Below are 576,716 nucleotides of genomic sequence, written 5' to 3'. Positions count from 1 at the left end.
ATTGGACAAGGCCACAAACTGACCCCAGCTGCTCTCTGTTTCCCTGCTCTCACTGTTCAATGTGACGTCACTCTGATGTCACTTGTTGAGTTTACCCCGGCTCCTCGGGTGCCGCTCCTCTCTGCACAGGTTTTTGGCACGCTTTTTCAACCCTCTAGTCCTGCTGCTGCTTGGGCTCCGCTCCTTTCTGCCTCTCTCCCACACAGGTTTTTGGCACATTTTTTCAACCCTCTGGTCCTGCTGCTGCTCGGGCTCCGCTCCTTTCTGCCTCTCTCTCACACAGGTTTTTGGCGCAGCTTATATTTATATAGCACCTTTAATGCCATAAACCATCCCAAGGCGCTTTACAGGAGCATTAGAAAACAAAATATGACGTCAAGCCACATAAGGGGATATTGGGATAGATGACCAAAAGCTTGATCAGAGGTAGGTTTTAAGCAGCATCTTAAAGGAGGAAAGTGAGGTAGAGAGGTGAAGAGGTGTAGGGAGGAAATTCCAGAGCTTAGGGCCTCGGCAAGTGAAGGTTCAGCCACCAATGTTTTGCAGGGGAGGGGGGGTGATTAAAATCAGGGATGCTCAAGAGGCCAGAATTAGAGCAGTGCAGATATCTTGGAGGGTTGTGAGGCTGGAAGATATTACAGGGATAAGGAGGGGGTGAGGCCATGGAGGAATTAGAAATTTGAAAATCAAAGATGTTGCTTGATTGGAAGCCAATGTAGGTAAGTGAGCACAAGGCTGATAGATGAGCAGGACTTGGTGTGAGTTAAAACATGGACAGCAGACTTTTGGATGACCTCAAGTTTACAGTGGGTAGAATGTTGGAAACCAGCCAGAAGTGCATTGGAATAATCAAGACTAGAGGTAACAAAAGCATGAATGAGGGGTTCAGCAGCAGATGAGCTGAGACAGGGATGAAGTCAGGTGATGTTACGTAGGTGGAAATAGGCAGTTTTCGTGATGGTCCGAATATGTGGTCAGATGTTCAGATACCAGGGAGAGGCATGGAATCGGTAGCTAGGGAATGGAGTTTGGAATGAGGATCAAAAACAATGGCTTCAGTTTTCCCAAAATTTAACTGGAGGAAGACACTGACTTATCATGTTCATCTCCTGAAAATGCAGAGTGATGCTAGGCAAACAGTCATTTGGTTAACTTTGCCACATGTTCATTCTTCATATCCGAGATAAGATTCGGGAAGGAATCATTATCAGGTCCAATATTCTCATGACCTAATGTGCACCACACATAGCTGTTCGCAGGTGCCTGGTTAGTGATCAGGATGAAAATCCTAGTTGATTAATTTGCCTCCTCCTAACCCAGAGGTTTGAGAAGGGTAAATCCACTAATTGAAGCACAGAACAGGGATCCAACCTGGAACCTAGTGATTGTATGACTACCACACTGAGCAGTGGACAGTGGGCGTGGTGGAGACCTGTACATTTCAAACTGCCTTGCAGGTTCACATCATACATTGTTGTTTGTTTCATAATCAATGTCTGAGCATTTCCTCACCAAGCAACTGACAGAAAAGATAGGAATGATACTGTTTCTAAGATATTCCAATCCAGGAACATTCACAGACAGAGGTGTGAGGTTCTCTGCAAACTCCTGTACAGTGATAAGTACAACACCCTTTGCCAAGGGCCACTAGTGCATGAAGCCATTAAAAATACCAGGAAGCTGCACTTTACTTACAAGAAGCAACAATCTGAGTGGTGTATTTTCCATTGGGATAGAGGATCCCTTGAAAGGATTGATTGAAGATACTCTCACACGGCAGCATGTTTGCATGGAACTTTACAATAGGCTGAATTAGTAGCTGACACTATTTTCAAAAAATATATAAGACATTTACAGCTGTTTTGCCTGAGCTAGGAGACAGGTAAGCTGTTTCTATTGACGAATAAAAGGTAGGTGAATACAGCATCCACAGTCCAACCATTTTCAGTTTTACAACTATGGCCTTACTTGCATTAAGAGGTCAAGAATGAGGCTGTTCTCTGACAATTCCACAATATTCAGCTCCATTCACATCTTCTCTCATAGTCCATGCCAACATACAGCTTGGGCTGACAAGTGGCAGGCAACATTCACCCCACCTAAGTGCCAGGTGATGACCATCTTGAACAAGAGAAAATCAAATCATTATCTCTTGACCTTCAATAGCACCATCATCACTGAGTCACCACACAGTCAACATCTTGGAGGTTACCATTGACCAGAAACTGAACTGAACCAATCATATCAACACTGTCACTAGAAAAGCAAGACAGAGACTGGGTACATTACAACAAGTAGCTCAGCTCCTGACCCCTCAAAGTCTTTTCAGTATCTATAAGGCTCAAGTCAGGAATGCGAAAGAATACTTACCACACACCTTGATGGGTGGAGATGCAACAGCACTCAATAATCTCAACACCATCTAGAGCAGAGCAGCAATGCCACTGGACTCAATAATCATCTTCTTTATCACTGACACAATGTACAATCTACAGATGCACTGCAACAACTCAACAAAGTACTTCCCCTCCTGTGACCTCTACCACTGAGAAGGGCAGCAGCAGCAATGTCATGGGAGCAGCATCATGTCAAAGTTTCTTTGCAAGTCACATACCATCCTAAATTGCACACATATCACTATACTGTCATCGTCCCTGCACATAATCTCAGAATTCCCTATCTAGCCCAAATGTGCGAGTATCGGTTTCAGAGCAATTGCAGGATTCTCGGAGAAGGCCCATCACCATATTTCCAGGGAAACTAAGGATGAGTAATAAATACAGCCTTGCTGGCATCGCCCACATCCCAAAAGCAAGTAAGAAAAAACATGTAGCTATTCTAATTGTCCTACTGTTCCACAATTAAAAGACTACAACCAGGATTTTCCACTTTTGAGGAATCCTAGTGCCTGTTCAGCATAGGATAATTGACCTCAGAGTCTTTGCAAATGGAAAAGAAAAATCCAGCCGAGTGTAAATCAGGCGGCTGACCCACGACCACTACTGCCAAGAGTGAAAATTAGCCCTACTATCTTAACAACTTGATTGATCTACATTTTGAGCATATTGGAATGGCTCAACAGAAAACAGGCTGTGTTGCCTATCTGGTGCCAGGGTTCAGGATATCTGCTCAGGGCTGGAGAGGAACCTACAGTGGGAGGGGGAGGATCCAGTTGTCGTGGTCCAAGTAGGTACTAACGACATAGGCAGGACAAGGAAAGAAGTCCTGTATAGTCAGTATGAGGAGCTGGGCACCAAATTAAGAAGCTAATAATCTCTGGATTATTACCTGAGCTACATGCAAATTGGCATAGGGCAAATAAAATTAGAGTAATTAATGCGTGGCTCAAAGACTGGTGGGGTAGAAATGGCTTTCAGTTTGTGGGGCACTGGCACCAGTACTGGGGAAAGTGGTGACTGTACCTTTGGGACAGTCAACACCTGAACTGTGCTAGGACCAGTGTTCTGGTGAGCCAAATAACTAGAGAAGTAGAGAGGGTTTTAAACTAAATAGTGGGGGCAAGGGATCAAATTTGGGAGGATATGGTAAATCAAAGAATAGAGGCAAGGCAAGAGAGAATGATATTAATATGGGAAAAGATAAACAGACCATGACAGGAAGGGAGTAAATCAGCAAACAAGGCTAGAGGTTACAAAAATAATAAAAGGACAAAACTAAAGAATCTGTATCTGAATGCATGTAGCATTCAAAACAAAACAGATGAACTGATAGCGCAAATAGAAATAAATAAGTACAATCTGTTGGCCAGTACAGAGGCATGGCTGTGGGATGACATAGATTGAGACCTGAATATTGAAGGGTACATGACGTTTAGGAATGACAGGAAGCTAGGAAAAGGTAGAGGGGTGGCTCTGTTAATTAATGATGCGATTAGCACAATAGAGAGGGATGACCTAAGTTTAGGAAACCAGGATGTAGAAGCGGTTTAGGTCGCAATGAGAAATGATAAAGGCAAGAAGTCACTTGTAGGAGAGGTGTACAGGCCCCCTAACAGTAACCACACAGTAGGACGAGGTATAAAGAAAGAAATAATTGGTGCTTGTCAGAAAGGTACAGCAATAATCATGGAGGTTTTTAATTTACATATAGACTGGAAAAATCAGATAGACAAAGGTAGCCTAGCTGAGGAGTTCATAGAATGTTTTCAGGATAGTTTCTGAGAACAGCATGTACTGGAGCCAACCAGAGAACAGGCTATATTAGACCTGGTATTGTGCAATGAGATAGGATTAATTAATGCCCTCATAGTGAAGGCACCCCTCGGCAGCAGTGATCATAATATGTCTGAATTTTACATTCAGTTTGAGGGAGAGAAGAGTGGGTCTAAGACCAGTATGTTAAACTTAAATAAGGGAAATTATGAGGGCATGAAAGCAGAGCTAGCTAAAGTGAACTGGCATAGGTCAATAGAGATGCCATGGCAGACCCTTAAGTGAATATTTCAGAATACACAGAATAGATGCATTCCAATGAGAAAGAAAAAGGCCAAGGGGAGGACCCACCATCCGGTGGTTAACTAAAAGAAGAGACAGTATCAAACTTAAAGAAAAAGCATATAATTGTGCAAAGATGGGAGGCAGGTCAGAATATTGGACAGAATATAAAAAAAGCAAAGAATGACTAAAAGATTGACATGGAGAGAAAAATTTGACTACTAGAGAAAGCTAGCTCGAAATTAAAAACAGATAGGGCTGAATTTTACAAGTCCTCCAACATTGGGGGTCGTGGCTGGGAGAGGCCCGCCACAATCCTCGACGCCAGGAAGGCCTGCTGCATAATATGGGTGGCAGTGAGGCCTCAGTGTTGCCCCCCCCCCCCCCACTGCTTGCCGGTGGGGCCTTCATTTCAATATTTAAATGAATTAAAACATGTGCAAATTAACTTACCGTGTCCTGGTGGCCGTCCCATGCCGATAATCCGGCCGCCGGCCACAACTCCCATGCCTTCAGAACTCCGTTCAGAGTTCCGAGGTGTGACATTGGTGGGGTGGGGGAGGAGTGAAATTATCAGGGGGGAGGGCGGGGGAGCGGGGAAAACACTTTGTATTGGTGGAGGGGATGGTGGAAAGGGGTTGAAAGGCAAAGGTAGCAAAGTTCGGGGGACAAAGTTGGTGATGGGAAGAAAATTATTTTAAGTTTGTTAAATACATTAAATGGTCATGGGGTGATGGGAGAGGGATTTCAATCGCTAACTAAAGTTTTCACTTGCCCTCCATGTCCCTTTAAAAATTAAAATTGCCGGTAAGGACTTGCAACCGTTTAAAAATGGCACCGGCGCCTGCGCGATGGCACCAGACCAAATGGAGCAGCTGTCCCCTCTACGGCATCGGGGGCAGCCGCTCCGCCCCCTCCATTTAAATGAGTCCTCACGCTAAATATTGCAGGGGCGCAGCGAGGGCCCCTCCGCGTGGCAAGACTGGTGATATCGGAGCGCACCGCCGTAATTTGCAGCGCGCTCATAAAATTCAGCCCATAGTAAGAGCTTCTATAGATGTTTACAAAAGAAAAGAGTTAACAAAGTGAGCGATGATCCTATAGAAATTGAGTCTGCGGAATTAATAATGGAAAATAAGGAGATGACAGATGAATTGAACAGATATTTTGCATCGGTCTTCAATACAGAGGATGCAAGTAACAACCCAGAAGTAGCTATAAATCAAGAAATGGAAGGGAGGGAAGAACGCAAGAAAATTACAATCACCAGGGAAGTGGTACTGAACAAATTGTTGGAGCTGCGGGCTGACAAGTCCCCGGGTCCTGATGGACTTCATCCGAGGGTTGTAAAAGAAGTGGTGAGTGAGATAAATGATACGCTAGTTTTAATTTTTCAATATTCCCTCAATTCGGGGAAGGTTCCTTTATTAAAAAATAGCAAATGTAACTCCTTTATTCAAAAAGGGAGAGAGACAGAAAGCAGGAAATTACAGGCCAGTTAGCTTAACATCTGTCACAGGTAAAATGTTAGAAGCTATTATTAAAGATATTATAACAGGGCATTTAGAAAAATTCAAGGTAATCTGGCAGAGCCAACATGGTTTTGTGAAAGGGAAATCATGTTTAACCAATTTATTCTTTGAAGAAATAACATGTGCTGTGGATGAAGGGGAACTGGTGGATGTGCAGTACTTAGATTTCCAGAAGGCATTTGATAAGGCGCCACATCAAAGGTTAATGCGGAAAATAAAAGCTTATGGTATAGGAGGTAAGATTTTGACATGTATAGAAGATTGGCTTTTTCTTTAAGTTTGATACTATCTTTAACTTGTTTAGTTAATCACGGATGGCAGGTCCTCCCATTGGAAAGTTTTCTTTCTCGTTGGAATATATCGATTCTGTGTATTCTGAAATATCCACTTAAACGTCTGCCACTGCATTTCTATTGACCTATCTCTTAACCTACTTTGCCAGTTCACTTTAGCTTGCTCAGCTTTCATGCCCTCATATTTGCCCTTATTTATGTTTAAAATACTAGTCTTAGATCCACTCTTCTCTACCTCAAACTGAATGTAAAATTCAATTATTTTATGATCGCTGCTGCCTAGGGGTGCCTTCACTATGAGGGCATTAATTAATCCTATCTCGTTGCAAAATACCAGGCTTAGTATAGCCTGTTCTCTGGTTGGCTCCGGAACGTGCTGTTCTAAGAAACAATCCTGAAAAAATTCCATGAACTCCTCATCTAGGCTACCTGTGCCCATCTGATTTTTCCAGTCTATATTTATTTATTTAGAGATACAGCACTGAAACAGGCTCTTCAGCCCACTGAGACTGTGCCAACCAACAACCACCCATTTTGTACCAATCCTACATTAACCCCATATTCCCTACCACATCCCCACCATTCTCCTACCACCTACCTACACTAGGGGCAATTTATAATGGCCAATTTACCTATCAACCTGCAAGTCTTTGGCTGTGGGAGGCAACCGGAGCACCCAGCAGAAACCCACGCGGTCACAGGGAGAACTTGCAAACTCCACACAGGCAGTACCCAGAACTGAACCCGGGTTGCTGGAGCTGTGAGGCTGCGGTGCTAACCACTGCGCCACTGTGCCACCCAATATGTAGATTAAAAGCCCCCATGATTATCACTGTACCTTTCTGACAAGCACCAATTATTTCTTCCTTTATACCCCATCCTACTGTGTGGTTATTGTTAGAGGGCCTGTACACCACTCCCACAGGTGACTTCTTGCCTTTATCATTTCTCATCTCGACCCAAACTGCTTCTACATCCTGGTTTCCTGAACTTAGGTCATCCCTCTCTATTGTGCTAATTGCATCATTAATTAACAGAGCCACCCCTCCACCTTTTCCTAGCTTCCTGTCCTTCTTAAATGTCATGTACCCTTTGTCATGCAGAGCCCCACCTTCCAAGAATGAGGCATATTAATTTGGTCATATGAACATTGATTTTAAACTGTTGCTGGAGTGAAGAAATGACTTGTTAAAGAGATCACCAGACCTGTGACTGGAGGATATTTGCATACTCAGAGACGGTGCTTGTGGAGACAAAAAACTACTCCCACGGCCAATGAACCCAAATGGACTTTGATCACCAGACATTGATGGTATAAGGAATCGCATTCCAGGGATGGCTAAGATGATACAATCCAGAAACGCAGGAGTGGTTAAGCCAGTTAGTCACATGACTGACCTGCTGGCCAACCTGGAATTGAATTGTGCCACACAGAAAGGAACAGAAGGGCAGTTTGCAACTGAAGCTGGAACAAGAAAGCCTCTGTCCTGGCTGTCACTTTTTCACTTTCTTCCAAGCCACCGGACCCACGGAATACATGTATACCTCAAGAGAGAAGAGACTCTGACATTGAAACGAGTTGAAGCGTGAACTGGACCCCAACGAACAGCAGAATTTACCAGCAACCAAAGACTCCACATTGAACTCAAAAGACTGTAATAATAACTCAGCCATTGCCTCAAATGTTTCCCCTTTATTCTTTCTACTTTTTCTGTCTCTATCTGCATGTGTGCTTATCATGTATACATGCTAGCGTGGTTGCATTGTATATTCGTAGTCGTTAACTGGATTAGAAAGTAAGATTAATAAACTTCCACCTTTCTTGTTTAAATCTAAGGAAACCTGTCTGATTTCTTTGCCTTACAATTGGAGCAGTGAACAAGGATTCACTGAGGGGGAGCTAAAAACATGGTGTTTCAAAATTAAACCCTGTTACGGTTAAACCAGGCAAAGGCTGAGATGGAACCCCTAGACACCTTCTCACCTGGTCGTAATACCTTCAATATTCAGGTCCCAATCTATGTCATCCCACAGCCATGTCTCTGTATGGCTATCAGATTGTACTTATTTATTTTTATTTGCGCTATCAATCAGATAGATCCATACTGACCTCACTTTTAGCTTTCTGGTGATTTTCACAAGCGTAGTTCACTTTAGGGTATGTTACCTACCATTTTCCTTTTACTTCAGAGATAGTTTTTTGCGTAATCTGACACGTGTCCTCTGGAACACTACTGCATGCAGGTGGTTGTCCAGTTTCCACTGCACTTCCCTATGGCACTTCAAGTAGTTGAGGCGTCTCCCTCACTCTTGGCTTTCCTATTTAGGAAATTTCCTCCTCCCAACTTAAATCTTTAAAGAAGGTTTCAGCTAATACTTTCTCTGGTGCTTTTCGTTCAACTTGTGCAGCTTTTATCTTAGCTCCTTTTAATCTTTTTGGCTCTATCTGGGCATTTTAAATTCTTCTGGCTCCATCGCTCCTTGTGGGATTTTGGGACTTCCCCAACCATCTGCAGCTGTACAAAGTTTTGTTTGTTCCCCTCAGTGTCTCCAGTCTCCATGGACTGTGATGGACTCTCTTGGTGTAATACTGTGTATTATGACCAGGTGAGAAAGGGGTCTAGGGGTTCCCTCTCAGCCTTTGCCTGGTTTAACCGTAACAGGGCTTAATTTTAAAAATGCTGTTTTTAGCTCCCCTTCAGTGAATCCTTGTTCACTGCTCTCCAATTGTAAGGCAAAGAAATCAGACAGGTTTTCTTAGATTTAAACAAGAAAGGTGGCAGTTTATTAATCTTAAACTCTAATTTGGTTAACGACTACGAATACGTGACATGACCATGTTAGCATGCATAGGCGATAAACACACATGCAGATGGAGAGAGAAAAAATAGAAAGAATAAAGGGGAAAGGTAATAGCTGTGTTCTATTTCCAGTCCTTTGAGTTTGATGTAGAGTCTTTAGTTGCCAATAAGTCTTGCTGTTTCATTGGGGCTCAGTGCACGCTTTGAAACTTGTTTCGATGCAGGAGTCTTTTCTTTCTTGAGATCTAAATGACTTCAGTTGATCCAGAGAATAGTGAGAGAGAGAGAGAGCCAGACAGGAGAGAGGCTCTTGTTCCAAGTTCAGTTGCAATCTGCAGTCTGACCAGAGGTGTCCTGTGAGCAGCTCAAAACCACACCTGGGCCAGCAGGTTAGGCATGTGACTCACTTTTTTAACCAACTCCTGCTCACGGTGGGGGGTGCAGTGCTGTCTCTTACAATGACAACATGTGGATCACCATTGTCCAGACCAATCTCTGTGAATTGAATGAGTGAGCAGTTCCCAGTTCCGAAGAAGGGTCACTGACCCGAAACGTTAATTCTGCTTCTCTTTCCACAGATGCTGCCAGACCTGCTGAGTGGTTCCAGCATTTCTTGTTTTTATTTCCCATTGTCTTTTCCTAGGCGACTGCCTGTTAGAATGCAAATATTTTTTCCAGCCACTGCTGATCTCTTTAAACAAGTCATCTCTTCACTCCAGCAACAGTTTAATGTTCATGTGACAAAATTAATATGCCTTATTCTTTGCAGGTGAGCGTCTTCAAGACACTGTGCTTCCTGCCATGTCATTGCCCAGCAATAGGTTTTCTCCCTGCATGGGTAAACTTGGAATGATCCCAACTGTCACTACCCTGGTGACCAACTTACTCTGAAGGTAAATTTTAACTAAGGGAACCTTCCAGCATTTGCCAGTAAGTCCTTTTACCAATACCATTGTATTTGTTCTGCCTTTAGTGGCATTTCTGTAAGTTTGACTGCCAGTAGGATCTGAAAACAACCAGTATCCCTGAGCATGGTTATCTTCTTGCCTGGTGCCTGGGATACAAAAGGAGTCATTTTTTTCTTTGAGTAAGAGGTTCTGAGATGTGCTCTGCTCTTGAATTATAATAGAACACAGGCTTACCACTTTCAAAGCCACAGACACAGGCATGACTGCAGCACCTCCTGTTGGTTTTTCACATACCAACAATTTGCTTGGACATGCCTAAATTTTCCAGACTGGAAACATGTCAGATGGATCCCTTCTAGTTTATCCCTGGGTTCCTTCTTTTACGAGTTGGAGACTGGTCTGTTTTTACTTTCCTACATTCCTTTTCTCTTGAGCCCATTTCTGCTTAATCTGCATCCCTGCTATCTCTCCCTAGCTTGTATGAGTTACTAGGCCCAAATTTATTCTGAATTAAGGATTTATGTATTAATTCATAATTGTCTGTCATTTTTGCTGCTTCTGTTACTCTTGTGACTCTTTGGTCTTCAGTGTGGGTTCTTATACTACTTGGGATGCTATTTTTAAATTCTTCCAGCAACATCACTTCTCTCAAATTTTCATATGAGTGTCCTAGCTTGAGATCACATCCAGCGATCAAAAGCCATTTGCTTGATTCTTTTGAATTCAATGTAAGCCTGTGTGGGTCTTTTCCAGGTGTGTCTGAATTTCTGTTTATGTGCTTCTGGTAGCAGCTCATATGCATTTAAAATTGCAGTTTTAGTTTGTCCATAATCAGAGGAACTTCTGATAACTGGGAAACGGCCTCATGAGTCTGACCCACAATCTCGCCTTACAAGAAGAGAGTCCAAAGTTCTTTCAGCCATTTTAGCCTGGTAGCTATTTTCTCAAATGAGATAAAATATAACTCAACCTCCTCCTCAATAAATCTTGGTACTAATCTTGAGTATCTCAGCATATCAAAATTTTGCTCTGAACTGGAGATAAGGTTTGAGTGGCCAGCAGCATTTTCATTTTGGGTTTGCAGGCTTGCTAACTCAAACTTTCTTGTTGCTTCCTCTCTTTTCATCTCTATTTCCTCTCTTTACTTTTGAAACTCTCTCTTCTTTTTCCTCCTCAAAGTGCATCTCCTCCCTTTTCAACTGGAACTGTATTTCTTCCCTTTTCATCTGCAACCGAATTCTAGCTAGAATTATTTTTTCAGACTCTGGTTCTAAGCTGTCTTCTTCAAATTCAGGGTTAAGTTTAAAATGGTTAGCTAAGCTTTTCAACTGTTCAGGTTTCTTTGTTTTTTGTTTGAAAGCGATTTCCACCTCTGAAGCCAAGCCTTTTAAATTTTCAATACTTAATGTGTTTAATTTTTCATGGGATCTCTTCCTGCTCTACAAACTCCTTAGCATTAAATGTGGCGATCAATTTTGTTTCGCATACCTTTGAGAAAAAACAGAGAGATACAAGAAAACCTGTCCATTTATTTTTCCACAATTTTAGAGGTCAATTTTCCTCCCATTTTCCAAATCTCTCGTTTATCTGGAGGTTCAGATCCTGGCTTCAAGCCCCCAATTAGCTATGGCCACATGGTGAGGGGTATAGGTGGTTCCCACTGTTCAATGCAGCAAATGTGTTTTGTTATTAGGGTTTAACTCCTTGGTGTTTTATTTGTCAAATTAACAGACAGTGACAGGTTTTCTTGTAGGTTTAAAACAGAAAATAAATTGTTTATTGATCAATATGCCTTATCCTGAAATTTTCACAACCGCATCCACTCACGCATCCACTCACACACACAAACACACCACACACACACGAGACAGAGGGAAAAAAGTTGAAAATGATTATAAATGGGGGGTAGGTTTTGGGAAAGGTCACAGTGAACTTGTTGAATTCTCTTTGTTATGAAAGCATGCTATGCCGGATGATGATTTTTTTTATTCCACCAGCTGGAAATCTGAATTTAATTTTTAAAAAAGGGAAAAAAGAGCAGATAAAAGGTAACTGTTAGCAGCTAAAATGGCCACCACAATTTGCCTCAAAATACCCTGCATTCCAATGCATTGAGGTGGAAACCTAATGTCTGCTCAGTCCCCAGCCAGAACAATGACCTAGGAATTTTGAGTGAACTACCTGTCTTATCCCCATTAAAGGCAATCATTTGAGGCATTAAACTGGTGGAGATGAACCACTCAAAGGTAATCACATGAACAATGGGACCCTGGTTGAGAGAAGGGAATTCCCAGACATGAGCTGATTAAGTTGTAAGAGGAAATACACACTGGGTGACAGTCATGTGATAAGACCCAGCATCTATGTGTTTACATTGGTTTTTTTTCTGTGTGCGGACCAGAAAGCAACTGGACACTAACCAGATGAGACCCAAGTGGCATCCCTCTCTCTCTCTCTCTCTCTCTCTCCAGTCAAGCTTTGAACCCTGCCTGCTGACTGTAACCACCTAGGCTGATCATTGCTGCAGACAGAGAGCCCATGAAGGAAACCATCTGCATCCCTGTGTCCAGGAATACCCCAAATCTGCTGTCCACACCTGCAAGCCGGAAGCCTCAGGACCACAGAGTTCAGCTGGATGACAACCGAGTCACCAAACTCCACAGACTGTATACCTCTTTTTATTGTTCCAGACTCTAATCTGATCAATCTGTCCTTCCTCACTCTGTAATCTATTTGTGTGTGTGTGTGTGTGTGTGTGTGTGTGTGTGTGTGTGTGCATGCGTATGTGTGTGAAAGAGAAAGTTGGAGGCCAGTTTATTATTTTACCTAGATTGTTTAAAAATAAAGCTAACCTCTTTCTTTGTTAAACTAAAGAAAACCTGTCTGATTGATTATTTTATGATCATAGCACATAAGTAGTTAAACAGTCACTGATTGGCATGTACATCCACTTTTGTAAAAATAAATAAACCTGCTGCGGTCAAGCAAGGAGAGGGACAAGACTTTGACCCCCTCCTTACTTGATCGTAACATCTTGGATATCAAGTTCTCATTGGTTGCTAGCCTGAAGCGATTGTAGAATTCTCTCTTGGTTGAAAGTTCAGTTGAACTCTAGTTCGCTGCTGTATCGTGTAGATGCAGAATTCTACAGCAGGGCATGTGCCTTCTGGTTTGCTGGAAACAAGCTTCTGGATGCTGCTTTCCTTGTCTCTTCCTGGAGGTGTCTCTCTCTAGGCTACCTTTAAAAGGAAAAGCTGTGTTAATTCTGACCTCCTGGTAGGAGACACTTTGACCTCTTCCCCGTGGCAATCACACAGTGGCCCAGGACGTGGTTACTTCACACCTTTGCTTCAGAAGAAGACATTCAATTCTGGAATTATTTAGGATGAGTTTGGATGGGTGCAATTGACACCTCGTAGCTTTGAAGATCTTCGTTTGTCCCTGTCAGACAGTTTGAATATACAAGGCCAAGCCCTTTAATTTTTCTTCAGTGGCCATTTTGGAGCACATTGCTCACTTTTTAAAAGGAAGATTCATATTTAAAAGACAAAGTCAGTTTTTTATAACTCTTCAGATTTTGTTCATAATTTTTTGTACCATCAAATTTCTTGTGTGTGTGATATTACCAATAGAAATAATAATACATAGGAAATACTCACCAGCCAATTTAATAAGCTTTACTACTATTAGTAAAACTTACTGCTAATAAAACTTCACAATTACTAAAATTACCTGAGTTTTGGAAAATAAATGAGAAAAATACTTACCAACCAATCAACTACCTGATTTGATTTTTCTTAGAATGCAGTCAATCCATTCTGGAGCCACAGACTGGACTGGACTGGATAACTCTGGTAAATTCTTCACTAGTCTCGTTTTCTCTTGCTCCTTCCTGCCTCTCTGTTAAACTTCCCACTGGTCTCGCTCTCTCTCGCTCCTTCCTACTGCTCTATTAAAATTCCTGCTGGTCTCAATTGTCATGTAGAAGTGTCAAAACAATTGAAAGGAAATGGTCCTTAAAGGGACAAGTTAGATTAAGCCAATCTCTTCACAACCTTGGTGTCATAAATGATGATCTCATATTTGAGCCATCACTAAGACCACCTATTTCCACCTCCATAACATTGCCTGACTTCGCCCTGTCTCAGCTAATCTGTTGTTGAAACCCTCCTTCATGCCTTCGTCACCTCTAGACTTGACTACTCCAATGCACCCCTGGCTGGTCTCCCACATTCTACCTTCCGTAAACTTAAGATCATCAAAAGCTCTGCTGTCCATGACTTAACTCACACCAAGTCCCATTCAACCCTGTGCTCCCTGACCTACATTGGCTCCCAGTCAAACAAAATCTTGATTTTAAACTTCTCACCCTTGTTTTCAAATTCCTCCATGCTCTTGCCCCTCCCTATCTCTGTAATTTCCTCCAACCCTACAACCCTCCAAGATATCTGTGCTCCTTTAATTCTGGCCTCTTGTACATCCCGAATTTTAATCACCCCACCATTGGTGGCCGTGCCTTCAGTTATCTAGGCCCCAGGCTCTGGAACATTCTTCCAACACTTCTGCGCCTCACTACCTCACTTTCCTCCTTGAGGACACCCTTAAAACCTGCCTCTTTGACAAAGACGTTGGTCATCTGACATAATGGCTAAGATTGTGTTTTGGAGGCGGGTCTCCCAGCACTGGGCTGAAAAGACAGGGAAAAGCCTGCCTCTGCCTTTTCGTGTCTCCCGGAGCAATGCTCCACTCTTTTCAAATCTGGGATCCCCATCCCTTTAAAGACGGGGATCCCGCCTTGAAGAACTGCCGGCCAATCTAAGGGACCGGTGGCCACTGCCGGTATTGCAGACAGCTTGGACACAGGCCCAGTGCTGGAACCCTGGTAAGTAAGGCACGGTCGCCAGGGCCAATCTGGAAGGTCCTGGCAAGGGAGTTTGGGGTGGTCATGCAGTCCAGGGCTAGGGTTGTCCCGGGGGTTAAACTGGTAAACAGCATGGGTCCTCTATGGGCCACAGATTGCCCATGGAGGAACAACCCCCCCTCCAGCCCCCCAAGCAAGCAGGGAGTGTTACAAAGCACCCTCCCCATGTGGTGGAGGAATTCCCAGCCACTGGTAAGATCCCAGTGGTGGTGGGAGGAGGCACTTAATTGGCCATTATTAGGCTACTTAAAGGCCTCAATTGGCTTCCCTCAATTGGGAAGGGCATCGTCGACCTATCCGACCACCGGTAAGATCGTTTGGTGAAGGGGAGAAGATAGGCCCTCCGCGCCCTGCCACCCATCGTGATACTCTATTCTCCCCATCTCTGACCCCCCCCTCAGGGGGGCCCATAAAATACAACCCAATATCTCCTTATGTGGGCGTCATATTTTGTTTTATAATGCTCCTGTCAAACAACTTGGGACAGCTTATGACATTAAGGTGCTATACAAATCTAAGCTGCTGTTGTTATAATGGATAGCCAATTTTGAAATACTCTTCTCAGCTTTCAACAGGAAAAGGATGTTTTCCTTCAGTTAACACCTGAAAAAAATCAGTGCTGTAAAGTGAATTTATACCTTTGCTTTGCTTCATGCTGCATTTCTGACTTAGCTGTGAGACGGGCAGTGAGTGCAGGTGGTACAGGATGGGAAAACTCACAGAACAAGTCAACATGTTCTCAAGGTACCTTGGATGAGTCATTCAAAGAGAATCACTGGGAGGTGTCATAGAGTGTCCCAGTGCTTCAGTGGGTGCATGCACCACCCAGTGATATTGAGTCATACAGACCAAAGAGACCCTAAGTTTGATCACAAGCTGAGTACTCTGATCTCAACCAGAGATTATGGATACTACTGACCATTTCTGGGAAGGGGACAAAATCAGTTAGGTTTCCTGATATTGTTTGGTCTAATTGATTCATGCTGTTGTGTTTGGATACATAATGGGGAAGCATAGCGCTGCGCTAAGATGTAGTATGGCTCCATGATTGAATAGCCTACCAGTCCTAAATATGTAGGCTCACAAACAAAGAGCTGGATTTTGCTCCCAGCTTGATGGGGGTGGGGCGGGGACTGGAAGATCGGAGCGGCAGCGGCTGCCACGGAATCCGATGCTGGGATTGTCAGGCCTGATCTTCCCTGCGGCGGGGAAGCTCCGTGGTGGGCCCTCCGTTGTTCTGCTACGGGACCCAAATTTACATATTTAAATTACCTGTTTGCATGAATTAAGATGAAAACCAGAGTGATCTTAGCACGACATGTGGCACTCCCACGCCTTCATTTTCCCATCCAAGGAAAGCTGGTGCCACTGAGGTGGGGAAAGGGGGAGCTCTGCATTTGTTGTGTAGTAGGCCTGGAAGGGGTGAACTTTGCATTGGTAGTGTAGTTGGTGGGGCGAATGGGGGCAACTCTGCAGTTTCTTCGCAGGACTGGCAGCCCTTTAAAAATGGCACCAGCGCCTGCGTAGAAACAGTTGATGCCGTTCATGGCATTACCGAGGCTTCCCCCACCACATGATGGGGGGAGGGAGTCGGTGGGGTGGCTAGCCTGCATATGGTGATGAGCCACCAGGCTCAAGACTGCGGCGGCATGGTGGCGCATGGCCCGTGCGTGTCAGCTGCCATTTTCAGGCCCACCGCCACTCCCGGTGGTGGAACCACAAGATTCATCCTAAAGAATGAGCTGTTGATGAGACATTGGAAGGCTTTCAACATCTGTGGAAGTAAGAGGAAAGGAATAAAGGAAAGTTAATAGGGAAAAAGAAAAGAGAATAACATTGGAAGATGAAAATTCTTGGACCACTCATCTCTTGATTATGAAGGAATATACATCACTGGGATACCTGCAAAACTCAAAGGGGAGAAGATGCATTTTTCTGATGAGTTCGGACAAAGGGTCATCGACCTGAGATGTTAACTCTATTTCTCAGATGCTGCCTGACCTGCTGAGCATTTCCAGCATTTTCTATTTTTATTGCTTTTTTAATTAATATGTTCAGGTAGCATATGTTCTGGTACTTCTACAGTCAGTGCCCTTAACCTAGTTAAAATAAGTAAGTTAACAATGTGTTACAAATGTAACATAAAGGAACTTATACTCCAACCAGAGGCGATAAACAACTTCTAAAGTGAGAAAGCATCAGAAAATGCATGAACAATGTAAGTAAAACCTAACTGCAGTCCTTGACTGTTATTCCAATTTAATAGAAAGGCAACCTAATAAATACCACATAAAAGCTACTTTAAAGGATTTACTTCCATATGAGATAATTTAAGACTGACTTTATTTATTTAGAGATACAGCACTGAAACAGGCCCTTTTGCGGCGCTCCCTTGGTACTGACCCCCTGACAGTGCGGCGCTCCCTCAGTACTGTTGATGGGGGAGTGTCAAGTCAGGTTTGTGGGGGCTCGGGTCTGAAAGAAAAAAAAAGAAAAAAAGAAAAAAAAAGAAAAAAGAAAAAAAAAACAGGCCCTTTTACCCACCTAGTCTGTGCCGACCAACAACCACCCATTTATACTAACCCTACAGTAATCCCATAATCCCTACCACCTACCTACATTAGGGGCAATTTACAATGGCCAATTGACCTATCAATCTGCAAGTTTTTGGCTGTGGGAGGAAACCAGAGCACCCGGCAAAAACCCACACAGTCAGAGGGAGAACTTGCAAACTCCACACAGGCAGTACCCAGAATCGAACCCGGGTCCCTGGAACTGTGAGGCTGCGGTGCTAACCACTGCGCCACTGTGCCATTGTTGAATAGTGACCACTTTGTCCTGGTCACCTGATTTTATTTCGCACCTCAGATTGCACTTTATGTTTAATCCTTTATAATCACCTGCAGCAGATCTGAAGAAGGAAAGGCCAGTTCTGCGAGGCAGATATATAACCAAGTGATGTGTTTCAGCAGAAACGAGTGTACAGGAAGAAGAGAGATCTTAAAAAATTGATAACTCTTGAGCTGCCTGAACTGAAGTCTAATAAGCTGTGGAAAATTCTGCTGAGGATATCTTCAAGTCTCTAGACATTGCAGGTCTCTAAGCTTGTAAATCAATATATCCATATTGATCTGCCTATCAACGTCCAACTTTGTTCATTCAGAAATAAAGGAAAGTTGACCTTTCTTACCTTTGAACTCTCTGTTACCATGGTAATAGCGGACCTCTGATAAAAATGTTTCGGGTTTTTTAATTCTCACTTAGCTAACTCCTGTTTTGTATTTCTCCCATAGAGCAAATCTTACCTACCCAGTCTAGTATGATTTTTAAAAATTCATTCATGGGATATGGGTGTCGCTGGCCAGGCCAGCATTTATTGCTCATCCCAAATTTCCCTTGAGAAGGTGGTGGTGAGCTGCCTTCTTGAACTGCTGCAGTCCATGTTGGGTAGGTACACCCACAGTGCAGATTATTGTCTGTGTAAAGAAATTTCCCCTAAACATTATCCTCCCTCACCTAGTATTATCTATTTCTAAAAATGGATTGTCTGGCTCTCAGAATGCATCATTTTAGCCCCACAAATTGTCAACCTCAATCAAATAAAGTTTTGATGCGAAACAAAATTAATGTACAATTACAGAATTAATATTTCATGTTTCATGAATTCTTTCAGGCATTTTGAATTAGAATAATGTTTCTCTTATGCAACTGAACTAAGTCAACTAAACCAGGTGGGGAAACATTAAGAAATAACTAAAGTCTAAGAATGAACTTCAGCTCTTTATGTAGGTTTAAGAATAAAAATCCTGTCTCAGGTGAAGTTCGTCTGGGAGTCATCTTCTATTGGAGTTATAAACAACCTGCATATGCTGCCATTACTGAAGAACATAAGAAAGTCTGGAGGAAGGAAATGCCATTTGGACCATTAAGCTTGCTCTATCCAAAGTCCACGTTGACTTCCTTGCCATCACTACCTATTGGTGCTCAATTTTAAGGAACATTAAATTCTGAATTTTCCACTTGGGCATTCCTGGCATGAAGGAGTGCTCACTGAGAGCATGCATTAGGAAATTGTGCATCTGTGGTGTATAATTTGATGAAAAATCACTGGCTGCGGATGTCCAATTCCCTAGTATGCACTCCTGAAGGAAGCAGTTCCATGCTGGGAGCACCCAAGCAAAGCATGTACCCTTAATTTCCTTCTTGAAAATAATAAAGCAGCATGGCAAGGCCAGGATTCTCCTCCCAGCATTGGTGTCCCATTACCACAGCCCGCTCATCTCCTTTACAAGCTGGGCTCCCAGCATTAGCATCACCACTTAGAGGGAGCTTTCTGGTACGGCAGCAAGACAGCTACTGCAGCATCTGAACAGTCAGGAGCACAGTTGGCTCAGTCGTAGCACTCTCAGAACCTAAGTCCGAAAGTTATGGGTTACTGAGGAAGTGCTGCACTTTTAGAGATGCCTTCTTTTGAATGAGATGTTAAACCAAGGCCGTGTCTGCCCTTTCAGGTGAGCATAAACATAGCTCTATTCAAAGAAGAGCAAAGAAATTCTCCTGATGTTCTGGCCCATTTATAAGCATCATCCAATAATACCAAAACAAGTTAACTAGTCATTTATCTCATTGATGTTTGTGTAACTTTGCTCTGTGGAAATTGGCTGCCACATTTCCCTGCACTACAACAGTGACTACACTCGAAAAGCACTTAATTGGTTGTGAAGCACTTGGGACATCCTGAGATCGTGAAAAGCATTTTATAAAGGTGAGTTCTTTCTTCTCTTTTATTAAAGGAGATGTTAACATTTGGGTACTCCCAGCACACAAAGAGAGCATGTATCAGTAAATAACACCTCCAGCCCATGATTTTTCATCCAATGAATCCTGGGCTGAAGTCTGCATTTTCCCAAAATGTGCTTCCATTATCCACAAGGAGTGTACAAGTGGAAAATCTCCCCACTAATTCTACCTGATGTTGGAAATAAATGAGTGACAAAGCAGTATGAAGTTACAATATCTGTAATATAGATCAGGAATTAATATTTTTTGGAAACCCATCGCAATGTTTAAGAATTTTCAAACTAAGCCACTGAGAAATCCACAATCTGAAGTGCATATTCTACCTGTAGCGGTATATTTAACCTATCTAAATCCAATCAGTTGACTGGTACACCAGACCGCTGGACTCTAATCAGCTCACGCCTTTCAGTCTACCAGCACAGAACTTCCCATTGTTTATTAGCCAGAACAAATGCCCCTTCCAGGCTATTGTCTTTCAGAGATATCTGTAGCTATGTGGGAAACATCCCTTACCACTAAATGATAGGCCTGCTCCTCCATACTCCATCTGCGAGCCAGACAATCATTAACAGTGGCCTGCAGTACTGTGAGCTCGCCTAGGTGAGGTATAGGACAAAGAATATATGACCTATGGCGGGGTTAATAGATTAAAGCCACTCTGTGAACTCATGACAGAGTTGCAGCTTAGAGTCATAGTGTCGTACAGCATGGAAACAGGCCCTTCGGCCCACCACGTCCATGCCGACCATAATGCCTATCTATACTAATCCCACCTGCCTGCATTAATTCCATATCTCTCATTCAAGTACCTGTCCAGATGCCTCTTAAATGTCGCTACTGTTCCTGCCTCCACCACCTCCTGAGGCAGCTCATTCCAGATACCCACTATTCTTTGTGTGAAAAATTTACCCCTTTGATCCCCTTTAAACCTCCTCCCTCTCACCTTAAATCTATGCCCTCTAGTTTTAGTCACCCCTACCATGGGAAACAGACTCTGGCTACCTACCGTATCTATGCCTCTCATAATTTTACATATCGCTATCATGTCCCCTCTCAGCCTCCTCCGCTCCAGGGAAAACAGACCCAGCCTATCCAATCTCTCTTTATAACTCAAGCCCTCCAAACCAGGCAACATCCTTGTGAACCTTTTCTGCAACCTCTCTAGCTTAATCACATCTTTCCTGTAGTGCGGGGACCAGAACTGCACACAGTACTTCAAATGCGGCCTAACCAACGTTATGTACAACTGTAACATGACGTCCCAACTCTTGTACTCAATGCCTCGGCCGATGAAGGCAAGCTTGCCATACACCTTCTTCACCACCCTGTCTACCTGTGTTGGCACTTTCAGGGAACTATGTACTTCCACCCCAAGGTCTCTCTGCTCAACAACACTCCCCAGGGCCCTGCCATTCACTGTATATGTCCTGCCCTGGTTTAATGTCCCAAAATGCATCACTTCACACTTGTCTGCGTTAAATTCCATTTGCCAATCCCTTGCCCACTTTCCCAGTTGATCTATATCCTGTTGTAACCTTAGACAACCTTCTTCACTGTCCACTATACCACCAATTTTGGAGTCATCTGCAAACTTACTAATCATGCCCCTTACATTCTCATCCAAGTCATTAATATATATGACAAACAACAGAGGGCCCAGCACCGATCCCTGCGGCACACCACTGGTCACCGGCCTCCAATCTGTAAAACAACCCTCCACTACCACCTCTGCCTCCTATCACCAAGCCAATTTTGTATACAATTTGCTACCTCATCCTGGATCTCATGTATTCGAACCTTCTGGACCAGCCTACCATGTGGGACCTTGTCAAAGGCCTTGCTAAAGTCCATGTAGACAACGTCCATCGCCCTGCCCTCGTCAATCCTCTTGGTCACCTCCTCGAAAAACTCAATCAAATTCGCGAGACATGATTTCCTATGCACAAAGCCACACTGACTATCCCTAATCAGCCTATGCCTTTCCAGATGTGTATAAATCCTGTCTCTCAGAATCCCTTCCAATAACTTTCCCACCACCGATGTAAAGCTCACCGGCCTGTAATTCCCTGGCTTATCCCTGCTGCCTTTCTTAAATAAAGGCACAACATTAGCTATCCTCCAGTCTTCCGGTACCTCACCCGTGGCTAACGATGATACAAAAATCTCTGCCAGGGTCCCAGCAATCCCATAGCATCCTAGGATACACCTGGTCAGGCCCTGGGGATTTATCCAACTTAATGTGCTTCAAAACCTCCAACGCCTCCTCCTTTGTAATGTTGATAAGCTCCAGGATATCGCTGTTCCCTCCCTTGAACTCACTAGCTTCCATGACCTTCTCTACAGTAAATATGGATGAGAAATATTCATTTAAGAACACGCCCATTTCCTGTGGCTCCACACATAGATTGCCACACCTACTCTCTCCCTAGCTACCCTTTTACTCTTAATATACTTCTAGAATCTTTTAGGATTCTCCTTTATCTTATCTGCCAGGAAAATCTCATAGCCCCTTTTCGCCCTCCTAATTTCCTTAAGTGTAGTCCTACATCCCCTATACTCCTTGAGGGACTCACTCGATCCCAGCTGCCTATTACTGACATATGCCTCCTTTTTTGTCCTGACCAGACCCTCAATATCCCTCATCAACTAATGTTCTTTAATGACCCCCATGATTTGGGTATCCATATGATCCAAGAAAGATTAATATGCAATGGAACACTCTGTGCTGGAAGCGATCGGCGTGTGATGAGGAAAAGGGGGTGGAGTGGTTGACTTCTTCCACTCCATTGTGATATGGATATTAAGATTCCAAGGAGGTAAGATCCATAGTGCAGAAAATGAAATCAATAGAAAAGTGATGTGGTGGCAGTATTTCTACTGGTTGGAGGTCAATAGCAGGAGCTTGAAGTTCCTGGAATTCAATTCTCATTCACTTTATAGATACGGTTTATTGACTGAAGCCTGTAAAATTACAAGTGTTTAGATCCATTACTCCATCAAATATTTAATATTAGCATTTATCAACTTTTGCAGGTTCACACCTTCACTTTATTGATTGAAATGTTGCTCTGAAGATCGGTACAGCTTCATAATAATCAATCGATGATAAAACATCATTAATGTTAACATACTCCTGTTGTCTAAAATTGTTTTATAGCCATTGTTCAGTTGGTAGCACCCTTGCTTCTGAGTCAGAATTTGTGGGTTGAAGACCCACTCCAGAGTCAAGCAGAAGTCTAGGCTAACACTCCAGTGCAGTGATGGAAGTGCCATCTTCTGCATGAGACTTTAAACTGAGGTCCCATCTGGCCTCTTGGGTGTACATAAAAGATCCCTTGGCACTATTTTGAAGACCAGGAGTTATCCCAATGCCCTGACCAGTATTTATCCCTCAATCAAAGTCACAAAAACAGATTATCTGGTCATTATCCCATTGCTGTTTGTGGGAGTTTGCTGTGCATGCATTGACTGCCACGTTTGTGACATTACTCTTCAAAAAGTATTTAATTGGCTGTAAAGCGCATTGGGACATCCTGAGGTTGTGAAAGGTGCTATATAATTGTAAGTCTTACAAGTTTTTCTTTTAATGCTATTGATAGAAGTAGCCGAAAGTACTAGGGAGTTTAATGGCTTAACAGAATTATCAGTGCTTGGTTTTACCTACTTTTGATTGGACATTGAAAGGACCCACAAACAGAAATTTCACTGAGGGAAGCAAGAAAATTGGAAATAAATAAAAAAAAATGACATTGAGGGAGAGATCTGAAGTGATGACTAAAAGTTTGGTTGTAAGGATGAGCTTTGGAAAGTTTTTTGACGGTGGAGAAAGCTGAGTCAGAACAATGTAGGATGTAGTTCCAGAGAGCAGGGATGAAAGCTCTGCTACCAAAGGGAAGGGAGGATGTTCAAAAGGTCAGAGTCAGAGAATTGAAGGATTCAAATGAAGTGATTTATGACTTTAACCCCTTATAGGGACTAAAACAAATGAGGAGTACATCCCTATGAATTTCCCTTAATTAAGTTCAAACCAGACAAATTCTTATGAACACTTATTTGGGTCCAAAGAATTGAACTAGTTTTCCCCCAAAGAAAGAAAACTAACAGAATATTACCATTTTTGGATAGCCTATTTTAAAAAATAATTATGGCTAAATCATAAATATCCCAGATATTGTAAGGGTATGGGAAACTCTCTTCAATGTGTATCTCCGCACTTAAAGAGACAAGGAGAGAGGGGGTTCTTGCAGTTGTATATAGAATGCTACATATATTTATTAAAGAATTGAACATGCAAAACATTTTTAAGTGCATAAGAACATCACAATATCAAATATTACTAAGAGATGTAACACATAATCTTATTTCTAACAAAGATTCCAAAAGCTTGACCTTGCTAATGTTACAGCAAAATATCCTAGAATATCCATCAAAATTCAAAGTAAACTTTTACCTTAAATTCCCTGAGTAAGCCATGGGGTGAGAAGTATTGATGAGGATTCAACACTTCTAATTTTTGCTTCAGAACCCCTCATATTTATATTGTTTCTGAGGTATCATCTGACATTTTAGCATATAGGTGTTACCTTTGTGTGTGTGTTTTTTCCGATTTTGAAATCCATATTTGGTATCATTAACTAACATCACTTAATCTTTTGCTGGAATTCCCCTGCTCTTGAAGTTACGAACATTTATCTGGTCAAGATGTTTATAATTTTGTTTACTTGACCTTTTGTTCCTGTAAGTACTGTGCCATTTATTATTTTATTATCTATAATTGCGTTTTTCATGGTACCTTGTAACAAACTTTTAAGTCGATCTTTCTACATCACCAACACTATCAATTAAGTTTATTGCTACCTCTTACTGATGTCACACTGGATATTTCAATGTGCGTTTATCCTCCAAGTCCCTGGCAACAGAAACGCTGAAATGGATTTCCCAACTTAAAAGGTTTTTCTGTTTCACATTCTATTCGAACAGGGACCTTGAAAGACTTGAAATTTCTAACTCTACCTTCTTAAAGGGGAACTTCAGTGAGTCTTGAAAACTGAACATTTATTCAATCTCTAATTCTAAAAGGTATAATATATTAACTATATCTAAATTTTACCTAATGATGCCTCTCCTACCTATATTTCATCACAAAAAAAGGGATATAAAGCTGTAGCAGGTTATAGAGATAAGATGGTGTGAAGCCATGGATGGATTTCAAAATGAGGTCAAGAATTTTAAATTTACACTTTGGGGGATTGGAAGCCGGCACCAAAAGGTGAGTGGGGTTTTGGGCCTTGCCAGGGAAAATCGGCTGGGCCTCGGCAAGGGGGGATGGGTGTTGATTAGGAGGGCTGAAAGAGGTGCATCAGCAGCAGTGGCTTGTACCACGAAGAGGGAGGGGGTGCCCTCCGTGGGGCACAGGGTGCCCAATCAGGAGGGACCCCATCCCACAAGGAAACCACCAGGTTTTACTGGGCAGTCTCTCCAGGTGGCGAAGTGCCCATCTGCCACTAGTAAGATACCAGCGGCGGCTGGAAGAGGCCCTTAAATGGCAATTAATTAGCCACTGAAAGGCCTCAATTGGCCAGTGGCAGGCAGGCCATTTTCAACTTCCCCCATTGCTCGTAAATTGGCAGTGAGGGCTGGTAAGTGACAGGAACAGCGCGCCCACCTCCCACTCGGTTTTACACCTTACCTCCACCACGCACCCCCCTCCAGTCCGCTCTTGGGTGGGGGTGGGGGGGGGAGGGGTAGAAGACATAACATTCCGCCCATAGAGCACTAAAGCACAGAAGTTATAATAAACTTGGATAAAACACTGGTTCAACCTCAACTGGAATATTTTGTCTCATTCTGGGCACCACACTTTAGGAAGGACGTTAAAGGCATCAGAGAAGGTACAGAAATAATTCATGAGAATCGTTCCAGGGATAAGGAACTCCTTATGTGGATAGGTTGGAGAAACTGGGCCTGCTCTCAATGGAAAAGAGAAGAGGAAGAGGAGATTTGATAAAGGTGTTCAGAATCATGAGTGGACTGTACAGAATAGATATTGAAATCCAGGTCCCCCACTGCAGAGTGGTGGATGTGCCACCATGGAGCTACGTTGCAGCCGGGAAGATCAGGCCTGGCATTGCTGGCATCGGGCTCCGGGACAGGCTGCTGTCGGTGCGATCTTCCGGCCTCTCCCCCGCCAAGGAGCGTGATGTCAGGAGCTCAACAAAATCCAGCCCACCATCCTGACTTGGAGGAAAATATTGCCGTTTCTTCACTGTTGACTGGGTGAAAAACCTGGAACTCCCTCCCTAACAGCACTGTGGGTGTAGCTACAGCACATGGACTGCAGCAGCTCAAGAAGACAGCTCACCATCACCTTCTCAAGGGCAATTAGAGGTTGGCATCAAATGCTGGCCTTGCCTGCGACACCCACACATCTCATGAACAAATTTAAAAAAAATGAAGGCACTATATAACTCAGAGATGACAATATAAGTCAGATGAGTGGACACAGTGGCAAACCACCGATAGCCAAGGCCAGATTTGACTGCAGAGAGACTCTTTCTGTCATGTGCTAATGGTGCTGCATCTCATGAACTCTGTTCTTGTCAGCCTGGAAGCTCATGCTGAGCGAGAAGTCTCACAAAACAGGAACAGGACATGCTACTAGACTTCATTCATCTTATTTGACGATAAGGTTTTGATGTCTCAGTAGGTTTATTTTATTTAATACAGACAAGAATAGGTGAAATATCATCCTATAAATAAATCATGAATGTTTATTAAATCAGTATCGTCCTTCAGCATAATTTCTTATTACCATAGTAAGAATACTACGTTCCAAATATTGAATGCAATGGTTAATCACATAGTCAATGGAAACTGATAAAACCTCAGGAAATAAAAGTCAGATATTAGAATATAAATTCAACTTTCATGCCTATAATTGCCTCATTATAAACTAGTTTGACTGTATGCATTTCAATCTGAATGTAGCAATGTCTTATGCTAACACACTTTACTGAGATCTAAGCTTTCACATATGTTTCATTATCAGGGTAATTTTATAATCTTGTTTCCCCAGTGTGGAGATACACCCACTGGACCACATAACAGGAATTCAAGCACACACTCCCCATGATTTTACCATTAATAATGGATGAGAAATTATGGGAGGAACATGTCTGAATTCTCAAATATGTGCTCCTAGCGATTAAAGCTCTTAGTTTTCAGTGAAAATTCATAAAATTACCCTTTCATGTTTTTAATGAATGTTTTACTGTACAGTGTTATAGGTTTCAAACATTACATATTTAACACTATCTCTGTTTTCATCATCAATTATCTTTATTAGAAAGTTTTACTGCAAATGATCAATTTAAAAATGAACAATTTTTAGCCCTATGTCCCTTTAAATTACTCTTTCATTTTTCACCAATGTCTTTTAATTGAGGGAGAGAAACTAATAGACCTCCCACTCCTGTCTGTCAGTCTTAATGATATTTAGTATGATTATTGTAAAAAGAGTCGATAACCAGCCAGCTTGATGAGATATTTCATCTTCACATTTTCCTCCAAACACTGAAACCGTCATGGAACAAAGTGCCTTGTCAGCCTGCATTAGAGTGCAGAACACTTATTAGCATGTAACAGGCACAGAACAAAATGCACTGTCAGCCTGTAATATGGACATATATATATATATATATATATATATAAAACTTATATGTTAGGAGTCCCCTGGGTCCATCTCCCTCTCTAACAGATTTTCCACTTTGGATACTTTTGGGGGAGATAGCTTCTCAGGGGAATGCAGCAAGAGTGGCTCAGCTGCACAGGTTGGTAGGAAAAGGAGTGGGAGAGCTATAGTGACAGGGGATTCTATCATATGGGGTACAGATAGGCATTTCTGCAAATGTGACTCCAGGATGGTATGTTGATTCCCTGGTGCTAGGGTCAAGGATGTCATGGAGTGGATGCAGGACATTCTGAAGGGGGAGGGTGAACAGTCACTGGTTGTGGTTCACATTGGTAGCAACGATATTGGTAGAAAGAGGGATGAGGTCCTGCAACAAGAATTTAGAGAGTGAGGTAGCAGATTAAAAAGCAGGACCTCAAAGGTTGTAATCTCTGAATTACTCCCGGTGTCAAGTGCTATTGCGTATAGGAATAGGAGGATAGAGCAGATGAATGCATGGCTGAAGAGATGGTGCAGGAGGGAGGGCTTTAATTTCCTGGATCACAGGGTCTGTTTCTGGTGAAGGTGGGACCTGTACAAGTCGGACAGGTTGCAGCTGAACCAGAATGGGACCAACATCCTTGTAGGGAGGTTTGCTAGTGCTGTTGGGGGGGGTGGTGGGGTTAAAATAATTTAGCAGGGGGATGGGATGCAGAGTGGAGGTACAGTAGGGGGTGATGCACAGCCAAATATGGAAGAGAAACTGTGTCAGTCTGGAAGGCAGAGCAAATACAGACTTGTTAAGGCACAAGTGAATAGTGCAAGGCTGGATTGCATCTATTTTAATGCAAGGAGTCTTACATGTAAGGGAGATGAATTGAGGGCATTGATTAACACATGGGAATATGATATTATTGCCATCACAGAGACATATTCCAGGGGATAGAATCTTCAGGCATGACAGGGAGAGGTGTAAAAGAGGAGGTGGCATTGCACTGTTGATCAAGGAGTCAATTACTGCAGTAAGGAGGGATGTTATCTTAGAAGGTTCCTCAAATAAGGCCATATGGGTAGAACTTAAAAACAAAAAGGGGGCAATCACTTTGCTGGGAGTGTACTACAAGCCTCAAAACAGTCAGGGAAAGATAGAGGAGCAGACATGTAGGCAAATCTCAGAGGTGTAAAAATGATAGAGTAATAATAGTAGGGGATTTCAACTACCCCAATATTAACTGGGATAGTCTCAGTGCAAACATAGAAACATAAACATAGAAAATAGGAGCAGGAGTAAGCCATTCGGCCTTTCAGGTCTGCTCAGCCATTCAAAAAATCATGGCTGATCATCTAATTCAGTACCCTGTTCCCACTTTCTCTTTCAGTGTAGGTGTAGAAATCAGGGAGGGGGATTGTGATATACTTGAACAAATTAGCATTGAAAGGGAGGAGGTATTAGCAGTTTTACCTGGCTTGAAAGTGGATAAATCCCCAGGCCCAGATGAGATGTATCCCAGGCTGTTATGTGAGGCAAGAAAGGAGATTGCAGAGGCTCTGACACAAATTTTCAAATCCTCTCTGGCCACAGGAGAAGTGCCAGAGGATTGGAGGACAGTGAATGTGGTACCATTATTCAAGAAGGGTAGTAGGGATAAACCAGATAATTACAGGCCAGTGAGTCTAACATCAGTGGCAGGGAAACTATTGGAAAAAATTCTGAGGGACAGCATTAATCTCCACTTGAAGAGGCAGGGATTAATCAAGGATGGTCAGCATGGCTTTGTCAGGGGGAGATCATGTCTAACAAATTTGATTGAATTTTTTGAGGAGGTGACTAGGCGTGTCGATGAGAGTAAAGCAGTTGATGTAGACTACATGGACTTCAGTAAGGCTTTTGATAAGGTCCCCTATGGGAGATTGGTCAAGAAAGTAAGAGCCCATGGGATCCAGGGCAATTTGGCAAATTGGATCCAAAATTGGCTTAGTGGCAGGAGGCAGAGGGTGATGGTCAAGGGTTGTTTTTGCGAGTGGAATCCTGTGACCAGTGGTGTACCACAGGGATCGGTGCTGGAACCCTTGCTGTTTGTAATGTACATTAATGATTTAGACGTGAATATAGGAGGTATGATCAGTAAGTTCGCAGATGACACAAAAATTGGTGGTGTCATAAACAGTGAGGAGGAAAGCCTTAGATTACAGGACGATATAGATGGGCTGGTAAGATGGGCGGAGCAGTGGTACCACCAGAGCAGTGAGTTGTTTTCCATCGAGCAGAGAAGGCTGAGGGGGGACATGATTGAGGTATACAAAATTATGAGGAGCATAGATAGGGTAGATAGAAAGAAACTTTTCCCTTAGCGGAGGTGTCAATAACCAGTGGGCATAGATTTAAGGTAAGGGGCAGGAGGTTCAGAGGGGATTTGAAGAAAAATCCTTTCACCCAGAGGGTGGTTGGAATCTGGAACATACTGCCTGAAGGGGTGGTAGAGGCAGGAACCCTCACAACATTTAAGAAGTATTTAGATGAGCACTTGAAACGCTATAACATACAAGGCTACAGGCCAAGTGCTGGAAAATGGGATTATAAAGGTGCTTGATGGCTGGCATGGACACGATGGACTGAAGGGCCTGTTTCTGTGCTGTATAACTCTATGACTCTATAGTGTCTCGTCAGTCTATAATAGGGACAGAGCCAAGTATACTGTAAATCTATAATCGAGTAACAAAAGGGAGTGTACTGTCAGATTGTAATATGGACATAGAACAGAGTATACTGTCAGCCTGCAGTATGGGCACAGAACAGAGTCTAGTGTGAGCATGTAACAGGGGCACAGAACAGAGTGTACGGTCAACCTGTAACATGGACATAGAACAAAGTGTACTGTAAGCTTTAATAGAGGAACAGAACAGAGTGTACTGTCAGCCTGTAACATGGACATAGAACAAAGTGTACTGTAAGCTTTAATAGAGGAACAGAACAGAGTGTACTGTCAGCCTGAAATACGGGCATGGAATAGAGTGTACGTACGGTCATCCTGTAACAGAGGCACAAAGCCAAGTGTACTGTTAGCTTGTAATATGCACACAGAACAGAGTGTACTGTCAGCTTTAATAGGGGAACAGAGCCAGTGTACTGTAAACCTGTAATAGGGGAACAGAACAGATTGTACTGTCAGCCTGTAAAAGAGGCACAGACCAAGTGTACTGTCAGTCTGTAACAAGGACACAGCGCTAAGTGTACTGTAAACCTGTAGCAGGGACACAGAGCCAAATGTACTGTAAACCTGTAACAGGGACAGAACCAAGGGGTAGAGTTTCCACTTTAGGTGCAAACGTCAAGTTGCTTCCACTCAAATTTCTGCATTTATGTATCGCTGAACATAAAATCAGTCATAAAGCAGCACAATTTTTAGTGTTTTATAATGTAATCTTTTTTAAAGTTTTGTTTTAAAAAACATTCTTTTCTATATTTAAGAGTGGTAACTTGATGCAATTTGATAATTGTTTTTTAAATGCCATTAGTTGAGGGATAAATAGTGGCCAGGACTCCTGAAAAACTACCCTGTTCTTCTTTAAGAAATGTCATGATATCTTTTATTCCCACTTGAGAAGGCAGGTAGCGCCTGAGTTTAATATCTCAACTGAAAAATGTCACTCCAACTTTTCAGCACTCCCACAGTACTGAACACTGAAGCATCAGCATAGAAAATTGCTCAAGACCCTGGACTGGGACTAAAGCTAAAATTTTAAAAAAGCACAGAGAAGTACGAGTTCTTGTTTGATGAAGCTGATATGTGGAGAGAGGACTGACTACAAAAGACAACCCATAATGTAGCATAATGCAGTTTTGAGGAGTGTTGAAAGGTTTCTAAGTTTTGTTTGAGTACATTGGAATATGAGTTCAGAATTTCTTTGGGAAACTGAATGGAAGTTTTAGAGTTCAGAGAGAGTAGACTGCATATGATCTCTGAAATGAGTCAATTTGATGGGTTGAACTTTTCTTTGTTCAGTGTTTTCACATCAATTCATTATCACTCTAAAGGGCTGGGAAACAAATTGAAACCCTCCCTGATAGCAACAATAAAGAAAAATGCAACTGCTGGAAATCTATCTCTCTGTGTATCCATTGATTTGTCTACTCAACTACCTAACATTTACATGAATGACACTGTTAACCATCTCTCTCTTCAGGTGTTGTCCCTCTCTCTTTTAAATCTGTCATCATTCCCCATCTCCTCAAAAAAACAATCCTGACCCCATTGTTCTTGCAAACGACCATCCCATCTCCAACCTCCCTTTCCCCTCCAAAGTCCTTGAATGTGTTCTTGTCTTCCAGCTGCATGCCCATCATTCCCAGAACTCCATGTTTGAATCTCTCTAATTAGGTTTTCACTCCTGCTAAAGTACTGAAACAGCTCCTATCAAAGTCAAAAATAACATCTTATGTGCTGTGACAAAAGTAAACCATCCCTCTTCATACTTCTTGACCTGTTTGCAGCCTTTACCATGGTTGACTACACCATCCTCTTTCAATGCCTGTTGGTCAGCTGAGTGTGACTGTTCTCACCTGGTTCCATTCTTATCTATCTAATCATATCCAGGGTATCACTTGCAATGGCTTATCTTCCTGCTTCCACACTGTTATCTATGGTATTCCCCAAGGATCTGTCCTTGGCCCCTCCCATTTCGCATCTACATGTTGCCCCTTGGCGACATCATCTGAAAACACAGCGTTAGTTTTCACATGTATGCTGACAGCACCCAGCTCTACCTCACCACTACCTCTCCCAACTCCTCCACTCTTGTTAAATTATCAGACTGCTTTTCCGACATCCAGTTCTGGATGAGCAGAAATTTCCTCCAATTAAATATTGGGAAGACTGAAGCCATTGTTTTTAGTCCCTGCTCAAAACTCCATTCCCTGGCTACTGACTCCATCCTTTTCCCTGGCAACAGTCTGAGATTAACCACAAGAACACAAGGAATAGGTGCAGGAGTAGACCATATGGCCCATCGAGCCTGCACCACCATTTAAAACAATCATGGCTGAACTTAGGATTCAACTCCACTTTCCTGCCCACTCGCCATATCCCTTGATTCCCCAAGAGACCAAAAAACTGTCAATCTCAGGCTTAAATGTAAGCAACGATGGAGCATTCACAACCCTCTGGGATCGAGAATTCCAAAAATTCACAACCCTTTGAGTGTTGTAATTTCACCTCATCTCAGTCCTAAATGATCGGTCGCTTATTTTGAGACTGTGCCTGCATGTTTTAAATTCCCCAGCCAGCGGAAATAATCTCTCAGTGTCTACCCTATCCAGCCCCTTTAGAAATCACCTCTCATTCTTCTAAACTCCCAAGAATACAGGCCCAATTTATTTAGTCTCTCATTATAGGACAACCCCCTCATCCCACAGTCCAATCTTTTTTACCTACCCCACATGGACTGCAGTGGTTCAAGAAGGCAGCTCACCACCACCTTCTCAAAGGGCAATTAGGGATGGGCAATAAATGCTGGCCTGGCCAGTGACGCCCACATCCCTGAATGAATTTTAAAAAATCTAGTGAACCTTTGCTGCACTGCCTCCAATGCAAGTATATCCTTTCCTAAATGTGGAGATCAAAACTGCACACAGAATTGTACATGTGGTCTCACCAAAACCCTATAGCAATACTTCCTTATTCCTGTACTCCAATCCCCTTGCAATAAAGGCCAACATGCAATTTGCCTTCCTAATTGCTTGTTGCACCTACATGTTAACTTTCTGCATTCCTTGCACAAGCACACCCAAGTCTCTTTGAGCATCAACACTTACAAGTTGTACACCTTTTAAAAAGTATTTTGCTTTTCTATTCTTATGACCAAAGTGCCTAACTTCACACTTCCCTGCATTATACGCCATCTGCCATCTTGTTGCCTACTCACTTAACCTGTTTATATCTCTTTGAAGCCTCTCTATATCCTCCCCACAGCTTACCTTTCCACTTACCTTTGTATCATCAGCAATCTTAGATACATTACTATAAAATAAAAGCAAAATACTGCAGATGCTGGAAATCTGAAATAAAAACGAAAAGTGCTGGAAATACTCAGCAGGTCTGGCAGCATCTGTGGAGAGAGAAGCAGAGTTAACATTTCAGGTCAGTGACCTTTCATCAGAACTGGCAAAGGTTAGAAATGTAATAGGTTTTAAGCAAATAAAGCAAGGGTAGAGGAAAAGAGAACAAAAGGGAAGGTGTTGATAGGACAGAGGGTCAGAGAGATGAACTGACAAGGAGGTCATGGGGCAAAGGCAAATAGGGTGACAATCGTGCAGTGAAAGACAAAGCATTAGTGCAGAGAGGGTGTTAAATGACAGATTAATGAAAGCCCTAGCCAAAAGCACAAACAGGAAAAAAAAAGTGGGCTGGAAAATGGTAAAAAAAAAATGATGAAACAAACTGAAATAAAATAAAAATTAAAAATAAAAATAAAAAAGGGCCCGTCATACTCTGAAATTATTGAACTCAATGCTCGGTCCAGTAGACTGTAGCGTGCCTAATCGGTAAATGAGATGCTGTTCCTCGAGCTTGCGTTGATGTTCACTGGAAAACTGCAGCAAGCCCAGGACAGAGATGTGGGCACAAGAACAGGGGAGTGTGTTGAAATGACAAGTGAGAGGAAGCATGGGGTCATGTTTTCGAACCGAGTGAAGGTGTTCCGCAAAGCAAAGCAGTTACCTAATCTGCGTTTGGTCTCCCCAATGTAGAGGAGACCGCATACAGTATATTTAATTGAAGGAAGTACAAATAAATCATTGGTTCATCTGAAAGGAGTATTTGGGGCCTTGGATAGTGAGGAGAGAGGAGGTAAAAGGGCAGGTATTATAACTCCAGCAATTGCATGGGAAGTTGTCGTGGGAAGGGGACGAGGTGTTGGGGGTAACGGAGGAGCGGACCAGGGTGTTGCAGAGGAAATGCTGACAGGGGAGGGGAAGATGTGTTTGGTGGTGGTACCACGCTGGAGGTGGCGGAAATAGCGGAGGATGATCCTTTGGATGTGGAGGCTGGTTGAGTGGAAAGTGAGGACAAGGGGAACCCTGTCGTGGTTCTGGGAGTGAGGGGAAGGGGTGATGGCAGAAGTGCGGGAAATGGGCCGGACACAGTTGAGGGCCCTGTCAACCACGGTTTGGGTGGGGTTGGGGGGGGGATCCTCGGTTGACGAAAAAGGAGGACATATCAGAAGCGCTGTTGTGGAAGGTTGCATCATCAGAGCAGATGCGTCAGAGATGGAGAACCTGGGAGAATGGAATGGAGTCCTTACAGGAGGCAGGGTGTGAAGTAGTGTAGTCGAGGTAGCTGTGAGAATTGGTGGGCTTATAATGAATATTAGTAGACAGCCTATCCCCAGAGATGGAAACAGAGAAGTTGAGGAAGGGAAGGGAAGTGTCAGAGATGGACCATGTCAAGGTGAGAGAAGGGTGGAAATTGGAAGCAAAGTTGAGAAAGTTTTCCAGTTCAGCGCAGGAGCAGGAAACGGCACCGATACAGTCATCAATGTACTGGAAAAAGAGTTGGGGGAGGGGGCCTGAGCAGATACATTACTCTCTGTCTCCTCATCTAAGTCATTGATATAGATAGTAAATAGCTGAGGCCCCAGCACTGATCCTTGAGGCACTCCACTATTCACTGCCTGCCAACTTGAAAATGCCCCGTTTATGCCCACTCATGGCCTACAGATAGGAGGCAAATTCTCTATCCATGCTAATATATTACCCCCAACTGCATGAGCCCTTACCTTGCCAATTAACCTTTTGTGTGGCACCTTATCAAATGCCTTAATGCAGACGTGTTTGCCATGAATCACACTGGTTTCCACCAGCTCCCACAAACTGCAGCTGCAACGCATCACCTGCCCTGCCATCCTGATTAGTTATTTAAAACACAATTATTTGTTTATTTAATTAATTAATAGGAAATATTCACCAGCCAATCTATTAAGCTTAACTAGTATTAGTAAATCAAACCCTACAATTCATAAAATTACTGGAGTTTAGAAAGATAAACGATAAAACACCTCACCAACCAATCAGCTACCTGTTTTCCTGTGATATCACACGTTGATTTTTTTTTCCCCTCTCCTCAGAATGAGGTCTGTCCACTCTGGTGAACTGGACTGGCTTCGATAGGTCCTTTAAACTGTTCGCTGGTCCCTCTCTCTCTCTCTGCTGCCACTGTTTTGTACTGCCTGTTGGTCCTGCTTGCTCTCTCTGTGCTGCTGTTTCGAACTAGTTTGTTCGTAATCTTTGTGTCTCATTTGACCAAGAGATGAGCTTCCAACCACATATTCATGCCATCACCAAGACCACCTAATTCCACCTACATAACATCGCCAGAATTCACCCCTCTCAGCTCATCTTCTGCCTGTTTCATGCCTTTGTTACCTCTAGACGTGACTATTCCAACACACCCCTGGATGGTCTCCCACAATGTCGGTAAACTTAATGTCATCCAAAACACTGATGGCCATTTCTTAACTCGCACCAAGTCCTGTTCAACTATCACCCTGAGCTCACTGACCACATTAGATCCCGGTCAAGCAATGTCTTGATTTTAAGATTCTCACCCTTGTTTTCAAATCTCTCAATGTTCTCAACCCTCCCTCTCTCTGCAATCTCTTCCAGCCCCACAACCCTCCAAGATATTTGCTCTCATCTAATTCTGGCCTCTTGAACATCCCCGATTTTAATCACGCCACCATTCTTTTTTTTCATGGGATGTGGGTGCCGCTGACTAGGCCAGCATTTATTGCCCATCCCTAATTGCCCTTGAGAAGTGGTGAGCTGCTTACTTGAAACTCTGCAGTCCTCGGGGTGCAGCTACATCCACAGTGCTGTTCGGAAGGGAGTTCCAGGATTTTGACCCAGTGACAGTGAAGGAACGGCGATATAGTTCCAAGTCAGGATGGCATGCAGCTTGGAGGGGAACTTGCAGGTGTTGGTGTTCCCATGCATCTGCTGCCCTTATCCTGCAAGGAGGTAGAGGTCGCGGGTTTGGAAGATATTATCGACGGAGGCTTGCTGAGTTGCTGCAGTGCATCTTGTAGATGGTACACACTGCTGCCACTGTGCATCAGTGGTGAAGGGAGTGAATGTTGAAGGTGGTGGATGTGGTGCCAATCAAGCGGGCTGCTTTGTCCTGGATGGTGTCGAGCTTCTTGAATATTGTTGGAGCTGCACCCATCCAGGCAAGTGGAGAGTATTCCAGCACAGTCCTAACTTGTGCCTTCTAGATGGTGGACAGGCATTGGGGAGTCAGTTATTGGGTTACTCACTGCAGAATTCCTAGCCTGTGACCTACTCTTTTAGCCACAGTATTTATATGGCTACTCCAGTTCAGTTTCTGGTTAATGGTAACCTCCAGGATGTTGATATTGGGGGATTCAGCGATGGTGAGGCCGTTGACTGTCAAGGGGAGATGGTTAGATTTGCTCTTATTTGAGATAGTCATTCCCTGGCACTTGTGTGGCGCTAATATTGCTCATCAGCCCAAGCTTGGATGTTGTCCAGATCTTGCTGCATCGGGACACAGGCTGCTTAATTATCTGAGGAGTTGCGCATGGTGCTGAACATTGTGCAATCATCAGTGAACATCCCCAATCCGGACATCATTATGGAGGGAAAGTTATCGATGAAGCAGCTGAAGATGGTTGAGCCTAGGGCACTACCCTGAGGAACTCCTGCAGTGATGTACTGGGACTGAGATGATTGACTTCTAAAAACCACAACCATCTTCCTTTGTGCCAGGTATGACTCCAACCAAATGGGGAATTTTCCCCCTGATTCCCATTAATTCCAGTTCTGCTTGGGCTCCTTGTTGCAATACTCCGTCAAATGCTGCAAGCTGACGTCAAGGGCAGTCACTCTTACCTCATCTCTGGAGTTCAGCTCTTTTGTCCATGTTTGGACCAAGGCTGTAATGAGGTCAGGAGCTGAGCAGCCTGGTGCAACCCAAACTGAGCATCACTGAGCATGTTATTGGTGACCTGCCTTCAGTAACCTAGGCTCTAAGCTCTGGAATTCACCTTTCTACATCTCTCCACCTCTCTACCTTGCTTTTCTCCTTTAAGACAATCCTTAAAACCTACTTCTTTGGCCAAGATTTTGGTCATCTGACCCAATATGTGATTTGGTGTCATATTTTTTTTTATAATGCTCCTGTGAAGCACCTTGGGATGCTGTATTATGTTAAAGGCACTATATAAAAATAATTATAATATTGGAGGCAGCAGCAGCTGATAAATCAGAACAGGGGAAGAGCAAAGCTGATTGGAGGCAGCAGCGGCAGTGGCTGATAAATCAGAGCGGGCGAACAGCGCAAACCTTCCACAGTGTTTTCCGAAAGAGGAAAGGAGTGACGTTATAGGGCAGCATGTAGGTGATTGGTTGGTGAGTTTTAAGGAGTTTTTTTCTCTGTAAACGCAGGCATTGTTTTAAGTGCAGACCAGGAAACTATAAAGTAGTGTATTAAATTTACTAGTTAAACTAATTAATAACATTTTAATAAGGTAAATATAAGAGTATGTGAATTAATGTGTATTAGTACAGAGCAGGTCGAAGACAGTAATTAAAATTAATTGTTTAAACAAGGTACCAATGAAATTGTGAACGAGGGAATAGAGACTATTTAGGTCATCAATGGGCAGCTGAAACTTGTTGCTTGCAATTCCTGCACCATGTGACAACTTCAGGACAATTACTGTCTTGGGTGACCACATGTGCAGGAAGTATCTCCAGCTGCTTGAGCTCAAGCTCAGGACTTCTGAGCTTGAGGAGCAGCTGGAGTCACTACGGAGCATCAGGGAGGATGAGGGTTTCCTGGATTGTATATTTCAGGGGGTGGTCACCTCACAGGCAGTAAGAGTTCAGGATAGTACATGGGTGGCCAACCAGAAGAGTAAGTAGAGGCAGGAAGTGCAAGAGTCTTCAAACCAGTATTGAACACTGGAAACTGCTGGGAGTGACAACAGCTTGAAGGAGTGCAGTCCATACCATAGCACCAATGGGCAAGGGACTGCACAGTAGAGAACAGCAAAGAGTAGAAATGCAGTTTTTATAGGAGATTCCATAGTTAGGGGGACAGACAGGTGTTTCGTTACCTGTCATCTTGCGTCCTGCATGGCATGTATCCTCCCTGGTGCCAGGTAAAGGACATCATAGAGAGGGTGCAGAATATTCTGCAGGGGGAAGGGAGTGAGCCAGAAATTGTGGTACACGTCAATACCAATGACATAGGGAGGGCAGGTATTGAGGTTCCATGGTCAGACTTTCAGGGGGCAAGTTAAAAGGTAGGACCTCTAAAGTAGTAATGAAAGGTCACAGACCTAAAATGTTAACTTTGTTACTCTCTCCACAGATGCTGCTAGACCTGCTGAATATTTCCAGCATTTTCTGTTTTTATTCAGTATTTTGCTTTTATTTTAGTGTGTGGAGGAACATTTGGGTAAAAGTGATCATCATATCTTAGGGTTTAGATTAGTAATGGAGAAGAGCAAGGAACAATCTAAAGTAGAACTTCTAAATTGGAGAGGGCTAACTTCAATGGGATGAGAGGGGATCTAGCCGGGGTAAAATAGAACCTGAAACTAACAGGCAAAACTGTAACAGAACAATGGGTGATCTTTAAGGAGGACATGTTTCAGATACAGGATAGGTACATTCTAACAAAGGTGAAAGATAAGGGAACAAAAGCCAGGGCTCCTGGGATAACGAGGGAGATAGAGAATATGGTGTAACAAAAAAAAGTGTATGATGTCAGGTGAATTCTTCAGGTGAGAACCAGGCCAAATACAATAAGTTGAGAGGGGAACTGAAGAGGAAAATAAGACTGGCAAAGAGAGAAAATGAGAATAGAATGGCAGTTGACATAAAAGAGAACCCAAAATTCATCTAACGGCATGCAACTACTAATCAGATAGTAAGAGGTGGAGTGTGGCTGATTACAGACAAAGAAGGTGATATATGCTTAGAGGCACGAGGTAAGGTTAGAATACTTAAGGAGTTCTTTGTATCAAAATTTACTAAGAATGAGGATGCTGGCAAAATATCAGTAAAGGCAAAGATGGCTGAGATCATGGATGGGGTGAAAATTGATAGGAAGGATGTACTGGAAAGACAAAGAAACATAGAAACATAGAAAATAGGAGCAGGAGTAGGCCATTTGGCCCCTCGAGCCTGCACCGCCATTCAATGCGATCATGGCTGATCGTCCAAACTCAGTACCCTGTTCTCGCTTTCTCCCCATATCCCTTGATTCCTTTAGCCCCAAGAACCATATCTAACTCTTTCTTGAATATATTTAATGATTTGGCCTCAACTGCCTTCTGTGGTAGAGAATTCCACAGGTTCACCACTCTTTGGGTGAAGAAATCCCTCCTCATCTCAGACCTAAATGGCTTACCCCTTATCCTTAGATTGTGACCCCTCGTCCTGGACTCCCCAGTCATCGGGAACATCCTTCCTGCATCAAGTCTGTCCAGTCCTGTTAGAATTTTGTAGGTTTCTATGAGATCCCCTCTCATTCTTCTAAACTCTAGCGAATACAAGCCTAATCGACCCAATCTCTCTTCATACAATCGGTCCTGCCATCCCAGGAATTAGTCTGGTGAACCTTCGCTGCACTCCCTCCATGGCAAGAACATCCTTCCTCAGATAAGGAGACCAAAACTGCACACAATACTCCAGATGTGGTCTCACCACGGCCTTGTATAATTGCAGCAAGACATCCTTGCTCCTGTACTTGAATCTTCTCGCTATGAAGGCCAACATATCATTTGCCTTCTTAACTGCCTGCTGCACCTGCATGCTTACTTTCAGCGACTGGTGCACAAGGACACCCAGGTCTCACTGCACCTCCCCCTTTCCCAATCCATCGCCGTTCAGATAATAATCTGCCTTTCTGTTTTGCCACCAAAGTGGATAACCTCACATTTTTCCACATTATACTGCATCTGCCATTAGTTGCCCACTCATTCAACCTGTCCAAATCACACTGGAGCTTCTCTGCATCCTCCTCACAGTTCACACTCCCACCCAACTCTGTGGTCATCTGCAAACTTGGATATATTACATTTAATTCCCTCATCTATATCATTAATATATATTGTAAGTACCTGGGGTCCTATCACTGATCCCTGCGGTACCCCACTAGTCACTGGCTGCCACTTGGCAAAAGACCCTTTTATTCCTACTCTGTGTTTCCGGTCTTAAATGGGCTACCCCTTATTTTTAAACTATGTCCCCTAGTTCTAGTCTCTCCCACAAGGGGAAACATCCTTTCAGCATTCACCCTGTCAAATCCCCTCAGGATCTTATATGTTTCAATAAGATCACCTCTCATTCTTCTAAGCTCCAATGGATACTGACCCAACCTGTCCAACCTTTCTTAAAAAGATAACACCCCCATCCCAGGCATCAGTCGAGTGAACCTTCTCTGCACTGCCTCTAATGCATTTATATCCTTTCTCAAATAAGGAGACCAAAACTGTACACAGTACTCCAGATATGGTCTCACCAATACCCAAAACAACTGTAGCAAAACATTTTACATTCCATTCTTTTTGCAATAAGTAACGATATTCCATGTTCCTTCCTAGTCACTTGCTGTATATGCATATCAATCTTTTACGATTTATGTACCAGGATACCCAGATCCCTCTGTACCTCAGAGTTCCGCAATCTCTCTCCATTTAAATCATATGCTGCTTTACTATTCTTCCTGCCAAATCGGATAAGTTCACATTTTCCCACATTAAACACGATTTGCCAATTTTGTTCCCACTAACTTAACCTATCTATATTCCTTTGCAGACTCCTTATATCCTCTTCAAAACTTACTTTCTTACCTATTTTTGTGCCTTCAGCAAATTTAGCAACCATTTGGTCCCTTCATCCAAGTCATTGATATAAATTGTAAATAGATGAGGTCCCAGCATTGATCTCTGTCACACTCCACTAGTTACAGCTTCCCAACCTATTTATCCTGTTAGCCAACTGGTCCTTTATCTGTGCTAACATGTCACCCCTTATTTTGCTCAATAACCTTTTGATCTGGTAACTTGTCAAATGCCTTCTGGAAATCTAAGTATAGCACATCCACAGGTTCCCTTTTATTCACATTGTTACTTCATCAAAGAACTCCAATAAATTAGTCAAACATGATTTCCCTTTCATTAAAACCATGTTGACTCTGTCTGATTACACTGAGATTTTCTAAGTGTCCCACTATAACCTCTTTAATAAGAGATTCTAACATTTTCCCTATGGCAGATGTTAAGCTAATTGGCCTGTAGTTTCCTGCTTTCTGTCTTCCTCCTTTCTTGAATAGCAGAGTTACATTTGCCGTCTTCCAATCTGATGGGACCTTTCCAAAATCTAGGGAATTTTGGAAAATTACAACCAATGCATCTACCATCTCAGCAGCCACTTCTTTTAAGACCCTAGGATGAAGTCCATCAGGACCTGGGGACTTATCAGCTTTTAGTTCTAATAATTTTTTCAGTACCCTTTCCCTGGTGATTATAATTGTTTTATGTTCCTCCCTTTCACCTTCTGATTCACAAGTATTTCTGGGATGTTATTTGTATCCTCTACTGTGAAGACAAATGCAAAATATATGTTCAATTCCTCCGCCATCTCCTTATTTTCCATTATTAATTCCCCAGACTACTCTCTGGAGGACCAATGCTCACTTTACTTACTCTTTTCCTTTTTAAACACCTATAGAAAGGCTTACTATCTGTTTTTATATTTCTAGCTAGCTTTCTCTTGTACTCTAATTTCTCCCTCTTCAATAACCTTTCAGTCATTCTTTTCTGTTCTTTATCTTCTGCCCAATCTTCTGACCTACCACTCAACTTTGCGAATTATATGCTTCTTTTAATTTGATACTATCTTTAACTTCCTTAGTTAGCCACGGATTAGAGTCTTTCTTTCTCCCTTGAATGTATCTTGTCTGAGTATTCTGAAATATCTCCTTAAATGGCTGCCGCTGCATCTCTACTAACCTTCCTGACCTATACCCTACGTCATTTCAACAATTTCCAGTTTGCTGGGTCTAACCATCTCCTCTTCACGATGGATATCCATTCGCTCTATACCTCCATCCCCCACCAGGATGGTCTGAGGGCTCTCCGCTTCTTCCTTGTACAGAGGCCCAACCAGTCCCCATCCAGCACCATCCTCCTCTGCCTGGCTGAACTTGTTCTCACATGGAACAACTTCTCCTTCAACTCCACTCACTTCCTCCAAATAAAAGGTGTTGCATGGGTCCCAGTTTTGCCTGTCTTTTTGTGGGCTATGTTGAATATTCCTTGTTTCAGTCCTACTCAGGCCCCAACTCTTTTTCCGGTACATTGATGACTGTATCGGTGTTGTTTCCTGCTCACACCCCGGATTGGAAAACCTCATCAACTTTGCTTCCAATTTCCACCCTTATCTCACCTTCACATGGTCCATCTCCGACACCTCCCTTCCCTTCCCTTCCTTGACTTCTCTGTCTCCATCGCTGGGACAGGCTGTCAACCAATATTCATTATAAGCCCGCCGATTCCCACAGTTACCTTGACTACACTTCCTCACACCCTGCCCCATGTAAGAACTCCATTCCATTCTCCCAGTTTCACTCTCTCCAATGCATCTGTTCTGATGATGCAACCTTCCACAACAGTGCGTCTGATATGCTTTCCTTTTTCCTCAACCGAGGAATCCCCCCATTGTGGTTGACAGGGCCTCAATCGTGTCCGACCTATTTACTACACTTCTGTCCTCATCCCTTCCCCTCCCTCCCAGAACTGCAACAGGGTTCCCCTTGTCCTCACTTTCCACTCCATCAGCCGTCACATCCAAAGGATCATCTTCTGCCATTTGCGCCACCTCCAGAATGATGCCGCCACCAAACACATCTTCCCCTCTGCTCTCATCACCATTCCACAGGAATCGTTTGCTCCACAACACCCTGGTCCACTCCTTCATCACCCCCGACACCTCATTCCTTTCCCACAGCACTTTCGCATGCAATCGCAGAAGGTGTACTACCTGCCTTTTTACCTCCTGTCTCCTCACCATCTAGGACCCCAAACACTTCTTCCAGGTGAAGCAGTGATTTACTGGTACTTCTTTCAATTTAGTATACCGTTTTCGCTGCTCGCAATACAGTTGCCTCTACATTGGGAAGACCAAACGCAAAGTGAGTGACCGCTTTGCAGAACACCTCCGCTCAATCCACAAGCATGAGCCCAAGCTTCCAGTTGTTTGCCATTTCAATTCACCACCCTGCTCCCATGCCAACATTTCTGTCCTCGGCCTACTGCAGTGTTCCAGTGAACATCAATGCAAACTCCAGGAACAGCACCTCATCTTCCAATTAGACACTCTGCAGCCTTCTGTACTCAACAATGAGTTCAACAATTCCAGAGCATGGCTGCATTTTTTTTTTTATTTCATTTTATTTTTAACCGTGGACATGTTTTAAACATGTTTTTCAGGTTTTTGATTTTGGACAGAGCTGTTCATTATGCTGTCTCTCTCTGGACTAATGCTTTGTCTTTTAACATAACTATTAGCATTCCCTTTGCCTTTATTCCATGACACCTTTGTCATTTAATCTCTCCAGCCCTCTGCCCTATCACACACCTTCCCATTTGTTCTTCTTCCACCCTCCCCCTTTTCACTTGCTCAAAGCCTATTACACATTTGCCAGATGAAAGGGCATAGACCTGAAATGGTAACTCTGTTTCTCTCTCCACAGATGCTGCCAGACCTCTGAGTTTTTCCAGCACATTCTGCTGTTATCTCCCATTTCCAGCATCTACAGTATTTTGCTTTTATATAAGGCATGGTAGTGATTGATATTCAGATTGGAAGATGGTAGACAATGGTGTTCCCCAAGAGTTAGTGCAAGGACCACTGTTTTTTTTTGATACAGATAAATGACTTGGATATTGGAATACAGAGTAAAATTTCAAAATTTACCGATGATACCAAACTTGGAGGTATGGCAGACAGTGAGGATTATACAAATCAACTGCAACAGGACATAGTTAAGCTAGCCAAATGGGCAGACAAGTGGCAGATGGAATTTAATATAGAGAAATGTGAACTAATGCATTTTGACAGAAGGGATAGGGAGAGGCAATACAGACATAATGGCACAGTTCTAAAGAGTGTGCAGGTACAGAATGACCTGCGAGTCCATCTGTACAGATCCTTGAAGGTGCAGATCATAGTTAGCAAAGTATATGGGATGGCTTCATAAATAGAGGCATTGAGTACAGAAGCAGGGAAGTTATGCTCAACCTGTATAAATCGTTGGTTAGGGACAAACTAGTGTATTGCATCCAGTTCTGGCCACCACACTTTAGGAAGGATGTGAGGGTCCTTGAGAGGGTGCAGAGGAGATTTACCTGAATGGCTCCAGGGATAAGGGATTTTAGTTATAAAGTAAGTTTGGAGAAGCTGGGGTTGTTCTCCTTGGAGCAAAGGAAATTGAGGAAATATCTGATAGAGGTGTACAAGATTATGACATGTTTAGATAAGGCAGACAAACAAAAGCTGTTCCCATTAGCTGATGGTACAAGGACTAGAGCAAACAGATATGCAGTTTTGGGCAAGAGATGCAGGGGGATGTGAGGAAGAACATTTTTACCCAGCAAGTGGCAGTGATCTTGAACTTGCTGCCTATAAGGGTGGTGGAAGCAGAGATGATGAATGATTTCAAAAAGAACTTGGATGGACAATTGAAGGATACAAACTTGTAGGGCTAAGGGGATAGAGTCGGATTTTGTGCACATCCCAACGGCAGGTTTCTTGGCAGGACAGGCCAGAGAATTGGGGAAGAATCGTCCACCACGGAACACAATGGCAGGATCCCAGTTGTGATTCTCATGGGGGTGGGATAGGCCAATAACGGCCTCCCCACCCAGAGGCCAAATAAGGGCCACTTCCTGCCAGGGCTAGAATCTTAACAGCAATGGGGAGGGGGCAAGGTGGGGGGTGATGGGCCCTCCACTGTGCAGGGAGGACGCCTTGGAATATGAGGCACCCTCCCTGCGAGCTGGAGGGTGGGCCCTCCTTCATGGGCAATTTGAGGCCCACGGAGGACTCCCACCAGGAATAACTGTGCCCCTGGGGACCCCCCCCCCACCCCCGCACCCTGGGCCAAATGCTCAACCCCTACCCACCTTTGCCAGGGCCTTCCGGACTGGTCCTGGCAACCCCGCCTGACCTATCTGAGTTCTGGGGTTCCACCGCTGAGCCTCTGCAGGATGGCAGCTCTGGGGGATGGGCTCCCCATCTCTATTTAGTGTTAAAGGGATGGGGATCCCGCCTCCTTAAACTTTGACCCCAAAATACCAGAGGATCACTCTAGGGTCAGAAAAAATGCAAAGGCAGGGCTCCCACTGACATTTCAGCGCGGCGCAGGGAGCCCCGCCTCCTCCACAAAATCCAGCCGATAAAGTGGGGGATGGGACTGAATGCATGGCTCGATAGAGAACGGCAATGGACTCGAGGTGTCAAATGGCTTCCTTCTGTGCTGCAATGTCTCTAAGTTGTTGTTGTTGTTGTACATGTATCTATCTATATATCTATCAGAGGAACAGAGGAGGCTGACGGGAATCAAGATTCCTAGTGTAAATAATTTAATTTTTGGGTAATTTAAGGGGATAAATTAAGGGTGAGTCTAGGCACGGCAGCTCGACAACGTGGATTGCTCCTCCTGTGCAATGTGGGAAGTCAGGGACACTTTCAGTGTCCAGGGCAAACACACGTGCAGGAAGTGTCTCCAGCTGCAGCTACTCGAAATCCGCGTTTCGTATCTAGAGCGGTGGCTGAACACTGTGGAGCATCCGCAAGGCGGAGATAATCGTGGATAGCACATACAGGGAGGTAGTCACACTGCAGGTAAAGACTACTCAGGCAGAAAGGGAATGGGTGACCGCCAGGCAGAGTAGAAAAACTAGGCAGGTAGTGCAGGAGTCCCCTGGGTTCATCTCCCTATCTAACAGATTTTTCACTTCGGATATTGTTGGGGGAGGTAGCTTCTCAGGGGAAAGCAGCAAGACCCAAGTCATTGGCACCACAGGTGCCTCAGCTGCACAGGAGGGGAGGAAAAGGAATGGGAGAGGTATAGTGATAGGGGATTCTATTGTAAGGGGTACAGATAGGCATTTCTGTGGCCGCAAACATGACTCCAGGATGGTATGGTGCCTCCCTGGTGCTAGGGTCAAGGATGTCATGGAGCAGCTGCAGGACATTCTGAAGGGGGAGGGTGAATAGGCAGAGGTCGTGGTACACATTGGAACCAATGACATTAGTAGAAAGAGGGATGAGGTCCTGCAACAAGAATTTAGGGAGCTAGGTAGCAGATTAAAAAGCAGGACCTCAGAGGTTGTTATCTCTGGATTATTCCCGGTGCCATGTGCTAGTGAGTATAGGAATAGGAGGATAGAGCAGATGAATGCACAGCTGAGGAGATGGTGCAAGAGGGAAGGCTTTAGTTTCCTGGATCACTAGGTCTATTTCTGGCAAAGGTGGGACCTGTACAAGTCGGACGGGTTGCAGTTGAACCGGAATGGGACCAACATCCTTGCCGGGAGGTTTGCTGGTGATGCTGGGCAGGGTTTGAACTAATTTGGGAGGGGGATAGGATAGTAGGGGGTGATGCACAGTCAAATATAGAAGAGAAACTGAGTCAGTCTGGAAGGCAGAGCAAACATAGACCTGTTCAGGCACAAGTGAAAAATGCAAGGCTGGATTGCATCTACTTTAATGCAAGGAGTCTTACTAGTAAGGCAGATGAATTGAGGGCGTTGATTAACACATGGGAATATATTATTGCTATCGCAGAGACATGGTTGAGGGAGAGGCAGGACTGGCAGCTCAATATTCCAGGATATAGAATCTTCAGGCGTGACAGGGGAGGGGATAAAAGAGGAGGTGGTATTGCACTGTTGATCAAGGAGTCAATTATGGGTAGAACTTAAAAACAAAAAGGGGACAATCACTTGGTTGGGAGTGTACTACAGGCCTCCAAACAGTCATGGAGAGATAGAGGAGCAGATCTGTAGGCAAATCTCAGAGGTGTAAAAACAATAGGGTGATAATAGTAGGGGATTTCAACTTCCCCAATATCAACTGGAAGAGTCTTAGTGCAAAAGGCTTAAAGGGGGCATAATTCTTAAAATGCATAAAGGAGAGCTTTAAGTCCTACAAGAGATGGGGCAGTACTGGACCTAATCCTAGGGAATGAAGGCGGACAAGTGGTAGAAACGTCAGTGGGATAGCATTTCGGGGATAGTGACCATAACTCTAAGATTTATGGTAGTTATGGAAAAGGACAAAGATGGACTGGAAATAAAGGTACTGAATTGGGGGAAGGCCAATTTCAATATGATAAAACAGGATCTGGCCAAAGTGGACTGGGAGAAGCTACTTGTAGGAAAGTCTACATTAGACCAGTGGGAGTCATTCAAAAAGGAAATAGTGAGAATTCAGAGCCAACATGTGAAGGGTAGGACCAACAAGTCCAGGGAACCCTGGATGTCAAGGGATATAGAGGATTGGATAATGAAAAAAAAAGGAGGCTTATAGCAGATTCAGAGCGCTGAAAACAGTGGAGGCACGAGAGGAGTATAGAAAGTGTAGAAGGGTACTTAAAAAAAGTAATTAGGAGAGCGAAGAGGGGACATGAAAAAACACTGGTGGGCAAGATAAAGGAAAATCCTAAGGCATTTTCTAAGTATATTAAGGGCAAGAGGATGACCAGGGAAAGAGTAGCACCCCCATTAGGGACCAAAGTGGTAATTTGTGTGTGGAGCCAGAGGACGTAGGTGAGGTTTTAAATGATTACTTTTCATCTGTGTTCACAATGGAGAAGGACGATGCAGGTGTAAAGATCAGGGAGGGGGATTGTGATATACCTGAACATATTAGCATTGAAAGGGAGGAAGTATTAGCGGTCTTAGCGGGCTTAAAAGTGGATAAATCCTCAGGTCCAGATGAGATGTATCCCAGGCTGTTATGTGAGGCAAGGGAGGAGATAGCAGGGGCTCTGACACAAATTTTCAAATTCTCTCTGGCCACAGGAGAGGTACCAGAGGATTGGAGGACAGCGAATGTGGTACCATTATTCAAAAAAGGTAGTTGTGATAAACCAGGTAATTACAGGCTGGTTCCGAAGAAGGGTCACTGACCCAAAACGTTAACTCTGCTTCTCTTTTCACAGATGCTGCCAGACCTGCTGAGTGGTTCCAGCATTTCTTGTTTTTATTTAATTACAGGCTGGTGAGTCTAACATCAGTGGTTGGGAAACTATTGGAAAAAATTTTGAGTGACAGGATTAATCTCCACATGGAGAGGCAGGGATTAATCAGGAATTGTCAACATGGCTTTGTCAGGGGGAGATCGTGTTTAACTAACTTGACTGAATTTTTCAAGGTGGTGACTAGGTGTGTAGATGAGGGTAAAGCAGTTGATGCAGACTACATGGACTTCAGTAAGGCTTTTGATAAGGTCCCGCATGGGAGATTTGTGAAGAAGGCAAGAGCCCATGGGATCCAGGGCAATTTGGCAAATTGGATCCAAAATTGGCTCAGTGGCAGGAGGCAGAGGGTGATGGTTGAGGGTTCTTTTTGCGAGCGGAATCCTGTGACCAGTGGTGTACCACAGGGATTGGTGCTGGAACCCTTGCTGTTTGTAGTGTACATTAATGATTTAGACGTGAATATAGGAGGTATAATCAGCAAGTTCGCAGACAATGCGAAAATTGATGGTGTCATGAATAGTGAGGAGGAAAGCCTTAGATTGCAGGACGATTTCGATGTGCTGGTAAGATGGGCGGAGTAGTGGCAAATGGAATTTAATCCTGAGAAATGTGAGGTGATGCATTTTGGGGGGACTAACAAGGCAAGGGAATATACAATGGATGGTAGGACCCTAGGAAGTACAGAGGGTCAGAGGGACCTTGGTGTACTTGTCCATAGATCACTGAAGGCAGCTGCACAGGTAGATAAGGTGGTTAGGAAGGCATATGGGATACTTGCCTTTATAAATCGAGGCATAGCATATAAGAGCAGAGAGGTTATGATGGAGCTGTATAAAATGCTAGTTAGGCCACAGCTGGTGTACTGTGTCCAGTTCTGGGCACCACACTATAGGAAGGATGTGATTGCACTAGAGATGGTGCAGAGGAGATTCACCAGGATGTTGCCTGGGCTGGAGCATTTCAGCTATGAAGAGAGACAGAAAAGGCTAGGGTTGTTTTCCATAGAGCAGAGAAGGCCGAGGGGGGACCTGATTGAGGTATACAAAATTGAGGGGCATTGATAGGTTAGATAGCAAGAAACTTTTTCCTTAGCGGAGGAGTCAATAACCAGGGGGCATAGATTTAAGGTAAGGGGTAGGAGGTTTACAGGGGATTTGAGGAAAACATTTTTCACCCAGAGGGTGGTTGGAATCTGGAACGCACTGCCTGAAGTGGTGGTAGAGGCAGGGACCCTGACAACATTTAAGAAGTATTTAGATGAGCACTTGAAACGCCATAGCATACAAGGCTACGGGCCAAGTGCTGGAAAATGGGATTCGAATAGTTAGGTGCTTGATGGTTGGCAGAGACACGGTGGGCCGAAGGGCCTGTTTCTGTGCTGAACAACTCTATGACTCTTTGACTCCATGACCTATTTCCCTTCGTAGAGGGGACAGTGACTAGGGGGCATAGATTTAAAGTGAAGTGTTAGAGGATAGATAAGGAATTGTTTTTTCACCCAAAGGGTGGTGGGGGTCTGGAACCTACTGCCTGAAAGGGGCAGAAACCCTCAACTCATTTAAAAGGCATCTGGATATGTACTTGAAGTCCCATAACCTCTAAGGATATAGACCAAGTGCTGGAAAATGGGGTTCGGCTGGGTGGCTTGTTTTTCAGTAGGTGCAGACATAATGGGCACAGTGGCCTCCTTCTGTGCAGTAAATTTTTCTACATTTTCTAAATATTCTAGATCTCTGAAGAGGAGGAATGTGCAGGGATGTGGGGAAAGGGTGGGAGAGTGGTAATACGTGAATTGCTCCTTCGGAGGGCCAACATGGACATGATGGGTCGAATGGCCTTCTTCTGTGCTGTAACAATTCTATGATTCAATCTATTAATGATTTGGATGACCACATTTTAAGACCTAATTTATTTCTGTTGTAAAACACAATCAATCCACATTTCAGATATCCTACTTTGCCACTCTGAATTTCTGTGCCACTTTAAAAAAAAACTATATATAAAATCAGAATCCGTTCCAATGAAACTTTCCCAGCAACCAAAAATATTTTCTAATTTTGCTCACCATTCAGGATTTCCCAAGAGTATTTATCCTCCAATTGACCTCAAGATATTACAGCAATTGGACCTTGTGTCCATGAAAGATAGGCCAGATTGCAACCATCTGTTCCTTAGTAGCAGTGAAAAACTGTGTATTACAGCATAGGAACATTGAAAGCTCCAATTGACCAGCATTCATAGCTTGTTGGGGGACAGAATTCCATATTTCTACGACCCTTTGTGTGGAAAATGTTCCTCCTAATTTCTCTCCTAAATAGCCTAGCTCTTGGTTATAGGTTATATCACCTTGTTTTCGATTACCCCACCAGACAAAATAGTTTTCCCATACCAAGCCAACTGAATCCTTTGAACATTTTAAACTCTCTGATCATATCCCCTCTCGATCTTCTATTCAGAAGGGAATACAAGCTAATTTATGCAAAGTGCCATCGTGATTGAACTCTCCATTTCTGACTTATCATGAAAATGCCAGGGGAGATCTGCTGCTGAGTGCCTGGTATTTCTTTCCCCACTATCTGCCAATAGCTATGCAAACTCACCTATTTACATTTCATTTAAATTAATGGAAGTGAAATCAGAGATATTTTGTAGTATGCTTGTGGTCCTTTCTGCCCAATTTTCACAATGTTTCTGCCCAGGCGATGCTGAAAACCTGATGGTGAGGACCAAAATCTACAATGTAGTGATATAAAAACACAGCCAAATACACACACAGGCACAGTGATACATAGACACAAAGTAGCCATTTTATAACGTGCTCCACCCAGTGGTAGCTCCCCTAAAATCACAGACCAGCACTTACTGCCCCATTTCCATCACGATCCCACCCATCAGATTGAATCAGGGTTCTATGATGTCAACAGGGCAAAAGTGGAAGTAGCCTGCAGAATTGGAACAATTGGAGGCATTACTTAAAGGAGCTCCAACATTCACACACTCTGTGCATTGGTATCTGTAAATGATTCACCTGACTAGATTTATTTACGACTGGTATTTATGGATTTTCACCTCTCTTTTCCTTTTAAACCTCAAGAAAATCAGGGCTTAGGATGACAGTCATACTAGGCACTCGACAGTAGTTTGAGGGAGAGGAGCAACAGAAGCAGCATCCACAGGTCAATGAACTCAAGGAGCTGTAGCTGGGTTCTTAGGAGACCACACAGGAGGAGGGCTGCTTTCAAGAGTCCTTACCCTACCCATTGGGAGTATAGGCCCAGGAGTTAATAGAAGTGAACTCCAATTCTATAAGAAGTAGACCATCATGGGGCTATGTTTCTCTCGAGAGGCTGTCACAGACCTGTTCAGCAACCACAAGTTTTCAGCAACTGCTAAAAATTAATTTTATCGACAGTGACACACAAAGGCAAAGAAATACACAGAGACATGGGAAGGAGGGTATTTTTTCTCATCCCCACGGCAGGTTGGAGGTGGGGAGAGCATATAAATCGGGTGGGATGGTAGTTGGGGGGGAACCCTGCCATCTTCCCGCCTCTGCCGAAATTAAGTCCAGGGCGGGAAGGCCTGTGAACAGCCTTCCCACCCCGCTGCCACCATAATTAGCCGAGCAGTGGGTGGGCCTATTGCCCCATGGGAAGCACGGCAAAAAAAATCAGTGCAGGCTGCTTGCCAGCTGCTCTTGCTGCCTATCCCCCCGACAGCCCCCTCCCGTGACCCCAACCCCGCGAGACCCCTCCCGCCCTGACCCCCTGTCCTGGGTCTAGCGCCGCTCCTGGGCCTCGGGTGGGTGCTCCTCCAGCAGTGCCCTGATTGGCCAGCAGCTCATAGAAGGCAGGACTTCTGTCGCTGCGTCCTTGATCCTGTGGAAGGCCTGCCGCTGTCCAGTTAAGTGCCTAATTGGCACTTGATTCGGTGGGCCTCCAACAGAAGGGGTGATGCAGGGTTCTCGGCGGCACTTTTGCTGGAGGTTGAAGTCCCCCATCGCCCAAATAAAATCCTGGCCAAAGACACATATTGAGACACACAGGGACACAGAAACAGATCGGCTTAAATGGGTTCAATGCTAATAAGAGATGCCTGTTCGAAAGTTTGGTTTTAGCACACAATGAAGGAGTGAAGTGGGCTGGCTGACATACAGAATTTTCTTTCAGGATGACTCAGGGAGTGAGTGAGAGGGCACATAGGTGCCCAGGTGTGGCACTGGAAGTTCTCATGGAGGAGGTCCAGCAGAGGATGGATGTCCTGTATCTGTGAGGGGAAGGAATTCACCTCACCCTCCTCTCTCTTTCTTTCAGCAGATGCTCTGCCTGGCCTCATGTCCTCCTCCTATTCCACCTGCAGACCAAGCAGCAAGATGAACTAGCAAGATGCTAATGACCTTTTCTTTTTGTGAATTCTGTCAGGTAGAGTAGCACAGTACTTAATCTTTTTCGATGAATTCCTCAGAAAATTTCCATATTAAATGTTGACAGAGTGTTGGTGAAGTCTTGACAAAGTCCCCTGAAAGTCTCCCAGAAAATCTCCTGATGTGTTTCAAATATCCTCTTCAAAGCTCCAGCAGCAAGTGAACAGTGAAAGATGATTTATCTTTAAGTAGTGTTCAAAATCACCTCGTTTACTCCCAATCAGCTGGTCGTTGTTAGGCGAGGATAGAACATAGAACATTACAGCGCAGTACAGGCCCTTCGGCCCTCGATGTTGCGCCGACCTGTGAAACCATCTGACCTAGACTATTCCATTTTCATCCATATGGCTATCCAATGACCACTTAAATGCCCTTAAAGTTGGCGAGTCTACTATTGTTGCAGGCAGGGCGTTCCACGCCCCTACTACTCTCTGAGTAAAGAAACTACCTCTGACATCTGTCCTATATCTATCACCCCTCAACTTAAAGCTATGTCCCCTCGTGTTTGCCATCACCATCCGAGGAAAAAGACTCTCACTATCCACCCTATCTAACCCTCTGATTATCTTATATGTCTCTATTAAGTCACCTCTCCTCCTCCTTCTCTCTAACGAAAACAACCTCAAGTCCCTCAGCCTTTCCTCGTAAGACCTTCCCTCCATACCAGGCAACATCCTAGTAAATCTCCTCTGCACCCTTTCCAAAGCTTCCACATCCTTCCAATAATGCGGTGACCAGAACTGCACGCAATACTCCAGGTGCGGCCGCACCAGAGTTTTGTACAGCTGCAGCATGACCTCGTGGCTCCGAAACTCGATCCCCCTACTAATAAAAGCTAACACACCATATGCCTTCTTAACAGCCCTATTAACCTGGGTGGCAACTTTCAGGGATTTATGTACCTGGACACCAAAATCTCTCTGCTCATCTACACTACCAAGAATCTTCCCATTAGCCCAGTACTCTGCATTCCTGTTACTCCTTCCAAAGTGAATCACCCCACATCTTTCCGCATTAAACTCCATTTGCCATCTCTCAGCCCAGCTCTGCAGCCTATCTATGTCCCTCTGTACCCGACAACATCCTTCGGCACTATCCACAACTCCACCGACCTTCGTGTCATCCGCAAATTTACTAACCCACCCTTCTACACCCTCATCCAGGTCATTTATAAAAATGACAAACAGCAGTGGCCCCAAAACAGATCCTTGCGGTACACCACTAGTAACTAAACCCCAGGATGAACATTTGCCATCAACCACCACCCTCTGTCTTCTTTCAGCGAGCCAATTTCTGATCCAAAGCTCTAAATCACCTTCAATCCCATACTTCCGTATTTTCTGCAATAGCCTACCGTCGGGAACCTTATCAAACGCCTTACTGAAATCCATATAGACCACAACCACGGCTTTACCCTCATCCACCTGTTTGGTCACCTTGTCAAAAAACTCAATAAGGTTTGTGAGGCACGACCTACCCTTCACAAAACCATGCTGACTTGTTCTAATAAGCTAATGAACTTATTCTTTTCAAGATGATTATAAATCCTATCTCTTATAACCTTTTCCAACATTTTACCCACAACCGAAGTAAGGCTCACAGGTCTATAATTACCAGGGCTGTCTCTACTCCCCTTCTTGAGCAAGGGGACAACATTTGCTATCCTCCAGTCTTCCGGCACTATTCCTGTCGACAATGACGACATAAAGATCAAGGACAAAGGCTCTGCAATCTCCTCCCTGGCTTCCCAGAGAATCCGAGGATAAATCCCATCTGGCCCAGGGGACTTATCTATTTTCACACTTTCCAAAATTGCTAACACCTCCTCCTTGTGAACCTCAATCCCATCTAGCCTAGTAGCCTGAATCTCAGTATTCTCCTCGACAACATTTTCTTTCTCCACTGTAAATACTGACGAAAAATATTCATTTAACGCTTCCCCTATCTCCTCTGATTCCACACACAACTTCCCACTACTATCCTTGATTGGCCCTAATCTAACTCTAGTCATTCTTTTATTCCTGATATACCTATAGAAAGCCTTAGGGTTTTCCTTGATCCTATCCGCCAATGACTTCTCGTGTCCTCCTCGCTCTTCTTAGCTCTCCCTTTAGATCCTTCCTGGCTAGCTTGTAACTCTCAAGCGCCCTAACTGAGCCTTCACGTCTCATCCTAACATAAGCCTTCTTCTTCCTCTTCACAAGCGCTTCAACTTCTTTAGTAAACCACGGCTCCCTCGCTCGACAACTTCCTCCCTGCCTCACAGGTACATACTTATCAAGGACACGCAGTAGCTGCTCCTTGAATAAGCTCCACATTTCGATTGTGCCCATCCCCTGCAGTTTCCTTCCCCATCCTACGCATCCTAAATCTTGCCTAATCGCATCATAATTTCCTTTCCCCCAGCTATAATTCTTGCCCTGCGGTATATACCTGTCCCTGCCCATCGCTAAGGTAAACCTAACCGAATTGTGATCACTATCACCAAAGTGCTCACCTACATCTAAATCCAACACCTGGCCAGGTTCATTACCCAGTACCAAATCCAATGTGGCATCGCCCCTGGTTGGCCTGTCTACATACTGTGTCAGAAAACCCTCCTGCACACACTGGACAAAAACTGACCCATCTAAAGTACTCGAACCATAGTATTTCCAGTCAATATTTGAAAAGTTAAAGTTCCCCATAACAACTACCCTGTTACTCTCGCTCCTGTCGAGAATCATCTTCGCTATCCTTTCCTCTACATCTCTGGAACTATTCGGAGGTCTATAGAAAACTCCCAACAGGGTGACCTCTCCTCTCCTGTTTCTAACCTCGGCCCATACTACTTCAGTAGACGAGTCCTCAAACGTCCTTTCTGCCACCGTAATACTCTCCTTGATTAACAATGCAACACCCCCCCCTCTTTTACCATCTTCTCTGTTCTTACTGAAACATCTAAATCCCGGAACCTGCAACATCCATTCCTGTCCCTGCTCTACCCATGTCTCCGAAATGGCCACTACATCGAGATCCCAGGTACCAACCCATGCTGCAAGCTCACCCACCTTATTCCGGATGCTCCTGGCGTTGAAGTAGACACACTTTAAACCAAGTTCTTGCTTGCCAGTGCCCTCTTGCGTCCTTGTAACCTTATCCCTGACCTCACTACTCTCAACATCCTGTACACTGGAACTACAATTTAGGTTCCCATCCCCCTGCTGATTTAGTTTAAACCCCCCCGAAGAGCACTAGCAAATCTCCCCCCCAGGATATTGGTACCCCTCTGGTTCAGGTGAAGACCATCCTGTTTGTAGAGGTCCCACCTACCCCAGAAAGAGCCCCAATTATCCAGGAAACCAAAACCCTCCCTCCTACACCATCCCTGCAGCCACGTGTTCAACTCCTCTCTCTCCCTATTCCTCGCTTTGCTAGCACGTGGCACGGGCAACAACCCAGAGATAACAACTCTGTTTGTTCTCGCTCTAAGCTTCCATCCTAGCTCCCTGAATTTCTGCCTGAAATCCCCATCTCTCTTCCTACCTATGTCATTGGTGCCTATGTGGACCACGACTTGGGGCTGCTCCCCCTCCCCCTTAAGGATCCCAAAAACACGATCCGAGACATCACGAACCCGGGCACCTGGGAGGCAACACACCAACCGTGAGTCTCTCTTGTTCCCACAGAACCTCCTATCTGTTCCCCTAACTATGGAGTCCCCAATGACTAATGCTCTGCTCCTCTTCCCCCTTCCCTTCTGAGCAACAGGGACAGACTCTGTGCCAGAGACCTGTACCCCATTGCTTACCCCTGGTAAGTCGTCCCCCCCAACAGTATCCAAAACGGTATACCTGTTGTTGAGGGAAACGGCCACAGGGGATCCCTGCACTGCCTGCTGGTTCCCTCTCCTTCCCCTGACGGTAACCCAGCTACCTACTTCTTTTACCTGAGGTGTGACTACCTCCCTATAACTCCTCTCAATAACCCCCTCCGCCTCCCGAATGATCCGAAGTTCATCCAGCTCCAGTTCCCTAACGCGGTTTCTCGAGGAGCTGGAGTTGGGTGCACTTCCCGCAGATGCAGTCAGCAGGGACACTCTTGGTGACCCTTACTTCCCACATTCTGCAGGAGGAATATTCAACTGCCTTAACCTCCATTCCCACTATTCTAAATTCCCAACAAATCTACTGAAAACCAAAAAAAAAAAGTCAAAACTAGTTAGCTTATCAATCCGACGGACAGAACTTTTTTTTTGGTTAGAGGAGGAGGATGGGTGGGAGACAGCACGCGAGTAGTGTTTCGGGTAAAGCAACCGCCCAAATATGTAACCTCACTTACCCAGCAGTCCCGTGTGCGCTCCGCCTATACACGAGAAATGGCTTCCGATTTCTTGGCGCGCTTTTCAAAGCTCTGCTCCCGCTGTTCTCTCTCTCTCTCTTTCATGATGTTAGGTCAAAGTGCCGTGCAGCCTCATTAATGAGCACTAACAGGCAATTTAAATGGTCATCAACTGCTTAACGATACAACGAGTAGCTGTTCCGAGTGCAAGCTTCAACTCCTTTACCAAGTTGGCGTCTTGTGCTAAACTAGCAGTTCAGCTTAAGACCCCATTTGGATGTTCTTTAGCGCCTAAAATATCTGCGGAAAATCGCCCCCAAGTAGACATAAAGGTAAATTAAAAGCAAAATACTACGGATGCTGGAAATCTGAAATAAAAACAAGAAATGCTGGAAATACTCAGCAGGTCTGGAAGCATCTGTGGAGAGAGAAACAGAGTTAACATTTCAGGTCAGTGACTGTAGAAGGAAAAAATTGTGGCCGATGCAGCTAAATAAATACACATATAAGATGAAAGTATAGCCACATATTGTTACAAAATGGAGTATTTACCCAAGGCATTGTGGGACAAGTTAGTTAGCTCGCAGCCTTGAGCATGGTACTGTTTAGCACAGGCAATTAACCTGACTAAGGAGGGCCCCTCATATCAGTGTATAAGACAGCTGCTTTGTGTAACTGCAGACTGCCCGAAGCAATCAGGAATGCAAGCTTGATAAAGGTAAAAGGATTCATCGTGGAGACTCAAGGATAGTTGATAAGGGGGTCTGGGAAACATCACAAGATGATCAGGGGGCTTGCTATGAGCTGATCACATAGCCACCTGATGCCTAATGAGTAATCTAATTGGTAATATGTGTAATGTATGTAATCAATAACCGTTATGATTGGATTATGTCCAGCCGGGATGGGCTGAGTAACTGTATATCTGTTGTGGATTTTCCTTTGTTCAGTGGAGAGGCATCTGGACAGCCCAGTGACCTGCTCCCCGCTGGCGTAATAAACTGTTTGACATTGGAGCAGACCTGAGTGTCGAGTGATTCTTCTCGATTCATTCCCGCTAACAATGACCCTACTTCAGAACTAGCAAATATTAGAAATGTAAAAGGTTATAAGCAAGTAAAGTGGGGGTGGGGCAAGAGATAACAAAGGCGAAGGTGTAAATAGGACAAGGTCACAGAATAGCTGACCAGAAGGTCATGGAGCAAAGGCAAACAATATGTTAATGGTGTGTTGAAAGACAAAGCATTAGTACAGATAGGGTGTTAACAGACTGAAAATTGAACAGCCGCAAGTACAAACATGGAAAAACAGTGGGTAAGCAAACTGAACAAACTAAGATGAAATAAAATAAAATAAAGGAAAAAGAAAAAAATAACTGAAAATAAAAGTAAAATGGAGCCCGTCATGCTCTGAAATTATTGAACTCAATGTTCAGTCTGGCAGGCTGTAGTGTCCCTGATCGGTAAATGAGATGCTGTTCCTCGAGCTTGCATTGATGTTCACTGGAACACTGCAGCAATCCCAGGACAGAGATGTGAGCATGAGAGCAGGGGGTAGTGTTGAAATGGCAAGCAACCGGAAGCTCGGGGTCCTGCTTGCGGACTGAGCGGAGGTGTTCCACAAAGCGTTCACCCAGTCTGCGTTTGGTCTCCCCAATGTAGAGGAGACTACATTGTGAGCAGCGAATACAGTATACTAAATTGAAAGAAGTACAAGTAAATCGCTGCTTCACCTGAATGGAGTGTTTGGGGCCTTGGATAGTGAGGAGAGAGGAGGTAAATGGGCAGGTATTACACCTCTTGCGACTGCAGGGGAAGGTGCCATGGGAAGGGGACGAGGTGGTGGGGGTAATGGAGGAGTGGACCAGAGTGTCACGGAGGGAATGATCCCTTCGGAATGCTGACAGGGGAAGGGAGGGGAAGATGCGTTTGGTAGTGGCATCACGCTGGAGGTGGTGGAAATGGCGGAGGATGATCCTTTGGATATGGAGGCTGATGGGGTGGAAAGTGAGGACAAGAGGAACCCTGTCGCGGTTCTGGGAGGGAGGGAAAGGGGTGAGGGTAGAGGTGCGGGAAATGGGCCGGACACGGTTGAGGGCCCTGTCAACCACAGTGGGGGGGAATCCTCAGTTGAGGAAAAAGGAAGACATATCAGAAGCGCTGTCTTGGAAGGGAGCATCATCAGAGCAGATGCATCAGAGACGGAGAAACTGGGAGAATGAAATGGAGTCCTTACAGGAGGCAGGGTGTGAAGAAGTGTAGTTGAAGTACACAGGGTCATAGAGATACACAAAGACATAGAAATACAGAAAACCAGCAATTTCAGAGACAGAGGTATAATGGTAGAGAGAGATGGATAGATATATTTTAGCACAAAGTCCTTACAGACTCACAAAAAGCAGGACAACATTGAAGAATTAACTCAAATCCTATTTTTGAATCTCTCAGACGAAACAGGTGGTACTGGATGAAAGCTACTAATGTTCAGTTACTATCTGTCTCAGCTGAATCCTGTCAGACAGAACTTCTATTCTCACTTTGATAACTGACTTCAATGATTTTGATCTTTCATAATCACCTGCATGCTTTAAAGGTACAGATCCTCATAATATGCTAGTAAATCTATGCTACTCCTCTTCAATTGTTTTTATACCCTTCCTTCTAATGGGATAACCAGAACAGTGCATAATACTCCAGCCACAGCCAATCTAATGCAACAAAAGCTCTGCACCAAGTGTTGCTTTGGGAAGAGAGTGTGATCTTTGAAGATTAGTTAACAGTTGCCTCTGAGTCAGAAGGTTGTGGGTTCAAGCCCCACTCCAGAGATTTGGGGCTTGATTTTCAAATCAGGGTTGGGAACCCTGTAATGAATTCTTTATGTTGTCTAATGCAACATAAATAAGATGCATGGAGTCCACTTCGTTGAAGATCTCTATCAGGGTTATCAATAGCTAAACTGTCCTGTACAATACAAATCAAACTATTAACGGAGCCTTCGTCTGGGTGTTATAGTTGCAGAGTGATTCTGGCTTTGAGTCACATGAATACATCCTGGTATTTAGCTCATTAGCACAGTGAATTCGTAAAGGGACATCGCTCTTAAGACAATCCTACAACAAACCTGCCACCCGATAATTTCTGGATCCTGACTCTGCGCTATGTCTGCATCACTCATGAGACACAATCTTCAATTGTTAATGCCCTAATTGGGACACAGGGGAACTCGGCACCCAATTAGTGGTTCTTAGCTCTGTGAGGAGGCAGGAGAAGTCTGTTGGAGCAGGAACCTCAAAGGCAGACAGCAGCCTGTCGCTGCCTTGCAAAAGAAAGGAGGCAGGAATTTGGGTGGCCACAAGTCTCAGTGCTCAGAGAATCGGCCAAATGGCCAGGCAAACAGTACAGTGCTGATCTCAAGGAAAGTCCCTGGTGGCAAAAATGTTTCCAGTTTTAAAAATAAAACTTTGCAGCTCCCCGCATTGAACCAGACAGCTGTGCGCTAACGTGCACCAGACTGTTCAGGTTTGGCGATTTTCAATTTGAAAATTGCCTCCAGGCTTCCCTGGCCCATTAACAAGTTCCTCAAGGAGCTTTTTTAATTATTTCATGGGATGTGGGCATCACTGGCAAGACCAGCATTTGTTGTACATTCCTAATTGCCTTTGACAACTGTGTGATTTGAGGGCAATTAAGAGTCAACTACATTGCTGTGGGTCTGGAACGACATGTAGGCCAGATCAGGTAAGGAAGGCAGATTTCCTTCCCTCAAGGACATTCGTGAACCAGATGGGTTTTTACAACAATCGTTGATAGTTTCATGGCACCATTACTGAGACTAGCTTAATTGGCCATTAATTGCAGGTGAGCAGGTTCCCGATTTCCTCCCCCCTTATGAAAATTGCATCACGTTCCGGAGGCGTCAGGACCTAGTGACGCCCTCCAGAAACACAATTATCAATGGGCGCCTGCACCTCTGCTCGTCCCCCCCTTCAATTGAAAATTCAGCCCTTGAGCACAAAATCTAGGCTGGTACTCCAGTGCAGTAATGAGTGAGTGTTGTAATGTTGGAGGTGTTGTCTTTTGGTTATTACACCAAGGCCCAGTTTACCCTGTCAGGTGGACATAATTGATCCCATGGCGCTATTCAAAGAGTAGAGAAGTTCTCTCTGGTGTCCGGACCAATATTTAACCCTCAACCAACTTGACTGAAGCAGATTATCAGGCAGCATGTCAGGAATTATACTGCAAATGGGAATCCTAAAACAGAATTACAACTGCCGATGACCAGTCAGTTGCCCCTGCTCAAAAAATTCCCATGTGTGGACATAAATGCAAGACAGGATTGGGCTCAGATATTAACTTTATCGTTAAATAGCTTCCTGAAATTGCCATAATAATAAAAGAAAAATACTGCAGATGCGGGAAATCTGAAATAAAAACAGGAAGTGCTGGAAATACTCAACAGGTCTGGAAGCATCTGTGGATAGAGAAACAGAGTTAACGTTTTAGGTCAGTGACCTTTCATCAGAACTGATTCCTGAAATCTATTCCTGAAAATACCATCTGGGTTCCCAGTTCACAAATGGCCACAGGTGAAGTACTGGAGGGCCGATGACATCTGTAAAATTGTATTCCAGCATTACAGCACTTGTGTGAGAGAAGAGGAAAATATATCACTGGCTAGGGGGCCTGGGCTGAGAGAGGGATCTTGTGTTGCTCCTGTGTGGGTTTAGGGACCCTTGCTTGGGAAGAATGTTGTATAAGTTGGATTCCTTGGTCTTGAGTGTTTGTGTGTGTGAGTCTTGACGTCTATGGGCTACACCTTTGTTTATGATTGACCTTTGCATTCAGATCAGAGCAGCTAAATTTCTAACACCACAAAGCTAAACTGGAAGAATTGTCATTCTTATATGCCAATATTTAAGTCTGAAATTATTCTTCTTTTAATGACATTCTGGTAAATGCCTGATTTTTTCCTGTGATCACAGGAACATTGAGAATGTGAATCTGTTGACAGGCTGTTGAGTATGATGAAAATAAAACAGGCATTCTTAGTGGAATTTCACCTCCATTATCTTTCTCTTCACCTTGGGCAAAATGTACATCACAGCTTTAGAATGGACTGTAAATATACATGCAAGATAGTTGACCATTTCCCAGTTGGCTATTTTCCGATCAGATCCTGCCTGTTTATGGCAAGTTAAAATGTCCTTGTGACGTGTTGGCTGTGACATGCTAGCTGAGCTTGCAGGTTTTTGTCTGGGAACAAGCTGGGCTTGTACCTATAAGAACCAGAAACTTACAGATAACAGGTAGTAACATAGGAGTAGGCCATTCAGCCCATCAAGCCTGCCCCACAATTCAATATGATCATGGCTGACCATCTACTTCAATGCCTTTTGCCCCACATTATCCTTATATTCCCTTCTGTCATTTGTATTTAGAAATCTGTCAATCTCTGCTTTAAATGACTGAGCTTCCACAGCCCTCTGGGGTACAGAATTCCAAAGATTCACAACCCTCTGAGTAAAGAAATTTCTCCTTATCTCTGTCCTAAGTGGTTTCCCCCTTATCTTGAAATTGTGTCCCTTGGTTCTAGACTCCCCAACCAGGGGAAACATTTTAGCTGCATCTACCCATCTATCCCTTTAAGTATTTTGTAGGTTTCAATGAGATCAACTCTCATTCTTCAAAACTCTAGAGAATACAGGCCCAGTTTCTCCAACCTCTCTTCATAGGACAGTCCCGCCATCCCAGAACAAGTCTGGTGAACCTTCGTTGCATTCCCCATATGGCAGTAATATCCTTCCTAAGGTAAGGGGACCAAAACGGCACACAATACTCCAGGTGCAGTCTAACCAAGGTTCTATACAATTGAAGCAAGGCTTCACTACTCCTGTACTCAAATCCTCTTGCGATAAAGTCTAAAATATCATTAGTCTTCTTAACTGCTTGCTGCACCTGCATGTTAGCTGTCAGTGACTTATTGACTGAGGGGTAAGCCAATAGAGGTCTTTAAAGTTAGAAAAGGTTTTGATAGAGTAGACAGAGAGGGCTAGATCTTGTTCTCCCGCCAGTGAAAATAGTGGCAGCCACACATGGGCCCTTGCTGCTGCGCCGCCATGATGTTGCGTCTAGTGGCTACTTAGCATATGCATGGCGGCTGTACTCTCACCCTCCCCCAGTCACGCGGTGGGGGCAGTCTTGGCGATGCTGTTCACAGTGTCACCTGATGAAGGAGCAGGTGCTTGCACCATTTTTAAAAGGCTACCATCCCTGCAAACAACACAACATAATGCATAGTTGACCCCTTCCCCCTCTATACACTACATAGTGCAGAGTTGACCCCTTCCACCCACTATACTCCACACAATACAGAGTTGACCCCTTCCTCCCCCTATATACTACATAGTACAGAGTTGACCCCTTCCCCCTACACACTACATAGTGCAGAGTTGACCCCTTTCATAGAAATATAGAAAAAAGGAGCAGGAGTAGGCCATTCGACCCTTCGAGCCGGCTCACCATTCATTATGATCATGGCTGATCATCCAACTCAGTAACCTGCTCCCGCTTTCCCCCCATATCCTTTGATCCCTTTCGCCCCAAGAGCTATATCTAACTCCTTCTTGAACTCCTTTCCCCCCATACACTACATAGTGCAGAGTTGACCCCTTCCCCACCTCAGTGATGCCAGCTTTCCCTGGACGGGAAAGTGAAGGTGCGTGAGTGCCGCTCATTGTGCTGAAGATCAGGAACTGAAGGTAAGATCACTGCGGGTTACATTTAAATTAATGCAAAGATCGAGTTAGCATACGGAAAGCAGGGTCCTGTCGCAGTGAGGCAGAGGGGCCGGCAAATCTGGCATCAGGTTGCATGGCGGCCGCTGCCGCTCCCCACCCACCACCACGACCACAGAACGTGACGTTGGGCTGGGAACAAAATCCAGCCCAGAGTGTTTGCACTTGTGGGGAAGAACAGAACTAGAATACATCAATATAAGATAGTCACCAAGAAATCAAATAGAGAATTCAGGAGAAACGTCATTACCCGGAGCGGAATGTGGAACTCGCTACCACAGGGAGTGTTTTTTTTATTATTCATTTATGGGATGCGGGCATCGCTGGCCAGGCCAGCATTTATTGCCCATCCCTAATTTCCCTTGAGAAGGTGGTGGTGAGCTGCTTTCTCGAACCGCTGCAGTCCAAGTGGGGTACGTACATCCACAGTGCTGTTAGGAAGGCAGTACCAGGATTTTGACCCAGAGACAGTTCCAAGTCATGAGGTGTGTGACTTGGAGGGGAACTTGCAGGTAATGGGGATCCCATGCATTTGCTGCCCTTGTCCTTCTAGTTGGTAGAGGTCACGGGTTTGGAAGGTGCTGTCTAAGGAGCCTTGGTGCGTTGCTGCAGTGCATCTTGTAGATGGTACACACTGCTGCCACGGTGCATCGGTGGTGGAGGGAGTGAATGTTTGTGGATGGTGTGCCAATCAAGCGGGCTGCTTTGTTCTGGATGGTGTCAAGCTTCTTGAGTGTTGTTGGAGCTGCACCCATCCAGACAAGTGGAGAATATTCCATCGCACTCCGGACTTGTGCCTTGTAGATGGTGGACAGGCTTTGGGAAGTCAGGAGGTGAGTTACGCGCTGCAGGATTACTAGCCTCAGATCTGCTCTTTTAGCCACGGTATTTATATGGCTACTCCAGTTCAGTTTCTGGTCAATGGTAACCCCAAGAATGTTGATAGAAGGGGATTCAGCAATGGCAAAGCCATTGAATGTCAAGGGGAGATGGTTAGATTCTCTCTTGTTGGAGATGATCATTGCCTGGCAATTGTGTGGCACGAATGTTACTTGCCACTTATCAGCTCAAGCCTGGATATTGTCCAGGTCTTGCTGCATTTCTATAGGGACTGCTTCATTATCTGAGCAGTTGCGAATGGTGCTGAACATTGTGCAACTATCAGCAAACATCCCACTTCTGACCTTATGATTGAAGGAAGGTCATTGATGAAGCAACTGAAGATGGTTGGGCCTAGGATACTACCCTGAGGAACTCTTGCAGTGATGTCCTGGGGCTGAGATGATTGACCTCCAACAACCACAACCATCTTTCTTTGTGCTAGGTATGACTCGAACCAGCGGAGAGTTTCCCCTGATTCCTATTGACTCCAGTTTTGCTAAGGCTCCTTGATGCCATACTCAGTCAAATGCAAATAGTAGAGATGCATTTAAAGGGAGACTAGGTAAGTGTAGGAGAGAGAAGAGAACAGCTGGTTATGCTGAGAGATAGATAAGGAAATATGTGAGGAAGCTTGAATGGAACATGAATGCTGGAATGGACTGGTTGGGCTGAATGGCCTGTTTCTATGCTGTATATTCAATGTAATTCTATGCAACCAGTCCCAAATATTTACATGGGGCTGAAATTTCATTCTGGGGTTAGGAACCTAACACCCCGAGGCTGGACCGAGTTACAGAGGGCGATTTTAAAAGGCAAGTGATGACTGGGCTTGCCATTGTCTGCAGGTATGGAGCAGCAGGGAGATCAGAGGGTCAATGCTGGCATGCATTCCCAGGTGGTACTCCAATTTTCAGATACCTCTCTTGAGGCGTTGACGGATGCAGTGGCAGAGAGGAGAGACGTGTTTTTCCCAGCTTCCGGACAGACAAATCCACCTAGAGAGACCAAGAGGGCATAGGTCTCTGGACCAAGAGGTGGTGACAAAGGTCAGCAGCCAGGGACTCACCAGAAGGATGCAGGCCTGCGTCGGAAGAGGTTCAATGACTTGTTGCGATCTGGTAAGGTGAGTGGCCAGTGAATTGGTCACCAACACTGTAAACACCAGTATGCATATGAACTGACCTCACAGAAAGTCCATAGTTCTCCCTAATATTGTCAGATCAAGTGTCCAGTTGTAACACTGAGACAGCAGCCACCCACACATTTGGGCACCATTCAGACGGGTTAATCAAAGAGGGGCACATTAGCCCAGGTGTATGCAATGTTGGAAGAGATGAGGGAATGATTCTTCTCTAATCCTGCAGAAGAAGAGAGCTCACAGCACTCATTCAATGGTGTGGCCCACCTGCACAATTTGACTCCAATGGAGGAAGTGATGCTGGAGATCGCTGAGGTAGTCAGTAGGGGATGGCGAGACAGGAGGCTGAGAGCAGCAGGTTAATTGTATAGCTTAATCTTGAGGTGAAGGGCATGGAGGAGACTCCTGCCTAATGCGTGCTGTAGATCTTTGACCACTGTCATCTAAAGGGATGGTTGTGCTGGGGCACCTGTTGAGTGGGACGAGTCCTCAATTTCCACATTCTTGTGTTTCCCACAGGGCCAATTAAAGAGAGGGAGCTGAGTGCACCTGCCCAATTGGTGCCAACATCCTGTGCGGAGGGAGATTCCACAGAACAAACACTGTCATATTTTCCTTGGCATTTTCCACCAGCACAGACACAATCATGTCAGTTGGGCCAAGATTAGTGTAGAAAGGGGAGCACTGGGTGAACCTCACATCATGCGTGAGCAGGAGGAGGAGGGTGAGGCAGATTCAGTTGTGTGCAATCCCCTTTGGAGAACAGAGGACAAACACAGCAATGCTTCGCTGGGTGAAGATGTTCAGCCTCGGGTGTCACAAGCAAGGAGAGTCTTCCTTGAGAACTGAAGGAATATAATTTCCCATTTGTCAGAGCTCCCTGAGGCCTTGAGGAACCATGGGTAGGCAATGGAGGAGTCCACACAGCACATGTGCTCTATTATGACTCAGGGATTCGATCACATGAGCTCCTCTATTGAAAGATTGAGCAACCTCTTGTAGAGACATATGCAGCACAATGCTGATTGCAGGAGTTGCATGTTGGTACGAACAGAAAGAGTGAAACTCTCTGTAGCGTAGACCACTCAATGTCGCTGATGGCACAGAGGTGCTTGAAATGGATGCCAGCTGAGTCCCAGTCGGTGGCCTCATCCAGTATTCAAGGGTGTCAGGGAAGGGCTGAGACAGTCGAAGCAGAAGGTGAAGGGGCCACCCCTCAGGGGGCGCTAGCTTCACCCTTTGACCCCTCGCCGCTCCAACTCCAGAACCATCTGTGTGCCAAGGTGCTGTGACAGAGTGACAGAGGCAGCTCCTGCAATGAAGTAGGTGCGGCAGCCTATGGAGGAGCCACGTGCATCTGAGCCAGAGGCAGAGTAGGAAGCAAGCTGCCTCCACCTCATCCTCTGCCAAATTGACCGCACCCCATAGAAGTGTTCGAGGAAGGAAGGAGACACGCCATTGATTTCACTTAATGGGTCACCTGGGTGCTGTTCTCCACATTTGTCTGATCCTTTGTCATCATCACACTATCACTTGTTTGTGTTATCAGTCTGATATGTGCATTATTGATGTTTCATGTCAGAAGGAGGCTGTAGCATTGTGGGGTGGGTAGTGGGAGAGAGGGGGAAACGTGGGGTTCTGGAAATGTTATATTTCCATGCCCTGAGATGTCAGAGAATGTTGGTGGTGGAACCCTCAATCTGTATGCTCATGGCTGGTAATGTGACCTCGCAAATATGGGTCATAGTGGTATGATAGCTCTCTATGCTGGAAAGTGAGTTTTGGGGTCATCAGCCGCAAAGACTCGGGGCGATCAGGTGAAATGCTGCTCAATCAGCATGGTCCTTGGTGGCCATGCCACCCTGAGGTCTGGGACGGCATCATTGGATGTCAGACACTTCCTGGTCATCGTCCAATTCTTGAGCGAGCCCTTCCTCCTCTTCTTCATCCTTTTCTTCCTCCTCATAGTCCTCCTCTGAGGTTGAGTGGCATTCCAGCCCCTCCTCTTCATCCAGCTCCAGGCTTCTTTGTATTGTAATGTTGTGCAGGCGCAGCAGACAACCACAACACAAGATACGCTGGCTGGCTTGTACTGGAGGGCACCAGCTGACCAGTCAAGGCAATGGAAGCATGTCTTCAAGATGTTCAATGCCAGTCTATATTAGGAGATGGCTCCAGTGCCTCTCTGCATCCATGTCTGGGTTTCGGACGGGTGCCAAAAGGAATCTCTTTGGGAGATAACCCTTATCTCCCAGCAGTCACCCACGGAGTCTGGATGATAGCCTGAAGAGCTGCGACACCTGGGACTCTCGCAAGATAAAGGAGTCATGACAGCTGCCCAGGAACCAAGTGTAGACCTACAAGATTTGCTTCCTGTGGTCAGACCAGCTGAACATTATGAGTGGTAGCTCTTTCCGTTCAGGAATCTGACTGGCTGATCTGTTGATGCCTTGATGGCTATTTATGTGCAACTGATGACACCCTGAACCTGAGGGAGTCCAGCGATGGCAGCAAAGTCCAAGCCCTCTGTGCCTATGCTGGCCCATCTGTGCCAAAGTGGAGGTATATCCCTGCCCTCCTGAATATGGCAATGTGACCTGTCTGATTGTGATGAAACAAAGGTATAATAGGCTTAATTAGGTAGAATTTAGATATAATTAATACATTATATCTTTTAGAATTAAACATTAAATAAATGGTCAGTTTTCAAGACTCACTGAAATTCCCTTTTAAGGGCAGAGTTAAAAATCCATAAACATCCCTGTTACAATAGAATGTGAACCAGAAACACCTTTTAAGTTAAAAAATCCATTCCAAGGTCTCAATTACAATGGAATTAGAAGATAAAACACACCGAGACATGCTATATGTGGTCTTTCCTGATAACTATAACCTTAATTAGTTGATTGTGTTGGTGATATAGACAGACTGACTTAAGAGGATGGTACAAGGTTCCATCAAAGGACCATCCAGATGATTAATCACAAAATAAAATGGTACTTACAAAAACAGATGCCATGTAAACCCAATTACAAACATTTTGACCAGATAAAAGCTCACAATTTCAAGAGAAGGGAATTCTCAGCGAATAAATTCAGTGGGAATGATATAACCATATATGGATCACAAAAGCAGGAAAAACACATAAGAAAGGTAACACCTACATTCTAAAAGATGAGATGATAGATTAGGAACAGTATAAACATGAGAGTTTTGAATCGAAAAACCAGAAGAATTGAATTCCTCATCAATGCTTCTCAACCTATGGTAAGAATGGTTGACTGCATGACAAGAGAATTCTGCTTTTAAATGAGAGCGTTTTGTCTTGTTAAGCAGGAAGCTTACTCGGGGAATTTAAGGTAACAGTTTACTTTGAATTTTGATAGATATTCTAAGATAATTTGCTGTAACACTGTCAAGGTTAAACTTTTGGATTCTATTTTAGAAATAAGATTATGTTTTACATCTCTTAGTAATCTTTGATGTTGTAGTATACTTAGCCACTTAAAGTGTATTGCATGTTCAATTCTTTAATAAATATATAAAAGTTAATAAATCGCAGCATTCTGTATACAACTACAAGAACCCCCCTCTTTGTCTCTCCTTAATTGGGGAGATACTTATTGAAGAGAGTTTTCCAGACCCTTATAATATCCGGGATATTTAAGACTTAGCTATAATTATTTTTAAAAATAGGTTATCCAAAAGACAGTAATATTCTCTGTTAGTTTTCTTTCTTTGAGGGAAGACTAGTTCAGTTCTTCAGACCCAAACAGGTGTCTGTATGAATCTGTCTAGTTTGAACTTAATTGAAGGAGACTCAATGGGATGTATGCTTGATTTGATTTAATCCCTACATGCGGTTAAAGTCATAAATCACTTCATGATGGCATGATAAGCTGTCGATTACGAGATGCTACCTAGGTCCACAGCTGATTCCTGGAATGACCTGGTTGCATAGAAATTCAAGGTGATGGTGACCTTGATGGCTACATGTAAGGGACTGCCATGGGGGCCACGAGGCCTCAGATCATTGTGGATTAGAGCACAAATGTCCGCAACCAATTGCCTAGATAGGCACTGCCTCCCACAGCACTGGCGCTCTGTCATTTGTAGGTGACTGACTCTTGGGCAATACACCCGATGTGTTGTGTAGCAGCTTCTTCCCCTTGCAGCCCCGTTGTGCTCCTCTGGCCTCCTGTCGTCAAGGAGGATGCTCATCCTGGCTGCTCTGTCCAATATCAGAGTAGCCTATTCCCATCTGACCTCCTTCAGCTGGGGTTCATTCACTCACGAGGTCTTCCCCTACCAACCCCAGCTGCCCAAGTGATGCCAGTGGCCTCATGTCCCTCTTCGGATTCCTGCCACTCACCACTGACAAATGCAAGTCTTTTAGTTCCAGCAGTGGCTATTCTGTGGCACTTTTGAAGCAGCTGAGCTTTATTGTGGGCCTCTGCATTCTAGTAATGAGCCCTTCCAGTATCCGTCATGCCCCCCCCCCCCACATTGTTCACAATTTCTACACCCTGGCATGTTCCAGACATGGTGTTTTCTCCATGCCCTTCTATTGAAACTTACAAATTGCTCTTGACAGACCTTTCAATGAGATCCTCAATGAGCTCAACAGCCAATTAACTGGAGGCATTTGCACTTCTCATTCCCTCCCTCCCAGCGTCCCTTTAAAAATTGCTTTGCGTTCCAGAGGCGGTGGGACCCAGTGCCGACCTCCAAGAACGTGATCTTCAAATCGCGCATGCAATTACTGTTGCTCCCACCAGGCTTTCAAAATCCAGCCTATAGTCTTTCAGCTCTCTGTATAAAAATATTTATCTTTCTCTTGCTCTCTTTCTTACATTTAATCCTATTACTATGGTGTCTTGTTCTAGACCCCTCAATCACTGGAAACAAACATACCATGTGTAATTTGCATAGCCATAGAGTCAATTCAACTTAATTTCTTCTGAGAGATAAATTTACATAGACAAATACCAAAGAGAAACTGAAATTTCTTTCTGACTCCGAAATGCAATCAAGTAAATCTCTCAGATAACAACCTAAGATTACATTATATATTATGTTACCCTGACTGTCGTTTACTGATGATGCTCCCAATATTTCAGCGTTACTGAAACCATTATCATTTATGAACATGTGCAACTTGCACTCCGCCCAACCTATTTAAGGGAGAATAAGCAGAGTAAAGCACTAAGGAACATATGAATGTAGACACAAGAGAAGGCTATTCAATCCCCAAGACTGTACCACCATTTAATAAGATCATGGTTAATCTTTATATTAATTCCATCTATCTGCCTTGATTCTGTAACCCTTAAAAACATGCATAATAAAAATCTAGCAATCCTAGTTTTGAAAATTTGAATTGAACTCACCTTACATCTTTTTTTAGATAGAATTCCAGATTTCCACTACCTTTTGTGTGAAGAAATGCTTCCTGACATCACCCCGAGCAGCCTAGCTCTTATATTATGGTTATTCCCCCACCCCCAGCACCCCTCCCCCTCCCCAGCTTGTTCTGGATGACCTGAGGAAATTGTTTATTTCTATCAAATCTTTTAATCATCCAAGCAGCTCAATTTTGACATTCCTTAATCTTCTATACTCCAAGGAATACAAATCTAGTCTGTACAGATGGAGTATTACCTCAGTCAAATAGCAAAGGAGTGCACAATGCATATCTGAGAGGTGAGAGAAGAAAAAACTTTTTTATGCAATGAATTGTTATGATCGGAAATGCACTGCATGAAAGTGAGGAAGCAGATTCAATAATAACTTTCAAAAGGGGACAGCGACAGTAGTGTTGGATACTCTGAAATAAAAACAAGAAATGCTGGAAATACTCAGCAGGTCTGGCAGCATCTGTGGAGAGAGAAGCAGAGTTAACATTTCGGGTCAGTGACCCTTCTTCGGAACTCGAAAGTGTTGGATACTCATTGTCTCCTAGAGGCCAGCTGGTGCCTATTCCTTCATTCTGTGCAGTGGATGTGAAACTGCCAAAAGATAAATTAATCATTGCAGCTTCCTGCATCCTGGGCATTGACTTGCAGAAAAGTGCACCTGCAGATGCATACATTTTTAATGGCAGAATTTTACAAGCCTGTATTGCAATGATGTTCAGAACATTGTGGGCAACACATGCCTGTACTTTCAAATATTTTCTGCTAGTGGACAAGGATGCCTGATAGCAGTGTAAAGTGTGCAAAATTACCCCTTATTTTCAACAGTATTCAGCAGAACGTTGGAAAACATATTACCAAATTGATCTGTTGTGGTGTTGCAAAAAGGCAAAGTCAAGTGATGCCTTCAGAACGGGGAATAATTGGACCAGGACATGCAGACATAATTCAGTCTCCATCTTAAAGTCTCTCATTCTGAGCTTATTTTTATAATTCTATCATAAATCTCTAGATCCATGTTTATAATGGAAACAGCCAATGTAAACCTGTCATGGCATAATGCTGCCAGTGATGGTGCTGCAGTGCCAGCAATGAAAAACAAAAAGCCACAAGTGTAGTACAAATGGTGACTGTAATTAACTTTGCAGTTATATAAAGCTCCAGAACTTTTATATGAATGTTATTATTAAAAATAGTATTATGACATTTATGATTTTTTCTGTTGAAAACAAAACTTGCACTGGATCTGAAAAAGATGCTTGGGGACTTGGAACTTCAACTTTTAACGATGATGAAGTGTTCTGAAGGGCTGTACTTGCAAATTATATGGTGCAACCTAGTTATTGCAAATGCTGTATAATTATAATCGGATCACACGTTACTGAAAGTCTCTGATTAATTTGTCTCGCAACTCTCTCCCATCAGCTGTCTGTGATCCTACTGCATCATCCTCATGTCTAGCGGTCTCGGGGGATTCAGCTTCTGATTCTATCTCCATGCGAGGAATCTTAATTTCCAGGCCCTTCTGAGGAGCAAATTGTGGAAGGCACAGCAGGCCGCTACAACTTGTGATACAACATTGGGAGCTTTACTGAAGGGCCCCTGAACCTATTAGAAACCTAAATCGTCCCTTTAACATATCATTGGCCTGCTCAGTTTTACCTTTGAATATGGATGTGTGCCTTGTTGTAGAGTATCTTCACCTCACTAGTGGTCCTTCTCTTCAATGTTCGCAGCTATGCTAGAGTTGGATACTCATTGCCTTCAATAAGCCAGCCAATGCCTTTTCCTTCATTCTGTGCAGGGACACTAAACTGATGAAAGATAAATGAATCATTGCAGCTCTCTGCATATTGGACATTGAATTACAGAAACATGTGCCTGTAGTTGTACACTAATTGAACATTAAAGTAGTGAAGTCTCTTTCAGTTGACATTATTATGTGTGTTGACAAAAGGGACTTGAATGGTCTTTTGAGTCCAATCTGGAGCCCCAAGCACTCAAAGAAACTCAGCGATCCAATGAAAATTAATGGCCTGCTCACTGAATTATTTTGTTCCTGTGTCAAATGTAATGAACTGGGCTGCCCTGGCAAATGTGGCTTTAAATACTTGAATTATGCAAGACTAGACAGCAAACTAACTGACCTTGCTGAAGTCACCTGCTGCCCCTAGAAATAAACAAGTAGCCAAGAACTAAATGCAATAATGACAAGTTGCAGCCTAACTGTATAGTTTAGGAAAGCCTCTGGGACAAAAAAAAAAGTCTTGGGGGACACTTTCAGGTGAGGATTGGAGCCTCTAAAATAAAGAATAACATTTTCACATGGGAGGTAATAAGGGGGTCAATTTCTGTCAGGGAAGGGAGGTGCAGCCATCTCTCAATCATCCCTCAGCAGAAGAGCAGCAAAACACTTAGAATAATGGTCTAAACAACAATATTATACCAGACAATCAAGAGATTTCCCAAGGAAATTAACTTCTTAAGTCTCTACATAACAGCATAGTAAAACATGGCAATTAACCTTTAAGATTCCAGAATCAGCTTCCTCCACTGTTGGCCTATTAACATGGAATAAATTAAATGAGCAGAAGTGATGCAATTTAGGATAAATGATATTATCCTGGCCTAAAGCCATCTGTTGCATGACTGTGCATTATCTGGCTACGTGCATCTTAAACCCTTCTGGACTTCTTGCAGAATCTAAGATGGAACATAAATAGGCATAAAGCTGGAAGCTCCTCTCAAAGGAATTCTGATTCATCACCCCATGCACCCATAGAGATTCATTTAAGCCTTTCCAAACCATTGAATGTCAGAGTCTCTCTCTCCAGCTCACCCCTTCTCACTCACAGCCTATCTCATTCTCTGACCTCAATCTCTGCTCATCTCTCTCTTCCTCAGCTTCATACACTTTCTTAAGTATATTCTTTTCTTTTGGGCCTCCTTATCTCGAGAGACAATGGATACGCGCCTGGAGGTGGTCAGTGGTTTGTGAAGCAGCGCCTGGAGTGGCTATAAAGGCCAATTCTGGAGTGACAGGCTCTTCCACAGGTGCTGCAGAGAAATTTGTTTGTTGGGGCTGTTGCACAGTTGGTATATAGTATATAGAACAAACAAAAGCCATAGGATTAATTTCAGTGGGCAAACTGATGAGATTAGATTAGTCACCCATTTTATACACTACCTGATTTTACTTTCCATTGACTTGGTGCTCAGTGTTTTTAAAAAAACACACAACATAAATTTTATGTCAATAAAGAATTGAAATATGTCCCTTTGGTTTTCATAGTTATTTGAAGAAAAGCTGCTTAGCAGAGAATGTTAGAAGCTGAAGAAAAATGTTCCATCAGAATGGATGCCAGAATGAATCATTGGAAATTAGGCACGTTTCATTCACCCAAACTCAATCCAAATTCAACTAATGAAGGCACAACCTTGGTACAAATATCAAATTAAATCTGAGGCTTTTGTGAGTTGTTGAGGTATTCAATTAAATCTTGCAAGAAAATGCAATTCGATAGATAAATGTAATGATATTATTATGAAATATATCATTTTAATTTTTATTTTACTTAAATCCTTATTTTAAATAATACAAATTTCTAGTACTGAGAAATAAAGAGTAGATGAAAAACATTTCACAAAGCAATTTGAATGACTTATGGGGACTGAATGGTCAGGTTGCACAAAGGGTCAGGAGTTTGAAAAGCAAAAACCCAGTATAACTGGACATACAGGTTCATAGAGAGAAAATTACACTGGTATGACAAAAATGTAACAATAGAAACTGAAATTGTGCAGGCAGGAAGTGCATACCAAACTAACATTTTAAATTATATAGATAGATATTTAATATTTGAGTCAATCTGGCATCTTTCCAAAAACAACATCCAAATGAACTCAAACCCACTAATCCTCCTTGTTAAAATAATAGTAATGCAACTACTTGTTTGGATGTCATAGAATCATTTATGGCAAAGAAGGAGGCCATTTGGCCCCATGCTGGCTCGCCACAGAGCAATCCATTCAGTCTCACTCCCCTGCTTGACGCCATAGCCCTCCAAGTGTATTTCCTTCAAGTGACTGTCCAATTTCTTTTTGAAATCATTGATTGTATTCACATTCACCACACTGTGGGCAACGAGTTCCAGGTCATTACCACACATTGCTTAAAAAAGTGCTTCCTCACATTCCCCTGCATCTGTTGCCCAAAACCTTTAACCTGTGTCTCCTAGGCCTTGTACCATTAATTAATGAGAACAGTTTTTCCTTGTCTAACTTATCTAAACCTGTCATAATCTTGTACACCTCTATTAAAACTCCCTCAATCTCCTTTGCTCCAGGGAGAACAACTCCAACTTTTCCAACCTATCCTTGTAACGAAAATTCCCCATCCCTGGAACTATTCTGATAAATCTCCTCTGCATCCTCTCAAGGACCCTACATCCTTCCTAATGTGTGGTGACCAGAACTGCACATAATACTCTAGTTGGGGCCTAACAAGAGCTTTACAAAGGGAGGTGTAACCATCTCTCAATCATTCCTCAGCAGAAGAGCGGTAAGACCCTTAGAAAGGTTTAGTGTAACTTCCTTGCTTTTTTGTTTTGTTTTGTTTACATTTAGCAATTAATTGAAATTACTGTTTAAGTTAAGTAAGTGAGGTTTCTTACAGTTTTAAACAAGCTCTCAGAGTAGCTGTAGCTAGTTAATTAGGTAGCTAGATTAAACTGGTTTCTGAGCTCCAGCAGAGCCGTAGAGAGCTGACAGCATTGTTTTCAGGGAGCATAAGCTCAGGGGACTCAGTGTTGCTTGTCTACACTGAGTGCTGCTGGAGGATACAGAGAGTGAAGAAGGGAGTTTGGTAAGTGAGGGAGTTCAGTAAGGAGGGGAACTATAAATTAAGAGAGAAAATAAATTTGTCTGCACTGACAGCTGCTTTGAGTGCACAGAGTGTAAAGTGGGGGGTTTGGTGTGTGAGGGAGTTCAGTGAGGGAGGGGCTCCTTTCTTTCTTTTTCTTTCTTCTTCTACCTTTTTCAGCCTCCAGTAGCTGTCTCGCTCTTCGGTCCAGGGGAAGAAGCTTATTGGTGAGTAACTGGTAAGTTATTCCACTTCTAATCGTAATAAATAGTTTTTAAAGTTATGGTATGACAGGTCAGCTCGGCCAAGTGGAATGTGTCCTAGACGAACAGATCTGCAGGAAGTGTCACAGACTGCCGAAGCCTGAGCTCTGGGTTTCGGAACTCGAGCGGCAGCTGGAGTCACTGCTGTGCAGCCGTGAGGCAGAGGACTACATGGATAGCACATTTAGGGAGGTGGTCACACTGCAGGTTAGGAGCATGTAGGCAGAGAGGGAATGGGTGACCACCAGGCAGTCTAAGAGAATCAGACAGGCAGTGCAGCGGTCCCCTGGTCTATCTTGCTTGCTAATCAGGTTTCCATTTGGATATTGGTGAGGGTGATGGTTCCTCAGAGGAGTGTAGCCAGAGCAAAGTCAGTGGCACCACGGGTGGCTCAGCTGCACAGGAGGGGAAGAAGAAGAGTGGAAGAGCAATAGTAATATGGGATTCGATAGTCAGGGGATCAGAGAGGCATTTCTGTGGCAGTAAACATGACTCCAAGATGATGTGTGCCTCCCTGGCGTCAGGGTCAAGGATGTCATGGAGCAGTAGCAGGGCATTCATCTGGGGGAGGGTGAACAGCCAGAGGTCATGGTCCACATTAGTACTAATGACATAGGTAGGAAAAGGGATGAGGTCCTGAAAGCAGATTTTAGGGAGTTAGGAAGGAAATTGAAAAACAGGATCTCAAGTGCAGTAATCTCAGGATTACTCCCAGTGCCACGTGCTAGTGAGAATAGGAATAGGAGGAATGATCGATTGAACACTTGGCTGGAGAATTGGTGTAGGAGGGAGGGCATCAGATTTCTGAGGCTTTGGGACCGGTTCTAGGGTAGGTGGGACCTGTACAAGATAGATGGGCTACACTTTAACAGGACCGGAACTAATATCCTCACAGCGAGATTTGCTGGTGCTGTCGGGGATGGTTTAAACTAGCTTTTCAGGGGGATGGGAACCTGAGGGGTAGTTCAAATTGGAAGGAAGTAAAGCTGGTAACAGGAGGTAGAAAAGTAGCAAGCAACATTAGAAGGCAGGTGAAACAAAGGCAAGCATCAACTCGGTTTCGAATGCAGAATAATGTCAAGAAGACAAGGTTAAGGGCACTCTACCTGAATGCACACAGCATTCCCAACAAGGTAGATGATTTAAAGGTACAAATAGAGGTAAATGGGTATGATCTAATTGCCATTACAGAAACGTGGCTACAGAGTGACCAAGACTGGAAACTGAATATTCTAGAATATTTGACATTTAGGAAGGACAGGAAAAAAAGTAAAAGGAGGTGGTGTTGCACTGATAATAAGAGATGGGATCAGTACATTAGTAAGGGAGGATCTCAGATTGGAAGAACAAAATGTGGAATCTGTTTGGGTTGAGATAAGAAACAGCAAGGGGCAGCAAACATTGGTAGGAGTTGTTTATAGGCCACCAACCAGTAGTGGTAGTGTGGGGCATGGTATTAATCAGGATATTGGAGAAGCATGTAGCATGGGTAATACAGTAATTATGGGTGACTTCAATCTGCACATAGACTAATGAGCACTAATGCTGTAGAGGGCGAGTTTCTGTAATGTGTTAGGGATGGTTTTCTAGAGCAGTATGTTGAGAAACCGACGTGATTACAGGCTATTTTAGATCTACTTTTATGTAATGAGAAAGGGCTAATTAATAATCTTGTTGTAAAAGAACCTTTTGGGATGAGTAACCATAATATAATAGAATTTTACATTACGTTTGTAAGTGAGGTAGTTCAATCTGAAGCCAGGGTGTTAAATTTGAACAAAGGAAATTATGAAGGTATGAGGGGCAAATTGGCTGAGGTGGATTGGGAAAATACATTAAAAGGTATGACAATGCATAGACAATGGCTGGTCTTCAAATAATTATTACACAGTTTACAGCAACGATACATTCCTTCAAGGCACAAAAAACCCCAAAAGTAAAGACAGTCAACCGTGGCTAATAAAGTAAGTTAAGGATTGTATAGGATTAAACGTAAAGGCCTATAAAGTTGCCAAAAATAGTAGTAAACCTGACAATTGGGGGGATTTTAGAATGCAGCAAAGCAGGACCAAGAAACTGATAAAGAAAGGGAGACTAGAATATGAATGTAAAGCAGCAAAAAACATAAAAATGGACTGTAAAAACTACCATAGGTACATAAAAAGGAAAGGTTTGGGTAAGACAAATGTGGGTCCATTACAGGCAGAGTCAGGAGAATTTATAATGGGGAATAGAGAAGTGGTAGAGAAGCTACACGATTACTTTGTGTCTGTCTTCACTGAGGAAGATGCAAGAAATCTCCCAGAATTACAAATCCAAGGGATTAGGGCGAATGAGGAATTGAAAGAAATTAGTATTAGTAAGAAGGTTGTATTGGAGAAATTAATGGGGCAGAAGGCTGATAAGTCCCCAGGACCTGATATTCTACATCCCAGAATTTTGAAAGAGGTAGCTATGGAGATAGTGGATGCATTGGTGATCATCTTCCAAAATTCTACAGATTCTGGAAGGGTTCCTGCAGATTGGAAGGTAGCAAATGTCACCCCACTAAATAAGAAGGGAGGGAGAGAGAAAACAAGGAGCTACAGACCTGTTAGCCTGACATCAGTAGTAGGGAAAATGTTAGAATCTATTCTAAAGGATGTGATAAATGGACACTTGGATAATACTGATCTGATTGGAAAGAGTCAACATGGATTTATGAATGGGAAATCATGTTTGACAAACCAGTTGGAGTTTTTTGAGGATGTTACTGACAAAGGGGACAATTGATAAAGGGGAGTCGGTGGAAGTGGTATACTTGGATTTTCAGAAGGCCTTTGATAAAGTCCCCCGCAGGAAGTTAGTTAGCAAAATTAAAGGACATGGGATAGGAGGTGATAATACTAGCATGGATTAAGGATTGATTAACAGGCAGAAAACAGAGGAGGAATAAATGGTTTATTCTCGCATTGGCAGGCTGTGACTAGTGGGGTTGCACAAGAAGCAGAACTTGGGCCTCTGCTGTTCACAATATATATCAATGATTTGGATGTTGGGACCAAATGTAATATTTCCAAGCTCGCGGATGACACAGAACTTGGTGGGAATGTGTGTTGTGAGGAAGATTCAAAGCAGCTTCAAGGGGATTTGGACAGACTTAGTGATTGGGCAAGAACATGGCAGATGGAATATAATGTGGAAAAATATGAGGTTATCCACTTTGGTAGGAGGAATAGATGTGTAGAGTATTTCTTAAATGGTAAGAGACTAGAAAGTGTAGATGTACAAACAGATCTGGGTGTCCTTGTCAATAATTCACGGAAAGCTACCATGCAGGTGCAGCAAGCAGTTAAAAAGGCTAATGGTATGTTAGCCTTTATCACAAGAGGATTTGAGTACAGGAGTAGTGAAGTCTTGCTTCAAATGTATAGAAATTTGGTTACACCGCATTCTGAGTACTGTGTGCAGTTTTGGTCCCTTTACCTTAGGAAGGATATTATTGCCATAGAGGGAGTGCAATAAAAGTTCACCAGACTTGTTCCTGGGATGTCGGGACTATCCGATGAAGAGAGTTTGGGGAAACGGGGCCTGTATTCTCTAGAGTTTCGAAGAATGAGAGGTGGTCGCATTGAAACCTACAAACTACTTAAAGGGATAGACAGGGTAGATGCAGCTAAGATGTTTCCCCTGGTTGGGGAGTCTAGAACCAGGGGACAAAATTTCAAAATAAGGGGAAGCCACTCAGGACAAAGATGAGGAGAAATTTCTTTACTCAGAGGGTTGTGAATCTTTGGAATTCTGTACCCCAGAGGGCTGTGGAAGCTCAGTCATTGAGTATGTTTAAAGTAGAGATTGACTGAATTCTTAATACTAGTGACATAAAGGAATATGGAGATCCGGTGGGAAAAAGGCATTGAAAAAGGAATGATCAGCCATAATCGTAATGAATGGCGGAGCAGGCCTGATGGGCTGAATGGCCTACTCCTGCTCCTATATTCCTGTGTTCCTATGTACTTGTTGTTGCAAGTTTCTGGCAATCCCTTTTGAGATACTCCAGTCTGAAGGGGCTGGGTGCATATTGAAAGGATCAGTTTCAGTGGGAGAGTTGGTTTCTCAGTTCCTTCTAAGCAGATGTTTTGTTGCCACTTAGGGTGGCATTTGAATGTGGAAACTCTCTGCTTGGGAATACCCCAGGAAATTCATGTTATGTGCTGAGGGGAGAGATACCCAGTCCCTTCCCCTTTCTCCTCCACATCGCACCTCAGAAAGAGGTGCACATGGGACACAAGGCAGAAGATAACTGACCCCATTATAATGTAGGGCTGTCGAGAGAAACTAGAAAGGAATAGATTGGCTTAGGAATGTCAGTAATCATGGTGGTAAAATGCTTCATGAAGTTCATTTCTTCCACAAACCATAAACATTCTAACCTACCATGGAGTTCACCCTGAGCACACCTCATGTAATGGAGCAAAACTCACCTTACAACCTCCATTATTCTGACATGATGGGTTGCTTTCCTACTGTGTCATGAGTTTACAGAAGTTTCCAAATTCCCCTGTCTGTGCACTTTGCTATATCAGGGAACAATAAATTAAACCAAGGCCTGGTTTTTGTGGTTGTAATGACAGCGTAACTGTCAGCAATCACCGTCATTGTATTTGCAAAACTGATAGCAACTTCTGACATCTGCACATGCACAGTTAAATGCGGAAATCCAGACATTGCTCTTAGTGATTCCCCATTCCTCCACAGAGGGTGGTGTTGAAGTCTTCACAGTTGGAAATCTTTGAAATCACTTAATGTGCACTTCCTATTCTTTGCTGTTAGTCTCGCTGTAAAAAGTTTGGCCTTGCTGAATGAGGTGCAATTCGGTTTTTAACAGCATACTAAGTCATAAGTTGAATATATGAACATTCGAATTAGGAGCAGAAGTAGACCATTCAGCCCCTCGAGCCTGCTCCGCCATTCAATAAGATCAAGGCGGATCTGTTTGTGTTTCGAATTCCACTCTCCCATCTACCCCCAATAACCTTTGAATCCCTTGCCTAATAAGAATCTATCTACCTCCGCCTTAAAAATATTCAATGACACCGCCTCCACCACCTTCTGAGGCAGAGAGTTCCAAAATTGCACAACCCTCTGAGAGAAAAAATGTCTCTTCATCTCTGTCCTAAAAGGGCGACCCCTGATTTTAAAACAGTGCCCATTAGTTCTGGACACCCACAAGAGGAAACATCCTCTCTACGTCCTCGTTGTCAAGACTGTTCAGGATTTTATAAACTTCAATCAAGTCTCCCCACACTTCTAAACTCCAGTGAAAACAAGCCCAGTCTATCCAACCTTTCCTTATAACACAACCCGTTTATTCCAGGTATCAATTTAGTAAACCTCTTCTGAACCACCTCCAACGCATTTACATCCTTCCATAAATAAGGAGACCAAAACTGTACACAGTATTCAAGATGTGGTCTCACCAATGCCCTGTATAACTGAAGCATAACATCCTTACTTTTATTTTCAATTCCTCTCATAATAAAGGATAGCATTCTATTAGCCTTCTTTATTACTTGATGTACCTGCATACTAACTTTGTGTGACTCATGGACTAGAACACCTACATCCCTCTGCACTTCGGAATTCTGCAGTTACTCTCCATTTAAGTAATACTCTGCTTCTTTATTCTTCCTGCCAAAGTGAACAACTTCACATTTTCCCACATTATACTCCATCTGCCAGACTTTTGCCCACTCACTCAATCCATGTATGTCGGTCTGCAACCTCCTTATAGCCTTATCAAAACATACTTTCCTACCTATCTTTGAGTCATCTGCATATTTAGCTACCATGCCATCGCTCCCCTCATCTAAGTCATTGACAAAAATTGTAAAAAGTTGAGGCCCCAGCACAGACCCCTGCAGGACTCCACTCATCACATCCTGCCAAATCAGAAAAGGACCCATTTATGCATACCCTCTGTTTTCTGCCAGCCAGCCAATCTTCTATCCGTACTAATATGTTACCTCCTACACCATGAGCTCCTCCTTTGTGCAATAACCTTTTATGTGGTATTTTGTCACATGCCTTCTGGAAATTCAAGTACAGTATATCAACGAGCTCCCCTTTATCCACAGCACATGTCACATGAGCCACCTCTGTGGTTAGCACCGCAGCCTCACAGCCCCAGCGATCCGGGTTCAATTCTGGGTACTGCCTGTGTCTGCGTGGGTTTTCTCCGGGTGCTCCGGTTTCCTCCCACAAGCCAAAAGACTTGCAGGTTGGTAGGTAAATTGGCCATTATAAATTGCCCCTAGTATAGGTAGGTGGTAGGGAAATATAGGGACAGGTGGGGATGTGGTAGGAATATGGGATTAGTGTAGGATTAGTATAAATGGGTGGTTGATGGTCGGCACAGACTCGGTGGGCCGAAGGGCCTGTTTCAGTGCTGTATCTCTAAACTAAACTAAAAACTAAACTCTCCAGACCAGAAAAAACTAATTTTATATTTGTGGAATGTCAAATTTATGATACAAAATTTCATAGATTTTTTTTCAAAAATGTTAATCCCAAGTGAATGTCCCAATCTTTATTTTACTCTGTATAAAATTATTAAATGTGAAGGATAATCAATCAGTGCTTTTTTATTTCCTGGTTGGCTTTCTGTGAGAATTCTTCAATGTGATTGATTGCTTAACCTGCTTGATGACATAATTGTTGCTTGATGGCAGAGATTCCCTTTAGCTGACAGCAGAATGAAATCAACATTGGTAAAGAAGAAATCCAGGCCAGAAAGATCACTAGATCACTAGAAGCACCGTCACTTCACCGCTGACTGCAAAATCCTGATCCAATTGTTTTTCCATTTGCAATCGAGGACCCAGACCGATGGGGGAGAGGGAATAACCATGCAGATAAATTTTTAAAGTGTGGAACAGCACCAAAATGCAACATTGGCCAAGGGTTTATTAAGCACTAGCAATAAAAGGATTTACATTTGAATCTAAATAACAGGAACATATGGCTATATTTATGATTGTTGGTGTGAAGAGTATACAAGGTATAGGCCCTGTTCTCAATTCAATATTTTTCTTTTTTTAAAATTATTTTATTTATCTAAATTTCTATTGATAACCAGGCTCCTTAAGAACCTTTTATCTATTGGGTAACGGCACCATCACATAGATCAGGAAGATCCAGGTTCAAATCATAGTTTTCAGGGGTAGGTGAGAAAGTGGAGTTGAAGCCAAAATCAGATCACCCATGATCTTACTAAATGGCGGAGTAGGCTTGAAGGGACCAAATGGCCTACTCCTGCTCCTAATTTGTATGTTCATATGTTTGTGTTGCATCAGCTGTACCACAGCCAATTGAAGCAATTAAAGTGAAACAATTAGCCGAGGCTAGGAGGAGAAAAATAAGCAAGAGATTTTGCTCCAGATCACCATCCACTGACCCTTTCTAGAAAGTGGCCATGCTCAGTTAGCTGGTGAAGGCAACTTAAACGGCCCCGTCATATTTTGGCGCTTTTTTCACAGAAAGGACTCTGTGATGAGTTATGATTAAGTGGTGTGTTTTAAAACAAAGTCCATTTGAACAAGTTTAAAATGCCAGAGGCTGCAACCTTTGAGACCTGAAGCAGGGGGAGGGGTTGTTTAGATAAGTGTTGAGGTTTAATTGCAAATGTTTCCACATTGACCAAAAACTTTCATCAATTCTTCTTTCACACAGTGTAACAAAAAACATCCACGTGTCTTATAGTGGGGGTGATTTGATTTATGTGAATCCAGTATATGTGAGGTGTCTACTGCTGGGATGGTTACCTTTCCACTTGGGAATCCAAAGAAAGAAAAATCGAAAAGAAATATATGGGTACCGACTCATCTTTTAAATAGTAAAGGTCATGCCTTAACCTTGAGTTTAAACCTAAGACACAGGTCAGTTGCTGCAGTCAGAAATTGTCTATACAGAGAGGTAAGACTATAAACAAGTAAGACCGTCCACAAAAGAAACAGTGTATATGGTTTAATACTTTCATTACCTCATTCTTGCTAATTAAATAAATGAAGTTGAGTAAAGTAAGAAAGGTTCATTTACAGCTATTGCTCAGTATCTTCACTTGCTGTCTGTAAAATAAAGCAGTTTAATGATTCATATTGAGCTGAGAAACACCAACGTGCTGGAATATTGGAGCAGTGCATGTGTGAAGCACACAATAACCATTTCAAATCATAAGGGGATTGCATTGTTACACCTCAGGTTAGTTTATTGTGCAGTTACATATTGGGCAGTATGAGCACATTCTTAAATATGAGATTTTTTGATCACTTACAGGAGTAACCAGTACCACTGCACCCAAGAGAACATCTAAGGCACACCTCATGTAACAGCTCCCCCAAAATCAAATAGCACAGAATAGCCTTTTTCCAAATTATTCCCAGTCTACCTTCCCTTCCATTTTTTAATTTGCTTGCTATCCTATTGAAAAGAGAGTTGATGTCCCCTTACCATAAAATCATTGAATTATAGAATCATACATCACAGAACGAGGCCATTCAGCTTATTGTGCCTATGAAAGAGCTTTACAATTGGTCCCACTCTCCTGCTCTTTCCCCATTGCCCTGCAAATGTTTCATTTTTAAGTAAATATCCAATTCCCTTTTTAAAGATAATATTGAAACTGCTTCCAGCACCCTTTCAGGCAGTTCATAACAACTTGCTGTGTAAAATAAAAATTCCTCAGCTCCCCTCTGTCATAGAGTAGTGTTACAGAGACATTCTGGCACAGAAGGAGGCTCCTTAAGGTGGTCCGCTCATAAGGTCGTCCCACAACACCTCAGACATCACCATCAAGTCCATGCCAGCTCTCTGTAGAGCAATCCAATCAGTGCCCCATTCCCCTGCTCTATCCCCATAGCCCTGCAAGTTTATTTCCCTCACGTGCCCAATCAATTTCCTTTTGAAAACATTCATCGTCTCCGGTTCCATCACCCTCATGGCAGAAATTTCGAGGTTTTTACCTCTTGCTGCATTAAAAAGTTCATCCTCACATCCCCCCTGCATCTCTTGCCCAAAACACTTAAACCTGTGCCCTCTTGTTCTTGTAACATCAACTAATGGGAACAGCTTTCCTTTGGCTACTTTATCTAAACCAGTCATAATTTTGTACACCTTTATCAAATCTTCGTTCAATCTCCTTTGCTCCAAGGGGAACAATTCCAGCTTGTAGCTAATATTCCTCATCCCTGGAACCATTCTAACAAATCTCCTCTGCACCCTCTCAAGGAACCTCATATGCTTACTAAAGTGTGGAGAGCAGAACAAAGAACAAAGAACAGCACAGGAACAGGCCATTCAGCCCTCCAAGCCTGCGCCGATCTTGATGCCTGCCTAAACTAAAACCTTCTGCACATCCGGGGACCATATCCCTCTATTCCCATCCTATTCATGTATTTGCCTCTTAAACGTCATTATCGTACCTGCTTCCACCATCTCCCCCGGCAGCAGGTTCCAGGCACTCACCACCCTCTGTGTAAAGAACTTGCCTCGCACCGCCCCTCTAAACTTTGCCCCTCTCACCTTAAACCTATGTCCCCTAGTAACTGACTCTTCCACCCTGGGAAAAAGCTTCTGACTATCCACTCTGTCCATGCCGCTCATAACTTTGTAAACCTCTATCATGTCACCCCTCCACCTCCGTCGTTCCAGTGAAAACAATCCGAGTTTATCCAACCTCTCCTCATAGCTAATGCCCTCCAGACCAGGCAACATCCTGGTAAACCTCTTCTGTACCCTCTCCAAAGCCTCCACGTCCTTCTGGTAGTGTGGCGACCAGAATTGCATCAATATTCTAAGTGTGGCCTAACTAAAGTTCTGTACAGCTGCAGCATGACTTGCCAATTTTTATACTCTATGCCCCGACCGATGAAGGCAAGCATGCCGTATGCCTTCTTGACTACCTTATCCACCTGCGTTGCCACTTTCAGTGACCTGTGGACCTGTACGCCCAGATCTCTCTGCCTGTCAATACTCCTAAGGGTTCTGCCATTTACTGTATACTTCCCACCTGCATTAGATCTTCCAAAATGCATTATCTCACATTTGTCCGGATTAAACTCCATCTGCCATTTCTCCACCCAAGTCTCCAACAGATCTATATCCTGCTGTATCCTCTGACAATCCTCATCACTGTCCGTAACTCCACCAACCTTTGTGTCGTCTGCAAACTTACTAATCAGACCAGCTACATTTTCCTCCAAATCATTTATATATACTACAAAGAGCAAATGTCCGAGCACTGATCCCTGCAGAACACCACTAGTCACATCCCTCCATTCAAAAAAGCACCCTTCCACTGCTACCCTCTGTCTTCTATGACCGAGCCAGTTCTGTATCCATCTTGCCAGCTCACCTCTGATCCCGTGTGACATTACCTTTTGTACCAGTCTGTCATGAGGGACCTTGTCAAAGGCTTTACTGAAGTCCATATAGATAACATCCACTGCCCTTCCTTCATCAGTCATCTTTGTCACTTCCTCAAAAAACTCAATCAAATTAGTGAGACACGACCTCCCCTTCACAAAACCATGCTGCCTCTCGCTAATAAGTCCATTTGTTTCCAAATGGGAGTAAATCCTCTCCCGAAGAATCCTCTCTAATAATTTCCCTACCACTGATGTAAGGCTCACCGGCCTATAACTTCCTGGATTATCCTTGCTACCCTTCTTAAACAAAGGAACAACATTGGCTATTCTCCAGTCCTCTGGGACCTCACCTGTAGCCAATGAGGATGCAAAGATTTCTGTCAAGGCCCCAGCAATATCTTCCCTTGCCTCCCTCAGTATTCTGGGGTAGATCCCATCAGGCCCTGGGGACTTATCTACCTTAATGCTTTGCAAGACACCCAACACCTCCTCCTTTTTGATAATGAGATGACTGAGACTATCTGCACTCCCTTCCCTAGGCTCATCATCCACCAAGTCCTTCTCTTTGGTGAATACTGATGCAAAGTACTCATTTAGTACCTCACCCATTTCCTCTGTCTCCACACGTAGATTCCCTTCTCTGTTCTTGTGGGCCAACCCTTTCCCTGGTTACCCTCTTGCTCTTTATATATGTATAAAAAGCCTTGGGATTATCCTTAATCCTGTTTGCCAATGAATTTTCATGACCCCTTTTTGCCCTCCTGACTCCTTGCTTAAGTTCCTTCCTACTGTCTTTCTATTCCTCAAGGGATTCGTCTGTTCCTAGCCTTTCAGCCCTTACGAATGCTTCCTTTTTCTTTTTGACTAGGCTCACAATATCCCGCATTATCCAAGGTTCCCGAAACTTGCCAAACACATCCTTCTTCCTCACAGGAACATGCTGGTCCTGGATTCTAATCAACTGACATTTGAAAGACTCCCACATGTCAGATGTTGATTTACCCTCAAACAGCCGCCCCCAATCTAAATTCTTCAGTTCCTGCATAATATTGTTATAATTAGCCTTCCCCCAATTTAGCACCTTCACCCGGGGACCACTCTTATCCTTATCCACAAGTACCTTAAAACTTATGGAATTATGGTCACTGTTCCCGAAATGCTCCCCTACTGAAACTTCGACCACCTGGCCGGGCTCATTCCCCAATACCAGGTCCAGTATGGCCCCATCCCTAGTTGGACTACCGACATATTGTTTCAAGAAGCCCTCCTGGATGCTCCTTACAAATTCTGCCCCATCTAAGCCCCTAGCACGAAGTGAGTCCCAGTCAATATAGGGGAAGTTAAAATCACCCACCACTACAACCCTGTTACCTTTACATCTTTCCAAAATCTGTCTACATATCTGCTCCTCTACCTCCCGCTGGCTGTTGGGAGGCATGTAGAAAATCCCCAACATTGTGACAGCTCCACCCATATTGCCTCGCTGCACGACTCCTCCAAGGTGTCCTCCTGCAGTACAGCTATGATATTCTCCTCAACATGTAATGCAACTCCCCCACCCCTTTTACATCCCCCTCTATCCCGCCTGAATCTTCTAAATCCTAGAACATTTAGCTGCCAATCCTGCCCTTCCCTCAACCAAGTCTCTGTAATAGCAACAACATCATAGTTCCAAGTACTAATCCAAGCTCTAAGTTCATCGCCAAGCTCTAAGTTCATCAACTGGACACAATAGTTGTGGCCTAACCAGAGCTTTATAAAGGTGATATCTGAACTATTGTGGGATGACCTTCAGAGCGAGCTACCTGAAGGAGCTATAAGTGAAAGTCACTGGAAGAAGTGATGTTGTGTCACACATGACCAGTCAGTTGTGAGCGGAGCCCGACAGCAAGATGTGTTTAGATGTAGCTTGTGCAGTAACTGTTTGTATGTATATGTTCTAGTTAAAGTATAATGAAAACCCTGTTTCCTTTGGATATTGCTTGTAGTCCTGTGAATCTTAAAATAGATCACACACCAAAGGGAGAAGGAATATTACATGATGGCAAAGTTTGGGATTTTTTTTGCGAAGACCACCAAAAATTACATCATGGAAACATTGATTGTTTCCTGAAGAACACACCAACAAAGAACAACCAAAGAATAACAGGCTGCTGGCCTGGGGTGGCTGAAGGAACTGGGCAGTAGTCAAAACACTACAGACAGCTAGACTACAGACAGGTCTCCAGGAGATGTTGAAACTCTATGAGTAAAGTAGGAAATTTGCCAGGACACCGGAGCTTTCACCGAAAATAAATGCAAAATACTGCGAATGCTGGAAATCTGAAATAAAAACAAGAAATGCTGGAACCACTCAGCAGCATCTGTGAAAAGAGAAGCAGAGTTAACGTTTCGGGTCAGTGACCCTTCTTCGGAACTGACAAATATTAGAAAAGTCACAGGTTATAAGCAAGTGAGGTGGGGTGGGGCAAGAGATAACAAAGGAGAAGGTGTAGATTGGACCAGGCCACATAGCTGACCAAAAGGTCATGGAGCAAAGGCAAACAATATGTTAATGGTGTGTTGAAAGACAAAGCATTAGTACAGATTAGGTGTTAATGCACTGAATATTGAACAGCAGCAAGTGCAAACCTGAAAAAAAAACAGTGGGTAAGCAAACTGAACAAACTAAGATGAAATGAAATAAATGCAAAAAAAATTGTAAAAAATGTAAAAAAAGAATGTTAAAAAAAGGAAGAAAAAATAACTAAAAATGAAAGTAAAATGGGGAGTTGTCATGCTCTGAAATTATTGAACTCAATGTTCAGTCCGGCAGGCTGTAGTGTGCCTAATCGGTCGATGAGATGCTGTTCCTCGAGCTTGCATTGATGTTCACTGGAACACTGCAGCAATCCCAGGACAGAGATGTGAGCATGAGAGCAGGGGGGAGTGTTGAAATGGCAAGCAACCGGAAGCTCAGGGTCCTGCTTGCGGACTGAGCGAAGCTGTTCCGCAAAGCGGTCACCCAGTCTGCGCTTGGTCTCCCCAATGTAGAGGAGACCACATTGTGAGCAGTGAATACAGTATACTACATTGAAAGAAGTACAAGTAAATCGCTGCTTCACCTGAAAGGAGTGTTTGGGGCCTGGGATAGTGAGGAGAGAGGAGGTAAATGGGCAGGTATTACACCTCCTGCGATTGCAGGGGAAGGTGCCATGGGACGGGGACAAGGTGGTGGGGGTAATGGAGGAGTGGACCAGGGTGTCGCGGAAGGAACGATCCCTTCGGAATGCTGACAACGGGAAGGGAGGGGAAGATGCGACTGGTAGTGGCCTCATGCTGGAGGCGGAAATGGCGGAGGATGATCCTTTGGATATGGAGGCTGATGGGGTGGAAAGTGAGGACAAGGGGAACCCTGTCACGGTTCTGGGAGGGAGGGGAAGGGGTGAGGGTAGAGGTGCGGGGAATGGGCCGGACACAGTTGAGGGCCCTGTCAACCATAGTGGGGGGGAATCCTCGGTTGAGGAAAAAGGAGGTCATATCAGAAGCACTGTCATGACGTGCTTATAACCTGTGACTTTTCTAATATTTGTCAGTTCTGAAGAAGGGTCACTGACCCGAACCGTTAATTCTGCTTCTCTTTTCACAGATGCTGCCAGACCTGCTGAGTGGTTCCAGCATTTCTTGTTTTTATTGGAGCTTTCACCTAACTGGCAGCAGGTCGAAAGATTTGAAAAGCAGTAGCTGAAGCCATTACAGTTCTAGCTTTCCCATTTTTTTGCTTCATGGGTGGCTCCTAAGCCAAAAAGCTCAATATTGCGACTTCACAGGGAGCAAATTGTCAGAATGGGTTATCGGGCTGGATTTTATTTTCCCGCTGCCAGGCGCGGCGGAGGGTGAAAAAAATGGCGGCCTGCACGTGCGGCCGCACGCCTCCACACCACCACAATCTTGAGCGCAGTGGCTCATTTAAATATGCAGGGGGGCCACCCTCACCATCTCCCCAATCCACACAATTGCACAAAATGCAGAGGCCACCAAAATGGTCACATCAGACATCCTGAACAGATTGCCTAAGCAGAATAAAGATGCTGATAATAAAAGCAAAATACTGCGGATGCTGGAAATCTGAAACAAAAACAAGAAATGCTGGAATCACTCAGCAGGTCTGGCAGCATCTGTGGAAAGAGAAGCAGAGTTAACGTTTCGGGTCAGTGACCCTTCTTCGGAACTGACAAATATTAGAAAATTCACAGATTATAAGCAAGTGAGGTGGGGGTGGGGCAAGAGATAACAAAGGAGAAGGTGCAGATTGGACCAGGCCACATAGCTGACCAAAAGGTCATGGAGCAAAGGCAAACAATATGTTAATGGTGTGTTGAAAGACAAAGCATTAGTACAGATTAGGTGTAAATACACTGAATATTGAACAGCAGCAAGTGCAAACCTGAAAAAAAACCTGAAAAAAAAAGTGGGTAAGCAAACTGAACAAACCAAGATGAAATGAAATAAATGCAAAAAAAGATAGTAAAGAATGTAAAAAAAAGGAAGAAAAAATAACTAAAAATGAAAGTAAAATGGGGGGCTGTCATGCTCTGAAATTATTGAACTCAATGTTCAGTCCGGCAGGCTGTAGTGCGCTTAATCGATAGATGAGATGCTGTTCCTTGAGCTTGCGTTGATGTTCACTGGAACACTGCAGCAATCCCAGGACAGAGATGTGAGCATGAGAGCAGGGGGGAGTGTTGAAATGGCAAGCAACCGGAAGCTCAGGGTCCTGTTTGCAGACTGAGCGGAGATGTTCCGCAAAGCGTTCACCCAGTCTGCGCTTGGTCTCCCCAATGTAGAGGAGACCACATTGTGAGCAGTGAATACAGTATACTACATTGAAAGAAGTACAAGTAAATCGCTGCTTCACCTGAAAGGAGTGTTTGGGGCCTGGGATAGTGAGGAGAGGGGAGGTTAAAGGGCAGGTATTACACCTCCTGCGATTGCAGGGGAAGGTGCCCTGGGACGGAAACGAGGTGGTGGGGGTAATGGAGGAGTGGACCAGGGTGTCGCGGAGGGAACGATCCCTTCGGAATGCTGACAGGGGAAGGGAGGGGAAGATGCGACTGGTAGTGGCATCACGCTGGAGGTGGCGAAAATGGCGGAGGATAATCCTTTGGATATGGAGGCTGGTGGGATGAAAAGTGAGGACAAGGGGAACCCTGTCACGGTTCTGGGAGGGAGGGGAAGGGGTGAGGGTAGAGGTGCGGGGAATGGGTCGGACACGGTTGAGGGCCCTGTCAACCATAGTGGGGGGAAATCCTCGGTTGAGGAAAGAGGGGGTGATATCAGAAGCACCGTCATGGAAGGTAGCATCATCAGAGCAGATGCGTCGGAGACGGAGAAACTGGGAGAATGGAATGGAGTCCTTACAGGGGGTAGGGTGTGAAGAAGTGTAGTCGAGGTAGCTGTGGGAGTCGGTGGGCTTATCATGGATATTCGTAGACAACCTATCCCCAGAGATGGAGCAGAGAAGTCGAGGAAGGGAAGGGAAGTGTCAGAGATGGACCATGTAAAGGTGAGAGAAGGGTGGAAATTGGAAGCAATGTTGATAAAGTTTTCTAGTTCGGGGCGGGAGCAGGAAACGGCACCGATACAGTCATCAATGTACCGGAAAAAGAGTTGGGGGAGGGGGCCTGAGTAGGACTGGAACAAAGAATACTCGACATATCCCACAAAAAGGCAGGCATAACTAGGACCCATGCGGGTACCCATAGCGACACCTTTTACTTGAAGGAAGTGCGTGGAGTTGAAGGAGAAGTTGTTCAATGTGAGAACAAGTTCAGCCAGGCGGAGGAGGGTGGTGGTGGATGGGGACTGGTTGGGCCTCTGTTCCAGGAAGAAACGGAGAGCCCTCAAACCATCCTGGTGGGGGATGGAGGTGTAGAGCGATTGGACGTCCATAGTGAAGAGGAGGCGGTTGGGACCAGGAAACTGGAAATTGTCAAAATGACGTAGGGCGTCAGAAGAGTCACGGATGTAGGTGGGAAGAGACTGGACCAGCGGAGAAAAGATAGAGTCTAGATAGGAAGAAATAAGTTCAGTGGGGCAGGAGCAGGCTGACACAATGGGTCTGCCGGGACAGTCCCGTTTGTGGATTTTGGGAAGGAGGTAGAAGCGTGCTGTCCGGGGTTGTGGGACTATGAGGTTGGAAGCCATAGAGGGAAGATCTCCAGAGGAGATGAGGTCAGTGGCAGTCCTTTGGACGATAAAGATGCTGATGTCTCGTTATATTTATGTATCCACAGTTCAGATACTGAGATTGAGGAGGTCCTCCAGGTCAACCTCATGAGTTTTGGACCTCACAAATGAGAGTAACTAAGAGATGAGATGACACATGACCCTACCTTATCGTTGTTGTGGACAGTGATTGCAGAAGAATGGCCTGACACCATACAGGAAGTAACCAAACATCTATGCTCTGTCTAGCCATTTCAAGACGAGCTCGGTATATCACAGCAGTGATTTTCAAAGGGAAACAAGTCCTGATACCCAAAGCTCTGTGTGATGATATTCTAACCCAACTGCATCAAGGGCATTTGGGAATCGAATGTACCAGATGCCTTGTCAGAGAGACTGTCTACTGTTAACGACCAGGCGAGGAAGGGATCTCAGGCTCCCTTCTCGCCCCTTTCCTGGTTTGGCTGTAACAGGTTTTAACCTTTAAAACACAGTGTTTTAGCTTCACCTCAGTGAGTCCTTGTTCATTGTTCTCTAATTATAATTGTAAACGAACCAATCAGACAGGCTTTCTCAGGTTTAAACGAGAAAGGTATAAGTTTATTAACCTTAACACTCTAACTCCGTTAAAGTTACTAAAAATATGCGACACAATCACACTAGCATGCATACATGATAGACACACACACAAATAGATACAGAGGGGGAGAAAGAATAAAGATGGGGGGGTTTGGAGTAGTAAATGGAAATCAGTTATTGTCTTCAGTTTGGATGTAAAGGCCTTGATTGGAGTTAAATCTTGCAGTTCTCATTGGGGCTCAGTGAACACATTCAAACTTGTTTCGCTGGTACCAGAAGGCTGACAAAGTCCTCCATCTTGAGGCTTAAGTTGCTTCCGTGGGTCCCTGGAACTTTGCTGGAGAGAGAGACAGAGTGAGAGGGGTGCTTTCTTCTTGCAGTTCGATTGCAGTCTGCCCCAAACCTTTCTGTGAGGCACAATTCAATCAATTCCCAGGCTGTCCAGCATGTTAGTCATGTGACCAGCTCTTTGTTTGAAACAGCATCACTTGCGAGGATTGTTGATTCTCCAAAGCTTATTAGCCACACTCGGTTGTGGGGGGTGGGGGGGGGGAGGGGGAGCGGTGGAGGTGGAGTGATGGGGCTCTTACACAGACAACATGGCTCTCAATGTCTTTTGATCATCTCTATTGACCAAACCCATTCGCTTATTGAATCAGGGAACACTCCCATTGCCTCTTAATGCAACTGTCTCAGAATGCAAATGTGCAGCCATGTTTCAACCGTTCAGCTCTGTGGTCTTTTTAAACAGGTTATGTTAAATGTCCAGTAAAAGTTCAAATATTGTTCCATATGACAAAATTAATATGTTTCAATTTGGCAGGTGTGGTTTTGACACACTACTGGCCAGAAATCAACAGTGATGTTGAGAAGATGGTGAAATCCTGTGAGGCATGTCAACGTTGTCAGCCAAATCAACCGAAGAAACTATTAAAACACCGCCGCATCTTTGGGCAAGGATTGGCACAGATTTATTTCACAATTAAGGTGATAATTGCTCCTTGTTATGGATTACTTCAGCAAGTTCAGGGCGGCACAGTGGCGCAGTGGTTAGCACCGCAGCCTCACAGCTCCAGCGACCCGGGTTCAATTCTGGGTACTGCCTGTGTGGAGTTTGCAAGTTCTCCCTGTGTCTGTGTGGGTTTCCTCTGGGTGCTCCGGTTTCCTCCCACATGCCAAAGACTTGCAGGTTGATAGGTAAATTGGCCATTATAAATTGCCCCTAGTATAGGTAGGTGGTAGGGAAATATAGGGACAGATGGGGATGTGGTAGGAATATGGAATTAGTATAGGATTAGTATAAATGGGTGGTTGATGGTCGGCACAGAGTTGTTAGGCCGAAGGGCCTGTTTCAGTGCTGTATCTCTAAATAAATAAAAAATAAAAAAATAAAATAAAAAGTTTCTGATCATCAGGCAGCTGCGAGATACGTCATGTGCAGTGGTTGCTGATATGGTCAGTGCTCTGTTCAGCTGATTTGATGTGCCAGAAAAAAATCATCTCTGATAATGGGCCACAATTTGCAGGAAGACCATTCCAAGATGTGTGTGCCGGGTGGGACATCATCGCTGCATTATCCAAAGTCCAAAGACATGGCTGAGCACATGGTGCACACCATCACATTACTAATTTGAAAGTGTAGGCCAACAGGACAAGATCTCAAGGTTGCGATGCTGCACCTCTGAGCTACTCCATCGGACATGGGCTTACCATCGTCTGCAGAGTTGATGTTTGGAAGGCAGGTAAGAACTACCCTGCCCAGTCATCATCTCTCGAAGTTTTCCACAGAAAAGGATATACTTCCGTCTAAAAAAGGAAAGAAAAAGGCATCGCACAACAGCAAGCAGGACCAGAATTGGCTCAGAGTCTTCAATCATGCACTGGGAATGTGGTATCCTGCAGAGGTTGCTAGGATATGTGACCAGCCCAGATCATATGAGGCCCAGACACCCAATGGTGCGACTCTCAGAGGGAATTTAATTCAGGTCAGAGAAATTTACGACAACACCAATGTGACAACCCTGTAGCATTGCAGACACATACAAGCCAAAGACTGAAGATGAACGTACAGAGGCTACGAGCACAGAGGAAGAACGTGCCAACCAGAGAGCTGAGTCTCAGAGGAATCCTCAAGACGAGCTCAGATCTGGGAAGGGGTTCACGATGACATGTTCATGGGACGAATAAGCAAACCTCCTCTACCTTTTAGGGAGTGTTAAATTTGCTTATCTATAAATAACATTTTGTTTTCATCATATATAGTTAGTCCGAACTGCAAAATCATTGCTTATTGTTTATTGTACCTATATTTTTATCTTTAGAAAAGGGAGGGAAGTGGTGTGGGATGACCTTAAGAGCGGCCCACCTTAAGGAGCTGAAAATGAAGATCACTGGAGGAAGTGATGTCATGTCACATATGACCAGTCAGTTGTGGGTGAAGCCCAACAGAGCATGTGTTTAGATGTAGCTCGTGCAGTAGCTGTTTGTATCTGTATTTGTTCTAGTTAAAGTGTAATAAAACCCATGTTTTCTTTGGATATTACTTGTAGTTCTGTGAGTCTTCCAATAGATCACACACCAAAGAGCCAAGCAATATTACATGAGGAAACACACTTATTTGGACAGTTTATACTTTGGATTTGAGTTGAGACTTCCTCAAAAATATTTTGCATAGGGTGCCCTTATGGGTGAGACACAAGAGAGAGAGAAAAAAAGATCCCATCAGTGTGAATTCAACCTCAAGGCCCTCGAAAAGACAATGTGTAACCCAAAGCAGCAGCTGGCCCCAATACACTTAAACCTACATTTAAGACATAGAAACATAGAAAATAGGAGCAGGAGTAGGCCATTCAGCCCTTCGGGCCTGCTCCGCCATTCAAAAAAGATCATGGCTGATTGCCTAATTCGGTACCCTGTTCCCATTTTTCCCCCATATCCCTTGATCCCTTTGGCATTAAGAAATATATCTATCTCCTTCTTGAATATATTTAATGACTTGCCCTCCACTGCCTTCTGCGGTAGAGAATTCCACAGGTTCACCAGCCTCTGAGTGAAGAAATTTCTCCTCGTCTCGGTTCTAAATGGCATACCCCATATCCTGAAACTGTGACCCCTGGTTCTGGACACCCCAGCCATCGGGAACATCTTCCCTGCATCTAGCCTGTCTAGTCCTGTTAGAATTTTATGAGTTTCTATGAGATCCCCTCTCATTCTTCTAAACTCTAGTGAATATAGGCCTAGTCGACCCAATCTCTATTCATACGTCAATCCTGCCATCCCAGGAATCAGCTTAGTAAATCTTCTTTGCACTCCTTCCATGGCAAGAACATCCTTCCTCAGTTAAGGAGACCAAAACTGCACACAATACTCCAGATATGGTCACACCAGGGCCCTGTATAACTGCAGTAAGATATCCTTACTCCTGTACTCGAATCCTCTTGCAATGAAGTCCATTATACCATTTGTCTTCCTAATTGCTTGCTGCACCTGAATGCTTGCTTTCAGCGACTGATGTACAAGGACACCCAGGTCTCGTTGCACCTCCCCCTTTCCCAATCTATCACCATCCAGATAATAATTTGCCTTTCTGTTTGAACAACCAAAGTGGATAACCTCACATTTATCCACATTTTACTGCATCTACCATGCATTTGCCCACTCACCCAACATGTCCAAATCACATTGGAGCCTCTTTGCATCCTCCTCACAGCTCACATTCCCCCCCAGCTTTGTGTCATCTGCAAACGTGGAAATGTTACAGTTAGTTCACTTACCCAAGTCATTAATATATATTGTGAATAGCTGGGGCCCAAGCACTGATCCCTGCGGTACCCCACTAGTCACTGCCTGCCACCCGGAAAAAGACCCGTTTGTTCCTACTCTCCATTTCCTGTCTTTCAACCAATTCTCAATCCATGCCAGTATATTACCCCCCAATCCTATGTGCTTTAATTTTGCACACTAACCTCTTATGTGGGACCTTATCAAAAGCCTTCTGAAAATCCAAATACACCACATCCACTGGTTCTCCCTTATCTATTCTACTAGTTACATCCTCAAAAAACACCAGTAGGTTTGTTCAGCATGATTTCCCTTTCATAAACTCATGCTGACTTTGCCCAATCCCGTTTATGCTTTCCAGGTGTTCTGCTATCACATCCTTTATAATAGACTCTAGCATTTTCCCCACTACAGATGTAAGGGTAACTGGTCTGGAGTTCCCTGTTTCTTCGCTCCCTCCTTTTTTAAATAGTGAGCTTACATTTGTTACCCTACAATCTGCTGGGACTGCTCCAAAGTCTATAGAATTTTGGAATATGACCACCAACGCATCCACTATTTCCAGGGCCACTTCCTTTAGTACACTGGGGTGTAGATTATCAGGCCCTGGGGATTTGTCAACCTTTAACCCCATTAATTTTCCTAGCACTATTTCTTTACTAATACTGATTTCTTTCATTTCCTCCCTTTCATTAGACCCTTGGTTGCCTAACATTTCTGGGAAGTTATTTGTGTCCTCCTTTGTGAAGACAGAACCAAAGTATGTGTTTAATTGTTCTGCCAAGACACAGTACGAAGTGTAGCTTTTTAATTAACACTCCAGTGACGTTCTCAATTTTAAAAAAAATTAAAGTAGCATTTTTAAAATAATAAGCTGAAGGCAAACCATTTTAAAAGCTGGAAACTTATTGCAAGAAAGGAGAATCATTCTAAAGGATTTTTTGACTGGATACAGTTTCCTCAAATACTCTTCTCCAGTTTGTGTAGCTTTCTAATATCCAACACATTAGTCTTTGTTATGTAGTGACATCAAAGGGTCAGATTTGATGCCAAGTGGTCCATCCACCTAGGGACTAGATGCAGATACCACAAAGACACATCCAGCTCAGTCAATTCTGCAAAGTCCTTCTCATGGTGTTTGTGTCAAATTGGGGAAATCTGTTCCATAGACTAGTCAAGCAACACAGAATCATACTTAGCAGCCAATATGTCAGACTCCTCCATTATGGTCCTTGGGTATGGCCTGTCCCACCGGGAACCCAGACCCACTGGAGGTGACGGAAGGTGTCATCAACAGTGCTATCAAGCAGCAGTTACACCAACAACCTGCTGACTGATCCCCAGTTTGGGTTCTGTCAGGACCACTCGGCTCCAGACCTCATTGTAGCCTTGGTCCAAACATGGACAAAAGAGATGAATTCAAAGTAAGGTGAGAGCGACTGCCTTAAATATCAAGGCAGCATTTGACCAAGTTCTTTTGGGCCTCTTTATCTCGAGAGACAATGGATATGCGCCTGGAGGTGGTCAGTGGTTTGTGAAGCAGCGCCTGGAGTGGCTATAAAGGCCAATTCTGGAGTGACAGGCTCTTCCACAGGTGCTGCAGAGAAATTTGTTTGTTGGGGCTGTTGCACAGTTGGCTCTCCCCTTGCGCCTCTGTCTTTTTTCCTGCCAACTACTAAGTCTCTTCGACTCGCCACAATTTAGCCCTGTCTTTATGGCTGCCCGCCAGCTCTGGCGAATGCTGGCAACTGACTCCCACGACTTGTGATCAATGTCACACGATTTCATGTCGCGTTTGCAGACGTCTTTATAACGGAGACATGGACGGCCGGTGGGTCTGATACCAGTGGCGAGCTCGCTGTACAATGTGTCTTTGGGGATCCTGCCATCTTCCATGCGGCTCACATGGCCAAGCCATCTCAAGCGCCGCTGACTCAGTAGTGTGTATAAGCTGGGGGTGTTGGCCGCTTCAAGGACTTCTGTGTTGGAGATATAGTCCTGCCACCTGATGCCAAGTATTCTCCGAAGGCAGCGAAGATGGAATGAATTGAGACGTCGCTCTTGGCTGGCATACGTTGTCCAAGTGCAGCATCACATAGCCCTAGTAAAATTAAAGTCAATGGGAAAACTCTCCATTGGCTAGAGTCATAACTAGCACAAAGGAAGATGGTTGAGATTGTTGGTGGCCAATCATCTCTGCCCTGAGAAACTCCTGCAGCCATATCCCGGGGCTGTGTCCGAGGCCCAACCATCTTCAGCTGTTTCAACAATGACCTTCCTTCTATTATAAGGCCAGAGTGAGCCAGTGTTCCCTGATAATTGCACAGTGTTCAGCAATTCAGCATTTGCAATTCTTCACATACTGAAGCAGTCCCTGCCCACATGCAGCAAGACCTGAACAACACTCAGGCTTGGGCTGTTAAGTGGGATTCATGCCACACAATGATGAGTTCCAACAATACTGAGTCTAACACCTGCCTTTGAAATGCAATGGCCTTATCATTCAATCCCCCACCATCAACATTTTGCAGGTCAGCATTGACCAGAAACTTGACTGGACCAGTCACTTAAATATTGTGGCTACAAAAGCAGGTCAGAAGCTGTGTATTCTGCAGCAAGTAACTCGCCTCCTGACTCCCAAACCATTTCAACTACCTACTAGGCACAAATCAGGAGTGTGATGGAATACTCTCTACTTGACTAGATAAGTTAGCACCGTGGCCTCACAGCTCCAGCGACCCGGGTTCAATTCTGGGTACTGCCTGTGTGGAGTTTGCAAGTTCTCCCTGTGTTTGCGTGGGTTTCCTCCGGGTGCTCCGGTTTCCTCCCACAGCCAAAAGACTTGCAGGTTGATAGGTAAATTGGCCATTATAAATTGCCCCTAGTATAGGTAGGTGGTAGGGGAATATAGGGACAGGTGAGGATGTGGTAGGAATATAGGATTAGTGTAGGATTAGTATAAATGTGTGGTTAATGGTCGGCACAGACTCGGTGGGCCGAAGGGCCTGTTTCAGTGCTGTATCTCTAAATCTAAAAAAAAAGTGCAGCTCCAACACTCAAGAAGCTTGATGAAACAGTTTTCTTGATCTGCACCCCCAATCCACCATCTTAAACATTCACCCATCCACCAGCAGAGGAATGTGGCTGCAGGGTATACTATCTACAAGATGCACTGCAGCAACTCGTCATGTCTTCTTCAATAACACCTCCCAAACTTGCAACCTCCACCACCCAAAAGGACAATGGCAGCAAGCATATGGGAACAACACCACCTCCAAGTATCCCTCCAAGTCATACACTATCCTGACTTTGAAATATTATCAGCGTTCCTTCATCGTTGCTGGGTCAGAATCCTGGAACTCCCTACCTAACAACACTGTGGGAGTCCCTTCACCACATGGGCTATTGCGGTTTAAGAAGGCAGATCACCATCACCTTTTTGAGGGCAATTAAGGTTGGGCAATAAATGCTGGTCTTTCCAGCATTAAAGCCAGGCTTTGACAGACATCCATATATCCACATTTTCCAGTAGGGGTTGCTGGATAGCATTTGGGAACCTGAACAATATGTTATTTATGAAACTTGGAAACGTAGTAAACAATGAGGAGGGTTTTCAAAAGGCATTCATTAAGGTAATATACAAAAGATTGTCACACAAGATGTGTGGTGTTTCAGAGGTAATATATTAACATGGATGTTGGATTGATTCTTTTGCCCATTATCTTAAATCTATGTCCTTTGTTTATCAATTCTCCTGCCAGTGGAAACAGTTCCTCCTTATTTAATCTATCAAGACCCATTTTAATTTTGAAACCTCTATTAAAGCTCTCCTTAACCTTCTCTGCTCTAAAAAGAATAACCCCAGAAACTGAACTCCCACATCCCTGATATAATTATAGTAAATCCCTCTGCACCCTCTCCAAGGCCTTGGCATCCTTCCTAAAGTGTTGTGTCTAGAATTGAATGTAATGCTCCAACTGAGGTCTAACAAGTGATTTACAATGTTTCAGCATAACTTCTTTGTTTTGTAGTCTTTGCCTCTATTCATGAAGCCCATGATCCTATATGTTTTCTTAGCAGTCTTATCAACTTATCACAGCACCCTCAAAAATGTGAGAATCCCTAGGTCTCTCTGGCTGGAATCTTGTCCTCTGTGGCGGGCGAAGGAAGTGTTGCCTGGCCCGTGTCGGCTGAATGTTGGTGAGCCGCCGCAATCTTCAGTACAGCGGCTCATTTGAATGGAAGGGGCGGCCCGTCCGTCACTGGCAATGGCGTCAGCTGCCTGTACGCAGGCGCTGACGCCATTTTTAAAGAGTTTGGAGCCCTTCCGGGATTTTTAAACAAATCACGACACATTTCTGAAAACAATTAAAACTGGTATTTTTGGATCTGTCCCCCCACCCCCCCACAATATTAGATACTTTCCCTCTCCAAGCCAAAGCATGTTTTCCAACTGACTTTTCCCCCTTCAAAGTGCAAAGACTATCAACTTTACCCCTTCCCACCATCCCCTCCACCAATGAGTGACCTTTATCGCTGCTCCCCACAGCCCCCCACCCCCTCACACAGGAAAAATGACCTGCTCCCCCCCCACCCCCAACCAGTGTGGTACCTCGATTCCCCGGATGGGCATCGGAAGGCACGGGAGTGCCGGCCAGCGGTACAAAGATCGCACTGGGACTGGAGGCGGTGGCGGGCTTGCAATTATGCCAGGTATTTAAATTTATTCAAATATGTAAATGCCGGGCCTGTCACCAAGCAAGGGTGAGGGGGGTCCACCACGAGGGCTGTCCGCTTCCATGAAGATCGGGCCGGGCCCTCACAAGGTCGGGGTTGGGGGCGGGCCTCCTCCGGAGTGATCTTCAGCTCCCCCCCCACCATGAACCCCGATGCCTGGGGGGGGAACTAAATTCAGCCCTCTGTTTCTGCACCCTTTTCTAATATTGTACCATTTAGTTTATATGACCTCTCCTCAACCTTCTTTCCAAAATATATTATTTCCAGCAACTGCCTGGGTAAGGTTTTATTGTTAGGAAACAAAGTACATATCTACTAAACTTGTAAAGCCTAACAAAACAAAGATAGCATAAGGACTGCAAGACGGTACTCATTGGGCTAGATTTTACGTTGGGCAGACAGGAGCTGGCCACTGACGTAAAGGTCGGTGGCGAACCCGCTTATGCTTAGACTGGGGATCCATCCCGCATTTTATGGGTCCCCAGGCTTTAATTGTTCTGAGGCGGGACTTCCATCCGCTTGAAAGTGGATATCCGCCTCATTGAGCTGCCGGCCAGCAGCTCTTAGGCCTAGCAGCACCACCAGGAGTGGTGGCCACTGCTGGGACTGCAGCCCAGCAGATGGCAGATGAAGACATGGAGCCGGCATTGCAGGTGCGTTTTGGTTACCTCGCTGGGGGTAATTGCTCTGGCTCCGGTGAGGCAAGGGTGGGAAGGGGGAGGGGGCGTGTTGGGTCCTGGGAGTTAGGAGGGCTAAAAGGGGTCATGAAAAGTCATTGGCAAACAGGATTAAGGAAAATCCCAAGGCTTTTTATACGTATATAAAGAGCAAGAGGGTAACTAGGGAAAGGGTTGGCCCACAAGAACAGAGAAGGGAATCTACGTGTGGAGCCAGAGGAAATGGGCGAGGTACTAAATGAGTACTTTGCATCAGTATTCACCAAAGAGAAGGACTTGGTGGATGATGAGCCTAGGGAAAGAAGTGTAGATAGTCTCAGTCATCTCATTATCAAAAAGGAGGAGATGTTGGGTGTCTTGCAAAGCATTAAGGTAGATAAGTCCCCAGGGCCTGATGGAATCTACCCCAGAATACTAAGGGAGGCAAGGGAAGAAATTGCTGGGGCCTTGACAGAAATCTTTGCATCTTCATTGGCTACAGGTGAGGTCCCAGAGCACTGGAGAATAGCCAATGTTGTTCCTTTGTTTAAGAAGGGTAGCAAGGATAATCCAAGAAATTATAGGCTGGTGAGCCTTACGTCAGTGGTAGGGAAATTATTAAAGAGGACTCTTCGGGAGAGGATTTACTCCCATTTGGAAACAAACGAACTTATTAGCGAGAGGCAGCATGGTTTTGTGAAGGGGAGGTCGTGTCTCACTAATTTGATTGAGTTTTTTGAGGAAGTGACAAAGATGATTGATGAAGGAAGGGCAGTGGATGTTATCTATATGGACTTCAGTAAAGCCTTTGACAAGGTCCCTCATGGCAGACTGATACAAAAGGTGAAGTCACATGGGATCAGAGGTGAGCTGGCAAGATGGATACAGAACTGGCTCGGTCATAGAAGACAGAGGGTAGCAGTGGAAGGGTGCTTTTCTGAATGGAGGGATGTGACTAGTGGTGTTCCGCAGGGATCAGTGCTGGGACCTTTGCTGTTTGTAGTATATATAAATGATTTGGAGGAAAATGTAGCTGGTCTGATTAGTAAGTTTGCAGACGACACAAAGGTTGATGGAGTTGCGGACAGTGATGAGGATTGTCAGAGGATACAGCAGGATATAGATCTGTTGGAGACTTGGGTGGAAAAATGGCAGATGGAGTTTAATCCGGACAAATGTGAGGTAATGCATTTTGGAAGGTCTAATGCAGTTGGGAAGTATACAGTAAATGGCAGAACTCTAAGGAGTATTGACAGGCAGAGAGATCTGGGCGTACAGGTCCACAGGTCACTGAAAGTGGCAACGCAGGTGGATAAGGTAGTCAAGAAGGCATACGGCATGCTTGCCTTCATCGGTCGGGGCATAGAGTATAAAAATTGGCAAGTCATGCTGCAGCTGTACAGAACCTTAGTTAGGCCACACTTAGAATATTGCGTGCAACTCTGGTCGCCACACTACCAGAAGGACGTGGAGGCTTTGGAGAGGGTACAGAAGAGGTTTACCAGGATGTTGCCTGGTCTGGAGGGCATTAGCTATGAGGAGAGGTTGGATAAACTCGGATTGTTTTCACTGGAACGACGGAGGTGGAGGGGTGACATGTTAGAGGTTTACAAAGTTATAAGCAGCATGGGCAGAGTGGATAGTCAGAAGCTTTTTCCCAGGGTGGAAGAGTCAGTTACTAGGGGACATAGGTTTAAGGTGAGAGGGGCAAAGTTTAGAGGGGATGTGCGAGGCAAGTTCTTTGCACAGAGGGTGATGAGTGCCTGGAAATTGTTGCCGGGGGAGGTGGTGGAAGCAGGTACAAAAGAGACGTTTCAGAGGCATCTTGACAAATACATGAATAGGATGGGAATAGAGGGATAAGGACCCCAGAAGTGCAGATGGTTTTAGTTTAGGCAGGCATCAAGATCGGCGCAGGCTTGGAGGGCCGAATGGCCTGTTCCTGTGCTTTACTGTTCTTTGTTCTTTTGTTCTTTGTTCTAATTCAGTGGGTGCTGTCATGGAACTGTTTTTTTCTCCTCTGTTTAAAAACAATGTACCTTTAAGACTGTCTAAAAACTGTCTTAAGAAAGAGAGAGAAGTTTTAGATTTCTGAGGCACAGTGTGCCACAGCTGCACCTGTTACCTGGGCAACATCAGGAGAGAGAGGTCACATGGTGTACTGTCACTGTGTGTAAAAACCAGCTGAAACCAGTTTTTGAGAGATACCAGTAAAGGGTGTTTGCCTTGAAAGAAGATAATTTTCTCTACAGAAATTCTACAATGAGCCACAGGCTGTGTTAATTGCCTAAGGAGTAAAAAATCCCTTTTGAAGAGAACATTCATATTGCTGGAGGTAGCAAAATTCCTTTTTCTTTACTTCCAATCTAAGAGTCTATGCTTCAAGATTGACACTCTCTTGACTGATTGTGTTTTTTGGAATTTGTCGTAAAGCTTCGACTGAAATCTACCAATTTTAAAATCCAAACATAGACCTGTTGTTATACCCCATATTGAAAGAACTGTTTTACGTCTGCTGCAGCCGAAGTGCTTTGAATGCCTATCATGAAAAGACTGTTTTATCAAATCTGCATGGAGACTTCGAGTGGCATTTGATTATTTTTTCACAAGGATACCTCACCCATCAGGAACGTAACCCACAAAGACTAACAGCCCTGTTATTTATTTATTCTTAAGAAACAGCAATTTTTAAAAAATATAATTTTTTTAAACTGGTTCACCGTTGATTTTTGAGTGTATATGTGTGAATGGGGGAGTTAGGTTAAAATAGGAAGTTATAAGGTTGGTTTGCCATTTTGTAATGCTTCTTTATGAAGTACCTTGGGACATTTTCTTTCTGTTGAAGCATAAAATAAATTCATGGCTTTCTGATTTTATTGGCAGTGCTTATTGAGGGGAGGAATGTTGTTTAGCACTCTTTACCATCTCAAACCATTTTACACTGGAACAGGATCTAATTTTAATATCTCATCTAAAAGACAATACAGCATTCCCTCAGTGCTGCACCGATATATCAGTTTAGATCAGTGTCGTCCAATGGACCTTGCTGATTAGCCATATGTGTGGTTATAGCAACACTGTTTTAGACACAAGTACTAACTTTAGTGGAAAACACATTACACACACTCACACAATATGGGTAACTACTCCACATGTGTTTTCTTAATAAGCATCAATCACCATTCAGTAACCAAGGAAGTAAACTGCTCACAAAGGTCAAAAAATATTTGCATGCTGCTTTTCATCTTACCGATTCACCAATAAACACACAAAAAGATTAAAGTAGACATACCATGTGAAGATAAGTACTGAAACAACATGCCCCATGGCGGTGTTGGTTATTCATTTTTATTTACTAATCAAAAATGCAATTTGCCATATTTGCCTCTTGTGGCTAATGGTTAACAGACTGGACAACACTGATTTAGATTATGTGTTCAAGTCTTGGAGCGAGGCTTGAACCTTATGGGTTTGATTTTAACCCATTCAAAACCCACCTACTTGACCAAGTTAAAATTGGGCCCTTTTCAGAGGCAAGCATGCGATCAACTGAGACAATTTGACACTTGAATGGTATTATGTCTCCTGGTTGTTTTCTGGTTCCCAGATGTTGGAAATTATCACAATTCAGACTTGGGAAGGCTGGAGTCTTTGTTTTAATCATTCAGCTTCCATGCTGTCTGATATAGGACTGCCATCGACTGGTGTCCTATTACATGTCACATGACTCTAGTGCAGCTGTGAATGTGGCCCCCGGAACACTTACACATAACAATTAATTCCTAGCTAATTAGTTCCTAGCACTTTACAGATAGCATGACAATATGTAACATCCCTCTTTCAAAATGTAATGCCCCTATATCAATTTTTTTTTGTTTTTTGTTTTAGAGACACAGCACTGAAACAGGCCCTTCGGCCCACCGAGTCTGTGCCGACCATCAACCACCCATCCATACTAATCCTTCACTAATTCCATATTCCTACCACATCCCCACCTGTCCCTATATTTCCCTACCTATACTAGGGGCAATTTATAATGGCCAATTTACCTAATAACCTGCAAGTCTTTGGCATGTGGGAGGAAACCGGAGCACCCGGAGGAAACCCACGCAGACACAGGGAGAACTTGCAAACTCCACACAGGCAGTACCCAGAATTGAACCCGGGTCGCTGGAGCTGTGAGGCTGCGGTGCTAACCACTGCGCCACTGTGCCAGTCATTAGCTTTTTTCTAAACTAAAGAAGATTATCAACCGACTTTTGAAAATAATCTGAACTCTTTTTAGAGTTTTTTATAACATGTATTCTTTTCTAAATATGTTATTCACAGTATCGCTTAGGCAGTCAGATGCTGCCCCTCCATCTTGTAGATTTGGCATTTGTTGCTCTCAGTGGTGAGTTGGCATGCTGCACAGACGATGTTGGGCTTGTTGCTCCTCGTGTTGTAGGAGTTATGCTTGCTGTAGCTAATGTTCTGTCACTTGCTGGTGACGTTGTTGATGTTGTCTCACTGGATAGTGATGTTTCTGGTGTTGTTGATGGTCTTTTCTGTTTTTCCAGCTCAGATGTAGGTTGAATATGGATTCTGTTCCTTCTCATTTGGTTACTGGTTTCAGTCTCAATGATATATGACCTTGGAGTCTCACCTACACCAACAACTTTTGCTGGGCTTCAGGTTTTCATGATCAGATCCTGTACATGTACAGTTTGTCCTTTCAACAGCTCAGGTAGGGATTTAAGTATGATTTTTGAAGTGTTTCTCTCCTCTTACCTGTGCTTCAGTGAGTTGTTGTCTCACTTCTTACTGGTCACTTGAAGGATGTATTTTGCTTGGCAGAGTAGTCTTAGATTTTCTTCCATTCAACAGCTCTGCAGGTGATTTCATGTCAGCATTGAGAGGTGTGGATTGGAGTGACAATAAGGCCAGCTTTGGGTCTTCCTTCATCTCTTGGCATTTCACAAGGATTCTATTGACCGTCTGGATGTGTCTTTCTATAAACCCGTGTCCTCGTGGATAGTGTGGTGATGAGGTGATTGTGTTGAACCCATACTCGTCAGCGAATTCCTTAAATTCTCTGAATGTAAATTGGGTGCCATTGTCACATATTAATTTTTCAGGAATCCCTTGCTCATAGAACAGAACTTGTACTGCTGAGATAATTGTTGTGGCTCTCAAGTTTTTCACTTTCTGGATAAAAGGGAACTTTGAGTAGTAGTTTGTGATCATGAGATACCATTCTTGGTTGTGTGTGAATAAATCAGCTCCTACAGTATGCCATGGTCTGGGTGGTACTTCAGTTGCTATCACCTCATCTTTTTGCTGTGTGTTTCTGTGCTTCTGGTATACATTACATGTAGACACCATATTTTCAATGTCTTTGTGTAGGCCTATCCAGTACACAGCTGATCTGGCTCTGAGCTTACACTTCTCCATTCCCGTGTAACCTTCATGTATCTTTTGGAGAAGTTCTTCCTGCATTGTTTTGGGTATGATTATTCTGGATCCGGCCAGCAGAACACCATCTTCTAGTGAGATGTCAACTACGATAGACCAATACTGCTGTATTGCTGGATGTGTTTGCTATATCTTATCAGGCCATCCCTGGATCACTTGTTGTGAGAGCATCTGTATCCTTGCCTTTGTTGGTCTCATCTCTGATTTGACTCAGTTTCGATGGTGTTACATTTACTAGGTCATGAATCTTTATACCTAGATCTTCAATTTTGTGTTTCTCCTGTGGCTACAACCGAGATAGGGTATCTGCCAGCACCATTTCTCTTCCTGGCCTATATATCAGAGTGAAATTGTAACTCTGAAGCCTCAAGAGTAACCTCTGCAGTCTTGCTAGTGCTTTACATAGATTTTTCTTGTTTTCTGTGTTGGCACAGTGGTGCAGTGGTTAGCACCGCAGCCTCACAGCTCCAGGGACCTGGGTTCAATTCTGGGTACTGCCTGTGCAGAGTTTGCAAGTTCTCCCTGTGACCGCGTGGGTTTTCGCCGGGTGCTCCGGTTTCCTCCCACTGCCAAAGACTTGCAGGTGATACGTAAATTGGCCATTGTAAATTGCCCCTATTGTAGATAGGTTGTAGGGAATATGGGATTACTGTAGGGTTAGTATAAATGGGTGGTTCTTGGTTGGCATAGACTCGGTGGGCCGAAGGGTCTGTTTCAGTGCTGTATCCCTAATAAAAATTAATAATAAAATCTGCTCCAGTGGATGATGATCACTCTCCACTATGAACTTTCTCCCATAGAGATATGTGTGGAACTTCTCACATCCATACATGACTGCCAAAAATTCTCTTTCTATGCTGGCATATCTTGTCTCAGATGATGTTAGAGCTTTGGATGAAAATGCTATTGGCTTTCCCTCTTGTATTTGGGCTGCTCTCAGTCCTTTTGTGGAAGCATCTACTTGCAGAATGCCAGTTTTTTTTTCTGTCGTAGTATGACAGACTTGTCTCCTTGTACACTTCCTTTTTGAGTTTGTTGAAACTCCTGTTAAGTGACTCTGACCACTGGTACTCTACATCTTCAGGTTTGCTGTGTGTTCTGACATGTGCAGTATGAAAGAGCTCATGTATTGGATCAAGCCAAGGAAACTTCTCAACTCTCTCTTATCTTTTGGGGCTTCCATCCCAGAGATAGTTGAGATTCTTTCAGGACTCAGGTTGACTCCGTCCAATGTGTACACCATTCTGAAGAACTGGCACTCGATCACTTTCACAATGCTATGCCAACTGCTCCTTTGCATACTGACTGCTCCTTGCATCCCAACTGTTCCTTTGCATCCTCTGTATGTCTCTTCTACTTTCTGTTGGAACACATCCAGGCTCACTTCAAGGCCAAAAGGTACACACAGGAATTTGTACCGTCCAAAGAGTGTGTTGAATGTTGTCAATAGCAAATATTCCGCATTTAGTTCCATGTTCCAGTAGCCATTTCTGGCATCAAGCTTGCTGAAAACTTTGGCCCCTGCCAGTTCTGGTGTGATCTCTTCCAGTGTTGGAATAGGGTAGTGATCCCTCTTTATTGCTTGGTTAATATCTTTGGGATCAAGGCAAATTCTTAGCCATCCATTTGGCTTCTCTCTCACCATGATAAAATTTATCCAATCTGTAGGCTTTGTAACTCTGGCAATCACCTTTTTTCCACTTCTTGGAGCTGTCTTTCAAGCTTTCCTTTTAATTCTATTGGTACTTTACGTGGGGGATGAATCACTGGTTTCATCGCTGGGTCAATAGTGATGTGATACTCAAAATCTTCAAAGCATCCAAGCGGGAACAAGTGTAAGGCCAGATCTTGGTTAGATGTTAGGAGGTGGTACCTTTCCCTGAGAATAGTGAACCTCTGGAACAGGCTGTCTTGGTGGTAGACACTGATTTGCTAAATTCCTTCAAGCAAGGGCTGGACCTGTTTCTGGTTGGGGCAGACATCCTCTCTTACAAAAGGTAGGTACTTCAGGGAATTTAAGGCCAGAGTGATCTTCTGGATGAGTTTTGATTTCCTAAATTGGTCAGAGAGGAGTTTCCTAGATTGTTTTCCCCAAATTGGCCTGGATTTTTAACCTGTTTTTTCCTTCTCCTGAATCACATAGTCTTGGGTGGGATTGAGTGTCTATATTGTTGGTACGACCAGGTGAGAAAGGGATCTTGGGTTCCCTCTCGGCCTTCACCTGGTCTTACCGTAACAGGTTTATTTTAAACACACCATTTTTTGAATCCCTTAGTGAATCCTTATTCACTGACTTCCAATTATAAGGCAAAGAAACTAACCCAACAGGTTCTCTTAGGTTTAAAGAAAAAAGGTTGAACTTTATTAAACTTAAACTTTAATTCAGTTAACGTCTACGGGTAGGCGACGTGCCCACGCTAGCATTCATACGCAATACACACATGCAGATAGAGACAGAAAAGAGCAGAAGAAATAAAGTGGAAAAGTTTGAGGCAATATCTGAAGATGGTTTTGGTTACTGTTCTTCGAATTCGCTGTAAAGTCCTTGATTGTAGGGAGGTCTTGCTTTTTGTTGGGGCCCAGTATTCTTCTTAAACCTTGTTCGATGCAGGAGACTTTTCTCTCTTGGAGTTCATGTGTCCTCAGTGGGTCCAGAGGCTTGTGAGAAAGAGTTGGGAGCAGACAGGAGAGTCTTCTCACTCCAGGAGCAAACAAAGTCTTTTTCTCTCAGTTCAAACTCTTTGTACATTTCAGAATAACCCAGGTTGTCAAGCAGGTTAGTCATGTGACCAGCTGGTCTGACCATATCTATTTGTGGATTCTCTTGTTTCAGCCAACCCTGGAATGTCTCTTCTTACACACAATACCTGGTACTCAAAGTCCATTGTGGGTTAAATTGGAGGAGGGAATAGCCCCTTTGTCCCTCCACTGTCTGTTAATATGCAAATGTTTTTTCCAGCCACGGCTGATCTGTTTAACAAGTCATTTCCTCACTCCAGCAACAGTTTAAAATCAACGTTCATACGACAAAATTAATATGCCTCCTTCTTGGCCAGTGAAGAGGGGGGTGGCGGGGTCTGCATGACATTGTGATACACAAGATTTTGCAATTGTGTAGGACAGGCTTGATGGACTAGAGGGACTGTATCTGTCCATCATTGTTTGCATGCGCCAACACAGTGAGAATGATACATGGAAGAGGAAGAATATGTAGAATGTTTCAATTGGAGGCAAGGCAACAGAGGAAAGTTCAGAGTAGCTGTTCTGTCAAGAGCAACAAGGGTAAATTTTCACTCTTACAGCACAAGAGTAATGAAGGCACTGACAACCCACTAAGTTAACCTTGCAGCAGTTCTTGCGGTCGACCCTCATTACTAAACAGTGGAAGCTCCTGGCTCATATTGGAACTGGCATTGTGACCTTGCCAAAGGTGTGGGGAGGAAATTGTATGGTCCTCTACACTTTTGGACATCTGATAAGAAGTTAAGAATTGGTTGTGATGTCCTCCATGATTAAATAGCATGTCAACACTTGTCATTCAGACTTAGAGATGGGCAGCAGGGGTGCTCCTCCTGGGTCCACATAGTAATTCCAGCCCACTGTCGGCCCATGCAAGCCTTCTTTGGAATCATCTCCCCCATTCAAGCTCCGACTGTTGACTGGCACCCATTGGAAACAGCTGATTTCCAGCCATCTCTAACTGGCAAGCTGCCTCAGGCCACTTTGGTGCCAGCAACTTGCTGGCAGCATTCAAATGAGGTCACACACTGCAGGAATCTTTGTATTCCATCTGAGTTTATATTTGTCCTCATAATCTTCAATCCCATTTCTAACCTGATATTTACTCAAGTCTTTTTTATATAATTAATCAATGCAGCATCAGCGGCCTTTACTGCTCAGTGGGCCAAGTGAACTTTTTCTTTTCGTTTTGCACTGTCTTAAGGCATTCTGCAATTAATCACTTCTAATTTTTCATCTCACTTGAGAGTTGTTAATGTTGAACGTTTAACTCCGACCTCTGAGCTCACAGTCCAAGTCAAGCCTACTTAGATCTATATCATATGCTTCTGAAATGTAGATTTTTACTTTTTCAAAATCAACATTTATTTACGGGATGTGGGCATCACTGGCAAGGTTAGCATTTATTGCCCAGCCCTAATTTCCGTTGAGAAGGAAGTTGTGAGACACTTTCTTGAATACAACTAAATAGTTTGCTAGGCCATATTAGAGAGCAATTAAGAGTCAACCACATTGCCGTGGGTCTGCTGTCACATATAGAACAGATTGGCTAAGGACATCATTTTGTAAAATATATCATTTTGTAAAAGACATGAGTGAACCAGATGGGTTTTTACAACAATCCAGTAGTTTCACAGTCACCATTTCTGAAACTAGCTTGTTATTCCACATTTATTCAATTAACTGAATTTTAACTTGAGTCCCATGACGAGCTTGACCACACTTCTTCACATCCTGCTTCCTGTAAGGACTCCATCCCATTCTCCCAGTTTCTCCGTCTCTGACGCTACATTATTTTTTAACCATGTGCCTGTTCTTCATGTAGACAGAGCTGCTCATTTTTCTGCTATGAACACTCTCTCTGGACTAATGCTTTGTCTTTCACCACAAGCATTAACTTTGCCTTTGTCCCATGCCAACTTTGTTATTTAATCTCTCCTGCCCTCTAACCTATTACCCGCCTTCCCTTTTTGTCTCTTCCCCACAAACCCCGCCCCCCTCCCTTCACTTGCTTAAAATCTAATTCTTTTCTAACCTTTGCCAGTTCTGATGAAAGGTCACAGACCTGAAACGTTAACCCTGCTCCTCTCTCCACAGATGCTGCCTGACCTGCTGAGTATTTCCAGCGCTCTCTGTTTTTATTTCAGATTTCCAGTATCTGCAATATTTTGCTTTTATTTTAAATTGAGTCTCTGGATCATTAGTCCAGAACTCTGGATTGCTCGTCCAGTAACATAACCACTATGCTACTGTATTCCTATGCTAATTATTCTCCTATGACATTGCTCAGAAATGAAGATCAAAGAAAAACTGCATCTTTCACTTCCTCTAACTGGGCCTCTGCTTGTCACTCACTCTTTTTTATATTACTGTCTCTCTCACACAGACATATTCACTTACTATATTTCTGTTTTTGCTTATGACTTCATTTATTGGGCTAAAAGTTGGAATGTGCTGTTAACTGGGTGCAGAGTTCTTGATTTGCATTCTGCCCACGTCGGTTCCAGTGGAGTTGGACAGCACGCAAATTTCCATGATAGTAATGATGGTTGCCTCTGCGATCAGCAGGGGGCTGAGTAGCATTGTGCTAAAAGTACATGGAGCAGCCAGTCTTCTGTTCTTAAAGGGAAGCTTCATTGAATGGCAGGAGGCTGCTGCTGAATACTATTGCTGCAATTCTAAAGAAGGAAAAGGCATAAAGAAGGCTCCAGGGTTACCAATATTGCGTTGGAAACTTTCGTGATGGAGATGGGCAGGAAGAGAGATACCATGGCTCCACAGGGGGTCAGGAGACCCTCAAGAACAGCCCTCAGTTGGGATTGGAAGCAGGTGGCCAGGGAGGTCAATTCCCAGTGTCTGTAACTGAGGACCTGGTAGCAGTGCCACAAGACGTTTAATGCCCTCGCATGGGCAGTCAAGATCAGTGAATGCACTTTCACATGATGTCTCCTTCCCACTGCTGCACCAGCCTCTCAAGCTGCTTAATGCACCACCACACCCACATTACTCACCCAGCCACACTCTCTGGCACTCAGGACATACACTTAACATCCATTTACTCCATCTTACCCTCATATACATAGAAACATAGAAACATAGAAAATAGGAGCAGGAGTAGGCCATTCGGCCCTTCGGGACTGCTCCGCCATTCATTATGATCATGGCTGATCATTCAACTCAGTAACCTCTACCCGCTTTCGCCCCATATCCTTTGATCCCTTTAAACCCAAGAGCTATATCTAACTTCTTCTTGAAAACATTCAATGTTTTCGCCTCAACTGCTTTCTGTGGTAGTGAATTCCATAGGTTCACCACTCTCTGGGTGAAGAACTTTCTCCTCATCTCAGTCCTGAATGGTTTAACCCGTATCGTTAGACTATGACCCTTGGTTCTGGACTCCCCCACCATCGGGAACATCCTTCCTGCATCTACCCTGTCAAGTCCTATTAGAATTTTAAAGGTTTCTATCAGATCCCCCCTCACTCTTCTGAACTCCAGCGAATATAATCCTAACCGACTCAATCTCTCCTCATACGTCAGTCCCACCATCCCAGGAATCAGTCTGGTAAACCTTCGCTGCACTCCCTCTATAGCAAGAACATCCTTCCTCAGATAAGGAGACCAAAACTGCACACAATATTCCAGGTGTGGCCTCACCAAGGCCCTGTATAATTGCAGCAAGACATCCCTGCTCCTGTACTCGAATCCTCTCGCTATGAAGGCCAACATACCATTTGCCTTTTTTACCGCTGTTGGACCTTCAGCGACTTGTGTACAAGAACACCCAGGTCTCGTTGCATATTCCCCTCTCTCAGTTTATAGCCATTCAGATAATAATCTGCCTTCCTGCTTTTGATACCAAATTGGAATACCTCACATTTATCCACATTAAACTGCATCTGCCATGCATTTGCCCACTCACTCAACTTGTCCAAATCACCCTGAAGCCTCTCTGCATCCTCTTCACAACTCACCCTCCCACCCAGTTTTGTGTCATCTGCCAACTTGCAGATATTACATTTAGTTCCCTCATCTAAATCATTAATATATATTGTGAATAGCTGGAGTCCTAGCACCAATCCCTGCGGTACCCCACTAGTCACTGCCTGCCATTCAGAAAAAGACCCATTTATCCCTACTCCTCGTTTCCTGTCCGCCAACCAATTTTCTATCCATCGCAATACACTACCCCCAATCCCATGCGCTTTAATTTTACATGCTAATCTCTTATGTTGGATTTTGTCGAAAGCCTTCTGAAAGTCCAAATAAACCACAGTTCTGGCTCCCCCTCATCAACTCTACTAGTTACATCCTTGAAGAATTCTAGTAGATTTGTCAAGCATGATTTCCCTTTCGGAAATCCATGCTGGCTCTGTCCGATTCTACCACAGTTCTCCAAGTGCTCTGCTATAAAATCTTTGATAATGGGACTCTAGAATTTTCCCCACTACTGATGTCAGGCTGACTGGCTGACGACAGGCTTTCTCTCTACCTCCCTTTTTAAATAGTGGGCTTAGTTTAGCTACCCTCCAATCTGTAGGAACTGTTCCAGAGTCTATCAAATCTTGGAAGATGACCACCAATGTATCCACCATTTCTAGGGCCACTTCCTTAAGTACTCTGGGATGCAGACCATCAGGCCCTGGGGATTTATCGGCCTTCAATCCCATCAATGTCCCCAACACCATTTCTCTACTAATACTGATTTTCTTCAGTTCCTCTCTCTCACTAAACCCCGTGTTCCCCAACATTTCTGGTATGATATTTGTGTCATCCATTGTGAAGACAGAACCAAAATATGCATTTAGTTGGTCAGCCATTTCTTTGTTCCCCATAATAAATTCCCCTTTTTCTGACTGTAAGGGACCTACATTTGTCTTCACTAATCTTTTTCTCTTCACATACCGATAGAAACTTTTACAGTCAGTTTTTATGTTCCCTGCAAGCTTGCTCTCATACTCTATTTTCCCCTTCCTAATCAATCCCTTGGTCCTCTTTTGCTGAATTCTAAACTGCTCCCAATCTCCAGGTCTGTTGTTTTCTCTGGCGAATTTATATGCCTCTTCCTTAGATCTAATGCTATCTCTAATTTCCCTGTTAAGCCATGGTTTGGCTACCTTTCCCATTTTACTTTTGCGCCAGACAGGAATAAACAATTGTTGCAGTTCATTCATGCGCTTTTTGAATGTTTGCCATTGCCTTTCCACTAACATCCCTTTAAGTAACGTTTCCCAATCCATCATAGCCAACTTGCGCCTAGTACCTTTGTAGTTTCCTTTACTAAGATTCAGGACCCTAGTCTCAGAATCAACTACATCACTCTCCACCTTGATGAAGAATTCTATCATATTATGGTAGCTCATCCCCAAGGGGTCTCGCACAACTAGATTGTCAATTATTCCTCTCTCATTATATAATACCCAGTCTAGGATGGCCTGTTCTCTAGCTGATTCCTCAATGTATTGGTCCAGAAAACCATCCTGTACACACTCCAAGAATTCCTCCTCTACGGCATTGTGACTAATTTGATTTGCCGAATCTATATGCAGATTAAAATCACCCATAATTACAGATATTCCTTTGTCGCATGCATCTTTAATTTCTTGTTTAATGCCATTCCCAACATCACCACTACAGTTTGGGGGTCTATATACAACCCCCACTAATGTTTTTTGTTCCTTAGTGTTTCTCAGCTCTACCCATACAGATTCCCCATCGCCAGAGCTAATATCTTTCCTCACTATTGCGTTAATTTCCTCTTTAACCAACAATGCAACTCCACCACCTTTTGCTTTTTGTCTGTCCTTCCTAAATACTGAATACCCCTGGATGTTCATTTCCCATCCCTGGTCACCTTACTGCCATGTCTCCATAATCCCGACTATAACATACCCATTTACATCTATTTGCGTGATTAATTCATCCACTTTATTGTGAATGCTCTGCGCGTTAAGGCACAAAGCTTTTAGGCTTGTCTTTTTAACATTACTTGGCCCCTTCCCACTATTTTTCACTGTGGCCCTGTTTGATTCTGACCCTTGATTTCTCTGCCTATCACTTTTCTTATTCCTCTTACTGTCTTTTGTTCTTGTCTTTGATTCCCCTCTCCTCTGATTCCTTGCAAAGGTTCCCATCCCCCTGCCATTTTAGTTTAAACGCTCCCCAACCTCTGTAGCAAATACTCCCCCTAGGACATCAGTCCTGGTCCTGCCCAGGTGTAACCCGTCCAGTTTGTACTGGTCCCACCACTCCCAGAACCGGTCCTAATGTCCCAGGAATCTAAAACCCTCCCCCCTCACACCATCTCTTCAGCCATGTATTAATCTGATATATCCTGCTATTTCTACTCTGACTAGCACGTGGCACTGGTAGTAATCCTGAGATCGCTACCTTTGAGGTCATACTTTTCAACTTACTTCCTAACTCCCTATATTCTGCTTTTAGGACCTCATCCTTTTTTTACCTACGTCATTTGTACCAATGTGTACCATGACCATTGGCTGTTCACATTCCATTCCTTCACCCACTTTCCACCCTTCAGAATGTCCTGTAACCACTCTGAGACATCCTTGACCCTAGCACCAGGGAGGCAACATACCATCCTGGAGTCTCATTTGCGGCCACAGAAATGCCTATCTATTCCCCTGACAATTGAATCCCCTATAACTATTGCATTCCCACACTTTTTACTCCTCCCCTGAGCAGCAGAGCCAACAGTGGTGCAACGAATTGGACTGTTGCTGCTTTCCCCTGAGAGGCCATTCCCCCCAACAGTATCCAAAGCAGTATATCTGTTTTGCAGGGGAATAGCCACAGGAGATTCCTGCACTGCCTGCCAATCCTCTTGCTCTGCCTGGTGGTCACCCATTCCCTTCCTGCCTGTGGGGTCTGAGCCTGCGGTGTGACCACCTCTCTATACGTGCCTTCCACGATACTCTCCGCCTCGTGGATACTCCACAGTGTCCCCAGCTGCCGCTCCAGCTCCGAAACCCGGGCTTCCAGAAGCTGCAGCTGGAGACACTTCCTGTACACATGCTGGTTCTGGGCACTGGAATTGTTCCCGGCTTCCCACATAGAGTATGAGGAGCACTCCATAGCTTTGAGCTCTCCTGCCATGACTTAACCCTTTAAATTAAACCTTTTGGAAGATCTTAATATCAAATAATATCAATTACTTTAGGGCCCTTCTTCCCTGGTCCTTGTTACTACAGAACTCCCTAAAAAAACACTACTTACTTTATATGAAAATAAACTGTAAACCTTTCTTACCTTAGATACTTACCCAGCTATTTAGAGCTATTCCCTAACAGCAGTGACTTACCAACCAATCACCTTGCAGCTTTACTGTGACATCACTGTAGGCTTTTTTTCTCTTTTTTTCAAAACTCCAACGCGCTTGAAGAGATCCGACTGCTCTCCGCTCCTGAAGGTAAGTGAAGGCCCCAAGCCTCGCGCTGGATTTATCCACTCCCGATTCTTGTTGTTTCCATACAGGTCCACTGCTCTCCACTCCTATGAAAGTGCTAACCTCACACACTTCTCGCTGCCTCCACCTATTCAGCTATGGCAGGCACATCACCCAAACACAGTGCAACACAATAACTGACATCCTACTCTCTTCCTTTCAGGACAAGGTGACACACAATAGAAGGGAGCAGAGCAGAGCTGGCAGAGAATGAGGACATTTGCATCTACTGAGCCCTGTGGAGGAGATGGCTCTCAGCATCTTGGGGCCAGCTGCAACAGAGCATCCGGAATCCGGCATCACTGAGAATATTCAGGATGATGGTATATGCCTGCCTTATGCCCCTTCTCAACTCCTAGATCACCCTCTTCCTGCTATCTGGCATGATGAGCAGGTTGCAGATGGTGTCATCATGCTTTCCACTCTACCCCACCTCCCTCACCTCAACCTTATTTTATTTTATTTTATTTAGAGATACAGCACTGAAACAGGCCCTTCGGCCCACTGAGTCTGTGCCAACCAACAACCACCCATTTATACTAACCCTACAGTAATCCCAGATTCCCTATCACCTCCCTACACTAGGGGCAATTTACAACGGCCAATTTACCTATCACCTGCAAGTCTTTGGATGTGGGAGGAAACCGGAGCACCCGGCGAAAACCCACGCAGACACAGCGAGAACTTGCAAACTCCGCACAGGCAGTACCCAGAATCGAACCCGGGTCCCTGGAGCTGTGAGGCTGCGGTGCTAACCACTGCGCCACTGTACCTTCCCTTCTGATTTTTTGTTTTCAGACACTCAAGAACTGCTGCCTGCCCAGCCACAGCAGCCGTTATTCGATAGACACTCGCAGTCGCCAGCTCATACCGGCAGCATGTATACCTTAAAGGCGAGTATAGAGTTGGGATCAGCACGTGGTGAGCCAGCGGCAACAAGTGGGCAGCAGCTGGGCCAGGGATGAAGGATGGTTCCTGTGCCAGTTCACCAGAATGCGGAGTGGCAGGCGAGTTCTGCTGCAGAGAACTCAGATGAGGGCCTTGATGGGGAGGCAACACATGGGAGACTGCTGAATGGGAATGCACACTGAGATGCTGCATGCATTGGCTGGTCTGCCAGACAGCCTCCTGTCACTCTCAATGAGCATGGAGGAGTCCAGCTCCAAGTTGGCAGAGGGCATCATGCAGAGTGTGCCCTCTCTGCAGCATCTGCTCCATCTCCCTATCGTGCTGCAGACCCAGAGGCACTGCAACTGCAGCTGCTTTACCTGTTGCAGCCTTTGTATGGACAAGTCAACAAATCCTCTGCCCTCTACACTCCCTGCCAAATCCAGGAACTCATCACAACACCTCCAAAACACTCCAGTGTACTTTCAGACACTTTGCAGTAACAGAAGGTCTTCAAAATTAATTTACTTTCAAGTTTGGTGCCTGGTCTTTAAGTGATGCAGGCTGGATTTAGTCACACCAATGGGGCTTCTAGTGCCAAATCAAAAAGGCGAGGGGAACCTCACCTCGACCTATTGGAGGCCCCTGACACCTGGTGCAATTCAACGGTGCTCGGACACTTAACTGCACAGTGCCGTGGTCCCCGTCCCTTTAAAGATGGGGATCCCACCTCCAAGAACTGCTGACCAATCAGAGGGCCACCAGCAGCAGTGGCCACCGTTGGTACTGCACCAGGCCTGGGAGCAGGCCCAGTGCAAGAGACCTGGAGAGAAGGTAAATGAAGCGGGGTCACCTGGGCCAGTCCAGCAGGCCCCAACAATGGGGAGGGTGGGCAATGAGTGCGGGGGTGGTATGTTACAGGAGGTGGGTTGTTTGCCAGCGGTGGCCCTCTGTGGGCCACAGATTGCCTATGGAGGAGGGCAGCTCCACCAAGCCCGCAGAGAGGTCGTCTTATTTCACTGGGTGACTTACCTGCATGGGGCAGGCCCTGCACCACTGGCTTAATTCCAGCAGCTGCGGGAAGAGGCCTTTCCCACCCCCAACTTAATCGCGATGCGATGGGAAGATGACGGGCCAACCGCCCCCATCTCCTGTTGCAATTCTATGGGACCCGCTGCCTCCTAGCCCATCTTTGGGGGGCGGGGGGGTCCAATAAATCCAGCCCCACTAGTGCAGCTAAACGCTTGATCCTTTATGAGTGACATTCCAATTCGTTGAATGGACCTGCGTGTCCAAATTTAATAAATAGTCGTCACATCAGCTAGTAGGGGTGTGTGACCAGGCTAATGCCCTGGGGACATTGGTTCAAATCCCACCATGGCAGCTGGAGGAATTTAAATTCAATTAATTAATAAAAATCTGGAATTGAAAACTAGTCAGTAATGGTGACCATGAAACCATTGTCAATTGTTCTAAAAACCCATCTGGTTCACTAATGTCCTTTAGGGAAGGAAATCTGCCGTCCTTACCTGGTCTGGCCTACATGTGACTCCAGACCCACAACAATGTGGTGGACTCTTAACTACCCTCTGAAATGGCCCAGCAAGCCACTCAGTTCAAGGGCAATTAGGGATAGGCACCAAATACTGGCCTTGCCAGCGACACCTACATCTCATGAAAAAATAAAAAAGCATCATAATCTCATGCATTCAGTTGCTTCTGACACTTGCAGAGGACACCCGCATGAGTGCCTTTTTCAAGGTGCTCTGCTGCCAGACCCATGCTGGAAGCAAATAGCACAGCACACAAACCCAGGATGTGACCAGCTCCAATGGTACTACTGTCCCAAATTTCATGCCCCTTGTATCTGTCCCCCTCTTTTCTTTTTTTCATTCATTCATTCCATCATTCCTTCAATCTTCTGCTCTTTCTTTCAATTGCCCCCTCTCAATGCATCAGTAGCTTCACAACAGAAGGCAAGAGGGGAAAGAAACAACTTTGGTCGACTCAGTATGGTTCTGCCAAAACAATGTATCTAATTTCCACGGTCACTGCCTCCATTCCATTGACTGAATCTTTGAAGACAATGTTTTGCAGTGACACAAAATGAGGCTCATTTGGGTCCAGATTTCTGGTATTAGATTAATTCCAATGCAGTATTATTGCAATATGGAATAGAATCAGTCAGCTGATGCAGTCAGGTGAGCAATTGCAGCAGGTCAGAGTTCAATATTTCAGTTGACAAGGTGCCTGAATATTCTGGGGTTTTGCTTGAAATCCTCTGGGATGCAGGGCACATTAACCATATGCTCAAGTGATTAAATGGGTAGGATAGAGTTCACGAAAGGGTGGAATGTAATGGGTTGTAGTAGGAACGAGATTGGTGTGCAGAATAACCTTTTCTTGTTGCATTCTTTTGTAGGTCGGTAACAAATTTGAGATCAGCTACCTGAAGTTGCAAAAGTTGTTTCTCACCTCTTTAAATGATTTCAGACATTAAAATTATTCTTCTTAAGTGGCATTATCGCCTGGAGTTTCCTACTTGGGCATAATCCAAAATTGTGCCCGAAGCTGTGCTCATTTTGCTCCCAAACATCCTGTCAATCTCATTGGAATACAGATAAAATGGTGTAAATGGGCTTAAATCAGTGCAATTGATCAGAGCCCAAAGAAATACATTTCTTCTTTTAGTCTTAAAATTTAAAGTTTCAACTCATCCAGCTATCATTCAGGTAAATCTGGCACTCCAGGCTTTATAACTTGCAATCAGAGAAGCTTCTCAAATATAAATGAGATGTGTACTTTTCAATACAAAATGCATTCGGAGACACAAATAATAGAGCATGTCTCAGTCAGGATACATTTTGAAAAATAAAGCTGAAAGAATTGCAATTAAAAGAGCAGATAAAATGATTATTTCCTGCCGTGTGTAAAATTCTGGTTGGAATATTGAGACACCAGCTCCCCAAAACCCCCTCAATCACAGTTAGAGTATACTTGCATTTAAGAGTTGGGAGTGGCCAATTCTGAGGGTGAAGAATTGGTCAGACGGAAGTTTTGATGGATGGATATAAAAGATTGAAGAGACTTGGGTGTATTGTAGTAACAAGCATAACTCACTTACGCCCAAAGTTCCGCCATCTTTTAAGCCACATAATTGGCTTGTACTCAGATTACGGGCTGGATTTTATGTGCCCGCCGTTGGGAGTGGCGGCAGGTGAACAAAATTAATGCGGGTCGCACATCGTCATGCCACCATGATCTAGTGCGCGGCGGCTCATTATAATATCGTGGCGGGGCAAGCTTTGTGATGCTGGCAATGGCGTCGCCTGTTTCTGCGCAGGTGCTGGCACTATTTTTAACGGGCTGCCAGGTCTGCACTGACAGATGTAAGTTGAACCCCCCATCCCCACAAATGCCACAAAAAAATAAAGTTTGACTCACCAACTCCCCTGCACCCCACCCCCCCCACAACTGCACCAGAAAAGCCCTGATTGTTAATCTGTTAACTGTGTATCAATGGTTTGATTATATGCAGGTGAAGGGTGTTAATTGGAGTCTTAGTTGAGCAGGTATAAGCAGACACTCACTGAAACTGGTGAACTCTTTTGAGTAAGGAGCTACATGTTTGTAATCCTTTTACTCTACACAATAAATGTGAAATTGAGTAAAGATAGGCTCCAGCATTATCCTTCCATAACAACCTTTCTGAAGTTTAACATGGTAGCAGAGGATGGTTGCCTAAAGCTGAAGGTTGGAAACTAGGAATTTCTTTTTGCATAGAAAACTAAAATCTCACGGGCTATTATGGAAAATATGGCAGAAAACAAGTGTAAATTGTCAGCATATGATTACCTCCGGTGTTCTCTGAGTCTGAACCATATGACCAGTGGAAGAATGAAGTGGATATGTGGACTCGGGTTACATCTCTACCAAACAGAAAAAAAGGTACGGCCTTGGTATTGTCACTTCCTACCAAAAGTAAAATCAGAAGTAAAGTGTTTTGTGAACTGGATGTTAGTCAGTTGGATACTGATGAAGGGTTGGATCTTCTGTTAGAATTCATGGATGAAACTGACAAGAAAGATGACCTATTGAATGCATATCAGGCATGTTCAGACTTTGATAGATTTTGGAAAACAGATGGTTATTCAATGGAGGATTATACCATGGACTTTGACAGACTGTGTAGAAGATTAAGGAGATTCAATTTGGAGATCCCTGGTTCAGTGCTAGCTTTTAAATTGCTAAATTGTGCTAGGGTGTCGCATATGGACAGGTTCCTGGTTCTAACTGGGGTTTGGTTCTTGGACAAAGGCTCTCTGTTGAATCAATTGTCTGCTGCCTTAAAGAAATTCCTGGGGAAACAGTAATTTCCTGCAGTCCTGTTACAGCAAACAGGGCATTCTGCGGTGACACAAAGGATGGAAGATTCAATATTTAGTAAATTTTGAAATGGTCCGGATACTGGAAGCAGGCATAAGTACAATGGAAGAGTTAAAGATGGGAGGAATGAAAATGAAAGCATGAAATCACCTTTAGCAGGTCTGACTATTACAGTGGAAAACAGAATTGGATCAGCAATCGTAGATGAATGAATCCCAGGGATGCCAGGAATGCCCAAGAAACAGTTAATAGGTGCTTCAGATGTGACTCAAAGTATCATTATGCAATGAACTGCCCTAAGCGGAGGGGCAGAGTCCTTGAAATGACACGCGACACACAGAATTCTGAGGCAGAAGAGGAAGATACTAATGAATCTGAACACATTGTACTCGTCACAAGGCGTTTTAGCCCCGTGATGAATGTGCTAGTAACAGATTTTTTCAACTGTGCTGTATTAGATAGTACATGCATGTCAACACTATGTGGAACAGTGCTATCCGATTCATTCAGTAGTGATGATTGACACAAGGTGAAGGCGTATAACAGGTTTTTTAGGTTTGGTGATGACAGCACATTGCAGTCACTGAAGACAGTAGTAACTCCATGCAAAATAACTGGAGTAAGCCACTTTATCAGTACTGATGTAGTCTCTAGTGAGTACCTTTACTGTTGAGTAAGCCTTCAATGAAAAAGGCACAAATGAAACGTGATATGGAGCATGATAAGACAATTGTTTTGGGAAGTCGATGAATTTGCAGTCTACCCAGTCAGGGCATTATTATATCCCCTTAACAAAACCTGATGTTTCTAGTCATGGAGAAATGGATAGGGAATGGATTTGGGGCACCAGCTAAATTTCTGACTGAAAATGGGAGGGGAATTTTGCCAATGACAAGTTCAGAGACATGTGTGAAAACATGAACATTATGGCTATGAATACTGCAGCTGAAAGTCCTTTCAGCAATGGGCTCTGTGAAAGGAATCATGCAGTGGTTGATGAAATGCTGCATAAAATCTTACCTGACCAGCAAAACTGCAAATTGACAACTGCCTTGGCATGGGCAGTTCATGCGAAGAATTCACTTCAGATGATTGGAGGATATAGTCCCTATCAATTGGTCTATGGGTGGAATCTCAAATTGCCTTCTGTGCTGTGCGACAGTCCTCCTGCTCTGGAAGTTACTACAATTAGTTCGATTTTTTTCTGCACAGTGAATGCTTTATATGCAGAAAGAAGGGCTTTCATCAAGGTGGAGGTCTCTGAGAAAATTCGGAGAGCTCTGAGGCATCATATATGGCCATCTGAGGAGGAATTTTGTTCAGGAGATTTGGTGAATTATAAAAGAGAGGGTCGTAGGGAATGGAAGGGCCCTGGCAAGGTCATGATGGCAAGACAGTAGTTATCAAGCATGGAAATCAAACTGTTAGGATTCATTCCTCATGATTAATCGGGGTTGATTACAAAATCTCAGAATCTGTGCAGTTGATAGACGGAAAAGACACACCCTGTACCTCAAATACTCATGTGTTTTGTGCTGAAGATCCTGAGGAACAGAATACAGTAGATCAAGGAATAAAAACAAGAAATGCTGGAACCACTCAGCAGGTCTGGCAGCATCTGTGGAAAGAGAAGCAGAGTTAACAGTAGATCAAGAGTTGGATAGTAATGTGAGCGACCAGGATGCTTAAGAAAAAGCTATCGCATCCAAAGGACAATTGCCCCGAGTAGGTACTCATGTAACATATATTCCAGAGGGGTCTAATAGATGGAGGGATGCAACAATTGTGGGACATGCAGGAAAATCTACAGGCAAGTTTAAATATTGTTTAAATGTTCAGGATGATGGCCAAGAAGCAAGGTCCATTGCCTGGCAGAATGGGGTGAAAGAGTGGAGGGTAAGAAAGCACAGTGCAAGTTCTAATAGTGGGTCTGGAAGTGACTCTTGCATAAGGAAGCAATCACGTACTGGAGAAAGAGCCTCTGATAATGTGCAAGGAAGATCTTCTAGCAGTAGTCCTGAAAGACATCAAAGTGCCAATAGAGGCAATAGTTTGAACAGATTCCACAATAAAACTAAGGCTGGAGAGCAGTCTCAGAATAGAACTAGAAGCAGTAGTCCTCATGACTGAAGTTCTAGTGGCTGCCAATAAACTTGAGGATAAACTAATAAGAGAAGCAAAACATAAGGAATTAGACAGTTAGAGTGAGATTGGAGTCTATTCTGAGGTACCAGATAGGGGACAGACGGCATTGTCACACAGATGGATTTGTACTGAAAAAATTCATCCTGATGGAATTTACAAGGCTAAAGCGAGGCTAGTTGCAACGGGTTTTGAAGAGTGACTGGGTGATACCTTTGTTAAAGTGGGCTCTCCCACAGCTGGAAAATATTGAAAATCTTTTTGGCACTCTTGGCCACATATTCATGGGAATGTAGATCCACTGACATAAAAGCCACATTTCTGCAGGGTGATACATTTCAGAGAGAAGCATATCTGAAAACACCCAAAGAGGCAGCAGATGCAGAAGGAAAATTATGGAAACTGAACAAATGTGTCTATGGCCTTAATGATGCTTCCAGGGTGTGGTATTTCTTGGTGAGATGTTTTGTTGAAAATTGGTTGTGTTCAACTAAAAGCAGATCCTGCAATGTTTTATTGGTATCATAAAGGGCAACTTTCAGGCATCTTTATGATGCATGTTGATGATTTCTTATGGGGTGGTACTGTGGATTTTGAAAAATATGTTATTAATAAGATTAGGGCAAAATTTAAGATTGGGAGTCAAGCTTGTGAGGCTTTAAAATATATTGGTGTAGATGTTAAGGAGACTAAGTCTGGAATAAGTTTAAATCAACAATCCTATTTACAGAGTGTTACTCCCATCCTGATAAATCATATTAAGTCATCACAGAAAGATGATGATCTATCTAAAGCAGAGACTGAACAATTGCAAAGCTTGATTGGTCAATTAAACTGGTTGTACACTCAAACTAGGCCTGATGCTAGTTTTGATGTGCTGGTGTTAAGCACGATGATGAAACATTCAAAAGTTGAGAATGTTTTATGGACAAATAAAATGTAAAAAAAACTAAATCTGGAGAAACGTGAACTGAAATTCCCATCCTTAGGTGACCCAAAGAACATGAAGCAAATAATTTTTAGTGCTACTTCACATGCTAATCTTGCTGATGGGTATTTGAGTGCAGCTGGTTTCATAATATTTCTGATGGGCAAAAATGGGAAATGTTGTCCTTTAGCTTGGGAGGCTCAGAAAATACAATGGGTCGTTGAAAGCACTTTAGGTGCGGAAACACTGGGTCTTCTGGGGGCAGTGGATATGGGGTTCTATTTGTCAAATATTTTGGGTGAAATTCTGGACATATTGAAGATAGGATACCCATTGAATGTTATGTGGATAATCATTCTTTGTGGGACAATGTACATGCGAACAAAAAGTGTGAGTGAGAAAAGACTATGTATTGACCTTGCTGGATTGAAACAAATGCTGGAGAGAAAGAAAATCTCCAAACTTAAATGGGTAAATGCAAGTCATCAGCTCTCTGATTGTTTCATGAAAAGAAATGCTAGTACAAAGAAATTGTTAGGGGTGCTAGAGGAGGGGAGTCTCAAATGTAATACTTTGTACCCAATATGGAATTTATTTTGATTTATTTTGAAATTTTGTTTGAACATGTTAATCCAAGTTGTATTGTAAAGGAAAGAAGGGAATCTGTTAATTGTGTATCAACGATTTTATTATATGCAGATGGAGGGTGTTAATTGGGGTCTTAGTTGAGCACTTATAAGCAGACACTCACTGAGACTGGTGAAGGGTCTTGAGTGAGGAGCTACATGTTTGTAATCCTTTTACTCTGCACAATAAATGTGAAACTGAGTAAAGATAGGCTCCAGCATTATCCTGTCATAACAAGCTTTCTGGAGTTTAACACTGATTACCCTTTTTCCATCTTGAATGCACTAAGTGCAGAGTTGACTCCTTTCACTCCCCCATCTGACCTAAGTTCAGAGATCAACCCTCCCTCACCCACCTCCCCATTATAGTGACAAGGCAGAGTTAACCCCTTCCCCGCCAACCAATTTGCTACAAATCTTAAGATTCCCCCTTCCCCACCTTGGTGGCGCCAGCTTTCCCTGGATGGGAAAGTGAAGGCATGTGAGTGCCAGCTGCCGCACGCAAGATCGTGGACAGCCAGCAAGATCACAGTTAAAGGTATGTTAATTCATTCATCTACTTTATTTAAATATTTAAAGTTGGGTCCTGTCGCCGAGTGATGGAGAGGCTGCCATGGAGCCTCGCTGCCACTGGGAAGATCGGGCCCAGCAATTTTGGCATTGGGCTCTGTGGAGGGCCGCTGCCGGTACAATCATCCAGCGTACCACCCCCCCCCACCCCACCCCACCCCTCCCCAAATACCCCGCCCCGCCACAGAGCCTGGCGTTGGGAGTTCAACAAAATCCAGCCCTATATGTGTGTAACTGTGTGCAAATGTAGAGGAAACTCCAGGCCATCATTTGAATTGTGGCTGCCTCTCAGACTATGTGCACCTCGCCAATCATTACAAGTCAAAAACAGTTTGTAAATAATGCAATTTTATGTAAACGTTCTGCTGTTATATGTGTTTGTTCAACTGTCACTGATGACGTCTTCAGCTTTGCTTATGAATACACTATTTCTCTGGCCATTTAATTCATCAGGGAAAACATCCTACCTTCTCACATCAGAAACACTACACTTAGAAATGACTTGTCACAAATGGTTCCTGGCTTCAAATTAGCTTTGACGATGCAAGGTAGATGAAGGGAAAAAAAAAAATCAATGCTCCTAAAAAATATCATTGCCAGGGTGCCATGTCAAACTGCCAGCTGTTTCAAGATCACAATCTTGTAGTATCTCGGTTGACAAGGCAACTGGTATTACATTGCATCAAAAGACAGTATTACTGTGAGAAAATACGAGTCCTCCCTGCTTTATATGAGTTGATTCACCTCCAAGAAGAAATTGATAAATGTAATTCTGATACTGTTAGATAATACTGTCCTTAAACAGAAGATAGCAATCGTAAAGTCAGGCAAGCCTGAAGTCATTTGAGTGGTGAAGATGGAGTGAATTGAGCTCTCTATTTCTTTGGCTTTGTGAAATCAGGAGATTAGACAATGTGAGGAAGTTGGGAAGTGTAGGCTTAGTTTTTTGCAGAATTTTGTGTTGCTCACAGGTGCTGGACATTTGGTGCTTTTCGGATGTCCTGTCGCAGAAAATATCATAAGCTCAACCAGCTCAGTAACTCTGCTGCATCCACGATTGAGCAAACTGGCAATTGGCAGCAGTGAGGAAAGCATTCAAGAGGAAGAAGGGCCTTGAATAGCTTCTTTGTTGGAGGCAGCTCCATTAATTGTGCTAGTGGGGAAATAGATCAGGCTTCCTGGCGGAGTCCCCATAACATGCAGCTTGCCAATATGTCATCTGGCTGCAGGGATAATTCAATTGAATTAAATTGGGTTGCTCACTACATAGGGGATGTTAGGGGAAGCATTTGAGTCAACTTTTAATCAAACTCTGAAGAAGATGGAAGCGCCTTGAACAGTAAAAAAAACATATAAAAAAGTAAACTTATCCTGTCCAGGTAATAACCATTGCCAGAAAATGTTTAAAACTATAAAAAATGCATCAGATTTATTTAAACCTCATTCACAAAGTCTTGCCCAAATATGAAATACAATTAGTCACTGATATGAAAAGGAAAATTACCATGCAGATCTGAATGGAAATTGGTGCTGCCTTGGAGGAGGTTTGCATTTATCTCCTTGTGTGTGTTTAGATATTCCAATATCTATAGATGTATCAAATTTTCTTGGCTTAATTATAACTCCAAAAATTAGACACCCAGAAATGAATCAATCAATCCATTAATGCCAACGTTTTGGTGACAGATCAACTTTATGCCATATTATTCACCAAATGAAAAAACCATTTGCTGCATAAAGCCATTAATTTATTTTATGCATTAACATAAAGAAAATGTCCCAAGGTACTTCATAAATAGGCATGAAAAAATTCCAAACCAACAAGAAAAAATAAGGGAGGGTGACCGAAAGCTTTCAGCCATGTCCAGCGTGATGCCACTACCAAACATATCGTCACCTCCCCTCCCCGAGAAGCATTCCGAAGGGATCATTCCCTCCACGACACCTTGGTCCACTCCTCCATTACCCCCGACACCTCGTCCCCTTTCCATGGCACCTACCCATGCAATCGCAGGAGGTGTAATACCTGCCCTTTTATCTCCTCTCTCCTCAATATCCAAGGCCCCAAACACTCCTTTCAGGTGAAGCCGTGAATTACTTGTACTTCTTTCAATTTAGTATACTGTATTCACTGCTCACAATGCGGTGTCCTCTACGTTGGGGAGACCAAACGCAGATTGGGTGACTGCTTTGTGGAACACCTCTGCTCAGTCCGAAAACATGACCCCGAGCTTCCTGCCACTTGCCATTCCAACACCACCCCCCCCTGCTCTCATGCCTACATCTCTGTCCTGGGATTGCTGCAGTGTTACAGTGAACATCAATGCAAGCTGATGGACAGCACTTCATCTACTGATTAGGCACGCTACAGCCTACTGGACTGAACATTGAGTTCAATAATTTCAGAGCATGACTGCCCCCCACCCCCCACTCTTTTTTTTTTAGTTTTACTTTGCAATTTATTTTATTGCTTTTCTTTTTGATTTTCTTTTAGTTTGTTTCATCTTTACACTTTTTTACCGTGTGCCTGCCCACTGTTTTTTCATGTTGTGCTTTTGGCTAGGGCTTTCATTATTCTGTCATTTTACACATTCTGCACTAACACTTTGTCTTTCACTACACCATTAACACACTCTTTGTCTTTGCCTTTGTCCCATCACTACCTTGTCAGTTATTCTCTGTGACCCTCTGTCCTATCAGCACCTTCCCAATTGTTTTCTTTTGCCCCACCCCCACTTTATTTGCTTAAAACCTATTACATTTCTAACCTTTGCCAGTTCTGATGAAAGGTCACTGACCTGAAAGGTTAACGTTGCTTCTTTCTCCACAGATGCTGCCAGACCTGCCGAGTATTTCCAGCACTTATTGGTTTTGTTTCAGGTTTCCAGCATCTGCAGTATTTTGTTTTTATTATTTATCACTGAAAGCTTTGTTGAAGAGGTAAGCATTAAGATTTCTTAAAAATGGTAGCTGACATGCAAGAGACATGCTCACAATTTGGCTTCCTCATGATACTTTTACTTATATACTTCCAATGAACCGAAGCTTGATTTTATGTGCAAAATAGCTGGGCTAGCTTTGCTGCAGGGTGAACAATGAATCCGTCTAATGTAATACATCAGAAATAATATGGTTTACCTACCATGTATTCTGGATCTATCTAAATCAACAGAAACATTCTGCTCGCAGACCAGAATGAAAAGTACAAAACATATTTATTTTGAGTAAGATTATACAGAGGCAAAAATAAATCAGATTAGAAAGCAAGACATTACTTAATTTTCATTGATACTTTCCTTTTTGAAGTCCAGCATAATTAATAATTTCAAGTTTCTTAGAATCCGTTCATCTGAATTCTTAGAACTGTATTTTAGAGAAAGATACTCATGGTTCTTTAGGTTCCATAAAGTCCTGGCTCACAGCAGCAAGATGGAGCTAACTGATAGAACCACACAAACTGAAAACAATTGCAGCAGTTGCCATATTTAATACTAATTAACCATTATCCACTATCCAGTAAAGATCAGAACATAAACATAAAGATGGATAATGGGTCATGACCATGTTGACTGATAGTAACATCCTGTTAGTTTCAGCTAAAAGTTGATGATTCTAACACAAAGTGCAAGTAGTTAACTTCCAAATTTGTTTTTATTTTTGATAGTTCACTCATTAAGTATAAATTGCAAAGTATATTTATATTGGCATTTCAAAAGTTCAAGGTGTTTTTGATGAATTTGATGAATTTGGCTAATCAATCTGGACCAGATCAAGGACTGCGTATAAAGACACAAATGCACGGCAGGCCAAGCCCCGGCATTTCAGTTTCATCAATTTGTGAATTCTCTCCTCAACAAACACAAAATAAATCTTTTAGGAAGCAGTTCAGAAGCTATTTTAAATTGAAGCAATATTAGGTATCGTGTTACAACTGACTGCTCAAGTCAAAGCCCCCAATCAAAATATATGATTCTGATTATGGTGGGAGAAACGCACTGTCACTTCAGTCCCGTCCCTCCACAGATCGCCTAACATGTCACTTTAAACTTTCCAAATTAAAGAAAACCCCCGAATGAGGTGAATCAAACCAGGTATCTTTAGATCAACAAAGTAACAGTTTATTAGAGAAAACTAGATTCTTAAATACTACTAAGATATAAACAACATTTAAGAAAAATAACAAAGTCCTTGCAGATTTACGCTCCTGCCGAAGTGGAATCTTCCAATATGGAACAAGCCAAGGTTGCTTGAAGTCCTTTGCAGTCGTCCGATGGGAAAAAAAGGTTCTTCAACAGTAGGACAGTCAGTAATCTAGTTCAGCAGTTGAAGTGATGCTCTTCTTCTTTTCCGGCAATGAACTCAGCAATTACAGTTCAGTAGTTAAAGTAATTGGTTATTTTCTTTCAAGAAATTAATCTGGCTTGACTTTTCAGAATTTTGAGACTGTAATAAATAGGGTTTAAACAGACTCTATTAAACATAGGGAGAGCTCTCCTATTTCCTTCAATATATGCTGGCAGACAGTCTGTGTGTCTGTCAAAAGCCAGTTTTTCAGCTAGTTCCAAAAATTAATCGCAACATTGTATATTTAACCTTAGTCTCTGAGTCGCTGCATCCAAGGCAGCCAGGATTCACATTTTAAACTGGTTGGTTCCCACTCTGTACGGTTCTATCCAACAGCAACCAGAATACACCTTCAACTCCTGAGGCTTGTTTGTTCTCAAAGCAATATTGATCCTTTGCTGACTTAAAGACACACCATATACTTTCTGAAAAAACATCATAACAATAGCTACACATTACTATAAGAACATATATGACTCCTGGATCTCCTGTAACTTAGCTCACAATAAATAAGAGAATATGATCAGTCTCTTGCCTGTCTCTATCATCATTACTTTGTTGCTTCTTGCTCTGTCTATCTGCCTCTTTTCTCTCTCTTTCTCTTATCTTCTATTTTTCTTTTTCCTTTTTCTTCCCTTAATATTTTTCTCTCTTTGTGTTCTTCTGCTTCTCCATTTTTTTCTTTTTGTTCATGTGGGAGATTGTGTATGTGGGCATAAGAAAGGGAGCCACCAAGAGCTGCAGACTGTATTTTCCACCAGTGGGTGTGAGGTATTGGTTGGATGGAGAAAGAACACTTGGATGATTTGAAGGTAGGTGAACCCACACCTCACCTCTTAAACTCTTAATTCTAAAGTCTGACCTGAACCTATCTGGGTGGGGAAAATGGACAAGGCTCACAACTCAGTATACTCGGTATTTTTTCAACAGTTTAATGTACCACCAATAACTTTCAAACATCAGTACCCTGCTCCCTTCAAGTTAAACCAATATTCACAAATGCTGCCCCTTAATTTCTGGACTGCATTCAATCTGTCGATCATTCAGAGGAGTACACTCCCATCTGTGTGGATGACCAAGTTCACCCACAGTTATCCTTGCAGATCCCTACTCTTGTTCCTGATCACATGTTTCTTATAGTAATAAAATCACACCCATAACAATGATTGACGCAAACCCCTCTCGCTTTTTATTGCAACTTCTTAAATCTTGTAACAATTCCACATGCTGGGTTCATGAATAGCCTATTAAAGTATGAAGTTGTTTCAATGGGGAAGATTCTGGCTTATCAGCATCATCAGATTGGTGGATGAGTTTCGCCCCAAGGAAACAGTTTTTGGGATTAGCATTTCTAAGGGATGTGGGTGTCCACCTAGACATACTGGAACCTACAGCTCGTTGGCTTGTAAGTGCTATTTACAGCTTGGCCAGAGGAGTTCAATGGTCGAGATAAGTCACTTAAATCAGGATAGATGCTTACCATTGTGTGGTTTGATTGCATCAGCGATCTCTTGAATAGTATATTCATGAAGTCACTCCATTGTGTCTGTTACATTTCAGCTTGTTCTTTTGTTCAAAAGTTGATTCACAAAGACTCTTGGGATCCTGGGATGCAAATCTTTCTGACAATTGTCCATCACAAATGGCTTGTTTGCATTACCATCACTTGAATTTTAAATGTTGGCTTCCCTTTAAGTTGAATGTGTTCTCGCTGAAGGACTGGTTACAGGACTCAACCCCCAAGTGACTTATGAACTGACTGCTCGGGGATCAGTACTTTTAAACCAACTTCTCTTGTTCTTGCGAGCCAAGACCTCACTTTTGCTGTCTCTCCTTCTTCCACCGTCTTTTCTCCGTCATCGCCAGACATAGCAAATAGATCAGAATGATCAATTGGAATATGAGCAACACACAAGACACAATTCTTATCCAAGGATTTTTCACAATCGCAGTTCCCCAATTCCATAATTGTTTCCACCATGAGATAATTTTAATGTTTTCTATATCTTTCCCCACCTCGCTTTGTCTTTGTTTTAATTCCCACAAAACGTGTTGGGTTATGTCAAGATCATCCAGTAATTTAGTTACTTTGGCCTGAATTTCAGGTTCAAGTAGATCTGGATCATAGCCAAATTTATTTTAAAAATTCTTCCATGTTCAAAAGAGAGAATGAGTCTGATACTTCAATACGAGTTTCCTTTCCTAGGTGTAAGGGTTGTAGGATCCTTTGTCCTATGTCCACATGAGCAGGCTCAATACAAAAGTTTGGTTGTATTGTAATGAAACATAGGTATAATAGGCTTAATTAGGTAGAATTTAGATACAATTAATATATTATACCTTTTAGAATTAAAGATTGAATAAATGGTCGGTTTTCAAGACTCATTGAAATTGCCTTTTAAGGGCAGAATTAAAAATCTATAAACATCCCTGTTACAATAGAATGTGAACCAGAAACACCTTTTAAGTTTAAAAAAATCCATTCCATGGTCTCTGTTACAATGGAATCAGAAGATGAAACACACCGAGACATGCTATACAAGGTCCATAACTGATAACTATAAACTTACTTAGTTGATAGTGTTAGTGATATAGACAGACTGACTTAAGAGGACAAGGTTCCATAAAAGGACAATTACAGATGATAAATCACAAAATGGAATGATACTTACAAAAACAGATGCCAACTAAACCCAATTACAAACATTTTGACCAGATAAAAGCTCACAACTTCAAGAGAAGGGAATTCTCAGCGAATAAATTAAGTGGGAATGGTAGTACCATATATGGATAACAAAAGCAGAAAAACACATAAGAAAGGTAACACCTACATTCCAAAAAATGAGATGATAGATTAGAAACAGTATAAACATGAGAGTTTTGAATCAAAAAAGCAGAAGTATTGAATTCCTCATCAATGCTTCTTAACCTATGGTAAGAACGGCTGACCGCATGACAAGAGAATTCTGCTCCGAACCGAGAGTGTTTTGTCTTGTTAAGCAGGAGGCTTACTTGGGGAATTTAAGGTAATAGTTTACTTTGAATTTTGATGGATATTCTAAGATATTTTGCTGTAACATTGTCAAGGTTGAACTTTTGGATTCTATTTTAGAAATAAGATTATGTTTTACATCTCTTAGTAATCTTTGATATTGCAATATATTTAGCCACTTAAAGTGTATTGCATGTTCAATTCTTTAATAGAACATAGAACATTACAGCGCAGTACAGGCCCTTCAGCCCTCGATGTTGCGCCGACCTGTGAAACCATCTGACCTAGACTATTCCATTTTCATCCATATGTCTATCCAATGACCACTTAAGTGCCCTTAAAGTTGGCGAGTCTACTACTGTTGCAGGCAGGGCGTTCCACGCCCCTACTACTCTCTGTGTAAAGAAACTACCTCTGACATCTGTCCTATATCTATCACCCCTCAACTTAAAGCTATGTCCCCTCGTGTTTGCCATCACCATCCGAGGAAAAAGGCTCTCACTATCCACCCTGTCCAACCGTCTGATTATCTTATATGTCTCTATTAAGTCACCTCTCCTCCTCCTTCTCTCTAACGAAAACAACCTCAAGTCCCTCAGCCTTTCCTCATAAGACCTTCCCTCCATACCAGGCAACATCCTAGTAAATCTCCTCTGCACCTTTTCCAAAGCTTGCACATCGTTCCTATAATGCGGTGACCAGAACTGCACGCAATACTCCAGGTGCGGCCGCACCAGAGTTCTGTACAGCTGCAGCATGACCTCGTGGCTCCGAAACTCGATCCCCCTACTAATAAAAGCTAACACACCATATGCCTTCTTAACAGCTCTATTAACCTGGGTGGCAACTTTCAGGGATTTATGTACCTGGACACCAAGATCTCTCTGCTCATCTACACTACCAAGAATCTTCCCATTAGCCCAGTATTCTGCAATCCTGTTACTCCTTCCGAAGTGAATCACCTCACACTTTTCCGCATTAAACTCCATTTGCCATCTCTCAGCCCAGCTCTGCAGCCTATCTATGTCCCTCTGTAACCTGCAACATCCTTCGGCACTATCCACAACTCCATCGACCTTCGTGTCATCCGCAAATTTACTAACCCACCCTTCTACACCCTCATCCAGGTCATTTATAAAAATGACAAACAGCAGTGGCCCCAAAACAGATCCTTGCGGTACACCACTAGAAACTATACTCCAGGATGAACATTTACCATCAACCACCACCCTCTGTCTTCTTTCAGCTAGCCAATTTCTGATCCAAAGCACTAATTCACCTTCAATCCCATACTTCTGTATTTTCTGCAATAGCCTACCGTGGGGAAGTTTATCAGGCGCCTTACTGAAATCCATACAGACCACATCCACGGCTTTACCCTCATCCACCTGTTTGGTCACCTTGTCAAAAAACTCAATAAGGTTTGTGAGGCACGACCTACCCTTCACAAAACCGTGCTGACTATCTCTAATGAACTTATTCTTTTCAAGATGATTATAAATCCTATCTCTTATAACCTTTTCCAACATTTTACCCACAACCGAAGTAAGGCTCACAGGTCTATAATTGCCAGGGCTGTCTCTACTCCCCTTCTTGAACAAGGGGACAACATTTGCTATCCTCCAGTCTTCCGGCACTATTCCTGTCGACAATGACGACATAAAAATCAAGGACAAAGGCTCTGCAATCTCCTCCCTGGCTTCCCAGAGAATCCTAGGATAAATCCCATCTGGCCCAGGGGACTTATCTATTTTCACACTTTCCAAAATTGCTAACACCTCCTCCTTGTGAACCTCAATCCCATCTAGCCTAGTAGTCTGTATCTCAGTATTCTCCTCGACAACATTTTCTTTCTCCACTGTAAATACTGACGAAAAATATTCATTTAACACTTCCCCTATCTCCTCCGATTCCACACACAACTTCCCACTACTATCCTTGATTGACCCTAACCTATCTCTAGTCATTCTTTTATTCCTGATATACCTATAGAAAGCCTTAGGGTTTTCTTTGATCCTATCCGCCAATGACTTCTCGTGTCCTCTCCTTGCTCTTCTTATCTCTCCCTTTAGATCCTTCCTGGCTAGCTTGTAACTCTCAAGCGCCCTAACTGAGCCTTCACGTCTCATCCTAACATAAGCCTTCTTCTTCCTCTTGACAAGCTCTTCAACTTCTTTAGTAAACCACGGCTCCCTCGCTCGACAACTTCCTCCCTGCCTGACAGGTACATACTTATCAAGGACACGCAGTAGCTGCTCCTTGAATAAGCTCGACATTTCGATTGTGCCCATCCCCTGCAGTTTCCTTCCCCATCCTACGCATCCTAAATCTTGCCTAATCGCATCATAATTTCCTTTCCCCCAGCTATAATTCTTGCCCTGCTGTATATGCCTGTCCTTGCCCATCGCTAAGGTAAACCTAACCGAATTGTGATCACTATCACCAAAGTGCTCACCAACTTCTAAATCTAACACCTGGCCGGGTTCATTACCCAGTACCAAATCCAATGTGGCATCGCCCCTGGTTGGCCTGTCTACATACTGTGTCAGAAAACCCTCCTGCACACACTGGACAAAAACAGACCCATCTAAAGTACTCGAACTATAGTATTTCTAGTCAATATTTGGAAAGTTAAAGTCCCCCATAACCACTACCCTGTTACTCTCGCTCCTGTCAAGAATCATCTTTGCTATCCTTTCCTCTACATCTCTGGAACTATTTGGAGGTCTATAGAAAACTCCCAACAGGGTGACCTCTCCTCTCCTGTTTCTAACCTCGGCCCAGACTACCTCAGTAGACGAGTCCTCAAACGTCCTTTCTGCCGCTGTCATACTTTCCTTGATTAACAATGCCACCACCCCCCCCTCTTTTACCATCTGTTCTTAGTGAAACATCTAAATCCCGGAACCCGCGACATCCATTCCTGTCCCTGCTCTACCCATGTCTCTGAAATGGCCACAACATCGAGATCCCAGGTACCAACCCATGCTGCAAGCTCACCCACCTTATTCCGGATGCTCCTGGCGTTGAAGTAGACACATTTTAAACCAGGTTCTTGCTTGCCAGTGCACTCTTGTGTCCTTCTAACCTTATCCCTGACCTGACTACTCTCAACATCCTGCACACTGGAACTACAATTTAGGTTCCCATCCCCCTGCTGAATTAGTTCAAACCCCCCCGAAGAGCACTAGCAAATCTCCCCCCCAGGATATTGGTACCCCCCCGGTTCAGGTGAAGACCATTCTGTTTGTAGAGGTCCCACCTACCCCAGAAAGAGCCCCAATTATCCAGGAAACCAAAACCCTCCCTCCTACACCATCCCTGCAGCCACGTGTTCAACTCCTCTCTCTCCCTATTCCTCGCTTCGCTAGCACGTGGCACGGGCAACAACCCAGAGATAACAACTCTGTTTGTTCTCGCTCTAAGCTTCCACCCTAGCTCCCTGAATTTCTGCCTTAAATCCCCATCTGTCTTCCTACCTATGTCGTTGGTGCCTATGTGTACCACGACTTGGGGCTGCTCCCCCTCCCCCTTGAGGATCCCAAAAACACGATCCGAGACATCACGTACCCTGGCACCTGGGAGGCAACACACCAACCGTGAGTCTCTCTCGTTCCCACAAAACCTCCTATCTGTTCCCCTAACTATGGAGTCCCCAATGACTAATGCTCTGCTCCTCTTACCCCTTCCCTTCTGAGCAACAGGGACAGACTCTGCGCCAGAGACCTGTATCCCATTGCCTACCCCGGTAAGTCGTCTCCCCCAACAGTATCCAAAACGGTATACCTGTTGAGGGAAACGGCCACAGGGGATCCCTGCACTGCCTGCTGGTTCCCTCTCCTTCCCCTGACGGTAACCCATCTACCTTCTTCTTTTACCTGAGGTGTGACTGCCTCCCGATAACTCCTCTCAATAATCCCCTCCGCCTCCCGAATGATCCGAAGTTCCTCCAGCTCCAGTTCCAGTTCCCTAACGCGGTCCTCGAGGAGCTGGAGCTGGGTGCACTTCCCGCAGATGCAGTCAGCAGGGACACCCTTGGCGACCCTTACCTCCCACATTCTGCAGGAGGAACATTCAACTGCCTTAACCTCCATTCCCAATATTCTAAATTCCCAAGTTATTAACCAATCACATGATAAAACAAGAAGAGAAATAGAAAAAGCCTTACCTTACCTACAAACAACCGCGTCCTTTTTTTGGTACGAGGAGGAGGGCGGGTGGGAGACACTACAAGAGTAGTGTCTCGGGTTCAGAAACAGCCCAAATATTTAGGTTTCTACTTACCCAGCAGTCCCTGCTCCACCGAAACTCCCGATGAAATTGACTTCCCAGCTGTTCACTCCTCGCTCGCAATGCCTGTGCTCCTGGAAAAGCTGCACTACGAAAAGGTAAGAGAATTTACACAGCCCAAATATATAGGTTTCTACTTACCCAGCAGCCCCTGCTCCACCGAAACTCCCGATGAAATTGACTTCCCAGCTGTTCACTCCTCGCTCGCAATGCCTGTGCTCCTGGAAAAGCTGCACAACGAAAAGGAATAAATATATAAAAGTTAATAAATCGATTCATGTAGCATTCTGTACACAACTATAAGAACCCCCTCTCTGTGTCTCCTGAAGTAGGGAGATACTTATTGAAGAGACCTTCCCAGACCCTTAAAATATCTGGGATATTTATGACTTAGCTACAATTATTTTTAAAAATATGCTATCCAAAAGATAGTAATATTCTCTGTTAGTTTTCTTTCTATGACGGAACACTAGTTCAGTTCTTCAGACCAAAACAAGACAGATTCCTACAGACACTTGTTTGGGTCTGAAGAACTGAACTAGTCTTCCGTCAAAGAAAGAAAACTGCCCATAATCAGTATGTTTTTGACAATGAAGATGTGTGTGTTTCTTAACCACTGAGTGTATGGCCTATTTGAATAACCAGCAGCATGCTTTTCATGGTTTTAAATAAAGAGGATTATTTTTTATTTACACGTTCACCCTGAAAGTGTAACGCTACGTCACTCATTCACGACTCACACACACATACATACATACATACACACACACACTCACTGAAGAAAGCCATTAAAGAGGCTAGTGCACTATTACCAAATGCAAACAAAGGAATAGTTCATAAGTCACATGATTTGGCTCGCCTTCGGGAAAAAGTATGCGTTGCGGGCCCGGCGAAGAAGGGTATGCTCTTGAAATGTAATTAGGTAGATTCAATAGCCAGAGTCTTATATCAAAGTCATTGCAGGATTCTCTCGAAGAGGTGGATTTTCAGCAGGTCACAACGTTAGTTGTTTGCAGTCTCATTACCAGGAGGTTGGTTTTCTGTACTGCTGGACTTGAAAAGGAACAGCTTGGAGACCTTAAGATGTTACAGCCTCCAGTTCTTTTAAAGGAAAATGTTACTGCCTTGTTTGCTTTGTATGCTGCAGTTGTTTGCTGACTGACCAGTTCCTCCTTGGTGCTTAGAGTAATAAGATATGCTATTTGTGAATAGTTTCAGTCATGTGACCATCTGATCAATACTCCTATTGCACACCCAGGATTATTTGAAACATAGAAAATAGGAGCAGGAGTAGGCCATTTGGCACTTCGAGCCTGCTCCGCCATTCATTATGATCATGGCTGATCATCCAACTCAGTAACCTGTTCCAGCTTTTGCTCCGTACCCTTTGATCCCTTTAGACCCAAGAGCTATATCTAACTCCATTTTGAAAACATTCAATGTTTTGGCCTCAACTGCTTTCTGTGCTAGTGAATTCCATAGGTTCACCACTCTCTGGGTGAAGAAATTTCTCCTCATCTCAGTCCTGAAAGGTTTACCCCATATCCTTAGACTATGACCCCTGATTCTGCACTCCCCCACCATCGGGAACATCCTTCCTGCATCTACTCTGTCAAGTCCTGTTAGAATTTTATAGGTTTCTATGAGATCCCCCCTCACTCTTCTGAAATCCAGAGAATATAATCCTAACCAACTCAATCTCTCCTCATATGTCAGTCCCACCATCCCAGGAATCAGTCTGGTAAACCTTCACTGTCCTCCCTCTATAGCAAGAACATCCTTCCTCAGATAAGGAGAGCAAAACTGCACACAATATTCCAGGTGTTCGATTCGTTTTGAAGTTCGATGCCATTGCTACACAATGGGGGATGAATGGTGGCTGTTCATACCTACTCATGATTTAACTGTTTTTTTTTCAGCTCTCTTTGTTAAGTTCCAAGCTCGGAGACAGTGAGTCTAGTAGTCCATAGATCATGAATTTTGGATAGGAGGTGTGAATATCATAAATGTTTTCGTCTTGGTATGCCCATTCAACGGAGGCACTCTCCCCATGGTCATTCAATTCCAAAGCTCACCTGGCCCTGGGTAGCTATCTTATGCAGCCTGTCATGAAGACCCCACCTGCCAAGAATGAGGCATATTAATTTCATCATATGAACATTAATTTTAAACTGTTGCTGGAAGGAAGCGATGACTTGTTTAAAGAAATCAGCCACGGTTACAAAACATTTGCATACTAAGAGACAATGCCTGGAGACAATTGAATGGCTCCCTGATCCAATTAACCCAAATGGATTTTGATCACCAGAAATTGAATGTGTAAGAAAGCCAGCATTCCAGTGTGTCTGCTAAGATGGAGAATCCACAAACGCAGGAGTTTGTTAAAACAGCTAGTCACATGACTAACCTGCTGGCCCAGGTTTTATTTGAACTGCTCACAGAACAGTTTGAGGGATTGCAACTGAACTTGGAAGAAGAGAGCCTATCTCTTGGCTATCTCTCTCTCTGTCTCACGAATCTCCGGATCCACTGAAGTCACTTAAACCTCAAGAGCGAAAAGACTTCTACATCGAAACAAGTTTTAAAGCATGCACAGGGCCTCCTCCAACGGCAAGACTTACTTGCAATCAAAGTCTCTACATCGAACTCAAAGGACCGTAAATAAATCCCAGCCATTGCCTCAAACTTTTCCCCTTCATTCTTTCTACTTTTCTGTCTCGTTTATCGCTAGTATGGTCGCATCACGTATTTGTAGTCATTAACCAATTTAAGTTTAAGGTTATTTAAATCTAAGAAAACTTGTCTGGTTAATTTCTTTGCCTTACAATTGGAGAGCAGTGAACAAGGATTCACTGAGGGGGAGCTAAAAACAAGGTGTTTTTAAAATTAAACCCTGTTATGATTAAACCAGGCAAAGGTTGAGAGGAAACCCCTAGACTCCTTTCTCACCTGGTCGTAACAAGCCCTTTTAATATCCATTCTGGTTCATTAAAAAAAAAGGAAAATTCAGTTCCAAAAGATTATATGCTGGATACAGTCCATGTTTAAAGTTACTGGCATGTCAAATTATTTCCCTCAATAAAAGATATTACAGTTGTGGTTACACATACATTCCATTCCCTTTGTAAACAGAGTTAACAATTCCATGTCTTCCAGAAGTAGATTGCATTGTACAATTTTCCCTGTTCTCTGAGAATCCACATGTCAGAATATTCTAAACCTGTGACCTCTACCACCAGAAGGTCAAGGGTAGCAGATGCATGGGAACACCACCACCTGCAAGTTCCCCTCCAAGTCACACACCATCCTGACTTGGAACTATATCACTGTTTCTTCACTGTCGCCGGGTCAAAATCCTGGAACTCCCTAACAGCACCGTGGGTGTACCTACCCCACATGGACTGCAGCAGTTCAAGAAGGCAGCTCACCAATTGGGGATGGGCAATAAATGCTGTCCTAGCCAGCGACACCCACATCCCATCAATGAATAAATTTTTAAAATGTAAATCCTTCATGTAATCTATGGGGACAAATTACTGTCTCTTTCACTTGCTGACATCCCACCAGGTCTGTGTGAATCCGCCTATCTGCTCCACTTGCAGAGGCATTATAGGCTTGAGAAGCATACTGCCAGTTCTACATTTAAAATTTCCACCCTTGGCGTTACCGCGGCAAGTGTGAGCAGTGTAACGTCTGTGACATTATGTAATGTAGGTATTGTACACTTGTTACCATCTCTAGGTGACTCAAAGCTACATTTTACACAAATACCTCTCAGAGAATCATAGAAAGTTTACAGCACAGAAAGAGGCCACTTGACCCATTGTGTCTGTGCTGGCCGAGAAACGATGCACCCATTCTAATCCCACCTTGCTGCATTTGGTCCGCAGCCCTGCATATTACCACACTTGAGGTGCATATCCAGACTCCTTTTGAATGAGTTGAGGGTTTCTGCCTCAACTACTCTTTCAGGCAGTGAGTTCCAGCCCCCCACCACCCTATGGATGAAAAGGTTTTTCCTCATCACCCCTCTAATTTTTCTACCAATAACTTTAAATCTATGCCCCCTAGTTACTGACCTCTCTGCTAAGGTAAATAGACCCTTCAATTCCACTCTCTTCAGGCCCCTCAAAATTTTGTACATTTCAATCAGATCTCCCGTCAGCCTTCTCTATTCCAGGAAGAACAAACCCAGCCTATCCAATCTTTCCTCATAGCTGCACTTTTCCAGTCCTGGCAACATCCTTGTAAATCTCCTCTGTACCCTCTCTAGTGCAATTACATCCTTTTGGTAATGAGGTGACCAGAACTGCACACATTACTCAATGTGGCCTAACCAATGATTTATACAGTTCCAGCATAACCTCCCTGCTCTTATATTCTATACCTTCTCCTTTCACATGAACATAGGAACATAGCAGCAGGAGTAGGCCATTCAGCCCATCGAACATGCTCCGCCATTCAATACGATCATGGCTGAACATCCACTTCAATGCCTTTTTCCCACACTATCCTCATATCCCTTTATGTCATTTGTATTTAGAAATCTGTCAATCTCTGCTTTAGTCAATCCTACTCAATGACCGAGTTTCCACGGCCCTCTGGGGTACAGAATTCCAAAGATTCACAACCCTCTGAGTAAAGACATTTCTCCTCATCTCTGTCCTAAGTGACTTCCCCCTTATTTTGAAATTGTGTCCCCTGCTTCTAGACTCCCCAGCCAGGGGAAACATCTTAGCTGCATCTACCCTGACTATCCCTTTAAGCATTTTGTAGGTTTCAATGAGATCATCCCTCATTCTTCAAAACTCTAGAGAATACAGGCCCAGTTTCCCCAATCTCTCTTCATAGGACTGTCCCGCCATCCCGGGAATAAGTCTGGTGAACCCTTGTTGCACTTCCTCTATGGCAATAATATCCTTCCTAAGGTAAGGGGACCAAAACTGCACACAGTACTCCAAATGCGGTCTAACCAAGGTTCTATAAAATTGAAGCAAGACTTCACTACTCCTGTACTCAAATCCTCTTGTGATAAAGCTTTCTTAATTGCTTGCTGTACCTGCATGTTAGCTTTCAGTGACTTATTGACAAGGACACCAAGGTCCCTTTGTACATATACACTTTCTAATCTCTTATCATTTAAGAACTACTCTGAACATCTATTCCTCCTATCAAAGTGGATAACCTCACATTTTTCCACATTACATTCCATCTGCCATGTTCTTGCCCACTCACTAAGTCTGTCCAAATCCCCTTGAAGTCGCTTTGCATCTTCCTCACAACACACATTTCCACCTAGTTTTGTGTCATCTGTGAACTTGAAAATACTACATTTGGTCCCCACATCCAAATCATTGATATATATTGTGAGCAGCTGGCGCCCAAGCACTGATTCCTGCGGTACCCCACTAGTCACAGCCTGCATACGTGAGAATGACCCGTTTATTCCTACTCTCTGCTTTCTGCCTGTTAACCAATCCTTAATCCATGCCAGTATATTACCTCCTATCCTATGTGCTTTAACTTTGCTAACCAACCTCCTGTGGGGGACTTTATCAAAAACCTTCTGAAAATCCAAATATACTATGTCCACCGACTCCCCTTTATCAATTCTGTCAGTAAAATCCTCAAAACAACTTCAACAGTTTCGTCAAACATGATTTCCCATTCATAAATCCATGTTGACTATGTCCAATCAGATCAGTATTATCAGTATTATCCAAGGGTTCATTTATCACATACTTTAGAATAGATTCTAGCATTTTCCCAATGACTGATGTAAGGCTAACAGGCCAGTAATTCCCTGTTTTCTCTCTCCCTCCCTTCTTAAATAATTGGGTGGCATTTGCTACCTTCCAATCTGCAGGAACTGCTCCAGAATCTATTGAATCTTGGAAGATGATCACCAATGCATCCATTATCTCCATAGCTACCTCTTTCAACACTCTGGGATGTAGAATATCAGGTCCTGGGGACTTTTTTTTTTAGATTTAAAGATACAGCACTGAAACAGGCCCTTCGGCCCACAGAGTCTGTGCCGACCATTAACCACCCATTTATACTTTCTTTTTCCTTTCTTTTGGGCCTCCTTATCTCGAGAGACAATGGATACGCGCCTGGAGGTGGTCAGTAGTTTGTGAAGCAGCGCCTGGAGTGGCTATAAAGGCCAATTCTGGAGTGACAGGCTCTTCCACAGGTGCTGCAGAGAAATTTGTTTGTTGGGGCTGTTGCACAGTTGGCTCTCCCCTTGCGCCTCTGTCTTTTTTCCTGCCAACTACTAAGTCTCTTCGACTCGCCACAATTTAGCCCTGTCTTTATAGCTGCCCGCCAGCTCTGGCGAATGCTGGCAACTGACTCCCACGACTTGTGATCAATGTCACACGATTTCATGTCGCGTTTGCAGACGTCTTTATAACGGAGACATGGACGGCCGGTGGGTCTGATACCAGTGGCGAGCTCGCTGTACAATGTGTCTTTGGGGATCCTGCCATCTTCCATGCGGCTCACATGGCCAAGCCATCTCAAGCGCCGCTGACTCAGTAGTGTGTATAAGCTGGGGGTGTTGGCCGCTTCAAGGACTTCTGTGTTGGAGATATAGTCCTGCCACCTGATGCCAAGTATTCTCCGAAGGCAGCGAAGATGGAATGAATTGAGACGTCGCTCTTGGCTGGCATACGTTGTCCAGGCCTCGCTGCCGTAGAGCAAGGTACTGAGGACACAGGCCTGATACACTCGGACTTTTGTGTTCCGTGTCAGTGCGCCATTTTCCCACACTCTCTTGGCCAGTCTGGACATAGCAGTGGAAGCCTTACCCATGCGCTTGTTGATTTCTGCATCTAGAGACAGGTTACTGGTGATAGTTGAGCCTAGGTAGGTGAACTCTTGAACCACTTCCAGAGCGTGGTCGCCAATATTGATGGATGGAGCATTTCTGACATCCTGCCCCATGATGTTCGTTTTCTTGAGGCTGATGGTTAGGCCAAATTCATTGCAGGCAGACGCAAACCTGTCGATGAGACTCTGCAGGCATTCTTCAGTGTGAGATGTTAAAGCAGCATCGTCAGCAAAGAGGAGTTCTCTGATGAGGACTTTCCGTACTTTGGACTTCGCTCTTAGACGGGCAAGGTTGAACAACCTGCCCCCTGATCTTGTGTGGAGGAAAATTCCTTCTTCAGAGGATTTGAACGCATGTGAAAGCAGCAGGGAGAAGAAAATCCCAAAAAGTGTGGGTGCGAGAACACAGCCCTGTTTCACACCACTCAGGATAGGAAAGGGCTCTGATGAGGAGCCACCATGTTGAATTGTGCCTTTCATATTGTCATGGAATGAGGTGATGATACTTAGTAGCTTTGGTGGACATCCGATCTTTTCTAGTAGTCTGAAGAGACCACGTCTGCTGACGAGGTCAAAGGCTTTGGTGAGATCAATGAAAGCAATGTAGAGGGGCATCTGTTGTTCACGGCATTTCTCCTGTATCTGACGAAGGGAGAACAGCATGTCAATAGTCGATCTCTCTGCACGAAAGCCACACTGTGCCTCAGGCACCCATTTATACTAATCCCACACTAATCCCATATTCCTACCACATCCTCACCTGTCCCTATATTCCCCTACCACCTACCTATACTAGGGGCAATTTATAATGGCCAATTTACCTATCAACCTGCAAGTCTTTTGGACTTATTGCCCTTCAGCTCCATTAATTTCTCCAATACAACCTTCTTACTAATATTAATTTCCTTCAATTCCTCATTCCCCCTAATCCCTTGGATCTCTTATTCTGGGAGATTTCTTATATCTTCCTCAGTGAAGACAGACACAAAATAATCATTTAGCTTCTCTGCCATTTCTCTATTCCCCATTATAAATTCTCCTGACTCTGCCTTTAATGGACCCACATTTGTCTTATCCAAACGTTTACTTTTTACGTACTTATAGACGTTTTTCCAGTCCATTTTATATTTTTTGCTATCTTACATTCATATTTTATACTCTTGTACCGCTTTCCTCTCATCAATGCTTCTCTCTCCCGGTCTCAGTGTAAGCGCCAAAAATTGTACCTCCTTTTGCCCTTACTAGGCCTTTTTAAGGTTTACCTTCAACCCATTTCACATTAGGAGCTCCAACAACTCCTTTAGCAATACCACATGTTCCTCAAGAGTCTGTGTGAATCGTAACAAATCATCCACATACTGGATATAGGTGCTTGATGGCCAGCACAGACACGATGGGCCAAAGGGCCTGTTTCTGCACTGTATAACTCTATGACTCTATTCTATGGATCAACTTCTCCCTGCCAGAGAACCCTTCTAAACACTTAGCCATTTGCGAATGGAATATTGACGGGCTATTATGAAACCGTTATGTCAGGCATGTCCAGGTGTGCTGCTGCCCTTTAAAGGTGAAGGTAAATTTGTACTGATCTTCTTTCCTCATTAGAATAGACCAAAACCCATTAGAAATATCCCACACAATGTACACTTCCATGGAGCTTGGTGTACTGCTAATAAAATCTGCCACAGCAGCGACCATTGGGTCACATACTGGTATCTTTTTATTTCATATCTATCATCATCATCCAAGGTCCATCTGGTTTCTTAACAGGCCAAATCAGTGCATTTATGTGTGTCACCAGAGGTCTTAAGACCCCTTGATCCACAAGAGACTTTAGAGGTACCTTTAAATCTCTCTCTGCTTCTTTGGGGAAATTATATTGCCTCTTTGGGGTTTTCATTGGTTCTCCCTCTACTACCACCTCTGCCCCTGGTATTCTCCCACAGTCGTGTTTGTGTTGAGCAAACATCCCCTTCACCTGCTCTAGAATGGCTTTACTCCACTCCGGGCTCTAGTGCTTCCCAGTTGTATACCCACTTTCCTGAAACCACACATCTTTCCTTGCCCATCCAGAAGAATGCACTGTCCTTCATTTACCTTCCACAACACCAACCCACTTACTTCCATTCAAGCTGATTCTAATACTCCTCTCTCCTCATCCCAATTCATTAATATGGCCCCACTTGTATGCAAAGAGGTTATAATATTGTGCCAGCCAGAGTATTTCCCATAAATCCATCCCAAAATGCAGGGTCTGCCGCTAGACCCATTGGACCTCCATGGATCCTTTGCATGGACACAGTATGTGATGGCCCTGTATCTACCAGGTATTCCCCTTTCCTTCTACTATTAAATCTAAGGACGGTCTTCCTTGGGTGGTATACCTGAGTGGGCACAGGTAGGATAATTGGCTGTTATGGCCCCTTCATAGGGTGTGAAGGGTTCCAGCCTAGGTTCCCCTCTATCTCCTCCCATGGTGAAATTACATTTACTTCCAGCCTGGCTTACTACCTTCTCCAAGGCATGGGCCAAACACACTATTACGTCCTGAGATCCACCAACATGAGGATTCTTTCTCTGTCCTTCCCTATTCCTCAACGCATAGCACTCCCATGCTAGAAAACCAAATTTCCTGCAGTTAACATTCCCTGTTATCTCTACCTGGCTGCTGACCTAGATTTGCTTTTCACTGGTTTTGCTCCTTCATATCTCCACTGTCTCCCCTGGCTCTGTTTAGGGACTGAGTCTGGAGTTACCTGCAGTTTCATCTCTTGTACATTTCCTTTCTTCCTCCTTTCTACCTTGTTCCTATCCTGCTTATCCTGTTTATCCTCCCAAAACATAATCAACTTCCTCCACATCCGAGCCTCTGTCATGCCTGCATCTCCCAAGTCAAACCGTGACATGACTGTATTAGAAACGGGTTCCAAGCGAGCTATAAGAGCGCTGAACCATCGGCAGAAATCATCTCCTGCCAGTTGATTACGCTCCAACCCTCCTCCTTAAGTTTCCTCATAAACAGGCCACAATCTGCTAATTTGTACCACTATCTTAAATGGATCACCCCTTCCGTCCCCACAAGCTTCTCTAACGTGTCGCTTAGTATTCAAAGTTACCGTCAGTTGGGTGTACTTGGTGTCTTGGAGTAGCCCAGCCAGAACCGCCCCATCCAGACTAAACACCTCTTTTTCTCAGACTCGCCGAAATCTTGCATCTCAGCCATTGCCTCTAAATGCAAAAAGTGCCCTTCTACATCTTCTCCCTGTCTGAGGATTCTGAAATCGTTTGCTGCTTCCCTTAATTGTGAGGAAGTATAAGCTTCATCATAGCACCCAGAATGCCGCCTTTAAGTCACTAAACTCCTGAGATACTCGACTATTTTCTTCCCATTCACTATCCATTTCTTCCTGAAGTTGTCTGCACTGGTTTTGCAAATCAACTGCTTGTACTTCGAGGTAGCTGCACCTTGTCTCCATCTTTTTCCCATTTTCTTCTCTCTCTTGTCTAGCCTCTGACAATTATTTCATCAATCTCATTGTAGTGGGAGAGTTGCGCTATCTCCTTATCAGCTGCTGTGAACCGAAGAGCAAGCATTTCCTTGGAGTTTGGAGCAGCTTCTGCTTTATCGAACATTCTCCTCAGGGTGTGCACCTCTGGACCAGTAGGTGGTGGTGATGATGGAGACCGCTGGGTTGGGGTGGCTTTCGGACCCAAAGTCATTTCAGGGAGAGGAGCAGTGTCTTTGTCAGGCTTGGGGGGTTGAGCCAGAGAGCCACAGGCAGCAGGCTAAAGCGTGGGCAGGAGAAGAAAGAGTTCGAGGGAGCAGCCTAACGTCTGTGGGAAATGGTGCAGAAAAGGAGGGAATTGGGGTGTGCATAACCTGCTGTCTTCAAGTAAATCAATACTCACAAACACTGTTCCTTAACTTCTAAACTGCACTCAGCCTGTCGATCACTCAGAGGAGCACGTTCCCCTCTGTGGGGATGATCAAGTCAGCCCACACTCTTGTCCCTGAACACATGTTTCTTATAGTAGAAAAATCACACCTGTGACAATGATTGGTGCAAACCCCTCCCACTTTTGATTGCAACTTCTTAAATCTTGCAACATGAAGTCTCATGGCATCACGTCAAACATGGGCAATGAAACCTCCTGCTGACTACATACTGCCCCCCCTCGGCTGATGAATCAGTGCTTCTCCATGTTGAACACTAATTGGAAGAAGCACGAAGGGTAGCAATGGCATAGAAGGTACTCTGGGTGGGGGAACTTCAATGTCCATCACCAAGAGCGGCTCGGTACCACGACTACTGAGTGAGCTGGATGAGTCCTAAAGGACGTAGCTAATAGACTGGGTCTGTGGCAGGTGGTGAGGGAACCAACAGGAGGGAAAGACATACTTGGCCTCGCAGATGCATCTGTCCATTACAGTATTGGTAGGAGTGACCACCACATAGTCCTTGTGGAGACAAAGTTCTGTCTTCACATTGAGGATACCCACCATTGTGTTGTGCGGCACTACCACAGTGCTAAATGGGATAGATTTCGAACAGATCTAGTAATTCAAAACTGAGGATCCATGAGGTACTGTGTGCCATCAGCAGCAGCAGAATTGTATTCAACCACAATCTGTAACCTCGTGGCCCAGCATATCCCCCATTCTACCATTACCATCAAGGCAGGAGACCAACTCTGGTTCAATGAAGAGTGCAGGAGGGCATGCCAGGAGCAGCACCAGGCAAACCTCAAAATGAGGTGTCAGCCTGGTGAAGCTACAACACAGGACTGTTAATGGGTCAAACGACTGAAGAACAGTGGAGAATATTTAAAGAAGCATTTAATGAAATACAGAGCGAGTATATACCCCTGAGAGGAAAAAGCTCCACTTCACAGAAAAAACAGCCATGGTCAACTAAAGAGATTAGGGATAGCATAAAACTAAAAGAAAGGGCTTACAAAAATGCAAAACGCAGCACAGATCTGGCCGAATAGGATAGATATAAAGACCAGCAAAGGGTCACAAAGCAGCTTATAAGAGCTACTAAAAGGGATTATGAAAGGAAATTTGCAAGGGACATCAAAATCAATAAGAAGAAATTTTATCGTTACATAAAGGGAAAGCAGGTGGTCAAGAGCAATGTAGGACCACTAAAAGCTGAAAATGGAGATATTGTCATTGATAATGGGGAAATGGCATACATGTTGAACAATTACTTTGCCTCAGTATTTACATTTGAAAAGGAGCATAACTTGCCGGAAGTCCTGAAAAAATTAATAGCCGATAGGGGACAGGGACTTAATACAATTAACGTTAGTAAAACATCAGTAACAAGGAAATTAATGGAACTAAAGAGTGAGAAATCCCTTGGACCTGACGGTTTCCATCCAAGGGTGTTGAAGGAAGTAGGGGTGCACATTGTAGATGCCCTAACTACAGTCTTTCAGAGTTCCCTCGATTCAGGAGTGGTCCCTCTGGATTGGAAAGTTGCACATGTCACTCCACTTTTTAAGAAGGGTGAAAGGGGGAACCAAGGAAATTACAGACCAGTTAGCCTGACATCTGTGGTGGGGAAGTTGCTGGAGTCTATAATCAAGGATAGGGTGACTGAACACCTCGAAAAATTTCAGTTAATCAGGGACAGCCAGCATGGATTCATGACGGGAAGGTCATGCCTGACAAATCTCATTGAATTTTTTGAAGAGGTGACTAAGGTAGTGGACAGGGGAATGTCTATGAATGTTATTTATATGGACTTCCTGAAGGCATTTGATAAAGTCCCACATAAGAGACTGTTAACTAAGGTAGAAACCCATGGAGTTGAGGGCAAATTATTGACATGGTTAGAAAGTTGGTTGACTGGTAGGTGACAGAGAGTGGGGATAATGGGTAAGTACTCCGATTGGCAGGATGTGACTAGTGGTGTCCCACAGGGATCTGTATTGGGGCCTCAATTATTCACATTATTCATTAGCAACTTGGATGATGGCATAGTAAGTCATATATCCAAATTTGCTGATGATACAAAGTTAGGCAGCATTGTAGACAGTCTGGATGATAGCAAAAAATTGCAAGGAGATATTGACAGACTAGGTGAGTGGGCAAAACTGTGGCAGATGGATTTCAATGTGGACAAATGTGAGGTTATCCATTTTGCACCAAAAAAGGATAGAGCAGGGTACTTTCTAAATGGGAAGTGGTTAAGTACAGTGGATGTCCAAAGAGACTTGGGGGTTCAGGTGCATAGATCTTTAAAATGCCACGAGCAAGAGCAGAAAATAATCAAAAAGGCTACTGGAATGTTAGCCTTTATATCTGGAGGATTGGAGTATAAAGACACAGAGGTTATGTTGCAGCTGTACAAAACCCTGGGGAGACCCACTTGGAGTACTGTGAGCAGTTCTGGGCACCACACCTTAGGAAGGATATATTGGCCTTGGAGGGAGTGCAACGTAGATTTACAAGAATGATACCTGGACTACAGGGGTTAAGTTACGAGGAGAGATTACACAAATTAGGCCTGTTCTCACGAGAATTCAGAAGGTTAAGGGGTGATCTGATCAAAGTCTTCAAGATATTAACAGGAAAAGACAGGCTAGATAAAAATAAACTACTTCCACTGGTTGGAGATTCTAAAACTAGGGGGCATAGTCTAAAAATTAGGGCCAGACCGTTCAGGAGACATGTTAGGAAACACTTCTTCATGCAAAGGGTGGTAGAGGTTTGGAACTCTCTCCCACAAACAGCAATTGAAGCCAGAAGAGTTGTTAATTTTAAATCTGAGATAGATGGATTTTTGTTAAGCAAAGATATTAAGGGATTTGGGCCAAAGGCAGGTATATGGAGTTAGGCTGCGGATCAGCCATAATCTCATTCAACGGTGGGACAGGCTCGAGGGGCTGAATGGCCTACTCCTGTTCCTATCTTCCTATGCATGCCAAAACAGCAGAAGCAACATGTGATAGACAGGACTAAGCGATCGCACAGCCAAAGGATCAGGTCTAAGCTCTGCAGTCCTGTTACATCCAGTTGTGAGTGATGATGCACAATTAAACAACTAACAGGCGGAGGAGGCTCCACAAATATCCCCATCCTCAATGATGGGGGAGACCTGCACATCAGTGCAAAAGACAACGCTAGAAGTGCCAAGTGAATGATCCATCTCAGCTTCCTCCTGAGGTCCCCAGCATCACAGATGCCAGTCTTCAGCCAATCCTATTCACTATACGTGATATCAAGAAATGGTTCAAGGCACAGGATACTGCAAAAGCTATGGGCCCTGAGAATATTCCGGCAATAGTACTGAAGACCTGTGCTCTAGAACTAGCCGCGCCCCCAAGCCAAGCTGTTCCAGTACAGCGACAACACTGGCATCGACCAGGCAATGTGGAAAATTGCCTAAGTATGTCCTGTACACAAAAAGTAGGGCAAATCCAAACCGGCCAATTACCACCCCATCAGTCTACTCCCGATCATCACCAAAGTAATGGAAGGGGTTGTCGACAGAGCTATCAAGCAGTACCTGCTCAGCAATAACCTGCTCAGTGACGCTCAGTTTGGGTTCCACCAGGGCCACTCAGCTCCTGACCTCATTAGAGCCTTGGTCAAAACGTGGACAAAAGAGCTGACCTCAAGAGGTGAGGCGAGGTGACAGTAACTGCCCTTGACATCAAGGCAGTATTTGACCGAGTATGGCATCAAGGAGCCCCAGCAAATCTGGAGTCAATGGGAATCAGGGGGAAAACTCTCCGCTGGTTGGAATCATACCTAGTGCAAAAGAAGATGGTTGTGGTTGTTGGAGGTCAATCATCTCAGTTCCAGGACATCACTGCAGGAGTTCCTCAGGGTAGTGTACTGGGCCCAACCATCTTCAGCTGCTTCATCAATGACCTTCCCTCCGTCATATGGTCAGAAGTGGGGATGCTCGCTGATGATTGAGCACCATTGAGCACCATTCGCGACTCCTCAGATACTAAAGCAGCCCATGTCCAGATGCAGAAACACCTGGACAATATCCAGGCTAGGGTTGATAAGTGACGAGCAACATTCGCACCACACAAGTGCCAGGCAATGACCATCTCCAAGAAGAGAGAATCTAACCATCTCCCCTTGATGTTCAATGCCATTACCATCACTGAATCCCCCACTATCAACATCCTGGGGGTTACCATTGACCAGAAACTGACTGGAGCAGCCACATAAATACTGTGGCTACAAGAGCAGGTCAGAAGCTGGGAATTCTGTGGCGAGTAACTCACCTCCTGACTCCCCAACACCTGTCCACCATCTACAAGGCACAAGTCAGGAGTGTGATGGAATACTCTCCACTTGCCTGGATGGGTGCAGCTCCAACAACACTCAAGAAGCTCGACCCCATCCAGGACAAAGCAGCTCACTTGATTGGCACCTCAACCATCACCTTCAACATTCACCCCATCCACCACTGACGCACAGTGGCAGCAGTGTTTACCAGCTACAAGATGCACTGCAGCAACTCACAAAGACTTCTTTGACAGTACCTTCCAAACCTGCGACCTCTATCAACTAGAAGCACAATGGCAGCAGATGCATGGGAACACCACCAGCTGAAAGTTTCCCTCTAAGCCACACACCATCCTGACTTGGAACTATATTGCCGTTCCTTCACTGTCACTGGGTCAAAATCCTGGAACTCCCTTCCTAACAGCACTGTTGGTGTACCTACACCCCGAGGACTGCAACAGTTCAAGAAGGCAGCTCACCACCACCATCTCAAGGGCAATTAGGGATGGGCAATATATGCTGGCCTAGCCAGCGATGCCCACATCCCATGAATGAATAAACAAAAACAATTCCACATCCTGGGTTCATGAATTGCCCACTAACATATGAATGTGTTTTGATGGGGAACATTCTGGCTTATCAACGTCATCAGATTGGTGGATGCTTTTCACCCAAAGGAAACAGTTTATGAGATTCGCAATTCCAAAGGATGTGGGTGTCCACCCAGACATACAGGAACCCACAGCTTGTCAGCTTGTATATGCTATTTACAGTTTGGCTAGAGGAGGTCTATGGTCAAGATAAATCACTTAAATCTGGACAGGTGATATCCTTGTGTGGTCTGATTGCATCAGCTATTTCTGAACTAATATATTCATAAAGTCACTCCATCATGTCTGTTTTATTTCAATTCCCAGCTTATTTCCTTTCAAAGGTTGAGGTACAAAGTCTCTTGGGATCCTGAGATGTGGAACTTGGCCAATTTCCAACAATTCTCCATTGGAAATGGACATTTTGCATTACCATCAGTGTTTGTTCCCCTTTAAGTTGAATGCATTCTTCCTGAAGGATCAGCTACAGGACACAGACTGCAGGCTGCATTTTCAAATGGTGGGTGTGAAACGGCGGTGGTACAAGTTTTCCAGAAAGAGCCATAGGCTGGCAGATGGAGATTCCTAGTTGGGAAGAGTGGGGAAGGATTCAGTGAGGGATATGGGTTTGCTTTGGATTTGCAGCTACAGATGATTTTTAGGCTGCTATTACTGGATGCAGAACTGATCTGGCCAGAACTTCAGGTCAGACATTAGGTTGTGTATAAGGGCAGGTCTTTGATCACAGGGAAAAGAGAAACTGATCTGGCCATATCAAACAACAACTCCTTCCCTACCCCTTCCTGCAATTTCCTCAATGATATCTTTGCCAACCCCTTCCTATGCATCCTTGTCCACGAATTTTACCCTGCCCTTAAACCAATGTTATGTCTGTAAGGCCAACGGATATCTTCTGTATTTTTGTTCTGCTGTGAGGCATTTGTAAATTTCTCCTGCATTTCTGTTCATAAGTAAAATGTAACCAGTTGTGGTGTGGATCAGTGCGAGGAGCTCACCGGGTGGTAAGAATATGGAGGTGAAGGACATCGGGACGAAGGGAGAAGAATTCTGACCAAAGACATCATCGCTGGGGTTCATACTGGACTTTTTAAAAATAAAAGACAGGGTAACTGAACAAGAACCTCCACATACATACACACAGACAGACAAGTCAGGATATGCCACTGATGTGGTAGCCTGGGCTGTTAAAACATCAAACAGCCTGCCGACAACCACACTCATGGACAATGGCCTTTTGAAATATGTGTGAATGGTTTCCTTCTTGCCTAATCAAGATGCAGACATCACATCCATGGGTGGTATGCACCTAAGATTCCCCCCTGCTAAGAACAGTATCTGACTACATGCATGTGATCTTGCACAGCCAGGGTGGGATTGATAAGGCATTGAAACTCAATCAGATGATCCAATTCAAAACATTACCTTATATGTCAAGGGACCAGGGTCAGAAAGGGGTATAAAACCACAGCTAACAAGGACATTGTTGCTGCAGCCAGGAAGTGTAACATGGTCAGTCACAGAAGTCATGTGGGAGAACAAAGAACAAAGAAAATTACAGCACAGGAACAGGCCCTTCGGCCCTCCAAGCCTGCGCCGATCCAGATCCTCTATCTAAACCTGTCGCCTATTATCTAAGGGTCTGTATCTCTTTGCTTCCTGCCCATTCATGTATCTGTCCAGATACATCTTGAAAGACGCTATCGTGCCCGCGTCTACCACCTCCGCTGGCAACGCGTTCCGGGCACCCACCACCCTCTGCGTAAAGAACTTTCCACGCATATCCCCCCGAAACTTTTCCCCTCTCACTTTGAACTCGTGACCCCCAGTAATTGAATCCCCCACTCTGGGAAAAAGCTTCTTGCTATCCACCCTGTCTATACCTCTCATGATTTTGTACACCTCAATCAGGTCCCCCCTCAACCTTCGTCTTTCTAATGAAAATAATCCTAATCTACTCAACCTCTCTTCATAGCTAGCGCCCTCCATACCAGGCAACATCCTGGTGAGCCTCCTCTGCACCATCTCCAAAGCATCTACATCCTTTTAGTAATGTGGCGACCGGAACTGCACGCAGTATTCCAAATGTGGCCGAACCAAAGTCTTATACAACTGTAACATGACCTGCCAATTCTTGTACTCAATACCCCGTCCGATGAAGGAAAGCATGCCGTATGCCTTCTTGACCACTCCATTGACCTGCGTTGCCACCTTCAGGGAACAATGGACCTGAACACCCAAATCTCTCTGTACATCAATTTTCCCCAGGACTTTTCCATTTATTGTATAGTTCACTCTTGAATTGGATCTTCCAAAATGCATCACCTCGCATTTGCCCGGATTGAACTCCATCTGCCATTTCTCTGCCCAACTCTCCAATCTATCTATATTCTGCTGTATTCTCTGACAGTCCCCTTCACTATCTGCTACTCCACCAATCTTAGTGTCTTACTTTCCTCCAAATCATTTATGTATATCACAAACAACAGTGGTCCCAGCACGGATCTCTGTGGAACACCACTGGTCACACGTCTCCATTTTGAGAAATTCCCTTCCACTGCTACTCTCTGTCTCCTGTTGCCCAGCCAGTTCTTTATCCATCTAGCTAGTACACCCTGGACCCCATGCGACTTCACTTTCTCCATCAACCTACCATGGGGAACCTTATCAAACGCCTTTCTGAAGTGCATGTATATGACATCCACAGCCCTTCCCTCATCAATCAACTTTGTCACTTCCTCAAAGAATTCTATTAAGTTGGTAAGACATGACCTTCCCTGCACAAAACCATGTTGCCTATCACTGATAAGCCCATTTTCTTCCAAATGGGAATAGATCCTATCCCTCAGTATCTTCTCCAGCAGCTTCCCTACCACTGACGTCAGGCTCACCGGTCTATAATTACCTGGATTATCCCTGCTACCCTTCTTAAACAAGGGGACAACATTAGCAATTCTCCAGTCCTCCGGGACCTCACCCATGTTTAAGGATGCTGCAAAGATATCTGTTAAGGCCCCAGCTATTTCCTCTCTCGCTTCCCTCAGTAACCTGGGATAGATCCCATCTGGACCTGACAACTTGTCCACCTTAATGCCTTTTAGAATACCCAACACTTCCTCTCTCCTTATGCCGACTTGACCTAGAGTAATCAAACATCTATCCTTAACCTCAACATCCGTCAAGTCCCTCTCCTCGGTGAGTACCGATGCAAAGTACCCGTTTAGAATCTCACCCATTTTCTCTGACTCCACGCATAATTTTCCTCCTTTGTCCTTGAGTGGGCCAATCCTTTCTCTAGTTACCCTCCTGCTCCTTAGAAATGAATAAAAGGCTTTGGGATTTTCCTTAATCCTGTTTGCTAAAGATATTTCATGACCCCTTTTAGCCCTCTTAATTCCTCGTTTCAGATTGGTCCTACATTCCCGATATTCTTCCAAAGCTTCGTCTTTCTTCAGCCGCCTAGACCTTATGTATGCTTCCTTTTTCCTCTTAGCTAGTCTCACAATTTCACCTGTCATCCATGGTTCCCTAATCTTGCCATTTCTATCCCTCATTTTCACAGGAACATGTCTCTCCTGCACGCTAATCAACCTCTCTTTAAAAGCCTCCCACATATCAAATGTGGATTTATCTTCAAACAGCTGCTCCCAATCTACATTCCCCAACTCCTGCCGAATTTTGGTATAGTTGGCCTTCCCCCAATTTAGCACTCTTCCTTTAGGACCACTCTCGTCTTTGTCCATGAGTATTCTAAAACTTACGGAATTGTGATCACTATTCCCAAAGTAGTCCCCTACTGAAACTTCAACCACCTGGCCGGGCTCATTCCCCAACACCAGGTCCAGTATGGCCCCTTCCCGAGTTGGACTATTTACATACTGCTCTAGAAAACCCTCCTGGATGCTCCTTACAAATTCTGCTCCATCTAGACCTCTAACACTAAGTGAATCCCAGTCAATGTTGGGAAAATTAAAATCTCCTATCACCATCACCCTGTTGCTCCTACATCTTTCCATAATCTGTTTACATATTTGTACCTCTATCTCACGCTCGCTGTTGGGAGGCCTGTAGTACAGCCCCAACATTGTTACCGCACCCTTCGTATTTCTGAGTTCTGCCCATATTGCCTCACTGCTCGAGTCCTCCATAGTGCCCTCCTTCAGCACAGCTGTGATATCCTCTTTGACCAGTAATGCAACTCCTCCACCCCTTTTACCTCCCTCTCTATCCCGCCTGAAGCATCGATATCCTGGGATATTTAGTTGCCAATCGTGCCCTTCCCTCAACCAAGTCACAGTAATAGCAATAACATCATACTCCCAGGTACTAATCCAAGCCCTAAGTTCATCTGCCTTACCTACTACACTTCTTGCATTAAAACAAATACACCACGAGAAGTCGTTCAGCAGATCTGACCACCCAGAAATGAGCTTCTGTAAGCAGGTCTATGAAGCAACTGGTGTTGTAAGTTTATACTGTTGCTGGGTGAGTTAATAAAAGTGTTCCACATCAAGTGGAAATTGTAACAAAGTCTGTTTTGTGCGATTGATACTGAGTACGGGGTCAGGACCTTAGAGGGAAGTGAGCCCCCCTTTTTAAGAATCTTACACCTTCCAATCTCATCCTCTCTGCCTTTCCTTTGTTTCTCCCTCCTGTAACCTCTTTTACCCTTTTCTCTTCCTACAATGCACCTCCCCTTTCTAACACTCCCTTGCTCACATGTTTGCTCTATCTTCTATTCTCTGCTCCTTCGCAGTCTCAATACCATTTGCATCAACCGTTCCCTTTCTCTTCCTCACCCCTATCTCAGTTTTCTTAGACATTACCTCACCCTCACAGCCTATCCTCTTTCCTATCTGATCCCCTTTATCTCCCACGTCCCCCTTATCCTCTATCCCTTCTCACCTTACCTCTATCACCTTACCTGAATCAGCTGACAATAGCCTCCTCTGTGACTCAAACCCCATGCCCCTACTCTGATGGCTCTGTTCACCCCACCAAATTCAACTCCCCAAGACAATTTGCAAATGCTAAGCTTGGAAACTGGCAAGTTGTGCCTTTCAAATGCATAAAATGTTAGAAAACTGGCAAAAAAGAAGAATCATGATGGGGCGATATTGGGAGGCTGGTGGGGGTAGGGTTTAGAGATTCAAGGAGAAGATGGATAGCACGGAGAAGGGGGAACAAGTGAATGAGTACCTAGAATGGGGCTGCCAGTCTAAGGCTCAATGGCTTCAGTGTAAAGGTCATATGAATTGAGGCCTGAGCAGGATGGTAAGGAAAAGGGCAGTTGAGTATTAGAAGCAAGTAATATTTGAGCTACTTAAGTGCCAGGCAATGACCATTTCCAACATGACACCTCCCCTAATGTCTGCTATGTACAGGATGCACTGCCGAAATCTCCAAGGCTTCTTTAACAGCACCTCCCAAACCATCGCCTTCCACTACCTAGGCAAATACATGCAACACCATCACCTTCAAGTATCCCTCCAAGTCACACACCATCCTGGCTGACATACATCGCCAGTCCTTCACCATTGCCAAAATCCTGGAACTCCCTACCAATTGTACTGTGAGAATAACTTCAGCATATGGACTGCTACAGTTTTAGAAGAAGACTCATTACCATCATTACAAAGGCAACTAGGGATGGGCAATGAATGCCAGCCTTCCATGTGACATCCATATCCCAAGAATGGATTGAAAAAAAAATGTCAGTTATGTTTTCAGCCTGTGATAAGCTATATTTTAGTTAATTAGCAGCGTCTTTTTGTGCAGTTACCTGACGTGTGTATAGAAGGCTACCCAGTGGAACAGTATTTGCGAACAAGCTGAAGAGTAAGGGGGCTAAAACTAACTATCCACCATCTTGATTATTTGCAAACCACCTTTAGGTCATTATCGGAAATTAATTAATTCATAAATATAGAAGGTTAAAGGTGATCTCTCTGAGGTTTTTGGGATTCTGAAAGAAATTGATAGGGTATACAGAAACATTTTCCATTGGTGAGGGAGTCTAGGACAGGGGGGTATAGCCTTAAAATCAGAGCCAGGCCAGTCAGAAGAGAAGTTAGGAAACACTTCTTCATGCAAAGGATGGTAGATGGGTGAAATTCTCCTGCACAAAAAAGCGGTAGATGCAGCTACTGGAGCCAGGGTGGGTAGATGGACTTAGGATGCAGATCAGCCATGATTTCATTGAATGACAGAACAGGCTTGAGGGACTGAATGGCCTGCTGCTGTTCCTATATTGGTAGACAGAGCACAAGATATGTTTTGATGAAGAGGGCCTTTCAACCAATTGATCTCATCATTCCAAAATACCCTTTACAGCATCCAGCTGTTTTTGAAACAAATCCAATCTCCTGTTCCAACCACTATTATTGTCAACAATTTCAGCTGTTGTTGACTTAGCTGCTGTCAGCCAGGGAAGTGATAGGAGCGCTACAATTAGCCTCAGTACCTCTAGGTTGGGAACTGATAATCAGTCAGGAATATCATTCCCTATGGCTAGCCAATGACCTTTATTTGGCATGTGACTTATTCCTGTGTAACTGGACATTGGTTGTGGACAGATTCATACTTGACTGTGATGCCCCTGTTGTTGAATTGCTTGTAAAATCTACCATTCAGGCTGACACATAGCCATTTGAGGAAGTGACCGGAGAAAAGGACAAGAAAGTCAGCAGCTTTTAGAGAGGTGTGGGAAAGGGAAAGAGAGAAAATTGTCAGAATTGAAAAGGGGAGAAGAAAAGAAAGGTACTAAAGACAGGGAAAAGACCATTCAGTCAATTGGATCTGATTGCTCCACAGATTAGATGCAGTTGATATTATGACAGACTTTCCCCAAACCACTCAATTTCCTGAATAAAATGAACATATGCAGGTAAAGTCTCCAAGATAGTAACAGTTGTGAAATTTCTCCAGCACCCAAATATATTTAGTGAATTTTACAACCTACATTATTCAAACCTGACCATTTCCTTTCCACAGATGAGACTTCCATGGAGCACAGGAATGGGTTGTGAAATGCGCCACGGGATTGCCTGTACCAGTGACAACAAGGTGGCTGCCATTTGATGCATTGGCCGCTTAACATCAGCGTTGTGAGCTGTGGAGCACTAAAGGGGCATTCTGATCTGCAAATTGCCAAATTGTGGCCTCCCAATATCTGGCTGCCCCAGCCACCAGCAAGGCTAGTACGGGAGGGTGGAGGTCCTGAGATGGAAAGGAGCACTCCTGCTCCTTTGGGCCCCCCAAAAATAAAAGCAAACTTATTTTGGTTGGGCCTCTTTGGCTCCGTTGCTTTTAGGTTTCGATCTGAAATGGCAATCAAGGTCCTGGAAAACAGGTAGGTGCTTTGGGTGCCCAGGAGTACTCCCTTTTCAAAATGTTGCCAATGTCTTCATGAACGTAAAGGGGCAGTAAGGTGACCGACTCCATTTTGAAGGCATTGCAGTACCATTAATGCCACATGATACAAATGCAGATTGATCCAGAAGTATCGTGTTATGCAGAGCGCTTGATCCTCACTGTCTGTCTTCATTTTTACATAATTCTTAACTTAATCATGTCCAGTTTTTATTTCTATTTGTTTATTTGTTAACTGAGTCAATATTTACCATGTTTACAAAAACTATTCTACTCACAGGAAAAATATACTAATCTCTGATGTTGCTTGAGATTTAATTTTATTCTCATGTCATTTCATTCTGTCCTCGCAGCCAACATTAAATGACCTGGTTCCATTTGCATTATTCATCCCTTTCATCATTGAAAAGAGATTAATATCAGTTGATATCACAAAGAGCAGGCTTGTAGTGTTTTGCAAGTGGGCAAAAACATTTTTTGTTTCCTAGTTTTAAAATAAATTGATCTCAGGAGTATAACAAAGCAAATGTTGAATGCATTTTGGGGCTATAAATTGGTAATTTGTTGCTTCTTGAGTTACACAAGTGACCTTGAATGCACGCAAGTGCCCTCAAACGAGAAGTCACTGTTGTATGTTTGGTTAGTCTGGCTTGCAGGCATTTCTGAGTCTCTGGTCGTGTTTAACCATAACTGTTTATTACACTTAAGGAACTATATACACTTTAGTTAAACATGTCTGATTCCTCTGATGGTCATGATGCTTCTTATCCTTCTTCCCAAGTCTCTTTCATATGTGATCTCTCACATCATCATAGTGGGAGGTGTTACCCACACTGTCCCAGATATTAACCCTTTCAAACCCTTATATTACATCTCCCCCAAAGTCTTTGTCCATATATATTTTTATACATTCAGTTTTACATTTAAGTATTCCCCCATCTCCGCCCCAAGTCTCTGACATCACAGATTCAAATGTCAGGAAGCTTCACGGCTCTCCCTGATTGTGTTGTTGTCAGACTCAGAAGATCAGCAGTCTTTCCTTGAACTCTTGTTTCTTGACTTGGACGGCCTTCATTGAGGTTTGTAGTATCCGGTGCTTTCTGAATTTCAAGATCAATATCTGGTTCATCCAAATATATGAACGATTGACATCTCTGGTGAATAGAAAGAAGATTTCTCCTGTTTCTTCTTATAGTACCTTCTGAAGTATGTACTAAATAGGATCTCAGTTGATTTCCATCTTTCTGGACGATTACTCCTTCTCTGCCTTGGTCTCGTACCCATACCTTTTCTCCTTCCATCAACTTGGGTAGGTTCCCAGTACATTATCTCCTGTTATAGTTAAAAACTTGTTGCTTTCGATAAGACTTTTCTCTGCCTTGAACTCTCTGACAATCCTGGACTTCTAGCCCTGGAAGTAATTTTTTGGATAGGACAGGAAGTTGTGTTTTGAGCTTCCTCCCCATCAACAGTTCTGACTCCACATAGCAACGGAGTTTAGGAGTGCTGTTTGAAAATTTTCATTCTTCTTTATCAGTGCTTTGATAGTTCTGACTCCTCTTTCATATTCGCCATTGGATTGAGGATATCTGGGAAACTTGTAAGATGTACCAATCCACATTTTTCTGCAAAGTGTGTGAAGTAGTCACTTGCAAATTGAGGACCATGATTTTGAAACAACCTCATGCAAAATGCCATGTGTTGCAAAGATCTCCTGTGAAACTCGAATGCCTGTCTCAATTGTCGTTGTGTACAAACATTTGACTTCGATCCAGCTTGAAAAATATCGATAACAATCTGGTAGGATTTCCCATGAACAGATCCATCCCAGACGTTCCCACAGTCTGATCGGAAATTGGGACAAATAAGGGGTTCCATCTGGTTTGGTCTGTGCAGTGAGCATACCTGGCAATTAGAAATAATTTCTTCTATATCTCTTAATATTTCCGGCCACCACATGGACAACTGAGCCCGTGTTCTACATTTCATGATACCCATGTGGATCTGGTGTATTTTCTCCAAGATATCTGTCTAGAGTGAGACTGAAATCACCAGCCTCTCCTCATATACCAGCAAATCATCCACAATAGTAAATTGCTTTCTGTACTCAAAGAAGATTTTCATCACTGTACCACTGGACGCTACTGTAGCGAACCTTGCGTGCAATATTGGCAAATAAGGATGTATTCCTCATCTTGCATCTGAGCATGAAGAATTTGTTGGAGCTTTTTTGAACTTGCCGGCCATTGTGATGCAGTGAACTGAGAATATGACTCAATCTCATTCACGATGTTAACATCCGGTTGTGCAGAATGGTTAACAGTAGCTCGGGATAATGCATCTGTTGACGTTTGTTACATATATACCGTTTCATACGTGAATCTCATTAGCTCAACTGGAATCTCTGGATTCTCAGAGGCATTCTAGTGAGTTCCTTTTCATCAGGTAAGGAAATTAGGGGTTTGTGGTTTGTCTCTATGATGACCTTTAAGCCAATGATATAACCTGAAAACTTTTCGCAAGCCCACGTGACTGTGAGAGCTTCTTTCCCTATGACGGTGTACGTTGTCTCAGTCTCAGACAATGCTCGAGATGGATAAACTGGTCTATGACATCTATCTGGCTGTTATTGAGAAAGGACTGCCCCCATCTCTATAAATTGCATCTGCTGCAATTGTGGTTGGTGTTGAGGGGTTATAATGTGCTAAGACATCTGGTGAAATCAGCATTTCCTTAATTGTTTGAAATGCCTGTTCCTGAAGTGCATTCCAACACCATGCTTGAGCTTTCTTTAATAGCTGTCTTAAGGGTTCAGTAACTTGCGCTAGATTGGGCAGAAATTTTGCCAGCTGATCAACCATTCCAAGGAATTGTTGAAGATCTTGGACAGAAGTAGGAATTGGGATTTCACTAATGTCTCTCGTCCTTTTCAGGTCAGCCATTAGCCCCTTGCTACTAACAATGTGCCCTAGGAAACGAACAGACATTTTCAAGAATTCACACTTCTCATTAGGTCTTAGACCTTCTTCTTGTAGACGATTCAAAACTGCTCTAACCCTCAGGTCATGTTCTTTGACGGATTCACCATGGACTAAGATGTCATCCGCATGGCATATTACTCCTTTAAGGCCCTGTAGAATGTTCAACATAGTTCTTTGGGATATTTCTGGTGCTGATGTTATACCGAAAGGTAAATGATTAAAACAAAATCTTCCAAATGGAGTGCGGAACATTGTCAGTACCCTTGACTTCTCATCCATCTTGACTTGCCAAAAGCCACTATTCGCTTCAAGCTTTGTGAACATAATACTTTCTTTTGACTACTGAGGACATCAGATGAATTTCGCATGTGACAGCCTTATTCAGTTGGGTTAAGTCTACACAAATGCGATGAGTACCATTAGGTTTAGGAAATGGAACCATTCCAGAGCACCACTCAGTTGGCTTTGTGACTGAAGAAATGACTTCCATCCTGGTCACCTCTTCTAGCTGAAGTTGAATTTGCTTCATTAGCGGGTGTGGTATCATCCTAGACATGAGAAGACATACAGGTTTAGCATCTTTTCACAACGTAATGCTATATTCAGTCTTAGATCTTCCAGACCTGTAAATAATTTTGGAAAGTCTCTTTGGAAGTGACTCCTGGATTCTTGCTGCTTAATTTCTTCAACTTTCCAGATAAGGTGAAGGTCTATACAAGCTCTTCTACTTAAAAGAGAAAATTCTTGATTCTGTAGAACATAGTTTTTCCAAAATCTGCTTTCCCTTGTACTGGAGTGTTGCCTGTAGCTATCCCTTGACTTTCAGTTCAATTCCTCCTGGACTGTGTAACTGAGTGTCTGTTGCTCACAGGCAATATGTTGATAACCACTGTTCATTGTCTCATAAAACTGTTACATTTGCTCCAGTGTCTAATTGGTGATATATCCATTGACATTTCTATCTGCATTCCAGAATGCATGATTAGGGGCATTAATCTCACCAAGCAAATTTTCTGATTTCTCTTCTGATGGAGATTGTTCAACTTTATTAGTAGCTCTATGTTTGAATATTTTTTCTTTAGAACCTTTGCAATTAGAGGTTTTTACATTGACACATCTTCTCAAAATGGCCAACTTTCTTGCAGTGGAAGCATTCTGCTTAGTTTGTAGGACACTGTTCATGCCTATGGGTCTTTTTGGTGCAACAGTACTGGCAGGGTTTCATGGCTTGCATCTTCCCTCCCAAGTGTACCTTCTTCTCTGGTGTTTCTTTTACAGTCCTGTTTTTAAGGAACTGTATTGTCATTGGTGGTTTCCTGAACCAAGGTTTTTCTTCACCTCTCAGGATTGCTCTGTTCCACTTATGGACCTTTGTTTGTCTCACCAGCTGAATTGCTTTTTCTAGGGTGAGGTCTTCCTTAGACTGCAATAAATCTGATAGAGATTCATCAGCAATACCTACTACAATGTGGTCTCGAATTAATTCTGATTTTAGGTCTCCATATTCGCATCCTTCAATTAGCTTGTAAAGGTCATTAATAAAGGCATCTATTGATTCACCTGGTTTCTGGACCCTCTTGTTGAATGTGGCCCTTTCTAGAATCTTGTTGTTCCTCAGGTTGAAACACTTATCAAAGGCTTTTAAGACTTCATCAAATTAATCTGATGTCTCATTAATGCCTTATCTTGCAATAACACCATCTGCTATTGCTCCAATGGAGAACAGTAAAGTATTGACTTGTTCTGATTCAGACTTGCAGTCTAATTGAGAAGCAATTCCGTACCTCAAAAAATCTTTCTCCACAGTGACCAGTTTTGAGTCTATTTAGCCTTTTTCAAATTCATTCTTGGTACATGCCTGTCACTCACAAGGCTGGCATTTATTGCCCATTGTCATGAAGGTGTTTCCATTATTAATATTTTTTGAGGGCTCGTGTTTAAAAGATTGTGAAAATTGGTTCATTTGAAAGACTGAAGATGCCTGAATTTGTTTTTTTTAAAGATTACTGGAAGGACACTTTGGTTTTTTTTAAAGAAAGACTTACTGGAAGAGACAATGAAATGCTAAATAAACATAAGGAGCCTTGCTGGCTATTGGAGTTGTTTACAGAGAAGTCACATGCCTAGATTTATGGTTGTCAGGAAATTTTGGTGTTCGGACTTGGGGCTTAGCCTGTTTGAATGCTCAGTTGGTGTGTATCCTGCTAAGGGAGAAGCCACCAAATTCATCTTTTTCCACCTGTTTTGAAAAGTCTTCTGAGAAGCTGAAACCACTGATGCAGTAATTCTCCCTAAAAGCCTGCAAGACGACTCCTCGATGTCCTGAACAGAATTGCTCCAGAAGGACCCCAGTGATAGCCATCTCTGTATACCTAGATGCTAGACCAAAGGCCATCTGGAACATTCCATATCTTATCCCTTTTCCTTCAAGAATTGACAACTACTTGGCCAAAGTATTTTTTTTAAAGTTGATCTCTGCAGAGCCAGAGTCAGGGCGGCACAGTGGCGCAGTGGTTAGCACTGCAGCCTCACAGCTCCAGGGACCCGGTTTCGATTCTGGGTACTGCCTGTGTGGAGTTTGCAAGTTCTCCCTGTGTCTGCGTGGGTTTTCCCCGGGTGCTCCGGTTTCCTCCCACAGCCAAAAGACTTGCAGGTGATAGGTAAATTGGCCGTTGTAAATTGCCCCTAGTGTAGGTAGGTGATAGGGAATATGGGATTACTGTAGGGTTAGTATAAATGGGTGGTTGTTGGTCGGCGCAGACTCGGTGGGCCGAAGGGCCTGTTTCAGTGCTGTATCTCTAATAAAATAAAAAAAAATAAAGCCAGTTTTTTCATTTGTCTTTATTTTTCCTTTAACTGGTGTATGTGTGTTAGGTTATTTTAAAAGGGTAGAGATTTATATTTTCATAATTCGAACAGCGTGTTAATAATCTTTGCATCTTTATTGAATAAGTCTTGTTTTATAATAAATCAGTAATTTTGCTGTTTATTAAAGAAACCTGGTTGGCGGATTTTTATTCTGAAACGAACAGATAAAGTATGTAATTGACTGTATCGTTAACCGGGTAAAACATTTAAATATATGTTGTGACCAGTGGAGTAGTGCATTCCTCCAACCTCTGTCATAACACCATCCTTAGAAACTGATGGATTACTAGGCCACCTCAAATGGCAGTGAAGAGTCAACAACCTCGGCCTGTGACTGGAGCCAAATACAGGCCATACTGTGCAAGGACGGCAGGTTTTCATTCCTAAAGGACTTGAGTGAACCAGTTAGGTTTTTACAACAATCCAACAGCTTCATGGTTACTTAACTGAAACCAGCTTTTAATTTCCAGGTTTTTTTTTAAGATTGCCATGGTAGGATTTTAACTCATGTTCCCTGCATTGTGAGGTAAAGTCCTTGGATTAAAAAGCAAAATACTGCGGATGCCGCAAATCTGAAATAAAACCAGAAAATGCTGGAAATGCTCAGCAGGTCAGGCAGCATTTGTGGAGAGAGAAACAGAGTTCAAGTTTCAGGTCGATGACCTTTCATCAGAACTGGGAAAAGTTAAAGATGTAATAGGCTTTACGCTAGTGAAAGGAGGGAGAACACAAGAGAAGGTCTGTGATAGAATGGAAGGCAGGAGAGATTAAATGACTCGTTTTACATGGATTCCACCGTTCAGGTTTCAGATTCACCCATGACTGCAAATATCTCCAAGACTTTCAGCGATTCTTGAAGCATTGTTTTTGCTGCATCCCAAGATCCACGCTGAATGCCTTGAGCCACCACACGTTTGACTTCTCCATTCAATAGCACTGACTCACTCTATCGCAAAACTGCCCTGTTCCACAATTTCATTTAATCCTTCATCTTATCCAGCGATTTAACAAAAAAATGTCTTTCCTTCCTTTCAGATATGAAGGATGAAAAGCTTCAACAACTCATAGGTACTAACACCCCTTCAGATCCTTCTGCCTCTTCAACTTCCTCTGACCCCATCCCTTCTTCCAATCTCATCCCTTTCCATGTATTCATGATACCGTTCGACCTTCCCCTCTCTGACCCTGAACGATGTGTCCTTAGGAAAATCTCTGCTTCATTCCCTTCTACCCCACCTCAATATATTTTGAGCTCAGCACAATGTGGCACTCTTCTTCGTTGCCTTCCACCTCTGTGCTCCCTTCTTTTCCAGGAGTCTTCAATCCATGTTTTCACCTGTCTTCAGAATTGTCCCTCCATCTGGATCCATCCCTCTGGCCTCTTCCCTCTTGAGATCTTTTCACTGAGAACTGTTGGCATGACATGGGTCGTCTCAATTTCTCTGCTCCCCTCACTCACTGTAACTTGTCTCCCTCTGAACTTTCAGCACCCCGTTCCCTTAGGTCCAACCCTAACATTGTCATCAAACCTGCTAACATGGGAGGTCTGTTATTGTCTGGTGAACTGACCTCTACCTTGCAAAGGCTGAGTGCCAACTTTCAGACACTTCGTCCTACCACTCCCTGGACCATGACCCCACCACCGAACATTAAGCCATTGTTTCCAAGACTGCCAGTGACCTCAACTCCTCTAAGGATCTTCCCTCCATGGCCTCCATCATTTACAGTCTCCAGTTTCCTGGCTCTAACTGCCTCCTTTTCATTATGGACATCCAATCTCCCTCCATCTCCAATCCCACCAGGATGGTCTGACGGCTCTCCGTTTATTCCTTGAACAGAGACCCAATCAGTCCCCGTCCACCATCACTTTGCCACCTGGCTGACCTTGTTTTCACATTAAACAACTTCTCCTTTAACTCCTCTTATTTCCTTCAAATAAAAAGGTGTTGCTATGGGAGCCCACATAGGTCCTGGCTAGGCCTGCCTTTTTTGTGGGATATGTGGAACATTCTTTGTTCTAGTTCTACTCAGGTCCCCACCCTCACCTCTTTTTCTGGTATATTGATGACTGTAATGGTGCCGTTTCCTGCTCTCACATTGACCTGCAAACTTTCATCAGCTTTGTTTCCAATTTACACCCTTCTCTTGCTTTCACATGGTCCTTCTCCAACTTCTATGTTTCCATTTCTGGAGACAGGCTATCAACTAATATTCACTCTAAGACCTCTGACTCCCACAGCCACCTTGACTACACTTCCTCATACTTCACTTCCTGTAAGGACTCTATTCCATTCTCCCAGTTTTTCCATCTCTGTCGCATCTGTTCTGATGATGCAACCTTCCATACTAATGCTTCCGCTATGTCTTCCTTTCTCCTCAACTGAGAATTTCCCCCACATTGGTTGACAGGACCCTCAACTATGTCCGTTCCATTTTACACATTTTTGCTCTGATCCCTTCCCGTCTCTCCTCGAACCACCTTCCATCCCAGCAGCTTCTAATCAATGGATCATCCTTTGCCATTTTCACCACCGCCAGTGTGATGCCGCCACCAAACACATCTTCACCTCCCTTTCCCTTTCAGAAATCTGATGGGACTGTTCCCTCTGTGACACCCTGGCCCAGTCCTCCATCACCCCCAACACCATCTCTCTTCTCACAGCACCTTTCCATGCAAGGGCAGGAAATGCAGCAACTGCCCCTTCTCAACGTCCAAGGCTCCAAACACATTTTTCAGGTGAAACATTGATTTACTTGTATTTCTTTCAATTTAATATATTGTATTTGTTGCTTCTGATGCAGTGTCCACTCATTGGGATCACCAAATGCAGACCAGGGACCATCCTGTGGAACACTTCTGTTTAGTCCGCAAGCGTGACCCCAAGCTTCCGGTTATCTGTCATTTTAATTCTCCACCTTGCTCCCACCCTGACCACTCTATCCTTGACCTCCTGCAGTATTCCAATGAAGCTCAACATAAGCTCAAGGAACAGCACCTCATCTTTTGATTAAGCACTTTACAGCCTTCTGAACTCAACATTGAGTTCAACAATTTCAGATCGTAGACACTACCCCCTATTTGTTCACTTTTTCTTTGCTGGTTCTTGTTTTACTCTCTTGTTTTTCACTTTCGGACAGCAGCTGTCCATCATTCTGCCATTCGCACTTCCTCTAGACACATCTTTTGTTTTTTCACTTGTCCTATAACCATTCTTTATGGCCCTGCACCAACTATCGTCATTTAATCTCTCTTGCCTTCCATCCTATCTCAAACCTTCTTTTTTGTTCTTTTTCCCTCCCTACCCGCTGTCTCTTGCTTAAAACCTGTGGCGCAGTGGTGCAGTGGTTAGCACCGCAGCCTCACAGCTCCAGCGATCCGGGTTCAATTCTGGGTACTGCCTGTGTGGAGTTTGCAAGTTCTCCCTGTGTCTGCGTGGGTTTCCTCCGGGTGCTCCGGTTTCCTCCCACATGCCAAAGACTTGCAGGTTGATAGGTAAATTGGCCAGTAGCAATTGCCCCTAGTATAGGTAGGTGGTAGGGAAATATAGGGATAGGTGGGGATGTGGTAGGAATATGGGATTAGTGTAGGATTAGTATAAATGGGTGGTTGATGGTCGGCACAGACTCGGTGGGCTGAAGGGCCTGTTTCAGTGCTGTATCTCTAAACTAAACTAAACTAAACTACATCTCGAACCTCTCCCAGTTCTGATGAAAGGTAATCAACCTAAAACATTCAATCTGTTTCTCTCTCCACAGATGCTGCATGACCTGCTGAGTATTTCCAGCAGTTTCTGTTTTTATGACTTTGGATGACAAGTCCTGTAACATAATCACTACACTGCTATTTCATCTGAAGAATAGTACCATTTACTCTGTCAATACTATACTGGCTTGTCAGCCTAGACTTTGTGCTCAAATCTTGGAATATGCTTGAATGTTAACTGAAACAAGCTGACACTTAGCAATGACACTGATGAGGAGGATTGTGTGATATTATTTTGTGTTAGGGTTGTTACAAAAGTGATTCAATTTTTTTGTTAAATTTTTGAGGACGTGTTTTAAAACTGAAATGATTCCATGGATGGGTGTTTTTTCACAAAGTTCACTGAAAGGACACTTGAGATGTTATTTGAAAACAATTTTTGCTAGAAATCTTATGTTTTAAGCTCAATAAACAACAGAAACCTTGGTAATCTGGAGAAGATGCTTACGAAGAAGTGAAATGTCAAGATTTATGAAGGTCAGTAGGTTCTGACTTGCTGTTTGGTTTTGCTTCTGAGATGTTTTGGTTCAGTTGGGGTGTGGACTGTGCTTGACAAGCAGTTGAAGATCAACCTGCCAAGAAAGAAACCCCTGCTCATCTTCCTGCACCTCTCTACGAGACCCTGAGAGGTCCAGTGAGTCAGTTCCTCTTCCCTCCTGTCTTTGAAAAAACCCTGTAGAACCAGAGTGAGATAGCAGAAACCCCTGGTGCCACATTTCTCCTGGAAAGAATACCAGATTAATTCTCGATGCCGCCTGAAATGATCTGCTTCTGAAAAGATCCCAGTGACATGTCACCGTATATCCTGATGCCAGACCAAAAAGGACAACTGACACTTCCATATCTTCTCTTTTTTCTTCATGAATTAGCAAGTATTTGGCCAAATTATTCTTTTTTGGTCTTTTTCTTGTAACAGACCTCTGCAGAGAGAATTTCTGTACTTTTTTCAATGTGTGTGTGAGTTTGCATGTGAGGGATTTTAAAAGGGAACTTTCATATTTCAATCTGTGTGTTAATGCTTTGCTTTGTTACTGAATCAGTCTTGTTTTATAATAAACATGATAATTTTTTTGTTTATTAAAGAAACCTAGTTGGTGTATTTTATTCTCATAGAGTCATAGAGTTATACAACAAGAAACAGGCCCTTCGGCTCATCGTATCCGCACCGGCCATCAAGCCTATCCTAATCCTATTTTCCAGCACTTGGCCCATAGCCTTGTATGCTATGGCATTTCAAGTGCTCATCTAAATACTTCTTAAATGTTGTGAGGGTTCCTGCCTCTACCACCCCTTCAGGCAGTGTGCTCCAGATTCCAATCACCCTCTGGGTGAAAAACTTTTTCCTCAAATCCCCTCTAAACCTCCTGCCCCTTACCTTAAAGCTATGCCCCCTGGTTATTGACACCTCCGCTAAGGGAAAAAGTTTCTTCCTATCTACACTATCTATGACCCTCATAATTTTGTACATTTCAATCAGGTCCCCCCTCAGCCTTCTCAGCTCCAAGGAAAATAACCCCAGCCTATCCAGTCTCTCTTCATAGCTAAAATGCTCCAGCCCAGGCAACATCCTGGTGAATCTCCTCTGCACCCTCTCCAGTGCAATCACATCCTTCCTATAGTGTGGTGACCAGAACTGTACACAGTACTCCAGCTGTGGCCTAACTAGCATTTTATACAGCCCCATCATAACCTCCCTGCTCTTATATTCTATGCCTCGGCTAATAAAGGCAAGTATCCCATATGCCTTCCTAACCACCTTATCTACCTGTGCTTCTGCCTTCAGTGATCTATGGACAAGTACACCAAGGTCCCACTGACCCTCTGTACTTCCTAGGGCCCTACTATCCATTGTATATTCCCTTGCCTTGCTGGCCCTCCCAAAATGCATCAGCTCACACTACTCAGGATTAAATTCCATTTGCCACCGCTCTGCCCATCTTACCAGCCCATCTATATCGCCATGTAATCTAAGGCTTTCCTCCTCACTATTTATGACACCACCATTTTTCATGTCATCTGTGAACTTACTTATCATACCTCCTATATTCCTGTCTAAATCATTAATGTACACTACAAACAGCAAGGATCCCAGCACCGATCCCTGTGGTACACCACTGGTCACAGGCTTCCACTCACAAAAACATTACCCTCTGTTTCCTGCCACCAAGCCAATTTTTGATCCAATTTGCCAAATTGCCCTGGATCCCATGGGCTCTTACCTTCTTGACCAATCTCCCATGCGGGACTTTATCAAAAGCCTTACTGAAGTCCATGTAGACAACATCAACTGCTTTACCCTCATCTACACATCTAGTCACCTCCTCAAAAAATTCAATCAAGTTAGTTAGACACACTCTCCCCCTGACAAAGCCGTGCTGACTATCCCTGATTATTCCCTGCCTCTCCAAGTGGAGATTAATCCTGTCCCTCAGAATTTTTTCCAATGGTTTCCCAACCACTGATGTTAGACTCACCGGCCTGTAATTACCTGGTCTATCCTTGCTACCCTTCTTGAATAATGATACCACATTCGCTGTCCTCCAGTCCTCTGATACCTCTCCCGTGGCCAGAGAGGATCTGAAAATTTGTCAGTGCCCCTGCTATCAACTTCCTTGCCTCACACAACAATCTGGGATACTTCTCATCTGTGCCTGGGAATTTATCCACTTTTAAGCCCACTAAAGCATCTAATACTTTCTCCCTTTCTATGTTAATATGTTCAAGTATATCGCAATCCCCCTCCATGATTTCTACACCTACATTGTCGTTTTCCACAGTGAAAACAGATGAAAAGTAATCATTTAAAACCTCACCTATGTCCTCCAGTTCCACACACAGATAGGCACTGTGGTCCCTAATGGGCCCTACTCTTTCCCTGGCTATCCTCTTGCCCTTAATATACTTTTAAAACGCCTTAGGATTTTCCTTTATACTGACCGCCAATGTTTTTTCATGTCCCCTCTTCGCTCTCCTAATTACTTTTTTAAGTACCCCCCCACACTTCCTATACTCCTCTCATGCCTCCGCTATTTTCAGCGCTCCGAATCTGCCATAAGTCTCCTTTACTTACCGATCCAATCCTCTATATCCCTTGACATCCAGGGTTCTCTGGACTTGTTGGTCCTATGCTTCACCTTAACAGGTGCATGTTGGCTCCGAACTCTCACTATTTCCTCTTTGAATGCCTCCCACTGGCCTGATGTAGACTTTCCTACAAGTAGCTGCTCCCAGTCACTTTGGCCAGATCCTGTTTTATCAAATTAAAATCGGCCTTCCCCCAATTCAGTACCTTTATTTCTGGCCCATCTTTGTCTTTTTCCATAAGTACCTTAAATCTTACAGATTTATGGTCACTATCCCCGAAATGCTCTCCCACTGATACTTCTACCACTTGTCCAGCTTTATTCCCTAGGATTAGGTCCAGTACTGCCCCTTCTGTTGTAGGATTTTCTACGTACTGGCTCAAAAAGCTCTCCTGTATGCATTTTAAGAATTCCTCCCCCTTTCAGCCTTTTGCACTAAGACTATCCCAGTTGATATTAGGTAAGTTGCAATCCCCTACTATTATTACCCTATTATTTTTACACCTCTCTGAGATTTGCCCACATATCTGCTCCTCTATCTCTCCCTGACTGTTCGGAGGCCTGCAGTATACGCCCAGCCAAGTGATTGCCCCCCTTTAGTTCTTAAATTCTACCCATATGGCCTCATTTGAGTTACCTTCTAAGATATCATCCCTCCTTACAGCAGTAATTGACTCCTTGATCAACAGTGCAATACCACCTTCTCTTTTATCCCCTCCCCTATCACACCTGAAGATTCTATACCATGGAATATTGAGTTGGCAGTCCTGCTCCTCCCTCAGCCATGTCTCTGTTCTGTTGAAACAGACTCAATTTCTGATTTTTGAGAGTGGTATGTTACTGCAGAATACAACGATGGGAATTCTAACTCTCTGGTGAGAAAGTGGCCTAATCAACAACCAGCCCATCCCGGAGTGGCAATGGGAAGCCAGCTGATTTTTTAACCATCTGGCATAATTACCAACCTACCTCATAAAAGAGGATGTTGGCAGAAAGTGGCAGAAAGTCAGGGGGCCCAGAGAAATGGCGGAGGTGGACAAGGGGTAAGGGGAAGGGGTCGGGGGGGGGGGGGGGGGGGGGGTGGGTGGGGGTAGTGAAAGAGGTGTTTCGGTAGGAGAATGCTAATTCAGCATGTCCATTGGACCAGCTTTGTTCCAGGATACTGTTAGCCTTCATAAACTACCTACATCTCATGTCTCCTGGATTAATTGTATTTGGAAGGTCAGATCAGGATTTGCATCTGAAACTGCTCTGCATCAACAGCTTGACCATAGAAATTCATTGGCATAATACAGTCTGCCAATGTACCTTGTGATCATGGGCTGAATTTTCGATCTGGAGTTGTGAACCTGTTGCCTGGAACATTTCTGGGTCTGACTCCGTGCCACATCAGCGCTGCTGACACAACATTATTTTCACAGGCTAAGGGCCTCTTTGACTGAGGGCAGGTTTGGCGCCCAATTAGCAGTGTTCCTGACATGGCATTGTCTGGAGGTAGGAGCCAGTAACAGAGGGCCATTTGAAAAGTGGAATGGCAGCCATGACTGGGCTTGCCATTCACTGAAGCTATGGAGGACATGCGCTGGAAAGGGCAGTCGTCCGTTAGCGGCACCATAATTGGTGACTCCCTTTAGGCTTTAACGGCGTCTGGTAGAAGGAGTCCACTGGCAGAAATCAAGAGAGCATGGACAGAGGTGGCACCAGAGATCAACAGCCAGCAAATCACCAGAAGGGTGTGGGTCCAGTGCAGGAAGAGATTCAATGACTTGATAAGGTCTGGTAATGTGAGTGGCCAGTGGCACCCGGCTGATAAGTCAGCAATTCTGTAAACAATAGCATGCATATGAGCTGACCTCACAGTGGGCCAGATTTTTAAAACCTGTTGGGGGCAGAAGCAGCTGCATGTTCAATTTTAGAATTGGGTTCTCAGAGGTCAGCACTGGGTCCTGCCACCTCCGGATCGCGACGCCATTTTTAAAGGGATGCCGGGAGGGAGGAAACGACAACACCACACACCTCCAATTAATCACCTGTTCAGCTCATTAAGAGGTTTGTCAGCAGCAGTTTTCAATTTTTAAAGGAAGGTAATGCGGACAATGCCATGTCAGGAACACGGAAGCGTGTATAAGTCGTGAATGCTGCGGGGGCCATGATGGCTATGCAGACGCACAAAATAAAGCTCACAGAATAGCCATTGCTGGAGCTCTAAGACTTGCTTTTCTCAGTAATAAAAACAAAAAGTGCTGGAAATACTCAGCAGGTCTGGCAGCATCGGTGGAGATAGAGGCAGAGTTGACGTTTCAGGTCGGTGATCTTTCATCAGAACTGGCAAAGGTTAGAAATGTAATAGGTTTTAAGCAAACAGAGTGGGGGTGGGGCAAAAGAGAACAAAAGGGAAGGTTTTGATAGGACACAGGGTCACAGAGAATAACTGACAAGGAGGTCATGGGGCAAAGTCAAAGGCAAAGAGTGTGTTAATGGTGTAGTGAAAGACAAAGCATTAGTGCAGAGAGGGTGTTAAATGACAGAATAATGAACAGCCCTGGCCAAAAGCACAAACATGAAAAAAAAAGCGGGCAGGCACATGGTTAAAAAAAATTGAATGATGAAACAAACTAAAATAAAATTAAAATAAAAAATAAAAATAAAAATGAAAAAGGGACAAGGGGCATAGAGTATAAAAATTGGCAAGTCATGCTGCAGCTGTACAGAACTTTAGTTAGGCCACACTTAGAATATTGCGTGCAATTCTGGTCGCCACATTACCAGAAGGATGTGGAGGCTTTGGAGAGGGTACAGAGGAGGTTTACCAGGATGTTGCCTGGTCTGGAGGGCATTAGGTATGAGGAGAGGTTGGATAAACTCGGATTGTTTTCACTGGAACGACGGAGGTGGAGGGGCGACATGATAGAGGTTTACAAAGTTATAAGCGGCATGGACAGAGTGGATAGTCAGAAGCTTTTTCCCAGGGTGGAAGAGTCAGTTACTAGGGGACATAGGTTTAAGGTGAGAGGGGCAAAGTTTAGAGGGTATGTGTGAGGCAAGTTCTTTACACAGAGGGTGGTGAGTGCCTGGAACTTGCTGCCGGGGGAGATGGTGGAAGCAGGTACGATAATGATGTTTAAGAGGCATCTTGACAAATACATGAATAGGATGGGAATAGAGGCTATGGTCCCCGGAAGTGCAGAAGATTTTAGTTTAGGCAGGCATCAAGATCGGCGCAGGCTTGGAGGGATGAATGGCCTGTTCCTGTGCTGTACTGTTCTTTGTTCTTTTGTTCATGCTCTGAAATTATTGAACTCAATGTTCAGTCAGGTAGGCTGTAGAGTGCCTCATGGGTAAATGAGATGTTTTTCCTTGAGCTTGCGTTGATGTTCATTGAAACACTGCAGCAATCCCAGGACAGAGATGAGGGCATGAGTGCAGGAGTGTGTGTTGAAATGGCAAGCGACAGGAAGCTCGGGGTCATGTTTTCAGACTGAGCAGAGATGTTCCGCAAAGCGGTCGTCCAATCTCCATTTGGTCTTCCCAATGTAGAGGAGACAGCATTGTGAGCAGTGAATACAGTATACTAAATCGAAAGAAGTACAAATAAATCACTGCTTCACCTGAAAGGAGTGATTGGGGCCTTGGATAGTGAGAAGAAAGGAGGTAAAGAGGTAGGTATTACACCTCCTGCAATTGCATGGGAAGATGCCGTGGAAAGGGGACGAGGTGGCAAGGATAATAGAAGCGTGGACCAGGGTGTCACAGAGGGAACGATCCCTAGGGAATGCTGACAGGGGAGGGAAGGGAAGGCTGCATTTGGTAGTGGTATCACGCTGGACATGGCGGAAATGGCAGAGGATGATCCTTTGGATGGGGAGGCTGGTGGGGTGGAAAGTGAGGACAAGGGGAACCCTGTCGTGGTTCTGGGATGGAGCGGAAGGGGTGAGGGCACAGGTCGGGAAAATGGGCCGGTCAGGGTTGGGGGCCCTGTCAACCACATTGGGTGGGAATCCTCGGTTGAGGAAAAAGGAAGACATATCAGAAGCTCTGTTGTGGAATGTTGCATCACCAGAGCAGGTGCGTCGGAGATGGAGAAACTGTGAGAATGGAATGTAGTCTTTACAGAAGGCAGGGTGTGAAGCAGTGTAGTAGAGGTAGCTATGGGAGTCGGTGGGCTTATAATGAATATTACTAAACAGCCTATCCCCTGGTCCAGTCTCTTCCCACCTACATCCATGACTATTCTGATGCCGTCCGTCATTTTGACAAGTTCCAGTTTCCTGGCCCTAACTGCCTCCTCCTCACTATGGATGTCCAATCTCTCTATACCTCCATCCCCCACCAAGATGGTTTGAGGGCTCTCCGCTTCTTCCTTGAACAGAGGCCCAACCAGTCCCCATCCACCACCACCCTCCTCCGCCTGGCTTAACTTGTTCTCACACTGAACAACCTCTCCTTCAACTCCACTCACTTCCTTCAAGTAAAAGGTGTTGCTATGGGTACCCGCATGGGTCCTAGTTATGTCTTTTTGTGGGATATGTAAAATATTCCTTGTTCCAGTCCTACTCAGGCCCCCTCCCCCAACTCTTTTTCCGGTACATTGATGACTGTATTGATGCCGTTTCCTGCTCCCGCCTCGAACTGGAAAGCTTTATCAACTTTGATTCCAATTTCCACCCTTCTCTCACCTTTACATGGTCCATCTCCGACTCTTCCCTTCCCTTCGTTGACTTCTCTGTCTCCATCTCTGGGGATAGGCTGTCCACTAATATTCACTATAAGCCTCCCACAGCTACCTTGACTACACTGCTACTCTAATTAATTATTTGCTAGCCAGGACTTCTAAACTATGGAGCTTCATATTTCCCTTAATATTCCCTTCCTCATACAATCTACTGGCCTTAAAAACATATCAAGCTTGGCATCACCAATAACTACTTCTTAATGTATCGTGTCTTTTCTCCTACTCTTTACAACTTTGATGCCATATGTGTTGTGGGCCTTTGCCTTTCACATAGATTTCTCAAATAGAGATGTGTATCAGAGTTACCTGGTGATGACTGTAACCAGTAATTCCCCTCAGTTGTTTCTACATAAACTTATTGTGTGCCTCAGTCATCTTTGATATCTGATGAATGTATCAACTGCGCATGGGCCACAAAGCAGCCTTCCGCCAATTTTCTTGAACAGGTTTGTGAGTTAGACTTCCAGTGAAAGTAGTTAATGTGTTGATCAACAATTTCAATAAAAGAACACACATGAAATAGAAATGATTCCAATAAATATTCCAAAAGTGCAAATCTACCTTTTCTCTTTTGGATGGTAATCTGCCAGCTGTGCAGTTCCTGAAATGTTTTTGTTTTTATATCAAATATATTCAACTTTTTGTCTGATTATTTTAGTTAGCATTGGGCATGGAGGTAGCAGGGAGATTGTATAGGCTGAGGCAGTGTCATGCAGGCCCCCACCTGCCAAGAATGAGACTTTAATTTTACCACATGAACATTCATTTTTAAACTGTTACTGGAGTAAAGAAAGAACTTGTGTTTTTTTTAAAAAAACACTAGACCCTTGACTGGAAAGACACTTGCATAGTAGCAGATAGTACTTGGAGTTACAAATGGGCCACTCTCTGCTCCAATTTAATCCACAATGGACTTTTAACTACCAGACGATGAAGGTGGAGAGGCCAGCGCTCCAGGTTAACTGCTAAGATGGCCGAATACACAAACAGACGTGGTCAAACCAGTTTAGTCACATGACTAACTGGCAGTTGGAGTTTTTTGAATTTGAACTTACCATAGAGTTTAAAAATTCAGAAAGTTGTTTTCTCCTAGACAGAAAAGACCTCTCTCCTGTCTGCTCTCATCTTGCTCTCACTAGCTTTGGAAACCATTGAAGACACATGAACCCCAAGAGAGAAAAGGCTCCTACAGTGAACAAGGTTTAAGAAGAAAACCAGCCCCAATGAAAAGCAAGAATTACCTATAAGCAAGAACTACCTACAAAAGGACAACAGTGAGCTGGAAGCACAGTAACAAGAAACTCTTCTGATATTGCCTCAAACCTCTCTACTTTATTTATTCTTCTGCTCTTTTCTGTCTCTATTTACATGTGTGTATCGCATATCCATGCTAGCATGGGGCGCGGCGTGTATCCGTAGGAGTTAACTGAATTAGAATTTAAGTTTAAGTTTTAATAAATTTCACTTTTCTTCTTTAAACCTAAGAAGGCCTGTTTGTGCTCATTTCTTTGCCTTATAATTGGAAAGCGGTGAACAAGGATTCACCAAGGGGGAGCTCAAAACATGGTGTGTTTAAAATTAAAACCCTATTACAATAAGACCAGGTGAAAGCTGAGAAAGACCCCCAGACACCTTTTGCACCGGGTCATAACAGAAATTTTGGTGCTAGCATCTGGAATTTTACCCACAGACAAACAAAAGAAATTGGAAGTGGGAAGCCAAATTGTTCCCAATCAATAAAAAATCAAAAAAAGAGCAAGATTAATACAGGTTTTCTTGTGGTTGTGTGTGATTGAATACTAACATGTCTGCAAATGAAGCTAGTAGCTCTCCAAGTCAGGGTGAAGTAACTTGGGATAAGTTAAAAGCACTCTATATGCAGGAGTTGAGAAAAATGGTTGAGTAGTGTGGGATCACTCACTGTATGTGGCAAGGCTAGGAAGTCTGAACTAAGGTTAGTGGCCAACCATTTTTCTCTTGAATCTGAAGAAGCAGAAGCAGTGTTAGAAGGAGACCCAGACAGGGTACTGCTAGCAAAGATACAACTGGAACAAAGAAACTTGAATTAGAAGAGAGGGAAAGAGGAAGGGAGAGATAGGAAAAAAAGAGAGACAGGAAAAAGAGAGAGGCAGGAGAGGGAGAAAGAAAGAGCCTTCCAGAAGGAACGTGAAAAAACAGAAAGACAGGAGAAAGAAAGAGAGAGACAGGAGAGAGAGAGAAAGAAAGAATATTCCAGAAAGAATCCGAAGAAAGAGAGCGGAAGCGGCTTGAGTTAACCAGGGGGTAATAGAGTAACCCCAGTGAAGCACGGCCAATATGGAGGAACGTAATTCAGGGCTAGATACAAAATTGTTAAAACTCGCTCAACTAATCCCAAAATTCAATGAGGAAGATGTGGAAACATTTTTGTGTCTTTTGAGAAACTGGCAAGGCAACTAAAATGGCCAGCTGAGACCTGGTCTCTTTGACTACAAAGCAAGCTAACTGGAAAAGCCCATGAGGTTTATTCCTTGTTGCCAGATGAGAGTTCATCAAATTATGAACTGATCAAAAATCCTATCCTCGGAGTATTGTACCCAAAGCTTATTGCCAAAAGTTAAGAACCCTCAAAAAACAAGCTAATCAAACTTATCTGGAGTTTGAAAGAGAAAGCAGCTGGCTTTTGACCAGTGTCTGAGGGCTCTAAAAATACAGCTCAGCTATGAGATTCTCAGAGAAGTAATTCTGTTAGAGGAATTTCAAAACTCTCTCCCACTCTCAATAAAGACCCATGTGGAGGAGCAGCGGGTTCAGAAGGCCCGGCAAGTGGCTGGTCTGGCTGATGAGTTTGCTTTAATTTATAAGGCGGTTTCCCAGGGAAGAACCTTTCCTAATCACCCCCACAAATCCAAAAAGGACAAAGGGTAGGAAGGTGATCTCCGCCTAGGCAGTCCTGGGAGAGAAAGGAAAAGGAGGAGACACAGGGGGCCCTCCTCCAGCCAAAAAAGAAGGTGCTGTGAGCAAGAGTGAGACCCAGGCACCTGTGTGCTTCCATTGTAATAAGGCAGGGCATTTGAAAGCTGACTGCTGGAAACTAAAGGAAAAACTGTAGGGTTAATCAGGGCACACCATTTAGTGGCGATGGGACCCTAATGGAAAGCACAGAACAAGCTGTGGGCTTTAACTGCAGTAAGAGTGAGACCCAGGAAGATTACTAAGGCCAGTGCAGGAACATTTAATAGGATTCCTGAAGATTATTAGGGTTTTGTGTCTCAAGGGAACCCCACGCCCCTCGAGTGGGCCAAGCAAGCCCATAATATTCGTATTTAGATGAGCACTTGAAACACCCTAGCATACAAGGCTATGGGCCAAGTGCTGGAAAATGGGATTAGAACATTTAGATGCTTGATGGTCGGCATGGCCACGATGGGCTGAAGGGCCTGTTTCAGTGCTGTATAACTCTATGACTCTATAATGATTCTCAGGGATACAGGGGCCACTAGATCCCTTTTACTGGGAAAAGGCCTGCCCTTTCCCCCAGAGAGTACAGTGAACACCAAAATGGTGATGAATGGTATAGGAGGGCAGTGTATGCCTATACCTGTATACCGGGTGCACTTGGAGTCCGACCTAATTTTGGGATTGGTGACCGTAGGGATTGTCCCTAGTTTGCCTGTAGATGGGGTTGACCTGCTCTTAGGTAATGATCTGGCAGGGGTGAAGGTGGTAGCCCCCCCAGTAGTGAAAGAAAGACTGCAGGAGGTCAGAGAGACAGGGCAGTGGCAAGAGACGGTTCCCTGCAGTTTCCATGTGTAATGGATCAGGCCATGATCAAACCAGCTCCCCCAGAGGAGACTGCATTGGCACTGCAGGCAAACAACCATGAGGTCTGCCTGTCCGAGACTTTCTTTTGAAAGTTAGGAGACTCAGGGAATGATTTAAATGGATTTTCCCTAGCTGAGGCTCAGCGAGCTGACCCAGTATTGCGAGAGTTAGCACAGGCTGCCCAGTCTGAAAGTGAAGCAGAGGGAGTCCCTGATTGCTACCATTTAAAGAATGAGGTACTGATGAGGAAATGGCATTCTCCTCACAGACCTGAGGGCAAGAAGTGGACAGTAGTTCATCAGTTAGTAGTGCAACAGTGGTACCGGGGAGAAATATTAAGAAGGGCCTACGAGACTACAGTGGCTGTACATGCCGGTATACGAAAGACTAAAGCCCACATGAGACAGCAGTTTGACTGACCAAAATACCACAAAGATGTGGTGGAGTACTGCAGGAGTTGCCACATGTGCAGGTTGAGGGGAAATCCCAACCTACAGTGAAACCTGCACCCCTAAGTCCTAGTGTTAAGAGAACCCTCCAGCTGGGGGCTGGTGAAGTGTAAGGGACTCCTGCCGAGAACAAAAAGGGACAGGCAGGCACACAGCTGGCAAAAGTTTAGAAAGAGAAGGGGAAAAAAGTGACCGAGGACAGGTTAAAGGAAGTCTGGGAGGAATCCTGGATGAAAACCCCTACTGTCCGTCAGCTAACCCTGAAAAATGTGAAAATTTAGACCCCACATCCTCCTATGTAAATGCAGAGTCTAACAGCAGCCCACCAGAGTTGTTAACAGCATTTACAGGAAACTGTAGAGACAAAGAGAGACCTCTAGGGGGCACCGAAACTGTGAGAGTGACGCATCACCTAGTCGAAGTGCCACAGGAGAGTGCAGTCAAGTCTGCACACATACCTGCAGGTAGGAATGTCCCAGAGAACAAAGGGGAGATTAACAAAGAATCCTCCCCCACAGTCAGCGGAAAAGGCAACCTCCCATCCCCTGAAGCCAAAACACTGAAAGAGAGTTCAGAATTGACCCCCTCCCCACTACTAACTCTCCTGGGAAAAATTTACATCAACAGGAACAAAATCCTAAGCAGTCATGGTAATGGGCAAACTGAAGAAAAGCTTCCCCAAAGAACCACATGGCTACTGGGATGCCAAAAAAGGGGAAATTAAAGCAGCACTGGCACCCAGAAAAGACAATTCTAATAGGCTTTAAGATTGATGAATGCATGGAAATGAATGAGAGAAATACATGGTTTTTCTTTCTGTATCTTATATTTCTCTCAAACCTTTTAATGAAATGTGCCATTTCTATTCAAACTGCATTTCATTCCCTTGGGTGTGGAGGTATCATACAGACACCCACCTGCCTAGAATGAGACTTTAATTTTGCCACGTGACCATCAATTTTTAAACTGTTCCTGGAGTAAAGAAAGAACTTGTTTTTTAAAAAAAACACCAGACCCTTGACTGGAAAGACATTTGCATGGTAGCAGACAGTACTTGGAGGGGACAAAGGGGCCACTCTCTGCTCCAATTTAATCCACAATGGACTTTTGATTGTCAGACGATGAAGGTGGAGAGGCCTGCACTCCAGGTTAACTGCTAAGATTGCCAAATACACAAATAGACGTGGTCAGAACAGTTTAGTCACATGACTAACTGGCTGTTGGAGTTTTTTGAATTTGAACTTGCCATAGAGTTTTAAAACTCAGAAAGCTGTTTGCGCCTGGACAGAAACGACCTCTCTCCTGTCTGCTCTCATCAGCTTTGGAAACCATTGAAGACACATGAACCCCAAGAGAGAAAAGTCTCCTACAATGAACAAGGTTTAAGAAGAATACTGGGCCCTAACGAAAAGCAAGAATTACCTACAAGCAAAAACTACCTACAAAGGGACTACAGTGAGCTGGAAGCACAGTAACAAGAAACTCTTCTGATATTGCCTCAAACCTCTCTACTTTATTTTTTCTTCAGCTCTTTTCTGTTTGCATGTATGTATCACATATCATGCTAGCATGGGGTGTTGCGTGTATCTGTAGTCGTTAACTGAAATAGAGTTTAAGTTTAAGTTTTAATAAATTTCACTTTTCTTCTTTAAATCTAAGAAGGCCTGTTTATGCTCATTTCTTTTCCTTATGATTGGAAAGTGGTGAACGAGGATTCACCAAGGGGGACCTCAAAACACGGTGTGTTTAAAATTAAAACCCTGTTACAATAAGACCAGGCTATGGCTGAGAAAGAACCCGAGACACCTTACTCACCTGGTCGTAACTGACTACTCGGCACCTCAACTGAGCCTGATCCTGTTCTCACTTAATGTTCATATACTACTGGATACAATGTGTAGCAGTAATCCTGATAGACCTTCTTACCCATAGCTCAAAGAGATGAAGCCAATTATTGCATCCCCCTTTTGAGATCAGCTAAGTCAATAATGATGAAAGATGGAACCTCAGGCCTTCCTGATCTGTATGGTTCAACTGTTTGGTGAAGGAGCTTATCTCAGTCTTTAAGATATAACTTAAATACATTTGCAGAATTAGACAATGGAGTAAAAATAAAAATACACATCATGTAAACCAGTAGTCTATAGAAAAATACAGAAAAAAATAAAAAAATAAATGACCTCGTGGCATGGCTTATATGTCCAGCATTAATTAGTTGATCTGCTTTTCAACAAACCACTAACAGTTTTCACTCTACTCTTTTTATTCTCCACTTTTTATAAAATGTTGGGTCAGTCTGTCTGAGCAACATTGCTTGACCCAGAGGTTCCTTTTGAGCCTGTGCCAATGTTACAATTGTTCTGAATACTTTAATCTGCCTGAAAGCAGTCTGGATTAACTCCTCGTTAAATCATTCAGACTTCAATGTTTTGAAGAGGAGATATGTTTCTATTTGTACCTCAGAAATTAATCATTTCTCTATTTTAGAAATATAAAAAGCAGGCTGCTCTTCAATGATCTATTATATATAACTGCAAATTATAACATATTACAAATTACCAATTTTAAAAATTGTTGCTTCAAGAGAAAGTTTTTAATTCACATTTTAAAAATCTAGACAAAATCACATCAAGTAAGCTTAAGAATCTTTGGTTTTTTCTCCTGAAAGCTCTTGCTGATGCATAAATGCATGGACACCAACCATTCCCAGGTAGCTTGCTAAAGTGATCACTCTTTATGTGAGAGCTTACACAGACAGTGTGACATAGCTGGACCAGATCCCACCCCTGCCTTTATCTACCTGCGTGGACTTACCAGCAGGGACAGCGATCAGTAGAGGGAACATTCACTGAATTTTCTGCCCCCATCCTTACGCAGAGCCTTCATCCCAACCTCACCAGAGATCTAGCAACTCAGCTCAGTTAAGAGTTTGAACCTGGAATCTTCCCGGTCAATATGGTTCAGTATTATACTGAGGTATAGTTATCCAATGAGCCACGAGACAATTCTCTAAATAAAACCTATTTGATTCAATGTGAACACTGTGCATCAGATTTAATTCATTACGTTCGTTCCTGCTGCCTTGACATATCTGACAGGAACAGCCAGAGTGTGTTGACTATGAATGCATGCCAGGTTTGCTGCAGGTAAACATTACAAATCTTAATTTGATATGCATCTAAACGAAGCTAGCTTTAATTTGAAATTGAACCATGCTGTGGATTTAGCCCACTCTGAACATTACAGTTTAGAATATTAGTCCATCGGGTTTGATTCTGCACATGTCAGCAATGTAGCTGATGCTAATGCAGAAGTACAATACTGGCTTTTGCTTGTGCAAACTTATACCTTTTAGTTGTCAGACTGTTGATGGGTCTTTTTCTCACAAGTTTTAAAGCTCTATTTACATCTGTGAGCTTCAAAACCCCATAGAGCAGGGAAGATAAGGCCAAAGAAAAACTAATGCCAAATTTAGATTTTAAAAGATTGTCAGGCAAAGAGAAAACTGAGGAAAGTAAGGAATTTTACAGGGATTAGCTCCTGGGAATGGGTTAGAGTAGGAGATGGTACAGCATTTTGATTTCAACAAAATGAAGATGTAGGATGGGGAGAGGAGGAGGGAACACCACAGAGTATGGCATATTTAGAGCTTAGGAGGGACAAGGACAACAACTTGTATTTATATAGTGCCTTTAACAGGAGCAGTATATAGCAAATTTGACACCAAGATACATAAGGAGATATTAGGGTACATGGCCAAAAGCTAAGTCAAAGAGGTACGTTTAAAGGAGCATCTTAGATGAGGTAGAGAACCCATTCATGGAGAGAGAGAGATACAGCACTGAAAAAGGCCCTTCGGCCCAACGAGTCCATGCCGACCATCAACCACCCATTTATACTAAGCCTACATTAATCCCATTTTTTCCCCTCTCACATCCCCACCTTCCCTCAACTCTCCTACCACCTACCTACACTAGGGCAATTTTTACAATGGCTAATTTACCCATCAACCCACAAGTCTTTGGCATGCGGGAGGAAACTGGAGCACCCGGAGGAAACCCATGTGGTCACAGGGAAAACTTGCAAACTCCTCACAGGCCGTACCCAGAACTGAACCTGGGTCGCTGAAGCTGTGAGGCTGAGGTGCTTGCCAATGTGCTACCCTTTGGGAGGCTTTGGGAGGGAATTCCAGAGCTTAGAGCCGAGGCAACTGAAGGCCTGGCCACCAATGGTGGAGCAATTAAAATCAGGGATGCTGAAGAGACAAGAATTGGAGGCGCCCAGGTATCTTGGAGGGTTGTGGGGCTGGAGGTATAGGGAGGGGTGAGGCTGTGGAGCTATTTGAAAACAAAGATGAGAATTTTAAAATTGAGGCACTGCTTAACTGTGAGCCAATGTAGGTCAGCAAGCACAGGGGTGATGGGTGAACAGGATTTGGTGCGAGTTAGGACACAGGCAGCAGAGTTTTGGATAACCTCAATTGTACAGTGGGTAGAACATGGACGGCCACTCAATGGAACAGTCTCATCGAGAGGTGACACAGGGATGAGCCCTTATCTCCACTCCCTTAATTCGAAGGAAACAAATATGGCAGCTCATGAATGGTAGGGGCCTTGTTCACAAGCGAACGGACATTCTGGAGGGAGATATACAGAAGGATGGTGAGAGCTGTTCTGCTGGCAGAGTCCACAGGATCAACAGTGGAAGGGTTGAGTTGGACAGGGAGGCGATTGACAGGATCAGCCCCCAGCCACTGTACTGGCGAGATGGTTGTCAACAGAATAGGATGGGGTAGTTGGGTTGCTGTTTGTAAGAAGGCAGCGACGACTGTCTCGATGAACCCTTCGGAGGATGCCAAGAGAAGCACAGAAGGAAGCTGTAGACTTGTCAAAGAAGGATTCAAACTTGGAATAGCAGCAGGAAAGCTAGAAGGTCGGGGAGTACTGAAGGGTTAGGGTAGAGATTTAGGAGTGCAGGGTAAACAAATGGGGTGAAATGAAAGATGCATGAAGACAAGAGAGAGAGGTCTGGGGGTGGAAGAGAAAAGAAGCAACAAAAGGGTGGGAAAAAAACATGGAAATAGAAGTAATGGGCTCAGTTCCAGAGTGGCAGCCACAATTTGCCTGTGAGTGGACACAGAGAAAACTCAAGTTCCATAAGCCTGGTTTCATAACTATTAGGATACATATATCCTGGTAGTAAAAGGGGAATAGAGATGAGGCAATAGGAAGGAGTTCAGAGTTAAAGTCAGAGCCTCGTGATGGGATAATGTTGACGTAGGTGATGGAGTCGGTATGGAGCATCGGAAAAGAGTTATCCATGTTTGGGTACAGGTGAGGTCCAGAAGCTATTTGAAGAGTAGAGTATTGGAGGACGGACTTATGAAGATATTTCTAGAGGAACGAAGATCCAGGAAATGTACAGCATTGGTTTCAGGGCAGAAAAAAAATGGTAGAAGTCACCGTAAGAGCCAGAAGAGGCGGAGAAACGTACTTTGGCCCAGGAGAGAGAATCTCTGGCCAGGAACTAGACTATAGCAGAAGCTGAAAAACCAATAGAACCAGAAGATCAGTCAAATGCTCAGCAGCGAAAAGCGGCATGGGGGAGGAGCTGTAAGGTGATCAAAGTTACTTTAAAATTTAAGCAACAGAGTGTTCTGATTTGGTCCATGGTCAGGGACAGGAGGGTGTGTCTGTGAGGGAGGCAGGTTTGGCAATCCAGAAGGTAGAAATGGAGGAGACTCAGCCTTTGCAATTGTTGAACAGGTTCGAGGTTATGGATGAAAGCGGGGGCTGCAAGGTAGATAAGCGAACTGACCATGGCACCATTGTACAGGAAGCCATTCAAGTGGGGGGAGTTAATAGGAATGTAGTGGTAGTAGGGGATAGCATAGTCAGGGGGATAGACACAGTTCTCTGAAGCTGAGAGTGACAGTCCAGATGGTTGTGTTGCCTGCCCAGTGCCAGAGTTCGGGACATCTGCTCTGGGCTGGAGAGGAACTTACAATCAGAAAGGGAGGATCTAGTGGTCGTGGTCCATGTAAGTACCAAGGATATAGGTAGAACTAAGAAATATGTTCTGCTGAGGGAGTATGAGCAGCTAGGGTCTAAATTAAAAAGCAGAACCTCAAAGGTAATAATCTCTGAAATATTAACTGAGCATGTGCAAATTGGCATAGGGCAAATAGATTAGAGAAATGAATGCGTGGCTCAAAGACTTGTGTGGTAGAAGTGGGTTCAGGTTTGTGGGGCACTGGCACCAGTACTGGGGAAAGTGGAGGCTGTACTGTTGGGATGGACTACAACTGAAATGTGCTGGGACCAGTGTTCTAGAAAGCTCCATAATTAGGGAAGTAAACACAGTTTTAAACTTGATATTGGGGCAAGGGATCAAATTTGGGAAGAGGTGGTAAATCAAAGAGCAGAGACAAGGCAAGAAGAAAGGTATTAATATGGGAAATGAAAACATAGACCATGACAGGAAGGGACAGAGGGTACAAATCTAAGAGTAAATCAGCAGATAAGGCTAGAGGTTACAAAAATAATAAAAGGACAAAACTAAAGGCCCTGTATCTGAATGCATGTAGCATTCAAAACAAAACAGACGAACTGATAGTGCAGATAGAAATAAATACGTATGATCTGATAGCCATTGCAGAGACATGGCTGCAGGCTGACATAGATTGGGACTTTGTTAATTAATGATGGTATTAGCACATTAGAGAGGGATGACCTAAGTTCAGGAAATCAGGATGTAGAAGCAGTTTCGGTAGAGTTGAGAAATGATTAGGGCAAGAAGTCACTTGTGGAAGTGGTGTACAGGCCCCCTAAGAGTAACCGCACAGTAGGACAGAGTATAAAGGAAGAAATAATGCAAGCTTGACAGAAAGGTACAGTGATAATCATGGGGGATTTTAATCTACATATAGACTGGAAAAAATCACATGGGTAAAGGTAGCTTAGATGAGGAGTTCATAGAATGTTTTTGGGATAGTTTCTTAGAACAGGACATTCTGGAGCCAACCAGAGAGCAGGCTATACTCGACCCAGTATTGTGCAATGAGGTAGTTAAAGATAGTATCAAATTGAAAGAAAAAGCATATAATTGCGCAAAGACGGGTGGCAGGCCAGAAGATTGGACAGAATATAAAAACAGCAAAGAATGGCTAAAAGATTGATAAAGAGGGAAAAATTAGAGTACGAGAGAAAGCTAGCTATGCAACATATGTCTCTGCAATTGAAATATTGTAAGTAAATAAGGCTAGTCTTCAGTGTTCTATTCTTCCCCATCTGGCTATCTGAGCTTTAACTTGGACTAGCAGATCAAAGACACAGCAGCAGTGTAGCCCAGTGTAGAAGTGTTGTCTTAATATCAGAGAAATCCAGGAACCATAATTTCACTTCAGAAAACCAACACAATTTCAAGCACAATCTGTGTCCAGATTGCTCTTTGCACCCAAAGTGTAAACTGTACCTCCCTGAAGTTTAAATTAGATCTAATTTCCACTAATCCTAAATTTTACACTTGCTTGATATCTGATCTGTTAAAGGTACTTCACATTGTTATTTGGTGTATTGTACTTTCTATCAGCTGTAGCTCTGAGTCAAAAAGGTGTCGTCTCAAATCCCACTCCAGAGACTCAAGCCCAAAATCCAAACTGACATTCCATGGCATTACTGAGGGAATGCTGCATTGTTGGAAGAGGTGCCGTGTTCTGAATGATTATGTGAAATAAGGCCCTGTTTGTTCTCTCATGTATGTGTGAAAGATCTGCTGGCATTATTTTGAAGGAATTCAGGAGAGATTTCCCACAGTGGCGCAGTGGCTAGCACAGCAGCCTCACAGCTCCAGCGACCCGGGTACGGTTCTGTGCGGAGTTTGCAAGTTCTCCCTGTGACCGTGTGGGTTTCCTCCGGGTGCTCCGGTTTCCTCCCGCATGCCAAAGACTTGCAGGTTGATAGGTAAGTTGGCCATTGTAAAAATTGCCCCTAGTGTAAGTAGGTGGTAGGAGAATTGAGGGAAGGTGGGGATGTGAGAGGGGGAAAAAATGGGATTAATGTAGGATTAGTATAAATGGGTGGTTGATGGTCGGCATGGACTCGTTGGGCCGAAGGGCCTGTTTCAGTGCTGTATCTCTCTATGACTAATATCCCAAAGTGCTTTCCACCCAATAAGGCACTTTTGAAGTGTAGTCACTTTTACAATGTGGGAACATGGCAGCCAATTTGTGCACAGCAAGCTCCCGCAAACAGCAATGTAATAATGACCATCTGTTTTAGTGATACAGGCTGAGGGAAAATTATTAGCCATATGTCCCAGGAGAACACCTCTGCTGTTCTTCAGACTAGTGCCATGAGATTTTTCCTGTTCGCTTGAGAGGGCAGGCACAATGTAATGTCTCATCTGAAAGATGCTACCTCCGACAGTGCAGCACTTCCTGAACTGGCAGCGAAAATTTTGTGCTCAACTATCTGGAGTGGGTCTTGAACCCACAACCTTCTGACTGAGATGAGATAGTTTTACCAGTGAGCTACAGGTGACAGAAAGTACAATACACCAAATATCATCGCACAGCAGACCATACTGTTCTGAGATTAGGTTGTTGTGGCAGACTACAGAAAACCTCACTCGATGCCTAATTACAGTGCACTTGGTTTGAGAGTGCTGAGCCCCAGAATGTAAATTGTTCCAACTGCCAATGCTTACTGACATTCTACACCTTTTGTGGACACTTAATTCTAAAATAATGATTACAAATGTTAAGTTCATAGGTTGGTTTATTCAGTTTTTTTAAATGTACATAAGACTGGCCTTACCGAGCAGTTGTTCACTGCCACTGTGAGTTACCACATTGATACATGATGATGTTTACACAAGAGAATGAACAATTGTGAAAATAACTTGCCAATTTTTTGAAGTCATTTGCAGTTGATTACTGGGAAATTCTAACGCCAGTAAACATAACATAACACTTCAAATGACAAGACACCAACACAGCAGGTGAAATGTTTTAACCTGATCCTGGAGTGCAAAGGCTGTTAATAACCTATCAAAGCTTTGCGTTTGTAGCCTCTATTATTATCCAAATGGCTCATTTAGATTTCAACTAAATGGTAACTGTAATTCTGTCTAAGTAAATTGTCACCCAGACATAAATGATCCAGGGGATTTTGATAATTTTGGAAAAAACCTTCAAATTTGTTCCTTTCTCTCCCGAAGGTTTTGACTCAGGTTAGGATATGTTTCCACAGAAATGGCCAGCCCTCAAGAAGGTAACTCACCTATGTTGCCATTCTTCATATGAGTCTAGACCAGGGTTGTCCAGTCTTTTCATGTGGGGGACCACATTACAATTTTTGTCCTACATAAGGGCCGGTGAGACAATTTCGGAAAGGCATTAAAGATTTATCTTACTATTAATCAAAACCACAACAAATGCGCATTTTTTGTGAAGAAGCTTTAAATGAGATTAATTTATTGACTTACTTTCTTGTCACTATGTTGGACACTGATTTAGTGAGATACCTGGCATTTTTTTGCTTGCACAAGTAGTCAATGTTTGCCCACACACTTGTAGCGAAGCAGAGTATTCCGGATATATGTCCATCTGCAGGAGTGATCTTGATCACGCTCTCTGTCTGTCTCTCTCTGTGTGTTCCCCCCCCCTCTCTGTGTTCCCTACTCTCTGTGTTGTTGTCGCCTCTCTGTGTTGTCCTCGCTCTGTGCCCCCTCTCTATTCCCCCCTCTTTTTCTGTCCCCTCTCTCTGTCCCCCCTCTCTGTCCCTGCTCTCTCCCCCTCCTCTATTCCCCTCTCTCCCCCATCCTCTCTCTCTCTGTTCCCCTCTCTCTCTCTCTTTGACAGTTGCAGGGAGTGGGAGTGCTCAACATAACAGCTTTGTGGTTGGTCAATTTTTTTTTGAACATCGCGCTGTCAGTTTCACAGCTGACAGGTGCTGACATTGGGAACAGCACTTTCACAACTTGGACAGATATGGGAGCTTATCAATGAGGTTTTTTTTAAAGTCAGAACCTGCTGAAAAACCCCTGAATCTGTCCGAAGTTCAGAAGCACAGTTCCCTCTCTCAGCACCTATCAGCTGTGAAACTGACACTTGCAATTTTTTTTAAAAACCGGTCTGAAAGAAGACAATGGAAAATTTCTCATCTCTGAAATACATCCGTGGACCAGATGGAAACCTTTGGTGGGACGCATCCTGGCCCGTGGGCCAGATGTCGGACAACCTTGGTCTAGACAATGAAAGCTAGATTTTCCAATATAATGGGAATTTTAAAAATTATTTTCGGGGATGTGGGTAAGGCCAGCATTTGTTGCCCATCCCTAATTACCCTTGACAAATAAGTGGCTTGCTAGGGCTTTTCAGAGGGCAGTTAATAGTCAACCACTTTGTTGTGGGTCTGGAGTTACATGTAGGCTAGACCAGGTAAAGAGGGCATGGTTCCTTCACTAAAGGACATTAGTGAACCAGATGGGCCTTTACAACAATCGATGATAGTTTCATGGCACCATCACTGAGATTAACTTTCAATTCCAGATTTTTTTTTTATTGATCAATTGAGTTTAAACTCCACCAGCTGCTGTGGTGGGATTTGAATCTGTGTCCCCAGGGCATTAGTCTGGGCTTCTGCAGTACTAGTTCAGCAACATTACCACTACGTCACCATCTCCTACATTACCACTATGCCACTGTCTCACAGAATTGGTGGTAAAGTAGGCTTTGGGCCTACCTGGCAATTAAGGAAGTGTTGGCTAACGTTAGGAAGCAGGTGGATTTACTTTCCAGCCCATTGGTCTCACAGCTGAGCCCCATTCAGATATCCATACAGGTCCATTTTTACTGCAGAGCTACGAGACAGCAATCAGCATGAGGAAAACTGTTGTTCTCATTCATCTCTGGAACATGAATACTGAGATAAATACTGCAGCTCTGGCTGAGACATGCACAAGCCAGGAAGCTCAGTGTTTTTAATTTACTAATAAACAAATACGATTTTAAAAAATAAGTTACTGAATGCTGCTTGACGCTTTTTTGTTACAAGTAAATGCCAGCACTCTGATTAGTCTTGCTGCTTCTGTGGTCTAGGGTTGGGAAAAAGACATTCAGGCTTCCCACTCCTGATCAGCAGCCAATTATCATTGCTGGAGAGTTTGCATGTGTGGGTATCAAGGTGCATCAAATAATACTGTGACACCTTCTCTGGTTCCATAGCTCATTGACATGGAGGAATGGCTACTTGGGCATGCAACTGAGGGTGGTTAGAGCAAAATTTAACACATTCAGGACAAAAGGGGATAAAAGGGAAAAATGTATTGGATTAGAGTTTCACTACATTTAAAGAGACTTGCAAAGTGGAATACCCTATTACAATTTTTCCCATCTTTCGGATGAGAAACCAATGCCCCGTTTACACTCTCAGGTGGATATAAAATATCCCATGCCGCTATTTCAAAGAAGAGCTGGGGAGTTATTCCTAATGCCCTGACCAATATTTATCCTTCAATCAACATCATAAAAGGAAATAGATTATCTGGTCATTATCGTACTGCTGTTTCTTGAAGCCTGCTTTGTGCATATTGTCTGCCACGTTTCCTGTATTACAACAGTGACTACACTTCAAAAGTACTTCATTGGCTGTAAAGCTCTTTGGGATGTCCAGAGGTCGTGAAAAGTGGCATAGAAAGGCAAGTCTTTCTTTTCTTTCTATACCTAATTAATTACATTTGCACAGAGATTTGCTAATTCTGACAAAGTAGTTATAGTTATATGGCCATGTGAGCCGCATGGAAGATGGCAGGATCCCCAAAGACACATTGTACAGCGAGCTCGCCACTGGTATCAGACCCATCGGCCGTCCATGTCTCCACTTTAAAGATGTCTGCAAACGCGACATGAAATCCTGTGACATTGATCACAAGTCGTGGGAGTCAGTTGCCAGCGTTCGCCAGAGCTGGCGGACAGCCATAAAGGCGGGGCTAAAGTGTGGCGAGTCGAAGAGACTTAGCAGTTGGCAGGAAAAAAGACAGAGGTGCAAGGGACGAGCCAACTGTGTAACAGCCCCTGTTACAAATTTTTCTGCAGCACCTGTGGAAGAGCCTGTCACTCTAGGATTGGCCTTTATAGCCACTCCAGGCGCTGCTCCACAAACCACTGACCACCTCCAGGCGTTTACCCATTGTCTCTCGAGATAAGGAGGCCAAAGAAGTTACAGAAGAACTGATACGACTGAATAAACAGGAGATACTTTCCAGAATTACTGATTAAATACTTTGACATCAATAAATGCAGCAGTTTGTTGGGAAAGATGCAGACAACAATTAAACCACAGGGAGGCAGTATTGCCACTTCCCAAAAAGAAACTTACTAAGGTACTGAATTACTTCTCTCAGTCAACCTGCAGAAAGCACTGTTTATCTACCCTAACCCATTACAGACCTATCCACTCTGGTTTATTTTCTGTCGGACTGTTAAAACACCACATTTGTTTTTGAACGTGTTGCAAAAATAACAAAATATTAATAAACAGGTTGCAATTCATTGCAATGAATTTATATTCTTTCTGACATTAATAAAATGCTAAATATGATCTTAGTGGTTGAAGGCATAAAAAGAATGCGATAGTGAATTGCATAAATTATGTGTTAGACTATTTAGAAACTGCGATTCTAATAAAGAAGTCACTTAATTTCTTTGACAGTTTGAGGAGTTATTTTACCTGGCGGAGGCAGGTGGGTCTCGGGGGGGGGGGGGGGGGGGGATTGAGGGAGCGGTGCGTCGGCTTTGATTGACATGCCGCAAACACAGTGTCGAAAGGATCGAGCGGCGACAGCAGCGTCCGGGTGGAGGGGGGGAGGGGTGGGGGGAGAGAGGAGGGACGAGAACAATGATTGACAGGCGAGGAGGTAGCCAGTGTTGGGGGAGGGGAGGGGAGGGGAGGGGAGGGGCGGGGGGAAGCACTTGCCGCCAGAAAAAGCTTGGCTGGGGAAGGCAGGAAAAAGCCGCGCGCTGACAGGCAGACGCTGTCCAATAGCGATAAAGAAACAAATTTGAGTGACGCGAGATCGACCAATGGCGTACGAGGGAGGCGGGGTCGCGGGAAGACAGCGGACGGTTATTTTTGATTTCTTTCTCTCCCTTTATAATCTGCGTTGTTGCCTGAAGCGGAGGAAGGGGGGGAAGAAGAGAGAGGGAAAGAAAAGAGAGGGAAAGAAAAGGAATAAGTGAGAAAAATAAACGATAGAGGGACAAGGGGGGCGGCATTGGCACTTCAGACCGGGATCTTTTACTCTTCGGAACCGTTTTTTCTATATTATATATAGAAAAAATAAATATACCAACCACGGTAATTCCGTTGGCAGAATCGGACATTTTATGCTGATATTTTTGTTTTAATATTTATTCATTTTTTAAAAAAAAATCATCGGAATCGCCCCTTGCCACAGGATGGAGGATGAGAAATACTTACCCGAGCTGATGGCCGAGAAGGACAGTCTGGACCCTTCTTTCATCCATGCCAGCAGGCTGGTGATAGCAGGTAGAAAAACATATTTATATGTGTACATATATATGTAAAACTGTCTTATTCTTTGGAATAACTACATTCACAGCAGATATGTGAAAACAATTTAGAAAATATTGAGGCATAACACCTTTATTGACAACCTGATTGAAAGGGATCTTTATTACTTTGATCATTCACATGTATATTTTTATGGGAAAAGTTACCAAGTTAATGGGATTTTTATGATTTATCTTTAAACAATTGAAGTAAGTTTTTTTTGCGTTGTATGTCAATTCATTTACACTTTTGGCATCTAGACATTTTTTACCACCTGTCCAAAAGGATGTGTTTTGATTCTTTTTAGCTGTCTTTTTGTAAAGAAAATCAAGAGTTTTTTTTTTTGGAGACAGTTTTATTCAAGCAGTTCATATGATTGAGATTTGCATGCAGCTTTGTGGACTGAAGGCAAAAATATTGTAAAACCATGTTTGCCGTTTGGAAGAGTCCTTTTTTTTGAACACTCAGTTGATGTGTTTTTTGTTTTAGTCAGGTCCGAGGATTTAAAATACTCTTGTTGAATCATTCTTCACCCTCTGTATTGTGCAGCACATTTAGTGTTTTGGCCCTGTGAGCTTCTAGGAAATAACTTTCCCTTGTTAACTTAAAATTTCTTTTTAAAATATGTATGCAAATATGTATGTGGATATATACAGTTATGCCTATAATTTAATATAAAGCAAAGTTGTAGTTCAGGAGTGCGCGTGTGTGTAAAAGGTTTGTCTTTTAATATAAAATGCATCTTTAGTTAAATTCCCTGTCTGAACTGAAGAAACGCCAGACCTCATTCGAACCTTTTGTTTGCAAGCAAGGAGCCATGCTGATTAAAAACTGAATCCATTGGAGAGAAAAGCAAAATTGGATGCGCTACTCTTGTCTTGATCTTAGAAAATGGTTTCAATGTTCTTTGATTTATTTTGGTGTCTTTACGAGGTGCTTTTGGAGACGCCCTGAAAGATGGATTAACATAAAGTACACAGTACCAAAATGTTTACATACAGGGCGAGTCAAAAGGTGTCTGTTACCCTGAGGCAAAATTAATACCTCCATGGGGCTGAGAGTAGTTAATAATTCTTATTTGACAAAGTCTTTTTTTAATTAGATGCAAAATTAATTTAGATATGCTTTAATTGTTTTGGCTGTGGTTAATGGCAGTTCACGTTAATGTGCAATGTTTTTTTTGGAGATCTGTAAAAAGAAAAACCTTGGATATTTGTCTAGAATGTTTATTAATATATCTCCAATAATCAAGATCAGACAAAATGAAAATATGTTGGAAAAAAAATAGATGTACAAGTTATTTAAATCTTTATCTAAAGATTTCACAAACCTAAAGGCATGTATAACTTAAAGTTTATCGTAGAAATACAAATGACTTGAGTATTATTTAACTTTCTCACAGGTGCCAATTCTTTGTTGACTTTCAAACTTACCTAACCAAGATGTTGTATATGCACCTTTGACTTGGTATATTTATAGGCATACCGTAATGTTTCATTATTGCAATTGAATTCTTGTGTGGTTGGGAGGCTGCAAGTTCTTGGTGAAAGTGTAAACCTTCTGCTGACCGGGTTTGATTAAGATTACACAATTGAAGAAGGCTTTTCTGGGCGAAGAGTGTAACATTTCTTGGGGCATATGCCTGATATATGTTTTTGTTAGAATAGTCACCATTGTTGCTATTAATTTTTTTTTTACATGAAGCTGCTGGTGCTCTAGAGTTAACCACATCTACATTTGTGAGGCACATTTCAGAGCAGTGGCAGCACTAGGGAAGTAATATAACACCCAACTTGTGCAGAAGTTGTCAGGACTTCTAGATTTTTGGCTGCAGTCATAGCATGTAATGTGGGCATTTTGCCTGCCCACCCCCATGACAAATAGCAACATGCAGCATGCAATGAATGACACCCATTTATATTTGCTTTTTGAAGCACTTTCTTCCAGTAGTGTAGGGAGAAATCAATGCTTTATGCCACTGGAGGCACTACTGCTGGCTTGTTTATTAGGGCACTGCTACTGGAATGAAGGTTGCTTCCTGCTGTGTCTTTGCAATACAAACACAATTTGGTCAAACCAAACTTGAAACTACTTTGTAAAAGCTTCTTCAGGTGCTATTCTGTTCATGTGAAAATTGTTTGAGTTAACACAAGACCGTATAGTTTTTGCGATTTTTGTGTAAAAGAAGAATGATGTGCTTGAATTTAGGAGAGAGGTTATTTGACTCGTCGTGCTTTTTTTATATACCTTGAACGGACCGGAAGTTCACAGCTGTGGGATAAAATAAAATGTTATAGGCAAGTCATTTAAATATGGAAAAGCAGACTGACAGTTCAAGGAAGTTGAAGTGTTCAGACTGCACATCTGTCACCAGCAGCAATTTATCAGAGGAACTACCTCTCAAATTCTTGCAGCATTTACTTTAGCAAGGATGAAAGGAAAATACTTTTGTGTGTTTTAAGGTAAAAATTAACTAGTATGTGTACTTATGATTCAAAAAAACTAGTGTTTGAATAACAGTTTCAATACCTTTTGGCTGCACTTGTAATCTTAAAATCCAAGCTTTGTAGCTGCTTGGTAGGGAAAGGAAAACTAGTTCAATTTGATTATTTTACAATATTAAAACTGCAGAGTACTGCCTGTGCAGGCTTTGTATCTATTATTTATAGAGTTGACCTGAAATTGATAACCTGGCACTTTAAGTATATGGTTATCTGCTTTCACAAATAGCTTGTGATACTTTGTGGGCATGAGTGGATGTGGTGTGTGTTTGATACTGTAAAAGGTTCACAAAGTTTGTTTTGTGAACTTGTTACACTGATGAAATTCTTCAAAATTTGACAGTACAGTGAAATCTGTCAACTTGTTTCATGATCCTGGTAGGTCCATTCTGTATAATCTTTGGAGGAGATGGAATTTTAATTAAAACGAGAACTATTTCTACAGCCCTGTGAAATCTGTTGTGCAGACAGATGTTGACAAATACTATATGGATCAAGAAATCTGTCATGATGTCAGAGGAAGGAATTTGCATTGGAATTCTGTGATTGAATTAAATAATGGATTGTGCTGATTTAACGCTGTTCATTTACCATACAAGTGGTTACAATTTATGAAACAGCATATGCTAAACTTTTATGTTGAGTGAATAATAGGTGATCTGATCAGCCAGTTGACTGGGTTATAATGCTCCTTTAAAAGCCCATATTATTGAAGTGGCATGACAGTTCCAAATGATTCTGTGCACAGTTGTATTAAAAGAGATAGGGATGTAATATTGTTTATATTCTTCTTTGAAATTGCCACTACAAACCAATTTGTTAATTTAAAGTGCAACCAGATATTGAAGTGCTCTGTTGAACCTTGTGTTTAAATTCCTTTTTTGTTCTTTATTTCAATATTTGGCAAGTCGGGGATCGGAACCCTACTTTTTTAAAAAAAAAAGGTAGCTTAGCTTTTGAATTGCGAGTGACTATTCATCCTAATGAAGTCAGTAGTCTGCTGTGTAGAGCCGTTTTCTAGTTTAATTAAACTCTTGTTTCATTTGGCCTGAATGGCATATTAGGAAATAATTTCAAAAATCAATCAGTTATTGCTTGTGCGTTTTCACTATATTGCCAAATGTTATTGAGATGTTCAAATTTAAATATTGTGTATGTATTTTGCAGAACATCAGCGCATAGTCACTTTGAATGTTTAAATTTGGTTGAGGCAGAATAAATACAACTCGCGTGTGGTATACTTGCAAAATCAGTTTCAGCAGCAGCGAGAAAGCTTCACATATAGGGAACTTTACAAACTGACTATGATAATGGAATGAGCACGATTATATTTGAAAATCCAGTTGAGTATTTCTTTAAGGATCGTCCTTTAGACCTTAATAACTATTCAATGTGTGGTAATGAACAGACTGTAGGACCTTGCAGTGAGTGCTTTAATTAGCCCAATTCCCTATTCTAGCATATAACTCCACACAGGAATATTCATTACCTTGTTTAGTGGATTATGGAATCCTAGTGATCCTTCACTGAGAATCGGCATTAATTTGTAGTAAAACCTTGTATTCATTAACAAGCCCAGAGATGATAGCTCGGGGATTGTCACTACCTGTCTAATAATAGTCACAATGCAAATTGCAGTGTGCTTGATCTTGTATTGAAATAGGTGACATGGTTGAAGGGTTTCCTGTTCCCAATTCCACCATAAAATCTGATGGAATACTCAGTGTAACTGTAAAGGTAACCAAGCCATTATAATGTTGTCATTGGTGTAATGGCCAGAGAGAGTCTTGAAAAGAGAATTTTTCCAATGGGAAATAGATGAGTCGTGCTCAATGACTTCAGTTTAGCAACCACTGAGCTTTGCTGTAGAGAATATAAGCAGCTGATGCGTTAGTTGAAAACTTCTAATTTTGAAAGTAATTTTGCCATTTAGGAATGTTCTCTCCTGCCATTGAATCACTCATTTGACATTTGTTGTTCTAGTCAATTAGATATTTTATTTGATTGCACTTATATATGTTCTCTTTAAGGACTGTATTGCTACTAAGTGCTGGGGGTGGGGGTGGATTTCAATATTTATGAAATGTCCAGCAAAACTTTGTGTGAAGTTTGCTTTAAAAGGGGTTTGACCATTATCTGTCAAGCTTGGGGTAGATCAAAGCCTGTTGTCTGCCAAAAATGGACTACAAAAATTGCTTGTGGTGCAAATGCATAAAGCAGTCAACTCATAGGTTCTGAATATGCTCTTGTGTAACTACCTTTGAGCCTCACTTTCTGTGGCATTACATTTTTTTTCAAGATTTTGAATACTGTAGATATTTCACAGTATACTACAGCCTGATTTTTTTAATTAAGTTTCTGTCCACAAGATCAAGAGTAAGATGGCTGTACTGTAGTTTGCTAGCCATGTATATTAAATGTAATTGTACATAAAGCCTGTACATATTGGAATTATATTTACATATAGGCTCCTGGAAACTGTTTCGCTGTGTAATTTAGAAAAGGATTAATAACATAAACGAGAACAAGATAATTAGGTTTTGAAAGCTGCTTGTGTTGAAATTGATTGGCTTTTGAACAGTGTTTAAGTTTTGAAGTTGGGCTTCTAGGGTCAATGAATAAGGATATTGCAGCTATGAAATTCGTTAGGAGCAGACACTTGAAATTGCCTTTTGATGGTTCTGCAGTAGGTTTTTAAATGCATAAAATTGTATTTTTGGTTTCAGCAGGCACACTGGGAATGTTGGCTTGTTTCCCCCACCCCCTGCACTCTCCTCTTCCATAAATGTTCATTCAGTTTCAGTTGTGGGTTTGCATTTTTATTTTATAGAAATAGCTTTATTTTTCTTTTATGGTTTAAGAAAAAAGCTTTTAGGTCTATCTTAATTTCACTTCTTCTTTTCCTTTTAAATTTTATGAATTTTCTTTGGCATCCTCCATAAATGCATCTGCTATATTCATTTGCTCTATAAGGATATTTTATCAAAATGAAGATTAGTAATCAAAAATAACTTATTTAAGGAGAGATGTTTTATATTGCTGTGGGCACACTGATGGTAAATAATTGTCACTGAATAAAGTTCTTTTTAAAATAAAATTCCTATGTTACATTAACCATCTCATGCCACAGCTGTGTAATAGTCGATAAAGTATAATTCTATTGTTTGACTTTGTTTAGAGAAACTGTTTGTCTTTTTCTTGCTGTTTCTGCACAGCTGTACTTTGAGAGGTTTTACAGTAGGGGGTGGGGTAGAGTTTGTATTTTGCCATGACTCCTCTTGTCCCTTTAAGTATTGTTACCTTTATTATACCACTGAGAATAGCAAAACACGTATTTTATGTCGTATCTTTCATTTGGGTTATGAAGACTCCTGATGACAATGTATTACCTTAATTGCTAAATAAAACTCTGGTATACTTTTCCTTGCTCCCCAAAGACCTCAGGAATCTGGCACATTGATGGTAGCTGTATGAGCAAATGTTATGCATATGTGCAGTATCTTAATATGATTATGTAGTACTTGCATGTTTTGTTTTTACTTGTAATGCCATCTCACTGTTGAAACTTACTGACTATTGGCATTCATCTTTTCTACTTTTTGTTTTTTTAATGATCATCAGGTGATGAGTAATAGAACCTTTTGTCCACTTGAGTACCAACGCCAGCATCAGGTGTTCACAGTAAAACAACTCTGCCACAACAAGAAGCCTTAATCCATATAATTAACGTGGATGGAAGTACAGCTTTCACAGATATCTGGTTCAGCCATAGGAACATGGGTGCATGATGTCTCCTTTTAGGGGTTTCTTTACTATAGCCAACTCAGTTCTGCACCCCGGTCTGGTCCATTTTGGAGGACTGCCAATATTTATGCACACATTGTCCCAGTAAATAGCCAAATCTGTATTAATAATCCCTCACCGGGAGGATGTGCAGCAAGATCATAATCACAGATGGTCAATTGATCTTTTATTCAAGTTATAGCTTGTGAAATCTCTCCTCAATTGATTGTGGGCTGTGTACTTGACACTGTTTTTAGAGTTCTAACAGTAATAATCCTGTACTTCATTTTATGTTGACAGTGATCATTACAGTATTTTAACATTTAATGTGTTTTGTAAATTTTATGTTTACCATTTTATTCTATTATGATTTGTAGTTTAATTTTTTAAGTGTGAATTTTTATATTTCACCCATAAACTGTCCTATGGTCTCTCTATTTGAAATTTTCAAATTACAAACAGTTGGCGACAGTTTGTGCCAACATAGAACTAGGTTGACGTATCATAAACACATTTTAATTAGGATGCCTTGGAGCCAATTGAGAGGGGACATCTATCTCAGCCCAGATTTCAGTTCCAATCCCAGTGCGGAAAGTGAAAATGCTAAATCACTGAACCATCCAAACCCAATTTGGCGAAACTTCGATCATCTAAAAAAAAAAGTTCCTTGTTTCTTAAACAGAAGGTTTCACAGGATTGGAATTCCCAAGAGCGTGTGGATAAAACAGTTTTTTTAACAATGGTATTAGTAAATCTGGTAGGCTTACATTGGGGTTGAGGTAAGCTGTTCCTCACCCATTTTTTAAATAAAACTTGTCATGCTCAGAAGGAGCCATGATGAAATAAAGAATGCAGTGGAGGAGTTATGAAATAAAAGTCAACTTTTAAACTGAACCATAAGAAAATGGGCACATTTTTACCACAGACAAAATGGAGTAGAGGTCAGGTGACCCCTTCGGTACTGTCATAGAGTCATACAGTACTGAAACAGGTCCTTTGGCCCACCGAGTCATTGCTGACCAACAACCACTCATTTATACTAATCTTACATTAATCCCATATTCCCTACCACATCCCCACCATTCTCCGACCACCTACTTGCACGAGGGGCAATTTACAATGGCCAATTTACCTATCAACCTGCAAGTCTTTGGCTGTGGGAGGAAACCGGAGCACCCGGTGGAAACCCACACGGTCACAGGGAGAACTTGCAAACTCCGCACAGGCAGTACCCAGAATCGAACCCGGGTCGCTGGAGCTGTGAGGCTGCGGTGCTAACCACTGCGCCGTCGATAAACAAAGCTCATTAACTGAGTCTACATTAGCTCTGGGGAAAACCCATTGAAATTGAAAGGAGCCCATTACATGTTGATGACTCCTATCTACAGGAATGAACTAATAAAGGTTCTGTTGGCAGACGGACTTCCCAGATGAAACTAAGATGAATAGGTGTGATGTAGCACCGTTGAAACAGAATGCTCCCCGTTCAGATGCCAACAAATAGCAGTGGTTTCTATATCCTGGATTATTGTGTGGTCACACCAGGGGAGAGTGCCCTTTGTCACCTGACAGAGTCAAATGTGATGGATTTTTACCTTTACAAGGTAGCCCTCTAGTGAAAGAGGGGCGATCAAGCAAAGACTGTAGAAAGCCAGTTCCAGCCAAAGGCTGTGAGATCAGTTCAGCTAAGGAAGAAGCCCTGCTGCTGATACTATACTTCAGCTAGCTGCAGCAGAGAACTTAAAAGGTGACCACTGCCTCCGAACTGAATTCTGGCCACCAGAAATCTACAATACTTCAAGTTCACAAGTGCAATCATCCAGGCCTGCACTTTAGAAAAGACTTTCCTCCTGAGAAGATTCAACAGCTTTCTGTGAACCACAAACTCTTACATCACTTTGGACTTTATTTGCCTCCGACCCTTTTTCTCTCCATCTACTTATTGTGTATGCGTATGCGTGTGTGAATGCATGTGAGGCTGAGGTTGCGAACAATTCGGTTTTGCTGTTAAAATTAGTGCGCTAGCCCGTGTATTTTTATTTAAACAAAACACTATCTGCAGTCAGTTGGAGGTGAAAAGTGGAAGTCATCCACACCATTTTTCACCTGACCGTAATAAACTGGTATTGCAAATGCACTATTGCCACCAGTGTAAAAGTGGCTTTTTTGTCTCTGATCTTTAATGCTTGTTATCAGCTATCTGATAGGCTTCAGCTTCTTTTATGGTTGCTTTCACATTGCTATTATGATTACATTTACTCAGATTTCCTGAAAAATGTAATCATTTGCTTTATGCAACCTTAACCTGACCTGACAACAGTGCATAGAGGAAGGCTGAATGAATTTTGTTGATTTTAAAAAAAAAAAAATTTGACCACCTCAGAGCAACTGGCTGTCATTGACAGTTTTTTTTTTATTAATACTAAATTACAGCTAGCAGATGTGACTAGTGAGGTGATTTAAAAACACGTATTGGTATGAAAGGCATTCTGTCATGAAATCTCTTTATCTATAGTAAGGATAGATTTATGTAGCATAATTTTTCTTCGGACAAGCAGGGAGCGAGCTGACTGGCGAGTAAACAAAATATGAATATGTTGGAGACGGAGAAGGAAAAGCAAACTGCAGTTGAAACCAGTTGAACTTGGAACTGTGACAGTATGACTGGATGCCACGACTTGCTATTTCAAATGCATTGTGCATGTAGTTTTTTGCAACCCAGTTCTTCTAGTAACTGGTTCAGAGCCTGATGTTTTATAAAGGATCCATTGCAGCTGAATTAATGTAACAGAAGCATGCTAGAAGTTTGAGATTTGAGTATAGATTGGTGAGAAATAATGGCACATTATATGGCAGAGCTCTTTCTATACAAAATTTTAATTTCATGCCATGGCCTGTCAGTGTATATTTAAAACCTGCTCTAATCTTGAAATTAGACTCATGAAACCAGTAAGCACAAATATTACAGCCGCAGTATGAAATTAAATTTAGCATAACGGTTTGAGTTTGTCTTGTGTGTCTGCATCAAGTTTGCGGGATTATTTAAATGAATCCAATATTATTTTTGGGCGTTTAAGCACCATCTTCTTTTATGTCAGGGAGCTAATAGCTTTCTCAAACACTCAAGACACAGAAATCGACATTAACTTTAGCAGTTTGTCACAAAGACCAGGCTTTTTTATGCATATAACCTTTTGCCTTCTATGTTACTGTGACATTACATGTCCACTAAAAAATGTGTTCTTTTGGCACCACTCCTGTCAGAATATCTGGAGTTTTTACAGTTGCTTTAGCTTGATTATAATTGTAATAAACATTAATAAGGGAGGTTTGCTTTGTGGAATTGTTAGATAATCCTAATACAATGCCTAATGAAGGGAGTTACTTTGCTTTGGAACTACTAGTTGGAGATAGCCACAGGCTATCTCCAAAGCAAAGTAACTATGTCTATTCCCAAGCTATGACGAGAGGTGGGGGAAGGGGGTTACATAGTAACCTTTTGTAAGTTTGCTACTTTCCCAATTTAATGCAGTGTTGGAACATGGATTTTCATTAGTACTACAGCTGGCACTGTTGTTCAGCAGGGAGGGACAAAGCGCAGAAGAGCAATAGTTATAGCGGACTCTATAGTCACGTGAAAGAGACTCCAGGATGGTATGTTGCCTCCCTGGTGCCAGGGTCAAGGATGTCTCTGAACGGACAGGGGGCATTCTGAAGGGGGAGGGTGAATAGCCAGAGGTTGTGGTACACATCGGTACCAATGACATAGGCAGGAAGAGTGATGAGGTCCTGCAGGGGGAGTCTAAGGAGTTAGGTAGTGAGTTTAAAAAAAGGACCTCCAGGGTTGTAATCTCTGGATTACTCCCTGTGCCACGTGCCAGTGAGGCTAGAAATAGGAAGATAGTGCAGCTAAACACGTGGCTGAGCAGCTGGTGTAGAAGGGAGGGTTTCAGATATCTGGACCATTGGGCTCTCTTCAGGGACAGATGGGACCTGTACAAGAAGGACGGTTTTCATCTAAACTGGAGGGGCACTAATATCTTGGCTGCAAGGTTTGCTAGCGTCACTCTGGAGGGTTTAAACTAGTGTGGCAGGGGGGTGGGAACCAGAGCAGTAGGACAGCTAGTGAAATAAATGAGGAGGACATAGTAAATAAGGCCAGTAGGACTAAGAGGAAGAGCAGGCAGGGAGATGTTGCTGAGCACAGCTGGACTGGTGGTCTGAAGTGCATTTGTTTCAATGCGAGAAGTATAACAGGTAAGGCAGATGAACTTAGAGCTTGGATTAGTACTTGGAAATATGATGTTGCTATTACAGAGACTTGGTTGAGGGAAGGGCAGGATTGGCAGCTAAATGTTCCAGGCTTTAGAAGCTTCAGGCGGGAGAGAGGGGGATGTAAAAGGGGTGGGGCAGTTGCATTACTGGTTAAGGAGAATATCACATCTGTACTGCGGGAGCGCATCTCAGAGGGGTCATGCAGCGAGGCAATATGGGTGGAGCTCAGGAATAGGAAGGGTGCAGTCACGATGTTGGGGGTTTACTACAGGCCTTCCAACAGCCAGTGGGAGGCAGAGGAGCAGATATGTAGACAGATTTTGGAAAGATGTAAAGGTAACAAGGTTGTGGTGGTGGGTGATTTTAACTTCCCCAATATTGACTGGGACTCCCTTAGTGCTAGGGGCTTGGATGGGGCAGAATTTGTGAGGAGCATCCAGGAGGGCTTCTTGAAACAGTATGTAGATAGTCCAACTATGGATGGGGCCATTCTGGTCCTGGTATTGGGGAATGAGCCCGGCCAGGTGGTCGAAGTTTCAGTGGGGGAGCATTTCGGGAGCAGTGACCATAATTCCTTAAGTTTTAAGGTACTTGTGGATAAGGATAAGAGTAGTCCTCGGGTGAAGGTGCTAAATTGGGGGAAGGCTAATTATAACAATATTAGGCAGGAACTAGGCGTTGCGCAAACGACTACTGGCAACACCTATGCAGTCATATTCAGCTGGCCTCAGACACCGGAAACATCAGAGGAATGTATGATGGCATGAAGAGAGCTCTTGGGCCAACCATCAAAAAGATCGCCCCCCTCAAATCTAAATCGGGGGACATAATCACTGACCAACGCAAACAGATGGACCGCTGGGTTGAGCACTACCTAGAACTGTACTCCAGGGAGAATGTTGTCACTGAGACTGCCCTCAATGCAGCCCAGTCTCTACCAGTCATGGATGAGCTGGACATACAGCCAACCAAATCGGAACTCAGTGATGCCATTGATTCCCTAGCCAGCGGAAAAGCCCCTGGGAAGGACAGCATTACCCCTGAAATAATCAAGAGTGCCAAGCCTGCTATGCTCTCAGCACTACATGAACTGCTATGCCTGTGCTGGGACGAGGGAGCAGTACCCCAGGACATGCGCAATGCCAACATCACCCTCTATAAAAACAAAGGTGACCGCGGTGACTGCAACAACTACCGTGGAATCTCCCTGCTCAGCATAGTGGGGAAAGTCTTTGCTCGAGTCGCTCTGAACAAGCTCCAGAAGCTGGCCGAGCGCGTCTACCCTGAGGCACAGTGTGGCTTTCGTGCAGAGAGATAGACCATTGACATGCTGTTCTCCCTTCGTCAGATACAGGAGAAATGCCGTGAACAACAGATGCCCCTCTACATTGCTTTCATTGATCTCACCAAAGCCTTTGACCTCGTCAGCAGACGTGGTCTCTTCAGACTAGTAGAAAAGATCGGATGTCCACCAAAGCTACTAAGTATCATCACCTCATTCCATGACAATATGAAAGGCACAATTCAACATGGTGGCTCCTCATCAGAGCCCTTTCCTATCCTGAGTGCTGTGAAACAGGGCTGTGTTCTCGCACCCACACTTTTTGGGATTTTCTTCTCCCTGCTGCTTTCACATGCGTTCAAATCCTCTGAAGAAGGAATTTTCCTCCACACAAGATCAGGGGGCAGGTTGTTCAACCTTGCCCGTCTAAGAGCGAAGTCCAAAGTACGGAAAGTCCTCATCAGAGAACTCCTCTTTGCTGACGATGCTGCTTTAACATCCCACACTGAAGAGTGCCTGCAGAGTCTCATCGACAGGTTTGCGTCTGCCTGCAATGAATTTGGCCTAACCATCAGCCTCAAGAAAACGAACATCATGGGGCAGGATGTCAGAAATGCTCCATCCATCAATATTGGCGACCACGCTCTGGAAGTGGTTCAAGAGTTCACCTACCTAGGCTCAACTATCACCAGTAACCTGTCTCTAGATGCAGAAATCAACAAGCGCATGGGTAAGGCTTCCACTGCTATGTCCAGACTGGCCAAGAGAGTGTGGGAAAATGGCGCACTGACACGGAACACAAAAGTCCGAGTGTATCAGGCCTGTGTCCTCAGTACCTTGCTCTACGGCAGCGAGGCCTGGACAACGTATGCCAGCCAAGAGCGACGTCTCAATTCATTCCATCTTCGCTGCCTTCGGAGAATACTTGGCATCAGGTGGCAGGACTATATCTCCAACACAGAAGTCCTTGAAGCGGCCAACACCCCCACCTTATACACACTACAGAGTCAGCGGCGCTTGAGATGGCTTGGCCATGTGAGCCGCATGGAAGATGGCAGGATCCCCAAAGACACATTGTACAGCGAGCTCGCCACTGGTATCAGCCCCACCGGCCGTCCATGTCTCCGCTATAAAGACGTCTGCAAACGCGACATGAAATCGTGTGACATTGATCACAAGTCGTGGGAGTCAGTTGCCAGCATTCGCCAGAGCTGGCGGGCAGCCATAAAGACAGGGCTAAATTGTGGCGAGTCGAAGAGACTTAGTAGTTGGCAGGAAAAAAAGACAGAGGCGCAAAGGGAGAGCCAACTGTGCAACAGCCCCGACAAACAAATTTCTCTGCAGCACCTGTGGAAGAGCCTGTCACTCCAGAATTGGCCTTTATAGCCACTCCAGGCGCTGCTTCACAAACCACTGACCACCTCCAGGCACGTATCCATTGTCTCTCGAGATAAGGAGGCCCAAAAGAAAGAAGGCAGGAACTGAAGAATTTAGATTGGGGGCGGCTGTTTGAGGTTAAATCAACATCTGACATGTGGGAGTCTTTCAAACGTCAGCTGATTACAATCCAGGACCAGCATGTTCCTGTGAGAAGAAAGACAAGTTTGGCAAGTTTCGGGAAGCTTGGATAACACGTGATATTGTGAGCCTAGTCAAAAAGAAAAAAGAAGCATTTGTAAGGGCTGGAAGGCTGGGAACAGATGAAGCACTTGAGGAATATAAAGACAGTAGGAAGGAACTTAAGCAAGGAGTTAGGAGGGCTAAAAGGGGTCATGAAAAGTCATTGGCAAACAGGATTAAGGAAAATCCCAAGGCTTTTTATACATATCTAAAGAGCAAGAGGGTAACCAGGGAAAGGGTTGGCCCACTCAAGGACAGAGATGGGAATCTATGTGTGGAGCCAGAGGAAATGGGCGAGGTGCTAAATGAGTACTTTGCATCAGTATTCACCAAAGAGAAGGACTTGGTGGATGATGAGTCTAGGGAAGGGAGTGCAGATAGTCTCAGTCATCTCATTATCAAAAAGGAGGAGGTGTTTGGTGTCTTGCAAAGCATTAAGGTAGATAAGTCCCCAGGGCGTGATGGGATCGACCCGAGAATACTGAGGGAGGCAAGGGAAGAAATTGCTGGGGCCTTGACGGAAATCTTTGCATCCTCATTGGCTACAGATGAGGTCCCAGAGGACTGGAGAATAGCCAATGTTGTGCCTTTGTTTAAGAAGGGTGGCAAGGATAATCCAGGAAATTATAGGCCGGTGAGCCTTATGTCCGTGGTAGGGAAACTATTAGGATTATTCGGGACAGGATTTACTCCCATTTGGAAACAAATGAACTTATTAGCGAGAGGCAGCATGGTTTTGTGAAGGGGAGGTCGTGTCTTACTAATTTGATTGAGTTTTTTGAGGAAGTGACGAAGATGATTGATGAAGGAAGGGCAGTGGATGTTATCTATATGGACTTTAGTAAAGCCTTTGACAAGGTCCCACATGGCAGACTGGTACAAAAGGTGATGTCAAACAGGATCAGAGGTGAGCTGGCAAGATGGATACAGAACTGGCTCAGTCATAGAAGACAGAGGGTAACAGTGGATGGGTGTTTTTCTGAATGGAGGGATGTGACTAGTGGTGTTCCGCAGGGATCAGTGCTGGGACCTTTGCTGTTTGTAGTATATATAAATGATTTGGAGGAAAATGTAGCTGGTCTGATTAGTAAGTTTGCGGACGACACAAAGGTTGGTGGAGTTGCGGACAGTGATGAGGATTGTCAGAGGATACAGCAGGATATAGATCGGTTGGAGACTTGGGCGGAGAAATGGCAGATGGAGTTTAATCCGGACAAATGTGAGGTAATGCATTTTGGAAGGTCTAATGCAGTTGGGAGGTATACAGTAAATGGCAGAACCCTTAGGAGTATTGACAGGCAGAGGGATCTGGGCGTACAGGTCCACAGGTCACTGAAAGTGGCAACGCAGGTGGATAAGGTAGTCAAGAAGGCATACGGCATGCTTGCCTTCATCGGTCGGGGCATAGAGTATAAAAATTGGCAAGTCATGTTGCAGCTGTACAGAACCTTAGTTAGGCCTCACTTAGTGTGGCGACCAGAATTGCACGCAATATTCTATCAGAAGGATGTGGAGGCTTTGGAGAGGGTACAGAAGAGGTTTACCAGGATGTTGCCTGGTCTGGAGGCCATTAGCTATGAGGAGAGGTTGGAAAAACTCGGATTGTTTTCACTGGAACGACGGAGGTGGAGGGGCGACATGATAGAGGTTTACAAAGTTATGAGCGGTATGGACAGAGTGGATAGTCAGAAGCTTTTTCCCAGGGTGGAAGAGTCAGTTACTAGGGGACATAGGTTTAAGGTGCGAGGGGCAAAGTTTAGAGGGGATGTGCGAGGCAAGTTTTTTACACAGAGGGTGGTGAGTGCCTGGAACTTGCTGCCGGGGGAGGTGGTGGAAGCAGATACGATAGCGACGTTTAAGACAAATATATGAATAGGAGGGGAATAGAGGGATATGGGCCCCGGAAGTGCAGAAGGTTTTAGTTTAGGCAGGCATCAAGATCGGCGCAGGCTTGGAGGGCCGAATGGCCTGTTCCTGTGCTGTACTGTTCTTTGTACAATGAGATGCATTTATATAGCGCATTTAATGTAGTAAAATGCCCCAAGGTGTATAATGAGCTGTATGAATAAAAACATTTTTTTTTTACTTCCATGGCTCTGTACCATGGCTCATGGTGGAGATAGGACAGATGACTAAAAGCTTGATCGAAGAATTAGGTTTTAAATGAGATCTTGAAGGAGGAGAGAAAGGTAGAGAAATGCTCTCACTGTTACCACTAAAACGAATAATAAAAACAAGAACTCATAAGTGTAAAAGTAATCTTGCAGTACAATATCAAAACAAAGTAAAATAGAATTGTGGAAATTTAATTTTATGCTTATTGATACATGTGTTCCTATAGAGGCATAAAAGGATTATTTATTTATTTAGCTACTTTTGCAACCTCTTGACTCTGAAAGTGCCTCGCAGCCAATGAAGCACTTTCAAAGTGTAATCAGTGCTGTAATTATTTTTATTTTTTCATGGGATGTGAGTGTCGCTGGCAGGCCAGCATTTGTTGTCCATCCCTAATTGCCTTTGACTGAGTGACTTGTTAGGCCATTTCAGAGGGCAGTTAAGAGTCAACCACATTGTTGTGGGTCTGGGGTCACATGTAGGCCAGACCAGATAAGGACAGCAGATTTCCTTCCCTATAGCATATTAGTGAATCAGATGGGTTTTTATGACAATCGATAGTTTCATGGCAGCATTACTGAGACTAGTTTTCAATTCCAGATTTTCATTAATTAAATTAATTTATTAATTGAATTTAAATGACACCAGCTGCTGTGGTGGGATTTGAACTTGTGTTCCCAGGCCATTAGCATGGGCCTCTGGATTACTAGTCCAGTGTCATTACCGCTATGCCAGAGTCTCCTTCCCCCACCCCTGCCCCCAGACAAGGTGCAGAAGTGACTTTGTGCAAAATAAGGTCAACATAGTGACCAGATATTCTAATTTAGTGTTGTTTGAGGGATAAATTATAACTAGAACACTGGGAGAACTCCCTTGCCCTTTAAAAAGTTCCATGGGATCTTTTACTTCTATCTGAAAGACCCTCATTTTAACATCACAAAAATTTTGATGTCAACTTGTTAGGGTATGAAGAGTTAATGGAGCTTGGAAAGGTCAGGAATGATGGAAATTGGAGAGGGTGAGAACACAGAACAATTCTAGATTACCATTCCCTTTAGAAGTGCATAACAGTTGGTATATTTAAAGAGGACTAAATTTGAATAATGTTAAGTGAAATCTGTTCAAATGCTGCATGAATCTATACATGGTATTTCTAAATATCATGGCTCTTTGGATGCAGATTTAAAACAAGATAAGACTTGCATTTATATAGCACCTTTCATGACCTCCAGGAGGTTCCAAAGTGCTTTACAGGCAAAAAAAGTACTTTTTAAGTCTAGTCACTTTTGCAATATAGGAAATGTGGAAACCAAATTTGTGCAAAACAAGATCCTACAAATAGGAGGTTGATGATCAGATCATTTGTTTTAGTGATGTTAATTGAAGGATAAATATTAGCCAGGATATCGGGAAGAATTCACCTTCTGAATAGTGTGATGGATTCCTGAGATGACAGGTGAACGACAGCACCTCCATCACAGCATCTTTTCCCCCCCTCCCGCCAGTACTGCCAGCCTAGATTTTATGCTCAAGTCTCTGGTGTGAGATTTGAAACCACATCCTCCTAACCCAGAGTCAAAATTGCTACCACTGAGCAACATCTAACATTGTGGGAGGTGTTCACATGGAGGGAGCTGCTTTCTTTTATGCCTGAAAAAATATGGAGTGAGCACATTAGTTAATGAGTAAATTAAAACAAAATTATTCAATGTAACGTAATGTTACTGCAACAATTTGAATTTGTATTGTGCATTTAGTGTAAAGAAATGTTCCAGGGTGCATCACAACTGGATGTAAGAAAAACCATAATTAAAGCAACTTTGAACGTTTGTCACCTTGCATTACTGGAGTGAATGAACGGTGTATGAGTAATATGTAGATTTTACTGGATAAAATATTTAGTAAAGTTGCAATGTTAACTTACCATCATGATGTGGAATTAATGCCGAGTAAAATAAATTATATACATACCAATTCCATTATTTAAACTAGAACTTTAATCTTGCTGATTAAATTTGCTCATTTAGTGATGTTTTGTGTGTTTTTTATGCTTATCCTAAACACAGTTCTTTTTCACACAGTTACTCTTTTCATACATTATTAAAACCAGTATTTACATATAGATTTTCAAAAGTTGTATCACCGGTGATTTAGTTGAGTGAGGTACCTTTTTTTCACTTGAAATAAAATATGTATCAGTACTTGAATTAGATTTGTTACTAACAGTCAAATCACTTTTCAATCTTAATGGGCACCTCTTCATTTATGCATGTTTCCTATTTCATTGTGGATTATCTTACATTTATTCACCTGAGAATCCATCTGCCATTCCTCAGCCCATCTGTCTAGTTGGTCACATCTGTTTGAAGGTCATTAACATTTTATAATCTGGCCACATAGCTTAATGTCTTCAGAAAATTCAGCAGTTTAAGAAGTACTTATTAGTACTGCTTATAAATAGTGTGAACAGCAATGAATCCTTGCAGAGCTTCAGTAGTCACTGCCTCAGCCTTTTCTACTTGGCAAGTTTTAACTTCTGCTGCTAGGTAAGTAATTTGGCATTCATTGAGCCTTAGCTACCTTCTAAAGGTCTTGTTTGGAACTTTATCAAATGCGTTTGTGAAATTGAACCGAGTGGACCTCATTCATTAATTTATTTATCTCCTTAAAGAATTAAGCCAATTTGTGACTCATGACCAGTTTGTAAATCCACACTGCCTGTTTTTTTATGAGCTCTGTGTTCTTTTGGATGGCGATTGATAGCATGGTGTGCACTGCATTGATAGTGTACTGAATATTTTTTCACTATAGTTATTAGGCTAACTGGCTTATAGCTTCCAAGCTTATGACTCACTCTTTTATTAAATATTGAAATCATATTTTCTGCCCTCCAATCTTCAGGTATGTATCACAATCATAAAAATATTAACCCACAGGATTACCAATTGCTCACTTTCTTGACCATTTTAAGGTGTGTTTTCTAAAATTCAGTTGTTTTGAGTTTTTGTATGTAGAGCTCACTGTTTTTATGTAGAAGTCAGTGTAACATGATTTATCATATATTCATTTGCATAATTTTATTGCAAGATTTGTGATTTGATTTATCAACTGTGGCTATTTTTAATCTCCACCTCAATTTCCAAAGCGCTGTACAGCCAATCACTATTGTAATACAGGAAAATGCAGCTGTCAGCTTGAGGACAAACAGCAACGAGATTAATGACCAGATAATCTGTTGTAGTGAGGTTTATTGAGGGATACATATTGTTCAGGACACCAGGAGAGCTCTCCTCTTTAAATGGTGCCCTTGGATCTTTTACCTTTGACTGAGAGTGCCTCATTTCAACATCATCTCCGAAGTGCAGCACTTGCTTTGTACTACACTGTCACCTTATATTGTATGCTCTGAAGTCTGTGGCATGGGGCTTGACCTCATGACCCACTGACTCTAAGGTGAAAGTGCTGCTTCTGAGCCAATTAACCAAGAAAATTATCCCTGTAATTGTAGGCACACTAAGATCAGGGTTTGAATTCATTCAAAACTATTTGTGTTTTGTTTTTTAAAAATGTTTCTATTATACTTATAGTTTTGAGGAGAGAATTTTGTATAAAAATTCTAACTGCACCAAATTTGAATCCCTGATTGAAGTTTTTAAAGTGACTAAAATTAGTCGCTGGTTACCATTTTTCTAATTTTATATGGTTTTGTTACATAAGTTTTTTTTTTCCTGGCAGCTCCCATTCATGGACTTGAGACTGCCTTTATTTGCCCAATATCTTGAGAATTTGTAGCAAGCCCTGGAATTGAACTGAAAACACCTGTTACTAGATCTGACTGCCTTTCTTTTCCACACCCCCCATCTCGCCCTTTTAATATCAGCAGCTCTTCTTTCTTCTCTGCACTGTCTTTAGAGTCTTTTATTTCTTTGTTTCTTCATGTTTTTTGACCACTAGATATTCAGTAAACAGCTCCCAAGCATCAGCATAGTTTAGTTTAGTTTTAGTTTTAGTTTAGAGATACAGCACTGTATCTCTAGAGATACAGGCCCTTCGGCTCACCGAGTCTGTGCCGACCATCAATCACCCATTTATGCTAATCCTACACTAATTCCATATTCCTACCACATCCCCACCTGTTTCTATATTTCCCTACCACCTACCTATACTAGGGGCAATTTATAATGGCCAATTTACCTATCAACCTGCAAGTCTTTGGCATGTGGGAGGAAACCGGAGCACCCGGAGGAAACCCACGCAGACACGGGGAGAACTTGCAAACTCCACACAGGCAGTACCCAGAATTGAACCCGGGTCGCTGGACCTGTGAGGTTGCAGTGCTAACCACTGCGCCACTGTGCCGCCATAGCTAGAAGAATAAAAGAACAGCGGAAGAAAACTTTTGATGAAGAGAAAGGATTGGAGAAAGTTAATGTTGCAATTTGAAGAACAAACTGGATTGCTTGGCAAAAGCAATGATTTTGGGGGCTATGATTACATTGGTGACATCTGAACATTGAGTCTGGCCAGATGGACCAGACTTTCCCATGTAAAACAAAATTGGTGTTCGAGAAAATAACCTTGATCCTCTTAAATAAATGGACGTGTCATTTAGTAAGCCTTGATTTTTTTTTTAAAGTGATTGTCTTATAATCTTAGCACTTCAGGTTGAAATGCTTTATTATAAGCTCCTCAACCAAAAATAACTGGATCCAAGGTTTATCCACAATGTTCATTGATGAAGATTGATGTGAATAATTCATCTAACACGTGAATAATTCATCTAACACACGTATATATTTCATCTCAAAGCGGGATTCTGATTTCAACTGCATCTCGTCTGCAAATGTTGGTGAGAGAGATGCTGAAAATCTACTTAACTATAAGTAAGAAGACAGAAACTCATTAGGTTTTAAATTGGCTAACCCCATAAAATGGGCATGGGGTCACGGCACGCGAATAACCCACACCAGTTCGTTGCAATGCAAGCAGCACATTAAATTTGTCCTGCCTGATATTTTAAATGATTGCTGTGTGCAGTCAGTGCTACCGTGGTATTCATTGGCTGTGTGCATCTGCTGGCAGCCAGATATCGTGAGTGGCTCATGCCGGTTGAAGTAGCCTGTATCTCCTTAAAGGGGTGGTGCACTGTGCCCGCAAGAAGTTGTGGGAGTTCTTGGAAGAGTCAGTCTGGGCTCTGATAAGGAATTGCTGAACATGAGAGCGCGAGCACCAAGGTTTTGCAATGATGCACTGGAGGTCTTGATGCAAGATATGGAGAGGAAGAGGGATATCCTGTGCCTGCAAAGGGGCAGGAGGCCTGCCAGATATATGCACAGGAGGTAGTGGGAAGAAGTTGTGGCAGAGGTCAGTGGCAGGAATGTTGTTCATAGAACCTCGATGCAGTGCAGGGAAAAGTTTAATGATCTCACACAAGGTGAGTGAGTTCATCTTTAAATGACACATCCGATCAACTGCACCACTAGCCTCATCACTGCTCAAATTCCATCACTCACCTACCAACAATCTCCTACAATTGCAGATAAGCCATGGACTAATTAAATAGCACAACAGGCTTGAGTGGCTCTTCCCATGTTCCTTAATGTTCCTGCAGTGGTTTGAATCATCCAGTACTTTATTTCCAGTTCACTTTGAAACCCAAGAGTTAGGTTTGAGAAGAAAAATAAAGTTAACTCTACCTCTCCTCATTTATGGAGATTGTTTCTTGAGGCTATGGTTAAGGTTGTCATAGAAACTTGCAGTACAGAAGGAGGCCATTTACTCTGTCGTACCTGTGCTAGCTCTTTGAAAGATCATCAATACTTAGGCCCACATTTCTGCCTTTTGCCTGTAACCCTGTAAGTTCCTCAATCTCAAATACCTGTCCACCTCTTTTAAAATTTTTGCAAGTAGTTTCTGCCACCTTTTCAGGTAGAGCATTCCAGATCCCAACAACTCTGATATAAGTTCTCATCTCCCCTTTGGATCTTTTGCCAATAGTTTTGAATCTGTGACATCTAGTTATTGGCCCACTCGTCAGAGAGAGTAAATTTTCTTTATCAACTCTGCCCAAACCTCTCATAATGTTGACCTTGAATTAAGTCACCTCCTTAGCCTACTCGTTTGCACACAACTAACCCTCATCCTGGTACAATGCAGGTAAACCTCCTCTACCCTTTCTAAGGCTTTTGCATCTTTCATGAAGTGTGGTGCCCAGCATTGTCCACAATATTCCTGTTGAGGCCTAACCAGAGATTTATAAAATTCTTGTATGATCTCATTGCTTTTCTATTTTGTTCATCTATTTATACAGCCAAATAACCCATAGGTCATTAAAAAAGCATATTAACTTGACTTGCGATCTGTATATGGATGCCAAGGTGTCTCCGCTCATCTACACTTAGCAAAATCGTACCGTTGTTCCATATTAGTCCTCCCACCTTTGCAGTGTTTCATATTGAATGCCATCTGCTATGCTTCTGCCCATTTCACCATCCTGACTGTCATCCTGAAACCCATTAACTATCTTCATCACTGTCGACTACTTTGCCAAATTTTGTATAATTTGCAGTGCTCTGCTGTTTCCTGAAACTGAGTCCAGTTTGTCCATAAAAATTGCAGATTAATAGACCCAAAACTGACCCTTGGGGAACACCACTGCAAACTGTGACCCAATCTGATACACACCCAGTCACAGCCACCCACTGCTTCTCGTCACTGAGCCAATTTTGTATCAGTACTGCAACTGAGAACTGGTGAGTCTGGTGAGAGGGAGTTTTGAGGGTTAATTCCTATCTTAAAGTCTATTTTTTCCCTTCAATTTAGCAATTAACTAAAAATTACTTCTTGGGGGAAATTAAGTTTTATTCCAGCCTTAAAACAGGGTTATACAAGCTCTCTGGGAGCAGCTGCAGCTAGTTACTTGGGTAGCTGGCTTAAACTGGTTTTTAGAAGCTTGTATCAGTTGTTTTTCAGAAAGTATAAAAGCAGGATTTCCTCAGTGTTGTTTTATCTGCACTGTGTGCTGCATTGAGTGCACAGAGTGTAAAGTGGGAATTTGGTGAGGGAGGGAGTTTGGTGAGGGAGGTGCTCTTTTCTTTCTTTCTCTACCTTTTTTCATCCACCAGTAGCTGGCTCTTACTTTGGTAACTGATAAGTTGTTCTAATTGTAAAGTTACGGTGTGGTGGGTCAGCTCAGCCAAGTGGAATGCACATCCCGTGGTATGTGGGAAGCCATGGATGCACTGTGTGTCCTAGACGAACATATCTGCAGTAAGTGTCACTGGTTGCAGAAGCTTGAGCTCCGGGTTTCAGAATTCGAGCAGCAGCAGGAGTCACTGTTGTACGCCCGTGAGGCTGAGGACTACGTGAATAGCACGTTTAGGGAGGTGGTCTCACCGCAGGTTAAGAGGATGCAAGCAGTGAGGGAATGGGTGACTGCCAGGCAATCTAACCAGATAGGTAATGCAGGAGTCCCCTGAGTCTATCTTGCTTGTAATTGGTTTTCCATTTTGGATACTGGTGAGGGCAATGGTTCCTCAGGGGAGTGCAGCCAGAGCAAAGTCCATGGCACCACGAGTGGCTCAGCTGCACAGGAGGGAAGGAAAAAGAGTGGAAGAGCACAATAACAGAGAATTCGATAGAGAATTATACAGGCGTTTCTGATGCAGTAAATGTGACTCCAGGATGGTGTGTTGCCTCCCTGGTGCCAAGGTCAAGGATGTCATGGAGCGGCTGCAGGATCAGAGGTCGTGGTCCACATTTGTACCAGTGGCATAGGTAGGAAAAGGGATGAGGCCCTGAAAGCAGATTTTAGGGAGTTAGGAAGAAAAAAGGCAGGACCTCAAGAGCAGTAATCTCAGGAAAACTCCCACCGCCATGTGCCAGTGAGCATAGGAATAGGAGGATTGATTGATTGAACACTTGGCTGGAGAATTGTGTAGGAAGGTGGGCATCAGATTTCTGAGGCATTGGGACTGGTTCTGGGGCTGGTGGGAGCTGTACATGATGGACGGGTTATACTTTAACAAGACCGGGACTACTACCCTCGCAGGGAGATTTGCTAGTGCTGTTGGGGAGGGTTTAAACTAGCTTGTCGGGGGCTGGGAACCTGAGGGGTAGCTCAAATTGGAAGGAAGTAAAGCTGGTAACAGGAGGTAGAAAAGTAGCAAGTGAAATTAGAAGGCAGGCGAAATAAAGGTGAGCATCAGCTGGGCTTAGAATGCAGAATAATGTCAAGACGACAAAGTTAAGGGCATTCTACCTGAATGCACGCTGCATTTGCAACAAGGTAGATGATTTAAAGGCCCAAATAGAGGTAAATGGGTGTGACCTAATTGCCAATATGGAAACGTGGCTACAGGGTGACCAAGACTGGGAGCTGAATATTCCTGGATATTTGACCTTTAGGAAGGACAGACAAAAAGGAAAAGGAGGTGGTTTTGCGCTGATAATAAAGGATGGGATCAGTACGTTAGTCAGAAACGATCTCCGATCGGAAGAACAAAATATGGAATCTGTTTGGGTGGAGCTCAAACAGCAAGGGGCAGCAAACATTGGTAGGAGTTGTAGGGGCATGGTATTAATGAGATTAGAAAAGTATGTAGCATGGGTAATACAGTAATCATGGGTGTCTTCAGTCTGCATATAGATTGGGTAAACTAATGCTGTGGAGGGCGAGTTTCTGGAGTGTGTTATGGTTGGTTTTCTAGAGCAGTATGTTGAGAAACCGACTAGAGAACAGGCTTTTAGATCTAGTATTATGCAATGAGAAGGGGTAATTAATAATATTGCAAAAGAACCTTTTGGGATGAGTGACCATAATATGATAGAATTTTACATTGTATTTGAAAGTGATGTAGTTCAATTTGAAGCCAGGGTGATAAATTTGAACGAAGGAAATTATGAAGGCCTGAGGGGCAAATTGGCTGAGGTGGATTGGGAAAATACATTAAAAGGTATGACAGTACATAGGCAATGTCTTTAAAGAAATATTACATAGTTTACAGCTACATTCCTTCAAGGCACAAAAACCCAAAAAGAAAAGTCAGTCATCTGTGGCGAACAAAGGAAGTTAAGGATTGCATAAGATTAAAAGAAAAGGCCTATAAAGTTGCCAGAAATAGTAGTAAACCTGAGGATTGGGAGAGTTTTAGAATACAACAAAGGAGGACCAAGAAACTGATAAAGGGAGAATAGAATATGAGTGTAAACTAGCAAAAACATAAAAATGGACTGGAGAACCTTCTATAGATATGTAAAAAGGAAACATTTGGCTAAGACAAACGTGGTCCATTGCAGGCAGAGTTAAGAGAATTTATAACGGGGAATAGAAAAATAGTAGAGAAGCTAAATAATTACTTTGTGTCTGTCTTCACTGAGGAAGATGCAAAACATCTCCCAGAATTAGCGATCCAAAGGACTAGGGAGTATGAGGAATTGAAGGAAATTAATATTAGTAAGAAAGTTGTATTGGAGAAAATAATGGGGTTGAAGGTTGATAAGTCCCTGGGACCTGATATTCTACATTCCAGAGTGTTGAAAGAGATAGCTATGGAGATAGTGGATGCATTGGTGATCATCTTCCAAAATTTGATGGATTCGGGAATGGTTCCTGCAGATTGGAAGGTCGCAAATGTCATCCCATTATTTAAGAAGGGAGGGAGAGAGAAAACAAGGAACTATAGACCTATTAGCCTTATACCAGTAGTAGGGAAAATGCTGGAATCTATTCGAAAGGTTGTGATAAATGGACACTTGAATGATAATCTGATTGGGCATAGTCAACATGGATCTATGAAAGGGAAGTCATATTTGATGAACTGGTTGGAGTTTTTTGAGGATGTTAATAACAGAATTGATAAAGGGGAGTAGGTGGAAGTAGTATACTTGGGTTTTCAGAAGGCTTTTGATAAAGTCCCCCACAGGAGGTTGGTTAGCAACATTAAAAGCACGTGGGATAGGAGCTGATAATACTGGCATGGATTAACAGGTTAGTTGGTTAACAGGCAGAGAGTAGGAATAAACGGGTCATTCTCGCGTTGGCAGGCTGTGACTAGTGGAGTACTGCAAGAATCAGTACTTGGGGCCCCAGCTGTTCACAATATACAGCAGTGATTTGGACGTGGGGACCAAATGTAATATTTCCAAGTTCATGGATGACACAAAACTAGGTGGGAATGTGTGTTGTGTGGAAGATGCAAAGCGGCTTCAAGGGGATTTGGACAGTGAGTGGGCAAGAACATGGCAGGTGGAATATAATGTGGAAAGTGAGAGGTTATCCACTTTGGTAGGAGGAACAGATGTTCAGACTATTGCTTAAATGGTAGATTAGAAAGTGTAGATGTACAAAGGGACCTGGATGTCCTCATCAGTAAGTCACTGAAAGCTAACATGCAGGTGCAGCAAGCAATTAGGAAGGCTAATGGTATGTTAGCCTTCATTACTCCTGTACTCAAATCCTCTTGCAATAAAGTCTGGCTTCAATTGTATAGAACCTCGGTTAAACCGCATCTGAAGTACTGTATGCTGTTTTGGTCCTCTTGCCTTAGGAAGGATATTATTGCCATAGAGGGAGTCCAACAAAGGTTCACCAGACTTGTTCCTGGGAAGGAGGGACTGTCCCATGAAGAGAGATTGGGGAAACTGGGCCTGTATCCTCTAGAGTTTCGAAGAATGAGAAGTGATGTAATTGAAACTTACAAAATACTGAAAGGGATAGACAGGGTTGATGCAGGTAAGATGTTTCCCTTGTTTGCGGCATCTAGAAGCAGGGGACACAATTTCAAAGCAAGGAGGAAGCCACTTGGGACCGAGATGAGGAGAAATTTCTTTACTCAGAGGGTTGTGAATCTTTGGAATTCTGTACCTCAGAGGGCTGTGGAAGCTCAGTCATTGAGTATGTTTAAAGCAGAGATTGGTATTTAGAAATCTGTGAATGACATAAGGGGATAGAGTGGGAAAAAGGCATTAAAGCAGATGATCAGCCACGATCGTATTGAATGGTGGAACAGGTTTGATGGGCTGAATGGCCTACTCCTGCTCCTGTGTTTCCCCTTAATTTCATGGGCTTCCATCTTCTTAATATGCCTCCTTTGTGGCACTTTGTCAAATGCCATCCAATAGTCCACATATACATTTACTGCACTACCTCGTTCATCCTCCTCTGTTACCAAATCTAAGAATAAAATTAAGTTAGCTGGACCCTATTTGCCTTCAGCAAATCCATGCTTGCTCTCCTTGATTACCTGATTCCTTTCCAAATGGAAGTTTATTTTGTCCTTGATTGGGTCCAATAACTTCCCAACACTAATGTTATGCTGACTGGCCTGTAGTTTCCCGGTTTATCCCTCTCCTGAATAGTGGTGTAATATTAGCAGTCCTCTGGTCTTTCAGCACTACTCGTGTATCCAGTGAATGTTGAAAGATTATGACCAGTACCTCAACTGTTTTTACCATTTGCTTCTTTCAAGAACCTAGGATGCATTCCATCTGGACCAGATGACTTACCAACTTTCAATCATACTAATCAATTTAGCATGTCTTCTCCATTACTACCCTGCCGATAGCCTCCTCTCCCCTTTTAGTTTTCCATTTCCTTTGTGAAGACCCATCAAACTACTCATTTAATATTTTAGCTATGTTCTCTGCCTGTCGATGAAGATTTCTCTTTAGGTCCTTAAAAGACCCAACTTTTTCTCTAGCTAACTGCTTAAACTTTGTGTAGAAAATGTGTTTTCTATATGTGTCTTAGTTTTCAATTTAATGTTGCCTGCTCATTTTTTCTTGTAATCTCTCTTTGCCTCCCATGTTAACTTTTTCAGTTCCCTCTTGTACTTTCCATAATCTTCCTTGTTATTACCTGAATTTTGCTCCTGAAATTTGTCATCAGCCTCCTTTTGCTGTTTTATTTTAATTTTTTATTTCCCTGGTCATTCAGTAGGCATTAGCTTTGGATGCTCTACCATTTTCCTTCAAAGCAATTTGCCTAGTTTGTACCTGAACTCTCGCTTCCCTACGGAGGGCGGTGGCTTAGTGTAATGTCATTGGACTAGTAATCCAGAGGCCCAGACCAATGTTCTGGGGACATGGGTTCAAATCTCACCAGAACAGATAGTGAAATTTGAATTTAAAATCTGGAATTAGTCTAATGATGACCTTGAAACCATTGTCGATTATTTATTTTATTTATTTAGAGATACAGCACTGAAACAGGCCCTTCGGCCCACCGAGTCTGTGCTGACCAACATTTATACTAACTCTACAGTAATCCCATATTCCCTACCACCTACCTACACTCGGGGTAATTTACAATGGCCAATTTACCTATCACCTGCAAGTCTTTGGCTGTAGGAGGAAACCGGAGCACCCGGCGAAAACCCACATGGTCACAGGGAGAATTTGCAAACTCCGCACAGGCAGTACCCAGAATCGAACCCGGGTCTCTGGAGCTGTGAGGCAGCGGTGCTAACCACTGCGCCACTGTGCCGCCCTTGATATTGTTAAAAACCCATCTGGTTCACTCATGTACTTTTAGGAAAGGAAATCTGCTGTCCTTACCTGGTATGGCCTACATGTAACTCCAGATCCACAGCAACGTGCTTGACGCTTAAATGCCCTCTGAAATGGCCTAGCAAGCCACTTTGATTTCATAGCGGTTTGAATGGTGGTGAACAATTAAACAACTAACTGGCGGAGGTGGCTCCACAAATATCCCCATCCTCAATGATGGGTGAGCCCAGCATCTTCCCTCCATCATCTGGTCAGAAGTGGGGATGATCACTGATGATTGCAAAATGTTCAGCACCATTCATGACTCCTCGGATACTGAAGCAGCCGTGTCCAGATGCAGCAAGAGCTGGACAACATCTAGGCATGGGCTGATGTGTGGTGCATATGTTACTTGCCACTTAAGTGCCAGGCAATGTCCATGTGAAACGAGAGAATCTTAACCATCTCCCCTTGATATTGAATGGCATTGCCGTCACTGAATCTCCCATTATCAACCTCCTGGCAGTTACCATTGACCAGAAACTGAACTGGACCAGCTACATAAATACTGTGGCTACAAGAGCAGGTCAGAGGCTGGGAATTCTGCGACGAGTAACTCCTGACTCCCCAATGCCTGTCCGTCATCTACAAGGCACAAGTGAGGAGTGTGATGGAATACACTCGCCTAGATGGGTGCAGTTCCAACAACACTCAAGAAGCTCGACCCACTTGATTGGCACCTCATCCACCACCTTCAACATTCATTCCCTTCACTATCAATGCACAGTGCAGCAGTGTGTGCCATCTACAAGATGCACTGCAGCAACTCACCAAGGCTCCTTCAACAGTACTTTCTAAACCCGTGACCTCTACCACCTAGAAGGACAAGGGCAGCAGATGCATGGGAACATCATCTGCAAGCTCCCCTCCAAGCCATACACCATCCTGATTTGGAACTATATTGCTGTTTCTTCAGTGTCGCTGTGTCAAAATCCTGGAACTTCCTTCCTAACGGTGCCTACACCCCAAGGACTGCAACAGTTCAAGAAGTCAGCTCACCACCACCTTCTCTAGGGCAATTGAGGATGGGCAATAATTGCTGGCCTATCCAGCGACGCTCACATCCCACAAACACATATAAGGTACTGCTTTACACTTACATTACCTTTTCCAATCTACCTCTGCCATGCGCCTTCTTAAATCACTGAAACGAGCACTTCCCCAGTTGAGCATTTTTATCTTCAATATTTCAACATTTTCAGATGACTCAATGTATTGTGAACTGTGAGGAGGATAATGTTGGACTTCAAGAGGACAAAGACAGGCTGCTGGAATGGGTGGCACATGGCCAATGAAATTTTAGTGAAGAGAAGTGTGACGTTATTGTTATGACTGAGGTGGGAGGCATGCACTGTCTTTTCTAGTTCCTCTTCTCCACGGGTCACAACATATAATTAAATGTTTACTCGGTTACCGATGCAGCCAATCATAGACTCAATTTTTTATCCAGAATAAGATGCAGCAGCTAGGTTTTGTTGCTAAACAACAAAATTATCAGTCTATTAGACTTGACCAGTTACCAAGCAAACACACTGATTAACGCACTGATTAAAATCTGAAAGATCCCTTCATTAAAAATTCCCCAATTACACTCTCACAAACACTGTCTGCTACAAAAGAAGACGAAAAGAACTACTTAGGCCAAATACTTGCTGATTCTTGATAAAAAAGCAAGACGATATGGAAGGAAGTCAGTTGTCCCTTTTTTAGTCTGGCATCCTGGTATACAGAGACGGGTCACTGGAATCGTTTCAGAAGCAGTCCGTTCTGGCGATGTCAAGAATGATTCTAGTCGGCTTTCTAGGAGAAATGTGGCATCTAAATTTTTCCGCCAGCATGCACTTGAATCATAGGACTTTTTTTTCAGCTCCTTAGGGGCTATGCAGCACCAGGGATTTTTTTTTCACACTGGATCTTTGCAGGATTTCTTCAAAAAGGTCGAGAAGGAGATGAGCTGGTTGGTTTCTTTTCTCCTTGGCAGGAAAGCACCAACTGTCTTCAAACAGTTCATAACACAACTAAAACTGAAAACAATATTCAAACCCCAAACAGTTGACCTGACCTCCAAAAACCATGACATGTAGCTTCTCTGTAACCATTTTTTACCAAGTCACCAAGAGTTCTGTTGTTGCTGTGCCCAAATCACAGGTGACCTCCAGCACAGGTGGCTTTCAACCAGCATCTTCTCCTGTCGGTGAACTTGGTTTAAAAAAACACATTGTTACGACCAGGTGAGAAAGGGGTCTAGAGGTTCCCTCTCAGCCTTTTCCTCGTTTAGTCATAACAGAGTTTAATTTTTAAAACACTGTGGTTTTAGCTTCTCAGTGAATCCTTGTTCGCTACTCTCCAATTGTAATGACAACAAAATCAACCAGACAGGTTTTCTTAGATTTAAACAAGAAAGGTGTAAGTTTATTAACCTTAAAACTCTAATTCGGTTAAAACTACTAAAAATACGCAACGTGACCACACTAGCACGCATACGCAATAAACGCACACGCGGGTAGAGACAGAAAAGGAGAAAGAATCCCGGGGAAAGGTTTGAAGCAATAGCTGGAGTTCATTTACTGTCTTTTGAGTTGGATGTAAAGTCTTTGATTGCGGTTAACTCTTGCTGTCTCGTTGGGGCCCAGTGCACATTTTCAACCTTGTTTCGATGGTTTTCTGTCATGAAGCTTGATTTCTTCCGTTGGTCCCTGTCTTTGCGTGAGAGGGAGAGAGAGACTGGGAGATGCTCTCTCTCCAAGTTCAGTTGCAGTCTTTTTTTTTCTGTGTGGCAAAATTCAAACCAAACCTGGGTCAGCAGGCCAGTCATGTAACTAGCTCCTTTTTTGGAACAAACTGCCTGGTGAGGTTTTGTGGATTCTTTCAATCTTAGTAGACATCCTCAGTAGGGGATTGGAATGCTGACTTTCACACATTCAAAGTCTTTAGATTAAAATCCATTTGGTTAATTGAACCAGGGAGCAGCTCCATTGTCTTCTCCAGGCAACTGTCTTTTAGAATGTAAATGTTTCCAGCCACAGTCCTGTTAGAATGCAGGTGTAGCCATGTTTTCAGTCCAGTAAGAGTTTAAAATTAATGTTCTGTATGACAAAATTAATGTTTTATTTTTGGCAGGTGTGGTTTTCATCACGACATCTATGGACTCTTCAGTTTTAACACACGTTCTCAAGAATATATAAAAATAATGGAAGCTCATCTGTAACATTATACATATCGGCAGGAAGAACGAGGAGAGGCAATACAAAATAAAAGGTATAACTCTAAAAGGAGTGTAGGAACGGAGAGACCTTGGGATATATATGCACAAAGAATTGAAGGTGGCAGTGGAGGTAGAGAAAGTAGTAAAAAGGCATATGAGATCCTGGGCTTTGTGAATAAAGGCATAGAAAACAAAAACAGGGATATTATGATGAACCTTTATTAAACATTAGTTCGACCTCAACTGGAGTATTCTGTCCAATTCGGGGCTCCACACTGGAGAAGAAGAAGAATGTGAGAGCTGTAGAGGGTGCAGCAAAGATTTAGGAGCATGGCTGTTGGGATGAGGGATGTCCATTATGTGGATATATTGGAGAAGTTGGAGTTGTACTCCTTGGAGAAGTGAAGGTTGAGAGGAGCATTGATAGAGGTGTTCAAAATCATTGGTCCAGACAGACAGAGTAGATAGAGAGAAATTGTTCCATTGGCGGAATGGTTGAGAACCACACGGCACGGAATTAAGATGAATGGCAAAAGAACCAAGATGACATGAGGACAACTTTCTTTACACAGCAAGTGGTTAGGATCTGGAGTGCACTACCTGAGAGTGTGGCAGATTCAATAGCGGCTTTCAAAAGGGAATCGGATAATCTGCTGAAGAGAGAACCTTCTGGGCTATGAGGAAAGGGCAGGATTGTGGGACTAGCTAATTAGCTCTTGCGGAGAGCAGGTATGGGAACAACAGGTTGAATCGCCACCTCCTGTGTCTCTTTCCATAACTGTTTGTCGTCACTGTTAACTAGATGATCTCTTACTGTACTGCACTCACTTGTCCTACTTTTTCCAGAACCAGGCCCAGACTGGAGATATGCTGATCGAGAAAGTTCTCTTGTATACATATCAGAAATTCCTCTCCTTCCTTATTCTTGGCAATATATTTTGCCTATTCTGTACTACAGTAAATTAAAGTCTTGTATTACCGCACCATAGTACTGAAGACCTGTGCTACAGAACTTGCCGCACCCCTAACCAAGCTGTTCCAGTACAGCTACAACACTGGCATCTACCCTGCAATGTGGAAAATTGCCCAGGTATGTCCTGTACACAAAAAGCAGGACAAGTCCAACCCGGCCAATTATTGCCCATCAGCCTACTCAATCATCAGTAAAGTTATGGAAGGTGTCCTCAACAGTGCCATCAAGCAGCACTAGCTTAATAATAACCTGCTCAGTTTGGTTTCCGCTCCTGAGCTCATTACAGCCTTGGTTCAAACATGGACAAAAGAGCTGAACTCGAAAGGTGAGGTGAGAGTGACTGTCATTGACATCAAGGCAGCATTTGACCGGGTATGGCATCAAGGAGCCCTAGCAAAACTGAAGTCAATGGGAATTGGGGGAAACTCTCCGCTGGCTGGAGCCATACCTAGCGCAAAGGAAGATGGTTGTGGTTGTTGGAGGTCAATCATTTGAGCTCCAGGGCATCACTGCAGGAGTTCCTCAGCGTAGTGTCCTAGGCCCAACCATCTTCAGCTGCTTCATCAATGACCTTCCTTCAGTCATAAGGTCAGAAGTGGGGATGTTCGCTGATGATTGCACAATGTTCAGCACCATTCGTGACTCCTCAAATACTGAAGCAGTCCATGTAGAAATGCAGCAAGACTTGGACATTAACCAGGCTTGGGCTGATAAGTGGCAAGTAATATTCATGCCACACAAGTGCCAGGCAATGACCATCTCCAACAAGGGAGAATCTAACCATCTCCCCTTGAGATTCAATGGCATTACCATCGCTGAATCCCCCACTATCAACATTCTAGGGGCTACCATTGACCAGAAACTGAACTGGAGTAGCCATATAAATACTGTGGCTACAAGAGCAGGTCACAGTCTAGGAATCCTGTGGCGAGTAACTCAACTCCAGCCTCCCCAAAGCCTGTCCACCATCTACAAGGCACAAGTCAGGAGTGTGATGGAATACTCTCCACTTGCCTGGATGGGTGCAGCTCCAACAACACTGATGAAGCTCGACACCATCCAGGACAAAGCAGCCTGATTGAATGGCACCTCATCCACAAACATTTACTCCCTTCACCACCAACGCACAGTGGCAGCAGTGTGTACCATCTACAAGATTCACTGCAGCAACTCACCAATGCTCCTTAGTACCTTCCAAACCCGTGACCTCTACCAACTAGAAGGACAAGGGCAGCAAATGCATGGGATCCCCACCACCTGCAAGTTCCCCTCCAAGTCACACGCCATCCTGACTTGGAACTATATCGCCGTTCCTTCACTATCGCTGGGTCAAAATCCTGGAACTTTCTAACAGCACTGTGGGTGTACCTACCCCACACGGTCTGTAGCGGTTCAAGAAGGCAGCTCATCACCATCTTTTCAAGGGCAATTAGGGATGGGCAATAAATGCTGGGCTGGTTAGCGATGCCCACATCCCATGAATGAATTAAAAAAAACTATTTTTGCTAAACACCTTTGAAGCTTGCTGACAAAATTTGCTTATCTGTCTCCTTCTCGCTGTTTGCAGTTGGATTTAAAAAAAATCTCCTAAATAACAATTCCCTTCTGTTACTCAACTTAAGCCAAATAAATTCAGTCTAGAGCCATATAGTATATCATTTTAATGAAGGATGAAGTTCAGTTCTAAATATGACCACGCACCCTCCTCTTTTTCCTTCTCTATCTTTCCTGAATACTTGAAACTAGGAATATTAGCCCGTTCCTGGCCTAGTTTGCGCCATGTCTTTGTTAAATTAGCCACATCATAATCCCATGTAGCAATTTGTGCCTGTACGTCACCAACCTTATTAGTTACACTACGTATACTGACATGCATATATTTAATACCTCCTTTGTCACTTGCTATTTTCCTCAATCTGTTCCTGGCAATTTTTGGGATATCGCTAATTGTCATTGGCTAGGTTGCTGTCCCCTTCATTGGTTCCTGACCTGTTGGTGATCAAGTTCGATTCATCAAATGCACCTAGAACCAATGTAAATTCAGGTATTCGCTTGTTTACTTTGCTTTTTGTCCCCTTTCCACACCCTTTCCCTGCTGTATTCTTGTAGGGTATGTTAGGCATGCAGAGAAAGACATGATGAGTAAACAAATGGAATAATATAAGCTGAATTAGTTGGTTTCACCTGGGCAGTGGTGGTGTTAGAATTGGCATCAGGAGCTCTGGTTTAGTGAAAGGGAAAAATCAGCTAAGGTTCTGGTTTCTTAATAAATTCTGTGACCATTCCCAGATGTATGTGTATAATTTGCAGTTTGGCTTCACGTGTGGGAAGTGGTCGATTGCACAGTACCCAATATCTTGCACAATGTCTATGGAACAACATCTAGCAAGAATTCAAAGCTTTCAGGTGGGGAAGGAAAAAATGACCAATAAACATTCAAAAAGTTATTCCAAATATCAGGAAAATGGAGTGATCCTACTGAAGAGGAAATGGTTAAATGAGGCAAGTTATAAAGCTATTGTATCTGCTGTGAAATTGTGAGCTGGAGACTGAGGCAAGGTTGTACTCTGCTGCTGATCACATCCCCTCTTTTTGCTTGGACCTTAGATGGGAGCAGCCTGAACGGAGTTGGAAATGGTGAATCCAAGCCCTATTACAGTATTTTTCAGCACGTAATCTAAACTGACATTGCATTAAAGTACTAATGAAATGCTGTATTGTCAGAGGTGCTGTAATTTGCATAAGATGGGATGAGAGGTTAAACCAAAACAAAGTTCTTCCAACAAACACCATCAAATAACAGATTAACTGGGCATTCTTCTTTTGTGGGATCTTTTGCACAAAATTGCTGATATGCTTTCAAAGTAATTCCTCATGTGAGGTGCTCATTGGCATTTGAGAAACTTGATGAAAGTGAGCGACATTTGCAAGCTTCTTTCCTGTTGTCCATGCATGATTTTGTGTTCCTAGTGTTATGAGCGCTTACATTTTTTTTGTTAAATTTTGAAGATTTGTGGTTTAAAACTGAAAAGGAGACCACTGATTTTTTTTTTTAACAAGGGTCACTGAGCGATCTGGACTGTAAACAGTTACTGAAAGGCACCTGTCTTCAAATAATTAACAAGCAAGGGTTGTTTTGACTTGGGAAAAGATGATTGCAGAGAAGTGACAGGTCAAGATTTATAGGGGTCAGGAGGCTTGAATCCTGACATTGTTTATGGTTTCGCTTTGGACAGTGAGTTGAGATATGGACAGTGGTTTGGAAAGACAGTTGGAGAAAACTTGCCAAGAGAACAACACCCAGCTCAGTCTGTTCCAGCTGTTTGAAAAAGCCTGCCAGTTTTCCATCTCCTGAGAAGCTGAGAAACAAGTGTAAGAAACTGCCTGAAATTTCTGTTGCTGCATTTTTTCCTGGAAAACCTGCCTAAATTGATCTTCAGTGTCGCCTGACAATAACTGTTCTAGGAAGATCCCAGTGACAGTAATTGTGACGGCAAACCAAAAAGGACTTCTGACATCTTTTCATATCTTCTCTTTTCTTCTTCAAGAATTGACAAGTATTTTGGCCAAGGTATTTTTTATTGTACTAGAGTTCTAAAGAGTAAATCTCTTTAATTTTTTCAGTTAACCGGTGTATGGGTGCATGTGTGAGGGGCTAAGGTAAAAAGGGAACTTTTATATTTTGATCTGTGTGTTTATGCTTTGCTTCATTACTGGTTAAGACTTGTTTTATAATAAACTTTATAATTTTGTTTATTAAAGAAACCTGGTTGGTGTGTTTTATTCTGGGGTAAAAATAGAGTCTATGATTGACCGGAGTGGTAAGTGGGAAAACATTTAAATAAAAGCAAAATACTGCGGATGTTGGAAATCTGAAACAAAAACAAGAAATGCTGGATTCACTCAGCATTTAATATTTAAATATATGTTGTGACCTGCGGAGAAGTGGAACTAGAATAAAGAGTCCACTCCTCCCGCCTCAGTCGTAACACTAGCAGGAAGCTGAGCTTGCAGGAGCCTGATCTCTGATTTGCACTGCCTCTTACACTGTAGAATCATCTAGTTAGCGTATAAACGCTAATTTTATTTATTTTTTTGTTAATTCATGGGATGTGAGCATTGATGAAAGCCAGCATTTATTGCCCATCCCTAATTGCCTTTGAGAAGGTGGTTATGAGCTGCCTTCTTGAACTACTGTAGTTCTTGGGGTGTAGGTACATCAACAGTGCTTTTAGGGAGAGAATTCCAGGATATTGACCCAGCGGTGATACAGTTCCACGTCAGGATGGTGTGTGACTTGGAGGGGGACTTGCAGGTGCTGGTGTTCCCATCCGTCTGCTGCCTTCTAGGTGATAGAGGTCCCGGTGCTGTTGAAGGCGAATTGGAGAGTTGCTGCAGTGCATCTTGTAGATGGTACACACTGCTGCCAATACGCCAGTAATGGAGGGAGTACATGTTTAAGGTACTGGGTGGGGAGTCAGTCAAGCGGGTTACTTTGTCCTGGATGGTGTTTTGCTTCTTGAGTGGTGTTGGAGCTGCATTTACCCAACAAGTGGAGAGCATTCCATCACGCCCTGACTTGTGCCTTCTAGATGGTGGACAGGCTTTGGGGAGTCAAGAGGTGACTGTTAATCTATGCACAATTTTATATCTAACCTAGATATGATGCATTGCAAAATTAAACTGACACATTGTACAGATTTATGCAAGTTCATGTTTTAATGTGTTTTCAAATAAAACGCATATCGAAAAAAAACTTACGACTTTATGTAAGGTGTTTCTGTCCTAATATGTAGTTATATTTGACATTTAAGAACAGAAGAAAAAAAGTACCAGCTGGAAAAATCTACTTGGATGTGGAATGACATTTTTACCCACTTCTAGGCGCAGTGATTGAGTCCCAGTAGCTATTTTGCTGAGGAAATTATATCTTTCTCCTCCACAATCGTTTTTTCTTTGCAGTTTGCCTTGCAATAAAGAAAAGGTCATGTATTTGCAGACTCGGCTGTGCTGAAGAGCACAGCAAACATTTTGGAAAGGAGAATTTGTGAAGTGACCAGATCAACATACTGAAAATTCGGCAGGTTTTCAGGTCTTGTTATAGTTGGTAAAATCCACACGCACGCTCCTCCCTTCCCCCTCAATCGACCACCCTTGCCTTTCCGGGGCCCGACCGATTACCCCTGGTGAGGCAACCAAAACTTACCTGCCTTCCAGGCTCTCCGGCATCTTTAGTTATAGCTGGGCTGTAGTCCCAGCAGTGGTCACTGCTCCTGGTGGCACTGCTGGGTCTAGGAGCTGCCGGCCCGCTGATTGGCCGGCAGCTTTATTAGGCGGGACCTCCTTCTCAAGCGGGTGCAAGTCCCGCCTCTCTCCAATTGAAGCCCAGCGACCCGCAAAAAATGGGTCGGATCCCCAGGCGAGGCGGCAGCGGGTTCGCCACCAACTTTTCGGTCGGTGGTCCGCTCTTGTCCGCATAGGATAAAAAATTGGACTATGTTCCGTTATCCACTCAGTTGACCCTTCATTTATTTAGTTCTGCAACTCTTCAAAGAACCCTTCAGACCAGAGTGTTCGAATTGGATGTTGTAAATGGTGTTTCAGATTAGTTTTTTGTTTAGCTTCTGCTGCTACTGTTAATTGTTTTGTTTTTTGCTGGTATCCTTACAGATGTTTGCTAAATTAGTAAACTAACTGATTATTTTCGGTTGGTATCCGAACCAGATTGACTCTCAATTACATTGTGCAGGAATTACATGAAGTTGTACGTTCAGATTTGCAAATGCTGCTATTTTTAGTAAATGTAAAATACGATCATAGGTTGTGACGCAGACTTCACATTAAGTTCTAACAATAACGAAGTATCTGAAAAGGAAAGTTGGTATACCAAAATGTGGGTCCAACTGGTACAAATTTAATACCTTCCCTAGCACCAGTTGACTTGCATCTTTAATTATATTTCAGTGCCATCGTGTGTCTTTTTTTTTTATTTTCTCTAATTTTACTGCCTCCTAAATCCTTTGTATGAATTCATCTGTACAGCTGACAATATTTCATAAGGATCTTATTTTTCATTTCCTGTACACTTCAAAAACTGTTGAATCCATACATATATTTTCAGGAAGTTTCACAATTAATGCATTTCAAATGGAAGTTCTTTGATTTGAAGTATCAATTACCTGTAAGGAACCTTTCCTAGTTTAGTGGGAGTGAGGAGCTGGAATGAAATAACTTGCGTTTTTGATTTGTTATTTATTTGGAGAAAGAAACAAGATCTGGTAATGCAGGAATTGGTATCTATATTGATTTAGGTTCCATGTCACTCAACTCATCAGGGAGAATGAATCTCCTGTTGTTCAGTAGTGCAATAAGCTTGGTAGGCTAACTGGCCTACCACTGTTCCTGTCCGAACAGAGGAAAAAGAATGTATGCATGTAGAACAAAAAGGTACTGCAATGACTCATTGAATTCATCCAATTGAGCAACTGAGCAGTATAGACCAGTGACATCCCAGGTGTGATCCTTGATCTATGCTTCTTCCTTCTTCTTTGGCCTCCTTATCTCGAGAGACAATGGGTAAACGCCTGGAGGTGGTCAGTGGTGTGTGGAGCAGCACCTGGAGTGGCTATAAAGGCCAATTCTAGAGTGACAGGCTCTTCCACAGGTGCTGCAGAAAAATTTGTTTGTCGGGGCTGTTACACAGTTGGCTCTCCCCTGTCTTTTTTCCTGCCAACTGCTAAGTCTCTTCGACTCGCCACGCTTTAGCCCAGCCTTTATGGCTGCCCGCCAGCTCTGGCGAACGCTGGCAACTGACTCACATGACTTGTGATCAATGTCACAGGATTTCATGTCGCGTTTGCAGGCGTCTTTAAAGCGGAGACATGGACGGCCGGTGGGTCTGATACCAGTGGCGAGCTCGCTGTACAATGTGTCTTTGGGGATCCTGCCATCTTCCATGCGGCTCACATGGCCAAGCCATCTCAAGCGCCGCTGACTCAGTAGTGTGTATAAGCTGGGGGTGTTGGCCGCCTTGAGGACTTCTGTGTTGGTGATACGGTCCTGCCACCTGATGCCAAGTATTCTCCGGAGGCAGCGAAGATGGAATGAATTGAGACGTTGCTTTTGGCTGACATACATTGTCCAGGCTTCGCTGCCATAGAGCAAGGTACTGAGGACACAGGCTTGATACACTCGGACTTTTGTGTTCCGTGTCAGTGCGCCATTTTCCTACACTCTCTTGGCCAGTCTGGACATAGCAGTGGAAGCCTTTCCCATGTGCTTGTTGATTTCTGCATCGAGAGACAGGTTACTGGTGATAGTTGAGCCTAGGTAGGTGAACTCTTGAACCACTTCCAGAGCGTGGTCGCCAATATTGATGGATGGAGCATTTCTGACGTCCTGTCCCATGATGTTTGTTTTCTTGAGGCTGATGGTTAGGCCAAATTCGATGCAGGCAGCCGCAAACCTGTCGATGAGACTCTGCCGACCCTCTTCAGTGTGAGATGTTAAAGCAGCATCGTCAGCAAAGCGGAGTTCCCTGATGAGGACTTTCCGTACTTTACTAAAGAGTTGATTTCAATGGAGGTAGTATTGTAGTAGCACCAGTGCCCTGATTTGGGGAGAGGAAAAACCTTTATTATTATTATTATTGGGAAGATGGTGGCATAGTGGTAATGTCACTGAACTAGTAATCCAGTCTAATGCTCTGGGCACACAGGTTTAAATCTCACCACGACAGCTGGTGGAATTTAAATTCAATTAATTAATAAATTCGATTAATCCGGATTTGAAAGCTAGTCTCAGTAATGGTGCCATGAAATTATCATTGATTGCCGTAAACCCATCTGGTTCATTAATGTCCTTTTAGGGAAGGAAATCTGTCGTCCTTAGGTGGTCTGGCCTACATGTGACTCCAGACCCACAGCAATCTTTGTTGACTTTTAACTGCCCTCTGAAATGCCCTAGCAAGCCACTCAGATGTCTAGGGCAATTAGGATGGGCAACAAATGCTGGCCTTGCCAACGATGCCCATATCCCATAAAAGAATTTTTAAAAACTAGCCAGCGATTGCTGCTCGAAGTGCATGTCTTTGGGATGTTGGGTGAGGACTATTCGATTGGTCTTGACTGTAACGCTCCTTCTGTTAAATAGATTGAAATAAATATTAAAAATACTGCTGCAGATCTGATATATAAACAGAAAATGCTGGAAAAGCAGACCAGGCAGCATCTGTGGAGAGAGAAACAGTGTTGACATTATTGAGGTCTGTGACCTTGTGTCAGAACAGGAAAACGGTGCATATGTAACAAGCTTTAAACAAATGCAGGTGTGGGGAAAGGGCATGTTATCGCAGACATTCCATTCTGTTTTGCACCCCCAACCCCACCCATCCCCTTTCCCTGTACTTGTAAGTATTTAAAACCTGTTACACCTATAACGTTTTCTGCTTCTGACGACAGGTCAGACCTGAAACGTGAACTTACTTTCTGCACAGCTGTCGTCTGGCCTGTTGAGCACTTCTCGCTTTTTCTGTTTATATTTGAAATAAATAAATGCTACTTCACTGAGATACTATCGGTCAGATTGACTGTTGTACCTGGAACTGGACCAAAGCAAAAGGTCAGTGCCCTCAGGATTTGAGGAGAGAAAATATTGGGAGAACATATGTACTCCTGTGCAATTTCTTACACTTTTTCTAAAATGACAGTTTGAAAAAAAAAATCTGTGGCAATTTTCAAGGAATATGTTTCACTCCAAGCAAATTCTTATCTGTGATCACTGTCACAGAATTATAGAATAGATACAGCACAATAGAAGGCCATTTGGCCTGTTGTGTCTGTGCCGGATCTCTGCAAGTCCCACTCCCCAGCCTTTACCTCATAGCCCTGCAAATGTTTTTTCTTCGGGTGGTTATCAAATTCACTTTCAAAAGCCACGATTGAATAAACCTCCACCACGTTCTCAGGCAGTGTATTCCAGATCCTAACCACTTGCTGCATAACAAGGTTTTTCCTCATGTCGCTAATAGTTCTTTTGCCATTCACCTTTTTACACCAGTGTCCTTCGGTTTTTGACACCTCTGCCAATGGGAACAGTTTCTCTTGATCTACCCTGTTTACATCCCTCATGATTTTGAACACTTCTATCAAATTTCCTCTCAACCTTCTCCGCTGTGTGGAAAATCTTGGGCTGTTTTCCTATCTATCCATTTAACTGAAGTCCTTCAACCCTGCAACCATTTCTGTAAATCTTTTCGACATAGTCTCTAAATCCTTCGCATCCTTCCTAAAATGTGGTGCCCATAATTAGACACATTCTTTTATGCCCCTCATTATAGAACGCAGGATCCCATATGCCTTTTTAACCACTTTCTCAACCTGCCCTGATACCTTCAGCTCCCAGTTCCTGCATCCCCTTTCAGAATTGCATCCTTCATTTTATACTGCCTCTCCTCATTCAGCCAACTAAAATGCATCACTTCATACTTTTCTGCCTTAAATTTCATCTGCTATGTGCCCACCCATTCTACCAGCCTGTTTGTGTCTTCTTGAAGTTTATCATTTATCCTCCTCACCGTTCTTCCCAGTTTTCTGTAATCTGCAAATTTTGAATTTATGTCTTGTACACCCAAGTCTAGATCATTAAAATTTAGAGAGAGAGAGAAAAGCAGCCATCCTCTGTGGAATCCCACTGTATACTTTTCTCCAGTTTGGAAAAACAACTGTTCACCACTACTATAGAACCATAGAAAAATTGCTGCACAGAAGGAGGCCATTCAGCCCGTCATGTCTGTGCTGGCCAAAAAAACTAGCCGCCTAATCTAATCCCACCTTCCAACACCTGGTCCGTAGCCTTGCAGGTTACAGCACCACAGGTGCATGTCCAGGTACCTTTTTAAAAGAATTGAGGATTTCTACCTCCACCACCGTTCCTGGCAGTGAATTCCAGACACCCACCACCCTCTGGGTGAAAAGGTTTGATCCTCTACCAATCACCTTAAATCTGTGCCCCCTGGTAATTGACCTCTCTGTCAGGGGAAACAGGTCCTTCCTGTCCACTCTATCTAGGCCCCTCATAATTTTGTACCCCTCAAATAAGTCACCCCCTCAGCCTCCCCTGTTCTAAGGATTGCATTTCAGGGATAGTGACCATAACTCTAAGATTTAAGGTAGTTATGAAAAAGGACAAAGATGGACTGGAAATAAAGGTCTGAATAGGGGGAAGGCCGATTTTAATATGACAAAACAAGATCTGGCCAAAGTGGACTGGGAGCAGCTACTTGTAGGAAAGTCTACGTCAGACCAGTGAGAGTCATTCAAAAAGGAAACAGTGAGAATTTAGGGGCAGCATTTTCCTGTAAAGGTGAGGGGTAGGACCAGTAAGTCCAGGGAACCCTGGAAGTCAAGGGATATAGAGGATTGGATAAGGGAAAAAAAGGAGGCTTATGGCAGATTCAGAGCACTAACAACAGCAGAGGCCCTAGAGGAGTATAGAAAGTGTAGTGGGGTAATTAAAAAAGTAATTAGAAGAGCGAAGAGGGGGCATGAAAAAACACTGGCGGGCAAGATAAAGGAAAATCCCAAGGCATTTTATAAGTATATTAAGGGCAAGAGGACAACCAGGGAAAGAGTAGGGACCAAAGTGGCAATCTGTGTGTGGAGCCAGAGGACGTAGGTGAGGTTTTAAATGATTACTTTTCATCTGTGTTCACTATGGAGCAGGACAGTGTAGGTGTAGAAATTGGGGAGGGGGATTGTGATATACTTGAGTGGTTTTAGGAGGCTTAAAAGTGGATAAATCCCCAGGCCCAGATGAGATGTATCCCAGGCTGCTGTGTGAGGCAAGAGAGGAGATTGCAGGGGCTCTGACACAAATTTTCAAATCCTCTCTGGCCACAGGAGTAGTGCCAGAGGACTGGAGGACAGCGAATGTGGTACCATTATTCAAGAAGGGTAGTAGGGATAAACCAGGTAATTAAAGGCCAGTGAGTCTAACATTAGTGGTAGGGAAACTATTGGAAAAACATCTGAGGGACAGGATTAATCTCCACTTGGAGAGACAGGGATTAATCAAGGATAGTCAGCATGGCTTTGTCAGGGAGAGAGGTCTAACAAATTTGATTTAATTTTTTTGAGGATGTGACTAGGTGTGTAGATGAGGGTAAAGCAGTTGATGTAGTCTACATGAACTTCAGTAAGGCTTTTGATAAGGTCAGCATGGGAGATTGGTCAAGAAGGTAAGAGCCCATGGGATCCAGGGCAATTTGGCAAATTGGATCTAAAATTGGCTTAGTGGAAGGACGCAGAGGGTGATGATCGAGGGTTGTTTTTGCGATTGGAAGCCTATGACCAGTGGTCTACCGCAGAAGTCGGTGCTGGGACCCTAGCTGTCTGTAGTGCACATTAATGATTTAGACGTGAATATAGGAGGTATGATCAGTAAGTTCGCAGATGACACGAAAATTGGTGGTATCGTAAATAGTGAGGAGGAAAAGCCTTAGATTACAGGATGATATAGATGGGCTGGTAAGAAAGGCAGTGCAGTGGCAAATGGAATTTAATCCCGAGAAGTGTGAGGTGATGCATTTTGGGAGGACTAACAAGGCAAGGGAATATACAATGGATGGTAGGACCCTAGGAAGTACAGCGGGTCAGAGGGATCTTGGTGTACTTGTCCATAGATCACTGAAGGTGGTTAGGAAGGCATATGGGCTACTTGCCTTTATTAGCCGAGGCTTGGAATGTAAGAGCAGGGAGATTATGATGGAGCTGTATAAAAAGCTAGTTAGGCCACAGCTGGAGTACTGTGTATAATTCTGGTTGTCACACTATAGGAAGGATTTGATTGCACTGGAGAGGATGCAGAGGAGATTCACTAGGATGTTGCCTGGGCTGGAGAATTTCAGCTATGCATAGAGACTGAATAGGCTAGGGTTGTTTTCCTTTCGAGCAGAGAAGGCTGAGGGGACACCTGATTGAGCTATACAAAATTATGAGGGGCGTAGATAGGAGGAAACATTTTCCCTTAACGGAGGTGTCAATAATCGGGGGCACAGATTTAAGGCAAGGGGCAGGAAGTTTAGAGGGGATTTGAGGAAAATTTTTTTCACCCATAGGGTGATTGGAATCTGGAACACATTGCCTGAAGGGGTGGTCGAGGCAGGAACCCTCACAACATTTAAGAAGTATTTAGATGAGCACTTGAAATGCCGTAGCATACAAGGCTACGGGCCAAGTGCTGGAAAATGGAACTAGAATAGATAGGCTTGGTGGCCGGCGCGGACACGGTGAGATGAAGGGCCTGTTCCTGTGCTGTATAACTCTATGACTCTAAGGAAAACAACCCTAGCCTATCCAATCTTTCCTCATAGCTGCAACTTTCGAGCCCTGGCAACTTTCTTGTAAATCTCCTCTGTACTCTCTCCAGAGCAATTATGTCTATAATGAAAGAGATGGAGAGTAAGAAGAAACAGAAAAAGGGTGCATCTGACAACTGTGATGGAGAGGAGGTCATTGATGAAGTAGCTGAAGATGGTTGGGCCTAGTATACTACCCTGAGGAACTCCTGCAGTGATGTCCTGGGTCTGAAATGATTGACCTTCAACAACCACAACATTTTCCTTTGTCATATATATGACTCCAGCCAGGGGAGAGTTTCCCCCTGGTTTCCATTGACTCCAGTTTTGCTAGGCTCCTTGATGCCACACTCTGTCAAATGCTGCCTTGATATCACTCTCACCTCATCTCTGGAGTTCAGCTCTTTTATCCATGTTTGGCCAAGGCTGTAATGAGGTCAGGAGCTGAATGATCCTGGTGGAACCCAAATTGAGCAGGTTATTGCTGAGCAAGTGCAGCTTGATAGCACTGTCGATGGGGTCCATCATTTTGCTGATGATTGGGAGTAGATTGGGCAGTAATTGGCTGGGTTGGATGTGTCCTGCTTTTTGTGCTGAATGAGCAGAAATTTCCTCAAACTAGATATTAGGAGGACTGAAGCCATTGGCTGGGATGTTGTCTTGGCGACAGGGGCATCGACCACTGGCAAAAATGCCAGCGAGATCCCCATGTCGCCTCCTCTGGGGAAGGCCTGCCAAATCAAGTGCTAATTAGGCACTTAAGTGGACAGCGTCAGGCCTTTCTGTGGAAGCGGTGGCTGCTGCCGGAGGTAACAGAGAGAGTAGATAATGGTAATGCAGTAGATATAATTTATCTAGATTTTCAAAATGTCTTCAATAAAGTGTCCCGTAATAGATTAACGAATAAGGCCAGAGAATGCAGAGTCAGATGAATTGCCAGCTGGCTTTAAGACAGAAAGCAGTGAGTGGGAGAGAAGGGTAGTTATTCAGATTGGCAGAAGGTGGGAAGTGGTGTTCCACAAGAATCCGTGCTGGGACCACTGCTGTTCACAATTTACATTAACGATTTAGACATTGGAATCAAAAACACAATTTCTAAATTTGCAGATGACACCAAATTGGGGAGGGATAATCAGTACTGAACAGGACTGCAACAAACTGCAGGAGGACATTAATAAACTTGCAGAATGGTCAATTAATTGGCAAATGAAGTTTGACACAGATAAATGTTAGGTAGTTCATTTTGGTAGGCAGAATAGGGAGATCACTTGGAAGGTGCGAGTTTAGGTGGGGTAGAGGAACAAAGTGATCAAGGAGTACAAATACACCAATCACCAGAAGTTGCGTCACAGGTTAGTAAGGACACAAAAAAAGCAACCCAAGCACGAGGCTTTATTTCTAGAGGGGTATAATTGAAAAGTAGGGAAGTTATGCTAAACCTGTATCGAACCTTAGTTAAACCACACTTGGAGTACTGCGTACAGTTCAGGTTGCACTATTATAAAAATGATATAGAGGCACTGGAGAGGATGCAGAGAATGTTTCCAAGGATCAAACCAGAAATGTGTAGATGTACAGATCAGGAAAGGATGAACAGGCTTGATCTCTTTTGGGAAAAAAAAAGAAGGCTGAGGAATAACCTAATAAAGGTCTTTAAAATTGTGAAAGGTTTTGATAAAGTGGATGGAGAGAGAATGCTTCCACTTGTGGAGGCTATCAATATAAGATAGTCACCAAGAAATCCAACAGGGAATTCAGAAAAAATGTCATTACGCAAAGTGTGGTGAGAATGTGGAACTCGCTACCACAGGACATGGTTGAGGTGAATAGCATAGATTTTTTAAAAACTCATTTGGGGGATGTGGGCATTGCTGGCTATGCCAGCATTTATTGGCCATCCCTAATTGCCCTTGAGAAGGTGATGGTGAGCTGCCTTTTTGAACCGCTGCAGTCCTTGGGTTGTAGGTACTACACCAGTGCTGTTAAAAAGGGAATTCCAGGATTTTGACCCAGTGACAGTGAAGGAACAGCAATATAGTTTCAAGTCAGGATGGTGTGTGGCTTGGAGGGGTACTTGCAGGTGGTGGTGGTCTCCTGCATCTTCTGCCCTTGTCCTTCTAGATGGTAGAGGTGGAAGGTGCTGGCGAAGGAGCCTTGGTGAGTTGCTGCAGTGCACCTTGTAGATGGTACACATTGCTGCCATTGCTCGTCGGTGGTGAAGGGAGTGAATGTTGAAGGTGGTAGATGAGGTGCCAATCAATTGGACTAGTTCATTCTGGATGGTGTCGAGCTTCTTGAGTGTTTTTGGAGCAGCACTCATCCAGGCAAGAGGAGAGTATTCCATCACACCTCTGACTTATGCCTTGTAGATGGTGGATAGACATTGGGGAGTCAGGAGGTGAGTTACTCAACGCAGAATTCCCAGCCTCTGACCTGCTCTTGTAGTCACGGTATATATATGGCTGGTGCAGTTCAGTTTCTGGTCCATGGTAACTGCCAGGATGTTGATAGTGGGGGGATTCAGTGATAGTAATGTCATTGAATTTCAAGGCGAGTTGGTTAGATTCTCTCTTGTTTGAGACGGATATTGCCTGGCACTTGTGTGGCGCAAATGTTACTTGCCACTTATCAGCCCAAGCCTGGATGTTGTCCAGGTCTTGCAGCATCTGGACATGGTTTGCTTCAGTATCTGAGGAATCATGAATGGTGATGAAGGTTGTGCAATCATTAGTGATCATCCCCACTTCTGACCTTATGATGGAGGGAAGGTTTTGCTAGGGCTCCTTGATGCCATACTTGGTCAAATGCTGCTTTGATGTTAAGGGCAGTCACTCTCACCTCACTTCTGGAGTTCAGCTCTTTTGTCCACGTTTGGACCAAGGCTGTAATGAGATCAGAGCTGAGTGGCCCTGGTGGAACCCAAACTGAGCGTCAATGAGCAGGTTATTGCTGAGGAAATAGCTGCTTGATAGCACTGTCAACAGCCTCATCCATCACTTTGCTGTTGATTGGGAATAGACTGATAGGGCGGTAATGGGCCAGTTTGGATTTGTCCTGCTTTTTGTGCACAAGACATATTTGGGCAATTTTCCACATTTGCCAGGTAGATGTCAGTGTTGTCGCTGTACTGGAACAGCTTGGCTAGAGGGTGCGGCTAGTTCTGGAGCACAAGTCTTTAGTGCTATTGCCGGAAGGTTGTCAAGACCTATAGCCTTTGCAATAGCTATTGCCTTGAGCCATTTCTTGGTATCATGTGGAGTGAATCAGATTAGTTGAAGAGTGGCATCTATGATGCTGGGGAGCTCAGGAGAATGCTGAGATGGTTCATCCACTCGACACTTCTGGCTGAAGATGGATGTAAATGCTTCAACCTTGTCTTTTGCACTGATCTCACCTCCCCCATCGTTGAGGATGGGAATGTTTGTGGAGCCTCCTCCTCCTTTCAGTTGTTTAATCGTCTACCACCATTCACGACTGGATGTGGCAGGACTGCAGAGCTTTGATCTGATCCGTTGGTTGTGGGATCGCTTAGCCCTGTCTATTGCATGTTGCTTCCGCTGTTTGGCATGCAAGTAGTCCTGTGTTGTAGCTTCACCAGGTTGACGCCTCATTTTTGAGGTTTGCCTGGTGCTGCTCTTGGCATGCCCTCCTGCACTGTTCATTGAACCAGGTCCCCTGGCTTGATGGTAATGGTAGAGTGGGGGATACGCTGGGCCAAGAGGTTACAGATGCATTTAAGCCGAAGCAAGAAAAGCATATCGGGGAGAAGGGAATAGAGAGTTACGATGATGAATTTAGATGAGGAAAATGGGAGGAAGCTCGAATGGACTGGATGAGCAGAATGGCCTGCTTCTGCGCCGTGTATCCTATGCAAAGAATAATCCCAGTTTCTCTAGTTACTTCCCATAACTGTAATCCCTCAATCCTGATGATATTCTGGGAATCTCCTATGCACCCTCTCCAAGGCCTTCCTAAGGTGTTGTGCCTAGAGTAGGACACATTATTTTTGTTGAAGCCTAACCAGTGATTTATAAGACTTCCTTGCTTGTGTACTTTGACTTTATTTATGATGCCAACCTGTATTTGTTTTTAACAGCTTTGCAACCTTCAAAGATGTATGTATGTAAACTCCCAGTTCTTTGTGTTCCTGCGCAGATTTCCAGCTTCTGCAGTATTTTGCTTTTGTGTTGGAGAGTATTACAGCACATTTTGACTTGCGCCTTTATAGATCACTGCAGAATACCCAGTCTCTGACCTGCCCTTGTTGTCAGTGTTTATGTGGCAAGTCCAGTTAAGTTTCTGGTCAATGGTGACCCCCTGGGATGTTGATAGTGAGGGAATTTAGTGATGATAATGCTGTTGAACATCAAGGGAGGTAATTAGATTCTCTGTTGTTGAAGATGGTCAATGCCTGGCACCTTTGTGTGAGAATCAGGCTGAATATAGAAAGTTCAGAAGGGTAGTAAAAAAGTACTAAGCAATGACCATCTCCAACAAGAGAGGATGTAACCATCTCCCCTTGATATTCAACGGCATTACTGTCGCTGAATCCCCCATTGCTGACATCCTTGGGAATACTGTTGACTAGAAACCGAGATGGATCAGCCATATAAATACGGTGACTCCAAGAGCAGGTTAGATGTTGGGAATTCTGGAACAAGTAACTCACCTCCTGACTCCCAAAGTATGTCCACCATTTACAAGACACAAGTCAGGAGTGTGATGGAATACTCTCCACTTGGCTGGATGAGTGCAGCTCCAGCAACACTCGAAGCTCGACATCCTGCAGGACAAAGCAGTCAACTTGATGGTCACCCCATTCACCACCAGCACACAGTGGCACCAATGTGTACCATGTACAAGATGCGCTGCAGCAACTTGCCAAGGCTCCTTTGATAGCACCTTCCAAACCCACGGCCTCTACCATTTAGAGGACGAGGGCAGCAGGTGCATGGAAACCACAACCACCAAATCACATACCATTCAGACTTGGAACTATATTGCCATTCTTTCACTGTCGCTGGATCAAAATCATGGAACTCCCTCCCTAATGGCATTGTGGGTGTACCTACCTCACATGGACTGCAGTGGTTCAAGAAATAGGCTTGCCACCACCTTCTCGAGGGCAATTGGGGATGGTCAATAAATGATGGCCTTGTCAGCAATGCTCAAATTGCATGACTGATTTTTTTTTTTGAAAAAGGACACCGGTTTAAGTTGATTGGTAAAAGAAACAACTGCAATATGAGGAAAACATTTGAAATGCAATGAGTGGTTAGGATCTGGAGTGCACTGCCAGCAAGTGGGGTGGAGGCAGATTCAATCGTGGCTTTCAAAGGGGATTTGGATAAACAGCTGAAGAGACATTTGCAGGGCCATGGGAAAAGGGTGGGGGAGTGGGACTAGCTGAGTTGCTCTTGCAGAGAGCTGTCACCGACATGTTGGACCGAATGGCTTCATTCTCTACTGTATCCATTCTATGATTCTGTTGATGTTACATGCCACTTAATCAACCCAAGCCTGAATGAACGTTGTGCAGGTTTTGCTGCATGCAGGCATGGACTGCTTGGTATCAGAGGAGTTATGAATGGAACTGAACACTGTACAATCCTCAGGGAACATTGCCACTTCTGGCCTTATGGAGGGAAGGTTATTAATGAAGTAGCTGAGATGGTTGGTCCTAGGACACTGCCTTGAGGAATGCTTGCAGCGATGTCCTGGGGTTGAGATGATCAGCCTTCAACAAACACAGCCACCTTTCTTTGCTAGGTATCACTCCAGCCAGTGGAGCGCTCTCCCTGTTTCACACTAACTTCAAGTTTACTAGGACTCCTTGGTGCCACACTTTGTTCGATACAGCTTTGATATCAAGGACCCCTTACCTCTGGCATTCAGCTCTTTTTGTTCATGTTCAGACCAAGGCTGTAATGAGGTTTGGAACTAAGTACTCTTGGCAGAATTCAAACTGAGCATCAGTGAGAGCTCCAAATCCATTTCCATACTTCTTTATAGATGCAACTGAGAATTAATCATTTCCCTGCCTTCTGTTAGCCCTTCCCAGTACTTCCAAAAGAATGCACATCAAGTGTTAACTTAGAATAATGCTCCAGTCCTGGAGTGGGGCTTGAACCTACGACTTCTAACTCGAGAGGTATGAGTACTACCACTGGGCCAAACAATTATACTCCATAAATAAGGTACCTTAGCAATAAATAAGGTACCTTAGCAATTTACATTGGTATAAAATACCTTTGTTTCATTGCAATTAGTGGAGCTTTGTTTGTATCTGTAAATATTAAATTGTATATTTTTGGAGAAATTGTGGTCCTATAATTTTGGCTTGTTAGTTGTGACAGCTGTAATTCAATAACTGAATAAAGCCCCAATATTTAGTAATCAGAGCAGCCATGCATAAATTTGGATTTAAATTTACATTACCCACTTCCAGTTCCTTGGAGCATATCTAACGTAGGTTTCTGGCAATACCCAAGAACAGCTGTTGTTTTCAGACAGTTGGCATAAACGTAATACATGGATATATTCCTCTATGGGTATTTCAACAAGGTGGCCTATCATTCTCGATTACTTAAAATATTTTTGAGTTCTTTGTTGTGAAATCCTTCTTCAACAAACATTGGACTCGGCAAGTAAGAATGCATAATGTACAGTACTTGGCAAGCTACTTGCGGTGCTTTGTGGTGTGTGGACATAATGGGTGAGAAATTAGGCTTGGTAGCACCCAGTTTTTGGGGTTCTTCGAGTGGCCTTGGGGATCCACAATGCTGTCTGCAGCATGCGCACACTTCTGAAGCGAAGTACCACGGACCCCATCTTTGTAAAGGTGTTTTCATGCACATAGTTAATGTCTGGGGGAAGTACAAAGAGCAGGCAGACCATAACACCAGTCAGCATTTGATGCCAGCGCTGCCATTTTGCAGTTTAGTGCTCCTGATGACACCCTCTCTTAAGCCTCCCACAGCCTGTACACATGTCAAGCACCAGGAAGGACCCCTGACTGTTTAAAGGGATCATCAGCTTGCATGTTTGCTGTTGGTTCGTTGTCTTCTGGCTGTTGCTACAATTCTATGAGATTTTAGTGCTTTCCATAATTGTTTCATGTTTTAGGACAAGTGCTGAAGTACCTTTTGCTGACTTCAAGGCTTCTACACAAAACGGTGTCTCCCAGACATAGATGCAATAGTAGACCTTCCTGTTGAAATAGAGCATGATGGGCGGAATGAACCGAGGCCACACAGAGCAGAGCAAGTTGGTAGAAGAGAGGAGAGTGGGAGAAGGGCTCTTGCAGGAGACCATATCTACTGACAGGTGTCAGGGAGCAATTGTCCTCCATGAATCTCAGCGAGTTACAGTCTGTGATGCATCTGCCCTTCACCAAGGAGATCCTTACTGAACTCTGCCACCTGCTGCAGCCAGAACTCCAACTTCAGATCAGGGCAAGTACCGCATTGCCAGTGGCTGTGAAGATGACCATGGCTATGATCTTTTATGCGTTAGGCTACTTCTAGCCTGGCACTAGAGATAATCGCAACATCTTTCAGTTTGTCACTGTTAGATAATGGAGGTCACTGAGACTCTCTAGCTCAAGAAAGCTAACTTTTCATTCCCTCTTGCCAGAGTCGAGCAGAAGGAGCAAGCACAAGCTTTGCAAGGTTTGCTGGTTTCCTCATCGTGCAGGATACCATTGATTGCATTCACATTGCTTTGCGGGCGCTGCTTGTCAACTCTGACATGTACCAGAACAGAAAGGGATTCCACTCTCTCAACGTCCAGCGGATGTGCAAACATACGCAGTGCATCATCCATGATGTCATCATTCTGCAGCAATCCACTGTGCCAGTTGTATTACAGCCACCATGGCAAGCCAAAGGGTGGCTGCTGGGTGACGAGGTCTATCTGCTGACAACATGATTCGTGACTCCAGTTTGCAACCCATGTAAAGGTGCGTAGCATGCATATTGGAGAGTCATGCTTTTGCTAACGCAGTTGGGGAGAGTTTAAACTAATGTGGCAGGGGGATGGGAACCAAATGAGGAGGTCAGTGGACAGTAAGGAGGTAGTAACTAAAACCTGTAAGGAACCAGATAATGAAGTCAGCGTGACTAAGGGAAAGAGTAGGCAGGGAGCAGATGATGTACGCAAAGGAACTGGTGGTCTGAGGTGCATTTGTTTTAATGCAATGAGTGTAATAGGTAAGGCAGATGAACTTAGGGCTTGGATTAGTACCTGGGAGTATGATGTTATTGCTATTACTGAGACTTGGTTGAGGGAAGGGCACGATTGGCAACTAAATATCCCAGGATATCGATGCTTCAGGCGGGATAGAGAGGGAGGTAAAAGGGGTGGAGGAGTTGCATTACTTGTCAAAGAGGATATCACAGCTGTGCTGAAGGAAGGCACTATGGAGGACTCGAGCAGTGAGGCAATATGGGCAGAACTCAGAAATACGAAGGGTGCGGTAACAATGTTGGGGCAGTACTACAGGCCTCCCAACAGCGTGAAATAGAGGTACAAATATGTAAACAGATTATGGAAAGATGTAGGAGCAACAGGGTGGTTGTGATAGGAGATTTTAATTTTCCCAACATTGACTGGGATTCACTTAGTGTTAGAGGTCTAGATGGAGCAGAATTTGTAAGGAGCATCCAGGAGGGTTTTCTAGAGCAGTATGTAAATAGTCCAACTCGGGAAGGGGCCATACTGGACCTGGTGTTGGGGAATGAGCCCGGCCAGGTGGTTGAAGTTTCAGTAAGGGACTACTTTGGGAATAGTGATCACAATTCCGTAAGTTTTAGAATACTCATGGACAAAGACGAGAGTGGTCCGAAAGGAAGAGTGCTAAATTGTGGGAAGGCCAACTATACCAAAATTCGGCAGGAGCTGGGGAATGTAGATTGGGAGCAGCTGTTTGAAGGTAAATCCACATTTGATATGTGGGAGGCTTTTAAAGAGAGGTTGATTAGCGTGCAGGAGAGACCTGTTACTGTGAAAATGAGGGATAGAAATGGCAAGATTAGGGAACCATGGATGACAGGCGAAATTGTGAGACTAGCGAAGAGGAAAAAGGAAGCATACATAAGGTCTAGGAGGCTGAAGAAAGACGAAGCTTTGAAAGAATATCGGGAATGTAGGACCAATCTAAAATGAGGAATCAAGAGGGCTAAAAGGGGTCATGAAATATCTTGAGCAAACAGCGTTAAGGAAAATCCCAAAGCCTTTTATTCATATATAAGGAGAAAGAGGGTAACTAGAGAAAGGATTGGCCCACTCAAGGACAAAGGAGGAAAGTTATGCGTGGAGTCAGAGAAAATGGGTGAGATTCTAAACGAGTACTTTGCATCGGTATTCACCGAGGAGAGGGACATGACGGATGTTGAGGTTAGGGACAGATGTTTGATTACTCTAGGTCAAGTCGGCATAAGGAGGGAGGAAGTGTTGGGTATTCTAAAAGGCATTAAGGTGGACAAGTTGTCAGGTCCGGATGGGATCTATCCCAGGTTACTGAGGGAAGCGAGAAAGGAAATAGCTGGGGCCTTAACAGATATCTTTGCAGCATCCTCAAACACGGGTGAGGTCCCGGAGGACTGGAGAATTGCTAATGTTGTCCCCTTGTTTAAGAAGGGTAGCAGGGAAAATCCAGGTAATTATAGACAGGTGAGCCTGACGTCAGTGGTAGGGAAGCTGCTGGAGAAGATACTGAGGGATAGGATCTATTCCCATTTGGAAGAAAATGGGCTTATCAGTGATAGGCAACATGGTTTTGTGCAGGGAAGGTCATGTCTTACCAACTTAATAGAATTCTTTGAGGAAGTGACAAAGTTGATTGATGAGGGAAGGGCTGTAGATGTCATATACATGGACTTCAGTAAGGCGTTTGATAAGGTTCCCCATGGTAGGCTGGTGGAGAAAGTGAAGTCGCATGGGGTCCAGGGTGTACTAGCTAGATGGATAAAGAACTGGCTGGGCAACAGGAGATAGAGAGTAGCAGTGGAAGGGAGTTTCTCAAAATGGAGACGTGTGACCAGTGGTGTTCCACAGGGATCCGTGCTGGGACCACTGTTGTTTGTGATACACATAAATGATTTGGAGGAAAATATAGATGGTCTGATCAGCAAGTTTGCAGACGACACTAAGATTGGTGGAGTAGCAGATAGTGAAGGGGACTGTCACAGAATATAGATAGATTGGAGAGTTGGGCAGAGAAATGGCAGATGGAGTTCAATCCGGGCAAATGCGAGGTGATGCATTTTGGAAGATCCAATTCAAGAGTGAATTATACAGTAAATGGAAAAGTCCTGGGGAAAATTGATGTACAGAGAGATTTGGGTGTTCAGGTCCATTGTTCCCTGAAGATGGCAACGCAGGTCAATAGAGTGGTCAAGTAGGCATACGGCATGCTTTCCTTCATCGGACGGGGCATTGAGTACAAGGGTTGGCAGGTCATGTTACAGTTGTATAAGACTTTGGTTCGGCCACATTTGGAATACTGCGTGCAGTTCTGGTCGCCACATTACCAAAAGGATGTAGATGCTTTGGAGAGGGTGCAGAGGAGGTTTACCAGGATGTTGCCTGGTATGGAGGGCGCTAGCTATGAAGAGAGGTCGAGTAGATTAGGATTATTTTCATTAGAAAGACGGAGGTTGAGTGGGGGGACCTGATTGAGGTGTACAAAATCATGAGAGGTATAGGCAGGGTGGATAGCAAGAGGCTTTTTCCCCCCAGAGTGGGGGATTCAATTACTAGGGGTCACGAGTTCAAAGTGAGAGGGCAAAAGCTTTTAGGGGGGGATATGCGTGGAAAGTTCTTTACGCAGAGGGTGGTGGGTGCCTGGAACGCGTTGCCAGCGGAGGTGGTAGACGCGGGCACGATAGCATCTTTTAAGATGTATCTGGACAGATACATGAATGGGCAGGAAGCCAAGAGATACAGACCCTTAGAAAATAGGCGACAGGTTTAGATAGAGGATCTGGATCGGCGCAGGCTTGGAGGGCCAAAGGGCCTGTTCCTGTGCTGTAATTTTCTTTGTTCACAAGAAATTTGATAGAGCAGAGCATTGGCATTCTGAAGCAATGATTTTGCTGCCTGAACTGCCCTGGAGGAGCCCTTCAGCACTTGGCTGAGCTAGTCTCCAGACACATGGTTCTTATGCTGCATGCCTCATAACCTTGCCATCATGACGGGACAGCTCTTGCCCCCACCTATCAGGCAAGAGGCTGAGTAGGAGGTGGGAGAAGAGGAAGTGAGGTGACAGTCTAGGCAGCCACTTCCTGCCTAGGCTATACATGAACTAATTCAAAGTGATACCACGAACCTAAACTCCAATTCCCCATTCACCCAACAGTACCTCATTCCTTATTTTTCCACTGTCACTGACCATCTGATTGTCCTCTTGGTCACAGTGCAAAAATAAAACTCAATACAAAATAAACATTGCATACCAAATTTATAAATGAAATAATGGCATATTGCATATAAATTTTAAACTCTTCACCTTGTGCATTCTCTTAGTACCTGTCTTCCGTGTGTCTTTGCCTGTCCTAGTTCTCCTATGCAATGCGACCTCTGGCTCCTCATGGCTGATGGAAAGCTGCTGATTTTCAGTGAAAGAGACTACATTTGACTTTTGGAGGACAGCCTTTGGCAGCTCTGGGCTTAGAAGGCCCGGCTTCATCTTGGCATGGATGGCCACAATCTGGGCTGGCTGGCTGACTGACAGTGGCAGTGATTGGTGTTCCCCAAGGTGGTGTCTCCGCAGTCCTAGTAATCTGTTTAGGGCAGATTGCTGCACTGCTGTGACACCCTATAAGCTGCATTGAACACTGGTATCCACAGTCATGATGGCAGCAGTCTGAGTTCGCCTGGCAGCAAGCTGACTTTGCATGTACGTCTGAGCTTCTGCTGCAGCACAACTTCTGGTGGAAGCTGCTGGTGCTCTAATGGGAGCTGAGACATCAGCCATCAGACTCTGCATCATGGTTGAGTCCACAGCTGTATTGATGGGGTTAGCCATCACTTCCATGCTGGAAGGTTGTACCCCAAACTCTTCACAAAGCCCTGTGCCAGGTTGGTGCTGGACTCCGACATGCTCCTTGACATTAAACACGTGCTTTCTTGCATGCACACCCATCAGCCGCCTTCTGCAGCCTGGATCATTGAAGTACCCCATCTGAGTCTTCTCCAGCAGAACAAGTGCTTGACCTCGCTCTCCGGCAAGCTGGCACCTGCGCTGTCCTTGTCCCCTGCCCTGGCTGCAGTGCACTTGTGCTCAGTGTAACACCACATGCTGGTCCCACTACTAATCTCTCCTCCAAGTATGTGCAGTGTCTATATCTGAACTGGTGGCTGCAAGTGTGAAATCCAATGACTCTGTGCCCTCATAACATTCTTCTTGGTCTTATAACATGACCTGGCCAGGTGGCAGTTCTTGGGTGTCCTAAAGGAAAGAGGCACAACAGTAAAGTTGTGGTGTGGGGGCGGGGGGGCTATAAGAAGTGCAAGCTTACACCATCTGTAGCTTGTAAGTCAGAAGAAATTGTGGAATGGAAAGGAGGAATAGATATGAGGATACCATTATCTTCAATTTTTTTTTCCAATTAAGTAAATCATGGGTTCTGGGTGTCGCTGCCAAGGCCAGCATTTATTGCTCATCTCTAATTGCTCTTGAAAAGATGGTGATGAGCCACCACCTTGAATCGCTGCGGTCGATGTGATGAAGGTACCACCACATTGCTGGTAGGTAGAGATTTCCAGGATCTTGACCTAAAGATGTTGAAGGAGCAGTGATTTATCTTTCCATTAAAAATAGAAAATGTTGAAAACACTCAGCAGGTCTGGCAGCATCTATGGAGAGAGAAACAGAGTTAATATTTCAGGTCTGACCTTTCGTCAGAAATGAAAAAAATTAGAAATGTAATTGGTTTTGAGCAAGTGAAAGTGGGGAGGGTGGGAAGAAGAACAAATACAAGGTCTGTGATAGGGTAGAGTGCAGGGCAGATTAAATGACAAAAAGTTTCATGGTACAAAGCCACAGGGAGTGACAACGGGACAAGAAAACAAACAAAAGATGTGTCTAGATGAGGTGTGCGTGGTAGGATAGCTGTCCAAACACGAAGCAAAGGGATTAAGAAAGAAACAAGAGGGGAAAGAAAAACAGAACCAGCAAAAAAATGAAACAAAATGGGACAGAGATTATGATCTAAAGTTGTTGAACTCCGTGTTGAGTTCCAAAGGCTCGAATGTGCCCAATTCAAATGTGAGGTATTGTTGCTCGAACTTGCGTTGAGCTTTATTGGAACACTGGTGCAGGCCACGGACAGTAAGGTCAGAGTGGTAGCAAGGTAGAGAATTGAAATGACAAGCAACAGGAAGCTAAGGGTCATGCTTTTGGACTGAATGGAGGTGCTCCGCAAAGCAGTCACCTAGTCTGTGTCTGGTCTCAATGTAGAGGAGACCTCATTATGAGCAGTGAGTACAGTATATTAAATTGAAAGATGTACAAGTAAATCGGGCGGAATGTTTGGGGCCTTGAATGGTGAGTAGGAAGGAGGTAAAAGGGCAGGTGTTTGCAAGTGCTGCGCTTGCCTGGAAAGATACAGTAGGAAAGGGAGAGGGTGTTGGGGCTGACTGAGGAGTGGACCAGGGATGTGGCGGAAATAACAGTCCCTTAGGAATGCTAAAAGGGGAGGGAATGGGAAGATGTGTTTGGTGGTGGCATTGTGCTGAAGATGGCAGAAATGGTGGAGGATGATCTTTTGAATTTGGAGGCTGATGGGGTAACAGGTGAGGACAAGGGGAACCCTCTCATGGTTCTGGGAGGGAAGAGAAGGGGTGAAAGCAGAAATGCGTGAAATAGAATGCATGTGGCCGAGGGCCCTGCCAACCACAGTGGAAGGGGAATCCTCGATTTGAGGATAAAGGAAGGCATATTGGAAGCATTAGTATGGAAGGTTGCATTGTCTGAATAGATGAGACAGAAACTGCATGCAGCCATAGACAGCTTGATTATTTGGTGACTTGAAAATGGAATTGGATCCCTTCAATCATCAGTGAAGATCCCATCTTCTTATCAACCACAACGATCTTCCTTCGTGTTAGTCATTGGAGAGTTTTCCCTCAATTCCCATTGACTTCATTTTTATTACAGGTTGGATGACCAAATTCCATCACCCTCGGGATCAAGACAGTGCTGGATTTCGTTTTTTCCTGGATTTTGGACAACAAAATCAGGCAGCCTACCCTGGGCCAAATTCAATGAGTAAGAGATACATGAAAGGGTTATAAAGATCCTATGTGCCCAAACTTCAAAAGCAGTGACTACTTCAAAAGCATTTGCTACTTCACTTCTTCTATTTCCCATGTCAGCCACTTTGTAACCCCTCTTGGCCAGATTGCCAATTAGTGTAACCTTAAAGGTTCCTGAATTAATTTTCACATTGAGAGTTACATGATTCCGAAGAGACTTTCATTCTGTCCATCTCTGCTGATTAAAATCCAGCCACAAATGGTGAACAATAGTATTCTTAATATTTTCAAAAATGTCCAATATTTGGACAACTGTTTTTTTGGACACCAACCTGTACGGCTTTTTGATGTCACACCTGATCAAGTGCTGCATTGATGTCAAAGGCATCGTTCCTTCTAATTTATTTTGTGCACAGACCCTTTAACATTTTATGTATAGCCATGCATGCATGGTAACTTAAAGGGGCCAACTTGTGCTCCGACGGTGCGGGATCTTTTGGATTGCTGCACGGTCACTTACCCCTCACCTCTCAAATTCGGCTCTTTTGTGTATATTTGGGACTAAGGCTGCAATGAGGTCGGGAACCAAGAGTTCATGGCAAATGGTCAGCCTCCTCTGGAGGTACATGTGCAATCTATGTTAAAGGAGATTGCAGAGAGAATGATTGCCTGCCATTTCCCTGTTCTTTGCACTTGGAAGAAATTGAAGTTGTTCGTGATACCGGCAGTAGTACCAAGGAAGTGACTTGACTGTGTCATCTGTATATTTCTTTATCGATGTGATCCTAGTAGAAATTTTTCTTTTCTACACCTTAATGGAGAGAGCAGGCAGTGGATGTTTACTCCCTTTTTTTGTTATACTCCTGTACACAATAAAGCGTAGAGGGCATAACTGCAATGAGCACAGAAATACATCCTATGAAGCAGTTCCAAGTTCTTTTCCTACAGAATATGGCCTGTAGAAAGATCATGCTAGCTCTTTTGTCTGGCCTTGACCTAGGAGAGATATGGCCTGGGCTTTGGTTTGTTTTGTGGAGTGCTTGGGTGAGAATTCCTATCACTGTATCTGTACTGTTTTGCTTGCAGATCAAGGCTACATTTAGTTATGGAGGTGACCAGGGCAGGCAGGGGAAGCATCTGTTTATGTAACTTTTGGGAAGTGGTTATAGCCTGTTGCAATTTTAAAAATGTACATACATTTGCTAAATCCATTTGTAAGGTTGTGCTGATAATCCTGCAGAGCTGGCAGAGAATGTATGGTAGTGCACTCTGACAGCAGTTAAGTTCTGGAGATAACTTTACAGGAATTCAGAGTAACAGAGTAAGATTGCCATCCTTACCAAAATAGTGAGGAAACAAATTCCAGATGGCATTCTCTTATGCAAATTGACTTCCCCATTTAAGATTCTCATCCTTGTCTTTAAATCCATCTGTGGGGCCTTACCTCTGTCTATTTCCTTAACTAGCCCTGCCCAACCCCCCCCCCCCCCCCCCACTTCCCAATTTTCCATACTGAGGACTCGAGTCTCTTGTGTGCCCATCTCTTCGCTTTGCCAAAAATTGGTAGCCATGACATCAGTCACCTGATTCGCATTCTCTTGGATTTTCCTAAATTCCTTTACCTCGATAACTCACTAGCCTTTTTCAGGACCTTCAAGATCTTACATAAATTCAAACTACTTGACTAAGCATTTGTTACCCTTCAATTTTTCCCTTTTTTCCCCTCTGTATCCATTTACTATATAAAAGGTACTGTATCAATGCATATTGTTACTGTTGGATTGGACAGACCAAGTGATCTTTTGGGAAGTAGCTTGTGCAGTGTACCTGATTTCCCGGGACACAGCAGTAATGTTCATTCAGTTCTCATGGAATGTTTTCCTTTGTTTTCTGCCATTTAGGCTCAGTAGCTGTTCTGTTGTAATTTTGAAAAAGGCAAAAAATACTGCAATAAAATTGAATTTTAAAAAAAAAGATTGTGTGGTCTGTCAATTTCTGTCTGTCTGAGAAAGAATAAGTGTTCTGACTACACACTTGTAGCTCTTGTCACATACTATTACCATAATATTTACAGTAACAGGCCATTCAGCCCTGTATATGTTCCACAGAAGCCTCCAACCCTTCTTTATCTAACCTTTTCCTATTCCTTTTCTCCCCTTATGCCTTACCTTTTAAAGGTATCTATGTTAGTCCCTGCAACTACTTGTTCTAGCGAGTTCTGCTTTCTAACCGCTGCCTAGGTAAAATGTTTCTCCTGAATTCCCTGTTGGATTTATTAGTGACAGTTTGTTTATATTTATGGTCGCTAGTTCTGGTCTCTTTCGCAAGTGGAAACATCACTATCAAACCCTTTCATAATCTTAAAGACCTCTATTAGGTTACTTCTCAGTCTTTTCTAGGGAAAAGACCCCCAGCCTGATCAATCTTTCCTGATGGAATATTCCATCATCATCCAAGTAAATCTTTTTTGCACCACCTCCAGTGTATATCCTTTATAAAATCTGAAGCCCAGAACTGTTCACAGTATTCCAAGTGTGATTTAACCAAGGTTCTATTTAGGTTTAATGCAACTTCTCTGCTTTTCAATTCTACCCTTCTAGAAATGAACCCTGGTGCTTTTTTTGCTTTTTTAATGGTTTCGATACCTGCGTCACTACTTTTAGTGATTTTGTGTATCTAAGTCTGCAGATTCCTTTACTCTCTACCCTATTTAGACACTTACCAAGAAGTGTGTGCCCCCCCCCCCCCTTATTCCTATCAAAATGTACCTACAACCTCACACTTTTCTATATTAAGTTAATTTGCCAATTACACACCCTTTCTACAAGTTTATTAATGTTAGAATTAGAACATTACAGCGCAGTACAGGCCCTTCGGCCCTCGATGTTGCGCCGACCTGTGAAACCATCTGACCTACACTATTCCATTTTCATCCATGTGTCTATCCAATGTCCACTTAAATGCCCTTAAAGTTGGCGAATCTACTACTGCTGCAGGCAGGGCGTTCCACGCCCTTACTACTCTCTGAGTAAAGAAACTACCTCTGACATCTGTCCTATATCTATCACCCCTCAACTTGAAGCTATGTCCCCTCGTGTTTGCCATCACCATCCGAGGAAAAAGATGCTCACTATCCACCCTATCTAACCCTCTGATTATCTTATATGTCTCTATTAAGTCACCTCTCCTCCTCCTTCTCTCCAACGAAAACAACCTCAAGTCCCTCAGCCTTTCCTCGTAAGACCTTCCCTCCATACCAGGCAACATCCTAGTAAATCTCCTCTGCACCCTTTCCATAGCTTCCACATCCTTCCTATAATGCGGTGACCAGAACTGCACGCAATACTCCAGGTGCGGTCTCACCAGAGTTTTGTACAGCTGCAGCATGACCTCGTGGCTCCGAAACTCGACCCCCCTACTAATAAAAGCTAACACACCATATGCCTTCTTAACAGCCCTATTAACCTGGTTAGCAACCTTCAGGGATTTATGCACCTGGACACCAAGATCTCTCTGTTCATCTACACTACCAAGAATCTTCCCATTAGCCCAGTACTCTGCATTCCTGTTACTCCTTCCAAAGTGAATCACCTCACACTTTTCCGCATTAAACTCCATTTGCCATCTCTCAGCCCAGCTCTGCAGCCTATCTATGTCTCTCTGTACCCTACAACATCCTTCGGCACTATCCACAACTCCACCGACCTTAGTGTCATCTGCAAATTTACTAACCCACCGTTCTACACCCTCTTCCAGGTCATTTATAAAAATGACAAACAGCAGTGGCCCCAAAACAGATCCTTGCGGTACACCACTAGTAACTAAACTCCAGGATGAACATTTGCCATCAACCACCACCCTCTGTCTTCTTTCAGCTAGCCAATTTCTGATCCAAAGCTCTAAATCGCCTTCAACCCCATACTTCCGTATTTTCTGCAATAGCCTACCGTGGGGAACCTCATCAAACGCCTTACTGAAATCCATATACACCACATCCACTGCTTTACCCTCATCCACCTGTTTGGTCACCTTCTCGAAAAACTCAATAAGGTTTGTGAGGCACGACCTACCCGTCACAAAACCGTGCTGACTATCTCTAATGTACTTATTCTTTTCAAGATGATTATAAATCCTGTCTCTTATAACCTTTTCCAACATTTTACCCACAACCGAAGTAAGGCTCACAGGTCTATAATTACCAGGGCTGTCTCTACTCCCCTTCTTGAACAAGGGGACAACATTTGCAATTCTCCAGTCTTCCGGCACTATTCCTGTCGACAATGACGACATAAAGATCAAGGACAAAGGCTCTGCAATCTCCTCCCTGGCTTCCCAGAGAATCCGAGGATAAATCCCATCTGGTGAAGCGACAACACAGGATTACTTGGAAGCCAAACTGCGTAAGCAGCATGCGATAGACAGAGCTAAGCCATCCCATAACCAATGGATCAGATCTAAGCTGTGCAGTCGTGAATGGTGGAGGACAATTAAACAACTAACTGGAGGAGGTAGCTCCATAAATATACCCATCCTCAATGCTGGGGGAGCCCAGCACATGAGTGCAAAAGATAAGGCTGAAGCATTTGCAACAATCTTCAGTCAGAATTACCGAGTGAATAATCCATCTCGACCTCCTCTGAAGTCCCCAGCACCGCCAGTCGTCAGCCAATCTGATGCACTCTGCGTAAAATCAAGAAATGACTGAAGGCACTGGATACTGCAAAGGCTATGGGACCTGACAACAGTACGGCAATAGTACTGCTCCAGAGCTTGCTGCACTCCTAGCCAAGCTGTTCCAGTACAGCTACAACACTGGCATCTACCCGGCAATGTGGAAAATTGCCCAGGTATGTCCTGTACACAAAAAGCAGGATAAGTCCAACCCGGCTAATTACCGCCCCATCAGTCTATTCTCAATCACCAGTAAACTGATGGACGGTCTCGTAGACAGTGCTCTCAAGTGACACTTGCTTCGCAATAACCTGCTCACTGAAGCTCAGTTTGGGTTCTGCCAGGGCCACTCAGCTCCTGACCTCATTACAGCCTTGGTTCAAACATGGACAAAAGAGCTGAACTCGAGATGAGGTGAGAGTGACTGCCCTTGACATCAAGGCAGCATTTGACCGAGTGTGGCATCAAGGAGCCCTAGCAAAACTGAAGTCATTGGGGATCAGGGGGAAAACTCTCTGCTGGTTGGAGTCATATCTAGTGCAAAGGAAGATGGTTGTGGTTGTTGGAGGTCAATCATCTGAACTCCAGGCCATGACTGCAGGAATTCCTCAGGGTAGTGTCCGAGGCCCAACCATCTTCAGGTGCTTCATCAATGACCTTCCTTCAATCATAAGGTCAGAAATGGGAATGTTTGCTGATGATAGCACCATTCGCGACTCCTCAGAGACTGAAGAAGTCCGTGTAGAAATGCAGCAAGACCTGGACAATATCCAGGCTTGCGCTGATAAGTGGCAAGTAACATTTGTGCCACACAAGTGCCAGGCAGTGACCATCTCCAACAAGAGAGGTTCTAACCGGGTATGATCAGTAAGTTGGCAGATGACAAGAAAATTGGTGGTGTCGTAAATAGTGAAGAGTAAAGCCTTCGATTACAGGGCGATCGAGATGGGCTGGTAAGATGTGCAGAGCAGTGGCAAATGGAAATTAATCCCGATAAGTGTGAGGTAATGCATTTTGGGAGGACTAACAAGGCAAGGGACTGTACAATGGGTGGTAGGACCCTCGGAAGTACAGTAGGTCAGAGGGAGCTTGGTGTACTTGTCCATAGATCACTGAAGGCAGCAGCACAGGTAGATAAGGTGGTTCGGAAGGCATATGGGATACTTGCCTTTATTAGTCGAGGCACAGAATATAAGAGCAGGGAGGTTATGATGGAGTTGTATAAAACGCTGGTTAGGCCACAGCTGGAGTAGTGTGTACAGTTCTGGTCACCACACTATAGGAAGGATGTGATTGCACTGGAGAGGGTGCAGAGGAGATTCACCAGGATGTTGCTTGGGCTGGAGCATTTTAGCTATGAAGAGAGACTGGATAGGCTCGGGCTGTTTTCCTTGGGGCAGAGAAGGCTGAGGGGGATCTGATTGAGGTATACAAAATCATGAGGAGCATAGATAGTGTAGATGGGAAGAAAATTTTTCCCTTTGCGGAGGTGCCAATAACCAGGGAGCATAAATTTAAGGTAATGGGCAGGAGGTTTAGAGGGGATTTGAGGAAAAGGTTTTTCACCCAGAGGGTGATTGGAATCTGGAACACACTGCCTGAAGAAGTGGTCAAGGCAGGAACCCTCACAACGTTTAAGAAGTATTTACATGAACACTTGAAATGCCATAGTATACAAGGCTGGAAAATGGGATTAGAATAGATAGGTGCTTGTTGGCTGGCATGGACACGATGGGCCGAAGGTCCTGTTTCTGTACTGTATAACTCTATGGGCTGGATTTTACCTTAGGCGGAGACGGGAATTCGCCACCGACGTAAAAGGCGGTGATGAACTTGCTTCCGACTCGCCCGGGGATCCATCCCGCATTTTACAAGTCCCTGGGCTTTAATTGTCCCGAGCCGGGTCTTCCACCCGCTTGCGGGAGGAAGTCCCGCCTTAGTGAGCTGCTGGCCAATCATCGGGCCGGCAGCACTTGGTCTCAGCAGTGCCACCGGGAGCTGTGGCCACCGCTGTGACTGCATCCCAGCCAACGCCATGGAGTCAGGACCTCGGGTAAATTGGACATGCGTCACTAGTGAGATTGGTCGTGCCCTGGTGGGGCTAGAGTGGTTGGTTGTTTTGGGGGGGCAGCCCTCAATTGGGCACTCTGTGCCTGACTGTCATGGCCACCCCCCCCCCCCCGCCACCCCTGGCAGCCTTTCACTTTCTTAACAAGTCCGCTTACCACGGGTAAAATACCTGTGGAGGCAGGCAAAGGCCATTAAGTGGCTGTTAAGTGACCACGGGCATGCGGACTGTTTTCCCTCACCACCCCCTCCCCCACCCGACCGCCGTAAAGTTTACCGGAGGCGGGAGCGGGGCGGGTAGGCCTCCCGGAGCCTCCCGCTCAATTTTACGCCGCCCCCACGCCATCACCCGACCCGCTGGGATGGCGTAAAATTCAGCCCTTTGACCCTATGACTCTATCTCCCCCTTGACATTCAATGCCAATACGATTGCTGAAAACCCCACATCAACATCCTGGTGGTTACCATTGACCAGAAAGTGAACTGGAATAGCCATATAAATACCATGGCTACAAGAGCAGGTCAGAGGCTAGGAATCCTGCGGCAGGTAGCTCACCTCCTGACTCCCCAGAGCCTGTCCACCATCCACAAGGCACAAGTCAGGAGTGTGATGGAATACTCTCCATCTGCCTGGATGGGTGCAGCTCCAACGACATTCACGAAATTCGACACCATCCAGGACAAAGCAGCCCGCTTGAATGGCATCCCATCCACAAACATTTACTTCCTCCATCACCAACGCACAGCGGCAGCAATGTGTACCATCTACAAGATTCACTGCAGCAACGCACCAAGGCTCCTTAGACAGCACCTTCCAAACCTGCGACCTTTACCACCTAGAAGGACAAGGGCAGCAGATGCATGGTAACACCACCACCTGCTAGTTCTCCTCCAAACCACACACCATCCTGACTTGGAACTATATCGCCATTCCTTCACTGTCGCTGGGTCAAAATCCTGGTACTCCCTTCCTACCAGCCCTGTAGGTGTACCTATCCTACATGGACTGCAGCGGTTCAAGAAGGCAGCTCACCACCACCTTCTCAAGGGCAATTAGGGATGGACAATAAATGCACCAAGGCTCCTTCGACAGCACCTTCCAAACCCATGACCTCTACCACCTAGAAGGACAAGGGCAGCAAATGCATGGGAACACCACCAACTGCAAGTTCCCCTCCAAGTCACACACCATCCTGACTTGGAACTATATCGCCATTCCTTCACTGTTGCTGGGTCAAAATCCTGGAACTCGCTTCCTAACAGCACTGTGGATATACCTACTCAACATGGACTGCAGCGGTCAAGAAGGCAGCTCACCACCACCTTTGCAGCATTTGTAACAAGATAGATGAGTTGACAGCGCAAATAGAAATAAATGAATATGACTTGATAGCAATTACAGAGACGTGGTTGCAGGGTGACCAAGACTGGGAACTCAATATTCAAGGGTATTCGACGTTCCAGAAAAATAGGCAAAGAGGGAAAGGAGGTGGTGTAGCTTTGTTAATAAAGGAAGGGATCAGTGCAGTGGTAATTACGTGCAATAGATCATGGTGTGGAATCATTTTGGGTGGAAATAAGGAATGGCAAGGAGAAGAAGTCACAGGTGGGAGTTGTCTATAGGCCCCCAAAGAGTTGCCTCACTGTAGGACAAAGTATAAATCGGGAAATAATGGAAGCTTGTAAGAATATACTGGCATTGGAGGCAGTTCAAAAGCGATTCACTAGGCTGATTCCTAGGATGAAGGGGTTGACTTATCAAGGACAGCTAAACGGGTTAGGCCTTCATTCATTAGAGTTGAGAAGAATGAGCAGTGATCTTATTGATACGTACAAGATTCTAAGGGGGCTTGACAGGGTAGATGTTGAGAAGATGTTTCCACTAGTGGGGGAATCTCGAACTAGGGGACATAGTTAAAGAATAAGGGGACACTCATTTAAAACTGAGATGCGAAGGAATTTCTTCTCTGAGGCTTGTGAATGTCTGGAATTCTCTACCCCAGAGAGTTGTGGAGGCTGGATCACCTAAAGTACTTAAAGAGGAGGTAGATAGATTTTTGAAATATCGGGGAGTTGAGCGCTATGAGGAGCTGGCACGAAAGAGGAAGTGAGGTTTGGGGCAGATCAGCCATGATCTTATTGAATGGTGGGGCAGGCTTGAGGGGCCGAATGGCCTACTCCTGCTCCTATTTCTTATATTCTTATGTTCTCAAGGGCAATTAGGGATGGGTAATAAATGCTAGCCTAGCCAGCGGTGCGCACATCCCAGGAACGAAAAAAAAACTTACAAGAAATTACAAGAGATGCGTGGCCAGTGACTGTCAATTATTCTGCCCCACTTCCTTGCACCTGACTCCTCTTGTTCCATGCCCCTTTGATCAAGCACATTTTTGCTGCCTGGCATGTTCCAGTTGTGTGCCTCCACAAGAAAACAAACCCTGGTCTCTCCTTCATGAAATCATTACAGACAAAAGAGGGGGACAATTCAGACATTGTAGTTAAGGAGGAGGAATGTGAAATATCAAATGGGATGAACATAGTGAGAGGAAATATTAAATTCAGTTAAATTCAATTTAATAATTTCAGAGCATGACTGGCCCCCTTTTAATTTTTATTTTGTTTGTTTTTTATTTTTGTTTAGTTTGTTTCTACTGTGCCTACCCATTTTTTTTCATGTTCGTGCTTGGGGCCAGGGCTATTCATTTTTCTGACAATTAATACCCTCTCTGTACTAACGCTTTGTCTTTCACCACACCATTAACATACCGTTTGCCTTTGCTCCATGACCTACTGGTCAGTTATTCTCTATGACCTTGTCCTATCAACACCTCTTTTGTTATCTCTTGCCCCACCCCTGCTTTACTTGTTTAAAACCTATTCCATTTCTAATATTTGCCCGTTCTAATGAAGGGTCACTGACCTGAAACGTTAACTCTGCTTCTCTCTTCACAGATGCTGCCAGACCTGCTGAGTATTTCCAGCATTTCTTGTTTTTATTTCAGATTTCCAGCATCTGCAGTATTTTGCTTTTATTGAAATAGTAAAGGGGTTTAGCATCTTTGCTGCTAATAGTTTAAAGTCCAAAAATCTAGCTTTAAGTGTGGCACCCATGGGCTGTCACAGAAAGGATCACTTTTTTTTATTCATTCCTGGGAAGTGGGCATCGCTGGCCAGGCCAGCATTTATTGCCCATCCCTAATTGCCTTTGAAAAGGCGGTGGTGAGCTGCCTTCTTGAACTGCTGCAGTCCATGGGAGGTAGGTACTACACCCACAATGCTGTTCGGAAGGGAGTTCCAGGATTTTGCCACAGCGACAGTGAAGGAACGGTGATATAGTTCCAAGTCAGGATGGTGTGTGACTTGGAGGGGAACTTGCAGGTGGTGCTCCCATGCATTTGCTGCCCTTATCCTAGTTGGTAGAGGTTGCGGGTTTGGAAGGTGCTGTTTAAGGAGCCTTGGTGCGTTGCAGCAGTGCATCTTGTAGATGGTACACGCTTCTGCCACTGTGCGTCGGTGGTGGAGGGAGCGAATGTTTGTATATGGGGTGCCAATCAAGCGGGCTGCTTTGTCCTAAATGGTGTCGAACTTCTAAAGTGTTGTTGGAGCTGCACCCATCCAGGCAAGTGGAGAGTATTCCATCACACTCCTGACTTGTGCCTTGTAGATGGTGGACAGGCTTTGGGGAGTCAGGAGGTGAGTTACTCGCTGCAGGATTCCTAGCCTCTTCTAGCCACGGTATTTTTATGGCTACTCCAGTTCAGTTTCTGGTCAATGGTAGCCCCTAGGATGTTGTTAGTGGGGGATTCAGCAATGGTAATGCCATTGAATGTCAAGGGGAGATGGCTAGATTCTCTCTAGTTGGAGATGGTCATTGCCTGGCACTTGTGTGGTGCAAATGTTACTTGCCACTTATCAGTCCAAACCTGCATACTGTCCAAGTCTTGCTGCAATTCTACACGGACTGCTTCAGTATCTGAGCAGTCACGAATGGTGCTGACCATTGTGCAATCATCAGCGAACATCCCCACTTCTGACCTTTTGATTGAAGGAAGGTCATTGATGAAGCAGCTCAAGATGGAACTCCTGCAGTGATGTCCTGGAGCTCAGATGATTGACCTCCAACAACCACAACCATTTTCCTTTGCGCTCGGTATGATTCCAGCCAGCGGAGGGTTTTCCCCCTGATTCCCATTGACCTCAGTTTTGCTAGGGCTCCTTGATGCCATACTCGGTCAGAGGCCCTGCCGGAACCCAAACTGAGCGTCACTAAGCAGGTTATTGCTAAACAAGTGCCGTTTGATGGCACTGTTGTTGATACCTTCCATCACTCTACTGATGATTGAGAGTAGACTGATGGGGCGGTAATTGGCCGGGTTGAACTTGTCGTGCTTTTTGTGTACAGGACATACCTGGGCAATTTTCCACATTGCAGGGTAGATGCCAGTGTTGTAGCTGTACTGGAACAGCTTGGCTAGGGGCCCAGCAAGTTCTGGAGCACAGGTCTTCAGTACTATTGCCAGAATATTGTCAGGGCCCATAGCCTTTGCAGTATCCAGTGCCTTCAGTCGTTTCTTGATATCACGAGGAGTGAATCAAATTAGCTGAAGTCTGGCATCTGTGATGCTGGGGTCTTCAGGAGGAGGCCAAGGTGGATCATCCACTTGGCACTTCTAGCCGAAGATTGTTACAAATGCTTCAGCCTTATCTTTTGCACTGATGTGCTGGGCTCCCCCATCATTGAGGATGGGTATATTTATGGAGCCACCTCCTCCAGTTAGTTGTTTAATTGTCCACCACTATTCACGGCTGGATGTGGCAGGACTGCAGAGCTTAGATCAGATCCGTTGGTTATGGGATGGCTTAGCTCTGTCTATCGCATGATGCTTATGCAGTTTGGCACGCAGATAGTCCTGTGTTGTAGCTTTACCAGGTTGATACCTCATTTTGAAGTATGCCTGGTGCTGCTCCTGGCATGCCCTCCTGCACTCTTCATTGAACCAGGGTTGGTCTCCTGGCTTGACGGTAACGGTAGAGTGGGGGATAGGCCGGGCCATGAGGTTACAGATTGTGGTTGAGTACAATTCTGCTGCTGCTGATGGCCCACAGCACCTCATGGATGCCCAGTTTTACATTGCTAGATCTGTTCGAAATCTATCCCATTTAGCACGGTGGTAGTGCCACACAACAGGAAGGAGGGTATCCTCAATGTGAAGGCGGGACTTAGTCTCCACAAGGACTGTGTGGTGGTCACTCCTACCAATACTGTCATGGACAGATGCATCTACGGCAGGCAGATTGGTGAGGACAAGGTCAAGTATGTTTTCCCCTCTTGTTGGTTTCCCTCACCACCTGCTGCACACCCAGTCGAGCAGCTATGTCCTTTAGGACTCAAACTGCTCGGTCAGTAGAGGTGCTACTGAGCCACTCTTGGTGATGGACATTGACGTCCCCCACCCAGAGTATATTCTGTGCCCTTGCCACCCTCGGTGCTTCCTCCAACTGCTGTTCAACATGGAGGAGTACTGACTCATCAGCTGAGGGAGGGCGGTTGGTGGGAATCAGCACGAGGTTTCCTTGTCCTTGTTTGACCTGATGCCATGAGACTTCATGTGGTCCAGAGTCGATGTTGAGGACTCCCAGGGCAACTCCCTCCCTCCTCTATACCACTGTGCCGCCACCTCTGCTGGGTCTGTCCTGCCGGTGGGACAGGACATACCCGGGGATGGTGTTGGCAGTGTCTGGGACATTGGGACACTATGCCATGATTATAAAGGCAAGTTTCAACTTTAAGGAGAACCATTTCAAATTTACTGATGCCAAGATTCAATTCAAAGTTGTAAACCAAGATAAATAAAAGTCCAACTTTTGAACGCTTCTGTAACAGGTTTCATATTAGTTTTTTTTCTACATGCTACTGCCAAATAATTTTAGTGCAACTAAAAAAAAGAGCTTTTGTTTCAATTATCATTTCTCACTGAAGTTTTCTTAAAAATGTATTGGCCTGGATTTTGCGATCAATAGTGAAGTAATCGTGCTGTCTACTATCCTAAGAAAGCTGCCTACAAAGATCTGGAGATCACCGTGTGTGGTTTTCCTCTTTCCCAATGTCAGTTAAATTCTGGGAATAAATCAAGTGGCTGTCTTGGCATGCAGAGGCTGTGTTGTCAGCAAATGGGGAAAGAGCTAATCACATTGAAGTGTTCACCCACAGCAAACCAGGAAGTTAAAAGCACTTAATGTCCTTCACTTTTAATTTAAATTTTCAAACACTGAAATAAATGATAATGATTAGAAACATAGAAAAAAAGGAGCAGGAGTAGGCCTTTCGGCTCTTCGAGCCTGCACTGCCATTCAATACAATCATGGCTGATCATCCAAACTCAGTACCCTGTTCCCACTTTCTCCCCATATATCTTGATCCCTTTAGCCCTAAGAACTATATCTAACTCTTTCTTGAATATATTTAATGATTTGGTCTCAACTGCCTTCAGTGGTAGAGAATTCCACAGGTTCACCACTCTCTCATTGAAGAATTCCCTCCTTATCTCAGTCCTAAATGGCTTACCCCTTATCCTTACACTGTGACCTGTGGTCCTGGACTCCCCCGTCATCGGGAACATCCTTCCTGCATCTAGTCTGTCCAGTCCTATTAGAATTTTTGTAGGTTTCTATGAGATCCCCTCTCATTCTTCTAAACTCTAGCGAATACAAGCCTAATCGACCCAATACGTCAGACGTCTTCATCCTGCCATCCCAGGAATCAGTCTGGTGAACCTTCGCTGCACTCCCTCCATCGCAAGAACATCCTTCCTCAGATAAGGAGACCAAAACTGCACACAATACTCCAGATGTGGTCTCACCAAGGCCTTGTATAATTGCAGCAAGACATCCTTGCTCCTGAACTCAAATCCTCTCGCTATGAAGGCCTACATACCATTTGCCTTCTTAACTGCCTGCTGCACCTGCATGCTTACTTTCAGCGACTGGTGCACAAGAGCACCCAGGTCTCGCTGCACCTCCCCCTTTCCCAATCTGTCGCCATTCAGATAATCTGCCTTTCTGTTTTTACCACCAAAGTGGATAACCTCACATTTATCCACATAATACTGCATCTGCCATGTATTTGCCCACTCACTCAACCTGTCCAAATGACACTGGAGCTTCTCTGCATCCTCCTCACAGCTCCCATTCCCACCAAGCTCTGTGTCATCTGCAAACTTGGATATATTACATTTAATTCCCTCATCTATATCATTAATATATATTGTGAATAGCTGGGATCTTAGCACTGATCCCTGCGGTACCCCACTAGTCACTGCCTGCCACTTGGAAAAAGACCCGTTTATTCCTACTCTTTGTTTCCTGTCTACCAACCAGTTCTCTATCTATGTCAGTACCTTACCCCCAATTCCATGTGCTTTAATTTTGCATGCTTATCTCTTCTGTGAGACTTTATCGGAAGCCTTATGAAAGTCCAAATACACCACACCCACTGGTTCTCCCTTGTCTATTCTGCTAGTTACATTCTCAAAAAATTTCAGTAGATTTGTCCAGCATGATTTCCCTTTTGTAAACCCATGTTGACTTTGTCCGATCCTGTCATTGTTTTCCAATTGCTCTGCTATTGCATCTTCTATAATGGACTCTCGCATTTTCCCCCACTACTGATGTCAGACTAACTGGTCTATAATTCCCTGTTTTCTCTTTGCCTTTTTTAAATAGTGGGGTTACATTAACTACCCTCCAATCCGTTGGAACTGTTCCAGAGTCTACAGAATTTTGAAGAATGACCAGCAATGCATCTACTGTTTCTAGGGCCACTTCCTTAAGTACTCTGGGATGTAGATTATCAGGCCTTGGGGATTTATCGGCCTTCAATGCCATCAATTTCCCTAACACCATTTCCGTACGAATACTGATTTCATACAGTTCCTCCTTCTCATTAGACCCTACGTTCCCAACATTTCTGGGAGGTAATTTGTGTCCTCCTTTGTGAAGACAGAACCAAAGTATGTATTTAATTGTTTTGCCATTTCTTTGTTCCCCATTATAAATTCCCCTGTTTCTGACTGTAAGGAACCCACATTTGTTTTCACTAATCTTTTTCTCTTCACATATCTATAGAAGCTTTTACAGTCAATTTTTATGTTCTTTGCAAGCTTACTGGCCTACTCTATTTTTCCTTTCTTAATCAATCCCTTTGTCCTCCTTTGCTGAATTCTAAACTGCTCCCAATCCTCAGGTTTACTGCTTGTTCTGGCCATTTTATATTTCTCCTTATTGGATCTAATACTATCCCTAATTTCTTTTGTATGCTACAGTTGAACCACCCTTCCTGTTTTATTTTTACGCCAGACAGGAATAAACAATTGTCGTAATTCATCCATGCGCTATTTAAATGCTAGTCATTGCCTTTCCACTGTCAACCCTTGAAGTGACGTTCCCCTATCTATCACGGCCAACTCGCGCCTCATACCTTCATAGTTTCCTTTATTTAGATTCAGGGCCCTAGTCTCGGAATCAACTCTCTCACTCTCCATCTCAATGAATAATTCTATCATGTTATGGTTGCTCTTCCCCAAGGGACCCCGCAGAACAAGATCGTTAACTAATCCTTTCTCATTACACAATCCCCAGTCTAGGATGGCCAGTTCTCTAGTTGGTTCCTCAACGTATTGGATTAACATAGCAGCTAAAGTAAAGGTAATAAACTTTTAAAAAAGAACATGTTTTTTTTAAAATGTGTAATTTTTAAAATGGAGATATGTGACATTCTACGAATATAAAATTAGCTCTTCAAGGCCACTGAAGGTGCTTAGCTCTGATTATCAAGTGAGTATGCTGCTAAAAGCCCAGTTACGCCTCACTCAACCAGGTGTAACTTTTTCAAGGGTTTTACAGCGGGACTAATATTGTAACAGTGAAAGTTCTTGTCAGTTCAGTTGATTTCCATTGATTGTGGTCTTGGAGGTGGAAGAGGGCAAGGGGGGGGGGAGGGGAAGTCTTTGGGGGTGCCTCAACAGTGTGGAGAAATATAGAATCATTGACAGCATCATATGAATTTCTGCATTATTTTGGACATATGCAGATACCAGCAGTTACTATCAGTTTCAGTGGAGTAATGACGACGAGCGCTGACAATTTTGCTGTCCTTACCACAGCAAAAATCAAGAAATATTTATTTTGAGTGTTTACTAGATTTGGAATAGAATTTCAAATTTAATTGGGTTTAAACGGTTGGAAATATTATTTTTCGTATCCTTCAGTTATTGAATTCGTTAGGGCTACCACTGTTTTCTATGAGATCTCATAGATTGTCAATATTCAAATTTCTAAATACCCTGGTGAATATCTTGCGGTATTAATGAAGTCTGATTGTAACTGCATAATACTTCCTTACTCATGTTTGAAGCACAGTGATTTTCTTTTCATGATGTTACCACTACTTTTTAAGTAGCAATCAAACTAACATTAATTAATTTCTCGCTCTCGCTCTCTCTGAAGAAAAAGTGAAAAACAAAACTGATTTCGTTTTCTCTGGAGGATAACAGATCGAGACGTGACATAGTTCAGGTCGTTAAATTGATGAAAGTAAGGGCACAGATGTAACATGTAACTTTTTTTATTTCAACTGTGGTTGGAAGATGAGACAATAGGGAAGTCTGAAGCAAGCTTGGAAATTTGTGTGTGCTTTCCCCGCCCCCCCCCCCCCCCCCCCCCCACCCCCCCTTCCCTCCACAAAAAAGTGATTTGAGTAGAATTGATTTCCATGAGCTATAATGGTAATTCATTGAGCTTTTTTCATATAAATGTGGATTATTAATGGCAAGGTGGGATTGAAGGATGGAAAACTATATGGATAGTTCTAGGTGCTTGTGATGGAACACTTGTGTATTGTTTGAAAAGCAAGAATATTTGGATGAAGTTTTTGTTTTGCCTTTTTGCAAGTTTTATCTAGTTTTAAATCATTCTTCTCTGAATTTTTATATTGGGTTAGATGTAAGCCATGAAAGTGGAGTTATGCACGTTACATTTCAGGGAATGTATCTGATAAGCTGACACTTGTTCTTATTCCACATTTTAGAACATAGAACAGTACAGCACAGTACAGGCCCTTTGGCCCACAATGTTGTGCCGAACCTTTAACCTACTCTAAGATCAAACTAACTACCTACCCTTCATTCTACTATCATCCAATTACCTATCCAAGAGTCACTTGAATGCCCCTAATGTGTCTGCTTCTACTACCACCGCTGGCAGCGCATTCCACGCACCCACCACTCTCTGTGGAAAGAACCTACCTCTGACATCTCCCCGAAATCTTCCTCCAATCACCTTAAAATTATACCCCCTGGTGATAGCCCTTTCCACCCTGGGAAAAAGTCTCTGACTATCCACTCTATCTAAACCCTCTCATCATCTTGTACCCCTCTATCAAGTCACCTCTCATCCTTCTTCGCTCCAATGAGAAAAGTCCTAGCTCCCTCAATCTTTCTTCTTAGGACATGCCCTCCAGTCCAGGCAGCATCCTGGTAAATCTCCTCTGCACCCTCTCTCTAAAGCTTCCACATCCTTCCTATAATGAGGTGACCAGAACTGAACACAATATTCCAAGTGTGGTCTAACCAGGGCCTTCTAGAGCTGCAGCATCACCTCGCGGCTCTTAAACTCAATCCCCCTGTTAATGAAAGCCAACACACCATACGCCTTCTTAACAACCCTATCAACTTGGGTGGCAACTTTGAGGGATCTATGGACGTGGACCCCAAGATCCCTCTGTTCCTCCACACTACCAAGAATCCTGTCTTTAAGCCTGTATTCCGCATTCAAATTCGACCTTCCAAAATGAATCACTTCACACTTTTCCAGGTTGAACTCCATCTGCCACTTCTCAGCCCAGCTCTGCATCCTGTCAATGTCCCGTTGCAACCTACAACAGCCTTCCACACTATCCACAACTCCAGCAACCTTCGTGTCATCGGCAAACTTGCTAACCCAGCCTTCCACTTCCTCATCCGAGTCATTTATAAAAATCACAAAGAGCAGAGGTCCCAGAACAGATCCTTGTGGAACACCACTGGTCACCGAGCTCCATGCTGAATACTTTCCATCTACTACCACCCTCTGTCTTCTGTGGGCCAGCCAATTTTGTATCCAGACGGCCAACTTTCCCTGAATCCCATGCCTCCTTTCTTTCTGAATGAGCCTACCATGGGGAACCTTATCAAACGCCTTGCTAAATTCCATATACACCACATCCACTGCTCTTTCTTCATCAATGTGTTTTGTCACATCTTCAAAGAATTCAATAAGGCTTGTGAGGCATGACCTGCCCCTCTCAAAGCCATGCTGCCTGTCTCTAATCAAGCCATTCTTTTCCAAATAATCATAAATCCTGTCTCTCGGAATCCTCTCCAATAATTTGCCCACTACCGACGTAAGACTGACTGGTCTATAATTCCCAGGGTTATCCCTATTCCCTTTCTTGAATAAGGGAACAACATTTGCCACCCTCCAATCATCCGGTACTACTCCAGTGGACAGTGAAGATGCAAAGATCATCGCCAAAGGCGCAGCAATCTCTTCCCTCGCTTCCCGTAATATCCTTGGGTATATCCCGTCTGGCCCCGGGGACTTATCTGTCCTCATATCATTCAAAATTTCCAGCACATCCTCCCTCTTAACCTCAACCTGTTCGAGCATATCAGCCTGTTCCACGCTGTCCTCACAAACGACCAGGTCCCTCTCACTAGTGAATACTGAAGCAAAGTATTCATTTAGGACCTCCCCTACCTCCTCCGACTCCAGGCACAAGTTCCCTCCACTATCCCTGATCGGCCCTCCCCTCACTTTGGCCATCCTCTTGTTCCTCACATAAGTGTAGAACGCCTTGGGATTTACCTTAATCCTACCCGCCAAGACTTTTTCATGTCCCCTTCCAGCTCTCCTAAGTTCATTCTTCAGTTCCTTCCTGGCTACCTTGTAACCCTCTAGAGCCCTATATGATCCTTGTTTCCTCAACCTTAAGTAAGCTTCCTTCTTCCTCTTGACTAGCTGTTCCACATCTCTTGTCATCCAAGGTTCCTTCACCCTACCATTATAGAACATAGAACATTACAGCGCAGTACAGGCCCTTCAGCCCTCGATGTTGCGCCGACCTGTGAAACCATCTGACCTACACTATTCCATTTTCATCCATATGTCTATCCAATGTTCCTATATTCCCCCCAACATGCAGCATTATTCCTGTTCTTGATCAGTACTGGAATGGTCCTTTTAATTTTATTTTTAAATTAGCGCTCTCTTTATGATTAACATTTAATTTCAATCCATATTCCAAACTAGTCTAAGTTCTCTTCTCAAATTTTAGGTTTGCGATCACTGTTTTGTATGTGCAATTAGTAATGTTTCACTGGCATACTTAAAAGGTTTAACCTTATTATAGTAATATAAAAGCAAAATACTGCAGATGCTGGAAATCTGAAATAAATAACAAGAAATACTGGAAATACTCAACAGGTCTGGCAGCATCTGTGGAGAGAAAAGCAGAATTAACGTTTCAGGTCAATGACCCTTCATCAGAACCTTATAGCGCTGTTGAAAGTAGCGGTGCGGTACTGCTTTTGTCAATGGCACTAACTAATGACCTAACCTTCGTTTTATATTTTTGGGATTTTTTTTATCACTAGCAATGTTAAGATCACATGGGGTTAAGAGCAATTTATTTGCTTAGATAGAGGATTGACTAACCAACAGAAAACAGAGATTCGGGATAAATGGGTCTTTTTCTGGCTGGCAAGATGTAACTAGTGGGGTGCTACAGGGTTCGGTCCTCTGGCCCCAACTATTTACAATCTATATTAATGACTTGGATGCAGGGATAGAACGTACTATAGCCAAATTTGCAGATGACATTAAAGTAGGTGGGATAGTGAGTTGCAATACAGAAATAAGAAATTTACAAAAGGATATGGATAGGTTAGATGAATGGGCCAAAATTTAGCAGATGGAGTTTAACGTGGATAAGTGTGAGGCTATCCATTTTGATCGGAAGAATAGAAAGGCAAATTATTATCTAAATGGAGAGAAACTTCAGAGTGCTTCAGTGCAGAGGGATCTGGGTGTCCTCGTGCATGATCAGCTGAAAACTAGTATGCAGGTACTGCAGGTAATAAGGAAGGCAAATGCAATTTTGGCATTTATTGCTAAAGGAATAGAATATAAAAGTAGGGAAGTGTTGCTGCAACTGTACAAGACCTTAGTGAGACCGCACCTGGAGTATTGCGTACAGTTTTGGTCCCCTTACTTGAGGAGGGATGTAGTTACACTGGAGGCAGTTCAGAGGAGGTTCACTAGATTGATTCCAGAGATGAGAGGTTTGTCTTATGAAGAGAGATTGAGCAGTTTAGGCCTTTATGCTCTAGTGTTTAGAAGAATGAGAGGAGACCTAATTGAGGTATATAAGATGATTAAGGGGATTGACAAAGTAGATGTAGAGAGGATGCTTCCTCTTGTGGGGCAATCTAGAATGAGAAGTCATAGTTTTAGGATAAGGGGTAGCAGATTTAAAACAGAGATGAGGAGAAATTACTTCTCTCAAAGGGTCATGAGACTGTGGAATTCACTACCCCAGAGTGCAGTGGATGCCGGGACATTGAGTAAATTTAAGGAGGCGATAGACAGATTTTTAATTAGAAATGGGTTGAAGGGTTATGGAGAACGGGCAGGAAAGTGGAGTTGAGGCCGAGATGAGATTAGCCATGATCGTATTGAATGGCGGAGCAGACTCGAGGAGCTGAATTGCCTACTCCTGCTCCTAGTTTTATGTTCTAATGTTTGGCATCTGTTTTTTAGGCTACTCTTGTAATTAAGCCCTTATTCCTTATATTTTTACTTGCCCATACATCTAGATAAATTTGTATTTTGTTCAGTTGACATATGGAAGAGGGGCTCGCTCCTCATTTCAACCACAGTTTTGTTTCCCTGTCCTTTCACCTGATCCTCCTCCTAACAGTGGAACAGCACTACATTAGATTTTGTCTTAAATCATTAAGTTAAAGCCTAACTGCAAAAAAAGCTGCCCAAATGGCAAAAGAACATGCCAACAGTAGCAATAACACAACATACATTTTACAGTAGTTAAGATTAGTTAGCTCATAGTAAACAATAATTATTTACAACTATTATAATAAGATGACATATTTAATACTTTTCATGGTGCGGAAAGGAAAAGAACCAATGCCTACAGATCTGGTCTGACTATCTCTTTTGAAGACTATAGACAGACACTAGTTTGAACAAGTACCTTTTTTAAAATAGAATGTTTGAAACTGAACAAATTTAATGTCTTAAATTGAAATAAAACTGCCAAACACAAAACAAATTTTATAAGTTTGTACTTGAACTGAATAGCTTGACATCCCTGAGACAGAGAACGATTAACTAATATCTGTAAAAATTGTATCCACTTAGATTGAGATCGGGTTTCTCTTTGTGAATTTGAAATGATTCTCCTTCAAGCTGAAACTTGGCACAGTGATGTTTTCAGTGACATGCCCAGATCTTGGATGCCACACTGCAATTGGGTTTCGGAATACTCTGCCTTAACTGTCATTTGACATGAGTTCTAAGCATTAGTGAATTTGGTTTAACTCTGAATATTTCTAACAGTGATATGAACGTGGTGGTTTAAACCATGGCAAGTAGGGTTTGACAGAAAGTGAAAGCAAGGGACAGTGTGCAGTGGTGAATAGGTATTGAGGTAAAAAAAATAAGATTAAAGATCTCCTTGGTGAGTGTGAATTTTAATGTTTCACCAGTCATAATGTGGCAGATTTTTCATGGTTATGACATATTCAGTGCACACACTCTTTCAAGGACTTCTGATATATATATATCCGGTGATTAAGTGGAATTCTACCATCGGCCAGTTGGACAAATTGCAGTATTGACCTGTTCAGCCGCACACCACTCTTTCTGGACATCTTTTTGGTTTAACCTGATGCATCGATTTGCTTCTGATTCTTTGTCAATTAGTTCAACAAAATGAAGTATGATTCAAGTTAATATCTTTACATGGAGTACAATTTTTTTGAGGGATTGATAAACTGAACTTTCCTGAACCTATTTAAACCCACCAAACTTTGTTACCATGAAATGTTTACAGTTATTTCTCAGTTTTGCATATAACTGTGCCATTATAGTAGAATATTTTGTATCATATTGAAAAAGAATCACCCAGTTTTGATTCATTTTTCTGTCACTTCACCCACTAGGGTTTATATTCAGCAATTGACAACCGAAGATATTAAATCTATCTTCCCATGACGGCACCTTTAGCTTCAAACAATTTTTATTGGGCTTTCCAGGCTATTGCAGGATTTTGGTTTCAATCTTTTTTTTCAAGGTCAAACAGATGGGGTTTTGACTACAAATAATCCTGTGATCACATTCTGATCTACTTAGCACTATACAGCACTATACTGTTGCCTACTTATTCAAAAATAAACAAATACATGATTAAGGTTTTTGATAATATGAAGGATTTAGATAGCTATAAACATGGAAACTGCAATTGAATGCATACAAAATCTACAAACTGCATGAGTTCCAGTTCAGTGTCAGCTTTTCCCCAGAGGTGGATTTCGTGTGACTCCTATGTAGATACATTTGGTCTTTAATGTTATGTTCATATTCTAATTTGTCTTCAACCCTGTATATTGAGTTTTTAATTGGACAGAAGAACTTGATGGAAAGAACTGGCCAAAGCCAATTCTGAACCGGGTTCCCAACCAACAGATTATACCAGATAATTTTAATAGAAGTTTGTTTTTAAAAATTCAGTATTGTGAACCAGCTAAAGCAAATGATGGAATGAAATCTCAGACTCTGAACAGTCAGTGTAAGGTTTTCTAAACAGAATGGCACATTTGAAGCAGCAAATAAATAGGATCATAGTTACTCCCAAGATTATTGGGTGGTTACTTTGTGTGAAATCCTATGCAATTGTTACAAAACAGTTCTCTGAAATTTGTGCTTTTAGCAGGAAATCAGACCATCATATTGGATTTATTGCTTTGCTTTTTAACTTTTCCTCTTTTTCCCAAGCTCCTCTATCCTCAATTTTTAGCACCCTTTTTGCATAAATTTTGATTTTTGTTTTTGTTTTACTGTATTGTGTATGTGTACATAATATATTTTCTAAATACTTTTCTTTTATTTTATTTTATTTAGAGATACAGCACTGAAACAGGCCCTTCGGCCCACCAAGTCTGTGCCGACCAACAACCACCCATTTATACTAATCCTACATTAACCCCATATTCTCTACCACATCCCCACCATTCTCCTACCACCTACCTACACGAGGGGCAATTTACAATGGCCAATTTACCTATCAACATGCAAGTCTTTAGGGGTTCATGTTTTAAATATGGGTGGGATGCCACCTGACCCTGTTTCCAAAACTGCTTGTGATACAGCGGCAGATTTATCAGTGAATCTGTCATTCCCGTCACTCCAACTGATTTGGAAGCAGAGCTGGGTGCATTAAAGAATAGGGGCCCTAGTTATTGCAGAATGTAGTGTTTTAGACGTTTTAAACCTACCCACATTAAAGTTCCGCTTTCTTCAATCGCAATTCCCAGAAATTGTATTTTTAAATAAACGCATGGTTAAATTTTGTATAATTATAGAAGAAAATTGAATTTTTAGGAAAACCTTCCCTGTCATGTGATATATACCACTTGTATGGTTAAATGATGCATTCTGCTTTGTTGTGGTAAATGTTCAAATAGAATGGGTGAAGCAGCAAAAAACAATACTCTTAATAATCATATATAGAATTGGTCCAAAAGTACTAGTGTGTTATTACAATATAAATAAAATATGGGTAAGCTCGGAACAAGGTGGCATAAATTATACCATAGTCATTAATAGATCAAATAGAATTTAGTAATAATTTCTTTACACAGTATTGTGAATATGGAACTAACAACTACAGGGATTAGGTGAAGTAGATAGCATTGATTCATTTAAGATGATATAAAAAAACTTTTACTATTAGTTGTCATACAGATTAGGCCTGAAGTATGGCCATATTTTTATTGTTTAAGCCGAGGCTTGATTTGTGGTTGAGGGAGAAGCATAAAGGGATATGGGCAGGGTAGGAATATATAGTGACTCCTGACAATGCAGCCCAGTGCCAACGTCATCAGAGCTTTGCAGATGTGCAGAACGGACTTTTGCTGTCAGTATGGTGCTGTGCATGCCCAGCCTACGTCAGCACCTGGCTTGCCAGGACTAATGTCTGCACGCGCGCGAAAACATCATTGCGTACTGCAATGTCGCTTGCGCTCCCCAGTTCAAGTAGAAATACTGTGTGTGCGCAGAATTATAAATGACGGTGTAGAACAGTTGATCTTGTTTCTGTAGATTCTGTTTATGTGCATAAGATGGCAAAGGAAACTGGATGGAGTAAGTGCCCTTTTTCTGTTCTTGTGATCTTGTTTTCTTCTTCAGATGAATGTTTCTGAAAAAGTTGGTGAAAGAGAGGAAAGGAGCTTGTGATCCTTTGGGTTTAAGTTATTTACACAATTGTAAGATGTCAAACTCCCAGACCTATAGAAATACCATTGTGAATTTTTAGGACCTGTGAAGTAGGTTGAAGTTCAATGAAGCCTACAGAAATTTTTCGAGGAGGTGACTAAGTGTTTAGATAAGGGTAAAGCAGTTGAACTAGTCTACATGGATTTCAGTAAGGCTCTTGATAAGGTCCCACATGGGAGATTAGTCAAGAAGGTAAGAGCCCATGAAATCCAGGGCAATTTGGCAAATTGGATCCAAAATTGGTTTAGTGATAGGAGGCAGAGGGTGATGGTTGAGGGTTGTTTTTGCAATAGGAAGCCGGTGACCAGTGGTGTACTGCAGGGATCAATGCTGGGATCCTTGCTGGTTGTAGTGTACATTAATGATTTAGACATGAATATAGGAGGTATGATCAGTAAGTTCACAGATGACATAAAAATTGGTGGTGTCGTAAATAGTGAGGAGGAAAGCTTTAGATTACATGATGATATAGATGGGCAGAGAAGTGGCAAATGGAATTTAATCCCGAAAAGTGTGAGGTGATGCATTTTGGGAGGACTATCAAGGCAAGGGAATATACAATGGATGGCAGGACCCCAGGAAGTACAGCGGGTCAGAGGTGTACTTGTCCATAGATCACTGAAGGCAGCAATCCAGGTGCATAAGGTGGTTAGGAAGGCATATGGGATACTTGCCTTTATTAGCCGAGACGTAGAATGTAAGAGCGGGGAGGTTATGATGGAGCTTTATAAAACGCTAGTTAGGCCACAGCTGGAGTACTGTGTACAGTTCTGGTCATCACACTATAGGAAGGATGTGATTGCACTGGAGTGGGTGCAGAGGAGATTCACCAGGATGTTACCTGGGCTGAAGCATTTCAGCTATGAGGAGAGACTGGATAGGCTAGGGTTGTTTTCCTTCGAGCAAAGAAGGCTCAGAGGAGACCTGATTGAGGTATACAAAATTATGAGGGGCATAGATAGGGTCTTCTTTGGCCACCTTATCTCGAGAGACGATGGGTAAGCGCCTGGAGGTGGTCAGTGGTGTGTGGAGCAGCACCTGGAGTGGCTATAAAGGCCAATTCTAGAGTGACAGGCTCTTCCACAGGTGCTGCAGAAAAATTTGTTTGTCAGGGCTGTTACACAGTTGGCTCTCCCCTTGCGCTTTTGTCTTCCTGCCAACTGCTAAGTCTCTTAGACTCGCCACATTCAGCCCCGCCTTTATGGCTGCCCGCCAGCTCTGGCGAACGCTGGCAACTGACTCCCACGACTTGTGATCAATGTCACAGGACTTCATGTCGCGTTTGCAGGCGTCTTTAAAGCGGAGACATGGACGGCCGGTGGGTCTGATACCAGTGGCGAGCTCGCTGTACAATGTGTCTTTGGGGATCCTGCCATCTTTCATGTGGCTCACATGGCCAAGCCATCTCAAGCACCGCTGACTCAGTCGTGTGTATAAGCTGGGGATGTTGGCCGCCTCGAGGACTTCTGTGTTGGAGATACGGTCCTGCCACCTGATGCCAAGTATTCTCCGGAGGCAGCGAAGATGGAATGAATTGAGATGTCGCTCTTGGCTGACATACGTTGTCCATGCCTCGCTGCCATAGAGCAAGGTACTGAGGACACAGGCCTGATACACTCGGACTTTTGTGTTCCGTGTCAGTGCGCCATTTTCCCACACTCTCTTGGCCAGTCTGGACATAGCAGTGGAAGCCTTTCCCATGCGCTTGTTCATTTCTGCATCTAGAGACAGGTTACTGGTGATAGTTGAGCCTAGGTAGGTGAACTCTTGAACCACTTCCAGAGCGTGGTCGCCAATATTGATGGATGGAGCATTTCTGACGTCCTGTCCCATGATGTTCGTTTTCTTGAGGCTGATGCTTAGGCCAAATTCATTGCAGGCAGCCGCAATGAATGAGACTCTGCAGGCACTCTTCAGTGTGAGATGTTAAAGCAGCATCGTCAGCAAAGAGGAGTTCTCTGATGAAGACTTTCCGTACTTTGGACTTCGCTCTTAGACGGGCAAGGTTGAACAACCTGCCCCCTGATCTTGTGTGGAGAAAAATTCCTTCATCAGAGGACTTGAACGCATGTGAAAGCAGCAGGGAGAAGAAAATCCCAAAATGTGTGGGTGCGAGAACACAGCCCTGTTTCACGCCACTCAGGATAGGAAAGGGGTCTGATGAGGAGCCGCCATGTTGAATTGTGCCTTTCATATTGTCATGGAATGAGGTGATGATACTTAGTAGCTTTGGTGGACATCCAATCTCTTGTAGTAGTCTGAAGAGACCACGTCTGCTGACGAGGTCAAAGGCTTTGGTGAGATCAATGAAAGCAATGTAGAGGGGCATCTGTTGTTCGTGGCATTTCTCCAGTATCTGACGAAGGGAGAACAGCATGTCAACGGTCGATCTCAGGGTAGACGCGCTTAGCCAGCTTCTGGAGCCTGTTTAGAGCGACTCGAGCAAAGACTTTCCCCACAGTGCTGAGCAGGGAGATTCCACGGTAGTTGTTGCAGTCACCGCGGTCACCTTTGTTTTTATAGAGGGTGATGATATTGGCATCGCGCATGTCCTGAGGTACTTCTCCCTCGTCCCAGCACATCCATAGCAGTTAATGTAGTGCTGAGAGTATAGCAGGCTTGGCACTCTTGATTATTTCAGGGGTAATGCTGTCCTTCCCAGGGGCTTTTCCGCTGGCTAGAGAATCGATGGCATCACTGAGTTCCGATTTGGTTGGCTGTATGTCCAGCTCATCCATGACTGGTAGAGGCTGGGCTGCATTGAGGGCAGTCTCAGTGACAACATTCTCCTTGGAGTATAGTTCTAGGTAGTGCTCAACCCAGCGGTCCATTTGTTTGCGTTGGTCAGTGATTATGTCCCCTGATTTAGATTTGAGGGGGGCGATCTTCTTGATGGATGGCCCAAGAGCTCTCTCAATGCCATCATACATTCCTCTGATGTTTCCGGTGTCTGAGGCCAGCTGAATATGACTGCATAGGTGTTGCCAGTACTCGTTTGCGCAGCGCCTGGCTGTTCTTTGTGCAGTGCTTCTGGCTGCTTTAAGTGCTACGGATGTTAACTCGCTGGGAGATTTCTTGTAGTTCAACAGTGCAATGCGCTTAGTGGCTATGACAGGTTCCAGCTCTTCATTATGAGATTGAAACCAGTCTGCATTTCTCTAAACACTTTTGCCGTAGGTGGTCAAAGCTGACTCATAGATGGCATCTCTGATGTGGGCCCACTTGGTCTCAGCATCCCCTGTGGGAGTGTTTTGAAGGGCTGTTGCAAGTGAATTTAGAAATTTTTGTCACAGCTGTGGATGAGAAATTCTGCTCGTGTTGATGCGCGGGTGGCCCTTCTGCTTGGAATGATGCAACTTCTTTGTTCTGAGTCTAACCTTGCTACACATCAGGGAGTGGTCGGTGTCGCAGTCCGCACTGTGGAAGCTGCGTGTGATTTGAACACTGTTTAAGGAGGCTCGCCTTGTGACGATGAGGTCCAGCTGGTGCCAACGATGCGATCTTGGGTGCCTCCATGAAACTTGGTGACAGGGTTTAGTGTGAAAGAACGAGTTGGTGATGCAGAGGTTATGATAGGTACACAACTCAAGCAGTCTCTGCCCGTTCTCATTCATCCTTCCAACGCCATAGCGCCCAAGGCAGGAGGGCCATGAGGCATGGTCGGCCCCAACCCTGGCATTGAAGTCCCCCAGCAGGGATAGGTCTTCGGTGTTGGGGATGCTGCTAATGATGTTATGGAGTTCCTCGTAGAACTGATCTTTAGCTTCAGGTGTGGAGCAGAGTGTTGGAGCATAGATGCTGAGTAGGTGTACTGGACCAGAGGTGGTGAGCAGTCGGATGGACAGTATGCGTTCCGAGCCATTTGAGGGAGGCTCTATCATGCTGAGCAAGGAGTTTCTGATGGCGAAGCCCACTCCATGCTGTCTTGGTTCTTCAGGATCCCTGCCCTGCCAGAAGAAGGTGTAGTCTTGCTCTGCTCAAGATCCACTCGCGGGGAGGCGAGTCTCCTGAAGTACTGCAATGTCTACATTGAGTCTACTGAGCTCGTTGTTAATGATGGCGGTCTTCCGAGAATCGTTGATTTGTGTAAGGTCTTCCGACAGGCCAGGACACACAGTTCTGACGTTCCAGCTTGCAAAGCGAAGGGCTGGTACCTTCTTTCCTTTTTTCATGTTGTTTGGTGCGGTGTTGCAGTCCACCTTTCGGGCAATGACCCTGAGCTCCAAGCACCCATTGAAGCAGGTAGACTGTGGCGGGACAGAACCTTATTGACCGGGGGCTGCCCGGTTTGAGGCGGGCGGTAGCTGTCGAGTGAGGTGCGATGACCTCTCCCAGTGACAAAGGCAACCCATGGCGCCCAGTTTCTACGCCAATTTAACTGGACTTATAACCCATAATTGCTGCCTTCCGTGTTGTTTCAGTCGCTCTGAGGCAACTATGGAGTGACCTCTCCATGGCGCATGCCTGGGCGAATTTATGGAGGTTGAGAGTTGCCCAATCGTCAAAACCCCCCTCTCGGCCTTTCTGGTGAGGTCCAAAGGAGTGCAGAACACGACGTTTGGCACTGGTATGGCTGCAGGAACTGCCGGAAACATGCCAAAGTGACACATGACCGCCTACGGGGTTCCACTCCAGATTTTCTGTTAGGGTTTACTCCCTTAGCCTTGGTCTCTCCCGAGACGCCCACAAGGCAGTGGGGTTGTTTGGGCCCCTACACAGGTGTTGGATGATGCCGGTGGGAGGAGGGGGTGCGAGGTGGAGGGAAGAGGGTGCGAGGGGGAGCTGGGAAGGGGGGTGGGGGGGTGCAGGGGGAAGATGGTGCGAGGGGGGGCTGGGACGGGTTTGTGAGGGGGGAGGGAGGTGCGGGGGGGGGGGGTGGATGAGCTGAGGGAGTGGAGCTGGGAAGTGGGGGCTGGAAGTGGGGGGGAAGGGGGTGCAGGTAATAAGCCATTTCCTCAGTTCCCACCATCGACGCCTGGAAATCTCGTCTGCGTCCTTCGGGAGGTGAGCGACATCCTTGTGCGCCAGTACCAGCATTGCCGACAGTGCGCTGCAGATGCTCTCCGAGCCATCACCCGCGGGCGCTTTGAAGTTGCGGCCGAGGAGCCGTTCGTGGATCTTTGGGTGTTCGGGGCACCTTTTCGCAAGTCTTCCTTAGGGTCCCGCTGCTCCTTCTTCTCTTCAATAGACTTACCGCACGCCGTGGCCGCGGACACTCTGGACGGTGAAGACAGCAGGATAGGGTAGATAGGAAGAAACTATACAAAATTATGAGGGGCATAGATGGGGTAGATAGGAAAAGCTTTTTCCCTGAGCGGAGGTGTCAATAACTAGGGGGCATAAATTTAAAGTAAGGTAAGGGGCAGGAGGCTTAAGAGGGGATTTTGAGGAAATATCTTTTTTTACCCAGAGGGTGGTTGGAATCTGGAACTCACTGCCTGAAGGGGTGGTAGAGGCAGGAACCCTCACAGCATTTAAGAAGTATTTAGATGAGCACTTGAAACGCCATAGCGTACAAGGCTATGGGCCAAGTGCTGGAAAATGGGTTTAGAATAGATTGGTGCTTGATGGCTGGCACAGACATGATGAGCCGAAGGGCCTGTTTCTGTGCTGTATAACTCTGGGACTCTGAGAAATGTAGTTCATTTTGTTACTTGAGACTAGAAACGAGATGCTGGCTTAATATCTGGCCTTGTAATTTTGACGTGGATGCAAAGATGATCAGAGAGAAAATGTATGACAATCTTGTCAAGGATTACTCAGGAGCTGGGTTTGTAATTGTGCTGCTTGAATATTAAGTTTTCTTTACTCGACTATATTTAAACTGGAAATGTCATATAGTCTGCAACCAATTTTCTCATTTGCATTTTGATCAGGACTAAGCCATTAAACGCTCCCAAAATATCTATTAAATTGGCTTGTGGTGGTTTGTGCTTTCAAAAAGTAAGTATACCAAAGGATGTGTGGGAAAAGCAATTGACAGGTTTTTGAGATGCAAGGGTCTATTATTGCGATGGTGAGATCAAATTCCGTCATTTGGTAAAAGATGTTGTATGAATGGGTTGTAAAACCAGCATTTATATTCACTTTTATAATGTTTAATACCACAGATACTTGCAGTGCATATAGAAGGTGAATGTTAAATTTCTTCATTCAGAAATCTGCCCATTGTGATTGCTTCCTGATTATTTTTGCGTAGACTTTTCTTTGAGCGTGCATCTGGTTACTAATAAAGCAGATTTTGGTCACTGCCACAAGCTCCGTTTCCTACCCACTGACTCCATCCCTCTCCCTTGCACTGTCTGAGACTGAACCAGATTGTTTGCAACCTTGGCATTCTTGTTGACCCTGCAATTCCGGCCCATATACATTGCATCACCAAGATCGCCTGCCTCTGCCTATGCCTCACTCATCTGTTGCAAAAAAAACTCCTCCATGCCTTTGTTAACTCTGGACTAGTCCAACTCTTCCAATAGTCTCCAGTGTCATGAAGATGCTTCCATTATTAATTTTTATTTTGAGGACTCGTGTTTAAGAAATTGTGAAAATTGATTCATTTGAAAGACTGAGGAGATGCCTGGATGTGTTTTTTTTAAAAAAAAAAGCTTACTGGAAGGATACTTTGGATTTCAAAAAAAAATACTGGAAGAGAAAATGAAGTGCTAAATAAACAAAAAAGCCATATTTCCAGGTTTTATGGTTGTCAGGGGTTTTTGGCTTTCTGATTTGGGCGTGGGCTGTTTGAATGCTTAGTTGGGGCATAGCCTGCTAAGAGAGAAGCCACCAAACTCATCACCTGTTTTGAAAACTCTTCTGAGAATCCAGTACGATAGCTGAAACCATGGATGCGGTAATTCTCCCAAAATGCCTGTAAGATTACTCCTCTATGTCTCCTGAACAGAACTGCTCCAGAAATATCCCAGTGACAGCCGTCTACGTGCACCCAGACGCCAGACCAAAGTCATCTGGAACATTACATATCTTACCCTTTTCCTTCAAGAATTGACAACAACGTGGCCAAAGTACTTTTTAAAAAGTTGAACTCTGCATCACAGAGCTGGGCTTCCGGAACAATACTGAGTCTGCGCAGTGAGCGAGTGACGTCACTTGCATGTTATCACGCATGAGCTGCAGCTTCGTGGAGCTTCTCAGTTGGAAGGTAAGTAAAATGATGGTCGGGTCGGGCTTGGGGCGAAATTGGAGGGACTCTATCTGGGTCGGGCTCAGGTCCACTGTGGATCGGTCGGGTTCTTTTTCCCGACCTAAGCAGGCCTTTACTGTACACCACTGTGTATAGTATTGGTCTCCTTATTTAAGGAAGGACGTAAATGCATCGGAAGCATTTCAGAGAAGTTTTACTAGACTAATACCTGGAATGGGTGGGTTGTCTTATGAGATAAAGTGGGACAGGCTAGGCTTGTATTTGCTGGAGCTTAGAGTAAGAAGCGACTTAAAATTTAAAAATAAGGGGTTACCCATTTAAGACAGATGAGAAATTTTTTCTCTGAGGGTCGTGAGTCTTTGGAACCCTCTTCCTCAAAAGGCAATGGAAACAGAGGCTTTGAATATTTTTAAGGCAGAGGTAGATAGATTCTTCATAAGAAAGGGGATAAAAGGTTATTGGGGATTGGCGGGAATGTGGAGTCGAAGTTACAATCAGAGCAACCATGATCTTATTGAATGGTGCAACAGGCTTGAGGGGCCGAGTGGCCTACTCCTGCTCCTCATTCGTATGTTCATAAATGCCCATTGGATTAAGATTGTCTGAACTTATGGCTTTTAATACCTTTCCCATCACAGAAGTCTGAAGTTGAGCTTTTTTCAGACCCAGAGCATTTTTCCACTGCAGCAACCCATCCTCAAGATTTTATTTTCAATTTTTAACATTTTTAAAAAGTTAGCTGCAACAGATTAGTTAGAAACTTTGCATAGTTGCTCACAGACATCCACTAGTTCAATATAATCAGATCACTACATTAGAAGTGCTGGTACAAACCAAAATGCTGACCATTTCAAAACGAATTGGTTTTATTTATCAGATTTCACCTATATTATCATGTAGCGAGTATCTTCTGTAATTTTGTTTGTGTAATTGAAGATTTTCAGTGAGCTAGCCTCTCATTGCATGTCTAAAATTGAAGTAATTCAATATGAAAAAAAGCGACTGATTTTATTCTATAAGGCATCTGTCTCTGCGGCACCGAACAGGATGCTGAGCAAACGCGACATGCAGTCAAAGCAGAATATGCACGACTTATAGCTGAAAATCTTCTGCACTTATGCATATTCAAGCATGATAAGAAATCTCTTACCATAGTGAAAGACAGTCTCATAGTGGCCAAAAGATAATACATGTTGAAAATGGCCAATTTTCAGCACACTGTGCAATCGGTCAAGTATAAGTTGTTACATATAGTGCACAGAGTTGCCTCGTAGCAGTGAAGTGAGAGATTTGGATAGGTAGTATGAACAGCCAGTGGAAGAGAACTTATAGCACAGAAGGAGGCCATTTGGCCCATTGTGTCCATGCCAGCTGACAAGGAGCCACCCAGTCTAATCCCACTTTCCAGCTCTTCGTCTGTAGCCTTGTAGGTTACACCACTTCAAGTGCATGTCCAAGTACTTTTTGAATGTTATGAAGGTTTCTGCCGCTACCACCCTTTCATGCAGTGAATTCCAGATCCCCACCACTCTGAGTGGAAAAACTTCCTTCCCCTCAAATCCCCTCTAAGCCTCCTACCCTAAATCTATTCCCCCTGGTTATGGACACCTCAACCAAGGGGATTGGGGTCTTCCTGACTACTCCATCTAGACCTCTCATAACTATACGCTACAATTCGGGCTCCCCTCAGTCTCCTCTGTTCCAAAGAAAACCACTCTAGCCTATCCAGTCTTTTCTGATAACTAAAATTCTTCAGTCCAGGAGACATCCTTATAAATCTCCTCTATACCCTCTCTCGTGCAATCACATCTTTCCTATGGTGTGGTAACTAGAACTGCACACAGTACTCCAGCTACGGCCTAACCAGCATTTTATACAGTTCCAGCATAACCTTCCAGCTCTTATATTCTGTGCCTCAGCTAATAAAGGCAAGTATCCCGTACAGCTTCTTGACCACCTTATCTACCTGTCCAGCCACCTTTAGGGACCTGTGGACATGCACTGCAAGATCCTTCCGTTCCTCTGCACTTCACATTATCCTACCATTTTTTGTGTATTCTCTTGCCTTGTTAGCCTTCCCCAAATGCATTACCTCTCACTTCTGCGGATTGAACTCATTTGCCGCTGTTCTGCCCACCTGAGTAGTCCATTGATAACTTCCTACTTTCTTCATTATCAACCACACGGCCAATTTTGGTATTGTCTGCAAACTTCTTAATCATATTACCTACATTCAATTCCAAATAATTGATATATATTACAAAAAGCAAGGGACCTAGTACTGAGCCCTGTGGAACCCCACTAGAAACAGCCTTCCAGTCATAAAAAGACCCATCGACCATTACCCTTTGCTTCCTGCTCTGAGTTAATTTTGGATCCAAGTTGCCACTTTGCCTTGGATCCCACGGGCTTTTACTTTTGTGACCAGTCTGCCACTTGAGACCTTATCAAAAGCCTTGCTAAAATCCATATCGATTACATCAAATGCATTACCCTCGTCAAGCCTGCTTGTTACCGTCTCAAAAAATTCAATTATGTTAATTGACACGACCTTCCTTTAACAAATCCATGCTGACTGTCTGATTAATCAATCAGTGTCTTTCTAAATGAAGATTTATTCTGTCCCTCAGAATTTTTTCCAATAATTTTCCCACCATTGTGGTTAGACCAACTGGCTTGTAATCACTTGGTCTATCGCTTTGTCCCTTTTTAAACAATGGTACAATGTTAGCTGTCCTCCAATCCTCTGGCACTACATCTGTAGCCAGAGAGGATTGGAAAATGATCGTCAGACCTCCACTATTTCTCCTCTTGCTTACCTTAATAGCCTAAAATACATTTCATCTGAGCCTGGGGACTACTTTCAAAGATGTTAAACCCCTTAGTGATTTTTTTCTCACTGTTTCATTTAATATTTCACATTCCTCCTCCTTGATTTCAATGTCTGTATCGTCCCTCTCTTTTGTGAAAACAGGCACAAAATATTCATTAAGAACCATACCAACCTCCTCTGCCTCCACACACAGGTTTTGATTATGGTCCCTAATAGACTCTACTCTTTCTTTAATTATCCTCTTACTCTTTATGAATTTCCAAAAATCCTTTTGGGTTTTCTTGATTTTACTTGCCAGTATTTTTTCTAATTTCCTTTTTAATTTCCATCCCTACACTTTTTATACTCCTTTGCACTTTCTGCAGCATTGAGCCCTCGGTAGGGCTTCCCTTTTTTTCTTTATCCTCTCCTTTAAGCCCCTTGAAATCTAGAAGGCTCTGGATTTGTTACTTACACCCTTTTTCTTTAAGGGAACATACTTGCTCTGAACCCTCACAATTGCCTCTTTGAATGCCTCCTACTGGTCTGGCACTAATTTACCTTTAAGTAGCTGTTTCCAGTCCACTTTAGCTAAATCACATCTCAGCTTAGTAAAATTAGTTAGCTTTTCCCCAATTATGAACTTTCATTCCTGATCTATCTTTATCCTTTCCTTAACTACTCTAAATCAGACTGAATTATGATCACTGTTACGACTGCAGCGGGAGCAACACACTGTCAGTTCAGTCCCCGTCACTCCACAGGTCGCAGCATATTATTTAAAGTTTTCCACCGAACCGGAAAACAGCCAAATTAAACACACTAGTGACCCCCAAAATAAAACAGACCAAACCAGGTATCTTTAGACAACAATAAATTAATGATTTATTAAAACTAAATCTTACACACTATTAAGATAAACCTATGTCTAAAGACCTTATAACTTATTTTAATCTAACTTCCCCCATTCACACACACACTCAAAAATAACAATAGTCAAACGGTTTAAAAGTGATATTTTTAAAAATTAGCTGCTTAAGAATAAATAAATAAGCAGTCTTTGTAGGTTACGTTCCTGATGGATGAGGTATTCTAATGTGGAAATAGTCACGGGCCACTCGAAGTCTTCACGTGGATTTGATGCAGTAGTTTGTTCTTTATAGGCATTCAAGTCTTCGGCTGCAGCAGGCATTAAACAGTTCTTTGAACGATGAGCACAGCAATAAGTCAACTTGAATTTTAAAACTGACAGTATCTCAGTTGGAACTTTACTTTGAATTGCAACAAACTCAATCAGTCCAGAGAGATTCAATCTTGAAGCAAATACTTTCTGGCTTGGAAGTAAAGAAAAGGAGTTTTTTACTACCCTCAGCAATACAAACAGTTACTTGAAAGAAATAAGTTTTTTTTTCATTTTTAGGCCTGTAGAATTTCTGTTGAGAGAGAATAAAACAGTTCCTTTCTCTTCAGTAAGCTTCTCTGGTGAGTGGTTTCAGATGGATTTTTGCCAGTTTTACACATAGTTAAGTGGAAACATTATATCATGTGACCTCTCTCTCCTGCTGTCACCCAGATAACAAAATGCAGTTGCTGGCACACTGTGCCTTAGAAATTCCAGAACTTTCTCTCTCTCAAAGGTGCACTGTTTTTAAGAATCTTAAAGGCGCACACTGTTTTAATCCAAGGAGAAAAAATAATTACAGTTCCGTGACATCACTTCCAACAAAGTGCTCTCCAGCTGATACCCCTTCCACCTGCCCAGCTTCACTCCCTAAAACCAAGTCCAGAACCCTCTCTGTTGTTGGGCTTGCTACGCACTGGCTAAAAAAAAAATTCTCCTGAATGCATTTTAAGAATTTTGCTTCCTCTGTACATTTCATATCTCAGTTAAGATTGAAATTCCCCACTATTACTGCCCTATTACTTTGCACCTTTTGGAGATTTGCCTACATATTTGCTCTTCTATTGCCCTCTGACTATTTGAGGATATATAGTACGCTCCCAGTAGAATGACTACCCTTTTTGTTTGTTCGTTATTTTCAACCCATATGGCCTCATTTAATCCTTCTACCATATCATCCCTCCTCACAGCTATAATTGTTTCCTCAATCAATATTGCGACCTCCCCCTCCCTTTTTGTTCCCATCTCTATCTCATCTGAAAACCCTGTAGCCAGGGTTGACCTGCCATTCCTACCCTTTTTTTTTCAACCATGTCTCAGTAATAGCTATAATATCATACTTCAGTGTATCAATCTGTGGTCTCAGCTCATCTGCCTTATTCCCTAGCATTTTTGTATTGAAGTTTATACCTTTATAGTACTGTCAAACTCCCCTGTGGTTTGTTTTCAATCCTTTGTTTCCTCTGTCTTCCAAGCATGCTTACTAATTTTCTGCCTTCCATTTCCCACTTTTCTTTCTTCTGAATCTACTCTCAGGTTCCCATACCCCTGCTAAGCTCGTTTAAACATTCCCCAACAGCATTCGCAAAATCCCCTGCGAGGTTATTGGTCCCGGCCCTGTTGACGTGCAACTCTTCTGGGTTGTACAGGTTCTGGCTCTCACAGAAGCGGTCCCAAAGACTCAGGAATCTAAAGCCCTCCCTCCTGCACCATCTCTGCAGCCACATGTTCATCATCTCCATCTTCCCATTTTTCTACTATTTAGCAGGTGGTACCGGTAGTAATCTGGAGATTACTACCTTTTTAAGGTCCTGCTTTTCAATCTCTCTCCTAGCTCCCTAAGCTCTGCCTGCAGGACCTCATTCTTCTTTCTTCCTATGTTGATGTGCTGATGTGGACCAAGACCTCTGGCTGTTCACTCCCACCCCTACCCTCAGCCTGTCCTGCAGCCAGCTGCTCAGTGACATCCTTGACCCTGGCACCAGGGAGGCAACATGCCATCCTGGAGTCATGTCTGCGGCCTCACTATCGAATCCCCTACCACTATTGTTGTTCCATTCTTCTTCTCTTTCTCTCCCCCCCCCCCCCCCCCCCCCCCCTCCCACCGCCCTTCTCCTTCCCCTCCACCCCCGCCCCCCCTGCCGGCACTGTTGAGCCACCCATGGTGCCAAGGACGTTCCTGTGCCTCCACTTCCCAGAACTGAATACCAGTTGGAGAATGAGATGCACTCATCGGGTCCCTGCTTTGGTCGTCTTGTCCTGATAATGATCACCCATTCCCTGTCTGCCTGCACCTTTTTTAGCTTCGGGGTGACCACCTCCAGAAACATGCTATCCATGAGGCTCTCTGATGCATTGTAATGACTCCAGTCTCCGCTCAAGCTGCTTTAGCTGACGACACTTACTGCAATGTGGTCATCCAGGCCACGAGAAGGATCCAGGATTTCCAATGTGGCAGAGGATGTGCATTTCACAGGGCTGAGGTTCTCTGCAATTCCACTTGCTTTCTAGACTATCAAGTAGAAACACTCTCCAGCTACTCACAGATTGGCTCCTTCCCAGGTTCTAACATTGCTATAGGTGTTTTGCAGATGTTGAGTTTGTTGGTGATTTCTTTGGGGGCTTTCTCCCCTGCTTTAACTTCTTGATTGCTGTGCTCAGACTCCACCTGTGTCTGCCACAGCCGCTGCTGCCGGTAAGTCTCTAAAAGTCTTGAATATGTGTTAAATCCAACATGTTTGGTATTGCATCTCAGTGCAGTTGTTTCATAAATGCAACATGATTAATGGCACATTTGATTTTGTAGTTTTTAGTGGTGCAAATATAGTTGTAATCACCATGGCTCAGTGGTAGCACTTTTTGCTTCATGAATCAGAAGTCCCACACCAGAGACTTGAACAAAAAATCGAGGTTGACATTCTAGTCGCAGTACTGAAGGAAAGCTAAATTGTTGAAAGTGCAATTTTTCAGATCAGGCTTTAAATCTAGTCTGAACGAAAAGATCCCATGATCCTTTTCATACAAGAGTAAGGGACATCTTCCTGGTGTCCTAACCAAAATCTATCCCTCAACCAACATCGCTATAAAAACAGATTATCTGATTCTTATAATATTGCTGTTTGTGGGCCTTGCTGTATGCAAATTGACTGCCATATTTCCTACATTACAACAGTTGTCTATGAAGTGCTTTGGTATGCCATGAGCTCATGAAAGGCACTTTATAAATGCAAGTTAATTCATTCATCCTTTCCGTTTTGTGTTTTCTTCAATTTCTGTTGCACTTAGCTTTCTGTATGACTTTCTGGTTTCCTCCATCATTTAGTTTTATAGATTTCCTCCATGATAATACTTCACTTGGTTCCTCCCACCCCAGTGTATGTCTGCATATCCTCTCACCTTGTACATGAGGTGCATTTGTTTTAATACAAGAAGTGTAGTAGGTAAGGCAGATGAACTTAGGGCTTGGATTAGTACCTGGGAGTATGATGTTATTGCTATTACTGAGACTTGGTTGAGGGAAGGGCATGATTGGCAACTAAATATCCCAGGATACCGATGCTTCAGGCGGGATAGAGAGGGAGGTAAAAGGGGTGGAGGAGTTGCATTACTTGTCAAAGAGGATATCACAGCTGTGCTGAAGGAAGGCACTATGGAGGACTCGAGCTGTGAGGCAATATGGGCAGAACTCAGAAATAGGAAGGGTGCGGTAACAATGTTGGAGCTGTACGACAGGCCTCCCAACAGCGAGCGTGAGATAGAGGTACAAATATGTAAACAGATTATGGAAAGATGTAGGAGCAACAGGGTGGTGGTGATAGGAGATTTTAATTTTCCCAACATTGACTGGGATTCACTTAGTGTTAGAGGTCTAGATGGAGCAGAATTTGTAAGGAGCATCCAGGAGGGTTTTCTAGAGCAGTATGTAAATAGTCCAACTCGGGAAGGGGCCATACTGGACCTGGTGTTGGGGAATGAGCCCGGCCAGGTGGTTGAAGTTTCAGTAGGGGACTACTTTGGGAATAGTGATCACAATTCCGTAAGTTTTAAAATACTCATGGACAAAGACGAGAGTGGTCCGAAAGGAAGAGTGCTAAATTGGGGGAAGGCCAACTATACCAAAATTCGGCAGGAGCTGGGGAATGTAGATTGGGAGCAGCTGTTTGAAGGTAAATCCACATTTGATATGTGGGAGGCTTTTAAAGAGAGGTTGATTAGCGTGCAGGAGAGACATGTTCCTGTGAAAATGAAGGATAGACATGGCAAGATTAGGGAACCATGGATGACAGGTGAAATTGTGAGACTAGCGAAGAGGAAAAAGGAAGCATACATAAGGTCTAGGAGGCTGAAGAAAGACGAAGCTTTGAAAGAATATCGGGATTGTAGGCGCAATCTGAAACGAGGAATTAAGAGCGCTAAAAGGGGTCATGAAATATCTTTAGCAAACAGGGTTAAGGAAAATCCCAAAGCCTTTTATTCATATATAAGGAGAAAGAGGGTAACTAGAGAAAGGATTGGCCCACTCAAGGACAAAGGAGGAAAGTTATGCGTGGAGTCAGAGAAAATGGGTGAGATTCTAAACGAGTACTTTGCATCGGTATTCACCGAGGAGAGGGACATGACGGATGTTGAGGTTAGGGACAGATGTTTGATTACTCTAGATCAAGTCGGCATAAGGAGGGAGGAAGTGTTGGGTATTCTAAAAGGCATTAAGGTGGACAATCCGGATGGGATCTATCCCAGGTTACTGTGGGAAGCGAGAGAGGAAATAGCTGGGGCCTTAACAGATATCTTTGCAACATCCTCAAACACGGGTGAGGTCCCGGAGGACTGGAGAATTGCTAATGTTGTCCCCTTGTTTAAGAAGGGTAGCAGGGAAAATCCAGGTAATTATAGACCGGTGAGCCTGACGTCAGTGGTAGGGAAGCTGCTGGAGAAGATACTGAGGGATAGGATCTATTCCCATCTGGAAGAAAATGGGCTTATCAGTGATAGGCAACATGGTTTTGTGCAGGGAAGGTCATGTCTTACCAACTTAATAGAATTCTTTGAGGAAGTGACAAAGTTGATTGATGAGGGAAGGGCTGTAGATGTCATATATATGGACGTCAGTAAGGCGTTTGATAAGGTTCCCCATGGTAGGCTGATGGAGAAAGTGAAGGCGCATGGGGTCCAAGGTGTACTAGCTAGATGGATAAAGAACTGGCTGGGCAACAGGAGACAGAGAGTAGCAGTGGAAGGGAGTTTCTCAAAATGGAGACGTGTAACCAGTGGTGTTCCACAGGGATCCGTGCTGGGACCACTGTTGTTTGTGATATACATAAATGATTTGGAGGAAAGTATAGGTGGTCTGATTAGTAAGTATGCAGACGACACTAAGATTGGTGGAGTAGCAGATAGTGAAGGGGACTGTCAGAGAATACAGCAGAATATAGATAGACTGGAGAGTTGGGCAGAGAAATGGCAGATGGAGTTCAATCAGGGCAAATGCGAGGTGATGCATTTTGGAAGATCCAATTCAAGAGTGAACTATACAGTAAATGGAAAAGTCCTGGGGAAAATTGATGTACAGAGAGATTTGGGTGTTCAGGTCCATTGTTCCCTGAAGGTGGCAGCGCAGGTCAATAGAGTGGTCAAGAAGGCATACGGCATGCTTTCCTTCATCGGACGGGGTATTGAGTACAAGAGTTGGCAGGTCATGTTACAGTTGTATAGGACTTTGGTTCGGCCACATTTGGAATACTGTGTGCAGTTCTGGTCGCCACATTACCAAAAGGATGTGGATGCTTTGGAGAGGGTGCAGAGGAGGTTCACCAGGATGTTGCCTGGTATGGAGGGCGCTAGCTATGAAGAGAGGTCGAGTAGATTAGGATTATTTTCATTAGAAAGACGGAGGTTGAGGGGGGACCTGATTGAGATGTACAAAATCATGAGAGGTATAGACAGGTTGGATAGCAAGAAGCTTTTTCCCAGAGTGGGGGATTCAATTACCAGGGGACACGAGTTCAAAGTGAAAGGGGAAAAGTTTAGGGGGGATATGCGTGGAAAGTTCTTTCCGCAGAGGGTGGTGGGTGCCTTTACGCAGAGGGTAGGTTAGTAAATTTGCGGATGGCACGAAGGTCGGTGGAGTTGTGGATAGTGCCGAAGGATGTTGTAGGGTACAGAGAGACATAGATAGGCTGCAGAGCTGGGCTGAGAGATGGCAAATGGAGTTTAATGCGGAGAAGTGTGAGGTGATTCACTTTGGAAGGAGTAACAGGAATGCAGGGTACTGGGCTAATGGGAGGGTTCTTGGTAGTGTAGATGAACAGAGTGATCTTGGTGTCCAGGTACATAAATCCCTGCAAGTTGCTACCCAGGTTAATAGGGCTGTTAAGAAGGCATATGGTGTGTTAGCTTTTATTAGTAGGGGGATCGAGTTTCGGAGCCACGAGGTCATGCTGCACAAAACTCTGGTGAGACCGCACCTGGAGTATTGTGTGCAGTTCTGGTCACCGCATTATAGGAAGGATGTGGAAGCTTTGGAAAGGGTGCAGAGGAGATTTACTAGGATGTTGCCTGGTATGGAGGGAAGGTCTTATGAGGAAAGGCTGAGGGACTTGAGGTTGTTTTCGTTGGAGAGAAGGAGGAGGAGAGGTGACTTAATAGAGACATATAAGATAATCAGAGGGTTCGATAGGGTGGATAGTGAGAGTCTTTTTTCTCGGATGGTGATGGCAAACACGAAGGGACATAGCTTTAAGTTGAGGGATGATAGATATAGGACAGATGTTAGAGGTAGTTTCTTTACACAGAGAGTAGTAGGGGCGTGGAACGCCCTGCCTGCAACAGTAGTAGACTCGCCAACTTTATGGGCATTTAAGTGGTCATTGGATAGACATATGGATGAAAATGGAATAGTGTAGGTCAGATGGTTTCACAGGTCGGCGCAACATCGAGGGCCGAAGGGCCTGTACTGCGCTGTCATGTTCTAATGTATCTAGACAGATACATGAATGGGCAGGAAGTAAAGAGATACAGACCCTTAGAAAATAGGCGACAGGTTTAGATAGAGGATCTGGATCGGCGTAGGCTTGGAGCGCCTAAGGGCCTGTTCCTGTGCTGTAACATTGAAGAGGTGAGGTGACGAGGGTTCTTTTGAACAGCACAATTTGTTATACATTTCACTGGAAAGATGCTCTAATATATTATAGATTTTTCTTTTGATGGCATTGTTATGATGAGATTTATAAATACAAATGGTTCATGTTGCTATTAGTAAACTGCAGAACACATTCCAGCTTTAGTGTACATAAATTCCAATTCACATTGAACTCTATGCCCTAAGTGCTATTTCACAGTCCCATACAGCCATCGCTGTATCCTTGCAGATATTTACAGGCTCTTAATCCCAGTAGTTCTTCAGGATTCTTGTCCTCTTATTTAAGTTCCTCCTTCTACAACATGCATCTACCACCTGCCTCCACTGCTGTGTGTTATTTCCATCTACCTGTTCAATCCGTGATGGCAGAACCTTCTAGCCCCCCTAGCAATATGGAATTCTCTTCCTGAAGCATTTAGTTTGTTTCTTTTCTTCCAGCTTCAAATGTTTTCCCTTTTGACTGTGCCATCAGTTATTTTTCCATACATCACCACTCCCCGTGTGCCCAAGGTACCTAAGGATGTTTTGTTATATGAAGAATGTTCTATAAAGGTACGTTGTGATTCTGTTTTTATAGATTGCTCTGGGTAACATTTTCCGTTTCCCAGCCTGCTCCTTGATCTGACACTTATAAACGTGGACATTTTTGCAGGAAAGATACAAAGGACAAGTTTTAATTTTCATGCCCAGCACGTGCATGCTGTTGTTGGACAAACATTTGTGTGGTTTTTATATTTAACACCACATCTTGCATGTATATAGTAATGTAGCTTCCACAGTGCGGACTGCGACACCGACCACTCCCTGGTGTGCAGCAAGGTTAGACTCAGACCAAAGAAGTTGCATCATTCCAAGCAGAAGGGCCACCCGCGCATCAACACGAGCAGAATTTCTCACCCACAGCTGTTACAAAAATTTCTAAATTCACTTGTAACAGCCCTTCAAAACACTCCCACAGGGGATGCTGAGACCAAGTGGGCCCACATCAGAGACGCCATCTATGAGTCAGCTTTGACCACCTACGGCAAAAGTGCGAAGAGAAATGCAGACTGGTTTCATGCAGACTACTGGCAACATCTATGCAGTCATATTCAGCTGGCCTCAGACACCGGAAACATCAGAGGAATGTATGATGGCATGAAGAGAGCTCTTGGGCCAACCATCAAGAAGATCACCCCCCTCAAATCTAAATCGGGGGACATAATCACTGACCAACGCAAACAGATGGACCGCTGGGTTGAGCACTACCTAGAACTGTACTCCAGGGAGAATGCTGTCACTGAGACTGCCCTCAATGCAGCCCAGCCTCTACCAGTCATGGATGAGCTGGACATACAGCCAACCAAATCGGAACTCAGTGATGCCATTGATTCCCTAGCCAGCGGAAAAGCCCCTGGGAAGGACAGCATTACCCCTGAAATAATCAAGAGTGCCAAGCCTGCTATACTCTCAGCACTACATGAACTGCTATGCCTGTGCTGGGACGAGGGAGCAGTACCCCAGGACATGCGCGATGCCAACATCATCACCCTCTATAAAAACAAAGGTGACCGCGGTGACTGCAACAACTACCGTGGAATCTCCCTGCTCAGCATAGTGGGGAAAGTCTTTGCTCGAGTCGCTCTGAACAGGCTCCAGAAGCTGGCCGAGCGCGTCTACCCTGAGGCACAGTGTGGCTTTCGTGCAGAGAGATCGACTATTGACATGCTGTTCTCCCTTCGTCAGATACAGGAGAAATGCTGTGAACAACAGATGCCCCTCTACATTGCTTTCATTGATCTCACCAAAGCCTTTGACCTCGTCAGCAGATGTGGTCTCTTCAGACTACTAGAAAAGATCGGATGTCCACCAAAGCTACTAAGTATCATCACCTCATTCCATGACAATATGAAAGGCACAATTCAACATGGTGGCTCCTCATCAGAGCCCTTTCCTATCCTGAGTGGTGTGAAACAGGGCTGTGTTCTCGCACCCACACTTTTTGGGATTTTCTTCTCCCTGCTGCTTTCACATGCGTTCAAATCCTCTGAAGAAGGAATTTTCCTCCACACAAGATCAGGGGGCAGGTTGTTCAACCTTGCCCGTCTAAGAGCGAAGTCCAAAGTACGGAAAGTCCTCATCAGAGAACTCCTCTTTGCTGACGATGCTGCTTTAACATCTCACACTGAAGAATGCCTGCAGAGTCTCATCGACAGGTTTGCGTCTGCCTGCAATGAATTTGGCCTAACCATCAGCCTCAAGAAAACGAACATCATGGGGCAGGATGTCAGAAATGCTCCATCCATCAATATTGGCGACCACGCTCTGGAAGTGGTTCAAGAGTTCACCTACCTAGGCTCAACTATCACCAGTAACCTGTCTCTAGATGCAGAAATGAACAAGCGCATGGGTAAGGCTTCCACTGCTATGTCCAGACTGGCCAAGAGAGTGTGGGAAAATGGCGCACTGACACGGAACACAAAAGTCCGAGTGTATCAGGCCTGTGTCCTCAGTACCTTGCTCTACGGCAGCGAGGCCTGGACAACGTATGCCAGCCAAGAGCGACGTCTCAATTCATTCCATCTTCGCTGCCTTCGGAGAATACTTGGCATCAGGTGGCAGGACTATATCTCCAACACAGAAGTCCTTGAAGCGGCCAACACCCCCAGCTTATACACACTACTGAGTCAGCGGCGCTTGAGATGGCTTGGCCATGTGAGCCGCATGGAAGATGGCAGGATCCCCAAAGACACATTGTGCAACGAGCTCGCCACTGGTATCAGACCCACCGGCCGTCCATGTCTCCGTTATAAAGACGTCTGCAAACGTGACATGAAATCGTGTGACATTGATCACAAGTCGTGGGAGTCAGTTGCCAGCATTCGCCAGAGCTGGCGGGCAGCCATAAAGACAGGGCTAAATTGTGGCGAGTCGAAGAGACTTAGTAGTTGGCAGGAAAAAAGACAGAGGCGCAAGGGGAGAGCCAACTGTGCAACAGCCCCAACAAACAAATTTCTCTGCAGCACCTGTGGAAGAGCCTGTCACTCCAGAATTGGCCTTTATAGCCACTCCAGGCGCTGCTTCACAAACCACTGACCACCTCCAGGCGCGTATCCATTGTCTCTCGAGATAAGGAGGCCCAAAAAGAATAGCAACAAAGATCAAGTCGCAGTAAAACCATCTGATTTATAGCATCCTTCTGTGCTATCACTACTTGGAAACTAAGCAATGAACTTCATTAACTTCATTTTTTGCAGAGCATACCTGTGTTCCTGTGCCAGTAAGGTTGGAGCAAATGTGTAGAAGCAATTTCAGTTTCATCAGTAAAAACAAAATGGGTACTTTAAGCACAATGTCTAATAGATTTTTGAGCTATTGCATTACAGTCATATTGCTGCTTATTAGGATTTCTACATTTCTAAACTTCTGCATGCATCAAAACAAGGATTATTCATACTTGAGGCAGAATACTTGTTTTCTTTGCTGAATTTCAAACACTCTCAGGTTAGGTGTAGCATAAACAGGCACTCTGCTGTACGCCAACAAATGTTTTAACCCCAACCTTAGTAAGGCACTTGTATGTGCCTGTATGTTCTTACACTGCCTTTTGATCAGAGTATTTTTATTCTGTCAGGGATCTACACCTGTTAGAAAATGGCTTGACTACCCAAACACTTTCACAGAGATTGCCACACAAACTTCCATCCCATCTAGTCTGCTGGGCCTGACTCACAATCAGGCCTCAAGTAAAAGACACTAAGTATAGTATTTAATTTTAATTGAACATGACCCAAACTATTCATCCCTGTTTATAAAACCTGGTTTCTAAGTATTAGATGGATTAGTACCTAATACATCACATTCTGCTGATTAAGAAGCATATTTGAAGTTTCATTTTTCAACTGAGAAATTTAGTTTTTTTTAAGATCATTCAACTGATTTAAAATGATGGCATAGTGGAATTCCCTCCCTATATCTAAGTTTCTCTACCTCTCTTTGCTCTTATAAGATGCTACTTAAGACACATGTCAAGCTTTTGGTCACCTCTCCTAATGTCTCCTTTGGATCAGTTTTAATTTTTGTTTGATGGCACCTGTAAAATGCCTTGGAAGGTAATATTCTGTTAGAGGCGATTATATATGCAAATTGTTGTGCTACTGGACTATTCAGCAAACGTGAGTTGAAATATTATCGTAACAGTTATTTTAAACAGAAATCTGGAAACAAGTTAATTCGAAGCTGCCAGATTGTTATAAAAACCCAGTTGGTTTGCCAAAGTTCTTTATGGAACAAAATCAATGGTCCTTACATGGTATGGCCTGTGTGGGACCCCTGTTCTATATCAGCATGATTGGCTCGTAACTACCCTCTGAAATAGCCTAGCAAACGATTCAGTTCTGTCAAAATTGCTACAAAGAATTTCAAGAAGGCAGCCCACCACAAGCTCTGAGAAATTAGGAGTGGGTACTAAACAGGGACATTGCTGGAGACTTCAACAATCTGCGAATGAATTAAAACGAACACTCGTGTCACTGGAGTTGCTAATTTTGTGAAACCAGATTTGTATATAGTGTGGGTAGTTTGCTGACCTGTGCTCCCTGAGAGGGTCGAATTGCCTTTACTATTTCGTGCTTTTGATTAACTTTCACCTTTGTTAAAATGATGAAATCTGGATAAAACTGTACACTAGATTTTGAGGGTGTTTTGATATCTGAATGCATTTGTGCTCCCTTGCATTTACATGTGTTTGATATGGCTTCAGACTCCTATTGAATAAACCAGATATGATTAAATAGTTGTAATGAATTGACTGCATTGCTTTCTGAAATTGAAGATTTAAGTTCTTTGGTTTTGGCTTTATGTCTTCACATTTTCAACAGATTTTGAGGAAAAATCGTCTCATGTATCTTCTTTGAGTCGGCTGCCATGACAGCATTAATCCTTGCTGATGGACGTGACCACCCCTTCCATCTGGAAATAATAGATTCCAAGCTCTGCACAAAGCCCTATGCCACATTGGTGCTGGATTTCTCCATGCTCCTTGACATTGAGGGCAGGGCTTTCCAGTGCACCAACCATTTAGTTGTGTATACCTGTCAATCGTCTTCTGTAGAATGGTCCATCATACTCCTCATCCGAGTCTTCTGTAGCAGAATTAGTGTGTGACCTTGCCCTTTGACGAGCTGGCACCTAAACTTGGGCCTAGTGTCTTGCCGTATGCAGATCTCTCTTCTGTACTAGCCTTTAAAATACAAGCAGTGTCAGTATCAAAGTTGGTGGTTGTGACTGTAAGATCAAGAGATGATCTCTGCTTATTTTCTTCCTCTTCCTCCACTGACTGGACAGTTTCCAGTTCTGGGACAGCTGAAATGAAGAACAAGGTTGGGTTGTTGTGCAGGGAGATGAGATAATAAGAAGTGTGTGCTTACACTTTATAGCTTCTCAGTCAGAAGAAATGGAGGGATGAGGAAGAAGTGGGGTGAGGAGGAGGAGGATTGGGTATGCCAAATCACTTCAACCCTTCCAGTGGCCACATCCTCCATGATATTGTCATGTAGGCCCCCACCTTCCAAGAATGAGACACATATATTTCGCCACATAGACATTAAATTTTAAAATTGTCGCTGGGAAGAAAAGAAGGCTTACTCCAAGGAGCTGCCAAGCCACTGACTGGAAAGACATTTTTTGCATACTAGCGAACAGTGTTGGAACAAAGGAACCAGTCCCTGTCCCAATACACAGAAGAGACCTGGTCAAACCAGTTGGTCATGTGACTACCTGCTGGCCAACTTGGAGAATTTTAAATTGGAGAAACCATGTTTGAAGGCAGAAAGCTGTTTGCTTCTGGACTGAAAAGACCTCTTTCTCACCTGGTCGTAACAGAAATTTGGGTGCTAGCGCCTGAAATTTTACCCACAGACAAACGAGAGAAATTGGAAATTGTTTCCAATCCAAAAATAAGCAAGATTAATGGTTTTCTTGTGGTTGTGTGTGATTGAATACTAACATGTCTGCAACTGAAGCTAGTAGCACTCCAAGCCAGGGTGAAGTAACTTGGGATAAGCTAAAAGCATTGTCTATGGAGGAGTTGAGGAAAATGGCTGAGCAGTGTGGGATCACTGTATGTGGCAAGGCTAGGAAGTCTGAATTCCTAAGGCTAGTGGTCAACCATTTTTCCCTTGAATCTGAAGTAGTGTTAGAAGTAGACCCAGACAGGGTACTGCTTGCAAAGATACAATTGGAACAAAAGAAACTTTAATTAGAAGAAAGAGAAAGGGAGACAGGAGAGGGAGAAAGAGAGAGCCTTCCAGATGGAAAGTGAAGAAATCGAGAGACAGGAGAAGGAACAAGAGAAAGGGAGTAAGACTATTTCAGAAAGAATCCGAAGAAAGAGAGCTGAAGCGGCTTGAGTTAACTCGGGGGCGACAGAGTAACCCCAGTGAAAGCATGAAATATGGAGGAGCATAATTCAGGGCTGGGTACAAAATTGCTAAAACGCATTCAACTAATTCCAAACTTCCATGAGGAAGATGGGGAAGCATTTTTTGTGTCTTTTGAGAAACTGGCAAGGCAGCTAAAATAAAAGCAAAATACTGCGGATGCTGGAAATCTGAAACAAAAACAAGAAATGCTGGATTCACTCAGCAGGTCTGGCAGCATCTGTGGAAAGAGAAGCAGAGTTAACGTTTCGGGTCAGTGACCCTTCTAAGGCAGCTAAAATGGCTAGCTGCCACCTCGTCTCTTACTACAAAGCAAGATAACTGGAAAAGCCCATGAGGTTTATTCCTTATTGCCAGATGAGAGTTCATCAAATTATGAACTGACCAAAAATGCTATCCTCTGGGCTTATGAATTAGTACCCGAAGCCTATCACCAAAAGTTTAGAACCCTCAAAAAGCAAACATATCTGGAGTTTGAAAGAAGTAAGCAGCTGGCTTTTAACCAGTGGCTGAGGGCTCTTAAAATACAGTTCAGCTATGAGAATCTCAGAGAAATAATGCTGTTCGAGGAATTTAAACACTCTTTCTCACTCTCAATAAGGATCCATGTAGAGGAGCTGTGGGTTCAGGGTGCCTGGCAAGCGGCCATTCTGGCCGATGTGTTTGCTTTAATTTATAAGTCTGTTTCCCAAGGGAGAAGCTTTCCTAATCATCCCCACAAATCCCGAAAAGGACAAAGGGTGGGAAGGGGATCTCTGCCCAGGCAGTCCTGGGAGAGAAAGGAAAGGAGACACAGGGGGCCCTCCTCCAGCCAAAAAGGAAGGTGCTGTGAGCAAGAGTGAGACCTGGAGACCCATGTGCTTCCATTGTAATAAGGCAGGGCATTTAAAAGCCGGCTGCTGGAAACTAAAGGGAAAACTGGTGGGGTTAATCAGGGCATGCCCAGTGAAGACAAGACCCCGATGGAAAGCACAGAACAAGCTGTGGCTTTAACTGCAGTAAGAGCACAACCCAGGAGGCTTACTAAGGCCAGTGCAGGAATAGTTAATAGGATTCCTGAAGGTTATCAAGGTTTTGTGTCTCAAGGGAAAGTAACCCATGCCCCTCGAGTGGGTTAAGCAAGCCCATAGTAATGGGCGGCGCAGTGGTTTGCACCGCAGCCTCACAGCTCCAGGGACCCGGGTTCAATTCTGGGTACTGCCTGTGCGGAGTTTGCAAGTTCTCCCTGTGTCTGCGTGGGTTTTCGCCGGGTGCTCCGGTTTCCTCCCACATCCAAAAGACTTGCAGGTGATAGGTAAATTGGCCGTTGTAACTTGCCCCGAGGTGATGGGGAATATGGGATTACTGTTAGTATAAATGGGTGGTTGTTGGTCGGCACAGACTTGGTGGGCTGAGGGGCCTGTTTCCGTGCTGTATCTCTAAATAAAAAATAAATAAAAATAATTCTCAGACACAGGGGCCGCTAGATCCTTTTTACTGGGAAAAGGCCTGACCTTCCCCGCAGAGAGTGCAGTGAACACCAAAATGGTGGTGAATGGTATTGGAGGGCAGTGTATGCCTATACCTGTACACTGGGTGTACCTGGAGTGTGACCTAGTTTCGGGACTGGTGACTGAAGGTATTGTCCCTAGTTTGTTTGTGGACGGGATTGACCTACTTCTAGGTAATGATCTGGCAGGGGTGAAGGTGATAGCCCCCCCCCCAGGTAGTGAAAGAAAGACCGCAGGAGGTCAGAGAGACAGGGCGTTGACAGGAGATGGTGCCCTGCAGTTTCCATGAATGTGTAGTGGATCAGGCCATGATCAAACCAGCTCCCCCAGAGGAGACTGCATTAGCACTGCAGCCAGATGACCATGAGTTCTGCCTGTCCAAAACTTCCTTTGGAAAGGTAGGGGACCCAGGGAATGAATTGAATGGATTTTCCCTAGCTGAGGCTCAGCGAGCCAACCCAGTACTGCGAGAGTTAGCACAGGCTGCCCAGTCTGAAAGTGAAGCAGAGGGAGTCCCTGATTGCGACTATTTAAAGCATGAGGTACTGTTGAAGAAATGGAGTTCTCCTCACAGACCTGAGAGCAAGGAGTGGACAGTAATTCACCAGTTAGTGGTGCCGCAGAGGTACCGGGGAGAAATATTAAGAAGGGCCCGCGAGGATACAGTGGCTGTACATGCCGGTATATGAAGGACCAAAGCCCACATAAGACAGCAGTTTGACTGGCCAAAACTCCACAAAGATGTGGAGGCGTACTGCAGGAGTTGCCACATGTGTCGGGTCGAGGGGAAATCCCAACCTACAGTGAAACCTGCACCCCTTAGTCCTGTACCGGTGTTAGGAGGACCCTTCAGCCGAGGGCTGGTGAACTGTATGGGACCTCGTCAAAAACAAAAGGTGACAGGCAGGCACAAGGCTGGTAAAAGTTTAGACAGGGAAGGGGAAAAAGTGACCAAGAGGGCAGGTTAAAGAAAGTCCGGAAGGAACTTCAGAAGAAAACCCCTACTGTCCAGTCAACCAACCCCGGCAAATGTGAAAAGTTAGACCCCACATCCTCCTATGTAAATGCAGACTTTAAAAGCACACCACCAGAGTTGATAACAGCATTTACAGGAACCTGCAGAGACAAAGGGAGACTTCTGGGGGGCACAGAAACCCTGAGGGTGATGCCTCACCTAGTCAAATTGCCATGGGAGTGCAGTCAAGTCTGCACAAATACCTGCAGGTAAGAATGTCCCAGAGAACAAAGGGGAGATTAACAAAGAATCCTCCCCCAATAGTCAGAGGAAAAAGGGAACCACCCATCCCCTGAAGTCAAAAGCCTTTGCACCATAGGCCTGCTGCCCGACCCGAACCCGACGGGACCCGACGACTTGTTGGGCTCGGGTCGGGAAGGCCCCTCTTCCGGGTCTGGCTTTCAGGCTCTGGTCAGGCCGGACACACACGATAGGTGTGCTGCTGGTAAGTATTGAAATTAAAAAACTTGCCTGAGCTGGGTGTCCGGGATGAAACTGAGTCTGCGCAGTGAGCGAATGCCATCACTATGATGTCATCACGTATGCGCTGCAGCTTCCTGCAGGTTTGGTGTCAGGAAGGTCAGTAAAGAGACGGTCGAGTTGGGATTGGGCTCGGGGCAAAATCGGAGGGACTCGGGCCGGGTCGGGCTCTGGTCCACTGTGGTTCGGTCGGGTCCGGGTCGGGTTCTTTTTTCTGGCCAACTAGGAGGATTTTAAATTGGAGAAACAGTGTTTGAAGGCAAAAAGCTGTTTGCTCCTGGACTGAAAAGACCTCTCGTGGCTGGCTTGCCGCGGCCTCTCCTGTCTGCTCATCTCTGTCACCAGCTTTGGAATCCATTGAAGACGTTCGAATTTGAATGCGGAATACAGGCTTAAAGACAGGATTCTTGGTAGTGTGGAGGAACAGAGGGATCTTGGGGTCCATGTCCATAGATCGCTCAAAGTTGCCACCCAAGTTGATAGGGTTGTTGAGAAGGTGTGTTGGCTTTCATTAACAGGGGGATTGAGTTTAAGAGCCGCGAGCTTATGCTGCAGCTCTATAAGGCCCTGGTTCGACCATACTTGGAATATTGTGTTCAGTTCTGGTCGCCTCATTATAGGAAGGATGTGGAAGCTTTAGAGAGGGTGCAGAGGAGATTTACCAGGATGCTGCCTGGACTGGAGGGCATGTCCTACGAAGAAAGATTGAGGGAGCTAGGGCTTTTCTCATTGGAGCAAAGAAAGATGAGAGGTGACTTGATAGAGGGGTACAAGATGATGAGAGGGTTTAGATAGAGTGGATAGTCAGAGACTTTTTCCCAGGGTGGAAAGGGCTATCACCAGGGGGCATAATTTTAAGGTGATTGGAGGAAGATTTTGGGGAGATGTCAGAGGTAGGTTCTTTACACAGAGAGTGGTGGGTGCGTGGAATGCGCTGCCAGCGGTGGTAGTAGAAGCAGATACATTAGGGGCATTTAAGCGACACTCGGATAGGTACATGGATGGTAGTTAGTTTGATCTTGGAGTAGGTTAAAGGTTCGGCACAACATCGTGGGCCAAAGGGCCTGTACTGTGCTGTACTGTTCTATGTTCTATATGAACCCCAAGAGAGAAAAGTCTGCTCCAGTGAACAAGGTTTAAGAAGAATACTGGGCCCTACCGAAAAGCAAGATCTACCTACAAGCAAGGACTACAGTGAAGTCGAAGCACAGTAACAAAAACCCCTCTTCAGAGATTGCCTCAAACTTTTTCACTTTAATCTTCTTTCTGTCTCTATTTGCATGTGCGTATCGCGTATGCATGCTAGCGTGGGCGCGACGTGTTTCCGTAGGCGTTAACTGTATTAGAGTACAAGTTTTAATAAATTTCACTTTTCTTCGCTAAACCTGAAAGCCTGTTCGTGTTCATTTCTTTGCCTTATAATTGGAAAGCGATGAACAAGGATTCACCAAGGGGAAGCTCAAAACATGGTGTGTTTAAAATTAAACCCTGTTACAGTAAGACCAGGTGAAGGCTGAAAGAGAACCCTTAGACCTCTTTCTCACCTGGTCGTAACAGTGTCCCTTCACATCATGGCCAGCACTGTCTTATACATGGTGGTCAAAGCATGCAGGCAGGCTAGTCTTCCTCTGTCGCTTTGCTGCTGTTTACTGTTATGCACCACCTTCTGCAAGAAAGAGGAAGAATGACTGTCCTGCAATATGTTTAGATGATATGTGTATCATGGCTGAGTAGCTACCAGTGAGTGTGAATGTGAGGCTTGCAACAGTGTTAAGTATGTCAGGGTCAAGTAAAGCATTTGAGTGTTCGGGTTGGAGTGCTGATTGATAAAGATTGTTGGGTAGGTAGGTGATTGGGGTGTAGAGAATTGAGTCGTAAGTAATGCAGTTGATAGGATATGCCATTTTAAGATAAACCCATTAACATTGACATTGACAACACCTGTGAGATCATTAATCATCATCCTACACTGCATCCATATTCTTGGAGCAACACTCCTGGCGTGGACCTCGGCTGCTACTACTTCCCACTGCCTCTGAAACATCTGACTGGAGGGCTTCCTCCTACCCTACAGATACAGAGCAGCTCTCTTCCTTGCCACCTCTTCCAAGACCTACAGTGTATGTCTGAAAACCTTGTTGCAAGTACTGTCGTATGTTCAGCCATTGCTCAAACTATCAGAGCCCAGAATTAGTTTTCAAATGACTCCCACTGCTTCTCACAACCATATTGCACCTTCCCTTTAAGAACTTGCAGGTTACCTTCAAGTAATGCTAATTATTTGCGCTACCTCTGCTAATGCATGGAGCTAGTAAAACAGCGAGCAACATGAATTTATTATGTTACCTGCTACTCAATGAATGGGTGTGGGTTAATCGCATTGTGCAATTCCTGCATTCGGGGGTTAGCCCCCTCCCTCCCCCATCTCTTATCCTGATTAAACAAAATTCAGCTGGTGCAGTTTGCTGTGCCCAATATTTGCAGACTATTAATTGAGTATTCATCGTTTGACTTAACTGCTTCCTCAATTAGTATTATTATCTCCAGGGAGGCAACCGAGTTAAGGAGATTCCAGTGGTTTCAAACCACTGATTCTCCATTTGTGTTCTCAACCAGAAATTGCATTGGTCTATACTGTTGGATGTGAATATATGGTTGGAAGCTCAGCTCCGGGTCAAATAGGATGGTAAGGTTCAGCTTCAGACTGTGACCAGGAGAGTCAATGGTCAGGGACCAGTTTGTGGTGGGTGCCAAAGACAGTGGCTTAGGTTTTCCCAATATATAGTTAGAGAAAATATCTACTCATCTGGTGCTGAATGCCAGATAAGCAATGAGGCAAATCAGAGGCAATAGAAGTATAAAAGAGATAGTGGTGAGGTAGAGTTGGGTGTTGTCAGCATTCGAGTAGAACCTGACGTGGTTTTTTTTTTATTTAGTCGCTCATGGGATGTGGGTGTCGCTGGCTAGGCCAGCATTTATTGCCCATCCCTAATTTCCTTTGTGAAGGTGGTAATGAGATGCCTTCTTGAACTGCTATAGGGTATAGGTACATCAACAGTGCTGTTAGGAAGGGAGTTCCAAGATTTTGACCCAGCGACGGAGAAGGAATGGCAATATAGTTCCAAGTCAGGATGGTGTGTGGCTTAGAGGGAAACTTTCAGGTGGTGGTGGGGTGCCAAAAGCGGGCTGCTTTGTCCTGGATGGTGTTGAGCTTCTTGAGTATTGTTGGAGCTGCACTCATCCAGGCAAGTGGAGAGTATTCCATCACGCTCCTGACCTGTGTCTTGTAGATGATGGACAGGCATTGGGGAGATAGGAGGTGAGTTACTCGCCGAAGGGCAGTATGTAGATGAGGAATATGGAGGAACCTCTAGTGGTAATGGGAAGGCGTAGGAAGAGAAACAATTGCAGGTAATTCTGTGGCGACGACTTGATGGATAGGAATGGAACCAGGTGAGGATGGTTCCACCCAGAGAGGCATTGGAGAAGTTTGGTGTGGTCAACTGTGTCGAGGGCTCTAGACAGTTGAAGAAGGATGAGGAGGGATAGTTTATCACAGTCACAGACACATAAGATGTAATTTGTGATTTTGATTAAGGCCTTTTCGGTGCTGTGGCATGGGTGGAAACCTGATTGGAGGGGCTCAAGCATGGAGTTGTGGGGAAGATGGGTATGGATTTGTGAAGCAACAACATGCCCAAGTACTTTAGAGAGGAAAGGGAGGGTGAAAATGGGGTGGTAGTTTGCAAGGACAGAGAAGTCAAAGGTGGGCTTTTGGAGAAAAGGAGTGATAATGGATTTGAAAAGGAGGGGGACAGTACCTGACGGGAGGGAACAGTTAACAATATCACCTAACATCGAGGCCAAGAAGGGAAATTGTTTGTGGGGGTGCGGTCAGCAGTTTAATGGGAATTAAGGTCAAGGGAGGAGGAGGTGGGTCTCACGGACAAGATGAACTTGGAGAGGCCATTAGAGAAGCTAGAGAAACTAGAGGAAGATGTGAGTTCTGACTAAGGCAGGCAATGGTAATCTTGGGGATAATTTGGTTTGGTGGGATAGAAAATTGGGAGGGAGGTTGCAGAGGCAGCTGAACAGAATTGTCTTCATCTTAGTGATCAATGTCCATGAGCTCTTTGCACTGTTTTGAGATGTTTGGATTGGGGAGAGAGGTTTATGAAGACTTTTTGTAGTGGAGAAGAGAACCTGAGCATTATTAATGTATTCTGGAATGATCCTGGAATAGTGAGCAGTTTTGTCAGAGGAGAGTAGGAACCTATGGTGCTTTATCGGGTCCAGTCTAAGCGAGTTATCCACCATAAATGCCTGAGTTTGCGTCCCTGGGACTTGGGGAGCGGGGATGAGGACTGTACCAGGAGAATGACCAGGGTGAGAGAGAGTAATTAGTTTTAATGGGGGACAAGGGTATCAAAGCTGGAGGTGAGGGTGTGACTGAGCAGATTGGTGTGCTGTAGAGATGTCATGGTGAATGGAGGGCTAAAGGCTAGGCAGTTGAAGTTTGAAAGTGCTGTTGTAATTGACTTTGGGGTTACTGATGCCTTGAAAATAGCCCAATAGTTTGTTGCTGTGTAATTATTGAGGCGCACACCTTACTGATTATTATGAGTGATGAGCACTTCTGTGAGTCATAGATGCCCATAAGATTTAATTCCAGTTTACCAATCACGGTAACCTAGTGAACGTATATTAAACTCTAGCTGCTCACGGGTAAGCTGGAAGTTGCTGGAAATGTAACATTTTGTAAAATGACACAAATAGGGAAGATCTTTTTGAACAGAACTTAAAGATTTATGTATTTGCCTATTTTATGTGAAGTCTTTATATTCAACTTCTGAATGAAAATGCTTTGTATGCATATATTTGTGAACCTAATATCACATACTCTAATTACACTAAAACCCTGTACAAATGGACACTTATTGAAAGTCCAACATAACTTAGATTATAATAGATATAAACAAGAACCTTGGAGCCATGGATACCCTCAAATTGTGATCCATACATCATGAACTTCAAATCGTCATATCTGTAATTGGTAAAAAAAAAGGCATAAAAGATAAGTGCAAACTGGCAACAAGTGTTGAAAATACCAGTTTTTATGTAATGGTGATTTCTTCACCCAATATCCATAATTGCATAGAAACTCCTCTACCTCTGGGATTGAATACTTCCACAGCTTTATCACAGTGTTATAGGGGTTTCTCTGTTGCTGTGGATGCTTGTTAAAGAATTACTCATTCCATAAAGGCCTGGAACTGCATTAAAATGAACTGTACTTTCTCAAAAAAGGGGCTTTGATCTCCTGGTGCTGCCTGTAATTTATTTATGTGCCTATAATAGAATTAAATAGCCCTTAAATCAGTGTCCTCTGGTTCTCGATCCTGCCGCCAATGAGCACAGTTGCCCTCTGTCTAGACCCTTCAGGATTTTAAGCACCTCTATCAGATCTCCTCTAAACCTCTCTTCTCCAAGGAGAACAGCCCCAATTCCTCTCTATTCACATACCTGAAATCCTTCATTCCTGGAACCATTCTCATAAATCTTCTCTGCCTCATCTCTAAAGCTTTTACGTTCTTCCCAAAGTGCGGTGCCTAGAATTGGACTCCATTGAGGCCGAACCACTCCAGAGACTTGTCTGAACTGCTGTCAGATGTTAAACTGAGGCCCCACCTGCGCTTAGGTGGACATAAAAGATCCTGTGGTAGTATTTCAAAGATGATCAGGGGAGTTCTTCCGGGTGTCCTGGCCAACCTTTATGCCTCAAACAGTATTACGAAAAACAGATTATCCGATCATTATCCCACTACTGTTTGTGGGAGCTTGGAACATTGAGTTCAGCCAATTGTGCACAAGAAGTAGGAGCAGGAGTAGACCAAATGGCCCATCTTGCCTGCTCTGCCATTCAAAACAATCATGACTGATCATAGGATTCAATTCCACTTTCCTTCCCGTTCGCCATATCCCTTGAGAGACCAAAAATCTGTCTGTTTCAGCTTTAAATGTATTCAACGATGTAGCATCCACAACCCTCTGAGGTAGAGAATTCCAAAGATTCACAATACTTTGAAGTAATTTCTCCTCACCTCAGACCTAAATGATTGGCCCTTTATCCTGAGACTGTGCCCCCATGTTTTAGATTCCCCAACCAGCGGGAAAAAAATCTGTCTACCCTATCTAACCCCTTTAGAATCTTATATGTGTCACTGAGATCCCCTCTCATTCTTTTAAACTTCAGAGAATACAGGCCCAATTTACTTAGCCTTTCATCATCGGACAACCCCCTCATCCTAGGGACCAAATCTAGTGAGCCTTCAGTGTATCACCTCCAATGCAAGTATATCCATTCTTAAATGTGGAGACCAAAGCTGCACACAGGACTTTAGATGTGGTCTCAAACCTTGTACAGTTGTAGCAATACTTCTTTACTCCTGCACTCCAATCCCCTTGCAATAAAGGCCAACATGCAATTTGCCTTCCTAATTGCTTGCTGTACCTGCATGTTAACTTTCTGCGGTCCTTGTACAAGCACACCAAAGTCTCTTTGAACATCGACACCTACAAGTTTCACACCTTTTAAAATATATTCTGTTTTTCTATTCTTACGATCAAAGTGAATAACTTCACACTTGCCTACATTTTACTCCATCTGCCATCTTGCGGTCCACTCACTTAACCTGTCTATATCTCTTTGCAGCCTGTCTTTGTCCTCCCCATGGCTTACCTATCCAGCCACCTTTGTATCATCATCAAACTTAGATACATTCTCTCTTTTCATCTAACTCATTAATATAGATTGTAAATAGCTGAGGCCCCAGCACTAATCCTTGCTGCACTCCACTATTCACTGTCTGCCAACTAGAAAATGCCATGTTTAATGCCCACTTGTTGCTTCCTATCTGTTAACCAGTCATCTATCCACATGAATATATTACCCCCACCTTCAGGGGCCCTTATCATTCTTATCAACCTTTTGTGTGGCACTGTATCGAATTCCTTTTGGAAATTACATTTTACATATTACATTTACTGGTTCCCCTTTATCTACCCTACTAGTTACATCATCCAAAAACTCCAATAAATTTGTCAAACAGGATTTCCCTTTAGGGCGGCACAGTGGTGCAGTGGTTAGCACCGCAGCCTCACAGCTCCAGGGACCCGGGTTCGATTCCGGGTACTGCCTGTGTGGAGTTTGCAAGTTCTCCCTGTGTCTGCGTGGGTTTTCTCCGGGTGCTCCGGTTTCCTCCCACAAGCCAAAAAGACTTGCAGGTTGATAGGTAAATTGGCCATTATAAATTGTCACTAGTATAGGTAGGTGGTAGGGAAATATAGGGACAGGTGGGGATGTTTGGTAGGAATATGGGATTAGTGTAGGATTAGTATAAATGGGTGGTTGATGTTCGGCACAGACTCGGTGGGCCGAAGGGCCTGTTTCAGTGCTGTATCTCTAATCTAATCTAATCTAAAACCATGTTAATTTGTTCGAATCATACTGTGCTTTTCTAAGTGCATTGTTCAGACTTCCTTAATAATAGGCTCCAACATTTTCCCAATGACTGATGTTCGCAAACTGGCCTGTAATTCCCTGTTTTCTTTCTCCTTCCATTCTTGAAAAGTGCTGTAACATTTACCAACTTCCAACCTGATGGGACTGTTCGCGAATCTAAGGAATTTTGTAAAATCATAGCTAGCACATACACTATATCTGCAGCTATCTCTTTTAGAACCCGAGGGTGTAGACCATCAGGTCCTGGAGATTTGTCAGATTTTAGTCTCCTAAGTTTCTCCAATACTTTTTCCTCTGCTGATATGAATTTCCTTAATTTTTTTGCCCCTAGGTTACTGTCTATTTCTGGTATGGAACTTGTGTCTTCGACTGTGAAGACAGACACAAAATATTTGTTCAATGCCTGTGCCATTTCCTCATTCTCCATGATAATTTCTTCTGTCTCTACTTCCAAGGGACTAACATTTATTTTAGCTACTCTATTCCTTTTGATATACCTCTCAAAGTGCTTACAATCTTTTTTTATTTTACTTGCTACTTTACTCATTCTATTTTTCCTTTTTAATCAACTTTTTTGGTGGTCCTTTGATTCCTAAAACACTCCCAATCCTCAGACTTGCTACTCTTTTTTGCAACAATGTAAGCCTCTTCTTTTAATCTATTTTTAATCCTTAATTTCTTGAGTGAGCCACGGATGGGTCTTCCTTGCTAAGTTTTTGTTTTTTAAAGGAATGTAGTTTTGTGCTATAATAGAAACAAAAATTGCTGGAGAGAGAAGCAGAGTTAACGATTCAGGTCAGTGACCTTTCATCAGAACTGCAGCTGTGCTGCTGTGTTACCTACATTACAACAGTGACCACACTTAAGTACTCCAGGCTCACTTCTTTGACCAGGAGTCCTCCCTCCGACCAGCAGACCCATTCACCCACCTCCAGCATTCTCCCTCGACCTGGACCCTTCCCTTTGGCCTCTTACCCGCTCTTGATCTTTTCATTGAAAACTGTCGGCGAGACATCGGCCGTCTCAGTTTCTCTGCCCTCCTCACTAACTCTAACCTGCCCCTCTCTGAACTTGCTGCACTCCGTTCTCTCAGGTCTAACCCCAACATTGTCATCAAACCTGCAGACAAGGGTGGTGTTGTTGTTGTCTGTCGTACCGATGTCTACCTTGCAGAGGCTCGGCGCCAACTCTCAGACACTTCTTCCTACTTCCCCCTGCACCATGACCCCACCATCGAACATCAAGCTGCTGTCCACAGGACTTCCACTGACCTCATCTCCTCCGGAGATCTTCCCTCTACAGCTTCCAACCTCATAGTCTCACAATAAAAACAGGAAATGCTGGAAATACTCAGCAGGTCTGGCAGCATTTGTGGAGAGAGAAGCAGAGTTTCAGGTCCTTCTGAAGAAGGGTCACTGACCTGAAACGTTAACTCTGCTTCTCTGTCCACAGATGCTGCCAGACCTGCTGAGTATTACCAGCATTTCTTGTTTTTATTTCAGATTTCCAGCATCCGTAGTATTTTGCTTTTATCATAGTCCCACAACCCTGGACAGCCCGCTTCTACCTCCTTCCCAAAATCCACAAACAGGACTGTCCTGGCAGACCCATTGTTTCAGCCTGTTCCTGCCGCACTGAACTTATTTCTTCCTATCTTGAGTTTATTTTTGCTCTGCTGATCCAGTCTCTTCCCACCTACATCCGTAACTCTTCTGACGCCCTATGTTATTTTGACAATTTCCAGTTTCCTGGCCCCAGCTACCTCCTCTTCACTATGGACGTCCAATCTCTCTGCACCTCCATTCCCCCACCAGGACGGTTTGAGGGCTCTCTCCGCTTCTTCCTTGAACAGAGGCCCAACCAGTCCCCATCCACCACCACCCTCCTCTATCTGGTTGTACTTGTTCTCACATTGAACAACTTCTCCTTCAACTCCATTCACTTCCTTCAAGTAAAAAATGTTTCTGTGGGTACTCACATGGGTCCTGGTTATGCCTGTCTTTTTGTGGGATAAGACGAACATTCCTGGTTCCAGTCCTACTCAGGGTCCCCTCCCCCAATTCTTTCTCCATCCATTGATGATTGTATCGGTGCCGTTTCCTGCTCCTGCCCCGAACTGGAAAACTTCTCTCACCTTTACATGGTCTATCTCCAACACTTCCCTTCCTCGACTTCTCTGTCTCCATCTATATTCATTATAATCCCACCGACTCCCACAGCTACCTCGACAACACTTCTTCACACCCTGCCTGCTGTAAGGACTCCATTCCATTCTCCCAGTTTCTCCGTCTCCGACGCATCTGCTCTGATGATGCAACTTTCCACGACAGCGCTTCTGATATGTCTTCCTTTTTCCTCAACTGAGGATTCTCCCCCACTGTGGTTGATAGGGCCTGAAACTGTGTCCGGACCATATCCGCACCTCTACCCTCACCCCTTCCCCTCCCTCCCAGAACCGTGACAGGGTTCCCCTTGTCCTCACTTTCCACCCCACCAGCCTCCACATCCAAAGGATCATCCTTTGCCATTTCCACCACATGCAGCATGATACCACTATCAGCCACATCTTCCCGTCCCCTCCCCTATCAGCATTCCGAAGTGTTCATTCCCTCCGCGACACCCTGGGCCACTGCTCCATTACTCCCACCACCTCGTCCCCTTCCCACGGCACCTTCCCATGCAATCGCAGCAGGTGCAATACCTGCCCATTTACCTCCTCTCTCCTCACTATCCAAGGCCCCAAACAATCCTTTCAGGTGAAGCAATGATTTACTTGTACCTCTTTCAATTTAATATACTGTATTTTCTGCTCACAATGTGGTATCCTCCAGATTGGGGAGACCAAATGCAGATTGGGTGACCGCTTTGCGGAACATCTCCAATCAGTCCAAAAGCATGACCCCGAGCTTCCAGTTGCCGGCCATTTCAACACACCCCCCTGCTCTCATGCCAACATCTCTGTCCTAGGATTGCTGCAGTGTTCCAGTGAACATCAACGCCAGCTTGAAGAACAGCATCTCATTTACCGAATAGGCACGCTACAGCCTGCCGGGCTGAACACTGAGTTCAATAATTTGAGAGCATGATGGGCCCTCCTTTTTATTTTTAGCTATTTTTTCTTCTTTATTTTCTATTTGTGTATTTTATTTCAGTTTGTTTAGTTTATTTCTACTGTGCCTACCCACAGTTTTTTTCATGTTTGTGCTTTGGGCCAAGCTGTTCATTTTTCTGTCAATTAACACCCTCTCTGCACTAACACTTTGTCTTTCACCACACCATTAACATACCGTTTGCCTTTGCTCCATGACCTTCTGGTCAGTTATTCTCTGTGACCTTGTTCTATTAAAACCTTCTCTTTGGTTATCTCTTGCCCCACCCCGCTTTAGTTGCTTAAAACCTGTTACATTTCTAATATTTGCCAGTTCTGGTGATGGTTACTGACCTGCGACGTTAACTCTGCTTCTCTCTCCACAGATGCTGCCAGACCTGCTGAGTATTTCCAGCATTTCTTGTTTTTATTTCAGATTTCCAGCATCCGCAGTATTTTGCTTTTATTACAGTTAAGTACTTAATTGGCTGTAAAGTGCTTTTGGGAAGTCCTGAGGTTATGAAAGGCACCATGCACATGCATATTTTTCTTTTGCTTTCATAAAACACATGACTGCAATTAAGAAAATGTGTAACTAGAAATGGCCATTTGACCCTTAAGAACAATTCCTTCAGCAGACTAATTGTAATTGGTCTTTTCGTGGGGTCTAACCAATGTACTTAATTTCCTGAGGGAAGGTTTTTGTTTCAGACTTTCTTCTTTACTCCTAAGTGCTCAAGAAAACTCAAGAGAGTTATATAATTTCATTACATACACTATTCATTGTTTACAGTCTCACTACATTCCATATCTAATGTTTGCATGGACCCAGTGGCGCACAAGCTATTGTGTTTGATTATTTCCAGTACCCTTATGATCTTCAAAGAAATTAATTGTCATAGCATTTATTCTTCTTTTGGAGGTCTTTTACACATGAAGGCTACCCTGTGAGAGTAGATCTTTATCATCTTTTTGTGTCTGTTGTGTACATTGTCAATACCCTGTCTGTCCGTTTTCAACTTCTTTATTTGTTAAGCTGCTGTGTTTTTCACCTTTTTAATTGGCGCTGTTCTAATTTTGCTTATTTACCAATCATTTCGTATAGAACTTCCTATTTCATTTCTGTCTCATCACATGTCGCCAAAACATGTATCCATTTGCTTTGCAATATTAAAAAAATCCTCTCAACACAATGCAACAAAACTCCTTGCCTGGACTCTTACTGAGAGAAGGCAGTTTTTATAGTCTTTCCTTAAATATGAATTCCAAGTTGAGTATTATTTGCTTCTGGGAATAAAATGCCAAGCAGCTAACAAACCTTCAACTCCATTTACAGCAAGCTGACATGATACCTGAGCATCCATTAAACCTTAAAATCAGTTTATGGAGCCCAGACTGCTTTGTTTTGGGTCTGCGTATGCTCCATTCCTAACATTAATTTTCTTCCTGATCAGTTTTCATTCTTGTGTAAATCAGTGCCACTTTTCCAATGTCCAGCTCACCACAAGAGCAGTCCAAAACTCTACCAAGCATCCATCCTTACTCTGAACCTTGCATTAGTCTCCACCTGGACCTGAACCCCTAATCTCCACTTTTGGCACATCTCAACCTAGAAGCAATGCCATGGAAGTTTCATTTATGTTTTGAAATATTTATACTTTGCTTTGTTGACCTCCTTACTCAGCTACAGGGTCTTCTGCTTCACATTTTCTCCCAGGAACAACCTTAATTTCTGTATCCCTTTTATTGGGTTGCAGTTTTTTTTGTTCCTTGGAGTTGAGTCAAAAATGGAATGAAATCTGCTTTGAAATAATATGCTTTTGAAAATTAATGGAAAATAATCTTGGGAATCAAGAAAGGTCATCAGGTCTGCACTGAGTGCTGTTTTGAGTGCACAGAGTGTAAAGTGGGAGTTTGGTGAGGGAGGTGCTCCTTTCTTTTTCTACCTCTTTTCAGCCTCCAGTAGCTGGCTCTTGCGTCGGTAAGTAACTGGTAAGTTATTCTATTTATTCTAATTGTAATAAATAGTTTTTAAAATTATGGTATGGCAGGGCAGCTCTGCCAAGTGGAATGTGCATCCTGCGATATGTGAGAAGTCATGGATGCACCGTGCGTCCTTGATGAACACATCTGCAGCAAGTGTCACCGGCTGCAGAAGCTTGAGCTCTGGGTTACGGAAATAAAACGGCGGCTGGAGTCACTGTTGTGTATCTGCAAGGTTGAGGACTACGTGGATAACACGTTTAGGGAGGCGGTCACACCGCAGGTTAGGAGCATGCAGGCAGAGAGGGAGTGGGTGACTGCCAGTCAGGTAGTGCAGGAGTCCCCTGAGTTTCTCTTGCTAATCAAGTCATTGAGTATGTTTAAAGCAGAGATTGACAGATTTCTAAATACCAATGAGATAAAGGGATATGGGGAAAAAGGCATTGAAGTGGATGATCAGCCATGATCGCATTGAACGGCGGAACAGGCTCAATGGACTGAATGGCCTACTCCTGCTCCTTTGTTCCTAACTTTGAAATGGCAGCAAACCATTTTGCTCAGAGCTAGAGTAAATAATGATCGAGTAAGAATTAATGTTGGAATGGGGAGGGATGTACCTTGTGATGTGAGTTATTATCTGTAGTGAGACAAATGGTGTTGTCTTTTTATCTTATTTTGTTCAACTTAAAGATATTCTTTACTCTTCAAAACTATACCCTTGTTATCCCAATTTTCATACTATTAATCAGTTCTAGTGAGTTGTGAAATCACAAAATCTTTTACACTTTAAAACACATAGTATTGAACAATAACTTTTGAGAATGATTTGGAAGAATTGTGCTGCAGTGTAATTTTCTCTTAGATTTAGAAGTTAGTTATGTGCTGAGACCACTGAGTTGTCTGTTTTAAATGAATTGAAGGGCTTAAGGATTTAAAAAAATGACAGTTCTAGCAATGGCTTGTGGCTTACTAGAGGCTGCCATGTATGTGTTGGTGATATCATCATGTTTGTGACCTTGTGACACGGATATTTAATTTTTTTCTATTTCCCCAACACCCCACAACAACAAAAAAACGTTCTAATGGGGGCAATAAGGAGGAGAAAGCGAGAAACAGTGTACTTGGGTTTAGGCACTGTGGAGGATACTATGGCCTACAGAAAACACTCATGCATGGAAATCTGCTGATAATGTGACTTTACTGGCATGCTGTAGATCAGTGCTGTTATAATAGCTATATTATTTCGATTGTGGAATAGAGAAATATTGATTAACAGCTTTAATTAAGCTTGCTGCATAAAACTTAATAGCAAGTTAAAGAGGTGATTGTCAAATGTGAAGTATAACATTGAATAGTTAATTGTAATTGCAGTCAGAAATGTAACTCTCAAATTAGGTGGCTGTTAGCTTCTAGCCAGACTTGCTGTGTTGTATAGAATTTTGATCTTTTTATAGCATCTCTTTTTACACTTTGGTCTCAACTGAGCAACTACAACTCCGTTTGTCTCAATCTCTTGGCCCAGGCATATTTTATTATACTATTATCAGTATTAAAATTCATTTACAAAGTCATTAAAGGATATAGATAAGAGTAGATTCAAAGTTCTGCAAAAAGATTGCAAGGAACTAAATTCTAGATTAAGCAGCAAAACTTTTGGATTACTCAAAATGTCACTCCCTGAATCAGATAGAGAAAGCTTAGAATTTTCAATACATAGAAGGAGAGTTTAGAAGGAAAGGCTTGAGATTTCTCGGACAGTGGGGCAAATTTTGCGGTCAGGGTAGTCCGTACAGATGTGATGTCTTTCACCTAAACCAGAGAGACAACTGTGTGCATGTGAAAATAAATGGGGCAGTGGTGAACTTTTCGGGGGAAGGAGGAAATTCCACACTGTCAAAACCTGTGAGATCTTGACCCGGTGACAGTGGAGGATTATAGTTGCAAGTCAGAATACTTTGTGACTTGAAGGGGAAGTTGTGGTTGGTGTTCCCATGTGCATGCTGCCCTTGTTCTTTTAAGTGGTAGAGGTTGCGGATATGGAAGGTGCTCTCGAAGGAGCCTTGGCGAGTTGATGCAGTGCATCTTGCAGACCAGGGTTGTCCAACATACAGCCCGCAGGCCAGAATCGGGCCTGTCAAATTTTTCCATCCGGCCTGCGGTTGTAAACTGTTCCCGGGGCAGTTTCTCATCCTCCCCATGACTGGAAATGAGAACTTTCCCTTTGTCAGAACTGGCTTTTAAACTATTGCGCTGTCAGTTTCACATGTGACAGCTGCTGACATTGGGAACAGTCATTTCTCAACAGACTGTGGGCTTTCCGGAGAGTTCTGACTTTTAAAAAAAAAAAAGCTGCCGGAAAACCCTGAGTCTGTTGGGAAACGGCTGTTCAGATGTCGGCTATGCAACGGACAATGATCTTTTTTGAAAGAACTGACTTTTAAAATAACTTTGAAAGAGCGTTCCACTCTCTGCAACTGTGAGAGAGAAAGTGGGGGGGTGGTAACAGAGAGAGAGGGACAGAGACGGGGGAACACTGAGCAGGGACCACTGGAGACACGGGGGTGGAGAGAGAGGGGGGGGAAGAGAGTCAGAGTCATTTACTTAAGGCACAGAAGGAGGCCATTCTGTCCATCGAGCCCATGCCGGCTCTCCAAGGAACTATGCAGTCAGTCCCGCTCCCTGGCTCAATCCCCATAGCCCTGCAAGTGTGGCCATCCATCTTCCTCTTGAAGTCATTGATCGTCTCCACTTTCACCACGCCTGTGGGCAGCGAGTTACAGGTCATTACCACCCACTGCATAAAAAAAGTGCTTCCTCATATTCCCCCACATCTTTTTCATACAACTTTCAATCTGTGTCCCCTACTCCTAGAGGGGAGGCGGGGAGGGAAGAGATAATGAGACATACACAGAGCACGGGGAGAGGGGAAGAGAGATCAACATATCTCCTCAAAGGTGGACATCTATCCAGAATACTCTGCATTGCTACATCAAGTGTGCGGGCAGAGATTGACTACTTAATAAAGCAAAAACAATGCCAGGTGTGTCACTAAATCAGTTTTCAATATAGTGATGAGAAAGTAGGTCAATAAATTAGTTTTCTCATTTAAAAGCTTCTTCACAAAAATGCACATTTGGTTTTATTTTTATTAGTAAGATATATTTTTAACACCTTTATCTTTCGAAGTTTGCTCAGCAAATGGAGAGTATTGCATCACACCCCTCCTTTAAAACTCAGGCCATTTTTCTGAAAACTGCCCTGGATACACTCTAGAAATTTATTATCTTTACGACATTCCACTCTGAAAATGCCATTGTAACTGTTTCGCTGTTGCTACATGCTTCTCTGATCTCTGTATTTACGCAGTCTGCAACTATATCACTACTGTAGGTATCTCGCAGAGTCTTGCAACCCTTGCTGTTTCTTAATTCTACCCAAGTGTTGCTATTACCTGTACACCCTGTTTTAAAAATTAATTCATGGCATCCATTCCTAATTGACCGAGAAAGTGGTCATGAACCACCTTCCTGAACTTCTGCGGTCTATGTGGTGTAGGTACGCTCACAGTGCTGTTAGGTAGGGAGTTCCAGGATTTTGACCCAACGACAATGAAGGAACTGTGATATACTTCCAAGTCAAAATGGTGTGTGACTTGGTGGGGACCTTGCAGGTTATTCTGATGCGCCTTGTTTTAAGCAGCAGATGTCACAGATTTGGCAGTGTGCTGTCAAAGAAGCTTTGGCGAGTTGCTGTACATGGTACACAGTGCAGCCACGGTGTGCTGTTGGTGAAGGGAATGAATGTTTAACATGGTGAATGGGATATCAATCAAGTGGGCTGCCTGAATGGTGTTAAGGTTCTTGAGCATTGTTAGAGATCCGCTCTTCCAGGCAAATGGGCAGTATTCCATCATACTCCTGACTTGGGCCTTGTGGATGGTGAAAGGCTTTGGGGAATCAGGAGGTGAGTTGTTTGCTGTATAATTCCCAGTGTCTGTAATGCTCTTGTAGTCATAGTATTTATATGCATGGTCCATTTCAGCTTCTGGTCAGTGGTAAATCCTAGGATGTTGATGGTGTGGGATTCAGTGAGGGTAATGCCAGTGAAGTCAAGGGGAGATGGTTAGATTCTCTCGTGTTGGGGACGGCCATTGCCGGGCGCTTGTGTGGCACAAATGTTACTTGCCACTTATTGAATGTTGTCCAGGTCTTGCTGCATACAGGCACAGACTGCTTCAGTATCTGAGGAGTTATGAATGGTATAGAACACTGTGCAATCATAAGTGAACATCCCCACTCCTAGCCTTATGTTGAAGGGAAGGTCATTGATGAAGCAGCTGAAGATGGTGTGCTTAGGATACTACCCTAAGGAACTCCTGCAGCAGTGTCCTGGGGCTGAGATAATTCACCTGTGGAAAGATAGAATCAGAAATATTGGTACTGAAGGTAGTCATTCAGCTTCTGCTGCTGGCCTGGTGCTCGTCATCTAGAGTTGATCCTATTCACTGCTGCTTTCTCCATAGTCTTTGACAGATTTCTTCAAGTGTTTATTTAATTCCTTATTAAGTGTTGATAACACTTGGACTTATTTAATTTCAAAGGTTATTGTGGTTAAATAAAAGCTTATGGTATAGAGGGTAGCATTTTGGCATGGATAGAAGATTGGCTATCTAACATGAAACAGAGAGTAGGCATAAACAGGCCATTTTCTGGCTGACATGATGTAATGAGTGGTGTGCCACAGGGATCAGTGCTGGGGCCTCAACTTCTTACAATTTATATAAATGACTTGGATGAAGGCATGGTTGCTAAATTTGCTGATGACAGAAAGAGGTAGGAAAGTAAGTCGTGGAAAGGTCATAAGGAGGCTACAAAGAGATATACAAAAACAAGAAATGCTGGAATCACTCAGCAGGTCTGGCAGCATCTGTGGAAAGAGAAGCAGAGTTAACGTTTCGGGTCAGTGACCCTTCTTCGGAACTGACCCGAAACGTTAACTCTGCTTCTCTTTCCACAGATGCTGCCAGACCTGCTGAGTGATTCCAGCATTTCTTGTTTTTGTTTCAGATTTCCAACATCCGCAGTATTTTGCTTTTATACAAAGAGATATAGATTGGTTAAGTGGCAAATGGAGTATAATGTGGGAAAATGTGAAATTGTCCATTTTGACAGGAATAATAAAAAGAAGCATACTAAGAGATTGCAGAGCTGTGAGATGCAGAGGGATCTGGGTGTCCTAGTACATGAATCCCATAAGGTTAGTATGCAGGTACAGCAAGTAATTAGAAAAGCTAATAGAATGTTATCATTTATTGCGAGGGGAATTGAATACAAAAGTAGGGAGGTTATGCTTCAGTTATAGAGGGCATTGGTGAGATCATATCTGGAGTACTGTATACAGTATTAGTCTCCTTATTTAAGGAAGCATGTAAATGCATTGGACGCAGTTCAGAGAAGGTTTACTAGACTAATACCTGGAATGGGTGGATTGTCTTATGAGGAAAGGTTGGACAGGCTAGGCTTATATCAGCTGGAGTTCAGAAGAGTAAGAGGCGAAATGATTGAAACATATCAGATCCTGAGAGGTCTTGACAGGGTGGATGTGGAAAGGATGTTTCCTCTTGTGGGAGTATCTAGAAACCAGGCGTCATTGTTTTAAAATAAGGGGTTGCCCATTTAAGACAGAGATGAGGAGAAATTTTTTCTGAGGGTCGTGAGTCTTTGGAAAACTCGTCCTCAAAAGACAGTGCAAGCAGAGTCTTTGAATATTTTTAAGGCAGGGGTAGATAGATTCTTGATGTGCAAGGGGGTGAAAGGTTTTTGGGGGTAGGCGGGAATGTGGAGTTGAGGTTACAGTCAGATCAGCCATGATCTTGTTGAATGGGGGCCCAGGCTCAAGGGGCCAAGTGGCCGCCTCCTATTCCTGCTCCTAATTCGTATGTACCTTATCTCAAAACGTCTTGAGCACGCTGAGCTCTAATAAACTTATAATAGCATCTGCAATCTAATTGTGACTCATGTTAGGGTGGCAGAAATCCAGTGTCCAAAGTTTGAGGCATGATAGGAATTAATAAGCTGCTTTCAAGGTTCAATATGTCTGTGGTTTTGTAATGATTTTGAACCTTGCATTGCTATTAATTATTTTGGCTTAACATAAGTAGATGGATTTTAGCCACATTTGATAAAACAGTATTAATTGAGTAGCTATGTTCTCATACCTTGTCATTTTAGAAACTGTATTGCTTAAATATATCAGAATTTCCTAACAATTTTAAGATTAGTATGCCTTAATTGTGCAGTATTAGGAGTAAAATTGGTAATCCTGCAGTTCTATTGCTCGAAATCTGATGATTTTCAGGTTTTTCTTTTAGGGGAGACAGTAACGTAATGGTAATGTCAATAAACTATTGTCATGCAGGCCCCCACCTGCCAAGAATGAGGCATATTAATTTTGTCATATGAACATTGATTTTAAATTGGCTGGGAAAGAGAAGGCCTGTTGCAAGGGCTGCCAGACACTTAGCTGAAAAACAATTTGCATACTAACAGACAGTGCTTGTGGAGACAAAAGGATCATTCCCTCACACATTTAACCCACAATGGATTTTGATCACCAGATATTGAAGGTGTAAAGAAAAGCATTCCAGAGACTGTTAAGGTGATGCAATCCACAAAAGCCAGGACTGGTTATGCCAACTGGTCACATGACTAACTGGCTGGCTCAGAGTTTTTGGAACTAGCCACAGAGTTTTTGAACTCAGAAAGACTGTTTGTTCCTGGAGTGAGAAGACGTCTCCTGTCTGCTCCCATCTCATTCTCACAAGCCTCTGGACTCACTGATGACACAAGAGAGAAAAGTCTTCCACGTCGAACAAGGTTTAAGAAGAATACTGGGCCCCAACGAAAAGCAAGACCTACCTACAATCAAGGACATTACGGCAAGCTCGAAGAACAGTAACCAAAACCATCTTTAGATATTGCCTCAAACTTTTCCACTTTCTTCTCTTTTCTGTCTCTATCTGCATGTGTGTATCGCGTATGCATGCTAGCATGGGCGCGTCGCGTATCTGTAGGCATTAACCGAATTAGAGTTTGAGTTTAATAAAGTTCAGCCTTTTTTCTTTAAACCTAAGGTAACTTGTTTGGCTAGTTTCTTTGTCTTAGAATTGGAAGTTAGTGAACAAGGATTCACTAAGGGGGAACTAAAAAAAAAATGGTGTGTTTAAAATTAAATCCTGTTACAGTAAGACTAGATGAAGGCTTTGAGGGAACCTAGACCGCTTTCTCACCGGGTCGTAACAGAAATTTGGGGGCTACCATCCTGGATTTTATCCACAGACAAACTAGAGAAATTGGAAGTGGGAAGCCAAATGGTTACCAATCAAAAAGAGCAAGATTTCAGTACAGGTTTTCTTGTGGTTGTGTGTGCTTGAATACTAACATGCCTGCAACTGAAGCTAGTAGCTCCCCAAGCCAGGGTGAAGTAAATTGGGATAAGTTAAAAGCACTGTCTGTGGAGGAGTTGAGAAAAATGGCTGAGCAGTGTGGGATCACTGTACGGGTGCTAGCAAAGATACAATTGGAGCAAAGGAAACTTGAATTAGAAGACAGGGAAAGTGAATGGGCGAGACAGGAGAGAAAGAAAGAACCTTTCAGAAGGAATGTGAAGAAAGAGAGGTAGGAGGGAGAACCTTCCAGAAAGAATGTGAAGAAAGAGAGCTGAAGTTGAGTTAACTGGGGGTGGGGAACAGAGTAACCCAGTGAAAGCATGGTCAATATGGAGGAGCGTAATTCAAGGCTGGGTACAAAATTGTTAAAACTATCTCAAATAATCCCAAAATTCAATGATGAAGATGTGGAAGTGTTTTTTGTGCCCTTTGAGAAACTGGCAAGGCAGCGAAAATGGCCAGTTCAGACCTGGCCTCTTTTATTACAAAGCAGGCTAACTGGAAAAGCCCATGAGGTTTATTCCCTATTGCCAGATGAGAGTTCATCAAATTATGTACTGACAAAAAATGCTATCCTCGTGGCATATGAAGTAGTACCGGAAGCCTATCGCCAAAAGTTTAGAACCCTCAAGAAGGAAGCTAATCAAACTTATCTGGAGTTTGAAAGAAGTAAGCTGCTGGCTTTTGACCAATGGCTGAGGGCTCATAAAGTACAGCTCAGCTATGAGAATCTCAAAAGTAATTCTGTTAGAGGAATTTAAACACTCTCTCACACTCTCCATAAAGACACATGTAGAGGAGCAGCGGGTTCAGAGAGACCAGCAAACAGCCGTTATTGCTGATGGGTTGGCTTTAATTTATAAGTCGGCTTCCCAGGGAGAACCTCTCCTAGTCATCCGCACAAATCCTAAAAGGACCAAGGGTGGGAAGGCAATAGGAGCCCACACAGTCCTGGGAGAGAAAGAAAAGCAGGATACACAGGGGCCCTCCTCTAGCCAAAAAGGAAGGCGCTGTGAGCAGGAGTGAGACCCGGAGACCTTTGTGCTTCCGTTGTAACAGGGGAGGTCATCTAAAAGCTGACTGCTAGAAACTAAAGGGAACCCCTGTAGGGTTAATCAGGGCACATCCGCTCAGTGAAGAAGGAATCCTGGAGGAGAGCACAACAGAGCAAGCTGTAGCTTTAATTGCAGTAAGAGTGCAACCAAGGAAGTTTACTACTGCAAGTGCAGGAAAAGTTAATAGAATCCCTGAAGGTTATCAGGGTTTTGTGTCTGAAGGGAAAGTAACCCCATACCCTTCGAGTGGGCCAGGCAAGCCCCTAGTAATTCTCAGACACCGGGGCCACTAGATCCCTTTTACTGGGAAAAGGCCTGACCTTTTCCCCCAGAGACTACAGTGAACACCAAAATGGTGATGAATGATATTGGATGTATGCCTGTACCTGTACACTGGATGCACCTGGAGTGCGACCTAGTTTCGGGACCGGTGACTGAAGGGATTGTTCCTAGTTTGCCTGTAGACGGGGTTGTCCTGCTCCAAGGTAATGATCTGGAGGGGGTGAAGGTGATAGCCCCCCCAGTAGTGAAAGAAAGACCGCAGGAGGTCAGAGAGACAGGGCAGTGGCAGGAGATGGTGCCCTGCAGTTTCCATGAATGTGTAATGAGTGAGGCCATGATCAAACCAAGTCCCCCAGAGGAGACTGAATTGGCATTGCAGGCAGATGACCATGAGGTCTGTCTATCTGAGACTTTCTTTGGAAAGTGAGAAGACCCAGAGAATTAATTAAATAAAATTTCCCTAGCTGAGACTCAGCGAGCTGACCCAGTATTGAGAGAGTTAGCACAGGCTGGCCAGTCTGAAAGTGAAGCAGAGGGAGTCCCTGATTGCGACTATTTAAAGAATGAGGTACTGATGAGAAAATAGAGTTCTCCTCCCAGACCTGAGAGCAAGGAGTGGACAATATTTAACTAGTTAGTGGTGCCATAGAGGTACTGGAAAGAACTATTAAAAAGGGCCCATGAGACTACAGTGGCTGTACGTGCCGATATACGAAAGACCAAAGCCCGCATAAGACAGCAGTTTGATTGGCTAAAACTCCACAAAGATGTGGAGGAGTATTGCTGGAGTTGCCACATGTGCCAGGTTGAGGAGAAACCCCAACCTACAGTGAAACCTGCACCCCTAAGTCCTGTACTGGTGTTAGGTGGACCCTCCAGCTGAGGGCTGGTGAATTGTAAGGGCCCCCTGCTGAGAACAAAGGGGACAGGCAGGTTAGAAAGGAAAGGGGCCAAAGGTGACCAAGAGGGCAGGTTAAAGGTCCAGGAGGAATCCTAGATGAAAATCCCTACAGTTTGATCAGCCAACCTCTTAAAAAAAAAATATACAAAGTTAGACCCCACATTCTCCTATGTAAATGCAGACACTAGAAGCACCCCACCAGAGTTGCTAACAGTATTTACAGGAACCTGCAGAGACAAAGACCCCTAGGGGGCAGAGAAACTAAGTGTGATGCCCTCACCTAGTCAAAGTGCTACAGGAGAGTGCAGTAGAGTCTGCACAAATACCTGCAGGTAAGAGTGTCCCAGAGGACAAAGGGGAGATTAGCAAAGAATCCTCCCCCACAGTCCGAAAAAAAGAGAACCACCCATCCCCTGAAGTCAAAAGCCTTTGCATGACTCAGCAAAGCACTGAAAGAGAGTTCAGGATAGACCCACCTGCTACTGACTCTCCTGGGAAAAAAAAATTCCAACTTGGGGCTAATTAAATGTATGACAGCCAGGTGAGAAAGGTGTCTTAGGGGTCTTTTACTGTCTTCATCTGATCTTACTGTAACAGGGTTTGATTTTTAAACACACTTTGTTTTGAGCTCCCACTTTGGTGAATCCTTGTTCACCACTTTCCAATTATAAGGCAAAGAAATGAGCATAAACAGGCTTTCTTAGGTTTAAAGAAGAAAAGTGAAATTAATTAAACCTTAAACTCTAATAGGGTTAACCCCTACGGATATACGACGCGCCCATGCTAGTATGCACATGCGATACAAACACATGCAAATAGAGACAGAAAACAGAAGAAAAATAAAGTAGAGAGGTTTAAGGCAATATCAGAAGAGTTGAGTTTCTTGTTTACTGTGCTTCGAGCTCATTCTAGCCCTTTTGTAAGTAGTCTTGCTTTTCAGTGGGGCCCAGTATTCTTCTTAAACCTCGTTCACTGTAGGAGACTTTTCTCTCTTGGGGTTCATGCGTCTTCAATGGTTTCCGAAACTGGTGAGAGTGAGATGAGAGCAGATAGGAGAGAGGTCTTCTCAGTCCAGGAGAAAAGTGCTTTCTGAGTTCAAATTCCTTGTTGGAAGTTCAAATTCAAAAAGCTCCAACAGTCAGCCAGCCATGTGACTAAACCGGTCCAACCATGTCTGTTTGTGTATTTGGCCTTCTTAACAGTTAACCTGGAATGCTAGCCTTTTCACCTTCAACGTCTGGTAATCAAAAGTCCATTGTGGGCTAAATTAGAGCAGGGAATCACCCCTTTGTTTTTTGAAGTTCCGTCTGTGGATATGCTAATGTCTGTCCAGCCAAAGTCTCAATTTTTTTTTAAAGCAAGTTCTTTCTCCACCAACAACTGTTTAAAATCAACCTTCATGTGGCGAAATTACTGTTCCTCATTCTTGGCAGGTGGGGGGCTTGCCTGACAAATCTAACCATCTCAAAGACACCCTAGGCAGTCATAGAAATGGACAAACTGAAGAAAAACCTCCCCAAAGAAGTACATGTTTATTGGGAAGCCAAAAAAGGGCAGTTTAAAGCAACACTGCTACCAACAAAAGACAGGCTGTAATAAGTCTCAGGATTTATGAATGAATGTGAACGATTTAGAGAGAGAGAGAGAGAGAGAGATGCATGCTTTTTCCTGTATCTTATATTTTCGCTCTCAACCTTTTTTAATGAAATGCGCTTTTCTCAAATCGCATTTCATTCTGCTGGGTGTGGAGGTGTCATGCATGCCCCCGCCTGCCAAGAATGAGGATTATTAATTTTATCATATGGACATTGATCCTAAACTTGCTGGGAAGAAGAGAAGCCTGTTACAAGGGCTGCCAGACACTTAGCTGAAAAATATTTGCATACTAATAGACCATGCTTGTGGAGACAAAAGGACCACTCCTTGACACATACAACCCACAATGGATTTTGATCACCAGACAGTGAAGGTATAAGCAAGAGCATTCCAGAGACTGCTAAGGTGATACAATCCACAAAAGCCAGGACTGGTTAAACCAGCTGGTCACATGATTAGCTGGCTGGCCTAGGGTGTTTGGAACTGGCCACAGAGATTTTGAACTCAAAAAGAATGTTTGCTCCTGGAGTGAGAAGACCTCTCCTGTCTGCTCCCAACTCTTTCTCACAAGCCTCTGGACCCACTGAGGACACATGAACTTCAAGGGAGAAAAGTCTCCTACATCGAACAAGGTTTAAGAAGAATATTGGGCCCCAACGAAAAGCAAGACCTACCTACAATCAAGGACTTTACAGTGAGCTTAAAGAACAGTAACCAAAACCAACTTCAGATATTGACTCAAACTTTTCCACTTTACTTTTTTGGCTCTTTTCTGTCTCTACCTGCATGTGTGTATCGTGTATGCATGCCAGCGTGGGCACGACACATATCCATAGGCATTAACTGAATTGGAGTTTAAGTTTAATAAAGTTCAACCTTTTTTCTTTAAACCGAAGAAAACCTCTTTTCTTTAAACCGAAGAAAATCTCTTTGGCTAGTTTCTTTGCCTTATAATTGGAAGTTAGTGAAGAAGGATTCACTAAGGGGGAGCTAAAAAAAAAGGTGTGTTTAAAATTAAACTCTGTTATGGTAAGACCAGGTGAAGGCTGTGAGGGAACCTAAACCCCTTTCTCACTGGGTCATGACACTAGTAATCCAGAGGCCCACTGGGGACACGAGTTCAAATCTCAACACGGAATTTAAATTCAATTAATTAATAAAAATCTAAAATTTAAAGCTCGTCTCAGTTTCATGGCACCATTACTAACATCAATTGTTCTAAAAATCAATCTGATTCATTGATATCCTTTAAGGAAGGAAATCTGCTATTCTTATCTTGTCTGGCCTACATGTGACTCCAGACCCACAATGTGGTTGCCTCTTACTTACTTGCCCCTGAAATGACCTAGCAAGGCATTCAATTGTCAAGGGCAAATATGGATGGGCAACGAATGCTGGCCTTGCCATTGAAGTCCACATCCGAAAAGAATTGCAAAAAATGTAAATTCAAAACTTTCTTCTACCAGTGTGTTAATTTACGCACACTATGCTGCTCTGTGGGAGATCGCCAGTTTACTGACAAATCAGAGCCAGTTTGTTCACTAGGCACATGCTGCCTATTCGATTCCAGATTAATGTTGTACAAATCCATTTTGCATTGAAGCTTTACAACCAATCAGCAGAGGAAGGTTTAATGCAATCAGTTTGATTTTTAAGCCGGAAACGGTGATCCAAATGTACTAATTAATTCAGGTGCTTTTTTTTCATTTTCTGTTATTGCTTGTGGGTGTGTATGCATAGATGTTGAAAGGCTCTAAGGCCAGTCAAATGTTTGAGTACATGCCTATAATGATCTTCCATGTTTGTTTTTTCTTTGCAGAAATAAACAAAATAGAGGCAGGAGAGGGCAGTGATGAAGAGAAGTTTGTGGATGTGGTTAGTAACAAAAACATGAAGTTGGCTCAAAAAGTGTTAATTCCTGTAAAGCAATTCCCTAAGGTAAGGAACCTTATTGAGTACATTCATAAGCTATTCATATTTTTGAATTTCACTGAGTAATTAGAGACAATAAACAAGAGTTAGATTCACAAGGCTGAATTTAATGCCCCCCACCCCCCTCGAGACACAATTGGAGGTTGGGCGGGGGGGGCATATAATTGCGACAGGGAGCAGAGGGCTCATCGCCTTCCTGTCGCACTGGAATTTAGTTGGTGCAGGATAGGCCGATGACTGCCTTCCTGCCTAGAGTCCAATTGAGGCCCTTAAGGGCCTCTTCCTGCCGCCACTGCCTCCCTGCGGGCTTGGGGGGCTTCCTCCGTGGGCAATGGAGGTCCCCCGCCGGAAATACTCCACTCATGTGAACCCTCATCCCCTTGCACTAAACACCTACCTTCCACCCCCTCCGCTCGTCGGGCCTGCCGGTCTGGCCCTGGCGACCCGCCTCACTCACCTTGGGTCTGGCCTCCACGCTGGGCCTGAGTCCAAGACCTCTTGTAATACCAGCAGTGACCTGGTGGCAACGCCAATGCTACTGAGCTGCTGGCCTTCTGATTGGCCAGCAGATCTTAGAGGCGGATCCCATCTTTAAAGGGACAGGGTTCCCAGCATCTGGCTGTTCAGTGCCCGAGCGCTGTTAAATTGCACTATGGGGCTTCCAAATGGCTGAGGTGGTGTACCCTCCCACCTGCTGGCACAACAAAATCCAGCCCACAGTGTAAGTTAGCTAGAGCAGCAGTTATGGGCATGCTACACTTGGTTTCGTACTCCTGGTTTGGGAAGGGAAGAGTGCATTGTGAGTTCCTATCCAATTCTGCATGTTATATTACCTGTTAGAAAAATATTATAATTGGTTATGGGATTTTTTTAGAGGATTATTTTGCTGATTCCATGTGTTCACGTATTTATTCATATACGAACATATGAATTAGGAGCAGTTGCAGGCCATTCGGCCCCTCAGTTATGGCTGATCTGATGGTGGCCTCAACTCCACTTTCCCGCCAACCCCCGAAATCCTTTGACTGCCTTGTTATTTAAGCGTTTATCTACCTCTATCTTACAAAAATATTCAAAGGCCCTGCTTCCACTGTTGTTGAGAGTCATAGAGTTATACAGCACAGAAACAGGCCCTTTGGCCCATCGTGTCTGTGCCGGCCATCAAGCACCTAACTATTCCATCCCATTTTCCAGCATTTGGCTCGTAGCCTTGGTTGGGGAAGAATGTTGCAAAGACTCAATCCTCGGAGAAAAAATTTCTCCTCAACTCTGACTTAAGTGGCCAACTTCTTATTTTTAAACTATGTCCACAGTTCTAGTCTCTCCCACAAGGGGAAGCATCCTTTCAGCGTCCACCCTGTCAAGACTCCATAGGATCTTATATGTTTCAGTAATATCACCTGTCATTCTTCTAAACTCCAGTGGATACAGACCCAACCTGTACAACCTTTCTTCATTAGATAAGCCCCCACCAACCGCCCCCCACCCCGCCATCCCATGTATCAGTCGAGTGTACCTTCTCTGAACTGCCTCTAACGCATTTATATCCTTTCTTAAATGAGACCGAAATTGTACACAGTACTCCAGATGGGGTCTCCCCAATGCCCTATACAACTGTAGCAAAACATCCCTACTTTTATATTCCATTTCCCTTGCAATAAATGACAACATACCATTTGCCTTCCTAATCACTTGCTGTATCTGCATACCAACCTTTTGTGATTCATGTACCAGGACATCCAGATCCCTATGTACCTCAGATCTGGTATTGCAATCTCTCTCCATTTAAATAATATCGTGCTTTATTGTTCTTGCTGCCAAAGTGGATAAGTTCACATTATTATGGTCAAGTGAGGAGGGGTCGAAGGGCTTCCCTTGTCTTGTTTGACCACAACAGGTTTAATTCTTTCTTAAAGCAGATGTACTGACCAGTTCAGTAGATGTTTGATTATTTACTTGCTATGATCATTACAAGAACCAATCGGATAGGTTTTCTTGAGTTTAACAAAGAAAGAGGTTAACTTTACTGTACTTAAATTAACGAATGAAAATAATAAAACTACACTTCAACTTTCACTCTCACACGCACACTCTCGAGGTTTACACACACAAATAGGTTACAGAGAGGGGAAAGTTAGATTGGCTGAGTTAGAGTCCAGAGAAAGAAAAGGGTACACAGACTGTGGGGTTTGGTGATTCGGCTGGCTTCTAGCTGAATTCGGTAGTCCTGAGACTTTTAGTGTGAAGAGGTAGATGACTGGTTCGGTGGGTCTCTTGGAGACAGCGATGTGGATGATTTCTTCCAACAGGGTTTCTGATTATAGCAGGAGAATGCAAAGGTGGTCCGTCAACAAGCAGGATTTGAAACTTTCAAGCTGGAATGGAGAGAGAGAGACCCCCACTTGGGTCTGTACATGTCAAGAGTCCAGAAGCTTCTCCCTTCTCTGCTGCAGAAAGACACAAGCTTAAAGCCACAGATGGGGAGAGGCTTGTCACTTGACAGTCACTCAGTGATTCAAACATAGCAGTTAGCAGTATTTCTTTCTTGCTAAAAAGAACCGCTAGTTCCCTTAAACTTCCTGGGTCTTGGTTCTTGCTGGGGAATGAGCAGCCATTTTGTCTCCCTATGCGCAAGCCTTGCAATGTAGGATACAATGTTGCAAACTTGGTGGCGATCCTATGCTGCCAGCAAAGTCATCTTTTTTATCTGTTCTTTTTTAAATGTCTTTAAAAAAATATATATATATAAATTCAGAACTTAAGTCAGTGGATTAAAAAAAATTATCATCCAACAAAGCAAGCTCACGTCACATTTTCCCACATACTTAATTTGCCATATTTTTTCCCGCTCACTTCAGGAGTCTGCAAAGGGATATAGGTTATGACCTCTTCACAACTTCACAACTTTCTTCGTGTTATCAGCAAATTTAGCAACCATGCATTCAGTCCCTTCAAGCAAGTCTTTGATATAAATGGTAAGTAATTGAGGTCCCAGTGCTGATCCCTGTGGCACTCCACTCGTCACATCTTGCCAACCAGAAAATTACCCATTTATGCCTACTCTCTGTTTTCTGTTGGCTACTCAATCCTCTATCCATGCCAAAATGTTACCCCCAACGCCATGAGCTCTTATTTTGCTGAGTAACCTTTGATGTGGCACATTGTCAAATGTCTTCTGGAAATCTAAGTACAGCAGATCCATGTTGTTTTAGTTCATCAAAGAACTCCAATAAATTAGTCAAACATGATTTCCCTTTCATAAAACCACGTTGACTCTGCCTCATTACATTGAGATTTTCTAAGTGCCCTGCTATGACCTCCTTGATAATAGATTACAGCATTTTTCCTCTGAAAGAAGTTAAGCTAATCAGCCTGTAGTTTCCTGCTTTCTGTCTCCCTCCTTTCTTGAATAGAGGAGTCACATCCACTATTTTCCAATCTGATGGGACCTTTCCAGAATCTAGGGAATTTTGGAAAATTAAAACCAATGCATCTACTATCTCAGCAGCCACTTCTTTTCAGACCCTAGGATGAAGTCCATCAGGACCTGGGGACTTGTCAGTTTTAGTTCTAATAATTCTTTCAATACCCTTACCCTGGTCAGATGAAAGGTCACAGACCTGAAACGTTAATTTTGCTTTTCTCTCCACAGATGCTGCCTGACCTGCTGAGTATTTCCAGCACTTTCTGTTTGTACTAATGTTTGATGTATACTCACTATAGAGTTTGAGAGCTTCAAAAAATTAACTCAGTGTACTATTGTAGAATCGCAGTAAGTGATTATTCAAACTTGTAATTTTTGTTCATACTTTTTGTCTGCAAATTAATGAAAATTGCATATTTTGATTTGGTTGCTAAATTTGGAATTTAACCATTAGTCACAGCAGTATAAAAACTGAGACATTTTTAAGAATTGCTGTAATTGTATTTGTGGAACTGAACAATTAGTTGGAAAGAACAAGAGCAGTGTTGAAACACTTGATCTTAAAAAAAAAAAAAAATTCTAGCTGTCAACAAGCCAACCAGTTTGGGCATGATCCAGTACTTTAAAACCAGAATTCACAAAGTTGATTCTGTTCCACAGAAACATCTTGAGTGTAATGTTTTGGGTGGGATGGTTCATCAGAACATCTACTTGACTTTCTCTTTCAGGTGTTCGTGGACTTGCTGTGTAGTTCTCGCATTTTATAAAGCTGAAAGATATTTTAGATAATCCCTGCTGGACAGTTAAATGATGCTTGGCAAAAAATGTTGTCTGAGCTAGGTAGAATGCACGTCATGTCCAGATATGACGTACTGTTCAAGGCATTGAATCTATATTTAAATTTGTGGCTTTTGTTTTAATATCTGTACCTCTCTGGTTACTGAACATTTTACCCCTGAAGGCTATGTTAAAATTTGGTGGGAAATTATTGGAGTTTATTTTTGGCGCCTGCTCCAAACTGCTATCCCTCTCCCTGGTAGCGGTCTGAGACTAAATCAAACTGTTTGCACCCTTGGTGTCATATTTGACCCTGAGCTGAGTTTCCGCCCATGTATTCCTGCCATCACTAAGACTACCTTTTTCCACCTCCATAACATCACCTAACTTTGCCCCTGCCTCAGCTCAACTGCTGCTGAAACCCTCATTCATGTCTTTGTTACCTCTAGACTTGACTATTCCAGTGCGCTCCTGGCTGGTCTCTCATGTTCTAATTTCTGTAAACTTGTGGTCATCTAATACTTTGCTGCCCGTGTCCTTTTCACTCCTGTACTCACCGACTTACATTGGCTTCCGGTCAGGCATGTCTTGACTTTAAAATTCTTATCCTTATTTTCAAATCCCTGCATGATCTTGCCCCTTCCTATCTTTGTAATCTCTTCCAGCCTCACAACTCTGAGCTAGCTGGCCACGTCTAATTCTGGTCTCATGAGCTTTCTTGATTTTAAATGCTCTATCATTGGTGACCGTGCCTTTAATTGCCTAGGCCCTAAGCTCTGGAATTCTTTCCCTACACCTCCCTGCCCCTCTACTTTGCTTTCCTCCTTTAAGACACTCCTTAAAGCCTACCTCTTTACCCAACCTTTTGGTCATCTGATCTGATATTTCATACGTAGCTCTGTCATATTTTGTTTGATAATGCTCCCGTGAAGCACCTTGGAATATTTTATTGCATTAAAGGTGCTATATCAATATATGTTGTTGTTGAGATGGTATGGTTTTATACAGTTTCCTGAACAGCTTTTTACACAACAGTTCAACTGTTCAGTGGTACTAAGGTTATGCCCTGAATTAACTGACTAAATATTTACAAACATCGATATATTTTTCACTTTAGTCGACACTAAAGAAACCTATAGCTGAATTTTATTCCAAAGGTTAAAAATGCCTACTTTATAAAGCTACCAATGCACTGAATGGACTGTTGTAATATGTTCAATATAAAATGTAATCTTTTTGATGTTGAAACAAGTTTGTGTAAGACCTAGAAATTTTTGTGACATCTTGGATTTTCTGTATAGCTTAAGTGTTGACATTAATTTGAACCACCCAATGTTTTTAAGCTTTTAAAAACTCCACACCTTTTGAAAAACAAATGGGCCCATGAGGTCATAAGATTCTGTTTATTTCCTTAATTGTTCACTATTGGCATGTTAATTCTGATACTATATAGGAAAAAAAAACTCTTTCCTTTGGTTGGCTGACTTTGTCTTTCAGAACTTAGGACAAGGAAACCCTGGGAATGCGTTAGTATTTGCAGGTGTGCCTAGTAGCATGTCAGTATTTGCAAGGGTGCCCACATAAAGCAGAGGTTTCCAAACTTTTATTTAAGTTTTTTTTATGCAGATTTGCTGTGGAGGCAACTTGCATATTTCTGTTTCTAGAAGGGGATGGGAATTGCAGATATCAAATATTTGTCATACCTTTTATTCTTGGAATGTGGGTGTCGCTGGCTAATTCTTATTGCAACACGCGTTAAATTAATTGAAACCCCTATAGTAAGCTCAAGGCTACAGTGTACTTGGCAAAGAATCAAAGCCTGCACTTCACAAAAGGGAAATATGTGAGATGTGTCTGTACCTTTGGGATAATAGGTTGAGAATCCCATGGCGGCGTGAACAACCAAAGCCAGCAGTTGTGATTTTTCAATTGTGTAGAAGTTGTATAACACTACTGAACCTGACTGCTGAAGAAGGAAATACAACTGCATGGTTATTTTAAGTGTACTGGAGCATAGTGGGTACCTGTACCTTAGGGCAAATTTAAAATCAGTACATTTCATTCGAGAGTCTTGGGTGATTTTCTGAACTGTCAGAAAAAAAGTAAGTTTTGTTAAGTCTTTTGAGTTTAAGCATTATAGCCTTGATTTTAAATCCTCTTCTCCCCCAATGAGCAGGAAAGGGCTGGGACAGAGCTTAAAATCTTGAAATTCGAAATCTCATCTCCAACCCACAGTATTCCCAGCTACCATAACATTAATGTCAGTGATTTGGGCCTGGATGAAGCAACTGTGAAAAGAAGGTGGGGCGTATGCAAGATGCAGAAGTTGAGGCATCATTGGCCTAATCTTTCATGGGATGTAGGCATTGCTAGCAAGGCCAGCATTTATTGTGTGACTTGGAGAGGAATTTGCAGCTGGTGGTGCTCCCACGTGCCTCCTGCCCTTGTTCTTTCTAAGTGGTAGAGGTTGCAGGTTTGCTATCAAAGGTGCCTTGGTGGGTTGCTGCAGTAAATCTTGTAGATGGTAGAGTGCGCAGGTGGTGAATGGGGTGCCAATCACGGGCTGCTTTGCTGTGGTGTTAGGGTCTGAAGTTCTGTTAATAGATGATAAATACCTGGTAGTTCAAGATAAGTGAACAGGTATTGGGTGTCAGCTCCCCCCCGCCTCAGTGAATCCTTGTTCACTGCTTTCCGGTTGTACGGCAAAGAAATCAAATCAGACAGGTTTTCTTAGACTTAAACAAGAAAGGTGAAAGTTTATTAACCTTGAGCTCTAATTCGGTTAACGACTACGAGTACGCAACACGACCATGCTAGCATGCATACACAATAAACACACGCAGATAGAAATAGAAAAAGTAGAAAGAATAAAAGGGAAAAGTTTGAGGCAATAGCTGGGTTGTAATTACAGTCCTTTGAGTTCAATGTGGAGTTTTTGGTTGCCGGTAAGTCTTGCTATTCGTTGGGGCCCAGTGCAGGCTTTAACTTGTTTCGATGTAGGAGCCTTTTCTCTCTCGAGGTTTAAGCGACTTCAGTGGGTCCAGAGATTCGAGAGAGAGCTAGCCAGGAGGGAGGCTGTCTTCTTCCAGGTTCAGTTGCAATCTGCAGTCTGTCTTCAAACTGTCCTGTGTCTAGTTCATAAAGCCTGGACCAGCAGGTTAGTCATGTGACTCGCTTTTTTAACAAACTCCTGCGTTCGTGGATTCCAAAGCGCTCGGTGGGGGTGGGGTGGAGTGTTGTTCCTTATCCTGACAAGATGTGGATCGCCATTGCCCAGCCCAATCTCTGTTAATTGAATCAGTGAATCTTTTGTCTCTCCAAACACTGTGTCTCAGTATACAAATGTCCTCCAGCCAAAAGACTGGTGATCTCCTTAAACAAGTCATTTCTTCACTCCAGCAACAGTTTAAAATTAATGTTTATATGACAAAATTAATAAGCCTCATTCTTGGTAGGCGGGGGTCTTCAAGACACAAGCAATAAACAATTTCCATCAAAGCATTCTAGTCTCAGTGTCTTCTTCACAAACAGGCAAGGACGTTTCTCTAACATTGGTATCAGAGGATTGTTGCCTGAAAGTGAAGATTGGAGGCGAAGATTTGTTTTCAGACAGGAGATTAGAATTGGAGTTTTTTGTTGTTGTTGAGAAGGCTGTATTTGGAGGGTTTTTTTTTTGAAGGTGACTGAAACCAAGTGTAAGGTATTGGGATATGATTTATCACAGCTGTTTTGTGAAGTCACACCTTACGATCAATGGAAGAATGAAGTTGATCTGTGGCATGGGTTACGTCTTAACAAAAAGGAAGCAAGGAATAGCCCTTGCACTTTCACTTCCCGCCAGAAGCAAGATCAGGGGCAAAGTGTTCTCGGAGCTAGAGGCTCATTGTTTGGACAATGAGGAAGGTTTGGACAAACTCTTGAAATTTATGGATAAAATCTATATAAAAGATGACTTATTGAGTGCCTGAGGCATGGTCGGACTTTGATAAATTTAGAAAAATGTATGGTTCTTCCATAGAAGAATATATTATGGAGTTTAACTGACTATATGCAAGGTTGCAGCGATTCTGCTTGGAAATTCCTAGATCAGTACTTGTATTCAAATTGTTGGCTTGTGCTAGGGTATCGAACATGGATAGTCACTTGGTATTAACCGGAGTTAGATTCAAAGAAAAAGGTAAGCTGTTTGATCAGATGTCTGATGCCCTAAAAAAAAATTTTTGGACAAAACATTCCTTTCCGGTTGCTTTCATGGCGCAGATGAGCTCTTCAACGGTGACGCCGAAGGTGGAGGATACGATGCTAGCGGCATTTTGAAGCCGTTCAATTATGGGGCCCAAACATCAGTACAAAAGGAGAAACACACACGAAATGAATGAAAAACTCTTTGGCAGCTATAAGAGATGGCAGGAATTGGGCAATTATGGCAGAAGGATGAAGCCCAGGAATAACTGACAATGGAGGAGAATTTGCCAATGATGAGTTCAGGAGTATGTGCAATGCACACGACAGCAGAAAGTCCTTTTAGTAATGGGATTTGTGAGAGAAATCATGCCGTGATTGACGAAATGCTTCGAAAAATGTTAGCTGACCAACCAAATTGTAAATTGACTATTGCTCTGGCGTGGGCAGTACATGTGAAAAACACGCTACAAATGGTTGGGGACTACAGCCCCTATCAATTAGTTTCTGGCAGGAATCCGCGAATTAGAATTAGAATTAGAACATTACAGCGCAGTACAGGCCCTTCGGCCCTCGATGTTGCGCCGACCTGTGAAACCATCTGACCTACACTATTCCATTTTCATCCATATGTCTATCCAATGACCACTTAAATGCCCTTAAAGTTGGCGAGTCTACTACTGTTGCAGGCAGGGCGTTCCATGCCCCTACTACTCTCTGAGTAAAGAAACTACCTCTGACATCTGTCCTATATCTATCACCCCTCAACTTCAAGCTATGTCCCCTCGTGTTTGCCATCACCATCCGAGGAAAATGACTCTCACTATCCACCCTAGCTAACCCTCTGATTATTTTATATGTCTCTATTAAGTCACCTCTCCTCCTCCTTCTCTCCAACGAAAACAACCTCAAGTCCCTCAGCCTTTCCTCGTAAGACCTTCCCTCCATACCAGGCAACATCCTAGTAAATCAAGAGGTTTGTTTACTGCAGCCAAGGCAAAAAACATTAGGAAGAAAAAATGTAGATATGCATGAGATGCCTCAAACAAAAACAGTAGATGATAGAAATATACTCTTGCAGCTCATTGTAAACTGTTTCTCTGAGGCAGCTAATACCTTTGACCTTACTATTAGTCTAAAGAAAACAAATGCTATACCAACCATGGCTGCGAAGAAATTACAATCCACTACAGATCAGCATTGACAGCAGCAACCTTAATGCAGTAGAACAGTTTACCTGTCTAGGTAGCATTATCTCAAATGATGCCACTGTTAACAAGAACATAGACAATCAAATGTCCAAGGCCAATAGCTCCTTTGACGGCCTCTTGAAGTGTGTCTGGAGAAACCATTCACTATGCATCTCACCAAAATTCAAGTATACAGAGCAGTTGTCATGAATATCTTTGGTAATGTGGGATCATCACCCGGTTTTAGAGGGGACTACAATTAGTTCAATTTTTGTGGAACATTTGAATGCCATGCATGCAGGGAGAAGAGCATTTATTAAGGCGGAGGTTTCAGAAAAAAATCAGGAGAGCTTTGAGATATCGGATCAGGCCATCAGAAAAGAATTTTGATACCGGGGATATGGTGTATTACAAAAGAGAAGGGAATAAAGAATGGAGAGGCTCAGGAAAAGTTTTTTTAATTCATTCATGGGATGTGGGCGACGCTGGCCAGGCCAACATTTATTGCCCATCCCTAATTGCTCTTGAGAAGGTGATGGTGAGCTGCCTTCTTGAACCGCTGCAGTCCATTTGGGGTAGGTATACCCACAGTGCTGTTAGGAAGGGAGTTCCAGGATTTTGACCCAGCGACAGTGAAGGAACGGCGATATAGTTCCAAGTCAGGATGGTGTGTGACTTGGAGGGGAACTTGCAGGTGGTGGTGTTCCCATGTATTTGCTGCCCTTGTTCTTCCAGTTGGTAGAGGTCGCGGGTTTGGAAGGTGCTGTCTAAGGAGCCTTGGTGCATTGCTGCAATGCATCTTGTAGATGGTACACGCTGCTGCCACTGTGCGTCGGTGGTGGAGGGAGTGAATGTTTGTGGATGGGGTGCCATTCAATCAGGCTGCTTTGTCCTGGATGGTGTCGAGATTCTTGAGTGTTGTTGGAGCTGCACCCATCCAGGCAAGTGGAGAGTATTCCATCACACTCCTGACTTGTGCCTTGTAGATGGTGGACAGGCTTTGGGGAGTCAGGAGGTGAGTTACTCGCCTCAGGATTCCTAGCCTCTGACCTGCTCTTGTAGCCATGGTATTTATATGGCTACTCCAGTTCAGTTTCTGGTCAATGGTAACCCTAGGATGTTGATAGTGGGGGATTCAGCGATGGTAATGCTGTTGAATGTCAAGGGGACATGGTTAGATTCTCTCTTGTTGGAAATGGTCATTGCCTGGCACTTGTGTGGCGCAAATGTTACTTGCACAGTTATAGGTACTGATGGGAAAATGGTGATTTTGCAACATGGCAACCAAACTATTGAAGTCCATTCCTCGCGGCTTATTGGCACTGATTATACATTGACAGAATCCGAACAACTGTTGAACACTGATGATGCACCATGTACTTCACATGCATGTATGTCGGACCTTTGTGAGCAACAGATTGTGGCGGATAATGGGCTGACTGCGAGTGAACCAAGTAATAGGGAAGATCCTGATGAGGCCATTTATCCCAAAGGTCAACTACTGAAAGTTGGGACTAGAGTGACATATATGCCAGAAGGGACTAATGAATGGAGGGAAGCCACCATAATAAGGGCAGGAAAGGCCACATGGAAATACAAACATTGGCTGAATATGCAAGACAAGGGACAGGATATCAGACCTATAGATTGGCAGAAGGAAGTGAAAATGTGGAAGACCAAACAATGTTGTGTAAGTTCAGACAGTGGACCTGAAGATGATCATAGTCCAAGGAAAAGGTCACGAACTTGAGAAAGGCGGTCTGGTTGTAAGAGGGACAGGTCAAGTAGTAGTAATCCAGAAAGGGATAGGAAGTCTAGTAGGGGATGTGGCTTCACGAGAGCAAGGACCAGGGAGCAGGCGAGGGGCACCACCAGAAGTAGGAGCCCTTACGATACAGAAGCTCTAGTGGCTACAAACAAGTTAGATAGTAAATCCATAAAGGATGCCAAGCAAAAAGAGCTTGACAGTTGGAGCGCGTTTGGCGTATATATGGAGGTACCAGATAGAGGACAACTAGCAGTGTCCCGTAGATGGATCTGTACAGAGAAAGTACTTCCCGATGGTATGTATAAAGCAAAGGCCAGACTTATAGATTGTGGATTTGAGGAACGACTAGGTGACCAAGAATTAAGAGTGGACTCCCCAGCAGCAGGAAAAGCAAGTTTGAGGATTTTCTTAGCCCTTTTAGCGACACACTCATGGGAATACAAGTTCATTGCCATCAAAGCAGCATTTTTGCAAGGGGAGAAATTTCAAAGGGAAGTATTTTTAAAGCCACCAAAAGAAGCTGGAGATATAGAAGGGAAATTATGGAAGCGAAACAAGTGTGTTTATGGGCTAAATGATGCAGCCAGGGTGTGGTATTTTTCAGTTGGGTCCGCCCTACTAAAAGCTGGTTGTATTCAACTAAAGGTGGATCTGGCAATGTTTTATTGGTACTGTGAAGAAAAACAAGCAGGCATTTTCTTGATGCATGTGGACGATTTTCTGTGGGGAGTATCTAAGGCATTTGAGAAATTTGTGTCAGATAACGTTCTGTAGGAATTTAAAATTGGAAGTCAGGCTTCTGGAGTTTTTAAATATATCGGGTTAAATATTAGGCAGACTAAGTTGGGAGTAACCCTAAATCAACAGTCTTACCTAGAGAATGTTAATAAGATCCCATAAATAGGGCCAAATCCTCACAAAAGGAAGACTCTGCAACTAAGGAAGAAGTAGACCAGTTAAGAGGGGGCTAAAGTGTGGCAAGTCGAAGAGACTTAGCAGTTGGCAGGAAAAAAGACAGAGGCGCAAGGGAAGAGCCAACTGTGTAACAGCCCCGACAATCAAATTTTTCTGCAGCACCTGTGGAAGAGCCTGTCACTCTAGAATTGGCCTTTATAGCCACTCTAGGCGCTGCTCCACACACCACTGACCCACCTCCAGGCGCTTACCCATTGTCTCTCAAGATAAGGAGGCCAAAGAAGAAGATCATTTAAGGAGCTTAATCGGGCAGTTGGACTGAACACAAACTAGGCCAGATGCTTGTTATGATGTGTTAGAATTGAGAACCATGCTGAAACATGCTACTGTTGGGGAGGTGATGAAAGCAAATAAGAGATTGAAGAGACTGAGTTTTGACAAATGTACACTCAAGTTTCCAGCATTGGGTGACCCAGAAGAAATGAAATTAGTCATTTTTAGTGACACCTCATGGTTATTCGAGCGCAGTAGATTTCATTATATTTTTGATGGGAAGAATTATACATGTTGTCAGTTAGCCTGGGAATTGAAGAAAATAAAGAAGATAGTTAAAGCACCTTAACTGCTGAGACACTTGCACTGATAGAAGCGATAGATGTGCGCATGTATTTATCGAGTATTTTAAAGGAATTCTCATATAAGGGGCAATTGGAGAAAAGTTTAATGCTACATAGATAACCATTCTCTCTGGGACAATGTCCATTCGACAAAAAGTGTCACGGAAAAGAGGTTGTGGATTGATCTCGTGTATTAAAGAAATGTTGGAAAGAAAAGAAATTTCCAAAATAAAATGGGTTGACACAAGTCATCAGTTGTCAGATTCTTTTACGAAGATAGGTGCTTGTTGGATGTCGTCGAAGAGGGCAGTCTTGTGTTATGATAAGTTAGGAAAATATGGACATTTGTTATGATAAGATCGCTTTTTTCTTTAAACATGTTTTTTAAAGGGGGGACCTTATAGCATGTTAATGGCTGGTGCTGTTGAAAGTTAATAAATAATGTAAGATACAGAAAAATGTATCATTATTTTCTTTTTTTATTTCTTATACATATATATATATATATTGTCCTGCAGGCCCCCACCTGCCAAGAATGAGACGCATTAATTTCGTCACACGAACATTAAATTTCAAATTGTTGCTGGGAAGAAGCGAAGGCCTATTACAAGGGGTTTCAGGCCCCTGGCTGGAAGAACATTTTTGCATATTAACAGACACTGTTTGCAACAAAGGAGCCATCCCCTGACCCACCCAATACCATAGCCACGTGACTACCCTGCTGGCCAACTTGGGGAGTTTTAAATTGTAGAGAGAGTGTTTGAAAATAATTTGCTCCTGGACGGAAAAGACCTCTCGTGGCTGGCTCACCACAACCTCTCCTGTCTGCTCCCATCTCTTTCTCACCTGCTTCAAAATCCATTGAAGACATATGAACCCCAAGAGAGAAAAGTCTCCACTACAGTGAACGAGGTTTAAGAAGAATACTGGGCCCCAACAAAAAGCAAGATCCACCTACAAACAACGACGATACAGTGATCTCAAAGACCCGTAACACAAAACTCTTCAGATGTTGCGTCAAGCTTTTCCACTTTATTTCTTCTCTTTTCTGTCTCTATTTGCATGTGTGTATCGCGTACGCATGCTAGCGTGGGTGCGGCGTGTATCCGTAGGCGTTAACCAAATTAGAGTTTTTAGTTTAAGTTTTAATAAATTTCACCTTTCTTCTTTAAACCTAAGAAAACTTGTTTGTGTTCATTTCTTTGCCTTATAATTGGAAAGCAGTGAACAAGTATTTACCAAGGGTGAGCTCAAAACATGATGTGTTTAAAATTAAACCCTGTAAGACCAGGTGAAGGATGCAAGGCACCCATAGACACCTTTCTCACCTGGTCGTAACAATATATGGGCGGCGCAGTGGTTAGCACCGCAGCCTCACAGCTCCAGCGACCCGGGTTCAATTCTGGGTACTGCCTGTGTGGAGTTTGCAAGTTCTCCCTGTGTCTGCGTGGGTTTTCTCCGGGTGCTCCGGTTTCCTCCCACATGCCAAAAGACTTGCAGGTTGATAGGTAAATTGGCCATTAGCAATTTCCCCTAGTATAGGTAGGTGGTAGGGAAATATAGGGACAGGTGGGGATGTGGTAGGAATATGGAATTAGTGTAGGATTAGTATAAATGGGTGGTTGATGGTCGGCACAGACTCGGTGGGCCGAAGGGCCTGTTTCAGTGCTGTATCTCTAAATTAAACTAAATTTAAAGAAAAAAGTGGAATCTATTAGGGTCTGAAGTTCTGTTACAGGATGATAAATACCTGGTAGTTCAAGATAATAGGGTGAACAGGTGTTGGGTGTCAATTAGTTAATCGTATTCAAATGTGTATATATAAAGAGCCAGCCAGCACTGGCTGTGGGTGTTGTTTGGAGAGCAGAAGTAAACTCTGTGGCAAGCAATAAACAATTTCCACCAAAGCATCCTCGTCTCAGTGTCTCCTTCACAAACAGGCAAGGACGTTTCTTGAACACTGGGTGGTGTCTAGCTTCTTGAGTGCTGTTGGAATTGCACTCAGCCGGGCAAGTGGGGAATATTCCATCACACTCCTGACTTATGCCTTGTAAATGGTGGATCGTCTTTGAAGTCAGGAGGTAAGTTACTTGCTGCAGAATTCCTTCTCTTGTAGCCACAGGATTTATTGGCTGGTCCAGTTAAGCTTCTGGTCAATGGTAAACCCCCAGGAGGTCGATTGTGGGGGATTCAGTGATGGTAATGCTGTTGAATGTCAGATTTTTAATTTGCAGCTAGGATATGGTGTGTGTTCTTTCCTTTATGTTCAGTATAGTGTTTAAAAAATGTAAACCTAGAATAGCTGATTTCCCACACTTTATATGTGCTGATTCTTTCTCTTTTGGAGCATGAGTGAAGATTTTGGTTTAAGTAAAGTTTTTACAATGTTAAGAGTTATACTTTGTGGCATTTCTTGTTTCCCAACTAGTATCTTCTATGATCTGTCAGTCTGAATGTAACAGCTTAGCTGTGAAAAGGCCAGTTGGCTTACTGCAGACTCTTGCTGACACCTACTCGGAGGCACTTTTGATCACAGCACTGGTGGTTGGGAATTGAAAGTTGAATATCGAAGTTTGTAGTTAAGTTACAGTAAGTAGTGCAGATGGCAGCAGGGAGTTACAAAGGAACATAAACAGATAAGTGAGCAGGTAAAACTATGGTAGATGGCATTTGCAAAACTGTGGCAGATAGTTCTCCACATTGAAATCTGTCATCCATTTAGGATCCCAGAAGAATACATTTTCTTGCTGAGAAACTAGGAACTGTGGTGGAGTGAAGAGATTTAATGTTTATGCACACAAATCACTAAAAGCTAGTGGATAGGTACAAAAAGGCTAATATAATAAAAGCAAAATACTGCGGATGCTGGAAGTCTGAAACAAAAACAAGAAATGCTGGAATCACTCAGCAGGTCTGGCAGCATCTGTGGAAAGAGAAGCAGAGTTAACGTTTCGGGTCAGTGACCCTTCTTCGGAACGGCTAATATAATGTTGGCTTTTAAGTCAAGGGGGCCAGAATGCAAAAGAAAGAGGTTTATGCTTTGGTTGTATAGACCCCATCTTGAATACTCTAGTTTTGACGCTGTGTCTCAGAAAGCTTTGGTGCAGTGCAGGGTCATCAGAATGTTACCAGGGCTTAAAGGGTTAAATTGAGGCCAGCTTGCATAGTATGGCTTGTATTCCCTTCAGTATTGGTGATTGAGTGGTATTTAAATGATAGAGAAATTTAATAGGGTAGATACAGAAGAAGAATTTCTTGTGGAGAATCCAGAACAAGGGAGTATAATTGCAAAATTAGAGCCATGCAATTCAGGAGTAAAATCAAGATGATAAAAGCAAAATACTGCAGATGCTGGAAATCTGAAACAAAAACAAAAAATGCTGGAAATACTCAGCAGTCTGACAGCATCTGTGGAGAGAGAAGCAAAGTTAACGTTTCAGGTCTGTGACCTTTCATCAGAACCGGCAAAGATTAGAAAAGAATTAGGTTTTAAGCAAGTGGGGGAGAGAACAAAGGGGAAGGTGTTTGATAGGGCAGAGGGAAATTAAATAACAAAGCTGTCCTGGGACAAAGTCAAAGCATGTGTTAATGCATGTGGTGAAAGACAAAGCATTAGTCCAGAGAGACTGTTAATAGCGGAATAATGAGCCAGCTCTGATGACGTGAAAAGCAGGCACGTGGTTAAAAAACAAAATATTTTTTAAAAGGCCAGTCATGCTCTGAAGTTATTGAACTCCGTGTTCAGCCGGCAAGGCTGTATAGTGCCTAATCGAAAGATCAGGTGCTGCTCCTCTAGCTTGCGTTGATGTTCACTGGAACAGGCCAAACAGAAACGTTGGTATGAGAGTAGGGGGGAGTGTTGAAATGGCAAGCAACTGGAAGCTCGGGGTCATGCTTTTGGACTGAGTGGAGGTATTCAGCAAAGCAGTCACCCAATCTGCATTTGGTCTCCCCAGTGTAGAGGAAACCGCATTGCGAGCAGCGAGTACAGTATACTAAATTGAAAGAAGTACAACTAAATCGCTGCTTCGCCTGAAAGGAATGTTTGGGGCCTTGGATAGTGAGGAGAGAGGAGGTAGAAGGGCATGCATTACACCTCCTGCGATTGCATGGGAAGGGGATGAGGTATTGGGGGTAATGGAGGAGTGGACCAGGATGTCGCGGAGGGAACGATCCCTTCGGAATGATGACAGGGGAGGGGAAGATGCGTTTGGTGATGGCATCACGCTGGAGGTGGTGGAAATGGCGGAGGATGATCCTCTGGATGTGGAGGCTGGTGGGGTGGAAAGTGAGGATAAGTGGTACCCTGTCGCGTTCTGGGATGGAGGGGAAGGCGTGAGGGCACAAGTGCGGCAAATGGGCCAGACACAGTTGAAGGCCCTGTCTACCACAGCTGAGTGGGGGAATCCTCAGTTGAGGAAAAGGGAAGACATGTCAGAGGTGCTGTTGTGGAAGGTTACACCATCAGAGCAGATGCATCGGAGACAGAGAAACTGGGAGAATGGAATGGGGTCCTTACTGGAGGCAGGGTGTGAAGAAGTGTAGTCAAGGTAGCTGTGGCAGTCGTTGGGCTTATAATGAATATAGATGGAGACAGAGAAGTTGAGGAAGGGAAGTGTTGGAGATAGACCATGTAAAGGTGAGAAAAGGGTGGAAATTGGAAGCAATTTGATAAAGTTTTCCAGTTCAGGGCAGGAGCAGGAAACGGCAACGATACAGTCATTAATGTATGGAGAAGAGTTGGGGGAGGGGTCCTGAGTAGGACTGGAATGAGGAATGTTTGACATATCCCACAAAAAGGCAGGCATAACTAGGACCCATGCGGGTACTCATAGCAACACCTTTTTACTTGAAGGAAGTGAGTGGAGTTGAAGGAGAAGTTGTTCAATGTGAGAACAAGTTCAGCCAGGCGGAGGAGGGTGGTGGTGGATGGGGACTGGTTGGGCCTCTGTTCAAGGAAGAAGCGGAGAGCCCTCAAACTGCCCTAGTGGGGGATGAAGGTGTAGAGAGATTGGACGTCCATAGTGAAGAGGAGGCGGTTAGGGCTAGGAAACTGCAAATTGTCAAAATGACGTAGGGCGTCAGAAGAGTCATGGATGTAGGTGGGAAGAGACTGAACCAGCAGAGAAAAAATAGACTCAAAATAGGAAGAAATAAGTTCAGTGAGGTAGGAAAAGGCTGAAACGATCGGTCTGCCAGGACAGTCCTGTTTGTGGATTTTAGGAAGGAGGTAGAATCGACTATCCGGGGTTACAGGACTGTGAGGTTGGAAACTGTAGAGGGAAGATCTCTGGAGGAAATGAGGTCAGTGCCGGCCTTGTGGACAGTAGCTTGATGTTCAGTGGTGGGGTCCAGGGGGAGGTAGGAAAAAGTGTCTGAGAGTTGGTGCTCAGCCTCTGCATGGTAGAGGTCGGTACGCCAGACAACAGCACCACCCTTGTCTGCGGATTTGATTACAATGTTGGGAGTAGACCTGAGAGAACGAGTACAGCAAGTACAGAGGGAGACAAGTTAAAGTGAGTAAGGGGAGCAGAGAAATTGAGACGGCCAATGTCTCACCGACAGGTCTCAATGAAAAGATCAAGAGCGGGTAAGAGGCCAGAGGGAGGGGTCCAGGTGGAGGGAGAATGCTGGAGGTGGGTGAATGGGTCCGCTGGTCAGGGGCAGGACTCCTGGTCAAAGAAGTGAGCACAGAGGCGAAGGAGACGGAAGAAGAGCTCAACGTCATGTCGAGCGCAAAATTCATGCAGGTGGGGCGTAAGGGGATAAAACTGAGTCCTTTGTAAAGTATAAATCATTCAGCATCAGAGAGGGGAAAGTCAGAGGGTATAGTGAATACACGGCAAGGGGTCAGATCAGAAGAGATGGGGGAAGAATGATCTGGAGGGGCATTAGTCCCCACCAGCTGCTGCAGCTTGCGTTCCTTAACACCTGAAAGGAAGAAAAAAAATGTTTTATTAATGCATCGGCTAAGACGAAGGATGAAATGAAACTGCAGAGTAGAACAGCTTTGAGATGAGATGAGGCAGTGATTCTGGAGAGAGGTCCAGTGTGTACAAATGCGGCGCATACCACTGAATGTGGATCTCCGGATGCGGCGAGAGCAGCAGTCCGAGGAATGTTGTATGTCTCGGAGATACCTGTAATCCTGGGTGGATTCAAAACATCAAGGATGAAACTTCAGTTGGAATCCACGTGGAATAAGTCAGAGCCAGAGACAGTCACTGAGGAAGGAGATGTGGCTGTGAAAACGAATTTTAGTAGACACCTTATCAAACATCAGGAGGGAAATAGAAAACAATAAAGGTGAACAAGGTGAAAGAGACAAGCGACAATCCCATCAGAGAGAAGAGCAAAACTTCAAGGTAGGCATTCCTGGAAGAGAAGTGGCAGTGAATTAAATGCGAAAGTAAAAGAAAAATACTGCAGTTGCTGGAAATCCGAAACAAAAACAAAAAATGCTGGAAATACTCAGGTCTGGCAGCATCTGTGGAGAGAGAAGCGAAGTTAACGTTTTAAGTCTGCAACCTTTCATCAGAAATTGTGACGGTCAAGATGCACTTTTTCACACAAAAGATAGTAGAAATCTGGAACAGCAGGCTGTTGTGTGAGGCAAGGGAGGTGATAGCAGAGGTTGTGACACAAATTTTCAGATCCTCTCTGGCCACAGGAGAGGTGCCAGAGGACTGGAGGACAGCGAATGTGGTACCATTATTCAAGAAGGGTAGCAGGGATAAACCAGGTAATTACAGGCTGGTGAGTCTAACATCAGTGGTTGGGAAACTATAGGGAAAAAATTATGAGGGACAAGATTAATCGCCACTTGGAGAGGCAGGGATTAATCAAGGATAGTCAGCATAGCTTTGTCGGGGGAGATCGTGTCAAACTTGATTGAATTTTTTGAAGAGGTGACTAGATGTGTAGATGAGGGTAAGGCAGTTGATGTAGTCTACATGGACTTCAGTAAGGCTTTTGATTAGGTCCCGCATGGGAGATTGGTCAAGAAGGTAAGAGCCCATGGGATCCAGGGCAATTTGGCAAATTTGGATCCAAAATTGGCTTAGTGGCAGGAAACATAGAGTAGTGGTCGAGGTTTGTTTTTGCGAGTGGAATCCTGTGACCAGTGGTGTACCACAGGCATAGGTGCTGGAACCCTTGCTGTTTGTAGTGTACATTAATGATTTAGACGTGAATATAGGAGGTATGATAAGTAAGTTCGCAGATGACACGAAAATCGGTGTCGTAAATAGTGAGGAGGAAAGCCTTAGATTACAGGACGATATAGATGGGCTGGTAAGATGGGCAGAGCAGTGGCAAATGGAATTTAATCCTGAGAAATGTGAGGTGATGCATTTTGGGAGGACTAACAAGGTAAGGGAATATACAATGGATGATATGAACCTAGGAAGTACAGAAGGCCAGAGGGACCTTGGTGTACTTGTCCATAGATCACTGAAGGCAGCAGCACAGGTAGATAAGGTGGTTAGGAAGGCATATGGGATACTTGCCTTTATTAGCCGAGGCATAGAATATAAGAGCAGGGAGGTTATCATATCCCTTCTGATGGAGCTGTATAAAATGCTAGTTAGGCCACAGCTGGAGTACTGTGTACAGTTCTGGGCACCACACAATAGGAAGAATATGATTACACTGGAGAGGGTGCAGAGGAGATTCACCAGGATGTTGCCTGGGCTGGAGCATTTCAGCTATGAAGAGAGACTGAAAAGGCTAGGATTGTTTTCCTTAGAACAGAGAAGGATGAGGGGGGACATGATTGAGGTATACAAAATTATGAGTGGCATTGATAGGTTAGAAAGGAAAAGACTTTTTCCCTAAATGGAGGGGTCAATAACCAGGGCATAGATTTAAAGTAAGGGGCAGGAGGTTTAGAGGGGATTTGAGGAAAAAAGCTTTCACCCAGAGGGTAGTTGGAATCTGGAACGCACTGCCTGAAGTGGTGGTAGAGGCAAGAACTCTTTCAATATTTAAGAAGTATTTCGATGAGCACTTGAAACGCCATAGCATACAAGGCTACAGGCCAAGTGCTAGAAAATGGGAATAGAATAGTTAGGTGCTTGATGGCCGACATAGACACGATGGGCCGAAGGGCCTGTTTCTGTGCTGTATAACTCTGACTCTTCCTGAAATGGCTTTGAATGCTGGGCCAATTGAAGCATTCAAGATCAGAAGATTCTTTTAAGATATATATCAGAAGGCATATGATCAAAGGCAGGAAAAATGGTTGAGGTACAGATCAGCTGTAATTTAATTGACTGGCAGACCATGCTTGAGGGGCTCATTATCCTATTGTAGGCGGATGGCTAACAGTTAAGCATCTGCAAAGCATGAAGGGAAAAATAGCCAGCCTTTACACAAGGACAAGGATTGTGAAATAGCTGCAGTTCCAGTTTAACAAACCCAGCCTGCTGAATAGGCAGTGTGTGATAAGATGTGTGAGACCGCTGCGGCTGCGAAAGTGGCTAGACAAGGATAGATAAGAAGAACAAGGCCAGCACCTAGTAGCTAAGCAAACGGGTGTCTCCCAAGTCATAGGTGTATGTGACTAAGGACATTCTCGATGCTGGGAGCAACTGGATAAAAAGGGGAGGCTAGGAGCCTCCGCAGTGAAGACCTGCAGGAACATCCATTGCAGAAGGGAACTTTGAGCTCGGGATTCAGTGAAGAGAACCCATCGGGAGGGAGACTGATCATCTCGCCTCGCAACAGGTAGTATTTAAGTCCAAGCCGTGAGTCTTGTGATTTATTGTAACAAGTAGTTTTAACAAGTGAAATAACGAGTAGTTTAATAAGTGATTTAAGTATCAATAAAAGTGTTTTATACGAAGTATCTTGTATATGTGTCTTTTGTCCGTCATGTCAGTTGACACCCTAGTTTGAGGGTCACAACACTATCTATGTTTTTGCTTAATACTGATTTTGCGCTATTTTATGCACACAGGGTTAGGAAAAATGAGAGAGCTCGGGCTGGAAATTGCAATGGGTCTGGCCACAAATCTCTAATCCTTGTTAGATATGGAGGTTATAAAATGGAAGTGTTTAAACCCCTGTCATTTTTTTTTAATGGGGTAAATTTGGCAATTACATGCAAGTTAAAGGCTCTGAAACAACAAAGGACTTGGTGAAGCAGCTACTTCATGTGGACCCAGAGAAAAGATTCATAACAAAGGATGCCGTTAATCACCCATGGATCCAGGTGGGAATTGCTTTTAAACTTTATTTAAATCATAAGCACTGCCTGTTGTTCAAAGCCAGCAGCTACAATTGAGAATGTTATCAATTTTATCATTTGTGGTTCAATTGGTAGCACTCTCTCCTCCGAGTCAGTAGGTTGTGACTTCAAATTACACTCCGGAGACTTGAGTACATAGTACTGTACTGGAGTGCCAGTCTCGATTAAGGGAGTGTTGCACTGTTGGAGGTGCTTATAATTGTGTAAGGGTGTGTGGCAGTCAGAAGATTGGACAGAATATTTAAAAATGAAAGCAAAGAATCACTGTAAAAGATTGATAAGGAGTGAAAAATTACAGTACGAGAAAGCTAACTATAAATATAAAAACAGATAGTAAGAGTTTCTATAGATATTTTAAAAAGAAAAGTTAACAATGAGCGTTGGTCCCATTGAAGGTGAGTTTGGGGAATTAATAAGGGAAAATAAAGAGATGGCAGATGAATTGAGCAGGTATTTAGCATCGGTCTTCACTATAGAGGACACAAATAACATCCCAGAAATAGCTGTAAATCAGGAAATGGAAGAGAGGGATGAACTCGGGAAAATTACAATCACGAAGGAAGTACCACTAAGCAAATTGTTGGAGTTGCTGCTGGACTTCATCCTAGGATCCTAAAAGAAGTGGCTAGTGAGATGGTTGATGTGTTGGTTTTAATTTTCCAAAATGCCTTCGATTCAGGGAAGCTTCCATTAGATTGGAACATAGCGAAGATAGCTCCTTTATTCAAAAAGAGGAGACAGAAAGCAGGAAACTACAGGGCAGTTAGCTTAACATCTGTTTTAGGGAAAACGTTAGAAGCTATTATTAAAGACATTATAGCAGGGAACTTGGAACAATTCAAGATAATCAGGCAGAGTCAACATGGTTTTGTGAAAGGGAAAACATGTTTAACCATATTATTGGAGTTATTTGAAGAAGTAACATGTGCTGTGGATAAAGGGGAACCAGTGGATATACTGTACTTGGATTTCCAGAAGGCATTTGATAAGGTGCCACATCAAAGGTTATTGTGAAAAATAAAAGCTCATGGTGTATATTTTGACATGGATAGAAGATTAACCAGCTAACATGAAACAGAGAGTAGGCATAAATAGGTCATTTTCTAGTTGGCAAGATGTCATAAGTGGTGTGCCGCAGGGATCCATGCTGGGGCCTCAACCTTATACAATTTATATAAACTACTTGGATGAGGGGACTGAAGGTTGGTTGCTAAATTTGCTGAAGACACAAAGATAAGTAGAAAAGTAAGGTGTGAAAAGGATATAAGGAGGCTACAAAGGGATATAGATAGGTGAAGTGAGTGGGCAAAGATCTGGCAAATGGAGTATAATGTGAAATTGTCCATTTGACAGGAAGAATAAAAAAGAAGCATTATTATCTAAATGCTGAGAGATTGCAGAACTCTGAGATGCAGAGGGATCTGGGTGTCCTAGTGCATGAATCGCAAAATTGCAGGTTCAGCAAGTAATTAGGAAAGCTAATACAATTTTATATTTATTGCAAGGGGAATTGAATACATAAGGAGGGAGGTTATGCTTCAGTTAGACAGGGCATTGGTGAGACCACATCTGGAGTACTATGTACAGTATTGTTCTCCTTATTTAAGGAAGGATGTAAATGCATTGGAAGCAGTTCAGAGAAGGTTTACTCGACTAATACCTGGAATGAGCGGGTTGTCTTATGAGGAAAGGTTGGACAGGCTAGGCTTGTATCTGCTGGAGTTTAGAAACATATAAGATCATGAGGGGTCTTGACAGGGTGGATGTGGAAAGGATGTTTCCCTTGTGGGAGAATTAATAAGAGGTCGCCCATTTAAGACCAAGATGAGGAGAAATTGTTTCTCTGAGAGGGTCGTGAGTCTTTGGAACACTCTTTCTCAAAAGGCAGTGGAGGCAAGGTCTTTAAGTATTTTAAAGCAGAGGTAGATAGATTCATGATGAGCAAGGGGTGAAAGGTTATCAGGGATAGGCGGGAATGTGAAGTAATCAGTTCAGCCATGATCTTGTTGAATGGCGGAGCAGTCTCGAGGAGCCGAGTGGCCTGCTCCTGCACCTAATTTGTATGTTCGTATAAGCTGTTAATCACCCCTGCTGGTATTGAATTCTTTGGCTTGTCCAAATGTTTTGTTTGATAACACTTAAGTGAAATGTTCTTGGACTTTTTTCTATCTTAAAGGTCCTAGAAAAACAGCTTGTATGTACCTTTAACATATGAAAAAGTCCTAAGGTGCTTTACAGAAGCGTTAAATTCAAAATTGGACACCGAGCTACATAAGGAGCCACAGAAGCTCCTGTTAAGCAACGCTTCAATTTTAAAATTCTCATCCTTATTTTCTCCTCAATGGCTTCTCCCCTCTCCATCTCTGTAATCTCCTCCAGCCTCTCAAGCCTCCAAAATATCTATGCTCCTCCCATTCTGACCTCTTGACCTTCCCCCGTACAGATTCAGTAAAGTTTGATGTCAGTGCTCTGATTATCAGTGTTCCAAATTAAAATTGAATAATGGATTCCAGTTTGGGTATTTGAAGCAAATTTGAAAAGCTAACCTTGTGCCTCAGATCAAAAAGATTGGTGATGTTCGTTAATTTTCTTTTGAATAAGCTTTATTAGAGCTGAACTGAACCCCAGTTTTTCACCTGGCAGGTTAATTTAAGATTACCATAATAGGGTTATATTTTGAGGTCAGCTCACTTAATTGCCATTTGTGACATTGTGGGTTTAGCCAGGGAGGTGCCATGCCATTTTGATAATCTGTCTGTAGATCTGGTTGTTCCCTGCTTACTTTCCCAAAATAATCACAGTTGCTGACCAATTAGACTCGTCTGACTCTTGTGCACCATTGCAATCTGGATACAATGTATCATGTCGTCAGTGATAACACAGCTCATCAGCCATGGTTGTATTGTCTGCCATTGCTGAGAAAGAGTCCTTTTTTGACATGAATAATATATCAAGAGAGGAAGAAATATAAATTTCATTGGAGTTTCTTTTTCTTAGAAAATTGGCACACTTCATGTAGAGAGATCAACAGAGCAGGAAACAGACACTTCGTAGGGGAAATTCGTAGAAAACTATATATCTGGCAATCATCCCCGTCCTTTTATATGACCTAAATAATTTGCAGTAAATTTATTTCTTTTTATATTTTAACACTTCCTATGCACTAATCTTTTTGTGTCTGCTTATGTTAATAATCCTAAATTGAATTAAATGTTGGGATAATATGGATTGATCTGGGCCAGGCATTAATATCAACATTTCTAGCATTTTTGGGAACTAATCTCATTTCCAGGTATCCTCTACTATCAGTCAGTTAATGTTCAAAGAGCATATCTGGTGCATTGGGAATGTATACTTAGTGACATAAGAAAATGTGCCTTAGATAACTAACAAGGGGAGATTTACCAACCAGAAAACACATTTGTTCTTGTTTAAAAGACAATAGGCTGAACTTTATAGACCCCCGCCCCCCCCCCCCCCCCCCCCGACATCAGCGGTTGTGGCAGGGGGGGGGTAGGGTGAGGGGGCACGGAATATGCCTCGGAGAGGGCTGCCATGCACCAGATGCCGGGAAGATCCTGCCCGATATTGACAGCGAGGCCTCGTGGCCCCACCCCCTCGGCGACAGGAGCCCCATTTAAATTAATTAATTACCCTTCCACTCTCGACGTCTATCCCATTTGGATCTTCATGCCGGTGGCCGGCACTCCTGTGCCTTCGGATCCCCTTCCAAGGATCCAAGGCAGAACACTGGTGGGGAGGAGGTAAGTTTTTCAGTGTAGGGGGTGGGGGCAGGATCAAACTCATATCATTGGTGTTGGGAAGGGTTATACTGTAAAGGGTGTGCACTTTTGGGGCGGGGGCAAGGTCAGGTGGACATGGAAATGTTTTGGATGGGGGAGAGAGCAAGTAATTACTTCTATGGTTATTGGGGGGAGGGAGAGGGGCAAGATAAATTTATGTAATTTTTTTATAACAATCTTTAAATAGTTAAGTTGAACGGCAGGGCTCGAAGCTCTTTAAAAATGGCATCAGCGCCTGTTCACAGGCAGCTGACGCCATTGCTAGGGATGGACAGACAGCCTGCCCACTCCACGTGATCGGGTGGTAGGGGGTCCACCCCAGCTATTTAAATGAGCCGCCACGCTTAATATCATGGTGGCTGCACGATGTGCGGCCTGCACGGGTGGGCTGCCATTGTTTTCGTCTGCCAGACATATAAATTTCAGCCCAATATATATGAATGTCAACTGACTATTTGTTTAACTATCCTATGTATCATTACTCTCCCACTCAGAATTTTTTCATTCTTCACTCTTTATACATTTATGTTAATCAATGCCAGTGATGCCCACATTCTGGGATCAACTTTAAGAAAAACATTGAAAATAGAATTATTTCTTCCATTTGGTGCCCCTGCCACTGGTCCGTTCTTTTCTTTTTTCAAGGAACTATGGTTACAGTGTATATGATTTACAGGAAGTTCAATAGTCTTTGTCAAGCTTGCTTTGACAGCACCTCTCAATCCCATGACATCCACTACAGAAAAGGACAAGGACAACATGGGATACAGTAGCATCAGGGGCCTGGGCTAATCATCAGGAAGCATGAGTTCTCGAGGCCAGTTAAGGATGAGCAATAAATGCTGGCTTTGCCAGTGACGCCTATATCCCATGATTGAATTTAAAAAGAGAAGGCTGTGGGAACACCATCACTTTCAAGTCACATACTGCTGTGCTGGACATGTATCACTTATTGCACCATTTTTGGGTCAAAATCATGGAATTCCCTGAGTAACTCCACTGTCAGAGCATCATCACCACAAAGTGTGTAGTGATTCAAGCAGAAGGGTCACCACCAGCATCTTGGGGCAACTATGGATGAGAAATAAATGTGGCCTTTCCAGTATTGTCCACATCTTATAGGGCATTTGACCTTAAGCCATTATGTTGGATTTATTTTGTTAATTACATCATGCCTTGTACTCTCTTGTTGGACTGCTTTATCAACTCCAGTATGCGTTGAACTTCACCGAGTAATGCTAGTAATCTACTTAGGTGGCACTCCAGTGCAGGAGGAGCAAGAAACCAAATTAGAGCATGATTAGACTGTGCTCTTACTATTTTTTGTCCGATAAGGTTCAACCACAGCTTGCAAATGTTAGAATAATGTAGTTGTAGTATTGTCGTTAAGTGCAATGTCAGGCATGGAACCAGGTGTGAAATATAAAACCTGTCACATAAAAAGTATAAGCCATAAGAATGAGAAATTATCTTTCAGCCTCAAAAGCTCGGTCCTCGCTCAAACCATGCGTAATCTCGGGTTAAAGTTTTTGGCGAGATACAGATCACAATGAGAGCTGTTATGACCGAGGCGGGAGGAGTGCACTATTTATTCTAGTCCCACTTCTCCGCAGGTCACAGCATATAATTTAAATTTTTCCACTTACTAACACAGTTAATCATATACTCTATTTTTTCCAGAATAGAAGACACTAACCAGGTTTCTTTAATGAACAACAAAATTATCAGTTTATTATAGAACAAGTCTTAACTAGTAATGAAGTAAAGCATAAACACACATTTAAATTTTAAAGCCCATTTTTACCTTAGCCACTCACACACACACACACACACACACACACACACACACACACACACACACACACACACACACACACACACTGGTTAACCGGAAAAATAAAAGTTTTTTTTTTAAATTCAGAGCTCTGTTACAGACAAAAGAAAAACTCTTGGGCTGATTACTTGCTCATTTTTGAAGAGAGCAGGTCTTAGCCTCTCTCTGCCAACGACTAAGTCTTTTGGTTAATCATTTCACAGGACTGGGATTTGGTCTTTCTCTGCCGACGACCAAGTCTTTTGGTTAATCATTTCACCAGCCGAGGTCTTAGTTTCTCTCTGCCAACGACCAAGACATTAGATAAGATATGTTGTTCCAAAACTGGCATACAGTCTAGCCTCCGAGTACACGTAGATGGGTCACTGAGATCTTTTAGAGTAGTTATTTTCAGGCGAAGCTGAGAAGTAACTTAGCAGGCTTTTCTTCAAAGACAGGGACGAGAGGGTCTTCTCTCCTTCCTTGACAGTTCTTCAGCAGCAGGCTGACTTTATCTCATTCCAGAAGGTAAAATGCACACTGACGCTATAACCAAAAGCTTGTGAGTTTTCTACTCTGCTGCTCCTGTTGTAGAAACTGTAGTAAAATAAACAGACTTGGCACGGCGAGTACTCGCAACCTACTTTATTAACTTGTGCACAAGGAGAACAAACACAGTAGAGCTCACATTGAGACTCAGTGCGATGTTCTGAAGGATTTCAGTAAAACAATGGCAATTATACTATTCTGCAACCAATAATCTTACAACAATAGTTCAATCCTTAATTTGCATTCTGAAGCACCAATAATATTACAATTCAGTTTTTGCTCTAAACGAAGAAGATACAGTAATTTTCAATCCTTCGTTTACATATCTATCTGACAATTGGCCTTGCATTTGGTACAGCACAATAACAGAAAGAGACATTATGCTTCAACAACACTCTTCTTATCTCATCACCCAGACATGACACATTCCTAAGGAACAGTTAGTGTGAGAAACATACTGACCAGGCAAACCCACACCCCTTGTCCAAGGATGGCTCATCTCAGGTTCCACACTTCCCCACTTTTGTCCTGAAAGGACAACTTCCAGTCCTCACTCAAGTTCTATGTTTGCTAGCTGCTGGGCTTCATCCTTAGTGGGGTCATGGTTCTTGAGGAGATGGGTTGTTGGACTGCCACCAGGACCCTGGAGGTTCTGTGACTGAAAAACAGAGCGGACGCAAAAGGGGAGAATTCGGATAACTATATACAGGATGAGGAGCAAGACAAGACCCATGATAAGATATTTAAGGACAGTTTTAAAAAGGCTCCCAAACCGCCCGCCGACATCGGGAAGCCACCCCCACCAGTCAAAGGGCTTTTCTTGAGCCACCGAGTGCAAGTGGCGCACTCGGTCTTGAATGGCATGCACATCTGTCTCAATCCTCTGATCCTCATTGATGTAGAAACAACATGTCTCACTAATAGCTGCACAAACTCCCCCCTGCATCACCAACAAAAAGTCAAGGGCCATGTGGTTCTGGAGCACTACCTTAGAGAGAGACGTAACTTCCGACTGCAGACCCTGAATAGCATCCACAGTTTTATTCTCAATAAATTCCATGGTAGCGGAGATATTAACAATGGCCTTTTCCAGCTCTGACACCCCTAGGCCCGGGATGAGGGCCCGGACAAACTGGTGGAACCAGGAACTACGGGTAACTAATGAGTTCGGGGCCGATCTTTTACGACGCTCTGCAGGTCCTAGGTGGTTATGACGGGAGTGGATGGCAAGGTGCTTAACTCCAAAGGCCTCAGGAACAATATTACCAAGGGTGCAGGTACCTGCCCAGTCGACTGGGAGGGTCTTGTACGCACTGTCCCCGCAAAGCCAGAACGAGCCATTGCAAACAAGGGTTGGGTACCAGTACGTAAAATTCTGGCAAAAGTTTAAGCCACTTCCAGACAAGAGAAGAATTCACCTGGGCATACCAGCGGGTGTGACAGGTCCGGCTGAGCCGCAACACCCTCAGCGCCAGCAAGTCGGGGCACCCGGACTGGTTCTTGTAACTGCAAGGGCTAGACCCACCAGCATAGTAGCCATTAGAGGTCCATGTGGAGGTGCAATTTATTTAAGGTGAGATTGTATGATCGCTGACAGTCACACCCACTCTACTAGAATATGTGAGATTGGCCTCAGAGCTAAGGGCTTGCGAGAGACATGCTAACTCATTACCCTTACACTTTCAAAAAGAGGCCATTGGGCCAGATTGATTATGGAACCGGAATCAGGCTTCCCGGTAGTCGTAATCTGCAAGGTGGGCACAGGAACCCAAAGGCAACTCACCCACCCAAGTACTACCCCCGGTGTAATTCCTTCTAACACATAACAAGGCTGGTCCCTTAATGGCCACCGGAGTGGGCTGTCGCCTCCAAGTGGGTGTACAGCAAATGAGAGCTCCCGTATTACCTTGGGACTATGTGGAAGCTGAAGGGAGAGCCAGAAAACGCATCTCGGAAAAGGAGGGGTTAGTGGGAAAACGAGTACAAATCCAATATTCAGTCCGATTGCTCTGCGAGGCAACGGCCTGCATCCTTTGGACCACAGAATTGTCAGTCCATGCTCTTACAAAGGCGGCACAGAATAAGGTCAAGATCACAGTCCACATTCTGACGATGTAGTCAAAGTTCTTGCGCCCTCTCCTCCGTCCACAGTCGGCGCCCGCTTCACGTGTGAGGCATGGATCCACATAGGTCGCCCCTCGACTTTCACGGCCGTGTGCGTGGTCAGTAGCACTTGGTAAGGGCCTTCCCAGCGAGGTTCCAGGCAGTGTTTCCTTCGAAAGACCTTCACGAGGATCAAATCTCCTGGCTGGTACTAGTGGCACCCTTCAGTGGTAGCCTCCTTCTGTGCCTCAGCAACCTGGGAATGTAAACTTTTGAGAGACTTAGTCAACGCTATGCAATAACCCAACATTCCCTCATCCATAGAGTGGATGTCCATTTGCTTAACAGTAAGGGGTGGAGAAACAGGGAGGCGCATGGGCCGTCCCATAACACTCTCATAAGGTGACAGGGAGGTAATACGGTTGGGATGAGAGAGCATGGTCATGAGGGCCAAAAGGCGAACCTCAGGCCACTTCAGACCTGTTTCTTCACACAGCTTAGCGAGCTTGTTCTTCAGTATCCCATTCTGTCTCTCCACTGCCCCCGTAGACTGAGGATGGTAAGGGCAGGAGAGGTGGTGTGTACACTGTAATGCCTTCAATAATTCACATAACACCTTCCCCGTGAAATGGGGACCATTGTCACTAGACATGATTTCAGGAATTCCAAACCTAGGCACATATTCACGTAACAGCAACTTAACTATTGTAACAGCATCATTTCTTCTGGTCGGGTATGCTTCTACCCATCGTGAAAACAAACACACAATTACAAGCACATAGTTGTATCCCATACATTTAGGCATTTGCATAAAGTCCATTTGTAAATGCACAAAAGGGCCCCATGGCTGTGGGCCCACTGCTGCAGTCACTGGAGGTACCTTTCCGGGATTATGGCGTTAGCAGAGCAGGCACTGAGCGGCCACCCTTTCTGCCATGGTGGAAAATCCTGGTGCAAACCAGGTCTGCTGCACCATCCTGGTCATCCCCCCCCCCCCCCCCCCCCTTTGCCCACATGGGTAAACGCATGTAACATGCGGGCAAGCCAGGGCAGGAGTGAAACGGGCCACAGCACACCCATCCGGGGAACACCAGAGACCGTCGGGACGCTGGGCGCATTGAGCGCGCCGCCCATGCATCCTGTTCTGAACGAGAAGCTTGTGATTGTAAACGAATAATATCAGACAATTCAGTAAATGGAGTAGGGGTGGCAGCCTGATAACAAAGGGGAACCACATACCCGGAAGGATCGGCCGCTGCTGCCCGTGCGGCACGGTCCGCCCGATTATTACCTTGAGAAATTAAGTCACTACCGTTGGTATGGGCCGCACATTTAATAACGGCGAGAGAGGATGGTAGTTGAATAGCCAAAAGGAGGTTAGCAATCAATTGTCCATGTCGAATCGGGGTACCAGACGAAGTAAGGAAGCCACGGAGCTTCCACAACTGTCCAAAGTCATGGGCGACTCCAAAAGCATAGCGAGAGTCAGTGTAGATATCAACAGATTGTCCCGAAGCCAGGACGCATGCACACGTGAGGGCAAATAGTTCGGCAGCTTGTGCAGAGCAAGTAGCTGGTAGTCTTGCAGATTCAACGACAGGGTAGGGGTCACAGACGGCGTATCCCGTCTGGGGCTGGCCATTCGGAGCTCGAATAGAGGAGCCATCAACGAAGAGGACAAATTCGGGGTTCGACAACGGGTGATCCTGCAAATCTGGTCGAGGGAGGGTGGAAAAGTGGACGTCTGTCTCGCAATCGTGAGGGTCACCGTCGTTCCCCGTAGGCAGGAGGGTCGCAGGGTTGAGAGTAGTGCAGCGGACAATGGTCAGGGAGGGGTCCTCCAAGAGCGCGGTCTCATATCTGGTGACCCTAGCGGCTGTCAAATGCTGAGTGGCAGAGCGATTTAAAAGGGCTGCGACCGTGTGAGGAACATAAAGTACAGTTGGATAGCCAAGCGTCAGGCCTTGTGCGGACGTGACGGCCAAATAGGCCGCAGCGATGGAGTGGATGCAAGAGAGATATCCACGCGCAACGGGATCTAGCCGGGTGCTATAGTAAGCGACTGGCTGCTGAAGTCCCCCGTGGAGCTGGGTGAGGACAGCTTGGGAAAACCCAGCTCGCTCATGGACATAAAGATTAAAGGGCTTATGGTAGTCTGGCAGTCCTAAGGCAGGGGATGAAGATAGAGCGGTCTTTAAGGAGGCAAAGGCGGCCTCCATACTGGGGTTCCAGAGAGAATCATCGGGGGCTGAAGGGAGGGCTAAATCTTGAAGGGGTCAACTAATATCAGCGTAATTGGGAATCCATTGTCGGCAATAGCCAGTCATACCTAAGAAGTGGGTGAGTTCCCTCTTAGTTCGGGGCTTTGGGAGTGAGATAATACTGTCAACACGCTTCTGGGAGAGGAGACTGGTCTGCCCGTCCAGCACATGCCCCAAATACTCAACTCTAGAGCTGCAGAGTTGTAATTTCTCCTTAGAAGCCTTGTGACCCTTGTGAGCTAGGGCTTGCAAAAGGACGTAAGAGTCTTGCAAGTAGGCTTCCAGGGATGGGGAACAGAGGAGGAGATCGTCCATATACTGAAGGAAGGTAGAGCGTCCGGGAAAGGCCAAATCAGACTGGAGGGCGCGCGAAAAAATAGTTGGACTCTCGGTATTGCCTTGGGGCAACTGAGTCCAAGTGTACTGCTGGCCCCTATAGGTAAAGGCAAAAAGAAACTGGGAATCTGGGTGAACGGGGATAGAGAAAAAGGCGCCACACAAATCCACCACTGTGTAGTGAGTGGATTGGGGAGGGATGCAGGTGAGAATAGTAGTCGGATTAGCGACCACCGGATATGCGGGTATAACGCACGCGTTCACCGCCCACAAATCCTGGACAAAGCGCCAGGTATCCTTTCCCCGCTTTTTAACAGGGAGAATGGGAGTGTTACAAGGGCTAGCAGTCGGAACCACAACTCCAAGGCGCAGAAGTTCTTCTAGGACAGGGCGTACACCTTCCTCTGCCTCTGGATTAAGAGGGTATTGAGTCTTCCGTGGCAACAGTTTAGTTGGATCCAGCCGAACTCTAAAAGGCTCAGCCGATAGCACCCAACCTACATCATTGGGCCCCCTAGCCCAAAGGGTATCAGGAATTCCCTGCAATAAATCAGAAGCCGGCGCGGAAGTTGGATGGGGCGACAAGACTCGATGTTGAAAAAATGCAGGGTACTCGAAAGGACAGCGGAAATGGAGATGCACCCCTTGCTCATTGATGGCTAACACTCCTTCCCCCCGCTCTGAGCTGGAGTGAGGTGTCCTCCGTTGGAGGCGGGAAACCATAAGGCCAAGGTCCTTGGCCTGGGATCCCTTTGCCACATAGAGAGTAACGTGCGGGGCTACATCCAGCGGGGCCCGAAAGAGAGACATAGAAGAGGGTGGTAGAGCGACAGATGCGGCGACTCCTTCAGGGCCAGCACAAAGAGAGGAGATTGTAAGGACGTAACACTCACCCAGCTGGGGAGATACCTTCTGGTCATATGGGAGGTCTGGGCCGTCCACCGACGAATGGGCTATGCAGTGGAGGTGATCATGCCAATCCTACAGGGGTTGAGAGTAGTCGCCCAAGGTTCCTTGGACCTGCTCGTCGGTCAATAAATGGAGAAACAGACTTTTAAGGCGAGACGAGAGATCGACATTCCCGAAGTTCCACCACCACACGTGTGGGCAGACTGAATCCTCGGCCACCTGTAGCAAAGCATAAACTGTTGAGTAAGTAGATTCTGGAACCTCGAGATGAACACCTTCAGGGGAACAAACCAGTGTGCATCCGAGCTTGCAGAGCAAGTCACGTCCGAGGAGGTTAACGGGTACATCAGTGCCAAGAAGGAATCTATGTTCTCCAGTCCTGCCCAAAAGGGAAAACGGCACCTCATCTGACAAGGGAAGTGACAACGGTTATCCCGACACGCCAACGACACCGACGCTCTGCTACGATGGACGGATATTAGGAACTTCATTTGCACGGATAGTAGAATAAGTGGCCCCAGTATCAATCAGAAAATTCATCAAACGGCCGTTAACTACCAAAGGTATAATAAGCTCCTCAGCGGTAATGACGGGCAATTGGCGGGTGTGGCACCCCTATCGTTGTGGGCCTGATGGGCCAAATGGGTTATGCATGGTATAGGGAGCCGGCTGGAATGCTGGGGGTGGCGGAGGCGGAAATGGCACTGTCTCGGGGTCTTGTACCTGCCTTTTCTGGGGGCAATCCCAGGACCAGTGTCCCCGAATGCCACACGTAAAACAAGTACCTAAATAACCGCCCCGAGAGACCTGCTCATCTCTACCGCGTCCACCATTCCGACCCCATCGCGGCTGACGCCTACCAGGCCCCGATGAACCGGCATATAAGACCATGCCGGCGCCTTTATCTCCCGGCTTAGGCTTCTGATACTGAAGTTGACGCTCACAATGCTGAAGAGCGCTAACAATTTCAGGCAAATTCTGCTTGCCCTCCCACCCAACACAGGTCAGGCTGCAACCCCTGTACAAGAGCATTAACAAGTGCTGGCATACCAGCGTCAGTAGCAATACTGGAACATTTAATGAAAACCGAGTGAAAGCGTTCAACATAATCCCGCACACCTTCATCAGGCTTTTGAATAGTACTGTGGATCTTATGCCAGTCCACAGCATCAGGGAATGACTTAAGTAAAGCTTCACAAAGATGCGCCCAGAGTTGGTTCAGACCATCCGTATTAACGTCCCCTGCGGGCCACTGAGCCTGATCACGAATCGGCCTCCACCTGTGCGTGCCCAAACACGCATCTAGAACAACATCCATATCATCTTTAGTAGGACTGTGACATTTCCGAAGAATTTTGAATTTCTGAAAAAAACTTTCAACACCATCCTTAGGGTCGGGGGTGGACTCAACAATAGCCCGTAGTTCTGAGGGCGTCCAAGGACGATAAACATGCACGGGTTCCCCCTGAGGTCCGGGGAAGGCACGGAGGGGCATTTCCCTAACATAAGCCCGAGACCTAGTGCCCTGCGAGGGCCCCGTGCTGCCCGAAGTACTGTCAGGGGAGGGCAAGTTTGATGGGGGGGCTGAGGGCAAGGTGGGGTTTCCCAGGTGGTGATAGGGGCGGTAGAGGGTGAGGTTGCGCTGCGAGCTCTCCTACACGAGGGACCGGCGGAGGGGGGTACAGTGGTGACCAATCCTCTTCCTCCTCCTTCTGTTCAACAGGAGGTTCAGACTTCTTAGGAGCCGGCACCTTTTGTGTTTGCGCGACCAGGATCCTGGTTTTGGGTGCCTGTCTCACTTCCTCAGACTTTCGTGCACTTTCCTGACTTTTCCGCGACTCATCTAAGCGCTTCTGCATTTCCCTCTGCTACGTAAGATACGCAGACCAACCTATGTCCTTTTTGCCACTTTTCTCCATCTCCCCCAAAACGCATCCCAAACTCTCAGTTCGGTCCTTATTAAAGGTACTGTCGGGCAGGAACATCTTTTCCCTACCCTGCGTCCATTTCACCCATCTCGAGACATATAAAATGCTTTCGGGCCCATAATGTATGTACATATATCCATTAGGTGTTCCCTTGGGGGGGACCCCAGTCCCCTTTGTTAACGAATTTCCCATAATTACAACAAAAGCTAATTAGACTTTACCTTGCCGGCCGGCGTCCAAATTACCTACCAATCTCGACGACCTGGTTCTGACGGGGCCTCTAACCCCGAGGGGGCCTCTAACCACCCTCAAACTTCTCCGGATCTGGACGGGGGTATCTAACCCCGAGGGGTCTCTAACCACCCTCTGAGGGGGACTCTAATCTCCCTCAACTTCTGACGTCAGGCCGGGGCCTCGAACCCCGAGGGGAACTCGAACCTCCCTCAAACTTCTGGGGACTCGAACCCTGAGGGGGACTCTAACTTCCCTCAACTTCTGACTTACCCCGGTAGTGCTACACAGGTGAGCGTGTGCGTTTCTTCGGTCAAAACCTCGTAATGCCGAAATCAGGCAGCCGCGGTCATCGAGCTGTTGACCCGCGAGGCACCACGCTATTCTCCTGTGCTAGCACTCTGGGGGTTCGTCATCTCGGTGGAACCTCCAAGAAACTGTTGTAGAAACTGTAGTAAAATAAACAGACTTGGCACGGCGAGTACTCGCAACCTACTTTACTAACTTGTGCACAAGGAGAACAAACACAGTAGAGCTCACATTGAGACTCAGTGTGATGTTCTGAAGGATTTCAGTAAAACAATGGCAATTATACTATTCTGCAACCAATAATCTTACAACAATAGTTCAATCCTTAATTTGCATTCTAAAGCACCAATAATATTACAATTCAGTTTTTGCACTAAACGAATAAGATACAGTAATTTTCAATCCTTCGTTTACATACCTATCTGACAATTGGCCTTGCATCTGGTACAGCACAATAACAGAAAGAGACATGATGCTTCAACAACACTCTTCTTATCTCATCACCCAGACATGACACATTCCTAAGGAACAGTTAGTGTGAGAAACATACTGACCAGGCAAACCCACACCCCTTGTCCAAGGATGGCTCACCTCAGGTTCCACACTCCTGGCCTTGTCCAATTAAGGGGCGTCTGTCACTTCTCTGCTCACGTCTTCTCCTGTTACCAGGGTTTCCGTTCTGTTTTTAACTTGAGTCATGTGACAACCAGTACATTGTTGCCAAACCAGTTCTTTCAGCGTCCCCTTGATGACTCTCTCTAAACAAAAAACTGACCCAACATTGATTCAGTTTGACTATGAATTCCTCAAAAAAATTTTAACAAAAGAAAAAGAAGCACCTTCATAACAGAGCCAAGAATACATTACAGTGCAGTAAAATTGTATAGTTTTTGTTCTGAAGTAATTCTAAAATGTTTCACTTCTGAAAAAATTAACCATCAACAGAAATGCATGTCTGGAGCTCCCCTCACTACCTACTACCTCACTTATTGGTGCCAGTTGAAACAGAATCAAAAATGGGCAGGCAACTATTTCTTGAATGAGGAAAGATGGGTCGTCTGGTTGGTACTTTTTTTTAAAAAAGAGAATCTAACTGCACTGATTGACTCATTCCAGGATGTTTTTCTGCTAACTATATCTGAATTAATATGATTTTTATTTTCTTCCCTCTTTACTTGTAGTTTAACTTTGTTGGTAAACTGTTGGGCCCACGTGGTAATTCTTTGAAGAGGTTGCAGGAAGAAACACTGACAAAAATGTCTATTTTGGGTAAAGGATCCATGCGGGACAAAGCAAAGGTAAGGTTTGGTCACATTTGTAGGTTAACGGGGCAGTTTATTGGGGCATTTTTCTTTCCTCTTTGCTTCTCCCCTTCCATTCTAGTTTCCTCAAACTTATTCTGAAATATTGGTTGAAGTAAGTAGAATAGGATATCAGTTTGCATCATTCTTTCAGTAATGTTTTCATGGCTATCCATTAAGATTATTGGCACTTATCTTTGTGTCTTTGATTTAAAGTAACATTCATAAAGTTTAAAGATAGCAATCACTTTGAGCACTCTATTTTGAAAGCCAACAAGTTGCAGAGAATTAAACTTAATAACATTAGGATTTTTTTGTACCTTATGCTGTCAATTATTTATTTATTTTGTCCACGTAGTGAGAACTGTTGACATTTAAGGGTGCTGTCAGTGAAGGGTTATTGCTTGTTGTGTAAGTCTGACCTTGGTACATTTACCTGAATAAGTGGTGTTGATCTTTGCTATCAGGTTTTAAGGACTGCCTTAAAACCTATCTCTTTGACCAAGCTTTTGGTTATCTGACTTAATGTCTTCTTACATGCCTCAGTGTCATATTTTGTTTTATAATGCTCCTGTGAAGTTTGTTTTATTACAATAAAGGCACTATATAAATATTTGTTGTTGTTAAGAGACATACTTGCAATGTCTATCATGTGGTCTTGGGAGTAAAGCTCATCACGTCAGATTTTCATTTGTGGTCACTTGCTCCCTGCACGTTCAGCTACTTATAATTTTGGAGGGAGCCCAAAGGGAGAACTGCACATCTGCAATCAGTTGCACTGCTCATAACTTTAAGTGCCCCTTATACCTAGTGCCTGAGGCCTGGTTAAAGGTATGACTTCTAGAGCAAATTTTACAATGAAGGAAATAAATGCAAATAAACAAAGGAATAAATTGCAAATAAGTGTACAGAATAATGGCATTTAAATTCAACCCTGAATGTATCCTCATATGTAATGGGGATGTGCACATTTATGTTGTGGTGTTCTTAACGATTTGGAGTATGGACAGTTTTTTGTATGAGGATTTTTTTTCTATATACCTGGTAGAAATTTAGCCAGAGAGCCATCCTAATATTTTTTTGGCAGTCTACAAGATTTTTGGTGGCATAAAAATTCCAGACTCCTTTGAGGATAGCTTTTGGCAACTACAGAATTGCTATTCTAAGACGACTTCAACATAACAGGAATATTAAGGAAATTGAGCGGTATCGTGTTGCCAAGGAAATGCACCCTCATTGTATCTCTGTCATCTATTTTATAAAAACTTTCATCGAAGGGGCAGATTGTGATTTAAGTCACTTGCAAATGTGTGGTATTAAATATTTATTTTAATTTATATTTGTAATAACTATTGAAATTAATTTTATTTCTTTGCAAGTGGGCAACGCCAGAAGCTCTGAATACTTTTAAAGTATAGAACAAAATGTTAGCTCTGGCTTGACAGTATGGATTTTTTTAAAAATCACAAACATGCTTAAAAAGCAGTTTTGTTCAAAGAAGACTATTCAAAATTCATCTTTAAAATTTAACGACCGATATGTGAGCTGATAAAATTGGATACAGCGCATTTTAAAGTAATTTCATCCAGTGGAAATGTTAATTTATTTCTTATTCTACAAGATGGTAACAAGTCAACGATGGGGGAAAAAAAGCTGAGTGTTGTGGGGGAAATTAAATGACAGTTTGAGTTTTTTTTTTTGCTATTCTGAAAACGTGTTGCTTACATTTCACAGCATATTAACTGGACTGAAATTTCAACAGCAAAACTTTTAAATTGGAAAGTTAAGGATTACTTACCTGACTGTGTAATGGATATAGGCATTGCCTTGTGTGTTTATTAATCCATACAAACCAGGTATACTGAATCGAGCTGTGTCAACTAGGGAAACTGTTGGCCACTAAATCTGACCTTGGCACCCAAATATTAGTGAGTGGAAAATTCAGCCTAGCTTCCACTGTTGATTGCTACCTGTGACTATTGCTGAAAAGTTCACAGGTGTAGATATTGGAAGAGGAAGGGCTTGACTGTTAAGTTCTCCAACGTAAAAAGCTTGCTGACCTTTAATACCCAGATTCCCAAATTAAGAATGGATTCTTGTGTTCGATTAATAGAAGGCTGTGGACACTCCTGGAAGTGCATATGAGCTGGAGAAGAAAAAGCGGGTTCTTTTGATAGTGTGAGAAATTTGACAACTGCTATAGTTGTGCACTAGACTTCTGTTACTATAGCTGCAGTCTAAACAAGTCTCTCTTTGTTTCTTTTGTTCTCCTGGGGCCTCCATTGCTTAATTTTTGATATCTTGAAAGCACATAGACTTGGGCATTCTATTTAACTGGCAGTACCAGCTCATTGAGAATGATATCATATTGAGGAAACTGTTGCTGTCTGGCTGAGGTTGCATTCAGTGTAGTCAAAAACGTTTTAAGGAAATGTCTGTTTAGATTTAATAAATGTTAAATGCCCACATTCCTCTAGAGCACCTCTGACTTCTAGAGCTGTGAAGTAAATGATTTGTTGTTGCATTTCTGGGCATAACAACAGTCATAATAGCAAATATAGACTGTCCAAATTATCTATCATTGGGAAAGATATTGCGATCTGTAAACGGTTGTAGCCCACAGCTTAAAACAGCTCTCTGTTGGAAAATTTGTACATCCCAAGTTATTTGTATGTTTTCCAGTGCTCTGAAATCCAATCTGGAATGTAAAAGGGATAGATTCCACAGTACTGGCAACCTAAGGCTTTATTGTAGAAATATCGGATGCAAAATTTGATTGCGTAGCGTCTGTATTTTGGTGCTATGGGTGCTGTTTCGAATCCAAAATGGCGTCTGCGGCACCAGTGCACATTTCTAATGCTGGCCACATGGACGCCATTTTATTTATTTATTTAGAGATACAGCACTGAAACAGGCCCTTCGGCCCACCGAGTCTGTGCCGACCAACAACCACCCATTTATACTGATCCTACATTAATCCCATATTCTCGACCACATCCCCACCATTCTCCTACCGCTTACCTACACGAGGGGCAATTTACAATGGCCAATTTACCTATCAACCTGCAAGTCTTTTGGAGGTGGGAGGAAACCGGAGCACCCAGCGGAAACCCACGCAGACGCAGGGAGAACTTGCAAACTCTGCACAGGCAGTACCCAGAACTGAACCCGGGTCGCTGGAGCTGTGAGGCTGCGGTGCTAACCATTTTGTTAAGGGCATTGGTACAGGCGCAGAGAGCGTGTGCGGAAGTATGCTGAGTAGGCAGATCATGATGTCGGTCAGTGTCTACCAATGATTTGACACCAGAGATGCCGTTTTTGACCTGAATGGTTCAGTTAGTGTCCTCGCACAACTCAACATGTGTTCAGCAGCAGGAAGGACATCACCACCACTATATAATAGAATCTTCAACTACTTTCAGATTAATTTCTGATTGATTTTTACCAGCTACTAAGTTAGTAGAAATGTTTAGTGGTTTACACTGTTATTGAAAGTTATTGACATCTCATGAAGACCTTAGTTCTGACTTAGAATTCTGTTTAGACCACATGCTGCCAGACATAGGTGCAGTAGATTCTAACCTACTTGGTCTGCAGCATGACAGGGAAATGAGCAGAGTCAACACAGACGAGGAATAGCTGCTTAAAGGATATGGGGTAGTAGGGCTCTTAGCAGGATGCCATTGCTGTCCAGGATTTTGAGGTAGAAATTTTCCTATCTCAACTTCAATATGGAATAGTGCGTTAGTCACCTCTCTTCCACTAAGGAGGTTGCCACAGAAATATGCCACCTGTCAAAGGCAGACCTGCAGCCTCAGCGCAGGGTGAAGAAGACATTCACAGTAGCTGTGAATGTAACCATGGCATTGAACTTGCATGCATCAGGCTCCTTTGAGGCTGGAGCAGGCAATATTTGTAATATTTCCCAGTTTGCCGTCCATTGTTGTATAGGGGAGGACCACTGTGGCTCTATGCAAGGAGAATTGAATACAGAGAAGCCGGTGGAGTGAGCCTGCGGCTTCGCCAGGATTGCAGGCTTCCCCAAGATATAGGGTGCCATTAATTGTGTACACATTGCTTTGTGGGCATCACTTGTAAGTTCTGAAATATACTGCAATTGGAAGGGATAGCATTCCAACAATATAAAGCTGGTGTGTGATTATACTCAGTGTATCATGCAAGTCACTGCCTGGTATTTTGGTAGCAATCATAATGCCTTCATTACCTGGCAGTCTGCTGTACCATCTGTATTTGAGCCAACACAACAAACCAGAGGATGGCGACTGGGAAAGAACAATCTGCTGACCACATCTGTAATCGAGCAGACCGTTGGGATGCTTAAGGCAATGCTTCTACTGCCTGTACTACTCTGTAAGATCCCTGCAGTACTCAGCAGTGTGCATGTCATAATTCATGATAGTCTGCTGCATCCTGCACAACCTCGCCCTGCTCTTTGGCTGCAGGTCTGCCTGCCACAGGTGGCAGATTTCTGTGAGCATCTCCTTACTGAAACGGGTGCCTAACGCACTATTGCTCATTGAAGTTGAGGTAGGAAAACTTCTCTCTGAAAATCCTGGGTGGATATGGCATCCTGATAAGAGCCCAACTCTTCCTTCTCCTCCCCCCTCTTGCTGTGATGAGGACACAGCTCTTGTGATGAGGACACAGCTCTTGTGAGGAGGAAGGGAGGAGGCAAACAACATATCCCCTTTCGGGTTGATCCAACTGCAGCACCAGTGAAAACAACCCCAATTCCTCATTCACTAGCAGTCCCACATCGCACCTTCCCTCTGTTACTGATCATTACAGCATCCTTACGGTCACAACATAAAAGTCACCACAATGCTAACATTCCAAATCAACTTTATAAATCAAACTATCCAGTATTTCATACAAAAGTCCACTTGTAGATTCCTTTACTGCCTGTCTTCCATGTGCCTTTACCTGTCCTAGTGCTCCTACACAGTGTCACCCAGCAGCTGCAGCAGGCTGCCAGAAGGCTGCTGACTTTCATTGGGGAAGATTGCAGATGGCCTTCAAGGATGACCTCGAGCAGCTCTGGCCCTCGAAGCTCCTGCTTCGGATTGCACCACCTCAGCATGGGTGGCAGCAGTCTTGGCTGAAGGGCAATAGCAAGAGCAGTGGTGGGAGCTTGAATGAGTGAAGATAGCAAGTTTGTGCCCTATGAAGCTGCATCACTTCAATGGAGTGGCACATCAGCAATCCTAGCAATGTGTTGAAGGAGAGATTGCTTGAACTACTGTGACACCCTGCTTAATCATTTGCACACTCGTGTCCATAGCTATGATGGCAGTAGTCTGAGCTTGCGTGGCAGTAGGTAGACCTTGCGTGACTTCAGTCTGAACTTACACTGCAGAAGCCAGACATTCTGTGACTTCAGCTTGTGCTACATTGCCAGCTGAGACATCAGCTATCAGACGCTGCACTGTGGTTGGGCCCACAATTGTGCTCATGAAGTTGACCATTGCTTCCACATTGGAAAGGATATGCTCCAAACTCTGCGTAAAGCCCTATGCCAAGTTGGTGCCGGATGCCTCCATGCTCCTTGATGGTGACTGCAGGCTTTCTAGCAGGCCTGCCAATGCACCAAGCATTTCATGTGCATGCCCATCAGCCTTTTTTGTTATTAGAGTTTAACCCCTTTGTTTTATTTTGTCAAATAAACAGACAGCAACAGATTTTCTTGTAGGTTGAAAGCAGAAGATCAATTATTTATTGAGCAATATGCCTTACCACATCCACTCATGCGTTCACTCGCACTGTTGCGCACGCACACACACACACACACGAAGAGACAGATTGAGAGGAAAAGGGGTAAGTGGTTTTCAGGTGAGGTAGGGTTCATGGTAAATCTTTGAATTCTCTTGGAAGTCAAGTTCTCGTTGGTTGCAGGCCGGAAGTGTTTGTAAATCTTCCTCTTGGTTGAAAGTTCAGTTTGAAGACAGACAATCACTTCCAATTTCACTGCTGCATAAGTTAAACATGTAGAATTTACAGGGTGCCTTCCTTCTGGTTTGCTGGATTTTCTCCCAGCCCTTAGCTGGACAATTAGGAAAAGGCAGTAGGGGAGTGTTATTGTCACTGGACGAGAAACCCAGAGACCCAGGATATTGATCTGGGGACATGGGTCTGAATCTCACCACAACAAGGTGAAATTTGAATTCACTTAATAAATTTGGGATTAAAGCTAGTCGAATGATGGCCACTAAACCATTGTCGTAAAAACCCTTCTGGTTCACTAATGTCCTTTTAGGGAAGGAAATCTGCTGTCCTTACCTGGTCTGGCCTGCATGTCACTCCAGACCCACAGCAATGTGGTTGATTCTTAAATGTCCTCCAAAATGGCCTAGCAAGCCACTCAGTTGTATCAAACCGCAACAAAGTCAATAAGGAATGAAACCAGAAGGACCACCCGGCATCGACCTAGCTACCGGAAATGACAATGGCAAACCCAGGCCCTTCGACCCTGCAAAGTCTTCCTTAATAACCGGAGTCAGAGAGTGGGAGAGCGGAGCAGGGGAATAATTGAAAAGTGACATCAGAGTGACGTCACTATCAACAGTGAGAGCAGGGGAACAGAGAGCCGCTGGGGGAGAGGTGGAGCACGAGAGAGAGAGAAAGGGCGCAAACAGAGGCAGAGAGGCTGAGACCCAAGAGGAACTGAGGAGAGGGATACCTGTGGGACCTTCAGGCGGCGGAATTCCAAGTGAAGTCAGGATTCAAAAAGTGATGTGAGCACAGGGAAGCAGCTGATTGGTAAGTAGGTTCAGGTGAGTTTTTCTATATTTATACTACTGCAGTCCATTAGCTTCAAAAGTAAAGGTAAGAACTTTAGATTGTAGTGGGTAGTGTTTGGAGTGACTAAGTAATCTAAAGGTAAGTCACGGCAGGAGATCTTGCACCCGTGATATGCTGCTGCTGCGCTATGTGGGAAATCAGGGCCGCTTCCAGTGTCTCTGACGACCGTGTGTGCAGGAAGTGTATCCATCTGCAGCTACTGGCTACGCGCATTACAGAGCTGGAGCTGTGGGTGGATTCACTGTGGAGCATCCATGATGCTGAGATCATTGTGGATAGCACGTTTAGCCATCCCCCTCTCTAACAGATATACTGCTTTGGATATTGGGGGAGATGGCTCAGGGAAAAGCAGCAAGAGCCAAGTTCATGGCATCATGGGTGGCTCTGCTGCACAGGAGGGGAGGAAAAAGAGTGGCAGGGCTATAGTGATAAGGGATTCAATCATAAGGGGAACAGACAGGCGTTTCTGCGGGCGCAAAAGAGACTCCAGGATGGTATGTTGCCTCCCTGGTGCTAGGGTCAAGGATGTCTCTGAGCGGGTGCAGAGCATTCTGAGGGGGGAGGGCGAGCAGCCAGTTATTGTGGTGCATATCGGTACCAACGACATAGGTTAAAAAAAGGGATGAGGTGCTACAAGCTGAATATAGGGAGTTAGGGCGTAAATTAAAAAGTAGGACCTCAAAGGTAGTAATCTCAGGATTACTACCAGTGCCATGTGCTAGCAAGAGCAAAAATAGCAGGATGTATTAGATGAATACGTGGCTGGAGAAATGGTGTAAGGGGGAGGGATTCAGATTCCTGGGACATTGGGACCGGTTCTGGGGAAGGTGGGACCAGTACAAGCTGGTCGGGTTGCATCTGGACAGGACCGGGACCAATTGCCTTGGGGGAAGGGGTGTTTGTTAGTACTGTCGGGGAGGGTTTAAACTAGAATGGCAGGCGGATGGGAATCTGAGCAGGAAGACAGAGAAGGGGGAAACAAGGATAGAAATGAAAGACAGAAAGGTAAGAAGCAAAAGTAGAAGGCAGGGAAAATAAGGGTGAGGAAACAAATGGGGCCATAATGCAAAATAAAGCTAAGATGACTAACAATGTTAAAAAGACAAGTCTAAAGGCATTGTCTTAATGGCACAGAGCATTTGCAATAAGGTAGGTGAATTAACAGCGCAAATAGATATAAATGGTTGTGATATAGTTGCGATTACGGAGACATGGCTGCAGGGTGACCAAGGATGTGAACTGAACATCCAGGGGTATTCAGTATTTAGGAAGGACAGGCAAAAGGGGAAAGGAGGTGGGGTAGCATTGTTAGAAAAGGAGGAAATCATTGCAATAGTGAGGAAGGATATTGGCTCAGAAAATCATGATGTGGAATCTGTATGGGTGGAGCTAAGAAACATCAAGGGGCAGAAAACGTTGGTGGGGATTGTCTATAGGCCCCCAAACAGTAGTGGAGATGTAAGGAATGGCATTAAACAGGAAATTAGAGATGCATGCAATAAGAGTACAACTGTAATCATAGGTGACTTTAATCTACATATAGATTGGTCAAACCAAATTAGCAATAATACTGTGGAGGAGGATTTCCTGGAGTGCGTGACGGTTTTTTAGGCCAATACGTTGAAGAACCAACTAGAGAGCAGGCTATCCTAGACTGGGTATTGTGCAATGAGAAAGGATTAATTAGCATTCTTGTTGTGTGGGGTCCCATGGGGAGGAGCGACCATAACATGATAGAATTCTTCATTAAGATGGAGAGTGAAGTAGTTGAATCCGAAACTAGGGTCCTGAATCTAAATAAAGGAAACTATGAAGGTATGAGGTGCGAGTTGGCTATGGTAGATTGGGGAACTTTACTAAAAGGGTTGTTGGTGGATAGGCAATGGATAATATTTAAAGAACATGTGAATGAATTACAACAATTATTCATTCCTGTCTGGTGCAAAAATAAAACCGGAAAGGTGGCTCAACCGTGGTGGCTTACAAAAGAAATTAGGGATAGTATTAGATCCAAAGAGGAGGCATATAAAAGCATATAAAATCGCCAGTAAAAACAGCAAGTCTGAGGATTGGGAGCAGTTTAGAGCAGTTTAGAATTCAGCAAAGGAGGACAAAGAAGTTGATTAAGTGAGGTTATCCACTTTGGTTGTAAAAACAGAAAGGCACATTATTATCTGAATAGTGATAGATTGGGAAAGGGGGAGGTGCAACGAGACCTGGGTGTCCTTGTACACCAGTCGCTGCAAGCAAGCATTCAGGTGCAGCAAGCAGTTAGGAAGGCGAATGGTATGTTGCCCTTCATTGCAATAGGAGTTGAGTACAGGAGCAAGGATGTCTTACTACAGTTATACAGGGCCTTGGTGAGACCACATCTGGAGTACTGTGTGCAGTTTTGGTCTCCTTATCTGAAGAAGGGTGTTCTTGCCATGGAGGGAGTGCAAAGAAGATTTAGTAGGCTGATTCCTGGGATGGCAGGATTGACGTATGAGGAGAGATTGGGTCGACTAGGCCTATATTCCCTAGAGTTTAGAAGAATGAGAGGGGATCTCATAGAAACCTATAACATTCTAACAGGACTAGACAGGCTAGGTGCAGGGATTGTATTCCTGATGGCTGGGGAGTCAAGAACCAGGGGTCACAGTGTCAGGATATGGGGTATGCCCATTTTGAACCGAGTTGAGACATTTCTTCACTCAGAGGGTGGTGAAGCTGTGGAATTCTCTACCACAGAAGGCAGTGGAGGCCAAGTCATTAAATATATTCAAGAAGGAGATAGATATATTAATGCCAAAGGGATCAAAAGATACTGGGAGAAAGCGGGAACAGGGTACTGAATTAGACGATCAGCCATGATCTTTTTTGAATGGCGGAGCAGGCCTGAAGGGCCGAATGGCCTATTCCTGCTCCTATTTTCTATTTTTCTATGTAACATCTGGGGGCTTGTGCCAAAGTTGGGAGAGCTGTCCCACAGACTAGTCGAGCAACAGCCTGACATAGTCATACTCACGGAATCATACCTGACAAACAATGTCCTAGACACTGCCATCACCATCCCCGGGTATGTCCTGTCCCACCGGCAGGACAGACCCAGTAGTGGTGGCATCACAGTGGTATACAGTCGGGAAGGAATCGTCCTGGGAGCCCTCAACGTTGACTCCGGACCCCATGAAGTCTTATGGCATCAGGTCAGACATGGGCAAGGAAACCTCCTGTTGATTACCACCTACTGCCCCCTCCCCCGCCTCAGCTGATGAATCAGCACTCCTTGTTGAACACCTTGGAGGAAACACTGAGGGTGGCATGGGTGCAGAATCTACTCTGGGTGGGGGTCTTCAATGTCCATCACCAAGAGTAGCTCGGTAGCATCATCACTGACCGAGCTGGCCGAGTCCTAAAGGTCATAGCTGCTAGATGGGGTCTGCGGCAGATGGTGAGGCAACCAACAAGAGGGACAAATATACTTGACCTTGTCCTCACCAGTCTGTGATGGAATACTCTCCACTTGCCTGGATTGGGTGCAGCTCCAACAACACTCAAGAAGATTGACACCATCTAGGACAAAGCACCCCGCTAGATTGGCACCCCATGTACAAACATTCACTCCTTCCACCACCAATGCATTGTGGTAGCAGTGTGTACCATCTACAAGATGCATTGCAGCAACTCACTGTCACGAAGTACTGGGTCCCTTGCTTTTTGTGGTATGTATTAACGATTTGGACGTAAATGTAGGGGGCATGATCAAGAAGTTTGCAGACGTCACAAAGATTGCCCATGTGGTAGATAGCGAGGAGGATAGCTGTAGACTGCAGGAAGATATTGATGGTCTGGTCAGGTGGACAGAAAAGTGACAAATGGAATTCAGCCTGGAGAAGTGTGAAATGATGCGTTTGGGGAGGTCAAACAAGGCAAAGGAATACACGATAAATGGGAAAATACTGAGAAGTGTAGAGTAAGTGAGGGACCATGGAGTGAATGTCCACAGATCCCTGAAGGTAGCAGGACAGGTCATTAAGGTGGTTAAGAAGGCATAAAGACATATGGAATCCTTTATTAGCCGAGGTATAGAATCTAAGAGCAGGGAGGTTATGCTGATACTCTATAACTCATTGGGTCGGCCACAACTTGAGTACTGTGTGCGGTTCAGGTCACCTCGTTACAGAAAGGATGTAATTGCACTAGAGATGGTACAGAAGAGATTTAAGAGGATGTTGCCAGGACTGGAAAAGTGCAGCTATGAGGAAAGATTGGATAGGCTGGGGTTGGTCTCCTTGGAACATGGAAGGCTGAGGGGAAATCTGATTGAAATGTACAAATTTGTGAGGGGCCTGGATAGAGTGGCAGTGAAGGGCCTATTCACCTTAACAGAGAGGCCAGTGACAAGGGGGCATAGATTTAAAGTGATTGGTAGAAAAATTAGAGGGGAGATGAGTAAAAGCTTTTTCACCCAGAGGATGGGATCACTGCCTGAAAGGGTAGTTGAGGCAGAGACCCTCAACTCATTCAAAAGGCATCTGGATATGCACCTCAAATGCTGTAATTTGCAGGGCCCCGGACCAAATGCTGGAAGGTAGGAAGAGAATAGGTGGATTGTTTTTCAGCTGGCACAGACACGATGGGCCAAGTGGCCTCTTTCTGTGCCTTAAACTTTCTATGATTCTATGAAGCCACCTCACCAGCCCCTTCTCAAGGGCAATTAGGGATGGGCAATAAATACTGTCCTAGCCAGCGATGCCCACATATCATGAATGTTTGGTTGTCCGGTGATGCTTCTTTCTGGGAGTCTCTGTCTCTGGCTCCGTTTTTAAAGTAAAAGTTTGTTACATCTCACCTCTGCTGGGAGACGGGGTTTTTTTTCCCCCCTGTAGTGACCGACAATGGCCTAGGATGTGGCTACTTTACACCTTCTTTGTTTCAGAAGAACCCATTCAATTCAAAATTGTCGCTTGATGAGTTTAGGATGGGTGCAATTGACACATCTTAAGTTTGAAAGCATTCTTCATACCAGCCAGTGGACATTTTGAATATACAAAGCCAGGTTTTTTAACCTTTTGGGGGCCATTTTGGAGCACATTGTTACTTTTTAAAAGACCAGTCTTTTTTTTATAAAAAAGGAAAGCAAGTTTTTATAAAATTCAGTTTGAGTTTTTTTTCCATCGTCTCACTTGTCTCGTGACAAGTATATGAAAAATGGTTGAATATACAGTTAGCAGTCAACTTTAAAGGTCTAGATCTGATGTAGGATGCACTAAAAGCTGGCTAATAGGCTTCTTTCTTCTTTACATCTTTTTAAGGAAGAGGAATTAAGGAAGAGTGGAGAATCTAAATATGCACATCTTAATGAAGATTTGCATGTACTGATTGAAGTATTTGCTCCACCATCAGAAGCCTACGCAAGAATGGGACATGCTCTAGAGGAAGTAAAGAAGTTTCTCATACCGGTCAGTCGTCAAATTGTTCTTCACACATCTAAGTTTCATACAGAAGCATTGTTTTTTTACCTTGTTTGTGAATTATAATTTGAGCAAATAACTCTAAGAATACATAAGGGGATTAGAATTTTAAGAGAAAAAAAATGCCATTTCGCTCCGACCAAGCGAAATAGGCCTATAATCTGTCTCCACGCCATATGCCTTCTCTCCAGAAATATATCTAATCACCTCAAGCCCATTTATGCTATTCATTACCCTCTACACTGGTAAGTTGTTCCACAATTCTGTTGCTATTTTTGTAGGGGAAATCATTCCACCTTGATTCCCTCCTTACTCTTATCTAAACCAGGTTCAACTCAAACAAAAATTGGATTGTTTGCTAAATGAGTGCAAATTAGGCAAATCTAATCTCAGTCCATTTTTCCTCCTTAATTATATGCAATTTATGCTTGTTAATGGTGATGGCATTTGGGCTTGCACTCTGGATCTCCCTCCTTATACCTCTTTGTCCTGCTGCCTCTCGTCTTTTAAAAACCACCTCAAACAAATCTTGTTGACTGCATTTTACAATCCTTTCTAAATTCCCTCCTGCTCAGTCACCTCTCTTGTATGAAGTGCTTGAGGAAGGTTTCTTGCACTAAATTCATTATAGAAATGCAAGTTACTGTTGCATCTTTGTAAGGCCCGTAGATTGAGGGAAGTGTAATTATACTGGTGAACAGTACATCAGCATTGCGATAGCAATGCAGAAGACGTCGGTCTCTAAAGCCTATCCCTCCATGCTACTCTAATGGGTCTGATGAAAGCTCACCGACCTGAAGCGTTAAATCTGTTTCTCTCTCCACAGATGCTGCCAGACTTGCTTAGTATTTCCAGCACTTTCTGTTTTTATTCCTCAAAACTACTCGTTCATCTCCTTACTTTGATTGTGGATTTAATAGAAAGAAGTAAATGCAAGATCTTGAGTTATACCTCATCACATCCCAAATTGCATTATAAGCAACAGATTTACTTTGCACAGTAGTCAGTGTTATGCATGCAGATATGCAACCATTGCTCACAGTAATGTTCCACAAACATCAAATGATCATATAATCTGTAGTTGTTCGTGGTGGTGGAGGGAGGAATGTTGCCCAGGACAATAGGAGAACTTATTCCTCTGCTTTGAATAGGTCTGTGGGATCTTTTACATTAACTTGTCTAGGCAAAAACATCTTCTATTTATATAATTCCTTTAACATAGAAAAGCACTCCAAATACCTTCACACAAAAAAAGAGAAAGACTTGATCAGCGGTGAATGTTAAGGTGGAGAGGGAAATGAGCTTGGAGAAAGAAAGCCAAAGCATGGAAGCTAGGTGGCTAAAGACATAGTTGTCAATGGTGGACCAAAAGGAAATGGGAATGCACAAAACCAGTTGTAAAAGCAGGGACTCGGTGGTAAGAGAACGGTTAGAGTTGTCAAGTTGGAAGAGGTAGCAGAGATCAGGAGAGTCAAGGCCCTGAAGGGAATTTAGATAACGCAGATGAGAATTTGAGGTATCCAGGGACCTGGAGCTAATCTAGGTCGGTGAGGACAGGACTTGTGGTTAATCATGACTTTGGCCCTGATATTAGCAGGGTGGGTTTGGTAAGAGGAGGCGGAGTTTCAGACCACATGCAGTGGAGTTTTAACTTGTTTTTTTAAAACAGGATCCCACCTGGAAGTCAGCCTGATGTGACAGGCTTGGCTTCCTGTCGGGCAGGAGCGCATCTCATCAGGCCAGAAGCCTGCAGCTGCTGGTGGAAGTTTGGGGGGGACTAATATCAGAGGATGATGAGGGTTCTGTGCAAGGGAAGCAGGTAAACTTGGAGATTGGGGATGAGGGGTGTGGGTGGAGGAAGCCCTCCTGCTCCTTCCGGCCACAAGCAGTGCTGCAGAGGCTTTTACCTTCTCCCCAAAGCAGTTCTCACTTCCCTTCAGCCGCCAGGTTTTTTAAAAAGGTTAAACGAGAAAAACACTGTCTCATTAAATTACTTAAATGGACACCCACTTCCTGAGAGCATGTTAGCTGCCCACCCTTTGTCCAGCCTCCATTAAAACTGGAAGTAGATGTGTTCAGAACGCGTTTGAAATTTTTTGAATTCTAACATTTCATTTGATCCCAACCCACAGGTTTTTGAGTTGAAATTCACCCCTTGGTGAAAATAGGCAATCTTAGTGGTTGACGGGACATGGGCTTGGAAGCTTAGTTTTGGGTTGAATAGGTCGGTAAAGTGCAAACTTGATTCAACCTGAGACAGTGACTGGGGAAAGAGATGAAATTTTCTTAGAGGTTTTTATAAGTATAGATAATTTGAATCTATCAAGTAAATCTCATTCTTCTCTTCAAATCCTAGGGTGGACCATTCTGTGAATTTCTCCACTAATTATACTCCTTTTTTGATCCTGATATACTTGAACAGTGAATTGCTAATGTCATTTGCATGTTTCGTTATTTCATTATATTCCTCTTGTTCCTTTTTTTTCTCTCAGCAGTTTCTTGACCTTCCTCTAACTAATTTCAGATCTATAGATGAATTTAGTTCCTTCCTACCAGCAGCATTGTTTGCAGTTATCAGCATTCACTAGGCTATATTGTGCAATGTTTGTGTTACATTTCAGAACACATCTATTTAACACTGGATATAGTGATCCAAGATTAAATTATTGTTACACTTCAGTGCCATTTTATTTAATTGTCACATATCTGAAACCACTGACGCTCAATACTCCACTTCTCAATTAACTATTGGTTGAGCTTTCAAAAATAATGCATTAATGTGGGGAAATATCCTTGTAAAATGAGTGTTTCATCAAAAGAAAAGAAAATAATCAATTTAACAGCAAGGAAGAAATGCTGTGGCAGTTTGCAATGATCATGTGTAAGGTCTCATCTCACCCACTACTTATGTTGTATGCAAGTGTGTAGAATTGAGAGAGCTTCAGAAATTGATGCAAGCTGTTTTATCATTAACTGGCACAAAACATAAAGACGAATATAAGCAATGCCTAAAACAAGTATTGCTGTAGACAGTTTTCTATTTTTGCCCAATATTTAAACAGAAACATTAAAGTCAGTCAAAACAGACTATAAGTCAATAACTTGGATATCACTTTTTTTAAAGAGTTCTCTGGTGATAAAATGACTTCCTTCAAAACTAAATCTTCATTTCCCATCTAATTTTCTTACTATGATTGCAAAATTTTTTTGATTGCAGCAGCATCGGAGTTGGAACAGATGATTATTGAACAGAAGAAACTTAGTATATTAACAGACATAATAAAATTGATTGAAAGGCCTAATAATACCAGTGTAAAGACAAATTCCACTCCCCCCTCTCTTTCCCCCCTCCCCCCCCAAATCCCCATCCCCCACCAGGATTACAGTCATGTTTGTAATGTGTGTGTATGTTTTTGCAGGATTACAATGATGAAATTAGACAACAGCAGCTTCAGGAATTGTCCTACTTGAATGGTACACCAGAGAGTCCAGAAACTCCAGTAGTTCGAGGGAAGCCAGTAAGGGGTCGAGGAACACTTGCTCCAGCAATAAGCAGGTAAGAGCATTTGATTTTTTCATTATGTCCAGCAGTTCAGCCTGCTGCAGGCTGGTAAGCTTTTGACTTAATTTCAAAATCAGTTTTGCCTTGCCAGAAGTGAATCAGTATGAACATAGTTATAGAGAATACCACAACTAAACCACAATTTGCCAATATTAAATTTGTACGTACTTAGCATAAACAAATTAACTCCTCCGAAATATCATTTGAAGTAATTTCCTACAAATATCTATTGTTCATGCTCATATTTGCAGAGAAAATCTCAAAGCCAAAGGTCAAATATGCAACAATTTATTAAGTGCTTTTAATTGTATACTAGAAGCATTAAGATATGATTTTTGAACTATAGGCATACATAGCAACAGCAAATAAAGATACAGGAATTACAGAAACAATTAATTAGTTCAGGGTTTAGAATGTTCTGAAAGTTACAATTCACTGGTCAGATACACTTTGTTTACCAGAACAAAGGCTCACTTTGAAAACAGTAGAGAAATGCAAGATCAAAATAGTGTAAAGGGGATAAGCTGTGAACTTGACGGTCTAAAAAGAAGGCAAGTTAGGGTGATGGGACTTAATTAAAGCATGTGTAAATATTAAGCGTTACAGATATTACTGCAAAGTAAGCCACCTCATTGAGAAAAGGGAAACGGAAATTGGAAGAGGTGTTCAACGGGTGGTCGAGCTGATATTACACATTTTATGCTATCAACAAGAGTCAAAATCCAACACCCCATCCCAAAGAAAGAAAAATGTGTGCAGCTTAGTATTGCCTAGTGCTGATGGCACTATGGAAATGCATACTCAGGAAGGAAACCAGTTTCTAACCAATTACATAGTCTGGTGGAGAAAAAAAGGAGAATCTTTGTAGAGCCTTTCCTCAAGATGACATAGATTAGATGAGAGTGACTTACTGATGGTCTGTGGCTTGATGGCTTTATCTCAGTCCTTACTTTTTTGTGTTGTTGCATCCGACTTGAAAAGGTTCTGTGAACTTTCTGTTGTTTCTCTTTTGTGCTCTACCAGAGGCCGTGGTGGAGTTCCTCCCCCCACATCAGCAGTACCACGAGCGGGACCAGTTCCCAGAGGAGCACCTCCAGGTCGAGGTCCTGGAGCTAGGGGACGTGGGGTCCCAGCACCAAGAGCAAGAGGAGCACCAGGTTACAGGCCGCCACCACCCCCAGTGCAAGACACTACATATGGTGAATATGTAAGTGAATTTCTGTTTCTAAAATTGTGATTAGTACAATTTTGAGTGATAATGACAAGAATATGGAGTTCAAAATAGCTTTTTTAATAATTTTGGGACAAGGTATCAAAACATAACAAGGATTTGGGAGCCCTAAGAAAAGTCAGTTACCAAAGATAATTAAATTATTAGAATGGATTCCCAATAGCAGCAAAATGGAGCATAAGTTGCTCTACAGCTGTGAGAAAAACAAGCAGAATATTAAACCAGATGGATCTTTTTAAGGAATAGAAATATTATCTGGAGGATCTGGAAATGGCAAACGTGGTTAAATTAATTGTTCAATTCAGAATTTACAAATAGAGACAATCGGTAGATTGCAGATCCGTTTGACTTCTTTAATAGATGTCCTCCTATTGCTCTTCAGCTGAAAAGAACTGTTTACTTCATGTTTTTGTCCTAATTTCCTCATTTTTAACTTTGGACATGTTAACTCATTGCCATAATGGACATAAACGTGAGGGAAACTAACACAGTATTGCACAAATGCTGAGTGTGTCTCAGATGGCTCTAATCTCGAATGGCAGGTCAGGTGTAAGAATGCTCATGCATTTATATTTTTAACATGTTTCGATGGCATCTTGTAGTGGACAGTTTCATCTAACAAACTAACTTTTTTACTGTTCCTTTTAAAAATAGGAAGATTTCTCATATGCTGTTGGAAGTTTACTGTAAATTGAACTGGCTTTTTTAATTGTCCTTAAGGAGTTGCTAATTCTTTAAAGCAAGCTTTTTAAAACAAGTTTGATGAAATTAATTTTGTATAATTGTACCATTTTAAAAAGCCCTCTTTCTTAAACGTACTTGAACTGTTGTGTTGATACTGGTTAAATCTTGAATGAGCCTTGCCGCTGGATAACATAAGCAAAGAGACAGTTGTACATATAAACTGTATGATAATAGGCTCCTGTTCAGTTATATCACTCGGGTTGTTTGTGTGGTACATAAACTGCAGGGATGTAGAGTATAATTTTGGGAAGACTGAACAGCAGAAGACTAAGAGGTAACTTGAAGCAGGTCTTCAAGATAATGAAAGAGCCTGATGGGGAACATATGGAGAAAAAGTTTCCACTTGTGAAGGGACCAAAACTGGAGTCAGGTGATAGGGAATTCAGGAGAAATTTCTCTACCAGAGGAGTGGTAAGAATGTGGAATGCCTCAGTTTCTGAGGCAAATAGCAACAATGTACTAAAGGGGATCCTAGATAGGCACATGAGGGATAAAGAAATAGAAGGGTAAGCTGAAAGGGTCAGATGAAGAGAGGTGGGAAGAGGCTCATGTTGAGCAGAAACAGCTGCTTAGACCATTTGTGCTGAATGGCATGTTTTTGTGTTGTAGACTCAATGTAACTGAATATAATTGTATTTGGTGACTTGTAACTTAGGCGATTAGTTGCTTGTTATACAGATGACCTATTTTAAACTGCCATAAGGTATTGCAGAAAGTATATTTTTTGTTGGATTAAGTAGAATTCATCAGAATTGTCATAGTTTGGAGTTTCAGTAAAACTGTGCAAAAAGGTGTGGTTAGCATGAAATTAGAGACTCTTATAATTTATAAGGTATGTGACTAAGTAGTCTCTTTCGCAACTGTTTATCTGAACTTTTGTAATACTTCTGCATTCTGTAAAAAGTGTGTCTGCTTTCCTTCCCCTTGCTAGTGGACTCTTAGCCCGAAAGGGTCCAAGATCACTGCATGTGTTTTGTTGGAAAGGCAACATTTAGAAGGGAATAACTTCTAAATAACTTAGATCTTTAATGCCAAAGAATCGGGCACAAAAGAGGAACTACACATCAGGGAGGCCTCGGCTAAGTGTGTAAAGTTCTTTTTTTTTCTGATAACATCAATAGGTTGATTTTGTTTACCATGGTGACATTTGATGGTTGTCCAGTATCTTCATTTCCATTTAATTCTCGTGTTGGGCACCCAGTGTTACAACTTTGAAAATTAATGTCAAATGCACATTCAAGTAATCATCAAAGGGGCCCAGTTTCTTGTCTTGCATGAAGGTGCATTCTGTTTTGGATGCTTCACTTGAAAGGGTTCCACCCCTACTCCCCGGCCAAATTATTCAAAAAGTAGAAGTTGCTAAAATGATTTCACAAGTTGATGGGAATGAAAATGGATCTTGGAATTCTCTGAAGTTGCTTTAAATTCAGCTTGAGCAGAAGCTTCTTACAGAGGGAAAGTGTCCATTGGCTATTAAGATCATAAAGAAAATGAGATCTAATGCTGAATATCCACCAAAAGAGCAAGAGCCAGTAATATACTGGTATTCTTCTAGCAATTATTGTGAATAGCTGTATGTATGGTTGGTTGGCATCCTTCCATCTACGAAAGATGATGGACACGCAGCAAATAATCCATTTAAGTGGGATGTCTTCTCTTGGTGCACCTTTGCTGATGCAGGTTCTGCCATAAGTGCCGCATGTGAAGCTGTTAAGTGATGCTGTGTGTTGTTTCTGACATTGGCACCTGTTGCCAAGCTGCTGTAGCAACTGTTCGTTGTGGTAGTTCACACCAGTCCACAGGATGTGTCGCTATTTCCCTTTTTTCACCAGCTAGTGACTCCCAGGTGTGATAGTTGACATTTAGGGCCTTCATGTCACGCTTGCAAGAATCCTTGAAGTGGAGCTTTGGGTACCCCAAAGCTGTATGTATAATATATGTTTACTCAATGTGTGTTTGTGTTTGACTTAGGCAGTTAGTGGCCTTTTCTGGTTCAGAAGTGGTGTTTTATGAATTGGACAAATTTTCTGTAAATCTGAAATAAATCAGAAGATGCTAGAAGCATCTACAGAGAAAGGATATGTCCAAACACAAAAAGGGGGAATTTTAACTGGGAGTAGGTTTCAGAGAGGGGAGTGGAGGGGAGTTAGGGTACAGGTCATCACTGATGTTATCTATTTAAGCCTTAGGATATCTTCTGGGTCTCATTTGCATGCTGCTAGCCAGCTGCCCACTCAAGCATAGAATGGTTACAACACAGGAGTCTATTCGACCCATTGTGTCCACACTGGCTCTCTAAGAGCTACTTAGTGAGTCCCAATCCCACGGATTTTCCCCATAGGTTTTTCCCTCTTGTTGGTTCCATCACCACCTGCTGCATACCCAGTCTGACAGATATGTCCTTCAGGACTCGGCCAGCTCAATCAGTACTGGTGCTACCAAGCCACTCTGATGGACATTGAAGCCCCCCTACCCAGAATACATTCTGTGCCCTTGCCACCCTCAGTGCTTCGTCCAAGTGGTGTTCAGTGTGGAGGAGTATTGATGTATTAGCTGAGGGAGAGCGATAGGTGGTAATCAGCAGGAGGTTTCCTTGCCTATGTTTGATGCCATGGGACTTCATAGGGTCTGAAGTTAATGTTGCGGACTCCCAGGGTAGCTCCCTCCCGACTGTATGCCACTGTGCTGCAACCTTAGATGGGTCTGTCCTGCCGGGGGACAAGACATACCTTGGAATGGTGTTGTTTGGGATATTGGATGTAAGGTATGTTTCCGTGAGTATGACTATGTATGTCAGGCTGTTGCTTGACTAGTCTGTGGGACAGCTCTCCCAATTTTGGCATAAGCACCCACATGTTAGTAAGGAGGATTTTACAGAGTCGACAGGGCTGGGTTTGTTGTCGTTTCCGGTACCTGGGTTGATGCTGGGAGTTCTGTTCAGTTTTATTTCTTTTCGCCTTTTGTGTAGCGGTTTTGTACAACTGAATGGCTTGCCAGGCCATTTCAGAGGGCAATTAAGTGTGAGCCACAGTGCTGTGGGCCTGGAGTCACATGTAGGCCAGACTAGGTAAGGATGGTAGATTTCCTTCCCTATAGGGCATTAGTGAACCAGATGGGTTTTATAACAATCGATGGTAGTTTCATGGTCACCATTACCGACTAGCTTTCAATTCCAGATTTTCATTGATCAATTGTATTTATTATTGAATTGAATTTAAATTCCACCAGCTGCCATGGTGGGATTTGAACCAGTGCCCCCAGAGTATTAGCCTGGGTCTCTGGATTCCTTGTCCAGTAACATTATCACTATGTCACCGTCACCCCTGCACCCTCTCCAATGCTTTCACATCCTTCCTAAAGTGTGGTGTGCAGAATTGGACAGAATACTCCAGTTGAGGCAAAACTAGTGTATTATGAAGTTTCACCATAACTTCCTTGTTTTTGTACTCTCTGCCTCTATTTATAAAGCCCAGGATCCCATATGCCTTGTTAACCATTTTTCAACCTGCCTGACCAACTTCAGCTATTTTTGCACATATTCTCCCAGGTTCCTCTACTCCTCCACCCCCTTTAGAATTATATGCTTTATTTTATGTTGCCATTCCTTGTTCTTCCTACCAAAATGTGTCACTTCACACCTGTCTATTAAATTTCATCAACCACGTGTCCATCCATTCCACCAGCCTGTCTATGCCTCCTTGATGTCTAATCACTATCTTCCTCACAGTTCACAATACTTCCAAGTTTCATGTCATTTGCAAATTTTGAATTTGTGCCCTGCATACCCAAGTCTAGGGGCATTAATAAGTATCTAGAAAAACAGTGGTCCTACTACTGACCCCTGGGGGTCACCAAATACCTTCCTCCAGTCCAAAACGCTACCCATCCACCACTTCTCATTTTCTTGTCACTCAGCCAACTTCGTATCCATGCGTCCATGGGTTTCAGGTCTGCTGACAAGCCTGTTATGGGGCACTTTATCAGATGCCTTTTGCAGGTCCACGTATTCCACATCAACTGCATTACCCTCATCAACCCTCTCTGTTACTGCATTGAAAAACTCAATCAGATTAAACACGATTTGTCTTTAACAAATCTGTGCTGGCTTTCCTTAATTAATCCACATTTGCTCAAATGACTGTTAGTTTTATCCTGGATTATTATTTCTAAAAGCTTTCCCACCACTGAGGGTAAGCTGCCTGACCTCCTGCGTTTATCCTTACACCCTTTTTTGAATAGAGTCATAGTCATAGAGTCATGGAGAGATACAGCACTGAAACAGGTCCTTCAGCCCACCGAATCTGTGCCGAACAACAACCACCCATTTATACTAATCCTACATTTAATCCCATATTTCCTACCACATCCCCACCTTTCCTCAATTCTCCTACCAACTACCTACACTAGGGGCAATTGACAATGGCCAATATACCTATCAACCTGCAAGTCTTTGGCTGTGGGAGGAAACCGGAGTACCCGGCAGAAACCCACGCGGTCACAGGGAGAACTTGCAAACTCCGCACGGGCAGTACCCAGAACTGAACCCAGGTCGCTGGAGCTGTGAGGCTGCGGTGCTAACCACTGCACCACTGTGCCACCCGGGGTGTAACATTTGCAGTTCTCCAGTTCTCTGGCACCACACTTGTATCAAAAGAGAATCAGAAGATTACGACCAGTGCCTCTGTAGTTACCACTCTTGCTTCCCTCCGTATCCTCGGATGCACCTGATCAGACAGTGCAAAGAATAACTATCTGGCTGCCAGCACGCCACCCTGGAAAAAGAGGGGAATTCAGCAAGGTCTTAAGTGGGAAGGGGAAAGCCTTGGGCAGCATGGGCACAGATTTTCCTTGGGGAACCGGTCGGAGCACTCCTCTTGGCCCCAGGTAGAATCCCAATTTGCATGTATTAATGAGGCTCCCACTCGAGTCAGATTGGTGCTTTGATTGTCTAAAAATAAGGGCCCAGTTGAAAAGGCAGTGAGCAGGAATTTTTCACATGATTTTAACTGTACGACTGCTCCATCCCCAGTGGGTTAAAATTGCCGAAAGGGGCTATGCCTGAGGCATTGACTTACTTGGTTTTTCTCAGAAGCTGACAGACCTGCTGAGTGTTTCTCCAAGACAAAAGCAAAATACTATGGATGCTGGAAATTTGAAACAAAAACAGAAAATGCTGGAAATATTCAGCAGATCAGGCAGCACCTGTGGAGAGAAAAAGAGTTAACGTTTTCAGTTCTGATAAAAGATGACAGACCCGAAACATTAACTGTTTTTCTCTCCACAGATGCTGCCTTACTTGCTGAGTGTCTGTTTTTCCTCTTTTTTTTCTCTCCCTCTATGTAGACACTTGCTAATGATTTTGGGTCCTGAGATTCCAAACATTTGGTGAATGGATCCCAAGGACGCTTGATCTACACCTCTCTTGAACATGGGGAGGCAGTGGCATAGTGGTATTGTCACTGGACTAGTAACCCAGAGACCCAGGGTATTGCTCTGGGGATATGGGTTCAAATCCCACCACAGCAGAAGGTGGAATTTGAATTCAACTAATAAATCTGGAATTAAAAAGATAGTCTAATGATGGCCATGGAACCATTGTTGATTGTTGTAAAAACCCATCTGATTCACTAATGTCCTTTAGGGAAGGAAATCTGCTGTTCTTACCTGGTCTGGCCTACATGTGACTCCAGACCCACAGCAATGTACATGCTCTCTGAAATGGCCTAGCAAACCACTCAGTTGTATCTAACCGCTAGCACTGTGGGTGTACCTACCCCACATGAACTGCACTGGGTCAAGAAGGCAGCTCACCACCACTTTCTCAAGGGCAATTAGGGATGGGCAATAAATGCTGGCCTGGTCAGCGATGCCCACATCCAATGAATAAAAATAAAAATCTTTTTCAGTCTTGCTGCTAAAATTTAAATTACAAATTTTCACTAAATGTTGTATTTCCTATCTTTCTAATGCATAAAAAATCTGAGTACTGCAGCTTAATGTTTATAGACGGAGTAGAATTTTGAACCATTTCAAAATCAGTTTTTAAGCATACAAGTAAATCCAGCATTATTCGATGCCTTAAGGAACTGGTTTAATACATGGAACATTTGTCTGAAGTCAAAGTGGGGGACATGAATGAAACCAATTCAGAATGCTGTAGATTATCGTGCTTCTCATTACATGTTTCATAAATATTAAGTTGTTAGTTTGAATTGCATCATATATCCCTGTTAGCTTCAGGATATGCGAATTCTACTTCTCATTTGAGTTTTAATATATTTTGACATGTACTTGAAATTGGATTGGTTATCACCAATAGCCTCAAGCCATGAGAATTTAAAGCAAGTGTCTAGTACATATTTAAAAAACAAATACTCCAATAATACTATTACAGTTGGAAAGAAAACTTTAATTTATTATGAAAATGCTTCCATTTTTTTTTAAGGACGTGTGTTAAAACTGAAAAGGTTCCTTGGTGTTTTTTTTTACCAAGTTCGCGGACAGGACGAGACGTTGTTTGAGGGCCACCTGTGCTGGAAACCACCTGTGGGTTGGGCTCAGTAAACAACAGAACCTTGGTGACCTGGGGTAAAATAGTTACAGAGAAGCCACATGTCAAGGTTTGTGGAGGCCAGGAGGTTGACTCTGTTTGGGGTTTGAACATTGTTTTCACTTTTAATTGGAGTGTGATCTGTTTGAAGACAGTTGGTGTTTTCCTGCCAAGGAAAAAGAAATCACCCAGTTCGCCGCCACCTCTACCTTCTTGAAAAAATCCTGCCAAGATCCAGTGCGGGGAACAAAAAAAATCCCTGGTGTCGTGCAGCTCCTGAGGTGCTGGAAAAAAAAGTCCTGCGATTCAAGCGTGTGCTGGCGGAAAAACCTTGATGCCACATTTTCTCCCAGAAAGCCTACTAGAATAATTCTCGACATCTCCAGAACGAATTGCTTCTGAAACAATCCCAGTGACCCATCTCCTTCATATACCCGGATGCTAAACCAAAAAAGGGACAACTGACTTCCTTCCGTATTTTATTTCTTTTTTCAAGAATTAGCAAGTATTCGGCCAAAGTAGTTTTTTTTTGTAGCAGACCTCTGCAGAGTGAATTTCTGTATTTTTTCCTGTATGAGTGTAATTGGGAAATTTTTGAAAAAGGGAACTTACATATTTTTAAGTCGGTGTGTTAATGCTTTGCTTCAATACTGGTTCAGTCTTGTATAATAAAGTGATAATGTTGTTGTTTATTAAAGAAACCTGGTTGTTGTACTTTATTCTGGAATTGAAAAAAAGAATATATGATTGGCTGTGTCGGTAACTGGGTAAACATTTAAATAGATGTTTTGACCTGTGGAAAAGCGCAACTGGAAGACAGTGCACTCCTCCTGCCTCGGTCATAACATTATATATAGCTTTAATATGATCTAGGGCAATCCCAAAGCACCTTGCAACCAATGGATAACTTTTAAAGTACAGTCAGTGTCTTCTAGGTAAACACAGCAGCATTTGTGCACAACTAGGTCTCACAACAGCATATTGAATGAATAAATTAACAATCTATTTTGTGATGTTGGCTGTAAAAAAAATTGTCTAGGACGATGTTATTCAGTATGTTAGCCACTAGCCACTTGTGGTAAATTGGGAATCCAGATGTGGCTAATTGCATTGTTGATAAATTTTTTAAAAATGAATACCATACCATCATTGGCATATGATCTCAGTACTCTTTTGCACACTGCATACATGTATACTTTAACCTTTTTGTTGATAAATTAGTAAAACTAAAGGCAGAGTGTGCAATTATTTTTTTAATCATTCTGCATTGCTTTACTTTTTTGGTTACTGTTCATTGGTTCTGCAAAAATAGTATGCAACATAGGTGACGACACTGGACTTCAGCATCATGCTAACACCAGCAGCATCGTATGCAGAGGAGAGCTGTCATCAAGTTTAGCTCAACCATACAGAAGAATCTATTCAGTCCAGCAGATGAAAGTAATCCCAACCAGTATCAAGCAGCTTCAAAAGGGCATGTCATAGCAAAGGGAAAGCAGCATTCACCCATGTTCTGGATAGAGAGCAGATTAGACGTGTCTTGTTGTCAAGTCAACATTCTCAGCAGTCACTCTGAAATTAAGTACTGGTTGCAACTGCTGGACAGAAGTCTAGAAATTGTAGTCAGATGTGCTGCGTCAAGTTCCTATCAGAATTTCGAACTTGGTGAAAGCGAATGACTGCAATGTCTTGTAATGAACGGTGGTAGATGTTTATTAAATAAATATTTACCTGTATTGTGTGTAAGTTATTTTCTTCTAACTTTAATACACGTGGCTTAAATAGTGTCACTGTAGTCACGTCTGTGGCTAGTCTGCAATTTCTATAAGATGATACTGAGGAGACTTTTTGCCCACGTGAGCAGGCCTTGGTTTAATCTCTTACTTGAAAATCTGGCACCTCCAATAAGCAGTCCTGCCTCAATACTACATTGGAACGTCATCCTAGATTATATCTGCCATGGAGCTTGAATCCACACTTCTGACTCAAAGGGTGAGAGTACTTGTAACCTGGAACTTCTATAATATTTTAATGCAGCATGTTGTTCAGACCAGGGCAGTTCTGGTTCAATCCCTTGCCTATGCTGAGTTAGGCTAGCTCAATCAATAAGTGTTCCATAGCTAATCAGAGTAAATATAAATCAGCATGAATGCCTGCTACCAATCACCTTCCAGTGAGCACTGGTGGAAAATACATGCACCTGGGTTAGAACACAATTGAGCTCAGGAATGATGCTCTCCTGTGACGCCGTTGTCTTTTCTTGCTCCTTGTTACATATCTTAAGTACCTCTGCAAGGTTCCTTCTGAAATATTCTCTTTCAAAAGATTGAAAAGCCCTAACTTGTCTAAGTTGTTTGTTATAACTCATGCAAGTAATGATAGGATACAGCATTGTTGATATTTGCCTGTAGAGCCTGCATGACCACCCAAAGAACACTCAAGATTTAACTTTGTTAATCAAATGAAAGTGGAAAACATTACTGGAATATTTGGTAAGGTTGAAGACTTTGAACTGAAAACTCTTTGAAGTGGTGTGTTCACATTATATTGATAATGAACTATGTGAAAGAAACTGAATTTCCAAAGCAATAAGGGGGGAGGTGGTGGTGTAGCGATATTATCACTGGACCAGTAACCCAGAGGGTATTGCTCTGGGAACATGGGTTCAAATCCCACCACAGCAGAAGGTGGAATTTGAATTCAATTAATAAATCTGGAATTAAAAGCTAGTCTAATGATGGCCATGAAACCATTGTCGATTGTTGTAAAAACCCATCTGGTTCACTAATGTCCTTTAGGGAGGGAAATCTGCTGTCCTTACCTGGTCAGGGCTACATGTGACTCCAGACCCACAGCAATGTGGTTGACTCTTACATGCCTTCTGAAATGGCCTAACAAGCCACTCGGTTGTATCTAACTGCTACGAAGTCAATAAAAACGAATGAAATTGGATGGACCACCAGGCATCGACTTAGGCAACGGAAACGACAACGTCAAACCCAGCCCTGTCGACCCTCCAAAGTCCTCTTTACTAACATCTGGGGGCTTGTGCCAAAGTTGGGAGAGCTGTCCCACAGACTAGTCAAACAACAGCCTGACATAGTCATACTCACGGACTCATACCTGACAAACAATGTCACAGACACTGCCATCACCATCCCCGGGTATGTCCTGTCACACCAGCAGGATAGACCCAGCAGCGGTGGCAGCACAGTGGGGAGGGAGTTGCCCTGGGAGTCCTCAACATTGACTCTGGACCCCATGAAGTCTCATGGCATCAGGTCAAACATGGACAAGGAAACCTCCGACTGATTACCACCTACCACCCTCCCTCAGCTGATGAGTCAGTACTCCTCCATATTGATCACCATTTGGAGGAAGCATTGAGGGTGGTAAGGGCTCAATGTGCTCTGGGAGGGGGACTTCAATGTCCATCACCAAGAGTGGCTCGGTAGCACCACTACTGACCGAGCTGGCCGAGTCCTAAAGGACATAGCTGCTAGACTGGGTATGCGGCAGGTGGTGAGGGAACCAACAAGAGGGAAAAACCTACTTGAACTCGTCCTCATCAATCTGCCTGCCACAGATGCATCTGTCCATGATAGTATTGGTAGGAGTGACCACCGCAGAGTCCTTGTGGAGACCAAGTCCCGCCTTCACATTGAGGATACCCTCAATCGTGTTGTGTGGCCCTACCATCGTGCTAAATGGAATAGATTTTCAACAGATCTAACAATGCAAAACTGGGCATCCATGAGGCGCAGCAGCAGAATTGTACTCAACCACAATCTGTAACCTCATGGCCTGGCACATCCCCCACTCTACCATTACCATCAAGCCAGGAGACCAACCCTGGTTCAATGAACAGTGCAGGAGGGCATGCCAGGAGCAGCACCAGGCATACCTCAAAATGAGGTGTCAACCTGGTGAAGCTACAACACAGGACTATCTGCGTGCCAAACTGCGTAAGCAGCATGCGATAGACAGAGCTAAGCGACCCCATAACCAACGGATCAGATCTAAGCTCTGCAGTCCTGCCACATCCAGCCGTGAATAGTGGTGGACAATTAAACAACTAACTGGAGGAGGTGGCTCCACAAATATCCCCATCCTCAGTGATGGGGGAGCCCAGCACATGAGTGTGAAAGATAAGGCAGAAGCATTTGAAACAATCTTCAGCCAGATGTGCCGAGTTGATGATCCATCCCGGCCTCCCTCTGAAGTACCCAGCATCACAGATGCCAGACTTCAGCCAATTCTATTCACTCTGCGTGATATCAAGAAATGACTGAAGGCACTGGATACTGCAAAGGCTATGGGCCCTGACAATATTCCGGCAATAGTACTGAAGACCGGTGCTACAGAACTTGCCGTGCCCCTAGCCAAGCTGTTCCAGTACAGCTACAACACTGGCATCTACCTGGCAATGTGCAAAATTGCCCAGGTATGTCCTGTACACAAAAAGCAGGACAAGTCCAACCCGGCCAATTACTGCCCCATCAGTCTACTCTCAATCATCAGCAAAGTGATGGAAGGTGTCATCAACAGTGCCATCAAGCGGCACTTGCTTAGCAATAACCTGCTCAGTGATACCCAGTTTGGGTTCCGACAGGGCCATTCAGCACCTGACCTCATTACAGCCTTGGTTCAAACATGGACAAAAGAGCTGAACTCAAGAGGTGAGGTGAGAGTGACTGCCCTTGACATCAAGGCAGCATTTGACCGAGTATGGCATCAAGGAGCCCTAGCAAAACTGAAGTCAATGGGAATCAGGGGGAAAAACTCTCTGCTGGTTGGAGTCATACCTAGCGCAAAGGAAGATGGTTGTGGTTGTTGGCGGTCAATCACCTGAGCTCCAGGACATCACTGCACGAGTTCCTCAAGGTAGTGTCCTAGGCCCAACGTTCTTCAGCTGCTTCATCAATGGCCTTCCTTCTATCATAAGGTCAGGAGTGGGATGTTCGCTGATGATTGCACAATGTTCCGCACCATTTGCAACTCCTCAGATACTGAAGCAGTCTGTGTAGAAATGCAGCAAGACCTGGACAATATCCAGGCTTGGGCTGATAAGTGGCAAGTAACATTTGCACCACACAAGTGTCAGGCAATGATCATTTCCAACAAGAGAGAATCTAACCATCTCCCCTTGACATACAATGGCATTACCATCACTGAATCCCCCACTATCAACATCCTAGGAGCTACCATTGACCAGAAACTGAACTGGAGTCGCCATATAAATACCATGGCTACAAGAGCAGATCGGAGGCTAGGAATCCTGTTGCGAGTAACTTACCTCCTGCCTCCCCAAAGCCTGTCCACCATCTACAAGGCACAAGTCAGGAGTGTAATGGAAGTAGCTCCAACAACACTGAAGAAGCTCGACACCATCCAGGACAAAGCAGCCCGCTTGATTGGCACACCATCCACAAACATTCACTCCTTCCACCACCGACACACAATGGCAGCAGTGTGTACCATCTACAAGATGCACTGCAGCAACGCACCAAGGCTCCTTAGACAGCACCTTCCAAACCCGCGACCTCTACCAACTAGAAGGACAAGAGCAGCAGATTCATGGGAACATCACCAACTGCAAGTTCCCGTCCAAGTCACACAACATCCTGACTTGGAACTATATCGCCGTTCCTTCACTGTCGCTGGGTCAAAATCCTGGAACTCCCTTCCTGACAGCACTGTGGGTGTACCTACCTCACGTGGACTGCAGCGGTTCAAGAAGGCAGCTCACCACCACCTTCTCAAGGGCAATTAAGGATGGGCAATAAATGCTGGCATAGCCAGTGACGCCCACTTCCCATGAATGAATTTTTAAAAAAAATGTTCCTGTTCTCGCAAACCTACTTTGGCTGCTGAGCGCAATGCTCCAAATTAGAACTGTCATCTTTAAATCCGGTTTAACGTCGCCTATCTATCTCTGCAGTCAGTCACTGCCTTTGTTCCAAATAATGGTCTTCTGATTCTTCCCTTTTCTGTTTCGAGATATTGGTCATGGCTAGTCAGTTACGCTGGGCAGGCCACATCATCCGCATGCCTGACACAAGACTCCCAAAACAAGCTTTCTACTCCGAGCTCTGTCACGGCAAGAGGCTACCAGGAGGACAGAAGAAACGCTAAAACGATGTCTTTTAAGCCTCCCTGAAAAAATGTGACATCTCCACCAATTTGTGGGAATCTCTTGCCCGAGACAGCCCAAAATGGAGAATCATGGAAAGTTTACGGCACAAAAAGAGGCCACTTGGTCCATGGTTTCTGTGCCGGCCGAAAAACGATCCACCCAGTCTAATCCCACCTTCTAGCATTTGGTCTGTAGGCCTGCAGATTACGGCACTTGAAGTGTATATCCACACTTCTTCTGAATGAGTTGAGGGTTTCTGCCTCAACTACCCATTCAGGCAGAGTTCCAGACCCCCTCCACCCTCTAGGTGAAAAACTTCTCATCTCCCCTCTAATCTTTCTACCAATCACTTTGAATCTATGCCCCCTCGTCACTGACCTCTCTGCTAAGGTAAATAGGCCCTTCACCTCCACTGTATCCAGGCCTCTCAAAATTTTGTACATTACAATCAGATTTCCCCTCATCCTTCTCTGTTCCATGGAGAACAACCCCAGCCTATCCAATCTTTACTCATAGCTGCATTTTTCCAGGACCAGCAGCATCCTTGTAAATCTCCTCTGTACCCTCACTAGTGCAATTACATCCTTTCTGTATTGTGGCCGAACCAATGATTTATACAGTTTCAGCATAACCTCCCTGTTCTTATATTCTCTATGTCGGCTAATAAAGGAGAGGTTTCCTCTGCCGCCTTAACCACCTTATCGACCTGTCCTGCTACCTTCAGGGATCTGTGGACATTTACTCCAAGGTCCCTCACTTCCTCTATACCTCTCAGTATTTTTCCATTAATCATGTATTCCTTTGCCTTGTTTGACCTCCCCAAATGCATCACCTCACACTTCTCCAGTTTGAATTCCATTTGCCATTTTTCTGACCAGGCAATCAATATCTTCCTACAGCTATCCTCCTCGCTATCTACCACACGGCCAATGTTTGTGTCATCTGCAAACCTCTTGATCATGCCCCCCACATTTACATCCAAATCGTTGATATATATCACAAAAAGCAGGGGACCCAATACTGAAACCTGTGGAACGCCACAGGAAACAGCCTTCCAGTCGCAAAAACACCCATCAACAATTATCCTTTGTTTCCTGCCACTGAGCCAATTTTGTATCTACCTTTCTGCATTTCCCTGAATCCCAGTCTGCCATGTGGGACCTTGTCAAAAGCCTTGCTAAAATCCATGTAGACCACATCAACTGCACTACCCTCATCTATCTTCTTTGTTACTTCTTTAAAAAATTCGATCAAGTTGGTCAGTCAAGATCTTCCCTTAACAAATCCATGCTGACTATCCTTGATTAATCTGTACCTTTTTAAGTGACAGTTTATCCTGTCTCTCAGAATAGATTCCAATAATTTGCCCACTACTGAGGTTAGACTAACTGGCCTGTAATTATTTGATTATCCCTCGCTCCCTTTTTAAACAGAGGTACAAAGTTAGCAGTCCTCCAATCCTCCAGCACCACACCTGTATCAAGTGAGGACTGGAACCTGATGGTCAGACCTTCCGCTGTGTTCTCTCTTGTTTCTTTTAATAGCCTGGGGTACATTTCATCCGGCCCTGATTTATCAATTTTCAAGTCTGCTAATCCCATTAATGTGTCCTCTGTCCCTATGTTGATCACATCCAATACTTCACACCCCTCTTCCTTAACTACAATATCTGCATCGTCCCTCTCTTTTGTGAAGGCAGATGCAATGTATTCATTAAGAACAATATCAACACCTTGCGCCCCTACACATAGGTTACCCTTTTGGTATTTTATGGGTCCTACTCTCTTAGTTATCCTCTTAAGTTATCCTTAGTTATCCTTTATTCTTAATGTATTGATAAAACATCTCTGGGTTCACCTTGATTTTGCTTGCCAATATTCTTTTATGCCCTCCCTTTGCTTTCCTATTTGATTTCACCCCTCCACTTTCTATACACCTCTAGGCTTTCTGTAGTACTGAGTTCTCGGTGTCAGGCATGAGATTTACTTTTCTGCCTTATCTTACCCTGTAAACTCCTTGAACATCCATGGGGCTCTAGATTTCGCCATCCCACCTTTTTTCTTTGTGTGAATATGTTTACTCTGAACCCTTGAATCTCCCCTTTGAATGCCTCTCACTGCTCCGACCCTGATTTACATTCAAGTAGCTGTTTCCAGTTCACAATCCTGGAACTTCCATCCTAACAGCACTGTGGATGTACCTAACCCACATGGACTGCAGCGGTTCAAGAAGGCAGCTCACCCACCACCTTCTCAAGGACAATTAGGGATAGGCAATAAATGCTGGCCTTGTCAGTTACCCCATATCCCATGAACGAATAAACAAAAACTTTCGCTAAATCACTCCTCAGCTTAGTAAAATTGGCCTTACCCCAATTGAGAACTCTAACTCCTGTTCTATCCTTGTTCTTTTCCATAATTATGTTAAAACTGGCTGAAATATGATCACTACCACCAAAATGCCCTCCCACTGCCACTCCTTCCACCAGCCCATCTTTCTTAAAACTACGTCTAAAACTGCACCTTCGCTTGTTGGACTTGCAACATACTGGCCAATAAAGTTCTGAATGCACCTCAAGAATTCTGCTCCTTCAATTCCTTTCACACTAAAACTATCCCAGTTAATATTGGGGTAGTTAAAATCCCAAACTATTACTACCCTATTGTTCTTGCACTTCAGAGATTTGCCTGCACATCTGCTCTTCTACCTCCCTCTGACTGTTTGGGGGTCTATAGTAGACTCCCAGTAGTGTGATTGCCCTTTTTTTGTTAGTTCAATCCATATGGCCTCATTTGACGAACCTTCCAACATATCATCCCTCCTCACGGCTGTAATAGTTTCTTTGACTAAAGCTGCCACTCCCCCCTCCTTTGTTATCCCCGTCCCTATCTCGTGCGAAAACCCTTTAACCAGGAACGTTGAACTGCCATTCCTGTCCCTCCTTAAGCCATGTTTCTGTAATAGCTATGATATCATACTGTCACATGTCTGTCTGTGCCCTCAGCTCATCTGCTTTATTTGCTATATTCCTTGCATTGAAATAGATGCCCTTGAGTATTGCCAAACTCTTATTTTCTAACCTTTGTTTCCTCTGTCTACCAGACTCATCCATTAGTTTTCTGCCTTCCATTGTCTTTTCTGATTTTGTCCCAACTGAGTCTACCTTCAGGTCCCCATCCCCTTGCCAAATTAGTTTAAACCTTCCCCAACAGCACTAGCAAAACGTCCCACAAGGAATTCGGTCCTGGCTCTGTTCCAGTTAAGCAACCCATCCGGCCTGTACTGGCCCCATCTTCTCCAGAGCTGGTCCCAATGTCCCAGGAATCTGAAGCCCTCCCTCTTGCACCATCTTTCCAACCACGCATTCATCTGTCTTATCCTTCTATTCCTGTACTCATTTGCGCGTGGCACTGGGACTAATCCAGAGATTAATACTTTTGAGGTCCTGCTCCGCGGCAGTGCCACCTAGTTCGAACAACGTCGACATGCCCAGGCAGCGACCACGTGCAAACAGCGGAAGGAGCATTCAGAATTTTGAGCATCCCAGTCACTCGCCACACCAAACGCCACCTGCCCCACCTGTGGCAAGTGTGCGGATACAGAATTGTACTATTCAGACACCTAAGGACCCACAGCCTTGGAGTGGAAGAAAGTCATCCGCGTTCCTGAGGGACTGCCTAAGAGAGAGAAAGATTCACTCCTCCATTTGTCCCACACTTCACAGCAATGTCTTCAGTCACCCAGGTCCTACTCTCTTGAATTGTGTCCAGCAGCCTCTCTTTTGAAAGACCTTCTCATAACCCATCTTTTCAATATTTTCTTTTATGGCAAGGCTATTGAATTTGTTCTTGCAAGTATCATATTGTTTTTTCATGTTTATTGGGTCATGAAACAGGAAAAAAAATTTCCTCAATTATTTTTCAATGAAAGAAATTTCACCATTTTTGGAAGCTAATTTTGGAAGGTCCAGTGAAACGGCTTTAAAATGCATTTGCAGAATAAACGTAGTTCTTTTTATGGTACAAAGACATAAAGGGGTGATGCAGTAGTGTTGCGCCCCATGGTGCTATTTTATGTAGATTACTTTCAGATTTGAAATGGTTTGGTTGTCATCTATCCAATTTTAGTTCCAGCTCTCCATTAAAAGCTGTTGTATAAAAGCTTTTTAATTACATGTTTGGATTCTTCATTGAAAATATGTATCCACAGGCTCAGCAGGGGTTTTGCAATTTGGCAGATTTTTCTGATGATACAACATTTGACAGTTAGCTAGTTTCCAAGCAGCTGCAATTAGCATTTATTCCATAATCAGCAATCTGATTAAGAAAGGAGTGTAGATTGTGGCAAAGTTGACTTTTAAATGGGTTGCAATGTCAAATGAGATTTGGAGTATTCTTCTGATATTTACATCTGCTTTCTTGTTACTTTTTGACTCTCTATTTGAATAACCCTTCACACCTTCTGTATTAGGAAGAGCAAAGAAAAATGTTTTTTGTTAACTGGATAGGGTGGTAGTCAGAGTTACCTGATTATATTTTCAAAGTCACAATTGTCGCAGTTATTAGATTAATGAGCGATTGGAACTGCCTAGAAAAGATGAGATGTAATCTCTCAAAAAGGCCTGATTGTACAAAAAAAAAGGCTGAAGCATTCACAACCAGCTTCAACCAGAAGTGCCAAGAGGTAAACTTTCTTTGCCTGCTTCTGAGATCACCACCTCATAGATCCAGTCTTCTGCCAATTCAGGTCACCCATGCAATCGCACGAATTGGCCGAGCACACTGGAAACAGCAAAGGCTACAGGTCCTGACAATATCCTGGCAGTATTGCTGAAGACCTGTGCTCCAGAACTAGCTGCATCTCTAGCCAAGGTGTTCCAGTATAGTTACATCTGCCCAACAATGTGGAAAATTTCCTAGATACGTCCTGTCCACAAAAACCAGGATAAATCCAACTCAGCTAATCCCATGCTATCACTCTACTCTGTCATTGTCAAAGTGATGGAAGGAAATGCTGACAGTGCTATCAAATAGCACTTACTCAGCGATACCTGCTCACTGATAAAGGACCAGTCTGCTTCAGACCTCATTGAAACCTTGGTTCAATCATGTCCAAAGACCTGACTTCCAGAGCTGAGGTGAAAGTGATTGCTCTTGACTTCAAGGCAGCATTTGACTTGAGTGTCGCACCAAGGAGCCCTAATAAAACTGAAGTGAGTGGGATCGGGACAAAACTTCCCAGTGGTGGAGACCTAGTGGTGGTACCTAACTCAAAGGAAAGTGGTTGTGGATATTGGAGGCCAGCCATCTCGGCTCCAGGCTAATACTGCTGGAGATCTTCAGGGCAGCATCCTCGATCATCTTCTGTGGTGTAGCTACGCCTTCCCTCGCCACTGTTTCACGAAGGCTCTGGCTTGAGAGTTGAAGACCTTCAGGGATGATGGCTCTGGTAGTAGAGGGCGTTCTAGGAGATATTTGATTGTTTAGAATGCTGCTCTACAGTCACAGGCGGCAGAATTCATTTGGCTGTATGCCCACTTCTGCATAAGGGCTTTGCAACAGCCAACACTAGTCCTGAGGCGATTGAGACACAGCCAAGCAGGCCATTTTCATTGGTTCCTGATGGGAGGGATTCCTCTGGATCACAAGCCAACTCATGTGGCTTTGTGTATAGATGTGTTGACCAACTCTAGATGCAACTAACTTAAAACATAAGGTTATAAGTGGGGGATTGCAGTGTCCATTTCCATTTGCAGTTGTTCAGAAAATGAAGCAGCCCATGCCCATTTGCAGAAAGACCTGGACAACATCCAAACTTGCATTGATCAGTGGAATTAACATTCATAAGAATATAAGAAATAGTAATAGAGATATGCTATGTGGCCCCTCAAGCCTGCTGCACCATTCATGCCACAAGTATCAGACAAAGACCGCCTCCATCCATCTCCCCATTACTTTCAATGGCTTTACTGTCATCAAACACATCCATCATCAACATTCAGTGGTCACGATGGGGTAGAAACTCAGTTGGACCGATGACATACGTGCCATGGCTATTCGAGTAGGTTAGAGGTATTCTGTGGCAAACGGCTTACCTCTTGATTCCTGAAAGCCTCTTCACCACCTACAAGGCACTGTTCACTTCCCCAGATAGGTGCAACTGCAGCAGCATTCAAGAAGCTCTTCACCATTGTTACGACCAGGTGAGAATGGGGTCTAGGGCTCCCCTCTCAGTCTTTTCCTGGTTTGGCCATAGCAGGGTTTAACTTTTAAAACATTGTTTTTATCTTCCCCTTAGTGAGCCCTTGCTCACTGCTCTCTAATTGTAATTGCAAAGAAATCAAGACAGGTTTTCTCAGATTTAAACAAGAAAGGTGTACCGTAAAACTCTAACTCAGTTAAAACTGCTAAAAATGACGCGACCATGCTTGCATGCAAACGCGATAAACACACACACAAATAGGTACAGAGGAGGAGAATTAAAGGGGGGGGAGGTTTAAAGTAGTAGATGGAATTCAGTTACTGGTTTTGGGTTGGATGTAAAGTCTTTGATTGAAGTTAAGTCTTGCAGTTCTCATTGGGGCCCAGTGCACTTGTTTTGCTGGTCTTCTGTCTTGAGGCTTAAGTTCTTCCCCTTAGGTTCCTGGAACTTTGCATGAGAGAGAGAGAGACAGAGAGAGGGTGACCTTCCTACTTGAAGTTCAATTGCAGTCTCTTCCAAAAACTGTTGCGTGTCCGGCACAATTCAAAAACCCCAGGTTGGCCAGCAGCTTAGCCATGTGACTAGCTCCCTGTTTGGAATAGCCTCGTCTGCGAGGTTTGTGAATTCTTCCAAGGTTACCAGACATACTCATTAGTGGGGTGGAATGCTGACTCTTACACATTCAATGACTCTCAATGTCTCCTGATCATCACTATTGACAAAACCCAACTGGCTAATGGAATCAGGGAGTACTCCCATTATCTCTCCATGCCACTGTCTTTTAGAATGCAAATGTGCAGCCATGTTTTCAGCCACTGTTCAGTAGTCTTTTTAAACTAGTTTGTTCAATGACCAGTAACAGTTCAAAAGTAATGTTCCATATGACGAACTTCTGATATTTCATTTTGGCAGGTGTGGTTTCGGTCACACCATCCAGGACAAAGTATTGTGCTTGATTTCCAGTTATTCACTACCTTAGACATCCACTCCCTCAAACACTGGCTCATTGCAGCTCTGCAGTGTGTACTGTCTGCAGGATGTACATGTATTGCTGTTCCTTCATCACTGGTTCACAATCCAGCTAACAGCACTGTGGGAGTACATTCAGCACACGAAGTGCTTCGTTTTAGGAAATCAGCTCACCACCACCATCTCAAGGGCAAGTAGGAATGAGCAATTTTTTTTTTTATTTGTTTCATGGGATGTGGGTGTCGCTGGCAAGGTCATCATTTGTTGCCTATCCATAATTGCCCTTGAGGAGGTGATGGTAAGCTGCCTTTTTCAACTGCTGCTGTCTAAATGCTGGCCTTGATAGCAATACCCTTGTCCAAAGAATGAAGATTAAAAAGATAAATGTTTTAAAATGCACAAAAATCTGCAGATTAACACAGAAATTGTTGGAATGCAAGTTTTTTTGAAATGAAATTTCTATGAATACAATTTAATTAGCACTGAATCATGGTACGTATACATCAGTTAAATCTTACGCAAACAACACTTTCAATTATAATAAAAACAAGAAATGCTGGAACCACTCAGCAGGTCTGGCAGCATCTGTGGAAAGAGAAGCAGAGTTAACGTTTCGGGTCAGTGACCCTTCTTCACTGACCCGAAACGTTAACTCTGCTTCTCTTTCCACAGATGCTGCCAGACCTGCTGAGTGGTTCCAGCATTTCTTGTTTTTATTTCAGATTTCCAGCATCTGCAGTATTTTGCTTTTATGCTAACATTTTCAATTAGTTGAATGAGAGATGTGTCCTCCAGCCTCCTTTAAATAGCTCAGTCACCAAATTCTGTTTAATTACTAAGACCCTAAAAGCTGCATTTTCTTTTCAATACAATCTGCAGTTAGTTTAAATAGGCTGTCAACAATTCAATCAAGTCTTCTAGCTGTCCACCACAGCAATATAGATCCCACTCATGTCAAATTCACTAATTTCATTAATGCTAATTTCACCAATTCCAGTCAGTCTGTTTAAACATTGCTAGTTCAAAAAAAATTCCGGTTGCTCTAATGCAGATGTTAAAAACAGGTCCCTTTTTGACACTGCACTCTTTCCTTTTGTGTTTGCTTGCAAAATCCACCAACTGAAATGGAAATTCACAGTTCCCTCCCATTAATTCCAGTACTGCACTTGCCGGGCTTGTTTCATGGGGGTCTCATCTTTGGCAATGGAACACTTCTGATTACGACAAGGTGATGGTTAACTGGAAGATCACCATACAGGACTGGCTTGTTAACTGGGAGCTTGACACAGTTATAGTGAACAGTTTATTCAAACTCCCATTTAAGAGTTATTTCCTTTCTCTTCTGCATTAAAAGACTTCAGTTAAACGATGACTCACTATAATGAACCTTTAACATGTCTCCAGCAATTAATAAGGTGTCTAACCAGCATAAATTCCATATATTGAAAACTTGTTAATTCTACTTTGGTGTACAAAATCATTGTATTAGAGAATGGCTTAGCTTCAACAAGCATTGCAAAATTTATGAACCCTGTAATGGACATCTTTGTGAATGACGGCCCCACATGTGCAGAGGGGTAGATGAGCATGGAAGTACACAGATAGTGAATGCTGTATCCATAACTAGACGCACCTCAGGTGGAAGTAGAAAAAATTACACAAAGCTCCCAAACACCTAATAAGGCACAAGTCTGAACTGGTTCAGTTGCAACAATATTCGAAGCTCAACTTCATACAGGACAAAGCAATCTACTTAATTGGCAGCTCATTCACCACTTTGAACATCCGCTCAATCCACTACCGATGCACCGTGGCTACCGTGTGAAAACTTTACAGGATGCACTGCAGCAGATCAGGGTTTCTTTGACAGCTTCTCCTAAATCTATGACATTTACCACCTAGTGGGACAAGGGCAGCAGGTGAGGAAGAACTTTTTGCACAGCGGGTGGTAATGACCTAGAACCCGCTGCCCAGAAGGATAGTAGAAGCGGAGACAATGACTTCAAGAGTCATTGTTTCTAAACTTGTTTCTAAACTCAAAAATAGCTCTCTGATTTGGGGTCAATAAGGGTGGCCACTTAAAGGAAATGGCCTCCTTATTTGCCGTATATGATTGCGTGAAAACACCATCACCTCCAGGTTGCACTATCCCAACTTGGATATGTATCATCTTTACTACGTCGTTACTGGGTCAGAATTCTGAAACTCCCTACCTAACAGCACTGTGGGAGTACCTTCACCACATTGTTTGCAGTTGGCTTACCACCACCTTTTCAATGGTAGCTAACGGTACGCAATAAATGCTAGCCTTGATAGCAACACCCGTATCCCGAGAATGAGAAAAAAAAGTAAGCATGATTTGGATATTGCGATAAAGTTGTAGCTGAAGATGTGTGATAACAACATATATGAAAGCTTTACTGACCCAGAAATACAGCAAATAAGATCTTAGAGATGAAACTAGAAGGGTTATTCAAATTGCATTAAATGTGGGAGGAGTACAGGAAACCATTTTCATGGGTCAAATCATGTGGCTCCATCCTCCGTGCTCTTCTATTTGAAGGCAAAATTAAGGATTGCATGGTAGAAAATATGGTGAACCTCCAGGCCGTATCTTATTGACCCCAAATCAGAGAGCTATTTTTGAGTTTAGAAACAGGAGATTGGCAGGTTCCATGAAAGTTGGAACACAGCTCAGAATTTGTGGTATACACCATATAAAACAAAGAAACAAAGAAAATTACAGCACAGGAACAGGCCCTTCGGCCCTCCAAGCCTGCGCCGATCCAGATCCTCTATCTAAACATGTCGCCTATTTTCTAAGGGTCTGTGTCTCTTTACTTCCTGCCCATTCATGTATCTGTCTAGATACATCTTTAAAAGACGCTATCGTGCCCGCATCTACCACCTCCGCTGGCAACGTGTTCCAGGCACCCACCACCCTCTGAGTAAAGAACTTTCCACGCATATCCCCCCCCTAAACTTTTCCCCTTTCACTTTGAACTCGTGACCCCTAGTAATTGAATCCCCTCACTCTGGGGGGAAAAAGCTTCTTGCTATCCACCCTGTCTATGCCTCTCATGATTTTGTACACCTCAATCAGGTCCCCCCTCAACCTCCGTCTTTCTAATGAAAATAATCCTAATCTACTCAACCTCTCTTCATAGCTAGCGCCCTCCATACCAGGCAACGTCCTGGTGAACCTCCTCTGCACCCTCTCCAAAGCATCCACATCCTTTTGGTAATGTGGCGACCAGAACTGCACGCAGTATTCCAAATGTGGCCGAACCAAAGTCCTATACAGCTGTAACATGACCTGCCAACTCTTGTACTCAATACCCCGTCCGATGAAGGAAAGCATGCCGTATGCCTTCTTGACCACTCTATTGACCTGCGTTGCCACCTTCAGGGAACAATGGACCTGAACACCCAAATCTGTCTGTACATCAATTTTCCCCAGGACTTTTCCATTTACTGTACGGTTCACTCTTGAATTGGATCTTCCAAAATGCATCACCTCGCATTTGCCCTGATTGAACTCCATCTGCCATTTCTCTGCCCAACTCTCCAATCTATCTATATTCTGCTGTATTCTCTGACAGTCCCCTTCACTATCTGTTACTCCACCAATCTTAGTGTCGTCTGCAAACTTGCTGATCAGACCACCTATACTTTCCTCCAAATCATTTATGTATATCACAAACAACAGTGGTCCCAGCACGGATCCCTGTGGAACACCACTGGTCACACGTCTCCATTTTGAGAAACTCCCTTCCACTTCTACTCTCTGTCTCCTGTTGCCCAGCCAGTTCTTTATCCATCTAGCTAGTACACCCTGGACCCCATGCGCCTTCACTTTCTCCATCAGCCTACCATGGGGAACCTTATCAAACGCCTTACTGAAGTCCATGTATATGACATCTACAGCTCTTCCCTCATCAATCAACTTTGTCACTTCCTCAAAGAATTCTATTAAGTTGGTAAGACATGACCTTCCCTGCACAAAACCATGTTGCCTATCACTGATAAGCCCATTTTCTTCCAAATGGGAATAGATCCTATCCCTCAGTATCTTCTCCAGCAGCTTCCCTACCACTGACGTCAGGCTCACCGGTCTATATTCTATGATTTACTCGATATGTTTATAAATGAGTGTACGCAGTGATTTTACCCATGTATAGTGCAATACCAATATGAACATGTGCTTATTTGCTCATATTGTACCATATGCTGCTTTTGCATGAGCTAGGTGAACACAATTGCCCTGAAGCTGAACAGGAGCAGCATTATAACAAAACACCAACAGTTGCCACTCACTATGAAAGAGCCACCCAGCAAGGATGCAGATAATTTAGGAGAAATAAAATAAAGTTCATAGAATCACAGTGAACTAGTGAGCACTGATTATGAAAAGCCAGTAGTAGTTATTTATAAGGTGCCAGCGAATGTGGAGCAGAGGCACATAGAAAATAGGAGCTGGGGTAGGTCATTTGGTCCTTTGAACCTGCTCCGCCATTCATTATGATCATGGCTGATCATCCAACTCAGTAACCTGTTCCTGCTTTCGCCCCATATCCTTTGATCCCTTTCGCCCCACGAGCTATATCTAACTCCTTCTTGAAAACATACAATGTTTTGGCTTCAACTGATTTCTGTGGTAGCTAATTTCACAGGCTCACCACGCTCTGGGTGAAGTAATTTCTCCTCATCTCAGTCCTGAAAGGTTTACCCCGTATCCTTCGACTATGACCCCTGGTTCTGGACTCCCATAGAGTCATAGAGTTATACAGCACAGAAACAGGCCCATCGTGTCTGTGCCGGCCATCAAGCACCTAACTATTCTAATCCCAATTTCCAGCACTTGACCCGTAGCCTTGTATGCTGTGGCGTTTCAAGTGCTTATCGAAATACTTCTTAAATGTTGTGAGGGTTCCTGCCTCTACCACCTCTTCAGGCAGTGCGTTCCAGATTCCAACCACCCTCTGGGTGAAAATTTTTTTCCTCAAATCCACCCAAAACCTCCTGCACCTTACCTTAAATCTTTGCCCCCTGGTTATTGACCCCTCCGCTAAGGGAAAAAGTTTCATCCTATCTAACCTATCAATGCCCCTCATAATTTTGTATACCTCAATCATATCTCCCCTCAGCCCCCCTCCATCGGAAACATCCTTCCTGCATCTACCCTGTCAAGTCCTGTTAGAATTTTATAGATTTCTATGAGATCCCCCCTCACTCTTCTGAACTCCAGCGAACATAATCCTAACCGACTCAATTTCCCCTCATACGTCAGTCACACCATTCCAGGAATCAGTCTGGTAAACCTTCGCTGCACTCCCTCGAGAGCAAGAACATCATTCCTCAGATAAGGAGACCAAAGCTGCACACAATATTCCAGGTGTGGCCTCACCAAGGCCCTGTATAATTGCAGCAAGACATCCCTGCTCCTGTACTCGAATCCTCTCGCTATGAAGGCCATTTGCTTTTTTTACTGCCTATTGCACCTGCATGCTTACCTTCAGCGACTGGTGTACGAGAACACCCAGGTCTCGTTGCATACTCCCCTCTCTCAGTTTATAGCCGTTCAGATAATCTGCTTTCCTGTTTTTGCTACCAAAGTGGATAACCTCACATTTATCCACATTATACTGCATCTGCCATGCTTTTGCCCACTCACTTAACTTGTTCAAATCACCCTGAAGCCTCTCTGCAACCTCCTCACAACTCACCCTCCAATCCAGTTTTATGTCATCTGCAAATTTGGAGATTTACATTTAGTTCCCTCATCTGAATCATTAATATATATGTGAATAGCTGGGGTCCTAGCACCGATCCCTGTGGTACCCCACTAGTCACTGCTTGCCATTCGGAAAAAGACCCATTTATCCCTAATCTTTGTTTCCTCTCCGCCAACCAATTTTCTATCCATCGCAATACACTACCCCAATTCCATGCACTTTAATTTTACACGCTAATCTCTTCTGTGGGACTTTGTCGAAAGCCTTCTGAAAGTCCAAATAAACCACATCCACTGGTACCCCCTCATCAACACTACTAGTTACATCCTTGAAGAATTCTAGAAGATTTGTCAAGCATGATTTCCCTTTCGTAAATCCATGCTGACTCTGTCCGATTCTACCACTGTTCTCCAAGTGCTGTGCTATTAAATCTTTTATAATGGACTCCAGAATTTTCCCCACTACTGACGTCAGGCTGACTGGTCTATAATTTCCTGTTTTCTCTCTACCTCCCTTTTTAAATAGTGGGGTTACATTAGCTACCCTCCAATCTGTAGGAACCGTTCCAGAGTCTATAGAATCTTAGTTATAACTCCTTAGTTATCCTGTTACTGTTACTGTATTGATAAAACTGCATACTCATTTTTGTGATAGGCAAAACGTCTTTTTGGCTTGATGGCAGCATCCTGTTAGTGGCGAACACCACACATGTTGTTACTGCATAGTAGCAGTGTGAAACAGCTAGCTTCATCTGTTGCTCCAATTTGTGGGATACATTACCCTTCCAGGGTAATCTGAGGTAAACTGGGCAATTTTCAGAGCCGAAAATGACGGCCTTACACCCGTTCATAAGTTTGTACGATATGGCACGAACAGTGGTCTGATCAAGGTAGCCATTGTCTCAGAGGATGCCTCTCATTTGCCCTATTTCAGCATCAAGCTTGCATGGTGAGCAAATGGCTCGGGCCCTATTTACAAGCTTGCTGATAAGGCCGATCTTATAGCCCATAGAACTGTAAGAATCCCAATGCATGTATTGACCAGTGAAGGTAGGTTTGCGGTAGACCATGGTAGAGAACCCCTTAGCAGATTTCTCAACTGGTACGTTAAGGAAAGGGAGCCCATTTGACTTCTCCATTTCGAAGACGTATTTGAACACAGGATGGAGCCCATTAAGACGTGTAAGGAAATTATTACATGCATTTGCGGATTCAAATTTAGCAAACGTACCATCTACATATCGGAAATATGCATGAGGTAGGAGGTTAGGTGTCATTCCCTCGAAGACACGTTTCTAATGGAACACAACAAAGATATTTGCGAGAGCTGGACCTAGAGGGGATCCCTTGGCAACACCATATATTTGGGCATACATGGTGTCATTAAAGTTGAACTCAACTGCACGAGTTGCCAAGTTCATTGAATACTGAATTACGTAATGGTGTTGGGTCTAGACAGTCATGATGTAGTGCTGCAGGGCAAATATCTATGGCTTCCTTAAGTGGTACATTGGTGACTAGGCTAGCAATGTCAAATGAGCACATGGACATGGAATTGCTATAGATATGCAAGTCCTGTATGGTCTTTGCAAATGTGAAGAAATATTCAAATTGGCTGCCTATATTATGAATGACTACACATCAAAAAATACCTAGTTGGCTGTGAAGCACTTAAGTTCTGAGGTGAAAGGTGCTGATTCTTTACTTCAGATTTCCTCATTGTTTAAGTTCACTGACTTCAGGTGTAGCTTAAGATAGAATACTTACTATAATTTAACTCTGAAGCTACAGAATACCATTTTACATACAAACATACCAATTTGGAGCAGGAGTTAGGCCACTTGGCCCCTCGAGCCTGCTCCATTATTCAATAGGTTATGGCTGATTTGATTGTAACCTCAACTTAATATTCCCGCCTACCCCCAGTAGCCTTTCACCCCCTTGCTTTATCAAGAATATGTCTACCTCTGCCTTAAAAGATATTCAAAGACTCTGCTTCCACTGCCTTTCGAGGAAGAGAGTACCAAAGACTCATGACCCTCGAGGAGAAAAAATTTCTCCTCATCTCTGCTTTAAATGGGTGACCCCTTATTTTTAAACAGTGACCCCTAGTTCTAGATTCTCTCACAAGAAGAAACTTCCTTTCCACATCCACCCTGTCAAGACCCCTCACAATCTTTCTGTTTCAATCAAGTCACCTCTTACTCTTCTAAACTGCAGTGGATACAAGCCTAGCCTGTCCACCCTTTCCTCATAAGGCAACCTGCCCATTCCACGCATTATTCTGCTTCCAACACATTTACATCCTTCCTTAAATAAGGAGACCACTACTGTACACAGTACTCAAGATGTGGTCTCACCAATTCCCTGTATAGTTGAAGCAGAGCTTTTTTAGCTTTCCTAATGTCTTATTGTACCTGCATACTAACCTTTTGCGATTCATGCACTAGGACACCCAGATCCCTCTGATCTCTGCAATCTATTTTAACTTTCTCATTAATAATTTTAGCCTTAATGAGCGGAAATCTGCTTAACTTTCTTACTTTTGCCTCATCCATGCCTCAATTGAACATCCCCAATTTTAATTGCACCAGCATTGATAGCTGTGCCTTCAGCTGCCTGGGCCCTAAGCTCTGGAATTCCCTCCCTAAACCTTTCCAACTCTACCTCTTTCTTCCTCAGATGCATTAGTGACCTAGACCTTGCTGTACAGGGCGCAATTTCAAAATTTGCAGATGATACGAAACTTGGAAGCATTGTGAACTGTGAGGAGGATAGTATAGAACGCAAAAGGGTCATAGACAAATTGGTGGAATGGACGGACAAATGGCAGATGAAGTTCAATGCAGAGAAATGTGAAGTGATTCATTTTGGTAAAAAGAACATGGGGAGATATGGAATATAAAATAAAGGGTACAACTCTAAAGGATGTGCAGGAACAATGGGACCTGTGTGCATGTGCATAAAGTCATTGAAGGTGGCAGGACAGGTTGAGAGCACAGTTAATAAAGCATACAGCATCCTGGGCTTTATTAATGGGGGCGCAGAGTACAAGAGCAAGGAGGTTATGTTGAAATTGTATAGGATACTAGTTCGGCCTCAGCTGGAGTATTGCGTCCAGTTCTAGGTGCCAAATTTAAGGAAAGATGTGAAGGCATTGGAGAGAGTGCAGAAAAGATTCATGAGAATGGTTCCAGCTATGAAGAACTTCATTTATGAAGGTGGATTGGAGAAATTGGGACTGTTTTCCTTGGAGAAGAGAAAGCTAAGAGGAAATTTGATAGAGGTATTCAAAATCATAAAGGGTCTGGACAGAGTAGATAGGGAGAAACTGTTCCCACTGGTGAAAGGATCAAGAATGAGAGGGCACAGATTTAAGGTAATTGGCAAAAGAAGCAATGGTGATGAGGGAAAAACTTCTTCACGCAGTGAGTGGTTAGGATCTGGAATGCACTGCCAGAGAGTGCGGTGGAGGCAATTTCAATCGAGGCATTCAAAAGTGAATCAGATAGTTACCTGCAAAGAAAGAACAGGATGGATTCTAGGGAGAAGGTGGGGGAATGGCACTAAATAAATTGCTCACTCGGAGAGCCGGTGCCGACACAATGGGCCAAATAGCCGCCTCCATTGCTGGAACAATTCTGTGAAGACGCTCCTTAAAACCTATCTGTTTGACCAAAACTTTGATCATCTGCCCTAATGTCTGCTTGTGTGGCTTGGCATCTAATTATGCTTTATAACACTCCTGTGAAGCACCTTGGGAGGTTTAATTATGTTAAAGGCACTATATTTATTTTTTATTTTATTTATTTAGAGATACAGCACTGAAACAGGCCCTTCGGCCCACCGAGTCTGTGCCGACCATCAACCTCCCATTTATACTAATCCTACACTAATCCCATATTCCTAACACATCCCCACCTGTCCCTATATTCCCCGACCACCTACCTATACTGGGAGCAATTTATAATGGCCAATTTACCTATCAACCTGCAAGTCTTTTGGTGGTGAGAGGAAACCGGAGTACCCGTCGAAAACCCACGCAGACACAGGGAGAACTTGCAAACTCCACACAGGCAGTACCCAGAATTGAACCCAGGTCGCTGGAGCTGAGGCTGCGGTGCTAACCACTGTGCCGCCCTTAAATATATAAATCTAAGTTTTTTGTCGTCGTTGTTTGTTACCTTCAAACTTGACTGTTTTAGTGCACCCCTTGCTGGCCTCGCACAATATTACCTCCGTAAACTTGAAGTCTTCCAAAACACTGTTGACCGTGTCCTAACATGCACCAAATCCCATTCACCCATCAACCGTGTGCTTGCTGACCTACACTGGCCCCCAGTGAAGCAACACCTCCATTTTAAAATTCTCATCCTTGTTTTCAAACCTCTCCATGATCCATCTCTTTGTAATCGCCTCTAGCCCTGCCCAATTCTCCGATATATTTGCACTCTTCTAATTCTGGCCTCTTGAGCATCGCCGATTTTAGTTGTTCACCGTTGACAACCATGCCTTTGACTGCCTAGGACCTGAGCTCTAGAATTCCCTCCCGAAACCTCTGTTTTTCTACCTGACTTTCCTCCTTTAAGGTACTCCTTAAAACTTACCTTTTTAGAACCATAGAAAAAGTACAGCACAGAAGGAGACTAGCCTATTGTGTCTGCGCCGGCTGAGTAAACTATCCGCCCAAACTAATCCCACCTTCCAGCACCTGGTCCATAGCCCTGCAGATTACAGCACCTCAGGTACATGTCCAGGTACGTTTTAAGAGAATTGAGGATCTCTGCCTCCACCACCATTCCTGGCAGCTAATTCCAGACACTCACCACCCTCTAAGTGAAAAAGCTTCCCCTCATGTCTCCTCTAATCCTTCTACCAATAACCTAAATCTGTGCCCCCGGTAACTGACCTCCACTCCAGGGAAAGCAGGTTCTTCCTGTCCACTCTATCTAGGCCCCTCATAATTTTGTACACCTCAATCTAGACACCCCTTCGGCCTCCTCAGTTCCAGGGAAAACAACCCTAGCCTATCCAATCTTTCCTCATAGCTGCATCCTTCAAGTCCTGGCAACATTCTTGTAAATCTCCTCTGTACTCTCTCCAGAGCAATTATGTCCTTTCTGTAATGTGGTGACCAGAACTGCAAGCAATAGTGAAGAGGATAGCCGTAGACTCCAGAAAGATATCAATGGTTTGGTTGAGTGGGCGTAAAAGTGGCAAATGGAATACAATCCAGATAAGTTCTATGTTCTAAGTGTGAGGTAATGCATTCGGGAAGGGCAAATAAAACGAGGGAATACACAATAAACGGGAGGATACTGAGAGGGGTAGAAGAAGTGAGAGACCTTGGAGTGCATGTCACATTGAACAGTGAGAGCAGGGAAACAGAGAGCAGCTGGGGTCAGTATTCAGGTAAGTTTTTTCATTTAATTTAATTGAATCAACATAGAGTAAGACTTGATTGATTTATAAGTATATAGACTAAAGCTGTTTTTAAAAAAAAAAACTAAAGACCAGTCGGAAATATAAATAACAAATTAAAATCTAATTATATAAAATAGAGATGCAGGGCCAGGTGATGTGTTATACCTGCATGATGTGGGAGCTGGTGGACCCAATTGTGGTTCCTTGTGAACACATCTGTAGCAAGTGTTGGCTGCTCGAGGAACTCCAGCTCAGCGTTGATGAGCTGGAGTCTGAGCTTCGGACACTGCAACACATCAGGGAGGGGGAGAGTTACCTGGACACTATTTCAGGAGGCAGTCACACCCCTTAGATTAACTACTTTGAATTCAGCCAGTGGTCAGGGACAGGAGGGTGTGACTATGACTGAGGCAAATAGAGGGATCCAGGAGGTGGTGCTGCAGCAGCCTCAGCCATTGTCCTTGTCCAACAGGTTCGAGATTCTTGCTCCCTGTGTGGATAAGCGCGGGGACTGTAGGGAGGATGAGCAAACTGACCACAGCACTGTGGTACAGGAAGCCATTCAAGTGGGGGGAGAAAAGAGAAATGTAGTCGTAATCGGGCATAGTATAGTTAGGGGCATAGACACTGTTCTCTGTTGCCAGGATCGAGAGTCCCAAAGGCTCTGTTGCCTCCCTGGTGCCAGGGTTCGGGATATCTCATCTGGGCTGCAGAGGAACTTGGAGTGGGAGGGGAAAGATCCAGTTGTCGTGGTCCACATAGGTACCAACGATATAGGTAGAACAAGGTTAGAGGTTCTGCTGAGGGAATGTGAGCAGCTAACGGCTAAATTAAAAAGCAGAACCAAAAAAGGTAATAATCTCCAAATTACTACCGAGCCACGATAAAATTGGCAAAGGGTCAATAAGATTAAAGAGGTAAATGCATGGCTCAAAGATTGGTGTGGGAGAACTGGGTTCGAATTCATGGGACATTGGCACCAGTACTGATGTGTTATACCTGCATGATGTGGGAGCTGGTGGACCCCCTTGTGGTTCCTGGTGAACACATCTGTAGCAAGTGTTGGCTGCTCGAGGAACTCCAGCTCAGCGTTGATTAGCTGGAGTCTGAGCTTCGGACACTGCAACACATCAGGGAGGGGGAGAGTTGCCTGGACACTGTGTTTCATGAGGCAGGAGGGAGCTGTTCCATTGGGACGGGCTCCACCTGAATCATGCTGGGACCAGAGTCCCGGAGAATCGCAAAACTAGGGCTGTAGTTAGGGCTTTATACTCAATAGTGGGGGGGAGGGTTCAGTTGCATGGAAAAACAGGAAGTTAAAGGAGAAGGTAGGAGTGCAGGTTAGTGGTGAGGCTGATTGTTAACCAAACTACAAGAAGTATAGTAGTTAAACCAGAAGAGAGAAATAATAAACAGGCAAATAAAGCATCAGTGCTGAGGGGCAGGTTAGGGGGTATAGCCCAAATAAGAGTTCTGTATACCAATGCATGGAGTGTAAGGCATAAACTAGATGAGCTGCAGGTGTAAATCCAAATGGAAGATTATGATGTGGTGGCCATTGCAGGATGGTCGGGACTGGGAATTAAATATACCTGGTTATAACGTTTACAGGAGGGACAGGGAAAATGGCAGAGGGAGTGGAGTAGCCTTACTGATTAGAAATAAGATCACCTCATTGGTGAGGGAGGATAGAATGAGGGGAAAGCATCCAGTGGAGACCTTGTGGGTGGAATTGAGGAAAAGAAAAGGATCTAAAACTGTAATAGGTGTTGTGTATAGACCTCCTGGTAGCAGTTCTGAGGTGTTAGATTGTATCAACGCACAAATTAGGCAGGTGTGTAACAAAGGCACAGTAGCATTAATGGGGGAGTTTAACTTGCACATAGATTGGGAGGCAGACTAGCACCTGTCAGAAAGGTAGTGAATTTCTGGAATGTGTCCTGGTTAGTTTTCTTTTTTTTTTATTCATTCATGGGATGTGGACGACGCTGGATAGGCCAGCATTTATTGCCTATCGATAATTGCCCTTGAGAAGGTGGTGGTGAGCTGCCTTCTTGAACAGCTGCAGTCCATTTAGGGTAGGTACACCCACAGTGCTGTTAGGAAGGGAGTTTCAGGATTTTGACCCAGCGACAGTGAAGGAACGGCGATATAGTTCCAATTCAGGATGGTGTGTGGCTTGGAGGGGAACTTACAGGTGGTGGTGTTCCCATGTATTTGCTGCCCTTGTCCTTCTAGTTGGTAGAGGTCGCGGGTTTGAAAGCTGCTGTCTGAGGAGCATTAGTGCATTGCTGCAGTGCATCTTGTAGATGGTACACACTGCTGCCACTGTGTGTCGGTGGTGGAGGGAGTGAATGTTTGTAGATGGGGTGCCAATCAAGCGGGCTGCTTTGTCCTGGATGGTGTCGAGCTTCTTGAGTGTTGTTGGAGCTGCACCCATCCAGGTAAGTGGAGAGTATTCCATCACACTCCTAACTTGTGCCTTGTAGATGGTGGACAGGCTTTGGGGATTCAGGAGGTAAGTTACTCGCCTCAGGATTCCTAGCCTCTGACCTGCTCTTGTAGCCGCGGTATTTATATGGCTACTCCAGTTCCGTTTCTGGTCAATGGTAACCCCTAGGAAGTTGATAGTGGGGGATTCAGCGATGGTAATGCTGTTGAATGTCAAGGGGAGAAGGTTAGATTCTCTCTTGTCGGAGATGGTCATTGCCTGGCACTTACATGGCGCGAATGTTACTTGCCACTTATCAGCCCAAGCCTGGATATTGTCCAGGTCTTGCTGCATTTCTACACGGACTGCTTCAGTATCTGAGGAGTCATGAATGGTGCTGAACATTGTGCAATCATTCACGAACATCCCCACTTCTGACCTTATGATTGAAGAAAGGTCATTGATGAAGCAGCTGAAGATGGTTGGGCCTAGGACACGACCCTGAGGAAATTCTGCAGTGATGTCCTGGAGCTCAGATAATTGACCTCCAACAACCACAACCATCTTCCTTTGCGCTAGGTATGACTCCAGCCAGCGGAGGGTTTTCCCCTTGATTACCATTGACCTCAGTTTTGCTAGGGCTCCTTGATGACATATTCGGTCAAATGTTGACTTGATGTCAAGGGCAGTCACTCTCACCTCACCTCTTGAGTTCAACCCTTTTGTCCATGTTTGAACCAAGGCTGTAATGAAGTCAGGAGATGAGTGGCCCGGGTGGAACACAAACTGAGTGTCACTGAGCAGGTTATTGCTAAGCAAGTGCTGCTTGATGGCACTGTTGATGACCCCTTCCATCACTTTACTGATGATTGAGAGTAGGCTGATGGGCGGTAATTGGCCGGGTTGGACTTGTCCTGCTTTTTTTGTGTACAGGACATACCTGGGCAATTTTCCACATTGCAGTGTAGATGCCAGTGTTGTAGCTGTACTGGAACAGCTTGGCTAGGGGCGTGGCAAGTTCTGGAGCATAGGTCTTCAGTACTATTGCCGGAATATTGTCAGGGCCCATAGCTTTTGCAGTGTCCAGTGCCTTCAGTCGTTTCTTGATATCATGCGGAGTGAATCGAATTGGCTGAAGTCTGGCATCTGTGATGCTGGGGACTTCAGCAGGAGGCTGAGATGGATCATCAACTCGGCACTTCTGGCTGAAGATTGTTACAAATGCTTCAGTCTTATCATTTGCACTCATGTGCTGGGCTCCCTCATCATTGAGGATGGGGATATTTGTGGAGCCACCTCCTCCAGTTAGTTGTCTAATTGTCCACCACTATTCACGGCTGGATGTGGCAGGACTGCAGAGCTTAGATCTGATCCGTTGGTTATGGGATCGCTTAGCTCTGTCTATCGCATGCTGCTTACGCAGTTTGGCACACAGATAATCCTGTGTTGTAACTTCAGGTTGACACCTCATTTTGAGGTATGCCTGGTGCTGCTCCTGGTATGTCCTCCTGCACTCTTCATTGAACCAGGGTTGGTCTCCTGGCTTGATGGTAATGGTAGAGTCATGAGGTTGCAGATTGTGTTTGAGTACAATTCTGCTGCTGCTGATGGCTCACAGCGCCTCATGGATGCCCAGTTTTGCATTGCTAGATCTGTTCCAAATCTATCCCATTTAGCACGGTGATAGTGCCACACAAAGACTTTCCCCACTATGCTGAGCAGGGAGATTCCACGGTAGTTGTTGCAGTCACCGCGGTCACCTTTGTTTTTATAGAGGGTGATGATGTTGGCATCGCGCATGTCCTGGGGTACTGCTCCCTCGTCCCAGCACAGGCATAGCAGTTCATGTAGTGCTGAGAGTATAGCAGGCTTGGCACTCTTGATTATTTCAGGGGTAATGCTGTCCTTCCCAGGGGCTTTTCCGCTGGCTAGGGAATCAATGGCATCACTGAGTTCCGATTTGGTTGGCTGTATGTCCAGCTCATCCATGACTGGTAGAGGCTGGGCTGCATTGAGGGCAGTCTCAGTGACAGCAGTCTCCCTGGAGTACAGTTCTAGGTAGTGCTCAACCCAGCGGTCCATCTGTTTGCGTTGGTCAGTGATTATGTCCCCCGATTTAGATTTGAGGGGGGTGATCTTCTTGATGGTTGGCCCAAGAGCTCTCTTCATGCCATCATACATTCCTCTGATGTTTCCGGTGTCTGAGGCCAGCTGAATATGACTGCATAGGTGTTGCCAGTAGTCGTTTGCGCAACGCCTAGCTGTTCTTTGTGCAGTACTTCTGGCTGCTTTAAGTGCTGCGGATGTTAAATCGCTGGGGGCTTTCTTGTAGTTCAAAAGTGCAATGCGCTTAGCGGCTATGACAGGTTCCAGCTCTTCATTATGAGATTGAAACCAGTCTGCATTTCTCTTCGCACTTTTGCCGTAGGTGGTCAAAGCTGACTCATAGATGGCGTCTCTGATGTGGGCCCACTTGGTCTCAGCATCCCCTGTGGGAGTGTTTTGAAGGGCTGTTACAAGTGAATTTAGAAATTTTTGTAACAGCTGTGGGTGAGAAATTCTGCTCGTGTTGATGCGCGGGTGGCCCTTCTGCTTGGAATGATGCAACTTCTTTGGTCTGAGTCTAACCTTGCTGCACACCAGGGAGTGGTCGGTGTCGCAGTCCGCACTGTGGAAGCTGCGTGTGATTTGAACACTGTTTAAGGCGGCTCGCCTTGTGACAATGAGGTCTAGCTGGTGCCAATGACGTGATCTTGGGTGCCTCCATGAAACCTGGTGACAGGGTTTAGTGTGAAAGAACGAGTTGGTGATGCAGAGGTTATGATAGGTACACAACTCAAGCAGTCTCTGCCCGTTCTCATTCATCCTTCCAACGCCATAGCGCCCAAGGCAGGAGGGCCATGAGTCATGGTCGGCCCCAACCCTGGCATTAAAGTCCCCCAGCAGGAATAGGTGTTCGGTGTTGGGGATGCTGCTAATGATGTTATGGAGTTGTTCATAGAACTGGTCTTTAGCTTCAGGTGCGGAACAGAGTGTTGGAGCATCCAGAAGCTGGCCGAGCGCGTCTACCCTGAGGCACAGTGTGGCTTTCGTGCAGAGAGATCGACTATTGACATGCTGTTCTCCCTTCGTCAGATGCAGGAGAAATGCCGTGAACAACAGATGCCCCTCTACATTGCTTTCATTGATCTCACCAAAGCCTTTGACCTCGTCAGCAGACGTGGTCTCTTCAGACTACTAGAAAAGATCGGATGTCCACCAAAGCTACTAAGTATCATCACCTCATTCCATGACAATATGAAAGGCACAATTCAACATGGTGGCTCCTCATCAGAGCCCTTTCCTATCCTGAGTGGTGTGAAACAGGGCTGTGTTCTCGCACCCACACTTTTTGGGATTTTCTTCTCCCTGCTGCTTTCACATGCGTTCAAATCCTCTGAAGAAGGAATTTTCCTCCACACAAGATCAGGGGGCAGGTTGTTCAACCTTGCCCGTCTAAGAGCGAAGTCCAAAGTACGGAAAGTCCTCATCAGAGAACTCCTCTTTGCTGACGATGCTGCTTTAACATCTCACACTGAAGAATGCCTGCAGAGTCTCATCGACAGGTTTGCGTCTGCCTGCAATGAATTTGGCCTAACCATCAGCCTCAAGAAAACGAACATCATGGGGCAGGATGTCAGAAATGCTCCATCCATCAATATTGGCGACCACGCTCTGGAAGTGGTTCAAGAGTTCACCTACCTAGGCTCAACTATCACCAGTAACCTGTCTCTAGATGCAGAAATCAACAAGCGCATGGGTAAGGCTTCCACTGCTATGTTCAGACTGCCAAGAGAGTGTGGGAAAATGGCGCACTGACACGGAACACAAAAGTCCGAGTGTATCAGGCCTGTGTCCTCAGTACCTTGCTCTACGGCAGCGAGGCCTGGACAACGTATGCCAGCCAAGAGCGACGTCTCAATTCATTCCATCTTCGCTGCCTTCGGAGAATACTTGGCATCAGGTGGCAGGACTATATCTCCAACACAGAAGTCCTTGAAGCGGCCAACATCCCCAGCTTATACACACTACTGAGTCAGCGGCGCTTGAGATGGCTTGGCCATGTGAGCCGCATGGAAGATGGCAGGATCCCCAAAGACACATTGTACAGTGAGCTCGCCACTGGTATCAGACCCACCGGCCGTCCATGTCTCCGTTATAAAGACGTCTGCAAACGCGACATGAAATCGTGTGACATTGATCACAAGTCGTGGGAGTCAGTTGCCAGCATTCGCCAGAGCTGGCGGGCAGCCATAAAGACAGGGCTAAATTGTGGCGAGTCGAAGAGACTTAGTAGTTGGCAGGAAAAAAGACAGAGGCGCAAGGGGAGAGCCAACTGTGCAACAGCCCCAACAAACAAATTTCTCTGCAGCACCTGTGGAAGAGCCTGTCACTCCAGAATTGGCCTTTATAGCCACTCCAGGCGCTGCTTCACAAACCACTGACCACCTCCAGGCGCGTATCCATTGTCTCTCGAGATAAGGAGGCCCAAAAAGAAAAGAAAAGAAAAAAGAAAAAAAAAGAGTGCCACACAACACAATGGACGGTATGCTCAATGTGAAGGCGGGACTTCGTCTCCACATGGACTGTGCGGTGGTCACTCCTACCAATACAGTCATGGACAGAAGCATCTGCAGCAGGCAGATTGGTGAGGACGAGGTCAAGTATGTTTTTCCCTCATGTTGGTTCCTCCACCACCTGCCGCAGACCCAGTCTAGCAGCTATGACCTTTAGGACTCGGCCAGCTCGGTAAGTAGTGATGCTACCGAGCCACTCTTGGTGATGGACATTGAAGTCCCCCACCCAGAGTACATTTTGTACCCTTGTCACCCTCAGTGCTTCCTCTGTGGTGTTCAACATGGTGGAGTACTGAGTCATCAGCTGAGGGAGGGCAGTAGGTGGTAATCAGTAGGAGGTTACCTTGCCCATGTTTAACATGATGCCATGAGACTTCATGGGGTCCAGAGTCGATGTTGAGGACTCCCAGGGCAACGCCTTCCCTACTGTATATCACTGTGCCACCACCTCTGCTGTGTCTGTCCTGCCGGTGGGACAGGACATACCCAGGGATAGTGATTGCAGTGTCTGGGACGTTGTCTGTAAGGTATGATTCTGTGAGTATGACTATGTCAGGCTGTTGTTTGACTAGTCTGTGGGACAGCTCTCCCAACTTTGGCATAAGCCCACAGATGTTTGTAAGGAGGACTTTGCAGGGTCGACAGGGCTGTGTTTGCCATTGTCGTTTCCGGTGCTTAAGTCGATGCCGGGTGGTCCGTCCAGTTTCATTCCTTTTTATTGACTTCGCAGCGGTTAGGTACAACTGATTGGCTTGCCAGGCCATTTCAGAGGGCATGCAAGAGTTAACCTGTGGGTCTGGAGTCACATGTAGGCCAGACCAGTTAAGGACAGCAGATTTCCTTCCCTAAAGGACATTAGTGAACAGATGGGTTTTAACAACAATCGACAATGGTTTCATGGCCATCATTAGACTAGCTTTTATTTCCAGATTTATTAATTAAATTCAAATTCCTCCTACAGCAATATGTCCAAGATGTAACAAGGGGACAGGCAATATTAGATTTAGTTATGAGTAATGAGCCAAATTTAATTAGTCGCCTAACTGTGCGTGAACATTTATCAAATCGTGATCACAACATGATCGAATTCAAGGTAGCGTTTGAAAATGAAAAGCACGAATCAGCTACTAGAGTTTTAGACTTGGGTAAGGCTGACTTTACCAGGATGAGACAGAGACTGTCCACGGTAAACTGGGTCGATCTGTTAATGGGTCAAATGACTGAAGAACAGTGAAGAATATTTAAAGAAACGTTTAAAGAAATACAGAGCGAGTATATACTCCTGAGAGGAAAAAGCACCACTTCACAGAAAAAACAGCCATGGAGAACTGAAGAGATTAGGGATAGCATAAAACAAAAATGCAAAACGCAGCACAGATCCGGCCGAATGGGATCGATACAAAGACCAGCAAAGGGTCACAAAGCAGCTTTTAAGCGCTACTAACAGAGATTATGAAAGGAAACTTGCAAGGGACATCAAAACAAAAAGAAGAAATTTTATAGTTATAGAGCGGAGAGCAGTCGAACCCCTTCCAGCGCGCCGGAGTTTTGAAAAAAAAGGCAGTGACGTCAGAGGAGAGCTGCAAGGTGATTGGTTGGTGAGTAGCAGCTGTTAGAATATCTTAAAAAAATAAGGGGAAAGTTTTTTTTTGTTGGAAACAAAATCTCTGGTGATAAGATAAGTACTACTAAGGGTTTTTTTTTAAGGACTTTAGATTGAAGTGGGTAGAACAAGGCCCTGAGTATAATTAGTATTTTTTAATTAAGGGAGTAACTAATTAATCTAAGGGTAGTCATGACAGGAGAGCTCAGCCCCGTCATCTGCTCCTCCTGCGCTATGTGGGAAATCAGGGACGCTTCCAGTGTCCCTGGTGACCAAGTGTGCATGAAGTGTATCCAGCTGCAGCTACTGGATACCCGCATTACGGAGCTGAAGCTGCGGGTGGATTCACTGTGGAACATCCGTGATGCTGAGGAAGTCGTGGATAGCACGTTTAGTGAGGTGGTCACACTGCAGGTAATGGCTGCACAGGCAGAAAAGAGATGGGTGACCACCAGACGGAGTAGTAGGCGCAGGCAGGTAGTGCAGGAGTCCCCTGTGGCCATCCCTCTCTCAAACAGATATACCGCTTTGGATATTGTTGAGGGGGATGACCTCCCAGAGGAAAGCAGCAACAGACAAGTTTGTGGCCCCACGGAGGACTCTGCTGCACAGCAGGGGAGGAAAAGGGTTGGAAAAGCGATAATGATAGGGGATTCTATCGTAAGGGGTGCAGATAGGCGTTTCTGTAGCCACAAACGAGACTCCAGGATGGTATAATAAAAGCAAAATACTGCGGATGCTGGAAATCTGAAACAAAAGCAAGAAATGCTGGATTCACTCAGCAGGTCTGGCAGCATCTGTGGAAAGAGAAGCAGAGTTAACGTTTCGGGTCAGTGACCCTTCTTCGGAACTTCAGAACCAGGATGGTATGTTGCCTCCCTGGTGCTAGGGTCAAGGATGTCTCGGAGCGGCTGCAGGACATTCTGAAAGGGGAGGGTGAGCAGCCAGAGGTCGTGGTCCATATTGGTACTAACGATGTAGGCAGGAAGAGAGATGAGGTCCTGCAAAGTGAATTTAGGGAGTTAAGCAGAAGGTTAAAAAGCAGGACCTCTAAGGTTGTAATCTCAGGATTACTACCTGTGCCACGTGCGAGTGAGGGTAGGAATAGGAGGATTAGGCAAATGAATGCGTGGCTGAAGAGTTGGTGTTGGCAGAAGGGCTTCAGCTACTTTGATCATTGGGATCTCTTCTGGTGCAGTGGTGACCTGTACAAGAAGGACGGGTTGAATCTAAACTGGAGGGGGACCAATATCCTTGCGGGGAGGTTTGCTAGTACTACTCGGAAGGGTTTAAACTAGTCTTGCAGGGGGGTGGGACCCAAAGTAATGGTCTCTCAGATCAGATACTTGAGGCAAATGTAGAGGTTAAAGCAAACCAGTCCAGTAGGCAGGCCGTGCAGGGGCAGGACAGGGAGCGTGGAAGGTCTGGTAGACTACACTGCCTTTACTTTAATGCAAGAAGCCTTACAGGTAAGGCAGATGAATTCAGAGCATGGATCAGAACATGGGATTGTGATATTATAGCTATTACGGAAACGTGGTTGAGGGACGGGCAGGACGGCAGCTCAATGTTCCGGGGTACCGATCCTTCCGGCGTGACAGAGGTGGAGGTAAGAGAGATGCGGAAGTTGCACTATTGATTAGGGAGGACATCACGGCAGTACTTAGACAGGATATCCCAGGGGGAACGTCCAGCGAGGCCATATGGGTAGAACTTAGAAATAAGAAAGGGGTGATCACTTTGATGGGATTATACTATAGGCCCCCCAATAGTCAGAGGGAAGTGGAGGAGCATATATGTAGGGAAATCACAGATGGGTGCAGGAATTATAGGGTTGTAATAGTAGGTGATTTTAACTTCCCTAATATTGACTGGGACTGCCTTAGTGCTAAGGGATCAGATGGGGAAGAATTTGTTAAGTGTGTCCAGGATAGTTTTCTGAAGCAGTATGTGGATGGCCCTACTAGAGAAGGGGCTACACTCGACCTCCTCTTGGGAAATGAGGATGGGCAGGTTGTTGATGTGTCAGTGGGGGAGCACTTTGGGACCAGTGACCATAACTCAATTAGCTTCGATAGTTATGGAAAAGGATAGGACTGGTCCTCAGGTTGAAGTCCTAAATTGGGGGAAGGCTAATTTCGATGGCATCAGACAGGAACACTCAAAAGATGAATGGGAGAGGCTGCTTACAGGTAAAGGGACGTCTGGCAAGTGGGAGGCTTTTAAAAGTGAGATAGGAAGAGTTCAGGGCCGGCATGTTCCTGTCAGATGGAAGGGCAAGACTGGCAAGTCTAGAGAACCTTGGTTGACGAGGGATATTGAGGGTCTGGTCAGGACAAAGAAGGAGGCATATGTCAGGTATAGGCAGCTGGGATCGAGCGAGTCCCTCAAGGAGTATAGGGGATGTAGGACTACACTTAAGAAGGAAATTAGGAGGGCGAAAAGGGGCCATGAGATTTCCCTGGCAGATAAGATAAAGGAGAATCTTAAAAGATTCTATAAGTATATTAAGAGTACAAGGGTAGCTAGGGAGAGAGTAGGTCCCCTTAAGGATCAGTGTGGCAATCTATGTGTGGAGCCAGTGGAAATGGGCGAGGTCTTAAATGAATATTTCCCGTCCGTATTTACCGTGGAGAAGGTCATGGAAGTTAGTGAGTTCAAGGGAGGGAACACCGATATCCTGGAGCATATCAACATTACAAAGGAGGAGGTGTTGGAGGTTTTGACGTGCATTAAGGTGGATAAATCCCCAGGGTCTAACCAGGTGTATCCTAGGATGCTATGGGAAGCAAGGGAGGAGATTGCTGAGGCCCTGGCAGAGATTTTTGTATCATCGTTAGCCACGGGTCAGGTACCGTAAGACTGGAGGATCGCTAATGTTGTGTCTTTATTTCAGAACGGCAGCAGGGATAAGCGAGGGAACTACAGGCCGGTGAGCCTTACATCAGTGGTGGGAAAGTTATTGAAAGGGATTCTGAGAGATAGGATTTATATGCATTTGGAAAGGCATGGTCTGATTAGGGATAGTCAGCATGGCTTTGTGCGTGGGAAATCATGTCTCACGAATTTGAGTTTTTCGAGGAGGTGACCAAGAGGACTGACGAGGGCAGGGTGATGGACGTTGTCTACATGGACATTAGCAAGGCCTTTGACAAGGTCCCGCATGGTAGGCTGGTCCGGAAGGTTCTAACACATGGGATCCAGGGTGAGCTATCAAATTGGATACAAAATTGGCTTGGTGGTATTGTAGGGTTGTTTTTCAGATTGGAGGCTGGTGACCAGTGGTGTACCGCAGGGATCGGTGCTGGGCCCTCTGTTGTTTGTCATATTTGTTAATGACTTGGATGTGAATGTAAGGGGCATGATTAGTAAGTTTGCAGATGACACCAAAATTGGTGGTATAGTGGACAGTGAAGAAGGTTGTCTCAGGTTACAACAGGATATAGATCAACTGGGAAAGTGGGCAAGGGAGTGGCAAATGGAATTTCATGCAGACAAGTGTGAAGTGATGCATTTTGGGAAGTTAAACCAGGGCAGGACATATACAGTGCATGGCAGGGCCCTGGGGAGTGTTGTTGAGCAGAGAGACCTTGGGATGTAAGTACATAGCTCCCTGAAAGTGGCAACACAGGTAGACAGGGTGGTGAAGAAGGCGTTTGGCATGCTTGCCTTCATCGGCTGAGGCATTGAGTACAAGAGTTGGGACGTCATGCTACAGTTGTACATAGCGTTGGTTAGGCCACATTTGGAGTACTGTGTGCAGTTCTGGTCGCCGCACTACAGGAAAGATGTGATTAAGCTAGAGAGGGTGCAGAAAAGATTCACAAGAACGTTGCCTGGTTTGGAGGGCTTGAGTTATAAATAAAGATTGAATAGGCTGGGTCTATTTTCCCTGGAGCAAAGGAGGCTGAGAGGGGGCATGATAGAGGTATATAAAATTATGAGAGGCATAGATAGGGTAGATAGCCAGAGTCTGTTTCCCATGGTAGGGGTGAGCAAGGCATCGAGGGATATGGAATTAATGAAGGCAGGTGGGATTAGTATAGATAGGCATTATGGTCGGCATGGACGTGGTGGGCCGAAGGGCCTGTTTCTATGCTGTATGACTCGATGTCCCTATAAAGGGACAGCGGGTGGTCAAGAGCAATGTCGGCCCACTAAAAGCTGAAAATGGAGATATTGTCATTGATGGGGAAATGGCAGACATGTTGAACAATTTACAGTTGAAAAAGGATAACTTGCCGGAAGTCCCGAAAAAAATTAACAGCCGATCGGGTACAGGGACTCAATACAATTAGCGTAAGTAAAACATCAGTAAGAAGGAAATTAATGGAACTAAAGAGTGAGAAATCCCCAGGACCTGACCGTTTCCATCTGAGGGCGTTAAAGGAAGTAGGGGAGCACATTGTCGATGCCCTAACTATAGTCTTTCAGAGTTCCCTAGATTCAGGAGTGGTCCCTGTCATGGACCCTGGGTCATTGTTGTAAGTCAAGATGTTTGCAACCAGTGGTGTGGATTTATGGATTAGAAACTGGACTGAAATAACGACATTCGAGCTGCTGTACATAGTTTTAAGATGTTCTTTGCTCTTTTTAATTTGCACTCTGGGTAGGTAGAGGTTTTTAATCACCATTCTCACTGATGATGTAGTTTGGAATGTTGCACGTTACTCCACTTTTTAAGAAGGGTGAAAATGGGAACCAAGGAAATTACAGACCAGTTAGCCTGACATCTGTGGTGGGGAAGTTACTGGAGTCTATAATAAGGATAGGGTGACTGAACATCTAGAAAAATTTCAGTTAATCTGGGACAACCAGCATGGATTCACAACGAGAAGGTCATGCCTGACAAATCTCATTGAATTTTTTGAAGAAGTGACTAAGGTAGTGGACAGAGTAATATCTATGGCTGTTATTTATGTAGACTTCGAAAAGGCATTTGATAAAGTCCCGCATAAGAGACTGTTAACTAAGGTAGAAGCCCATGGAGTTGAAGGCAAATTATTAACATGGTTAGGAAGTTGGTTGAGTGGTAGGCGACAGAGAGTGGGGATAATGGGTAAGTACTCCGATTGGTAGGATGTGACTAGTGGTGTCCCGCAGTGATCTGTGTTGGGGCCTCAATTATTCACATTATTCATTAGCGACTTGGATGATGGCATAGTAAGTCATATATCCAAATTTGCTGATGATACAAAGTTAGGCAGCATTGTAGACAGTCTAAAAGTTGGCATAAAATTGCAAAGAGATATTGACAGACTAGGTGAGTAGGCAAAACTGTGGCAGATGGATTTCAATGCAAGCAAGTGTGAGATTATCCATTTTGGACCAAAAAAGGATAGAGCAGGGTACTTTCTAAATGGGAAGAGGTTAAGTACAGTGGATGTCCATAGCGACTTGGGGGTTCAGGAGCATAGATCTTTAAAATGCCACAAGCAAGTGCAGAAAATAATCAAAAGGCTAATGGAATACTAGCCTTTATATGTAGAGGATTGGAGTATAAAGACACAGAGGTTATGCTGCAGCTGTACAAAACCCTGGTTAGACCCACTTGGAGTACTGTGAGCAGTTCTGGGCACCACACCTTAGGAACGATATATTGGCCTTGGAGGGAGTGCAACGTAGGTTTGCAAGAATGATACCTGGACTACAAGGGTTATGTTACGAGGAGAGATTACACAAATTAGGCCTGTTTTCGCTAGAATTTAGAAGGTTAAGGGGTGATCTGATCGAAGTCTTCAAGATATTAATAGGAAAAGATTTTTGTTGAGCAAAGATATTAAGGGATATGGGCCAAAGGCAGGTATATGGAGTTAGGCTGCGGATCAGCCATGATCTCATTGAATGGCAGGACAGGCTCGAGAGGCTGAATGGCCTACTCCTGTTTCTATCTTCCTTTGTTCCTATGTCCACAGGTCCCTGAAGGTGACAGGACAGGTAGACTGAGTAGTGAAGAAGGCATATGGAATGCTTTCCTTTATTGGTCGATGTATAAAATTCAAAAGCAGGGATGTAATCCTGGAACTGTATAAAGCACTGATCAGGCCACAGTTGGAGTATTGCATACAGTTCTGGTCACCACTTTACAGAAAGGACATAATTGCTCTGGAGAGAGTACAGAGGAGATTTACAAGAATGTTGCCAGGGCTTGAAAGTGTCAGCTATGAGGAAAGATTGGATAGGCTCGAGTTGTTTTCCTTAGAACAGAGGAAGCTGAGGGGTGACTTAATAGAGGTGTACAACATTATGGAGGGCTTGGATAGCGTAGATAGGAAGGATCTGTTTCCCCTGGCGGAGGGGTCAATTACCAGGGGGCACTGATTTAAGGTGATTGGTAGAAGGATTAGAGGGGACATGAGGAAAAACCTTTTCACCCAGAGGGTGGTGTGTGTCCAGAATTCACTGCCAGGAACGGTGGTGGAGGCAGAAACCCTCAGTTCTTTAAAAAGGTACCTGGACACACAGCTGAAGTGCTGTTGCCGGCAAGGCTATGGACCAGGTGCTGGAAAATGGGATTAGATTGGGCGGCTAGATTTTTCGGCCGGCGCAGACACGACGGGCTGAATGGCCTCCTGTGCTGTAATTTTTCTATGTTTCAGTACTCCAGCTGTAGCCTAACCAATGCTCTATACAGTTCCTGCATCACATCCTTGCTTTTGTACTCAATACCTCAGTCAATAAAGGAAAGCAATCCATATCCCTTCTTCACCACTCTATCCACCTGTCCTGACAAATATTGCTGGAATATGTGCACAGACATCCAGGCATTGGTGTTCACAGTTGAACAAGCTTTTGGTCATCTGCCCTAATATCTATGTGGCTCTGTGTCAGATTTTGTTTTCTAATGCCCCTGTGAAGCACCTTGGGACATCTTATTACGTTAAAGGTGCTATATAAATACAGATTGTTGTTCATTTTTGGAGAAATTGTCAGAGCAGTGCTTAACAGACCCAATTTCTTTTCAACTGAGTTGTTCTTGATACTCTATTGGTTACAATTTGCCACCATTGATGATGTGGCGCAGTGGTTAGCACCGCAGCCTCACAGCTCCAGGGACCCGGGTTCGATTCTGGGTACTGCCTGTGCGGGGTTTGCAAGTTCTCCCTGTGACCACGTGGGTTTTCGCCGGGTACTCCGGTTTCCTCCCACAGCCAAAGACTTGCAGGTGATAGGTAAATTGGCTGTTGTAAATTGCCCCTAGTGTAGGTAGGTAGTAGGGAATATGGGATTACTGTAGGGTTAGTATAAATGGGTGGTTGATGGTTGGCACAGACTCGGGCCGAAGGGCCTGTTTCAGTGCTGTATCTCTAAATAAATAAATACATGTAGCATAATTCTAAAAGCATTCATGCTACGGTGAGCCTATACACTTGTGAAAAGTGGGTGGTTAATTCAGTTAACATGAATTATTGTACATATTTGCTTCAGTTGCTGTCGAAAGCCACTTGTTTTTCAATGAATTACCTATTATTTTGTTACTATACTGTCCATATAGATGCAAAAATATCCATTTGGGTTTATTGGTACAATCAAGAATTATAGCAGTGACTGAGTAAATAATAACTTCAAAGTATTCATCAGTGGTCACAGTTGTCTGACTCATTTGGCTGGTTTTTGAGACCATAGTGGATTCATGCTAGCTGTAGAATTGAACTAATGTGTATTAAATGCCTGAATGGTTAGGAACAATGGAAAATAATATAGTGAAAAATACAGGTGAGGACTAAAAGGCTAGGCCTGTCCTCAGTCTGACGTATTTTCAGAGACGTGTCTGATCATTGACTGGGTCATTGTAGTTCAGAGAGCTGCTGGTATGTTCTTACCCTTTATGGCTCCATACTCTCAAAAGAAAACTTGATGGGTGCAGTGCTTTGTGTTACAATTCCTTTTCAATTATACTTGGCAGCAACCTTAACCCTTGGATAGCTGTCAGGTCCAAGGAAACTCCTGTGCCTGCACCTAAAAGTTCTCATACATTTTGATCCTGAAAATAATGCTATTAAACATCTCAACAGATTTCAATTACACAGTATTAAAAGTATCTGGTTCTAATTTAGCTTACCAAAACTATAACATCTATGATTTTTTTTCCATACTTCTGTTTTCATTTGTGAAATAGAATGATATATCACACAGAGGGTAGCAGCGATGTATTGATAATATGCCAGGTGCCATCTATCCTCTTAACTAAAGACACATTGTACAGCGAGCTCGCCACTGGTATCAGACCCACCGGCCGTCCATGTCTCCGTTATAAAGACGTCTGCAAACGCGACATGAAATCGTGTGACATTGATCACAAGTCGTGGGAGTCAGTTGCCAGCATTCGCCAGAGCTGGCGGGCAGCCATAAAGACAGGGCTAAATTGTGGCGAGTCGAAGAGACTTAGTAGTTGGCAGGAAAAAAGACAGAGGCGCAAGGGGAGAGCCAACTGTGCAACAGCCCCAACAAACAAATTTCTCTGCAGCACCTGTGGAAGAGCCTGTCACTCCAGAATTGGCCTTTATAGCCACTCCAGGCGCTGCTTCACAAACCACTGACCACCTCCAGGCGCGTATCCATTGTCTCTCGAGATAAGGAGGCCCAAAAGAAGAACTGAACACCAATAATAGTGAGGCCCACGTGCAGAAAGATTTCATATAAATGCATAATCCCTGTACCTGAGATATCGACTAGTGTTAAAAAGTGGAAAAATATAAGGAAGCGAGCTCTGTTTTCTCTTTTTTAACTTTAATTTTCCCTCTTTTTCCAAATTTATGATTTGTAACCTCTCTTATCCTTAAAAATAAAAATGACTACTTATGTTTTTCTTTTACTGTCTTGCTTCCCAGTTTAGATTTTGTTTGTCATTATTCCAGTGAGCTTTTAACCAAACATCTTTATAGGGACAGAAAGTGGTTTTAGCTGTCTGTGTTTTTTTTTAGAACATTACAGCGCAGTACAGGCCCTTCGGCCCTCGATGTTGCGCCGATCATCTGACCTACACTATTCCATTTTCATCCATATGTCTATCCAATGACCACTTAAATGCCCTTAAAGTTGGCGAGTCTACTACTGTTGCAGGCAGGGCGTTCCACGCCCCTACTACTCTCTGCGTAAAGAAACTACCTCTGACATCTGTCCTATATCTTTCACCCCTCAACTTAAAGCTATGTCCCCTCGTGTTTGCCATCATCATCTGAGGAAAAAGACTCTCACTATCCACCCTATCTAACCCTCTGATTATCTTGTATGTCTCTATTAAGTCACCTCTCCTCCTCCTTCTCTCTAACGAAAACAACCCCAAGTCCCTCAGCCTTTCCTCGTAAGACCTTCCCTCCATATCAGGCAACATCCTAGTAAATCTCCTCTGCACCCTTTCCAGAGCCTCCACATCCTTCCTATAATGCGGTGACCAGAACTGCACGCAATACTCAAGGTGCGGCCTCACCAGAGTTTTGTACAGCTGCATCATGACCTCGTGGCTCCGAAACTCGATCCCCCTACTAATAAAAGCTAACACACCATATGCCTTCTTAACAGCCCTATTAACCTGGGTAGCAACTTTCAGGGATTTATGTACCTGGACACCAAGATCTCTCTGCTCATCTACACTACCAAGAATCTTCCCATTAGCCCAGTACTCTGCATTGCTGTTACTCCTTCCAAAGTGAATCACCTCACACTTCTCCGCATTAAACTCCATTTGCCATCTCTCAGCCCAGCTCTGCAGCCTATCTATGTCCCGCTGTACCCTACAACACCCTTCGACACTATCCACAACTCCACCGACCTTCGTGTCATCCGCAAATTTACTAACCCACCCTTCTACACCCTCATCCAGGTCATTTATAAAAATGACAAACAGCAGTGGCCCCAAAACAGAACCTTGCGGTACACCACTAGTAACTAAACTCCAGGATGAACATTTGCCATCAACCACCACCCTCTGTCTTCTTTCAGCTAGCCAATTTCTGATCCAAAGCTCTAAATCACCTTCAACCCCATACTTCCGTATTTTCTGCAATAGCCTACCGTGGGGAACCTTATCAAACGCCTTACTGAAATCCATATACACCACATCCACGGCTTTACCCTCATCCACCTGTTTGGTCACCTTCTCGAAAAACTCAATAAGGTTTGTGAGGCACGACCTACCTTTCACAAAACCGTGCTGACTATCGCAAATGAACTTATTCTTTTCAAGATGATTATAAATCCTATCTCTTATAACCCTTTCCAACATTTTACCCACAACCGAAGTAAGGCTCACAGGTCTATAATTACCGGGGCTGTCCCTACTCCCCTTCTTGAACAAGGGGACAACATTTGCTATCCTCCAGTCCTCCGGCACTACTCCTGTCGACAATGACGACATAAAGATCAACAACAACGGCTCTGCAATCTCCTCCCTGGCTTCCCAGAGAATCCTAGGATAAATCCCATCTGGCCCAGGGGACTTATCTATTTTCACTCTTTCCAAAATTGCTAACACCTCCTCCTTGTGAATCTCAATCCCATCTAGCCTAGTAGGCTGTATCTCAGTAATCTCCTCGACAACATTTTCTTTCTCTACTGTAAATACTGACGACAAATATTCATTTAACGCTTCCCCTATCTCCTCTGATTCCGCACACAACTTCCCACTACTATCCTTGATTGGCCCTGTTCTAACTCTTATCATTCTTTTATTCCTGATATACCTATAGAAAGCCTTAGGGTTTTCTTTGATCCTATCCGCCAATGACTTCTCGTGTCCTCTCCTTGCTCTTCTTAGCCCTCCCTTTAGATCCTTCCTGGCTAGCTTGTAACTCTCAAGCGCCCTAACTGAGCCTTCACGTCTCATCCTAACATAAGCCGCCCTCTTCCTCTTGACAAGCGCCTCAACTTCTTGAGTAAACCACGGCTCCCTCGCTTGACAACTTCCTCCCTGCCTGACAGGTACATACTTATCAAGGACACGCATTAGCTGCTCCTTGAATAAGCTCCACATTTCGTTTGTGCCCATCCCCTGCAGTTTCCTTCCCCATCCTACACATCCTAAATCTTGCCTAATCGCGTCATAATTTCCTTTCCCCCAGCTATAATTCTTGCCCTGCGGTATATACCTGTCCCTGCCCATCGCTAAGGTAAACCTAACCGAATTGTGATCACTATCGCCAAAGTGCTCACCTACATCTAAATCGAACACCTGGCCGGGTTCATTACCCAGTACCAAATCCAATGTGGCATCGCCCCTGGTTGGCCTGTCCACATACTGTGTCAGAAAACCCTCCTGCACACACTGGACAAAAACAGACCCATCTAAAGTACTCGAACTATAGTATTTCCAGTCAATATTTGGAAAGTTAAAGTCCCCCATAACCACTACCCTGTTACTCTCGCTCCTGTCGAGAACCATCTTCGCTATCCTTTCCTCTACATCTCTGGAACTATTCGGAGGTCTATAGAAAACTCCCAACAGGGTGACCTCTCCTCTCCTGTTTCTAACCTCGGCCCATACTACCTTGTTCTGAGAACAAGGCATTGTTGACTCCAGTAAACACTATTATGATTGCATACAGGAGCTGCATAACTTCAATTTCAGATTTCAAAGGATATGCTCTTTATACTGAAATGTTAACTATCATTTCCAGCTGTGGCTTTAAACTTCAGAAACTCACACAGAGCTTTTGGTAATTGCCTGTGTCTCCCAGCCCCCATTTTGTTGCCACAGTGTAAAATATATATATATATATATCTCAACCTGCTGTGTTCATATAAATAGAAACACACCACTCTTGTCTGTCTAAAATGCCTGAGGATTGCTGTTTAGCTGTTACAGCCACCTAATGTGTGACCTTCAAGTCGACCACTGTCTAAGCCAATGGGATTTGCTTCGGGCTTGGATTTGAATTATTGCAGTGAAACTGTTCAAATAAACTTGTTATAAATGGTGCAAGCACGATCATGCAGAAACTGAATATTCTTTCATTAGCTCAGATCTGCACTTATCTCAAAACAGCGGATGAACTCTAAACTGAATGTTCAGGTCTATTTTAATATAGATTTTGTCATCTGACTGTGCGAATGAGCTAATGAGTAGCACTCAGTGTGTCACTGAGCCATGCCGACCACAATGTACCAGTTTTGATTCCCTGTATTGAATTAACTGTCAGCCATGGATACAGTAGAGACAGTGCAATTGCCATTAGTGTCCCAGGAGTGAGGGCAGGAGGGGGAAGATGACTCGGTGCTCCCATTTCTAATCATTATCCAGTGATCATTGCTGGAATATGTGTACAGACATATCCAGGCTTTGGTCTCCACAGCTGAACAAGCTGCAAACCTTGCTGTCTGAACTGACATATGACTAAGTGCAAGGCACTGTAGGGCTACTGATGCTCATGGAACCATTTCTCAGGATGATTTGACACCTGAAGGAGAGGAAGGAAGAAGGTTGGACAAAAATTTTCCTTCACTGTTTAACTGTCATTGTTGTACCAAACCATTTCCAAAAGTGTAATTTACAGTTCTAGTTGGAATTGTGATGAATTCCAATGGGATATTTGAATGCTTATAAGTAAAGCCAGTTCTATTTTTGAAAATGTGTTTGAGAATAATCTTTGTATACTATATAGTCATTGCTCTTCTTTGAACGTTTAGGCATATGGTGATGGCTACGGAGCAATCTATGAAGACCAAGGTTATGACTCGTATGATAACAACTACAGCAATCAAGGCCAAAGGTAACTGTATTTATCCTTCGTAACTGTATATGTTGATTTTGATTTGTGAAGGGCTGGGACATAATTCAGTCTGTCTTTATGAACTGAAGTGTTAAATCAAATTCGAGGAGTTATCATAGACGATGACTTACTTCACCTTGATTTTGAATAGTCAGCTTGGGGAAGAAAATAAATGAGAAAAAATTGAAGAAGTTTGTCGTGCTTTAATTGAGAAATTTAGAAATTGATATTAACGTGTGGTATTTCCTGTGTTGCTGAAATACACCTGGAGTGGAAATTGTAATTCTGTCACGAGTTTCCTGCTACTCATTTTAATAGAGGGAAAACCACATGCTGGCAAGTACAGAAGTGGAATCTTGACCACCTAGATTTACAACAAGAATATGTTGTTTGACTTATGATGTTTGAAGTAGTTTTTGAATAATCTGTATTCACTTCTCTTGTCCCTACTATACTGCTTGTAGATCAACAGAAGCAGCAAACATCAATTGGATTAAGCACATACCTACTATTTTCTGAAGAAGATTCATTGTTAAACATAAAAATAAGTTCTCTTGTACGTGTCCTGTTACAACCCAGGCGGGAGCAATGCACTGTCAGTTCAGTCCCATCGCTCCACAGATCGCAGCATATTATTACAGTTTTCCCACCCAACTGAAAACAGCCAAATTAAACACTCTAGTAAACCCCCAGAATAAAACAGACCAAACCAGGTATCTTTAGACAACAACAAATTAACTATTTATTAAAAAACTAAATCTTAAACACTATTAAGATAAACCTATGTCTCAAGACCTTATAACTTATTTTAACCTAACTCCCCCATTCACATGCATATACTCAAAATGTTAAAAATTAACTGTTTAAGAATAAATAAATAACTAGGTTATAAGTCTTTGTGGGTTACATTCCTGAAGGGTGAGGTATCCTCGTGTTAAAATAATAAAATGCCACTCAAGTCTCCACACGGATTTGATGAAACAGTCCTTTAGTAAATAAGCATTCAAAGCACTTCGGCTACAGCAGGCGTCAAACAGTTCTGTAAACAAGGAGTATAGCAATGGGTTCACTCAGATTTTAAAACTGACAATCTCTCAGTCAAAACTTTACTACGAATTCCAGAAAACACAGTCGAGAGAGTCAATCTTGAAGCAAAGACTTCTTGGATTGGAAGTAAAGAAAAGGAATTCTGCTACCTCCAGCAATACAAATGGTCTCTTCAAAGGGTTTTTTTCCTCTTTAGACAATTAACATGGCCTGTAGCTCATTGTAGAATTTCTGCTGAGAGAAATAGACAGCTCCTTCCTCCAGCAAGCACACTTCGCTGGTGTCTCTCAAAACTGGTTTTAGCTGGTTTTTACACGGTTAAATTGCAATATTATACCATGTGACCTCCTCACTCTCCTGCTGTTGCCTAGGTAACAAGTGTAGCTGTGGCACACTGTTCTCAGAAATCTAAAGCTTCTCTCTCTGTCTTAAAGGTACACTTTTTAACAGAATCTTAAAGGCACACTGTTTCAAACAGAAGAGAAAAAGTACAGTTCCATGACCGTCCAAAGAAGCATAAAGTTATCAGACTGGAACAATAGTGGCTATATCATAATGATAGTTGTCCTTAATAATAAAAGCACTAAATACCATTGGCTAAACTATTGTGACTAATTGGTGGAAATGTCTTGTAAGAAATAATAAAGGGAAGATTCTTGATAATTCTTGCAAGAACACTGCAGGCAGCTTTTCTATTATTTTTCAAAATGTGCTTGCCTCGTATCCTTCATCAATTTTCTGTGTGTGAGACACCATTTTATTGCCATTATATTACTGCTGTACTGTCACTTTTAATTTCTGTTTAGTAAATAGAAAATGGAAACCAGTTCTATGAGACAGCCAATACAGCAGCAGACAGCAGTTTTATTAATCAAGTACATCCTTAAGGTGGTCCTTCTATACCTCTGACCTCATGAAAAGATTTTTTTTTCTTGAGGCGTTCACATGATAAAATGGCTGTAATCTTCCCTTTACTATTTCTCTCTCCCTCCTTTCTTAAATAGCAGGGTTGTATTTGCTACCTTCCAATGCACAGGGACTTTTCTAGGATCTAGGGAATTCTGGAAGATTGGAACCAATATAGCCACCAGCTCTGCAGCCACCTCTTAAAATCCCAGGATATAGGCCATCAGATCCAGGGGATTTGTCAGCTTTTAATCCCATATAATTTCTCCAGTACTTTACTAATATTAATTACTTTGAGTTGTCACTCTCATTACATCCATGGGTGTCTACTATTTTCAGTGTTTTTTGTCTTTTGTTTTATTTCAAAAAGCTTGTTTATGAAAAATAGAACTGGAGCCAATCTTTACACATTTTTATAAGCATTTGTTTAGAGTTATACATTACAAGCATACACCTTCTAATCCAAGCACCACAATTTCAGTGTGTGTCTATTTATAGGGACACAAGTGAATCCCCATTTAATGCCCGCCAGCTCAGAATCACAGAATTGTTACAGCACAGAGCAAGGCCATTTGGCCCGTCTGCGCCTGCTCTCTGAAAGAGCTGTTTGCCCGGTCTTCTTCCTGTAGTCCTGTACGTTCTTCCTTTTCAGATAACCATCCAGCTCCCTCTTGAATGCCTCAATTGAATCTGCCTCCACCACACACTCAGGCAGTGCATTCCAAATGCTAACCACTCGCTGCGTGAAAAAGATTTTCCTCATGTCGCTCTTGCTTGCTTTGCCAATTACCTTAAATTTGTGCCCTCTGGTTCTTGATCACTCCACCAATGGGAACAGTTTTCCACTATCTACTCTGTCCAGACCCCATCATGATTTTGAACACCTCTATCAAATCTCCTCTCAACCTTCTCTTCTCCAATCTATCCACGTAACTGAAGTTCCTCATCCCTGGAACCATACTCATGAACCCTTTCTGCACTCTCTCCAATGCCTTCCCATTTTTCAAAAAGTTTGGCGCCCAGAACTGATCACAATATGTCAGTTGAGGCCGAACCAATGTGCTATACAAGTTCAACAAAACTTCCTTGATTTTCTACTCTACGCCCCTATTAATGAAGTCTAAGATGCTGTATGCTCTAGTAGCCACTCTCTCAACCTGTCCTGCCACCTTCAATGATTTATGCCTGTATACACCCAGGTCCCTCTGCTGCTGCACCCCCTTTAAAATTACAGCTTTATTTTATACTGTCTCCCCAAATTATTCTTACCAAAATGAATCACTTCACACTTCTCTGCATTAGATTTCCTCTGCCCATTCTCTCTGTGTCCTTTTGAAGTTCTACCCTATCCTCCTCACAGTTCACAATGTTTCCAAGTATCATAGCATCTACAAATTTTGAAATTGTTCCCGTACACCAAAGTCCAGGTCATTAACATATATCAGAAGCAGCAAGGGTCCTAACTTTGGGGAACTCCACTACAAACCTTCTTCCAGTCTGAAAAACGTCCATTAATCACTACTCTGTGGTTCCTGTCACTCAGCCAATTTTGTATCCATGTTGCTATTGTCCCTTTTATTCCAGGAGTTATAACTTTGCTCACAAGCCTGTTGTGGCACTTTATCAAATGATTTTTGGAAGTCCATCAACAGCATTGCCCTGATCAACCTTCTCTGCTATTTCATCAAAAAACTCCAGCAAATTAATTAAACATGATTTTCCCTTCACAGATCCGTGCTGGCTTTCCCTAATTAACTGGACAAGTAATCCAGAGGCCCATGCTAATACCCTGGGGGCATGGGCTGCAATTTTACATCGGGCCAGAGGCCTGCCCACTGGCAAAAAAAGTCGGTGGTGAGTCCGCCTCCGCCTGGCCTGGAAGCCTCACCATAATTTTACATGGCCCAGGCCCTTAATTGGCCTCGGGCAGGACTTCCGCTCCTCTGAAGCAGGAAGTCCTCCCGACTAGAGCCGCCAGTCAGTCAGCGGGCTGGCAGCTCTTCAGTTCCAGCAGCGCCACCGGGAGCAGTGGCAATTGCTGGGACTGCACCCAGGCAGTACTGGCAACGTGGACCAGGCCCAGATTACAGGTAAGTATATGGGGCCTCGCAGGGGGCAATTGACTGAGTCAATTGGCGGAGTCGTGTGGGGTGGATGCTCCAGTGGGGACGACTTGTATTGCGGGGGAGGGCCCTCCGTGGTGCCAGATCAGGTGGGCCCCCATGCAGCCCACAAGGAAGCCATCAGGTTTTATTGGGCGGCCTTCAGAGCTAATGAACTGCCCGCCCGCCAGTGGTAATATACCAGCAGCGGTGGGAGGAGGCCCTTAAGTGGTAATTAATTGGCCACTTAAGGGCCTTAATTGGCCTGGCACAGGTGGGCCGTTTGTCACTTCCCCCGCTGCTAGTGACGGCACCTCTCGCTTCCCACTCAATTTTATGCACCCCTCCCCCTTCTCTTCCCCCCCCCCCCCCCCCCCCACTCCGGCCTCCAGCCCCCGTAAAATTCTGATTATAGGTTCAAATCCCACCATGGCAGATGGTGGAATTTAAATTCAATTAATAAAAATCTGGAATTGAAAGCTAGTATCAGTAATGGTGCCATGAAACTATCATTGATTGTTGTAAAAATTCATCTGGTTTACTAATAGCCTTTAGGGAAGAAAATCTGCCATGATTACCTTACATTATGGAAAGATGTAGGAGCAACAGGGTGGTGGTGATAGGAGATTTTAATTTTCCCAACATTGACTGGGATTCGCTTAGTGTTAGAGGTCCAGATGGAGCAGAATTTGTAAGGAGCATCCAGGAGGGTTTTCTAGAGCAGTATGTAAATAGTCCAACTCGGGAAGGGGCCATACTGGACCTGGTGTTGGGGAATGAGCCCGGCCAGGTTGTTGAAGTTTCAGTAGGGGACTACTTTGGGAATAGTGATCACAATTCCGTAAGCTTTAAAATACTCATGGACAAAGACGAGAGTGGTCCTAAAGGAAGAGTGCTAAATTGGGGGAAGGCCAACTATACCAAAATTCGGCAGGAGCTGGGAAATGTAGATTGGGAGCAGCTGTTTGAAGGTAAATCCACATGTGATATATGGGAGGCTTTTAAAGAGAGGTTGATTAGCGTGCAGGAGAGACATGTTCCTGTGAAAATGAGGGATAGAAATGGCAAGATTAGGGAACCATGGATGACAGGTGAAATTGTGAGACTAGCTAAGAGGAAAAAGGAAGCATACATAAGGTCTAGGCGGCTGATGAAAGACGAAGCTTTGAAAGAATATCGGGAATGTAGGACCAATCTGAAACGAGGAATTAAGAGGGCTAAAAGGGGTCATGAAATATCTTTAGCAAACAGGGTTAAGGAAAATCCCAAAGCTTTTTATTCATATATAAGGAGAAAGAGGGTAACTAGAGAAAGGATTGGCCCACTAAAGGACAAAGGAGGAATGTTATGCTTGGACTCAGAGAAAATGGGTGAGATTCTAAACGAGTACTTTGCATCGGTATTCACCGAGGAGAGGGACATGACGGATGTTGAGGTTAGGGACAGATGTTTGATTACTCTAGGTCAAGTCGGCATAAGGAGGGAGGAAGTGTTGGGTATTCTAAAGGGCATTAAGGTGGACAAGTCCCCAGGTCCGGATGGGATCTATCCCAGGTTACTGAGGGAAGCGAGAGAGGAAATAGCTGGGGCCTTAACAGATATCTTTGCAGCATCCTTAAACACGGGTGAGGTCCCGGAGGACTGGAGAATTGCTAATGTTGTCCCCTTGTTTAAGAAGGGTAGCAGGGATAATCCACGTAATTATAGACCGGTGAGCCTGACGTCAGTGGTAGGGAAGCTGCTGGAGAAGATACTGAGGGATAGGATCTATTCCCATTTGGAAGAAAATGGGCTCATCAGTGATAGGCAACATGGTTTTGTGCAGGGAAGGTCATGTCTTACCAACTTAATAGAATTCTTTGAGGAAGTGACAAAGTTGATTGATGAGGGAAGGGCTGTCGATGTCATATACATGGACTTCAGTAAGGCGTTTGATAAGGTTCTCCATGGCAGGCTGATGGAGAAAGTGAAGGCGCATGGGGTCCAAGGTGTACTAGCTAGATGGATAAAGAACTGGCTGGGCAACAGGAGATAGAGAGTAGCAGTAGAAGGGAGTTTCTCAAAATGGAGACGTGTGACCAGTGGTGTTCCACAGGGATCCGTGCTGGGACCACTGTTGTTTGTGATATACATTAATGATTTGGAGGAAAGTATAGGTGGACTGATTAGCAAGTTTGCAGACGAGACTAAGATTGGTGGAGTAGCAGATAGTGAAGGGGACTGTCAGAGAATACAGCAGAATATAGATAGATTGGAGAGTTGGGCAGAGAAATGGCAGATGGAGTTCAATCAGGGCAAATGCGAGGTGATGCATTTTGGAAGATCCAATTCAAGAGTGAACTATACAGTAAATGGAAAAGTCCTGGGGAAAATTGATGTCCAGAGAGATTTGGGTGTTCAGGTCCACTGTTCCCTGAAGGTAGCAGCGCAGGTAAATAGAGTGGTCAAGAAGGCATACGGCATGCTTTCCTTCATCGGACGGGGCATTGAGTACAAGAGTTGGCAGGTCATGTTACAGTTGTATAGGACTTTGGTTCGGCCACATTTGGAATACTGCGTACAATTCTGGTCGCCACATTATCAAAAGGATGTGGATGCTTTGGAGAGGGTGCAGAGGAGGTTCACCAGGATGTTGCCTGGTATGGATGGCGCTAGCTATGAAGAGAGGTTGAGTAGATTAGGATTATTTTCATTAGAAAGACGGAGGTTGAGGGGGGACCTGATTGAGGTGTACAAAATCATGAGAGGTATAGACAGGGTGGATAGCAAGAGGCTTTTTCCCAGAGTGGGGGTTTCAATTACTAGAGGACACGAGTTCAAAGTGAAAGGGGAAAAGTTTAGGGGGGATATGCGTGGAAAGTTCTTTACGCAGAGGGTGGTGGGCACCTGGAACGCATTGCCAGCGGAGGTGGTAGATGCGGGCACGATGGAGTCTTTTAAGATGTATCTAGACAGATACATGAATGGGCAGGAAGAAGAGATACAGAACCTTAGAAAATAGGCGACATGTTTAGAGAGAGGATCTGGATCGGCGCAGGCTTGGAGGGCCGAAGGGCCTGTTCCTGTGCTGTAATTATCTTTGTTCTTTGTTCTTTCTGGTCTGACCTACATGTGACTCCAGGCCCACAGCAATATGATTGACTCTTAACTACCCTCTGAAATGATCTAGCAAGACATTCAGTTCAAGGGCAATTAGGGATGGGAAACAAATGCTGGAATTGCCAGCGATTGCCATCCCATGAAAAAAATGCATTTGTCCAAGTGACTATTAATTTTGTCCCGAATTATTGTTTCTAGACGCTTGTTTTTATTTATTCGTGGGATGTGGGCGTTGCTGGCTAGGCCTGTCTCTCTGTCTGTGTATGTCTCTATCTCTCTCTCTCTCTCTCTCTCTCTCTGTGGAACATAGGAGTAGGCTATTCAGCCCATCGAGCCTGCCCTGCCATGTAATATGATCATGGCTGATCATCCACTTCAGTGCCTTTTTCCCACACTATCCTCATATCCCCTTTTGTCATTTGTATTTAGAAATCTGTCAATCTCTGCTTTAAACATACTCAATGACCGAGCTTCCACAGCCCTCTGGGGTAGAGAATTGCATAGATTCGCAACCCTCTGAAGTAAAGAAATTTCTCCTCATCTCTGTTCTAAGTGGCTTCCCCCTTATTTTGAAATTATGTCCCCAGGTTCTAGACTCCCCAACCAGGAGAAACATCTTATCTGCATCTACCCTGTCTATCCCTTTAAGTATTTTGTAGGTTTCAATGAGATCACCTCTCATTCTTCGAAACACTAGAGAATACAGGCCCAGTTTGCCCAATCTCTCTTCACAGGACATTCCTGCCACCCCAGAAACAAGTCTGTGAACCTTCGTTGCACTCCATCTATGGCAATAATATCCTTCCTAAGGTAGGGGGACCAAAACTACACACAGTACTCTAGGTGCGGTCTAACCAAGGTTCCTCCTGTACTCAAATCCTCTTGCAATAAAGGCTAACATACCATTGGCCTTCTTAATTGCTTTCTGCACCTGCATGTTAGCTTTCAGTGTGTGTGTCTCTCTCTCTCTCTCTCTTCTCTCTCTCTCTCTCTCTCCCCCTCTCTCCCCCTCCCTCTGACACCCCTTCCTCTTTGTGTCCCCCCTCCCCCCCCCCACCGCCTTGCTCCTGGTTACCCCAGCACCCTGCTCCCAGGGTCTGAGCTTGGACCCTGCTATCTACACAAGCGGCTCCTCCTTGGTGACAGTTGCGGAGATGAAGAGCCAAGGCCCGAGGCCCAGGAAAGGTCCGTACGCAAGTAGAGCCAGTGCTAGGCTTGGGGCCAGAGCTCAAGGGAACAGAGTTTGGGCAGCTCAGCCCGGCTGTCGCCATCTTACTCAACTTGCATCTTAAAATTACTGAAGAGTGTCCACCATCTTGGTGAAAGAGGACATGCACAATGAGGTGTTTCCACCATGTGAGTAAAGGATCTGCAACCATTGTCAGTCACAGAAAGTTTTGGCGGGCTCGAAGAAGCCAATGACGGATTTCCAGCGGAAATTTCTCATCCTTGGTGGGCCGGATGGTACCTTTTGGCAGGCCAGATTTTGGCCCGTGGGCCGTATGTTGGACAACCCTCCCCAATAGCACTAGCAAATCGCCCACAAGGAAATTTGTCCCAGCTCTGTTCAGGTGTAACCCGTCCAGCCTGCACAGGTCCCATCTTCTCCAGAACTAGTCCCAGTGTCCCAGGAATCTAAAACCCTCCCTCTTGCACCATCTTTCCAGCCACACATTCATGGGTTCTATCTTCGTCTATACGCACTTTTTTTTTAATTTGTTCATGGGATATGGACGTCGCTAGCTAGAACAGCTTTTATTGCCCATCCCTAATTGCCCTTGAGAAGGTGGTGGTGAACCACCTTCTTGAACCGCTGCAGTCCATGTGGGGTAGGTTTTTGACCCAGTGACAGTGAAGGAACGGCGATATAGTTCCAAGTCAGGATGGTGTGTGGCTTTGAGGGGAACTTGCAGGTGGTGGTGTTCTCATGCATCTGCTGTCCTTGTCTTTCTAGGTGGTAGAGGTTGCAGATTTAGAAGGTGCTGTCTAAGGAGCCTTGGTGCATTGCTGCAGTGCATCTTGTAAATGGTACACATTGCTGCCACTGTGCGTTGGTGGTGGAGGGAGTGAATGTTTGTGGATGGGGTGCCAATCAAGTGGGCTGCTTTGTACTGGATGGTGTCGAGCTTCTTGAGTGTTGGAGCTGCAGCCATCCAGGTAAGTGGAGAGTATTCCATCACACTCCTGACTTGTGCCTTGTGGATGGTGGACAGACTTTCGGGAGTCAGGAGGTGACATACTCGCCGCAGGACTCCTAGCCTCTGACCTGCTCCTGTGGCCATGGTATTCATGACGCTACCCCAGTTTCTTGCGTGTGGTACCGGGAGTAATCCGGAGATTACTACTTTTGAAGTCCTGCTTAATAGTTTCTTACCCATCTCCCTAAACTCTGTCTGCAGGACCACATAGATCTTACCTGTGTCACTGGTAGCTGTCTGGACCGCGACTGTTGGCTGTTCACCCTCCCCCCTCAGGTGCTCTGCAGCCGTTCAGTGACATCTTGACCCTGACACCAGGGAGGCAACGCACAATCCTGGATTCACATCTGCAGCTGCAGAAACACCTGCCTGTTCCCCTATCAAATGTCCTATCAATATTGCTCTTCCAGTCTTCTTTGTGCCTGCCTGTGCAGCTGAGCCAGCTGTGCTGCCATGGCCCTGGCTCTGGCTGTAATTCTCAAATGAACCATCACTTACCTCAGTATTCAGAACTGAATACCGTTTGGAGTGTGAGACGTAGTCAGGGGCTCCTGCACTACCTCCCTGTTTCTTCTTGGCTGCCTGGCGGTCACCTATTCCCATTCTCCCTGCATACTCTTAAAATATGTACAATTTAACAGAATTAATATACAATTAATTCACAGATTACCTTTGCTTTCTAAATAAAAATTAGAGTTTATCTGTACAACCAAAAGTTCAAAGCCAATTAAATCAAAAACCTCTATGTTTTATGCAGGCCATTCTATTGTGAGGTGCCCCTCCTCTAGGTTCCCTAACAATTTCTTCATACGTGTGTTTCTTTTTGTAAAACATTCAGTTAGTTGATGACTTGCATCCACCCATTTAATTTTAGAGATTTCCTTTCTCTCCAGCATTTATTTCAAGCCAGCAAGGTCAATCCGTAAGCTTTTCTCATTCATGTTTCGTCAAATGTACGTTATACCATAATGAATAACTCCAATTATCTACATAACGTTCAATGGGTATACTAACTTCAGTATGCCCATTGTACAGAATCTCACTTAAAATATTTGACAAATAGAATCCCATATTCACTGTTTCTACAAGAGCCAGTGTTTCAGCAGCCAAAGTACTTTTTAACAACCCTTTTTATTTTCTTAGCTTTCCAAGCTAAAGTATGACATTTCCCATTTTCACTCATAAAAAAATTATGAAATCAGATATTCCAGAATACCCATCAAGAAGATTAGCAAGTGAAGCATTGCTAAAAATGACCAGTTTCATGTTCTTTGGGTCACCTAAGGATAAGAACTTGAAGTACACAATCCAGGGTGTTTCATTGTAGTACTTAAACTCCTATACACTAGCATCTGGTCTAGTCTGACTGCCCGACCAGTTCAACTGACCAATCAAGCATCACAATTGCTCTGTCTCTTTAGGTATAACATCTTTCTGTGATAACCTAGTACGATTAACTGGGATGGGAGTGACAGTCTCTAAATAGGATTGTTGATTTAAAGTTATTCCAGACGTACTCTGCTTAATATCTAAACCAATATATTTAAAAGTCCCAGAAGTCTGACTTAATCTTAAATTCTGGTCTAATCTTTCCACCCCATAAGAAATCATTAACATGCATCATGAGGATACCAGAAAGTTTTCCTTAATACAACTATTACAGCACAGAAGGTGGCCTTTTGGCCCATCAAGTGCTCTCTGTTTAGCAATCCAGTCACTCCCATTCCCTCGTTCTATCTCCATAGCCCTGCAAGTTTATTTCCCTCAAATGAGCATCCAATTTCCTTTTAAAATCATTGATCGTCTCTGCTTGCACCACCCTCATTTGCAGCAAATTCCAGGTCATTAAAAAAGTTCTTCCTCACATCACCCCTGCATCTCTTGCCCAAAACCTTAAACTTGTGTCCCCTAGTCCTTGTACCATCAGCTAATGGGTACAGCTTTTCTTTGTCGACCTTATCTAAACCTGTCATAATCTCGTACGCCTCTATCAAATCTCCCGTCAGTTTCCTTTGCTCCAAGGAGAACAATCCCAGCTTCTCCACCTAACCTTGCAGCTAAAATCCCTCATCCAAGTAAATCTCCTCTGCACCCTCTCAAGGACCCTCACATCCTTCCTAAAGTGGAGTGACCAGAACTGGATACAATATTCTAGTTGTGGCCTAACCAGAGATTTGTAAAGGTTCAGCATAACTTCCCTTCTTTTGTACTCAATACCTCTATTTATGAAGCCCAAAATCCCTTATGCTTTGTCCCTTCTGCCAAAATGCATCACTTCACACTTTTCCATTTTAAATTCCATCTGCACTTTTCTGCCCATTCTGCCAGCCTCCTACCTATGCCCTGTTGAAGTAGATTTTTTTAAAATTTGTTTCATGGGATGTGGGCATCGCTGGCCAGGCCAGCATTTATTGCCCATCCCTAATTTCCCATGAGAAGCTTGATATCATCCTTACTGTTTACCTCACCTCCTAGTTTGGTATTGTCAGCAAATTTTCAAATTTTGCTCTGTGTTCGAAAATCCACATCATTTATGTAAATCAAAAAAAGTAGCAGTTACAGCACTAACCCCTTGAGGAACACCACTATGCACCATCTTCTAGTCTGAAAAACAACTATTTACCATGACTCGCTGTTTTCCGTTCTTAAGACAATCTTTTGTCCAAGCTGACACTGACCCTCCTATCCCATAAGGCTCAATTTTGTTAACCAGCCTTTTATATGGTACTTTGTCAAAAGCTTTCTTAAAATCCATATACACAATGTCCATTGCATTCCCTTCATCAGCCTTCTCTGAACATACCATCCTGGAGTCTCGTTTGCGGCCACAGAAACGCCTGTCTGCACCCCTTACGATAGAATCCCTTATCACTGTAGCTCTTTCACCCCTTTCGCTCCCCTGCTGTGCAGCAGAGCCCTCGATGGTGCCACGGACCTGGCTGTTGCTGCTTTCCCCTGGGAGATCATCCCCCCCCCCACCCCCCCCCCCCCCCCCCCCCAACAGTATCCAAAGCGGTATATCTGTTTGAGAGAGGGTTGGCCACAGGAGACTCCTGCACTACCTGCCTGCGCCTACTACTCCGTCTGGTGGTCACCCATCCCTTTTCTGCCTGTGCAGCCATTACCTGCGGTGTGACCACCTCACTAAACATGCTATCCACGACTTCCTCAGCATCGTGGATGCTCCACAGTGAATCCACCCGCAGCTCCAGCTCCGTAATGCGGGTCGCCAGTGGCTGCAAATGGATACGCTTCCTGCACACATGGTCATCAGGGACACAGGAAGCATCCCTGATTCCCACATAGCGCAGGAGGAGCATATCACAGGGCTGAGCTCTCCTGTCATGACTTACCTTTAAATTAATTTAGTTACTCCCTTTAAAAAATACTAATTACACTAGGGGCCTTGTTCTACCCACTACAATCTAAAGTCCTTAATAAGCTACACTGAATTTAAAAAAAAAACTTTAGTAGTACTCACCTTGTCACCAGAGGTTTTATTTTTTAACAAAGAAAAACTTTCCCCTTATTTTTTTTCTTACTTGAGATATTTACCCAGCTATTTAGAGCTATTCCCTAACATTAGTGTCTCACCAACCAATCATCAATCAGTTTTTTCGTGGAGCCAGCTGCAAAAAAGATTGCCTCTCTTATTGTCAAGGATAGCATAATGCATGAGAAAACTGAGTCAATAGTTTAAAAAGTTCAATCGCTCCAGAATGTAAGAATTTTTCTGCAGCAGTATTGGGTGTTTCCATCAATTGTTTGTGATTTCCACTCCAATTTGGGGTCATCAAAAAAAGTTGGAGAACTTTATTTCCATTCTTTTCTTGGGGGGCCAAGAATTAATCATTAAGGGACTTTATAGGTGACAGTGTAGTAACTCGGGTAACCTCTGTAAGCAGAATCATTTATCCAATAACTGATGCAGGCATGTCTGCAGGACACTTGAGGCCACTGCTGATTCAACAGCCATTCTGGTGAGGGAAGGGCTGTAGATGTCGTATCCATGGACTTCAGTAAGGCGTTTGATAAGGTTCCCCATGGTAGGCTGATGGAGAAAGTGAAGGCGCATGGGGTCCAAGGTGTACTAGCTAGATGGATAAAGAACTGGCTGGGCAACAGGAGACAGAGAGTAGCAGTGGAAGGGAGTTTCTCAAAATGGAGACGTGTGACCAGTGGTGTTCCACAGGGATCTGTGCTGGGACCACTGTTGTTTGTGATATACATAAATGATTTGGAGGAAAGTATAGGTGGTCTGATTAGCAAGTTTGCAGACGGCACTAAGATTGGTGGAGTAGCAGATGGTGAAGGGGACTGTCAGAGAATACAGCTGACTATAGATCGACTGGAGAGTTGGGCAGAGAAACGGCAGATGGAGTTCAATCAGGGCAAATGCGAGGTGATGCATTTTGGAAGATCCAATTCAAGAGTGAACTATACAGTAAATGGAAAAGTCCTGGGGAAAATTGATGTACAGAGAGATTTGGGTGTTCAGGTCCATTGTTCCCTGAAGGTGGCAACGCAGGTCAATAGAGTGGTCAAGAAGGCATACGGCATGCTTTCCTTCATCGGACGGGGTATTGAGTACAAGAGTTGGCAGGTCATGTTACAGTTGTATAGGACTTTGGTTCGGCCACATTTGGAATACTGCGTGCAGTTCTGGTCGCCACATTACCAAAAGGATGTGGATGCTTTGGAGAGGGTGCAGAGGAGGTTCACCAGGACATTGCCTGGTATGGAGGGCGCTAGCTATGAAGAGAGGTTGAGTAGATTAGGATTATTTTCATTAGAAAGACGGAGGTTGAGGGGGGACCTGATTGAGGTGTACAAAATCATGAGAGGGAAAGACAGGGTGGATAGCAAGAAGCTTTTTCCCAGAGTGGGGGATTCAATTACAAGGGGACACGAGTTCAAAGTGAAAGGGGAAAAGTTTAGGGGGGATATGCGTGGAAAGTTCTTTACGCAGAGGGTGGTGGGTGCCTGGAACGCATTGCCAGCGGAGGTGGTAGACGCGGGTACGATAGCGTCTTTTAAGATGTATCTAGACAGATACGTGAATGGGCAGAAGTAAAGAGATACAGACCCTTAGAAAATAGGCGACAGGTTTAGATAGAGGATTTGGATCGGCGCAGGCTTGGAGGGCCGAAGGGCTTGTTCCTGTGCTGTAATTTTCTTTGTTCTGGCTTGAAATCAAAGAACCTGGAGTTTTGGATCTGTGACAATCGGTTGGAATTAAGTTTCTGCCCAGGGATTGGATTGGTAGTTCATTTTTATACCCTGTCTGATTTCATTTCACAGGCGGCTGATTGAATTTGGTCTGTTTGCTTCTGATGGGTTGGGTAAAAATTATCCCCTCGAAATGATTTAGTTGTCTCCAAACTAATTTTCTGCGATCTGCACTGAAGTTTTGTAGCTGTTAAGTAGAACATATTGCTCAGAAATCAAGAAGTTTTTTTATTTATTCCTCCATAGAATGTGAACACTGCTGGCAAGGCCAGCATTTATTGCCCATTCCTCATTGACCTTGAAAAGGTTGTGGTGAGCAGCCTTCTTGAACTGCTGCAGTCATTGTATAGGTACATCCATGTTAGGAAGGGAGTTCCAGGATTTTAACCAAGCACCAGTGAAGGAACGACAATATAGTCCCAAATTAGGATGGTGCGTGGCTTGAAGGGAAACTTGCAGGAGGTAATGTTCCAATGCGTCTGATGTCCTTGTCCTTCTAGGTAGTATAGGTCGCGGGTTTAGAAGGTGCTGTCAAAGGAGCCTTGGCGATATTGCTGTAGTGCATCTTGTATATGGTACACACTGCAGCCACTGTGCGCTAGTGCTGGAGGGAGTGAATGTTTTAAGTTGTGATGGGGTGCCAATCAAGTGGGGTGCTTAGTCCCGGATGGTGTCAAACTTCTTGAGTGTTGTTGAAGTTGCACCCACCCAGGTATCTGGACAGTATTCCATCATGCTCCTGCCTTGTAGATGGTGAACAGGCTTTGGAGAGTCGGGAGGTGAGTTACTCACTGCAGATTTCCCAGCCTCTGGCCTGCTCTTGCAGCCACAGTACTTATGTGCTGGTCCAGTTAAGTTTTTGGTCAATGGTGACCCTGTGGAATTCAGTGACGGTAATGCTATTGAATGTCAAGGGGAGATTCCTACTAATCTTCTGTCAATTTATCCATAAACAGATTTTCCCAGCTTCTTTCTTGTTCAAGATGGTCATTGCCTAGTAATTGTGTGCCACCTAGCACTGTCAGTGACACCTTCCATCACTTTGCTGATGATTTAGACTGATGGGGCCGTAATTGGCTGGATTGGATTTGTCCTGCTTTTTGTGGAGAGGACATACCTGGGCAGTTTTCCTCACTGTCGGGTGGATGTCAGTGTTATAGCTGTACTGAAACAGCTTGGCTAAGGGCACAGCTAGTTCTGGAGCTAGTCTTCAGTACTGCAGCCAGAATGTTGTCAGGGCTCGTAGCCTTTGCTGTTATTCAGTGCGTTCAGCCGTGTCTTGATATCATGTGGAGTGAATCAAATTGGCTGAAATGTGGCATCTGTAATAAGAACATAAGAAATAGGAGCAGGGGTTGGGGACCTCAGGAGATGGCCTAGCTGGATCATCCACTCGGCACTTCTGGCTGAAGATGAGTGGCAATGCTTCTGCCTAGTCTTTTGCACTGACATACTGGGCTCTCCCAGGGTTGGTCCACTAGCTTGATTGTAATGGTACAGTGAGTGGTATGCCAGGCCACGAGGTTACCAACTGTAGTTGAATACGATTCTGCTACTGCTGATGGCGCGCAGCACCTCATGGATGCCCAGTTTTGATCTGGTAGATTTGATCTGAATCTATCCCATTTAGCACGGTGGTCGTGCCACACAATACGATGAAGGATGTTAGTGTGAAGATGGTACTTTTTCTGCATAAGGTCTGTGAGGTCCAATCATGGACTGATGCATCTAGAACAGTTAGGTTGGTGAGGGTGAGGTAAAGTAGGCTTTTCCCTCTTTTCGGTTCTCTCACCACCACTGCAGGTCCAGTTGAGGTGATATGTCGGCCTGCTCAGTCAGTAGTGATGCTACCAAGCCACTCTGGATGATGGACATTGAAGTTCCCCACCCAGACTGCATTCTGTGCCCTTGCTACCCTGAGTACCTCTTACAAGTGGTGTTCAACATGGAGGAGCACTGATCAGCTGAGGAAAGGCGATAGGTGGTAATCATCAGGAGGTTTCCTTGCCGATGTTTGACCTGATGCCATGAGACTTCATGGGGTCTGGAGTCAATGTTGAGGACTTCCAGGACGACTGCCTCCCGACTGTATTCTACTGTGTCGCCACCTCCGGTGGGATAGGACAGGATTGTGATGGTGGCGTTTGAGACATTGGCTGTAAGGCATGATTCGGTGGGCTATTGCTTGACTAGTCTGTGGGACAGCTCTCCCAATTTTGGCACAAGATATTAATGTGAAGGACTTTGCAGGCTCAACTTTGTCAATTCCGTTCCGTAGATTGATGCTGGGTGGTCTGTCCAGTTTTATTCTTCTATTTCTGTAAGAGCTTTGGTACAAGCGAATAGCTTGCTAGGCCATTTGAGGGCATAACCACATTACTGTGTTCTGAAGTCCTGTATAGACCAGACCTGGAGGACATTAGCGATCCAGATGTGTTTTTACGATAGTCCAGTAATTTCATGATCATCACTAAGACCAGCTTTGGATTCCAGATTTATTAATTAATTGAATTTAAATTCCCTATGTTGCCCTAGTGAGATTTGAGCTTGTGTCTCTGGAGCATTAGTCTGGTTGTCTGGGTTACTAGTCCAGTAATATTACCACTATGTTACCGTCCCCTATTAGCATTTCTACTGGAATAGTACCATTTGAGCTATTCTACACTGCACATCATAAGATGCTAAATAATTTTGCTCATAGGGGATTAAAGATTTTTGTTTGAAATAATTTAATCAAATAACATCATTTGAATTGATGAATATTAACATGAGCTCAGCTCACTAATCAAAGTCTAGTTTGAAACTCTATCTTGGGTAAACCCTGTGAATACGCAGTGTGATATCCTATCATTTTGTTTAGCATGTTTTCTACAGTGCTTTGTGAGTGACTTGCAAAGTTTGTAATAACAGCAGAGGTATCTGTTTGTTGTAATATTGTGACTTGTGTGTGTAGACCTGAGTTAGGTAAAAAGGATCCATTACACTGGAGGCAGAATTCTGACAATTAAACCAATTATTCAGAATTAGGATTCAAAATATATGAAAGTACATTGCATCAAAAAATTTTCAAGCAATCAGCACATTTTCAATGTTACTTTAATATATTAGCAAAATGTTGATAGACTAGTTCTTTGTTTTCATATGTTTATGTACAGGAAAAGACAGAGTGTTCGTAGTCCATAGAATGCAAACTTTTCTAAATGCTCTGCAGAGCAAAGGTGAGTCATCTGTCACAGAGGAATTGGGGAATGTCTATTATTTTGAAACCATAGGGCACTTGGGAGATGTTGTACATAATTTGGGTTTAGCAGCACCATCTGCTTAATAGCGCTAGGCTGAATTCAGAGGTACTTATAATCAACCATTCATGGTACTAACAGATGCTGCAAAAAAAAAAGCATGCTAGGGAAAGAGTGTTGGCTCTATATTTTAAGTAGGTTGACAGGACCTCGTAAGGTATCTGGGGTTTTATTTGCACTGGATCCTTGGCCAGCAATATTAGCGTGTAATTCAAATAATTCATTTCTTAGTCTGTTAAATCTGAGAGTTTTATCTCTTGTAGATTTCTGCTCCAGTAAGTCTGCATTAGCATTTTGGAGCAGATTTAACTGTGAATACTTAATAAGCAAATGTTTTTATATAGATTCAAATATTAAATCATGTTATATACGTATTAGACATTGAGGTCCATTCAAGCTTTTGTGCTCAGTGGGTGGTCGATTGAAGCAGGTCAGTTGCCTGTGCTACACCTCACCCAATTTTGCTTTCCATTAAAATTGACGAGCTACACTATGAATTAAGCTCTGTTCCTAATTTAGAAATTCAAGTGCATTTTAGGTGATAAATGAAAATTTCATGCAGTTTGTATAGTTGAACATGCATCGTCCTGGACTCATCAGATTGCGGGACCAAAACACATTATCAGAAAGATTTAAAGCATTTTTAGTTCTGTTTCCCATTTGTCTCTCTTAAAAAAGCACATACACAGTAAGTACCATGTATTGTATAATTGGGTCAAGCTGTTGGTTCTGTTGTCTTTATTCAATAGTTTGTGTAAGCTAGATTGTTGCTTCTGTTATGCAGCCTCTTGAGACCTGTGAATGTTGGTGAACTTTTCGTTTGAGAGGCAGATTTTGGAAAATCAACTTTTAGTTTTTTTGTGTGTCACATTCTGCAGAACTGCCAATGTAGTTAACCTTTTCTCTGCATTAGGCCATACTTATTCAGGCAAGTTTAGCCAAACTATAAAAATTACTGGAGCAAAGTACTGTAGATGCTGGAAGTCTGAAATAAAAACAGAAAATGCTGGAATGCTCAGCAGATCAGGCAGCATCTGTGGAGAGAGAGAAATAGAGCTAATGTTCAGGTCAGGACTCTTCACCAGAAGTTCCAGCATTTTATGTTTTTTTACTAGAAAAATTACTGACTTTTTTTTAAGAATTGAAAGGTTGAAAAAATAGATGGCTCAAGTAAAAAGTATGCCAACAGTCATGAACTGAGCTGTATAGACTGGCAAAGTTCAAAGATGAATCACTGGCCTATCCTAAGTCATCTGAGGTTAGGATGAAAGTATAGAGGTCTTGGATGACCAATTGAAATAGGTATTTGAGTTGTGAAAAGAGCAGTCTTGATGAATTGAATGAGTTTTCCTTGTTCGAAATTTTCTTTGGAGTCATCTGATCTTAGGCAGGGTTAGAACTACTAGAATTAGCTTCAGCATCTCTGAGCTAAGGAGGGCAAAAATTAGCAAGTTTCTGCTGTCAGTGTTGAAGCTTGAGATTGAGCAGCACGGATGTAGCTATGACACCAGAGAAATGGCCATGATAAAGATCACATTTGAAAATCTTAGTGTTTTTTTTAAATATAGAGTAACTTCTTCTGAAAATATAAAGTATTGTAACTGCATTGGCTCAGGAAAGATTACATGCATGTGGAATTAATTTTTGTTCCTTTTTAAAGGGTCTTCCCAGCCTGATTCTGCCAGTTTTGATGAAAAGCTGGAAAGAAAGAACTTAGTTACTCAGGATGACCTAAAATTCCTTACAGCCAGTAGGTTCCTTTTGAAACATAATCACTGTTATGTGACTAAATGCAGCAAGGTCATATACACAGCAAATTAGTCGAACTAATCAGTGAGATCCATCATGCAGTTGTTGAGGGTAAGTCATGTCTACCAAACCTAGTTGAATGTTTTGAGGAGGTAATGTGATAGATAAGGGAGTGACTATTATATTTATGTGAACTTCCAGAAGACATTCAATAAAGTACCATATTACAAGACTGTTAACAAAAATGAAAATGCATGAAATTGGAGGTAACCTGCTCTCATGGGTAGGGAATTGGCTAGAAGGTAGTAGTGATAATGGGTATACACTCAAATTAGTAGAATGTTACTAGTGGTGTGCAATCTGTACTGGGACACCAACTTTTCACACTTTTTGTAATTGACTGAGATGAAGGAATAGAGCCGTACATCCAAGTTTTCTACTAACACCAAAGTAGGTGGCACAGAAAATAATGTAGATAGGAGCAGAAAGTTGCAAAGAGACAGTGATAGATTAAATGAGTGGATAAAACTGTGTTGAATAGAACTCTCATTGTAATTTAACCTTTGGAGTCTGGGTATCATTCTGGTAAATATGCTGCACTCCCTCCAAAGCCAATATATCCTTCCTAAGGTGTGATGCCCAGAATTGCTCACAGTACTCCAGGACCTTGTATGGATAGAGCATAACTTCTACCCTCTTCTATTCTAGTTCTGTAAATATGAAGGCCAGCATTTCATTAACGTTTTTGATTATTTTTCTGTACATGTTCATTACATTTTAATGATCTGTGCACCCGAATCCCCGAGTTTCTTTGGCCCTCCACTATTTCCAGCTTTTCAGCATTTAGAAAGCACTTTTACTTTTTAGATCCCAAGTGGGTGGCTTCACATGTGCCTACATTGAAATCGAGTCGCTCTAAACAGGCTCCAGAAGCTGGCCGAGCGCGTCTACCCTGAGGCACAATGTGGCTTTCGTGCAGAGAGATCGATCGTTGACATGCTGTTCTCCCTTCGTCAGATACAGGAGAAATGCCGTGAACAACAGATGCCCCTCTACATTGCTTTCATTGATCTCACCAAAGCCTTTGACCTCGTCAGCAGACGTGGTCTCTTCAGACTACTAGAAAAGATTGGATGCCCACCAAAGCTACTAAGTATCATCACCTCATTCCATGACAATATGAAAGGCACAATTCAACATGGTGGCTCCTCATCAGACCCCTTTCCTATCCTGAGTGGCGTGAAACAGGGCTGTGTTCTCGCACCTACACTTTTTGGGATTTTCTTCTCCCTGCTGCTTTCACATGCGTTCAAGTCCTCTGAAGAAGGAACTTTCCTCCACACAAGATCAGGGGACAGGTTGATCAACCTTGCCCGTCTAAGAGCGAAGTCCAAAGTACGGAAAGTCCTCATCAGGGAACTCCTCTTTGCTGACGATGCTGCTTTAACATCTCACACCGAAGAGTGCCTACAGAGCCTCATCGACAGGTTTGCGGCTGCCTGCAATGAATTTGGCCTAACCATCAGCCTCAAGAAAACGAACATCATGGGGCAGGACGTCAGAAATGCTCCATCCATCAATTTTGGCGACCACGCTCTGGAAGTGGTTCAAGAGTTCACCTACCTAGGCTCAACTATCACCAGTAACCTGTCTCTCGATGCAGAAATCAAAAAGCGCATGGAAAAGGCTTCCACTGCTATGTCCAAACTGGCCAAGAGAGTGTGGGGAAATGGCGCACTGACACGGAACACAAAAGTCCGAGTGTATCAGGCCTGTGTCCTCAGTACCTTGCTCTATGGCAGCGAGGCCTGGACAACGTATGTCAGCCAAGAGCGACGTCTCAATTCATTCCATCTTCACTGCCTCTGGAGAATACTTGGCATCAGGTGGCAGGACTGTATCTCCAACACAGAAGTCCTCGAGGCGGCCAACATCCCCAGCTTATTCACACTACTGAGTCAGTGGCGCTTGAGATGGCTTGGCCATGTGAGCCGCATGGAAGATGGCAGGATCCCCAAAGACACATTGTACAGCGAGCTCGCCACTGGTATCAGACCCACCGGCCGTCCATGTCTCCGATTTAAAGACGTCTGCAAACGCGACATGAAATCCTGTGACATTGATCACAAGTCGTGGGAGTCAGTTGCCAGCGTCCGCCAAAGCTGGCGGGCAGCCATAAAGGCGGGGCTAAAGTGTGGCGAGTCGAAGAGACTTAGTAGTTGGCAGGAAGAAAGACAAAAGCGCAAGGGGAGAGCCAACTGTGTAACTGCCCCGACAAACAAATTTCTCTGCAGCACCTGTGGAAGAGCCTGTCACTCTAGAATTGGCCTTTATAGCCACTCCAGGCGCTGCTTCACAAACCACTGACCACCTCCAGGCGCTTATCCATTGTCTCTCGAGATAAGGAGGCCAAAGATACATTGAAATCCATTTGCCACGGTTTTGCCCATTTACTTACTATATTAATAGCCCTTTGTAATTTTATGCTTCCATCTACACTGTTTACATTGCCGCTTAGATTAGATTAGATTAGATTAGAGATACAGCACTGAAACAGGCCCTTCGGCCCACCGAGTCTGTGCCGAACATCAACCACCCATTTATACTAATCCTACACTAATCCCATATTCCCAACAAACATCCCCACCTGTCCCTATATTTCCCTACCACCTACCTATACTGGTGACAATTTATAATGGCCAATTTACCTGTCAACCTGCAAGTCTTTTGGCTTGTGGGAGGAAACTGGAGCACCCGGAGAAAACCCACGCAGACACAGGGAGAACTTGCAAACACCACACAGGCAGTACCCGGAATCGAACCCGGGTCCCTGGAGCTGTGAGGCTGCGGTGCTAACCACTGCGCCACTGTGCCGCCCTTATATTTGTATCATTGACAAACTTGGATACGTGGCTTTCTACCCCACTATCTAAGTCTTTAATAAATACAGTGAATAGTTGAGGCCCCAAAACAGATCCTTGTGGGACTCCACTGCTCACATCCTGCCAATTAGAGTACCTTCCCATTATCCCTACTGTCTGTCGCTGCCACTCAGCTAATTTCCTAACCTGGTCAATAATTTGCCTTCAGTTTCATGAGCTTCAACTTGAGCTAACAGTCTCTTTTGAGGTACTTTATTACATGACTTCTGGAAGTGCATATAAATAACATCTATAGACAGTCCCCTGTCCACTAATTTAGTCACCTCTTGAAAAAATTCAATCAGATTTGTCAGGCTTGGTCTACCCTTTACAAATTCATGCTTGCTATCTCTGATTAGGAAGGATAGTGTCCAATTGGATAAAAAATTGACTCAAGGACAGAACACTGAGTCGTAGCTGTTTTTCAGACTGCAAGATGGTAGATAGTGGTGTTTCCCAAGAGTCAGTGCTCGGACCACTTTTTCTTTGCTGTATATAAATGACTTGGATCTTGGAATACAGAGCAGAATCTCAAAATTTGCCAATGACACCAAACTTGGAGCAGTGGCAAATAGTGAGGATGACATGAACCACCTGCAACAGGACATAGATAGGCTAGCAGAATGGGCAGAAGAGTGGCAGATGGAATTTAATACTGATGTGTGAGGTGATGCATTTTGGCAGAAGTGATAGGGTGAGGCATTATAGACTTAATGGCACTGTTCTAATGAGTGTGCAGGAACAGAGGGACTTGGGGGTGTATATGCATCGATCTTTGAAGGTGGCAGGACTTACTGAGAGAGTGGTTAGCAAAGTATATGGGATCTTGAGCTTCATTATTAGAGGTATAGAATACAACAGCAAGAAAATTATGCTGAACTTTTCTAAAGCTCTGGTTAAGGCCCCAACTCGTGTATTGTGTCCAGTTCTGGTCACCACACTTTAGGAAAGATGTGAGGGTGCAAAGGAGATTTACCAGAATGGCTCCAGGGATGGGGGACTTTAGCTCCAAGGTTCAGTTGGAAAAGCTGAGGGTATGTAAGGAAATTCTTGCATGCAGCTGCAGATTCAAATATAGCAAAAGCTTCATCTACGTATTGGAAATATGTAAGGGGTAGGAGATTAGGAGTCATTCTATAGAAAACTTGTTTCTCGTAGAAACCGACGAAAATGTTAGCAAGATCTGGATCTCCAGCTGCATGTAAGAATTTCCTTACGTGCCTTAATGCGCTCTATCCTGCGCTCAAATTCACCTTTGAAATGGCACAGTCTAATGAGCCCCTTTTACGCGACATGCTAGTTGAGAAATCCACTAATTGGTTCTTTACTACTGACTGCTGCAAGCCTATCTTCACTGATCATTATACATGTTGGGATTCCTATAGTTCCACACGTTATAGGATTGGTCTTATCATCAATCTGTTAAATAGGGTCCGAGCCATTTGCTCACTGTACAAGCTTGACGCCGAAAGAGGGCTCATCAAAGCTGTCCTCGGGATAATGTTTACCCCAATCAGAGCATTGCTCGTTGTGTAACGCGCATACTCACAAATGGGCCTAAGGCTGCCACTTTCGGGCCTGAAAAGTGTCCAGTCTACCTCAAATTACCCGGAACGGTAAGGAATCTCAAAAATATGAGGTGAAGCTAGCTGTTTCACACTGCTACTGTGCAGTAGCAATACAAGTGGTGTTTTCCACTGAAAGGATGCTGCCGTCAACCCAAAAGGATGTTCTGCCTACCACATAAATGAGTAATGTGGTATATGAATTCCAGTGGCGGTGCGATGCCAGATACGTAGGCAGTACGTCACAACAACTGGCGGATCGTTACAAACAGCACGTCCCTTTGGCTGTTCTCAATAGGCAGAGTACTATCTTACTCAACCAGCTCATACTTGCAAAACTCAGAACAGAATGTCTGTTGTTAGATGTGATTCCGAGATTGAACAGCATTTACTGAACAATCCCAAGGGTGCTAAGAATTACACTGACAACCAATTTAAGATTATCAGTCGGGCTCCCAATGTGGCTCACTTACGCTGATTAGAAGTTGCATATATTCAAAAACGGGGACCTGGCCTCTGCTGGCAAAAGGAACATGTCCGGCCGTTGCATCTTTTTTTAATTAAACAAAAGCGTGGAGGACAACAGTTCCTTGGTGCATTCCCCATGGCAGCACCTTGACCAATCTGAGTCGACTTGCCTACAAATTAGCACCCTTTTCTCATGCAGTATAAATTGTTGCTCCCTTTGAAATTTGGCATTCTTGCATCTGCCCTGATGAGTGCAAGACAAAAATCCTAGAGAGAAAAAGAGTCTGAAAGGAAAAGTAAGGTTTTTGAAAAGCATGTTCATTTTTTAAAATGTCCAACAACAATACACAACCTGAAAGAATGAGACTCCAAACTTCTTACTGTTCACTTTTTGACAAGGGAGGTTGATTAGCATTTATTCATAAATATCACGTCATTAAAAGATATTTGTGCTGTGAATTACTAGGCTTAACTTTATGTGGCATGTTTAATGGACAGAAACCTCGATATCATAGGGAGGTTAAGTTTGACACCGTTTTTGCGAAGCTAACAACAGAACCATGCAAATTGTAACTGATAGCAATTTGTAACGATATGCAATTCACAGGGTATCTCTTCCTTTTTACATGTTGCTGGCTAATTTGCGTTTTAATAATGACATGCATCATTCAGATTTTTTTCACCAAATTTTGAGCAATCATGTTTTAGTGTATTTCTTAATCAGTGTATAGTTTTTTTACATCTTTAATTTGAATTTGCATTTCCAATTCCCCTTTATCATCAAATTTGACAGGGTTACATTTAGTTTTGGTCTCGGTGTTATTATTTTAAATTAAAAATAACAAGGGCCTAAAGGCTAAGATACCTAAGAAACCTAAAGCGATGGAATGCAATCAGTTTAGAACTGTAAGCTTAATGAGTCATCTGATTAAAGTGATCTTGAAAATCATAATAGAAAGAAATAATAACACATTTGAAGCACTTGGTGAAGCACAATCTGGATTTAGACTTGGAGTAGGAACAAGACAACGAATATTTAGCCTAAAGAACAATGTTCGATAAATATGTAGAAGTAACAAGAACATTTACATCTGCTTTATAGATTATGAAAAAGCATTTGATTGTGTATATCTCCAAAACCTAATTGAATTGTTGCTGAAATGTGACCTTGACAGTAAAGATGTGAGGTTTACCCAGAGGCTATTGTTACGGTCAAGTGAGGAGGGGTTGAAGGGCTTCCCTCTTTTTCCTCTCCTTGTTAGAGCACAACAGTTTGAGTACTTTCTTAAAGTAGATGTACTGGCCAACTCAGTAGGTGTTTGATTACTTACTTGCTGTGATCATAACAAAAACCAACCGGACAGGTTTTGAGCTAACAAAGAGGTTAACTTTATTGTACCTAAACTGAACTAATAAAATCATAAACAATGTGCCAACTTTCACAGTCACGAGAGGTTTACACACACTCATGGGTTACAGAGTGGGGAAAGGTAACTTGGCTAAGTTAGAGTCCGTAAAAAGGTATACAGTCTGTAGAGTTTGGTGATTCGGCTGGCTTCTAGCTGAATTCCGTGCTCCTGAGGCTTTTAGTTTGAAGAGATAGCTGACTGGTTTGATGAGTCTGTTTAGAGATAGCGATGCGGATGATTTCTTCCAGTGGGGTTTCTGATTGTAGCCGGAGTATACAAAGGTGGTCTTTCAACAAGCAGGATTTGAAAGCTTTAAAGCTGGAATGCAGAGAGAGAGAGAGGGACCCCCCACATAAGGTATGCTCATGTCAGTGTCCAGTTGCTTCTCCGCTACAGGGAAAAACACCAGCTTAAAACCACAGATCATATAGGGCTTTTCACATGACAGTCACTCAGTGATTCAAAACATAACAGTTAGTAGTATTTCTGTCTTGCAAAAAAGAACAAGCAGTTCCTTTAAACTTCCTGGGTCTTGGTTCATGCTGGGAAATTAGCAGACATTTCGTCTCCCTCCTCACGCATTGCAGTGTAGGATACAATGTTGCAAATTAGATAGCCAACTTAAGTTGCCAGTGAAATCATCCTTTTAGCTGGTCTTTTAAAAATATTTTTAAAAATATATAAATTCAGGTCGCTAGTCAGTGGATTAAAGAAAATTATCGTTCAAAAAAGCACATTGGCATAACACTATATTGGGACCAAATCGTGAATATCAGGCGAGAAGATGGATAATCACATATGTTTCAAGTGAAGAAAGGAATATGACAAGGCTGTGTACTGTCGCCAAAATTATTCAATCTGTACACGCAACAAATATTCAGAGAATTAGATGTACTTCCAGGCGTAAATATTGAAGGTAAGATATCACCCTTCAACTACCCCAATATCAACTGGGATACTAACAGTGTGAAGAGCACAGAGGAGACAAAATTCTTGAACTGCATTTGAGAACTTTTTGAGCCAGCATGTAACAAGCCCAACAAGAGGGTGCGCAATTCTAGATTTAGTCTTCAGTAGTGAAGCTGGGCAAGTGGATGAAGTAACAGTAGGTGACCATTTTGCAGATAGTGACCACAATACAGCTAGTTTTAGCATAATCATAGAAAAGGATAAAGATAAAACAGGAGTAAAAGTTCTGAATTGGGGAAAGGCAAATTTTACAAGACTGAGAGGTGACCTGGAGAAAGTGAACTGGATGCAGCTACTTGAAGGAAAATCGGTGGCAAACCAGTGGAAGGCATTCAAAAGCGAGATACTACAGTCACAGTGTAGGCATGTCCCCACAAAGATAAAGGATGGTACAGCCAAATCTAGAGCCCCCTGGTTATCTAGAAGCTTACAGGGTAAGTTAAATCACAATAGTCTTAATACTGTAGAAAGCCTAGATGAGTATAGAAAGTGCAGGGGTGAAGTAAAAAAGGAAATTAGAAAAGCAAAGAGAGGACATGAAAAACTATTGGCAGATAAAATCAAGGAAAACTCGAAGATATTTTATCAGTACATTAAGAGCAAGAGGCTAATTAAGGATAGGGCCTATCAGAGATGTACAAGGGAACTGATGCTCGAATGCAGAAGATGTGGGCAGGGTTCTTAATGAGTTTTTTGTCTCTGTCTTCACAAAAGAGAGGGTTGATGTAGACATTGTAGTTAAAGAAGAGGAGTGTGAAATATTAGATACGATAATATTAGATAACATGAGAGGATGTAGTAGAGGGTCTGACATCCTTGAAAGTGGATAAATTGCCAGGGCCGGATGGATTGCATCACAGGTTGTTAAAGGAAGCCAGAGAGGGATTAGCGGCTGTGCTGAGGATCATCTTCAAATCATCACTAAATACAGGCGAGGTACCAGATGATTGGAGGTCTGCGAACATGGTACCATTGTTTAAAAAGGGTGCGAGGGATAGGCCAAATAATTATAGGCCGGTCAGTCTGATCTCGGTGATGGGTAAATTATTAGAATCTATTCTGAGGGACAGGATAAACTGCCAATTAGAAAGGCACGGATTAATCAGGGAGAGTCAGCATGGATTTGTTAAGGGAAGGTCATATCTTACTAACTTAATGGAGTTTTTTAAGGAAGTAACCAGGAGGATTGATGAGGGTAGTGCAGTGGATGTGGTCTACATGGATTTTAGTAAGGCATTTGACAAGGTCCCACATGGCAGACTGGTCAGTAAAATGAAAGCCCATGGAATACAGGGGAATGTGGCAGTTTGGATTCAGAATTCACTCCAGGACAGGAAACAAAAGGTAGTAGTCAACGCATGTTTTTGTGAATGGAAAGCTGTTTCCAGTGGTGTTCCACAGGGCTCAGTGTTGTGTTCCTTGCTGTTTGTGGTATATATTAATGATTTGGACTTAGATGTGGAGGGCATGATTGGGAAATTTGCTGATGACACAAAAATTGGCCGCGTAGTTGATAGTGAAGAGGATAGCCGTAGACTTCAGAAAGATATCAATGGTTTGGTTGAGTGGGCGGAAAAGTGGCAAATGGAATTCAATGCAGAAAATGTGTGAGGTAATGCATTTGGGGAGGGCAAATAAAGCGAGGGAATACACAATAAACGGGAGGATATTGAGAGGGGTAGAAGAAGTGAGACACCTTGGAGTGCATGTCCATAGGTCCCTGAAAATGGCAGGATAGGTATATAGACTGGTGAAGAAGGCATATGGAATGCTTTCCTTTATTGGCCAAGGTATAGAATACAAAAGAGGGATGTAATACTGGAACTTTATAAAATGCTGGTTAGGCCACAACTGGAGTATTGCATACAGTTCTGGTCACCACATTACAGAAAGGACATAATTGCTCTAGAGAGAGTGCAAAGGAGATTTACAAGAATGTTGCCAGGGCTTGAAAGTTGCAACTATGAGGAAAGATTGGATAGGCTAGGGTTGCTTTCCTTAGGATAGAGGAGGCAGAGGGGTGACTTAATTGGGGTGTACAAAAGTATGAGAGGCTTAGATAGAGTAGACTGGAAGGACCTGTTTCCCTTAGCGGAGAGGTCAATTACCAGGGGGCACAGATTTAAGTTGATTGGTAGAAGGATTAGAGGGGACATGAGGAACAATATTTTCACCCAGAGGGTGGTAGGTGTCTGGACTTCACTGCCAGGAACGGTGGTGGAGGCAGAAGCCCTCAATTCTTTTAAAAGGTACCTGGACACGCACCTGAAGTGTTGTAACCGGCAAGGCTATGGACCAGCTGCTGGAAAGTGGGATTGGATTGGGTGGCTAGTTTTTTCGGCCTGCACAGACACGACAGGCTGTAGTTTATAGTGCTGTAGTTTCTCTATGGTTCTCTAGGTACACTGACAACACAGCTCTCCTGGCAGAATCTGGAAAGGCCCTACAAAATATTGTAGATCAAATAAAATCTAGAAGTTTAGAATATGGATTGAGTGTGAACGCCAAAAAAACAAGAACAATGATAGTTCGAAAGAATGCATTAGAAGAAACCAGAGTGAAGATTGAAGTGGATCGTGTCACACTGAAACAAGCAGATAAGTTTGTCTTTTTAGGACAAATGATAACCGAAGATGGTAGAGGTGATGCAGAAGTCAGAAGAAGGATAGAGATAGCCAGAAGTAATTTTATGAAGATGAAGGATGTGTTAACAAGAAAGCTCAAGCTTTTAACAAGGGAAAAAGCTCATAAGATGCTACATTTTATCCACTTTTCTGTACGTCTCCGATACCTGGACAAGAAGTAAAGAACCGTGGAAGAAAATAGAAGCCTTTGAAATGTGGATGCTAGGATGTATGCTTAAAATTCCTTATGCAGACCACCAGACAAATGAAGAGGTGCTTGAAATTGCAAGAGTAAAAAGAAGTCTTTAAAAAGTGACAACCAGGAAAGAAAATGTCAGTATTTCGGCCTTTTGATCAGAGCTGAAAAACTACAGCGATCGCTTCTAGACGGCTAATTGGAAGGCAGCAGAAAGAGGGGTCGACCTAGGCGTAGTTGGATGATGGACATCACAGAGCGGTTGCAGACGGGCTACAGTAAATGAGTGAGGATGGCACAAGATAGACGAGCATGACGTACCATGACAGCAGACCTCCTGTTGGGAGTAGCTACAAGCAGCAACAGTAGCAAAGGTTTTTTTTGACTCTGTCAAAGTTTTGTATTAAGCATTCCTGTATATTTTTTAATGTACTGTCATGTTCAAGGTTTTTGCATCTAGTTAGTGTTTTCTCTAGGAATCATCTAAATGAGAGGACTAGGACTATGATGAGTGATTGAGTGATGGTACGTTAAGTTTAATGAGCACCACTAAATTTAATTTCACTTAGGAATGATGCTGGGGCAAATATTTCAGCTACAGTCTGAAACAGGTTCCAGGAAAAGGTTTACTGCAACTTTTAGCTTAAATTTAACTTGTATTTTTAAACTATTTTGCATGAGCTGAACATCTGGCATCCTATGCTTCAGTTATTCTGGAGGCCAATATAAATAAGTTGCTCTGATGATACTGAATGATGAGAAGATTGTGAATACCTAGAGAGTCTCATCATTGACATTTGGCACAAACTTGCTGGTTGATTTCAGAATTTAAAAAAAAATTAAATTGTTGTTATGCAGCCGAGGCAGCAGGATGAATTCTGGGACTGCCAGTAAAATGGGAGGAACAGGGGGAAACAACTAGAATGCTCAGTCAAATAGAGAGAGCCTTAACTTGCAGAACCTCTTTACCAAGATCAGTTCATCTATATTTGCATGGATTGGACCTGACTTTGCGAGTTTGCTGTCAAAGGTGGGCAGGTTAGTGTGTGTAGCTGTGGCTCTCAAATGTTGTAGATGACCACATTAATTTTGGCCCATCAGAACCAAAGAAATGGCTAGAGCAAGGAGCAAGTAATCTGTATTTTCACGTGTCTGTTTGGAGTTCCTTGTGGAAGAAGTGCAACAAATGAGAGTTGCCCTCATAGGCAATCCCATTACCTCCTGCTGATGACTGACAGTGAATCCACAGGACTTAGAAGCAGATGAAAAAACAAATTATAGTTCTCTGGAAGGTTATAAAGATAAGGCTATTTAGTATTGTACTATGTAAAGTGGATGAGGAAAGTATCCAGCCCAATGTTTCTTCACTGATGCTGTAAGATAAATTCTTCCCACGCTTCACACTCATGCCCATACTGCAGCAGAATGCATCTCCTCATTTTAAATTGCAACTATGATTGCTTGATCATTTGGAAAGGTGATCCCTTAAAGCAAGTTTCTCTTGCAAATAGCCTGTTAGTTTGATACAGGATGGCCATTTGACTTTTTTTTTTCCCACCCCATCTTTCAACTTACATGGGCGGCACAGTGGTACAGTGGTTAGCACCGCAGCCTCACAGCTCCAGTGACCCGGGTTCAATTCTGGGTATTGCCTGTGTGGAGTTTGCAAGTTCTCCCTGTGACCGCGTGGGTTTTCGCCGGGTGCTCCGGTTTCCTCCCACAGCCAAAGACTTGCAGGTTGATAGGTAAATTGGCCATTATAAATTGCCCCTAGTATAGGTAGGTGGTAGGGGAATATAGGGAAGGTGGGGATGTGGTAGGAGTATGGGATTAGTGTAGGATTAGTATAAATGGGTGGTTGATGGTCGGCACAGACTCGGTGGGCCGAAGGGCCTGTTTCAGTGTTGTATCTCTAAATAAAAAAATAAAATTATATCTCTCACAACTTACTGATTTGCGGGAAAGAATGCTTGTAACAGGATAAGTCAGACCTGGATGAAGATTAGACACACCTTGAGCAGGCCGTATTGGACTTAGTGCCTTGGAACATAGAGGATGTGGGCTTTGGAGAGGCTTGAGGGCTCAATAAAAATCAGGACTAGTACCATCCTTCTCTTGTTCTTTTCCCTTTAATCATGCATATTGCAAAAAAAAACTACAATCTTAGCCATATAAACTCACTTCCTTGTGTTTTTAGTCAGCATTTCTATTGATGTCCCAAAGAAGTCAAGTGTTAGCCAGCATCTCATAGCACTTGTGTTATGCACTGAATCCATACTAAGTATGAACACAGATAGCTGTGTCTAGGAATTTAGGAAAATGAATTGGATTCACTGGTTGAAGCACTACTGAACAAGAATCTTGCTGGCTGTAGGGTTATTTCACATACTGAGATCTTTCGCCTGGAAAATGGGTTAGGTATTTTAAATATGAATATCCAGTCCCACTGAACTCCAGAGAACTAACTCCAAATCCATCCATATCTGATGAGACATTGTAAAAGATCAATTAAATTTGAGCAGTTTATAAGTTTATCCTGAACTTTTTGGTTATGCTGGAGGACAATATAAGGCTGTAATACAAACTTCTGGTTCTTGAGAATAGTACTTTGAAGTTGACCATTGCTCTAGAATGGGCAAGTTTGACTGGTCACAGGAAAGAAACCAGTGTAAAACTGTTTTTAAAACTAAAGACTTGAGCTCTATTCTTGTGGCAGGAAGGGGCATTGATGTCAGAAACATGATACTGTGATTTACTTAGATGTTATAAGTATGTTACTTGAACTAAATCTAGTCTAAACCTTTAACTTGAGTTCTAAAATTAGTACTTTATATCAAATAGCTATCCAGCAATGTCTGATTACTTTGCTATATGGGGGAAAAAGTAAAAGCTTCAATTACAGGCTGGAAGATTGGGAAACTTTTAAAGATGGACAAAGGGTTACTAAAAAAGTAATAAAAAAAAGCAAAGGTAAATTATGAAAGAAAACTAGGGCAAAATATAAAAACGGATAGCAAAAGCTTCTATAAGTATATAAGAGGGAAGAGAGTAGCCAAAGTGAATGTTGGTCCCTTGGAGGATGAGACTGGGGAGTTAATAGAGGGGAACACAGAAATGGCAGAGGCATTAAATCAGTATTTTGTCTCAGTTTTCACAGTGGAGGACACTAGTACCATCCCAATAGTAACAGGTAATAGCAGAGGTTATAGAAAGAGAGTAACTTAGAAAAATCATCATCACTAGGGAAAAAGTACTGAGCAAACTATTGGGATTGAAGGCAGACAAGTCCCCAGGGCCTGATGGCCTCCATCCTAGGGTCTTAAAGGAAGTGGCAGCGGAGATGGTGGATCCATTGGTTATAATATTCCAAAATTCCCTGGATGCGGGAAAGGTTCCAATGGATTGGAAAAAAGCTAACATAACACCCTATTTAAAAAGGGAGGGAGGCAGAAAGTAGGAAACTATAGACTAGTTAGTTTAACATCTATTGTTGGAAAATTGTTCGAATCCATTATAAAGGAAGTAATAACAGAACATTTAGAAAGTCAAAACGCAATCCATTATGAAGGGTAAATGGTGTTTGACTAATTTGCTAGAGTTCTTCGAACAAAGTGGATAATGAGGATCCTGTAAATGTAGTATATCTGGACTTCCAGAAGGCATTTGATAAGGTGCCACACAAAAGGTTAATATAAAAGGTAAGATCACATGGAGTTGGGGCAATTTATTAGCTTGGATAGAGGATTGGCTAACCAACAGAAAACAGAGAGTCGGGATAAATGGGTCTTTTTCTGGTTGGCAAGATGTAACTAGTGGGGTGCCACAGGGTTCAGTCCTTGGGGACCCCAACTATTTACAATCTATATTAATGATCTGGATGCAGGGATAGAGGTACTATAGCTAAATTTGCAGATGACACTAAAATAGGTGGGATAGTATGTTGCAATAAAGAAATAAGAAATTTACAAATGGATATGGAGAGGTTAGGTGAATGGCCCAAAATTTGGCAGATGGAGTTTACCGTGGATAAGTGTGAGGTTATCCATTTTGGTCAGAAGAATAGAAAGGCAAATTATTATCTAAATGGAGAGAAACTTAGGAGTGCTTCGGTGCAGAGGCATCTGGGTGTCCTCGTGCATGAATCGCAGAAAGCTAGTATGCAGGTACAGAAGGTAATAAGGAAGGCAAATGGAAGTTTGGCATTTATTGCTAAAGGAATAGAGTATAAAAGTAGGGAAGTGTTGCTGCAACTGTACAAGGCATTAGTGGGACTGCACCTGGAGTATTGCGTACAGTTTTGGTCCCCTTACTTGAGGAGGGATTTAGTTGCATTGGAGGCAGTTCAGAGGAGGTTCAATAGATTGATTCCAGGGATGAGGGGTTTGTCTTATGAAGAGAGATTGAACAGTTTAAGCCTTTATTCTCTAGTGTTTAGAAGAATGAGAGGAGATCTAATTGAGGTATATAAGACGATTAAGGGGATTGACAAAGTAGACATAGGGAGGATGTTCCCTCTTGTGGGGCAATCGAGAACGAGTGGTCATAGTTTCAGGATAAGGGTAGCAGATTTAAAACCGAGATGAGGAGAAATTACTTGTCTCAAAAGGTCGTGAGTCTGTGAAATTCACTACCCCAGAGTGCGGTGGATGCCGGGACATTGGGTAAATTTAAGGAGGAGATAGACAGATTTTTAATTCGTAAAGGGTTGAAGGGTTATGGAGAATGGGCAGGAAAGTGGAGTTGAGGCCGAGATGAGATCAGCCATGATCGTATTGAATGGCGGGGCAGGCTCGAGGGGCTGAATTGCCTACTCCTGCTCCGAGTTCTTATGTTCTTATGTACAGTCGGTGTTTTTTTCAGTGGCGGAATAAGAATTCAGAAAAGCTTTATTTTCATCTTCCACTGGTATTTTTTAAAAGTCCAATTATAGATCGCTTGGCAGTTGGTGGCGAGATGGGAGGTTTTCTTTTGCCCTTTTGGGTTTTTTTAGGCACTACAGACATATAAGTGAAATGTTGGAAAACATTACTGACAAGATTGTCAGAAATTGGAATGGGCTCAGCTGCCTTCAGGCTTTATGATATACCCCCAATAAATTATTAGATACAGTACTGAATGATGGCTCTTGTCAGTGCAAAGTTCTCATTTGTAAAGAAAATCTATCTAAACTACTAAATGCTGCTTTATGTAAAAGTTAAATACAGTTTTCCTTTTGATAGGTTTTGTTCATGTTCCACCGATGTCCGTAAACGTGAATTTTACCATTTCCTGGTTTTTGTTATAAATGCTATCATGCACAGATAATTTACAGGATAACAAATAAACATTTGCTACAGACATTTACTGGAATTAGACACCAGATTTGATGATGTCGCTTAAAGACTGGGAAACACATTCTACTGTGTTTCTAATTAAGTAACCTCTGATCTTTTTTCTTATTCGTTCGTGTGATGAGGGCATCGCTGGCTAGGCCAGCATTTATTGCCCATCCCTACTTGCCCTTGAGAAGGTGGTAGTGAGCTGCCTTCTTGAACTGCTGCATTCCTTGGGGTGTAGGTTCACCAACAGTGCTGTTAGGAAGGGAGATACAGAATTTTGACCTGGCGACAGCGAAGGAACGGCAATATAGTTCCCAAGTCAGAATGGTGTGTGGCTTGGAGGGGAACTTGAGGGTGGTGGTGTTCCCATGCATCTACTGTCCTTGTCCTTCTAGAGGTCACAGGTTTGGAAGGTGCTGTCAAAGGAGCCTTGGTGAGTTGCTGCAGTGCATCTTGTAGATAGTGCACACTGCTGCCGCTGTGCATCAGTGGTGAAGGGAGTGAATGTTGAAGGTGGTGGATGGTATGCCACTCAAGCAGGCTGCTTTATCCTGGATGGTGTCGAGCATATAAAGTGTTGTTGGGGCCGCACCCATCCAGGCAAGTGGAGAGTATTCCATCACACTCCTGGCTTGTGCCTTGTAGATGGTGGACAGGCATTGGGGAGACAGGAGATGAGTTACTCGCTGCAGAATTCCTTGCTTCTGACCTGCTCTTGTAGCCACAGCATTTATGTAGCTGGTCCAGTTCAGTTTCTGGTCAATGGTAATCCCCCAGGATGTTGATAGTGGGGGATTCAGTGATGGTAATGCCATTGAACATCAAGGGGAGATGGTTAAATTCTCTCTTCTTTGAGATGGTCATTGCCTGGCATGAATGTCACTTGCCATTTATCAGCCCAAGCCTGGATGTTGTCCAGGTCTTGCTGCATCTGGACACAGACTGCTTCAGTATCTGAGGAGTCATGAATAGTGCTGAACATTGTGCAATCATCAATGAACATCCCCACTTCTGACCTTATGATGGAGGGAAGGTCATTGCTGAAGCAGCTGAAGATGGTTGGGCATAGGGCACCACTCTGAAGAACTCCTGCAGTGATGTCCTGGGACTGAGATGATTGACCTGCATCTTCCTTTCCTGCCTGATTCCCATTGACTCCAGTTTTGCTAGGGCCCCTTGATGCCATACTCTGTCAAATGCTGCGTTGATGTCAAGGGCAGTCACTCTCACCTCACCTCGAGTTAGATCTTTTGTCCATGTTTCAACCAAGGCTATAATGAGGTCAGAGCCGAGTGGTCCTGGCGGAACCCAAACTGAGCATCACTGAGCAGGTTATTGCTGAGTAAGTGCTGCTTGATAGCACTGTCGACAACCCCATCCATCACTTTGCTGATGATTGAGAGTAGACAGATATGATGGCAACTGGCCGGTTTGGATTTGTCCTGCTTTTTGTGTACAGGACATACCTGGGCAATTTTCCACATTGCCTGGTAGATGGCAGTGCTGTAGCTATATATGGAACAGCTTGGCTAGGGGCACGGCAAGTTCTGGAGCACAAGTCTTCACTATTGCCGCAATGTTGTCAGGACCCATAGCTTTTGCAGTATCCAGTGCTTCAGCCGTTTCTTGATTTCACGTGGAGTGATTTGGATTGGTTAAAGACTGGCATCTGTGATGCAGGGAACCTCAGGAGGAGGCCGAGATAGATCATCCACTCGGCACTTGTGGCTGAAAATGGATGCAACTGCTTCAGCCTTGTCTTTTGCACTGATGTGTTGGGTTCCCTGTCGTTGAGGATGGGTATGTTTGTGAAGCCTCCTCCTGTTAGTTGTTTAGTTGTCCACCACCATTCACAACTGGATGTGGCAGGACTGCAGAGCTTGAATCTGATCCGTTGGTTGTGGGATCGCTTAGCCCTGTCTATCGCATGCTGCTTCCGCTATTTGGCATGCAAGAAGTCCTGTGTTGTCGTTTCACCAGGCTGACACCTCATTTTTAGGTATGCCTGGTGCTGCTCCTGGCATGCCCTCCAGCACTCTTCAATGAACCAGGGTTGGTTCCCCGGCTTGATGGTAATGGTAGAGTGGTGGATAAGCCAGGCCGTGAGGTTACAGATTGTGGTTGAATATAAGTCATCTGCTGCTGATGGCCCACAGTGCCTCATGGATGCCCAGTTTTGAGTTGCCAGATCTGTTCGAAATCTATCCCATTTAGTACGGTGGTAGTGCTACACAACACAATGGTGAGTATCCTCAATGTGAAGACAGGACTTGGTCTCCACAAAGACTACGTGTTGGTCACTCCAGTGCATCTGCGACAGGTAGATAGGTGAGGACGAGGTCACGTAGGTTTTTCCTCTCTTGTTGGTTCCCTCACCACCTGCCTCAGACGTAGTCTAGCGGCTATGTCCTTTAGGACTTGGCCAGCTCAGTCAGTAGTGGTGCTACTGAGCCACTTTTCGTGATAGACATTGAAGTCTCCCACCCAGTGTACGTTGGTACCCTCAGTGCTTCTTTCAATTGGTGTTCAACTGATTTATCAGCCGAGGTGGTTGGGGGATGAGAGGGTGCAGAGATGGCTGTAGGTGGTAATCAGCAAAACGTTTCCTTGCCCATTTTTGACCTGATACCATGATACTTCATGGGGTCCAGAGTCAATGGTGAGGGCTCCCAGGAACACTCCCACCTGACTGTATACTACTGTGACGCCACCTCTGGTGGGTCTGTCCTGTCGGTGGGACAGGACATATCCAGGGATGGTGATGGTGGTGTCTCGGACATTCTAAGGTATGATTCTGTGAGTATGACTATGTCAGACTGTTGCTTGACTAGTCTGTGGGACAACTCTCCCAATTTTGGCACAAGCCAAAGAAGGACTTTGCAGGGCCGACAGGCCTGTGTTTGCCGTTGTCGTTACCAGCACCAAGGTCGATGTCGGGTGGTTTCATTGCTTCTCTTAGACTTCATAGCGGTTTGATACAACTGAGTGGCTTGCTAGGCCATTTCAGAGGGTAGTTAAGAGTCAACCACATTGCTGTGGGTCTGGAGTCACATGTAGGCCAGACCAGGTAAGGACAGCAGATTTCTTTCTAAAGGACATTAGTGAACCAGGTGGGCTTTTACAACAATTAACAATGGTTTTATGGTCACCATTAGACTAGCTTTTTATTCCAGATTGATTAATTGAATTCAAGTTTCACCATCTGCCATGGTGGGATACGAACCCATGTCCCCAGAACAATAACCTGGACCTCTGGTTTACTAGTCCAGTGACATCACCACTACGCCACCGCCACTAGGCCCAAAGGGACTCCAATGGCTGGTGAACCTGTAAATCAATGCCTGGAATTCGGATGCATCCTGGAAGCATGGGAGGCGGCACTGGTCATTACCATACCCAAACCAGGCAAGTCGACCAACCACCCTGGAAACTATAGGCCGGTATCAATCCTGTGTGTGACCTATAAACTCCTGGAATACATCATCCTCCAGAGGATTAACTCTCTTATTGTTTCAGTGATCTCCAGAGAACAAGCAGGTTTCCTGCCTAATTGCATTTGCTGCGACTAGGTTTTGGCCCTTGCAACGGACACCAAGGATTCCAAAGAAATCCAAGCCTAGTGCAGCTTTTGTAGTCCTGTTATTGGCTTACAATGAGGTCTCGATTAAAGGACTGATGCTGAACCATGCAAGGATCATCCCTGCCTCAAAAAAACTACACCTGGCTATGGAGATGCTGAGCAATAGACAGCTGCATGTACATTTGGGCGATAAAGTCAGCTTGTCCCAGCTCTTCAACAGTGGACTGCCACAAGGCTCAATACTCAACACCGACACTCTTCAATGTCTGCGCGAGCAACGTGTCGCCAATGAGGTTGCACAGATTTGCATAAGTAGATGATCTTGCCCTGGCAACAGCAGCAGCCACCTTCAGTGACATCACATCTATCTTAAACAGGGATCTAAACACCATGGAGGAATATTTCCGGAAAAGGAAGTTCAAGCCAAACCCCCACAAAATAACAGTCACTGCATTCCGTCTTGATAACAGCACACACTGAAAGTGACCTTCTGCGGCAATACTTTACGACACGACCCCATTCTGACCTATCTGAGTGAATCTGGACCACACATTAGCCTCCACAACCACTTGAAGAAGGTAGCCGCCAAGTCAAAGACCAGGGTCAGTCTGGTCCAGAAACTAGCTGGCAGAAGCTGGGGAGCATCAGAATCAGTGCATCGGACATCATCCTCGTGTAGTCTGGAGCTGAGTACTATGCACCAGTATGGATCAGAAATGCTTGACTTGTTGATGTCCAAATCAACACTGCACAGCTGTGTATCACTGGAGTTGTCAAGAAAACCCCAACAACCTGGCTGCCTGTGCTATCACATCTCTTTTTCCCCCATCCATTCTCCTCAATGCAACAACCCTCCAGAAAGTCTAGCAAATCAAGGATAACAGGTGCCTTCCCAACCACCAGGACCTCAACAACATTTCTCAACACTGCTTGAAGTTACACAAGCACTTGTGGACCCACACGCTTAACCTTTGACCATGTGCCTTCAACCCTGATGAAGCTTGAAAAGCTGAATGGAGTTCACAAGAAGTCACAAGCAAACATCTCATGAAAGACCCGATGCAGAAGATCCCTGGCTTCGATCGTCCGAGAAGCTCATGAGCAGTCGTAAACTGCATGCACACAAAGTATGGCAGATAAATAAATGGAAAGTTGAAAAAGATGCAACATATAATGACTTACAGCTGGATTCAGAAGTACAAAGGAAGCATCACAGCATGCATTGCACTACTCCTGACACAATTATTTGGCTCAACTACTGGAATGTAAAATTATAGTTGTCCTTCCATATCTACATCAGCCATAAGAAAAAGAGTAAGTTATTGTATTTGTGTGCAAATTGTATGATGTGGATCACAATGTTCTGGTGCCCATTGTAGCTAGTGTAAAAAAAAAAAATCAGGCTCCACATCTTTTTCTTCCAGGGTTAGGATCATCAGTTTAAAATGTTACAATTAGATCTGTGTTGAAAATCCAGTATTCTGATTGGCTGCATACCATATATTTAAGCTGTAGTGAGGACCGTCTGGACTCGATTGATAACCTCACCAAATGCTTAAATGCATGACAGGTTGTCAGCCAGTCACCTCATGTCAGTGACAATGAAGAATTCTACATTACTGTTTGAGCATGTCGGTGGTTTTGACAGCTGCCAAGGGCAAGCAAAACATGTTAACAACTCAAACAGCTGCAGAAAGAGTGACCGAATTTTAATAATAAAGTCTGCTTATAGTGTACCAGGGAATTCAGATTGCAGGCTGATAGACTTTGCCTCCAGTATCCTTTTAGTTCATCCAGAATATCCCAGCTTCACAATATAATACAGGTTATCCATTATTCAACACTGCAAGTTCTTGACTTTCTTCTGTGCAAGAAGCTTAGGAGTGTTACCAGTCCGTAATGTAAGCGGGAGTTTCATCAAGACCTGACCACCTTAAATGTGCATCTATACTGAAGTAGAATTTCAAAGGTGTAAGGAATTGCGGGCTGCTTACCTCAGACTGTTTATTAGAAACATAGAAAATAGGAGCAGGAGTAGGCCATTCGGCCCTTCGAGCCTGCTCCGCCATTCATTATGATCATGGCTGATCATCCAACTCAGTAACCTGTTCCTGCTTTTTCCCCATATCCTTTGATCCCTTTCGCCCCAAGAGCTATATCTAACTCCTTCTTGAAAACATACAATGTTTTGGCCTCAACTGCTTTCTGTGGTAGCGAATTCCACAGGCTCTGGGTGAAGTAATTTCTCCTCATCTCAGTCCTGAAAGGTTTACCCCATATCCTTGGACTATGACCCCTGGTTCTGGATTCCCCCACCATCGGGAACATCCTTCCTGCATCTACCCTGTCAAGTCTTGTTAGAATTTTATAGGTGTCTATGAGATCCCTCCTCACTCTTCTGAACTCTGGTGAATATTAATGTCTGAGCTAATCCATTTTATATATGTCTTCATATTCAACTAGGTGGAGTGCATCAGGAATTGGCACACTTGTTGATAACTGTTGCTGATTTAAAAAAAAAGATCAATAGTGCCTCTTTCAGGGTGCGTGGGGCACAGGAAACAGTCCTTTTCACCTAAAAGGTGGGCCCAATAAGCCTCTGATATTGCTGCTCAGGTGGCATCTACACTGAGCTGCTGAGAGCAACATGCAGCTTGCAGGTGAAGCGTGATTGAAGGTGGGTCTGCTGTGACCCTCAAGTAAGTGAGGAAGGGTGGGGTGTTGGCGACCAAGAAAGTGGAGGTATAAGGGTGACCAGGGGAGGTAGCTAAGGTGATTCAGGGGAGGTAGCTGTGGGGAATGTAACAGTTAGGATTAGGGAGGCAGGTTGTAGCTGCTATGGGGCAGTGGGGGGAAGCAGCCAGCAGCAGCGCATGTTCTTTGAATGTGGGCAATTGGGATGGGTGGAGGACCCATTCCTATTCTTCCTGACTTGCATGTTCCATAAGTGTGCAGAAGTCCCTTAGAATTGCCTGTTAGGCCTCATGTAGACTTAGTTTTCCTGAGTGCAGCCAGCATATGCAAAGTTTTAGAATGTCTGTTTCTTGTATGGATACTGCATGCTGATTTTATTTTTTGGTTAATTGATAATGGTGGGCCACGCAGTTGCGGCTCATACTAAGCTTTTGTTTTCTGTTCGCCATGTTGCAACTGAATTTCTAGTCTTGTATATCTCAGGATACCCTTAAAAATTGACAAGCCTCAAACAAGTTTAGGGACAGTTATATGGAACCGACAACAAGAAAAATAGTTACACTGGATTGTGAAACTTTAACAAGGAACCAGATCATTGTCAATAAAGAGGTTTGAGGGTTATATAGATATTAATGCATTCATTTCATTCACTTGAGGGTTAGGAGATTAGAGAGCTTGGCTGGTACAAGGAGAGTTGAAGGTTCTGATTTTAACCACCTGCCACTCACTGGAACCTCTGATCTCTTGCAGAGCCCCCCTTCTAGTGGCTACTGGGAGCCATCGCCACAAGTTCCCTGTTAAAGCTTCCAGTTGTGCTAAATTCATATTCTTGTTTGTCAGCTGGCAGTCACATCTGTCTAAGTGTCGGGCGGGAGTTAGCGAGGTGTTCTTCAAATAATGCCTTGCTGTTCAATGCAGCAGGGCCTCCACATCTCCAGCCTTGCTGGGTTCTCTGCCCACAACTGTGCTCCTCTTCACCTTTATAAAAGCAAAATACTATGGATGCTGGATAACAGAAAATGCTGGAAATACTCAACATATCAGGCAGAATCTATGGAGGAAAGAAACAGAGTTAATGTTTTAGATCTATGACATTTCATGTGATGAACGGTCATCAACCTGGAATGTTAACTATTTTGCACTCTCCACAGATGCTGCCTGCCCTGCTGAGTGTTTCCAACATTTTCACTTTTTAATCCCCCTCACCCCTTCTGCCCTCTCATTAATATCAAGGCCAAAGGATTCGTGACTAAGGAGATACTACATGAACTGTGAAAGGAGCGAGTTTGACTGGATCAACAGACTTTTCTCATTCCAAGCTTTTCGAAGTCCACCATTCCTCAGCTGAGAGACCAGACCAATAATGCTATTCTGCAATTAGCCATGTGGCTTTGGTAACTTGATCATTTTCAGGTTTCTTTCATTCCCTCTTTATTACCGTCCTATGAGAAAGCTTTGTGCTCTTCTCCCCTTCCTCAGCTTGTCGTGTTTTAAAAAAAAAAAGAAAAATAATTTGGCACTATATCTTGAGTGTTATTCCATTTGCTTCAAGTCTCAAGTAAAGAAATAGAACAATGTAATTTCCGAGTGGAAAATGCATTACAGCTTTACTGGATGCCAAAATGTTTGAGGTCAAAATGAGCACAATTTGTGAAAAGCTGAGAATCATGTGTCTATCAGGAGTTATTTTGCAGAATGTTTCAAATGTGCAACATGGTACAGCCTGCTGGCTCTGTTTTTTGAATGAAGGAACTTTCCCAACCTCTTTTCTGATAGTTTAAAAAGAAGTCTGTTGAGTGCAGTTACAAATTAATCAAGGTCACTACCACATATGTTAATAGCTACTTGTATTGATTAAAATGGATTGTTTAAATATTCTGATAATGTAAATCTTCATAGTGCATGTTCAAGCTCAATTATTTTTATTATATTGCAACACTGTGGATGGAATGAGTACTTCGTCCTCCCTGCCCTATTCATTCAGGTGACATTTTTTTTCACCAGTTGTTGGTGCTCCAGTTGAGAAACTAAAAACACAGATTGCATTCTGTGAAGCTACAGTTATAGAATTGGGTGTGGTGATCCGTGCACCAAATTCACTGTTCTCCTGATTTGATTTGATTTTAAAAATGTATAGGAACACATGGAATGAAATAAAGTTGTTTACCTAGAAATCCAACATCTAGTGCAGAACTTGCACTATTTATTCTATTCCTCTCATTGCATCTCTAATATTTAACTCTTGTCAACCTTGTCCAGATGATATTCGATCCTCCCCAAAATCTTTAATGTTACATGGAGTGTAGATCATACTTACTCCGATAACCACCATTGCAGCTCCCTTTGAAACAAGTTAATCCTCTCCATTATAACTGCTTTTACTTGTTCCAAAGAAATCTTGAATTTTATATGGATCTGAGATAGATTTGTATTAAAAATGTAAGTCCGCTGGTCTTGCAAGCTTTCTTCTGTTTAACTATTTGGGTTCTACTGTTCAGGAAAATATAATGTACACATTGTAACTGATGCCTGAGGGAAATTATTATGACCTCTCCTCATGGCAATGCAAACACATCTTTTGAATTATTGGAACCTCTTTTAGTGAAAACTCTGCTTTTAGATCTTGATTCACAATAGCTGTGTTTAACTTAATTTGTTTTTACAAAAACAGCACAAATCTGCTGAGAAAAGGGCTAACAATTTGTTTAAATACAAAGTATATTTACCACTGCTGTATCATTTGATGATTGTTTTAAAACATTGATGCTTTGAAAGTTTCTAGTTACGACATTGTTCTTGTTTCTTGAGTTCACATAGAAAGACAGTAGATAATTTAGTCAAACTTGTCTGATACTTAACTTTCTCTTTTACAGCGCATCTGATTACTATGATTATGGACATGGAACCAGTCAGGAGTCCTATGAATCATATGGTGAGTAATGTCTTGATGCATATTGCAATTTCATTACCTTGAGACTCCCAAATAGTTGTTATAGTATGTATTTTAGTTTCTGCTAGTTGAATAATGAGAAATTTGCATTAGCTGTTTCATATGAAGAATATTACTTGGAAATTACAGCACAGAAACAGACTATTCGGCCCAACTAGTTTATGCACTAAACAATCCTCCTCCCATCCCATGTTTAAAGCTGGGATTCTCCTTTTAAGGCAAGGTTGCATTCCTTTCATTTTTTCATGAACAACTGCAGTAAGTATTATGGGAGCTGAAATGAGTTGCAGGGCTACCCCTGTCTTTATGTTTCATCCTTGGAGTTCCTGGTGGAGAAAGTCAGGCCAAGGACGGGGAGGAACTATTCTCTAGCAGCTGCAAGTGCATCCAAGACCATTATTAAGTAGGTCTGGACAAAGTCGACTGACCTGGACAGTGCGAATAGCATCACCCCCCAGGACCAGCGGTCAGTGTAAAACAAAAGGTTTGATGGCCTCACTAGAGCAGCAAGGGTGAGTACAGCCTTTTTTTCTGTCGTTCTTTCAACAGCATCCAACACCACTTCTGTCATACTCTCAACCAGCGGTTTCAACAATTCCCTCTCCTTCGTCAAATCATTCAGTATACAGGCACAAGGACACACTGCAGCACTTCACTTCCTCATTCCACGTGCAGTCGTCTCTTCCTTTGCTTTCCACATTACACATGAACACTATTCTCTTCTCAATTCCTAACTCTTGCACAACCATCAACTCCTTGCAATAGTCCGTCCTTAATTTACATTATACCCACTTGGCTTTAAATTCATTACCTCCCCATCTTCATTCCATTTTGCTTCTTCTCCATCTTTTAGCGCATGCATATTCATAATTCTTCATTTACCTTCTCAACAACTATTCACTAACTCTCACCGTCTCTTTCTGCAGGAGAAGACAATGCACAATACGAGTGAGAGGGTCAAGAGTGGGACTTGAGTGAAGAGTACCCAGCATTATAGCCCTCACTCAAGCAGAGCAGGAAGTCATGGCGAACAATGACCCACTATAAGCATTGTTTAAGGCGAAACTGGCAACTTAGCTGAGTAGGGTGCTTGCATATTACTTATAGCCCTTCATTCACCTCAGCAAATCAGCAGCAAGCTATATTCTCAAAAGTAAAAACAAAAAATGCTGGAACCACTCAGCAGGTCTGGCAGCATCTGTGAAAAGAGAAGCAAAGTTAACGTTTCGGGTCAGTGACTTCTTCTTCTTCTCAAAAGTATTGATGTCCAGCTTCTATTTGCCATCCTAACTCTTACTCTTTTTCTCTTTTTATAGTCCTTTTCAACGAGACTCTTAAAGAAGACAGCTTGGAAGAGGATAATCCTCAAGTATACAATATCATGTGCTCCATCCCTTCCAGGCTCCAGCTTAGACAGTGGCACTCCACTTAGGTTAGATAGCAAAGTGGGGAGGTCTACACATGGTGAAACTACACCAGTAATACAGGTGCAAGGATGACCCAGAAGAGGGTGAGGTCCTCTCACTCTGCTCTGCTAAGTAGGATAGAGATGAGGACTTCAAGGGCCCAACCATGAAAGGAAAATATTGGCCTCCCACAAGCAGCTGTACGAGGTATTAGAAGGCCAAGAGTTTCAGCACTATGACTGAAAGTATGGAGGAGGCCTGTGTGGTCTCATTTCACATGGCATCAGCAATCTGCAGTCCACCCTGAAGAGTGTGAGCACTACAACAGGACTCTGTCAAAGGAAGAAGTGTCACCAGCCTATGTAGCTTTGGTGGAATGTCAAATGGCTACATGAAGGCTTTGGAATTTACCTTGGAGAGACAGGTGTCCATCTTGGACTGATTGGAACAGATAAGGCCTTTCATAAGTGATGAGCCTTAGATCCACAGAGTAACAGTGACGCAATGGGAGAAGTACATGTTGCCCTTTCTCAGGATATCAGCATACTTGCTCCTTCACCACCCCAAAACCAATATGGGCCATGGTGCCAGCAAGTTAGTTGGGCCAGACTGCCGCGGCAGCAGTCTATAACTGGGGACCCAAGGTCATGAATCCGGAAGTTACCGGTCATGACCATAACAAATAGGAGCAGGAGTATACTATACAGCCCGTCAAACTTGCTCTGCCAGTCAATACAATTATGGCTGATCTTCGGCTTCAACTCCGCTTTCCTGCCCGCTCTCCATATCCCTTGTTTCCCTGAGAGATCAAACATCTGTCTTATCGCGGCCTTCAATATAGTCAACGATGGAGCATCCACTACCCTCTGGATTAGAGAATTCCAAAGATTTACAACCCTTTGAGTGAAAAATATTTCTCCTCATCTGAGTCCTAAATGATTGGCCCCTTATCCTGAGACTGTGTCCCCGTGTTCTAGATTCCCCAGCCAGTGGAAACAACCCGCCAGGGTCTACCCTGTCAAGCTACTTCAGAATCTTGTACTTTTCAATGAGCTCACCTCTCATTCTTCTAAACTCCAGAGAATATAGACCCAATTTGCTCAGCCTTTCATCATAAGACAACCCTCTCATCCCACAGACCAAACTAGTGAACCTTCGCTGTACCGCCTCCAATGCAAGTACATTCTTCCCTAAATATGGGCGACAAAACCAGGCACAGTACTCCTCGTGTGGTCTCACCAAAGCCCTGTACAATTGTAGGAACACGTCTTGTACTCGAATACTCCAATCCCCTTGCAATAAAGGCCAACATGCCATTTGGCATCATCATTGCTTGATTCATCTGCATGCTAACTTTGTATTGTACAAGAACACCCAAGTCCCTCTGTACATCAACATTTACAAGTTTCACACCTTTTTAAACAAATTTCTGTTTTTCTATTCTTGCGAGCAAGTGAATAACCTCCCACAACCCCACGTTGTACTCCATCTGCCACCTTGTTGTCTATACCTCTTTGCATTCTCCTTGTATCCTCACAGCTTGCCTTCCCACCTAGCTTTGTATCATCAACAAACTTAGATACATTCATCTCTTTCTCTTCATCTAAGTTATTAATATAGATTATAAATAGCTGAGGGACCAGCACTCCACTAAATAAATAAAAACAAGAAATGCTGGAAATACTCAGCAGGTCTGGCAGCATCTGTGGAGCGAGAAGCAGAGTTAACGTTTCAGATCAGTGACCCTTCTTCAGAACTAGCAGATATTAGAAATGTGAAAGGTTTTAAGCAAGTAAAGTGGGGGCGGGGCAAGAGATAACAAAGGAGAAGGTGTAGCTAGGACAAGGTCACAGAGAATGACCAACCAGAAGGTCCTGGAGCAAAGGTAAACAATATGTTAATGGTCTATTGAAAGACAAAGCATTAGTACAGATAGGGTGTTAATGGACTGAAAACTGAACAGCCACAAGCACAAACATGAAAAAAAGGAAAAAAGGTGGGTAGGCAAACTGAACAAAGTAAGATAAAATAAAATAAGCACAAAAAAATTAAAAAGAAAAAATAACTAAAAATAAAAGTAAAATGGGGGGCCCGACGTGCTCTGAAATTATTGAACTCAATGTTCAGTCCGGCAGGCTGTAGTGTGCCTAATCAGTAAATGAAATGTTGTTCCTCGAGCTTGCGTTGGTGTTCACTGGAACACTGCAGCAATCCCAGGACAGAGATGTGAGCATGAGAGCGGGGGCGGGGTTGAGTGTTGAAATGGCAAGCAACCGGAAGCTTGGGGTCATGCTTTTGGATTGAACAGAGATGTTGCGCAAAGCGGTCACCCAGTCTGCGTTTGGTCTCCCCAGTGTAGAGGAGAGACCACATTGTGAGCAGTGAATACAGTATACAACATTGAAAGAAGTACAAGTAAATCGCTGCTTCACCTGAAAGGAGTGTTTGGAGCCTGGGATAGTGAGGAGAGAGGAGGTAAATGGGCAGATATTACACCTCCTGCGATTGCAGGGAAAGGTGCCATGGGAAGGGGACAAGGTGGTGGGGGTAATGGAGGAGTGGACCAGGGTGTCGCGGAGGGAATGATCCCTTCGGAATGCCCTCCTCACTTTCCACCCCAATCAGCCTTTATCTCCAAAGGATCATCCTCCGCCATTTCCGCCACCTCCAGTGTGGTGCCACTACCAAACACATCTTCCCCTGTCAGCATTCCGAAGGGATTGGGATCTAGTGAACATCAACGCAAGCTCGAGGAACAGCATCTCATTTACCGATTAGGCACACTACAGCCTGCCGGACTGAACATTGAGTTCAATAATTTCAGGCCCCCCCCCCCCCCCGCCACCATTTTACTTTTATTTTTAGTTATTTTTCCTTTTTAATTTTTATTTTTTTTATTTTATTTTATCTTAGCTTGCTCAGTTTGCCTACCCACTTTTTTCATGTTTGTGCGTGTGGCTGTTCAGTTTTCAGTCCATTAACACCCTATCTGTGCTAATGCTTTGTCTTTCGACACAACATTAACATATTGTTTACCTTTGCTCCATGACCTTCTGGTCAGTCATTCTCTGTGACCTTGTCCTGGCTACACCTTCTCCTATGTTATCTCTTGCCCCACCCCCACTTTACTTGCTTAAAACCTTTCACATTTCTAATATCTGCTAGCTCTGAAGAAGGGTCACTGACCTGAAACGTTAACTCTGCTTCTCTCTCCACAGATGCTGCCGGACCTGCTGAGTATTTCCAGCATTTCTTGTTTTTATTTCAGATTTCCAGCATCCGCAGTATTTTGCTTTTATTTTACTCAATAACTTAAGCCTGCCAACATGAAAATGCCCTGTTTATCCCTATTCTTTGCTTCTTGTCTGCTAATTAATCCTGTACTCCTGCTAATATATTACCCCACAACTCCATGAGCCCTTATCTTGCATATTAACCTTTTGTGTGGCACCTTATTGAATGCCTTTTGGAATTCCAATTATACTGCATCTACTGGTTATTTACCCTACTAGTTACATCCTCAAAAAAAACGTAATAAATTTGTCAAACATGATTTTCCTTTTGTAAAACCATTTTGTCTTTGTTATGATTTTCTAAGTGCATTGTTGAGACTTCCTTAATAATAGATTCCAGCACCTGTCCGGCTAACTGCCTGTAGTTCCGTATTTTCTCTCTCCCACCTTTCTTGAGGGGTGTTATATTTGATAACTTCGAATGCGCTGGGACCAATCTAGAATCTAGAGAATTTTGGAAAATCATAACCAGCGCATCCACTATGTCTGCAGCGACCACTTTTAGAATCCTAGGATGTAAGCCATCAAATCCTGAGGATTTGTCAGATTTTAGTCCCTTAAGTTTTTCCAGCACTTTTTCTCTGTTGATATCAATTACCTTAATTTCCTCACTCTTATTAGGCGCTAAGTTACCCTCTATTTCTGGTATATAACTTGTGAGAAAACAGACACAAAATATTTGTTCCATGTCTCTTTCATTTCCCATAATAGTTTTTCCTGTTTCTGCCTTTTAAGTGACCAACATTTACTTTAGCAACTCTCCTTTTTATATATTTTGTAAAAGTTCTGACAATCGGTTTTTATATTCCTGGCTAGTTTACTGTCATTCTATTTTTTTCCCTTTTTATCAACTTTTGGTTGGCCCTTTGCTGGTTTCTAAAACACTCCAGGCCCTCAGGCTTACTACTATTCTTTGCAACATTATAAGCCTCTTCTTTTAATTTAATACTATCCTTAACTTCCTCATTAGTAAGCCACGGATGGATCTTTCTTGCTGAGTTTTTGTTTTTTAATAGAATGTACTTTTGTTGAACATCTTGAATTGTTGCTTTAAATGTTGCCCACTGTTTATTTACCACCATACCTTTTAGTCTGTTTACCCAATCAACCGTAGCCAACTTTCCCCTCATACCTAAGTAATTGGCTTTGTTTAAGTTTAAAAATTCGAAGATCTCAACATGAGGAACAGCCACCTACTACCAACTTTGTTGAAGCCAGTCGGGGAGCAGCCCTGAGCAACAGGAGAGTTTGTAAACCTGCTTTTAACAAAAGCACTAGGAGTTTGTTAACTTGAAAGATGAATGATAGAAAATTGTTGCATTTGCAAAATTAGTTACCTTTATCACATTTGCCATTTTGGTCTGCATTGAGATTCAATGCAGAGTCTATTTACAGTACGTCATCAATATAGAAGTTATCTGTTTAATTTGAATGTTCTTTAATGCAGAATGAAGGCACTGGTGAAGGATGTAGCAAGAACTGGTAGGAAGGGGAATAAGCAGGCCACCAGAATTAACTGACCCAGCATATCTCCAGCTGAAAGGCATTCCCTCCGTTTCCTGTTTCCTTCTTACAATCAGGACCTCTGCTGTGCCTCCTCCAAATGCATGGCTCTCTATGGCGAGGTTGTGCACTGCACAGCACACCACTGTGGTGCGAGAGCTCTGTTTTATTGAGAAGGTAATTTTAACCTAAGCCACCCTGTGAGGAAACTGACTGGATCAGAATATCTGCTGTTGAATTTAAAGCGGGTGGCCTATCTAATCTCTACAGTCTCACGGCAGGTCATTTAGGCTAGGTCTTTAAGGCACAATTACACCAAATGTTTGGGTGCCTATAGAGGGTAATTTAACCCCCTCCACAACAGGCAAGCGGGTGTTAAATCGTTAAGTTTGTGAAACCTTACCCCATGCCATCACACACACACCTGTTCCCATTTTAACAGTGGTGAATATCAGAACGTACAAATAACCGACTCTGGCGTGGCTGGTCCATAGCTATAATAATTTAAATTAGGCTCTTTTAGCAGTGATTTGAAATTAATGTCTCCTGCACAGGTTTCCCAGAGTTCTGGAAACTTATCACTGAAACAGAGGGATGATTGAGCAGCACTTCACAGGGAAAGTTAAAGTCAGGAGTCCTGATATGAATTAAGTCTCAGTTCTCATAGCTGCTTTCTCGGTTCCCTCTGGCAAACAGTTTGGTAGGAGAACTTGCTGCGAGAGACTTATTTGTACAGTTTGGAGATGTTCACACAGAACATTAGAATGGATGTCATACAAAAGCAAAATACTGTGGATACTAAATTTAAAAAGAGAAAATGCTGGAAATACTCAGCATCTGTCTGACAGCATAGAGAGATACAGCACAGAAACAGGCCCTTCGGCCCACTGAGTCCGCGCCGACCATCAATCACCCATTTATACTAACCCTACATTAATTCCATTTTTCCTCTCTCATCCCCGCCTTCCCTCAATTCTCCTTCCTACACTAGGGACAATTTGTTTACAATGGCCAATTTACCTATCAACCCGAAAGTCTTTGGCATGTGGGAAAAAACAGGAGCACCCGGAGGGAACCCACAAGGTCACAGGGAGAACTTGCAAACTCCGCACAGGCAGTACCCAGAACCGAACCCGGGTCTCTGGAGCTGTGAGGCTGTGATGCTAACCACTGTGCCACGCTGCCGCCCTTTGGGAGCGAAACAGTTACCATTTCAGGTCAATGATTTAGTCAGAACTGGAAAAAGTTAGATATGCAACAAGTGTTAAACAAGTATAGTAACAAGGAAAGAGAAAGGGGAAGAACAAAAGGGAAAATCTACGATAAGGTAGAAGGCAGCAGAGATTAAATTACAGAAGGGAATATGGTGCAAGGCAAAAGGAGATGGAAATGAGACAAGTAAAGAAACAAAAGATGTGTCCAGAGGAGGTGTAAATGGGAGAAGCAGATACAGATGGATGGTTTCATGGCTTTTGAATGTCTTCTTCATCTGAAGTCCAGTTAGCATACAAAGCAGCAGTAGTGGTGTGCTGTGGAGGGAGCCACAGGTGTACAACAGCGAGGGAAGCAATGGAAGGGTTGAGTTCACAGGAAGCGTAGCCCACATAACTGAGGTTCGGCTTCCTTCACACCTATGAAGAGCAGTGCTTCCAAAAGCTGAGATTGTCACGTCAGGTGGTCACAGACAACTGCAGCATCCTAGAAGAAGGTCTGCTATCAGCTGGATCTAGTGCCCACACATTACCACTGGTTGTGCAAGTCATCAAGTTGTAAATGTTTTTGCCTGGTTCCTTCCAGTGTGCTACTGAAGATGTATTGAGGGTTTTGCATAAACCAGGTGACTGATGAATTGTTTGCCAGGGCTAGAAGGTATGTAAACTTCCCTCATGATGCCAATAGCTGGAATGAGTGGCCTTGGATTTACATCTCTGGCTAGCTTCCTACAGAGGCAGGATGCCATTAATTGAACACACATGGCAATCTAAGCACTGAAGAATCAACCAGAAGCATTTGTCAACCACAAAGGATCTCATCCCATCAATGTTCAGCTGATGTTTAACCTCAAGAAAAGATTTATGAGGGTCTGCGCCAGGTTCCCTGGGAGCTTCCATGATGCTTTCATACTGAAGCACTCCAACTTTCCCAACCTGTTGGTACCCAGAACCAACCTTAAAGGGTTGCTGCTAGGTGACCAAAGATACCCTCTTCAAACCTCGCTAATGACACCTCTGAGGATCCCCACCAATAACCACCAAAAATGCTACAGCGTGAGCCATATGAGAACCAAATGTTGTCTCAAGCAATTCATTGGTAGACTCCAAATGCGCTTCAGGTGCATGGCCTGGTCTGGAGGTGCTCTTCAGTGCTTGGCAGTAAGGGTCCCTACAAACGTGTTCAATGTTCTGCAGGATGTAGACGTGCAGCACGAACATGCTGCTTAGTACTACATCTGATGAGGATTCTGTTGGAGTGGAGGTGAAGGGGGGGCGGGGGGGGCTTCCAACACCAGAGCAACCACTGACATTGCTGCTCGCGATGTCTAATAGATCAAAGCTTCAGTTAGTTACATTGGACCAAAATAACTATCACATCCTTTTACCACCACCCCCCACCACTGGCACAAAGCAGTCCTGTAACCAACCACTTAACCCATTGCACATGCACCAGTTTGTCTTAGTCAATTCATGTCTTCATATCACCAAGCAGCAGATGACCCAAGTTGGCACTTGCCATGCAAGAATGGTGAACAGTGGACAGTGATGTATATTTTGCTCATTTACTAACACAACATAAACACCCATGTGCATAACCTCAATGAACTACAAAGCGTTTTTCTTTCCTTTGTGCTTCTAAGTGGTGCAACTCCAGAAGCTCCAGCAGAAGTAGATGCAGGCTGCTCTGATCCCTACTTTGCTTTCTGAGATGCTGACAGCCATCAATCTTTAGGTGTTGAAGCCTGTGAAAGCCCACCAAAGACTGCTCCACCTGCACTTACACAGGGACAGAGTCTGCCATCAAGGGAGGAGACAGCATGTCAGGTACTGATTGAGATGGGGGAGGGAGCTATGGGTGCAATAAGGAAACATTTTCCACTTCCATGTCCCCTTTCACCATCATCCCTCTCTTGGGCAAGGGCACATAACTGTTATCTCTCTGTGGTAGAGTAGCTTGGGAGAAGATCACTGGCACCTCGTAAGGTCGTGGCTAACGTATATATCCTATTTACAGCAGCAGAAATATTGTCATCCATAGTTTATATAGCTGTCATCAGGGTGTGCGGGGAATAACGTGCTGTAATTCAAGTTCCACAGAGGAGGCCACTCTATAATAGATGACATCCTTGAAATGGCCTGTGACGTCAGTCCACAAATGCTTAAGCTGGATTCTTCCATTCTTTCTGATACTGTGGAATATGCCTGACAGAACTACTAGTACCTCACATTTGCTGCTGGCCCTCTGTCATTCTCCTTTTCATTGATGACCCCCGAGCTCCAGTCTCTGTCCAACAGTGCTTGGAGAGGACTGTGGCCTCCAAAGCGGACTCTCCACAGCTGTGCCTAGCACCACCCTCTTCTCGTCCTCACTTGTAAACTGTGTTTCACCAGTTGAGGTCCACCTAACTCTTGAACAGTATCCACTGAGTGAAGACAGAGTCTCACCATCTCCAATGTATAGGGACGCTGATATCCCAATTTTCTCCAAGGCCTCCAGCTCTGCATCCAACTGGATGATCTGTGGTGGCCCACCTCTGGGCTGTCTCTTGTATTTTCTGCTGTTTTATTCTGCAAGGAGCACAACAGGGTGTCTGTATGGAACTTGTGCATTCAATGGATGCAGTCAATTCGGTGAAAGTGACTGTCGAGCAGATACATTCCTAGCAACACTGGCGTGTATTTGAGGACATGTTGTCAGTGCCATTTGAGGATGTATGCTGAGATTCGGTGGAGCTGACTGAGGTCACATTACTTAAGGATTTGCATAGTGGATGGAGAAAGGGGGAAGGTGAGGAAGTGCTTTGAGACAAAACAATGGGTGCTGCTGAAACTTAAATAGGTGTGAGGAGTGATGTGATGGTATATACTTAACAAGACATAATGAAAGATGGGGTGAATCAGCAGCTATGCTCACCTTTCCTGACATGGTTAGGTCACTAAACCACTTCATGCACTGAATCCACTGAACACCACTCCTGCTGATAGTTTCTAGCCACGCCTTCTTCGTCACAGTAACAGTTTTCTTTTCTTGCTATTACTGGAGAATAGGACTTCCTAACCCTCATTGCACCAAGCAGTACATCAAAGAATGCCTCATTAAATCTGGGCTCAGCCTTCGCCCTTCCCGACTCCAACTCTTCACAATTCCATCCGAATTGGCCTTTTAAATAGTCGGCATGAAATTTATTTTTTATTTTATTTATTTAGAGATACAGCACTGAAACAGGGCCTTCAGCCCACCGAGTCTGTGCCGACCAACAACCACCCATTTATACTAACCCTACAGTAATCCCATATTCCCTACCACCTACCTACACTAGGGGCAATTTACAATGGCCAATTTACCTATCAACCTGCAAGTCTTTGGCTGTGGGAGGAAACCGGAGCACCCGGCGAAAACCCACGCGGTCACAGGGCGAACTTGCAAACTCCGCACAGGCAGTACCCAGAATCGAACCCGGGTCTCTGGAGTTGTGAGGCTGCGGTGCTAACCACTGCGCTACTGTGCATCATGTGGATGTGTATGATACCCTTTCATGCCCATTGGAGACATGAAACCCAGAAGTAAAATGATAATGAAACATCCCTGTTGAAATTAGACTTTCCCACAATCTCCAGTCTCCTGCATTTCGTAACCCATTATTGGCCTGTATCCATCACTCCATTTTCCCCTTTTCTACCTCTACCTTCGGCTCAGATTTGACCTCGGCTTAATATCAACCCCCATCTGTTTGCAGCTAAGTTATGTGAGAATTAATCGAAAGGAACAAGAATGGGACCAGTAACAGATTTGAGACAGATGTGTGAATATCAAAACCATGCAAAACAAATGAAGCTCTGAAGCTTTCATTATATGTTTCTTTTATTAATACAGACGCTAATTTAATGAAAGCTCTTTCTTCAGCACTACAGCAGATGGATTCTTCTTGGATTATTCCAAAGATCATGATTGAGGTTAAGAAAGAATCTGATTTACTGGTGTACTTGGGCTGCCTTTCCATTGACATTATTGAGAAATTATGTTGATGTATAAGAACTGTTATGAGTTGATAAGGGTCAATAAGTATTTATTATTGTAAACATTAAGTGCATCTAATACATTCCTACCCAGAAATGTCTTTCACATGTAGTTTATTTTTAAAAAGTTGGCAGCCATATTCAGGTAACAGTAAAAATGTATTTAAAAGTTGGATTTTGACTTACTGATTACTCAGCAAGTTTATTCAGTGAATTGTTGTCAAGATAGTATGGCAAAGCAATTAAAAAGCTAGTAGAATGTTGAGTTAAGTTGATTGAATAGCAGAGGATAATTTAGCAAATGTTATGCTAAGAGTGTAATCTACTGGCAAGCCCACACCTGCTGTGCTGTATTCTGAAAGCACTAGTAGGTCCATCAGTACTGAGAAATGTGCGTACTCAGTAATGCACTAGCCAAAGCTGAAGTACTGTGTTTAGTTTTGTTCACTGCTGTACAAAGGAGACATGTATTCATTGATAAAATTGCAGAGAGCAGGGAGAATGATATAAAAACATAATGAAAGGTCATTGACCTGAAACATTAACTCTGTTTGTCTCTCCACAGATGCTGCTTGATCTGCAGAGCATTTTCAGCATTTTCTGTTTTTATTTCAGGTTTCCATCATCTGTAGTATTTTACTTTTGTAGCAGTGAGAATGATAGTTGCGAATACAGAGAAATGGCTGCAGGGTGACCAAGGATGGGAACTGAACATCTAGGGGTATTCAATATTTAGGAAGGACAGGCAAAAAGGGAAAGGAGGTGGATTAGCGTTGTTAGTAAAAGAGGAAATCAATGCAATAGTGAGGAATGATATTAACTCATAGAATCCTGATATGGAATCTGTATGAGTGGAGCTAAGAAACACCAAGGGACAGAAAACATTGGTAGGGGTTGTATATAGACCCCCAAACAGCAGTGATGATGTAGAGGATGGCATTTAACAGGAAATTAGAGACGTATGCAATAAGGGTGCAACTGTAATTATGCGTGATTTTAATCTACAAATAGATTGGGCAAACCAAGTTAGCAATAATACTGTAGAGGAGGAATTCCTGGAGTGTGTACGTGGTGGTTTTTTTGACCAATACGTTAAGGAACCAACTAGAGAACAGGCCATCCTAGACTGAGTATTGTGTAATGAAAAGGGATTCGTTAACAATCTTGTTTTGCGGGGTCCCTTGGGGAAGAGCAACCATAACATGATAGAATTATTCATTAAGATGGAGAGTGAGAGAGTTGATTCCAAGACTAGGGCCCTGAATCTAAATAAAGGAAACTATGAAGGTATGAGACGCAAGTTGGCTATGATAGATTGCAGAACGTCACTTAAAGGGTTGACAGTGGATAGGTAATGGCTAGCATTTAAAGAGCGCATGGATGAATTACAACAATTGTTCATTCCTGTCTGGCGCAAAAATAAAACAGGAAGGGTGGCTCAACAGTGGCATACAAAAGAAATTAGGGATAGTATTAGATCCAATGAGGAGAAATATAAAAAGGCCAGAACAAGCAGAAAACCTGAGGATTGGGAGCAGTTTAGAATTCAGCAAAGGAGGACAAAGGGATTGATTAAGAAGGGGAAAATAGAGTATGAGAGTATGCTTACAGAGAGCATAAAAACTAACTGTAAAAGCTCCTACAGAAATGTAAAGAGAAAAAGATTAGTGAAGATAAATGTTGGTCCCTTACAGTCAGAAACAGGGGTATTTATAATGGGGAACAAAGAAATGGCAGACCAATTAAATACATACTTTGGTTCTGTCTTCACAAAGGAGGACACAAATTACTTCCCAGAAATGTTGGGGAAAATAGGGTCTAGTGAGAAGGAAGAACTGTATGAAATCAGTGTTAGTAGGGAAATGGTGTTAGGGAAATTGACGGGATTGAAGGTCGATAAATTCCCAGGGCCTGATAATCTATATCCCAGAGTACTGAAGGAAGTGGCCCTAGAAATAGTAGATGCATTGCTGGTCATTTTTCAAAATTCTGTAGACTGGAACAGTTCCAATGGATTGGAGGGTAGCTAACGTAACTCCACTATTTAAAAAAGGAGGTAGAGCGAAAACGGAATTATAGACCGGTTAGCCTGACATCAGTAGTCAGGGGAAAATGCTGGAGTCCATTATAGAAGATGTAATAGCAGAGCACTTGGAAAACAGTGACAGGATCGGACAAAGTCAACATGGATTTACGAAAGGGAAATCATGCTTGACAAATCAACTGGAATTTTTTGAGGATGTAACTAGTAGAATAGATAAGAGAGAACCAGTGGATGTGGTGTATTTGGACTTTCAGAAGGCTTTCAATAAGGTCCCACATAAGAGATTAGCATGCAAAATTAAAGCACATGGGATTGGGGGTAGTGTATTGCGATGGGTAGAGAACTGGTTGGCAGACAGGAAACAAAGAGTAGGAATACCCCGGTCTTTTTCCGAGCGGCAGGCAGTGACTAGTGGGGTACTGCAGGGATCAGTGCTAGGACCCCAGCTATTCACAAAATATATTAATGATATAGATGAGGGAATTAAATGTAATATTTCAAAGTTTGCAGGCGACACAAGGCTGGGTGGGAGTGTGAGCTGTGAGGAGGATGCAGAGAACCTCCAGTGTGATTTGGACAAGTTGAGTGAGTGAGCAGATGCAGTATAATGTGGATGAATGTGAGATTATCCACTTCGGTGGCAAAAACAGAGAGGCAGATTATTATCTGAACGGCGACAGATTGGGAAAGGGGGAGGTGCAGCAAGACCTGGGTGTCTTTGTGCACCAGTCACTGAAAGTAAGCATGCAAGTGCAGCAGGCAGTTAAGGCAAATGGTATGTTGGCCTTCATAGTGAGAGGATTCGAGTATAGGAGCAAGGATGTCTTGCTGCAATTATACAACGCCTTGGTGCGACCACATCTGGAGTATTGCTGTTTTGGTCTTCTTAACTGAGGAAGGATGTTCTTGCTTTGGAGGGAGTGCAGCGAAGGTTCACCAGACTGATTCCTGGGATGGCAGGACTGGCGTATGAAGAGAGAGTGGGTCGATTCGGCTTGTATTCGCTAGAGTTTAGAAGAATGAGAGGGGATCTCATAGAAACCTACAAACTTCTAACAGGATTGGACAGACTAGATGCAGGAAGGATATTCCCGATGGTAGGGGAGCCCAGGACCAGGGGTCACAGTCCAAGGATAAGGGGTAAGCCATTTAGGACTGAGATGAGGAGGGATTTCTTCGCCCAGAGAGTGGTGAACCTGTGGAATTCTCTACCACAGAAGGCAGTTGAGACGAAATCATTAAATATATTCAAGAAAGAGTTAGATATAGTTCTGCGGGCTAAAGGGATCATGGGATACGGGGAGAAAGCGGAAACAGGGTATTGAGTTTGGATAATCAGCCATGATCGTGTTGAATGGCGGTGTAGGCTCGAAGGGCCAAATGGCCTACTCCTGCTCCTATTTTTCTATGTTTCTATCCCAGTGTAATGATGAAAGATCGAGAAAATTTGACTTTTGCAGTCTAGAGAAGACACTGAAGGGGTTTAAATAGACTAAATAAGTAAAGCTTTTAATACTAATTCATAGTAGTTAGAATAATAGGACCAGCAAACTTAGATTTAAATTGGTGAAAGGTAAATTTAAACCGGATGATCTGCCAATTAAGCTAATAGAGACAAATACATTAGTAAAGTTGACCTTGGAGAGTAATAATGAGCCACATGATCTTTTCTCATTCTTGACTGGTATCTTTTAAGCTGTTCAGAATAGGTAGTTCCTAGGTTTGATTTCCTTGCTGATCTCATCCAGGATGGCTGTGGGTGTGCTACATTTATCTCAGTCCCCCAGGTTAAGGGGGTGAAAATTGACCAATGATTCACTCCTAAAAATCATCCAGTGACTCCTGGAAATTCATTTAAGTGGACATTGGGTGAAGACAGAATCAAACTTGGTTGCAGTACCATCTTTGTCAGATGTCATGGCAACTCAATCATGCCTATGTCCCAATTTAGAAAGCTACCGAAAACTGACCATCAGCTAACTACTCAAAAACAGCTCTGAATATAGTGGCACATGAAGACAGTTAAACTGAAAATACAGTGGGACACAAATTTATAACTTAAGCTGTAGATTACATGTTATGACTTTAATCACCATTTATTGCAGTGCACAAAGCAGAATTAGCAATAATGGTGGATTTTAAAATTATTGGGAGGTCTGAATGCTGAAAGTATGAGATTTACTTTCGAAGGAAGAGGTCTCAGAGCATTTCCCCCACCCCTGCATTTTATCCGGAGAATTTAATTTTTGGTTCATGATATGGTGCATTTTGGAACTTACTCTGAATCTCAATGTAATCTTTTCTAATTGAGTAAAACTTACCACCATTGCAATCCTACTACCAAGTTTATTTCTAAACTCTGGCAGTTATGCAAGTATATAAAATGCATTAAGTAAAATCAGAAAGCCACAATAGTCATCATTTTTGGAAGAAAATAAACCTCTACAGATGTGAACAATTAGGCATTTCCCAGAAAGTTGCTTTGAATGAAAATTGAATTTTAACCATGCGGAAATACTTAGCAGGTCTAGCAGCATCTGTGTAGAGAAACAGAGTTAACGTTTCAGGCACAGACCTGTATTTACGGCACTTTCTGTTCGCATTGCAGAGTTCCAGCATCTGCATTATTTTGCTTTTATTGAATTTTAACAATTTCTTTTGGTATAATCACTTAATTGGAGACAAACATCTGTAACTTTAGAAACCAGCAATTCATGTGCAAATAACAGTGGGAGAAAATACGGCCTGATTGTTTTCAATAGCCTCTAGTCCCACCCCACAACAGGTTTTATAGTTTTGAAGGCTTTTTAAAAAATTCCTGTGCTCCAAGTGATTTGATTAGTCCTCACAGCCTTCTGTCCTACCTTCCTCTAATCCTCCAGAATCATGAAAATGAAAGTTTGAATTGTATGGTCTATTTTGTTACAGTTGGCAAAGATTTTCAAAAAACATTTAGTATATAACTAATTTAATCAAACAACATGAAAAGTAGAAGTCAATACAGAAATTTATGGGCGTTGTTGGCAAGGCCAGCATTTGTTGCCCATTCCTAATTGCCCTTGAGGAGGTAGTGGTGAGCTGCCTTCTTGACCTGTTGCAGTCCATCTCGTACAGGTACACCCACAGTGCTGTTCAAGAGGGAGTTCCCTGAAGGATAGAATGCAAAAACTAAAAAAGTGAATTGATGCTTTTCCAGTGAAGAATTTGTAGTTAGTGGCATGCTCCAGGATTTTGTTTAACAGCCTGTCTGTTCCCCCATCTGCATAAATATTTCAGATGTGAGCAGAGAGAGAATAATGGAATCTACTCACAAGACCAAGAATGGGGGAATGGCAAACCACAGAATAGGGGACACTTCATTGAGACATAGGTTAAGGAAGTGGGCATGTGTGAAATGCAATTTAAAGTAGATGAATTCTGGGGGGTAAGAAGAATAGAAATATACCTTAAATGCGAGTAAAATTCTCAATGGAATGAAGGAGCACTGATGTAGAAGTACAGATACACAGATGTTTAAAAGTAGGATTGCAGATGGAAAATGCAATTAAAAGCAAATGATATTCTGGGTTCATCTACATAGTGACATTGAATACAAAAGAAGGAGTGACGACCGATTTGTACAAGGCATTGCTTAGGCCACATTTGAGTACTGTGTAGTTTTGGATAGCCTGTTAAAGCTTCATGATGATATCAAAAGTGACAAGATATAGATATGAGAGATTTGACAAGCAAAGTCTGTATTCACAGGAGCAGGGAAGTTTCAGGGAAAAAGGATCTAATAAATGTGTTCAACTGGTGAAAAGTTATTTCTATTAACCAGTGAATCAGGAAATAAATTTAGAGTTGCTTCCAAAATCATAAAGGACAAAATTAGAAGTTTTTTCTAATATTTAACATCATTAGGATTTGAAATGCATTACTGTAAGTAACTGACACTGACTCCATCATAACATTCAGAAGGAATTAAACATGAACAAAATTGAAGGGACAAGGAAATGAACTTAAATTGTATAACTGAGATATGGAGCTAGTACAGGCACAGAGAACCAATTGGCAACTTTCTCTGGTGTTTTTCTATTTCTGGAAATGACTAAAAGAAAAAGACTTGCAATTAAGTTGTACCTTTCATAATTTTTTTTATTCGTTCTGCTATTTGTATATTTCCATTCTTTTTTTTCCCCCCAGAATCCATCTACTTTAAATTGCATTTCACACATGCCCACTTCCCTAACCAATTTCCCAATGTAGTGTCCCCTGTTCTCGGGTTTGCCATTCTCCCATTCTTGGTATTGTGAGCAGAGTTTAGTATTATTCTCGGTCTGCTCACGTGGGAGTCGCTGGCTAGGACAGCATTTATTGCCCATCTCTAATTGCCCTTGAAAAGGTAATGGTGAGCTGCCTTCTTGAACAACTGCAGTCCATGTGGGGTCCATTTTTCATTGAGAGAAATTTCGGGTCACTAGAGGATGGCGATCTACATTGCAGTGCTGGTAGCATTAGGCCTGCCTTGATGATTTCTCCTTGCACTAACAAGTTTGTTACAGAAGAAAGTATAAGCCCTGTCTTAAAAGCAGAGTAAATATCTAGGTAATGAATACTGTATAACAGGGGAATTTAACTGTATTCTTTTTGAATCTGATCTGGAGCTGGTCATAAATGACTAGGCAAATATTTAGATCTGTACAACAAAACATTGTTTCACAGTTTCCAGGCACAAGAAAGGTAGTTCCCATTTTCAAAAGTCCACCTTTTTCAGCTCTAAATTACTCTTTTTTTTATATTAATCACGTTTCAAATAGGTTTAAAAATAAAGCTGTATGTTACAAGATTTGGCTTGGAACAAACGTTGGGGTAGAGTTTCCCACAAATTCATCTTAAGTTAGCCAAACCAGCACAAAAAGTTGAAAAATTTTCAAACACGAGCTAGGTCCGTTGCAGATTGAGTGTTTTATTCATTCATAGGATGTGGCCGTCACTTTTTTGCCCATCCATAATTGCCCTTGGAAGTGTTGGTGAGCCACCTTCTTGACAACTGAGTGGCTTGCTAAGCCATTTCAAAGGGCAGTTAAGAGTCAACCACATTGCTGTGGATCTGGAGTCACATGTAGATCAGACTAGGTAAGGACAGCAGATTTCCTTCCTTAAAGGACGTTAGTGAACCAGATGAGTTTTTATGACAATTCAGTAGTCACTATTACTGATACTAGCTTTTTTCCTGCCATCTTTTGTCAGTCCCACCCACAAAGCTGGCCACACTCATGGATCAAATTAATCAGCATAGTGAATTTCCAGCATAGCATTTGTCCTCAAGGTGGCTCTTAAAATTAAGCTTTGTTTTAGGCACAAGGGCACTAATAGGCATCTTTAAGAAGTTACTGAGAAACTGACTAGTGGATTACATTGGATATATGGGACAGAAACAGGCCCTTCAGCCCAACGAGTCCATGCTCCATGTGAGCTTCCTCCCATCTCTCGTCATCTAAATCCATCTCGTAACCCTCTATTCCTTCTCCATCATTCTAATCTAGCTTCCCCTTAAATGCATCTATATTATTTGCTTCAACCACACCATGGTAGTGAGATCCACGTTCTCAGCACTCTTTGGGTAAAGAAGTTTCTTTTGAATTCCCAATTGGTGACTATCTTATCATGATGGTTTCTAGTTATACTCTTCCCCGCAAGTAGAAACATTGACTCTGTATCCCCTTTATTAAAAACTTACATAATTTTAAAGACCTCTATTAGGTCACCCCTCAACCTTTTTAAGAGAAAAAGAGACCCAGCTTGGTCTTTTCATGATATGTATACCCTCACATTTCTATATCATCCTTATAAACACCCTTTACTCCCACTTTCGGCTTTCTGTCTTGAAGGCAGCTAGCAATCCATTCTGTCACTTGTACCATGTCTCTGCATTTTTTGACTTTATTAATCTATTATGGGGCACTTTATCGAAGGCCATTCAAAATCCAGATAAAATACACCTAATACATTACCAGTGACTCTGTTACTGCCTCCTCAAAAAATTCAGTAAAGTTGGTCAAGCAAGATTTTTCCTTTTAAAATCCATGCTGACTGTTTATTATATTTTTCTCTGTTATTCTTTTCTCTTCCTTAGGGATTTTATTATTTTTTCTACCACCAATGTTAAACTGACTGGTCTATAATTCCCTGAGCATGTTCTGAACCCTTCCTTAAGTATAGAAATTAAGTTAGCTATCTGCCAGTCCTCTGGCAGTACATTTTTTTCTAACGAATTGTTAAATATCTTTAGTAATGCATCTGCTATCTCTTCCCTAGATCCTTTTAAAATGCATGGATGGAAGCTGTCCAGATCAGAGCCTATTTGAGTCTGATTAGTTTATTCGATACATCCTTTTTGTTATTTTAAATGCACTTATCTCATTACTCAGCTCATCACTCAATATCATGTCTACCTGTACTGTTATCCTGGTAATTACCAAAGTGAAATAATTCTTTAATATTTCTTCTCTCCCTCCCTCTCACATCTATCCTGTGGTATTACCCTCTCTATCCCTCAATGGTCCTGTACCCATCCCAGCCTTCCTTTTTAAAATTCATGTGCCTGTAAAATCTTTTACTATTTTATTTTATGATCATTTAATTTCATAGTTCCTCTTTGCCTTTCTAATTTTTGACTTCTCTTCTAATCTCTTCGTATTCTCTCATCAACCAGTCCTCTGCTGTTTATGTATTTAATGTATGCCTCTTTGCTAACCCTCAATTGTTCCCTTGCCACTGTTCTCAAGAGTGTTAAGTTTGTTCTTTCATTTTAGCAAAATATATTTTTCCTGCAATCTGTTGAACACCGTTTTAAATGTTTCCCATTGTTATTTGCTATTATTGTTGCCCATTTTATTTTCCAAGTTCTATTTTCAGACCCTCAGAAATTAGCTTTTCTCCAATCTGGTTATCCTGGTTTTAGTCATATTTACATCCTTCTCTATGATCATCTTAAAGCGTATTATATTGTGGTCACTACTACCTAGATATTCCCCTACTTTTTCTTCTCCGATCTGTTCTGGTTCATTCCCCATTACTAGATCCAATAGCAAATTTTCCCTTGTTGAGCTTTTTTACATATTGGGTTAGAAAGGAGTCCTGTACACGTTATATGAACTCCATTATCTTCTCCCCTTTCTCTTCTGTCCAATTAATACTGGGGGAAATCCCCCATGATGATTATTCTGTGTTTTGTTTTACTCAATTCCCTAATTTTTTTGCATATTTCTTCCATCTCCCTTTCTACTGTTAGGTAGTATAATAGTGTGATTGATCCTTCATCTTTTATCTCATCGATTGGGATTCCATTTTTGTCTTGCTGATAGCTACTTCCCTTTTTTCTACTGCAATTATGTTACCCTAACATGTACAGCTATTCCACCTGCCCTTTATCCCCTCTATCTTTTCTAAAGATGTTATACCGTCAATGTTTAATTCCCATTCTTGATATTTTCTGTGCCAAGTCTCAGTAATCCCTACTACATCTGTTTCCTCCCGACGCATGATTGCCTCCAGCTCCCCTGTTTTATTATGGACACTCTGTGCATTGCTGTACAGACATTTTAACTCATATTTTTAATAGGATTTCCTCTCACTTAATGTTTAACCATAGAGTTATAGAAGATAGAAGTCTAAAACTATTTGTTGCCTTGCCATCAATGTCTCCCCCTTCCCCCTTTATTCTTTCCAATGCTTTCCTTCCCAGTTTTGTTTGCATTTAGGCTGTTTACATTTCTTGCTGATCTCTTTCTCCCCCTTCCCCTCCCCCAACGTACTACTTTAAAGTTTTTGTAACCTCCCTATTTACCTAGGACACAGGTCCCATATCAGTTCAGATGGAGTCCATAAAATTGATACAGCGTCTTCCTGTCCCAAAGCTGGTGCCAGTGACTCATGAAAAGGCGCATCTCTTTCTCACGGGAGCCCTTTAGCCACATGTTAATTCTGATTTTTCTGCTCCAATGCCAATTTGCATGTGGCTCAGGCAGTAATCTAGAGATGATTACCCTCAAGGTCCTGCTTTTAAAATTTAGAGCCTAACTCCTGATACTCTCCTTTCAGCAGGACCTCCTCCCTGTTCCTATCCATGTCATGGTTCCAACATGAACGATGACAACTGGATTTACCCCCTCCCTTTCCAAGTTCTTCTCCAGTCACCGTGAGATATCCTTTACCCTATCACCAAGCAAGCAACACACCCATTTGGTGTCTCATTCTTGACTGCAGAGGATGCAATCTATCCCCCAAATTATAGAGACACCTATTACTACTACATTTCTGTTCTACTCTTGCCCACCTTGGACAGTCTTCTGAGACACCATGCCTCAGTCTGCATTGTGCATGTCCTCCACACAGTGGGCTGGATTTTATAGAGGCCTCAAGATCGGGATCCATGGCGGGGGGTGGGGGGGGGGGGCATGAAGATTGCCCCGGAAAAGGCCTGCAACGGTCCCGATCTTGAGGCCTTGTGGCGGGTCCCCCGTCCTCTTTTCCCCCCCACCCCCCCCCCCCCCCCCCCCCCCCCGCACCATGCACTGCGAAGGAACCGTATTTTAAGTATTCAAATTCATTAACTTACCTGAATTAATGACGTTACTGTCACTTCCTGAAGTACTGCCGCAATCTTTATCCCAGTGGCCGGCACTGCCGCGCCTTCGGATCCCCGTCTGGGGAGACGAGGCGCAACACCTGTGGGGAGGGGGGAAGGAGGTAAGTTTCTCAGTGTGGGGGGAGCGGGGTCGAACTATTCTGATTGGTGGAGGGGATTTTGGGAAGGGGTAACGTTAAAAGTTTGTGAACTTTGTGGGGGGAGGGCAAGAAATGAGTGTATTGTTAATGGGGCGGGGGTGGGAGAGGGGCTGGAAATATGTATTTAATTTTTTTTAATCAGTTTTATTTAACTTTACCTTTAAACATGTAAATTAAATGTAAGGGCTGGAAGGCCTTTAAAAATGGCACCTGCGCAGTGGCAACAGACACCGTTGCCAGGAAGAGCTCACCCACCCCCTCCACATAATCGGGTGGGGGGGGGGGGCAGTCCGTCCCAGCCATTTAAATGAGCCGCTGCGTATAATATCGCACCGGCTCCGCAGACTAAAACGCGCACGTGCAGACCGCCAATTTTTATGGCCAGCACCAATTGTTACAACGGCAACATAAAATTTAGCCCAGTCTTTCTCCTTGTCCTCACAGGTAGCAAGTACATAGGAACATAAGAGCAGGAGTTGGCCACTCAGCCTCTTGAGCTCCGCCATTCAATAAGATCATGGCTGATCTGATTGTAACCTCAACTCCATATTCCTGCCTACTCCCAATACTCTTTCACCCCCTTGCTTGTCAAGAGGTGGTGGCAAAGTGGTAATATCACTTGACTCATAATCCAGAGCCCAGGCTATGCGGATATGGCTTCAAATCCCACCACGACAGATGTTGAAATTTGAACTAAATTAATAAATCTGGAATTACAAGTAATGAGGGAGTTGCTCTTTCAGAGAGCCAGTGCGGACACGATGGGCTGAATGGCCTCCTGCGCTGTAATGATTCTCTGAATGGTGACTATGAAACCATTGTCAATTGTTGTAAAAACCCATCTGGTTCACTAATGTCCTTTTAGGGAAGGAAATCTGCCGTCCTTACCTGGTCTGGCCAACATGTGACTCCAGACCCACAGCAATGTGGTTGACTCTTAAATGCCCTCTGAAATGGCCGAGCAAGCCACTTAGTTCAAGGGCAATTAGGGATGGGCAATAAATGCTGGCCTAGCCAGTGATGCCCACATCCCACATAAGACAAATAAAAAAAAATCTATCTGTGCCTTAAAAATATTCAAAGACTGCCTTTTGAGGAAGAGTTCCAAAGACTCACGACCCTCTGAGAGAAAGAATTTCTCCTCATCTCTGTCTTAAATGAGTGACCGCTTATTTTTAAACAGTGACCCCTAGTTCCAGATTCTCCCACAAGAGGAAACATCCTTTCCACATCCACCCTGTCAAGACCCCTCAGAATCTTATATGTTTCAATCAAGTCGCCTCTTACTCTTCTAAATTCCAACAGATATAAGCCTAGCTTTTCCAACCTTTCCTCATAAGACAACCTGCCCATTCCAGGTAGTAAAGTCTAGTAAACCTTCTCTGGATTGCTTCCAATGCATTTACATCCTTCCTTAAAGAAGGAGACCAATTCTGTACACAGTACTCCAGATGTGCTCTCACCAATGCCCTGTATAACTGAAGCATATCCTCCCTACTTTTGTATTCAATTCCCCTCGCAATAAACAATAACATTCTATTAGCATTCCCAATTAATTGCTGTACCTGCATACTAACCTTTTGCGATTCATGCAGTAGGACAATCAGATCTCTCTGCATCTCACAGCTCTGCATTCTCTCACCATTTAGATAATATGCTTCTTTATTTTCTTCCTGCCAAAATGGACCATTTCACATTTTCCCACATTATACTCCATTTGCCAGATCTTTACCCAATCACTTAACCTACCTATATCCCTTTGTAGCCTCCTTATGTCCTCTTCACAACTTACTTTCCTACCTATCTTTGTGCCATCAACAAATTTAGCAACCATATCTTCGGTTTCTTCATCTAAGTTGTTAATATAAACTCTAAAAAGTTGAGGCCCCAGCACTGATCCCTGTGGCACACCACTCGTTAAATTTTTCCAACCAGAAAATGACCCATTTATCCTACTCTTTGTTTCCTGTTAGCCAGCCAATCTTCTGTCCATGCCAAATGTTAACCCCTACACCATGAGCTTTTATTTTCCACAACAACCTTTGATGCGGCACATTATCAAATGCCTTCTGGAAAATCTAAGTACAGTACATCCACCGGTTCCCCTTTATCCACAGCACATGTTACTTCAAAGAACTCCAATAAATTGGTTAAACAAGGAATTTCCCTTTCACAAAACCATGTTGACTCTGCCCAATTACCTTGAGTTTTTCTAAGTGCCCTGCTATAATGTCTTCAATAATAGCTTCTTTCATTTTCCCTATGACTGATGTTAAGCCAACTGCCCTGTAGTTACCTATTGGACAGGAGCGATGTCTGCAGGTCCTCCTTCTCAACCTCTCCTATATCCCTCTACCCAGCTTCCCCAACAGTCACAGCCCAGAAGAAAACACAGGTTCAGGAAAGAGAGGGATCAGTGCTGAGGCCTCAACTTTTTACAATTTATATAAATGGTTTGGATGAAGGGACCAAAAGTATGGTTGCTAAATTTGCTGATGACACAAAGATAGGTAGGAAAGTAAGTTGTGAAGAGGACATGAGGCTACAAAGGGATATAGGTAGGTTAAGTGAGTGGGCAAAGATTTAGCAAATGAAGTATAATGTGGGAAAATGTGAAATTGTCTATTTTGGCAGGAAAAATTAAAAAGAAGCATATTATCTAAATGGTGAGAGATTGCATAGCTGTGAGATGCAGAGGGATCTGGGTGTCCCTAGTGCATGAATCACAAAATGTTAGTATGCAGGTACAGCAAGAAATTAGGAAAGCTAAAAGAATGTTATTGTTTATTGTGAGGGGAATTGAATACAAAAGCTTCAGCTTTACAGGTCATTGGTGAGACCACATCTGGAGTACTGTGTACAGTATTGGTCTCCTTATTTAAGGAAGGATGTAAATGCGTTGGAAGCAGTTTAGAGAAAGTCTACTAGACTACTAACTGGAATAGGCGGGTTGTCTTATGAGGAAAGGCTAGACAGGCTAGGTTTAGAGAGTAAGAGGTGACATGATTGAAACATATAAGATTCTAAGGGGTTTTGGCAGGGTCGATGTGGAAAGGATGTTTCCTCTTGTGGGAGAATCTAGAACTCGGGGCTGAATTTCACTAGCTCGCCGCCAATATATGCAGCGGCTCATTTACATAGCCAGGGCGGATTGCCCCCCACACGATGACGTAGAGGGGGCGAGTGCTCCGGCAACGGCGTCCGGCACCATTTTCAAAGGGCTTCCAGCTCTTACATTTCAAGTTTTAAAGGCACATTGCTTTAAAGTTTATTACAAATTATTAAATTAATGTTCCCAGCCCCTCTCCCACCTCTCCAATAAACTTACATTTCAACCCTTGCCCTCTTCCCTCACCCCCCCCCCCACAGAAAATACTCACCTTATGTACCTGACCTTCCCCCCCCACCCCCAAAGGTCAGAAACTTTTAACTTTACCCCTTCCCATCACCCCCTAGATCAATCAGGTAAGTTTGATCGCACTCCTCTCCTCCCGCACTGACATTCTTAGTTCCTCCCCCCACTCCCTACCAGTGTTCCACCATCCATCACTGGTCCGAGATCGGACAGCGCAGGAAGCCGACCGATGTCCGCAAAATCGGAGTGAACGGACAGCAACACCAACTAATTCATTAATTTACATTGATTGCCATATTTAAATGTGTCTGCTGTCACCAAGCAGCGGCGGGGCCGCCACAAGGCCTTGCCGCCACAGGTTATATGGGGCAGGGCCTCTTACGGAGGCATTTTCCAGTGCACCTCTCCACAACCCATATCGGGGTCGGTAAAATTCAGCCCTAGGGGGTCAGTGTTTAAAATAAGGGGTCGCCCATTTAAGACCAAGATGAGGAGAAATTTATTCTCTGACAGTTGCGAGTCTTTGGAACTCTCTTCCTCAGAAGCAGTGGAAGCAGAAGTAGATAGGTTCTTGATAAGCAAGGGGGTGAAAGGGTAATGGGGGTAGGCGGGAATGTGGAGTTGAGGTTACAATCAGATCAGCCATGACCTTATTGAATGGCGGAACAGGCTCTCGGGGCTGAGTGGCCTACTCATGCTCATAATTCATATATTCGTATAGAGTTCTCACCATGTTCTGTGTTTTTCAAAATGCCACACTATCGGGGTATAGTCAGGAAGCATTTCTTCACACAAAGGACACTCTGAGGCTAAGTCAATTGAATATTTCAGAACTGAGGTTGATAATTTTGTTAGCCAAGGATATTAAGGATATGGAACCAGGGTGGGTAAATAAAGTTAAGATACAGATCAGCCATGATCAAATTGAATTGTAGTGAAGACTTGAGAGCTCCTACTTCTATTCCTAATTTCCTAACAGATTTATTTCTGAGATGATACACAGAAACACTAGTACACAACAAATTACTGAAACTACAAATACTAAACAAGAATATAAACTACAAGGTGTTTAAATTATGCTCTTTAGAACACTTGTGTGACACAATTTTTGAAGACCTCAATACAATTTCAAATGTAAGTGACACAATTTCTGTGTCAAACTCATCTGAATTCATTTTCACAAATGAAATCTCTGTTGCATCTCAGTCGAAAGGCTTTTGAAGAGAGAACTGTCAGTGTCATTGTCAAGGACTTAGTTAACCTTAAATAGGTATTCCCACCTTTTCAGGTCATGTTTAAACTATATACAGTTTGATTAGGATTTAGAACAAATCACTAATGTGACTAATTTTTAGATCAGATAATCTGGTTTAGTCTCACACTGAAATTGTCTCCAGACCTCTTCCCTGAAGTCTAGTTTCTTTTCAATTCTGGTTATTACAAAACTGTGTGACATCAAATGCAAAAATCTTACATCCTCCCACATCTTCAACAGAATTACTATAGATCAGAAATTTTCATCAGGCTAAAATTTTGTGAAAATAAGCATGATGAAAAATGCACTTAGCACCTGACTATCTACATACTTGGGATAATTACATGATAGAGATATTATTCACAACTTAAATGGTGCAGGAGCTAGATCAAAATGCAGAAATTTCAAATATTGCAGAACAAAGGCAACCATTTTTTTAAAAAGTATTTCTGATGTACAAACATTAGTCTCATTCAAATGTACGATTTTAAATCCGTAGTTTACCTTTTGAACTTCCTTGAGTGTTATTGTGGGGTGCTTAACTGTTCTAATGCAGATTATTTTTCTGTAATAACTACAATAGGTCAGGAAGAGTGGACGAACTCAAACTCACGGATGAAAGCTCCTCCAACAAGAGCACCGAAAGGAGCATACAGGGAGCACCCCTATGCACCACGATACTGATCCTACCATCCACTCTGTGAAATACAATCATCAGTTAGCTGTTTCTGCAGTGATGTACGCTGTTAAAAGTAATTGGTTATTTTATATAAAAGAATTTTCTTAAATACAACAGATCTGTTTAACCAGTTCTGAATGCTTGTATGAAGTCCTTAATCTTTAGATGGAGAGATTATTTGATCTCGGAAAGGAGGTGGGTGGGAAGAAAGACTTTGATCTTGTTATATGCTGTGTTGGAAACGAGTAAACAGGATTAACATGTTTTTTTAAGTTTAACTAGCCTTTAAAAATCTATTACCAAACTAGGTTTGATAATGTAGATCACTTAAAATGTAAACACAAATTCAGTTAACATCAATGTTTTTTTTGTTTTGCTTTTAGTTTTTGTTAATAGGTAGTTTTAAGTTTTGGTTTCAACTTTTAAGTTTAGCTTGTGTTAGAGCATTATCCCTTGTAAACTTCTACTTAAACAACAGTAAACTCCAAATGCCAAGTAAAGTTGTATTCTTTTGTAACTGAAGTCTCCAGATATTCTGTAGTGTTGAGATCAAAGACATTGACTATTCTTGCTTGATACAAATAAAGTTTTGAGAAAAAAGCAAACTTGCTGTGTGTGACATCAGTAACTTTGATACATTTTCTTATAACGCCAAATAAATCCACAAAAAATCTTTTAAACAGGGAAAGCATACTTTTGTCTTTTTAAAATTTTCTTTTAAAACAAATCTTGTCTTGAGGTCGATACAGAAATATACCTGAATGATGTTTAAAAAAACAAATAATTCCATATTGTTGCCCTTTGAAAATACACTACTGAGCAGTGAATATATGAAGAATGTGATCAGCATTTCATCTTGTCTAAGCATTTTTTTACTAGTGCACTTTGGAATTTTTATGAGAATTACCTAAATGAATCCTCCGCTGGAAGCAATTAAAGCTTTTTAGAGGCAAACAGACTTGACTAATGTGGCATTCGTCAGAGGCAGTGGATGTGTAACCCTTAAAAGGTCTTCAGTTGCAAAGGTAAATGAATCAAGTAGATTTTAATATCACTTAATTTACCTTTAACATTTAAAACCAGTAAACGCTAAAAGAAAGCAAGGTTGTAAAGTTGTTAGAGTAAAAAATTACTATAGAAAAGGTTCAAGTACTACTAAACTAACAATTATAAATCGATCTTGTAATTGTGTAGAGACTAAACTATATAACTGCAAGCTAAGCAGTAGCTGATCTCTTAAATTCTATCCTGTTAAACAAAGTGTAAAAAACACATAACCTTTGTCTATAATTTTGTCATAGTTAGCCTCAAATGTTTGATTTTGAATCAGAATAAATTCACTCTAAACAATTGTCTTTTTTTCTAGCATTGCATGGTAATGTTTTTATGAGGCTTGTCTGTTTTCTAAGAGTTATTATTTCATTATGGCTTTTGATTGTGCTCATAATATATTTATGCTCACAATTTTTTTCCCTCCATTACAGGAACTCTTTCTAACATCTCTGGCCAAATGGGAATAAAAACAGTGGTCCTGGAATTTGGGTATTATGGTAGGTGTTTACAGTGGTCTTGACTTCTTATTGCTCACATAGTTACAGATGGTGGCCTTTTGAGTAATGAATGTCATCAAGCTGTTCAAAACAGCATTTATCTATAACACATATTTTCAATTGTTCCTTTCTTTTTCTCCCTTCTCTTTCAAATACATTGACTCATCCTCTTGCAGGATGTGGGAGGTGAGGGTCACCACTTGTGTCCCTGCTGACTTCACCTGTGAGAAGTGCACCCAACTCCAGCTCCTCGCAGACCGCGTTAGGGAGCTGGAGCTGGATGAACTTCGGATCATTCAGGATGCTGAGGGGGTGATAGTGAGCAGTTATAGGGAAGTAGTAACACCTAAGTTACAGGATAAAGGTAGCTGGGTGACCGTCAGGGGAGGGAAAGGGAATAGGCGCACAGTGCAGGGATCCCCTGTGGCCGTTCCCCTCAATAATACATATACCGTTTTGGATACGGTTGGGGGGGGGTGACCTACCAGAGGAAAGCCACAGTGGCCAAGTCTCTGGCACTGAGCCTGGCTCAGTGGCTCAGAAGGGAAGGGGGGAGAATAGGAGAGCGATAGTGATAGGAGATTCAATGGTTAGAGGAACAGACAGGAGATTCTGTGGTCGCGAACGAGACTCCCGGATGGTATGTTGCCTCCCGGGTGCCAGGGTCAGGGATGTCTCAGATCGAGTCCACAGGATTCTTAAGGGGGAGGGGGAGCAGCCAGAGGTCGTGGTACATATCGGTACCAATGACATAGCTAGGAAAAGGGATGAGGACCTGAAAAGCGAATATAGGGAGTTAGGTTGGAAGCTGAAAGGCAGGACGAGCAGAGTAGTAATATCAGGATTGTTACCGGTGCCACGTGCTAGTGAGGCTAGAAACAGGGAGCGAGTGCAGCTGAACACGTGGCTACGGAACTGGTGTAGGAGGGAGGGATTCAGATATGTGGATCATTGGGATACCTTCTGGGGAAGGTGGGACCTGTACAAGAAGGACGGGTTGCATCTGAACTGGAGGAGCACCAATATCCTGGGCGGGAGGTTTGCTAGAGCTCTTTGGGAGGGTTTAAACTAGTTTGGCAGGGGGATGGAAACCGGAGCCACGGATGATTGGATGGGGTAGCTGTTGAACAGGCAGATACCGAGTGCAGAGAGTCTGTGAGGAAGGTTAGACAGTTGACAGGGCAAAGTTGCAACCAGTATAATGGGTTGAAGTGTGTCTATTTTAACGCAAGAAGTGTCAGGAATAAGGGTGATGAACTTAGAGCATGCATCAGTACTTGGAGCTACGATGTTGTGGCCGTTACGGAGACGTGGATATCACAGGGGCAGGAATGGATGGTGGATGTTCCGGGGTTTAGATGTTTCAAAAGGAATAGGGAGGGAGGTAAAAGAGGTGGGAGAGTGGCATTGTTAATCAGGGATAGTATCACAGCTGCAGAAAGGGAGGTCGTCGAGGAGGGTTTGTCTACTGAGTCATTATGGGTGGAAGTCAGAAACCGGAAAGGAGCAGTCACTTTGTTGGGAGTTTTCTATAGACCCCCCAATAGCAACAGAGACATGGAGGAACAGATTGGGAGGCAGATTTTGGAAAGGTGCAGAAGTAACAGGGTTGTTATCATGGGTGACTTCAACTTCCCTAATATTGATTGGAACCTCCTTAGTGCAAATAGTTTGGATGGAGCAGTTTTTGTCAGGTGTGTCCAGGAAGGTTTCCTGACTCAATATGTAGATAGGCCGACTAGAGGGGAGACTATGTTGGACTTGGTGCTTGGCAACGAACCAGGCCAGGTGGCAGATCTCTCGGTGGGAGAGCATTTCGGTGATAGTGATCACAACTCCCTGACCTTTACTATAGTCATAGAGAGGGACAGGAGCAGACAGGATGGGAAAATATTTAATTGGGGGAAGGGGGAATTACAATGCTATTAGGCAGGAACTGGGGAGCATAAATTGGAAACAGATGTTCTCAGGGAAATGCACGACAGAAATGTGGAGGTTGTTTAGGGAGCTCTTGCTGCGACTGCTGGATAGGTTTGTCCCGATGAGGCAGGGAAGGAATGGTAGGGTGAAGGAACCTTGGATGACAAGAGATGTGGAACAGCTAGTCAAGAGGAAGAAGGAAGCTTACTTAAGGTTGAGGAAGTAAGGATCAGGCAGGGCTCTAGACGGTTACAAGGTAGCCAAGAAGGAACTGAAGAATGGACTTAGGAGAGCTGGAAGGGGACATGAAGAAGTCTTGGCGGGTAGGATTAAGGAAAATCCCAAGGCGTTCTACACTTATGTGAGGAACAAGAGGATGGCCAGAGTGAGGGTAGGGCCAATCAGGGATAGTGGAGGGAACTTGTGCCTGGAGTCGGAGGAGGTAGGGGAGGTCCTAAATGAATACTTTGCTTCAGTATTCACTAGTGAGAGGGACCTGATCGTTTGTGAGGACAGCGTGGAACAGGCTGATATGCTCGAACAGGTTGATGTTAAGAGGGAGGATGTGCTGGAAATTTTGAATGATATGAGGACAGATAGGTCCCCGGGGCCAGACGGGATATACCCAATGATATTACGGGAAGTGAGGGAAGAGATTGCCGCGCCTTTGGCGATGATCTTTGCATCTTCACTGTCCACTGGAGTAGTACTGGATGATTGGAGGGTGGCAAATGTTGTTCCCTTATTCAAGAAAGGGAATAGGGATAACCCTGGGAATTATAGACCAGTCAGTCTTACGTCGGTAGTGGGCAAATTATTGGAGAGGATTCTGAGACACAGGAGTTATGATTATTTGGAAAAGCATAGTTTGATTAGAGACAGTCAGCATGGCTTTGTGAGGGGCAGGTCATGCCTCACAAGCCTTATTGAATTCTTTGAAGATGTGACAAAACACATTGATGAAGGAAGAGCAGTGGATGTGGTGTATATGGAATTTAGCAAGGCGTTTGATAAGGTTCCCCGTGGTAGGCTCATTCAGAAAGTAAGGAGGCATGGGATTCAGGGAATATTGGCTGTCTGGAAACAAAATTGGCTGGCCCATAGAAGTCAGAGGGTGGTAGTAGATGGAAAGTATTTAGCATGGAGCTCGGTGACCCGTGGTGTTCCACAAGGATCTGTTCTGGGACCTCTGCTCTTTGTGATTTTTATAAATGACTTGGATGAGGAAGTGGAAGGCTGGGTTAGCAAGTTTGCCGATGACACGAAGGTTGCTTGAGTTGTGGATAGTGTGGAAGGCTGTTGTAGGTTGCAACGGGACATTGACAGGATGCAGATCTGGGCTGAGAAGTGGCAGATGGAGTTCAACCTGGAAAAGTGTGAAGTGATTCATTTTGGAAGGTCGAATTTGAATGTGGAATACAGGCTTAAAGACAGGATTCTTGGTAGTGTGGAGGAACAGAGGGATCTTGGGGTCCATGTCCATAGATCGCTCAAAGTTGCCACCCAAGTTGATAGGGTTGTTAAGAAGGCGTATGGTGTGTTGGCTTTCATTAACAGGGGGATTGAGTTTCAGAACCGTGAGGTTATGCTGCAGCTCTATAAGGCCCTGGTTAGACCACACTTGGAATATTGTGTTCAGTTCTGGTCACCTCATTATAGGAAGGATGTGGAAGCTTTAGAGAGGGTGCAGAGGAGATTTACCAGGATGCTGCCTGGACTGGAGGGCATGTCCTAAAAAGAAAGTTTGAGGGAGCTAGGGCTTTTCTCATTGGAGCGAAGAAGGATGAGAGGTAACTTGATAGAGGGGTACAAGATGATGAGAGGCATAGATAGAGTGGATAGCCAAAGACTTTTTCCCAGGGCGGAAAGGGCTATCACCAGGGGGCATAATTTTAAGGTGATTGGAGGAAGGTTTCGGGGAGATGTCAGAGGTAGGTTCTTTACACAGTGGTGGGTGCGTGGAATGCGCTGCCAGCGGTGGTAGTAGAAGCAGATACATTACGGACATTTAAGCGACTCTTGGATAGGTACATGGATGATAGTAGAATGAAGGGTAGGTAGTTAGTTTGATCTTAGAGTAGGTTGAAGGTTCGACACAACATCGTGGGCCGAAGGGCCTGTACAGTGCTGTACTGTTCTATGTTCATTCTTGTGTACAGGTGTTTGGATACACCAGGCTATTTGTACTTTAAGGAGCCATTCTTCATGTCTGAATGTAGATAGTGAAAACCCATCCCAACAACTGAAGCTCATCCGTCAATTCCATGGGAGTTACATACATTTTAATGGGGAAGTGGGCATTTTATTCAGTCTCAATCATGCCACTACCTAAGTCCATATGCAGACATGCACCTTCCATCAGGAATTATTTGACAGGCCAGTTTCCATTCATCACTAAAGTTTTTCCCCATGCCAGCCCAGTAATGTTGATGATTGTAATGTAATTTCTGACTCAGATCAATTAACTCAGCACAAATTAGAAGTAGATCTTTCTGGTCAATGTGGCTCATTACCACCTAAATATGTCGTTTGTAAGATGATTGAATGATTCATCTGTTAAATCTCTGAATGCTGAATATCAGTGTTATGTAAATATCTGGGCCATGTATTTCAGTTACTGAATGTTCTTAATGTAGAAATGCTGCAATGTAGCAATACGTAGCAGTATAGCAAAACAACTGCCTTACTCTCAAATCAGCTCTCAGCAGAACTGAGTACACAAAATGAAAATGTCATGTTTGATGATCCCTTTTGAATCACAAGAATGGGGATGATTAAAGTATTAACTATGACAATTAAGACTGAGGTGAAATTAACGTTAACTGTATTTTCAGGTCAATGTATAGCATCCAGAGGATTATGTTCCCATAATGAGGAGTTTGGCCATTTATAAGTTCCTTGTATAGTACGATTATTTCCTAACTTTTTATCAAGGATGGTAATCATGATTATCAGCAATGCTCCAACACCTAGCATCACAGAGGTAGTCTGTGCTTTACATTTACCATAGTAAGCCTTTTATTTTAAAAAGTGCTATCCTGGACAAGTGCTAAGTGAGCTCAGACCCTTTCTAGAGGAAGGAAGAAATAAACTATAGAGCTAAAAATAAAACTGGAATTTTGGAACGAACAGAAAACTCCAGAAATGCACAACAGTTCCATCAGCATCTGAAAAGAGAATCTACAGGGTGAGGTTTTTTCTGAAGGTTCTGATATAGAATCTGCACCTAAAATTTATGCAGGTTGTTAGCTGGCCCAGTCGTAGCATTCTCATCTAAGTTAAAAGGTTGTGTGCTCAAGCCCTGCTTCAGGATTTGAGCATTTAATCTAGGCTGATATTTCATTGTAGTACACATTGCATTTTCAGGGGTACAATATCTCAGATGAGATTTTAAACCAAGTTATTGTCTGCCTGTTCAGGTGAATGTAAAAGATCCCATGGCACTATTTGAAGGAGAGTAGGGAGCTCTTTTGGTGTGCTGGTGACTTCCTTGTGAAGTGCTTTGACACAACTTGAGGATGTGTAAAATGCTACATAAATGAAAGTTGTTCTTTTCAAAAGTAAAATCTGAATTTTTAGCAACTTATATTCTGAAACTAAGCTGTAAGATTCGAAATTGTAGTTAATGCAGGGCTGAATTTGAACTCTAGCAATGCCCTGCACCTACCTCATTTGGGTATTTCTTTTCATGGAAACTTGGTAACGTGCTTTCAAGGCTGGGCACAATCATTTAAGTGGACTGTAATACAGAGCATTATAATAGCTCTTCACCTTCGAATTCTGTTTTAGAACTGTAGTCGAACAGGACTAAGCTTGTCAGATCTGTTCCACCATTTATTAACAATGCAATTCAACCTTTTGAATCATAAATCCCTTCTTTTCCATATATTCCTTAATACCCTTACTTGCAAAGGAAATATCTATCTCCCTTTTGTAAGCCTCTATTGATTCTGCAGCTATGGAATTCTGGAGCAGTAGATATTCTTCCTGATTCATGTTTAACTGCCTTAATGCAAATCTACGATTATATCACCTTATTCAGCATCTCCTGTTAGAGTGAAGAATCTTTCCATATCAATCCCCTTCATTATTTTAAACACCTCAGTCAGATCGTCCCTTGATCATCTCATCAGGGACCATAATCCCAATTTACTCAGGATTTCACCATAGCTAAGTCCCTTCATTCTTGTTATCATTCTGGTGAATCATTGCTGAAACTACAGTGTTCCATTACATTCTTCTTTAATCATGTCTCTTCTGTAGTCTTGGACTATCTTCTATTAAATACAGTTCTGTTTTTAATCATGCACAATATTTTCAGTGTTTTGAAACATCTTCGCAATTTGATCTTTTTAAAAAAGCTTAAGGCCAAGTTCAGATGATGTCTGGAAGCCATTTTGTTTCATTGCTGTTTGATGTTACCTGAACGACTCAGTTAAATTATAACCTTATTTCTCTCCCCTGATACTCCATAACACTATATATTCAGAACATAGTGACTGACATTTTCACAGAAACGACATTGTTTCTGGATTTGGGATGATGGCTTATAATATCTCATCACAACAGAAATGTTGTTAGTGGAATTAAGATAATTGATTTCTCAATGGGAATTCATCGTTGTTTTTGAAAGAAGAGAGGTCAATAAAGGGATGCCAGGCAGGTCAGGCTGCCTCAGAGAGCTGTGCCCACCTGCAATTATCCACAGATCAATATCTACAGGCTGAGACTTCTCTGCCTGGTAATGACGATATAGCATTGGCTATACAGGTCACATGCAGAGCTATGCCGTCTGTTGCATGTTTACGTGCAGCTAGCACGCATCATAAGGCTGCACTACCATTGGTAATAACAATCAGCTTCATCCTTGAGTGCTCTCCTGCTACCTTCTCATTAGAGTTGTATAAAACTCTGGTTAGATTGCATCTGGAGTACTTGCATTCAGTTCTCGTCACTGCACTCAGCAAGGATATATTGGACTTGCAGGAGGTGCAGTGCAGATTCACCAGAATGATACTGAGGCTAAGAGTTAAGGTTGGAAAGACTAGGCTTGCATTCCTTTGACTATAGATGATTACGGGATGATTATCTAAGATGATTAAAGGATTGATAGAGTAAATAGAAACTATTTTGTCTGCTGGTTGAGTCCAGAACAAAGGACATAACTTTAAAATTAAAATTGGGCTGTTCAGGGATGATGTAAGGAAGCATTTCTTCACACAAAGGGTAGTGGGAACCTGGAACTCCTTCCCCACAGATTTTTGTCAGCATGGGTACTAAGAGATATGGAAACAAAGCAGATGGCGTTAAGATACAGATCAGCCATAATCTAATTAAATGGCAGAACCGGCTCGAGGGGCTGAATGGCCTACTATCGTTGCTATGTTATTCCAGGATATGTTGTTCTCTGAAAATATTGCGTTTGAGTAGCAAACAGAATTACCTTCACCTCATTCAACATCCAGCAGCACTTCATTAACCATCAGGCAAGGAGTTGGAGTGTTGTGCCATTCCATTATTTGAGAAGAGACTCAGTTTTCTGCCTTCACATTTACTGTACCAATCAGTGGATTCTTCCATACTTTTTTGTTGTTCAACCTTTGCAAATGCTGAAGTATAGATCAAAAATTTTTGAAATCTCTGTGAAGACTAGCAACATTCTTTTATGTGGACAATTTATCTTTCAGCATTTGTATGCCTTAAAATTTATCTATCACCTGTTTCATGCAGTTTCCCCCACCTTAGGTTTATGCAGTGTCAGGCCCAATTTTGACTGTTAGTAACTCAATGTTGTAAATGAAAGTGAACAAAAACTAGGACATGGTCAGCAAAATAATTGTTTGGCAGGTACTGTCTAAACACCTAATGGGAGGCCACATCAGCAAGTGTCTCCAGTTTTCATGGAACAGAGAATAATATTTTCTGTTCTCTATTCTAAAGCAATTGCCGATAAACACTACAAAAGTATATAGTAGTGTAGTGGCTGTTAGTGGATGAGTAATCCAGAGGCCTGGGCTAATAATCTAGAGAACGCGGGGCAGATCTTAGCATTGTGCGATAGCGTGAAGCGACGAAAGTGATTCGGCAGCCTGTTTTACATAGAAAGAAATAAACATAGAAATATTTACAACACAAAAGGAGGCCATTTGGTCTATCGTGTCTCTGCTTGAATCTCTGCCAATTTATATTTCGATTGAAGTTAAAATTGAGTGAAATGTAACAAAATTCTAACAGAACTGGACCGACTAGATGCAGGAAGGATGTTCCCGATGGTGGGGGAGCCCAGGACCAGGGGTCACAGTCTAAGGATAAGGGGTAAGCCATTTAGGACCGAGATGAGGATAGATTTCTTCACCCAGAGAGTGGTGAACTTGTGGAATTCTCTACCACGGAAAGCAGTTGAGGCCAAATCATTAAATATATTCAAGAAAACGTTAGAGTTCTTAGGGCTAATGGGATCAAGGGATATGGGGAGAAAGCGGGAGCAGGTTACTGAGTTTGGATAATCAGCCTTGATCGTATTGAATGGTGGAGCAGGCTCGAAGGGCCGAATGGCCTACTCCTGCTCCTATTTTTCTGTGTTTTCTATGGGCAGCCGAGTGGCTATCAGATGTTTTACACTATTGCACAAAATCAAAATTTATGCCCCATGAGTTCAAATTCAGTTTTTTAAAAACATCTGGAAATAACCTGATATCAGTAAAAGTGACCATGAAACTGTCAGATTGTCGTCAAAGTCCAATTTGTTCATAATATGTCCTTTTGGAAAGGAAACATGCTCCCCTTACCTGGCCTGGCTGATATGTGACTCCAACCCCACATCAACATGGTTGATTGTTAACTGCTCTCATATTTGGCAAAGCAAGCCTCTCAGTTGTATCAAGCACACTGTACTGACAGGATTTGCTTATCCTATCTTTATCTCCTCCCTGCCTTGAAGAAGGCTCACTCCACTACTTTCTCAGGATAACTAGGGATGGGAAATAAATGCGGGCCTAACCAGCAACTTTCATATCCCAAGAAATTTTGTGTTTTAAGTCAGATGTGAATCATGCATCCAGCAGTAATTTTATACAAGCTATGAATGTTTTTCTTGGGGATTCCAATGCCAAGTAAATAGAATACCTGAATGGATTTTAGAATAGGCACTGAATGTTTTCAAGTTGGTGAAAGCTTCAGTTTAAGAACTAAAAAATGTACCAGAAATAAAGATCATTATTTGTCCTTCAACAGGAGATTGTGGTTTTGACCTACCGCTGGTTAAAATGAAGCCAAGAAACACAGCAGTCCGTAGAATGGCAGTCACCTTACAGAAATGAACATCCTACTTCATTTTGACTTCTATGTATAAATTGAAACTGTGAAGATTGTAAAATTGTAAATATATCTGTAAATCTAACTTTTATTAAAGCAGTTCATGCGTTTTGCATTATTGAATCTCATTTCTCACTCTTCACTGGTTCTTTTCTGTTTATTAATTTTATAAAAATAATTTTACAAGTTGCAACAAACTTAGAAACCAATTGATACAATAGCATTTTGGTTCCCACCATATATTTGCTTCTTTTGAAGTAGAAACGGAAAGTTATTACAGGTGAGCAGATCTGGATGAATAGTGTTTTAATTACAAACGTGCATACATATCTGCTAACAATAAAGGAGATTAAAATTAAAACGAGAAATCTAAAATGTATTGAGTTTCTGTTATGTATTGTCGCAAATAATGTAGTAAGTTAGGAATGAGAAATGGCCATTCATTGAATTAAGCTCACTGTACTGACAGGATTTGCTCATCCTATCTTTATCTCCTTCTTGCCTTGGTGCCAAGTCTCTCTCTCTCCTTATTTTCTCCAGCAGCAATCATCTAATAATGTACAGCCAAGAGTTTTTTTTTGCATTACAAAACCTAGGTGTAAAAACTAGGCACATGGTGCAGCACAGTAATCAAAATTGAAAGTAGAAAACAGTATTAATCATGGAGTATTTCTTGGAGTAGTTCCATTCTATTATTAGAATACCCAGTCTACACCAAGATCGTTTATTTCTGCTTCCATCCCAACTGCACTTCCTCCACCATAGAAGCCCCTATTACCATTTCTCACTTTCAGGCCCAGCTTCTACAATATTCTTTCTGCCAGTCTTATGAACTCTACTTATCCAAAACTCTGTTACTTGCATCTTTATTACTGAGTTCTGCTCACCATTTTTCCCCCATCTTTGCTGGCTTGCACTGGCTATCCATCACCCAACATATTCTTCATAAATATCCTTAATGTCACTCCGGACCACATTGCACCTTAGCCTTCCCTTACTACAGGTGGCAGAACCATCATATCCTGCACCCTGAACCCCTCTTCCTGGTTGTATTTTTTCCCGACTTTAAAAGCCGCTCAAATCCTACCTTTTCGACCCTACCTTTAGTCACCTCCCTTAATTCTTCTTATTCACTTCATGGTGATTTTTCTCATTGTGAAGTATGCTGGGATGCTTTGATGTGCTAAAGACATTATACAATTGCAGGTTGTTCTTGGGAAAAAATGAGATAGTGAATTGGATCTTGATTCAGACGCATGCAAGAGAAAATGTGTATGGGACGGTGTATTTGGTGCTCAGATGCAACAATGGAGATGAGCTCATGCACTGTGGGCCTTTTGTGGATCCTTAGTATTTATACAGCATATTGGTGTAATGAATGTTCTAATTGTGGCACTAATTGAGAAGCTGCAGAGGTCTGTTTCTTTGTAGTTTTGGAAGCTGACCTTCTGTTTTCAGCATCTTGTTAAACCCCTCATGTTTCAACATCAGACTGATGATAGTACATGTCCTTTGATGATATATGTGTAGTCTGAGCTTTGCCTGGCAATAGCCAGCACTAGAGTAATAGTACGCTGCAGACTATTAATCATGTGAGTTGATGGCAGCTGACAACTGAGAAGTGAAATTCATTATTTCCTAAAGTTTAGTTTTGTATACTTCGCTTTAGACCAGCTTCACAAACAAGCCACTTGCCAATTGCAGCTGAAGGAGTAACTGACTTTCATCAGTGTTGTTCTTAGTGTGTAAAAGCATAGATGCCAATTATAATTTTCCCTCCCTGTCTCAAAAAAAATTGTCTCCAATCTCCATCTCTCTATGCAACACTGCGGAGACAGGAAACCAATAAAGTAGGAAATCAAACCCATCTCCATTTTCAGATACTGACATGCAAAGTTAATATAAATCTTATAGAAACTCAAATCATAAAGAGGATTTTTTAAAATTGGAGCAAAGTAGAACACGTGTAGTTAAACTTGACCTAGATTTTCCTTCTGAATACTGCCTATTTTCATGTGGTACCATATCATGTAATACAAGTAAATGAGGCTTGAAATCTTCTTTGAATCCTTGTTCATGATAAAGATCACCAGAATTTGACCGCACTCTCTTTTGGATAGATCATGCCACGTTCCTATTGATCACATTGTTGAATATAAATGATATTGAGTGAGCAGAACTTGGGTCTCCATGCCATTTACTCCCATTTTTGCCCAAGATCTGTCTCTGGAGGGGAAATGCTGGTATTCAAGAAGTGTTCCATCTTCTGGGGACAGGGGCCAAGTATCATAGAAGTTCAAGACTTTGAACAATTAATTTTCTAACAAGTAATTTTTGTCTAGACTCATCTTCCAGTACCTGTCCATCTTAATTTTTGGAATACAACAGGAGACTCTCTATTTTATGCAGCTGTGTCAAATGAAATGCTGCTGCAGCACTTGATTCTCCTCTCAATGAATGGTGAGCTCCCAATGAGTCACTATTAGCACTGGGAATCTGTCCTGAATCAATGGTTGATGCTCCTCCAGGAAAATGGGAAGGGTTCAAATTGGCTGACAGTTCATTCACACTTTGTTTCTCACAAACACAGACTGCTACCTTCTTGTATTATGTTGTACCTGACAACTATTGCCTGTTTTGCCCCTAGAGACAGTCTTTTTCGTACCACAAGTAACAAATGCCGGTTGCAATGTAAAAATCAATTCATGTGAGATAATGTTTGCTGATCCAGTATCTGCAGCATTAACACTTTTTTGCTGTTAATTAAGGTTTCCAGCTCGTGTGTTCTTTCTCATCTGTGAATACTTCAGCAATGTACATCATATTGTCAGATACTAACTGCCCCCGCACACTGAATAAATAGACGTATTGTGCTACATACAAGTGAAATGGTTGTCCTTTTCTACTATGATGAGTAACTGTTGTTTTGAAAAATAATGATTATATTGGTATATAGTGATTAAGTATGAAATTTGGAGAACACTGTAATTAAGTGAATTTAACGGTTGGTGAAATCTCTTTGATCGAGGATGGAATTGGATTGGGAGCTTTGTTGCTAAGGGATAAATTATGAATTATGTTTATTTCTAGATGAATGGTGAATAAGGGGAAATCTCAGCAGTATTAATGTTGCAAATTTACTGAAAGGAAGCTAGTTTAAAGCCACATTACCACAGCTTCCCTGCATTTCTTTGCCTTTATTTTGAGCTCAGGATAACAAACAATAGTTTTAAGACCACTACACATTTCTTCAAGAGGAAGATGAGTTTCCTATTTTTTTCTGACCTTGGGGAGGAGCCAACAACTTACAAGCAATTGCCAATCTGCAGAGAAATAATTATCTTCTAATTCACTTCAAGAAGTGCCCAAGAGAGATTAACATCTAATTGGAAAGTTACAAGCTGAATGCAAACACACAGACTTGCCCACCTTATGAGGCTCAGGACCTATGTAGAGAGCTTGCACGTCTTTGATATCCAGAACTAGGCCCAACCATCTTCAGCTGCTTCATCAATGACCGTCACTCCATCATAAGGTCAGAAATGGGGATGTTTGCTGATGATTGTACCATATTCAGTACCTTTTGGAACTCTTCAGATACTGAAGCAGTCCATGTTGTTACGACCAAGGTGGGAGGAGTGCATGGTTTAGTCTAGATCCACATCTCCACAGGTCACAACATATATTTAAGTTTTTTCCCACTTACCGATACAGTCTATCAGAGTTTTTTTAATCCCAGAATAGAAACATAGAAAATAGGAGCAGGAGTAGGCCATTCGGCCCTTTGAGCCTGCTCCGCCATTCATTATGATCATGGCTGATCATCCAACTCAGTAACTTGTTTCCACTTTCCCCACATAAAACACACCAACCAGGTTTCTTTAATAAACAACAAAATTAAATAAGTCTTAACCAGTAATGAAACAAAGCACAAACACAGATCGAAATATAAAAGTTCCCTTTTTACCTTAGCCCCTCAGACACACATACACCAGTTAACTCTTTAGAGCTCTAGTGCAAAAAAACAAAAAAAAAATGTTGGCCAAAAATACTTGCTAATTCTTGAAGAAAAAAAAAGATATGAAAAGATTTCAGATGTCCTTTTTGGTTTGGAATCCCAAATGTGTATAGCCGGTTGTCACTAGGATCTTCCTAGAACAGTTATTGTCAGGCAACGTTGAAGATCAGTTTGGGCAGGGTTTCAAGGGAAAATACAATATCAGGTTTCAGGCAGTTTCTTACATTTGCTTCTCAGTTTCTCGAGATGGATAACTAGCATGCTTTTTCAAAGAGCTGGGACAGACTGAGGTGGGGTTTTTCTCTTGGCAAGTTTTCTCCAACTGTTTTTTTCAAACCATTGTCCATATCCTAACTCACTTTCCAAGGCAAAACCATAAACAGTGTCACGAATAAAGCCTCCTGACCTCTATAAATCTTGACCTGTCACTTAGAACATAGAACAGTACAGCACAGTACAGGCCGTTAGGCCCACGATGTTGTGTCGAACCTTTAACCTACTCTAAGATCAAACTACCTACATACCCTTCATTCTACTATCATCCATGTACCTATCCAAGAGTCGCTTAAATGTCCCTAATGTATCTGCTTCTACCACCACCACTGGCAGTGCATTCCACGCACCCACCACTCTGTGTAAAGAACCTACCTCTGACATCTCCCCGAAACCTTCCTCCAGTCACATTAAAATTATGGCCCCTGGTGATAGCCCTTTCCGCCCTGGGAAAAAGTCTTTGGCTATCCACTCTATCTATGCCTCTCATCATCTTGTACCCCTCTATCAAGTCACCTCTCATCCTTCTTCGTTCCAATGAGAAAAGCCCTAGCACCCTCAACCTTTCTTCGTAAGACATGCCCTCCAGTCCAGGCAGCATCCTGGTAAATCTCCTCTGCACCCTCTCTAAAGCTTCCACATCCTTCCTATAATGAGGCGACCAGAACTGAAGACAATATTCCAAGTGTGGTCTAACCAGGGCTTTATAGAGCTGCAGCATAACCTCACGGTTCTGAAACTCAATCCCCCTGTTAATGAAAGCCAACACACCATACGCCTTCTTAACAACCCTATCAACTTGGGTGGCAACTTTGAGCGATCTATGGACATGGACCCCAAGATCCCTCTGTTCCTCCACACTACCAAGAATCCTGTCTTTAAGCCTGTATTCTCTGCATTCAAATTCGACCTTCCAAAATGAATCACTTCACACTTTTCCAGGTTGAACTCCATCTGCCACTTCTCAGCCCAGCTCTGCATCCTGTCAATGTCCCGTTGCAACCTACAACAACCTTCCACACTATCCACAACTCCAGCAACCTTTGTGTCATCGGCAAACTTGCTAACCCAGCCTTCCACTTCCTCATCCAAGTCATTTATAAAAATCACAAAGAGCAGAGGTCCCAGAACAGATCCCTGCGGAACACCACTGATCACCGAGCTCCAGGCTGAATACTTTCCATCTGCTACCACCCTCTGTCTTCTATGGGCCAGCCAATTCTGTATCCAGACAGCCAACTTACCCTGCATCCCATGCATCCTTACTTTCTGAATGAGCCTACCATGGGGAACCTTATCAAACGCCTTGCTAAAATCCATATACACCACATCCACTGCTCTTTCTTCATCAACGTGTTATGTCACATCTTCAAAGAATTCAATAAGGCTTGTGAGGCATGCCCTGCCCCTCACAAAGCCATGCTGACTGTCTCTAATCAAACTATGCTTTTCCAAATAATCATAAATCCTGTCTCTCGGAATCCTCTCCAATAATTTGCCCACTACCGACGTAAGACTGACTGGTCTATAATTCCCAGGGTTATCCCTATTGCCTTTCTTGAACAAGGGAATAACATTTGCCACCCTCCAATCATCCAGTACTACCCCAGTGGACAGTGAGGACGCAAACATCATCGCCAAAGACGCAGCAATCTCTTCCCTCGCTTCCCTTAATATCCTTGGGTATATCCCGTCTGGCCCCGGGGACTTATCTGTCCTCATGTCATTCAAAATTTCCAGCACATCCTCCCTCTTAACATCAACCTGTTCGAGCATATCAGCCTGTTCCACGCTGTCCTCACAAACGACCAGGTCCCTCTCACTAGTGAATACTTAAGCAAAGTATTCATTTCGGACCTCCCCTACCTCCTCCGACTCCAGGCACAAGTTCCCTCCACTATCCCTGATCAGCCCTACCCTCACTCTGGCCATCGTCTTGTTCCTCACATAAGTGTAGAACGCCTTGGGATTTTCCTTAATCCTACCCGCCAAGACTTTTTCATGTCCCCTTCCAGCTCTCCTAAGTCCATTCTTCAGTTCCTTCCTGGCTACCTTGTAACCCTCTAGAGCCCTGTCTGATCCTTGCTTCCTCAACCTTAAGTAAGCTTCCTTCTTCCTCTTGACTAGCTGTTCCACATCTCTTGTCATCCAAGGTTCCTTCACCCTACTATCCCTTCCTTGCCTCATCGGGACAAACCTATCCAGCAGTCGCAGCAAATGCTCCCTAAACAACATCTCTGTAAACATCTTCCCCAAGTCAAAAATAACCCCTGCTGAGTGATTATTTGAAGACAGGTGCCTTTAAGTAACTGTTTACAGTCCAGACCTCAGTGACTTGTTAAAAAAAAATCCATGGACTCCTTTTCAGTTTCAAATCATAAATCTTCAAAATTTGACCCAAAAAAAGCACTCATAAGTGTCCATATGCAGTAAGACCTGGATGACATTCAGGCTTGGGCTGATAAGTGGCAAGTAACATTTGTGCCACACTAGTGCCAAGCAATGACGATCTCCCAACAAGAGAGAATCTAACCATCTTAGCCATCTCCCCTTGACATTCAACGGCATTACCATCACTGAATTTCCCCACTATCAGCATCCTTGGGGGGAGAGGGGGGTGTGGTTACCATTGACTAGAAACTGAATTGGAGCTGCCATATAAATACTACAAGAGCAGGTCAGAAGGTGGGAATTCTGTGGCATGTAACCCACCCACTGACTCCCCAAAGCCTGTCCACCATCTATCGACAAGGCACAAGTCAGGAGTGTGATGGAATACTCTCCACTTGCCTGGATGTGTGCATCTCCAACAACTCTCAGGAGATTCAACAGGACAAAGCAGCCCACTTGATCAGCACCACATCCACCACCTTAAAAGTTCGCTCCCTCACCACACCTCTTTCAACAGCACCTTCCAAACTCCTGACCTCTTCCACCTAGAAGGACAAAGGCAGCAGATGCATGCAAACACCATCAGAAAGTTCCCCTCCAAGCCACCACTAGCCTGACTTGGAAATATATCATTGTTCCTTCACTGTCTTTGGATCAAAATCTTGGAACTCCCTCCCTAAAGGAACTGTGGGTGTATCTGCACCAGATAGACTGCAGCAGTTCAAGAAGGCAACTCACTACCATCTTCTCAAGGGCAATTAGGATGGACAACTAATGCTGGCCTTGCCAGTGATGCCCATATCCCATGAAACGAATTTTTAAAAAAGCTATTCTGAATCCTAGCAACAAGAACAAGAGAGGGCAGAGCACGGTGGTAACTAGTTAGTTGATCACCTGTTGGAAAGTACTCGTAGCAGGTATATCCAACCTGTGCGGAACCAGTATTTTAGTAACCTGCTTCACCCAGTATCCAAGCATGTTTCAGATAACCAGCTATATCCAGTGACAGCCTAGATTCATATTTCACCAGTGGACTAAGCCACCTTAGTATTTCTACCTTTTATTTTTCATTTTTTTGTAGTAGGCTACATCCAGTTTTTTCATTTTCTTTCATAATTGAGGTATAAGCTATGCAAAGTTTCTACCCACCTTTCAATTAATAACACATCTGTGGTTAATGATATTTGGCTTTTGGTTTTGGTGTCTCGTCCTCTTGGCTAGCTAATGAATCTTAAGAATTTTCATTTGTGTGGCTACATCTCAACACTTGTTCACTATATTTTAAAATGTTACTTGGCAGTATATACAGTTTGGAAAAATGTTGCAAAAGAGGATTTTTAATACTGTTCTACTTCCATAATCATTGGAATATTCAGGAAAACATGTATGAGTTCAAGTATAAAAATAAAGATAGGATATTTCAGTTCATCTGTGATCTCCATCCTCAAATGAAATCCTCACATCACCTCCATTGCTAAAACAGCCTTGAAGAAATTATTTAGTGCCAAATACTACCTCCAAGCAACAGGTAAATCCCAAGTCTACCCAGAATCTGAATATTATTCATATAGCACCACTTTCAGGAAAATGTTATCTGATAGATGATCTTCAGATCACATCTGCAACCTCAATTACACTCAAATTCATTGATATTTCTGGCATATTTGCTCCTGTCAATTTTTCTTTAGACTCCCTTAGATCATGAAATTCAGCTCCGTAGTGCCTGATGTTTCAGTGCTACAGGTGCTGTTTGCCTCCAAAATGGCATGTGCGGCACCTGCATGCACATCTGGTATTCACTGAGACCGATGCCGTTTTGGTGAGGGTGTTGGCAGATTCACGGAGAGCAACTTCAGAAGTATGCAGAGTAGGTGGATTGTGACGTCAATCATCATGTAACCCTGATTCGATGCCTGTGCTGCCATTTTGGAGCTCAACACTCCAGCTCATGCCCTGTCTTAACCCTGCACAGCTGGACATGCATTCAGCAGCCGGTAGGACACCCACCCACCACCACCTCCCCACCCCCCACCCTCCCCCTACTAGCACTATTAGGATTGTGCAAGTGTTTTTTGCTTTCTATCATCGTTTAAAGTTGCTAACGTTTGTAGGTAGTTGTGTGGCATGTACTGAACTACTAAGTCCTGACTCCAAAGATCCTGCAGTCCCGACTTCAAAGATCCTGCACAAGCCACTTGCTCTCAGAGATGGATGCAATAGTTGGAGGAGGACGGGGTGAAGTATTCTCAGCAGGAGATCATATCTGTCCAGCGTGCTCAGGGAGTAATTCTTCCATTGAACCTCAGAGAGAGGATTTGTATTCCAAGAGAACTAAATGCATTTCATTCTCGCTTGCCAAAGAGAAGCAGGCAGAGCAAGCACGCAACTTCACAAGGATTGCAGGCATCCCCAGGGTGCAGAATGCCAGAGACTGTACGTATGTTGCTTTGCAGGCACCGCATGTTGATTTTGAGATGTACTACAACTGAAAGAGATTCCAGTCTCAATGTTCAGCTGGTGTGTAATCATATTCAGCATATCATGCAGATCATTGCATGGTAACCTGGCAGCAATCATGATTCTGTGGCATAAAAACAAGAAATGCTGGAAATACTCAGCAGGTCTGGCAGCATCTGTGGAAAGAGAAGCAGAGTTAACGTTTCGGGTCAGTGACCCTTCTTCGGAACTTACATTCTGCCTGTGTGGAGTTTGCAAGTTCTCCCTGTGACCGCGTGGGTTTCCGCCTGGTGCTCCAGTTTCCTCCCACAGCCAAAGACTTGCAGGTGATAGGTAAATTGGCCATTGTAAATTGCCCCTAGTGTAGGTAGGTGGTAGGGAATATGAGAATAGGTGGTGGGGTTAGTATAAATGGGTGGTTGTTGGTCGGCACAGACTCGGTGGGCCGAAGGGCCTGTTTCAGTGCTGTATCTCTAAATAAATAAATAGACCTTGCTAATTCTGGCAAGGCTCTGTCATGACCAAATTGACTATTTGTCTTGCACTTTCAGGCCCGCAATACAGTTCATTAGATGTCTTCGGTCTGCGTACTTTGATGCTCCATGTTGCCACCATGAGACAGACTCCACACACACAGGACTCCACCACAACTAGTTTACATTCATTAATGCAAAAGAAAGTAAAGTAAAATTTACATGATTAAAAGTGATTGTACATTAAAAAGTAAATAATACATTGGTTTACAGATGCAATATAGAACATGACATGAGAAATATCACAACTGAATGGTATTAAGTGAAATGAGTTTGTCCATTCTCAGTCCAAGTCCAAGGGTATAAAGAACATACAACATAAACTCTTATACAAGAGCAAAATACCGCAGATGCTAAAATCAGAAATAAAGGTAGAAAATGTTGGAAATACCCAGCAGGTCTGGCAGCATCTGTGGAGAGAGAAACAATTAACATTTCAGGTTGATGACTCTTCATCAGAACTGGGAAAAATTAGCAATTAATAGGTTTTGAACAAGGGGAGGAAAGGAAAAAGAATAAAAAGGAACGATGGGATAGGGTGGAAGACAGGAGAGATTAAATGGCAGAAAAGATAGTTGTGCAGGGCCAAAGGGAGCGGTAATGGGGCAAGGAAAGAAAGAAACAAAAGATGTGACGAGAGCAAGTGTGCTGCTGTCTGAAAGCAAAAACGAGAAAAACTGAAGCATGCAAAGGAAAGGAAACGAAATGGGGGTAGAGATTACAATCTGAAATTGTACTTAATGTTGAGTCCAGAAGGCTGCAAAGTGCCTCATCGAAAGATGAGATGCCATTCCTCAAACATATGTTGAGTTTCATTGGAACACTGCAGTAGTCCGAGGACAGAGGGGTCAGTGCTTACGCTGGCGCAATATTGGGAACCATTTAAGTTAGGGAGAGGAGGAAACTAAGTTACAGATGAGACATATCAAAGGATAGAAGTTATAAACAGGCATGCTTACACAGTAACTGAAAAATAAAAGTCACTGAGGTCTGATTAAGGAAATCAATCAACAATAAGATTTACGTAGATGAAGACCAGAAGAATTAGGAATAAAATGCCTGAAAGCTATTAAGAACAGAAAGAAAATATAAGACCGTCAAAAACATAGCTGACTCCAGATGATGCTAATGAATACAACATTACAAGGGTATGGAGTGTTTGTGATAGCTACATATGAATGAAGTAGTGTAGCTGCATAAATCAAATACTTGAGCATTTAAAAATTTTGATCTTGTGCAATGTGGAAATTTACAAAGTTTACTACTCTGGTTAGACATCTATAACATATAAGGAGCAAAGTTAACACCAGGGTTATGCTACACATCTCCAGTTAGAATGAAAAGGAAGAGTGTTTGCTCTATGAAATGATGGAAAGAGTATGCAAAACAAGTGTTTTTAATGTAAACACACAATATTGGAAATAGCAAGTCAAGCAGTGTCTCCAGAGATGTTGCCTAACCTCCTGAGCATTTCTAGGATTTTCTATTTACATTGCATATTTCCAACATCTGCTGGATTTTGCCTTTTTGTTTAACAGGCTGATTCGATCAACTAACTGTAAACTAAATACCCAAGTCTGACTTAATGTACCAGGAAAGCCACAACAGTCAGTGAACATTTTGACTTGGTAAATACCTCAATGTACAGGACATATAAATCCAGATTTCCTTGGAAGATGGCAATCACAGAATGATAAAGTTCAATACAATCTGAAATTCAGAAGTAAAGAGGACCAAAAACAGGTGTATCATTCCAATACAGAAATAAGAGAGCACAATATTGGGAACAATTTAAGTTAGGGAGAGGAGGGAACTAGGTTACAGATGAGACATATCAAAGGATAGAAGTTATAAACAAGCATGTTTAAATAAGCGAGTAAATTAATTGGGTTCTGAAGAGGGGTCACTGACCTGAAACGTTAACTCTGCTTCTCTCTCCACAGATGCTGCCAGACCTGCTGAGTATTTCCAGGATTTCTTGTTTTTATTTCAGATTTCCAGCATCCGCTGTATTTTGCTTTTAAATTAGTTGGAATTGGGGTACGTCTTGGAATTGGGTGGCATAGTGGTTAGCACCACAGCCTCACAGCTCCAGCGACCCGGGTTCAGTTCTGGGTACTGCCTGTGTGGAGTTTGCAAATTCTCCCTGTGATTGCATGGGTTTCTGCTGGGTACTCCGGTTTCCTCCCACAGCCAAAGACTTGCAGGTTGATAGGTAAATTGGACATTGTAAATTGCCCCTAGTGTAGGTAGGTGGTAGGAGAATGGTGGGGATGTGGTAGGGAATATGGGATTAATGTAGGATTAGTATAAATGGGTGGTTGTTGGTCGGCACAGACTCAGTGGGCCGAAGGGCCTGTTTCAGTGCTGTATCTCTAAAATTAAGAAAAAAACATGTCAGTTGTCTAATCACATTTCAATATAGGACAAGTGGAACACCTTGAAAGGCATAATAGTGAGCATGTTGAACAAAGACACAGCTAGGATTAGCAAATATAAACTAAATAGGCCTGACCCTAGATGGTTAAATAAATTAATCAGAAGTGTAATAAGGAAGAAGAATGGCTGGTACAAATTCTGCCTAAAGAAAGGGGAAGAGATTTACTGTGATCAATATAGAAACATGTTAAAAGAATGTCAGAGGGAGAAATGAAGATTTTGAAAAAGCATAGCAACTGGTGCAAAATTTAACAGTTAAGGATTTTTTTCACTTGTTACGACCAAGGTGGGAGGAGTGAACTGTCTTTTCTAGTCCCACTTCTCCACAGCTCACAACATATATTTTAAAAGTGTTTACCCTAGTTACCTATTAAATCATATACTCTACTCTTTATCCCAGAATAAAATACACCAACCAGGTTTCTTTAATAAACAACAAATTTATTAGTTTATTAGCAAACAAGACTTATCCAGTAATGAAGCAAAGCATTAACACACAGATCGAAATATGAAAATTCCCTTTTTAAATTCCCCTCACCCCAAAAAAAAAGCAAAAAATGGAAGATTTTCATAACACCTCCATCCTTGGAGGAATGAAACACCATTTTTAAATGTGTTTCATTATAAAGAATGAAAAAAAACTGAAGATGGAAAATATTAAAACACATTTACACACTCATTCTCATTCACTCTTTACCTGTAGCTAATAAAGTTCATCTTTGTACTATCTTTGCACTCCGATAACTCAAAGCAAAGTTAGATTCGAGACAAAGCATCCACACTAACATTATTCTTTCCCAAAATGTTGATAATCTTTAAGTGGTAAGGTTGCAATAGTAAACTCCATCAGAATAGTCTGGCATTCTGGTTATGTTTTAAAATTTTTCCACAAAGGCTAGGAGGTTATGATCAGTATATACCCCAGTGTCTTTCTGTAGTCGTGGCAAATATAGACTTCAAAATGCTTAACAGCTAGTAATAAGCACAGAGTTTCTTCTTATACTGTTGAATATATTTTTTAGTGTCAATTTAGCTTTTTGGAAAAGTATCGCACTGGCCTTTCTATGCCTGATTCATCGTCTTGTAACAGGACTGGACCGGCCCCCAGGTCACTAGCACCAATTGCTACCTTGAAGGGCTTAGTGAAATTTGGAGCAGCCAACACTGGTTCATTAATCAAAATGGCTTTCAGCCTCTCAAAAGATGCTTGGCACTCCCTTGACCACACTACCTTGGTTTTCTTTCTTTGTAGCAAATCTGTCAGTGGATCAGCTATAGTATTAAAACTTGGTACAAACATCTGGTAGAAACCACACATCCCCAAAAACCTCATGATTTCTCACTTAGCCTTAGGGGTAGGGAACTCCATCAATGCTTGTACATTTGCTGTTCTTGGCAACACTTGTCCTTTCCCTACTATATGCTAGAGGTAGGTTACTCTGTCTTTTGCAAATTCACTTCTGGCAAGGTTTATCACTAAATCAGCTGATTGTAATTTTCTAAGCAGAGCTTCTAGATGTTCCAAGTGGTCCTTCCAAGTGTCACTGTTGACCAGCACATCATCAAGGTAAACCACACAGTTAGGAACACTGGCTGCCACTTGGCTCATTAGTCACTGAAAAGTGGCTGGGGCATTTTTTAGATCGAATGGCCTCACTCGGCATTGGAAAACACCACCTGGTGTGACAAAGGCCGCTATTTCTTTAGCTCAGGGTGTTAAAGGAACCTGCCAGTATCCCTTTAACAAATCTATTTTTGTCAGAAACGTGGCACTGACCACTCTATCAATACAGTCTTCCAAGTGAGGAATTGGGTAGGAGTCTGCCTTTGTTACTGCATTAACCTTTCTGTAGTCTATGCAGAATCTAATTGAACCGTCAGGGGAACTGGTGAATGCACTGTGCCTGGATTTCCAGAAGGCATTTGATAAGGTGCCACATCGAAGGTTATTTCAGAAAATAAAAGCTCATGGTGTAGGGGGTAACATTTTGGCATGGATAGAAGATTGGCCAGCTAACAGGAAGCAGAGACTAGGCATAAATGGGTCATTTTCTGGTTGGCAAGATGTAACAAGTGGTGTGCCACAGGGATCAGTGCTGTGGCCTCAACTTTTAACAATTTATATAAATGATTTAGATGAAGGCACTGAAGGTATGGATGCTAAATTTGCTGATGACATAAAGATAGGTAGGAAAGTAAGTTGTGAAAAGGACATGAGGGGGCTATAAAAAGATCCAGATAGGTTAAGTGAGTGGGCAAAGACCTGGCAAATGGAATATAATGTGGGAAAGTGTGAAATTGTCCATTTTGGCAAGAAGAATAAAAAAGAAGCATATTATCCAAATGGTGAGAGATTGCAGAGCTGTGATATGCAGAGAAATCTGGGTGTCCTAGTGCATGAATCACAAAAGGTTAGTATGCAGGTTCAGAAAGTAATTAGGAAGGCTGATAGAATGTTATTGTTTATTGTGACAGAAATTGAATCCAAAAGTACGGAGGTTATGCTTAAGTTATAGAGGGCATTGGTGAGACCACATCTGGACTACTGTGTACAGTATTGGTCTCCTTATTTAAGGAGGGATGTAAATGCGTTGAAAACAGTTCAGAGAAGGTTTACTAGACTAATACCTGGAATGGATGGGATGTCTTATGAGGAAAGGTTGGACAGACTAGGCTTGTATCAGCTGCAGTTTAGAAGAGTAAGAGGCGACTTGATTGAAACATATAAGATCCTGAGGGGTCTTGACAGGGTGGATATGGAAAGGATGTTTCCTGTAGTGAGAGAATCTACAACTAGGGGGTCACTGTTTAGAAATAAGGGGTCACCCATTTAAGACAGAGATGAGGAGAAAAGTTTTCTCCGAGAGGGTTGTGAGTTTTTGGAAATCTCATCCTCAAAAGGCAGTGGAAGCAAAGTCTTTGAATATTTTTGAGGCAGAGGTAGATAGATTCTTGATAAGCAAGGGAGTGAAATGTTATTGGGGGTAGGCGGGAATGTGGAGTTGAGGTTACTATCAGATCTGCCATAATCTTGTTGAATGGTGAAGCAGGCTCGAAGGGCCAAGTGGCCCACTCCTGCTCCTAATTCATATGTTCGTATATTCATATGTCAGGTTTAGCCACTAACATGAATGGGGAACTCCAGCTGCTTTGACTGGGTTCAATTAACATAGAAACATAGAAAATAGGAGCAGGAGTAGGTCATTCGGCCCTTGTGATTGCTGCGCCATTCATTATGATCATGGCTGATCATCCAACTCAGTAGCCTGTTCCCGCCTTCGTCCCATATCCTTTGATCCCTTTAAACCCAAGAGCCAGATCTAACTCCTTCTTGAAAACATACAATGTTTTGGCCTCAACTGCATTCTGTGGTAGCGAATTCCACAGGCTCACCACTCTCTGGGTGAATAAATTTCTCCTCATCTCAGTCCTAAAAGGTTTACCCCATATCCTTAGACTATGACCCCTGGTTCTGGACTCCCCCACCATCGGGAACATCCTTCCTGCATCTACCATCCTGTATCTACCAATTAGGTGGTTTTCCAGCGTGTATTGGATTTCTTTTTTTACCTGGGCCTGTTTCTCTGGACTTAAGCGACATGAAAGCTGTTTTATAGGAGAGGATTCCCCTACATCCACATCATGTGTGGATAAAGTTGTACATCCTGGCTTATCCCTACAGATTGCTTTAAATGCTGTGAGTAGCCTTGTTACATCTTCTCATTGTTCTGCATCTAAATGTGTCCAATCTCCCTAACAATTCAGTATTAACTAATCGGATAGTAGGAGGTTCAATTTGAGAGTTGTCTCGGCCTCCTTCTGCCTCATCCTCAGTATTTCTTTCATCCTTCACTGTCCCTACTACCTGACATACCTGTGCTTGCTTATCCTCCTCCCGGTGATGATCCTGTTTCAACATGTTGATATGTCACAGCTGATTCTTTTTCTGGCAATCTGGGATGTCAATCAAATAATTTACTTTACCATAATAATGAAAGCAAAATACTGCAGCTGCTGGAAATCTGAAATAAAAACAAGAAATGGTGGAAATACTAAGCAGGTCTGGCAGCATCTGTGGAGAAAGAAGAAGAGTTAACGTTTCAGGTCAGTGACCCTTCTTCAGAATTGACAAATATTAGAAATGTAAAAGATTTTAAGCAAGTAAAATGGGGACGGGGCGAGAGATAACAAAAGAGAAGGTGTTGATAGGACAGAGGGTCATAGAGAATAACTGACCAGAAGGTCATGGAACAAAGGCAAATGGTATGTTAATGGTGTGCTGAAAGACAAAGCATTAGTACAGAGAGGGTGTGAATAGACTGCAAGGCACAAAGCACTGCAAGCACAAACATTTTTTTTTAAATTTAAAAACAGAAACAGTGGGTAGGCACAGTAGAGACAAACTAAACACACTTAAAAAAAACCAAATAAAATAACCAAAGAAAAAAGAACAAAGAAAAGAAGAATAATAGAAAAAAAACCAAACATAAAAAGGGGGGCCCGTCATGCTCTGAAATTATTGAACTCAATTTTCAGTCCGGCAGGCTGTAGTGTGCCTAATCGGTGAATGGGATGCTGTTCCTCGAGCTTGCGTTGATGTTCACTGGAACACTGCAGCAATCCCAGGACAGAGATGTGAGCATGAGAGTGGGGGGGAGTTTTGAAATGGCAAGCAGCCGGAAGCTTGGGCTTATGTTTTTGGACTGAGCAGAGGTGTTCCACAAAGTGGTCACCCAATCGGCGTTTGGTCTCCCCAATGTAGAGGAGACCACATTGTGAGCAGCGAATACAGTATACTACATTGAAAGAAGTACAAGTAAATCGCTGCTTCACCTGAAAGGAGTGTTTGGGGCCTGGGATAGTGAGGAGAGAGGAGGTAAATGGGCAGGTATTACACCTCCTGCGATTGCAGGGGAAGGTGCCGTGGGAAGGGGACGAGGTGGTGGGGGTAATGGAGGAGTGGACAAGGGTGTTGCGGAGGGAACAATCCCTTTGGAATGCTGACAAGGTAAGGAAGGGGAAGATGCATTTGGCAGTGGCATCACGCTGGCTGTGGCGGAAATGGCGGAGGATGATCCTTTGGATCTGGAGGCTGATGGGGTGGAAAGTGAGGACAAGGGGAACCCTGTTGCGGTTGTGGGAGGGAGGGGAAGGGGTGAGGGTAGAGGTGCGGGAAATGGGCCGGACACAGTTGAGGGCCCTGTCAACCACAGTGGGGGGGGCATCCTCGGTTGAGGAAAAAGGAAGACATATCAGAAGCGCTGTCGTGGAAGGTTGCATCATCAGAGCAGATGCATCGGAGACGGAGAAACTGGGACAATGGAATGGAGTCCTTACAGGAGGCAGGGTGTGAAGAAGTGTAGTCGAGGTAGCTGTGGGAGTCAGTGGGCTTATAATGAATATTAGTAGACAGCCTATCCCCAGAGATGGAGACAGAGAAGGCGAGGAAGGGAAGGGAAATGTCGGAGTTGGACCATGTGAAGGTGAGAGAAAGGTGGAAATTAGAAGCAAAGTTGATAAAGCTTTCTAGTTCCGGGTGGGAGCAGGAAACGGCACCGATACAGTCATCAATGTACCAGAAAAAGAGTTGGGGGAGGGGGCCTGAATAGGATTGGAACAAGAAATGTTTGACATATCCCACAAAAAGACAGGCATAACTAGGACCCATGTGGGTACCCATAGCAACACCTTTTACTTGAAGGAAGTGAGTGGAGTTGAAGGAGAAGTTATTCAATGTGAGAACAAGTTCAGCCAGGTGGAGGAGGGTGGTGGTGAATGGGGACTGGTTTGGCCTCTGTTCAAGGAAGAAGCGGAGAGCCCTCAAACCGACCTGGTGGGAGATGGAGGTGTAGAGAGATTGGACGTCCATATTGAAGAGGAGGCAGTTAAGGCCAGAAACTGGAAGTTGTCAAAATGGCGTAAGGCGTCAGAAAAGTCACGGATTTAGGTGGGAAGAGACTGGACCAGGGGAGAAAAGATAGAGTCAAAATAGGAAGAAGTGAGTTCAGTGGGGCAGGAACAGGCTGAAACAATGGGTCTGCCGGTTTACCAGTTATTGTGACCCTTTATATGGACCACTGAACTGTACTTTCAGTGGTTCACCCTGTAAAAGTAGTAATACTAATACCTCATCCCCTGGTTGAAATGTTCAGGTCTTGGCATGCTTGTCTGCCCATTTCTTCAAGATTGTTTGGGAAGCTTTAAGGTGTTCCTGAGCCACTTTGCAGGCTCTCGTGAGCTGCTCCTGGAACACGGATACATAATCTAACATAGAGATTCACTTCCTTACACCCTGTTTCCTGTAAGCGCTGCATTCCATGATCCCAATTTCTCCGTCTCCAACTCATCTGTTCTGATGATCACAGAATCACAGAATAATACAGTGCAGAAGAGGCCCTTTGGCCCATCGAGTCTGCACTGATGCATTAAAACACCTGACCTGTCTACCTAATCCCATTTGCCAGCACAGCCCATAGCCTTGAATGTTATGACATGCCAAATGCTCATCCAGTTACTTTTTAAAGGATGTGAGGCAACCTGCCTCTACCACCCTCCCAGGCAGTGCATTCCAGACCGTCACCACCCTCTGGGTAAAAAAGTACTTCCTCAAATCCCCCTTAAACCTCCCGCCCCTCACCTTAAACTTGTGACCCCTCATAACTGACCCTTCAACTAAGGGGAACAGCTTCTCCCTATCCACCCTGTCCATGCCCCTCATAATCTTGTACACCTCGATCAGGTCACCCCTCAGTCTTCTCTGCTCCAGTGAAAACAACCCAAGCCTATCCAACCTCTCTTCATAGCTTAAATGTTCCATCCCAGGCAACGTCCTGGTGAATTGCCTCTGCACCCCCTCCAATGCAATCACATCCTTCCAATAATGTGGTGACCAGAATTGCACATAATACTCCAGCTGTGGCCTTACCAAAGTTCTGAACAACTCCAACATGACCTCCCTGCTTTTGTAATCTATGCCTCGATTGATAAAGGCAAGTGTCCCATATGCCTTTTTCACCACCCTATTAACCTGCCCTTCTGCCTTCAGAGATCTATGGACAAACACACCAAGGTCTGTTTGTTCCTCGGAACTTACCAGTGTCAGGCCATTCATTGAATACTTCCATGTCACATTACTCCTTCCAAAGTGTATCACCTCACACTTTTCAGCGTTAAATCCCATCTGCCACTTTTCTGCCCATTTGACCATCCCGTCTATATCTTCCTGTAATCCAAGACACTCAACCTCACTGTTAACCACTCAGCCAATCTTTGTGTCATCCGTGAACTTACTGATCCTACCCCCCCACATAGTCATCAATGTCGTTTATACAAATGACAAACAATAGGGGACCCAGCACAGATCCCTGTGGTACGCCACTGGACACTGGCTTCCAGTCACGAAAACAGCCGTCTGTCATCACTCTCTGTCTCCTACAGCTAAGCCAATTTTGAATCCACCTTATCAAGTTACCTTGTATCCCATGTGCATTTGCCTTCTTGATAAGTCTCCCATGTGGGACCTTGTCAAAGGTTTTGCTGAAATCCATGTAAACTACATCAACTGCACTACCCTCATCTACACACCTGGTCACATGCTCAAAAAATTCAATCAAATTTGTTAGGCATGACCTCCCTCTGACAAAGCCATGCTGACTATTCCTAATCAAATTTTGCCTCTCCAAATGGAGATAGATTCTATCCTTCAGAATTTTCTCCAATAGTTTCCCTACCACTGATGTTAGACTCACTGGTCTGTAGTTCCCTGGCTTATCTCTACAACCTTTCTTAAATAGTGGGACCACATTAGCTGTTCTCCAGTTCTCTGGCACCTCCCCCGTGGCCAGAGAGGAATTAAAAATTTGGGTCAGAGCTTCTGCAATCTCCACCCTCGCCTCCCACAACATCCTGGGACACAAATCGTCCGGACCTGGAGATTTGTCCACTTTTAAGCCTTCCAAAACCTCCAATACCTTGTCACTCCCTGTGACAATTTGCTCAAGAATCTCACAGTCTCTCTCTCTCTAAGTTCCATATCTACATCCTCTTTCTCTTGTGTGAAGACAGATGTGAAGTATTCGTTCAACACCCTACCAATGTCCTCTGGCTCCACCCACAAATTTCCCCCTTAGTCCCTAACAGGTCCTACTCTTTCCCTGGTTATCCTCTTCCTATTGATATACTTACAGAATATCTTGAGATTTTCCCTGCGTTTACCAGCCAGAGCTTTCTCATATCCACTCTTTGCTCTCCTAATTGCTTTCTTAAGCTCCATCCTACACTTTCTGTACTCCACTAATGCTTCAATTGATTTGCTCACCTTGTATTTGCTAAAAGCCTCTCTTTTCCTTCTCATCGTACCCTGAATGTTTCTGGTCATCCATGGTTCTCTGGGCTTGTTGCTCCTACCTATTACCCTAGAGGGAACATGTTGGGCCTGTACCCTCCCCATTTCCTTTTTGAATGCCCCCCACTGCTCTTCTGTAGATTTCCCGACAAGTTACTCTTTCCAGTCTACCTTGGCCAGATCCTGCCTTATTTTACTAAAATTCACTCTCCCCCAATCCAAAACCTTTTTTTGCAACTTGTCTATTTCTGCAACCTTCCAGAACAGCGCTTTTGATATGTCTTCCATTTTCTTCAACCAAGGATTCCCCCCCACTGTGGTTGACAGGGCCCTCGATCTTGTCCGACCCATTTCCTGCACTTCTGCCCTCAACCCTTCCCCTCCCTCTCAGAACCGCGATAGGATTCCCCTTGTCTTCACTTTCCACCCCACCAGCCTACACATCCAAAGGATCACCCTTCGCCATTTCCACCACCTCCAGCATGATGCCACCAACAAATGCATCTTCCCCTCCCCTGGCAGCATTCCAAAGGGATCAATCCCTCTGCGATACCCTGGTCCACTCCTCCACTACCTCCACCTCGTCCCCTTCCCACGACCCCTTCCCATGCTATTGCAGGAGGTGCAATATCTGCCCTTTTACCTCCTCTCTCCTCACCATCCAAGGCCCCAAACAGCGATTTACTTGTACTTCTTTCAATGTAGTATACTGGAGTCGCTGCTCACAATGTGGTCTCCTCTACACTGGGGAGACCAAACGCAGATTGGGTGACTGTTTTGTGGAACACCTCCACCCAGTCTGAAAACACGACCCCAAGCTTCCGGTTTCTTGCCATTTCAACACACACTCCTGCTCTCATACCCACATTTCTGTCCTTGGCCTGCTGCAGTGTTCCAGTGAACATCAACACAAGCTCAATGAGCAGCACCTCATTTTCTGATTCGGCACACTACATCCTGCCGGACTGAACATTGAGTTCAATAATTTCAGAGCATGACCAACCCTTTTTTAGTTATTATTTTATTTTATTTTGTTTTCTCATTTTTTTACCATGTGCCTGCCTTACACTTCTTTTTTCATGTTTGTGCTTTTGGACAGAGCAGTTCGTTACTCTGTCATTATCACTCTCCCTGGACTAATGCTTTCTTTTTCACCACACCATTAGCACTCCCTTTGCCTTGGTCCCATGACCTCCTTGTTAGTTAATCTCTCCTGCCATCTGCCTATCACACACTTCCCCTTTGTTCTCTCTTCCCTCACCCCTGCTTCACTTGCTTAAAACCTATTATATTTCTAACCTTTGCCAGTTCTGATGAAAGGTCACAGACCGTCTCTCTCCACAGATGCTGCCAGACCTGCTGAGTATTCCCAGCACTTTCTGTTTTTATTAAAGAAGATTTGTCCCTCTGTTCTAAAAACTTTTCTTTGCTTTGTTTTAGAGGACCTCTTACCTCATTTCCATAGACTAATTCAAAAGGAGTCAAGCCGGTAGACTCATTGGGTGAATCCTAGTGGCAAACAAAAGAAATTCTAGCCCTTTATCCCAATCACAGGGATATTCACGACAGTATGTCCTGATCATCGTTTTGAGGGTCTGATGGTACCTTTCTAAAGCCCCCTGTGTCTGTGGGTGCTATGCTGAAGCCTTTAACTGTTATACCCAAATTATTCCTAACTTCCTGGAAAATTTTAGATATAAAATTGGAACCGTGATCCGACTGAATCGCAATTAAATAATCCATATCGAGTGAAGAACTGGATTAAGTCTGTTGTATTAACAAACATATGTCAGCCAAGAGCGACGTCTCAATTCATTCCATCTTCGCTGCCTCCGGAGAATACTTGGCATCAGGTGGCAGGACCGTATCTCCAACACACAAGTCCTCGAGGCGGCCAACACCCCCAGCTTGTACACACTACTGAGTCAGCGACGCTTGAGATGGCTTGGCCATGTGAGCCGCATGGAAGATGGCAGGATCCCCAAAGACACATTGTACAGCGAGCTCGCCACTGGTATCAGACCCACCGGCCGTCCATGTCTCCGCTTTAAAGACGTCTGCAAACGCGACATGAAATCCTGTGACATTGATCACAAGTCGTGGGAGTCAGTTGCCAGCGTTCGCCAGAGCTGGCGGGCAGCCATAAAGACACGGCTAAAATGTGGCGAGTCGAAGAGACTTAGTAGTTGGCAGGAAAAAAGACAGAGGCGCAAGGGGAGAGCCAACCGTGTAACAGCCCCGACAAACAAATTTCTCTGCAGCACCTGTGGAAGGGCCTGTCACTCTAGAATTGGCCTTTATAGCCACTCCAGGTGCTGCTTCACAAACCACTGACCACCTCCAGGCGTGTATCCATTGTCTCTCGAGATAAGGAGGCCCAAAAGAAAGAATTAACAAACAGCTACAAGGTGTAAGAAAAAGGAATGAAACCGGACGGACCAGCCAGCATCGACCTAGGCACTGGAAAGGACAATGCCAAGCCCAGCCCTGTTCACCCTGCAAAGCCCTCCTTACTAACATCTAGGGGCTTGTTCCAAAAATTGTGAGAGCTATCCCACAGACCAGCCTGACATAGCCATGCTCACAGAATCATACCTTACAGACAATGTCCCAGACACCACCATGACCATCCCTGGGTATGTCCTGTCCCACCAGCAGGACAGTATAGAAACATAGAAAATAGGAGCAGGAGTAGGCCATTCAGCCCTTCGAGCCTGCTCCGCCCTTCATTATGATCATGGTTGATTATCCAACTCAGTAACCTGTTCCCGCTTTTGCCCCATATCCTTTGATGCCTTTAAACGCGAGATCTATATCTAACTCCTTCTTGAAAACATACAATGTTTTGGCCTCAACTGCTTTCTGTGGTAGCAAATCCACTCCTGCTCCTTTACTCGAATCCTCTCACTATGAAGGCCAACATACCACTTTCTGGGTAAAGAAATTTCTCCTCATCTCAGTCCTGAAAGGTTTACCCCATTTACTTAGACTATGACCCCTGGTTCTGGACTCCCCCACCATCGGGAACATCCTTCATGCATCTACCCTGTCAAGTCCTGTTAGAATTTTATAGGTTTCTATGAGATCCCCCCTCACGTCTTCTGAACTCCAGCGAATATAATCCTAACCAACTCAATCTCTCCTCGTACGTCAGTCCTGCCATCCCAGGAATTAGTCTGGCAAACCTTCGCTGCACTCCCTCTATAGCAAGAACATCCTTCCTCAGATAAGGAGACTGCACACAATGTTCCAGGTGTGGCTTCGCCAAGGCCCTGTATAATTGCAGCAAGACATCCCTGCTCCTGTACTCGAATCCTCTTGCTATGAAGGCCAACATATCATTTGCCTTTTTTACCGACTGTTGCACCTGCATGCTTACCTTCAGCGACTGGTGTACGAAAACACCCAGGTCTCGTTGCATATTCCCTCTCTCAGTTTATAGCCATTCAGATAATAATCTGCCTTCCTGTTTATGCTACCAAAGTGGATAGCCTCACATTTATCCACATTATACTGCATCTGCCATGCACTAGCCCACTCACTCAACTTGTCCAAATCACCCTGAAGCCTCTCTGCATCCTCCTCACAACTCACCCTCCCACCCAGTTTTATGTCATCTGCAAATTTGGAGATATTATATTTAGTTCCCTCATCTAAATCATTAATATATATTGTGAATGGCTGGGGTCCGAGCACCGATCCCTGCAGTACCCCACTAGTCACTGTCTGCCATTTGGAAAAAGACCCATTTATCCCTTCTCTTTGTTTCCTGTCTGCCAACCAATTTTCTATCCATCGCAATACACTATCCCCAATCCCATGCACTTTAATTTTACACGCTAACCTCTTATGTGGGACTTTGTCGAAAGCCTTCTGAAAGTCCAAATAAACCACATCCACTGGCTCCCCCTCATCAACTGTACTAGTTACATCCTCGAAGAATTCTAGTAGAGTTGTCAAGCATGATTTCCCTTTCATAATTCCATGCTGACTCTGCCCGATTCTACCACTGTTGTCCAAGTGCTCTGCTATAAAATCTTTGATAATGGACTCTAGAATTTTCCCCACTACCGACGTCAGGCTGACTGGTCAATAATTCCCTGCTTTCTCTCTACTTCCCTTTTTAAATAGTGGGGATACATTTGCTACCCTCCAATCTGTAGGAACTGTTCCAGAATCTTGGAAGATGACCACCAATGCATCTACTATTTCAGACCCAGCAGAACTGGCAGCACAGTGGTATACAGTCGGGAGGGAGTTGCCCTGGAAGTCCTCAACATTGACTCCGAACCCATGAAGTCTCATGGCATCAGGTCAAACATGGGCAAGGAAACCTCCTGCTGATTACTAACCCCCGCTCCCCGCACCCCCCACCAACCCCCACTTTCGGCTGATGAACCAGTGCTTCTCCATGTTGAAGACCAATTGGAAGAAGCACAAGGGTAGCAAGGGCATAAAATGTACTCTGGATGGGAGACTTCAATGTCCATCACCAAGAGTGGCTCGGTAGCACCACTACTGGCCGAGTTCCTAAAGGACATAGCTGCTAGATGAGTCTGCGGCAGGTGGTGAGGAAATTAACAAGAAGGACAAACCTACTTGATCTCATCCTCACCAACCTACCTGTCGCGGATGCATCTGTCCTTGACAGTTTTGGTAGGAGTGACCACTGCACAGTCCTTGTGGAGACAAAGTCCCGTCTTCACATCGAGGATACCGTCCAGCATGTTGTGTGGCACTACCACCGTGCTAAATGGGATAGATTTCGAACAGATCTAGCAACTCAAAACTGGGCATCCATGAGGCACTGTGGGCCATCAGCAGCTGCAGAATTCTACTCAACCACAATCTGTAACCTCATGGCCCGGCATATCCCCCACTCTACCATTATCAACAAGCCAGGGGACCAACCCTGGTTGAATGAAGAGTGCAGGAGGGCATGCCAGGAGCAGCATCAGGCATACCTAAAAATGAGGTGTCAGCCTGGTGAAGCTACAACACAGGACTACCTACATGCCAAACAGTGAAAATAGCACATGATAGACAGTGCTAAGCAATCCCACAACCAAATGGATCAGATCTAAGCTGTGCATTCCTGACACATCCAGTCATGAATGGTGGTGGACAAGTAAACAACTAACTGGAGGAGGTGGCTCTACAAATATTCCATCCTCAATGTTGGGGGAGCCGATCACATCAGTGCAAAAGCCAAGGCTGCAGCACTTGCATCCATCTTCAGCCAGAAATGTCAAGTGGATGATCCATCACAGCCTCCTCCTGAGGTCCCCAGCATCACAGATGCCAGTCGCCAGCCAGTCCGATTCACTCTGCGTGCTATCAAGAAACGGCTGAAGGCACTGGATACTGCAAAGGCTATGGGCCCCGACAACATTCCAACAGTCGTACTGAAGATTTGTGCTGCAGAACTAGGCATGTCCCTAGCAAAGCTGTTCCAGTACAGTTACAACACTGGCATTTACCCGGCAATCTGGAAAATTGCCCAGGTATGTCATGTACACAAAAAGCAGGACAAAACCAACCCAGCCAGTTGCCGCCCTATCAGTCTACTCTCAATCATTAGCAAAGTGATGGAAGGCGTCGTCGACAATGCTATCAAGCAGCACTTGCTTAGCAAAAACCTGCTCACTGATGCTCAGTTTGTGTTCTGCCAGGGACACTCAGCTCCTGACCGTATTATTGCCTTGGTCCAAACATGGACAAAAGAGCTGAACTCCAGAGCTGAGGTGAGAGTGTCTGCCATTGTTATCAAGGCCGCATTTGACCAACTATGGTATCAAGGAGCCCGAGCAAAACTGGAGTCAACAGTGAGCAGCCACAAACCTAACCTTATGATGGAGGGAAGTTCATTGATAAAGCAGTGGATGAAGGTTGGGCTGAAGGCAGTTCCCTGAGGACCTTCTGCAGCGATGTTCTAGAACTGCAGTGATTGACCTCTGGCAACCGCAACCAACTTCCTTTGTGTGAAGCTAGACTCCAGCACTTTGATCCCTATTGATCGCAATTTTACTAGGGTAAAACAATAGAATTGATCATTATTAGGAATAAGCACGACAATTGTCCTATATGGTACCAAACCCAGTACCCAACTTGGATTCAGAGGTCCTAAAGCTTCCCTAAGAAACCTCCTTGTTTTTTTTGAGGAGGTAACATCCCAAGTGGACTTTGGAAATCCTTACAACGTGATGTGCCAAGAATTCAAAAGGCACCTGATGGGAAAGCTTAAACCATGAATGATTCTAAGTAAATATTGGGAACAAATAAGAAATTGGCAGAGGCGTAGAAATGAGCAGGAGATGGAGTGGAGGGTGTGTTCTACTCCAAGAATCATGTTAGGACCCCTTTTTCTAATTACATTAATGACAAATTTAGAAACTCAATAAAAATTAAGTCAGACCCTGACAAAAAATAAACTATGAATTGAATCTGAGGAGTAATTTCGGGAAAATGAGTTGAATAAAACTTGGCAGTTCAAAGGCAGCTGAAATCTAAAATGGAGAAATGTAAAGTATGGTATATGGTATCAAAACTGGTCATCACATTCCATGAGTTATGTCAAATAGCTAAGAATGAAGTTGAAAGAAGTTGAAAGAGACATTGGGATTTTAGTCCAAATGCACATATAATTAAAAGCTACAGCACAGGTACAAAAGGAATCAAAAAGGCTAATGGAATGTTGGCCTTTATCTCAAGAGGGTTGGAATATGTGCTTCACTTGTATAGAGCCTTGATCACTCCCTATCTGGAGTAGTGTTCAGTTTTGGGCACCTCACCTCAGATTCTCCAGAATGATACTGGGTTATAATAAATAAAACTATAAGAACAGGTTGCATAAACTTGAGTTTATCTCTAATTGAGATGTTTAACATGATAAAGGAATTTGGTAGGGTAGATACAGATCAACTATTTCCTCTGGTGGGAAGTACAGAACAAGAGTATGCAATCTTTAAGTTAGAGCTTGGACATTTAAGGTTGAAATTAGGAGACACATTTTCCACACATAGAGGAGTGGAAATCCAGAACACACAGCCCACAAAAGGCTGTAGATGCTGGGTCAATTGAAATTCTACAGATTAAGATTTTTGTTATTAGGTATGAGTGTCAAGGGATATAGAACAGTAAGTGGAGTTGAGGTACAGATTAGCCATGATGTAATTGAATGACGGAAAAGGCGCAAGGGGCTGAATAGTCTACTCCTGTTCCTTTGTTTCGACTTTCCAATTTTATCTTACTAACCTGAGGGAAGGCTTCCCCTGTGAGGTACAAACAGTATACAATTATAAAGAATGGGTTTTGTGACATTGCACCCAAATCAAATCTTCTCCCCCCTCCTCAAGTTGTTTTGTAAATTAAGAGAAACATTTTAAGGATTGCAAATAAGAATATCAGAAATATATTTAAATGAATATTATTAATTAAGCAATGATTGTATGAGGAAACAGTGGATTAAAAAGATTAAATTAAAGCTGCTGTATCAGAATAGTCTGGCAAAAAGATAGCGTTTTCACAATGTATGAGAGATGTCTGAAAATCTTATTTAAAGAAAATAAATATATAAAGCTGTATGTCATCAACCTGTATTGATAGACTATAATGAGAAATGTACATTTCTAATAAATTTATGTACACTTTTAGGTACTTTGTTCTAATGAGCAATATTAAATGGATAGTCAAAGAGATAGTAAAAGGGCAGGTAGAGGCACATAAGTACAGCATGAAAGTGAATGCCTGATTGCCAGCAATTATGGCCCAGATAATAACCAGGATCTATTTGGAACCATCTGTCTCAAATGGGAGAACTGGTAACATGATCCAAGTTTGGAGATTACCTCACCCATGGGGGGAAAATAAATTCAGTGATAGTGTTTGCTTGCAACTCAAGAACGTTTAGAAATGAGGCAGATATGGCTATAGCTTCATCAATCTTTAATTGGCAAGGACCAGTGAAGGCTCTCCGGATGGCTCAGTGAGTTTATTCAGTGTGTGTCAGAGCTATAATAGAATTGAATCAGTTCTGAGTTAGCTGCCACAATTGGCTTCAGTACCGGTGGCTTGGGGAAGAGGAAGTTCAATCATAGTTCCCAGTCTTGATCTCTATCCACTGACCCTTTTGCAAAAGTAAGTGGGGTCAATTTCAGTGTAGAGCACAGTCCTGATGGATGTTGTTTGGGGCATCTGATATGCCCACTTGATAATGTTGGCTGGAGGCCCAATCAATTTTGGTGATCTGGACTCACTTAAAGCTGCTGGTGCTAATTGCACCACTTGTTAGGTAGTGTTGTTTGAGAGAGCAAGAAATCAGTCTGGGAAAACTCTTAAATGGTAGAGCCAATAGTAACAGTGGTTAAATGGAGCAGCAAATTTTGTGGCCAAGAAATTTTATAAACTCACACAGCAGCAAGAAGATGAACTTATGGAAAACTTTAAGGCCCAAAGCTATCAACAGCATGAAGAAAAAATGTGTATTGCTTACTACAACTAAGGATCTGTTGAAACAGTGCTCTTGTGGCCAAATCCCAACCTGTACCACTTATGGTTTGTGAGTAGGTTAAAGGAGTAGCAGAGGCAGCGCTAATTGACATGAAAATGATGTTGGGATCTTGATAACAGTCATTTGACCCTTGTTTGAATATTTTAAATTCGGCCTCCTCCCGTTCTGGCAGAGCACTACCGCCTAAATCGAAGTCTATCTGAAAATCAGAACAGACCTCCAGCAGTAAATCAGCATATTTTTTTGTTACCTGGCATTCTTGTCACTAGGGAAGTACTAAGAAGAAACATGGCTGTAGTCTGTGGTGAAGACATGTGAGATTAGGCTCAGCCATGATGATGCATAGTTGGATAGGTTGCTAACAGAATCACTGAATTGTTACAGCACAGAAGGAGACTATTCAGTCCATCGTGTCTGCACCAGCTCTCCGAACGAGCAATTCACTTAGTGCCATTCCCCCGCTTTCTCCCCGTAACCCTGCACATTCTTGCTTTTCATGTAACAGTCTAATTCTCTTTTGAATGCTTCAATAGAACCTGCCTTCACCACATTCTCTGGCAGCTCATTCCAGAGCTTAACCACTTAACTGTGTGAAAAAGGTTTTCCTCATGTCGCTTTTGCTTCTCTTACCCATTACACCCAAATCTGTGCCCTCTCATTCTCGATCCTTTCACCAGTGGGAACAGTTTCTCTCTATCTACTCTGTGCAGACCCTTCATGATTTTGAACACATCTATCAAATCACCTGTCATCGTTAACTTCTCCAAGGAAAACAGTCCCAACTTCTCCAATCAATCTTCATAACTGAAGTTCTTCATCCCTGGAACCATTCTCGTGAATCTTTTCTGCATTCTCTCCAATCCCCTCACATCTTTCCTAAAATGCAGTGCCCAGAACTGAATGCAACATTCCAGCTGAGGCTGAACTAGTGTCTTATACAAATTCAACACAACTTGCTTGCTGTTGTACTCAATACCCCTATTAATAAAGCCCAGGATTATGTATGCTTTATTAACCACTCTCTCAACCTGTCCTGCCACCTTCAATGACTTATGCACATATACATACAGGTCTCTTTGCTCCTACACCCCCTTTAGAATTGTATCTTTTATTTTATATTGTCTTTCCATGTTCTTCCTACCAAAATGAATCACTTCACATTTCTCTGCATTGAACTTCATCTGCCACCTATCAGCCCATTCCATCAAGGTGCCTACATCCTTTTGGAGATCTACACTATCCTCCTCACAGTTCACAATGCTTCCAAGTTTCGTATCATCTGCAAACTTTGAAATTGTGCCCTGTACACCAAGGTCTAGGTCATTAATATATATATCAGGAAAAGCAAGGGTCCAACACTGACCCCTAGGGAACTCCACTACAAACCTTCCTCCAGCCTGAAAAACATTCACTAATCACTACTCTCTGTTTCCTGTCCCTCATCCAATTCCGTATTCATGTTGCTACCATCCCATTTATTCCACGTGCTATAACTTTGCTCACAAGTTTGTTGTGTGGCACTGTATCAAACACCTTTCGAAAGTCCATGTACACCACATCAACTACATTGCCCTCATCAACCCTCTCTGTTACCTCCTCAAAAAACACCAGCAAGTCAGTCAAACAAGATTTTCCCGTAAGAAATCCATGCTGTCTTTCTTTAATTAACCTGCATTTGTCCATGTGACTATTAATTTTGTCCCGAATTATTATTTCTAGAAGTTTCCCCACCACTGAAGTTAAACTGACTGACCTGTAGTTGCTGGGCTTATCTTTACACCCACTTTTGAATAAAGATGTAACGTTTGCAATTCTGCAATCCTCTGGCACCACCCCGCAGTCTAAGGAAGACTGAAAAATTATGGCCAGTGCATCTGCGATTTCCAACCTCACTTCCCTCAGTATCCTTGGATGCATTTCATCGGGTCCTGGTGCTTTATCTGCTTTAAGTACAGACAGCCTATCTAATACATCCTTCTCCTTATCAATTTTAAACCCTTCTAATGTTTGAATTACCTCCTCTTTCACCATTGCCTGGGTTGCATCTTCTTCCTTGGTAAATACATGATGAATGACTACTTGGATGAGATTCCACCAGGTATTGACACCTGTGGAGCTGTAGCCCAGAAAGGAATCAGTTGTTTCAAGAGAAAAAAAGGGTGCATAAAAAAGAAAACAACTCTCTGCCCTATATCATAGGAACATACAAAAGGAACAGGGGGGGAAAAAAACAATTGGTCCATGCAGCTTATCCCATCAAGACATGTTGCAGTGCAGTTTTCATGCACCAGCAACCCACTCCCTTCCCAGTAATGGCAATCTCCTTTGAGATACAAAGCAAGCATTAGGAAATTGGTGAAAAATTTCAAATTCCTCTCTAACCCACAAAAGAAATCACTGCAGCTCCAAGAAATGCTGCTGCATCCTCACCTGCTCAATGTCCCACAGTAACCCATATCAAAGCAGGTTGGGAGATGGTTCTACAGCACTACATCTCAAGCACTGCTGCTATAACTATATGTCAGGGATTCCTCCAGCTCCCAAGTGAAGGATTGTAATGAATCAGTACTTACTGTGTGTTTGAATAATCTATTCTAGAGGTCAATGACACTTAAAAGGAAATACTGCTTTGATCAGCTGCTGTGAGGAAACTGGCCTTCCTGGAAAATGGTCAATTCCTAACGCCTGCATTCCTCTATAGTGAGATATGCCAGCACTGGGCTTCAGCAGCTGAGCAATGCTGGGTCTTACTTCAACTTACCCTTCCAACCTAGTGCATGTCTTAACTGCACAAATGCTGCTGCAAGCATCTATTAACTTTATTTAGATAGTCTGACCCTAGGAATCCCAATGGGTTGAATCACATAATTGCCCAATTCAGGGGAAGTCCTGTCTACCATTCTTATGGCAGCCAAGCAGGATGGAGCCCAACAATCCACCAGGATGATCAATGATAAAGCCATTGACTCTTTTCTGAGCTGCAGCTCCACAGGTGCCAGTACCTGGTGGTACTTCACCCAGTGGCCGTTGTTCATGTGGAATGATCAATGACATGGTTCTATCATTTCTAAAATGTTACCTATTGGCCTGATAGAATTGTGCTTTATCAACTTCAACCTCTCTAATGCTCTCCTCACTGACCTTCACTCCTCAACAAATTGCAATGAATTCAGAACTCTGCTGCAGCTACATCATCACATGCACAATATTACACAGTCTCATCATCTCTCTTCAGTCTTTGCCAAGCTTCACTAGTTCCCTGTGCTTTAGCAAATTGATTCTAAGATTCTTGTCCTCTCTTTCAAATCCCTCCATGGTCTCACCCCATCCAATCACAGTTATCCTCTCCCACCCAATTTCAAATCTCCTTCGGTATGTCCCTGCAACACAGTTTAACCTTTTCCCACTGTTACTTCTTCCAGTTCCTCCAGGGCCTCTATTTTATCCATTGCATCCAACACTCTGAAACTCCCTCTAACCTGTCTGATTCCAAAAGCCTCTGAAAAAAAATTATCTGCAAACCATCCTTTCACACTTCTTAGTTCTCTCTTTTCCTTTCTCCCATTTAAAGTGCATATGAGAAGCACAGTTGAAATGCATGTTGTTATTTGTGACTATTACTGAACTGATGTGATTTGTGGTACAGCCCTCTTTTATTTAAGTAACCTCACCTGCTAGTATTAACAAGAACTTCAAACCTGACACGTGTAGGAATTTTAACTCCTGGGCAGGAAAGCAGTCTTGTGAGCAGCCAACTGTCTGGGGATAGCAGCAGGAGGCCAAGGTGATTTTACCGACTGGGTCTCATTAAAATACTGCTGGCTGACTTTCCGACGAAAAGAGCCAGGCCATCAGCAGACAGTTAGAGGCCACCCACTGGGCCCATGGTAAGTGCAGAGACTGGGATGGGGACTACCAGAGCTCTCAATGGTTTGTGAAGAGTAGGGAAGTCTGGGCAGGGCAGGCCTACACTTCCCCTATGAAGGTTGCAGGAGCACTCTTGCTCCTCAAGACCCCAGAAAGAAAACTTTAAACTTACCTTACAGGCCTCTTCACTGGTCTGACCTGATTCTTGTTGCTGGGGCAGTCACTGTAGGCGCCCCACTGGCTTCCTGGTTAAGATGGCATCAGGGTCCTATATTTGAATGGAAATAAGTTACATTTAAGTTGTGTGTTTTAAATCAAAGTGGTTTGATGTTGGTTTAATATCCTCTTTACAGTTTTGTCCTGCAGCCACCTAGACAGAGAAGAGCTTATTTGTTAAAGATGTACGGTAAAGCTAAATGGATCAACCTGGGAAATGCTTCTGCTCACAGACCACTTCAAATGTAGAGCAGAAGAAACAATTAATTCATCCTACACGCAGTAGACAAGATGGTCCAATTAATTTTGAGAATGATGGTCTCTATGGGCACACACACCAAAAGTAGTGGTGGGGGGCCTTTGTGGGGGCGGAGGGGGGGTTCATAGTAGCTGGTTTAACTGATGGATCTATTGGCAACTCCCTGAATGGGGAGACAATTCTCCCACTCCTTGTGAACATAAGGAGAGAAAGGGGAAAAGGAACACAAGCATGTCATTCAGTCAAGTTAGGTCAGGAGAGTGAGCCCAGCCTAGTGATGGAAAATTTATCCGTCGTGAATTTAAAACTGGGCTTATATAAAAATTAATATTGGGCAGGTTCTGTATTGGTCAATCGTTCCACTCTGCCCAATCAGTCAGTTGAAAATTATCCCTAATACCCAGTTCAGAGCACAGAGCGTCCTGTGTTAGATCTATGTAGATGTTATTAGCAAGCTGCTAATCACAGGAGACATGGGAAATACTTACAGCAGTGACCAGTGTTAGTGAACTTGAGAGGGATCATATGATGCTGCATAATGTAAGTACTTATTATGTATTTTTTAATTCATTCATGGGATGTGGGCGACGCTGGCCAGGCCAGCATTTATTGCCTATCCCTAATTGCCCTTGAGAAGGTGGTGGTGAGCTGCCTTCTTGAACCGCTGCAGTCCATTTGGGGTAGGTACACCCACAGTGCTGTTAGGAAGGGATTTCCAGGATTTTGATCCAGCGACAGTGAAGGAACGGCAATAGAGTTTCAAGTCAGGATGCTGTGTGACTTGGTGGGGAACTTGCAGATGGTGGTGTTCCCATGAATTTGCTGCCCTTGTCCTTCTAATTGGTAGAGGTCGTGGGTTTGGAAGGTGCTGTCTAAGGAGTCTTGGTGCATTGCTGCAGTGCATCTTGTCGATGGTACACACTGCTGCCACTGTGCGTCGGTGGTGGAGGGAGTGAATGTTTGTAGATGGGGTGCCAATCAAGCGGACTGCTTTGTCCTGGATGGTGTCGAGATTCTTGAGTGTTGTTGGAGCTGCACCCATCCAGGCAAGTGGAGAGTATTCCATCACACTCCTGATTTGTGCCTTGTAGATGGTGGACAGGCTTTAGGGAGTCAGGAGATGAGTTACTCGCCTCAGGATTCCTAGCCTCTGACCTGCTCTTGTAGCCACGGTATTTATATGGCTACTCCAGTTCAGTTTTTGGTCAATGGTAGCCCCTAGGATGTTGATAGTGGGGGATTCAGCGATGGTAATGCTGTTGAATGTCAAGGGGAGATGGTTAGTTTCTCTCTTGTTGGAGATGGTCATTGCCTGGCACTTGTGTGGCACAAATGTTACTTGCCACTTATAAGCCCAAGCTTGGATATTGTCCAGGTCTTGCTGCATTTCTACATGGACTGCTTCATTATCTGAGGAGTCATGAATGGTGCTGAACATTGTGCAATCATCCACAAACATCCCCACTTCTGACCTTATGATTGAAGGAAGGTCATTGATGAAGCAGCTGAAGATGGTTGGGCCTAGGACACTACCCTGAGGAACTCCTGCAGTGATGTCCTGGAGCTCAGTTGATTGACCTCCAACAACCACAACCATCTTCCTTTGCGCTCGGTATGACTCCAGCCAGCGGAGAGTTTTCCCCGATTCCCATTGACCTTAGTTTTGCTAGGGCTCCTTGATGCCATAGTCGGTCAAATGCTGCCTTGATGTCAAGAGCATTCACTCTCACCTCACCTCTTGAGTTCAGCTCTTTTGTCCATGTTTGAACCAAGGCTGTAATGAGGTCCCCCAACCAGAGTACATTTTGTGCCCTTGCCACACTCAGTGCTTCCTGCAAGTGGTGTTAGTTTAGTTTAGTTTAGTTTAGAGATACAGCACTGAAACAGGCCCTTCGGCCCACCGAGTCTGTGCCGACCATCAACCAACCATTTATACTAATCCTACACTAATCCCATATTCCTACCACATCCCCACCTGTCCCTATATTTCCCTACCACCTACCTATACTAGGGGCAATTTATAATGGCCAATTTACCTATCAACCTGCAAGTGGGAGGAAACCGGAGGACCCGGAGGAAACCCACGCAGACACAGGGAGAACTTGCAAACTCCACACAGGCAGTACCCAGAATTGAACCCGGGTCGCTGGAGCTGTGAGGCTGCGGTGTTAACCACTGCGCCACTGTGCCGCCCCGTGTTCAACATGGTGGAGTACTGAGTCATCAGCTGAGGGAGGGCGGTGGTAGGTGGTAATCAGTAGGAGGTTACCTTGCCCATGTTTGACCTGATGCCATGAGACTTCATGGGGTCCGGAGTCGATGTTGAGGACTCCCAGGGCAATTCCCTCCCTACTGTATATCACTGTGCCACCACCTCTGCTGGGTCTGTTCTGCCGGTGGGACAGGACATACCCGGGGATAGTGATTGCAGTGTCTGGGACATTGTCTGTAAGGTATGATTCCGTGAGTATGACTATGTCAGGCTGTTGCTTGACTAGTCTGTGGGACAGCTCTCCCAACTTTGGCACAAGCCCCCAGATGTTAGTAAGGAGGAATTTGCAGGGTCGACAGGGCTGGGTTTGCCATTGTCATTTCTGGTGCCTAGGTCGATGCCGGGCGGTCCGTCGGGTTTCATTCCTTTTTATTGACTTCGTAGCGGTTAGGTACAACTGAGTGGCTTGTTAGGCCATTTCAGAGGGCATGTAAGAGTTAACCACATTGCTGTGGGTCTGGAGTCACATTTAGGCCAGACCAGGTAAGGACAGCAGATTTCCTTCCCTAAAGGACATTAGTGAACCAGATGGGTTTTTACAACAATCGACAATGGTTTTATGGCAATCAACAATGGTTTCATGGTCATCATTAGATTAGCTTTTAATTCCAGATTTATTAATTAAATTCAAATTCCATCTTCTGCTTTGGTGGGATTCGAACCTATGTCCCCAGAGAAATACCCTGGGTCTCTGGGTTACTAGTACAGTGATAATACCACTACGCCACCGCCTACCCTATTTCACATGGAACAAGGTCTAAGAATAGCTCAGAGGGCTACAACTGCAGCTGATCTTTCTGTAGCACTCCTCACGTATATCAAGATGTCTCATCTCTCGGAAGGTGGTAGGAAACTGAGCGAGAGGGAAAAGAGGCAAGCAGAAGAAAAGTTAGGGTGAGGAGAGTGTTGAAAGCTTGAACAAAGTGAAGGGTTTTAGATGGTTTTTAAAAGTCTGGGAGTAAGTGGTAAGGCAGGATAATGTGGGAGAAAATAATAGAGGGTAGGGGCATAGGGATTTAAAGTAACAGCTGATGGTAAACTGAAAAATCCCAGTAAGCAAAGGACATTTTCACTAGATGATGCTGTACTGTCTGGTACTGAAACTACATACTGGTAAAATCAATCTGCATTAATGTGGTCGGCTCCTATGGGAATTTCAATTATCTTCTAACAATTCTGCTTTCAAATCATGAACATACTGAAAATTATGAATGATTTACTGGCTAAGGTTTCCTCTCCACTAAAATGGCAGCTCCTGGATTATCTGTTTAATGTGATTCTCTTTGTTGTGATTTCTTCATTTACTTTTACAGGCTATACCTTTTCATTATCTCTTCTGCTGAAATCACTATCAGCAACAAATGCCCTCCAATATTTTTATCAAGTGTCATTCTTTAAATATGAATCTAGAAGTGAGTGCCGATAGATTATTTCACCTCAGGAAGTGCCACAGCTGAGCTTGGTCCTCAACAAACACACACAAGCACACACACATGCACACAGACTCTCCAGTAGAACTCACTAGATAGCAATGAAGACTGGGTAGGTTAGCTAATATTTTCCCTTCTGATCCTAGTGATGTTGAGGCCAATTGGCACAGCAAAAATCAGCTAACCCAGCACAAACTGGGGAGCAAACCAGTGACATTTCTGGCCTATGTAGCTCATTCCTGTGCTAAGCAATGCATTTACCAACTGGCTCATCAAGGGAGCTGTCAGAGTGTTTAATGCAGGATGGTGTAAACTTTGACGCTGCCTTTCATCCAGTATAGAACCTAGTTTTTTAGGTTCTTAAATAGAAAAATGATGCTTGTAACTGTGTCCGACTGCCTTAAAACAATGTTATTTGTTTTTGAAAGGTGCAGTGGATGATGATGTATGTGAAGAACAGCCAAGCACTAATTCAATACATTCGTTCTGCTGCCAGTACTTCTGAGCAGTTGTCATCCAGGTTTTCAGTCTGAAACCAGGCGCCTGGGACTCATAGTTTTTTCAATCGCTGTGAGCTATTACTAGGTCAGATAGTGGAATTGAAAGCCTGCACTGGGGCAGGCTTTATTCCATGTATGCACCTCGATTAATCATTGCTAGCCAGTTGGTTGTGAGGTTGATGTAGCTGCAGTGGTAAGAAGGCTGAAAAGTTTGAATGATGTAAAATATGCTTTATACTGAGAGGACAAAAAAGGATTTGTGGACTTCAGTTGCTTTAAAGTTTTTTTTTTGTGCTGCTGGATTAGGCCTGTTACCATTCTTTAAGGGGACATTGTCGCTACAGTAGGGAACAGTGCTACAACTCGCATCGGCACAATGTGCAATGGAAAGTCGGCATCCTATTAAGATACTATAGAAAGAACTAGGATTAAGGAATAGAAAAGACAAGATTTTTTTAGGAATAGGAAAATGTTATTCAGTCTGTCTTATTTCTCCTTATATCCCTCAGTTTAAATGTTTTAAGAGGGTCTTAAAGAATGGTGATGGGGGAGAGATTCTGGCAGGGAAATCCAGACTTTAGAACATAAGAACATAAGAAAGAGGAGCACGATTAGACCATATGGCCTGTCAAGCCTGCTCCGCCATTCAATATGATCATGGCTGACCTTGGGCTTCAACTCCACTTTCCCACCTGCTCCCCAAATCCCTTGATTCCCTGAGAGACCAAAAATCTGTCTTTCTCAGCCTTAATTATATTCAATGATGGTGCATTCACATTCATCTGGGGTAGAGAATTCCAAAGATTCATAACCCTTTGAGTGAAGAAATTTCTCCTCATCTGAGTCCCAAATGATTGGCTCCTTATGCTGAAACTGTGCCTCCTGTTTTAGATTCCCCAGCCAGGGGAAATAGCATCTCAGTGTCCACCCTGTCAAGCCTCTTCATAATCTTGAATATTTTAATGAGATCACCTCTCATTCTTTTAAACTCCAGAGAATATAGACCCAATTTACTCAGCCTGTCATAAATAGGACAACCCTCTCACCAGTCTAGTGAACCTTCGCTGAACCACCTCCAATGCAAGTATATCCTTCCTTAAATGTGGAGACCAATATTGTGCACAGTATTCCAGGTGTGGTCTCACCAAAGCCCTGTACAATTGTAGCAAGACTTCTTTATTCTTGTACTCCAATCCCCTTGCAATAAAGGTCAACATGCCATTTGCTTTCCTAATTGCTTGCTGCAGCTGCATGCTAAATGTTTGTGTTCTTGTAGGGCCTAGACAACTAACTAAAGGCACATCAATGGTGGGGTGAAATTAGTGGGCAAGAGGCCGAAGTGGGAAGAACACAGAGTTCTCAAAGGCTTACAGGGCTAGAGGCAGTTACAAAGATAGGGAAGGGCACGGTCATGGAGGGATTTGAACACAAGATGAGAATTTTTAATTTTTAAAAATTCAGGGACTGGGAGCCAATATAGATCACCGAGCATATGGGTGATGGGTGAATGGGACTTGTTGCAGGTTAGAATGTGGGCAGCAGAGTTTTGGCAAAATACTTACTGGACCAACAGTTTTTTCACTATGAATCTCCTATCTTCAGAATACCAGATTTCATGGTCAAAGGCAAATTTTAGGCAGCCTTGATAATTAGAGCAGTCTGCTTAATAAAGATATGGTTTCTGCTATCAGTTTCTCTGTTAGTTTTACACTTTGTCACTCAAAAATCTCATTTTTCTTTTTTCGACATGTTTAACTTTGTATTGAATAAAAGGTAATTAGTCAGAGAGGCAAAATACTGCAGATGCTGGAAATCTGAAATAAGAACAAGAAATGCTGGAAATACTCAGCAGGTCTGGCAGCATCTGTGGACCCGAAACGTTAAGTCTGCTTCTCTCTCCACAGATGCTGCCAGACCTGCTGAGTATTTCCAGCATTTCTTGTTTTTATTAGTCATAGAGGTTGTGTTTCACTTGTGGAATGTGGTTTCAAATCTCATCCAGACTTCTCTCTCTTGCTGATTTTTATCGTCTCATGCCTGTTTTGAGCTCATCCTCTCTGCCTAACGATACCCAACATTCCATGCTGGAATGAACACCTGCATAAACACCAGGTGAGGGCAGGATTAGGCTGGATTGTGATTTACCCCTGTTGGCATTCAGTGTCATGGTTAATACATGCACAATGGTCGCTTGGATAAGTTCCCAAATACCTGCAAAAGTAAGAACATTCAGGAGATGAGAGATGAAAATTGTAGGGTAAAGGAACCTTGAGGTGCCTTTTACCTGCCTTCCATATGCGCAGTCTGTTTGGACAATGAATGCTAGTTCCAAAAAGGAGAAAGATATACTGGTGAAGGCAATCTCATCACACAGGAATATACTCCTCTATTACCACAAGGTTTTATTTCTTTAGCTTGGTCCTTTTTTCAACAGATCCTATCCCACTTGGTGTTCAGTTAGGTGAAATGCTGCCCCCGCCCCCCGGATCTACAAGGGAATCTAAAAACAATATTAAATGACCTCATCTGGTTCTGGATGCTGTTTCCACGGTCTTCACCTGCAGCTGCTTTTCCGCTCAGATTAATGTTAAAAAAAGCAATTGGGGCCTGATAACTTCATTGAGCTGAACCCCAACACTTTATCCAGCTGACTTTCGGAGAATGCCTTCACCACCATCTCAGAATAACAGTTTGAAATCAGGATCTGGGGCATTTTTTAACTCCTCATTTGCCTGGTTTCTGCCAGGCATTTAGAGTTAAAATTGCTCTCTAAGACTTTGGGCTCGTAATAGAATTGCCCAGAACTCCATTGCTGGCAAAGTGTAGATGGTGTTGCATAAGATGGCTGTACTGTTTATCATACCAGGGTACCTTCCTACAGGACGCACAGGATAGCAGGGCCGTATGTGGAAGAACCTGAAGAAATCAGTCAAAGTAAACCTACTCAACAGTTCCATTTCCCCAGTGCAGGGTCCACATGTACAGACCACAAAGTGTTGCCAGTCAACCTGTTGTACATTTATTACTCTGTCATGTCAAACCCTCACACAACTTTCTCACTGCTGGTCATACCCGCAGGGCATACATTATAGCTGTAACTGAGTGAAAGCTTTGACATACTCACATCTTCAAAGGGATTCATACACAAATAGTGTTTAAGACAACCTAGCTGCACAGTGCAAGCCTGAGGCGTTGCTTCCACAAACATCTAATCCTGCACTTGTACTCTTTCAATTTATGCCACCTTAAAACTACTGTCTTTGCATGCCATTGTTGTGGGGCAACTCAATCACCACATGAAGAGACTCAGGTACAGGTTCAATTGATTTATTCAAGTGAACGCAGGGAGAGACACCACCTTGGGTATTCCGAGGTAATACTTACATTCAGGAGCACAAACTTATATACTGTTCTTATCATACAATGTATTCAAACAACGGATGATTGATATGATTGATCATAAAACAATGCTGATTGATTACACATTCCAATGAACACACATCTTCAACCTTATCAATACACATACCAGATGGCTCCATCTCGAGCTTATTATCTCTTTGTTTCCCATTAAACCAAACTTCCACGGAAACAGTGGCCTCGAGGTCTCGGCTCCAACCTTCGCTCCCTAATCCTGCCCTTTACCCTAGCAGCGCCTTTGTTTCTTTTCTCAACCTGACTGTTAAATTCTGCTGAGATGCTTTTCTAAAACTCAACTTGTTTCTACTTAACCCCTTCACCATGATAGCTCCCACTGCAATGGAATAGAACTTAACTAAGTATTCAGAAATGACTAAAGTATGGCTCATTTGGAGGAGACCACCTTAGATAATTTTGCTTCCAGGACCATTGATGGAGTAAGAGAAGGTGAAACTGCAACTCTCCCCCAAGCTATGGGCTTGTTCCATCCAATTGTTATGCCTTGTCAACCCCTTCTTACTCACTTGCACAATGTATTTAGAATCGCAAGCACTGCCTAATTCTTTAGGCGTAATTTCACATCCTCAAGCTGACAGGAACTGCAGCTCCCTGTTGGCAGTGTGACATCATGGTACCATTCTTGCAATGTCTCTTCCAGACAAAAATATAGTGTTAGTCACTTTTGTGCCATTGTGGTCTGGGTCAGCAGCCTGCTGACAAGATAGCATCTCACAACACTGAATTCCTCATACAAACCTTTGCAATCACCACCACATATCCCAAAGGATACGAGCTTCAGAAGGTAATGCACAGATGAGATGAAAAACATTGTAGTGGCAGAAGAGGAACAGCAATCTGCTGGCCATATGGCCACATTGTTCCCATCAAAGGCCATCTGTACTTTGTAAATCATGGTGTTAAATTATTGCAAGAGATTATCTGGTCCTTTGTTTTATTGCTGTTTGTGATATCTTGCTGTTTGAAAATTATCTGTCACATTTGGCTACATTACAACAGTGACAACACTTCAAAGGTACTTCATTGCCTGTGAAGCACCTTAGGTGTTCTAAGAATGTGAAAGGCACTATATAAGTGCAAGTTATTTTTTTTCTTTGTACCACTCAATTCTATGACACATTGACCATGGAATGCTGTCCCTGGGATGCGTACAAAAGTCACCCCTGCTATAAAAGTTGCCTTCACTTGCACCAGCTTAGGATTCTGCAATGTGCAGTTAGACAACTTATGGCTTCCTGAACTCCCATGGAAGTGTATTGAAAAAGGTCTGATTTATTTGCCTTCATTGTTTCCCTTGTAAATGATCCACTTACATGGATAAGTCCACCTTGGAGACTTATCAGGGAATAATATGCAACTTTACTAGGTTTAAAACCAAAACTTAAAATGTGTAAGTAAAAATTGTTCTCACAAAAGTATCATAAATTCATTTCAGTAAGACTTACAGGAAGATTGAAAAAAATCTCCAACAAAAATAATATTGCATTGGTATTGTGCCTTGAACATTGAAAAATATCTCAAGATACTTTCCAGAGGAAAACATCTGAAAAAAGGAATGGTCAAGAGGCTAACTGGTGAGTAAGTTAAGAGAGCTAATCAACAGCTTGATCAAAAAGATGGCTTTTAAGAAGAGTTTTAAAAGTGGAGAGAGAAATGGAGAAGCAGTTGGGGTTTAGAAAAGAAAGACTTGCATTTATATAGCACATTACATGACCTCAGGATGTCCCAAAACACTTTACAGACAATGAAGTACTTTGACTATAGTGACTGTTGTAATGTAGGTAACACGGCAGCCTGGTCCCACAATGCGATAACAGCCAGATGACCTGTTTTAGTCATGTAGGTTGAGGGATAAACATTGGTCAGCATAACAGGGAGAAGACCCCTGCTTTTCTTCAAATTCTGCCACCTCAGATGGCAGAGGGGGGCCTCTGTGTAATATCTCATCCAAGAGATGGCACTTCCAACAAAGCAGCACTCCCTCAGTACTGCATTGGAGCATCAGCCCAGATTTTGCACTCAAGTCTCTGATGCAGAGGCGAGAAACACTGAACCAAGGCTTGGGGAGGAAATTTCTGAAAGTAGGGCTGAGACAATGGATAAAAATTCGTGATATCCTTTCTTGGTTTGTGAAGCTCTGTTTGAATCATTAAAACCAAAAATTTAATCCAAAATGTGCGCTCCCACCCCAGCATACAAAATGTATCTGGATGGAAAGCTGCAAGCAGAATAAATTGGATGCAAAACATGTTAAAGGCTTACTCCCTCAGTGTACTTTACCCATTCCCCTCTCCCTCCTACAGGCTACACGGTTGATGCAGATGACCCACCAATCTGCAATAATGTGTTTCAAACATTCAATATTTCATTAGTTAGTTTTAATTTACCTTTATTGTTTGAGGGTGCACTATGATGTTTCTCCCTCTCCTTGCCTTCCTTGTGAATCGCAAAATGTTGACATGATAACGCAAAATCAAAAAATTGTTAAAAAAACAAATGGCTGGATTTTGTGCTGGAGGCCGGGCTCCAAGTGCTAGACCAAAACTGCAGAGAAACCTCACCTCTGCCTTAATAGGCCACTTAAGGGCCTCAATTGGCCTCTGGGCGGGAAGTCTGTTGTCAGCCTATCCTACCCCTGGCAAGATCACTGGGTGATGGGGAGGTGACGGGCCCGCTGCCTCACCACCTGTTACAATTCTCCATGCCCTCTCCCTCTCTTCCAATCCGCCTCGGGGTGGGGGACTCATGAAATCCTGCCAAACTGTTGGAGTTTCTGGAGGTGGCTTTAACAGATTTTCATTTGCCACCATTGCCCACTTCAACCCCTCCCCCTTTCCACCCCTCAACCACCACTGAGAAACATCTATTGGCATTGGACACATTACAACTATCTGGACGGTAAATGACAAGCTCATTATCGCCTCAGGAGACCAAGTTGAGTGCCAGGCATCAACGGGTCTCAAAATCATATCATGTCAATGCATCTATCCTGTAGATCAGTAAGAATAATACATCAGGTCACCAGGCAGAGCACATTTTCCTCCTTTTTTTCTGACTTCCATTCATTCTACAACCCTTGGCTGATCTCTGCTTCCCACTGCAATAAACTCCCCAGGTTAACTGTTCAGGCACAACCCTCTAGATATGACCAAACCACCTCAAGCATCTTTCTGTTATAGCATTGGTGATTGTGGAAATTGTTTGTTGTCAAAGCTTGTCATTGACCACTTTTCTTTTTTCTGATTGAATTACCTTACATTATGTAGTATTATGTTATCCAAGTCATTGATAAATATAGTGAAGAGTTGAAACCCCATCACAGATCCTTGTGGGACACCACTAGTCAATTCCTTTCAATTCGAGTCCATATTTTATTTCACTATACTGTCTTCTACTGCCTAACCAATCACCTAAAAAGGTCAATAATTTACCTTAAATTTAATGAGCTTTTAATTTTAGCTAACAATCTCTTATGTGGAACCTTAGTATCTGCCTTCTGGAAATCCAGAAAGCTACATCCATAGATATTCCCCTGTCTACTACGCAAGTTATTTCCTCAAAAAATTCAATTAGGTTTGTTAGATATGACCCGTACCGCCACCCCCCCCCCCCCCCCCCTTACAGATCCTAATAACTTCCCCACAGCAGATGTTAGACTAACAGGGTCTGTAGTGTGACGGAAATCACACCTGCCAAATGGAAACATATTAATTTTGTCATATGGAACACTACTTGAACTTTTTTTTACTGGATATTGCACAGAACTTGTTTTAAAAAAACAGAACTAAGTGGCTGAAAACATGGTTGCACGTTTGCATTCTGAGAGGCAGTTGCATAGAGAGACAATGGGAGTGCTCACTGTTTCAATTAACATGATTGCTCTTAGCAACAGTGATGATCCACATCTTGTCTGTGTAAGAGCCAGCACTCCAACACCCCCGCCCCCCCCCCCCCCCCCCCACCGAGTGTCTGGGAGACTCTGAAGTCCTGCAACCCTCTAAGAAGTTGTGATTTCAAACAAAGAGATGGGCAAACTAGGAACTGTTTGAATTGTGCAACACAGAAAAGTAACTGACTGCAATTTGAAGACCAACAGAAGGAAATGCTCTCTCCTTTCTCTCTCTCTCTCCAGGAAAGTCCCAGGGATCCACAGTAGCGGCTTCAGCCTCAAGACAGAGCACTTCTTTAGTCTTCTTGTACCAGAGAAGCAAGTTAGAAATTGTGCATTGGGCCCCAACAAATTCTACTTCAAACGTGCCCCCCACCCCGGCAATTCTTTCCTCCCCTCTGTATCTATTTGTGTGTGTGTTTTTCTCATATGCATGCTAGCGTGGTTGCATCACGTATTTTAGTCATTTTAACCGAGTTAGAGTGATAAGGCTAATAAACTTACATCTTTACTAAGTTTAACCCTAAGAAAACCTGTCTGATTGGTTCATTTGCAATTACAATTAAAGTGCAGTGAGCAAAAGGCTCACTGAGGGGTTTAAGCTAAAATCACTGTGTTTTAAAAGATAAACTCTGTTACGGCCAAACCAGGAAAGGGGCAAGAGGGGAGCCTGAGACCTCTTCCTCACCTGGTCATAACAGTAGTTTCCTGGTCTCTCTCTTTCACCTTTCTTAAATAATGGAATTACCTTTGCAATTTTCCAATCTGGAGGTGTACTGCTCCAGCAATAGCTGGGCCAGCAGATTTTCTCAGGGGGAGGGGAATGGAATGCTGCATGCTGTGAGCACCCATTTGGAAAGTTAGTCCTGGAGTGACCTGAAGAAACCACCCCCTCATGATTAAATACAATGCACATGCTCTTGTGCTTCACTGACACACAATGCAAAATGAGCTGATACAAAGCAACGAAAGAAACTGATTAATTTTATTAATTACAACCTGTGCATGTAAAAAGTAAGCAGATGTCCCGTAAGAAGGCAATATCCACTGTAACATTGTGAAGTCAGTTACTGGTTTCCTTGGATAAACAAGCACCTGTATAGATTGTAATAATACAAATCAGGCATAACAGATCCACATTCTCGCATGAAAGAAATTGAAGAAGTTAATTTGTTTCTGCACTCGTTTTAATAAAGAGGAACGAGTATTGATCGGGCCCTTTTAAACCTTTCTAAATTACAAAAGCTGGCAGTTCAAAAATTGTGTCTGGTTATTCAGAGACTGCTTTTAATAAGGAAGCAGCCATCTGTGTGTAATAAACTGACAAGTTATAATAGCAAAATTGATGCAGTTTCTCAGTCCTTCAGTGTACGAGAGGTGTTTATTTTTTGGTCACCCATTTTACTCCCCTCCTTTGCTGCTCAGGCAACATGAACCCTCTGGTTCATCACCTAGATGACTATTTTTCATGAGTGAGCTCAGACAGGAGTGGTGACAGACTATTTCCCTTTCACTTACCTCCCTTTATCCTTCACACACAGGTGTACCTTGCAGAAGGAATCATTGGACAGTGAGCAGGAATTCTGCTGATTATTCCTTTCCCTAGCCCATAGGCATTGAGGAGAACTGCAGGACACATGGGGGCTATCTCTGGGTCAGTGAATTTGCAATTTACCCAGTCAGGGCATTATTGTATATCCTTAACAAAACCTGATGTTTCAAGTCAGAGTGTTAAAACAGTATTAATGGCATCAGGTGCTAAGAATCAGAGAGATAAAAAGCAAATTGTCTTAAAGTTACACAATTTGCTCACCCTTCTTGTCAGAGATTAAAAACCTTGCTAAAGGATGCAGGAGTGATTGATGAAGAGTATACAAGGATAATAGAAGAGACTAGTGAAAAGTGTGAAATCTGTAAAAAGTATCAGAGAACACCATCACGTCCTATTGTCAGTCATCCATTGGCACGTGACTTTAACAAGGTAGTTGCCATGGATTTAAAGGTGTGGGACAAAGACAAGAATATTTTCATTCTGCATTTTATAGACCTAGCAACTAGATGCTACAAAATAAATAGCAAGGACAAAACGGCGATTATAGACACAATTATGGAGAAATGGGTAAGGAATGGACTTGGGGCATCAGCTAAGATTCTGACTGATAATGGAGGGGACTTTGCCATTGACGAGTTCAGAGACATGTGTGAAAACATGAACATTATGGTTATGAATACTGCAGCTGAAAGTCCTTTCAGCAATGGGCTCTGTGAGCAACCATGCTGTGGTTGATGAAATGCTGCATAAAATCTTAGTTGACCAGCCAAACTGCAGGCTGACAACTGCCCTGGCATGGGCGGTTCATGCAAAGGATTCACTTCAGATTGTTGGAGGATATAGTTCCTATCAATTGGTCTATGGGTGGAATCCCAAATTGCCTTCTGTACTGTGTGACAGTCCTGCTCTAGAAGGTACTACAATTAGTTCAATTTTTTCTGTACATTTGAATGCTTTATACGTAGGGAGACAGGCATTCATCAAGGCTGATGTCTTTGAGAAAATTTGAAGAGCTCTGAGGCATCACATAAGGTCATTTGAGGGGGAATTTAATTCAGGAGATTTGGTGTATTGTAAAAGAGAGGGTCATAGAGAATGGAACTGTCCTGGTACGGTAATTGGTTGTAATGGTAAGACAGTAGTTATCAAGCACGGAAATCAAACTTTTAAGGTTCATTCCTCGTGATTGAGCGGGGTTGATTACAAAATCTCAGAATCTGAGCAGTTCATAGAAACATTGAAACATAGAAAATAGGAGCAGCAGTAGGCCATTTGGCCCTTCGAGCCTGCTCCGCCATTCATTATGAGCATGGTTGATCATCCAACTCAGTAGCCTGTTCCCGCTTTCGCCCCATACCCTTTGATCCCTTTAGACCCAAGAGCTATATCTAACTCATTCCTGAAAACATATAATGTTTTGGCCTCAACTGCTTTCTGTGGTATCGAATTCCACAGACTCACCACTCTCTGGGTGAAGAAATTTCTCCTCATCTCAGTCCTGAAAGGTTTACCCCCTATCTTTAGAATATGACCCCTGGTTCTGGACTCCCCCATTGTCGGGCACATCCTTCCTGCATCTATCCTGTCAAGTCCTGTTAGAATTTTATAGGTTTCTATCAGATCCCCCCTCACTCTTCTGAACTCCAGTGATTATAATCCGAACCGACTCAATCTCTCCTCATACGTCAGTCCTGCCATCCCAGGAATCAGTCTGGTAAACCTTCGCTGCACTCCCTCTATAGCAAGAACAACCTTCCATAGAGGGAAATAATGCACCTTGTTCCTCAAATACTCATGTGTTTTGTGATGAAGGTTGTGAGGAACAGAATGAGGTAGATCGAGGGTTGGATAGTAATGTGAGTGACCAGGATGCTTAAGAAAGAGCTATTGCATCCAAAGGACAATTGCCCCGAGTAGGCACTCGGGTAACATATATTCCAAAGGGATCTAATAGATGGAGGGATGCAACACTTGTGGGACGTACAGGAAAATCTACAGGCAAGTTTAAGTTTTGATTAAATGTTCAATCTGATGGCCAAGAAGCAAGGTTCATGGACTGGCAGAATGGGGTGAAAGAATGGAGGGTAAGAAAGTGCAGTACAAGTTCTAATAGTGGGTCTGGAAGTGACTCTTGCGTAAGGAAGTGATCACGTACTGGAGAAAGAGCCTCTGATAATGTGTGAGGGAGATCTTCTAGCAGTAGTCCCAAAAGACATCAAAGTGCTCATAGAGGCTGTAGTTTGAGCAGATTCTACAATGAAACTAAGGCTAGAAAACAGTCTCGGAATAGAACTAGAAGCAGGAGTCTCATGACTGTGAAGTTTTAGTGGCTGCCAATAAACTTGAGGATAAACTAATAAGAGAAGCAAAGCATAAGGAATTAGACAGTTGAAGAGAGTTTGGAGTTTATTCTGAGGTATTACATAGTGAACAGCCAGCCTTGTCACATATAAAAACAAGAAATGCTGGAAATACTCAGCAGGTCTGGCAGCATCAGTGGAGAAAGAAGCAGAGTTACTGTGTCAGGTCAGTGACCCTTCTTCAGAACTGGCAGATATTAGAAATGGAAAAGGATTTAAGTAAGTAAAGGCTAACTGGGTAAAATGAAGAATTTTGAGGCTATAATTAGTTAGTATACATCAAATGGCTAACAGACATCAGCTTCCTTTCTTTGCATACGAGTGAATATCCTATATTAAGATCTCTTGCTGGAGCAAGAGATAACAAAAGAGGTGTTGACAGGACAGAGGGTCACAGAGAATAACTAACCAGAAGGTCATGGAACAAAGGCAAACGGTATGTTAATGGTGTGCTGAAAGACAAAGCGTTAGTACAGAGACTGTCTGAATAGACTGTAAAGCTCAGAGCACTCCAAGCACAAGCATTAAAAAAAACAGAAACAGTGGGTAGGCACAGTAGAAACAAACTAAAAAAAACTAAAATAAAATGACCAAATAAAAAATAAAAAAGAAAAAAAGAAAAAGAACTTAACATAGAAAGGGGGGGCCCATCATGCTCTGAAATGATTGAACTCAATGTTCAGTCCAGCAGGATGTAGCGTGCCTAATCGGTAAATGAGATGCTGTTCCTCGAGCTTGTGTTGATGTTCGCTGAAACATTGCAACAATCCTGTTTAGGGAGTGTTACTCCCAGCCCAGTAATTGTGTTAGGTTACCACTGAAAGATGATGATAGATGTAAAGCAGAGACTGAGCAGAGACCAGTCAAATAAACTGGTTGTGCTCTTAGACTAGGCCTGATGCTAGTTTTGATGTGCTGGTGTTAAGCACGATAACGAAACATCCAAAAGTTGAGAATTTTTAAAGGGCAAATAAAACATTTAAAAAACTAAATGTGTGTCCTGAAGTTCCCATCCTTATGTGACCCAAAGAACATGAAGCTAATAATTTTTAATGATGCTTCACATGCTAATCTTGCTGATGGATATTCGAGTGCGGCTGGTTTCATAATATTTCTGATGGGTGAAAATGGGAAATGTTGTCCTTTAGCTTGGGAGGCTAAGAAAATAAAATGGGGTGTTAAAAGCACTTTAGCTGCGGAAACACTGGTTCTTGTGGAGGCTGTGGATATCAGGTTCTATTTGTCAAATATTTTAGGTAAAATTCTGAACATGGGACATACTGAAGATAGGATACCCATTGAATGTTATGTGAATAATTGTTCTTTGTGGGACAATGTACACTCTACAAAAAGTGTGGATGAGGAAAGCCTACATATTGACCTTGCTGGATTGAAACAAATGCTGGAGAGAAAGGAAACCTCCAAACTTAAATGGGTAGATGCAAGTCATCAGTTACCCGATTGCTTCACAAAAAGAAATGTTAGTACAAAGAAATTGTTAGGGGTAATAGAGGAGGGGCGTCTCACAATGTAATACTTTGTACACAATATGGAATTTATTTTGAAATGTTTGTGAGAATATTAATCCACATGGTATTATAAAAGAAGAAAGAGAATCTGTTAATTGTGTATCAATTATTTGATTATATGCAGGTGGAGGGTATTAATTGGGGTGTTTCGTGAGCACTTATAAACAGACACTTAGTGAGACTGATGAAGGGTTTTGACTGCGGAGCTACATGTTTGTAATCTTTTTACCCTTCACAATAAATGTGTGTGTGGTGGGGGACCAGCACTCTGGATTGCTTTTAAAACCACCTCACCCTCCCCTGCTGATGATAAAAGATGGCTACAGCTGTAGCCTCAGCCTTCCCTGTGGAGGCGTTCCTCCTCCACAAAGGCCATCTGGCAGCTGTGGCTATTTTTACATTTATAACTTTTAAGAGTGCTGAGAGGGCACCTCCGTCTTGAGGAGCCCTCTCTCTTTCTTACCTGCAATGGCAGGCTGCAGCTCCTTCACTGCTGGAGGGCCTCATATTGGCTCTTGAGCATCACCTTCCATCCTTAATTTGATGGCAAGCGCACCCTCTGGTCATTAATTGGCCAATCCTACAAAAATTATGTTGGGGTGACTATTCCCGACATGATGCAGGGTCAGGATCCACATCTGATCCTAATGTCAGGGTCCCAACCCCAAATGGAAAATCCAGTCCAGAGTGTCTGAATGAAGTGATTATTGACATTAACCCCTTATAGGGACTAAACCAAATCAGGAATACATCCCTAAGAATCTCCCTTAATTAAGTTCAAACCAGACAAATTCTTATAGACACTTATTTGGGTCAAAATAATTGAACTAGTTTTCTCTCAAAGAAAGAAAACTAACAGAAAATATTACCATCTTTCGGTTAGCCTAATTTTAAAATGATCATGGCTAAGACATAAATATCCTAGATATTATAAGGGTCTGGAAAACTCTCTTCAATACGCATCTCTCCACTTAAAGAGACACAGAAAGGGGGTTCTTGTAGTTGTATACAGAATACTGCATGAGCCAATTTATTAACTTTTATGTATTTATTAAAGAATTGAACATGCAATACATTTTTAAGTGGATAAGTATATAACAATATCAAATATTACTCAGAGAGGTAACACATAATCTTATTTCTAACATAGAATCCAAAAGTTTAACCCTGCTAATGTTACAGCAAA

General features: G+C 43.5%; 1 protein-coding gene across 2 annotated transcripts; it reads left to right on the top strand.

Moving 5' to 3' along the window:
- The first annotated feature begins 197,816 nt into the window (after positions 1–197,816).
- On the top strand, positions 197,817–525,289 carry LOC137369818 (KH domain-containing, RNA-binding, signal transduction-associated protein 3-like). 2 transcript variants are annotated; one of them, XR_010975020.1, is made up of 11 exons: positions 197,817–198,260; positions 334,654–334,772; positions 372,313–372,429; positions 384,546–384,692; positions 388,124–388,260; positions 389,290–389,473; positions 442,530–442,612; positions 486,859–486,917; positions 514,378–514,546; positions 515,958–516,023; positions 525,177–525,289. XR_010975020.1 is itself a non-coding variant. In XM_068031372.1 (9 exons), exons 1-9 carry the CDS (start codon positions 198,170–198,172, stop codon positions 514,476–514,478), a joined length of 1,038 nt encoding a protein of 345 aa, XP_067887473.1. In that variant the 5' UTR covers positions 197,817–198,169; the 3' UTR covers positions 514,479–515,070. The 2 variants fall into 2 exon arrangements, 1 of the variants encoding a protein (XP_067887473.1); XM_068031372.1 differs by lacking the exons at positions 515,958–516,023; positions 525,177–525,289 and having other exon boundaries at positions 514,378–515,070.
- The last annotated feature ends 51,427 nt before the right edge of the window (positions 525,290–576,716 follow it).

This window comes from Heterodontus francisci, chromosome 5 (genome assembly GCF_036365525.1).
Source record: "Heterodontus francisci isolate sHetFra1 chromosome 5, sHetFra1.hap1, whole genome shotgun sequence".
NCBI lineage: Eukaryota > Metazoa > Chordata > Chondrichthyes > Heterodontiformes > Heterodontidae > Heterodontus > Heterodontus francisci.
Note: the sequence above shows the minus strand (reverse complement) of the source record. Positions and strands in the feature narration are given on the sequence as shown.

Coding starts and splice junctions, on each gene's coding strand:
- LOC137369818 (XM_068031372.1), top strand. CDS start 198,170: ATGGAGGATGAGAAATACTTACCCGAGCTGATGGCCGAGAAGGACAGT. Junction 334,773..372,312: donor CTGTAAAGCAATTCCCTAAG/GTAAGGAACCTT, acceptor CTTTACTTGTAG/TTTAACTTTGTTGGTAAACT. Junction 389,474..442,529: donor ACACTACATATGGTGAATAT/GTAAGTGAATTT, acceptor TTGAACGTTTAG/GCATATGGTGATGGCTACGG.